General features: G+C 40.8%; 5 protein-coding genes across 8 annotated transcripts; 1 reads left to right on the top strand and 4 right to left on the bottom strand.

Moving 5' to 3' along the window:
* Window positions 1-5193: 5193 nt before the first annotated feature.
* EGR3 (early growth response 3) lies at window positions 5194-8466 on the bottom strand (the record flags this gene model as incomplete). Its single annotated transcript, XM_081333605.1, has 2 exons — window positions 5194-6248; window positions 8307-8466. The coding sequence occupies 2 exons, from the start codon at window positions 8464-8466 to the stop codon at window positions 5194-5196; spliced, it is 1215 nt and encodes a 404-aa protein (XP_081189731.1).
* A 55353-nt stretch (window positions 8467-63819) lies between these two features.
* On the bottom strand, window positions 63820-324099 carry PEBP4 (phosphatidylethanolamine binding protein 4). Of its 2 annotated transcripts, none has more exons than XM_081333583.1 (7): window positions 323966-324099; window positions 318918-319045; window positions 315659-315791; window positions 231044-231142; window positions 102154-102199; window positions 92201-92317; window positions 63820-64659 (listed from the first exon to the last, which is right to left on the bottom strand). In XM_081333583.1, exons 2-7 carry the CDS (start codon window positions 319037-319039, stop codon window positions 64568-64570), a joined length of 609 nt encoding a protein of 202 aa, XP_081189709.1. In that variant the 5' UTR covers window positions 319040-319045; window positions 323966-324099; the 3' UTR covers window positions 63820-64567. The 2 variants fall into 2 exon arrangements, with proteins under 2 accessions (XP_081189709.1, XP_081189708.1); XM_081333582.1 differs by having other exon boundaries at window positions 323970-324079.
* Window positions 324100-328558: 4459 nt separating this feature from the next.
* On the bottom strand, window positions 328559-338068 carry GINS4 (GINS complex subunit 4). Its single transcript, XM_081334200.1, has 7 exons — window positions 337965-338068; window positions 334595-334681; window positions 333361-333474; window positions 332473-332570; window positions 331739-331827; window positions 331316-331406; window positions 328559-329702 (listed from the first exon to the last, which is right to left on the bottom strand). Exons 1-7 carry the CDS (start codon window positions 338040-338042, stop codon window positions 329606-329608), a joined length of 654 nt encoding a protein of 217 aa, XP_081190326.1. The 5' UTR covers window positions 338043-338068; the 3' UTR covers window positions 328559-329605.
* A 2853-nt stretch (window positions 338069-340921) lies between these two features.
* GOLGA7 (golgin A7) lies at window positions 340922-360063 on the bottom strand. 3 transcript variants are annotated; one of them, XM_081333981.1, is made up of 6 exons: window positions 359988-360063; window positions 356588-356720; window positions 349936-350088; window positions 346783-346884; window positions 345451-345514; window positions 340922-342124 (listed from the first exon to the last, which is right to left on the bottom strand). In XM_081333981.1, the coding sequence occupies exons 2-5, from the start codon at window positions 356696-356698 to the stop codon at window positions 345467-345469; spliced, it is 414 nt and encodes a 137-aa protein (XP_081190107.1). In that variant the 5' UTR covers window positions 356699-356720; window positions 359988-360063; the 3' UTR covers window positions 340922-342124; window positions 345451-345466. The 3 variants fall into 3 exon arrangements, with proteins under 3 accessions (XP_081190107.1, XP_081190106.1, XP_081190108.1); XM_081333980.1 differs by lacking the exon at window positions 359988-360063 and adding an exon at window positions 357042-357238; XM_081333982.1 differs by lacking the exons at window positions 349936-350088; window positions 359988-360063 and adding an exon at window positions 357042-357238.
* A 54796-nt stretch (window positions 360064-414859) lies between these two features.
* SFRP1 (secreted frizzled related protein 1) lies at window positions 414860-458915 on the top strand (the record flags this gene model as incomplete). Its single annotated transcript, XM_081334201.1, has 3 exons — window positions 414860-415361; window positions 428781-428858; window positions 457571-458915. 3 exons carry the CDS (start codon window positions 414860-414862, stop codon window positions 457891-457893), a joined length of 903 nt encoding a protein of 300 aa, XP_081190327.1. The 3' UTR covers window positions 457894-458915.
* Window positions 458916-510000: the final 51085 nt, after the last annotated feature.

A 510000-nucleotide genomic window follows, 5' to 3' on the forward strand; every position in this document is an offset into this window, starting at 1 on the left:
ATCAATGGGTTTCTTCCAAATTCCAAATTCTATTTTCCATTACAGAAAATGTGTATATGTAATCTTTCTTCCCAGAATAAAAGCTGATTAGATAGATAGATAGATAGATAGATAGATAGATAGATAGATAGATAGATAGATATTTTAAAATTTCTGTGTTAAAGATTGACTTTTCTTTTAATTCAAATTATGTGGTGAGATTACTGAAATTAAGCACGTCTTACTAAGATTCATATAAAAGGACTCTGGGGAAAACTGTCAGTGGGGTGGGAAGAAGGGAAAACTCGGTATTATATACTAAACACAGATTCCAAAAAGCCTGAAATTTCATCTCTTTAGTCAAAACTCTCCAATGCTGCCTGAGTCTCTAAAGGAGTTTTTCCCAGTTTAATCCCAAGAACAATTTGCCTGCACCTCCCAGAATGCCCAGCCAAAATGGACATCTGGGAATTGTTGTCCCTCGTTTGAAAAATAATAAAAACAGAAAGTCTGTTTTAGAAAACTGCCATAAGATAAACCACTGGGATATATACATAACTCCATCCTCAAAATGTTCTATGTTCATATGACTGAATTAGACAAGAGATTTAATTTTTCTGAAATACAAATTGGTAGATTTCCTTCCTGGGCAGAGAGAAAAAGCGGCAGTGAGTGGACAACTAAATGCTGCATGTCAGGGGGGGAAGAGACAAGATTCCCAGCAACTTTGGGTAGGCAGTGGATGTATTTCAGCCTGAATATCTGATACTGGGAATCAACTAATAAAACCATTCCATAGATTAGTTTAAATCAGTGTTTCTCAAGCCTTTTCCTCTCAGGACCCCTTCCCACTTTTAAAAATCATAGGAAACCCCCTCCCCCACCCCCGAAAGCTTTTGTTTGTGTAGGTTATATTTATCAATATTTAACATATTAAAAATGAAAACCTTTCCTGCCACAACTGCTTTTCTCAATGGATTTATGGAATGATAATTTTGCATTAAGTTTTCAATGTTGACAGGCAAATAACTCTTATTTTGTAGATCCTTGAGGGGGCCTTGGGGGACCTTCAGGTATCCCGAGACCACACTGGAAGAAACACTGGTTTAAATAATCATCAAAGGCAAGTCATTCCCACTGACATTTAAGCAAGAGAGTATGGAAGTGGGAATGTATGTTCGAATGAACTTTCATCAGCAAAACACTTTCCATAGTAAATTAAACAGGCCCAACATTTCACACATTAGGAAGGAAGCTTTTGGCTTAATCTCTTCCAAGGCCCAAAGAGCAAAGAGGTTTTCCCCACAGATGAGAACCCTTCAGACATGCACCACAGGGATCACTTTATGAGCAGCCCTCCAGTATTGCCCCAGGCCAAAATAAGAACATTTCACCTCATGTAACCCTATAAAACAGAGAATAGAGACTAGACCACTCTAAGCTTAACGTGTCCATATGGATAAGCTGCATTTATAGATATCAGGATTTCTCCTCCATTGCTCCTACAATGAAGAAAAGTGTGCAGTTAAGAGATGTCACTTCTAGCCAAACCTTATCAAACACAGGCAAGGTTAAATCAGCAAATAATCTTTGACCTTCTATGGCTCCTTTCCTCTAATTTTCTTTCAGCACATTAAAAATATCCATGAAATGACCATGGCACCACTGTCTTCTGTATACTCTACTGCAGGGGTCCTCAGCCGTGGCAACCTTTAAGACCTGTGGACTTCAATTCCCAGAATTCCTCAGCCAGCACTGAGGAATTTTGGGAGCTGAAGTCCACAAGTCTTAAAGTTGCCAAAGCTGAGGACCCCTGCTGTACTGGATTAGGTCTAAATCAGCTTATTGTTTTCCTACAGCTTTCCAATGGACATCTCTTTCTCCATCCTTTCATAGCTACCGCTGACATTTCTAAAGAAGATGCCTGGAGATTTTTAACCCTCACATGTCTTCCCACGAATAGTCCTGTTCTGTTTCTTCTTTTCGATCTGAAGCAACAGGGCTTGAACAAGGCAGACTATTAATAACTAAGCTTTACAGATTTTGCATGTGTGACGTTTCTCTTCAATTAAGAACAAGAATTGCTTATCACCTACAGTGTCCACTAAGCTCTTCGACTGAAAAGGAGAAGTAGGTGGGAATAAAGTAAACCTTACTCAGAGCACACAAGAATTCCTGTGCCCAAACACTACAAAGTTCAGGTAATTGAAATAGAACAAGAGGATGTCCAGAAAACAATCTGAATTTCAGAAGACAGGATGGCAAGAAACTTGTCAGTTCACAAGGACAGAGCCATTGGAACCATCAAGGACAAAGACTTAACTGAGATCAAGAACTGAGTTTTAGTGAAATTGTTTGAACAATAACTCCCATGTCTTTGCAAAGAAGCCTAAAGGGGATTGTCACCTGTAGCCCACTTGGTCTTTCTTATCCTTCAGATACTTCTATTCTAAACAACAAGCTGCATGTGTTGATCCTGAAGCCAACAGCCCAACGTAACAGACAGATGTCTAAAGCCAGAAGCAAGAGAACAAGATGAGGTTCACCCTGCCTAAGATCCCATTTGTAACCAAAACAAGTTCCTTTCTTCACATATCAAGAGATGTTTTTCAAGAGCAGGGAACATGTGTGTATCTATATCTCCCAATATTTAGAAAGGAAAAAAAACCCCAATAAAGATATTAACTACAAGGATTTGATTGTCAGCAAACACAATATATTTACTGCATTAGCATTTGCTCACAGTGCAAAGGGTACAACAATACATCTGTTCAATAATTCTGATTTTTCCCCTTTAAAATGCTGTCTGCATTAACCATCATATCTGCATTACAATATGACAAATGAGCAAATGAAATGTGTGTGAAAATTATCACTTTTCCCCCCACAATATCAAGCATTTTAACCTTAGTATAAGGTACTATAAATTCAAGAAATAAAAACATCCACAAAATATATTACATCTGGTTTGTCTTTTTCCCCCCAAGTACTCAACTTTATACAAAAGTCTTCCAAAAAAATAGCATTCCCTTAGATTTTTGTAGTTAAACCTGATTTTTGTTTCTTTCAGTTCACATAAATTAGACTGCATTTTTCTCTCTGAGAATGTTTTGATGTAGTTTTTTTTTAAAAACATGCAGACATCAAACCTGAATAAAACACAACCTTTTGGCAACAAGTTTTTTTTAATAATTATTATCATTGTTTTGCTTAAATATCTGAGCATTTTTATTAAAACAAACAAAAGGAAAAGGAAAAAAAAAGAGCAAGACATGCAATGACATGCACGTACCGGAAGAAGAGGGATAAGACAAACTTATCTCCCCTTCAGCTTATGTGATCCCCAAACAGAACAAAATAACATTATAAAAAGTACGCATTAAAACACTGTTTTTTTCTGCATTTCTGAAAACAATGGTGTTTTTTTTCTTTAAAAAAATGCCACCCCCCAATGCTTAGAGTAGCCCTCTTTCTTAAAATGACATTTCCAGGGAGAGGATCTGGAAGTAGCTAATCTATGCCTCTCTCCTCCCCTCCCCATCACTTTTGTAAAGGTGGTTTGAACACTTACATAGTTCAGCTGCATTGAACACATGCACTACACACACGCGCACACGCACGCGCACACACACACAGTGCTTTGAAGAAGGAATCGAAGGGTAGTGGAGTGCATAAAGTGACCCTCGAAATGGACACCCTACCCAGTGGATGCATTTCCCTCCCAGAAGCATCCAAGTTCCAGGAGGGAAACCAAGAGGGGAGGGAATCAAGAATACATTCAAGGTAGAGGGAAGTTGAGAGAAGGCCCCCCCCTCCCAATTCCATTTTTGGGGTGGGGGTGGGGGTGGGAACCTCTCTCCAGCCACTACATTCATGGGTACCATCAGTGAGTGAGTGAGTGACCCAAGGGAGGGAGGAGGGGGGTTTTGGCCCGATAACCCAAAAGAGCCTTAAGCCAGTTCTTGTCCCTGGCTTCCTCTCTTGGAGAAATTACAGTTTGGAACTATTCTCCCTCACTGAAGCCCTCCAGAGGTTTTAGGTTACACAATGCCCAGCCAGGGGTCTGACAACTTCTAACTAAAGGACCCCATTGCGAGGGGAGGAGGAGGAGGCTGGCCATTTCAGTCGTCCCTCCAGGTGACCAGGGCAGTGGAGGGCCAGAAGGAAGACAAGGCAGCCAGGGGAAAGGGTTACTCCTGTTTGGGCCTTTGCTTTGACCTGAGCCAAGGATTTACATGTCAAGCTGGGGGGCGTGGGGGGGGGAAGACGAGGAAGGCTGTTGTGAAAAGCAGAGCAAAGCAGCCTGGGAGAACCAGAAGAAAGAGATACTGCCAGGAAGAGGGCTGCCCCCAAACAGCAGTGGCAAAGGCGAGCGAGGCGCTGCCTAGGAAGGCGAAGCAGGTCGGCAGGCAGCTACCCGAGGGGTCGAGAGTCAGAGGAGAGAAGCCAGCCCAGCCCCCACTCCCAGCCCGACGCATTTTTTGTAAGGATCCAGCGACTTTTTTGGATGCAAAAGCGACTTGTTTCCCCCCCCCCCAGCAACTCTCAGTTATTGGGCGGCGGGGGTGGGCGGGCGGGTGGGCGAGGGTTAAGTGGCGGGAAGGGGGCAGGATTAATTTATAGGGTGCAAACAGTCCAGTTCAGCTCGAGGCCGACGCACGCGCACGCACACTTCCACGCACAGGCACACGCATGCATGCATACACGGTCTCCACGGGCAGCAGGCACTGCGCTTTGGTGCCCCCCTCTACCGAGGGAGAAGAAAGAGGGGACGTTCAGGGGAAGGGCGCCTTCTGGGGAGAGGGAGGGAGGGAGGGCAAGGGCGTCCGCTGGCTGAAAGAATCCAGGGAGACGCCCCGTATCCAAGCGGGTGCTCCTCATTTACACGTGCCAGCCAGATCGAGCCCAGCCCGACACCCCCCCCCCCGCCGCCCCTGGCAGTTCCTCCGGGAGAAGTGGCGCAGCCGCCGCTCCCCCACTCCTTCTGAGCCGCTTAGGATCAAGACGATCCGGCGGAAAGTTCAAGCCTCCCTCCCACCAGCAGCTCGCCGGTGGGCGACGGGAAGCGGGCGCGCCAAGGCGCCCCTTCAAGCGGGCGCCCGAGCAGGACTTGGCCAGCAGCCGCTCCTGCCGCGCGGGTTTCGCGCAAGGTGGCAACCAAAGGCAGCCTGGCTCGGGAGGCACTGGGAGGCGTCGGGGCGTCGGGGGGCAGCGTCACGCGCAGGTGGTGACCACGGGCGCCAGCCCCGAGACCGCGGGCGAGCCGGCGGGCCCGCCGAGGCCGGCGGCCGCGGAGGACGAGGATCCTTTGTCGGCTTTCTTCTCCTTCTGCTTGAGGTGGATTTTGGCGTGCCTCTTGCGCTCGTCGCTGCGCGCGAACTTGCGCCCGCAGAACTCGCAGGCGAAGGGCTTCTCGCCGGTGTGCGTGCGGATGTGGGTGGTGAGGTGGTCGCTGCGGCTGAAGCTGCGCATGCAGATGCGGCACTGGAAGGGCTTGTGGCCCGTGTGGATGCGCAGGTGCCGCGTGAGCTCGTCGGAGCGCGAGAAGCGCCGGTCGCAGCCCTCGGCCGGACAGGCGTGAGGCCGCTCGTGGAGGGGCGTCTTGCTGGGCCGGTTGGGGTATTTGCGCGGCCGGATGGGCTTAAGGGTGAGCGGCGGCTGCTGCTGTAGGCTGCCGAAGCCCGGGTGGATTTGCTTGTCCTTGAAGGCTTTGATGGTCTCCAGAGGGGTGATGGGGGGCGGGTTGACCCGGATCGGGTCCAGGTTCTGGAAAGGTTTGTGCTCTGGGAGGCTGCCCAGGTCGTTGGGATGGCCGTGGTAGAGGTTGTAGTCCGGGATCATGGGGAAGAGGTTCCCGTCCAGGCCGCTGGCCTGCTTGGCTCCTTGGTAGTCCTGCGTGGGGTAGGCCAGGCCGGCGGCGTTGCCCTGCGGGTCGTGGAAGGACACCGGGTCGCCCGGGTAAAGGTCGCTGCAGGCGGAGTAAGGGGGCAGCGCCGGGTACATGCCGTCCACCTCGGCCTGGCTTTGCGCTTGCACCATGCTGCCCGTCGAGGCCTGCGCGCCGGAGGAGGGCGGCGGCACCCCGAGGATGCCGGTGCTCATCAGGCTGATGATGTTGTCTTGGCACCAGTTGGACGGCGAGTCGAAGGCGAACTTGCCCAGGTAGGTCACCGTCTTGTTGCCCCCAGGTGCGGGCTGGAAGGAGCCCGAGTAGGAGGACAAGTCCTGGCCGGGCTTGTCGTTGGCTAAACCAATATCCATAACATTATCTGCGAGGGACGAGAGGGAGAGAAACGGGGGGAGGGCGAGAGAGAGAGAAAAGGTGAGCCATTGGGGGCTGGAGGAAGGGGGGGGGAGAAGCCTTCCCGGCGAGCGAAGGAGGGGAGGCGAAGGAGGGGAGGGTCCACGCGGGCGGTCCCAGGGGCCCTCGCTTTGCCAAGAAGCCTCGCACTCCGCTCCCCGACCCCGACCGGCCACTCGCGAAGCCAAATTGGAAGCGGGACTCAGCGCCTTGAGCGCGGGACTCGCACGCGAGAAAAGGAGGAAAGGCGACGGCGTCAGGAGGCCGCGAAAGGCGGAGCCCTTGATAGCAGGGAGGGGGAGAATGTTTAGGCTTAACTTGCTTACGGACAGACTCAGATACAGATACAGAAATACACCGGGTGGGGGTGGGTGGGGGGTGGGGGAACGGGCCAGGGGCCTGGGACCGCCGAGTAGCCTGGGCGGCCCCTGGAGCGCGCTCGCTCGCTCGCTCGCTCTAAAGATAAAGACACGCCACAGAGACAGACACAAAGCTAGGAAGAAATCTACAAGTAGCGCTCGCACAGTCCTACCCATACACGCGTGTAGAGAACCCAACGAGGCAGGGAGACGCGCGCGAGAGAAGAGCTAAGCACCGGTCTCTCCAAGACCGCCGCGTCCTCTGCCGGGCCGATCTGTGGAGCTTTAAAAGGGGCGCGCCTCGGTCCAGGCCCAGCCCGTGGCCAGAACCGAGGAAGATCTTCTCCCAGTCCTGCTTTGGGTAGGTCTACAGCCGCCAGGCGCCGGGCAAGGGAGGCCGCCTGAGGTTCAAAGGGGACGGTCCAGTGAGGAACCCCAAGAAGCGTGTCGGAGGGCGGGGAGGCAAGAGCGCAGGTTACAGGGACCTGGAGTTACAGAACGGCTCAGGCTGCCGAGAGCGAACTGGTCTGCCTGGCTGTCTGCCTCTCTGCTTGTCTCCGGGCTCTTTCCCACCCCACCGACGCGCTCCGGGACCTCCAAGAGAGCTTTACAAACTTGCCGTGATTTCTCCGTCCAGACCAGTGGTGAAAAATACAAAGGGGGGAGGGGAAGCCCCCTCCCTGAACACTGGTGGCGAAAGGTTTGGGGAGGGGGTGGAGGGGGCTGGCTAATCGAAGGAAGAGAGGATGCGGTGGAGGTGGGGCAAGGCTGAACCGAACCGAACCAGGTCTGCCCCAGCTTGGGGCAGGAAGGAAAGGGGAGTTCTCCGGCCCTGACCTCTCGGTCACCCCACCTCGCAGATCTTTTCCCTTCCCGAGAGGCATCCAAAGGAAGGCTGCCGGTTTCAGCAGCGGCCAAGGGAAGAGGAAAGCCGCCGGGGGAGGCAGGGACGAAGCCCCCACTTCTGCCTCCCCTTGTCCCCCTCGCTGTTCTACCGCCCTGCCCGCGCGGCCACCTTTAGGAACCCTCGCCAGCCCAAGTCTTCCCCCCCCCCGGCTTAAGGAAATGGAAGGTCGCCTTCACGCACTTCTCTACCCTCCCGATTCCGACATGATGGATGTATCAGTAAAGAGAAAGAAGAATGAGAGGGGGGGGGGAAGGCGTGGGGGGGCGATATGCCAGCGCAGCGATGGCAGCTTGTGCCACAGATAAGCCACAGCATATGAAAGGAAGAAACACACATGCACACACACGTACACAAGAATGGAAGCGCACAGGAAAGAACACGCCAGGGGGGAGAAGGGACCCTTGTTCCCACGGCTAGAGGCGCACCAACAACAGAACCGCAGCCTTCCCAGGGAGGCCTCTAAAAGGCAGAGTCCTGGTCAGGGGGTCAGGGCGGAAAAACGGGGCTGTCAAGGGCCCCTCCCTCGCATGCCCCCAGCAGCTCTCTCTCTCTCTGCCCCCCTACCTTCCAATTTCTGCCTCCTGCCATTCTCTTTGCACTGAAACGAGGCAGATGTACAGTCTCAGCCTCGACTTCTCCGCCGGGGGAAGCTCCCTCCCCCCCACCGCAAACACACGTTTCCCCCCTCCCTCCCTCCCTCCCTCCCAGGCCCCCTCTCCTCCCCCTCCTCAAGCCTTGCCTCTCTCTCTGCCTCCTTTACCTGCCGCCATCTGGTTATTATAGTGAGCCACCGCTGCCTCGCCGTTGCCGGAGAAAATGTTCAGAGAGTTCGGGATCTCCTCCGGGTACAGATTGTCAGGCAACTGGTTCATCAAAGCGTTCATGGTCCCTGGCAGCTTCTCCACGAGTTTGCCTGTCATAGCACTGGAGGAGGAGGAGGAAGAGGAAGAGGAGGAGAGACCGAGGCAGCTGCTGCCGCCGCCGCCGCCGCCGCCGCCGCTGCGCCACCGGAGGGTTCAAAGTGACTCCGAGCGCCGTTCCAAACAAGGCGACATCCGAATGGCAAATCCGTGCGAAGGAGATCATGCGAGAGAAAAGTTGCGGGGATGGGGAGGGAGGGAGGGAGGGAGGGAGGGGGAAGGGGAAGGAAAGGCGGCGTGCGAACGGGGGAGGGAGGGAGGGAGGGCCGGTTGGCGGAGGAAGATGGGTGGGTGGGTCGGGGGGGGGGAGCGCGCAATCCTCGGTAGATCCCTGGAGGTGTTTCCTGGATGGCGGCGGCGGCGGTGGAAGGACACGCCGTTCCGCGTTGCAGATGTGAGGGTAGAAGAAGCCGGTGGGAGCTTTTGCTCCCTCCCTGACCTCCCCCTCCTCCCTCCCTCCCTCCCCAGCCTCGCTCCGCTCGCTTGGCGGCTTCGTCTCTTCGCCCGCTCGCTCAGCCGGTTTCTTCGCTGCAGCCCAAATGCTCAGCCAGGGAAATCCGCCAGCTATTTATGTGAGCGAGGGAAAAGCTCCATGACGTAGCTGCCCATATATGGACAGACAAAGCCGAGCCGAAGCCGCGACGTCACAATGGAAGCTCCTTACAATGGAACGTTTAGAAAGCAGGAAGCTGGGCAGCCGGGGCCGCGCGGAGCTGGGCAGCCCAGACCGGCACCGCCGCCAAGAGCGCAGCGCTGGGAACGCGGGATCGCCGGCGGCTTCTCCTCCTCCTCCTCCTCCTCCTCCTCCTCCTCCTCCTCCTCCTCCTCCTCCTCCTGGGCCGCTCTCCGCTCTCGGCTGTGAAAGCATCCCTGGCCGACAAGCCGGCTGCCTATTGCCGGCTAGTCCCAGCGCATCAGCTGGAGAGCGCCGGGGGCCTCCCGAGGACTCTTCGCGGGCCCCCGTTTACCTCTGGCTCGACTTGGGGAGAGAGGAAGAGGCAGTAAGCAAGAGTCGCGCGAGCGCTCGGTTGTGGGCATTTGGCGTGGCCTCCCCTTTGCCAAACCGGCGTCGCCTCTTCTGGCTTTTGAACGGCGGCCAGGCACCCAACGCTGGGCCCGGGCGGCTGCTCCGAGGGTTGCCTGTACTCCCTCAAAGACCTGGAAGGGGGGGCGTTAAAAAGGGGCGCTGTGGCAGGTTTGCTTACACCCCCACCCCGGCTTTACCAAGGACGCAAGTGCCCCAAGTGGGGTCACTTCACAGCCCAGCAAAAGACACACACACACACACACCCGTTGGTGGCCGTGCTGTCCCCAAGACCCTGTAGCTGCTTAGGAAGTTCTGTTAAAAACACTAAGAACGTGCTGAGGTGTTTATTAAAGAAAATATGTTTCTTTCCGGAGGAGGGAGCCGTTACGATAAACGAAAATACTGGTTCAGCCACCGTTCAGCATTTATATCCCTACTTCGTTTTCTTACAAGTATACCGGGTAGTCTGAAGATACCCGACACCCCCCCACACCGCCCCATTGAGGAGCACTTAAACAACAACCCTGCGAGGTCGACCGACGTGGGTATTTTAATTCATCTCTCTTAAGTTCTATTATAAGTTAACCAACACGCCAAAATAAAACAGCGAAGCCTCGAGACGCTTTGCCATCGTTACACACAACTAGAAGTTATAGCCTACCTCTCCTCCAAGAAGCTCGGAATGGGCCTAAAGGGTTTTTCCACATTATCATCCAAACAGGCCTGCGAGGTAGGGAAGGCTAAGGGAGGACGCGGCTGGCTCAAGGGGCCACAGACCTTCACGGCATCGTGAGGATCGGAACGCGAGTCGCTCTCGCGGTCCAAAGCTGCTCCCCATCCCCCCACCCCTTCGCCCCAGTATAACCCGCCAGCAAAACGGAAACGGCTAAGAAACAGACCGGCTAGCAAACATCCGAGATCTTTCCAGGTTTTCCGCCAGTCCCAGGTAGACCTAACGCGCCCGACTACAAACATTTTGGGAAGAGGCGAGGCAAGCCCGGCCTTGCCTGGGATTACCAGAGCAGCGTCAGACACCGGAGCCCGGGTTTTCGTGGGAGTTTGCAGGTAGCAGGAGAAGCTTGAAGCAGACGCGCAGCTCCTGCAGTTACGGGGGGACGGGGGAGACGGGGGGGGCTACAGTCGCCTAATACTGCAATCCTTTCCCCTTCCCAAGATATTTTCTCTTTTTAAATTCAGGCACGGTAAATACAAGACTTGGAGTGGTTTCAGACAGGGAACCGTGTGTGTGTGTGTGTGTGTGTGTGTGTGTGATTTTCATCCTCCTCCCCCCCTCCCTTTTTGAAGTTTGGCACTTGCGAGGCGTCAGTAATTAGGTGGTTTCGTGCTAAGTGTGCCAACTGATGCTATCTTTAAATAAAGCCCTGCGAGGTATGTAGCAAATGTATGGAAAAATTATATGTTGCAACAGCTCCACTTACCCAATTTCTGCACTGTAGGGTCAACACTGCAAGTGGAGGGAAAGGCAGGCTGGAAAGAAGCCTGGATTTGGGAAGGCGGGGGGGGGGCGGCGAGGGTGGCCAAGAGCTTACGGCAGTCGGAGGCGAAGGAGTCTTCCGTAAGGTCTGGATTCTCTGCCCCCCCCCCCCCGCTCCTTCTTCAGGTGAGCGTAAGAGGTCTTCAGGTCTGGGGCGTCTTTGTTTACTGCGGATACATATATGCGAGGTCGTGAGCTTATTGTCTTCTCTCCCTCCAGTAGAGTTCATCCCAGAGACGAGGAAAACATTTCAGGCACTTTTCTTACCAACATCTTCGGGACGGGAGGGGTTTTTTAAAAAAACATTTTTTTTTTAAAAAAATTCAGTTTGGTTCTACAAACTTGGGAATTGCTAACAGTTTCCCCCTGCAGGTCAACAGCCACGGCCAACCTTGTTTACTTTTCCGGCATCTCTCAAGGTCGTCTGAAATCCCTTTACTGGGACGTAAACTTCAGTGAGTTACAGCGCACCTCGCTCCAACTCAGCCACTACGCATTGCGCTGCAATCTCAGACCGCCTTCCGAGGCCCACTGATTTTGGGGAGACACCGGTGTGTGTGTGTGACTCAGGTGGACTCTCGGGTCCTGCCTCCGGAGATGCGCTATTGTATAACTCGGAGAATGGATAGACGCCATCTGCGCACCACCCTAAGTTCTCTTCTCAAGGAAGGTTGCCTCGGAGAAAAGCACTCCTAAGGAAGGAAGGTATGTGTGTGTGTGTGTGTGTGTGTGTATGTATGGGGGCACCTGCGGGCGTATTATAAAGGCGGCTTTAGCTTTTAGGAAGTGCTAGGAACAGGGTACAACCAGCGCAGGTGTTATGTCTCGGTGTTGCAAATAATTCACCCAACAGCAGGGATTTTGAATGCTGAACTTTGCAGTGAAGGCTGCCCCTCCCCCGCCCCACCTGAAAAGGCATCGCGTAAAGGGGGGGGGAGGGGAGAAAGTAAGAACAGTCTCTCCCCCCCCCCAACTTGGGATTCCGTGCTATCGCTCCGGGGCGGGCAGCGGTGGGCAAAACTTCTCCGAGATTGCATTTTGTTTCCTTAAGAGTGGGGGGGGGGGGAGAAAGAGAGATAAAAACTGCTCGGTCCCCTCCGAACAGATGCTGGAGACACTGGCTGCCTTCACAAAGGGATTTGGGGAGAAACGGTATGCACCGGCGGCGGGTGGGGGGGGAGGATGGCCAAGAAGTTCAGCTTTGATCTGACCGCGAGTTCAATCGGCTGAAAACGACACAGGCAGCAGCAGCAGCCTCCCCCCACCCCCCGAGTGGGGGCGGAGGCGGCGGGGGGGGGGCGAGCGGGGCTTCCGGGCTGGCTCTGAGCGCAGCCTTCCTCACGGGAGCGGCGCTTGTCCTGGAAAGAGAAGTTCGCGAGCGGAGCAGGAGCCGGGCGGGGGAGGCAGAGATGTGCAAAAAGGGGAGGGTGCCAAAGGATGCCTCCCCCCTCCCCCGATCGAGGATGCTTCAAAGAGTCGAGACTAAGCGAAGCCTCCTCGGGGGGTGCAGCCAGGTGCCCGGTGGGGGGGTGGCGGGGGTGGCAGAGTGTGTGCGTGGGGGGGAAGGGGAAGAGAGAGAGTGGGCTAGTCGTGGCGCATGGCGGGAGCCCCGAGATGCTTTCGCCCGTTGCAGCCACGGGCTTAGCTGGGCCGGCCGCCGAGGGGAAGCGCCATACAAGGCCAGGATCCGGCCCCGCCTCGGACTCCTTATTTGGCGGCAGGTTCCGGCTCCCGGGTGGCATTTCCACCCACCCCCCTCCCCCCTCCCCAGCCAACCCTCGATCTGCTACAAGTGGAAAGGGAAAGAGAGACGGAGCGGAACCGGCGGCCTTTCAAGGCGCCGCCTGCTCCGGGGAGGGGAGAAGAGCCGGCTCGGAGACAGCGGGGAAAGAGGGAGCGCGGACACCCGGCCGGCCGGGCTCGGCGAAGGCGTGGGCAACACCCCCGCGTGGAAATGCTCCCGAGTTCCGCCCCACAGCCAGATTTGGTTGCAAGCGAAGGATCGGGCCTCGTCCTCCCTTCTCCTCCCCATCCGCGGCGGCTCCGAGCAGCCAGGAAAGCTGCGGAGGGAAAAAGACGCCCCCTCGCCTTCCAACCGCCGGCCCCCGCCTTGCCCTCCGCGGCGCCCGTGGCCTGGCGGCGAGGGCAGCGCGGGCGCGCGCGAAATTTAAAAAGGCTGGCAACCCAGACCCGGGGGGGGGGCACATCGGACGGGGCGCCGCCTGCAAAGCCCCCTCCTCCCTTCCCCACTTGGTTAAGGCAGGCGACTAAATTGTCTCTAACCCCCCCTCCCCCTTCCCAGAAGCCCGCGTTTATTGTCCCAAAGCACCCCAATGCAATCTGCCTGGCGTCCTTTCCTCCTCCTATTGCATATAAAGAAAGAGAGTGAATTTATTTTTTTATTTTTATTTTAATCCCATTTATATCCCGCCCTTCTCCGAAGACTCAGGGCGGCTTACAATCTAAGCACAAATCAAAAATCAAATGTGCTTAGCAATAGCCTTCATTCTATGCATATGGCTGCTTATTAGGGCTTTCCGGGCCGGCATTATTACAAAAGTCAGCTTATTGCCCCCAACAATCTGGGTCCTCATTTTACCTACCTCGGAAGGATGGAAGGCTGAGTCAACCTTGAGCCTGGTGGGATGCGAACCTGCACTAATTGCAGGCAGCTGGTGTTACTTAAGGAGGCATTAGCCCACTGCTCCACCAAGGCAGTCCCCATCACCAGCCTCAAAAAAATATTGATCAGATCTTTGACCATAAAAAGCCTTTTTAGGGGCATTATCCACAACTAACTACCAAACACCACCCAAGCTGTCAAAAGGTTGCAGCATTTGTTATGTAATGAGTAGGCCAAAACACTTGTTTCATAGTTATAAGGTATTATTATATAGCCGTTTATCAAAAGGATCAGGAAGTCATAAACGTACTTATCAAGTAGGTTTGCTTTAAAACATTGTTTTGTAGTCTTTTGTTGTGCAATAGATGGCCAAAGCCGTTATCTAATTATTGACAGGAATCTGTAAACCTAAGAGTTAAAAAAAAAGGATGTCCCAAGGGTGCTTTTTGAAAAGGCAACCGGGCTTTTGTTTTTCCTTGAAGACGTTAAGCTTCTTCAGTTCTGAGGTGGTCAGAACTGAAGAAGCTTCTTGGATGAGAAGCGAAACGTCTTCAAGGAAAAACAAAGTCCGGTTGCCTTTTCAAAACGTATCTTTGGGACAACCATGACCTGGATGACTGAGAAGCTCCTTAGACATTTTAAAAAAGGATATTATATTGAAACCCATTTATTATTACGTGGCCGGTGATAAGTACCTTTCCTTGGAAACTCCTGTTGTCCAAATTGATTTTTGCTTTTTTAAAATCTAGGCATTTTTAAAAATCTGCTCGGAAGAAACGTCTCTGTCACGAATGCTCTGGGCCTGATCAATAATAATTTCTTCACCTCTAGAGACCCCATTCTCTCCATCTTTTTCTTAGCTTCCTTAGCTTATCTTGCCTGCCTCGATGACTCTATGCGAGACTTTCCACTCAATGTATTTAAGGCTGCCTTGCAGTACCCGTGCCCTGGCAGAGAAGCAAAATGACAACTTATAGTGGAAAAGCTATCCACTGACAAGTTTTGACAGCTGAATTTTGACACGTTTCTTGGCTGTGCCAACCCAGTCTGCTCAATGAGGCTTTCTTTTTGTGAAGCTTCTGAGCAGAGCCTGAATAAAAAGGTAAAGGTTCCCCCGCACACGCGTGCTAGTCGTTTCCAACTCTAGGGGTCGGTGCTCATCTCCGTTTCAAAGCCGAAGAGCCAGCGCTTGTCCGAGGAGGTCTCCGTGGTCATGTGGCCGGCATGACTAGACGCCAAAGGCGCATGGAACGCTGTTACCTTCCCACTGTAGTGGTCTCTATTTTTCTACTTGCATTTTTATGTGCTTTCGAACTGCTAGGTTGGCAGAAGCTGGGACGAGTAACAGGCGCTCACTCTGCTACGCGGCACTCAGGATTCAACCCGCCAAACTCCCGACCTTCTGATCGTCAAGCTCAGCGTCCTAACCCACTGAGCCACCACGTCCCTAGAGCCTGAATAGACCTACCTTATTTTTTTAAAAAAAACCCCAAAAACCAAACACAGTGTTTCTCAACCTTGGCCTCTTGAAGATGAATGGACGTCAACTCCCAGAATTCAAGAGGCCAAGGTTGAGAAACACTGCTATAACACACAAACTAGAAGTAGTCCTTGACCTATGACCACAATTGAGCCCAAAATTTCTGTTGTTAAGTGAGACATTTCTTAAGTGAGTTACGACTTTTCTCACCTCCGTGGTTAAGTGGATCGCTGCAGTTGATAAGTTAATAACCTCGGTTGTTAAGTGAATCTGGCTTCCCCCATTGACTTTGCTTGTCAGAAGGTCGCAAAAGGGGATCACATGACCCCGGGACACTGCGACCGTTGTAAATATGAATCAATTGCCAAGCGGCAGAATTTTAATCACATGACCACGGGGGAGGCCGCAACGGTCAGAAGTGTGAAAAATGCTCATAAGTCACTTTTTTTTAATGCTGTTGTAACTTTGAATGGTCACTAAACGAATTGTTGTAAGTTGAGCACCACCTGTACTCTCATCTGTAAAAGACAATTTTAGGTCTCGGCTCAGGAGACTTTCTAGGATCTGGAGGGTGGGTGGGTTGTTAGTGGTGGCCTTGACTGCCACAGTTCAAGTCTTGCAGTGTTTAGGCAAGGCCCTTTTGCTTTCTCTTGCAGGCAACGTTGGCTCTTTTATGACTCGTGGACTTCAACTCCCAGAATTTCTGAGCCAGCCATGCTGAAGGGAAAGGGAGAGGTTTCCAAGCTGAGCCATGCTGGCTCAGGAATTCTGGGAGTTGAAGTCCACGAGTCATAAAAAAGCCAAGGTTGTCTGCCCCTGGACTCTATTGCCATCCCAGCCAGCTCCTCTTGCTCAGAGAAAAAATCAGAAGCAGTGATGTTGCCCAAGGCGGAGGCCCATGGTGTGTCAGCTTACTGAAAGCAGCCAACGGGTGTTTTTGCTTCCTGCTTTGGGGGGTGGGGTGTAGCATCAGTTAGGTATTCAAGAAATCTTGCTTAAATGAATTTCCCAAAGGTGAAATCATACCAAGTCCAGGCCTTCTTCACCCCAAAATGGAGCATGTATCTACTCCCCTGCCACTAAGCCATTGGGACATCCAGCCAGGGCATTTGGTATGCCTAAGTAAGGGGGAACCAGGGAGTATTTGACTCCCCATTTGTGTAGCAGGCAATTATGCATTTTGGTGGCATTTGTGCAGGTCTGTTTCCTAGGCAATAAGTGCGACCTATCGGACAAGTCTGCCTTCTTCTCAACCTTAATAGCTATGGGTATTTATTGTCTAAGGTAGACATTTCAGCTTATGTGAGGATCATGTCTTGACAAGGAAGCCAACTGTCTAACAGAAGGGGCAAAGCTCAGCTAGAATGGCGATAGCTCGAGAACAATTTAGACTGACTTGGAAGGGGGACGTGGCCATTTTTAACAGGACGTATGGCAATGTGTGTAAACCAAGATGTCCCAGCATCCTTTATCATAATAGGAACAGAGCAAGGATCATCTTTCTTCAGATGTTGCCACAAGGCTGATATGAGGACCATATTTCTCCCCCACTAGCTAACATAGAAAAGAAATAAAAGCCATTGACCTGCTTCTCTAGGTACATGCCAAATCTCTCTGCAAAACAACATCACCTCTCTTTAAAGCAGGGGTGGGGTGCTATGACGCTTTTACGATCTATGGACTTCAACTCCCAGAATTCCTGAGCCAGCAAGGGCCGTAGTTCCCCACCTGCTCTAAAGCCATTGCCACAATGGCTTTTTTTTTCTTGACTATTAGGATTATGAAGCACAACCTCTGATAATCCCACCAAACTACAGGGTGTTCTTGGCACTGCCAGATGCATGCAAAGAAAAGTGATGGTGTTGAATTTCCATCTGCAAAGGAAAAACTGGGATATGATAGTATCTCAGTTAAGTTAGAGAACTTGCATCCTAATAATGTCAGATCGTAAAGATAGGAGTTGTGAACTTACTCTCTGGGAACAGAGCCAGAGTTACCGTATTACCAGGGGTGTACAAGAGCAGAGATGGGAAGACAATAAATACTCTGTAGAATGTAAAGATGGTGGGTGGAGAGGAACCTGTAGCAGGGGATTCGCAAAGCAGTCTCCTGAAAGTTTGTACATGCTACGTTTGCATGGGAATGCCAGCCACTGGGTGGAGTAAAAAATAAAAATAAAAATGGAAAGCTTAATGGTGGAATGGGTGTATTCTGGAAAAGGGCATGACCGCAGCTAGTATACACAGCCTTGTGTGTACTAACATTTTATTGCAAGTAATGTTTTATAGGGGACGACAGAGAATGAGGTGGCTGGATGGAGTCACTGAAGCAGTAGGTGTGAGCTTAAATGGACTCCAGAAGATGGTAGAGGACAGGAAGGCCTGGAGGAACGTGGTCCATGGGGTTGCAATGGCTCAGACACGACTTCACAGCTAACAACTGTCAATGTTCTATAGGTTTTCAATAATTAGGATGGGCTCTACACATCTTTAGTTTTTCCATAGCCGAACATCCCACTGAAGCAAGCTTTCAGGGAAATAAAATCCCCTAATTCAGAGGTCCCCAACCTTTTGGGCACCAGGGACCGGTTCCATGGAGAGAGGTTTTTCCGTGGACGGGAAGGTGCGTGGTTTTGTGTACTGCTTGCATCCCGCGGATGGAGCTTTGCTTGTTTGTGTGGACCAGTTTCTGGCATGCCGGCATCCTGGTACTGGTCCAAGGGCTGGGGGTTGGGGACCCCTGCCCTAGGAAGTTGTCCTGAACAAGCCCACCTGTTTTGAATGAGTGTGATACAATAGCTTTACTATAGTTTATCCCTGTAAACCAGGCCAGTGAGTCAGTCTTCCTATTGGCACTCAGAACTGCTTCTACTTTGCTAGGCAAAATATTCCTTAAGAAACCCTTTCCCTGGTTTTAGAGCTTGCTCCGTCTCCCAACAGCTGAGAGAGATGTGTGGGCCACAAGACAGTTGCATTCTTTGATGGCATCTTAGGGGGAAACTCAGTAGGAGGCAGCTTCATGCAAATCAAAGAGCTTTTCTTTGTCCTGAAGCTCCTACTGAAGAAGAGCAGATGTAGGGTGGGGGGAAGCTCAAGACAAACCCAAGAGCTGCAAAAGGTGATCAAAACCTGGCCGTGGTGAAGAAAAGAGGCGAGCAACCCTCTGTATGAAGCAAGAATGGTGCCCTCTGATGTGAGAGGCAGCGTGAAGTGGGAAACTGACTAAGGGAGAAAACTAAATTGAAAGACACTTCCAGAATGCCGAATACCTGAAGGGAGGTGAGATCTCTATTGGAAAAAACCTTGGCTGGCTGATTGCCATTACAACATCTCATCACAGGGGCCATTAGAAGAATGGACTTCATCTGGGAAGATCAGGCTCGCCTCTCCATTTTAGGTACCCACATTTTATTCATTGGCTTGTTGCTAAGAGAAAAAAGGAATGGGGGAGATCTGTGTATGCTGCCTAAGTGGCTGGGAAAAGAATGGGTAATAGATCTAAACTCAATAGGAAATAGTTTCCTGTGCTGGCTCAGGAATTCTGGGAGTTTTTTTATCCCATTTATGTCCTGCCTTTCTCCGAAGACTCAGGGTGGCTTACAAGCTTAGCAGTAGCCTTCATTCTATGTATATGCCTGCTTATTAGGGCTTTCACTCATACCCCAAGCGGCATTATTACAAAGTCAGCTTATTGCCCCCAACAATCTGGGTCCTCATTTTACCTACCTCGGAAGGATGGAAGGCTGAGTCAACCTTGAGCCTGGTGGGATGTGAACCTGCACTAATTGCAGGCAGCTGGTGTTACTTAAGGAGGCATTAGCCCACTGCTCCACCAAGGCTCTTGGTGTTGACGTCCACGAGTCATAAAAGAGCCAAGGTTGCCTTCTCCTGGGCTAGACATAAGCCCTTTGCCTTTAGTGAGGTTAGGTGTGAAGAATCAGAACCACATGTTAAGCTCCAGTTAATCTGATTTATTGCTCATGCCCATGCACATGAATCTAGTCAACTAATGGTCAGCACTAAACTGGCCCTAGATAAGAGTTAATGGAATTCAAAACGCGCGTTGGCCTTAAGACTGTTTGTGAGAATGTAAGGACTCCAGACTGATTCCTCTCTTGACTCTGCCCCCAAGCTCTTCCTGTCCTTCTCCTACAAGGGATGCTAGAATGCACTGCCTATGGCAGTAAAACAACTCCAAACATCTAATCTTTCTTTTGTTGCTTTCTAAAGACTATCTGGTTGATAATATGACTCCTCGCAGAATGTTTAATGGATGGCCATGGAACCAAACTGAAATCTCAACAGACATTTGGAAGTATTGTCTTCAGATGAAACTTGGGCTACCCTTACTCCCTGAGTAGGCCTTCATGAGCTCACATGTTTTACCTTGTTTAGTAAATACTATACACCTGAAATTTATGGATATGCAACTCTTGGGCGTGCAAAGCTGGAAAGGAATCTTAACAACCCAAGTTGTGAAAGGAAGGTTCACTTCCACCAGTTAGTAGGAACCGGCTCTACCATTGTTTCAACATCTTAGGCTTTGCTCCACATCTGGTTGCTTGTCTGGGATGCAGATTATGACCCTCCTTTCCTCCAAGCATTAGCTGGCTCCTTTTTTTCCCCTCTTCTTCTTGAAGCTTTAGAAATACTGTGAAGACTCCTTTTTTTTTTTAAATTCCATTTATATCCCGCCCTTCTCCGAAGACTCAGGGCGGCTTACAAGCTTAGCAGTAGCCTTCATTCTATGTATATGCCTGCTTGTTAGGGCTTTCACACCCACACCCACAAGCGGCATTATTACAAAGTCAGCTTAATTGCCCCCAACAATCTGGGTCCTCATTTTACCTACCTCAGAAGGATGGAAGGCTGAGTCAACCTTGAGCCTGGTGGGACTCGAACCTGCACTAATTGCAGGCAGCTGGTGTTACTTAAGGAGGTATTAGCCCACTGCTCCACCAAGTCTCTCCTTAAACATTTTGCCTGGCTTTTGGCTTGGGCTAAATATTTTTTTGCTCTTGACCGAGCCTATTTTATTTTGCTCTCAGTTGTAATTGCATTTTTAATATCAATTTTAAACTTGGACATTATTTTGATTTTATTATATGCTGCTTTGGGGCAAAATAGGGTAGCTGTGCATTTTTATTGTTTAAACCAAGAAATAAGGAACGTGAATTAGTTCCCTCACTGGTGCATGTTTCTAAAGTAACCATTTGTATTCTAGTCAATTTAAAACAAAAGAAGCACTGAAGGGTTCTTGATGTGGTAGGGAACAAATTGTATAAAATGTGGAGGTTTTATATTTCGGGAGAAGAGACAGAGGATGAAATTAGTAACGCTGATCTTTCCTAGGTTTTGGCTAAACCACAGGTCTGCAACCCGCAGCTCCGGAGCCGCATGCGGCTCTTTCAGCCGTCTCCTGCGGCTCCCAGTCCTCTGCCATGTGCAGTCCCCCCCCAAAAAAAAGTGGGACTAAAAAAGTTCAACCAATCAATTCAAATATGTAGGGTAGGTGCATATCTCGCCTTGGCTCCACTCTTCAGTCAAACCCTGTTCTGCGCATGCGCGCATGTACGCGCATGCGCACACATTTTTTGCGGCTCCCAGTTTTTCCTTTTGTGAGGGAACCGGTTCCGAGTGGCTCTTTCACTGTTTCAGGTTGCTGACCCCTGGGCTAAACGGATTTCAGACTTTGGTTAAACAACACCCCTCCTTCCATGTTCTTTCCAATTGCTATGGGGAACAGAACACGAATAATAAAGACAGGATATAAATAATATATTTTAATAAATAAATAAACCTTGACTTCCTCCATCTTTGGACATCAAGATTGTTAGGCTGGCTTACAAAGAAGCTTTTCATAGGTGTGTTTTGTGGAAGTGTTCGAATCAGGTCCAACTACAATATTACTCTATGTTATTATTTGTCTTATGCATTGATTCCATTACAATGGCTATTGTATGTTTTTTTTTTTTTAAAAAACTTTCTCACTGCATATCCAGAAGCAAAGAGCTAGGCATATCAGCTTCTAGTTCTCAGATGGAGAACTGAAGCGGACAGAAAGCTCCAAAGAGGTCAAAGAAGAGCTGGCAATGCGAGGACCTGTGTTTGCTGTTTGAAAATGAAGACTCTGTGCAAATACGTATCTAAATCTTTGCTTAGTTAGGCTTCAGCCGACATATGGGCCTTTCCAAACCTGATTTCCCCCCCTCCCCCCATGTACTGGGTCTGCAATTCCCCCAATTGACAGCCAATCTCCCTGTATGGAGGCAAATTGGGGACGGGTGCAACATCCCACCTTAGGATAAGTTAGGGGTAGGCAACCTTGGCTCTTTTATGACTCATGGACTTCAACTCCCAGAATTCCTGAGTCAGCATAGCTGACTCAGGAATTCTGGGAGTTGAAGTCCATGAGTCATAAAAGAGCCGAAGTTGCCTACCCCTGGGATAGGTGAAATATGGGAAGGTTGCTTTCAGAAGAAGGTGATCAACCTTTGGGAGCCAAGAAGACAAATCTGAGGCAAGATGTACAGTTCAAGCCTGTTCCCTCAACCAACAGAGGCCACCCCTTCCCCTGGGCCTAATCCCAAATCCAGAGCAGTAATAATAAAAATGTTGCTCCTAACTTTGTAGTGGAAAGACGGAGTGGTTTGCTTTCTTCTGTTTGGCAAAGGCAAGTGAGAATTTCATTTGCAATTCCTATGGAAGAGCAAGCAGGCACTGGCCCAAACTCTCCTCCCCCTACAAGATGGTGAAAGGCAGGTTCCAGCACCGCATCCCTCAGAATGCCAGGGAGCCCAGCCCCAGCCTTGGTAACCTTCCATGCGGGGCTAGCCGGTAGGAGCGTCGGAATCCGCCTGGGGAAAAGACGAGTCTACAGTGGGTGGAGGGGCCAAAGAGCAGGCGGGGTGTGAAGGAGCTGCTAGCGAGGCCTCCTTACCTCAGACATCGCTTCCCATCAAGTTCAGGGGAAAGGAGCCAGGGACATTTGTGTTGTTGTTCATAAACAGATGATTTAAAAAAGCAAGCACACCCATTTTACATAAAGCCTGAAGGCAATGATGGATCCTTTGCTTGCCTTTTAAGAGGGTGGCTAGGCTCAAAGGGCAAAAGAAAATGAGTGAACCATGGGTGCCCTGAGAGGTGTGAAACGGGGGTGGGGGGGTGGGGGGGAGGAGGAGAAGGGGAAGAGGAGGGGAAGTACTCTCGAGTCTCCCAAGTTGCTCCCAAGCTGATTCTGACTGGGTTATTCATCTGTTGTATCCCAGTCAGAGATACACTTCCTATGTCAGGAAATCCTGGGGTTGAGGTAGAGGAAGTAGCATGAACACTCTCTCTCCCTCCTCTCCCTTTCCCTCCTCCTCCTTCCCTCTCCCTCTCCCTCCTCTCCCTCTCCCTCTCTCCTCTCTCCCTCTCCCTCCTCCTCTCCCTCTCCCCTTCTCCTTCCCTCTCCCTCCTCTCCCTCTCTCCTCTCTCCCTTTCCCTCCTTCTCCTTCCCTCTCCCTCCTTCTCTCTCTTTCCCCTTCTCCTTCCCTCTCCCTCCTTCTCTCCCTCTCTCCTCTCTCCCTCTCCCTCCTTCTCCTTCCCTCTCCCTCTCCCTCCTTCTCTCCCTCTCCTTCTCTCCTCTCTCCCTCCCTCCTTCTTCCCTCTCCCTCCTTCTCCTTCCCTGTCCCTCCTCCTCTCTCTCTCCCTCTCCCTCCCTCTCCCTCCTTCTCTCCCTCTCCCTCTTTCCCTCTCTCCTCTCTCCCTCTCCCTCCTTCTCCTTCCCTCTCCCTCATTCTCTATCTCTCTCCTTCTCCCTCCTCCTCTCTCTCCCCCCTTTCCCTCCTCTCTCTCCCCTTCTCCCTCTTTCTCTCTCTTTCCCTCTCCCTCTTCTTCTCTCCCTCTCCTTTCTTCTCTCTCTCTCCCTCTCCCTCTCTCTGCACGCACGTATGGAGGGGGAAAAGTGATGATTACAATGTGGTTTGTTCCCTTTTTCAATTGTACCTTTTGGTTTTTCCTATGACTATTGCAAAACATGTACAGACAGGTTTATGTTGACAGTTATGATGCTTTACATGGAAAATAAACTGCATTTTAGCTGTGTATGACAAACCTTGTAATTAGGCCATGCTAATTAGGACTCCCTTTCGGTGTCTGTGGAAGCCGACCCTTGAAGGTTGTTTGAGGCTAGAAATGAACAGACGAGTTCTTTAAGGAGATGGAGCATTCATCTGTTCTAGCTACATCAGGTTTTTAAGGTGGCCTTCTGTGACCTTCTGTGTTCCTCCAGATATGCTGGTCAGGATGGCTGGATTTGGGGGAACTTGTAGTCCCATTACAGCTAAAGGACACCAGATCAGGAAAGGCTGTTTGGATTTGGAAAAACCCTTAGTGACATCAGTCCAGCGTACCCACCAGATCGATATGTGCCAATGCGATTTTGTTAATTTAAACCATCAGAGGGTAAATGGGCTTTTGCCTACATTTTATGAACCCTACTATGCCTTTGCAAGAAAGATGTCTACAGAGATGTTCTGTGTTGCCATTTTATTGTTACGTAACTCTGGAGGTTTGCCGGAATATGAATGCATCTTCTAGAGATGTTTTTTTAAAAAAAAAATCAAAACAAAACCCCTTTTAGACTCTCTCTGGCATTGGTGCAATATGTTTGTGGTTAATCGGGGGAGTATTTTGTATCTTGGATGACTGCAGTTTATATGTGCGTATCCATGTAACGTAACATCATTTGGCTTGAGCTCTGCAAAGTGCAGGATATTTATTTGAATCCAGCTACAGCACTTTGAAGGCGTGATCCCACTCCCCATACTGGAGAAAATTAAAGTGTTAAGCTGAGTAGTAAGGAATGGATGAATCTGCAAAACTGCTTCACGCTGTTCATTCCACGTTCCTTCCACTAACTACTGCACCTGTGGAAATTTGGGAAATTCTTATTTAATTCTTATTTTAAAAAGTCACAAATGGAATGGGATTTTCACACCTGACTAAAGCCACTCCCAATAATTTTTACAGATATCTGATTTGATTAATTCCTAAAGAAGTATCATTATTTATTTGTCTACAGTTAGTCCTCAACTTATGACCACAGTTGGCAATCAGAATTTCCATTGCTCAGCAAGACGGCTGTTATGTGAATGATGCCTCATTCTATGACCTTTTTTTTGCCATAGTTGTTAAGCAAATCACTGCAGTTGTTAAATGGCGCACACAGTTGTTAAGTGAATCTGGCTTCCCCCACTGACTTTGCTTGTCAGAAGCCAGTCGAGCAGGTTGCAAATGGGAATTGCGTGACCCCGGGATGCTGCAACTGTCATAAATACACGCCAGTTGCCAGGTGACTGAATTTGGATCACGTAACTGTGGGGATGCTGCAACAGTTGTAAGTGCGAGGAATACACGTCCTATTTTTTAGCACCACTGTAACTTTGAATGGTTGCTAAAGGAATGGCTAAAGGAACGTCAAGAACCAGCTTACAGTATTACTGTATTGCATTTGTCCTCTTTCTTCTGATCGCAAAGCCTCATATATCACACGCCCTCCTCCAATTTTGCTGTACAGTAACCCCTCAGTGAGTCCAATTATTAGTCCAAATAGATTAGTCCAAAGTCACTCAGTAAGGAAGAGAAGATCACGCAGAGAAGAGCAACAAAGATGATCAGGGAACTGGAGGCTAAAACATATAAAGAACGGTTGCTGGAACTGGGTATGTCTAGTTTAATGAAGAGAAGGACCAGGGGTAACATGATAGCAGTCAGGGGCTGCCACAAAGAAGAGGGAGTCAAGCTATTCTCCAAAGCGCCTCTAGGCAGGACAAGACGCAACAGATGGAAACTAATCAAGGAGCGAAGCAACCTAGAACTAAGGAGGAATTTCCTGACAGTTGGAACAATTGATCAGTGGACCGACTTGCCTCCAGAAGTTGTGGGTGCTCCAATACTGGAAGTATGTTAAGAAGAGATTGGACAACCATTTGTCTAATATGGTATAGGATTTCCTGCCTGAGTAGGGTGTTGGACTAGAAGACCTCCAAGGCCCCTTCCCACTCTTATTCCGTTATTCTGTTTCTGTTAATTTCCATGATTGTGGATGGATTAGAACCTCTTCCCTCCAGTCCTAATCCAGCACCCTCACCATTATACCACATTAGCTTTCAGTTCTAATTCAGTATCACTAATTATAAGAACTGCGTTCTCCAGCTTATGCCTAGGAGTGCCAGGGCACCCATAGGTTCCTCTTTCTATGCAAAATTACCCACAACTTTCTCAAAATTCCAAACGTGCCCACTAGCCCCAAAAGACTGAAGACCTTGAGAAAGAAACCAAATACCCCATCCCATCCTTGGAGAAATCTCTTCTGGTTTCTTGAGAAAAATATCTTTTCTCCTACATTTTTGAAAACTCCTCTTTGTTCTACCTCTCTGTTTCTCAACCTCAGCAACTTTTAAGATGGATGGACGTCAACTCCCAGAATTCTCCAGCCAGGAAAGGCGGCTGGCTGGGGAATTCTGGGAGTTGAAGTCCACCCATCTTAAAAGTTGGTGAGCTTGAGAAAGATTGTTCTGTCGATCTCATTTATCGAAACCATCTGTGAATTTTTGAGAAGCTTTTCTAAGTACAAAAAACAACCACACCAAGCTGTCATCTAAGCGGAGTTAAAGCACAAAGGTAAATCAGTGAGATTTTGAATCGGATGTCTTAGGACAGGGGTAGGCAACCTCGGCTCTTTTATGACTCATGGACTTCAACTCCCAGAGTTCCTGAGTGAGCATACTGACTCAGGAATTCTGGGAGTTGAAGTCCATGAGTTATACAAGAGCCGAGGTTGCCTACCCCTGTCTTAGGAGGTCTTCGGGTCTGAGCAACGCTTTGAAAATGGGAAGGAAGACGTTCGTTACCAGCATTTCATTCCATTCCCAATTGGCTGAATTATCACTGTTACTAAAAGTTCTAGTCTACTGGTTTCATTTACTTCACAGCAGTCTGCCTTCTGCTCATTCGAATTCAAGGAAGTTATAAGCTCTTGCAGTTTTTTTGTTTTGGTGTTTGATAAAATTAAGTCTATTAAGCATACATTACAGCAGGGGAAGCTGGATCCGCTTAACAATTGTATGATTCGCTTAACAACTGCAGAGACGGTCGTAACAACCACGTCACTTAATAACCGAAATTCTAGTCTCAATTGTGGTTGTCAGTAGCGATAACAGTGATAAGCAAAACAGAAGAGAGGATCCGAAGGGATCTTGCAGGGCCCGCAATCTAATCATTCGCTCATTGTGTAATGTTTCTTCAAGAGTGACCAGTTTATGATGTCAAATATGTTGGTCTTCGGTTCCCATAATCTGCCAACTAATGGAGATAGTCCTCAAGTTACCACCACAACGGAGCCCAAAATGTCCATTGCAAGCGAGATAGTTGTTAAGTGAGTTTTGCCCCATTTTATGACCTTTCTTGCTATAGTTGTTAAATGAATCATTGCAATTGTTATGCTAGGCGGTCCAGGTCTGGATGGGGAGAAACAGGCTTCGTCTCAATCCTGCCAAGACTGAGTGGCTTTGCATACCGGCATCTCGGGCTAACCAAACTATTCCACCTTTAATGATGGGGGGGTGAGGTGTTACCCCCCGTCGATAGGGCTCGCAACTTGGGCGTTCTCCTGGATTCACGGCTCAATTTTGAAGACCATATACGAACCGTGACCAGGGGAGCTTTTGCCCAGGTTCCCCTGGTGCGCCAGTTGCGACCCTACCTGGACCGAGATGCCCTACGCACAGTCACTCATGCGCTCGTGACCTCCCGTTTAGACTACTGCAACGCTCTCTACATGGGGCTGCCCTTGAGGACCACTCGGAGGCTTCAGCTGCTGCAGAATGCAGCCGCGCAGGTTGTGATGGAAGTTTCCCGATACTCCCATGTAACACCTCTACTCCGCGAGCTGCATTGGCTTCCGGTTGCCCTCCGAGTGAGATTCAAGGTGCTGGTGATGACCTATAAAGCCCTAAATGGCTTGGGTCCGGGATATCTGAGGGAACACCTGCTGCCGGCATCAAGCTCCCTTCGTCCAGTGCGCTCGCAGAGGGAGGGTCTTCTCAGGGTGCCACCGGTAAGAGATTGCCAGCGGACGACACCCAGGGGGAGGGCCTTTTCTGTGGGTGTGCCTGCCCTCTGGAACCAGCTGCCCGTGGAGCTCAGGACTACCCCCGACCTCCGTTCATTCCGCCGGGACCTGAAGACCTGGCTCTTCGAGCTCTCTGGCCCAGGCTGAGAATTTTAACTGGGGTTTTATTTTCAGGGATAATTTAATCTTTTAATTCTCTTTTAACTTTGTATTTTATATTGATGTGATTTTAAAATGCCCTGTAAACCGCCCTGAGTCCTTCGGGAAAGGGCGGTATATAAATCTAATAAAATCTAAATCTAAATCTAGTAACACGACTGCTCAGTGAATCTGGCTTCCCCTTTGACTTTGCTTGTGAGAAGGTCGCAAAAAAAGGATCACATAACCCCGGGATGCTGCAACCGTCATAAATACCTGCCAGTTGCCAAGGGTCTGAATTTTGATCACATGACCATGGGTGGTTGCAATGGTCGTGTGAAAAATGGCCATAAGTCACTTTTTTTTCAGTGCCACTGTAACTTCAGTCACCAAATGAACGCTTGCAAATCGAGGACTATCTGTATAATCTAAGGCCATGTTGGCTGTAAGTTATGGAAAGCTGGAATGCAATATACCTGGAAGATGCAAAATAGGGGAAGGTCCTGATTATAGCACTCTCAGTAAATATCAATTTATATAATTCTACCGAAAGACCCCACAAGTTTTACTCTTAGGAAGCTCGTCTTTCTAGCTAGCTGAAAACTGCTACCCTTCTTTTCATTAGAGCTTTCTCACACAAGAAATAAATTTGCTCTGGCTTCTGCCTAGCATTATTTTAGGAAGTTCAATGCTTTTGCTCCCTTTAATCTTATCTTCCTCTAGCTCTACTTCCTCGTGGGACTTTGTTTCCCACATCGTCATAAGCAGAGTTAAAAATTAAGGATTGTGCCTTTTTAAACAGAGACAGTTGAAACCCAAGCGAGCTATTGGAATTCGAGAAATGTGCTCGTAGTAATAATTACAAAACCCGAAAGCTATTATTTTCCTTCTATCAACAGAGATATCTCGATGCAGGAACTAGTGCAACTTGAGGTTCTATATTATGAGGACCAATTTATGGGGGAAGGGAAGAAATCAAAACTGCTGGCTTTCACGGAAACCACAGATTCTGAATAACACCCAAAGCTTCTGGGCTTACATGGTCTTTTCAGTGGCGCAGCCTTTCAATACCAGCACTCATGCAGGTCCCCTTTTTAAGGCACTAGACTAGATCTTATGACCGTGTGGCTGATAGCTTTTATTTTGTAGTCCTTGTGTTCAGGAGGGTGATTCACTCCACTGCTCAACTCACACAGCTCTGATGCAGGAGAATTTATAAGAGAGCAAAGTAAGGACGGAGGCACTTTCAAAGGGGAAGAGGAAGGCTAAAAAACAAACAAACAAGAGTTTGTTTTTAATGTCATAGGAGAACAACACACGTCACTGGTATAGAATTCAAATAATTCATTATCCATTCTGCAACCTTATACCTATTTCTTTGTGAGAGAGGGAGATTAAGAGAGAGAGAAGACTGTGAAAACAATGAATCGATTAACATCTTTATGAATCGGCCATTAACAAGGAGTCTTCAATAATTCTTTTGCCCTGGGTCAATTTGGGGACTGAGTGTCTTCTGCTGCTGTTCAAATTTTTATGCATATGTACACCCGTGTAACACCTATTACTATTGTTCTCTCTTGTGGGAAACAGATTCTCCATTCTCCATTATGCAGGATGGAAAAATGACTAAGAAATAGGAAACCAAGAAATTGGTGTTAGTATCACTTTATACTGCACTAGTAAGACCACACTGAGAATACTACATCCAGTTTTGGTCACCATGGTATAAAAAAGATGTCGAGACTCTAGAAAGAGTACAGAGAAGAGCAACAAAGATGATTGGGGGACTGGAGGGTAAAACATATAGGGAACGGTTGCTGGAATTGGGTATGTGTAGTTTAACGTAGGGACGCGGTGGCTCAGTGGGTTAGGACACTGAGCTTGTCGATCTGAAGGTCGGCAGTTCGGCGGGTCGAATCCCGAGTGCCGCGTAACAGAGTGAGTGCCTGTTACTCGTCCCAGCTTCTGCCAACCTAGCAGTTCGAAAGCACGTAAAAATGCAAGTAGAAAAATAGGGACCACTACGGTGGGAAGGTAACAGCGTTCCGTGTGCCTTTGGCGTCTAGTCATGCCAGCCACATGACCACGGAGACGTCCTCGGACAAGCGCTGGCTCTTTGGCTTTGAAACGGAGATGAGCACCGGCCCCTAGAGTTGGAAACGACTAGCACGTATGTGCGGGGGAACCTTTACCTTTACCTTTAGTTTAACGAAGAGAAGGGTGAGAGGTGACATGATAGCAGTGTTCCAATATGTGAAGGGCTGCCCCAAAGAAGAGGGAGTCAAGCTCTTCTCCAAAGCACCTGAAAGCAGGACAAGAAGCAACGGATGGAAACTAATCAAGGAGAGAAGCAACCTAGAACTAAGGAGAAATTTTCCGTCAATGAGGACAATTAATCAGTGGAATGACTTGCCTTCAGAAGTTGTGGGTGCTCCAACACTGGAGATTTTAAAGAAAAGATGAGACAACCATTTGTCTTAAATAGTATAGTTTCCTGCCTCAGCAGGGGGTTGGACTAGAAGACCTCCAAGGTCACTTCCAATTCTGTTATTCTGTTATATTAAAATAGCTGAAAACGCCCTCAGGGCAAAATCAAACACCCAGTCAAATAAGTACTTACTTATGGAGGAAACTAACTGTTAAAATGCAATAGAGCTTTCTTGGTAAGTCAGAGTCAATACAGTAGAAGTAGTTACTTCCTCTTTTGATTTCCGACATAGTTGCCTTTATATTATTGCCCCAAATGATAAAGCAGGATCTCTTTCCATCTGGAACTAATAAGAAACAAACCAAGCTAATGATGGTATGGTAAATAGAACCACTGGCTCATCTTGACAACAGCTTGTCATGTTTCTTACGGGTTTTTCATTGTATGCAATTATTTTACGAAGCCTGATGCAATCAAATGGTGACTGAAAAACTGAATCAGTCATGGCGCTGCAGTTTGCATTTATTTCTCTAACATTTCTGTTGGCAGTAGAATAAATACTGTAGAATTAAAGCACTTCGCTGCATCTACAGGTGGAAGTAAATATTCATCTGCTAGTCATATAGCTGTGAGAGGCACAAGAACTCTGCCAAAAAGAAGAACAAGAAGAAAAAAGTTCGCAGTCTACCTTACGCTCAAAATGACATACTTTTACAAGAGACTGACAATAAGTCTGCCAGGAGAAGAGAGGATTATTATTTCAAACTACACAATTCTAAGGAATAGAAGTAGAATTTATAGAAACAACCTCTTTGTTATACAAAAGATCCACATAATACCAGAAATCGAATTCTTCCTACAGTATATTTGAAAATGGGAGCAAAGTTGTGTTATTTGAAATATGAATTCAGAGAAGGAAAAGAGTACGATATATACTATAACGATTCATTTAGTGACCATTCAAAGGTACTATGTCACTGAAAAAGTGACTTATGACCATTTTTCACAATTACGACCGTTGCAGCATCCCCACAGTCAGGTGATCAAAATTCAGATGCTTGGCAACTGGCACGTATTTATGCCTGTTGCAGTGTCCTGAGGTCACATGATCACTTTTGCAACCTTCTGACAAGAAAGGCAATGGGGAAGCCAGAGTCACTTAACAACCTTGTTACTAACTTAACAACTGCAGTGCTTCACTTAACCACTGTGGCAAGAGAAGTCGTAAAATGGGGCAAAATTCACTTAACAACTGTCTCACTTAGCAACAGAAACTTTGGGCTCAGTTGTGGGTTGTAAGTCGAGGACGATCTGTATTTGACTTGGCGGGTCTAGATGACTTTTACTTTGCAACTTCTTTTAATTCATTGCAACTTGTATTTTGATGTGACCATTCTAGGTAGAGCAGACCAGGTTTATTTTCAATACGTGAGTTGAGTTTGAGAATGACCCAAAATGAAACTTAGGTGCGCTGGACCTTACAGAGGGCTACCCAGCAATTCTTCAAGTAGAAAGAAAAGAGGCCAAAAATATGATTCAGCTACGTGAGGGAGGAGCTGAGGGTTGTTTATTGCTTGCGGTTGGCAACCACGCTAATTCACACTGCTCCCTTATGTACTGTACTGTATCAATGGTAGAACTACACATCTTGTGGAAATTCCCAACTACCCAGACATAAAAGATCGGGGGGGGGGGGGTGTCACAGAAACCAAGCTTAAAGATGCTCGTACAAAAAGGAAAAAGAGTCAAATGGGTGCTGATCTGGAAAATCCACTGAATGAAAAGTTCCATCTGCAGCTGAAGAAATTCAGCCCTGAAGGGGGCAGCACCAGCAGAGACAACATTAACACACACACACACAGAGAAAGCACAATGGTGGGAAAAAGTCATTCCAAGAAATTTCTAGGTAAGACTTTTGAAAGCTGCCTGGATTCCAAACTCTGGGGAATGTTGTTCTGTTTCATCTCTCTTTCAGTTCTGCTTCTCCGACAGTCAGACCGATCTATATTGGTTCTGTGCCTTTGGTTCTCCACTGTAAGGAGCCCTGACTACCTTGTAGTTCAACTGCTGCTCCAGGAGGAGTGCTGATTCCCATTATTTTATTTTATTTATTAAATTTATATGCTGCCCATCTCACTATCGATTGACTCGGGGAGGCTTATTATTAACATTATTAAATGTTTCACTGCTAACTGCAATGTATCTCTTATGAGAAACACGTTACACTATGATAATAGGAAGCAGGTTTTCATTGTTTCCAAACAAGAATATCAATATTATGACAAGAGTATTTAGCAAGTGATCTGGGAATATTTTCTGGATTTGGAATGTCAGTATTCTAAAAAAGAACATAAGCATGTACGTAGGTGTGCAAAGTGCCTGTGAATGCTCTTAAAATTGTGTAAAGGAAATGAGCAAGGGAAGGAAGAGAGGTTGAGGGAGGCAGATCAAATATGTCAAAGTCAAACTAAATCTTGGGATCTGTCCACTGGGGTGGATAGGATATTTATTTCTATTGCAATAAAGCAAGAGAAATAAATTGCCCAGATGCCATGTCGCAGAAGAAACATGAATGAACTGGAAAAGCAAGAATGCAACAGGAAAGAGGAGACTTGTCTGAATACAGCTGTCAAGTTATCCACAGAATCATGCAGACCCAATAATATAACAGGAAAGCTCTGTGGAAAAGTATGTTGATATAATATACTAATGTGTGAAGCATCCTTTAAAATTTGGTGCTAGCTGGGCTAAAAAAGCAATGTTGTTTTGAATTTCAAAGAATTCTAAAAGACTTCAGTGTAGAAAGTAGGACAAAATGGCCAAATATTCTATGTACAATGAGATAGTCCCACGTCATTGAGGTATAACAGCACCACTTGGTGAAATACTTATGTGTGTGTATTTATTTAGAACATTTAGTTGAAAGAGACCTTGGAGGTCTTGTAGTCCAACCCCCTGCTCAAGCAGGAAATCCTGTTCCATTTCAGACAAATGGTTGTCCAATCTCTTCTTTAAAAACTCCAGGTTTGGAGGTTTTTGTTTTGTTAGATGTATGTTCATTAGATGTACATTGTACCTATCCACTAGGATCTCAGTGCATCATACACATTCCTGAGGCTACAACTTTATTCCTGTAAAGTTGATTAGGTGGACAATCAGTGAGTGAGTGGACCAAAGGCATTCAGGGTGGGGTTTGACTCTACATGTCTCTGGTCGCAAACCAGCGCCTTCATCACTACTATTCAGTCCAGTCTTGATGACATGGAGTGGAGGTTAAAGGCATAACCATAATATGATGCACTGGACCACTTGCCTGTTTAATCCTCTGGGTGAATTATTATATCCTTTATTGGATCCCATGTGAGATGATTGCAATTTTTGTAATTTTACTTGGCTTTGATGTATATCTTCATAGAAAGACAACAACAAAGGGTGAAGCAAACGGAAAGAAACAAACAGATATTATAACTTCAGAATCTGATTGTTGAAGGGGAAAGAGTAGCCTTCTTCTGGACTTCCCCACCTCCGTCCCCATCAGCTTTGATGAATGCGAGAAAAGCCACATTAACAGCCACGAGCAAAGGACCGATGGTCTAATTAAAACTGCTGTGTGAAAAGAGGAAGCCAAGATGTAGCCAGAGGAGATGAGATCTGATTCCACTTAAAATCTGGAGAAGATGTGGGCTGCCCCATGAAAGACATTTTGGTTAGGATGTAGTTTTTGATTGGTGTTGTTGAGAGGTTTATGTATTGGCCATAACAGGCTGATGTTTCTCCATCCCAGGCAAGTTTCCTCTCCCCCTTTTCCCAGACATGATGAGCTGCAATATTTCTCAGATGAAGGGCCGTCTCCATAGTGGTAAAAACATGAATCTAGGGATTTTTCACTCATAGGTTTCCAAAAGAATGACCAGGTAACATACAGGTAATCTTCAAGTTATAACCATTCATTTAATGACTACAGAAAGTTACAGCAGTGCTGAATAAAAGGACTTATGACTGTCACAGCATCCCCGCAGTCAAGTGATCAAAATTGGGCACAATTCACTTAATGACCGCATTGCTTAGTAATGAAAATTCTGGTCCCAATTGTCATCATAAGTCAAGGACTACCTGTATTGTGGGTCTTCTGCAACAATTTTAAAATTTATATTTTATTATCTAATTTCAACTTGGATGGCTTGCCATTAAAAAAAAGAAAAAGAAAAAAATACATGTAAAAAGAAGTCAAGAGTTTACTGGAACAACAGTACAAAGGTAAAGGTAAAGGTTCCCCCGCACATGCGTGCTAGTTGTTTCCGACTCTAGGGGCCGGTGCTCATCTCCGTTTCAAAGCCGAAGAGCCAGCACTTGTCCGAGGACGTCTCTGTGGTCATATGGCCGGCATGACTAGACGCCAAAGGCGCACGGAGCACTGTTACCTTCCCACCGTAGTGGTCCCTGTTTTTCTACTTGCATTTTTACATGCTTTCGAACTGCTAGGTTGGCAGAAGCTGGGACGAGTAACAGGTGCTCACTCTGTTACGTGGCACTCGGGATTCGACCCGCCAAACTGCCGGCCTTCTGATCGACAAGCTCAGCGTCCTTAAATCTCCAAGATCCAGGAACGCAGAAATAGACTGGGAAGCCACGCGGAGTCTCTGGTTTGCAGGTAAAATGACCCAAAAGGGGAGAGCAGGAATGTCTGCGGGAAGTGAGGAAAAAAGCGGCGGTGGTAGCCACAATGTTACTGAAGCTCCATTTGATTTTTATGTGCAATACACATAAAATATGGGAAACACTGATTGCACCACTGTGATGGCAATCTTGATGTTCTTGACTATACCTTCCGAGAAAGAGGCAGAAATGATTACGCAAAGCATGCAGTTTAACCTTAGGAAATCTGCCTGCAAATGTGCCACTTATCAGCTCTGCAAGAAGGTTGACTGGCTGAATTTTGCACTTGGTACGAGGGAGGCCATTTTTTTTAGAGAAGCCTTGAGAAGCCAAAGGTTTTGGCCTGCTCTTCCTTGGATTTGAAAAATGTGATGCTGAACAGTTTGATCCAATACGGCTCCTTGTTTTTCTTCTTTTAATTGACCAAATTGACAAACCCTTGATGCTCGGTACATCAATTGTTTAGCAAATTTGCAGTTTTGAGGGAAAAAAATCGTATTATTTTAGTGCAGATACAAGTAAATATTGCACCATTTCATTTATGTTAGATTTATATTGCGCCTTTACTGTGTACAACTCAAGATGGCATATACGGTATAATGCTCTTGTCTCTTATTTTCCCTAAAACAGCCACTCCTGTGAGATAGGTTGGGTTGAGAGAGAGAGAGGGACTAGAGCAGGGGTGTCAAACTCAATTTCATTGAGGGCCACATCAGCATTGTGGTTGCCCTCAGGGGGCCGGGTGGGTATGGCCAGAGTGGGCGGGGCCTACTGGGTGGGTGCAGGTGGAGTGCATATGGCCTACTGGGTGGGCATGGCCAGCTCTACATCATTGGCATCAAGGGTGCCTATGGGGGCCTGGGCAGGAGTGGGATGGATCTGAGGGTCTCTGGCAGAAGGAGGGTCTCTGGGCCAGGGCCAAGGCAGTGGGGGCCGTTCCCTCACTGTTTCCAGGATGGCTTCACGGGCCGCATGAAACCACTTCACGGGACGGATCTGGCCCCCGGGCCTTGTGTTTGACATGTCTGGACTAGAGCGTGATCTAAGCCCTGACCCTTTTTAATCTGCATCGATGCACATAAAAATGGGGCGGAGCTATGATTGCACAGGTTGTAACCACCATCTTGACTCTTGTGACCCTCCATGGATGCCACTGCACAGAAAGCATTTTTTTAAATTTAAAATGATTATTTTGCATCCCTATAGATGTAGCGTTAATACAATGATCAGTCACAGAAGGCTGTATCACAGAAACAGCTTTCAATTTTATCCTGTTGATAAAAGATTTGCACTTAAAAGTGAAAGAACGTTTCAGAAGGACAAAGAAAGATATAGCTAATAGTCAACGGTGGGATCTGAAGGTCTCTCTAATTCAGGCATTCAAGAAACTGAAGTATCGCTCAGATGATGCTGACTTTCTTCAGCAGGCGGGTGTTTGGTGTCACTGCTAAGGTTGCTGTGTTTTACACAGTGAAGATAAGAGATCTTTATGTGGATAGGTTTGCGTGAACAGCTTCTAGAGGGGTCAGGACCTGCTAAACTGACATGGGTGGTGTTATAAATGCCTGCAGGAAACCAATGGTGTTGGAGGACTGTATTTTCATTTTTAATGCGTTAATGGAAATGACCCAGAGAAAGACCAAAAGTGCCTGTAGACCAAATTCAGGGGACTCCCTAGTCTGTACTTTTTAAACCTTATTCTATCGCTTGCTTACAACAACTGCTCCGATTTCCAATTTGTTTTCAGGCCTAGCAGTTCTTCTCAAAATACGTTTTAATGGTTTAGGACCAGATCTCTGAAACATCATCTGATAGCATTTTTAGATGGGTAGTAAACTTTTTCTCCCCCCCCCCAAGGGTCAACTTGTGTCTGTATTTTGAGTTTTTATTCTCTATTTTGTTTTAATTACTTTTCTCCTCTTGCTACAGTGCCTGAACTTGTCTCGTTTTGAATTTATTGTTAAACCACTTTGGGGGTCCTGACTTGTTAAGATCAAGATGTAATTTAGAAGGGATTTTATAGGAAGAAAAAGGGGAGTAAATATTGAAAATGAAGTGCATCGGAGTGCCTGCCCTAGACAGTGGCTTTGGGAAAACATGGATATACACTTCTGCTCTGAAAGCTAATTATAGTGATTATGAGATTCCCAGAGGCATTGAACCTCCATGTGCAAAAAGGCTGCCTGCTCAGCCAGTTGTTCTTCTTTGCGGCTGCTGCCCCATGGGCCACAGTTGGAGGTAAGTGATGTATCATCCCAGATTTTATCTATTGGCTGGATTATGTTCAGGGAACACGTAAACGTCTCCTTGTTTGTTTGCTGCACTCTTCTAAGCATAACACAATCTGAGCCCCAGTGGGCAAAATTTCTTCACAAAGCTCTGAAAAAGAGGCGTTTAACTCCGTGCTGTATAAAAAGATGAAGTGGATTCCAGGGGCAGAGTTGAAAGAGTTGAAATAGTGCACCTATGGAGGACTAGCAAAGCAGAACACCAAGAGACCCATTTCAGCGTACTTTTCAGTACAGGATCTGTATGGGGTGCAGGGGAAGCTTTCTCTTAATATCTGTAATTGTCTCCCCTTCTCCCCTTTTAGAAAAGCCGGATACAGCAGTTGCTAACAAACATTTGCTATGTATTTCACAGATATAAAGAAAACATTTGTACTGAAGTTCATGATCCAAGCCCTCTCCATTTGCCTGTTCTGAAAAGTACTAGACAAACATCTGCTTTGTTTGCAGAGGGCTGGGTTCAATCCTAGCATTTCCATATTTTTTTTTAAAAAAATCAGTTGGGTAATAGCGATGGACCAGGCTATCTCTAGCAGGAGGCATTTCAAGTACAGAAGTTGATTAGATACAGAGTAAGATGGTGCGGAAGGCAGCAGGTTAGTTTACACGGCTCCGGACAGCCCATATGAAATAGAAAATAACATCTGGTGAACTCAGAAGGAATAGGTAGAGGGAGGGGTCACTAATGCTTTCTTTAGCAGTTGCCCAATTCTACAGCTGTGGAGCGATAAACCCACCAAATCTCTTTATTGAATTAATGCTGCAACCGGCCATAAAGAAGAGCCAGTTGCCAAGTCCCCAAAATGCAATCATGTGACCACCGGGAGTATTCGGCCATTGGAACTCTGGAGCGGGGTTGTAAGTAGCTTTTGATTGATTCATTATAACCTCAAATGGTCACTAAGTGAGGACTACCTGTATGTGAACTGTAAACTAGTCGAATGCCCTGAACCCACAGAGCATTCTAAAAGGTTAACCAAAGATATAACTATCCCTAAACTTAATATGTTATATTAATGCAGCCATTAAGTTTACAACTGAGCTTATTAAGCATAGTGTGTAAATACAGCCAAGTCATTCTACCGGAGATTGCTGGATAGAGACTACTGGGCAATCCTAATCTCCAGTTTGTCAGAACTGACCCATAGGTCCACAGTTTTAAAAGTCAAAGAAATGTTCATGTTTAAATATTTGCTAGAAAAACATTGTTCTATTAACTTGTTTTAAGAAATGAACATCAACAGTACATAAGATAGACTATGTGTGACACGGTTTTCCTTCCTTCCTTCCTTCCTTCCTTCCTTCCTTCCTTCCTTCCTTCCTTCCTTCCTTCCTTCCTTCCTTCCTTCCTTCCTTCCTTCCTTCCTTCTTTCCTTCCTTTTTCTTTCTTTCTTTCTTTCTTTCTTTCTTTCTTTCTTTCTTTCTTTCTTTCTTTCCTTTCTTTCTTCCTTCCTTCCTTCCTTCCTTCCTTCCTTCCTTCCTTCCTTCCTTCCTTCCTTCCTTCCTTCCTTCCTTCTTCTCCCACTCCATCCATCCATCCATCCATCTATCCATCCATCCATCCTCATTTTCCATCCATCCTTATTTTCCATCAAGTAGTTCAAATTAATGTTCTCCATTTCAACCTTCATGTCATCTCAATAATAACACAATAAGTTGGTTAGACTGAGAAATGGAAACTGAAGCAGGGTCACCCAGTAATGTTATTCTTACAGGGTATTTGAATGTAGAACTCCCTCTCGTTTATAACATTCTCTATGGTATCCATTAGGGCCAAGATTAATCCACCCAACATGCCCCTGTCTAAACTCAGAGATTTAACATTTACATTAGCTATCTTGGAATACAAGTTTGCAATTGGAAGACTGGAAATCCAAGAAGCTACATATCTTAAAACAAGGATCCTAACACACAAAAAAGTGGGACGCCCTGTTTAAATAGCGATTCAGTAGGGATGAGAATCTAGGGACTGTTGCTGATAAGTAGAAGGAGGTTGAGTAAGGGCTGGCTACCATCTACAGCCACGAGCTCTGTTAGAATTCTAGAAGCACAGTGCATCGTGAGCACGCACAGAAATATTTAGGATTTGTGTAGTCTCAAAAGCTTTGTGAAGGATGATCAGAAACCATCTTTTGCTAGAAAGCAAAAATAAGGTTCTTCCCTGCTACTCTGTTTAAACTCCTGGGAGGGTCTCTTCTAACCCGCTTGAGCTTCCTTCATCCCGTCCCCGGGGGAGGGAACTGGGGGAAAAATTTCACAAAGAAGCATGAGGCTTCAGCCACATTGAGTATCACGATTGGTTTCTGAAGAGTGCTTCTGGAGTTCAGTAGCATGCTTGAAAATAAAGATGATGCTAGAGGCAAGCACTTTAATTTGCATCATGCTGGCTTACCATTTATTAACGTTTTTAATTAAAATAATTTAAATTTAAGTTAGGTGGAACAGGGAGCTTGATTGGCATTCAGGGTGGCATCTGCAGGGACATTATTTGCCTTGTATCTGGATTCATTCTAGCACACTATGTTAGCCTATGATATGACATGCCATGTCATGTCTTACAAGTGTGTGTGTGTGTGTGTGTGTGTGTGTGTAATAAATTTGGATTGCTGACAAATAATTAAAGGGAGACTGATATAGCTATCAAAACACTCAAGACATGTATATACATACATACATACATACAAACATACATACATACATGTAGATCTTTGGTCATTCAGGTTTTTCCCCACGTAGAATTGGAGGTATCAGGGCACTCCCACCCAATCAGAACACAGCTAAGCCCCCACCCAATCAGAGCACACCTCCACCCCATCAGAACACAGCCAAGCCTCCACCCACAGAACACACCCCCTCTGGCAGTTTAAAAAAGAAGAAAAAACAGCCACTATCACACACTTCTCCCAGAAGAACGAAGCTGAAGTCACCAGCCTGAGGATGACGGATGAGATTTAGTTGAAACATTGCCCTGATACCTCCAATTTTACGTGGGGAAAAGCCCGAATGACCAAAGATCTACATACAAACACCCGCAAAAACCTCAGAAAACACACACACACACACACACACACACACACACAGACACACACACACACACACACAAACACAGACACACACACACACACACACACACACACACGGGTCTAGTGGTTAAATCACCAGGTTAAAAAGCCAGAGACTGTGTGTTCAAGTCCCACTTTAGCCATGAAAGCCAGCTGGGTGACTTTAGGCCAGTCACTATCTCAGCTCAACCCACCTCACAGGGTTGTTGGCGTGAGGAAAACAGGAGGAAAATGTGTTAGATATGTTCTCCGCCTTAAGTTATTTGTAAAAATACAAATTAAATAAATCAAAAATACATGTTGAAGTATCATCAGCATACTGACAGCCACGTCAGCAAACCAGATCTAATGGCTTAGATGAGTTTTCAAAAAGGTTCCAACGCCCCCCCCACCCAAAAAAATAACCCCCACTGATTGGTACTAATCGTAAATAAAGTAGAACCAATGAACCTTTATGCCCCCACTTCCAATTGCTGGAATCAGTGCATGATTGATGGCACTAATACGGTTGAGATCTCAAGAAGAATCAGGATAGTCACACACACCCTAACCCCCCCCCCCATCCTGGCTCCTTTATGTGTGAAATCAAAGCCATCTCCGTGCTCTGCCCTGGTCTGAAAACCACAGTGCAAAATTCCCATTTCTTCGAGGGCCCTCTGGCGCTGCAGCCTGCTTTTTCAGCAGTCGTCTGTAGAAGAGAAAGTTGGAGGCTGGTTGGAAGTCATCCAGCACCACTGGGTCTATCTATTGTTTCTTGGGGAAGAGGCACAACAACCTGTTTTCAGACTAGGCAGAACAACTCCCTCACTCAAAGGATGATTTCCCGGGATAGGGGTTATTCCTCAGTCTTGGTCCTATTAGATCTCTCAGCAGCTTTTGATACCATCGACCATGGTATCCTGTTGCGACGTCTCGAGGGGTTGGGAGTGGGAGGCACCGTTTTACGGTGGTTCTCTTCCTACCTCTCGGGCCGTTTGCAGTCGGTGTTGGCAGGGGGCAGAGGTCGACCCCGAGGCTCCTCACTTGTGGGGTGCCTCAGGGGTTGGTCCTCTCTCCCCTCCTGTTCAACATCTATATGAAGCCGCTGGGTGAGATCATCCGTGGTTTCTGAGTAAGATACCATCAATATGCTGATGATACCCAGCTTTTCATCTCTGCTCCGAACCAACCCAGTGATGCCCTCGAGGTGATGTCCCGTTGTCTGGAAGCAGTACGAGTCTGGATGGGGAAAAACAGGCTCCAACTCAACCCGGCCAAGACCGAGTGGCTATACGTACCAGCATCTCGGGTAATCCAGGATATTCCATCTTTGGTTATGGGGGGAGAGGTGTTAGACCCCCCCCCGTTGAAAGGGTGCACAACTTAGGCGTCCTCCTGGATGCACGACTCAGTTTAGAAGATCATATAGGAGCCGTAGCCAGGGGGGCATTTGCCCAGGTTCACCTGGTGTGCCAGTTGCACCCCTATCTGGACCGAGATGCCCTACGTATGGTCACTCATGCGCTCGTTACCTCCCGTATAGATTACTGCAACGCTCTCTACATGGGACTGCCCTTGAAGACCACCCAAAGGCTTCAACTGGTGCAGAATGTGGCTGCACGGGTTGTGATGGGAGCGTCCCGATAGTCCCATATTACACCTCTGCTCCATGAGCTGCATTGGTTACCGGTTGCCTTCCGGGTGAGATTTAAGGTGCTGGTTCTTACCTATAAAGCCCTACATGGCTTAGGTCCAGGATATTTGCAGGACCGTCTGCTGCCAGGAACGACTGCCCATCGCCCTGTGCGCTCACACAGGGCCTCCTCAGGGTGCCGTCGGCCAGACAATGTCGACTGGCGACCCCCAGGGGGAGGGCCTTCTCTGTGGGGGCACCTGCCCTTTGGAATCAACTCCCCTTGGAGCTCCGGATGGCCCCGGATCTCCGTTCCTTTCGTCACGACCTTAAAACATGGCTTTTTCAACAGGCTGACCTGGACTGATGGAAGGGAGGTTTTCTTAATTTTGTTTTATTGTCTTTTTAATTGGACTATTTATGGGATAATTTGATTTAATACCTTTTAATTTGTATTTTGTGTTTTTATCATTGTTAGCCGCCCTGAGTTCTTTGGGAGATAGGGCGGCATACAAATCCCATAAATAAATAAATAAATAAATAAATAAATAAATAAATAAATAAATAAATAAATAAATAAATAATAAATGACCCCTGGATGGTGCCGCTTTCTGGAAGGTCCTAACCCTTCAGCCGTTGTCTAACATGCAGGTGACTAGGTTCATACTTCCAAGAGTCCTATCTGCTTGCAAAAGTATCCCTGGTTGAAACTCTTTCTAGATAATAGGACAAGACTCGGCCTCGGTCAGATCCACGGTATTTGCCAGGCCAGTGCTCAGCAGTTCCAAACATCCCCAATGAAATTTGGCAAGGTAGGGCTCCTCCAGGTTGCTTCTGCTGTTGCAATTTTTTTTTAAAAAATCCCATTTATATCCTGCCCTTCTCCGAAGACTCAGGGCGGCTTACAATCTAAGCACAAATCAATGTGCTTAGCAATAGCCTTCATTCTATGTATATGCCTGCTTATTAGGGCTTTCGGGGGCCCCCAAGCGGCATTATTACAAAGTCAGCTTATTGCCCCCAACAATCTGGGTCCTCATTTTACCTACCTCAGAAGGATGGAAGGCTGAGTCAACCTTGAGCCTGGTGGGATGCGAACCTGCACCAATTTATGGAGTCTAGGCTGCAGGTCAGGGAGTGTGGTGGTGTGACAGCATCTCGGATCACAATACATAGTAGAAAATAGGTAACAGAGCAATCGGAGGGAGGATTCCAGCATGTGACTGAGAACTGCAGAGCAACCAGGATCTAGGCTTGTAATGAGCTGGCAGAAGATTGCAGGCTCTTTGTGGAGAACCACAGGGACACTTTCGGGAGCAGGTTGGTGTGGGATTGGACCCATAAGAGGGATTTCTCCCTATGCCTTGAAAATTATATCCATTCAGGAAGATGCTGATGTGTATTTTGAAGGGTTCCTTTAGCAAGCTCCTCAACACCTATGGTCATCCAGGTAATGGTGGTCCCCAAAGTGCTTTTCCAAAAGGCAACTGGGCTTTGTTTTTCATTGACTTGCTCTTTAGCTGGAAGGGAGTAAGTTTGCTCTTTTCAGATTGGCAGTGACAAGCTCCTGCACAGTTTGAACCACAGAAGTGGGATCACTTGCATTAAAGCCACCCTTTATGCTTCTCTGAGATTCCCAGTGGTGCTCCCGCCACCAGGTTTCATGAGGACAGACCGATAAACAAGAACCTTCTTAGGTAAGTCATCTTACAAGGAGTCATGCACAGATGGGTTTAAACAGGGGAAGATATTGTACCCAACTTGCCTAAATAACCTCAAGCACTTTCTTCAGATTTTCACGATAGCAATTATTTCAATAATTGTTAAAATAGATAATTATTAGTCTACTGATTTAGACATCCCATTTACACAGGCTCCTCTGAACTAGAACCAGTTTTAGAATGAAATGCCTCCAAGGAAGGGCCTTCAACTACACGACAAACACACTTAATACTTTCTTCACCTTTGGTATATTCTGAAAAGAATGCAACAAATGGTTTCTATAACGTATTTATTCTCTAGTGTTATTTTTATGTAAACAAAATCATCAGAAGAGTGGAAACATGTATGACGAGAAGGAAGTGCTCATTACTGGCCCTGAATCCTTGCTGGACCTCTACGCTACACGCGAGAAATTTATTAAAATTTATTTCCAGCTCAGCCCTAAAACCTGTAAAATTGTAGAAGCCTACTTTTTCATTTGAAAAATGAAGAGATGGTTTTTCCTCAGCTGTAATAGTACATTGAAATGCAACCATTTCATTGCTCGCTATAGTTTTGATCAGAGCAGAGCCTTCTTGTCATAAAAATGATGGCAATTTCCCCCCTTCAAATCACAACAAACACAAATAAAAGATTGGTAGGGCCATTAAAATGGTGACCTATTCTTTGGCTAGAAGGACATTAACTTGTTATTTTCAGATTGGTGGTAATAAAGAGACCATGGACCACTCGGAAACAGCTGGGAGGATTAGGGGAATGGCAATGTGAAAATGATTAAAGTTCTGGTCATTAGCTCGATCAACAAGATCAAGGGATGATCTTGCCAACTCAGTGGTCTTACCATTACCCAATATGTGTGCAGCAGATACTGTAGGCCAGGGCTCCTCAACCTTGGCAACTTTAAGACTTGTGGGCTTCAGCCCCCAGAATTCCTCAGCTGGCTCAGGAATTCTGGGAGTTGAAGTCCATAAGTCTTAAAGTCGCCAAGGTTGAGGAGCCCTGCTGAAGGCAGTTATGAAATAAGGGATCAGAGCTGTCCTATAAGGAGATATTCAAGATTCATGTAAATCTCCCATTTGGCATGTAAAGTTATGCAGTATTCACTACACTACACTATATTATTGCTGAATATAAAAATGAGCCTTACTGAGTCTCGGTACCATTCTTTTAAAAGAAGATCAGCAACATCCGTTTCATTCAGACTAAGGAGAGATATCTGAGAAATTCTTTCTAAATTCTTATAGATTAATTTATCTATCCGATTTCACACTAATGAAAACAGCTAATAGGATGCAGATAGCAAATCACCTTATTTTTATCCATACCAATCAAGAAAGTTCTGCATCAAACACCCACAAACAAAAATCTACAAAATAAAATAAAAATGCTCTTACAACCTGAATTCTGCAACTTAAAGTCGGGTGCGGGTTTCTCTTTTATTTCTGACAACTCCATTGGGTTGCATAATTTATCCAGGTTTTGCTAGGGATGGGGGAAAGCAATCAGCCGCAGAAACCAGGGATCCTCAATCTCCAGGCGCTTTCTGGCACCCGGCTGGCGTGCCCACTTTCAAGCACTCCGCCATATGGGTAAGGCTTGCACTTGAAAACAAACAGCAAGGAAAGTATGAGCTTCTCCAGATAACCGAATGGTCTGCCCAGCATTATGCCCTGTGCCTTTTCTGATGGCTTGGTGACATATGGAGATGCCTGCCCGCTCTGCATGGCTTAGTTGAAGCGTTTGCATGTATTTTACTAAACGCAATATTTTGTCCAACACATGCATTAGGCAGAGTGTGCTGTTCCCACTTTTGCCTTCTTGCTTATGGCAATCTGGACTCTATTGGAATCTGCCCATGGAGAACGTTACTTTGGGACGTGGATTAGTCCAGATGGCAATTCAGCACCCCAGGAGTCTTGCAATCTTTACAGTCATTTTCACAGATCCTGTAAAATCTGCTGTCTGGAATTAGAAACATGGACAGTTCTTCTTGCAAGTGTATAGACTTTCTGCTGGTATAGGAAAATAAAGTAGGACGTCTACCTCTTAACTATATATAGGCTAGCTATGTGATTGTCAGTGGGATGCTGTCCTTAAGTGTCTTGACAGCCACCAGAAAGGTCTTTATGGCGGACTGGGTGCTGACATAGGGCATAAATAAATGTAGTTGTTTGTATGCTGCAGTAAAATTGAACTTGTAGGTGGCCCATTTCCCTCTTTGCAGGATTTCCTGCTTGACTCTGCCTCCTGTCCCTGGGATGTTTTTGCATACAACTGGTCACATGCATACAAAGTGAACCCAGGAATTTTACAGAGGGAGAAGAGATGATGGCAAATAATAATTATTTTTTCTCTTTTGCATGGAGTGAGAATGACAGATTTGCAGTCACAATTATTATTTTTTTTTACTTTCAGCGCTCAGAGTTTCAAGGCTGGCGGATTTGAAAAGGACCATGGATGGTTTTCAAACTGTTCTGGAGAGAATGGGAAGTAGAAGGGTTGAGAGTCAATGTTGGAGAAGAGCAGCATAGCGGACCAGGGACTGTTCTCTGTTCTTCTCCTACAGCAAGCAATGCCCTGAAGAAAGTGCTCACCAGCCACTTCCTGGAGTCACTTCCTTGTTTTAAAGTTGCTTTAATTTTTCTTTCCTTTCCAATGAGGGTGATTTTGTTCTAAATTTCATTGCAAAGGAGCTCAGAGGTGAAACGAGAAAAGGGCAGAACTACAATGGGTGAATCCTTCCGGCTAACAGCATGGCGTGAAGGCCTCCAATGTACAGGTAGTCCTTGATTTACAACCGTTCATTTAGTGACCATTCAAAGTTACAACGGCACTGGAAAAAGTGACTTATGACCATTTCCCACACTTAAGCAATTGTAGCATCCCCCTGGTTATGTGACCAAAGTTGAGATGCTGGGCTACCGACTCATATTTATGACACGGGCTCAGTTTTTGCAACTGCCAGATTCACTTCAAATTTACTAATTTGAACGGTTACTAATTGAACTGCAGTGATTCATTTAACCAATGTGGCAAGAAAAGTCATAAAATAGGGCAAAGCGCCCTTAATGATTGTCTTGCCTAGCGATAGAAATTTTGGGCTCAGTTGTGGCCATAAGTCAAGGACTACCTGTAGGCACTAACCAAATCAAGGGCTCCATGGGAAACCACCTGAAACCCTGCTTGCTACCTTGAGTTCTGTGGGGGGGGGGAGGAAAGGAAGGATAATAAATGCAAAATATAAACATGCAGGAATATTCATCCTTCCGTTAGAGCAGGGCTCTTCAAACTTGGCCGTTTTATGACTTGTGGACTTCAACTCCCAGAATTCCTCAGCCAGGCATGCCGGCTGAGGAATTGTGGGAGTTGAAATCCACAAGTCATCAAAGGGCCAAGTTTTGAAGAGCCCTGCTTTAGAGATTCTCACTATTCTGGAGCCTCGTGTTTTTAAATGTTCAGCTAACCGATGTGGGAAGAAATTATTTTGATGCTATGGGTGGGATTCAGATCACTAGAAATGAATAGCTCCAGGTTACAGCATTAACCATTGAATGAACAATAAGTTATGTAAAGATTGTCGGGGGGAGGATGATGCTGGTGAGTACTGGATTTGTTAGTGAGTAACCTGCCAGCTCTGCATTATGAAACCATGACTCAAAAGGGTTGGCCAGTTCATCCAGATACGCTATCACGATGTGCAAGCTGCCTCTGAAAGAAATTTGATGTCATAATGCATGTTATGCTCATTGATGATAATCAGGCTGGTAAAGGGAAGGGAGCAGTGTGATATTTATTTCTTAAGATTTATATCCTGTCTTTTCCCAAGGATCTCAAAGCAGCATATGGAGCATTTCTTTTTCAACATTCTCCCTCAGAACAGTGGCTATGTGAGAAAGATCGGGCTTAAGAGATAGTAATTAGCCACAGGGCTCATCCTCACACACCCTAATCCTGGCACAAATGCCTCCCGTTTATATGGTAGGACCTCAGCCTGTGTCTCGTCTCCAACCCAACTGAAGCAGCTTAGAATTATATTTAGCTGCTCCTGTTTTAAAGTAGCATTTTCCTTCTTCTTCAAATACCTTTCTGCTGTGGACACAGTCTAGAACAGGGATCCCCAACTGGGCTGGGGCTTGCTGGCCAGCGGGCCGCAAAACAGGCTGGCCAGGGCGTGCATGTGTGTGCATGTGCTCACCCCCACTTGCACTAGTACTGCAGCTGTTACACAAACGGGGTGCCGTGTGGTGAAAACAGGGCAGTGCTAGCGAGTGTCACACGGGCGCTAGCACTGCCCCATTTGCGTTGCACATGCTCATGGCCCCATTTGTGCGTGCGCATGCGTAAAATGCTTCCCCCCCTCCCTTTCCTTCTGGTCCGCCAACCGAGAAAGGTTGGAGACCTCTGGTCTAGAACGTTCATTCGTTGATATGGTTTCTGATGTGGTTAGAGGCTGGGATCTGCCCTCTTGGCTGTTGTGGACACATCCCTTCCCTTCAGCCACTGAGAGATACTCTCTAGGACCAGTTGGGCTTGGGGTACAGGATTAGCCAGACACCTGGTTTCTACCGAAGCATTTGCATTGGACTTAGCGCTTTTTGAAAAAGCAGAGATGTTTCATGGAAACTGCTCTGCACAAAGCATCAATTTAAACCAGGAAAGAGGAGCAGATTCTGCCAGCTGGATCTTGGTTCTGAGGCCAATCTGCACATGAACATATCAGCAAGCAAGGAGTTTTGTGTGACCATAATTGTTATTATTTTAATTACTTCAATGAGAGGAGGCTTACTCCATATACCGTTTTACTTCCTCCATGGGTTACTGGCCACAGCCACTCCATTACTCTCTTGGAACATTAGTTGGTGATGGCACTACCTGATAAATGATTGTGCATTCCCAGCTAAAACTGCACTTCTCTTTCATGCCTATTAACCTGTCTGACAGGTCACAGGTGTAAAGGAAGGGTATGGGATGAAGGCATGGTGTCACAGTGGAGAGCTCCTTTCTGCATTTCCTCACCCCTACAGTCTGTCAGCTGGGCTAATTTTGGTTCTTTCCAAGAACTCTAGAGACCTATGTTCATAAATCTCTTGGCTAATAGGTTGTAGGCATGGAGCACCTCTATACCAGTGACCTGTTAGTTGAGTAACTTGATAGGTAGGTTTTTTATTTTATTATTTTTAATCCCATTTATATCCCGCCCTTCTCCGAAGACTCAGGGCGGCTTACAATCTAAGCACAAATCAATGTGCTTAGCAATAGCCTTCATTCTATGTATATGCCTGCTTATTAGGGCTTTCGGGGCCCCCCAAGCGGCATTATTACAAAGTCAGCCTATTGCCCCCAACAATCTGGGTCCTCATTTTACCTACCTCGGAAGGATGGAAGGCTGAGTCAACCTTGAGCCTGGTGGGACTCGAACCTGCACTAATTGCAGGCAGCTGGTGTTACTTAAGGAGGCATTAGCCCACTGCTCCACCAAGGCTCCACCAAGTTAAATCTGCTATTCAAAGTGTCCATCTATACCCCCCAATTGTGTCCCACCCTAGGTAAAATATTGTTGGCTGGTTTCCTGTTGGCAGGTAAGGTTCAGTGAGAGGAGGAATTAAGCTGAGGGAATCCACTAATCACTTTCCTTGCATTGTCCTACATATTAAAAGGCTACGGACAACTTTATTCACTGACCTCATCTTAGAGTTCATTATTGGAATAACATAATTTACACCAGTCATACTTTTCTGTTGGAACAAGGCTTGGTAAGAAAAGCACTCAAACAACACTGAACTTTGTCACTTGGTTAGATTCTATAGATGAGAGTTAACTTGTACCTGGCCTCAGATGTCTCCCTCCCTCCCTAATCCATCTGTCTACATATGGATTAATTTTGCTATATATTTTACAACCAGTCTCTGAGTAAATGTGATATAAACCAGAGCTATTTTGTGGTCTCAAGAGTTGTAGAAATAATATGAAGCTAGAGGGGCTAATCCGAGGCATTTCGATATTAGAAGAGCAACAAGGACTTTCAAGCTCTTCATGACACATTGTAAACAGTGGTGGGATTCAAATACGGGAACAGCCGGTTCTCTGTGTGGATGCCGCTTCCGGAAGTCCATTCTGGGCCTGGGCAACCAAAAATTAGCTACCGGTGTTCTGCCGAAGTGGTGCGAACCGGCTGAATCCCACCACTGGTTGTAAAGCATTTCATACTGATCAAGCTATTTTGCCGGCTGGATGAAAAAGCTTGATGTAAACAAGGTGAAGGTTGTGAGAAAGGAAGCCATGTATTTAGATGGTGGTGGTAAAAACAGACTGACTTCTGTATTCCTTCATTAAATGTGAGTAGGACAACAAATGAGAACATACAGATAGGACTGCTTCCATCTCACTTAGCGTATCCCACAGTAACCCGTGCTTTTCTGTGAATACAGAAATCTGCAAGCCACTGCATGCATGCAGTTTCCCAATATGTAATTTATTTCCTTAATCATTTAAAGTATTTTTTAGTGCTTTTCAGGGTTATGTCGTCATAAAGCACTGTACAAAGAAGAACCTGACTGTAGTCAACTGTAGCAGCAGCCCAGATAGAATTGCAAAATTGGTTTGAGTACACCAAGTCAAGCTGAAATTCAGTACAGTTGTAAATTGAAAAACTATTCATTTTTTTTTGCCTACTCATTTATAGAAGAAGTGAGCCTATCTATAGGAAAGTTGACACTCTAATGAGCAAACTCTAAGAAGTCCCTATCATTTCCATTCATCAAACGTCTGTGGGAAATTAATAAGAATCTATGACACAATAGGCAGGCTCTTAAAGGTAGAGGCAATTTTAGTTATCCTGTTTTAAGCTACTTAGGATTTAAAGGTTTGGGTGAATTTAAACAGTCAACTCTGAACTGAGATTGGAAGTTGCAGTGGATTAGTCCCTCTGATTTCCTAGCCCCTCTTCAGCCTAAAAACCACTGTATTATACATTAAGTGGACAATGCAAACCCATCTTTAGAGGCAGCTCCAGGCAATACATACTGAAGTAGTTTAAAGAAAAACTGTGCATAAGTTTCTGAGGCTAGTCAACAGACCTAGATGAACACTGTGTTATATATGTAAACAATCCTTTAATAGATATGTATATATGTTAACAGTTCAAATAATACGGCAACAGCAAAGTGTATAAACTAAAAGCCTCCTGACAGGAAAACACGCGGGAACTTTGACAGCTGTCAAAGTTCCCCGCACAGCGCAGGCGCCACCACTGACAGCTCGCGGCTGTCAAACTCCGGACTACGAGGAAGCCTGAGCTGTCAAAGCGTCCACCGCACAGCGCAGGCGCGACCACTGACAGCTCGCGGCTGTCAAAACACCAAGCCACGCGGAAGCCGGAGCTGTCAACAGAAGACGACGCGGATTGGTCCCTGCCTGACACGGCGCCAAATTAAACACCGCTGATTGGTCCTCGCTACCAGCTGCCGGCTATAAAAGCCGGACAAGTTATTCTATGTTTGCCTTGCTCTTAATAAACCTGTTGTTAACTAGCCAGTCGTCCCGAGTGGTCCTTGGCTACTTCACTGGCGACGAGGATGGGATCGCTCCGGAGCTGAAGTCACGGCCGAGGAAGAGAGTTCCCGGCAAGAGCTGTCACGGAGGTTTTAACTTCCATCGGAGCAACCCAGGACCGGACGACATGGCAAACTTCGGCCGTGTGAGGGAGTTTGATACCCGCCATCCCGAGAGATGGCAATCACACCTCGGCCAAGTCGAGGGATTCCTCCTCGTCAGTAAAATCACTGACGACCGAGCAAAGGCCGCCGCTCTGCTGTACATCAGCGGGCCCCCGGTGTACGATGCAGCCGTCGGGTTGTTCAGCCCGGTGCCCATCACTGAAGTCTCCTACGCGGACCTGGTGGACCAGCTGAACAAGTACTACATGCCGGCTCGTTCAGAACTATACTGGCGAGTACAATTCGTACAAAAGAAACAACGGCCGGACGAGCCCGCCAACGAGTTCATCGCCGGGGTCAGACACGCTGCACGGAACTGCTGCTTCCCCGACCTGGAAGACCGCATCAGAGACCAGGTGGTGATCGGTCTGAGGGACGAGAGGCTTCAGAAGAAACTGACGTCCAAACCCGACATGAACCTGGCTGAGCTGACCAGGGAGATCATGGCGTACGAGCACAGCCACAAGAAGAAGCCGACGATCACGACCCCTGAGACCCCCGCGACCGTCTACCAGGAGAGCGCAACCTTCAGTGACAGCGGAGAGTCGGTTGATTTCACCGATGGAGAAGCCCTACAGCGCAGAATGGAGCACCGGCAGCCGAGGAGGGGCAACACATCGGACAGCCGGAGGTCCAGGAACCCCCCACCGCCACCACCTCGTTACGAGCAACGAGCCGCCTGTGCCAGCTGCGGGGGCAACCATGCCCGAGGAAGCTGCCGTTTTAGGAACGCGAAATGCCACAATTGCGGGAAGACTGGCCACATCAAGCCGGTGTGCCGCAGCAAGGGCCGGGACAACATCAATGAGGTGGAGGCAAACCCCCCAGGTAGGCCGGCTGCCCAGGCCAGCAGGGAAACCCCACCAGGGCCCCTGGTAGAGACAATTGACAGGGTAAACAGCATAAGCTCCAAGGTTAAGATTTGGGTCAGAATTCAGGGGGTGCCCTGCCAGATGGAAGTAGATTCAGGGTCAGCAGTCTCCTTAATTTCGCTGACAACCTATCAGGAGATCTGTCAGCAAGGCCGAGGACAAATTCCCCTGAAACAAACTCAGGTACACCTAGCTGACTTCCAGAAAACCCCCATTCCGTTGGAAGGGAAAGCCAAGGTCGTAGTGCAGTACAAGGGGTTCAAGGGTCCCCTGGAGGTTTTAGTTACACCAGGGAACCGTACCAACCTGATAGGACTAAACTGGTTCAGTCCGCTAGGCATCGCCTTAACGGGGGTTAACACCATTCAAACACCCAGCCTAGAAGTCGTTTGCGATAAGTACGCCGACGTTTTCGATGGCACTTTAGGAAAATATACGGGTCCCCCCATCTCCTTGCAGCTAAACCCTGCAATCCAACCAATTAAAATAAGAGCCAGGAGGGTACCTTTTGCCCTTAAAGAAAAAATTGAAAACGAACTGGATCGCCTCGTAGGACTAGGGGTGCTGGAGCCAACAGAAGGGGGAACCTGGGAGACCCCTATTGTCACCCCAATCAAACCTAATGGTGAAGTGAGAGTGTGCGCTGATTATAAGGCGACAGTCAACCTAGCCCTCAGCCCCCATGCCTACCCGGTGCCAGCGGTAAGGGACGTATTTGCTTCCATCCGCTCTGGTGCCCTTTTCGCCAAGCTTGATCTCACACAGGCGTATTTGCAACTGCCTGTCACTGAGGACACTGCGGAGGCCCAGACAATTGTCACCCACCGCGGTGCCTTTAAAGTAAAGAGGCTCCAATTTGGCATATCGGCGGCCCCGGGTATATTTCAGGGTATCATGGAGAAGACCCTGAAAGGAATACCCGGGGTCTGCCCCTATTTCGACGATGTTCTCATCGCCGGAGAAAACGAAGCGAACTTAGCTGACAGGCAGCTTAGCTGTGCTCAGAGAAGCCGGCCTCAAACTTAAGCGGGAAAAGTGCTCTATTGGAGTCACATCCACTGAATTCCTAGGGTACAAAATAGATAGCCCCACCTCAGAAAAACTTCAGGCTATTCAAACCGCACCCAGCCCTAGGAATAAACAAGAGCTCCAATCCTTTTTAGGACTGTTAAACTTTTACCACGCCTTCATCCCCCATAAAGCGACTATTGCGGAGCCTCTGCATAGACTCCTAGACAAGGGTACAACTTGGTCCTGGACCAAAGAACATGAGAATAGCTTCCAATCGTTAAAAAAGATTATCTGTCACAGTTCAACTATCACCCTTTTCAGAGAGGACACCCCAATATGCATCGCTTGCGATGCCTCTCCCTATGGAATCGGGGCTGTCTTAAGTCACATATTCAAGGACGGTACACAAAGACCCATAGCCTTCTATTCACGCACTCTGACCAAAGCTGAAAGAAACTATGCACAAATTGACAGGGAAGCCCTAGCAATAGTAGCAGGGGTCAAAAAATTTCATGATTACCTGTATGGAAGACCATTTACTATAATTACGGATCACAAACCCCTGCTAGGCATATTCACTTGGAACAAAACTACTCCACAGATTCTCTCTCCAAGAATTTTAAGATGGTCAACATTCTTAGCAGCCTATTCCTATCAACTAATACATAAACCAGGTAAAGAATTGGGACATGCTGACTGCCTCAGCAGACTGCCCATACAAACCAGGGACGCAGACCCAGCCCCAGCCAGCCAGATTTTAGCAATCTCCCAACTGCCAGAATGCCCCCTGACTGCAAACGTCATAGCTAATAATTCTGCCAAAGATAAAATACTTGCCAGAATCCTCAAATGGGCCACAACAGGATGGCCAGCTCAAAATCCACAACCTCAATTCCAACCTTATTATAACAGGAAAAATGAGATCTCAACACATAGAGGATGCCTGCTGTGGGGAAATAGGGTTATTATTCCAGAGAAAAACATAGACCAAACATTACAAATTTTACACGAAGGACACCCTGGAATTGTAAAAATGAAGGCGATGGCTAGAAGTTATGTGTGGTGGCCAGGCATAGATAAACAAATAGAAAAGTATGTGGGTGGGTGTTATACCTGTCAAGAGACCAGGAATGAACCACCCCAGGCACCAATCCATAAATGGGAGACTACAAGGAACCCTTGGTCACGTATACATATAGATTTTGCTGGACCCATCCAAGGCCAAAGTTTCTTAATTGTAGTAGACAGCCACTCTAAATGGCTGGAAGTCACACCCCTTAGAAAAACAACGTCCCAAGCCACTATTCAAGCTTTACGAAAAATATTCGCTACACACGGCCTACCTGACACCATGGTTTCTGACAACGGACCTCAATTCACCTCTCGTGAATTTCAGATCTTCGCTATGAAGAATTGTATTAGGCTGGTCACGTCGGCGCCGTTCCACCCATCGTCGAACGGAATGGCTGAAATTATGGTACGATCCACAAAAGACGCGTTAAAAAAATTCGTTAAAGGGAACTGGCAGAGGCGCCTCAGCCAGTTCCTCTTAGCACAACACACAACACCATGCTCTACGACCGGCAAATCACCGGCGGAATTAAGATGGGGGAGAAGGCTAATAACACGTCTGGACAGACTGCACCCCGACACATATCCAGAAGAAAAACAGCACCCCCACCCCGCCCGCACACTCAACCCAGGTCAATTGATTTGGGCACGATCATACACTGATAAAAACAAGTGGGTCCAAGGGACAGTAATAAAACAAACAGGGCCCATCTCATACCTTATAGCTACGCAAGCACAGGGCAACATACGCCGCCATATTGATCAGCTCAGACCCAGACAACCACCACACAATTCTGAGCAACCAACCAATGCCAGCATACAACCCCCACCGGAAATGCTGCCTATCCCAAACCAGGAAGAAGAACACCAAAACGAAGATCCGGAACCAGACCACCCTCCACCCCTTCGCCGCTCAACCAGGAATCGTAGACCACCCACCTACCTAAAAGACTATCAGTGGGCAGGTTCAAACATCCAAGAGGAAGGAAACGCACCAGGGGAGGGGTAAGGGGTGTGTTATATATGTAAACAATCCTTTAATAGATATGTATATATGTTAACAGTTCAAATAATACGGCAACAGCAAAGTGTATAAACTAAAAGCCTCCTGACAGGAAAACACGCGGGAACTTTGACAGCTGTCAAAGTTCCCCGCACAGCGCAGGCGCCACCACTGACAGCTCGCGGCTGTCAAACTCCGGACTACGAGGAAGCCTGAGCTGTCAAAGCGTCCACCGCACAGCGCAGGCGCGACCACTGACAGCTCGCGGCTGTCAAAACACCAAGCCACGCGGAAGCCGGAGCTGTCAACAGAAGACGACGCGGATTGGTCCCTGCCTGACACGGCGCCAAATTAAACACCGCTGATTGGTCCTCGCTACCAGCTGCCGGCTATAAAAGCCGGACAAGTTATTCTATGTTTGCCTTGCTCTTAATAAACCTGTTGTTAACTAGCCAGTCGTCCCGAGTGGTCCTTGGCTACTTCAAACACAGTGGCACTTCAATGCTAAAAGTCAGTGTGGTGCAATGGTAAAGGTGCTGGGAGACCTTGGTTCAGGGAAACTCAGCTTCAAGTCCATATGCAGCTTTGGAAGCTCCAAAAACACCAAAGGAGGATTTCATTTACTGCCTTGTTAATCTCAGGCCTCACAATCAATATTAAATGACACAGAAAAACCCCAATAATCAAAGGATTGTTTTTTTAAGCCCAGTTTTCCCCCCCATTTTTTAAAACAGGAAAAAACATTAAGTGCGTCTACAATTTGTACGATGGCAATACAAGTAATCAAGCAGTTAGAAGTACTATTGAAGGTTTCTCCATTCCAGTTACTAAATATGTGTGGAGAAAATCTTTTAGGAAGCAACCCTCATAAACCAAATAAACCAAAGTCTGAAGCAAAGTCTGGGAGACCAGACTCATCCATTACAATGACAAATGTGCAAGAATGTGATCCATTCTTCCTGCTAGAAACAAATGACTTTTGCCCCACTATGACAAAAAAGGAGAGAGAGTCATTTGATCTGAATTTTGCATCTGCCATATATAGGATTTCTTACAATTTGCAATTGCTGATCTCCTCTGTAGTACAGGTAGCCCTCAGGTTACAACCACAGTTGAGCCCCAAATTTATGTTGCAAAGTGAAACACTTGTTAAGTCAGTTTTGCCCCATTTTACAACTTTTCTTGCCACAGTTGTTAAGTGAATCATTGCATTTGTTCAGTTAGTAACATGGTTGGTAAGTGAATCTGGATCCCCCGGTGACTTTGCTTGTCAGAAGTTCACAAAAGCTGATCACATGACCCTCAGACATGCCAACTATCATAAATATGAACCAGTTGCCAAGCATCTAAATTTTGATCATGTGACCATGTGACCATTAACTCTGGAAATTCTGACCGTTGCAGCGTAGTAAGTATGGAAAAATGGTCGTAGGTCGCTTTTTCAGTGCCGTTGTAACTTTGAACAGCCACTAAATGAACTGTTGTAAGTCGAGATCTAACGGTAATGGCCTTTTTAATTTCTGTTATAAAACCATCTTATCAAGATATGAGTCCTTGAATCTGCCTGGAAGACTTTAAGTTCCAGTATCCTTCCTTTCTTCCATCCATCCATCCATCCATCCATCCATCCATCCATCCATCCATCATCCATCCATCCATCCATCCATTATCCATCCATCCATCCATCCATCCATCCATCCATCATCCATCCATCCATCCAACCATCCAACCATCCATCCATCCATCCATCCATCCAATTTGTAAGCCATTTAATTCCCAATGATTCCGGTTTAGATGAAGCCTAATGGCATGAATCCAGTAATGGCACATAAGGACATCTTCTGTGGTACCCCAGCAAACATAGATGTTTGGCAACATTTAAGTCGCATCTAAAACGTAATGAGCATTGGAGGCAAAGGAGTTCTACTTAGAAAACTTTCTGACACTGGGCACAGGAGCTAGCTAGATCCAAGTCACCCAAGTGACAATATTTTAGGAGTGCTCACAGTTACAAATTCAACAGTGACATTCAAAAAATGGGTAAAGGGAAACTTTCCAAAGTGTACTAAGTTTGGAAATAATATGAGAAAAAAACAGTAATTTTTGTATGTGGATTGTATCATTGACATATTTTTCTGTCTAAAAACACTAAATATTTTATCTCCGGAGACTTTTCAAGCTAGGGAGTAGGGCAAAAACTTTGGAGAGAACATGCAGGTGAAGGATAAAAGCTTCTCCGGCAAACTCCTCTCACTCACAAAACTATCCCTAATGGCAAGAAATTGAATGACAGGTATAAATGCAGTCCAGCGTATAATGAAGTATGTGGTTAGTAAACCTATGGGAAATGATAGGTTATATTTTGCCTTTTAGACCTAAATAGAACAGATGAGAAATAATACTCTGTTTTGCAAATGCTGTCAATTTGCAAGTATCTTCATTTCTCATAACTAACCGTGCTGGTTAAGGATGATACAAATTAGGGGCTTCAGTAGGAATTGGGGAACCAGAGATGTTGTCCATTTTGGTCTGGATAAACTTGTAAGTCTGGACTTCAGACAGAATTTGTTAGGATTTCAGAGTTAAGGTTTCTATGGATCTTGATGATGTTTCATACCTACGGAACATTAGCAATAGAGTAATTTGAGAATTGTTTTGACAATAGATTATTCATCTATGACCAGTTACTGATAGAATTACATTTATATACATTTACTGCATATAGCCTGAGAGATATTAGACAGGCTATATACAGTAAATGTATATAAATGTAAATGTATCAGTAACTGGTCATAGATGAATATTCTATTGTCAAAACAGCCCCGAGTAAATACTTTTTTTGCTTAGTACAAAATCAGAAAATAAACGATATTGGATTTAGTCAGCTTGTACAATTCAAAGTAAACTTGTTCAAAACCAAAGACCATCTGGGAAATTACTCTCTTAAAAATTGGGTTTCTAAGTAATTTGTTCCAATTTCACTGATGCTCCGAATTTGGTTTATGGTATATTATTTCTTTATTCTTTTCTTATTCTACAGAAAAAAGCCACCACAAAAACCTGTAATGGAAACTCAGACTAACTACAAATAGTACCTCCTCTGGATGCTAAAAATGATAACTACATAAAGAGAGAAGTAAATATTCAGGAAGGAATAAATTTAAATCTATTTCAGTGCTGACCTGTTCCATTACAACACTGCTGAAAATTTGTGTCGAAGTCTAGTCTCTTCCTCCAGGATGTGACGTATTTCCTTTCCATCACCGACTGATTTAGAAACAAAACTTTCTACATTTAGCCACAGAGAATTTTAGCTTCTCTTTTCCCCCCTGCTTTGCAGCAAATGAAAGAGTGGAAGAGAGCTGGGCTGGCCAGTGACTACATCCTTCTCTCTCTCTCTCTCTCTGATTTTAGTGTAAATTAAGTAAACCCACAATTAATATTTTCCACATAATGCAATTCTTGCAAACACTGAAGTGAGAGTTTGTGGTTATGATCAAGTCAATGTTTCTACTATGTAACATATATTAATAAAATCCATACGCAGTATGTAAAGCAAAGCATTAATGATAGCTGGAAAATTAATGAAGAGCAGGTTTATTAAGGACTATTATTCCTTAAGAATCAAAGTTATCTTCAAGTCAGCATGTTTCCTAATACAGTCACAAGGGGACAGCAACAAAAAAAAGGATTGGCTTCATCTCCTGATTTTGAACACCTCAGAGATATCAGGTTGTCAATTGTGAGAAACAAAATGACTGTTTTTGGAAACTGAAGTTATTCTACAACATTTTGTTGAGGGTCCAAATTTTTCAGCATAGTAGCACAGGTGGTCCTTGGCTTACAACCATTTTTCATGACCATTCAGAGTTACAGCACTGAAAACTGGTCACAACTGGTCCTCACACTTATAACTGTTTAGAGCAGCCCTACAGTCATGTGATCATAATTTGGGCACTTGGCAACCAGCATGTATTTACAATGGTTGCAGGATCCCAGTGCATTTGTGATCGCTGTTTTTGCGACCAGCCAGCTTCTAACAAGCAAAGTCAGGGGGAAACCAGATTCGCTTCACAATTGCAGTGATTTGCTCAACAGCGTTCAGAAAAAAGGTTGTAACATCTGGTGTGACTCACTTAACAACTGCCTTGCTTAGCAGAGGTAATTCTGGTATCAATTGTGGTTGTAATTTGAGGACTACCTGTATTATCAATCTGGGTTAAATTGCTCATGGTGCCTTATTCGCCTCTATTTGACTTCCACAGCATTTAGTGGAATACAGCCCGTGGCTCTGGAGTTATGAAGAACTGTTGGTATACTCATATACTTTATTGTCATGACTATCTCGGCTGGCTTTTATGTTTTGTGACTAGTATTTGTGGTCTGGAAAATACAGACAAAGGTTGCATAGACTATTTTCTTGAATGGGACAAGGTTGTTCCATAGTGTTCAAGGATATAGATAAAATGGGGGCATTTAGGCCAATCTGGAATTGCTGCAAAAACTGAATGCAAAGTGTCTCAAAGCTTTTATCAAGCCGTTGCTCACCTTTAAGGTCAGTTATTCAGGTAAGGAACATGATTGTGCTGCTTACTTGTTTGATTCTATGTAGCTAACAAAAACAACAATAAAGTTCTTTTTCAAGTGCTATGGGTTTCCACTACTGACATAGTATCTTGTAATGTCATCTAGCCATTATTGAGATGAAGACATTCTGGATCATTCTACAAGTTGCTATCTGTAGGTCATGACTGAGGATTCTTCCAACACGTCCATCCATACAAAACAATGCAGGCATAAAAAGTTGCCAAACCTTATCCTGTCTTGGTTGTATCTGATTTGAGTCACCATCAAATGACATCTTGTCTTGTGAGAACACCACTCCTTGTAAGATCGTTTTGTTTTTTTCTTCTGGTTTTGCTGCCACACCCTCTTAACTTGTAAAACCCAATGGAGAAAACATCCACCATGCAGGAACAAAGAAAGCCTGAATTTGGGACACTACCAGGATTTTTCTGGTTTGTCAGCTTCTCCATTCAACCCATGTGGACATCTCTCCACCCTCAGCAAAAGTGCACTGCCCTCTTAATGCATTGAAAGCCTGGACAGAAGTGGTCAAATTAGATGGTATCAAAGTTAACGGTGCAGGAGATGTCAGGTATGAAAGGAACTCAGGAAACGTAGTAGCAATTGGGAAAACAGGTGCTATAGTAATGGTTATCATAGAGGTGGCTTGTCCAGTCATAGGAAGGGAGCAGATACATTCCAAAATGTATCTCTGATCTCACACAAAATCTCCAAAATAATGACCAACACAACATTACAGATGTACTTCTTAAAGCTTGCAGTGAGATAGTATTGTCTTTGGGGAGAAATATTATTTCCTCATTATTAAAACTGATGCATCTAAAGATACCTTATGATGTTTCACTCATGGGCTGAAATGAGATGAGCACAATGCTGAGTGACCAAAAGGAAGGATTTTCAACAGCTGGTTGCAGTTGTAATTAATGTCAACCAAATTTCTCAATCCTGTCATTGCCTTGCTACATAATGCATAATGTATTCAAAATCAAAATAGGATGTGATTACAGATCTCTCTGTTTTAGCTCAATAAGTCATGTGATATGCTACTACACAAAAACTCCCTCTTCTATGCAGGCTTTACTAGCAAACACACTCAGGCTTGAAAACCTCATGATGAAGGACTAATTGTTTAAATTTTAATTCAGAACACTTTAGTTCTAGTGGGATAAATAAAATAGAACAAATCATGCATAATATAAGGATAAATACGTGGAAAATTTGATGTGCTGTACAACTGAAACATCTACTATTTAAGGGGCAGGCTTTGGACATGAACTTGGAGATACAGATGGTCCAGAATAGGCTAGCTAGACTGCACTGAAAGCCAACACCATTATTAAACACTAGTAGGCTTTCAGATCAAATGCTGTTGCTGGTCATGGAAAGTATGAAGCTCCATTGTAGGAGAAGGAGTGGCAGAACCTGGGGCAGAGTCAAAAGAGGAATCAATCTAGAATCCCTACATAGCTACAAATGGACTAAGTCCAACCTCTTGAATACCATTGACCTGTATCTAGTTCCAAGTTGAGAATATTCCTGTGCTTAAGCATGGGTAGTAATAGATCACTCTAATTGGAACTTCAGGTGTGATCCTGGTCTTTCGCACCTGACATCTATACAATATAGTAGTGTGGGCTACATCAGGCAGCAGGAGTGTATATGTCTATCTAGTAATATCATGAGAAGGCCTTCCAAGAATCCTTCAGATGAAGTTAGGGCTAGCTGGATCAGGTAGCAGGTTTTTCTGGTGAGGCCCCATACTCTTTCTGTTTATTGCCCCCCAGAAGTACATGCAGACTCCCCTCAGCACCTCCTGGTATTTTGTAAAGCTATCAGAACAATCCTGTTCATCTGAGCTTTTAATCCATGTTGATAGTTTAGCAATAACCATGTAGTTATTAATTTGATGTCTGTTTATGTTTGCTCTGCTGCACACCACCACTTAATATCCACAGATTGGGATGGCTTGCAAACATTGTAAAATAAATACATAAAACCGAATTTATTTATGGAGAACATTGAAGGAATTCTTATGCTTGCCCCATGCGCAAATGGCAATTCTAGGGAGCTAACACAGGATTACAAACACAGCCAATAAAGATAAAAATCCCAGGAAAAGAGAAAACGAAGACTTGCTGATGACAAGAGTAAGTCTAATTGAGTTAAATAAGATTTTTCCCAAGCAAGGAACCATAAAGTTGCAACCCCAAAATTACAAATAAGCCACAAACGGAATTTATACATTAACGAAAGAGTCTGATACTGTCTTTTGGGAACATGGTATGTGATGAAAACCTAAGATTTGTTCTTTGAAGATTAATGACACTTGCCAAGTCTGAACTTGGCATGGACATTTAGTTCTTCTCTGCATTTTCTGAAGGAATACTTTAATTGCCTGATGCCTTCTGGTGGACTTCAGATACCACAACACTGCCCTCTCCCGTCTCCACTTCTGGTCTTTCTGGGTGAAGCCACATCAACGTGTGAGTCAATACTCCTAATATAATTTGAGAATTCTAGTATTTCTACATAAAACCCTGCCACCCAACTAGACTTTCAATTTGAACTCAACTGATAGTTCAGACCTAGCTATAAAATAAACACCAGTGTGGTTTCCGTACCATTTTCTCCTCTTATATTTCAATTAAAAGGAAAAAAAGGAGGGGAAAAACTATGGCGACAATTTCCTAGAGAGGTAACCATCTGACTCTCTGCTCCTTTTCTCCTGAAAGTAAACATGTTCACCACAAGGAATTAAAGACAGAGAGGAAAGGATGACTACAATCTGATGTTGGGATGTCAACTAAGTGTGACCTTTCATTTCTACTGGTTCCTTGGCCTTAATCTGAAACACCAATTACACCCTGGGCAAATGATAAATATAAAAAAAGAAGAGAACCCACTTTAGCTGACTCCCATGACATGCTAAATTGTCATTTCCTCTTGCTTCTAATTTTAACTCACACAGTTAAAGTAGAGTTATGTGTTTTGGACCTTCTTCCTCTTTACTTGTGGTAAGTTACACCCCTAACACAAGCTTCCTCTCTATTTCAAACTTTTTTCTTCTGCCTCATGGAGAAGGATATAATTGGCTGTTATGAAGCTTACATCACACTGGAAATGGAACCGTGATAGACACTCATGTGATTTATGAATAGAACGGGTCAAGAATATACGAAACTGGTTGATGGCTTTGTTCCTTTTTCTCATAATGCACCTTAAAAATTTGGTGATAGCCAGATTTCACTGAAACTTAAGAATGATTGGCATCAGTTATTCTCACTGACTGAACCAAGACCATTCCAGAATGGAAATTACTTCTCCCAAGTAGAAACATTCTAGGATGTATTTGAATATAAATGGGTTGTTTGAGAAGGAATCATGCAATTGGGGCCACACATGCAGTAGCTGCTTTCTTAAACTTTCTTATACTTAAATAAAAAGGCAAAAATCATATTTAGCTTCCTTCTTCTCTTAGTAACATTCTGGAAAAAGGAACTGCTGCTTTGCAGATGCACAATTCCTTTTAAAGGAAAGGAAAGGAAAATGCTAATTTCATTGTCCAGTAATAGGTTGGAAGAGTAAAAATGAAAAAAAAAAGAATAGCCATGCGTGTGACAGGGAAGAAAGTAAAAGAGCTGAGGAGGTGGGACAACAGGAGTGATGATGAAGTATCCAGTGGTGTGAATGCAGGCACAAAGCATTTTGTCAAAGGGTGTCCTCAAAGGTGACAATGTCATTGACTAAGAAGCATATCAATCTGATAAATAAAGTCAATTTGGGGGGCTTCTGTAATCAAAACACAGCAATTTGATTATTTCAAGTTGAAAATTATATAGAATCACTTATTTCAACCAAGCACTGTAACATGGTAAATAAGAGTATTAAATGTTTGAGGGAACTAGGCATGTCTACTCTAACAAAGAGGCTTAGGGGAGGCATGGTAGCAGTCTTCCAGTCCTTGAGGGGTGTCACAGAGAAGAGGGGGGTCAACCTATTCTCCAAAGCACCTGAGGCCAAGACAAAAAGTAATGGATGAAAGCTTGTTAAAGAGAAATCCAGCCTAGAATTAAGGAGAAATTTCCTGACAGTGAGAGCAATTAATCAGTGGAAAGGCTTATCTCCAGAAGTTGTGGGTGTTCCACCACTGGAGGTCTTTAAGAAGAGATTGGGCAGCCATTTATCTGGAATGATATAGGGTCTCCTGCTTGAGCAAGAGGCTGGATTAGAAGACCTTCAAGGTCCCTTACAATTCTACTGTTCTATGTTCTATTTTAAAGTTATTTCTAAACTGCACATTTCCAACTTTGCAGTTGTCTGTTGCTGATTTATCCATTTGTGCTGCATGCTATCCTGAAGGGTGTGTAGAATCATGTACAGGGACAGTATTCCCTCAAAGGAAAAACACTGATACCAGAAAAAAAATATTACAATATTTTGTAATATTTTATGAAGCTTATGTCCAATTTCAGTGAGATTCCATATCCCAACTGTGCAATAAAAAAACTTGAGAAAGCAAGAATGAAGTGCTTTTTTTAATTGAATGCTGCAATAAATGGCAGATATTAGTTCAAGGGTGAAACATGGATGCATACTTGCAAAGAATATGTAGCCTGGGAAGGGAAATCATGAATGGAAGTGCCACAAAAGAGTATTTGATGTCAATTAAATATCTAAAACAAAAGGCTGGTTGTAGTTGTTGGTCATGAGTAGGCTATGGATCTTTCAATAGTAAAAAAGTCCTTGGGGAGTATACACACATCATACTTGGATAGAACTTTAACAGAAGACACATTCGGCAAAAATCTGAGCTGGTAAGGGGCAATGTTTCATTGTTTAAGGAATGATTATAGATTTGTGGCTATACTGTCACTTTGCTTCCAAGCTAATATGAGAGGAATTTAGAACACATATTTAATTTTAAGGCCATACAAGTTCTGCAGTGAATGCGCTGCATTTTCTGTGATATGTGAGTAGAATGCTAGGGATGACTAGGCTATTGTATTAATGCCAGTCAAAAAGTATAATGAATCCTGAAATAAAATCATAGCCAGCTCTATAAAGCCTATTGGTCATGCAAAAATCCAGCCCATGCTTGCTGAATGAAGAGAAAGATTCAATCTGATTTGCTCCACAGGGAAGAAAGCAAGCTAAATTATTGAGAGCAATAGCGCTTGTACTGCTGGTGCTTCTATTGCTAGTCACGGTAATCCTTAGTGATAAACTGGGTTGAAGCCACAGGTGTTCCAAGCTGAAACCGATCCACAAAGTTGTTTATGTTCCAGGAACCTGCAAAGGAAAGAGAAAGATCTCAAAACCTTTTACTCTTAGAAGTGATGTGGCCCGTGATGCAGTTACTCAATGGGAAATTAGGTGACTCTTTCCCATGTGCTGTATATTTGCTGGTAAAATTTTCCATGTATGGAGCTTGGCTGAAAAGAAATGTACACTGGAAAGGAGGCAAATCAACTCTGTGAAGATATAGCTGAGACAACATTTTGGCTTCTTCTAACCACAACTTTTATCTCTAAAATCAGAATCTTGTTCTCCTATGCATTTTAAACGTTGAAGTTTCAACTGTTTGAAAAGTAGTATCCGCCCCAAATGTGCTTCTTAGACACCAAGCTCTAATGCTGTAGGATACTGAATCCACAGGAGGAAAAAAAATACCAACATGAAACAACAATTTTCTGATGGCAAAACACTTTTACTTTCCTGCCAAGGATAACCAGAAGAATCACACATGCTTAACAGGGCAAAATATTCTGGAATGCTCTCTGTTACAACCAAGAAGGCTTTATTGATTTGTGGCCATTAATTGCATTTTCACCTAGATAGGTGTGTAGTATGTTTCAACATACATATCCTTGGACTGTGCACGCCAGTCTTTCTGGTCTGACACTATAAAATGTTCACATTTTGGCCTATGTCTTGATTACATCAGGCCCAACAGAATTATGAAGAGGAAAGAAAACAAATTCCCAGTAGATTATTTAAATGCTGGCCTTTTAACTTTAGTTGTCGTTCACTCTGGTTTTAGGATTTGAGTGGATGTATGGTTCTATCAATGAGATATTATGTGCCACCAAGTCACTATTGACTCCAAACGACCAGATATATTTTCCCTGTGACAAATGAATTGAGATATATGAAAAAGAATTCTCAGCATTCTTGTCCAATTATTTTCCTAGGACATCTGTATACTGCATATGTGTCTAGGGATTTTTACAATACACCATATCTATGTAGTGTTCATAGTCATTGGGAATTGGGTGGCATAAAAATTTATTGTTCATTGCACAGACAGATGTTCAGACTGTGTTTGGCATTTTTATCCACCTATCCAGTTCCTTCCAAAGTCCTGGGGCAGGCAGACACTGAATCCCGATGGTGTTAAAGGTATTGTTGCAGAATGCCAATTGTTCTGAGTAAGGCTGCCTTTTGCAACTGACTGATGGTGATGTATTATTATTATTGATCATCGCACAGTCAGCCAGATGTTCAGACTGGATTTGGCATTTTTGTCTACCTATCAAGTCCTTACGAAGGACCTGGGATAGGCAGATGTGGATGTTTGATGGTATTATAGATATCGTTGCAGGATGGAAGCAGTTCCTAGTAAGGCTGCCTTTTGCCATTGACTAATGGTGAATTTGTCAATGCCGATGGTGTTCAAGTGGTGCTCCAGTTGTTTTGGGATTGCACCCAAGGTGCCTATTCCTATTGGTACTACCCTTGCTTGCCTTTGCCACAGTCTTTCTACTTCTATTTGTAGGTCTTTGTATTTTGTTATCTTCTCCAGTTATTTCTCGTCTATTCTGCTGTCTCCAGGTACTGCCACGTCCACTATCCAGACTTTTTTGTCTTTCTTATCAACAATTGTTAAGTCCAGGGTGTTATGTTGCAGGTTCTTGTCTGTTTGAATTCTGAAGTCCCAGAGCAAATATTATTATTATTATTATTATTATTATTATTATTATTATTATTATTATTATTATTATTATTATTATTATTATTATTATTGCATTTCATTCTATTTTAATTATTTATAGACTGACTTAATCATCTTTTGCTTAAAGCATGAATAAAAACAGATTCAACTGGGCTTTGTTTGAAGCAAGGATAATAAACTCCTTGGAGATGCCTGCTTGCTACTACCAACACGGCAAAGGAGAGCTTCCCAGCTCCCTCAAAATGAAGTTGGAATAAATGTCAATTCAAAGCCATCCAAATCCAAGGATCCATTCAATATTACAAGATGCTTAATTTTATCCTATTTTAAATCCTATGACTTAAAATGTGAGTTCTGAAGAAAAGTTTCTCGTAGTTTTCCATTTCAAGCCATCCAGGAAATCCCTGCAGATCCGTAGCACTGTGTTGGTGGAGAGAATAAGAGACTTCTCCTTTCTGCAACCGTCAATTTCATGTGATTAAACTCTCAGTGCTCACTGTTTCTTATTGTTCCAAAGCCTATTTGTTGATGATTAGTTCCTCCCTTTTGATAACTCTTCTCTATGTTAGAATCTAAACTTACATCCTTACGTACGGCATATTTTGTTACTGTTCTAAAACTCAGTTGAGCCCACACATCCATATGTGTCCAGGTGTTTCTACGGCAATATCTTTCTGCTAGATTTCAAACTGCTGCTGTTGTGTTTTTTTTTTGACTGTCCATGAGAAAATAGGACAAACATAAATTTTTAAAAGGAAGACTTTCTGCAAACTTTGAATGTTGTGACCTGAGAACCAAAGGAAAACTGAATTTACAGCCCTAAGAAACGAGAATTGAATGAGTTTCATGTCTCTTAACCTGTACAGGAAATCTTTGCTGCTACATGCTGTGAAGAATTTATACTGTGGTGGCAGCATGAATATATATGCGTGTGTCCACATGTGTTTCTAAGTCAAAAGTAAATGGAACAGAAGCACTAACAATGGCATCTTTCTTCCAGTCCAGGTCTGATACTACAGACACAAGAGCTTCTCTTCTAACTTCGGCAGAGAATAATACTTTCTGAGTTTGACATGCTAGCATAACAAGACACAGATATAGTATAGGTTATTTTTTTTTACTGAGGTTATGTTTTTATTCTGAATATATACTCCTTCTTTGGCTGTTCATGAATATCTAAGCAGAGACAGAAGGATCACACCAAAGTACCCTTAGGATAACAGTTTTCTCAAACTTGCTGTCCTTTCGTGCTTTTTTGGGAGTTCTGGAAGTTGCAATTTGACCTAACAAGAGGACACCAGGAAGGCTGTAATGCAGAATTATATTTCCCATAATTTCTGGATAAAAACAGTGCCCTCTTTTTGCAATTGTTTTCCAGCATGCCCTGCTTACAGCTTAACCTGGAGATAATGTGCCAGTTGTGGAGCAAAATAGATTCCTTGTTGATCAAACGGTGTTTGACCCAAGAAGCTACAGCTGTGAGCAGTTCTGATACATCTCTTTATTACTGGATGGGGAATGTTGTGTCAAGACCATGAAGGACACTTTGGAAACACAACAGATCACTGTTTTGTGTTTGAAGCTATGCTCTTACTGGAGGGAGTTCTTGATTTGCCCCATTTTCTAACTTTTAGTAGTGTGATTTATTTATTTACATTATGACCACCCACTCCAATAGACCCCGAGTGATTTATAGTATAATATTGAAATATACGATTAAAATAGTTAAAAATAAATGCAACAGCCCACATTAAAATCAGCTATAACCATGAAAATTATGACAGGGGCTCCACAGACACACTAATCCCTGGCCTGTTGGCCTGATGAAGGAAATGTTGAATTCCCAGCACATCAGTATTCAGATTCTGAAAAGCAATAGAGATTTCCCATTATTATTTTTTAAATTCCATTTATATCCCGCCCTTCTCCGAAGACTCAGGGCGGCTTACAAGCTTAGCAGTAACCTTCATTCTATGTATATGCCTGCTTATTAGGGCTTTCACACACACACACCCCAAGCGGCATTATTACAAAGTCAGCTTAATTGCCCCCAACAATCTGGGTCCTCATTTTACCTACCTCGGAAGGATGGAAGGCTGAGTCAACCTTGAGCCTGGTGGGACTCGAACCTGCACTAATTGCAGGCAGCTGGTGTTACTTAAGGAGGCATTAGCCCACTGCTCCACCAAGGCTCTATGGTGAAGAGATTAACATTGGAATATTAGTTGTATCTTTCTTTTACTTTGGGGTAGGGGAGGAGGAAGGAAACATGTTTTGATATGGATCCAGGTTGGCTGATAAGTCTCTGTCCTCAATGAATAACCAAAAAGAACAAGCTTTGATTGGCTGTCCGTTCATTGTGAGCTCTAGACTTGAAAACTGAAATGTTTCCATGCTCTATTTAGTGTCCTAAATAGAACTGAAAATAGTCAAAACATCCTTACTCAATCTCAGAAGTATTTTACACCATTTCTTTTGCTACAGAAGTAATAAATAAAGAGTAAATTGATTCACCATTAAGGTCTAAACGTAAGAGGCCCATTAACTGATATCACACACGATTCTTCCTACCAAAAGCCTACATCTATCTCATGAATCTGATGCAAAACAAATTTAATTCTACGTTTTCTACATAAAATGGCTCATACTGGAGGTTTTCACCTCTCACTACCCCAGCACCCATGTCCCTATTGTTTCTGTTTAACATAATCTGTAGGTGGAGAAGAACTTTACAAAGTTTACTGTGCATTCTGTAGCTTCTTGTTTAGTCCCTGTAAAGGTGTTACTTTACCTAAGACACTATGTGCTAGCAATTAGTGGCATGATTCCTCCACCCTCTGGCTGTTTCTCTTTCTCTGCTAAAGAATACACGGAGTCTGCGAGTAGCTTTTTCCCAGGCTTCTTAAGCTAGCCTGCCGTCTCAAACCTAGAGACAATGGGACAGAAACTGCCATCAAAGCAATGTATGTATTCCGGGAATGAAAGAGATTTGATACAGCCGTGACACAGGATTAAGATGGAAATGGAGGATCAGTTTGGTAGGAACTGTTGGATTGCTAGGGCCCCACCTGGACTCGCCCATGTTGCCTTGTAATGCTGCAATTGTCATTCAGCTGGGAAGGCTACCTGTTTTATCTAAATTCAAATCTTAAGTGTTTAATAAACATCAGAAAGTGACCCTGCAGCTCTTGCAAAAGCATTAGCCAACTGCAGTTGCTTCATCAACTGCCTCCAGGGCAATAGATCCATTAGAGAACAAGGGGTGATGCAGCCGACTTAAAGGAAGAACCAGCTGAAGAGCAAGCTCATACCTGCTCAGAGGTTTGGGAGTCAATAGTCTTCAAGAGGAAAGAGGCTGAAGTTTAACGTGCTGCTGCAGTTTCACTACTGTAAAGGAGAAACTCTACAGCAGATTGCGCTTCCTGACCCCTGTACGCATAAAGTGACATCTGTATAAACCCTAGGGAAGTGCAATCATGGAACTTGAGAGGCTGCTCTGATTGGGAGAGTACAAGTTGTGGAATGCCAGGTCATTCATGTTTTTCCAAGGGGCTGGCCATTTCTTTTGGAGGAAACAAATTTGACTTAGAACAATGATTTGTTTTGTAACTGGTCTTTAAAGTTCTAGGAACAGCACATACAGAAAGTCTGGTTTGCACAACATGCTTAATCAGGTTAGTTAGTTAAACAGCTTGCAGATGCATTTGTACAATATGCTGGCATGGTTAGTTTTAACCTTGCTTAGGAGCTTTTCTTGTACTGCACAAACTCAGTCCTGTTGATTACTTTATGGTTAACATAGTTTATAAATCCAAAAAATGGTTTAATTCAATAGCCAAGTTAAATGTCTTGGGCAAAGTCAGACATTAAGAAAGAGGCAATGTGCAGCAAATTCAAATATTATCAACAGCACTCAATGTGATGTCGCCAAGAGACGGTTTGTCTGAATATTTCATTGGAAATCCTAATCACAAATGAACCTCATGCAGTATCACATACTAAAAGAATGATGAAACTGTCTTTAGGCATTTGAAACTTTAGCTGAGGTTCAGTTTAATATGCTCACTATCAGTGTGGCCTTTTAGCTGTCTACACAGAGATGAGGCTTATTTCCTGCAGAATTATATCTCATGTCTTAGCCTTGCTGTGTCCTCCAGCGTGGTCACCAAATTGGTTGAATCCATTTTTTTCAGCTGTTCTTAAAACTCTAGGAAGGTCAATGGGCAAAATGCATCTCTTCTTGCAGGGGTTTGAGATACCTTTGCACAGGTTTAAGGCACCCAATTCTTCTCTGAAAAAGAGAAGAATTGTCCGGATCAAATCCACTTTTGCAATTGCCTGTCTTCAATACTGTATCCTGATCGTAGCCTAGTGTGGTCACAATGCTAGCACGCATGTGCGGGGGAAACCCTTACCTTTACCTTTATACCTACCTTAGACGCTTAGAAGTTGGAAGTAGTATGACCCTGTTTGATTAATGATAAGAAAAAGAGATTCTGGGTTGGCTAAACCTAGTAAATATTCTAGCACCATGGTGATGAACCTATGGCATGCGTGCCACAGGTGGCATGCAGAGCTCTCTCTGTGGGCATGCGTGCCATCATCCCAGTCCTAGGCCTTCAGCTGGGTTTTATAAAACCTTTTCACTTTAGGCCTCAGCCATGTGCAAAAAAATGTTTCAATCAATCAATTTCAACTTCTTGTGGGGGAAAAAAAAGATCTCGCAAAGTTAGAATTGATTGATTGAACTTTTTAGTCCCACCCAGTCTGCCGTTACCACTGCAGCCATGCCCACCCAATGGGCCACACCCACCCAATTGGCCACACCCACTCGGCACCTGACAATACATAAGTGGGTTTGGGGGTTGCAGTTTGGGCACTCAGTCTCTAAAAGGTTCGCCACCACTGTTCTAGCAGCTTAGTATTCTGTCTTCTGTGTAACATGTTGAGTTAGATCGAAATTCTGTCCAGTTCTAAATGACACCCAAGAAATGGTTGGACACAGCTTTAGCTTACTATTGATAATCTCCATTTGCAACTAGGGTTGATATTAGAACAACGGTCTGAATTACTAAATGTGCGTATATGTTATGCTCTGCAGTGGACAGAAACCTTTCTACTCTGGGAACACTCTCGGTCTCTCCCCAATCTTTCCCAGGTGGACTTTGAATAAATGGAAAGGGGAAAAGGAAGTGAGATGTCTAGCATTAGGGAGATGAGTTCTACATTTTAGCTGGGGACCTTGTGAGGGATGGAGATGACAAAACTACACAATACCCCCTGGCTCTTCGATTATCGCCACCATGTTGGGCAAGATAGACAGACAAATCTTTACATGTTAAATATTTGACTGATTCTAACCTTTTTGTGAGCTATATAATTCTGGAAGATTATTCCTTGTAGTATATTTCACTGGAAAACCCTAGCAAGAATTCAGAGACCCATGTTTTAGCTGATTCATATGTTTATAAGAAAGCAAAATCTTTGTCCTCAGGATTAGTAATGTATTATTTGAAAAGGGGACAGCAACAGTTATTCTCAGAAGAGAATAAGAAGTTGAATAAGGGTGAAGAGGAAGACACTTGCAGTTGAAAACGATGACTGTGGAAACAGATGTTTCCAACTGGCAACTTCAGAGGTCATTTCATTGCTTTAATGAACAAAACCAAAACTGGAGTAAACTATGAAACCCACCCTGTTGGATGAAATAAATATCCAATAAACTCTTATCTTTCCCCCCCTATCCTCCCACCATAAGTAGAGATTGAAAATGGTTTATGAATACATTGCAGCCTTTATGGGTTAAATACAAACTGGGCAGCACACTCACTAATCTTGTGTGTTGATGACTCACCAACACTAACTACCAACAAGGGGAAGGGAAAGAGGGTGGAAAAGACAACCACAATGGGTGAGAAATGCTAAAATCCATGCTGCATTGGAACAATGAGGGACTTCACACTTGGCTTAGTCCATGTCTGCAGCTCATTTCCTGCAGAATTATATCATAGTTTCTTGCTCTTATTGAAGCTTTTGCTTATCCCGAGAAGCTGAAAATATACAGCAAACCTCCACTCTTGCCTTGCTGCTCTTTTCCTGACCAGATGGAGACAGTGAAACATACTGGGGGGCCATACTACTTTGCCCAAACTATCTATCTATCTATCTATCTATCTATCTATCTATCTATCTATCTATCTATCTATCTATCTATCTATCTATCTATCTATCTATCTATCTATCTATCTATCTATCTATCTATCTATCTTTGAGGGCAATAGAAGAAGGGGACGACAGAGAATGAGGTGGCTGGATGGAGTCACTGAAGCAGTAGGTGTGAGCTTAAATGGACTCCAGAAGATGGTAGAGGACAGGAAGGCCTGGAGGAATGTTGTCCATAGGGTCACGATGAGTCGGACACGACTTTGCAACTAACAACAACATCTATCTATCTATCATCTATCTATCTATCTATCTATCTATCTATCTATCTATCTATCTATCTATCTATCTATCTATCTATCTATCTATCATCTATCATTTAATTACTATGGGTGATATGTGTCTCTCTCAATTTCAGATCCTCTACCAGAGGCCTGAGGGTTCAAGGATTTTTGCTATATCTTAGCTGTACCCTAACAATGCACTCTTCAGGACAGAGAGCTCTGAAGTCATTCCTGGGGTATGTTGCAGCATTCTTCCAGCTTAGGAGTCCCATCCTCAAATGCTCCTACCACTACTGGGACTACTTTGGCCTTCACTTTCCTCATCCTCTCTAGTTCCTCCTTCAGGCTCTGGCATTTCTCCAGCTTCTCATATTCCTGTCACTTGGCACTTATCACCATCATGTTGCTGTCACTTGGCACTTATCACCATTGTCTTCTGGTCTTGTCTACTACCCTGATGTCTTCTAGTACCTACCTGCCTGTCTGTCTGGATTTGGAAGTCCCACAGAATATTAGCCCTTTTATCCTTCACAATCTTCTGTGGGACCTCCAATCTGGACTTGGGAGGGTCTAATCCATACATTGTGCAGATGTTCATGCACACAACACCAGCTATGTGATTGTGCTGTCCAGTGTATGTTGTTCCTGCCTGCATCTTATACCCTGCCATTACACACACACACACACACACACACACACACACACACACACTTTACATATACACACTCACATTATCTCTTCCCAACAATTCCCAACAATTGCAGTGCTGTTTATAACAATAACACCTTGTTATTTTTGAGACTCTAATCTTATTTTGAGTGCAAATTACTTACAGAATGAGGAATAATGTGGGCCAGTGTAGTCACTACACTCCTCTTTATAACTATTGCCTCTCACCATGAGCTGGAGGCCTCTTTCTATAGCAGAGAAATATATGTACTTACAGAATCTACTAGAATGATTTAGAAAACATCCTGGGAAATCTAAATCTAAATCAGAAAGCCTATCCAAAGAGAGAAAGCTCCAAGTTGCAGATGTTTACCTTCAACTTATCTGTTCCAGCAGTCTGGCCTGGCCTGACAGCTCTAATCATTGGGGTCCCAGCTTGTATTTTACTATTGTTTGTTTTCACTATTGTTCATTCTGTATGCCTACCTTATTCTGTACACCGCCCCGAGTCCCTCGGGAGAAGGGCGGTTTATAAAAACAAATAAATAAATAAATAAATAAATAAACTTGTGAGAGAAGAAAAGGTGACAGTGGAAGGATATGGCTCTTTCATTATCTTCTTCACTTTGCACTATGGGAGAAGTTTGAATGGCTGAATATGTCAGAATCTCCAGAGGACAAGCTACTGGTTTGGCATACCCCTCTGCCCTGCCAGGGAGAAGCAGCAGGGTAAGGATGTGGAATGAATATGTCAGCACATGGGACTTGAATAAGGTTTACAGTCACGCCCCAATCCAGTTGCATTCTGTTAGCTCATGTTGCACCAACTTTCTCCTATGACTTTGATATTCCAGTTCAGTATGGACCTATTTGTAGGAGATGACCAGGCTGAGCCTGAGGGAGGGGTCAAGCACATCATTAATCTTGAGTCCCTTCGCACCCACAAGAGATCTAAGCCCAGTCCACCTTGAATTCCATTGACTCTTATATACAACCATTTTACCTTGACCATTAGTAGTTCAGATTTTTTTGTAGACAGTGTTAGCGTGCATCTGACTGCCTAAATTCAAGGCCACTTTATTAAGCATAAAGGCTCCAATATTGTGGAAATACAGGACCCAACATTATGGAATGAATGGCTTTGCAGGCCATGATATTCTAATTTAATATATGGCAGAAAGACTGAGAAAAATTAGAGCCATCTTTTTGTACTGATATCAGCAGAGTTTGTATCTTATAATTTATCTGCCTTATTAACTGGGGCTCTTCTTGGTGAAAGGGGTCCTAAAGGTTTTCTGCCAAGATTAATGATGTCCTAGTGGCAGTAGGCGGGAATCCTTTTTGCTGTTAACAATAGCCACAGAGTTTTAGGGACTTTTGATTATGCTGCTAAACACACTCATCTTGCAGTTCCATTCATTTAATTCAAAAGACAAGACCAGCCAACTGGTAACCCCTACTGAGAAGCCAGCTGGTAAGTTTAGGCAAAGACTAATTTTGGAGGGATGCTTGGACAATCACTGCATTTCTTCTCAATGCCTAGGAACCTTTAAATTCTCCACACCTCATTGGACTGGCAGGAATATTGAGTTATATAGAGGAAATACCTGCAGGCACCCCAAAATTAGGATGAAATAAGCTTTACAGTTATAGTTTGTGGTGAACTGCATTTTTAATGAACTTTACTAGCCAGTCCTAACAACTGCTTAAAGCACTATGCTTGTACAGCAAGAAAGTCTGCCTTATATTAAATTCATACAGCATTTCACATTTAGTATAATAATAAGATACTAATAATAAGAAAGTGACTATGTCTGACCCTGAGAACTAAACATAAAAGAAAAATATAATTTCTTTTTGATTATAACATTTTAGATTTCCCCCCCCCCCCCGATTCTCTTGGGGAATCTTAAATGCTGGAATCTTAAACATCTGAGAACTTTGTATATTTCTGTATTTATTAGGGAGTGTCTAATATGATGCTAATGAATTTTAGCACCCACCAGGTTTTCTCCCCTTTTAGTGCATGGCTTTATGAGTATATATACTTCTTGAACTGGTAATGTAGCTTGATGCAAAGTAAAATTCCAGCTTCAAACACCAGCCATTAAGCAGCTGCAGTTTACCATGTCATTCGAAGTGTACCCAGCCATCTGCAGAAAATTAAAAAGTAATCTGTGAGTAGTATCTGCCTACAACTTGAGGATTAATGGGGGTGGTGAGGAGCTTGGTCTGTCTGCAATTATCTGTTACTTCTCTTTATTAATTATATATTTATTTTGTGCAGCTGTATATGTACGTGTAAGCTGTTGGCTTTGGTGAGTGGATATTTTGTCAATGCATATTTGTATGAAAATCAAAAATTTTCTTTGGTAAAATGTGTTTATTATTGGGCTTCATAGTGCCAACATGTGATTTGATTATTTCATCTCATTCTTTTAGTCAAATTCTTGGCCTAATTACTTGTCTCTACACCTCATCAATTAATCCGTGTCATGGATGTTGGAAGACAGAACGGCAAATTTTAAAAAGTGGTTTGGAAATCAAGCTTCAACTCTGCAATATAATTAGATTCCTGGATAAGCTATTCTTCTTTGTTTCATCCAATTTCCAGCTGGAAAAGAGGAATCTGGTCATAGCACTTTGGCAGTCATTTGGGGAGAATACCCATGATTTTTCTCAAAATTTTAAATATACCCATTAGGCTCAAGAGTCTGAAGGTTTGTAACAGTCCCATAAAAGTAGCAGGTTCTCATACTGATAAGGGTTTTTATCAAATTTTCTCACTGAGCAAAATTAACAAATAGGTTTATGCATATATCATATTTGAGCATATCCTAATTTTCAAAGTAGTGGTTTCAATTTACAGGTATTTCCTAATATTTCCTGAGTTTGCTTTTGAAGCAATCCTATGATAGAGCTCCACTTTTTCCAGCCTGGAAACTGCTATTGTAATACATTTATTTATTTTATTTTATCTATTTTAATTCCATTTATATCTCGCCCTTCTCCGAAGACTCAGGGCGGCTTACAAGCTTAGCAGTAGCCTTCATTCTATGTATATGCCTGCTTATTAGGGCTTTCATACACACACACCCCAAGCAGCATTATTACAAAGTCAGCTTAATTGCCCCCAACAATCTGGGTCCTCATTTTACCTACCTCAGAAGGATGGAAGGCTGAGTCAACCTTGAGCCTGGTGGGACTCGAACCTGCACTAATTGCAGGCAGCTGGTGTTACTTAAGGAGGCATTAGCCCACTGCTCCACCAAGGCTCTTTAGCACATATATACAGCACCTAGTGCATTAAAAGCTAAGCTATGAAGTCAGGTCAAACAGTATCTGAAGCAATCACTTCAAATGAAGATGACCATCAAACTCTGGATATAAATTATATTCTTTGTCAGTATATACATGCCATCATAGCTTCAGCAATCTATTCATATTCATACAGTTATGTTATTAGCAGGCTTGGGGTTGATATCAAAAGGAGTGTTAATGTGGTTCTGGATCAACCGCTGCACATATGCTAAAGGTGTGTGTTTTCACTCTCGTGTATAAGTAGTTTAAAATGAAAGTGGTGGATTTTTCTGATACATGGATTAAAAGAATTACTAGAAAACTCTGAAAGAAGAAATCTACATCTGATCTGCAGCCTCTGTTGCTGATATGGGATCTTGGCGTTATTTGGATTAAGTTTGTTTTAATCAAATAGGCATGGAAAATGATTTTTAAGTAATATAATCAATGTATTTCGAGTTCTTTTATAAAATAGAGTTCAGTTTATAAAATAATTTCTAAGCACTTTTCCTTTTTTTTAAATTTCTCTATCAGTTTTGGGTTTTTTTTATTGATCCTTTAATGTTGTTGGATATATCTAGTTTTTCCTTTGTTGACCACTTTAGCATATCGACATAAAACAAAGCAACATAATAAATACTGAGGCCTTCCAATCAAATATAAGACCTTCCAATGCAGGCAGCAGTCATTGTTTGCTAGGAAGAAAATAGTAGGTATATAATAGAACATCTTATCCCAGGTTGACAGAAAGCACTCTGGGTATAAGAAAAAACAAAAAAAGTTGAGATACGTATTTACTTCTCTAATACTTGTTTATCACATATTCCTTAATTATTTTTAAGTCAAATAAAATCTCTCCATCTAATTCTACACAGAATTAGGATACTATACTTCACTAAATAAACTTGCTATAATACAGTATATATGACATTTGTCACTGAGGAGTAAATAACTGTTTTTTTTAAAAAAATCCTTTCTCTAATCAGCTGATGTCACTTCAACTGATATTCATTTATTTGATTTACTCTCAGCTGCTGAGTGTGCCAACTCACATTATCAAAAAATAGATACAAATGCATACAGATGCTCCTGCTGCAAAAAAATCAAACTCACAGGATTTCTTATTAAGAGGTTTATGAAAGATAATTGCTGTGATTCTTCAACTATTTTTTTTTGCCTTTAAACTTCCTTAACTGTCACTTTCCTCTTTCCATTTGCCACTGATTTAACCAAGTATTTAAATTAAAAACCAACACAGTCCAGAGTTGAGTGCCCTCTTCTGGTCATTTGAATTTTAGTTTAAGGAAGGCTCTCGGAGACTACCCTTGAGAGATTCGGTTTATTTTGTATAAAATGGGATTCCTAGGCTCTGGTGAATACTAAAAACATGAAAAGAACTTAGCTTTAATTTCATTTTCACTAGAAGGAATGGAATGAAAGTATAGAAATGCATACATTTATGAATTTTAGAGGAAGCCAGATAGCATTATATATTAGTAACTGGATATACTCGGCTCAAAATGAATATTAATTCCTAAAATATTCTTCAGAAGCATCAGACTAAATTCCAACCATGTTCAGCCAGCATAATGGAGCACTAAATCGGGAAAAAAAACCCTATACTAAACATTCATCACAATATAATTTATATTCGCAAGATTGCACAATGATGGCTACCTAGTTGTACAATTAGGCAAGATCGGCATTACTTTTGAGGGGGGATTGTTTCTTGAAAAATATCCAGAGATGCAGCACCCACAACTCTGGGAGAAAAAAGTGTTCCACTGATTAATTGTTCTCACTGTCAGGACATTTCTCCTTAGTTCTAGGTTGCTTCTCTCGTTAATGATTTACCACCTGTTACTTCTTGTTTAATGCTTGAGTGCTTCTCTGTGATAGCCCCTCAAATACCGGAAGACATGATAAAGAAGGGTGTTTTTTTTTTCAAAACCAGGGGGTTCAACTAAAAATCAAGGAGATTCTGATTCAAATTCATCCTCGGCCATGGAAGCTGTTTTGGTAATTCTGGAATCCATTTCTCTCTCAAACCAATCTACTTGGTAGGAAGATGGCTGTAGGGGAAAACTGAGGAGGGAATACTATGCAGATCACCTTGTGTTATGAATGGAAAAAAGGATCTAAATCTGGCCAATAAATAAATGGCACCACTTCTTCAAATGTTGCTTTCGCGATGGAGTTTTTAAAAAATAGGTAATTCAGAATAACAGAGTTGGAAGTGACCTTAGAGGTCTTCTAGTCCAACCCCTGCTCAGGCAGGAAACCTTATACCACTACAAACAAATTGTTGTCTAATCTCTTCACATAAATAAAACTTTGCATATAATATCTGTGCAAATGCTGCACTTTTATATCTGTGCAAATGCTGCACTGCTAAGCTTGTAAGCCGCCCTGAGTCTTCGGAGAAGGGCGGGATATAAATGGAATTAAAATTAAAAAATTAATTAAAAAAACTTTTGCAACTCATGTAAAAAAACAACAGACCAGCAAGCAGAAAGACTTAAAAGAAAAGAAAGTATTAGAAAATCACAGTAGAGATACTACAAAAGAAATATTTAAGATAATCCACTGGAATAACCTAAAATACAATATTTCTTCTAAATGGGATCATTAGATTGTGTTAGTACATCAGATTTGTTATTTTTTTAGTTCGGTCACTTCTGATTCTTTGTGGCTTGATGGACATCATTTTGTCAGCACTGTCACTTAGTTGCTTCTTGATTTCTTGCTGTTTTATGCTTGTGTGAAAGTGTTTAGCCATCTTGTTTTCTGTCAGCCTCTTCTCAAATGCCCACATTTCTTGTTGATATAATTTTAGTTTTTTTTAAAAAAAAAGAATAGCAGAATATTTTTTACAATCTCTTCTTTCATCTCCAACAAGAGATTTCTTAAATCTTCTCCATTTCCTGCCACTGAAGTAGCACTATCAGCAAATTTCAATTTCACATTCTGTTTTTTCCTAGTCCAACATACTTTGTATATAAGCTGAATAAATAAAGAGGACAGTATATAACTATGGGGTATAGGTACTCCTCAAACGTACAACATACCGTAATTGGGAACAGAATTTCTACTGCCAAGCAAGGCAGTTCTTAAGTGAATAGCACTCTGTTGATTGACCTTTTTGCCACTGTTGTTAAGCAAATCACTGCAATTGTTAAGTGAAACACACAGTTGTTAAGCAAATCCAGTTTCTCCCATTAACTTTGTTTGCCCTTACTACATTTCACTTACTAGCCTCTGCTTTTAAGCAAAAGGATTTAATCTGTAGTCTGTAGGTTGCCCTACGAGGGATTAAAGTAAAAAGAATGGCTCAGAAATCTCGATAAACCTTCAAGTTATTGAACCACATGCTTCTCTTTAATACCACTAACAGTTCTTCCATGACTGGAATGAAAGAATTGAGGATCTCAGTTTGCTGCTTCTTCTAGATTGATCTCATAAATTATCTTCATGCAGCATTTGTGTGTGTGTGTGTGTGTGTGTGTAAGATTACATACAATTTGCAGTGCAATGTTGATTACGTGTCCCTCCCATCTAGTAAATTTGACTGTTCCTGAATGTAACAAATGAAGTAGGGACTTTAGGTTCCTTCTTTTAAGCAATTTCTGGGACCCAGGAATCATGTCTTCTCTGTCGCAGCAGAATTTTTCAAGTAGGGGTTTCAATACTTTTTGATTTTTCTATTTATGGTGGAAGAGCCACCCTAGGATTTTTACCTCCTGCCTTTACTGATATACAAATAATAAGAGATATGGAAGAGTAAAATGCTTCTTTACAGATTGAATGGTGTGAATCAACATTCATTTGAAATCCAAGGGATGAGCCATATGGTGGATGATCAGGTCAACTAGGAAACAATAAACTCTCATAAAACTGCTTTGAGAATTTGGCATAAAATTCTCAGAAGAGCTGTATGATTCAGCAGCAAAACAGCTAAAAATAATCTTCCATCAAGTGTTTTAGCAGCAGGGCCTCTTTGTTGAAGGTCAGAATCCTGACCCTGCTTTAGAAATTCACAATACAGGTAGATTCTGTTTTTCCAGAGTTCTAGAAAAGAGCTCCAAAGGTAACAGCTCACACTTTGCAAATGATATACAAGAAGAGCAACATCTTGTGATAATGCCACCTAAAATACAAAACGTGGATACTGCATTACTATTTGGGTTGCCTTTTCCAAGAGTGACCCTGGTCATGCTGCAATGGTCATAAGTGTGAAAAATGGTCTTAAGTCATTTCAGTGCAATTGCAACTTTGAACAGGTTTGTTTTGGCAGCAGGAGGGGGAGGGTGTCATCAAGTTTTTGACACCTTGCTAGATGTGCCCTACGCACAGTTACTCATGCGCTTGTTACCTCCCGTCTGGACTACTGTAACGCTCTCTACATGGGGCTGCCCTTGAAGACCACTCGGAGGCTTCAACTGGTGCAGAATGCGGCCGCGCGAGTTGTAATGGGGGTCTCCCGATACTCCCATGTAACACCTCTACTCCGTGAGCTGCATTGGCTTCCGGTTGCCCTCCGGGTGAAATTCAAGGTGCTGGTTATTACCTATAAAGCCCTACATGGCCTGGGTCCGGGCTATTTGAGGGAACACCTGCTGCCGGCATCAAACGCCCTTCGCCCAGTGCGCTCCCACAGGGAGGGTCTGCTCAGGGTGCCGCCGGTGAGAGATTGCCGGCGGGTGACACCCAGGGATAGGGCCTTCTCAGTGGGAGCGCCTGCCCTCTGGAACCAGCTGCCGGTGGAGCTGAGGACTGCCCCCGACCTCCGATCATTCCGCCGGGGCCTGAAGACCTGGCTCTTTGAGCTCTCGGGCCCAGGCTGAGGAGAAATTTTAATTGGGGTTTTAAGTATACAGGGTCAATTTAATATTTTTTAATTTGGTTTTTTAACTTTTGTATGGTGGATTTTTTAATTTCCTGTAAACCGCCCTGAGTCCTCAGGGAATAGGGCGGTATATAAATGTGAATAAATAAATAAATAAATAAATAAATAAATATTGCCATATCCTAAAAGTGGTACAATTGGTGAAAAGGTTGAAAAGCCCTGCCTTATATGTTTTAGCCTCCAGTCCTCTAATCATCTTTGTTGCTCTTCTCTGTACTCTTTCTAGAGTCTCAACATCTTTTTTACATTGTGGTGACCAAAACTGGATGCAGTATTCCAAGTATGGCCTTACCAAGGCATTGTAAAGTGGTATTAATACTTCATGTGATCTTGATTCTATCCCTCTGTTAATGCAGCCTAGCACTGTGTTGGCTTTTTTGGCAGCTGCAGCACACTGCTGGCTCATATTGAAGTGATTGTCTACTAGGACTCCGAGATCCCTCTCACAGTTACTACTATTGAGCAAGGTACCACCTATACTATACCTGTGCATTTGATTTTTCCTGCCTAAATGTAGAACCTTACTTTTTTCACCATTGAATTTCATTTTGTTAGATAGCGCCCAGTGTTCAAGTCTGTCCAGATCCTCCTGTATTTTAATCCTATCTTCTGGAGTATTGGCTATTCCTGCCAGCTTGGTGTAGTCTGCAAATTTGATGAGTTCCCCATCTATCCCCTCATCCAAATCATTAATGAAGATATTGAAGAGCACTGGGCCCAGAACAGAGCCCTGGGGCACCCCACTACACACTTCCTTCCATGTAGATGCAGTTCCATTGAGGACCACACGCTGAGTACGGCCTGTCAGCCAGGTACGAATCCATCTGGTGGTGATGCTATCTAACCCACATTTTTCTATCTTATCAAGTAGTAGGTTGTGATCTACTTTATCAAATGCCTTACTGAAGTCCAAGTAAATTATATCTACAGCATTCCTCTGGTCCACTAATTTTGTCACTTGGTCAAAGAATGTAATAAGATTTGTCTGGCATGATCTGTTTTTGACAAACCCATGTTGACTTTTAATGATGACTTTGTTTGCATCAAGGTGTTCGCTGATTTGATGTTTGATTATCTTTTCCAGAATCTTCCCAGGTATTGAGGTCAGGCTGATAGGTCTGTAGTTTCCTGGATCTATTTTTTTCCCTTTTTTGAAGATGGGAACTACATCAGCTCTCTTCCAGTCCTCTAGTAGTTCCCCAGTGCTCCAGGATCTTTGAAAAATATAGTTCAGTGGTTCTGAGATCACGTCTGCCAGTTCCTTGAGAACTTTGGGGTGTAATCCATCTGGTCCTGGTGATTTGAACTCGTCTAGGCTGGACAGGTGTTCACTTACCATTTTTTGCCTATCTTAACTTGCGTTTCTATTCTGTTTTTTATGGCACTGGTTTTGGTAGGTTGGACTGTTTTTTCCCTTTGTGTAAAGACAGATGCAAAAAACGAGTTAAATAGTTCTGCTTTCTCCCTGTTGCTTGTCACCTTCTTGCCACTTTCCCCCACTAATGGACCAATCATTTCCTTAACTTTTTTCTTGTTTTTTATATGTTGAAAGAAGCATTTTTTGTTATTTTTGACTTTGGTTGCAAGCCTTAGTTCATTTTGAGCCTTACCTTTCCTCACTTCATCTTTGTCCTTATCCTAGTAGAGCAGAGTAGAGTAGAGTAGAGTAGAGTAGAGTAGGGTAGAGTAGAGTAGAATTCTTTATTGGCCAAGTGTGGTCAAGGAATAGACAAGGAATTTGTCTCCAGTGCATAAGCTCACAGTGTACATATAAACAGCAAGTAATAGGTCATAAGTCATAATCATAGTTACAATATTAATCATAAGTTACAAACAATTGATAAATCATAAAAGATGAGAAAAGAATAGAAATGAGACGGTGCTGTGGGAATTAAGTGTTCAGCAGAGTAATGGCATAAGGTGAAAAAAACTATATGTCTCGTTGTTTTGGCATGCAAGGCTTTATAATGCAGGATGTGAGGGGGACTGTAGATATTTTCTCAGCCCTCTTTCTGGTTTGTGCAGTATACAAATCCTCAATGGAAGGCAGGCTGGTTGTGGGTTTTTTTTTCTTCTGCAGTCCTAACTATCCGTTGAAGTCTGTCTCTCTCCTGTTTGGTTGCTGTGCCAAACCAGACAGATATTGAGGGTACATATGACAGACTCAATAATTCCTCTGTAGAACTGTATCAGCAGATCCTTGGGCAATCTGAGCTTTCTCTCTCTCTCTCTGTGTGTGTGTGTGTGTGTGTGTATTGAATATACTACTGAAGACAAGAAGGATTCTATCAGACAACCTATGCCTTCCAAATGAACTCAGTTTAGTGGTTACAACCAGTAGAATTAGGTGCTCTTTATCAGTATTAGTTGCTGCATTATGTTTGATTTTTTTGCTGCTGAAGATTGTGGATTTTGGTATTTTATGGGATTTTTTTTTAAAAAATTGTGGATACAGTAACTTCATTCTTCCTTCATTTTTCTCCAATTAGCTTGTTTTCTGTCCAAGAGAGGGTTTATCAATTTTCAGGTGAAACTTTGCTTAATTTTATTTTAGTGAGATTTCCAAGGTTTGAACAGTGTTAGGAACTTGTGGAACAATTTGGGAACTTCTGTCCTTAACCATGGGCCATTTGCTTTAAACTAGATATATCTCAGATCAAATGAACAATATGGCTGTGGGTTGCAGCTCCTACTGTGGCATAAGAAAGCTTCCTACAATAGAAAATATTTTTAAAAAGCGCTCTCTTCTCTTGATTCTTGAGACACATGTAATCAGCACCTTTCAGAATAAGGGTGTACATGGAGGTGACGCTATGCTTTAGCCAACTAGCACACTACGAAGTGATTTTTTAAAAAAAATTCTTAGCCACATTGCAACAAAATGTGGTGCACTGCCTTATAGTGTAAGTGGACAATTATGTTAAATTTTTCAGATCTATCTAGGAAAATAAAGAGTATCACAATCAGCTGAAGTTAGCTGGCAAGGAGTTGGTAGAAGCATACTAAGCTACAGATGGAATAATTAAATAACAATTGTGCCCTAATTATGGGACAACTTTTTCAAGCAGCACAGGTCTTCCTCTTCATTAATTAGAGAGATCTAAGATTCATGTAGTTAATCCAACGTATATTTTATGTCTCAAAAATAACAATGAAATATGTAAACCTTGACCTGTATTTCTGTAGCATTTTGGGTAGATGCTGCTCCTAATATAGATCTGAACAACAAAGAGAATGACTTCAAAATTAGTTTGATTATGCTTATTCATGTTTAAAGTCTGGCTGAGTTATGGAGAGCCCTAAGAAAGTTTAGGGACACAGTGGCTCAGTGAGTTAGGACGCTGAGCTTGTCCATCAGATGGTCGGCAGTTTGGCGGGTCGAATCCCGAGTGCCGCGTAACAGAGTGAGCGCCTGTTACTCGTCCCAGCTTCTGCCAACCTAGCAGTTCGAAAGCACGTAAAAATGCAAGTAGAAAAATAGGGATCACTACGGTGGGAAGGTAACAGCGTTCCGTGCGCCTTTGGCGTCTAGTCATGCCGGCCACATGACCACGGAGATGTCCTCGGACAAGTGCTGGCTCTTCGGCTTTGAAACGGAGATGAGCACCGGCCCCTAGAGTTGGAAACGACTAGCATGGATGTGTGGGGGAACCTTTACCTTTACCTTTAAGAAAGGTTTAATTGCTATTTAAATATATTTGGGGGGGGGTGACTGAAATGTTACAATGGATTGGCCAGTAACATTAGCAAAGTATGCAAGTTTGGGATTCAGGTTTGGGCACAAGGATGTGAAGCAAACACTTTTTGGATCGGTTGAACTCTAAATGGCCATTGGGTGGCCATTTTTATTCAAATAGTTTGTTTTGCCACTAGTAATGTTTTTGTGTCAGTATTAAACAATATTTCATGCCAGCCGAAATGTGCTGTTGAACTAACAAATTATACAAAAAAATATAGAATGTGTGAATCTGCTTATTGATTTGTTGAGCATTTTTTCTTTTTCAGATTTTGGATTCCCTGGGTGACTTCGTGCTAACCCAATATTTACGGAAACTTAATGATGGTTTAACAATGGAATGTGTGAACTGATGAATCATGGACCACTTGTATTTAAGACACTGTAGAGGAGATCACTTCAGTAAAATAGTGAGCTGACGTGAAAATGATAGCAGAGAACAATCAGCTATAAAATATAATTGACCCATATGCCTGGAAGCTGAAACGATGTCATAATTTTAAATAAGATTTAAATGAAGCTAAAAGAAAGCTAAATGATAAAATTGTTGAAGTAGCTTTTCTGTAAAAAAATGGTATAGTACTTGTTTGAATTTTTTTTAAATAGGGGAGAGTTCAAGGACAAACACAATATAGGTCTGTATGCAAGGCCTGGAGGGGAAAAAAAAAGAATATTTCTTTTTTTCTCATAATGTTCTTGGAGCCACTTACGTTGACCAGCAGGAGATATTTAACAAAAGGGGAGCTCTGTTTCTTGCACAGAACTGAGTACTCTCAAGATCAGATTGCCACAAAAACAAATTCATAGGTAGGATTGAAAGAAAAGGAAATTACACAGAAGTCACTTGAAACTTGTTGAATTTCAGTGAGGTAGTTAACAATACACTATGCTAAGATTCATGATTTCCTTTAAATTGGATTGCACAATTTTAAACCAAGAGTAAATAGAAGGACTGTTGGAATCAGTAATTCTGCTTTCAGAAACCTCACTAATACTAAGGAAAGGGTTCTAAACTAAAAAGCATTGTTGTGGTACATAATCCTAACGTGCAACACCTCTTCCTAAATACATGGAACTGAACTAGGATGCCAAGTTTAACTCTCCTAACTTGATGCACTTTTGTTTCTTCTCCTAGGACCACATCATCATTGAATACATCAGTCTGAAGCTCGCCACCGAATTAATTTAAAATTGTTTATAACTATAATAGCACTGTGCTCTACGGAAAGCTATTTTTGAAGTTATGTTCGTAAGAAGACTAGACATAGAATGCTTTAGAGACTACGGAAGAAAAAGAATACTATATGGAATTGATGATAATGATGATGATAACTTTATTGTCACTTTGAATGTACACCAATTGGCATACATCAAAATGAAATTTCGTTGCATACAGCTCTCAAAGGGTCACCACCTTCGATATATACTCCTTGTTCGTGGCCCGCTCAAATTTCACATTGTCCATTTTAGTCTCTAGGAAGTGAATGATGGCAAACAGGACAGATGGAAATGGGGCTCCATGTGGATTAGCCCTCAAGTTAGCTTGTATTCTGACAACCTCGCCTTCTTTCCTTTTTCTGATCCCGACTCTTCCACCTTTTCCTTAAAGAGGCCTTGCTTTTATCCTGCCCCTCCCTCTTGGTACCTCAGGCTACATACATTTTAGCTACAATTTTATCTTTACAGTAGATATGATTGTGCTTTTGGCTACTCTGAGATCACTGAGCAAACCTCATGATCAGTTTTGCTAGTGCAACTCAATACTCTACTTATATCAGATTGGATTTCAGCATAAACTGAAGTCAATGCACTGACTGCCTACTCCACATTCTGGGGGCATTGCTCAGAAATCTTTAACTCTTAGATTCCTCTCTGGCCTTGAACTATTACAGTTTAAACTTTAAAGTATCCCATTCCTCATTCCCTTCAAATCAGGCAACTTAAATTTTCCTTTGATTTTACCCCTGAAACGATTTAGATCTTTGGCTTTGTACAGCAAGGTGGTAGTTTGTCAGAGACTTGATCCCAATGTATTATTTAATTCTGCTCTCACGGTATTTTAATCAGACTTGTTAAATTTCCCTTTGAAAGTAAGCTTCTGTTTCAGTTGTTAATGTCATATTTTCAGGAAATGTCTGAATTGGATAACATTTGTTTCACTGAATTTGTTTTTAATTAAAGTTTCTAGAATGGCAGCCAAGTTAGAGTTCTTTTTTTTCTGCCAGAAAAAGCAACAAAGAGTTTTATGGCATTTTGTATATTAATTATGGAACACTTCATCAGATGTTTGAAACTGGTTACTGATCAAGACAGCACAAAACTATTCATCAGATTGTTTAAACCTGGACTTTTCAAACCGTCTTCTGTAGAACCCCAGGGTTCCAGAGAACTTGATCAGCTACTCTCAGAGACTAAGAGCAAAAGTAATACAAAAACAACAGCAATAGTCAAACACACCCAGTTTTTTTTAACCACTATAGCCAGCACATCTGGGCACTATGAAGTGACGAGATCCCCCCCTTTCAAAACTTCCTGTTCCTCCCTATACCTCCACTGCCATATTTTCCTGAAGATTTACCCCACTGAAAGAACCATCAAAGTGGTCATATAGAAGCACATCCCTTACTTTCTATAGGATCATTTGTCCAGAACTTCCCTTTCCTGATTGGGGTGCTATTGGGACTTATTCCATGGCTTCCCTAAGGAAAAGGACACCCTGGGACCAAACTTCAACTAAATCTGGAGACCCCACACTTGTTTTATAAAAATTCCCCCAAATCAGTAGGAAATCCTCCCATGGATCTACATGGAAGCCAGTAGTAATTGGTCTTGAACTCGTGATAATTTAAAGACAAAATTGGTTATGTAAGAATCACTTGTGTTTATGAAAGAACATAGGCTCATTTAAGATTTTTTTAAATGTTAAGCTCTGTACAAAATTTTTTAGCAATATTTTAAATATTTACTTTGGTGATTCTGAACAAGGGATTGAGGCAAACGTAGTCAAATATCCTTTTTTTTTGTTTGATCGAGACCTTTCCTGCATGCAACTAACTGCTACTGTACCTATATGCTTATCTTTTCAGTCCTGGGCTAAGGAATTCCTCCTTTTCTAAGGATTTGTGATTTTAGCACATTAATTTTGGAATTTTAACTATGGAATCTAAACAGAAACGCTTGTAATGCATGGGTTAAATTTTTATCATATAAATTTGGAGCTAATTATATAAATACATAGCTTCACATGTATAAGTAAACAAATTTCCAACAGCTACCTATTTTAATAAAGTTGAAGCAACTGAGAATCATGAGCGGGAAATCACAATCCAAGGTTGTTACCTGTCAAGATGAGAAATAATGAATTCTGTCCAATTGCCAGAATTATTTTCCCCTCTCTTGTTATGTATTTATTACATACTTCTTGCACACATTCTTCTCATTTACCATACACTTTGTGCTTTGACAGTTAATACAGTGTTAACTTTTGTATAGAGAGCATATGCAACAATCCTGCAACAAAGCACACAAGTTCATCCTTGGAAAATACTACAATCCTTTCCTCAGATAGCACACCTACTGGTGTGATAACCAATATGTTGTGTGGAATGTGGTTGTGTGAGTCTCACAGAAACCTATTGGATATTTCCTCTGATGCACCTGATAAAGAGTGACTCCTCCTCCTTTCTCTATCTGTGCACCATTTTTTTCAATTTTTCTATCAATAACTTAATATTTTGCTTTGATGTTTGGCATCATTTTTCTTTGTGTAGCCCAGCATATCTATTTATTTGTCCATTAGTCTCTCTATCTGAATTTCGCTGCTCAACTGCAAAGGACTCTGGGCAGCATGTAAAACTAGCAAAAACATAAAAACAGATAAAATCATCAAATCAGTCAGCCCATACTAAAGTAATTTTATACATTTTTTTAATAAATAAAACAAAATGAAACAGGGGCCCTAACAAATAATAAAACACCACCCCAGGCCTGAGACCAAACACAGGTTCTCAAAGCACAAGAATCCTTCTCCTTCATGTGTATCTGTTTATACATGCACACACTAAGAACAATGAAGCAATTCTCTCCTCCTATTCTACACTACAGCATATACCAGGAGTGTCAAACTGCTGGCCCATGGGCTGGATGCGTCATGCCGAAACCGCACCCACCCTATTGCTGGCAATGGAAAAAAAGTCATGATACATCGTGACACGTCACGTGACGTCACGACTTTGACACCCCTGGTATATACTATCATAGTACTGTAGTCAATTGAATAGGTCACTCCTTGAGGCCCAAACTTAGTGACCTCTTTGTAGATATGTCTTCTGCACACCCCATAACTATGTAGTTGGTGACAGAGCTGCAGACTCCTGACTATATTTTACCTACCCCCAGCAGACCTTAGATAGGTGCTCTCATCACCATCTAATTTGCATTGTGTCATCATCCTCATTCAGCTGTAATATATAGCATTGGTTTACAAACAGGCAAAAGAGGACAAATTCATTTGGGAAATTTCATTCCTCTCTCACTGCTTTCAAAGAGCTTGCTCAGTTTTTTTTACAGCCATAATGTGAATTATACTTCTTAAAGCAGAATGTTATGCACCTGTTGTTTCTTTGACTCCATAAAGTGATTTCAATAGGTGCTTGATACTTCTTGTGTAGTGTCATGTCACCATGGGTGAGGCATTCTTATTCATGAATCTCTCTATTCATCTCTGTTTTGACATTCCACTTGAGCAAATAATTCTTAAAGCAGCATTTACATCTTTGAGACTAGTTGTCCCTCCATGCTAAGAACGTGCCTGGCTCAGCAAAGCTGTTATTTTATTAACATTGTTTGGAGACTGTTTGTGCAACTCAATTGCCAAATCTTATTATTCCTGATTTTTATCTCATTGCTTGACATGCATGATAGCTTTGAGGTGTCACCAATGAAACTCCTAAAGCTCTTGGATACACGAGCAAAGACTATTCTCAGTTTCACAGTATCTGAGATCTTCCTCACCTTTACATCTGCCACCCTAATCTGTCTTTCAGCCTGGCTGTTTCTTCTCAACTGACATGCAATGGAAAGTATATATGTACCCTAAATAGGTTTGCCGTGGAGCTGGATTACTAGTAGTTTTCTCCTACGTAACCCAGTGGATTGAGTCCACTGATGCTCAAAGGCTCGGTGGTTCTCAGGTCATAAATAAGCCATAAGGGGAAGAGGGATGTTTTTATCTGCTTAATATGAAGTTTGAATGCAGTCAATGTGGCTGTTTAAAAAAGTGTGGCTGGAAGAAACCAAGGCTTATTACACTATGGAAACTTAATCAAATAATCACAGGCAGGCTTTGATTCTGAACACAGCAGAATCAGCAGGGCTGGAAAACCTGATTCTGTCTTGCCAAGCATGCGGTATGCTTTCTGCTTAGCATGTCTGCTTGAATTTATCATGTCAATTCTGGTGCCAACTTTAAGAACGTTTTGTTTCCTCATTGCTCTATCATCTGGTGCTGACTGGGGCAGTAGCTAGGGTGGAGGAAAGGAATCCAGCACACATCTGCTCGCCTGAACATCCCATCATTTCAGAAGCTTTCCTCCCTCGTCCTCTTTTCAGCCTCTACCTTCTAGCCCTGCCCAGTTCCCTGTTCTTCCCAGCCTCAACTCTGCTGCTTAACTCAGTCACCCACCAATCTTCCTGATGCTTTTCCTCCTCCCTTTCCCAGGAATTCAAAGGAAGGTGTTCCTATCCCTCAGGTCCATTCATTTTCCCCCCTAACACCTTTCCTCTTTTACTCAGACATTAAAACATAAGCATGTATGCCAGCATGCCTACTTTTTAAGGTAGCATTTCTCAAACTCGGCAAGTAATGTATGTGGACCAACTCGCAGAGTTGGCCAGCTGCCATAACACATGTTGGATGCTTTTTCCTTTGAGGTCCCCAATTCCTCAATACACTTTACCACTGAAGTATAGCAACAAACCTTTGGCAATGTTATTTCCTAACTTTTCCCACCATATTAATAATAAAATAAAATAAAATAAAATAAAATAATAAAATAAAATAATAAAATAAAATAAAATAATAAAATAAAATAAAATAAAATAATAAAATAAAATAAAATAATAAAACAAAACAAAACAAAACAAAATAAAATAAAATAAAATAATAAAATAAAATAAAATAAAATAAAATATCAGATAAGTCTTTAATTAGGCTTAGCACACCCAAGAAGCTTAGCATCTCTGTACCTTCTACACATGCCATCCACAGAAATACAGGCCTTCCTTATTCATTTCATGCAGTCACAGTCTCATGTCCTTTTTGATTGTGTCCCTCAAAGAATAACAGTAACGACAACAGCACAGTCCCCCTGGCCATCAAAGCTTTGCCACCCCAGCTCTAACCACCATTCTCCATTTAAAAGCATCACTATCTCCATAGGTTCACCTTATCTGGGGACCAGTATAACTTATATATTCTAAACAAAGCACCTTGAGCCGTTTGTTTCTGAGACTTATCCAACGATACGATTGCTTGGTCACCTTTACAGAGTTGACATGCGAATTTACTTTGGTAACAGCAGCAGAAACAAATATTTCCCACACTGTCAAGTAAATATACATCCTGCTTCAAGCAAAGCCGTACCCCCTGCTGGGGCATTTTCATCATTTTCACAAACAGATACATACCTATGGGGAATTCTAACCATGCTGAAACAGACTGAAAAATATCAACCAGAAAGAAGGCACCAATTCTCTTCCTGCGACTAACATAATAACAAATGACACATTTGAACTGCCAAAGAGGCAAAGGAGTTTCTCACCGGAAGATGCAATTTCTTCTGAATTCAAGGATACCGCTTCATGAGCTGGTTGTTCAAAGAGGAGGAACTGGTAGCGGTGGTAACCACTTTCGGGTGGTGGTGTGGGTCGGAGGTAGTCTGATTACCAGAAATAAAAGTAAAATAAAATGCTGGTTGTATGTGTGTATATACGCCCCCTTATCACATTTATTTAAGATTGAGACACAGCCACTTTGGAAAAGGAATGAGCTTATTGTTCTTTCTTAATAACCATCTTATTTGTTGAATTTATCTATACTGGGCCTCTTTGGCATAGTTTTGCTGAGACTTTTTTTTCTATTTCTCAGAGGCATTTTTTCACAGCTCTATTAATTTTTAGTTTGTTTGCATTTATACACTACACCAGACGTAGGACTAGAATTCTTTATTTTCTTCAACTGTGATCCCTATTTAGAGAGGCATTATTAAATATTCTTAATAAGGAATATAATGATGGAAGCAAATGAGGATTGATGGTATAGATTTCGATCTTTCTTTAGAGCACCTGGTGTGTATGTACAATCTCTGAACATGTTGCCACCCTTTCTTTTTGTCTGGCTGTTTTCCATCAAGTTGCAAGAATGTGCTTGTCTATTCTTTGTTGGAAAAAAACTCCCTCTAACCTCACCTGGTTTTCCCAACCACTCAAGCTTAGATTAGTTCCTTTTTTTTTCAAATCCACCTCTTGTTACCTCTCCTAACCCATCTTCCAGATGGATGACTCCCAAGCCCCAAAGCACTACCTAATTTTAGACTTGTTCCAGTTTGTCTGCCTCTCATTATCATGTTCGCAAATATTTATTTAAATAAAATAACTCACAATATGTGATTAAAAACAAAACAAGATAAATAACAAATGCAAAACACACAGTGCAATAAAAACAGGCTAAATAATAAATAATAAAACAAGATTTTAAAACATGACATATTCTAAATTATAAGTGAAGGATTCTTAATGCTCTAACCCAGTTCAAAGGGGGAAAACCAAGTTTTAAAAACTTGAGGGCCGATTGGATTGTGTCGCCAGAATCTTGGGAGGCAGGAGAGGGTGGGACGTGCTTTGTCAAAGAGAGTGCACCAGGACCCAAAAAAGGGGGGGGATGTTTTCTGGATCCCATTGATGGCATTCTTACACAGAGAGGACCTGGAGTGTCAACCTATCAGCTCTTGTAGTAGGGGAAGATAATAATTGGAGATAGGTAGTCTCACAACCAATCCAGCTGAGCCGTGCTGGGTTTTATAGGTGATAATCGTTTTGAATTGCAATCTGAAACCTATAAGCCAGTACAACTCACAAGTTATAGTATTACATGGGCATACCATGGTACACTGCCAACTATCTGCACCACTGTTTTACAGACCAATTGTAGCTCCAGGATGGTCTTCAAGGCACAATGCTAGAGTTCAAGTAGGAAATGATCAAAGTAGTAATTACTGTCAGCAGGGCCTTCTGATCTAGAAACAGGTGCAATTGGCACACAATACAGTGCAAAGGCCCTCTTGGATGTATTGGCCACCTGTTCTTCAAGCAGGATTTGAGTCACGGATGACTCCCCAAATGGGCATCAGATTTATCTGTGGCATTGCAACTTCATTTAGAGCTAAAGATGGACAGTCTGCAGATTTGGGGGTCAGTCTGTTTTTAAATCATGGCCAATCTTGTCTGGGTTGAGCTGAAGGGTGAGGGGTGACATGATAGCAGTGTTCCAATATCTCAGGGGCTGCCCCAAAGAAGAGGGAGTTAAGCTAGTCTCCAAAGCACCTGAAAGCAGGACAAGAAGCAATGGATGGAAACTAGTCAAGGAGAGAAGCAACCTAGAACTAAGGAGAAACTTCCTGACAGTTAGAACAATTAACCAGCGGAACAACCTGCCTCCAGAAGTGGTGAATGCTCCAACACCGGAGGTTTTTAAGAAGACACTGGACAGCCATTTGCCTGAAATGGTATAGGGTTTCCTGCCTGAGCAGGGGGTTGGACTAGATGACCTCCAAGGTCCCTTCCAACTTCTTCTTCTTCTTCTTCTTCTTCTTCTTCTTCTTCTTCTTCTTCTTCTTCTTCTTCTTCTTCTTCTTCTTCTTCTTCTTCTTCTTCTTCTTCTTCTTCTTCTTCTTATTATTATTATTATTATTATTATTATTATTATTATTATTATTATTATTATTATATGTTGAAAGTCTATATGTAATTGTGGAGGGGAAGGTATAAATGTGAATCTAAATAAATGAATAAAGAATACTGTAACTTAGTTATGTTGGAATGAGAACTCAACTGAAGAATTCCAGGCAAATCTTGGATGTGTGTACTGGGTTGGCTGCTGACTTGCATAAGTGCAATCCTCTATTTTAATGATAATTCAATAATGTTTTCATTTGTGTTTGCCTTTTATTTTACTCTTGTTAGCCACCTTAAACACTGTCCTTTAATGAAAAAGCAGATACGATAATTAATGCATTGATGTTCTTATCACCATAATTCCCTGACCTGTGGGGAATTATTCTAATACAGTATCTTTCTTCCCATCATTTTTTCATTACTAAACTGAACTCTCCAAGTTTTAACTTTGGGCCAAAATAGCCTTGCAAAAGAATAATTTGGAGATGAGAAATGATTTTTTTTAATCTTGCTTCTCTTCAATTGGATATTATTATTAGAGAGAAAAAATATATTGGGGAAAATAGGCCATTTTTACATTAATTTCTCCCTGGGGAATGTAATCTGGTTTAATTAATTAACCCAGTAATCCAATATGCTCAACATTCAGCTAATCATATAGGCTGAGTTTGTATTTCATCCTAGGTTATAATGTGGTTGCCAATTTGTGCCTCAATATGTTTTGAATACAGCTATAGAAATACTAACATTTAAAGCTATCCATATATCACAGAGTTACATGAGTCTGACCTTTGTGAATGGTGGTGCATTTATATAAAGATGGCTTTTAAAAAGGAAAATGATTACTTATTACTAGGAGGAAATGACTATTGGCAAAAGAGACTGAATGGCAAATTAACTATCTACACATTTTGGTCTAGTGTGTTGTGTGAACTCACTTGTTTTTGGTGAATTTTTTATGCAAACCTAGGAAATCAGGTTAATTACTTTAATCATGGATGAAAATGTCATGCAAACATACTGCAGCAGGAAAGTGGCTTTTTTGTACAGTACATTGATATATGGTTAAAGAAATCATGGTTTATTATGCTGGGTGGATTCAGATAGCAATAGTACTTAGACTTACAGTATATACCACTTCACAGTGCTTGTCATCCCTCTCTAAGCAGTTTACAAAGTCAGCATCTTGCCCCCAACAATCTGGGTCCTAATTTTACCGATCTCAGAAGGATGGAAGGCTGAGTCAACCTTGAGCTGGTCAGGATCAAACTGCTCAACTGCTGGTAGCCAGCAATCAACTGAAGTAGCCTGCAGTACTGCATTCTAACCACTGCACCACCATGGCTCATATAACTCAATGAGCCATACACCCATTCATGATCCATATAATAGCAACTAATTAAATTTTAGCCCACACACAGCCAGTATCTGGATTAATTGTACTTTTTATTATTTTTATTATTAACTCTGATAAGTTCATAACATTTTAAAGATTTATAAGAAGATAAAAGGAAACATTCTAAGTAGGTTGTACAAATTAAGATAAAATTAAAATAGGTTATAAATGCAGATACTAGAATACTACAAGAACTAAAACTAAAAACTGCTAAGCTGATAAGATACCCAAACATAGGATATGGAAATACTGTATGAAGCTGCTAAGCTATTGATATACTTAAATATTAAATTAATTGATGAGTGTTTATTATAGATAACACAAATCTTAAAAGTGCTCCACTAACAATTTAGATGAGAAAACAAAAATCAAGTTAATACTTTTCATTAAGCTAACAAATTCTCTTGAAAGAACAGGATAAGATATTTTAAATATTTTTTCAGGTTTTTCCCAGCATTTATTATTTTTTACATTTTTATCATACTTTTGACCCAGGTCCTTTCTCATAACATCCCTATAGAGTAGAGTAAGCTGGGAGAGAGTGATTGGCCTAAACTTGGTAAGATCCATGGCTGGATGGGTATTGGAAACTGGGTCTTCTAAGCCTGTAACTAATGAAAGATAAAGTCACAACACTACCGTAATGTTTGAGTTTAGGACAGCAACTGGTTGCTGTAAGGTTCACAAAAGCACTATTTTCTGTTTTTGCAGAACTGGCAAACTATATAATAGCTTCCCTCTGAGAGCATGCATTTGACCATGACAGGGGCTTAAAACATACTTTCCTGCCTGACAAGATGTTAGTTAGAAAGCAGGAATCCAGACCTCCCCGTCAAGTTCCAACTTCAATCATCTCAACGTTGCTAGCTAGTTTAGCTTCCATATGCTCTATCAATTGCATAGGTTGCCATAAGAACCAGCAAGAGGAAACTACACTTAATTTCTGAAGAGCTCAGATGTAAATGAAATCAGGGTATTACTTGCTGTCAATCTTTAATGCTTCACTAGTGGGTTGATGGCTTCCCCTCCCTCGGTGTTGTGAAAAAAAGAATCAAATATCAAGCAGAGCTATTATATATGCAGATGCTCCTTAATGGTTTAAAACCCCAATCTTAGCTCAAAGGGCATTTCAGATTGGATTCAAGAAGACAAGATGATGTAAAGAAATTGAAAGAGATAAAATTCTTCACAGCCTAATCAAAAGGGGGGCAGGGGAGGTGGTACTCTTTCTTCTTGAATGTAACTATCAAAAATTTACTTCCTGATGCATTTTTTTTCACTTCAAAACAAAACAAAAGAAAACAAAAAACCCCGTAGCTTTCTTACGATTGTCCAGTTCTGCAAATCCACCAGCTGATGTAAATGCCTTGCAGGCGGGGCCAGTGAAACTGGAATTTTAAGAATATATTTTCAGCACTCCCACAATAAAATGGTTGACATGATGAACATGGCCTATCACACCATATCCATACAGCAGAAAACAAAGCAGAAAGCTATGGCCATTTCAAATCGTATTTTCTAAGAGTTTATCTTGGGACTCATATGAGACCCAAAGATATTGTTGAAGATTAAAGTTATGCTATCTCGCATTGCAGTATGAATAAGCAGGAGGCACTAAACATCAAAGAATGCATCGATAGACTCATTATTACCTGGACGTTTTGAGGACCTCAAGTATACTCTATGTCTACTTTACAGAGTAACAGGATTGGAAGGGACCTTGGAGTTCTTCTAGTCCAACCCCTTGCCATGACAGTTCGGGTCTGGATGGGGAGGAACAGACTTCAACTCAACCCCGACAAGACTGAGTGGCTGTGCATCCCGGCATCCCGGGATATTCAGAATATTCCACCTCTTTCCATGGGGGGTGAGTTTTTACCCCCCCGTAGATAGGGCTCGCAACTTGGGAGTCCTCCTAGATTCGCGGCTTACTTTGGAAGATCATATAGTGGCTGTGACTAGGGGGGCTTTCGCCCAGGTTCGCCTGGTGCGACAGTTGCGGCCCTATCTAGACCGGGATGCCCTGTGCACGGTCACTCACGCGCTTGTGACCTCTCGTCTGGACTACTGCAACGCTCTCTACATGGGGCTTCCCTTGAAGACCACTCGGAGGCTCCAGCTGGTACAGATTGCAGCCGCGAGAGTTGTCTTGGGGGTTTCCCGGTATTCCCATGTTACACCTTTGCTCCGCGAGCTGCATTGGCTACCAGTTGTCTTCCGGGTGAGGTTCAAGGTTTTGGTAATGGTTTTCAAGGCCCTACATGGCATGGGTCCGGAGTACCTCGGGGATCACCTGCTGCCGGCGTCAACTTCCCTCCGCCCTGTGCGTTCCCACAGAGAGGGCCTCCTCAAGGTGCCACTGGTCAGAGAATGTCGGCTGGTGGCCCCCAGGGGGAGGGCCTTCTCTGTGGGTGCCCCGGCTTTATGGAATCAGCTGCCGGTTGAGCTCCGGATGGCACCTGACCTTCGCTCCTTCCGACGCGGCCTGAAGACCTACCTATTTGGGCAAGCCGGCCTGGCCTGATGGGGGATGTGCTGGGGTTTTTATTGGGGATTTTTATTACTCTACTGTTTTTAGCTCGGGCTCTTATTTAATTCTTTTTTAATTTTTGTATTCTGTATTTTTATGTGCCCTGTTCACCGCCCTGAGTCCTTCGGGAGAAGGGCGGTATACAAATATAATAAATGAAATGAAATGAAATGAAATCTTATACCATCCAGGATAAACGGCTGTGCAATCCTTTCTTGAAAACCTCCAATGAAGGAGCATCCACAATTCCAGGAGACAAGCTATTTCACTGATTAACTGTTCTCACTCTCAGGAAATTCCTCCTTCATTCCAGATTGGGTTTCTCTTTAATATAGAAACCACCCTTCTGGTTTTCACATTATGTGTGTGAACTTAGAAAAAGTAGTCTTTGGGAAGCAGAATTAGATGCGGAAGATTATAGCAAGTAAGAGTAGGAAATACTTTGCTTTTTTCTGTGATAGAAAAGCATAACCTGTTGCATAATGATGGCTCTCTTTTTGTATAAGATAAAGAATAAGTCACAATCTGCTGTCCAGCTTGAGTGTGAAATGATTCTTTTGATTTGCTGGTCCGATGCGGAAATTTCTTGAACTTTCTGAGCCTGTAGTCCTAGGAATCTTTCGTGTTATTATCTTCCCTCTCTGGAAATCTTGGAACCTGAACTGGGTCACCCAGAGCCTATCCACACTATTCTGCACAGGATATTTCAAAGCTATACTCTCTGCCATCTTTCAGAGAACCCACAGTGCATATCTTGGTTCTCAGTTTATTGAGGTCTCATTTTTACAAGGTGGTCAGTGGTGTGTATGCAATAGTGTTTTTGAAAGCTAATGCAGCATCTTCTAAAATTGAATTTAAAAAATAGACTAAAATCTTGCAGAATGTTGTTATGCTACCTTCAGAAGGGACATATTTGTTAAAATTCAACACCTTGCTTGTTTAAACAAGCTCAGACTCTATTGCTACTACTTTATAAAATGCCATCAGCAAATCTGTTTTGAATAGGCAAAACAAGTTCATAAAATACAGTGCAAGCTTTCAAAGTTTCTTGATTTTTTTTTTCTTGGACCAGATGGAAAATCCTTTAAAAATGGGGGTGGGAGTAGGGAAGAAAAAAAACCCTGATGTTTAAGCTTCGAATCTACATTTAGTTACAGTCTTGATGAAATACAGGAGAAGGTTGCAGCCCTTCAAATCAGATTTTGAGCTGAACTGCACTTAAGACTCACTTAAGGACTGCTGGCACGAACAAGCAAATAAATAATGGCTGAACCTCCAATCCTTTATGTCAGACATGTCAAACACAAGGCCCGGGGGCCGGATCCGGCCCGCGAAGTGGTTTCATGTGGCCCGCGAAGCCATCCTGGAAACAGTGAGGGAACGGCCCCCGCTGCCTTGGCCCTGGCCCAGAGACCCTCCTTCTGCCAGAGACCCTCAGATCTGCCCCACTCCTGCCCAGGTCCCCATAGGCACCCTTGATGCGAACGATGTAGAGCTGGCCATGCCCACCCAGTAGGCCATACGCACTTTAGCCACGCCCACCCAGTAGGCCACGCCCACCCTGGCCACACCCACCCGTCCCCCTGAGGGCAACCGCAATGCTGATGTGGCCCTCAATGAAATTGAGTTTGACACCCCTGCTTTATGTGAATACAAAATCCACTTGTTTTACTCAGACCAATCTCCATGGTTAGGCAAAGTGGACAAGTTCCTTGCTAGGTGGAAAAGCCAGGCTGTTTGTACATTAAGCAAGATATAAATTTAGATGGTGAACTCTGTTCAAGCAAATTAGAACAAATATACAGACCATGCCTCTTGAGTTCTTTCCAGTCCCTTTATTAGCAGTGCCCATAGGCACAGTATTTGTATTTTACTCTGCAATGTATTGCATCTATGGCTAAATTAAGATTATCTTTTGATGATGGTGGTGGTTTAAATTTTACTTCACAGATTTTCAAATGTATCACTGGACTTCCTTCTTATTGGCTATATTTATGTGGAATGAAAATTTTGTATGCTACCAATACCTGTGGGCAGTGCTTTTTTTGTATAAGAAAAAGGTGCCGGAACTCAACACATGTCATACAACCCACCTTGCCTATCCTACAAGGTTCCATCCAAAAAAGGTGCCGGAACTCCGTTCTGAGCGTTCTATGAGAAAAAAAGCCCTGCCTGTGGGCCTCGTTAGAAAGATTACTTATTTCCACAAACATCTTGGCAATTACATAGATCAATGTAAAATAAAAAGTATTTTTTATTTCTGGGATTGAAAGGAGCTAGAGATATTTGGACCTTTTGTGTTGTAGATTAGATTTTGATATTGAGATTCACTAATGTTTATCTTTATGGAAGAATCAGGCAGGAATTATTAAGAGAATTATTTTGAAAAAATTGGAAAAACTTTTATATGAAGGATTACATACAAGACATGTGTAATTATCCATTTCTGAAAAGGCAATCTACTAATCAACATGTTTACCTTTTGCACAGATTTTGTTATTTATTCAACAATAGTTTTTCTTTTTTAATTTGAAATGCTCGTATATTGTTTAATACTTGATATTGCTCCAACAAGGGACGCGGTGGCTCAGTGGGTTAGGACGCTGAGCCTGTCGATCAGAAGGTCAGCAGTTTGGCAGGTCGAATCCTGAGTGCCGTGTAACAGAGTGAGCACCTGTTACTCGTCCCAGCTTCTGCCAACCTAGCAGTTTGAAAGCACGTAAAAATGCAAGTAGAAAAATAGGGACCACTACGGTGGGAAGGTAACAGCGTTCTGTGTCCCTTTGGCATCTAGTCATGCCGGCCACATGACCACGGAGACGTCCTCGGACAAGCGCTGGCTCTTTGGCTTTGAAACGGAGATGAGCACCGCCCCCTAGAGTCGGAAACGACTAGCACGCATGTGCAGGGGAACCTTTACCTTTACCTTTACTATTGCTCCAATATTGAGTGAGATGTTTACCTTACTGAATGTTACCTACATTTTTAAAAGCAAAACAAATTCCTAAGGAATTTGTAATGTAAGGTAAAGAAAGCAGAAGCAGACAGAAAAGTATAATGAGGGGAAAATATGCAAAATACTGTTATTCATACTTAGGAGTTTTTTAAATGTATTATTGATAATGAGGACAGACATTGGCTATGTAAAATAGATGGATTTTGTTGGAAAATTACTGTGGGTAATTTCCAGATTAGTGTGCATCCAGCACATTCCCAGTCAAACTACATCAAGAACAGAGCAAACACACCCCTCTCCTCAGTACAAATAGCCAGAATATAATTTAATGTTTATTTATGAAACATAGAAATGGGAAATTGCTCTAATAACCATACCTATTGGAGAAATAGCTTTTTGGACATTATAAATACTCTGAAATGAAAAAGTGCCTCTTTCCAATCAGTTACCATGTGGAGATAAATGCTTCCTAGTTTCTATAGGAGGTGCTCTTTCATGAAATCAGTTGAAAGAGGTGGAATTTGGGAATGGCTTTTGTGCCGGTGGTGTCACACCTCAGCATGAACTTCAATTAGGTTGCAGAAGAGACTAAAATAATTTGTAGCAGCATCCCAATTACCTGATGCTTTTTTTAAAAAAAGATTCAGGTGGGGGAAAATGAGGTGTTTTGGGATCATTCCTATATAAGAGAATAGTTTTAGAATTTCCCTGTTTCTTAACAGACAAAAAAAAAATCTAGCTGTTGAAGGACAATGAGCAATGGGATTCATCTTGATGTGCTTGGAATGGATCTGGCCTTCACTGACTTGCAGGCAATCAAGATCACACAATCACACACATGAACAGGGATCCATACTTCCTATACAACTATAGAGGCCTCTATAACAGATACCGAATGATACACAGAAGTTCTTAGGAAGTATTGAGGGCTTCTGCTTACCTGTTAATACATGACCTTGCAGGTTCCCCGTCTTCAAATCAGCACCCTGAAGAGAGATAAATTCTGTTAAACGGAACCAGCTCTTTTCCAAGATTTCATAAATGTACATATTGTGTAGATTTTGTTTAGAAGAATATGAATAGGCGGGCAGAAAAAAAGGAAACAGGATTCGGATTCACAGCTATTGCTACTTGAAACAAACCATCCACGAGCAGCAAATTCACAGCCAAGGTAAAGTTTGGATCCAGGGGTCTTCAAACTTGGCCCTTTTATGACTTGTGGACCTCAACTCCCAGAATTCCTCAGCCAGCGTGTTGGCTGAGGAATTCTGGGAGTTGAGGTCCACAAGTCATAAAAGGGCCAAGTTTGAAGACCCCTGTCCTGATCTCTTGACATGCCATTAAAACTAGTAATCCTGATTGTTGAAATAACACTCTTCATACTATCATTAATTCTAGCACTTTTCGACAGCACCCGGACAACTATGCACTGAGATGCTTTCTTTTTTTTATGAAGTCTATATTTGTATCAAAAATAAAATAAGCTTTAACATGGAAAACACCGATGTATAGAAGAAAGAACTGGAATATCAGTTAATGAAACTCTGCTGTTACACCTGCCCACTGGAACATCTCTCCTGCTTGAAGGATTGGCCCCAACTCTCCTGACTTTTCGTATGAGCCTAAAGACCTGGCTCTGCCAGTTAGCTTGAACCTCCAATGGGGAGCATCACATGGAGGTGGCTGATCGATTAACAACAGATCACACCTCCCCTCCTCTTGCCCTCCCCATCTGTAATTGGAATATAGCGTCTTATATTAATTTATGTTTTTAATACATATGTTTTTTAAAATCTCTTTTATCTTTATCTTTTTTTAATTGTAAGCTGCCCAGAGTTACCCTGTGGGAAAATGGGTGGCCAATAAATTTTATAAATAAATAAATAAAAATTTATTTTTTTATTTTTTTATTTTAATCCCATTTATATCCCACCCTTCTCCGAAGACTCAGGGTGGCTTACAATTTAAGCACAAATCAATGTGCTTAGCAATAGCCTTCATTCTATGTATATGCCTGCTTATTATTAGGGCTTTTGGGGGGCCCCCAAGCGGCATTATTACAAAGTCAGCTTATTGCCCCCAACAATCTGGGTCCTCATTTTACCTACCTCGGAAGGATGGAAGGCTGAGTCAACCTTGAGCCTGGTGGGATGCGAACCTGCACTAATTGCAGGCAGCTGGTGTTACTTAAGGAGGCATTAGCCCACTGCGCCACCAAGGCTCCTAAAATAAATATGGAAGTGCAGAGATGAAGAAATATAATGATTGTGTCAACGCTGCTAACATTGGATCTTCTTGCTTTGACAATGTAAGCAGATGCAGCCATTTTCCTTCTTATGTTTTACTCTTAGAATTAGAGTTAGATGATACTGAGGGGGGGAGGAGGAGGAATGTGCATGGGAGTTAGTTAGACATAACAATATTGTAACAGTGTGAGAACCACGGTTTTTTTGAAATAAGAGATGATAAGAAATGGTGGGTTGGAGAACTGGAGGGAAAGCCTGCATTTCATACTAATTGGAGAATGTGATTTATGACTGTTAATTAGAGGAGGGGATTGTGCTTGATACTATGTGCTCAGGGGAGGGGAATTCAGATTTTGGCTTCAACCATGTACATGCCGATGCTATGCTACTGGAATAAAGATTCTTTAAGGTAAACAATGCCTCAAAGTTCTTTGAAGAGTTTCATCTGTCAGAACCATGACAGATTGCATTGTGGCCTCAACATTACTAATTAAAGGTGTGAGCCAGTTGAAGGGTTTCAGTTGAGTATGGAACTACTGAGGATGTGCCCAACATATTTCAAAGCTGGTGTTGCATGCATGAAATCATACCTAACTCTTTTTTTTGCACCATTTTGAACTTCAAGAACCAAGACAGGATTGATATGAAATAAATGAATTATCTCCCCACTGCGGACAAAGAAGGCTGTTTGACTATAAAACAGGAATCTTACTTTGTCCTTCTCAACTTAAGTACAATTTGTAGCAACTTCCCATACTAGGAGATTAAAATGTCCTTTTCAATGATCTTGTTAGAGAAAAAAATGCAACGATATTTCGCCCGATTAAAGTTGTCCCAAGTTTGCTTAACTTCACTTTACTTGTTTTTTTTCCCCCCTAAGATTTGCCTGACACTTTGTTTTGTGCCTAATCAATACAGCAAAGATGGGGAGGGGAAATCTGCTGGTGGGAGCTATAGTTTGCTTGCTAATTTATATTTTAAAATGTCATAGCTTTATAGATGGCAGCACAGCACCCTGTGGAATTCTCCTGAATCACAGGCTGTGTTGTTACCATGTCACAGAGGGAGTGACAGACTGATAGTCCTGTACCTGTTCTCTGGGCTCCAGGTTGCTAGGAAGGCTGCAAATGTTTTCCTTCCAACCTGTGAGGCCATTGTATGCACAGGAATTCAGGCAGTAGTTAATTATTGTCTCTGCCATGGCAAAAAGGTCGCCGTGCTTTTAAAAAACAAGTAAGCTAGTACATCAGAAAGGAGGTAAAGTATGAGGAGAGAAAAGGGAAATATGCAAGGACAATGCACATATTTCTCAGCTGTATCCCTAAGAGGTATTCATTGAAAACATTTCAGCTCTGTCAAAGACCATTTAGGTATTTAATACATGATGCTGAAAAGTGCATTTAACTTTTTCTCATGGTTTTTTTTTCCTGTTAGATGTGCATGCCTTTAAATGGGAAAATTATTAAAAAGTTATCAAATGGGCTCTGAAGCCAAACTAATTTTGATTTGAATAGAAGTTAATTTAACTGTAAAAAGCACCTTGCAGATCTGTTTTCAGAATTATAGGCTTGAATTTAATCATAATTAAAACAGTGATATGTATTTAAGTGCTTTGAATATATATTAAATTGTAATCAAGATAGTTTATATGTGGCATAAAATCATCATTTGAAACGTTTACAAAGAAAAAGGTAGGAACAATGAACTACCACCAATTTATTACTGTATTATCATTAAACCTACTATGGCCAAACTGGAAAGATTATAGAGAAGATGTAGACTTTTCTTGATCTTCCGGAGGGTTGCAGAAGGCTATCTAGTGATGCTTTGAAAGGGGCAGGGGTTACTTCTTAAAGTCAATTTTTAAGTTTTGGAGAGGGGATTAAAATGGGAATTGGGTGCAGAAGCCTCTAAGGGGTAAGCTGATCCCAGGCTAACGTTACACTTCCTAGTCTTCTCAACACATCCTGAAATCATGCCATCAAAATTCAACCGACTTGCTGCTAAATTTCAGAGGCATATCGAGGAGATGTACATGACTCTATCTTTTCTACAAAGGAAAAGAAGCAATTACGCTGTGACAGAGGTTATGAATTATACATCTATACACTATGTACAGTATATACTCCTCTCAGCTCAGTTATGGAGTCCAAATAAAATGCTTAAACATAGGGTTATTTCATAGATTACCCTGATTCCCTCTTATTATTAGTCATTCAATAAAGTTATTCTCAGTTCAGGAAGAAATAAACTCTTCCTCTTCTTCTTGCTCCTCCTCTTAGCCTTCCATCCTTCTGAGGTAGGTAAAATGAGGACCCAGATTGTTGGGGGCAATTAAGCTGACTTTGTAATAATGCCGCTTGGGGTGTGTGTGAAAGCCCTAATAAGCAGGCATATACATAGAATGAAGGCTACTGCTAAGCTTGTAAGCCGCCCTGAGTCTTCGGAGAAGGGCGGGATATAAATGGAATTAAAAATAAAATAAAAAATTACTCTAGTTGTAATTCCCTCACATATGTTCTTGTAGATGATTTCTCTGCTTCCAAGCAGGTGTTTGTTGTATGAACACTTGTGGCTGTTATATGTATGAGGTGTTTTTTTTTTGCCGTTTCTGTCTCTCAGCCTAATCATACATTAGTTGTAAGGATAACAAATGAGGGCGAGAGGGAACCATGTACATTGGTTGAATGCCCACTAAAAAGGCAGAACATGTACAGTTAATAATAATTTCACAAGTCAACACAGCCATGAAGATTTATATCATCTACGTCTAGCAGCAGAATAAAATAATAACATTGAAAGAGACACCAAATGGGTCTGTTGAGTGATGTAAACACATTAAACCATCCACAATAAATAGTTGTCCAGCTTCTGCTTACGTGCATCTTATAAAGAGAACGAGAGATATTTAAGTAGCTTAGCACAGTATACATCATGATATTCAGTTTCTGACTGAAAGCATGTGGTCACTTTGAATTCAGTATGAGTGCAAAGCACATCCCATTAATATACCATGGCAAATTCCCAGTAGATTTTAGTAGTTATGGATTATTTGTTAAGTGACAGTGCATTGCTGCATAGGGCTAGAAATACCTTAAGCACTTAAGTGTTTGTCGCATTCTCAGAGGATTGTCGATGCTTTTTCAGTTCTATACAGGGATGGTATGTAAAAAGCTCATGCTAGCCCATAGCTTTTAAATACTCTTCACAGCAGATTACAATGAGGTGGATGTATTTTTTTTTAGACCAGATATATTATCTTTGCACTTCATCATACAGTTTTAGCAGTCATCAAAATTCCTTCTGCATGAAAAATATGCCGCAAGTGTAGGTGAATGTTAGTGCTAATGTTTTGTTCAGTCTGCAAGCAAAGTGTTCCATATATTGGTATTAAGGTGCCAAAAAGGTTGGGACATTGCGCTTAAACTAGGTATGATGGTGGCAGAGCCAGTTTCGATCTCTTTTCTCCTTTATAAACATACAGGTTTCTGGTACTGTACTATTTTGAATGGGAAGAAACCTGATAACATTGATTGCAAGTCAGTTTAGCAAAAAAAAAAGATTCTTATGATTTAAAAAAAACTTCAATCTACCAGAAGTAGATAATTTATTTATCTCCTACTGATAGGCTGGAATAATTATGAAACAAAAATACAGCAGAAAACATTACAGCAGGATTAGCAGTATTAAAGAATGAAGAATTTATATGACATGATATAATATAATTTAATAATATATGGTGTTTGTTGCACTAGATGCACCTGTCCTGTGCAACTTCCTGCCACACCTATTGCTACTTTAAATTCTTCCCTCCCATCCAGCTCTGATAAACCATATCAGTTTTGATTTGCAACATCTCTTATTAATCCTGTAGTATGGGCACACCTCTTTTCTACCAAAAAGATTCAAGTCTAACTTGATCCACTAAGTTATCATTAGAAATAGTACAATGATAATCATCTCAGATAACTAGCCCAATTTTCCAAAATATACCAAATAAAAAAAGAAAGTAATATGAATTATGGTTTTTGAACTATTAAAAGTACCCACTTTTCGGCATCATTCCAATGCTTTTAATATTTTTACAATAGCAATTAAACAGGAAAGGTCCATCGCCAAAAACCTAAAATAGTGTCAGTTAATTTCTGCCTGTCACAAGGGTGCTCAAATCATAACAACAAAAAATGGCAATAGTATTTATCAGATGAGATGCTATTTTAATGTTCTGTTCCAGATTGGCATGTAGCTATGCAAAAAGATTTCGTGTAGAATATCATATCTATTAGTTACCAATCTGATGGTGGAATCACCATTTTATGGAGAGAATGGCATAGGAAACCAAACCAAACCAAAATGATTGGCAAAATGATGTTTATTTATTTCTTTCAAATACTGCATTATAGTATAAATTTTGAATAAGTAAATAAAAAAATCAATAGTCTGTATCTTACTGTGCCTTTTTCATACATAGAATAATAATGAATAATATGCTTCTGATGCATACCTGCTTATTGTATTAAACCAGAACTGGGGGCAACAAGGACATATCTTGATAGTATACATAAAGCAAAACAAACAGAACAAAATCCTGGCATTCTTATGATAATAATCTCATGAAGCCTAAAACCAGTGGCAGTCTAGTTGCTTGCCCAAACTTCACATATTAGACAAGATAATAATTTGTCTACTATACACAGAACAGCTGGTTGCATCTTAGTCAATATAATCTAACAAAGGCCCAGCAGAACCAACTGACCTGGAATAGTGTAGCTCTAACTAAATAATATACTTACCTCTACATTGTTCTAATAATCTGGAACCAAATTATTTGGGAAGTATCACACTACCAGCCAATTTGCAAGCTTATCACCATATAATAATAGAAAAGAGAATGATTTGTGGCATAGACACACATGTTAAACACCATCAAAGACTAAGTGAATATGACTGCTTCATGACAACAATACATTTGTCTTGTTTTGCAAATTAGCATTAGATGCTCAATTGTACTGAAGTATTTTGTGGGCTGCATTTTAACTGCTCCCATCAATACCTTTCTAATTTTGAAAAGAGCGACATAGTTGACTAGTCTGTCTTGAAATCTTAAGAGCCAAATTAAAAGGCATGCTGCTTTGAAAACTGTATTTTTTTGCAGTGAGTTATGCATACAATTAGGCATACCATTTGAGCTATATAAATCAAGATAACCATCTCATGGACTCATCTTCAGTCCAGTTCAAAATGCCTAAGCTTCATAAGCAAATACAATTCCTGGGAAAAAATAGTTTTATTCTGAAGGTTAATTCAAATAATCTGCTGCTAAGAAACATTTAACCTATGGCAACTCCACAACGGGGTCATACTATGGGTAACTAAGTAGGTCGTATAGCATAAAGGAAGGCATTTGCTTGAGTTGAGCTCAGCTCTTGGTGACTTCATAGGCACAGCCTTGTAACTTTCTTGGCAATAGTAAGGAAGTGGCTTGGCACTATCTTCTTCTGGAATATTTCTATCAACTTCCTTGCCTAGTTCTGGGAATTCTAAATGGTCTCCCATCCAAGTACTGCATTGATCTGACTCAACCTTTGAAGGTAATATGAGGCCATCTGTAAAGAAAGGATGAGCAAACATAGATTAAATCATGCTAACAATAACTGTGCCACGCCAAATCATTTCAAAACTAGTTAAGTGGCAGCTTCAGTTGACACTGAATCATTCACTATATATTTAGAAGTAATGGATCTAGGTCAATAGAGCAGGTTGATCTGAAGTGGGACCCTTCTTGTGGGGGAGGAGGTGGGATAAAGTATTACTAACTCTTGTTTCTTTTATTTCAATTGAGTTTGTAACTAACATGCTTATAACACTTGTACATTCTTCAAGCAAAATTTGTAATCATTTGATGATAGCTTGAATGAGTCATATCTACTTCTGTACTTTTCTGGTTTTATGGCAGTGTCAGGGATTTTATTTGAGCATCCCTATAATGTACTTATTACAAATCCTTATTGTATTGTCAAACAATTTAGCAAATATACTCCTAGACCCTCAAAGAGGTACATTTCCTTAAGTGATATTTAATGCCTTGCCTTACCCTTGAAGATGATGGAAGAGAGATTTCACAAAATCCCACAAAGCCCTTAGGAAAAGCAGTAGCAGTTAGACTTATGTACTGCTCCATAGTGCTTTACAGAATGCTCTGAGTGGTTTACAGTGTCTGTTAGGCATATGGTGTTAGCCTACAATGTTGGGTTGAAAATATATTAACCATAATGCTATGTCTTTAAGAAGTTAATTGGCCAATGGGTGTGTAAGTGTTCTCATGGCCATAAGAGGAAGCTAGGAATGTAGCTTCTCTCTCTCTCTGAACTCACTGCTCTCTACTACTACTGTTTTTGCTCTGCTGTTGGTTTACTACTGTTGTAAACTTGAACTGTGTATTGACCTCTGGACCGGTAAGAAGACTTTGTAGTTTGGATTACTCCTTGGACTGTTGCTATTGTTTATGACCTGGACTGTTTATTTTTGACTGTGCATTTTTGTTCTTACACCACCTCAAAGTAAAATACTTTTTGCTTTTAGAACTCAGTGTATTTCTGTGTGTGACTTTTACTGCTCTCAGTGCCCTTCCTTGTCTGTGCAACTCTTTGGTAGCACAAGGAGACCTCTGCACAACAAATTCCTTAACACTGGTTATGGGCCCAGGCCTGTACTGAGAGCAAGTACACACAGTATTCCTAGCTGAGTTTGTATTTGGTGTAAAATGGCACAAGAACTGTTGTCAGGCATCTCCTGGATAACCCGGTTGGATGGGACAAACTATGTTTCCTGGTCCACAAAATGCTGCTTGCTTTTGCGCAAGGAAGGACTATGGTCTGTTGTAAATAACCCACCAGATACTACTGCTTGGGATCCAGATGACGAAGAGGATGTAAAGAAGTTAGACAACTTTAAACGTAGCAATGAGAAAGCTCTTTGCATTATTGGACTAACACTGAATGACCAGCAGCTTGTCCATATTCGTGGTGAGGAGTCTGCTGCTAGGTGTTGGGATGTTTTGCGAAGGCTTTATGTTCGTGACAGTGTGGGTGCACATATACACCTTACACGTAAGCTGTTTAGGGCTCGTCTGCAGAAGAATGGAGATATGCTGACCCATTTAAATTACATGAAGGCAACTTTTCAAGAGCTTCATGAAAAGGAGCTGATTTTTTCAGAGTTGCATCAGGTCTACATTATTCTGTCATCTTTGGATGAGAGTTATGATGGGTATGTTTCTTCTTTGGAAGTCCTGACCAGAGAGGAACTGACATTGACTAACATTACTGGGAGACTGCTGGAAGAGTCCAGAAGAAGGCGTGATAGAGACCAGCTGAGAGAGACACAGTCACGAGAGGAGCAGCAATTTACCACTGCTTACAACGTCAAGAAATGTTTTTCTTGTGGGGCTAGAGGGCATATAGCCAAATTCTGTAGAAAGGGTAGAAAACAGAATGTAAATAGCAGTGGGAAGGCTAAGAAGAGCATTGGTTTGGCTGTTTCTGGTGAACCAACATCCAGAAATAATGAATTGTGGGTTGTTGATAGTGGGGCTTCACAATGCATTACTAAAGAGAAAAAGAGGTTTGTTAATATGAAAAACAGCAACCAATATGTTTCACTGGCCAACGGTTGGAGGATGAAGGCCTCTGGTGAAGGTAATTCCTATTGTCCATGCATTGATGAACAGTTACCTATGTTATATATACCTAAGCTAAGATTCAACCTGTTATCTGTAAGGGAATTGGTTAAGGTTGGGTTTGTGGTAACATTCAGAGGGGAGCAATGCACTATTGAGAGGAATGGAACCTGTGTAACTGCTAATTTGAAAAATGGTTTATTCATTCTCACAAGTAACCAGGTTAGTACAGTTAAAGCTAACTCAATATGTGAGAACAAGAAGCCACATAATGAGTGCATACATTTATTGCATAGGCGGTTAGGGCATGTAAACTTTAACTCACTACGTAAAACAGTGGAATTAGTAGAGGGAGTTAAACTGAAGCCATGTAGTAAGTATTTGAATTGCAATGCCTGTAATCAGGAAAAGAGCAAGGCAACTCCTGCAAACAGGATAAATAGCTTCAAAACAACTGTTCCTTTGGAAGTTGTGTTTGCTGATTTAATTGGACCCATGAAACCAAGTTTAGGAGGGTCATGTTATATTTTAAGTATATTGGACCACTACTCTCGTTATGGTTTTTGTTATCTGCTTAAGTCAAAGGCAGATACTTTCCAACAATTTGCAAACTGGCTGAAGTTCGTGGAGAGAAAAACAAAGAGAAAGGTTCAGTGCATAATTACTGATAATGGCACTGAATTTACAAATAAGCATTTTGTTGATATGCTAGAATCTGCTGGCATTGAGCATAAACGTTCAGCGCCTTATAGGCCTCAACATAATGCATTTGTTGAGAGACGTGGGCAAACATTACAAGCCATGATGAGAACCATGTTAAGAGATTCAGGCTTAACAGATAGACTGTGGGGGGAGGCAGCAAAATGTGCAAACCATGTTCTGAATATAGTTGTTAATACTTCTACTGGTAAAATACCATATACAATATGGCATGGTAGAAGACCAAACCTTGATTACCTGCACACGTTTGGCACCCCAGCTTGGGTCCACATTCCTGCACAACTCAGGAGTAAAGGCCAACATAGGGCTAGGCAATTATACTTCGTAGGTTACGAAGCTAACCACAGATCCTATCGTTTCTGGGAACGAGGCACAACTAATGTATATAACAGTGCGAGTGCAAAATTCCTTGAGCACGTTGGTTGGGATAGGTTAGAGCAAGAAACTGTTAATACTGATCCTCTAGTGTTTGAGGACTCCCATGATAACGTAACTAGTAATGATAATACATCTCCTGTAAATATAAAAGATGAAGAAGAGATAGGGGAGATAATAAATGAATCAGAGGAAGGAAAGGAGTCTGAAATTCAAAGCCCTGTAATTCCTTGGCGTTCAACGCGTATCAGACATCCACCTGATCGCTATGAAGCTAGTATAGTATGTCAAGTTAATGTAGAGCCATCTAACTATGATGAGATCAGGATGTATCCTGAAAAGGAATAGGCATCATGGAAAGCTGCAATAAAGATGGCTAATAATGCTGCAGTAAGAACAAGATCTAAACATACTGATCTTCGTTATTTAAATGTTAGACAATGTGTCAAAGATAAATTAATACAGCTAGAGTATTGTTCATCTGATGTAAATATTGCAGACCATTTTACGAAGGTACAAAGTGCTGTGAAACACAATGCTAATTGTGAAAGAATGTGCATAAGATTGTAAGAGTTATATATTATTCTACCCAAAGGGGAGAATGTTAGGCATATGGTGTTAGCCTACAATGTTGGGTTGAAAATATATTAACCATAATGCTATGTCTTTAAGAAGTTAATTGGCCAATGGGTGTGTAAGTGTTCTCATGGCCATAAGAGGAAGCTAGGAATGTAGCTTCTCTCTCTCTCTGAACTCACTGCTCTCTACTACTACTGTTTTTGCTCTGCTGTTGGTTTACTACTGTTGTAAACTTGAACTGTGTATTGACCTCTGGACCGGTAAGAAGACTTTGTAGTTTGGATTACTCCTTGGACTGTTGCTATTGTTTATGACCTGGACTGTTTATTTTTGACTGTGCATTTTTGTTCTTACACCACCTCAAAGTAAAATACTTTTTGCTTTTAGAACTCAGTGTATTTCTGTGTGTGACTTTTACTGCTCTCAGTGCCCTTCCTTGTCTGTGCAACTCTTTGGTAGCACAAGGAGACCTCTGCACAACAAATTCCTTAACAGTGTCAGCATATTATCCCCAACAATCTGGGTCCTCATCTTACCAAACTCGGAAGGATAGAAAGCTGAGTCAACCTCAAGCTCGTCAGGATTGAACTCCAGACTGAGGGCAGTGTTAGCCCTCACTGTGCCACAGCTTCTATCACGCATATGTATGCATATGCTTGGACTCAGAGATCGAATCAATGATATGTGTTCTTCTCAGATGCACTTGACACCTAGTCTTAATTTCCCCACTTATTAAAAGATGCTCTGGCTGTGTGCAGTAAGATATAGTTTTTTTTTTCTATGAAGGGAAAAGGCTAGAGAAATCTCCTAAAAATGCACATATTTTTCCCTAGCAATTGCAATTAGGAGAGGCAAGGTGTGACTAGTTGGATCATCAATTTTGATATTGGCTTATGAAGCTCTAAAGACCCCTTGTTAATGTTTACTATTATTATTACCATTATTATTGCTATTTGTTTTAGGTGATTTCTTATTGTTCTTTTGATCTATAACTGTACATTTAACAACTAAATAAACAAACATCTGTTACTTTGCATGTTCAACCATCAGAAGATAAAACTCCTGATAATTCTTTTGCCGGTTTCTTAGAACAATAGTTATCTCCAGGGCCCATGACAGTTACCGTAAGCGTTCGGATCTTACATTAGTCATGTTGCCTTTATTAAGAATGCTAAGGCAAAAATCCTTTCGTTTTTATTTGTGTGTAAACTACATTAAAATGCAAGTTATTAACAAGCTGATGTAAATAAGATCACTAACTCCTTGTAAGTTTCAAGGAGTTTGGGATTACTCCCCTCCTTGATAAGAAAACAAAAAGTTTCATAGCTTCAATTCGTTCACTACAGAAAGTAGAGGCCGTCCTCCTATTTTGGACACCCAGGGTCCTGGCAGTGGCGTAAAGCATTTCCTCATTTCACTTCAATTACTAACTGCAAACTGCCCGCCCACTACGGAGCACCCAAGTCCCTCACTGCTGTCTCCTCTTGACCCTGCCTCCATCAAGGGTCAGCAGCATATTTCTGTGAGTGCAGCAAGAGATGATTTAATCTTTTCATCCACTTCTTCCCATTTATCAGGAGGAATAAATCATTTTTCTTTAGCTGCCAAGTGCAGGAGGGAACAGTGAAAGATGGAGTTGAGCTCTGTGTCTGGAGTTTGTCTCATTTGAAAACAACCTCTTGGTATTTGTTCCTAGCTTTAGGATGGGATGCAGAGCTATCCATTCTCCTGAATGCGCTCGGAACAACAATAAACAGCACCAGTATATAGAGGACTGTTTCAAAACTAAATAATGAACTTTCTCTGGTGTTAGAGAAGCCTTCTGCTCCAGAACATCCAGTGCTTATGGGTGTTGATTGAACTTTAATGCGTCTAAACTGTGGAGTTTGTCTTTCAGAAACAAAAGCATCACTTGGTTCAAGGACCTTAACTATCCTGATGCCTGATTAAGTCTACTACTGAGGCAACAGTTCAAAGATGATAATAAAAGAAATGTATTGGAAAGTCTTTAATTAGTAGTACAAAGCTAGCACCTATTGAACCTAAAGAGCATCTTTCTCAAAACAATATCTTCAACAATAGTTCAATTTTATATGATTCTTGTCATAAGCTCGTTATAAGCTTTTAATTCTATACTGTCATTTGTATTTTCATATCGCTTTTTGCCATTGCATATGTTTTCATATAAGAAAGGTAGAATATAAATCTCTTACACAATGAATTGTATTCAATAAATAAGTACAATTCTTTGGAAATACCTAACAGCATCAATATCAGAGTAATCTGATTCCTATTAATTATTTCTTGGGACAAATATTTCAGGATACTACACCAACAAGATTTATATTCAAAGGACTTCTTTCAAAGATTGTTGACATATATAATATCTTGAATTTTTTCATTAAGTATCATTAGAGTTGAATCCAATAGAGCCAGTCTTTTAGGGAATATGTTGAGGGCTGTACTGTTTGATTGTGTATTTCATGTGATCCACAGTGTTGAGAGTATCTGCATTTTAAAATTCTCTCATGCAATCAAAGATTCTGAATGAAGTAACCTAAGCCCCTTTCGGTACTTCTGAATGAGACACCACTTTTATGCTTGATGATTATTGTTCTCCAAGTCACCAAGGGAATTTAGAAGCGTCCTTTAAAAAAGCAAAAGGAATGGTGGGAGAGGGAGAGGGTGGATGGATGGATGGATGGATGGATAAATGTGTTCCAGGCTTCAATTACTGGCATTAAAAAAGTGTCTCCAAGAAGCTCCATAGGCTTCTGGTAATTTCACAAATACACATACTTACACTCATAGAATTTGTATTAAATGGGTTTCAGTTGACAATATTTTGCTGTTGATGCAATTAATTAAATAATTACATTTAAATAAATAGGTACATTATCAAAACCTTATGGGATATGATGACTTATTGCTATACCAAAACGTAATAAACCTAGAACAAAAACTGCAAGCCGGTGAAAGAAGGAAAGTCTATCTTAATAATTACAACCATTTGTCTGAAATGGTATATGGGGTTTCCTGCCTAAGCCGGGGGTTTGACGAGAAGACCTCCAAGATCTCTTCTAACTCTGTTATTCTATTCCCAATGTCTCTACTGACTCTTGTCTCTAGAAAAGTGCAGAGAAGAGCCACAAAGATGATTAGGGGGCTGGAGGCTAAAACATATGAAGAACGGTTGCAGGAACTGGATATGTCTAGTTCAAGGGTCCTCAAACTTTTTAAACAAGGGGCCAGTTCATTGTCCCTCAGACTGTTGGGCGGCCAGACTACAGTTTGAAAAAAAAAATTAATTCTAACCAAAGCATCCTTAGAGATAGGATGGGAGACCACCAGGATAGGCCAGGAGGAGGGGGCAAGGAGAAGGCAAAAGGGGAGCAGGGCAGGGCTAAGGCAGGACTTCCCTCAGACCCTCCCTTCCTCTCATTCCAATCTCTTTCCTTCATTCCTCCCTCCCTCCCCTCCTTCCTTCCCTGCCTCCCTCTTTCTCATTTCCATCTCCTTCCTTCCTTCCTTCCTTCCTTCCTTCCTTCCTTCCTTCCTTCCTTCCTTCCTTCCTTCCTTCCTTCCTTCCTTCCTTCCTTCCTCTTTCTCATTCCCATCTCCTTCCTTCCTCCCTCCATGCCCAGGAAGGGACAAGGGGAGGGGGAGAGGCTGGTGGTCATGCTGCTGGTGGCCGTGGCTTGAAAGGCCACTGTAAATTCCTGGACAAGAGCCACACAGCCTTAAGAGCAGAGTGGCGGGAAGATATTTACTGTCCAGCCCCCAGCCTACCCGGTTTCGGCAGGCAGCGCCGCGCTCTCCTCACAGCGCAGAAAGGCTGGGCTGGGCGAGGCGAAGCTAGCGAGAAGCTGAACCTGCCTTGGTGCTCACATGAGGTGGCGAGCAGTGCAGGGCCTGGTGTCCCCTCCCATGGAGCCACAGAGCCGGGGGTGTGAAGTGGGCGAGAGCCAATTGCTGGTCACCTCCAGCCGATGGTGCCTTTCTTCATTCCTTGCAGAGGTTGACCCCTCCCCAGCTGCATTTCTTGCCTGTTTTTCGCTGCAACTTGTGCGCGTGCCTGGCTCAGATGGCTGCTATGAAGTTATAGATTGGCTCCTGGTCAGTCTGCTTTATCTCCTCTGCTCCCTCCTCCCCCTTTTCTCTTTGGTGCAGCTCCAGCTGACTCCTCTTCCCAAGGCTGTGTCTTTTTTCTCTCGCTCCCTCTCCTACCAAAATTGCCTGCTTTCATAGCCTCCCCTGTCTCTGCCCTCCTCCTTCTTTCTCTTCCGGGTGTGCTGGAAGCGCCGATCCTGGGGCCTTTGTCTGGCCCCAGCAGCACTGCAACTCCTAATGACTCTTTCAAGGCAAGTCCTGCGCTGCACCGCTTTAGCTCATTCCCTCCCCCCCTACACTTATCTAGGCTAGGCAGGATCGTGTACCACCTGCCAGGTGCCAGCGTACCACAGGTTGAAAAGCCCCGCACTATACCACCAACGTTCACCCATTGGGCTGGATAAAAAGACAAGGTGGGCCACATCCGGCCCGCGGCCCATAGTTTGAGGACCCCTGGTCTAGTCTAACAAAAAGAAGGACTAGGGTTGACATGATAGCAGTCTTCCCGTATTTGAGGGGCTGCCACAAAGAAGAAGGGGTCAACCTATTCTTCAAAGCACTTGAAGGCCAGACAGGCAGTAAAGTATGGAAAGGAGAGAAGCAAGGTAGAAGTAAGGAAAATTTTCCTAACAGTGAGAACAATTAACCAGTGGAATGGCTTGCCTTCAGAAGTTGTGGGTGCTCCCACTGGAGGCTTTTAAGAAGAGATTGAACAGCCATTTGTCTGAAATGGTATAGGATTTCCTGCTCAAGCAGGGGGTTGGACTAGATGACCTCCAAGGTCCCTTCCAACTCTATTAGTCTACATTCTATGTTCTAACTTCATTTTCTAGTCCTTATACATTCCAGAATTAGAAAAACAAAACTTCAAAAGAACTGTCTTAAAGTCAAATATAGCTTTAAACATATCTTTTTATATTGCAAAGCAAAAAGCGAACAAACTGAAAAACTCAATCCTAAATCAAAATCTTACAATGTGTCAAATGGATAAAGCATCTCAGTTAAGCAGATGTATAGAACAATCATCTGCCTGCCATGAAAAAAGCCCCATTGTGTTCACAACAGCTTCCTCCCAGCTAAAAATAAAGAATTTCAGCCTGAGATTGCAGTTCTAGTAATTGAATACAGGTCCAATCAGCAGAATGGTAAATTCTTTTGTATTATTCATTTTCACTGCTGTAAAGTATGAAGAACAGAGAAGAAAGAATCCCATTGAATTTCCAAAAGTCCCAAAACAACGCTAAAGCATCACCACCAACATATTAATTTAAGGAATCTCTCTGTAATACCACATACTGTCGCATGACTCATAGTTGCTAAACTACCATTGATGATAAATTAAAACTAATAAAAAAGTTATATTGACCATAGTTTTCTACTAGTTTATGTACCTCCCAAAAAAGCTGAGCAGTTCATAACATATCTATCTATCTATCTATCTATCTATCTATCTATCTATCTATCTATCTATCTATCTATCTATCATCTATCTATCTATCTATCTATCTATCTATCTATCTATCTATCTATCTATCTATTATCTATCTATCTATCTATCTATCTATCTATCTATCTATCTATCTATCTATCTATCTATCATAGAATCATAAAACCATAGGGGTCTTCTAGTGACTAGTCCAACTTGCAGCTCAAGGCAGGAAACCTTATACCATTCTGGACAAATGGCTGCCAAATTTCTTCTTAAACATCTCTAGTGATGGAGCACCTACAACTCCCAGATGATTAATTGGTCTCAGTGTCAGAAAGTTTCTTCTTACTTCTAAGGCTGGATCTCTCTTCAACATTATTTCTTGTCCTCCATGGAGAATAGGTCAATCCCCTTGTCTGTCTGTCTAGCTATCCATCGTGTGAAAAAAGCTTGGGGTGGGCTATTCAGAGCAGGGTCCATGAATAAAAGTCACCTTCTCCCCATTTCTCTGCAAGAAATCATTTCCAAAAGAACAAGACTGTTCTTGCTACTGTTGCAAGCAAGTAGGGAACAGAGAACTAGGCAAAGGGATGATGGCTTTCTATAAGGCAATGATTCAGGATGAAGGAAAGTGGGTGTGGGAATTGACACAATCATTGGCAGCAGCCCAGGACAAACAGTGACTGATTGATTGGACTGTGAATGAAAAGACAGTTCATGTGTTATCTCTCCGCCCGAGTAATACACGAAGCAGCCCAAAATATAGTACAGCACCTCATTTCATGGAGTGCTAATTTTTGGTTGGGCTTCATTCCATAATATGGTTGCATTGCACATTAATGTGATTATGTGTCTGGCAATATTAACTGCAAAATAAGATGCTATAGCTCCATTATCTGTCTAGGTTATGGAAGATTACTACCGGAAATATTTTTTACATATTTATCTGTAAATCATTACTTTTCCTTTTTGTTTGGTCACTTCCTCACAACTCCCTCACCATGAATTTGTTTAACTATATTTAGAAGATTCATGACACAACCTTTGTCTCACTGCCAGCCCACTGTGAAAGCAGCTTCAATTTGTTCTCAACTGTTCCAGATTGAAAGTAGATTTTCAACCTCTCCTGACGCAGCTCTTGGTGTATGTACAATCTACGATGCCTCATTCAAAATTTGGTAATTACATGGTCAGGGGATGCCCTTGCCCCTCCCCATGACTAGGTACTTGATCACCACAGAGGCATCTGTCTGTGTAATGCCTCACCCATTCTTAAAGCTCTCTTCAGATAGTATCTGGGATCCTTATATATGTTACTATGCTGGTCTTGCAGAAACTACTCTAGTACAATAACAGTATAATAATTATACAGATTAAAACAATAATTTATAGTTTTAATGTTTCAGTATTTTATACTGGTGTTTCATCAATTGTAAGCCACCTAGAATTACCTCCAGGTGAGATGGGTGGCCATTTAAGTTTAATAAATAAATAATAGTATTATTAAAATGTGTTCAATGGTCTCCCAAAAGACTAGTAGATATCTCTCTCTCTCTCTCTCTCTCTCTCTCTCTCTCTCTCTCTCTCTCTCTCTCATCTGTCTATCTATCTATCTGTCTGTCTATCTATCTATCTATCTATCTATCTATCATCTATCTATCTATCTATCTATCTATCTATCTATCTATCTATCTATCTATCTATCATCTGTCTATCTATCTATCATCTGTCTATCTATTTATCATCTATCTATCTATCTATCTATCTATCTATCTATCTATCTATCTATCTATCTATCTATCTATCTATCTACCCACCCAATGGACTTGGCATATTTGCAAGTTAAGCTGAAATCTTTCCTTCTGGCCCAAGTGTTAGGAACACTGGCAAACTGTTTACCACTCTTTTTAAAATCTAATAAACCTCTCTCCAAATATAGACCTGATTACAGATTGCCGAGGTGGAGAGATCTCTTTCAATGAATCATGTGAGCTCTCTCCTACCTTATCTTGCAGTCCCACTGATAACTGTCAACCTCAGTTACCTGTACTTGGGATATTTCTGGATATAGATCTACCTTTCTTTCAGAAGACAAGTAGACTTGTGTTCAGAAATAACTCAAGCAAAGCTTGCTAGCACAAGTACTGTATTTCTATGACAGTGTAGAGAGCCATAAAGATGAGGTTGGAGAAACTATGCAGAATTACAAATTCAAAAGAATTACTAAAACAAAAGTATGTTTTAAGGAAAAAGAAAATAAGAAAAAGCAATAGAAAGAAAGTCTGGTTCCACTCAAATTCATTGTGGCAGTAAAGGAGGGAAAGGAAATCAAAGCCAAGCTTTCAAGATTCTATTGCTCTAACCTATCAATAAAATATAGTTCCATTCGTATTTGTGCACCTAGTTTCCTGACTTGGTCTACCTTGAAGGACTGACAATCAGAGACTTTTCAGTGGGCAACCTGAAAGACAATTAAAGCCTTCTCCCAGACATCAACCCAAGTCCAATCTACCAGCCTTGTTCAGAGAGACAGTGCAGAAAGTAAATCAATTGTTGCACACTAAAGCTGTAGGACAGGACCACTCAGAAGTGTTATTAATAAGGGAGATTAGAATTTAATCATCAGGCCAGCACAAGTTATGTCAGGATTTTGTTTTTGACAACTCAAGGACTAGAGGAAAATTTATTAATGTAATGATGGGGAAAACCCTCCATGTTCATTGACAGATGTCTTTGAAGTGGCGAGATGAAGGAAGAGAAAGGAGGAATCCCATTTTAGACCATCAGTTAGGGACTGGGAGGGAGTGTAGAGATCATAGACCATTATAAGTCATAGAACATAGAATAATAGGGTTAAAAGAGACCTTGGAGGTCTTCTATTTCAACCTACTACCCATGGTAGGAAATCCTATACCATTCTGGACAAATGACAAATTATTCTGTCGGGAAATTTCTCCTTAGTTCTAAGATGGATTTCTCTTTAATGAACTTTCATCTGTTACTTCTTGCCTTGCCTAGGTGCTTTGGAGAATATGTTGACTCCCTCTTCTCTGTGACAGCACCTGTACTGGAAGACTGCTCTCATACCACCCCTAGTCCTCTTTGTTAGACTAGACATACATAGTTCCAGGATCCAATCTCAGTTGGTCACCGGGACTGGAAGCTTAGTCTTCCAAGCTTATGGACTCATGCTGGAACCTATCCAAGGAACTTTCCTTCCCTGGCTGGGCACCAGCACAAATCTGAAAGCTTGCAAGGCTAAACCTCTAGTCCTGGTGACTGATTCAGATTGGATCCTGCAACATTATCCTGAAACACATATATTTGCCTTCATTCATATACCTAGTTCCCTCAATGGTTTATCACATGGTTTAGCCTCTAGACCCCTCATCATCTCTGTTATTCTTTTTCTGAACTCTTTCTAGGGTCTCAACATCATTTTTATATTGTGGTGATCAGAATTGGATGCAGTATTTCATGTGTGGGCACTCCAATGTACTATCACTTCACATGATCGTCTCCCTAGTCATGCAACTAGTGATAGGATTGCCGACGGGCGATCCCCAGAGGAGGGCATTCTCTGTGGGCGCGCCTGCCCTATGGAATCAACTGCCAATGGAACTCCGGACTGCCCCCGACCTTCGTTCATTTCGCCGGGACCTAAAAACCTGGCTCTTTGAGCTATCTGGTTTGGACTGAGGGGTTTAATGTTTTTAAATTGCGATTTTAATTTTTTGCAGCTAGACTTAATTTTATTTTATTTTAATTTTATATTGTATTGTTTTTAAATTTTGCCTTGTAAACCGCCCTGAGTCCTTTGGGAGTAGGGCGGTATATAAACTGAATGAATGAATGAATGAATGAATGAATGAATGAATGAATGAATGAATAAACAAACAAACAAACAAACAAACAAACAAATAAATAAATAAATAAATATGGTTTCTGATTCCCCTGCTGCTGCCAAATACTTGGTTTGTTTGAAGTAAAGCTTTACTCCTTTATAACATTCATGAGAGACAGAAGTATGGATAAATAAGTATTAGTAAAACTCATATGGGCAAGCTGGGTGGTGTGCATTTGATCAAATCTACCATATGTCTTCTCAGTGCATTGTTCCAAGGTATTGATGGTGGTGGGAGTTGCTATAAACCATAGGAACACATTCTCCTGACCGCCCTCCCCACAAAAAAACCCCTCTCTTTAAACTGGGACAAGTGTATTGGGAAATGCAACAGACTGAGAAAAGTATTGGTAGAACCCCATCCAATGTCTAATATTCTCCCTGACCAAGCTGGCTTGAAGTGGACTGGATTGGTAAAGTTTGACTTCATAGTGTCATTCTTATTCTGTACAGGTAATGGGCCATAAGCTTCTAGATGCTTATGAAATTTGACTGGTTTCTGAATGTGGGATGCTCCTGATGCTAGAGGTGGAGAGCATATCGATGTGCTTATTGACTTACGGAATAAGGGATTATGGTCGGATTATGGTTACTGTAATTGCAGTATACAGTCCAATGGAACCTAGGACTCATTTTGTTTTTGGTCCTCTGAAGCTAGCCAGGAGATAGCCAGAGCATAAATTATGTAAGCTCTGTCTTGAAAATGATTACACACATATATAATTATGCCCAACATATGGCATGGAGACCATAAATTGTTTTGCAGCTTCCACTGCATTGTCAAGTAGCCATCCAACCAAATATTTTAAGATGGTCAAAGGCCTTTTGTCATATTCTCTGGACAGCCTGATGTTGAAGCATTCAGCCCTGCTGTGACAAATCAGTGAGGCAATATGAGGATAAAACTGCTCATCTTCATAACAATTTGACTTCTGCTTTTGACACAAATCATACTGAGTTGTTCAGCGCACCATCTGGTTTAGCTGCATGGGATCACTTTCAGTTTATAAGGCCTGGGATGTGGACAAGATGCTTGTAGCTATCAGGACTTCCACAAGCTCTGTTGACCCTTTCCCATGTTGCCTTATTACTTCTAACTGAAGAAGTGAACATATGTTGGAAGGGTGCTAGTGGACTTCAAAGAAACAGTAGCCCATCTGCTTGAAGAAACTGTCCTTGGCTTCAGAGAAACCCACCAACTATTGCTCAAATATCCTTTTACCATTTCTATCAGTTGTGGAATAGGGGCACTTTGTGTAAAATTCCTAGAGAAATTTGCTGATTATTAATTGGATTATATTCCCTTAAAACAAACAGGTATATAATTTGGGTGTTATTTCAATCACTGTCACTGAAGACTTTATCAGAAACACCCGTTATCAGATTTAGTTGGTACACCAACTATAATGATCCAGGACAGGAACAGCCTGGATATTATTGTCCAGGAAATGGCAACTTCCTACTTTTCTTCTCCTTCTGTTCAATTGTATCTGAATCTTGGAGACTGCCTGGTTAGGTTTTCTTGGCAAGGTTTTCCAGAAGAGGTTTGCCATTGCTTCCTGTCTAGGGCTGAGAGAAAGTGGTTGGTTTTGTGCCCAACGTGGGACTAGAACTCACAGTCTCCTAAGTTTCCATCTTGATGCCTAGACCAAACTGGCTTTCTAACTTCCTATTTGTGATTACTGAATTCTATTCTTATATTTGGACTGGAAATTGCAATTCATGCAATGCATGGAATCAGGTTGCTGAGTGAGATGTCTAGGTTCTGTGATGGCATCTATATTTGGGAAAGTGTTTCTCTTTAAAATTTGTTGTGCAACACTCCATCTATATACCTTTTCTGTAGGAACATCGATGGAATGGTTTTTGTTACTACTTTTGCTTAATTTTTGTCTCCCCACCTGTTTATTGTAATGTATGTAACGTTTTCAGATTATTTTTATTTTGTAGGTTATATTTTGTATTTTGGAGATTCATTCAGGAATAGGACTTTAATAAAGATCCAACCTTGGACTGGAAGGCCTTCAGAGAACTTCAAAGAGAAAAAAGAAAGAACTTTAAACAAAGAACTTCAAATAGAAAATTAAGTTCTGTGATCTAAGACACAGGGTCACCTTCTATGGTGTAAAGCATGGGGACATTTGGGGTGCATTTATCACACATTCTCACCTGTTGCAAGGGAACAATTATTCCTGATGGAACTCTCCGGCTGAATAGTTGCCCAAGCCATATCTTTAATCACCTGTTACACATATGAGTTCTACAGTAGATGTTTAGAATCCTTCACAAAACAATTTTAAGATAAATTATTTCCTGAATTTGGAAAACTGTCATCCTAGAAACTTTCAACATATCCCTGTTTTAAAAGGTATAGAATTCAATTTGAACTATTCTCACGTTAAAATATTAATAGATCCAATCAAAAACCAAGGTTCTAATGTGAGATACAATACTCAACAGCATTTGATGAATTTTGAATTTGAATTCTGTGGGAACTGGAAGCATTTGATTATTCTTAAGATTATGGAACCATGTAGGTGGGCTACATGTACAGTTCACACTTTAATGGTAAGCATGTGTAATGCTCCTCTACCTACTCTCAGAACTCTTTTGTACGTCTATATTTTGTTTTCTATGTACTATGAAGTGCTAATTTTCCCATTGTTTACTGATGAGTACTAAGATTACATATCCTACTCATTTGAGGATCTAATTAAATGAGCCTGTCTGGAAAACATTGAGCAGTGGAATCCCACACAGATAGTTCTGTCCTTTGGATGACTCAGATCTAGCTGGATTCTAATATAGGACAGGAGAATTGCCTGGTGAGGGAGGGGAAAGACAATCCTGTGGAGGTTGAGGCTGCCCTACAGGCCCCAAGAATAGTTTGGTGAATCTAGCAATACTTGCAATTTTCCCTTATTCAGAGGCAGGTCATAGTGGTTATGGTTTCCTGATGTTTACAATTATCTGCAGCTTTCCTGTACTTGGGAACATGCTAATGTTTAATCACACCTCACTCCCAGCCAAACAAATACATTTCAGACATTTACTATTGAAAATGAAATAAAGCAGATCCTTCTGATTGGGTATTGTTTGCTGCGGGCTGTAATTATATTTTATGATGTGATGATCATCATACAAATTATTAGATTCTTCCTTAACTTCTAGCTTTTAATTCTCCCAACTAGAAGAGTTCTCAGTGACCAAGTACTGTATATGAGGAGCAGAATTCACCCTACAGTAACTTAATGAGCGAAGGTTCTTTAGCAATCCTGTTGCAATTAAGGAAGATTAGAATTTATAAACTGCAGAATATGCTTAAGGATATTGCGGAATTCCACTTCCTGGTATCTTTACAGGTAGACTTCAATTTGTGACCATTTGCTTAATGACTTACAAATGATCCTAGCTTGACAACCGTTGCAGTACCCCCATCATTCAGGTGCTTGGCAACTGGCATGTGTTTATGAGAACTGCAGCATCCCAGGTTCATGTGATTGCCATTTGTGACATTCCTATGGGGGCTTCTAACAAGCAAAGTCAATGTGGGAAGCAGGATTCACTTAATGACCATGGCAAAAAAGGTCATAAAATTGGGCACAACTCAGTTAACAGATGCATCATTTAGTGATGGAAGTACCTGTTCCAATTGTGGTCGTAAGCTGAGGATTACTGAATTCAGATCATGAGAAACACACAAGAGATCATTAGAAATAAGGTCAGAGTAGGTCAAGTTACATTCCAGATACTGAGTCTTTACAATAAAGTGGGCAGTTAAATCAGGGCCAGTTGAGGAGTGATCCTTATTTGATATGTTTTCACAAGCGCTACAAGTCTCAGAATCCCTTGTTGTCAGGCTCCAAGAAAGACACGATGAGATTCTTCTAAGCAGGTTCCTTTATTGTTCCTTATCTTGCCAAACCTAAGCAGATTACTTGTCCCATAAATCACATACTCTAGGAACTATTAGGGAGGAACTATCTTCACTCTCTTTCTCCCACAGAAACTATCTAAACAGTTCTGTCTTTTGCTCTTCTGGAATGCATTCTCTCCCTCCTGGCAATCCAGACAACATTCCATCATATTTGTATAAAAACAAGAACAAAGGGCACTTCACAGGAAAGACAAAGCAATAATAATCAGGAGCACTAAACTAATGTGGGAACTAGAATTGCTGCCAATTCAAAATAATCAGCAAAATCTATAGAATTTCCACAAAACTGTGGAGAGAAGCAGGGATTGTTTTAAGCTATGGTAGAAAGTTTTCATCATGAACCATGCTGCAATTTCAACCATGCAAAAAATACAACTCAGAATTAAAACAGAAAATGTTTATTTCATAACTTACCATATATAATGGCACAGGTCTATGATAATTGCATGCTAGGGAGGCCATGTTAAAAGTTTCTACTAGTCCTCCAAAAATTATGATGGAGCTCTTAATGGTTTTGTTTTGGTTTTGGCACTGGGCTTTCTTGTTTTGAAATGCTTAGAAAAACACCATCTCAAGAACTAGATCCTCTTTCTTCTCTAATGTGTACTATTATTTTAATTACTACATTAAGTGAACAGTACTGCTCAAATTATTGAAACCTCACAGAAATGTAATTATCATATAATTATGATAAACAAAGCAAACATGAGAGGTAAGATCCCTCCGTACTATGTCAAGAGGTTATACAATAGAAGACCAGAATGGCTATAATGCCAAATATGTGTTCAAGGAAGAAGTGAAATTACTTCTCCAGAATGCAATATCTTAATGATTTTTTTAAAAATGCCTGTCTTTATTGATTTAATAAGAATGGCAGTGATAAGAGAAAGACCCATAATCTGAATAGGGTGCATGACAACATATGACATTCCCAAATCATTCTGACATGTAAAGAATCTGTAATAAAAACTTTTGTTGATTTGGTTTTTATCATAGTTTTTTTTATGTCAGAATGATTTGGGAGTGTCACATGTTGTCTTTCAGCCTTTTCAGATTATAGGTCTTTCTCTCATCACTGCCTTTATAATCAATGTTGATTATAGTCAGTGTTGAATACTAAGAGCAGTTCTACAGAGATCTTACAAGAATTGTTATGCTGTCCAGTGTCCTCACAATTTTAATTTTTAATTTTTGTATCTTGTTTTTTAATATGTATTGCCCTGTTCACCGCCCTGAGTCCTCCGGGAGAAGGGCGGTATACAAATAAAATTAATAATAATAATAATAATAATAATAATAATAATAATAATAATAATAATAATAATAATAATAATAATAATAATAATAATAATAATAATAATAGTCTCCTCAGAAGCTGCTCAGCACAATGTCACTTTCTTCATATTTGTTCTTGGTTTCTTGTGGCTTAAAAACCTGGGGAAATGATGGATCAAAGGAAATGCCACATATCCTTAATATATTCAAAGACACACAGTCCCATTTTGTGGAGGCGGGAAGGGGGGATTTCCCATTTTTAGATGGTTGTCCCAGGATTCAAAGAACTGTACCTACATCCTTATGTATCAGATAAAGATGCATTTTAGTAAGTTGTAAATTCTATATGCTGTATAATACACTACAACTGAATTCACAGCAATTTTAAGGTAGATGTTTAAAACAAAACAACAGCATCAACCATAGGTATCCTAGATATCACAATTCCATGATATACCAAAGTGGTTCCTTTGACTTGACTTAATAAATTTCTGATAAACTTAATTTTGAAATAATATTTAGTAGTTCTAAATCTGCTCTTACAGCAAATGAACTGGTCAGGTAAGCATTTTTCACGAATAAATCGTGTGAGATTATAAAAACATTTCCAAAATTTGAACATCTTATACAGAAACTGCAACCAGGAATCATTGGAGAAAGCATTACTGGAGGCAATATATCTACAGATAGGCATAATCCACAACAATTGCTGCAGCTGACATGTATTTCAGCAACTATTGAGCACCATATATGATAGGAGATGATGCCACTGAGAGATGAAATGCTAGTGCTGAGATTGTTAATATATTGTCATGACTTGTTGCCTGGAAGCTGTGAAAAATTGGATGGGAAGGGGGGAAAAATTGAAACTAAATTCTGGTAAGATGGCAATACCATCTGTCCAGAAACTGTCTTGATTTTCTTTTGGCTCCAGTTACTATTCTGGACAACAAAGCACGCTCCCGGAAAGAACAGCTTTGCTATTTGGGAAATTGTCCTGAACTCACAGTTATTGTTAAATAGGCAGGTGGGTCCTTTGGCTGGTGGGGGGCTTTTCCTCAACTTTTCTGGTGCACTATTCTGAGCTTAAATGGACTCCAGAAGATGGTAGAGGACAGGAAAGCCTGCAGGAACGTTGTCCATAGGGTCGCGATGGGTCGGACACGACTTCGCAAATAACAACAACATTGTGGCTCTATCTGGAGCAGGAGGCCATGGAATTCTTTTCACCTCTACACTGGACTACTGTAATACTTTCTAGAAAGGGCTGCTTTTCAAGACTAGCCAAAAGCTGTAATTAGAACAGAATGCCGCAATCAATCTTCTGGCTGTATGGGTACGTTGGAGTGACCTAGGAGACTGGGTCTAGAGACGCTGCCTAGGGAATAGTCAGATAAGAGACAGCATAGTCCACAGCTGGATTAGTGGGTGGAGCGATAGGCTCATAAAGGCCATCCTTAATTTCTTGGGATATAAAGGAGATGGGGGAGTTGTACCTTCAGACTTGCAAGCTTCTGTTTGAGTAGCCTTACAATAAAGTAGAATTAGTTCATCAGGTTGCGTTTCCTGTCTAGTCCATTGTGTGACAGAATGTAGTAAGGAACTGGATTCCCAGGAGGGAGAGGGTGTATTCCGGAGGAGAAAGAGGCAACTCAGTCCAAATGTTATATTTGTGAGAAAGAGGGTGAAGACAGTCCCTCCTCCCTAAAGGTTTATAGAATATATTGTAAATGCAAATAACAAAGTCCTTAGTCCAGCAAGATTTTGTCTATGGGTGTGAAAACAATGAAGAACTCAGATATCACCATGTGTCATTCTTAGTTTTGAGCCTGACAGCCTGGTAAGGCTGAACTAGCAGACAAGAGCCATTAAAATTTCTAACAACAGTGCAGTGGCTTCTGAGTACAATTCAGACTAGAAAGTTCTTTATGGTTTGGGCATCAAGGTACTTTTAGGATCACCAGCTCTGAGTTAATCCATCTGGTGTGCACTTCTCTCCGCATGTGCAATAGCAATAGCAATAGCACTTAGATTTATAAACCACTTTATAGCACTTTACAGCACCCTCCAAGCGGTTTACAGAGTCAGCATATTGCCCCAATGGATTCCATTTCAATATAAGCATCTCTCCCCATGTGAAATCCAGGAAGGGAGAGCAAGGAAACAATTTGTCACAGTATGAACTATACAATACAATAGTTTATCCACAGAAGCTCATTACTGTTCCTGTTCACTTTCAGGAACAGGAAGGTATTTGACTCTTAATGGATACCATGGGAACTATTATTTAGTTAGTAGTATATTTTAATGAATGATTAATGATTGATTAGGGTAAATTTATGTAAACCACTGAGCTTCTATCGTGTATCAGTGATTTAGATGTTGTCATTCATTCATTCATTCATTCATTCATACATACATACATACATACATACATACATACATACATACATAGTGTGTGTATAAATTGTCCTGAGGGAGAAATGTTGATTGTGAATTTTATTATCTAGAAGATTCCTAAAACTAAAGTGCCTGAGTAGAAGTTAGACAATTTCTCCAAACTGATGGAGATTCCCAGGTTGGCAAGATAATTTTAAAATTATGTTTACTTTAAAATGAAAGCTAATATTCAGAATAGGTGCAACTGAATGTAGTAGCAATATAATAATAGCTGTTACTTTGTCATTTATATTAGAAATGAAGTCTAAATGTGGATTGTTAGTTATTATTTCTCTGGTTTATTACCATTTGCTAAATGAATAAATCTTCAGAGGTCCTGTGAAAAAAAAGTATAAATAAAAGCTGTAGAACAGGGGTGTGAAACTGCCGGCCCGCAGGCCGGATGCATCACACAGAAGCTGCACCCACCCCATTGCCGGCAGTGGAAAAACCGTCCCGATACGTTGCACGATGTTACGTGATGTCACGAGTTTGACATGCCTGCTGTAGAACTTGAGAGCTTAGCTATCATGAATGATTATAAGAAGCAGGCTAGAAGATATAACCACAGATGATCAGAATAATTTACGTCAATACAAAGAAAAGTAAGAGTCAAGTTATTTCTAATTATGGTTTCTTGAGCATCTCCTGACCAGAGGCTGCAGGTTTGAGTGAAATCAAAACACAGAAGAAACTGTCCTGTAGACTACTTCTGTTGATGCATTGAGAACTGCAGATTTCCCAACCAATATTAACAAAATAAATTCATCCCATCTTTACAAATTAAGCTCTCTACAGTTAATCAAGAGGCCTAGAATTCCACATGCTGTACTATTTATTTTGCAATTTCTAAACCTCAAGCTTTTGTGATTACTTGAAACAATATTTCACCATTAATCATAAATTATGCATTGATCCATATTCAGGCTGATGGAACACAACTAAACATGTTGCCACCAACTGGTCATAATGTGGGATGAACAACTGGAATGGTGTCTTGGCTTATTAATTTGCTCCCTACCAAATCTAATTTCTTCCTCTCGCATAAGGTTCACTATTATCATGAAACATATATGAGTCACAAACAGTTTGAGCCATGCAACTTGAGGAAATAAGAAGCATTTGGATTTCTAAAAAGAAACTTTAGTGCTAGTAGGTATTATAACATAATTTTGAAGCCTGCCAGAGTAATTCTCCAGCTCAACTTAAAAGTAGCATAATTAAGGCAGCTATTGAGTCTCTTTCCTATGCTTTTACCCTCTCCTGGACCAAGAATTTTTTCTATAATGACCCTGCTATCAATTGGGCTCCCGTCTCCATGTTCTGCTTACATATTCCATCACAAAAATTTACAATGCAAAATGACAGGTACTGCTGAGAGTTTCTGCCAGTGCTATTTCTATTTCTGAAAACAAATTATCTTTACATAAGGAGAAATATCCTATCCAAAATCCCCTTGATATACTTTTGATTAAAATACTCTTTCAACAGGGCACAAGCCTGGGCCCAACTTAGTGATTTTAGTTTGAGAATGAGTAGTAGCTCTTATGACATAAACTAAAATTATAACATAACTGCCACCTTCAAACCACAATGCCAACTGCCTTGTCTGTGGACAATGTAAGCCACAATTACTGAAATAATAGAAAATATTCCAGGAACATAATATTTTCCTCTGGAGACTAAATCACATGGTCTTCTGAGAATTTTCATTAAAGCACAGACTTCTGTACATCATACTCCTATAATGGAGAAAATAAAATGTAGACCTTTGAACTCTAAACAATCAGATTCCCAAATTGCATAAAATAACTAACTTATTAGCTTCTTCATATAAATTTTCTTATTTAAGTACATTGTTTTGCAGAAAATGATACTAGTTTGGGCATTTTTATCATCCTTGAGTGTGTTCAGTGTAAGATGTGTTGATAAAAAAGTAAGTTCAATAAGCTCGGCTTCATATGAGTGATTTTAATTGGTCCATCTATTTGTACATTCTTTTCAGCAAGTGATGTCATTATTTGCTAAGAATGACTGCACAGAGGTATCCCTGACATTGTTTTAATTGATTAGCAGAATAGGCTACCTAATAGCCTTTTTTTGAAACAGATCAAAACTCCGTAACAATCCAAAAACAAAAAAAATAAAGGAAACATAAACAGATAAACTCAAGAAAGTGGAAGAACATACATCACATTTAATGCAGTCACCTTGCAGGCTCTCCCTGGGATCCCCAAGGTTCCTGGAAAAACATGTTTTAAAGTCCTTCTGGAAGGCTAACTGAGATGGGACGAAGGCCACAGCAGAAAAGGCATGACTCCTGGATCCCACCAGATGGAGCTCCTTTGGAGATGGAGGATGGGAAAATAGGAACCTATCTTTCTCTCAGTCACACCTTATTGTAGTTGATGGAACTATTGTAGGTAAAGGACTTCTGAGATGCCTAGAAATTGGGGTTTAACTTTTGACCTATAGTTAATTGTCCATGCACTTTGATCCACCCTATCTGAATTGGCTTTAATGAATTTACGTGACAGGAGATTAATCAACATCTTGAGAACTATTGCTTATCTCTGCTGGGTATCCCCATACTTCATTCAGTATTATATTCCATTAGAGCCAGACAGTTCACTTACTAACATCTAACTCATAGACTTAATGTTACAATAGGAGAAGCATGCAGGGTCTGAATTTCATAGCTGCCTTGTTGCTATGAAATGTGAACCTTGGTTGGCTTTTTTGTTGGTTGGCTGGCTTATTTGTTCACTGAAAATTTCACAATTGAATGGAATTAGTCAACTTAAACTTCTCTGAACAGTTTTTTTGCCAATGAGTAGAAAACATTTAAGAACAGTTTGGGTTCTTAAATACTGCATCTTTGTTTCAAACTGCAGCAGCTTACACAAATATCTAACTCTTTGGAATAGCTTGGTGTTTTCCTGTGATTTTACTAGTTTCTCTAATGTTTCAGCAGGAGTAATGGTATTGCGTTGTTTTTCCTAGATGTTTTTCTCACCTGTGATACCTTCAGGCTGTAGCCTTATACCTAATTATGAGTAACCTCCACCAAACATTGTAACATTTAGTTCTAAATGCATGTATATAAGATTGTACAATTATTTTTACTTCTTTGCATGAACTTTTCTGATTTCAATATAATTCATTTATCTTTCAGATTTAATGCAGATAATCTTTCCTTCTTTCTTCCTTTGATATTGTTGTATCTATACTGATGATATTCCAATGCTTGAATTAAAGTAGAGTCAGACTGAATTAACCTCTTTTAGGAGTCTGCCAGCTACTACTTTTAGAAGGCTATAATGGAGTGACAATTTTGCCACAATTAAAGGGTGAAATTTTAGCTATTTTTTCTATAATGAAGTTATGTTTTTAATGTGTCAGTTCTTTTAACATTTTTAGGTTTCATTTTTTTTATTTCTGCACATTCACTTTCTTCGGCATTGAGTTCTGTGGTTCTGTGTTGTTCATTAAAGCTTGCATTTTTGTTCTTCATCTTGATTTTTGCCTTATTAGTGCTTATTTATGGAATTCATTGCTCATGGGTATTTAATTAATTCACTCTCCTCTTTCCCCAACTTTTTAAAGAAACAAAATTGTCTATTTATGCTAGCCTATGACTAAGTTGCTATGGTTTAATTTTGGCATTCTCTTTTTGTTCCTCTAGTTTTTAATTATTTTGGTTTTTTATTGCCTGTATTACACAGCAAGATGATTCAGATAATGCCTGTTTTCATATATGTTTGGTATTATGAATGGGATATGTCAAAGAAGAGTGATTTAAAATACATAGAGAACTACCAAAAGAGTATTACTACCTGCTTGCAGGTTGGGAGGAACACAAGCTAAGGTGTGCAAACAAAAGATATGATTGCCCTCACTTTGTAACTCTTCCACAAACAGCAAAAATTGAATCTGTTCCTAAGAAATCACAAAAACTGGGGACAAGGTTTCTATAAAAATTAAATGAAAAATGTTATACAATATTTGCTTGCTCAAACAATTTGTAAAATTAATATATATTAATTACTGCAAAATGTATGAATTAGGGTCAGAAGTGAGTCAGACTAGTGACACACCCATCATTTTTATTTGTAGGTTTGTATAAGAAAGAAAAGCAGACAACTAAATAAATATGTTTTTTTATATAATTATTCCATAGAAGAGGGAATTTAAATGGCTTCATTTTTAATTTTTCTTACCCTATTCTGCCTGAACAAGTAGAGTCTTGAGAAAGATTATAGAAGGCCAATCCAATTTTTCTGAAAAAGTAACTTAATAGTTAATTTTATCTTTTTGCCTATAAAAATAAGAGAAACGCAAGATATTTATATAGCTGTGATGGACCCTCAGTGTGTTCATCACAAAGTGCTGTAAAGACTAACATAAATAAGAATTTGTTTCTTCCACTTGTTATAATGCATTGTTTACTTAACTATAAGGAGACTTAATATCCTATCAAGACATAGGTATTTAGTCTCTAAATTTACTCTCTCTCTAAAGCAAGAGAAGATTAAGTAATAATAACAGAAATAAAATTGCTTGAGATTAAAAGCAAGCTATTGTTTTAAATGGTTATAACTGTTCACTTTTCTGAAAGTAAAAATAATATATATTCCTTTGTGTGGTACTGTATGAAGGAAGATTATGGCAACAAGCTTTGGAATGGGATTCCTGGACTTATCTCTGAGAATTCATCTATTTAAAACATTTATATAGCTGTCCATCTTATACTGAACTCTGGGTAAAGACCGGAAAGTTTTCTGGCCTAAATATTATAAAAATGTACTAATTTTTGACTGATAATTTTCACAGCATGATAGGTTGGTTCTTCTGAAGATTCATGTAGGTAACAGCCATGGATTGCTCACCTTTGCTATGAATTATTACATCTCCACCACCTATCTTCATCTGAGATCCTTAAGGTTTTCCCAGTGTCCATTATGCCCTGCTTAATATTCATTATTTTCCTATAAATCTCAAGCATCAACTCTATGCCTTCATTCTGCTCTACCTGGGGAAACACCTCTCCATGCCAAGTGGCTTTGTTTTATATTGACAAGGCACTTCCCATGAGAGAGATAGAACAATTCAACCTGAAGTGATTTTTTCTTAATGAAGTGCTTAGCATCTCTCCTAGCCTCTTATTTAGCATTTCCAGTAGACAATAGAAGCTAACATTAACTCCTGGCTGACAGCCTTGGAGAAGTAGAACACATTTACTTTTAAAAGTGAGGAGGAAGTGGATTGCTTTATGAAACAGCCCCAAAGGGGGTCTTACCAAGATCCTTCTCCCAAGGAAAACACTCTTTTGAGTTTCGCACAACCCTAGAAAAAACTGTTGGAGAAGGCAGGCAAATTAGAAGTTGAGTAATTCTATTTTTTTTTGTCTCTCAATAATATTTTGCCTCCTCCTCCTCCTCCTCCCCCCTCCTCCTCTTCCTCTTCCCTCTTCCTCTTCTCCCTCTTCGCTAAACCAACTTTTAAAAAGCCCACAGTGTGTTAGATTCCCTTAAAATGAAGACCTATATAGGGAACGGTTGCTGGAATTGGGTATGTCTATTTTAACGAAGAGAAGAGTGAGGGGTGACATGATAGCAGTGTTCCAATATCTCAGGGGCTGCCCCAAAGAAGAGGGAGTCAAGCTATTCTCCAAAGCCCCTGAAGGTAGGACAAGAAGCAACGGATGGAAACTAGTCAAGGAGAGAAGCAACCTAGAACTAAGGAGAAACTTCCTGACAGTTAGAACAATTAACCAGTGGAACAACCTGCCTCCAGAAGCTGTGAATGCTCCAACACTGGAGGTTTTTAAGAAGAGAATGGACAGCCATTTGCCTGAAATGGTATAAGGTTTCCTGCCTGAGCAGGGGGTTGGACTAGATGACCTCCAAGGTCCCTTCCAACTTATTATTATTATTATACCTCTAACACTACATGTTTATTTCCCCAATTTTCCTGCTATTTCCACTTAATAAATTAAGTAGAAATCAGTTGGCAAACATCATATAAAAATAGATCCTCTTATGCCTTCCTACATTTTTTGACAATTAAAGGTGTCAGGATGACATATCAGCAGTTTCTTGGAAAAGTTTGTCTTTCAATAGATCTCAGTCGCATTCCTCATTACCACTAGTTCTCATCCCTTTGAAATAACCGCAGTTTCTTTCTAAAAGACAACTTTCCTCTTGTGCAGGTGGTAGTAAACACCAACAGCAGGATTATTTTTTATTCAACTCTCCCTTTATTTTATTCCCGATCTCCAAATTTCTTTACTTGAAATTTAATTGTGGATACTTTTAGTACAAAATGCAATTCCTTCTTCATTTTATTGCCTCCTGTTCCTTTTGAACCAATTATATGATTACTATACTACAGTCTTAGTTATCATCTCAATAATTCCCACTGATACCAAGAAGGAATTTTTGTCTCCTCCTTTTAGGAAGTTTGATGTTCTTTATGAATTTTTGGTGGTTTAATGTGTCTCCCTTATAGAATCATTCCCACTACCTTCTATAGAGCCCAGAGTGCCACTGAATGTACTTTTTAAAGGTTATTCCACAAATATTAGAAATCCATCAATTATGCCTGCTCTGTTTTGGCCATACATATTTAAGTCAGTCTTTTTCAGATTCAACCTGTCTCATGCTAGTAGCCTTGATAATTCAGATTATTATTTACTTGCCATATTCTTTTTCTGTTTCGTATCTTGGATGAGAATGCTATCTGTTTCTGCCAATTCTCAAGCTTAATTTTTAGATCTTCGAAATCTTTAGTGATGTGGTTGAATTTGCAGTAGCAGTAGATAATTGTCAGTGGATTTTATAAAACTTGCAATTGTTTTATGTCTATAGAGATTCTCAGTCATCCAAGTAATGGTTGTCCCAAAGGTGCTTTTTCAAAAGGCAACTGGATTTCATTTTTTCTTAAAGACGTCTCCCTTCTCATCCAAGAAGCTTCTTCAGTTCTGACTCAGTCTTCAGTCAGAACTCAAAAAGCTTCTTGGATGAGAAGCGAAACATCTTCAAGGAAAAATGAAATCCAGTTGCCTTTTGAAAAAGCACCTTTGGACTGCAATTGTTTTATTATATTTCTGATCCATTCTCCTGATAGACAGCACAGACAATAGTTGTCTTCTTTGTTAGCACTGAGCTATCCTGAACTATTGTTTTAAGCTCATCTTGCCACTATTGGCCATGGCTACCAGACAAAATATCACCTTCTCTATGTTTTTTCCTGGAGCTTGTGTGTGACTGCTCATCTGAACAATCAACTGAGGGGATATATTTGTCAAGTACCTGATTTTTTTAAAAAAATATAGATGAAGTTGTGCTTCAATGGTTAGATGACCTAGACCAGGGGTAGGCAACCTTAGCTCTTTTATGACTCGTAGACTTCAACTCCCAGAATTCCTGAGATGGCTGGCTCAGGAATTCTGGGAGTTGAAGTCCACAGGTCATAAAAAAACCAAGGTTGCCTACCTCTGACCTAGACATTGGTATTTGAATATACTGTAAATCTTTTTAACATTTATATTTTATTGGGTTATACTAATCTAGATGAAATGTTAATATATATTGCTAGTCCATGTATGATATGTCATATGCTAAATAAATAAATGAGCAATCCACTCACCTTCTTAGTTTTTTGAATTATGATCCCATCATTACAACTGTTACAACCTGTTAATCTGTGATTCAGTCAGGACACAGATTGTACTCAATATGATTTTTACTTTGATTCCTTCTCTCTAAGGTATTATTTGACATTTATGAAAGATCTAGTAACACTTCTTATCATGCTAGAGTTGCTGACTGAAAATTCTAAGGCTTGGCTATAATGTGACTTTTTTTTAACCTGGATGCAAAGTCACAAAAAATAGAGTCCAGGTGTTTTTGTTCTGAGCATAAGGAAACTTAAGCTGTGCTTACTTAAATTGCTGCTGCTGCTGCTGCTTCTTTTAAATACAGAAGATCAGCAAATCTTTCTGTACCTTTAATTACAGTTTATCATTTAAGCTTTTAGGTGTATAATAAAATAATAATCAAAGATTGCAATTTATAATCATCTTTCACTCTGAAGCATACCAGAATGATTTATCACTAGTTATATCACAACACTATACTTGTTGTTTACAAATTGGGATTGGCAACTTGGTTGTTAAGTGAAGTAGTCACTAAGTGAAACCACAACTGTGCTTATGATGTTACTTCAGGTTTCTTTTGCTTTACAGACCTGAGAATGTTGTAAATAAATGGACTGGTTGTGAAGGTACTTTTTCATCATTGTTGTAACTGAATGATCATTAAATGAGGCAGTGCCTGTATTATTTCTACAAAGGTTTGTACATACTTTCCATAATCAATTATTTCACATGTACCTGGTCAATGAGAATTGTTGTGATATGAAACATGCATCCATTCTGGATTAATTCAGAAGATTTTATAACTGAATGAATTAAAATCTCTTCTATGCAAAGGAAAGGAAAGGAAAGGAAAGAATATGAGAAAAGTATTCACTTATTCATTAATCCCTTATGTAATGTTAGAACAATAAAATGAGATAATGAGATAAATGATGAGATAAATGATATCAATTCAGGGAACTTGTAAATAAATCAAATAATCAAATAGTAGCATATGCAGCAACTGTTGAACATTTTAATAGGCAATACTGTATCCTTACTTTGCATATGTACATATCCTAACTGTCTTTTTCAATCTTGCAGGACAAACTGATGTCAATGCTGCTAACATCAGATGTTCTTGGTTTGACAACAGATGGAAATTCATCCATTTTAGTCTTTTGCTTTTAGAATTAGTTGATGCTGGGAGGGGGAATGTGGATGAGAGTCCAGCTAGTCGTAACAATAATAACTCAGCCGTGGGAATCCAAGGTTATTGCGCCCAGAGTTGATTGCTTCAAGCTAATTGGGGAATGTGATTTATGACTGTTAATTGGAGGAGGGAATTGTGCTTTGCTACTTTGTGTCCAGGGGAGGGGAATTCAGTTTTTGGCTTTAACTATGTAGTGCTGATACTTTGTTTCTCAAATAAAAGATTCTTTAAAGTAAACAATGCCTTGAAGTTCTTCTGAAGAGTTTCATCTGTCGGAACCATGACAACTGCATTGCAAGCATTTAGGTGTGAAAGAAAGAAAGAAAGAAAGAAACTCAAGGGCTAATTCAGATGGCCAGTTTTTATAAAATGGTGTCTATATGAATCTGCCTGACCAGTAAGATCAATGTCCAAGTCCTTTCTTTGAGTCCCAACATCACTAGTAATGGGATTAATTGTTGAAGATGTTTCTATTGTTGTATTCTCTTTCTGGAGTTCCTTCTAAAACATAATCACCATCATTATTGTATTGCTCAAAATATCTTTTTATTGTGATACATTAACGACTTATTATTTTAAAAATATAACTTTGCTACTCTGGTAATATTGTTGGTGGACAATCTATAAACAACCTAAAATAATTTCCTTGAAATATTTTATGTATTGTACAGTGTAGTCGCTGAAAATATAGAATCCCAACTTGGTCATGACTTTTATCTCCATACTTACTTTGCAATAAGGAGATAATAAAGTAGCCCATTTTACAGGGTTCACAAGAAGGATTCTGGGGATTGTATATTTTCACCTTTGAGAAAAAGAGATCATATGAACTGCCATACTTGTAAATCAGGAATGAGCAAACTGCAGCCCTCTAAATGCAGTTGGACTTTTATTGTCAGAAGCTCCAAATGGAAAGGGATGCTAGGAAATATAGTTTGGTAAGAACTGGGAGAGACCTTGCTTGCTTTCTCTTGTATATGCTGAAATGTACATGGCTCACTATTAGTTGAGCTCAGTTTCTTGTGAATATCTTTCAGGCTACACAACTCAGAGCCAAAATAGTTTTCAGAGTGTTAGAACATATGTGGTCTGTATTTTTGAAGAAACTAAAATAAGACTTGGCTAACTACATACCACACACATATCATAATCTCAGAAGTTGGCACCAGCTGGCTGAGTTTGGACTCAGAGGTTAAGCAGGTTTGGACACGGCTAATGCATGGATGGCAGATGTGGAAAAATGAACTCATGACTTGGAGTGAGCAGGCAATATTTTTTAGAGCTATTTAATATAGTGATTAAGGCATCAGGCTAGAAACCAAGAGATTGTGAGTTCTAGTCTCACCTTAAGAGCAGTGGTGGCACACTGGTTAGAATGCAGAATTGCAGGCTAATTCTGCTGACTGCTGACTGTCAGCAGTTTGAGTCTCACGGGCTCAAGGTTGACTCAGCCTTCCATCCTTCCGAGGTCAGTAAAATGAGGACCCAGATTGTTGGAGGCAACAGGCTGACTCAGTAAACCCCTTAGAGAGGGCTGTAAAGCACTGTGAAACGGTATACAGTATAAGTCTAAGTGCTATTGCTATTGCTTAAATACAAAAGTGACTTTGGGCTAGTTCCTTTCTCTCAGTCCTAGAAAGGAGGCAATGGCAAACCACTTCTGGAAAACCTTGCCAAGAACTTTGGAGGGACTTGTCTGGACAGTTTCAGAGAACTGGGCACAACTGAACAGACAGAGAAAAGATATCTGATAAGAGCTTTCTGCTTAGTAGATGTCTGTTATTAATTAGTATTTTTAATGTATTTATTTCTATGTTTCTTTTATCATTGTAAACCACTTTGATTGGGATTTACAAAGGACACAGATGGTGTCTCTCACCTAAGCATGGAGGAAGAGAGGTGGAGAGGAACTTCATATGCTTTTCTGAACATATTGCATGGAATATAGGAGAAGCAATTAATAAACTTAATTCAAAAATTAATTACAAAGGAGTCCCAGAATGTTCATAATATATTTAGAATGTTTTAAATGGCCATCATGATTTTAAAACCATTAAAAGAAATCAAGGGCTGCGGCTAAATTTATATAATGAATGTAGCACTTAAGGCAAATATGTAATATACAAAAACTGCCTGAGCATATTTATGCCTGAGTTTCATCTCATTTATTCCAGTATTATCCTCTTGAGGCTATTTCCATATTATACTTTCAAGCCGTGGGAATGTTTGCAGAGCTTTGCAGAGAGAGGTTTTATACAAATGACCGTGCTAAGCTACAGACAGTTTTTAGCAAGCTGCTCTTCTTTTCTTATAGATGTTCACGAAGCCTTTGTTCAAGGTGCTTCTGACAGTTTCAGCTTCTGGAAGCATTATTTAATATTGTAACTTAAAAGCATCTCAAACTTTAAGTTTAGTATACTACATGCACTTCAGATCCAAATGTGAACTGTCACATTCATCTTTAAATGTTAAAACATTTTAAAGCATGCATACAAAAAATGAGAAATGGCTGTAAATGTTAAAACACACTTTCCTAGCTCATACTGACTACCATCACATGCAGAAAAAAAAACCCTGTAGATTTTTCCTCTGTCCTTCCATAATATGAGAATAATTATTTAATAATTAAGGATAAATTGTGTGCAGAAATGCTGACCGTAACACAGTAATGTTACATGATGCAATTTGGGATGAGATTACAAACCCTTGTTTATTATGAATCATTGTGACCTTCTGGTCTCAAGATTCTCCACTAAATGATGAAATCTTAAAAGAAAAGATTTTTTCATGTGGGATTCAACATGCTTTGCCTTTGAACTCTTTTGATAAGGAGGGTGTAAACCAAGAGTAAAGATCCCGTAAAGCTTGTCTGAATCCATATTTGTAAAATATGAAATGGGTGTAGTGCCCTGGGCTGGGATAATTGTTATTATCGTATATACATTTTCTAACGAGAGGATAAATGGCTGGGAATTAAGAGGCCTCTGGGGGAAGAATCAGAATCAGAAAAGTCTAGGTTTGCCAAATCTCAAATTGTTTTCTGCAGATGAATCAGAGACAGAATGGTGGGAAAAACAGAAAATATAGACAGAGGCTGAAATGAAATTGGAGGTGGACAGAACATCATATCATCCTCTCCTGGTTCCTTGTCTCAGCTATCTTGAATGAAGACAGAATACAGCAAAGAGAAGTAAGAAGTCTGCCGCCTATCAAAACTCTCTTGGAAATACAAGAAAAGAAAACACAGTACTGTATATCCTCTTGGAGCCCTTTAAATAGGCTTGTTCCCAAGCATGATGGTTTTGGGCCATGCTAATCAAATAAGAGTTGTAGTCCTACACATCTGGACATCACTAGCTTGAAGAAAGCTGTCATTGCTTCAACTTTGTTTTTAAAATGCTAACTATGATGGGGCCTCATTCACCAAATGCAAACACAAGGAGCTCTTCAATGTTCTTTCTCTAGATTACTAGTAAAGGTAAAGGTAAAGGTTCCCCCGCACATGCGTGCTAGATGTTTCCGACTCTAGGGGCCGGTGCTCATCTCCGTTTCAAAGCCCAAGAGCCAGCGCTTGTCCGAGGACGTCTCTGTGGTCATGTGGCTGGCATGACTAGACGCCAAAGGCGCACGGAACGCTGTTACCTTCCCACCGGAGTGGTCCCTATTTTTCTACTTGCATTTTTTACGTGCTTTCGAACTGCTAGGTTGGCAGAAGCTGGGACAAGTAACAGGCGCTCACTCTGCTACGCGGCACTTGGGAACCTGAAAAAAGTGTTGTTAAATCAATGTCCCACTCCAGCTACTACCAATCCTAGGGGAGCAAAATATCCCAAGCCTCCACTCGGAAAGGAAATGAAGCAAATTGCTAGGGCTTATGTTAACCCTTGAAGCAGTAGGCGTGAGCTTAAATGGACTCCAGAAGATGGTAGAGGACAGGAAGGCCTGGAGGAACGTTGTCCATAGGGTTGCGATGGGTCGGACACGACTTCGCAGCTAACAACAACAACAAATCTTAACCCTCCCCATTTTTACTTTTCAGAACATGTTGGGTCATTTGTTTGGTTACTTGTAAACACAATTTGAACATTGACTAAGCTGTTGTTCCTAGTATATTAAAATCTCATTGTGAGTTATGAAGTTAGCATGATATTGTGTCAATTTTGTAACAGGTTTTTTCAACACCTTTGACCATCACCACAGGCCTAAGCAGTAGCTGAAGAAGAAGAAGAGGAGAAGAGTTCCTATATTTTAAACAGAACTATTGTGTTTAGTTTTAAGAACTGGAACTAACTGTAAGAATATTTTCATAGTGCCATTTCTAATCTTCATTAGAATAATAAAAAATGACTCATCACACTACCATTCCCATTCCACACAAATGATGGAAAGGAAATAATAACACATTCAAGCGGTCTGACTCATTTAATGCTCTGCAGAAATGCAGAGAAAAGTAGAACTCCTATCACATTCACTCAGCTAAGTCAAAGTCAACATTTCTCTTAAAGAGACCTGCTAACTAGAGGAGCTGAAGCTCCAAGCCCAGATGGGATGAGGGAATAATTTCCTTGAATGGAAAATAGACCACTCACAAGAACTGCAGAGCTTTGCAATACTGTAAATAAAAGAGCAGTGACACAGAGAACCCCTAGACTCCACTGAAGATGTTACCTAGCCTGGCAATGAAACGTTCAGAAACCAACCCACAAGCTCGGAGAACGAACCTTCACCCTCAACTGCAGAGCTTTCTCATTGCAAAACAACAACAACAACAACACTTTTTGCCATTGTTGTATGGCAAAACTTTGGCTTGATTATTACCTTAGTGATTTCATAGTCCTATTAAACTGTAATATATCACAAGTGGCTGGGGTACAGCTTATTTTTGGAGCTCATTTGGGTCCCTAGTACTCAATCCTTCCTTTGGAAAGAGTTCAGTCCAGGTTTTGAGAAACTTTTTCAAGCACTTCCTTGTGTTTCGAACTTGGTCCTACACCGTGAAGCTGGCCTACTTAAAATAGAAACTTCTCCGTGGATTTTCACCTTCTCCTATTGGCTTATGTTTTTTTTTCCAGCTGGCTTGGCTCCTTTAATTATGATTGACAGCTTTCAGCATTCCTGGTGCCAGGTAATACATGCCAAATTGCAACTTTATGGCTTTTCTTTGCCATCCATCATTTTGATAGGCAAGGAACGCACGCTGGCTGAATTCAAAGAGTGGGCCATTGATGGAGAGCTGCAAGCAGTATGCTGTAGTATTTCTTCTAATCCTTTTTAGGTATGTTAGAACAATTATATTTTTCCTTTTTTTATCCTAATTAATTGTGGTTTTTATGTTTTATGTGCTGTTTTTTGACCAAATAAAGATTGATTGATTGACTGATTGATTGATTGCAGTTGGGGTTGCATGCCACCTTCTACAAAGACTAAGCCCAGCTTCCTACTAGAGTTGCTTTCACCTAAACTCCAGATGGAGGAGGGAGTCATCTTCCCCAACTGAAAGGGACAGGATAGATACAGAGATCGGTGGCTGGGAAATGCATATTGATCATGTTGCTTCATCCACACAAATTTGAAATTTACTTAGGCAAAGTGCAGGGATGGTATACTCCAAAACTCTTCATATCAAACCCTATGCTTATAGTGCCCAGTTGGGACCATTTTTCCATAATAAACCATATAAAGGTAAAGGTTCCCCCGCACATGCATGCTAGTTGTTTCCGACTCTAGGGGCCGGTGCTCATCTCCGTTTCAAAGCCGAAGAGCCAGTGCTTGTCCGAGGACGTCTCCGTGGTCATGTGGCCAGCATGACTAGATGCCAAAGGCGCACGGAACGCTGTTACCTTCCCACGGTAGTGGTCCCTATTTTTCTACTTGCATTTTTACGTGCTTTCGAACTGCTAGGTTGGCAGAAGCTGGGACGAGTAACAGGCAATCTTTTTCCAAGGACCAAGATGCATATTTAACGGGAATGGGAGCAGTACAATGGAAAGGTGAGGGGACTGCATACCATTGTCTTTCCAATCAGAACTGATTCCAATATTAGTTCTAATGGCAAGAAGCAATTTGGAGAAAATTCACTCATTATGGTGGCCACTGAAGCAACTGCTTCTATTGAAAAGAAGAGTTAGACAAGGAGTCTTAGACAGCAAACTTCAGAATATAACACACTTTAGATAGGAACCAAATTGTTATTCCTTCTTTACTGACATGCTTCATAGGTCAAAATGCAAGTTTTTTCACTGGTGTATTTTATCAGACAGGAGACTGATTATCACCTTTGTGAGGTCTGGCATCACGGCAATTAAATAACAGCTAATTATTAGGTCAGGCCATGGACAAAAATACTTAAATTCTTTGATTTAATAATTAAATATAATAATTAAATAAGTGGCATTAAGAGATAATTTGATAGCATTTTAAATCTGAGAAATAGCATTGATGAAATACTGTTGAGGTCAACCTTTTTAAAATTTATTACATTTTTAAAAGTTTTATTGATGCTGAGATTTGTAAACTTTTAAAAGCTATTAGTGTTTAAGTAGCCTCTTAATTTAATGTTGAACATTTAATAAATTTAATTTAAATTAATAGTCTATCAATATCTTAGTTCATTTTTATACTATTATTTTTAATATCCTAAGGCACAGGTGTCAAACTTGACGCATCATGTGATGTGTTGAGAGGTATCATGACTTTTTTCTCATTGCCGGAGCTGGGGTGGGTACGGCCTCCGCATGATGCAACAGACCCATGGGTTTGACATCCCTGTCCTAAGGACTGTACCAATATCTATTATTCTGTTTGTCCATGAATTTAATATTTTTATTAAGTATTCAATTTGTCTTTTGTTATATAACTTACATTGCACTGGTCAATGACCATAATAAATAAACTAAAAAATTAGAGAGACAGAAACATAGGCATGTTCCTCCTGGAACAGAGCTATGAAAATAAATATTCCACTTATTTTCCAAAGAGTGTTGAGAAACAGTCCTTAGAAATGCTGGGGAAGACATGAAAGAAGAGATGGAAACTGTAAAATAGGGCATTTTCTTCATGTGATATATCTTTCAAACAATGGTTCATAAGAATTTGAACTAACTACCCTATAACAACTGGGTTCAGATTTTAGAATTGGAAACTTGCACATTATATACATTGGTCTACAAATCCGTAGCATGCCCTCCCTAGCTGGTTAGTAGAATCAACTTCCTGTTGGCTGTAATTCAGGGACATATTTTTTTAAGAAAGATTGACCACTCCTGATTCTCTTTTTAAGAAATCAAATAGAATTTTTAAATTTTATATACTGACATTCTAGTGGGCTCCTTGGAGAAATTACTTTCTGATTGGGAAAGGCTATTTTGGCAGTCTACAAAATAAAAAAAAATGAACTGCCATTAGGACTTTATAAGCTAAACAGGAAAAGGCTGTAATTTGAGTAACATAACCTTATTCCCATCCGTTCCATTATTTTACTGATGGGAACTTTTGTGAAAAACTGAACTTTTCAACCTGTGGTAGTTTTGGTTTCTCTGAGGTCAATTCAGGTGATCCACTTCATTTTTCCAAGCTATTCACACCTTCATGTTATACAGCCTAATTTCATCTTCTTCTTGTAGAGAATGCAAGGATCCCTGTGTGTGTGGGGGGGGGATTACTTCAGGAACTGCTTAAACCTTACTTTGAGGATTCAGCTACAAGATTAGGTCTGATCATGTACAGTACATAAATTAATGGAACCAAACCAGAATTCCTATACAATACCTACACAAAAATAAAATTAGTGTGTGCACTTTGTCATTTTCATCTCTCTTAATGTGATCTTCTAGACTAGAGCTGTTTATGTAGCAAAGAGGTTAATGCTAAAAACTATTTTTTTATTGTGGCTTTATACTGTAATGCTGGCAGGGCTGAACAGCTGGTCTTGCCAAGATTACTCAACTTCCTATACTTCCTGGTTCTCCTTAAAAGACAACCGGAACATGCTTCCCATAGGATTCAGGCTTTCTCAGCAGACAGAAAAATTGGCAGAAAGAACTCACTTCCTGTGGTTCTGAGGGAGCTCACAAAAGATACAACTGAAGACTCATACTTGTACGGATTATAGGATCTAATGCTAACTTTTAAAAAAAGCAAAAAAGAAACCCTAAACACATGTGTCTTTTTTGACTGAACCTATCTAGGCTGCAAAGGTTCCTTTGGGAATCCATTTCCTGTTCAAATAATGATACTGTTTTCCTCTCCAGCTTGCAAAGAATACTTATTCCTGAGACTTTGTGGCAATCAATGCTGCCCTCCAGGAAGCTGTATCTTTCTCTCCCAGCAATCTGTGCAACATCAGGGATTGTGAGGGGAGTCCTTAACTTATGTAAAGTCATAATGGAACATGACAAAAATTTCCACTTGTGAGGCATATACTATAATAGTTAACATCACTTGAGAAAAGTTTTTATTTGTTCATCTATTACTTGTGTAGAAATGCGCATCTTGGCTCAATACATGTGTATGAATGTATGTATGCACTTCCAATATTACTGATTTGGCACTGACTAGTAAATCTATAATAATGCTAAGAATAAAAACAAAATCCAGAAAGTCAAAAATATCAATGACTATTAGGAAAAATAACTTTTAAATTACATTGACTAATTATTTCCCTTTGTACAACACTATCAAGAACTTCATCCCATAGTGAATGGAAGCTTGCTGTTAAATAGGGATATATTTTATAATAACAATGTAATTGCAGATTTATGTTAGAAGATAAAAGATTTTGACCCTAATTTACCCAACATCAGACATTTTGCTTTTTTATTTTTGGATTTGGATTTTCCACATCCTTTACTAAAATGATGAATCGTGTCCCACTAGCTTGTTTAGTGCTCAAAAATGAAAAGACAAAATTGCAACTTTTCTTAAAGTGCTGAAATTAATTCGCAGATGAGATTGTTAGAAATTAAGCAAGGTAAATTGGAGCAAAATGTTTTTGAAGATACAGATTTTCCTTTCCCAAAGTTTAAAGGCATGGAATGGCAACTCTACTCAATAGATGTTTTATGTGAGACAATCTGCCACAGGAAAAATTCAGACATAATTGTTTGTGATTTTACGCCTGTAGAAAGTGCTAAATTCAGTTTGACATATAATTGTGTAAAATATCACATTTTACTGTATTGTTTCTGAATTATCATTATTTTAACCAAAAACATACTGCACAAATCTCTCCAAATTTCATGCCTTGATATGGCAAGGATGAACAATCTGGCACAGAGAATATTAGTTAGCTTTACAGAATGTTTGGGATGATAGACTAAGATCCAAAAAATAATGTAAAACCCCCTTTTCTCTGAAATATATTTAAGACAAAAAGGCTTTAATATGGAAACAGATGTATAGATAGTCACTCACTAAAAGGTGGGTGTGAATATAGTCATTGAATACATCAAAATGTTCCATGTTATGTGTTATAAGATCAGCCAAGTCTCTCAGGATTCCCCCATATTTTTGAAGTTCATTGAACATTGTGCTACTCATTTTAAAATACAGGAACCAGTAAAGTAGATTAGACCATTGCGAAATAAGCAACTTAATATATTTTATTTTCATCTTACTAATAATTATATTTTGAAATCAGAATAAATTATTAACTCATCACTGAATGAATTTGGTAAACTTTTGATAGTATGAGCATGAATCACTGCTTAGTCTCTTGAGTTGGCAGCTTATAGATCTAAATAAACAAACATTATCATTAATGTGTCTTCCTTAAGTCATATAAGGCAAAGGAAATAACAATAGGACTTAGACTTATATACCGCTTCATAGTGCTTTACAGCACACTCTAAGCAGTTTACAGAGTCAGTATATTGCCCCCAACAATCTGGATCCTCGTTTTACTGGCAGTAGGTGGTCCTTGGTAGCTTTTCTATAGGTATTTCTAATGTGAATCTTGAAAGCAACCTCTTCTGAACAAAAGGTTGCATAAAAGAGTTAGAAATGCCCTAGTATTGCATAATTATGTTTCCCAGTCTTACAGAGTGGGGAGGAGAAGAGTGAATCTCTGTTTACCTCTCTTAATCTGGTTGGAAGTCTGGAGAGAAGCTCATTTAAAAGCAGAGAAGGAAAAGTGACTAAATTTCATAATGGATATGAAATATGAGCATTTGTATAGGAAATGGACTCAGGAAACATAGCTCTATTTGAAGAGCAAAGGCTGGGACAGAAATGGCTAAGGTGACGCTTGATCAGTGACCAGAGCGGAAGTATGTTCATACCTACTAAGACAGCCAAAGCACAGCTGTAGGGTCACACCTGCAATAGGTCATCTGATCTCATTTCTAAAGTACCGGTAATGGCTGGCAAAGTATTATAGATTTCACAAGCTGCAAAACTGTGGTGGGACAGTGTAAGATTAAGGGGGACAGCCCTCTCTAGGTGGTGTGGCAGCATATAATTATTTAAATTATTATTTAGGAAAGACCTTCATTTGGGATGAAAATAGGAGACTGGCATCGTTAGGGCATGATAGCGTTTTTGTAAATTGCAAGTGAATACAAGGCCTATTAACGAACAAAAAACAAACAAGCAATATATAAATGCAGGCTTATTGTGCCTTCTGGTCCTGGCAGATTCAACCATTGTTTTGCTATGTTTGCACAGAGGAAGAACTATTCCTGTGAATAAACAAACAATTCTCTAAGACAAACTCTTTCAACAGTATATGTTTCAAACTTCTACTTAGACTGCGATTAATCCGAGAAACTCAGTGTATTTTGAAAGCCGCAGTTAAACCTAAACATTCATGTGAAGCTAGCATGTCTACTATTTATTCCCTTTACTCCCTTTTTAAACCACTAGGAAAGCTGAAACACCAAAAGGTTAAGTGACAGCTGGGGCAGGCTCTCTCTTTTGCAGAATACTGTATTGCAGACAATCAGAAGGGCAATACTCTTTTGCGAAAACATTTCATGATTGTATCCTGAGTAATTTTTGGATACTGGGTGGAGTATGCATTAACTACTTGCATTAAAGGATAGCACAGCATTATGCAAATCCACCGTATTCTCAAATGGTTTCTAAAGTAAAGATGTTTATGCTGATGCTATCTCTAACCTGTTTTTTCTCTTTTCAATATCTACTTTTTTCTCTCTCATATGCTTAGAACATATTTTTTTATTATGAACTTTATATTTCCTCTGCATTTTTCCAACATTCCTATTCTCGAGGCTTTTTGTTTTTGACAGTCATAGAGCAACTTCATTCACATCAACTTGCCAACTGCAAGCTGGATTTGTTTTTGTTGGATCTGTTGTCTAAGTCTTATTTAATCTAATCTTCATATTTTTTTTCAACAAATGTTATTTGCACATTTCCTTTTTTGCTATATTGGCCATAAACATTTTTAAGAGGAGCATGTTGTCTTTGCAGTCTAAATAATGCCCATGTTACAGAATTATTGTATAGGTAGAGATATTTTTTGTCTGGTGTCTCTAGAAGAAATATCCATGTTCTTATATACCTACACCCAAAGAATATATAAGCTAAGCCAAAGCCTATTTTTCAAAGAGAGAGCCTTTTATTTGTCAAGGAGGGTTTCAAAAGATGCAAAGCACTGGAATATGTTCCACCGGAGTAAGGATTTTAGTTGCAAGTTAATTCTACATTATCTGGGAATTAAAGATTTACCTGTTAGTGTTATAGGCTTAGAAAACAACAAGCTTGGATATGTTTCATCAGAACCTGATTTTCCTAATAAAATAAGCTCTCATCCTTTATCTGATCCTTGCACTATTAAAAATCACTTCATGCTATTTTTCCTCTGTAAATAATAGGACCAGTATGCAATACATGCATGTATATAATAATAATAATAATAATAATAATAATAATAATAATAATAATAATAATAATAATAATAATAATAATAATAATAATAATAATAATAATAGTAGTATAAGTTGGAAGGGACCTTGGAGGTCATCTAGTCCAACCCCCTGCTCAGGCAAGAAGCCCTATACCATTTCAGACAAATGGCTGTCCAGTCTCTTCTTAAAAACGTCCAGTGTTGGAGAATTCACCACTTCTGGAGGCAGGTTGTTCCACTGGTTAATTGTTCTAACTGTCAGGAAGTCTCTCCTTAGTTCTAGGTTGCTTCTCTCCTTGACTAGTTTCCATCCGTTGCTTCTTGTCCTGCCTTCGGGCGCTTTGGAGAATAGCTTGGCTCCCTCTTCTTTGTGGCAGCCCCTGAGATATTGGAACACTGCTATCATGTCACCCCTCACCCTTCTCTTCGTTAAACTACACATACCCAATTCCAGCAACCATTCCCTATATGTTTTAGCCTCCAGTCTATATGTATATAATCTATATGTACAATCTATATGTATATAGATTATGTATACAGTATGAAAAACAAATGAATTCAAGGAACCCCAATTCAAAATAATAAACAAAAGAATTCAGAGTATGAGAATTTTTGTAATTGAACAGGGTGATTTTACCCAAATCAGATGATAAATTACGTCACAAGATAAATTGGAGTTCTTATCAGACTTATACCAGTAATCAGCAAAAAAGCAGCATATTCTTGGGGCAAAACTGTAGAACCTCAATTGTCTCTGAATGAAACTTTTACCTGAAACATACTGTTTTATAGTGTTTTTTTTAAATGAAATCTCAATCTTTGGTCTGTTTTAGTCCTGCCAAGATTTCTTACAATTAAAATAAAAGTAATCAATTATTCCATTAAAACAGTTCATGAGAGATGTAACCAACTTCAAGAATAAACATTATCATAATGACTCTGCTAAAGATCTGCATAAATGTTTTTGTAACAGCTGTTTAAAAAATCAATATGGCTGTTGTAATGTATGTGACTGACATACAGGTTAACAACTACAGGAGGCGCTGTGCTGGACAGCTCCAGTAAGGAGCCGCATTCGGCGGGAAAACCTCGCAAGCCCATTGGTTGACAGCCTGGCGGGAAAACCAGGTTTGTATCCATTGGCTAGCGCTCACCTGGACAGGTACAAAAGGACCCAAGTAACCTCTTTTCCCCAGTTTGCTTTGTTCCAGTCTGCCATTCCAATAAAGACCAATTGTAGCCTTCACGCGTGTTTGTGTTACTGCTCCAAACTTAACAGCTGTTACTACCGATAGGGCTCTCTCTCTCTCGAGGGAGGCAGACCAGGGTCTTTGCTGTTCCTCCCATACCAGGGGTAGGCAACCTCGGCTCTTTTATGACTCATGGACTTCAACTCCCAGAATTCCTGAGTCAGCTATGCTGACTCAGGAATTCTGGGAGTTGAAGTCCATGAGTCATAAAAGAGCCGAGGTTGCCTACCCCTGTCCCACACCATTAGATTGTTGTTCAGATCGTTCAGGTTCTGATCATTTTGAAGTATTTCCTTCTTCTACCCATCCTCCATTTTTTATCTTTGATTTTGAGTGAAACCTCAAACAAGTCGATAGAAACGTGTACGTTTCAAATTGTAATCAGGCTGGAAGTCCCAAGAGCTTTTTATCTTTCTACTGGACACTGTTTTCGCTATTATGTATGATATTTTACTTTAAAATGTTGTGCCTTTGTATAACTCTACAGAACAGCATGAAATGGAAACAGTTTTAGTCGGCTATCTATTGTAGCATGAGGCCAAAAAAAAAAGCGGGGTGGGGGGGGAGGGAACCGAAAGTATGCTAATGAAAGTACCTAGAATATTAGGGCTGGTATCCATTCCATCCATTTATGGAAAACATCCACTTGAAAACCGCCATTTGCAAAGAGAGTAAACGGAAGGAATTTTGAAATATGCAACCCCTTCTTCCGTCTCACAAGATGGCACCGAAAGAGCTAGTTTCCTATGAACTCTTCACTGTCATAGTATCACCAATCACCAACCATTCCTCTGTTGAGACAGCTCATTGAAAACTAGGGGAAACCCCAGAGCCAAACCAGCCTGCCCTCTACTGACCATATTGAGTAAGTATTTTTCTGTCCACATGAGGGAAATTAACTTCCCTTAACATTTTATTTCCAAATTCAGATGAAGGGAATTGGCAGAGGAGTCTGAATGAAAAACTGGACCAATTGAAATGATGTCACGATTTCTCTTTCTAAAGCTTCATACTTTGAATATACACATTCTACTTAAATTTATCTATTAGACTGACAGTGTAGTATTTTAGTATGCCACAGAAACATAAAGAAGGAACTTGGCCACCAGTTTGTGTGTCTCTGTGTGTGTGTGTGTGTGTGTGTGTGTTATTCTGAGTAATGTATTGAAGTTTGATGTCAACTGCAATATGTAAGCGTGAAAATTTATTACAGAATTGGAAAGCTAAGCAACTTCGGCATCTAATTTTGGCTATTGAAAACAAATGCTCTATAGAAATCTGGAAGTTTTCTATCTAACCAGAGTAGACATGGATTCTGCTGGGCTAATCTTATTGCCTGCAAAATGCCAATAGTGTACTTCTTTCACAGAAAGGGAGAAGCCTGAGTGGGCAGCATTACTTTCATTGAACTGAGTGGTGGTTTGTTTTTTTATGCAGCAGAATCCATATCTAACTTGAAATGTATTGAGCATTCTATACTATATTTGTTTTTGATGGCTAAGGCTAGATAGTAAAGTTGCTTTATTTTCCAGATTCGCATCCATATTTCAGGAGGGAGCTGCACTTGGCATGAACTTACAGGATTTTCACTTTGTATATGGCAAAAACAAACTGCCATGGCAGTATATATCCATACAATTAGATTCCAGTCAAATGAGATTGTGCTGGTTCTGCCAAGGAATTTTCACACTCACACATTGCTGTTGGGATCAAACTGACCTGATGCTCTGATCAAACAGAAACATCAGCCAGACCATGTGGAACATTATCAGAATAGCTATATTAATTCACTTGCATATGCTAAGTTCACATATCATGCTAAGCCAAACAAACAAATCACATTGGTATTTACTAAGCCACATGAATGCAATCATTGAGTAACAGCTTGGGCTTCCAATCAGCTAAAATTGTTTGTAGTTGATCAACCATTTGACCTTCAGTCAATAAAATATAGAATAACAACTTAATAGTGTCTTTAACACTAGTCTTATTTTTTTGCACTTATCAAATGAACTTATTATTTTGATTTGTATTGTATTGCCACCCATCTTGCAATTAATTAGCTCAAAGTTAGACTAAGCTATTGATTAAAGCTTGCATTGGCTTAAAAATATTTTAATATTAACATTTAGTAACTCCAAATTATCTTGTGAAGCAGTTTTATTTGTTCAGATTTTAGCAAAATCTCATGTTAAATCAATGACTGGTTTATTTTCATTCATTAACATACATAATCCCAATATTCTCTATAGATATATGTATATATATATCTTTCAATAGCTATTTCTCCAGTCCCATTTAACTTAACAATGTTAAAACTAATAGCCTTTCTGCATCCCATCCAATGCTTCTTTGAAGTTAAAAATTACAACACTCAAGTCAATTTCCCTGAACAGTAGAAAGACATGTAAACAGGGGATCAAAAAGGATGAATGAATTGAAAACCTGTAGGGAGATGAGAGCGACAAAAGGCTATGGACTAACCAAAAGGTCAGAGCAGGGTGTTGCAGGGCAGGTAAGACCACTCACAGGCTGTGAAACCTAGGCTGACCAAATATCTAAAGGGTCTCTGGGAAACCTTGCAAAAGATGATGTTTGGCTTAATGTTATGCAGCAGTGGCCCCATGGAAGTAATAACCTGCTTTTAGTAACAGCAGCCATGTTCTTGATAGTATTCAGAGAAAACACCAGCATCATCATCTAAAAAAAGGCTAATGGCTCTATCCGGTAGAACATAGCCTTGTGCAAAGGCTATTGGCAAATATACTTCTGTAGAATTCTCTTTGTCATCTCTTGCTTACCATATGAGCAGTCAAGTATATCTCCCTATTGCCTAGATCTATGGTTTATGCTTGATACAGGGAAGATACGACTGATTTTTCTCTGTGGTTCTAGGAACAGAATCAGGACTAGAAAAATAACTTTCTCACAATCTATCCCTCTTGAAAATTAATGAAGAGATACTTCACATGAAATATTAATACCACTTTACAATGCCTTGGTAAGACCACACTTGGAATACTGCATCCAGTTTTGGTCACTACGATGTAAAAAAGATGTTGAGACTCTGGAAAGAGTACAGAGAAGAGCAACAAAGATGATTAGAGGTCTGGAGGCTAAAATATATAAGGAATGGCTGCTGGAATTGGGTATGTGTAGTTTAATGAAGAGAAGGACTAGGAGTGACATGATAGCAGTGTTCCAATATCTCAGGGGTTGCCACAAAGAAGAGGGAGTCAAGCTATTCTCCAAAGCACCTGAAGGCAGGACAAGAAGCAACGGATGGAAACTAGTCAAGGAGAGAAGCAACCTAGAACTAAGGAGAAACTTCCTGACAATTAGAACAATTAACCAGTGGAACAACCTGCCTCCAGAAGTGGTGAATGCTCCAACACTGGAAGTTTTTAAGAAGAGACTGGACAGCCATTTGTCTGAAATGGTATAGGGTTTCCTGCCTGAGCAGGGGGTTGGACTAGATGACCTCCAAGGTCCCTTCCAACTTCTTCTTCTTCTTCTTCTTCTTCTTCTTCTTCTTCTTCTTCTTCTTCTTCTTCTTCTTCTTCTTATTATTATTATTATTATTATTATTATTATTATTATTATTATTATTATTATTATTATTATTATTCTTTTTCTCCTCTCTGCTTGAACAGGAAAAGTAAAGCTACTATGGCAGTTATACAAGCATGTTTTATATGAATAAAAATTATACATGCTAATTTATAGACATGCCAGCTTAGGCTCTAATGCTATTTAATGATCATTTGGACAAAGATGAATGAATAATAACCAAAGTGGAAATGGTGTACAGAAAGGAATGACAAAACAGTTGTAAATGGTCTCCTCTTTCTCAAAGTGGTAGGATCTCTTGCGTTGCACATGGAAATATTACAATAAATTGAAAGCTACAATTAGAACAGCGCCAGGTAACTCGAGGTGATCTCCCATGATTTCTGCCTGATCACTAAATGCCAGCAAAGTTGGCACCCTCTGGTTCTTTGATTAATCAGTACCATTTATTGGGACTCAGAACAGGTGCCCTCTGGAATGAGAGTTCCTGCCTCTGTAAGGCTTTGAGGATCTAGTTGTTGGGTGGATGGAACCCCTTGTTGGATATGATTTTGTCTATTTTTTAATGTAGTAACTGAATCCCATCTGGTTTTGTACTGTACTGTGTTTTTATTGTTTATTACTATAGAGAATCAAGTAGGTGACCTTGAGGGAAGTAGGCAAGGATCATTATATCAGCAAAGAGGGCAGGAAGATTCCTTAAAGGGTCCTGAGAAACATCATAGTATTCAGAAGATTTACTGAGATATAAGAGGGTGGGGAGGTAAAGCCCAGTCAGACTCAGAAGAACCTGTTATTACAGCTTGTTTCAATGAAGTACAGTTCAGTTCTTTTCCTGATCTGCTCTATCTCAAAAGGCTGGCATCAATCTTGCAAGACTCATTATCCTTTACCGCCCTTCCCTCTTGTATCTATCTCAGCCATGGAAATTCATGGGGATTTTGGGGACAAGCATGGTCTCTCAACCCAACCTACCTCACAGAGTTATTGTTATGGGAAAAAACTGGGTCCTTAGTTCCTGAAGGAAAAGTGGAATAAGCAAGCAAGCAAGCAAGCAAGCAAGCAAAGAGAAAGAAAAGGCCATTTATTTTGTCCACACACAAACACACACAAACACACATCCACATCTATATTCAGATTTCCATGCACGATAGCCCGCCTAATTCTTTTAAGAAATAAAGGAACTAACATGTACAGAAATGCATCGGCCTATGTGTCTTTGGCCTGTTGAAGCCCCTTCTGCTCACCGCTCTGTTTATACATGATAGACAACTCATTAACATCCAAGCCTCTTGAAAGGTCTTTTCAGAGGTAATGTACTGACAGATTATGTCAGTAAGGAGCACTGATTTGTCTAAGCAGTGATCACATTGTTTCAGACTGAATGAGGTGAATATTAAACTGCTTTAAATGCACTCTTCATAAAGCACTAATTACATACTCCCAGGAGAGAACAGGCAAGGAATACTAAACAGCGGAAAAGTCAACAGAGTTCTTTTTATAGTATGTTGCTGGGTCCTGTGTTTTTTCTTTCTTTCTCTCACTCTTACAGTAAAATCACAGCATGCTGAAGAATACACATTTATAGCACAATGGTTCACATCTAATTATACGGCAATCATTAGTTTTAAACTGGCTGTATTATATTTTCTTTGATATATTGTGCCCCCCAGCATCACTCTGCATCAAACATTTCCAATGGCAGATTTCTAACAAATGATTTTTTTTTTACTAGAATTTGCTTATTGTCCTTGGTTGTTTTTTTTTAAAAGTCTGATTTAAATTGGCAGGAATAAAAAGGGCAAAAGGGAGGGGGGGGGGAAACGTCTGTTTAAGCAAAATACAAATCTGTATGCTCCCTTTAGGAATAGTACATTTTATTAACTGCTAGATACTGTATTTGTTTTTTAAAATTAAAAAGAGGCTGTAAATCATCTAGCAGTACTTTCCCATGGCTTTTGCTGAATTTCTGGGTTAAACTATACAGCTGTTCCAAAAGTTTGTTTTTTTAAAAAAAGTATGTTTTGCTCCTTTTTTTATTTTTTCAACTGCAGCTGAGGAATTTAAGTATTCATGAGCCAGATGCTAACTGCTGCAACTGTTGTGTAATTCTAATATTTTAAAGGCATCAAAAGAAACAGCAAACAATAGAAAACATCTGTGTTTCCACCATTTTATTGAAATTTGACTTGTGAGTTTATGGAATGCAAAGAGGCATAAAAAAAGAAAAAGAAAATGGACATCTTCAAGTAATGTGTCCATCCAATCAAAGGAGAACTATGTATCACCATGTTTACCAGTTATTAATCTCATCATATTTTTTATATTAAAAGTTCAAACATCACAATACTACGCATTTGCTGAACCATGCACATAGTTAAATATACTAATGGGAGTAACAATCAATGAGATTAATAAATGGAAATAAATGTGGGATTTTAATAGATTTGTAATTTCTTTTACCTTCCCAAATCTTTTTGAATGGAACTGCTGGATTGATGAACATTCCTTTTCTACTTATCAATTTGATATAAAATAATATATCAAAAAATGCTACTTAAATTAAGTTACTTAATGTTTAAATAGTATTCTATACATTCAAAATTCAATCAACATATAAGATAGGTTTAAGGAACAAATCTAAAAGACTCAAATAGAACTGGAGGCAGGCAATATTGTGCAAAACAAAATTTTAAAAAATTCAATATTTCAGGAGAAAATGTCCGTGTAATTTTTGAAAGCCAGGGAAATGGCATATGACAAAGACAGACTTTCAGCATCAAACAGGGAAAAAGTTAAGAAAGTCAGCCTAAAGGAAAATATTAAAGAAAATGGGAGCTATTTTTCAGACCATGAGAGAAATCACAGAAAATATAAAGCTGTATCAAAGAATACTTATGGAAAAGATCTATTCAAAGCAAAGTAGGTTCAAAGACAATATGAAAACTGTACTGAAACTCTTTACCAATAGGATTATAGAATGTAGCTTTTTAAAAGAGGGGCAATATACTACAGAACAGATCCTACTAAAAAAATGAGATATGAGAACAACAAACTAGCTGTCAAATAGGGAAGCAGTGGCCACAGGTCAAAAATCCACCAAATAGTTGAAATCTGTAAGAAAAGAAGCAAAGTATTAACAGCTCTGTGGAAGGAAGGAAGGAAGGAAGGAAGGAAGGAAGGAAGGAAGGAAGGAAGGAAGGAAGGAAGGAAGGAAGGAAGGATCATGTAGAAAGAGAAATGATACCAGTCAACATTCTTTAAATAACAGGGTCTGCAACATACCCTCCCTGCCTGACTGCATAGGGCAGGATAATGTAATTGGAACAAGATGGTTCCTTGGGTAATCTTATCTTATGAGATGAAAGACTTTGAAGGTGATAACCATAACTTTGAATTAAACCCAAAGCAAACTGGTACCCAATGCAGCTCATGTAGCAGAGGTGTTACATGCACAACTCAAGAGGCACCCCCAAACTGTTTGTGCCATTGGGTTCTGCACCCGTTGCACTTCCGGATACACTTCATGGTAGCTCTGTGTAGAATACATTGCGGTAGTCCATGCAGGAGATCGGTTTTCAGAGTTAGCATATTGGCCCCAACAATCTGGGTCCTTATTTTACTGACCTTGAAAGGATGGAAGGCTGAATCAACCTTGAGTCCATCAGGATTGAACTCCTGGCTCTGGTCAGAGTTAGCCTGCAAAACTGCATTCTAACTACTTCGCCACCATGGTAGATGACTCCATTTCATCCATTTTGATATCCATTTAAGATTTTTCATTTCCTAATTACCCAAGAAATTCTCTTCCATGCATATTTCATCAAGAAAACCTCCTTTGTTGTATCCTTTGCTTTTCTCTCAATTTCACCAAAAATAACATATTTAATTCCCCTTCTTATATTTGTTAATCCATAATCTTTGGATTAACAAATGTAAGAAGAGGGTCTTCCAAGTCACAGTTTTCTAAAAGTCAGAGTTGTCAGAAGTGTCAACTGATAGGTCCATGAATATTGACCTTCACTGCCCATCATAACTTTGGTCAATTAAGGCTTTTACATAATAATTCTTTAATTAGAGAGCAAACTGCATACCAGACTTAGTTGCATCTGTCCCATATGCAGCATTCCTAGCTAATGGTAATTACTGGTCAATTTTGGCCACATCTTTGGTTGCAACAAATGCAACTAAAGCCCAGTTTTACTCCAAGATAGGATCTTTAATGTATAGATATCGTGCAACTCAACAAACTGTTGTCAGCATTCCATTAACTTGGAGTAAGTATTCAATGTTACACACTGAAGAGATAGATAGTGTATTTTCTTTATGATATGATTGATTTAGAATTATGTCATGTAGCTTCCAACTAATATAATTCATTTATATTTTACTATCCTTTGTTACAGCCAATGTACTCTAGAGTTTTTTTGTGATATTGCCATATCTGACTTATTTGTAATGCACGTTACTTTCTTTAATTATTTCTCTTTATGTTTTTTCTGTGAATATATCCATGTTTTCCAGTCCATTTTTATGATTTCATTATGCTGGTAGCTCTTATTTCTACCTATTACTGAGCTGTGCAGTTTCCAATCTAATCAGTTTAAATATCTAATCGATATTTAATTGGTAGTATTGTCTTCAAACCTGCAGAACTAATTTTGAATCATAATTTTTCCAACTTCCTCTTTGACAGGGAGAAGGTATTTACTGAGTGGAAATCCATGACTATCTTCCATTTTCTTTTTTTCCCCAATGGGAATTCTTGGCAAGTACCACTTTGGAGAAGTAAATGTTTCTTCATAGTTCTGAATAACTGTGTACCTTTTTATTTTAAAACCTTTTTTTAAAGGAACATGGAAAAGAGAGTGTGAGCTTCCATTTTAGCAGTTGTAGTTGCAGCATCTGCTCTTCTTGTAAAGCCACATTATCTTTCAAACTCTTCCTCCCACAATTACAATGTTTGGCTTTAGTGTGGCACTCGATTGCGTTAGAGCTACCAAATATACTGCACCATATTTTTATTTTATTTATTTTTTATTTTAATTCCATTTATATCCCGCCCTTCTCCGAAGACTCAGGGCGGCTTACAAGCTTAGCAGTAGCCTTCATTCTATGTATATGCCTGCTTATTAGGGCTTTCCCCCCCCAAGCGGCATTATTACAAAGTCAGCTTAATTGCTCCCAACAATCTGGGTCCTCATTTAACCTACCTCGGAAGGATGGAAGGCTGAGTCAACCTTGAGCCTGGTGGGATGCGAACCTGCACTAATTGCAGGCAGCTGGTGTTACTTAAGGAGGCATTAGCCCACTGCTCCACCAAGGCTTAACGTGTGAACACTGAATAATAGCAATGCCTCAGAAATAAAAAAAAAGTTCTAGTGCAAAAACTATCAATATGGAAAACTAAACTCTGAAAGAAAAGCTGATGTGCTTCTAACAAAATGAATTGGCAAATTGAATCCTAAGGGAGCTATCATCCAGAAAAGGAAGCTAGTCAGGAAGGGAATTGACTCTCACAGATAAGAACACAGGCTTTACTAGCAAGATGAGCTTCAGGTCACCTCTTATCCAGACCTTTATGTCCCAAGGCCTTTAGCCATATACACTGACATTTTCAGTTACCATCAGCTCTTAATATTTATGAACCTGGTTCAAAAAATGCTTCGGGTTATAATAAGGTCTAAAAGTACTCTTTGAGGTTGTGATTTTCTAGTATTAAGACAACATGGTATCAAACTATCATAATAATTATGAGACAGAAAACTGCACTTATCTGTGACAACCAAAAAGAGCAAAGGTTGAAGAGGGAGAGATGTGTTGCCTTCCCTTTAAGTCCAATGACACCGAGTCTCATACTTGCCATCCAGACAACTCTTGGTGTGAATATTAATAAAATTGCCTCTATTAGAATACTGAATATTCTTTGCACAGAGTTCTGTAGGTTGACAATCCAATCAAATGAATGAATAAATAAAAGAGGCGATTAGATGCTTATTACCTACTGACAGTCAACAAAAGTTCAGCATCTAAATGATATGTTTGCATTTTGAAAATTGGAAGCCCTTCTGTGCTTCCTAAAGTTCTGTGCTTCAAAATGCCACTTACATGGTTTTTATGAAGTTCGTCTGCTTCCTGCCAAAAGTTCTGAAAGGATTTTTCATAAAAGCAAATAGTCTTTACAAAGGCCTCCTAAATCCCTACCCAGCGTAATGTTTCTGTTTGACATCGAGAGGATCTGCAATTTTATGATCCTTTCATTCATTCTGCACCAAAAGTGTGGTTATCTGTTTCATGTCTCATAAGGCTGTTATAGGAGGCAGAGCAAGATTGATAGGATAGCAATAAGAGTAAGGACAATATATTGCTATATCGGAGGGATGTTATTTCATCATCATAAGTGCTGGTTTGACTACTGTGGAAAGATTGCTAAAAATCTTTGGAATAAATAATGCATAGAATTAATCATCTGGAATAAAGTGTTCCCTAAACTATGCTTCAGCAGAATATTGAAGATTACTACCATGTATGGATGAATAGATTAGTTTTTCCCATCCACCAACAAAAGGGAAAAACACCTCTGAAGACAAAATCAAACATACAGATCAGAAGACAATAATAATGGAAAGAAGCATCCTCAACTAAGCAATGTTATTATTTTATATGATGCACTCCCTTGAAGCTGAAACTCAGGAAGTGAATTCCAGAAGGAATATATATCAAACAACTACTAGGAATTCAAGATTATGGGATAAATCTAACCTTTTGTAGAAATACAGAAAATCTTTAAGGGAGAAAGGTCACATAAGTACTTCAAAAATATCCCATTGACAAATGAATAGGATAAATGCTGAAATATATTTGGGGAAAAATACCGCATTTTTTAAAAAATTCCCCATTTGAGCTCCTTACAGTTTACACTCAGGGCATCGTGTAGAAGGGTACAAATTGCACACACATTTTAGTCAGAACATTCACTTTAGTAAGAAGATCCCTATTTTTCTTTCAGATTTCTCCCATTTTAATTTTTTTTATGCCTCTCAAAGAACTTGTTAAACCAAAAAGTGGTTGACATGCTGATAAATTGTTATGCTGCTATTGTTACTAGGAAGTCTTTAGTCACAAATCCTAGTTTAGATAACAGGATTGTAATTCTGTACGTGTGTGTGAGAGAGTGAGCTGAAAGCCACAATCTGAAAGGTGAGATATAAATAAACATAAATAAATGAATGACACGGTTCAAGCTGAGTTCCTTCTAGGTGCAAAAATTCCCTGGAAAGGACGAGTCATCCAACCCCTCTTTTCCTCTGTCTCTTTCTCTCTCTCTCTCAAGAACATGAAAGAATCTGATAATTACTTTTATCTACCACTCAACTGTACTAATTACCAACCTATTTCTTCACAGTATGACAGACACAGTCTCTCCAAAACACATAGAGATAAATTAGCACTAATTGGTTTTTCTCTGGCTGTTTGAATTAGTATTTAAAGCTCCAATTACAAAGCAGAATAATTACTATTAATGTCCTGTCGCAGTACAAAAGGCAGATAGCGCAAGAACAAACCCAGGTGTGTTATTACACTGATTACAGAATATTTAACCTGGCTCGTTAAGACAAAGGCATAAGGAAAAGGAAAGACAATTAAAAAGCAGAAGACTGGAGAGATTCCTATTGGGCCTGAAGCCTTTCATAACCTGGCGCAGTGGTGATTCACTGTTGTTGATGTCAAAAACAAATAGCAGCCACCAGGACAAAAAACTGCTATTAGGACAGAAAATAAGAAGCAGTGGTATCATTCTGGAAGGTGAGCTGGCTTTGCAGCAGGAAGGTTTTGAAATATCTTTGTACAACTTGGGTAGGAACAATGGGGGAAAAAAACTTGCATGCTCCCCAAGTGTGCTTTCCATCTTCTACTTCCTTGACATTTCAATCACACTAAATTGAGAGGCATTGGGGAATACAAATAGCTGCCATTTCTGTTAAAGCTCTGAAGTATAAAAGACTTGGAACTCAAAAATTGTTTTTCCCCTGGCTTCCTCGTTTGTCTTTTCTCATGCTCTTTCTATTCCCCAAGTCGAGGGTTGTGAGTTACTTTTCTCTTTCCCTCTGCTGTGTGTCTTGAGGGAGGGAGTGGGATTCAGAAGGTCTCCACCATCCCTTCAGGAAATGGTAGAGCAGAAGCGCACTTATGTTGAATAATGTACAGTAGACTAAAATAGTAGATCGGCATTTATATTTCGTTGGTAAGCTTTCAAATCTGCTCTGGTGGATGGCCTGCGTGGTGAATTGGATGAGGTGGATATTTGGATCTGGTGGCCTAGCCGTGAAAAATATACTTATCTAAAAAGTCTAATTATTTATTCTGATTTTTGAATTACATTAAGAGAGGCTGCTCTTAGCCTTCAGTTGTGCTGTAGTTACCATCTCCAAGAAGGATGGCTTTATCTTACTTCCAACTTGACCCAAGGAAAGTTAAATACAACATAGTCTAGGATGCAGTGGACTGTTAATGAAAAATTTCAACTACTCTCCTCAGTCAGGAAATAAAGTCTATAAGAAACCCCAAAGTGGTAAAAAAATTCACTTCTTTTTATAAGAGAGAAAAAATCTGTATGAAGAGGAAGATACAAAGACCTTCCCAAGGCAAAAATGCACATTTATATTTATCACTTCTACCAATAAGATGACATACGTTTTCAGTAATTCTGTGGTTATTCTTAACTAGAAATGTATTTTAGCTGTTAACCTTCACTTCAAACCCCATTTAATTGATTTGGGCTCAGATGATTTCAGAGAATGTCTGATTTGAGTTCAGTTCAAAACCTCACTTCTGGAAATGGGAGACTTTTTCAATGGCAAACAAATATCTAGGTATAGCCTCTTTCCCACTTTTGATAAAAATGAGATATTTGCAAGTATGATTATCTTAAGTGGTTAATGTTTCAACATTTCAAACAAATAAATGGAAGAACTTTATGGAAAAGTAGCCTTTTAGTCTTCACTCTTTCTTTTAAAGGAACTGTGAATAACTTGGTTTTTTTTTAGCAGAACTGGATGAAATTTGCATATATAATTACATTTTCTGAGGGAATGATTTCTGCCAAATTTCAGTCACAGTAATGCAGGTTTGTTAGTCTGCTTTTGGAAGAGCAGCCTTTACAATCTGTTTTTTTTAAAAAAACATTTTTTTATTTATCCCCTTTTGTTTTGGTGGAAGACAATTTGTACGTCTGTACAATTCTTTTCTTTGTGGGAAATATGTATATCTGTGTCTCTGTGGTTCTCTGAAGTCACTCCCCATAGCTGAATTCAGAGCAACTTAGAGCAATTTACTTCACTTCAGATGAAATCTAATCATGAAAACAGTATTGGTAGTTTAATGGCAAGGGACATGGTGGCTCAGTGGGTTAGGACGCTGAGCTTGTCGATCAGAAGATCGGCAGTTTGGCGGGTGAAATCTCGAGTGCCATATAACAGAGTGAGCGCCTGTTACTCGTCCCAGCTTCTGCCAACCTAGCAGTTCGAAAGCACGTAAAAATGCAAGTAGAAAAATAGGGACCACTACAGTGGGAAGGTAACAGCGTTCTGTGCGCCTTTGGCGTCTAGTCATGCCGGCCACATGACCACAGAGACGTCCTCGGACAAGCGCTGGCTCTTCGGCTTTGAAACGGAGATGAGCACCGGCCCCTAGAGTCGGAAGCGACTAGCACGCATGTGCGGGGGAACCTTTACCTTTACCTAGTTTAATGGCAATAATTTGTGTAAACTAGCACTAGTTTCTGGGGCTAAGAACATTGCTGCCCATCCCTTAGGATGACGTGGATTAGATCCAAAGTAAAAAAAACAAATCACAATAACATATCTAAATTGTTCTTGAAAGTCAGATTATAGATTTTGGATATGTTTCAATGTTTTTTGAATGATGCCGCTGTGTACTTCCAGCTGATATCAAATGTAGACTTTTTTACTCAAGGAAACCAAGCTTTGATACCATTTAAACTTCGTGCATTATTTCTGCTCATCTAACCTGACTTTCAGGAAACCGTTAAAGATGCTGTTTACATTTTTAAATTGCAGGGTGAGACTAGATTCAGTTCTACTAATTTAAAACGGATCTCCTGTATTACATTGGAAATGTTTTTATTTTATTAGAAAACTTATTTAGAAAAATCTTTGTGTAACCATCAATGGAAATAAGTAGCGTGTATGCCTAAGCAAATAAATTCAGTATGTTTAGTTTGACAGTCTTCCCAGCTCTAGAGAAGCTAAGGTGGACATAGGGAAGTTGTAGAATAAAAAGTATTTTTAAAATCCTAAAATAACAACAGAAACAAAGGTGCAAGTGAGCTTTCATACAAGCAGTATCTCTTTACAGTTCTTACAATTTTTTTGTAATCTGAACAGCCCTTTCTCAACAAAGGGGCAGAGATACCACAGTCCTTTCAGCAGTTCCAAGAAGGTTCCACACCCATTTGCACTATTCAGGTGATCCTGAGGGCACAGACAAACCTCCAAGTAGCTTCAACAACTCTCAGAAAGAGTGTGTCAAATGAATGGGGGGGGGGAGACAGAATGAATGGACTCAGTTCTAGAACAATATCTTAGAGATGTTTCATCAACTATCAACAAGATAATTGAACTGACCTCTTGCCATTTGCTGAAGTGGCATATAACAATGGTATCCATTCCAGTACTGGATACACTTCTTTCCAAGTAGCTACAGGGCCAGTGTTTAACCCAATGCCAGAACTGCCTGCTATTGAACCCACCATCCCTTCCCTTAAGGAATGGATAAGTCAGTTACAAAATCTTTGGCCAACAGTAAGGGAAGCCCTGGATGAAGCCAGATATCCTTACAAAGCCCAAGCAGATAAGAAACAAATAGAACCAAAACCTTTCCACATCGGGGACAAGGTTTACCTGTCCACTAGATTCCTTCAGTCATTGCAACCCTCAAAGAAGCTGGGCCCCAATTTTGTAGGGCCCTTTCCCATCAAACATATTATAAACCCAGTTACTGTGGAGTTGGACCTCCCAAAACCTTTAAGACAACTCCACCCAGTATTCCATTGTAGCCTACTAAAACCAGAAATAAACTCACCTTTAAGGCCAAAAGCTCTTCCTGCACCACTACCTCTTATGACTGAAAGGGCTACTCAGTATTTAGTGGCCTGGAAAGACCTTCCAGCTTCCTAAAATGAGTGGGTACATAAAAAGCATGTTAGGGCCCCTAGATTACGTAAACGGTTTCATGCCCATTATCTAGATAAACCTAATTAACCTGTTGTTCTTTCTCTCTTTGTTTTGTGTTTGTAGGTGGATTTCTCCTTCTATTAAGTCCTTCAGTCCTTCTTTCAGGGCTCCGCCATTCTAGTGGGAGGGAGGAGGTTTTCCTTTTCTTTGCTGGGAGGGGGCTTTTAGGTGTTCTTCCTTTGCTTTGTTCCTCTGACCTTTGATGTATCTCTTTGGGGATGAAAAGTGGAATGGAATGTGCCAGGGGCCATCTGCCTTATCTCCAGATGTTGCGAGATCCAGTGAAGAGCCTGGGAACCGTCCCTTATCAGCTCCGGTTCCCATAACAACCTTGCACCTGTGGATTGGCTGAGAATGAACTGGACAGTTGGGTTCTAGGGTGGGATTTTGAAATGACTGTAATAATTTGTGTGGGAAATCTTCAGACCTTGCTTTGATCTCTTGCCATCACTGTCTCTCAATAAAAGTTCCTTTTGAAACAATGCCTGTTTCAAGAGCTCTGCTTTCTTGGGAGGAGTAGTTGAGGCAGGACCTTACATTGTGCTAAGGACCAGATGATTGCAAGGAATATAAATCCTTCCATCCTCCACCATTCAGTCAGAACTCAAGAAGCTTCTTGGATGAGAAGCGAAACGTCTTCAAGAAAAATGTTGCCTTTTGAAAAAGTACCTTGGGACTGTCTGTGAAGTCTATCTGATATTGTTTGGCCATTGATTGCATTTCTAGCTAAATGCTGTTCTTGCTGTACCCTTCCTAACTATAAAAGCAACACCATTCCTTCTTTGCTTTTTCATGTCTTGAGTAAAAGTGTGATTTTCTGACTGAAAGTGTCTGATCAGTCCATCTTAATTCACTGATGCCTAAGACATCAATTTGTAGTTGTTTCATTTCATCTTTCACAGTGTTAAGCTTTCCTGTATTCATGCTTTTTGTGTTGCATGTTCCCATTGTAAATCTGCCTTTGCAGCTTCAGATTTTCTTTTCCTGAATGGCAACATTAGCAACTAGGCACCGCAAAGGCTTTTAATCTAGTGATTTAAACACCATTGCTAATCCGAGACATCCTCAGCAATTCCTTAGTAGCATGCTGAGTGCCATTTGACTTGAGGGGCCTATCATTCAGCACTATAATATCAATCATTTAATATTTTCTATCTGTGTGGTTTTGTTGATAAAAGATACAGGAGTAGTTTACCATTGCCCTTTTCTGCATAGTATAATTGATGCCTTTGATTGTCACTAAAATGATTGTTGCCTCTACCATGATCCTGTATTGCTGCTGCCCACTACAGGTGTCGGCTTTGTTAGCTGGATAGCTGGGATGACTTTTATGTCTTGGGTGACCTGATAGGAATATATAATCTTGGCACACATTTTCAGTGTTCCTCACTCATTCCTCCCAGGAATATCCCCCCTCTCTGCTATGATAAGGCAGCCCAGCAGGAACTGGGAGAAGGGACAGGAAAGAAAGAGAAAATAAATTTTGTACATTAGAAAGAAGTGACAGTGGTTCGGAATGTCAAGATGAATTCTTGTGATAAAGCTTGGAAAATCCCATTAATATACCGGTAGTCCTTGACTTACCACTACAATTGAGTCCAAAGTTCTTGTTGTTAAGTGAGACATTTGTTAATTTTGCCCCATTTTACAATTTTACTTGCCACAGTTGTTAAATTAATCACTGCAATTGATAAGTTAGTAACCCAGTTGTTAATTGAATCTGGCTTCCCCATTGACTTTGCTTGTCAAAAGGTTGCAAAAGGTGATCACATGACCCTGGGACACAGCAATGGTCAGAAATATGAACCAGTTGCCAAGCATCTGAATTTTGATCACATGATCATGGGGATGATACAAAGCTTGCAACTCTGAAAAATGGCCATAAGTCACACTTTTCAATGCTGTTGTAACTTTGAACGGTCACTAAATGAACTGTTGTAAGTCAAGAACTACCTTTATAAAGTAGCGTAGCTGTTTCACGGTAATGATTTAGTATATTCATTGTGATGTCTGGACATCATATATACCTAAGACCAGGGGTCTTCAAACTTGGCCCTTTTATGACTTGTGGACTTCAACTCCCAGAATTCCTCAGCCAGGCACGCCGGCTGAGGAACTCTGGGTGTTGAAGTCCACAAGTCATAAAAGGGCCAAGTTTGAAGACCCCTGCCTAAGACTATTCAACAGCAACTTATTAAATTTAAAACTTCTTTTGCCCATACTATTTGCGCACCTCTCAATGCATCACGTGTACAAATGCCTAGAACCTGAATTAAAACTTTTCCTGTGGTACAGACTGTTGCAATGAGAAGTGCCTTCCTAATATGCAAATGCAAGGCCCTTCTTGCCTTTCCCCCCAGTTCTCTTTCAACCACTGTGTCACCGTGGCTTAACCACTAAAGCAAACTGGCTCATTTTCTTTAACAACCAATTCAAACCACCAAGCAATTTGGATAACTAATGAGCTGCCTTGCTTGGCCCTAAGGCTCATGGCCCTTAAAGTCCATTGCTAAATATATATTAGGCATGGAGATATAGTCACCTCTAGACTATGGAAAACTATGAGGGTGAAGGTTTCGTTCTTCGAGCTTGTGGGTTGGTTTCTGAATGTTTCGTTACCAGGCTAGGTAACATCTTCAGCGGAGCTTAGGGGATGTCAGTGTCTGTTCTTCTGTTTATAAGGGCTTCAGGTGGGGTGTGTCAAGTGAGGGTCTTGTGAAGGTTCTACACAGACATCTATACACCATTCAAAAGAGACAATCAAAAGGGAACAAAAAGACCAGAACATCTCCTCACCAGCAATCAATGCCCAGATAAACAGAGATTAACACCAAGATTAACATTAGGCCAACAATCAAGAAACAAACAATACCACAATCAAGGAACTGTCAAACAAGGTAACAGTAAACTACCCAATCAAAGAACCACCAAGACCATTCCCACAGACACAGACACTAGAATACAAACCACTAGAATATAAAATGAGAGCAAACCCCACTACTCCCTACTAGCACTGACGATGTTACTTAGTTTGGGTAATGAAACGTCTGCAAGCAAACAACCAAGATCCAAGAGCACCAAGGACTCTACAGTTCAACCTTGAGCTGCAAATATTCTCCTCTGTTGGTAGCTGTGTTCATCTCTGCCTCATCATCCTTATAGAACATCAATATAACCACAGGCTAGAAGAGACTGTTGCTCATTGTTTTCTTAGAGTTGACATTGGGTTGGTCTGCCTTTGGCATCTAATAGATCTTGAGGTATCTGGCTATTTCTATTGATAATAATCCCTGTCACTGGACTGTCATAATCATGTTTTCTCTTTACAATGTGATAATCACTCTTTTTATTGGGATAAAAGTTATTCCTCCTCTTACAAGAGCTGTTGGTACCAAAACCTGTAGTACTACCAGTTATTTTATAGGTGACAGCAGTACTTGTTGAATTTAATAATAATTTATTTTAATGCTGTGAGTGGGGGGGAGGAGAGGGAGAGGATGAGTGGAGGAGAGAAAAAGATAGAAATGCTTGAAGGATTTCCTGCCTTAGATGTTAGCATAATTTGACTAGCTTTGGTACCATGGCTTTGGGGAGGATAGGCAGGTGAGAATAGTTGCTGTCTCACTGCTATCTACAGAATATACAGTAATGCTAATAGGTCTTATCAGGTTGGAATAGGAAAAGATTTTCATATCCTTTAACTTCTGGAGGCATGATGAATGACAATTAGATGAAGTAGGCACAGAAGTAAAAACAGGAGTCGATTATATGTCAGAGAAAGGATGCAGCTTGCCAGACACAAAGTTCTTGAATGCCCTGAGTTTGGAATACAGTAGCTCAATGAATTGTATGAGTTTTGTTGTTGTTAGCTGCAAAGTCGTGTCCGACCCATCGCGACCCTATGGACAACATTCCTCCAGGCCTTTCTGTCCTCTACCATCTTCTGGAGTCCATTTAAGCTCACGCCTACTGCTTCAGTGACTCCATCCAGCCACCTCATTCTCTGTCGTCCCCTTCTTCTATTGCCCTCGATCTTTCCCAGCATTAGGCTTTTCTCCAGTGAGTCCTTCCTTCTCATTAGGTGGCCAGAGTATTTGAGTTTTAGCTTCAGGATCTGGCCTTCTAAAGAGCAGTCAGGATTGATCTCCTCTAGGACTGACCGGTTTGATCGCCTTGCAGTCCAAGGGACTCGCAGGAGTCTTCTCCAGCACCATAGTTCAAAGGCCTCAATTCTTTGGCGCTCAGCCTTTCTTATGGTCCAACTTTCACTGCCATACATTGCAACTGGGAAGACCATAGCCTTGACTATACGCACTTTTGTTGACAGGGTGATGTCTCTGCTTTTTAGTGTGCTGTCTAGATTTGTCATGGCTTTCCTCCCCAGGAGCAAGCGTCTTTTAATTTCTTGGCTACAGTCCCCATCTGCAGTGATCTTGGAGCCCAGGAAAATAAAATCTGTCACTACCTCCATTTCTTCCCCATCTATTTGCCAGGAATTGAGAGGGCCAGATGCCATGATCTTGGTTTTCTTAATGTTAAGTTTCAACCCAAGTTTTGCACTCTCCTTCTTCACCCGCAACAAGAGGCTCTTTAGTTCTTCTTCACTTTCTGCCATTAGAGTGGTATCATCTGCGTATCTTAGGTTGTTGATATTTCTTCCGGCAATCTTAATTCCAACTTTTGATTCATCTAGCCCTGCCTTTCTCATGATGTGCTCTGCATATAAGTTAAATAGGCAGGGCGACAGTATACAGCCTTGCCGGACTCCTTTCCCAATTTTGAACCAATCAGTGGTTCCATGTCCAGTTCTCACTGTTGCTTCTTGACCCGCATATAGGTTTCTCAAGAGACAAATAAGATGGTCTGGTACTCCCATCTCTTTAAGAACTTGCCACAGTTTGTTATGATCCACACAATCAAAGGCTTTAGCATAGTCAATGAAGCAGAAGTAGATGTTTTTCTGGAACTCCCTAGCTTTCTCCATGATCCAGCGTATGTTGGCAATTTGATCTCTAGTTCCTCTGCCTCTTCGAAATCCTGCCTGTACTTCTGGTAGTTCTCGATCCACATACTGCTGAAGTCTAGCTTGTAGGATTTTAAGCATGACTTTACTAGCATGAGAAATGAGTGCAATGGTGCGATAGTTTGAACATTCTTTGGCACTGCCTTTCTTTGGAATTGGAATGTAAACTGATCTTTTCCAATCCTGTGGTCACTGTTGAGTTTTCCAAATTTGCTGGCAAATTGAGTGTAGCACTTTTACTGCACTGTCTTTTAAGATTTTGAATAGCTCAGCTGGAATACTGTCACCTCCACTAGCTTTGTTGTTGCTCAGCTTTTCTAAGGCCCACTTCACTTCACATTCTAGGATGTCTGGCTCGAGGTCAGTGACCACCTCATTGTGATTATCAGGGACATTAAGCTCATTCTTGTATAGTTCTTCTGTGTAATTTTTCCACCTCTTCTTAATCTCTTCTGCCTCTGTTAGGTCCCTGCCATTTTGGTCCTTTATCATGCCCATTTTTGCATTAAACGTTCCCTTCATCTCTCCAATTTTCTTGAAAAGATCTCTGGTCCTCCCTATTCTATTGTTTTCTTCTATTTCTTTGCACTGTTCATTTAAGAAGGCATTCTTATCTCTTCTAGCTATTCTCTGGAATTCTGCATTCAATTGGGCATATCTATGTTTTTCTCCCTTGCCTTTCGCTTCCCTCCTTTCCTTAGCTATTTGCAAAGCTTCCTCAGACAGCCATTTTGCTTTCTTGCATTTCTTTTTCTTTGGGATGGTTTTGGTTGCTACCTGTTGTACAATGTCGCGAACCTCTGTCCATAGTTCTTCAGGCACTCTGTCTATCAGATCTAATTCCTTAAATCTATTTGTCACCTCTACTGTATATTCAACAGGGATATGATTTAATTCATACCTGAGTGGCCTAGTGCTTTTCCCTACTTTCTTCAGTTTAAGCTTAAACTTTGCAAGGAGAAGCTCATGGTCTGAGCCACAGTCAGCTCCTGGTCTTGTTTTTACTGACTGTATAGAGCTTCTCCATCTTTGGCTGCAGAGCATATAGTCAATCTGATTTCTGTGATGACCGTCTGGTGATGTCCATGTGTAGAGCCGTCTCTTGGGTTGTTGGAAAAGAGTGTTTGCTATGACCATCGTATTCTCTTGACAAAATTCTATCAGCCTGTGCCCTGCTTCATTTTGTACTCCAAGGCCAAACTTGCCTGTTATTCCGGTTATCTTTTGGCTTCCTACTTTAGCATTCCAATCCCCCATGATGATAAGGACATCATTTTTTGGTGTTAGTTCTATAAGGTGCTGTAGGGCTTCATAGAACCGGTCAAATTCATCCTCTTCAGCACTGGTGGTTGGGGCATAGACTTGGACTACTGTGATATTGAATGGTTTGCCTTGGATTCGAACTGAGATCATTCTGTCATTTTGAGGATTGTATCCCAGTATTGCTTTTCCTACTCTTTTATTGACTATGAAGGCTACTCCATTTCTTCTGAGGGATTCTTGCCCGCAGTAGTATACCTGATGGTCATCTGAATTAAATTCACTCATTCCTGTCCATTTTAGTTCGCTGATACCTAAGATGTCGATGTTCAGTCTTGTCATCTCTTGTTTGACCACGTCCAGCTTTCCTTGATTCATGGATCTTACATTCCAGGTTCCTATGGAGAAAAAATCTTTACAGCATCGGACTTTCCTTTCACCACCAGACACATCCACAGCTGAGCGTCCTTTCGGCTTTGGCCCAATCGCTTCATTCTTTCTGGCGCTACTAGTACTAGCCCTCTGCTCTTCCCCAGTAGCATATTGGACGCCTTCCGACCTGAGGGGCTCATCTTCCAGCGTCATATCGTTTTGCCTTTTGGTACTGTCCATAGGGTTTTCATGGCAAAGATACTGGAGTGGGTTGCCATTTCCTTCTCCAGTGGATCACGTTTTGTCAGAACTCTCGGCTATGACCTGTCCGTCTTGGGTGGCCCTGCACGGCATAGCTCATAGCTTCATTGAATTACGCAAGCCCCTTCGCCACGACAAGGCAGTAATCCATGAAGGGTTGTATGAGTTTAGCCATATTTTTTTAAAAAAGAGGAAATTAAAGGATGTCTTGGAGAAAAAATGGAATATAACTCTATCAAATAAAAAAAGTAAAAAACAATAATGGAAAAGCGTTTGCATACACTCACACAGGCTTTCCAGAGAACACAGAACTGGCATAGCAGTTCCCAGACATTTTTTTGTGCTCCATTGTTTTTTGTCATTAAAATAACAATAAAAAACTTTTTCTCTCTCTCTAATGCATTGTTTTCTTACCATTTGGTCTCCTTCAGGCTTTTCTGCCAGTCTTTAGATTTAATTTGGTTTGCAAGCAATTCAGCCATCTAAGTGGACTTTTCATCATTGGCTAATTACAATCCCAAAAGTTTTTCCTTCTTTCTGTAGAAGCAGGATGTGTGAAGGGATTTTCATCAGTTGGTCAGATTGGAAAACAGTGATAATCCATCCACAAAGAAAGCCCTAGCCTCTGGTTTGCCTAGTCTCTTCAACCTCTCCATATAATTTCTGCACTCTTGAAATTTTCTGTTTACTTGAGTTGCTAGCTTACAAATATTTTGTGTTTTGTTCACAGCAGACAAAATATACCAGTCATCCAGAGTTGTGGTCTTCAAGAATATCCACTTAACAGAGTCATTGCTGAGAACTCTGAATGTGGGAGTTCAAGAGTTAGGGAAAAAAATCTCAGCTTCACAAAATTAATCAGAGGGCATTTAGGCCCCTCTGCTCCAACCATACATAATCTAATAGCTTGAGTCAAACAGAAATATAGGTTTATACTTTTACCAGGAATTAAATCTCAAAATATTAAATGATACTGCTTGCATGCCAATCAGGAAAAAAAAAAACAATATGAGAAGGTTCTCACACCTATCCTTTGTTTTAGGCACAGATGCCAAAGTTCATTTGTTTAACAGCAGAGGCATATCTGCTTAGATACCTAGGAAGTTTCAGAACTACTATTTATAGCCATTGAACAATATTCCTAACTTGCTGCTGGAAAAGGTTAAATCAGGAAAGATACTCTTCAGAGATATATATAGTATACACTTATTCGGTATGTAGAATAACGCATGTGCCTCACATATATAGTGTACACCCCTGATCTGATAATGTCCTAATTGTTCTGAGAAAACAGACATACGCACATCCTATCTGTTCTTAGGAAATACCAAGATCAGTTCAGAGAGTAACCTTCCCTGAGTTAGTAAGTACAGCTTTCCTCAAATGCAAAACTGCATGGAAGTGAATCTGTACAGACTCGTGGGTGTGGACTGGGGGGGGGGAGGAGGAGGGAAGGATTTTTTAAAAGAGATAAGGTGGGTGGAGTGCAGGGATTCAAGCTGGCAATGGTCTATATTTCTACTGACAAGGCTTTACCCTGTAGGTGTAAGGAATTCCAATTAAATATGCAGCCTTTTTGTCTGTGTGGGAGAAGGTTTGCTACGAAGGAGGGAAACCTCACATTCAGCTATGGAGCTAGCCACTAAAACCAAACTGAAATTCATTTATCAGGGGAAAAGATGGAGGCTTTCTTCAGTCTCATCTCTTGCTTCCTGTAGACACACAGCCTGTAGTTAACCTTAATTCTGCCTTCAGGTCAGGGTTGGCTCCAGGCCATTCAAAGTTGAAAGCTTCTCTGGCAGTAGAGGAGCTTTTACTTCCACCGCTCAATTCATACTTGGTATAACACGCGCAGATATGTATGCATGTAAAGTAAAACTTTCATGGGCAAAAGTAATGCAACATTAAAGTTCTGTTCCATTATCTTTCCTCTAGGCAAACAGGAACAAGATTTCCCATTAATCACTTAAATGAATCATACACAGTCATATGTATCCAGAGACCCTCTCCCAAACATATACACCCTACAGAAAAAGAGACATAAATATGTTTTTATATATTTAATATGTTATTTAAATAACATAAAACAGTATGGGTCAATATCGACAGTATAATATAATAATCAATTTCAATCATTTCCTAGTCCTAGCAGAACAATAGTTTTAAATCATTATCAAATACTGTCACTGCAAAGAAAGGTTCCCCACCCCCAATAAGCATTTTAAAAACTCAGAGCATTTTTAAACCTCTGGAGTTCAAGGGAGTGTTGATTCCAAAGAATAGGAGTTATGTGGGAAGAAGCTGTCAAATGTGAGGTCAACATTCTGACACGTGGAAAAAATATGTGACCCTGACTGCATGAATTAGCCAAGCACACAGGAATACGAATCACAATTGACTGTTCAAATAAATGGTTGTTCCTGCACTGTACCAACAATTGAAATTGGTAATGTTCCCGAACACCCAGCCAATGTAAGAATTTAATGGAAAGAAGTAAACATGGAACCAAATAGGCCCAGGATCACATAACCTGCATGATTCTGGACTAGGGTGTGGAGAGCTGCAGAGGGCTTAGGATGTACAGCCTTGAAGGACAGCAGGGAGAGCTGTTACTGAAGCAATGATGAGACAAGTGTGGCATGAGCCCATGCCAAGAAACAAGTTTGATTAAGCATCTCACACTAAGATAAAGTGAGGCAGGGGGAAAGCATGTTCAGAATGGCAAGGATAGCTGTTACAATAGAAGTTGCCTTGATCTATACAACATTGGTTTCTTGGTCCTATAAAAACCCTATAGGTCCTATCCTGTAGCGATGACAGTAGCAGAGCCAGGACCTGCCAGCAAACTATCCAGGCAGGATACCATTATGGCAAGTTGAAGTGGGGCCATTAATAAGCATTCTTTGGGTGCAGTCATTCAGCCCTTTGTGAATCCATCTTACAATACAGTATTATTATTTAGCCCATATTTGACTGAAAAAGAAGTTCATGAAAACATTGTGGAAGGTTTTGTTGAGATCCAGATACACCAGGTCTATGGCATTCCTCTGATCTACTGTCAAATAAGATAAATTTGGTATGACACATTTTGTTTGTGACAAAGACATGCTGGCTCTTATTAACTGTAGCATGCCTATCCAAGTAGTCACAAACATACTGTTTGGTAATCTTGAGGACTTTGTCCAGATAGATAGGTCTCCAGTTTCCTGCATCCAGCTTTCTCCTCCTTTTGAAGATAGAGATGACATTTGACCTCCTCTGGTCTTCTATGGCATCATTAGTCCCGACTAGGAATATCTTAACTCTCTTTTGCTTTTGATATAATCATTTTAATTGAAAATAAGACTTATGTATTCAACATTTCTGCAAATTATTAAACAGGTAAGGATTAATGATTAATTTATTATAAACACTGGAATCCAGAATTATATACAGAGTGATTTAGGTGGGGGGGGGAGGAGGGGGTAATGTATTGGTAAAAAAATTTTTTTCAGATATGAAAAATTAACCATCAAGAATTGTTACAATTCACACTCACAGTTATCATAGAAAACTCCCTATTGCAAATCCTTAGGGCCCTGATCAATGAAGAACGATGGTCACACTTTAATAGATTATACAGAATTAATTGCTCTTGTAAACACTGTCAATCTTATTAGCAAGATATTCATAGATGAAGATTATTTTAAATGAGGATTAGTTTCTGTAATCCTATTAATGATGTCCCTCAGCAACAAAAGCTTTATTGACTGAACCCTTTTCCTCAAGAAGACTGGCATTCACAAATGAAACCAATAGCCTGTACTGAGTTTTCAAAAAGTTGTGCACAGGAAAAAATTGCAGAAGAGTAAATGTTGAGATCTCTATTACAAGAATTGAAAAAAACACACCCCATGTCAAGGGTGAAACTTTGGCACTATGTGCCTCTGCTTTTCATCTTGCCTTTAGATTCGGGGGGGGGGGGAGAGATGTTATTTTCAAATGGGTTAAATGGAGAAATGAAACCTCTTTGATTAAGCTGAAGACCATGAGAGCCTGAAGGCTTGCCAAGGACACCAGAACAGGTGTGGATTTGAAGCAGACAGTTTATATGAATTACGTAAGATGTTGGGGATTTGGCTGGGAAAGTTATTGTTTAAGTCCATGAATTCGACAAAACCATACAGTGTATTCAATCGACAGTAAGATTTTCAGAAACTGAATGAACCTGGAGTTTTATGTGGATTCTTGTGCTGGATGTTGACAGTTCTCCAATAGCAATCATTGTTACTCCTAAGTCAAAGTGCACCCACATATCACCAAGCAGTGATATTCTGCTAGATAAACATAAGATACTGTCTATTAGCCAAGCTAGGTAAAGATCTTCACATACCAACAAAGAGGCAACTGTAAGGGAAAATGAAGACCTGGTTGTTGAATTTCTGTACCATAATGAAATGTATGTGTGCAAATTGTTAATCAGCTTATTCCTTTAACATTCTCCAGAAAGCAAAATGTTGGAGTCTACCTTCTATTAGACTTTACCATGCCACCTATAAACTTTACATCCCATCTATCAAATTACTAATACACCAAAGCCAGTGGTAAAAATAATTGATAGAAAAAGAAATTGGAATAAAGAACTTGAAAAACTGATTTATTTGTCCTGACCATTTCCTAGTTTCCTAGCAATATGTTGTTGCTTTCATGCAAATTATATAGATGAATCTAGATTTCATTTTTTCAGAGCACATACAGTGACCTCATATCGATACTGAAGCTGTTCTAGTCCTTTCCCATTTCATTATGTATATACTACCCATGTGTGTATATGCATTTAATTCCAAAGCTAGAAACTCCATAGCAACCTAGAGCTCCAGGTTCCAATTGTGGTGCTTTGATCATCCTGTCATTTCAGTTAAGATTTTACAGCACATCTAAGGGCGTGAGGTATTCCAATTAAGGAAAGAAGTCTTGGCTTTATTGCAGTGACTAATCGTTTAGACACCAACTGTCTGCTACATGGAGTAGAAGCACAGAAGGGGGTTTTCCTCAGAATTCAGCTGCCCCTGCATTTCTTTTTATATAATTTTTTTTAAAAAAAATGTTTCTGACATTGTTAAGAGGTTACATTCACCATCCCAGTAGATTATAAGGATCTACTGAATGAGGAAGAAATATAGCAACTTATACACTCTTCTTTTTATACAAACTGTAGGAGTCTAGGAACACAATGTTGCTCCATAATTAGGCTTTCCTCACAAGCCCATTAGGTTCCTGTCTCCTTAACTTCATTCTGGTTAGCAGGTTAGCACAATAACCATCACTTTGCTACATCGTAGTTACCCATTTTTATTTCATATACTGAAGGTCATTGCATCCAAAAGACAAAATAATTATTCTGAATAAAAGATAACACCACCATCAATAGCATCTTTTCAAGATCCTAAGTAACAGAGTTGTTTTATTGTTGTGATATTTTTATGAATTTGACACATTGTTCAAGCCTGAAGTTAAATAGAAAGAGACACTAGATTTCCTGAAGACAATAATAAAACTAGCAGGTATATCTAGTAGTCAATACTTCAAAATAAGATCTGGAGTCCAATAAATTTTTGTTCATATTCTATTCAGGTCTCATATGCAGTGTTAATGAAGGAGGCCTGGCTATCTAACCAGCACTGTATCAACCGGCATGTCGAGTTACTACCGGCACACCAAGCGCTGAGACAACACAAACGGTTGTGCAAGGGGTTAAAATGGACAAACCATCAACCACCCCTCTCCGGGGCAAACAGAAAAGTGAAAGATTCTAGTCACATACCCACGGAAACATTGGCGCAGCAGAGGGCTATGGGGAATGGAAATACGGAAGTGCAGACTGGACCCATTACAAGATCAAAGAGGAAACAACAGACCAGCGCGGCCAACATGATCAACACAGCAAATAGACTATTAACCGGCATAATCACCTCGCATACTGATGGTGCATCTAGACATGACAGTGGGGGGAGTGATTCTGGCGGCAACGCCTGACAGCCACATTTTGTGGGACAAGCAGGATCAGCTGGTGAGGCAGGTGAGAGGAACAGTAAAATCGAAGCAGATGTCGGCCAGCACAGCCAAATCAGGATTAATACAATCAATTACAGGAGGGCGGGTGGGGTGGATAGACCTACGACATGCTCAATGACCCGATCATTAACATCTAAAGGGCTATAAGAATAAGCGCCTCCAGTTCCATGCTCATACTTTGATAACGTTAGCAGTTGCTGACGAAAGCTCAGTATTGAATAAAGTTTTTTCATCCTGGAGTTCGGCGTTTTAGCTATATATATGCCTGATATACAGAGAATGGCAACAAACAATTGCTAGTTAGCATAAAACATGGCAAGCCCTAGAGCAAGTTTCATATGAAGAGGAAAAGGAGAAAGGAAAAGATGGAGCAACTGCCGTACTGTATATATCAGAGGCACTCTAACAATTAGAATAAAGACTCATTCCTAACCATGTCATGTGGACTCTTTTGGAAGGTCCAGGCATGTTTGAACCAGATACATGGCCCCACAGCTTTTCGTGTAAGATACAATCAGTTGAAGGGAAGGCAAACTATTTCATTTGCATGAAGTATTTACATTTTCGAAGTGTAAAAAAAACCCAAAACTAATAGCAATAAATTAAAAAATGAGCCAGATGTTGTATCTAGAGTTCTTCTAAGGAAATACTTACCACTATTTGGCTCTTGATCTCATGCTTACTACTAAATATGACAAGCCTGGTTGTTTTAGCAAGCAGAAGCAAAGATAATTTCTATAAAACATAAATTATGCTGTTTCTAAGCATCAGAACTAATTGAACACCCATCCCATCCCTGAGTAAATATTTAATACCGCATACGATTTTCTATTAGATGGATCTGTGAAAAACATGTCTGCATTGTTCTACTCATCAAATATGCCAAGAATTCTAGAAACTAGATATGTTCTCTTTTTCTAGTGGTCCAAATAGTACAACAATAACTTGAACTGCTTCCTTTTCGTCCCACCTATCTTAATCCTCATATTACATGGAGGCCATTTGAAACTTGAACAGCCTGGCTGCATCCTTTTAATTCTTTCTGCAATCCTTAAATGGCACCTAAAAGTAAGAGTAAGCATACCAATGCTGAGTGCAGCATGTGTTGCCATGGGGATGAATGTAGTGTCACACAAAATTATTTCTAACACTTCCTTCAAAGCTTCACATTGGTGAGGCAAGAGACCACAAATATGTGTAACAGTTTGGAAATCTGCTCAACAAAAGTTGTTGGGGGCTCTCTGCACTCCACTGTTGGAATTATCCACAGCAGAGAGAACTCTTTCAAAATTGATGGGTGCTAACTTATGTGTCAATCTTGGTCACATTTTTATACTACTAAAATACAACATTTAAGAGGGCCTTGTTTGCTGCTAGAGCCGATTAAAATGTCAAACCACGGAGAGCAAAAGGTTCATTGCAGTGGAGATGATGGATATTTTGTTTACCCCAGACCCTTGCTTCTATGTAAGGAAGCTTTTCCCATACGTTAGGGCAATGTCCATTTGGAATATGAATATCCCACATAGTAAAATTTCAGAAATAGGAATATAAAGATACCAGACAATGGTGTGAGAATATTTCCCTCCATTTTTATCTATTCTTTTATAAAACAAATCAGGATTTAGACTGGCATTACATTTCAGCAAGCAACAACTTGCATTCTTGTACTTTGTTCACCATTCATTGGCATCCTTCAGTCTCGAGAGACTATGGTATCGTGCTCTGGAAAGAGGTCCTAAAGCAGCATCTGGTGTGGCTAAAAAGGCCAGTTTGAGAGTTCACCAACAATATATCTTGTTCACCAACAAGATATATTCTAGGCAATATAGAATCTTGAGCTAATGACTTAATTTCAAATATCAGTTATATTAGTAATCTACAAAATTTTATTGCAAACATTTTTAAATCAGTTATGTTTCACTGACCTCAGTCAAAAAGAAACACAAACCCAATTGTCTTTGACCGGAATGTTGATGGTTGTTCTGAATGTGCATTGCAATTTTTATAGAATGAAGTGGCTCCTTATGTGTAACTGAAATTCATATGCATTTACACATGATTTAGGGTTTCCCTAGAACTTTACTTGGAATCTTCTAGAATCTTTACACTCTCCATGATTCATATCATATGAATCTAGATGTGGCTTCCACTGATCAAATTTGGCAATAATGCAATAAATCACCCAGACTGAAGGGAGCAGTGATTTCACCTGACACCAAAGTAGGGATGGAGATTTATATGAATGTGCAGATAACTGTTCAGAACCTGTTAGAGGTAAGTAACCATTTCTTCTTCTGTATTTCACATATACAGTATGGCTAAATAGTTTGGCTTTTGCCTGGAAGAGGGATATTGTTCGTAAGATGGCAAAAGAAAAACTGCTGTATTAAACTTTACACCTTTCTGAGAACTGTGTTCTAGGCAATATTGGTGAATAAGCATAGAATATTAGGTTCAACGAATATCCCTCTGGCACATTTACCAATCGGAATTGTTGGTGTTCTGGCAAAGGGATATTGGGAAGAAAACCTTCAAAGATCACAATTCTTTTTGAAGGAAGCCTTCAAATCTGCTGCAAAGATTGTTGCTTGGCTGACACATAACTGACACAGTTCATTTGAAGAAATAATGAAATGTTAGATGGACTTGGAGAACAACAGTGAATTAGTCCATTCTGAATACTGCAGTTCTCTATAAATAAAGGGCTAGTGATAAGCAGTTATCAGGAGTATGTAAAGAGCTCTCCATCAGTGTTGAACAATCAGAGATAAAAGCGTTAAAACAATGTCTTGTCTCAGAGGAAACTCAGAAACAGACTTTGGTAGAAGAAAAAATCTGGCCAGAGAACTATATGATTCATAGCCAGAACAAGTGTCTCTATAGTTTGCCAGAATGACATAACAACATGGTTATATGTTAACTACTAAAAATTCACTCTGCCATAAAAATTAAGGGATAGAAGCAGATGCCATTGGTACAAATGACTTTGCTATTGGCATGTTCAGAATTAAAGAATATTCTAAATTTGTGTGAACAGAAACACCAATGAGTAAAGCTGAGTTAAATGTTTATTGAATTGGTTAAGGATGGGGTGGGGATAATCTGACTCAACAACCTGGAAATGGAACACTGAAATACTTATAAGTTATTCATCCCAACTACAATGTTTTAAATTTAACAGAAAAACTAGGACATGGAGAGTCTCACACTGAAAAAGTCTTCTTTCTCAATAAAATAGGATGTTGGAACTTTGGGTTGAAAATCAGTAAGATCGTTGTTGTTGTTGTTGTTAGCTGCGAAGTCGTGTCCGACCCATCGCGACCCTATGGACAACATTCCTCCAGGCCTTCCTGTCCTCTACCATCTTCTGGAGTCCATTTAAGCTCACGCCTACTGCTTCAGTGACTCCATCCAGCCACCTCATTCTCTGTCGTCCCCTTCTTCTATTGCCCTCGATCTTTCCCAGCATTAGGCTCTTCTCCAGTGAGTCCTTCCTTCTCATTAGGTGGCCAAAGTACTTGAGTTTTAGCTTCAGGATCTGGCCTTCTAAAGAGCAGTCAGGATTGATCTCCTCTAGGACTGACCGGTTTGATCGCCTTGCGGTCCAAGGGACTCGCAGGAGTCTTCTCCAGCACCACAGTTCAAAGGCCTCAATTCTTTGGCGCTCAGCCTTTCTTATGGTCCAACTTTCACTGCCATACGTTGCAACTGGGAAGACCATAGCCTTGACTATACGCACTTTTGTTGACAGGGTGATGTCTCTGCTTTTTAGTGTGCTGTCTAGATTTGCCATGGCTTTCCTCCTGAGGAGCAAGCGTCTTTTAATTTCTTGGCTACAGTCCCCATCTGCAGTGATCTTGGAGCCCAGGAAAATAAAATCTGTCACTACCTCCATTTCTTCCCCATCTATTTGCCAGGAATTGAGAGGGCCAGATGCCATGATCTTGGTTTTCTTAATGTTAAGTTTCAACCCAAGTTTTGCACTCTCCTTCTTCACCTGCAACAAGAGGCTCTTTAGTTCTTCTTCACTTTCTGCCATTAGAGTGGTATCATCTGCGTATCTTAGGTTGTTGATATTTCTTCCGGCAATCTTAATTCCAACTTTTGATTCATCTAGCCCTGCCTTTCTCATGATGTGCTCTGCATATAAGTTAAATAGGCAGGGCGACAGTATACAGCCTTGCCGGACTCCTTTCCCAATTTTGAACCAATCAGTGGTTCCGTGTCCAGTTCTCACTGTTGCTTCTTGACCCGCATATAGGTTTCTCAAGAGACAAATAAGATGGTCTGGTACTCCCATCTCTTTAAGAACTTGCCACAGTTTGTTATGATCCACACAATCAAAGGCTTTAGCATAGTCAATGAAGCAGAAGTAGATGTTTTTCTGGAACTCCCTAGCTTTCTCCATGATCCAGCGTATGTTGGCAATTTGATCTCTAGTTCCTCTGCCTCTTCGAAATCCTGCCTGTACTTCTGGTAGTTCTCGATCCACATACTGCTGAAGTCTAGCTTGTAGGATTTTAAGCATGACTTTACTAGCATGAGAAATGAGTGATCAGTAAGATCACATCTAGTTTAATCTACGGGAAGTTGGGACTGTGAGAAAGAAGAAGTCATAGTTAGAAACCTAAACATGTCCTTGATGGAGAGACAGTAAGTATGGGTGAGCTAGGAAACAGATAAAAAAATGGCTGAACCAGCCTAACAGTGGAAAAAACCAGCATTTTTAGCCTATCATAAAAATGCAATCAGCCAAAAATGATTTTTGCAAGCAATTTGTTTATGAGTAGAATTGAAGAGATATACAAGAGGGCTACTTCAGGAGAGTAAAGTGCTGCTGTCAAGAGGCTGTAAGCAAACTCCCTTTCCTGCAGAAGCACTGTTAGATGTAACAAGATACAAAAAGAGCAGCTGTTGAGAGTATTCATTGCTCTCAAATGCAGTACCCATTCACATCTGATTGTTCAAATCCAGATCAGTTTACAGTACGTACTGCCCAAAGACCTGACTTCCACACATCAAGTGTATTCCCACTGAGTAGATGGCTCACAGAAGATACTATAACAAAAGCTGAAGGAGCAGATTTAAAGGTACAACTGCAAAGGATCTCATACTCCCTTGTATGTTTATTTATTAGACAAGTGTGACACTTCATGATACATCCTGGACCACTGACCCTAATGCCTGAAATGCCTTCAGGAACACCAACATTTCTAGTTGGTAAATGTGGCAGAACATCTTGGATATCAATTGTTAAATCTGTCTTTCGATGAATGTTAAAAAGACAGACCCAAGGAATAATATGAAGAGCTTTATTCTTCGTTTAACAACAAAATATTTTTGTTAATAACATAGCTGTCTGCAGGTTTGCCTCTAAAGACATGATCTTGTTACTTACATTGGTCTTCACAAATGGTATATAGAACAATATGTTACACTTGAATAAATCATTATTCAAAAGTAACCACTACATCTCCCATTTTATATTAGCGGTAGTTACAGTTGTATTTTATTTTATTTTATTATTAATGCATTTTCACTTTTCCAATTTCTTTTTCACAAGATGTTAATAAATTTCCTAGTATCAGTAGGAAATTTTGTTGTAGTGCCAATATTTTTAATTTTAGATTTTGTCCAAAAGATATCATTAGTTCTGGAGTTCATGGTAGACTTTTCCTGTTCCTACAAAAACATGAACCCACAGTCTGCATCATAGAACACTTAGATGTTTTGTGCTTTTCTTTCACTTAAACAGATTTCCATCAAACATTTGGCTGAATATTCACCTTATCGCCCATTTCCAAAGGCGATAATAGCATTACTGTATCCTAATATTGGTTTTGTTTTTCTTGCATCAGTTGTCTCATTTACACAACAACCATGAGGATGCAACAAAACACTTGTTGAGTGTTTATTTATTTAATTGAATTTCTATACCACCCTTCTCCCAAAGGACTCAGGGCGGTGTACAGGGCAATAAAAGCATTACATACTGTTTGGTTCTGATAGACGAGGACTCAGAGTGGTTCACAATGAATGAGTTTATTGAATACACATAAGTCAACTGACAACTGTTAAATGTTTCAAGCTTTTATAGTAGAACTGTTTAAACTGTAACCAATCATCAAACGCTATTTTCCCGCTTCTTGTTACTTTAACCAATGGTTGCACCAGAATCTCCCGCTTCTAAACCCAACTTTTTGCAACCTGCTTTTTTCCATGTTTGCAACTATTTACAGACACAACACCCCTTACCCCCCAGTTGTTGTTATTTATGGACATAATCTTTTAAATATTTGGGCGGTCTATGGACTCTTGAAGGGTATCTATTGCTATAGATACTAGAGTCATTCCTCTCTGATTGTCTGCTTGGCTGGCTTACTCTGGGGGACCTGGACTCTTGGCTGACTGGCTCTGACGCTTCTCTGTTAACACTTTGTGGATGTTGTTGTGTTTGAAGATCAGCTGTTGCTGGCCTACTCAGAGGGGGCATTTCCCAGTCAATTTGACTATGTTGTTGTTGGTTACCAGTGGCCGGGTTATTTTGCGTTCCTGCTTCCCCACTATCTGGCGTGTTATTATCAATAAGCCTTGAAGCAAAGTTTCCCCCGTGTAAACTTTGATCCCCTTCAACTGGCATACAGCCAGTAGTTCTCTTTCTTAGCTGATCTATATGTCTTTTGCTGATCCTATTCCCTTCCCCCTCAATAGTGTAAGACAAGGGACCCAATATTTCAGTGACCACCCCTGGGACCCATTTGTCCCCTTGTGCATAATTCCTGGCCCAGATTAAATCCCCAATTTTGAATGATCTGTTTGGAATGTCCAGTTCTGCACTTGGTAGAAGTCTGTCAGGGTGTAACCTGTCCAATTTGGTGGTTAGTCTCTTCCCCCACCTCATTTCAGCTGGGCTTTTACCGGTAGCCGTGCATGGGGTCGTATGTTGGGTCAGCAAGAATTCGGCTAGTCTCTGGTGCCAGTCGCCACGGATGATTCTCTTTAACGCGTCCTTAGTGGTCCTCACATTCCGTTCAGCCAAGCCGTTGGTGGACGGGTGGAAGGGTGCTGATGTCTTGTGTTTAATCGAGTTGGCCCTGAGGAAATCCTGGAATTCAACAGAGGTGAATTGGGGCCCATTATCTGACACAATTACATCAGGTAACCCATGAGTGGCAAAGAGGCCCCTTAATACTTGTATTGTTTTACCTGAAGTTAATGAACTGACGGGTACTACCTCTAGCCATCTAGAGAAACTATCCACTACTACCAGGAAGGTTAACCCTTGGAAAGGTCCAGCAAAATCAATATGAATCCTGGACCAAGGATTCCTGGCTAACTCCCACTTATGCGTACGTGTGTGTTGCTGCTCAGGCCTAGAACGTTGGCACAAATAGCAATTAGAAACGCATTCTTCGATGTCTTTGTCTAGTCCTGGCCACCACAAGTGACTCCTAGCCAATGCCTTCATACGTACTATGCCCGGGTGCCCCTCATGTAGTTCTAATAAAATTGAGGGTCTGTGGATTTCGGGAATGACCACACTATTTCCCCACAGTACACATCCCAAATGAACTGACAGTTCATCTTTCCTTCTAAAATAAGGAATGTACTTGGCGTCCGGGTTGGTATTTGGCCACCCACTAAGGACCCAGGCCATAATTCTCTTTAGAGTATGGTCATTATTTGTTGCCACAGCTATATCTTTAGCGGTTAAAGGCCAGTCAGGAATGTCCAGTAGGGACATTATTTGTCCCACAGGGGCAGGGTCTTCCTCAGTGATATTTAATGGCAGTCTGCTAAGGGCGTCAGCATGTCCCATGTCCTTGCCCGGTCTGTGTTGGAGAGAAAATGAATATGCTGAGAGGAAAATGGACCACCTCAGCATTCTGGGTGACATGATTTGGGGTGTCTGTTTATCCGTGGTAAACAGTCCCAATAGGGGTTTATGGTCAGTGAGTATAGTAAAGTTCCTACCATAAAGGTAATCATGGAACTTTTTTACTCCTGCCACGATTGCTAATGCTTCCCTATCTATCTGTGCATAATTCCGCTCTGCTTTGGTCAGCGTCCTGGAATAATATGCGATTGGTTTTTGTATACCTTGGTTGTCTAAGTGGCTGATAACAGCCCCCACACCATAAGGTGAAGCATCGCATGCTAAATAAATTGGTTTATTTTCAATAAAATGGGTTACTGTTGATTGGCTGGAAAGAATGTCCTTTAAAGTTTGGAAACTAACTCTATGCTTATTAAGCCACTGCCAAGGGGTCTTTTTATCTAAAAGTCTATGGAGGGGTTCTGCAATGGCAGCTTTGTGTGGCACAAATGTATGGTAGAAATTTACTAAGCCAAGGAAGGCTTGTAATTCAGCCTTGTTTTTTGGTTCAGGAGCCAATTTAATTGCTTTGATTTTATCAGGGGTAGGATGAATTCCATTTTTGTCTATCCTGAATCCAAGGAATTCAGTGGACTTAACCCCAATGCAACATTTTCCCTTTTTTAATTTCAGTCCAGCCCTCCTAAATCTTTCCAATACCTGTTCCAGCCGCTCTGCTAATATTTCTTCATTTTTCCCAGCTATCAAGACATCATCAAAGTAAGGGCATACACCAGGTATGCCCTTTAAGGTCCTCTCCATCACTTCTTGAAAAATGCCTGGAGCTGCTGCAATACCAAATTGCAGTCTGTGGACTCGGAACGCCCCCTTGTGGGTAACTATCGTCTGAGCTTCAGCAGCCTCTTCAGAAACAGTTAATTGCAAGTACGCCTGCGCCAAGTCGAGCTTGGCGAAAATGGCGCCGTCCTGTATCGTGGCGAGGACCTGCTTCACCGTCGGGACCGGGTAAGCGTGTTTTTTCATTCCCAGGTTCAGGGTGGCCTTGTAGTCAGCGCAGATCCTCACATCCCCATTAGGTTTAAGGGGTGTGACGATCGGCGTTTCCCACAAACCACCCTCGACTGGTTCTAGGACGCCTTGGCCTACAAGCTTATCGAGCTCGGCCTCGATTTTTTGCTTCAGGGCGAAAGGCACCCTTCGGGCCTTAAGCCTGATGGGTTTAACCGACGGGTCTAGATTAAATTTAATTGGGGGCCCTTTGTATTTACCTAAAGACCCATCGAATACGTCTGCGAATTCATTGCAGACTGATTCGAGGGTCTTATTTTTAATAACTGAATTTATTCCCCCAATCCAAATGCCCAGGGCCGGGAACCAGTTAAGGCCAATTAGACTAGTCCTCTGTCCCTCAGTAACTATTAAATCTAAAAACCCCTTAAACCCTTTAAATTTAACGCTAAGGGTAATCTTCCCTTTTATTTTTATTGGGGTTTTTTGAAAATCGGTTAATTGGATTTTTGTTGAACTAAGTGGAATTTTTCTTCCACTTATTTGTTCAATCCTTTCAAGGGTTTCACTGGATATTATGGACACTGAAGCCCCTGAGTCTATTTCCATTTTGCAAGGAACCCCTTGCAAATGGACTATGATTTTTAATTTCCCTTCTGGAAAATTGCTATTTTTCCCTTTCCTACTGCGATTGACTCGCGCCACCTCCCCGCAGTTTGGAATTTTAGCCGTCAGTCTAGGGGTCTCTTTGCCACTATAGTAAGGGGTTACCTTACCTTCGGGCCACACATCGACTTCATGAAGGCGGTTGTCGCGTGCTCGACTCCTGCAGATGGCCTGGATGTGGCCGGTCTTCCCACACGATCTACATCTGGCGGTACGGAATCGGCAAGTGGCGCGGGGATGGTTGCCCCCGCAGCTGCCGCACCGGTTGTCATTGTCGCGCGGTCTCGTTGTGGAGTCTCTCCAAGGTCGTTGGGCCCCTGTCGATTGTCGTTGCGGTGTTGCGGGTTGGTGACGGCGATTCAGTTCAGACCCCTCACTTCGGGATGGTTTTGGCGCCATTTTTCCGAATCGTTTGGAGACTTCGGCGATGTCGTCTTCCCATTGCTGGTCCACCTCCCCGCAGTCCACATAGCCTTCTTGGTTGATCTCGGCAGACACGGCCATGCTACTACGGGGGGGGGTCGCGATACCCGGTGGATTCGTATGTTAAAAGTTCGTCCAACACTTCTTGCAAATCGCCGGTGGGTTTGGCGATTATTCTATTTTGCAGCTGCTCGTCTCGCAAGCCCAGTACTACTCGGTCCCGAATTCTTATTTCCAAATTGTCATATTTGCAACGTACTGCGGCTTCCCTGACGGCAGCAACGAATTTTTGAATTGATTCTCCCGGTCTCTGGTTCCTTTTTTCAAAAATACGACGCCAAAAGAGTTCGGATCTCCTAGGCGTGAAATGTACTTTTAGTTTGGCTAGCAGGTCAGCATACGGAACACTTGAGACCGGCTGTGGTTGACAAAGTCCTACAGCGATCCAATAAACTGGTGTGCCGCAAATTGTCAGTAACGCTGCCGCCTTTTTCCGGTCGTCCGTTATTCCGTTCACAAGCAGGAACCCTTCGACCTGTCCAATATATTCTTCCCAGTCCTCTGGGAAGTTTGGGTCGAATTCTTTCAATGACCCGATTTGCGCCATTCGGAGAATTTTTCTTTATTCCGCCGCGGCCGCTTGGTTGACTGTGACACTTTTCAAATTTGCCGCCTTTGCGCAGCTGTTTCGCCAATCTTCTCTGGTCTTCCGTCTATCCCACCTTCGTCGCCAATTGTTTGGTTCTGATAGACGAGGACTCAGAGTGGTTCACAATGAATGAGTTTATTGAATACACATAAGTCAACTGACAACTGTTAAATGTTTCAAGCTTTTATAGTAGAACTGTTTAAACTGTAACCAATCATCAAACGCTATTTTCCCGCTTCTTGTTACTTTAACCAATGGTTGCACCAGAATCTCCCGCTTCTAAACCCAACTTTTTGCAACCTGCTTTTTTCCATGTTTGCAACTATTTACAGACACAACACATACAAAAGTTAAAAGTAGATTAAATTAATTAAGCCCTTACAATAAATAATTAAAAATAGCCCAAACCCTTAAAGCAGGCCGGCCTGTTCAAATAAATAGGTTTTCAGATCACGGCGGAAAGAGCGAAGGTCGGGAGCCATCCGGAGCTCAACCAGTAATTGATTCCAAAGGGCTGGCGCGCCCACAGAGAATGCTCTCCCCCTGGGGGCCGCCAGCTGACACTCTCTGACCGACGGCACCCTGAGGAGGCCCTCTCTGTGGGAGCGCACAGGACGAAGGGAAGATGACGCCGGCAGAAGGTGCTCCCGTAAGTAATCCGGACCCATGCCATTTAGGGCTTTATAGGTAATCACCAGCACCTTGAATCTCACCCGGAGGGCAACTGGAAGCCAATGCAGCTCACGGAGAAGAGGTGTTACATGGGAGTATCGGGAGACCCCCATCACAACTCGCGCGGCCACATTCTGCACCAGCTGAAGCCTCCGAGTGGTCCTCAAGGGCATCCCCATGTACAGAGCATTGCAGTAGTCTATACGGGAGGTCACGAGTGCATGAGTGACTGTATGCAGGGCATCCCGGTCCAGATAGGGTCGCAACTGGCGCACCAGGCGAACCTGGGCAAAAGCTCCCCTGGTCACAGCACCTACATGGTCTTCCAAACTGAGCTGTGAGTCCAGGAGGACACCCAAGTTGCAAGCCCTATCTACGGGGGGTAACACCTCACCCCCCATGGTTAAAGATGGAATGGACTGAATTTCCCAGGATGCCGGAACGTACAACCACTCAGTCTTGTCGGGATTGAGCCGAAGCCTGTTCCTCCCCATCCAGACCCGAACCACCTCTAGGCAATGGGACATCACATCGAGGGCATCACTGGGGTGGCTTGGGGTAGAGATGAAAAGCTGGGTATCATCGGCGTGTTGTCTTGGCTATAAACACCTCTACCTATTAAAAGTTTGGCTGATGATTTCTCATCAACTAATGAAGTGTTTCTATAGGGAAAAAAATTAAGATATTGTTAACTTCCATTTTTAAAAGCCCTTTCACCATTTATATTGCTTGAACTGACCATAATAAGGATGCTTAAAACCCCATTCCTTTCTAACTGATACATTGTTTTAAATTAAACTGATAGCAAGTGATACTGCTCCCAAGCTTGTCACACTAATAACAGAAACTGCACCCATTATCAATATCACAGTATCTCTGCAAAAAGTGTCTCATCCGTATCTAATATTAAAACTCAACATTGAGCAATAGCTCTTAGAAGGAATGATACCTGTGAACATATTTTGCCAAATAAATCATTGTTGCTAAAACAAACATTATTTATAAATTTATATTTCTTGCATGCAGTTTCAATCTCTTCCAATCTTATTCTTCTTTATTTCTGCCCTTGATCTATATATCATCATAATGCATAATTCCCTCAATACTCTCACATGTCTGTTGTATTATTCTTTGATAGACTTCAGGAGCAAATGAAATACCAAATGCAAATATTTTCCAAGCTATGTATATTACAGAAATGTATATACTGTAAGCACATTGCTGCCAATTATCATAAAATTTAAAATTTAAAATTTATATATATATATATATATATATATATATATTCCTTGATAAGATTAAAAATACGAATCCCAGGCATGTTAAAATTAACAAACAAATGAACACTGGGATAGAATTAAAAACTAAAACAGTTTTTATTGCTGATTATATATATATATATATATATATATATATATATATATATATATATATATATATATATATATATATATATATATATATATATATATATATATATATATATATATATATATAATTCTAAAAGAAATGGAGTAGCCATTATTATTAACAATTATTCTTTCTTTCTTCCAACCATCTCACACAACAATGCTGGGAAGCTAACAGGGATTAAAAACATCAGTGTAATTATAAACTAAAGTACACAATAAAAATAAAACATAGTGGCCAAGACCATCAGCACTAATAACAGTAATTCACAGACTCACCAGACCACTTGACCCCTGCCCTCAAGAGAACAGTCAGATCTTAACAACCTTCTAAAAGATCAGTAAGGTCAGGGTCAATCTAATCCCATGAGGAAAGTGTGTTCTATAGGACAGGAACAGGAAAGGAAACGTCATAATGAGCCCAAAATATGGTAAATTGAACCAAGTCCTATTCTTTCATTGTGCTCCTTAAGTTTTATTACTAAATGTTGCAAGTCATTTGCACTGTCAGCTATCAGTACAGTATCATCAGCATAGCATAGGTTTTTGAGTTCCTTCCTCCATTTTTAAAACCAAGTTAATCTTCCAATCCAGTTTCCTTCAATATATATTCAGAACATAGGTTGGATAAATAGGTGTATGCATATATGTGTAAAGACACACACACACATACGCACATGCACAATGACTCTCTAGGCCATGCATACGTTTCACATCAGGACAATGAGATGTACTGGGATTCCCAGACATTCCAAAGCTTAACATGTTTGGCACTATCAAATGTCTTGTATAACCAATAATGTACAAATTGCTTTACTTTTTGATATTATTTGGCCCTCTCAATTATCTGGTGTGCATCAGCAATAATTTCCCTTGTTGCTTAGCCATGACTAAAACCAGCTTGAATATCTGAAATTCTTTATTAAATTTCTTCCTAAGATCTTTGTCTTTCTTGGCTATACCTTCTCTTCTTGGCAATTTCAGTCTTTTGTACTGACATCTAGTTTGCTTTCTTCTGTTTATTGATGCTTGGCAGCCTCTTTTTGCTTTCAACCTTAACGGCTTCTTTGATTTCATTCCACAAGTCCTTTAGTTCTCTGTCAATGAGTTTCAAGAGTTCAAAGTTATTCTTAATATTCTTTTATAAATGGTGGTTATGTAATCAAGATAACATGGGAACTGGTTATTTTTCATCTGCTGCTTTTGCTCAGTTTGATACTTGAACACAAATAATTCTATGATCTGATCTACATATCTTTGAGGTTTTCCATTTCCTTGTACCAATAATAATCAATGTGATTTCAGTGTACTCCATCTGGTGATGTTCATGTACACAGGCATTTTGTTTTCGTTGCTTGACAACTGTGTTAGCAATGAAAAAATAATTGGTTAGGCAGGAACTGAGAAGATATTTTCCTCCTTCATCTTTGTTTCCTAGACCATAAAGTCCAACTATGTTTTCATCTGTATCATTTTGAACTTTGGTATTCCGATCTCCAGTCTCTTGTATTAAACATTTACTTCAAGTCTAATTGATATTATTTTGCTATTCATGGTCTTTGGTACAGTCACCCTAACTATGAAAGCAATACTGTTCCTCCATTTTTTATGTCCTGAACAATAAACAATATAATCTTCTGATTGAAAGTTTCCAATTTCATGCCATTTCAATTTTCTGATGCCCTATATGTTACTAGGTAATCAATTGATTTAATTTTATACTGTGTTGTACGTGTTCATATTTCTCACATTCCATGTTCCCACAATATTTCTGCCTTTACATTTTCTTTCATTCATGGCAATGTCAGCAATTAGATATCTTAATAAAGTTGGAAGAGACTTTGGAGGTTATCTAGTCCAACCCCTGCTTAGGCAGAAAAACCTATACCATTTAAAAAAAATAGTTGTGCAGTCTCTCCTTAAAAACTTCCAGTTTTGCAGCATTGACAGCTTCTGGAGGCAGCTTGTGCCACTGATTAATTGTTCTAACTGTCAGAAAATTTCTCTTTAGTTCTAGGTTGCTTCTCTCTTTGATCAGTTTCCATCCGTTGTTTCTTGTCCTGCCTCCGGGCGCTTTGGAGAATAGCTTGACTCCCTCTTCTTTGGGGCAGCCCCTGAGATATTGGAACACTGCTATCATGTCACCCCTTGTCCTTCTCTTCATTAAACTAGACATACCCAATATGTTGTTAAATATAGTGTGGTTATATACACCTTAGTACTCTGAAAGATCCTCAGCAATTTCTCACTAGCATGTTGAATGCCTTCTAACCTGGTATCAGCCCTTTGAGGACATGATATGAGCTTGATGTGATTGGCTATAACAATATAGCATTTCCCCTTCCCTCTGTCTTACACCCTCTGTCTTGTCTTCCCAGGCTACGTTCATATTTTAGTAACTACACCTCATACCTTTTCTGAGGACAGCTCTGCTCTATTATGCCTCATCATCTGGCACTGTACTGCCAATCACTTAATTTTGATTACCACGTGGGACTTGAGGAGAAAACTGAATTAGTTAATCAATTTACCTAAATTTCCCAAGACACTAAGTCATAACCTAATCACACTTCACAGAACACAGAGAATCATAAATCTGCTAATCACATTTTAGTTTAGCATCTTGTATAAACCCACCTTAATATTTATGAGTGCAGATTTGAAATGACTCATTTCTTACCAATGAATCAAAGGTTTAAAAAAAAGGCAGAAAGAGAAAGAGCTTTAAAAATACATTCCTCTCTTTTGAAAGGACCTTAAAATTGACTGGGCTTTAACTGCCGGTCATCCATCATAGATACACATACTTATCACATGCTTGAATCTGGCCAGATCAGATTCTAGAAAAGAGAACCCTTTCTGAGTGTCTTCCTTTATCCAAACATGACTTAAACTTTCTTTCCCTAATTATATGATAGAGGGCTTATTCCCTCTGAGTAAAGAAGCCACAACAGTTGTCTTTTGGCCCGTAGGTGGAAGGCCCCTATGTGCTCTCCCTAAGATGAGATTTAGCAAGCCATCCCCTGCACTTTACATAACTTCTGTTGCTTAGTCACAGGTTTTACTCTTTTTAAAAAATATGGAGTGATTTTCTCAGCAGCATCAGAGATGGAGTCATCCTGGCGAGGGAAGTCCCTTCCTTTCCTATGTTCCCTTGGTAACCAAATGAATTTGCTTTTCAAGTGATTCATGACCAGGGTGTTGTAGGAGTTCCCTCCTCCAACAAAATTCTCCCACACAGATACATATGCCTGATTAATCACCGATTAGAAAGTCTCTTCCACAAGGTAAATCTGGGAATCAAAATGCCACTCTAAGTCATTCACAACCACCTCCTTACCATTCAGGTGGGAGTTAATGTCACACAAAATTGGACCCTGGGACTTTGGAATCTGAATGGAGTATTAATCATGTGAGCAGTGCTGAAGTTATACAACACTGTTTGGATCATTGAAAATAACAAACCTGGCTTTAGAAACTGTGTGGATCCAAACCCAGGAAACCCCATGGAAGATGCCCCAAGCTCCCTGGAAGGTAATGGAATATATAAATAAAATTATTATTATTATTATTATTATTATTATTATTATTATTATTATTATTATTATTATTATTATTAAATATAATAAATAATTCTTATAGGTTTTATTACATCTAATATTCCACTTTTCTCTTGGAAGCCTGGGGTAACTTCTATGCAGACTGTTTTTATCTTTATAAAGCCATTCTCTACAAATGTTGATTTAATAAAATTCTGAAAAAATTAATTCCCAAATTCTGATTTTGAATTACATTATGAAGCTGACTCAACTCCTGCAGGCTATATGAAGGAATCTACCTCACCTTTCAAAATGAATTGATAAAACAAAGGCAGGTGTTTTTGTAAAACAATTATTGTTTAGGCAAGTAGTCCCTTAGGTTTCTTCTTCTGATCCAACACTCTATTTATTTGCCACTTATAGCTCCAACACATCCTTGCATTTTGAACAGCCTCACAGGCGCGCAAACACTTTTTATCCAAAGGAGACCTGAAAGAGATCGGAAAGTCGGTGTGACTGCCAATGCGGGGAGCTTCAGAAACAAGAGTGTTCCTTTCCCATTGTGTCCCCCCCCATTGGCAGTCACAGAGACCTTCCAATCTCCCTTTGGATAAAAAGTCTTTGCGTGGCAACGGCTTGAGTTTCTCCACTCCATCCGAGTGGAAAGAAGTGGAGGCGCAGTGAAGGATTGCTCTCAACAAGGCCGGTGGATGTGAGCGAGCAGCGCACCAGCGTCTTCTTGAAAGCAATCCTGCTCTGTGCCTCTGTTTTCTTCTTTTTGGATGGAATGGAGAAACTCAACCTGCTGCTGCCACTTGACTGGGGAGGACAACAAGCAGAAGAGTAGTCAGGATTTGTGCCACCGGCCGGTCAGGCAAGGAGTATGTCGGGTGGGGTGGCTGGCTGGCTGGGGAGGGCAGATCGTGGCCTTTCAGGTAGTTGTTGCTGCTGCTGCTGCCGCCACCACCAGCTTGGACAGAGGTGCAAGGGGAGTCACCCCATGATGCCTCCCCGCTCAACTGAAGCCTTTGTTTCTGCCCTCAAACTAAGGCCAGTGAACCTGGGCCACGGACAGCAATGGTTTCTGCGCCCAGCTGACTCCAATTGCACGCTTTGACCCATAGGCATGCAAATGAAGCACACACTTTCCCTCCACAGAACAGAAGCTTCCGGGGGCCATGGTCTCTTTTGCAGAGAATTTGTGTTTGAACTCGGGCAATATTACGGCACCCAGGAGCTTCAATTCTTGCACAAAAAGTATTTCCAAGCCGAATCTCCTCTTCCTCAAAGGGAAAAGAACCACGGCAGAGAGGAGACAGATTTTGCAAGATAGGTGAGTCTGGCATGGTACGAAGGGAGGGGGAAGGAGTTATGGGAAGTGTGTGTGTGGGGAATAGGGTGAATGTTGTAGAGCCTCTGTGGTCATTTGTAAGGGTGAACGACTGCCATGATGCTGCAATATTCGTAATTTTGGCACTTGCTCGTAAACACGAGGGGGTACTGTTTGCGTAACTTTGAACGAGCGTTAAGTGAATGCTCGTAACTCAGGGATTACCTATAGCTAGAAGAGGGTTGGGAAGCATAATTTCGCTTACTGTTATATGGGATTTAGTTCTAAACCAATGAAAATGTACGTAGGAAACACATATTGATAAACATGTCCATTAGTCAATTATTTAAATCAGTTACCCCATACCAGATGTAAATGGTTGGTCTAAGATAACCTGCTCACAATATCCAACAGTTTTGTCAAACTGTTGCTCTCTTTGTGTGTATCATAAAGACAAAAACAGGAGTGAGAATGTGTTAGCTTGTTGTCAGAAGCAATATAATGAAATCAGAGTCACTGAGACTCAATAATACAACAACTAGAAAGCTGTGTCAGTTGTGTTACTTATTTTCTGTATATTTCCTGTTTATGAATAACTTACTTTTCTAAAAAATAAAGTTGAAACAAAACCTGGGGTAGACCTGGATGGCAACGTGGACTATAACAGAAAAGTTGTCTTTCCTCATACTTTTCTCTGTGTTTTTTTTATTCCCCTCTCCCATGTTTTCCCATTATTTTCAAGTTTTTCCTCACAATTTGGCAAGACAATAATTTCTTTTACATTAGGAAAAGCAAAGATAACTTAATAATTCTTGGTGTGGAAAATATACATTTTTTCCAAGACTACTGCTGGTTTAAAATATTATTTTCTTCTATGTTAATTATTCTCCACTTTCATCTTATGAGTGGATAATTTTAAAATAAAATGCAATCTTAATTTACATTTTTACAAGAGCATTTATTAAAATGTTATTTCCTCGCATGAATCTTCTCCAACTCTGAACACTCATTTAATAATTTTTAAAATATTATTCCCTGTTTCTGTGTTTCTAAGAGGGTTTTGCTACATTTAGAAAATGCTCTGGGCTTTCCAAAGCCCTTGGTTTCTAAATTACCATAAAATGAGTAAGAAAAATAAAGCCTCCTCTGGGTGGAATTCAGCTCATGACCTCATGGATATAACCACTTTTTTTTCTGGCACAGTAAAAACTGGCTTACCATTACCTTCTACTCAGACAATGGTTCTCAAAGTGTAGTCTGGAGGTCCCTGAGACCCATTTACCAAGTCCACTAAGTCACATAAATATGTTAACATTCTTCAGTTTTAATTTCTCACGCAGTACAAGTTGATAGATCTAATCCACATAAATCAAAGCCCTTTGGGATCTTCAATCATTTTTAAGAATTTATAGAGGTCCTAAGACAAAATTTTAAGAGACCTACTGTTCGAGGATATCTTCTGACTTCCCTATCTAGGCTGCAGTCCTGGGTTTTTCCAGTTTTGAAATAGGGGAGCATTTCAGAAGAGAAACTCAGTTTAAAGACACACAAGAACTAACAAGCATATGAAATCAACATGTGTGACTACAAAGAGAAGTAATGGAGGTTTATGAACATGCTAATAACTTTAACAAGAAGGGAGAGGGGGAAAAGGTCAGACTGATGTGCCTCTGTAACAGCAGAGACTGGCAGCCAGGCATTAAGACTGAGTGAATGGCACCTCTTCAGATAAGGAAAGATAAGGAGAGTGCCCACTTGTGCAACCCAACAGGCAACTCCTCATGAGAAGACCTGCAGGATCCAAGCAGATTTTGCAGTGTCTGGCAAGTCGAGAGTGCCAGGAGATGCTAAAGAGACTGTGAGCTCAAAGCCGCAGCAGAGACTGCATTAGATTCACAAAAACTACACTTTAAAAACACTTTTGGAAGACAATTATTTTAAAGTTAAAGAAATGTTCAGAGCAGCAGAGTAATCCTGCTAGCTGATGAGTGATCCTTTCTAAAAATAGTTAAAGGAAAAATGCTTGCCAGAAGTTTAAACCAAAGTTTAAACTTAGTTTAAAACAAACTAAGAGGACGATTGAATTTAGAATTAGTGACTTTAAAGTATTTTTGAAACAATTGAACAATTAATATAGCTCTCTCTGTAGGAAAGACCATCTGACCACAAAACTGGAGTGTTGAATGGGACTAAAGATTTAAGCTGGGGTGAGGGACAAAAAGCTCTTCTTTTATTTGTCCTCTCTTGACTGAATTGGCTATACTCACATTTACAGAATTGACAATATTACACTTGAAATATTCCAAAGGATCTTTGAGAAATTGGAAAAGAATGTACAGCTACAGTAACAGCATCAATTACTTACATGAATGCATCATTGGAAAAAAAACCTGAAAGACAAGTTGAAAGAAAAAAAATGAAAAATAGCTTTGAAGAATTTGCAGCACAATTGAGCGGAGAGGTGAAACAAATTAAAGTCAAGGTGGAAAGTTTAGAAAACAAAAAAGGAAGCAATCTGATAAAAATGAGGATGTGAAAAACAAGATATGGAAGCAGGTCAGAACACAGCAGCTTAATATCAGCAGCTTAATATCAGGTTAAGGATTAGTAATGCTTAAAGTACTGCTAAGACAAAGAAATACAAAATTGCCTTGTTTAATGAGGAATACAATGATAAGTACTTTTTTTTATAAAATACTGGAAAACTGTTATGGAATTTTGCTGAAAAATTGGACTGAGTTGGATCTGGCAATTTGAAAGAGCTAGATAAGGAAAAAAGGGATCTGTGCAAGGTAATTTCAAAGGGGGAGGAATGATATGAAACCTCTTTGTAACTGCTCTAAAGAAGATCAGAAGTCACTTCTTTAAATATTTTTTTCTTTTCCTTTCTGCACTTTCTATTTTTCTTTTCTCTAGCTGTCTTTTATCTTTTTATCTCATTTTGTATTTTTTCTTAATCATTCAAAATTTTCAAAAAAAAATCACTTTTTAAAAAACAGCAAGAAGGAAGAGATTGATGGTTAACAAAGCACGGTTTCCAGTTTTATATCACACCAAACAAAACAGCCCTTCTTAACAAATATATAGAATCTTCAGCAGTGTAACCTAAAAAATAATTAATAGCAGCATGTTTCAAAGAAAGCTCAATAAAAAATTAGCTCCTTCGGAAATTTATCTTCAGATCAGGCCAACTGCAAATTCACCGGCATGAAGAACCAATCAAAAACTGACTTTCCATAATTCCAATGACATGGCCTAATTAGAGATTAGTTCTGTTACAAAGGGAAGAGCTCAGTCAGTTCCTATTCAGTTGCTTGTGAGTTGACAAGAAGTGTGCTACACAGCAGATCACTTTCAGTTGCACCTCTGGAGATGCCAACCACAACTGCTGGCAAAATGTCAGGATACCAACTTATTAAACCACAACCTATTAGCCCAAAATCTCATCAACAATGTGATGCTTCAGATTATTTCTTATAGGTGGGGAGGGGCAAGAAGTGGTGGGGAGAGAGATTTTAAACAAGGCACAGATAGAAAGGATCAATTTACTATTATTCTCAAAGCAATATTGGGTTCTAGCTGTCACAGCATTGGAAAAACAAATGTTAATAATTTTTTTCAATCTATTTTTTGTTAAATTTCTTCCAGAGCTTCCATAGGAACTAAAGTTACATGCATTTAGATTCTGGAGAATTTGGAAGAGATCCAGAGTCTTTTCTATTTGACTGTGAATTGCATTTTTGCAGGAAATGTCAGAATCTGGCAAATAGCTTTCATTTCAAATATAAATGTCTTCTGCAGTATATTCTGTGTAGGGATGAATGGATAGATACAGAATAAATATATAAATAAATCATCACCAAGTTTATTAACATTCTAAAATATAACAACTGGTTATGATGACCTCTGTATATGATAAAAATTAAAATGAAGCATGCTATACATTTGTAACATTTATAGGTTTCCTTTAGTGAATTGATCTGATAAGACAGTTCTGCAAGTAAATACATAACAATGTGATCCATCAGGTCATCCTTTGAGAGAAAGATAGTGCAGTATGATACGAGGGCAATTCGGAAATAAACCTCTGTTTATTTATCAATGACAGAGACTTGCAGATACAGAACTTTTATTATACACATTAGAAAACTACAACATTACATTACTTTTTGACATAATCGCCATTCAAATTGAGGCACTTGTCATAAGTCTTACAAGGTTTGAAATTCCCTAGTAGTAGTTGCTTGGCGCCAAATCTTGGCTATAGAGGGTTGATCAAAAACATCCCAACAGAACTGCTTCAAAAGTTCTTGGGTGTGTCTAGTGATGTGTGGGAGAGCATTATCATGAAGCAACACCACACTGGAAGTGATGCCATAGAAAATTCCGCCAAGTGTGAAGATGCCAAAAGAGTACTGCTAGTGAAGTTCATGGAGCGTAGTTCGACCATCAATTCAGAAGTCTACTATGAAAAGTTACAAAAACCCAGACGAGCCATCGATAACTGACTTCCGGTGTGGTGTTGGTTCACGACAATGCTTGCCCATACACCACTAGACACACTCAAGAATATTTGAAGCAGTTCTGTTGGGATGTTTTGATCATCCCTGCTATAGACCAGATTTGGCGCCGAGCGACTACCAAGGAATTTCAAAACTTGTAAGATGTTCTAACAAGTGCCTCAATTTGAATGGCGATTATGTCGAAAAGTAATGTAATGTTGTAGTTTTCTACTCATCAAATTTGCAGACGACACCAAGCTAGCAGGAATAGCCAACACTCCAGAAGATAGGCTTAAGATACAGAAGGATCCTGACAGACTTGAACATTGGGTGCTACCTAACAAAATGAAATTCAATGGTGAAAAAAGTAAGGTTCTACATTTTGGCAAGAAAAACCAAATGTACAGGTATAGTATAGGTGGTACCTTGCTCAATAGTAGTAACTGTGAGAGGGATCTTGGAGTCCTAGTGGACAATCACTTAATATAAGCCAGCAGTGTGCTGCAGCTGCTAAAAAAGTCAACACAGTGCTAGGCTGCATTAACAGAGGGATAGAATCAAGATCAAATGAAGTGTTAATACCACTTTACAATGCCTTGGTAAGGCCACACTTGGAATACTGCATCCAGTTTTGGTCACCACAATGTAAAAAAGATGTTGAGGCTCTAGAAAGAGCAACAAAGATGATCAGGGGACTGGAGGCTAAAACATATAAGGAAACAGTTGCTGGAATTGGGTATGTCTAGTTTAATGAAGAGAAGGACGAGGGGTGACATGAAAGCATTGTTCCAATATCTCAGGGGTTGCCACAAAGAAGAGGAAGTCAAGCTATTCTCCAAAGCACCTGAAGGCAGGACAAGAAGCAACGGATGGAAACTAGCCAAAGAGAGAAGCAACCTAGAACTAAGGAGAAACTTCCTGACAGTTAGAACAGTTAACCAGTGGAACAACCTGCCTCCAGAAGCTGGGAACGCTACAACACTGAATTTTTTTAAGAAGAAACTGGACCGCCATTTGTCTAAAATGGTTCAGGGTTTCCTGCCTGAGCAGGGGGTTGGACTAGATGACCTCCAAGGTATCTTCCAACTTTATTATTGTTATTAAGAAGGAACTAAAGTTCAGTGGACGTCAGGCAGGACGTCATTAATAATTATTATTATTATTATTATTATTATTATTATTATTATTATTATTATTATTATTATTATTATTATTATTATTATTATTATTATTATTATTATTATTATTATTATTATTTCTGTATCTGCAAGTGTCTGTCATTGATAACCTTACGGAGGTTTCTTTTATATTACAATTTTTTAAAAGTCCTAAACTGGGCAGCCCTATGTTCATCTGAGAAGAGTATGTAACATAAACAGAAATATAATTGTAGATACAAATAAACTTCAACAAGTCAACATGTAAATAGGCAAGCAAAAAGACCACAGGCGGGCAAAAAAGCAGTGGGAGTGGGAGTGATTTCCAACTTCCTGGCAGCTTCCTCTTTGACTTTGCTTGTGGGAAGCTGGCAAGGAGCGATAGAAATCATGATCATATGCCCTAAGATGCTGCAATGGCCACAAACTGTGCACATAAAACTGATCTGAACTTTGCAGAAATTCCACAGAAGTAATGAGTTTTTCTATACATTTTTTAAATTAGTAGATCTTAGCTACATTGGTTCAAAAATTATTGTGGTATAATGCACTATTTTGCCTTATTTGAGTGTACAGTCAGAGTTTTAGGAGTATATAGTAAAAATGCAATTTATAAAATCAACATTATAAAACCCATAAATACCTTATTGGATTACTTCTTCTCTATATTCTTTTAGGCTTGTACTTCTACTATCTATTTTTCAAATTATTTTAAAAATAAAATAAAAATGAAACCTAATGTCCATAAAAATTCCCTTCCCTTCCCTTCCCTTCCCTTCCCTTCCCTTCCCTTCCCTTAATTCCTTTTACTTCCCCTATGCCCACTTCTTAAGCCTCCACATCTGGTCAGAAGAGATTGCTGGTGCAATATGGAAAGAGCAGATATGATGAGAATAATAAATTTGAGTTGGAGAACAAAAATAAATATAACAGATTAGCTATTTGGATGCAATGGAAGAGAGCTCTAACTAAAGATAGAGACAATAAGATTCTGGATGAAATATCTTCTTCAGAGCAATTCAATCATTTGCCTTCCTCCAATGGGGAAAGACAAAATTAGGTGCTAGATGTAGCCATATTAACCAGGAAATTGAATAACTATAGAAAATAGATAAATAAATGATCGACTGAATATAATTTTCAAAGGAGATATTTGGAGGCATGCTAATAATTAAGGAATTTAATATAACATTAAATACTATGACTTCTATTTTGGTAGAACATTTTATCTATCCCAATACTCTAACAGTGGAACTTTTGTCATTTCCAATAGGTTGCTGACAAAGAAAGTGCAGAAATCAAAAAGAAGCAACTATATTTCCAAATGGCATTTAACGTCTGTATTGCCCACACTGCCCAGGTATTCTATTCTTCAATAATATAACAGGGTGCAGATAGCATAAAAATAGTATGTTGTTTAAGGGTATATATGTGAATACACATATGCCAGCTCTAAAAATGTTACAACAGAAATGTACACTGTAAATTCTTTTTTTTTTTTAGAATTCCTACAACAAATCAAATGCACCTATCCTTTTGAAAACCCTCTTCTCTATGATGGGAAAGCTGGGTCAAATGTCGGTTAGATCTCCTCTAAAGAAAAGGACATGGCACTGAAAAAGTTGTCATCTACTAAAATATATAAACATGCTTTTAACAGTGGGAATCAATAATCAAAACTCTGCAATCCTGACTGCAATGCTTGTGACAGGTTTATCTTTCTGGCCTAAAAATAACTTGGTGTATATTTGCATTAAGTACACTTTGTAGTGATGCTTGAAGAAAAAGTCAGAGGGTTTGGAGGAGCAAACAATCACACTTCAACTCATAAAAAAGAGTGATTTAACAGATTGCAGGAAACAGTTCTGCTTTTCAGTCAAAGCTGATATATAGAATGATAAGGCTAGCAAAAACAGTAGCTCAATAAAGTAATGTTGCTTGCCATGAATTCATCCCGAGCTACCCTTAATGTAAATCAGATCAAGAGGCATCAGTTTTAAAATAATTGTTCCGCTCTTTTTTGAAGTTTCTTTTGGAAATCAAAAGGAGTTTGGAAGCCTTATTAAGGCCATCAAACTTTCTGCAACTCTTTTGATATACAAGAAGGTAAACTGTTGAATTAACACCATCAACTGGCCCAACATTTTTTTTCCTTTTTGTCTCCTTCTGGTCTAAGACTTGATCATCTTTTTGTCTATTTCCCCACTTCTTTTTCTCACCTCCGTCCATAATTGTGGTCACCCAGAGTAAATGCCAAAAGGTACAGCCAACTTTTTTTTACTTATCCTAGAGAGATACCCTCCCCCCTGACAGAATGGCACAACTTGCCGCAGACAAGTTGTCATGGCCAACATGCCATGGCCAAGTCACCACGGCCAACTCACTGCAGGACAACTCACGAGTCGATTCAACAATTCAATTGTTTAAAATAATTTTTAAAATATTTTAATTTTTGTCATTCACATTTCATTTTGTCCTTCCTTTTGCATAATTGCTTAATGATTCTATTCCACAATTTCTTCAATATTAGTATAACGTTTGTCCCTGAGTTGTCTTGCAGCGAGTTGTCCGATGGCAAATTGGCTGCAGTGAATTGTCCATGGCAAGTTGTCCTAGACACAAGTCCTGACTAGAAGAACATAGCAATGTGATCTTTATCAGGCAGTGGTCAGTCAAGATCCTTAATAGATTTGGACTTGTTGGGCCCTATAAAAGCTGAACCAAACCCCTACATTATATTGTCTTATATTGCACAGCCTTCCTGGTTCTGAAGTAACCAAATGGTTTTCTGAACCTTCAAGACCAAAACAAGTTCATTTGATCAGTTGGATCCAGAATTTGAGAAGAGAAATAAACTAATAATGAAGAAATTTGTTCCAGGATCTAAAAAAACGAAGTATACCAATACTTATCCTTTGAACAGCCTGAGTCTCCAGCTCCAGGAAAATTGCAATTACAGGAAGCATGCTGAGCAAATTCAGCCAAAGAACAGCAGCAAAGCAGTTATTTACAGTGACAACCCCACCACCACCACCATCTTCCTTTGTGAACTCTGTGAACAAGCTGCAAAGGAAATAGAATTCTCCCTCAACTTCTTTCTTCAGTCTGGAAATATTCTATTTATTTCTCCATTCCTAAGTGAAGAGGTACCCATGCAATTTTGCATAGCACCTAAATGAATGCTAGATTTTTGTAATTCTTCCTCTTTGCTGTTACAGGAAGCCTTCAAAATTCTGGCTTTGCTGATTGCAGCAATAATCACTATAGAGTCTATAGTCCCTTTGCCTCTAGATGAAAATTATAAAAGTCAATCACTTTTTAAAGGCTTTCTGCATTTCCTTTGCTTCTTTCTAAATTTCTTGCCTTTCTTTTATTGAACTGAACAATGTGTTAAATTCTCATAGATCGCCACTATATATTTGATTGTATTGTATGTTACCTTTCAACACTATTTGTTCTACAGTCTCCATAAATTTCAAGCTGCCTATTTTTATGATATTAGTTTAAAAATTTAGTTAATAAACTGTTTATTAAATCACAGGATTTCTGGAAGTCATAAACCTATTTATTAATCTATAATATAAAGATCTGAACTGAACTGGCACCATATTAAGTCTTGGTTCAAAGTATACAAAACCAATATCTAAACAAGAGGGAAGTCCAGTGGACAAGAATGAAAACCAGAACTAAGAAATGTGGAAAATATTCTGCACAATTGTAATTCTGAAATAAGTTGTGCAAAAGAAAAAAGATACTGAGCCTTCAAGGAAAGAAAAACATTGCTGAATAGGAGAGGACACTGGATCCACAAAGAGCGGAAGGTGTCCTGCAAGAAGACTAAGACAAGAGTTGTAGTAGAGAGCAATTCATTCCAATGAGGAACAAAACAAAAATGTGTTGACAACCCATTGATTTGTGAGGTGTGCTGCCTGCCAAGATCACAGACTAGGGCTATGACAGAACAACGTCCAAGATTTATCAAGATTTGTTGACAAATATCTCTTCCTGCTAATCTTTGTTAGGACAAATATTACTGATTGGAGCAGCTACGTTTTTATTATCATGGATTTTAAAGATGTTTTCATCAATTCTTCCAGTTCATTAAAAGAATTTGAAAAGGAAATGTATTTATTTCCTGGATTTACAAAGGGCATCTAACTCAACAACGTGATTCATAAACAAACCAACAGAACTATATGATACTAAAACATAAATATAAAATAAAGAGTATGAATTTGTAACCAGCATCATAATCAAAGCAACCAAAAGTCTCCACCCAATTGTCCCCAAATGCCTAAGGTAAAAGCCAGGTCTTAGATTCTTCCAGAGAATAGGGGCAGCCACCCAAAAGACATACTTCTTATCCCATCAGTTGGCAAGATCTAAAAGAGGAAACCCTGTGAGAGTGAGTAGGGCAGACCTATGCTATTTAAGGCTTTAAAGGTGATAATCAGCACCTTGAATTGCACCTGGAAGTCTATTAGCACTCAGTTCGCCTTTCAGAGGAGAGGTGCTACAGGGGTATAACAAGCTGCACTCAGAACAATTCAGGCTGCTGCAATTTGGACAACTGAAGCTTCCAGGGTATGCCAATCCCATATACAGCACATTGCCACAGTCCAACTGGTAACTGACCAGGGCATGAATATTCATGAACAGGGTCTCCAGCTTCAAGAATGTTTCAGGTGTATGAGTGTCTATTTAAATTTATTTTTATATTTCATATTTTTAAACTATCTCCCTCAGAGTATTAAAAAGTAAGGTAAGTGATTAATTGGATCACGAGATGAGATGCATCTCACAAGGACTCACACAAAACGTGCATAGTTGGAGCATGTTGAGCATTGGCGGCAGGGATAATTTAATCCCACATAAGTAGGAGAGGATTCCATGAAATAAAGATCTTGGAATAAAAGCAGTGCTGTTTCTAATGTGTGCTATTGCCTGACTAGCCATGGAAAAGTTGTGGAAATTACCTTTTAAAAGCAAACTGCAGATCTTTCAAACAGACATGAAGCAGCAGCAGTAGAGGGCTTCATTTATCATAGCCTCAGTTGAAAGACATACTTTACCCTGATGCCTCTTCTAAGGAAGAGCATGTTCAGTTATATGTTGATCTTCTCCACCTGCCTGAGATGGCTTTAATTGGGCATGCTGAACAATTCTCAGGGGCACTCAAGTTTGAAGTCAGCCTTTGTTCGCTGTTCTACAATTGGTAACATTCTCAACTTCCACTAGTTTGTTCTCCAACTTTTCCCAAATCTACTATATTTGCTTGAACACATAGTCTTCTCTATCTCTACTACTTCTTTGGCCTTGACATCAGCATAGTCTTTCTCAGGGGTTTGACTGCTGCACTTGGTGGGATCAGAAGTTACTATTTTGTTGGTTAGTGGTGAGAAACACTGAACTGGCTTTAACCTTATGGCTGTAATTAATCACTGTCTTTGAGTTTGTTGTTCAGGCTGGTAGAATTGCTTTAGAAAGTCAAGCATAATATGGATGTATGGCTGCTCTGAGGAATATGCACTTCTCATCAGCCTTCAGTACCATCCATTATTCTGGACCAGCTTCAGGAGTTGGAGATGGGTGGTACTGTGTTGCACTAGTTCTCCTCCTTCCTCTGGGGTCAGTTCCAGTCAGTGTTGATAGGAGAGATGCTGTCGGGTTAAGTCCTCTCTTCCCTCTTAGTTAACAACTACATAATGATGGGGGGTGAGGTGTTACCCCCCGTCGATGGGACTTGGGTGTCCTCCTGGATTTGCAGCTCAGTTTTGAAGATCATATAGGAGCCGTGACCAGGGGGGCTTTTGCTCAGGTTCGCCTGGTGCGCCAGTTGCGGCCCTATCTGGACCGGGATGCCTTGCGCACAGTCACTCATGCGCTTGTGACCTCCCGGTTAGACTACTGTAATGCTCTCTACATGGGGCTGCCTTTGAGGACCACTCGGAGGCTTCAACTGGTGCAGAATGCGGCTGCACGAGTTGTGATGGGGGCTCCCCGATACTCCCATGTAACACCTCTGCTCCGCGAGCTGCACTGGCTTCCGCTTGCCCTCTGGGTGAGATTCAAGGTGCTGGTGATGACCTATAAAGCCCTAAATGGCATGGGTCCGGGATATCTGAGGGAACACCTGCTGCCGGCATCAAGCTCCCTTCGTCCTGTGCACTCCCACAGGGAGGGCCTTCTCAGGGTGCCGCCGACAAAAGATTGCCGGAGGGCGACACCCAGGGGGAGGGCCTTCTCTGTGGGCGCGCCTGCCCTTTGGAACCAGTTACCTGTAGAGCTCAGGACTGCCCCAGATTTTCGTTCGTTCCGCCAGGACCTGAAGACCTGGCTCTTTGAGTTTTCCGGCCAGGACTGAGAACTTTTAATTTTTAACCTATTGCAATTGGGTTTTTAATTAGAGTTAAGGGTTTTAGATTTTAATTAAGGATAATTTAATTTATTTTAATTTGTTATTAACTTTTGTATTGTTATATTGTTTTAATTGCCTTGTGAACCGCCCTGGGTCCTACGGGAGAAGGGCGGTATATAAGTTTAAATAATAAATAATAAATAAATAAATAAATAAGGCTGCTGGGTGAGGTAATTTGACCATTTGGAATGTCGTATCATTGATATGTTAATGATATTCAGCTTTTTATCTCCACCCCAGGCTGCCTCAGAGATGCCATGGATGTCCTGACTCAGTGCCTGGAGGAATGTCAGCTGGCACAGATCTAGAGGCTCCTCTTTTTGCTATAATCTGCCCTCTGGAACATTCTCCTTCCAGAGATTAAGATGATCCCAACCCTTTTGGCCTTTTGGAAAGCCTTGAAGTCCTGATTATGTGCCTGGATCTGGGGCCTTGTTTTGCTGTTATGTTAACATCTATTATTATAATATTTTCTCAGCTGCATGTTTGATTTTTCTATTCATATATAGAAAAATTAAACACCTGCAACTGAGAAAATATTATCTATAATTTTTGTTTTGCGATTGTAATTTGGTTTTTATTTGATTTTATGATTGTTCTGTGTCAAGAGTCATTTATTTGAGATGGGCATGCATACAAAGTGAGTAAATAAATAACTGGAACCCAAGACTATCTAGCATGCTTAGATTCTTATTCTAAGGCTTGAATGACTTGAATAGTAATAGACCACAGTTCTATGGGCCAGCAAAGCACTTTTTCTGCTTTCTTTTTCCCTTGCTTTGTAAAGACATTTAGATAAGCTTGAGCTAATCAGCTAGATAAAATAGCTGGCCTGCTCAGTACAGCCTTCATTCATATATGAATAGGGGAAGTGTTAAGATTTTGTTTCAGCCAGGAGTTAGCAAGGATTCAGAGAGAGTGAGAGAGACTTGAAGTTGTTTTTAAATCCCAAGTGACCTATATTATTCTACTGTTTCCTCTTTCTCAGTATACACATAGACATACAGATTAAATGCCCCTTAACAGGCAGCTTAGTTCATACCATTTCATTATATTCTTACAGTCCACAATAAATTCATTGTTTCATAGTAAAACCAGCCTGCTAAAGAGACTAAGTCATGTATGGAACAAATACAAATGCAGATTTACGGTATTTGGTTCAAAGAAGAGGCAGATTGCGGTGAATCCTGAGGAACCATGAAATAGCACGATAAAAAAGTTGTGATTTTTCAGCTGCTCTTAACAGCCTGATGTTATCCAGCAATCTCATCTTTTAATGAATGATTCCTCTGTAATCTAGTCCTGCAGAGAATTCTGGAATTTCTTAGAATTAAGTGCATCCCAGTTTGGCAAAGTGCCAGGGGTTCTTACAATTTAAGTCACTATAAAGGAGTAGTTATACCCATTCACAGGACTAATACAACTGATGCTATGGGTTAGATATAACCTAGGGCTTATAGGGGGTTAGATAGAAAAGATTGGAGTAACATATAGAAGAACAGAAGTCACTTAGGTCACTTAGGTCAAGCACCTTCAAAATAATGTGGCAATTATGAGAAATCAACATGAACAAGTTTTGCCAGATTGTTTCACTGGTTAACTAGATGCAATTTTACACGATTTCATCAAAATCTGACAACGTATCCCATGACATTATGAACAGCAAGCTTATTAAATGCCGATTGAATGGCATGACAATTACTGTAAGTGAATGTTTTCTCTTACTTGGGGAGAGCCGACACAAGATACACCTGCCAAGGAATAACTCCCAACAGTGGGAAAGGATTTGGGGTCTGAGAATCCAATTTTAATGATCTCAGTTTCCTGCATTTCAGAAGAACTACGACATGGCTTTCTACTCTGCTCTTTCTTGTAACTCCTACCAGGTGACAACCACGAATAAGAAGAGAACCATGAATAAGAAGAGTAAGAACCTTTAGAAAATCAACTATGCAAGGTCACACAAAGTGAGATCCATAGTCCTCTTGTCTTTGTGTTTGGAGCTGTCATAAGGAACACAATATCTCTGAATCTTTATGGAGATGTTTTAAAATGAAAGAGAGCTAGGGTAGAAAGAATGTTTCTCTCCATATCCAAGACTTAATGCATCTCTTTAAAGACTAGACTCTAAACACGTTCTGGAAATTCTGTTGTTCCTTCCCTCTCTTTAAATCTAGAGAGGTAAAAAGATATAGAGAAGTGTGACAACATTCAAATGGGGATGAATTTCTGGGCTAAATGGCCACAATCTAATTTTCTGGTATCCTGACAAAGCCTGGATTGTGGCTTTATTTTATACCAAGAATAAACAGCCCTTAATTAACAAAGAGCAAAGAAGAATGTACAACAGCTTTGGCAATGAATTTCCAAAGAATATCAAACAGTAGTCTGTCTTAGGCCAATCAGAAACTAGTTCTCTTGGAGTTCCTCAAATTCAACCAATTGGAAATTTATCTGAGTGAAGAAGCAATCAGAAATCAGCTTTCTCAGATTCCCATAATCAGCTTGAATGGAAAATTTATTCAGAATCCAGATTGTTCAATTATAAATACAAGAGTTTAAATACTCCCTGCTCAGTTACTTGTGACTTGCCAAGAAATGTGCTATGGAGCAGATCACTTTGCATTTGAGAATGCCAACCACAGTTGCCAGTGAAACATCAGGACACTAGAAAATTAGACGATGTGATTTAGCTTGAAAACTGATTACCATTTAATAGATGCAGACCATGAAAACCTACATCAGAATATTGTTCAAAATCTGTTGTTGTCATAATTTATTTTTGTTGAGAATGATTGTAGAAATGTACCTGCAGAAGGTTACCTATCTAGGGGAAAAAAATCACCAGTATTCACCTAAATTCATTACAGAAAGGTGTTTATTTTCATATTTATTTATGGAAATAAATAACAGCAGGAAATACTTTGATAACCCAAATCCCTGCCATTCTTTTATGCATTATATTAGCTGCTGCTGCTGTTTTTTTTTACATAAAAAGGAGGTCTGCTTAGGAAGGACTGTTTTGCAATTGTGTTTTAGATGTAATTACCTGACAGCATTAATTACAATTCAGAAAATAATACATCTTTGTGGGAGTTTAGTAACAGACTTGGCCCAGTCACTGAATCAAACAGAGTGCCTGGGCTTTGCAGTAAATATTAGGTTAACCACTTTACACTCTTGTTTTATATATATATATATACCCATGACAAGAATGAGGTATTGGCATTTATAATGAATTTAAATTTCTTGTTCACAGGTATAAGTGAGCAGACTTCAGATAATGCATGAATTGCCTAGAATTGTAATAAATATGAGCTTATATATTCATGTGTGCTAAAAAAAAACAACACCCCAAAGTCATCAAAGCAAGACATACTGGAAATGTACCAGGCATTCCTGAAATATATGCATTGCATACTCCTATCCAAGTGAATTCTAAGGGCTTGTCAGTAGTATATTTTTACAGAGAAGCACATTTCGAGCAACTAGCCCTCCAGCCAATTTTTTCCCCAGTTATTGTTTGGTCATAATCATTCTGCTATTCAGTTTTTTGTAATCTCTGTTTGAAAAATCTAAAACAATTCACAATGCAACGATGCACAGTGCAACAGACAATATCAAACTACTTCTACATTCTCAATGGTGGCAAAATAAAAATTCATTTCTCTAGAACAAAGTTCCTCCGATGTTCAATTAGTTGTCTGATTATCAAGATACAAATGGAACCTTCAACCACAACACAATTATTGCATTGTAATTATACCATATAATTGTGTTTTAATGTGTGTGCCCAATTTGATCTACAGCAACCATATGTATTACCACAAAGACAAAACTCTTCAGGAGTATTGTTATACCAACTACAATATATGCTTGTGAAACATGGAATTGTACAACCAATATGATTAAACAATTAAATGTTTTCCAACAATGCTGCTTGAGAAGAATCCTCTGCATCTCATATCACGACCACATCACTAATGAAGAGGCACTATAAAGACCAGATTCAGAACACCTATCGAGAACTCTGAATGAACATCGAATGCGGCTTGTTGGCCATATCTTACATACACCTAAAGGCTGACATCCAAAAATTGTACTATGTTGGATACCTTCTGGAGGAAAGAGGAAATGAGCTGCTGCAAATGATCAAAACCACTGGAAAATACTTTTCCTGCCCAATGTGCTCTACATGATGATGATGATGATGATGAATTATACCATATAGAAAACCTTGGCTAGCAGCGCTTGGATTGCTGGCTCTTCCAGAATCCTCCACCGTTTTCCCCTCACCTTGTGTCATGATGCCTTGTGTGGGGCCAGGTCCAGTGCCAGCTTCCAGTCTACACACATGAACGCAGCTAGTTTTTTTCCCCCCTGCTGAAGTGGTACCCATTTATCTACACGCAATATTGCCTGCTTTCAAACTGCTTGGTGGACAGGATCTAGGGATCGAGCAACAGGGCTCACATTGTGAATCATTCAATTCCACTCAGTTGCCTTATTACCATTAGCAATTGTCCTGCACCCAACAGTTATGTCATAGAAGATCAGGTAGTCTATGCAAGAGAAAGGGAGGTATAATTTCTAAAAGAAGGGCTGATGCTCCTTGTTTACGTTAGAGGGATATCATCATATATCACAGGAGAGGAGGTAGTTGAATTACTGATCCTTCTGTCTTTCACTGGTCTGAGAAGATTAAATGAAATTGGTTCTTAAGCCTATAGGAAGTGCAGTATACCTGATTTCTTATTTTCTAAGCATTCTGCAGAAAATTGCAACACTAATATTCCCCACATTTTAGCAGCACAATTTCAGGAAATTCCAGGAGTCAAAGTTAAAAAGGCGGATTTCAACTGAATCTTATAAAAAATTATTAAGAGTAAGAGCACAATTATTCAAATTGGCAAAAAAAAAATCAAAACAAAACTGAAAATAGCAGGACAAACAATGTTCATGTATGCATCCCTATGACCTGCCTCCAAAATATATACTAGCCAAGTCAAGGCGAATTATTTTAACAGACGACCTAAGAATCATAAACCTTTTCTGGTAGCCTAGATTGGAAAAACATATAATACACTTATGTATTACTCTTGGTTCATATACACGATCAATTTCTATGAGCAAAATGGCCAAAATTGGCAGAAGTATTAATGTTTTAGTATGCAATTATGACTTTTATATTCACATTGGTTGATATAAGCATCTATTTTCAGTCCTAGTTATTATCTGTATTATCTTTGCCTTATTATTACGCCCTATCTACCGTACATCTTTTCCTACTTGTTTCCCACACTTGAAATATAAGTTTATTATGATTTGCCCCTGAGAACCATGGTGGGTAGAGGTTTTCTCTCAGATGAAGATGGGCATGTGAAAGCTGCATAATTAAAGCCATTTTTTAAAATGTTGTGACTCATACATCCATGAAAGATTCTGTAACAACAATGTACATTCATTAGTACTTTATTTATTTATATCTTCTCATTCTCATACTCACGCTTAACTTATTGTATTATAAATTAATAAACTACCTTATTCTATTATACTTATTTATTGTCTTTCCTACAGCTCAGCTCTTCCTTTGCTTAGGAGGTGAAAAGAAGCCATAACTCTCCTTGCCCAACCGAGGAGTCTTTTAATTCTCAGTGCCACTGCAGATCTATCGTATCTTGTTCTCCTCAAAAATCTATAAAATCAGAATTTTGCCTCAATGGTTCTCATGAAATCACCAAGATTAACAGATCTATTATTCTACTATGCTACCCAAGCATATTTTTCACCCCACCCCTGACATCAATAACAACTTACTGCAGTCGTATTGTTCCTTCAATTGAGGCCATAGGGTGGCATTGTATCTCTCAGCCATTCACTGATCTTAACACTTTTGACTAAAAACTGTATTTAAATGCAGTAGGTCATATAAACAGTTTGATCTTTCAAATGCATTTAATCAATAAGTTCTATACATCTTTTCTCAACTTGAAAACAATTAGCCTCAAACTCCAGCTTTTTCTTTGTGATATTTCCTGCTAGGCTGACAGATATAGCAATTAAACCCTATCTGTTTTCAGGGCAGAAATAATAACAGTTGACAGTCAACTTCTAACATAATGCATGGGGAAACCTATTAAACATAAAACTTGTGGCAGCAATAATGTGTCCTCAAGCTGAACTCTGCCATGAAGCTTGGGCTTCATCACCAAAGCTATGGCTTGTTTCTTTGCTGTGGGACTCCAAACCAAATTGATCTAGATATTATTAGACAGCACAGTTCTCAGCAATATCTTTGCCCCCAAAACTCATAAAGAAATTTAAATATTGGCAACAAAAACAATTCCTGAATAGCCATTCAAGCATTTTGTTATGTACCATGAAGGTTAAAGTTTACACACTGCCCTAAACAGCAATAATGTTGGCCTAGTGAACTCACGCACGACTTTTGGTTTGGCATTTTTGTGTAAACCTGGCCAATTGTAATTTATTCAATAATGATCGTTTAACATTTGTCTGGATCAGGTCAGGCTGTTCTTTATCCCTCTCTTCTCCCCCAAATAGTTTGCATATATCACATATTATTAAACTGTAAAAAGGTTTTTGCAACAGAACAGATATTAGTATTAACTATGTCAATCTGTCTGAATTTTTAGAGACATCTATGGATGGGTAAATAAAAATTCATAAGAGAACTGGAGAAGGGAAGGAATGGGATCTTTCCTTCAACCTGAAGTAGCTTTCAGTTCTACAAAAAAATCCTTAAAAACATTCCTAGATGTAACATATAGCAAATCCCTTGTAGGTGAGCTTAATTTAACAAAGCCTGTCATCTCGCCATACTTTCTGTATTTTGTATGGCCCATACTGACTTTATGGTCTTAGTATGTCCATAGACAAATGTACTTCTTTTTTTAGTATGTTAAGTGATCATTTTTTGAATAAAGTGGTTCATATAGATTCAAAACAGAATGATTGATGGAGTCCATTAACTTCCATTTTAAAATACAACAGCAGAAAATGTAATATATAAAAATGCCAGGTGGTGTGTAAAAATGCATATATTTTGACATATTGTATATATCATCCCCACCCACCAAATTGTTTCTTTAATGATGTAAATGTCTTTTGCCCTTTTTTGTCATTTATTTATTTATTTATTTTCTATGTTGCCCATTTCACTCTAAAGACTGTTTTTGATCAAGCCAAATTTAACAAGAACACATATTCTTACTCTGATCTTGATTCAGGGATTGATTGAGTGTGTGAGGGATAAAAACTAAATTATCTGCTGTAATTTTTTTCAACAAAATGTATATGGGTCAAGTAGGCAGCTAGAACTAAACTCTGAGCAGTTCAATCACAAAAATGTCCCAATTGAGGAGCATTTGTTTTTTAACACACACAAACACACACAAACACCAACCCAAATTTTAAAATGGCAGTGATATTGGACTAGGTAAATCTCATGCTTGAAGTTGAGAAAGAATGTAGCATCTGGAGTCTGAAAATGAAAGTACTATTTGAAAAAATGGACGTCTTGGAGATGAGCAAGAAAATCCTAGCAAAACATTATGGACAAAAACAGTTGATTGTTGAAATTTGAAGTAATTCTGAGGTTGAAACCAACAAATTAATTCAAAACTGTGCTTCATGAAGAGAGATCTGGGACAGGCTAAGACAGTACATATTCACTCATGAATTGAGCAAATGTACTTTAATGCACATAAAATTGAAATGAGCAGGGAATGGAGATTTAATGGAACATGTGTCAGAGTATTTCTCTATTCAGAGGACTTAAAATAAAATAGGGTGAACCTTTCTGATGATTTAATCATGAAATTATTAAGGTTGTTATCAAAAAAATATAAATATATAGTAGAGTTAATCAAACCTCAAGATGAAATTTCATAATGTAATTGCCAACTAGAAGCCTATAGTAATTTTCTAGCGTGGCAAAGTTGTATATAAAAACAAATGCAGATTTTGTGTAATTTTGTTTAATTGCAAAATGCATATGCATTCTGTAAATTCATGGTTGAATAGGTTAATACTGGAAGAGATTAAATATAGACAGATTCAATATCACCCTGAATTTTAATAATTTTGTGGATTTTGAAGTCCATTGAATGCTGCAAGTCCCTTTGCTCTTTATCAGTGGTCATATAGTCACTATATGACATGCGTAACATTACTACAAAGCAACAGTTTATTTCACTCACACAGCAGGGGGCATACAAATTAAAAACCAACTATGAAAGAAAAAAATTCTGAGATTTGATTACTCTAATATGAGACCATATCATATGATTAAAATGGTGCAATATTACATAAAGAGAAATTATAAATTTCCTGTTTTGTATTCAGGGGCGTATAACAATACTTATGTTCATTCAAATATTTTACATTGTAAACATATGTTTATAGATCATCAGAAAAAAATAGTCAAAAGTCTGAGGGATTAATATTTAGTCATCTCAGGAATTCTGTTCTGCCTAACCAAATTTACAGATTTCATCTTTCTTGGCACAGCAACCAAACAAGACAGACACAGAATTCAACTGATAGGACTGCTGAAAGAAGAATTGCAACCAGCTTGCCTTCCATTGAGGACCAGTATACTGCATGAGCAGTTATTTTTATTTTTATTATAAAACAATTATTGCATAAGTCATGGGGCCCAGGACCGGGCTGCAGGCTCTTGGCAAATGGGCTGCAGAAATGGCTGGCCGGAGCGCACATGCATGGACGCACATTCTCCCCCACTCACACTAGCACCCACGGCCCCATTTGCAGGTGTCCATGGCCCGTCTGTGCATGAGCGAATGGGGTCTCTAGCCTGGTTGGGTTGCGTGGCCCATATGCATATAGGGGGTGCTTGGCTATTTGCACATGCACCAGTATGCGTAGCCCTGTGCACGCGCGCACTAATTTTGAAGCTGCTCTCCTTCCCTCTGGTCCATGAGCCTGGAAAAGTTGGAGACCTCTGGCATAAGTTACTGAAAGGCCATAATCATTATACAGATAGTCTTCAACCTACAACTGTATTTTCCCCCCCCCCACACACAAATGTATTTATGACCTGATCCCAAGTTCTAATGGCAATCCCCCCCTTGGTCATATGATCATATGCTAGTTGCTCAGTCACCAACCTACATTTATGTCCATTTGCAGCATCCTGTGGTGATGTGACCGGGTTTTACAATGTTTTTGCCGATAATTGAGATTTACTTCCGATTTTCAGCAAAAACAGCCACAGCGAAAAATGGGTTCTCTTTACAACTGTGATATTTGCCTAAATGTCATAAAAACAAGTCCAGTCACATGGTGACCCTCTTTATGACCCTTGCAACTAATGACCTTAACGGGCAGGTTCCATTATTCTCATAGGTTGGAGATTATCTCTATAAACCTTCTGCAAGGAATTTCATTGGACTGCTTCTCTTCATTTAGCTTGGAAATTAATATCCTAACTTGGATTTGTAAACAAGTGTCTATTAGCTTTTGTAAGGCTGTTTCTCTCCCAATAGTTTCCTAGGGCATAACCTTTAAAAATAATAATATAACCTGTGTGGCACCACCCCATGAATAAAATTCTCCAACCATGCTTTGACTGGGCTGAATGAAAGAGCTTAGGTTTAGGGGCATGACTATTGCAGACAGATTTGGGTGTCACTCATTTTTAACTGGTTTTAGGCCTTTCTAATCTCTCATTTGCTGATTGTACTAATATTCATAAACAGTTCCCTAGTTTATGCTATCCTCAAAGGTGCTGTTTTGGTCCCTTTTCTATTTATTAATTATAAAAATGGGTTTGGAGATGCTCTGAAGTGCAGCACCACTAATATGATAAAACTAATTTCAAATGGTGGCAGTAGCAAAATATGTGCACATAATTATATTTAGCCTTCCTGAGTTAGTGTGATTTGACAAAGGTTAAATGCTCATTCTCATCATGCTTAAACAACTGCATAATTCAGGGCTATCCCAGAAGGGTGTTCAGAAATTACAATTGTACAGTGTTTAGCTATTAAGTGCCATCAAGTCAGCCTTGACTCTTAGCAGTCATGTAGATATTGTCCAGGACAATATTTATTTATTTATTTATTTATTTATTTATTTATTTATTTATTTATTTATTTATTTGTTTGTTTGTTTTATATACCGCCCTTCTCCCGGAGGACTCAGGGCGGTGTACAGAGCAAAGTAAGTATACAATAAACCAACAATAAAACAAATAAAACCCCAGATCTACAAATAAAACCCCAAATCTATCAGGCCAGGCCGGCTTGCTGGAATAGATAGGTTTTTAAATCTCGCCGAAAGGTGCGAAGGTCGGGGGCCATCCGGATTTCGGCTGGTAAGCGGTTCCAGAGGATTGGCGCACCCACAGAGAATGCCCTCCCCCTGGGGGTCACCAGCCGGCATTCTCTGACCGATGGCACCCTGAGGAGGCCCTCTCTGTGGGAGCGCACAGGACGGAGGGGTGTTGACGCTGGCAGTAGGTGCTCCCGTAGGTATTCCGGACCCATGCCATGTAGGGCTTTGTATGTCATCACTAGCACCTTGAATTTCACCCGGAAGGCAACTGGAAGCCAGTGCAGCTCACGAAGCAGAGGTGTAATATGGGAGTATCGGGGAGCCCCCAAAAGCGTCCGTGCAGCTGCACTCTGTACCAGCTGAAGCTTCCGAGTGATATATGCCCTTCAGCATTTCCAATGATGCATCCATCACCACTGCAGTGAATCCATCCACCTTGCTGTTGGTCATTCTCTCCTTTTTTTTCCTGCTATCCCATCATTAGACTCTTATCTAGAGAAATAGGTCTTTGCACAATGAGCCTAAAGTAGATAATTTGAACCTAATCGTTTGCGGTATCAATTCATACTGCACAGGAAATGGTAATGGCAAACCAGTAGTATATTTTTTTACCAGGAAAACCACATGGGTAGAAACCATCTAAAGTATTAGGCTGCTCTTTACAAGTATCAGAAGATTTTTTAAATAAATCTGTCCAATTATTCAAATCTGTGGAAATGTTCTTTTTAGGATCTTGCTACTGGTAGAGATCTAGGAAAAGTGGCTTTATTATCCTGTTTCAGTTCTGTGAAATGTGAAATGCATTCCTGTCAAAGTTATGATAGGCCTATTTCTTTTTTTAAAAAAGTTTTAAGATACGTCTTCTTAAAGTGGCATTTTAAAATCTCAGTCTCTTTATTACTGTTTTTAAAGTTTTACATTATTTTTATTGGCACTATTGTATTTTTATTAGCTGTATATGTATTGTATTTTTGACCTGCTGTTTACTGCTTTGTAGGCTTCTGCAGTGGAGGAGAAAGAGAAGAAAGGAGGAGGATTGATCTGTAATATAAAGGTAAGATCTGTGCTAGCTAAAACCCTACCGCTTTATCTTTTGGAGGATCTAAGACCTGGTTCTTTATCCAAGCACTGAGCTAAGATGGGAGGCTGTTTGGTCTGGGGAGAAGGGTATTTCCAATTTTAATCTGTGTTTGGATGGATTGTTGTCAGCCACCTAGAATCATTATATGGGATAGGTAGCCATATAAGTCCTATAAAATAAATAAATAACTTTCTATAGCATTCACATGGCACATAAAGCACAAGAAAGGTTGTGTTATAATCCCATCTATTTACACTGATACATTTCACTCCATTACCACCAAGTAAATATATAACAAGTATGCATGAACAAAGATGTCCTTAAAGGGTGATAGGCTGAGAACTACAATAGTTTTGTTTTTATTTCTTAACATGGGTTTTAGACTGAGAAATCCTAAGGCAACAGAAAATAAAGCGGCAATTTCGTTGACAATCAGATTTAGAATTAATCAACAAGCAAACAAAAGGCAGTTTAAGAAAATAAATAGAAATGTCTACTCCTCATTTAGACTAGAAAGATCAATCTGAATGCTCAACATTCTACTTAAATTTATGCCCAGAAATATTTCTCCTTCTCCTTCACACCAACTCTCCACAAAGAACCGTGAGCTTAACCAGACTTTGCCATCATCATGCCACAACTCTGATTCAAACATTCAGCTGTTAAAATTAATAAAGCTTTTGATTTAGTCAGCACCTGTTTCTATGGTGACACTTGCAACCCAGAACTGCTCCATCAGCCCATAAGGAAAAAAATCACCAACAAAGTCAATTGAAGCCAATTGTAGGATCCTCAAGAGATGAGAGGCCTGATCCTTTCCCAGGAGAGTGCTACTCTCTATCCTTTCTTCTGCACTTGTTTAAGATAGAGGATTATACACAGAGATGATTAAGAGTTCATTGCTGATGAAAACAGCCATGCTCTTCATGTCACAGAAGCAGCTTGCTAGTCTAACATGCTAGTGGGATATGCTTTTCACACTGCTACTGTACTGCACAGAAGGAACAGCTGTCTCTATACCATGTTCATCACTGAACAGATTGTTTTCTTCACCGTCCCTGCTGCTTCACCTCAGGCATCAAAGCATCTTTAATGAGAACACCTGGAGCCTGGAGAGATAGGGCTGCTTGCATTTGCCTAGGATGAGCATGTTTGGGACTTTCTTTCACAGTGAATGTGTCAAAGAAAACTGTATCTCTTAAGTGCTCTTTCAAGTAGCTGATGGAAATAAGACAGAAGAAAGGGCAAGTGACCCAGTGTTTACTTCTGGGCTTCACTAAAATATTATATGTTCAAGTGTCCAAGTATGCACTCGTACCCCTCTAGCCTTGAAAAGGATCAAATTTGTAGGTATAAGTCAATCACCAACTCTGAAGGCGTATTCCTAAAGTTGGTGCTCATTGAATGTAATCCAATTTAGGAACTCTCCCTCACCAAGTGAAAAAACAGAAGTATCATGCAAAACTTTTCCTGTAAGAAGATGTTTTCACAATGAACAGAAGAACATACGTATAAATAGCCTCACTGGACTAAATAGAAGGCCTGTCTTAATCCAGCTTTCTTGATTAAGAAGATGAAAAATTAGCCTGCCATCCTCATTCCTCTGCTGTCAGTATTTGAAGAATGCTGCTCTGAACCCACAGTTAGCACGGGATCTTCAAGATTGAGAAGTCTTGGTAGACCTGTTCTCCATGAATATATCCAGTTCCCTTTTAAAAAGTATACAAGTGGATGGTCATTATATACAGTGTGAAGAAGCACTTTTATCTTTTCTTCTGATCGGTTTTCTGACCATTTTCATCAATGAGAACTGGTCACACAGCATTTTGAGAGAGGCAGAACACCTTTTCCCTGGTTGCACTTTCATTACTTTACACCCCTTAGTCCTGTCCCTTTCCAATTCAGAATCTTTTTGAAGTGATAGAATTTCAAAAACACTAGTCTTCTTTCATGACAATGGTGCTTAAGCCCCCTGATAAGTTTGGTTTCCTCTTCTGCACTTTCGCTTTTCTTTATTATGTTCTTTTTCAAGTGTGGCAACCGGAATGGAATTCCAAATGCAGACATGCCATAGATTTGTGTAAGGCTATTAAAATGTTTATAGTGCTATTTTCAAACCCTTTCTAATGATCATTAATGCAGAATTTGTTTCTTTCACAGCTACCACACACTGAGTCACCAGCCATTCAGCTATCCACTATGATCCCAACATCTTTTTCTGATTAGTTAGACAGCTCAGGCTTTTTATTCCAAATAATTGTTCTAGAAGAAATAAATCTTAGAACAGGAAAACTTCAAAGAGCATCCATTTTGCTTCTCTCTTTTGTTGCCCATGATTAAAAAAGCAGCAAACAAAATGTGATAGTATAATTTATTCCTTCCCTATTTTAAACTATTTAAAAGAATGTTTATTGGATTGCTTTGTAAACTAGTTCAGCCTCCACCTAGTTACTTGATACTCCTCAATGTATCCGGGATAATATGATAAATTTATTTTTAATTCACTGCATTATCCTTTAAATATTTTAATGATTCATTGAATGAAAAAAAAAGCTACTTCAAATGAACAATTATGCTGCATTGGAGTAAAGGCTGATTATATTTAAACACTTCTTGTATGGATAACGGGACATATTGACCTTCTAGCTTTAGGAGCTAATTTGGTTCTTATCTCTTAAATAATTTTAAAGTGCAAATTACCATGAAAACTTAAAGGGCCTTAAAAACAGTCATCAACAGATATTATTCCACTTTACAGAAGCATTTTTAGTGTGCCGTATAGTTAAGCCATGTACCTTCTGAAATTTAAAATAACACTATAATCAACAAAGGTAAGTAGTGAATGATGAATTTTCTAACCATTTTTGTTTCAGATTAGGGTACTGAAATTTTTATCATGCAGTAATGCAGACATGTCAAACACAAGGCCCAGGGGCCAGATCCGGCCCGTGAAGTGGTTTCATGCGGCCCATGAAGCCATCCTGGAAACAGTGGGGGAACAGCCCCCACTACCTTGGCCCTGGCCCAGAGACCCTCCTTCTGCCAGAGACCCTCAGATCTGTCCCACTCCTGCCCAGGCCCCCATAGGTACCCTTGATGCGAACGATGTAGAGCTGGCCACGCCCACCCAGTAGGCCATACGCACTCTAGCCACGCCCACCCAGTAGGCCACGCCCACCCTGGCCATACCCACCCGGCCCCCTGAGGGCAACCGCAATGCTGATGCGGCCCTCAATGAAATTGAGTTTGACACTCCTACAGTAATGGATCAAAGTTCTGCCAAAACTTTAGAATAAGACTGAATTCACCCTGAAGGGTGTTGGAAAATAATATCTAATTTGTAACATGGTCCTACAAAATAATATGCAATATGGTCCACAAAATGACACTGCACCTTTGTATCCAAGCAAATACAGTCTCTTTGGGTTCCTCTTCCCATTTGCAAATGGAACAAGAAGTATCTGAAAAGAGTAGAATTCTGATAGGAAGAGAAACAGCCTTTATTTGAGATCAGAAAGGCCAGTTACCTTTTCTGAATGGTTTTATTAAATGATTTCTATTGCAATAAATTATTCATTATGCATTTCTTTGTTATGTGCACACACAAAGCCATCAGGCCAAATGAGCAGATTAGATTAGGTACTAAAATAGATTAAAAGTGATCATCTCTGGCTAACTTGCCCTATTTCTGTAGTAAACTGGGTATGCATTTACACATTTTCTTCACTTCAGAGTTAGATACAAATGCATCTCGTCCGTTGACCTTGCATAGCTCACTCTCCCAGCCTGGCCTCTGATTTGTACAACAGAAGTTAAGAAATTAGTGGTACAGGCTAAAGCATACAAAGCAGTGGGATGCAATTATAATTCCATTGCACTTTAAAACAAAAACAAAAACAACTAATATTGATTTTTGGGCATCAATTTTAGCAGTCCTTTTTCCTGCCACAGATTCTTCTCTAGTAATCTCAAAACACTGGTCTTCGTCAATTACTTCTTCATTGTTCATAGACATTTACACATAAAGGCAAAGGCTATTAATTTGAAATGGTGAATCTAAATTCCTGAGAGTGATTTTTAGTGCTTCTGTTTGCATTCAAAAGGCAACACGATGATCTGAAGTTTGCCTTACTTTCTTAAAAGGTAAAGGTTCCCCCGCACATGTGTGCTAGTCGTTTCCAACTCTAGGGGCCGGTGCTCATCTCCGTTTCAAAGCCAAAGAGCCAGCGCTTGTCCGAGGACGTCTCTGTGGTCATGTGGCCGGCATGACTAGACGCCAAAGGCACACGGAACGCTGTTACCTTCCCACCGTAGTGGTCCCTATTTTTCTACTTGCATTTTTACGTGCTTTCGAACTGCTAGGTTGGCAGAAGCTGGGACGAGTAACAGGCGCTCACTCTGTTACGCGGCAACCGGGATTTGACCCTCCAAACTGCTGACCTTCTGATCGACAAGCTCAGCATCCTAACCCACTGAGCCACCACGTCCCTTTTACTTTCTTCGAAGCCTGTATTTGTCAAAGCAGATTTGTCTATTGCCTTAAGCTGATATATTGTCCAGAAGATGCAGTCTCCTAAACTGTTTATGACTAACATCATTCCTAGCGGATGATTTAATTCTATAAGGCCCTTCTTCATCTCTCACAGCATCAAGCGGAAATGCAGAAGACAAAGAAACTATACAATAGTATCTATGGGTATTGATAAACAGCAGTAGAACAACCTGTTGTTATGCTGTTGGGAACCCTACTAAACTTTTCTCCCCTACTCTTCTTTCCTGAAGGCCTTACTGCAGAGTGCCTTTTCTTTGGCCTATTTAAACACTTTACCCTTTGCAATTAGATTTGCAGATTTGCTGAGGTCCTCTACACCCAAGCCTTTATTGAATTGCAGTGACAGTGCCACATATATTACTGTATTCTTAGTGGTATATCAAGGGCGGGGTGACAATCGGCTCACTATAGGTATAGACCAGGGGTAGGCAACCTCGGCTCTTTTATGACTCATGGACTTCAACTCCCAGAATTCCTGAGTCAGCATAGCTGACTCAGGAATTCTGGGAGTTGAAGTCCATGAGTCATAAAAGAGTCGAGGTTGCCTAGCCCTGGTATAGACAATAATAAAAAAGTCCATTATATCCTGACTAGATTTTTGATGTGCTGTTATTTTATTTTATGCTAGTTTGCTTTATTTATATTACATCACCATTTTTTAGTCTTTATAGTTTTAATATAAATACAAAGTACAGTTCTTATCATTAGATTACTAGTACTATAAAATCCTACAATTCTGTTATAGGACATATAATTATATTATTACTATGTTATTCTACACCTTAAATTCTTATTGTTTGAATGATTGCATTATTACATATTTTTGCTAATCTAAAATAAAGGTTGACTATGTCCATAAGTTTAGAACAATTTCCAAATATTCCCAAGGTAATTTGCAGTGAAAAAGGCAACAACTGAGGCAAAGCAAAGTCAGTGGGGAAACCAGATTCACTTAACAACCGTGTTACTAACTTAACAACTGCAGTGATTCACTTAACAACAGTGGCAAGAAAAAAATCATCAAATGGGGCAAAATTCACTTAACAACAGTCTTGCTTAGCAACAGAAATTTTGGGCTGAATTATGGTTGTAAGTTGAGTACTACTTGTACACTATTCCCTTTATCTTCCTGACTTCCTATTTTTTTAAAAAAAAAATAGATTAAAAATAAAAGATCTATACAATCTTAAGAGAATCTGCTATAGACATAATGCAAAGTTTCATCTTTTCAATAATAAATTTACAGTTATAAAGAAAACAAGAATTACCACTGTGTTATAAGAATATACAATATCATGCCATTAGGACATAAGCGTTTTTTCAGAAGAAAATTACACCACTTGAGATTTTTTTAAAAAAAACTTCCTTAAAGTTATTTTTAATTACAATAATTAGCAACAGTTAATATACCAGAAGGAACTGACTACAGAAGAAGGAATGCTACTTCCAGCTTTTTTCCTTGATTAATAAATATTAAAATTAATGAGAGACTTTCAAGACCCTATTGTTAAGAAATGTGTAAAGATTCCTGTGAAAGAATTTGTATAGGAGTAAAATGGTACACAAGCTGCTACAATTATTCTGAATGCTTTACTCTTTTCAGCCAATTATGAAAATTGTGAAAAGTATTAATATCTAATTTTAATTTGCTCTGCAGTGCCATTAACAATAAAAAAAGTTTAATTAAGGTATGTAAAAAGGTATGAAAAAAGAAAAGGGGGAAAACTTGGCTGCAATTTTAGAGAATAATAGAGAACAACTAGATAGTTCTTCTTTAAATGCAGGTTGCTTTATTAATTGATATCTTAATTAGACTTTATACTAATATCAAATCATAGTTGGAAACACCTAAATTTTTAAACATACAGTATTGTCAAATGGAGGCATAAAGAGAAATAAATTATTCTAAGTAGTTTTATTTAAAACTTGTAATTCATGAAAAGGAAGATGAGAGATGTAATAGATTTAATGGTAGTAGCCATCCTGTACTTGTTTTAATTTCTTAATTTCCAGGTATTTAAGAAAATGTTTTGAACTACAAGTCAAACTACTCCAGTCTACCAAAGAACTATGCTAACTCATTTTTGGATTATTAAGAAACATTGGAAGTCAAAGGTGATCATAGTACATTGAATGGTACGGCTATTATTCATTACTCCTGACTTACATATTCATTTTACTTCCACACTTGTCTCAGGTCAAATGCATTTTACAGGTGTTTGAAGCACTGTAAAACTTGCAAATTCTCTTTTGATAGTACAAAGGGCAAGAGATCATGATGGTCCTATTATGATATTACTGCTTCTTCAGCAGAGGTCTTTTGAAGTGAACACATTTCTTAAATATACATAGATTAAACAATTGACATATTTTAAACCATTGTCATTCTAGGCATTACTGTCTGAACCCCACTCATTATACATTGATGAAATGTGCATATATACTTGCATTGAGGAAAAACTGCACGCAAACATACCCAGAACACAGAATAGGTTATACAGCCTGAACTTGGTTCTAATATTGAAATGCAATAGGCCTTTACCTGAAAATTTAATGGAATGCCTTCAGCTGAGAAGATAGCAATGTGTTGCCCAAAGATATCCCAATGTATATCCCAGATTATATACATATATATAGTACATTTTAATTTGCATACTTAATAAAGGCAATCTTTATTTTGTTGGATTTATATGCCATTCCTTCCACACTTATGTATTATTTGGATCAGTTTCCAATAGTTAAGAAAATCACCAACATTTTGAATTGTGGTTACCTTTTACAATGTGACATATTTACAATGACTACCACTCTTACTGCTATATTGTGGGCCAACTGAATTTCCTAAGTCATTTAAGTACCCACTCAATAAATCAAACTACCTATAATGGCATGTACTTCCCTAATCAGGTCTGACTCATCAGGAACAGATGCAATTGATGGACAATCACTCATGAAAGTTAAAATCAGGTCTTTGTGAGTACTTTGAAACAATGATAAAATGGGATGTAATTTTTAAAATAAGTAGAATACTCCCAAATCTATCTCCCATTTTATGTCAGAATGCGTGAGCCTGCACCCAGTCCATTCCTGCAACAAGTGCATTTCAGAATCTCAGTAGCTTCACTGGTTTTAGATAAAAAGCAGAAGGGACCATTACATTGATGATAACAAAGACCTCACCCAGTGACTTCCTGTATACGTTGGATAGCAGTTAGGGCAGGTCTTGAACATGAATCCTCCAATATTAGATTCTAAATTAATCCAATCTGAAAGGTCTATAAAATATTTTTTTAAAAAACAACCCATATTCAGGATACCATATTGATGACACCAAGAATTAATTTAATAATTAAGTTAAAACACAAAGGCCACTCTTTCAAAGACGGCAAACTCCTCATTTTGGAAGCCGTCTGCTGGTTTGAAAGTGGGGCCAAAGAGGCCATCTATGTCAGAATTGAACAGCCCTCTCTCAATAGAGGGGGAGGGATACAGCATAATCTATCTCCAGTCTACAACACAGTCCTTTCAGCAGTTGCAAGAAGGCTCCACACCCATTTGCACCCTGATGACACAGACAATCCTCCAGGTGGCCTCAATGACTCTCTAAAAGAATGCCAATGACCAGCTGTCTGCAAGGATATAAATCCTTTCATTCCCCACCATACAGTCAGTGCTGAAGAAGCTTCTTGGATGAGAAGTGAAATGGCTTTAAAGAAAAACAAGAAAGTCCAGTTGCCTTGTGAAAAAGCATCTTTGGAACAACTATGACCTGCATGACTGAGAATCTCCATAGACATTGAGACATGAAATTATTTTATTTAAAATGTAGACTGTTTAATAAGGTGACCAGAAATATTTCTGTTCTAAAACTACCCCAAAACAATACTATTCAAAAACACCTGTCAGGCTACCAGTACACACTAAAGCACTTTTTTCAGAAATTTTAAAAAATGGATAAAATTATCCAATATTATCATATCAGGAAGTTTAAAATCATAAACAGCAGCAATGTCATCACCGCTATAATTAGACTATCTGGCCTCGTGCCCTAGTATTGTTCAACCTACCCACCAACCTCTTCCCAATATTTAGGGAGGAGGAGGAACTGTTGAGGAATATTGTGATAGAACTATTATCATATGGTGTTCAAGAGGCTACTTGTTTAAGTAAATTACAAATAATATGCTAAAAAATTCATCCATGCAGAAAAGCAATGCCTAAGCAACTATGAAGCCCTAAGCTGTTCCCTACATAACATTCTCCAAGCACCACCAACTGCAGAAAATTCAGCACTACTTTCACTACCATCCAACTAGTTCAGATGCGAAGGCTGCCCAGCATGCTGGTAATGACCTATAAAGCTCTAAATGGCTTGGGTCCAGATTATCTAAGGGAACACCTGCTGCCGGCATCGACTTCCCATCGTCCTGTGCGCTCCCACAGGGAGGGCCTTCTCAGGGTGCCGGCGGTTAAGGAGTGCCGGCGGGTGATCCCCAGGGGGAGGTCGTTCTCTGTGGGTGGGCCTGCCCTTTGGAATGACTTACCGGTGGAACTTCGGACCGCCCCCGATCTGCGTTCATTTCGCCGGGACCTGAAAACCTGGTTTTTTGATCTATCAGGCCTGGACTGAAGGGGTTTTACCTTTTAATATTGTTTTAATGGTTGGGCTTAATTAATTTAATCTATTTTAATTTTATACTATTTTTATATTGTATTTTATGCTGCCCTGTAAACCGCCCTGAGTCCTTCGGGAATAGGGCGGTATAAAAATTTAAATAAATAAATAAATAAATACATAAGGATAACCAAAGTATCCTGATATATTATTTGCAACAATATACGTGAAAGAATGCTGAATAGAGCAGGTGGTTGAAGACCATAAACTTTAACAGATCACAATCAGACATTAATCCTAACCTTCTGACTATCAAAGAGGTTATCAGGTATAGAATCATAGGGCTAAAAGGGACCTTGGCAGTCTTCTAGTCCAACCCACCACCCAAGGCAGGAATCCTTATTCCATCCCAGACAATGGTTATCCAATCTTTTCTTAAAAACCTCCAGCGATGTAGATGGGACAAATCTACTCACTCCGTTCTTTGAGCTAAATTTCTATGATACATCCTTAATTTTTTTTTGTCCAGGTTAAAGTCCTAGATAGCCAAAGATTTCACACTGGCTGATCTGGCACTTAGCAAACCCATCAGTTTCCAGGGCCTGAGCTAACGAGGGGAAGGAGGGAAAGACAGACTCATCCTTATTTAACATAATCCACTTGTTTCTGCCCTTATTCCTTTTTACCCATAGAAATGACCGATTTCTCCCATATGGCAGGGCTAACAGGATAGTCCTCTAAACTACTCTTTTCCAATGACAGTTGTGAGAAATTGAAAGTGTTTTTTTTCCAGATACACCAAGACAGCAACACCGAAATCCTCAAAGTCTGTTTCTTCAAGTGCTAAAGCAGAGTAGGAATGTGTAGAATATAAACACTCAGCTGCCATTAACAAGCAAGGACTGGAAATGAAAGTCAGAATTCTACTGTACAAAGGTAGAACAGATGGTACTTCCATTTAAACCAGGAGGAATCCTAACTGCTCAGAGGCGTCAAATGTTTTATAAGGACTGTTCTTGAGTTACAGTAATAATTTAATCAAGCTGTGTCTGATAAGAAAAGCCTGACACTTTGAACCAAAAGAATCACTCATGTGAGAAGGATTAAAATAAGAAGTAGAAAACAGCCATTAATCTCACAAAATATGTAATAAAACATATCAAGAAAGAAATATCAAATATTCATGGTACTCACATTGATGTCAGTCACAGCCCAATGTCTCCAGAAGCGATACTTTGGATTAGATCTGCTAGGAGCATCTGGATCAACCATGATGAGAACATACTTCTTATTCTGTAAAATATATTTGAAAATCAGTCTTAAGAATTTTGTTATTTAGCAAATTAAAAAGGGAACATTCTAAACAAAACACCTATTATCCATCTAGTCATCAATGACAACAGATCTTCAGTTCCCCTTTTCTGCAGCAGTAGCAATTTACAAAAAGACAATTCTCACAGAACCAGAGATATAGATATTTCTTGCTGTTGATACATATAGTTTCTAAATTCAAACTATCTCACAGATAAGAAATAAAATTAGTATTTGGAACTACAGGAGATTTTGGTCATTCTGATTTGATGATCTGTGCTTTGAATTGTAATGAGAAGTGAACTTGCTTCAACATTGGTGACATTTTGATCCATAACACTTGTCCCAGTAGAAACCAGAATTAATTCTTGATGTCAATCTTATTCAGTGTGGGTCCCATGAAACGTGCCCTGTTACTGACATAAAAGTATAGGGTGGAATGTAGAGTAGGTGTTCAACTTTAAAGAACATCATGATAATAATGAATCATGAATAATCATGATAATCAGAATGCAACTGGCTGTTTCAACTTGAAAGTTATATGAGACCTTCAAGAGACCTCACTTACCACTTATTGTCAGGATAGCTTTTAAAGAGATTTCTGATAAGGAGGATATAATACCTATGGGAGACTGGAATCATAGTCATTCGTCTGGGAAATGCCAGAGATAAATATGTCTTCAGAAGCAGAAATAGCAGAAGTCAGAGAACAGTTAAGAATCTCCACCTACTAGTCCAAGGGAAAAAACTTGTCATATTGCAAGGTTAGAATAATGAGCAAATAAGGCTCATAGGTGACAGGAGGAGGATTGTCCTGGCTGTTTAATCAAACAACATCTGGGATGAGACACTCAGCCTGGCAGACTGAAGCAAGCTGGCTAATTCATGCTTTTTGTTGTTTGGTGTTTATGTCCTTCTCTGCTTCTTGTACCCTATGACTCCTGAAATATGTGCTTTAACTTTAGATCATTCTACAATTTCATCTACTCATTTGCTTGATTAATTTGCTCAAGGAACCTGGGTATGACTCAGAATGACTGGCCATTCTATTTTGTGATCTACTTTTCTTCTGCAAACTCTCTCCTTATGCTTCCTCAGCTTCACTCTTCAGATAGAAGTATATAGTTATAATGCAAGATGGATTCTGGTCTAGGTATAATTTTTGGATTATTTTAAGGGCTCATTCCTTGAAAGATGTATTAACACAATCCAATCTGTCAGGAAGAAATGCATCTTATCAGCCAACTCTGATGAAAAATTCTTCCTGTAAAATTTCTCTATGTCTATTTAGCATCAGATATAAAGTCCCAAATTCCAAGACCCGGAACAACTCATATAACATTCATTGCTGACATTCCAGGGGTTAATAACCACTCTGCTGTCAAAATTTGCTTTCTTATATTTAGTCCCTTGTAGTCTAGAGACACTCAGGCTGGTAGGAAAAAATGAAGCCAAGTATAATCAGAAGATTGACAATCGGCTCCAGTCTCTTGGAGCTGCTGCACATCTTTGACATCATGGACATGATCCTATGACATCACTTAAGGGTCCATTTTTCTTCATATGATATTCACCATTTACATGAAGTTGCCAAAAAAAATTCATAAAAAAAATTAAACGGTTATCAGTCTCTACATGATTCAAGGTTATAAATTTCACTCCCAGCTGCACCAGTTACCAATTTGCTTTCAGATATAATTCAAAGTCTGGATGAGTTCTTCAAATTCTAAACTGCTTGGGATCAGAGGACTACCTAGACCAAGGGTAGGCAACCTTGGCTCTTTTATGACTCGTGGACTTCAACTCCCAGAATTCCTGAGCCAGCTATCAGAATTCTGGGAGTTGAAGTCCACGAGTCATAAAAGAGCCAAGGTTGCCTACCCATGACCTAGACTCGCATGACTCTTCCCAGGTTGAAGTCAAGTTAATACCAATATAAAAGTGGGTATTTCCAATGGCCAATCCAATTTCACAGACTTCTGTACTGCCTGATAATCACCCAACCTCAGCTGTTTGCATTTTTAGGGCTAAAGTGAGGACTTGGATTTTTTTTTCTGGCTTTTAAAGTTTGTTTCTCACTTTTTGTTGATGTTTCAAATGAATACATTTTAAACGTACATTGTGTTTAAATGTCGATTGTATTTTAATTTTAATTAAATTGCTAGCCAAATGTTTTGAAATAAAGAAGTGGATAAAAGTTTATTTTTTAATCCAAACTAAGTTTCTTTCCTCTTTAATGAATGGTACTTAACTCAATAGGCCTAATCCTAATTAATAAGCTTGTTGATATTAGGCATTTCATTCTTATTCACCAAGTGCTAAAATATATGTGGGATGGAAATGCTAACTCTAATTTAGAAAATCAGTAAGAAGCAAAAACATGACATCCAACTGTCTAAAAATTCTAGGTTTAATAGCAAATGCTGTACCAAATATTTCATCTTAGTTGCCAATGAATAAAACAGTTTTTAGAGAGTCTTAACAAGTTTATACATGGTTTCTACACTATACAGTTAACACAGACATGAATAAATTGTTAGTCGACATTTATATAATATATAAGAAGTGAAGTGATAACTCCCAACAATGAAAAGTTATTTAAAAAGCATTTCCTGCACAATAGGTTATTTACAGAAATCCTTATTTATAACAATTTTTCATTCTTTTAATGCTGTCTAGAACTAATTTACAGTGGATGGCCCAAAGTAGAAGACTGATCTCCATAAAAATTAAATGACTAATGAGAGAGAAGGAAAATTACAAAACCAGGGTTTTTATGTCTTCCCCACTTTGATTCATTCCATTGGCTCAGAACAACTTTCAGGCAAACATTTCATTCACCTAATATTAATGCTGTTAAATAAAATGTGAGGTAAAATACAGTAACATTTAGACATGAATATTTACTTTTCTAAGGAGTTTGCCATTTCTGGCTTGGTTTAATACTGGCTTTTTGCCAGTGCACAAAGTATGTGATTTTCACCGTTCGTCACGGGAGGAGGTTAAAATAAAATACGTGCTTAAAGTGAGAAACACAGATTGCACAGATGACCAGGATACTTAATATTACGGCTTTTAAATGATAAAGGTTGAAACAATTTACATTATTTTTGAACTATTTTTGTTTTAAGCTAGTGTGTATGTCCATTTCTTTTCTATTTCCTTCTTTGCATCCATTTTATTTTATTTTATTTTAATTCCATTTATATCCCGCCCTTCTCCGAAGACTCAGGGCGGCTTACAAGCTTAGCAGTAAGTGTTTTCTTAAATTATATTAAGGCATCCTTCATCCATTAAGATTGTTTTGTTTAAACATATATTTAAACAAAACAAATCATTCAAATCATTCAGTTGTTTTCAATTCCCAATAACTAACTAGGAAAAAAAAGGAAGTCATTGCAGATGATTAAACGAAGCTAAAAAAGACAAATCCCATCCCAGGAAATGCCAAAACTGTTAATAACTTAATGAAAATCTATGGTATATTTGAATCTGGAAGTGTATGTAGTTCCAGTAGCCATAGTCTGCTCATGGACAGATAATTGGTCAGTCTCCAGCTTATTTATTTACTTTCTTTCCAACATAATGTTATTTTAGTAAGAATAAATAAGGTACGGAAAGCATGAAGAGTAAAGATTCTGGAATTCTTCCCTATCCCTTTATAGGCAGTATGTATAGGAGGTATCTGCTTTTGGAGGTGTGTTAACAAAATAACATGTTATCCTTCCCTATACAGGTAATCCTTGTCTTACACAGTTTGTTTAGTGACATTCAAACTTACAAAAGTGACTTTATCATTTTTCACACTTATAACTTGTTGCATAGCCCCATGATCACATGATCAAAATTTGGACACTTGGCAACTGGCTCATATTTATGATGGCTACAATGACCCAGGATCATGTGACCACCTTTTGCAACCTTCTGAGAAGCAAAGTCATTTGGGAAGCCAGATTCACGTAACAGCTGTGTTACTAACTTAACAACTGTAGTGATTCATTTAACAACTGTGGCAAGAAGGGTGGTTATAAGTAAGAACTGTTATCTGTTTCTGTCTTTCCCTCATATTTTGTTTTTGTATATGGTGTGCCTTGGGAAACATGGGGTGGGCTGCATTTGCTCTAGTTTCTTCATATGATCAGGAGTCAGGGTGGTTTAGAACTGGGCAGTCGGCAGCATTCCAAGTCACTGCTCAATTGTCTCTCCCATAGGAAAGCATGAGAGATATTTTCCTGTAATATTTTTCTCCCATCTTTCTTTGCCAGCTTATCTCACCTACTAAATTCAGTCCAATTCCATTTGGTTTTTGAGAGTAACCTTACTGATGAAAGAAAACCCAAACAGAAGTTCCAAGTCACTTTACATAAGTTCTTTCCAACATTGGGAAGCCATTGGATTGGAGAGAATATAAAAGGGGGAATGGAGAAAATGGCATAGAGAATATCCAGGAAACTGAAATTTTTTTCTTTTTTTCTGTTGAAGCATTAGAATTAGAATCAGGGTTCATCAAGTGAAGCTGACTGGAAGATAATCTAGAACCAATGAAATGAAATACTTTTTCACACAGCACAAAATTTAATTGGGAAATGCATTACTCTACGACACGGCCAGAAAGAAATTGGATACATTCACAGAGAACAGATCTATCACCACCAACTATTAGACTAAACCCAGTATTACTTCTGATTTGGGGAATTTTGCCTCCAAATATGAGTTAGAGGATCACTGGAAGAAGATGGATATATCTTCATCTCCTAGAGACATCTGTCTGGTCATTATGAAAAATAAATAGCTGCACTAAGATGGCCTTGGCCAGATCCAGAGAGGATAACGTATTTCTTTAAAAACCAATTAAAATGTTTATTATGTTTATTTTATACTTATTTGTTCCAAGAAGGTTAAATATTTGATTTCATACTTGACACAAGCTTTGGCCAATCACCAGAATTATAATCCTGTTGCAACCAGAAATGAAGTGTTCTACTAAAACTGATCTTGGTTTAATTAGTTATATGTTATCAGTTTGACTCAACTTGAAGCCTCAACCACCACTACAATAGGATCTATTTGCCTTCAAAGCTTTGTTCCAATAATATCATCAGACAGCCCAATTTTTAGTAAGAACATGTATCGATAGAGGAATTGTGCTGCAAGTCCCTAAACATAGAAATCTAGTCCCTGGCTACAGTTAACAGTGGGGCATTTTCCCATCAGCTCAAGCTTCTACTTTCCTCATGCTCATAGGCACTACCTCCAATTCCATGTACATTTTTCCATAAAAAGGAGTGTGATAGTAGAGCTCTATCACTGATATTACAGAAGCATAGTCATTCAGCTCAACACTGTGTTTCCTGTATTCCCCTTACTAGCCCATGCTTCCTCCACTACATTGATGCCTAGTTTGTGTCCTGCCAACCATGATGAAATTTTTAACACCTCACCTTAAATACGAAAATATTTTGAAATGACCATGTGGTTCTTTTATTTGGGAGGTGGGGGAACAAACTGAGACCGGAAAGTGTGGAATTTGATTTCTAACTTAGGTGGGTTCTTGGTTTTGCTATGGTTATGAATCTCTCACTTTTGTCTTGGTGCCCAGCTGGTGAGAACAGAACGTGTAGTCATGGGACTGTCATCGTGTGCTGTCCAGGTTAACATGTAGCATTTCTATTACTATTAACAGACTTTCTGCTCCTCACTCCATCTGTTCTTCTAAATAATTGCAGTTGTACAGACCATGTCTTCACTGCAGGCAGACTCTGGGGAGAGGATAGTGCTTTTATGCACAAAAAAAGTGTTAAAAAATAACAGCAACACGAGAATAAAGCACTAGTGAAGCTAACAGCAGGCTTGAATTTCAGTACAGATTGCAGTCTACAACAGCATCATTACACAGTTTCAGGGTGGTCAAATGAGACCTTAAATTAAAGCAAACAGGGCTTGGCAACCTTGTGACAATTTTGGGCAAGCTCTATCTTTATCTATGTATCAACTATACCATACATATGCTGCAAGATTACACAAACACACACACACACACACACACACACACACCCCATCCAAGAGATTTTAAAAATGCTATAGAAGAAAATACATAAAACAAAAAACTTTCAGAGAATATCTTGAAATGGTTTGTCTCGCATGCCTACATGTAGCAGAATATACCACTGATACAAGAAACTGAACTCTACGTACAGAAATAGGGGCAAACATTCACTGTCACATGAAGTCATTTTCTGTTCCCACAATTGCACAAGGTAAGATTAGGGTTGATGAAATTGATCTTAAGAGCAATATGCTTCCAAGTGTTAATAAATGATGAAAACAACCAGGCTACATTCCCGTGACAATTTGCATAAGGAGCTGAGATTCATTCAGGATTTGAACTCTAGGAATATTTTTAGTAGTTGAGAAAAACTAGCTGAATCACAACCCATCTTGCGGGTTTTAGTTGGATTGGGGTGCCTTACTAGTACATTGTTTAGATTGCAGTTAAAACACTTGTCTGGATTTAAGTCTGGTTAAACATCACCTGACGTAATTTTTAGGTAGATATAGGATTTTTAATATATTGACTGCCAGAGTGGGGTACATATGCTTTTAGATTTGCTTTCACTATTATGCTGGTGTTTTACATTTTAAATCTTTTAAAGTAATTTCTGTTTTAAGTCCTACACTGAAAGTTTGTTTTAACATCTCTAATCTGTTCCCCATCTAATCTGCGACTTCCTGCTCCATTCCTCTTGATCCTTTCCATTCAGCATTTTCATCCTCCTTGACCATTCTCAGTACTCAAAATCTCTATTGAAAAGATTCCTTTCTACTTGCAGGAAAAAAACAACAACCAGGAAACAATTCCTTAATTTCCTCTTTTCTATTTTTCTCAAGGCAGAGATTTTCTGCATGGAAAAAAGTCATGGTTCAGTCCAAAGGTTTGATTAAAAGTGGGGGTCTCTTTCTAGGAAGCCAGATTATCACCGGGGCTCTGGGATGAACAGGTAACCTGGCTCTTCAAATGGAGCTGGTTCGCCCAGGCTGGCTTGTGGCTTGACTGTTAAATAATTATCATATTATTGCATTTGAAATTTATAAATTTGTGTACATTGTTTATTTGCTTTCCTTTTGCACCTAACACTAGTGGTGCAACTTAATTAAACAGTCTAAGATGACTTTTGCTGCTCACAAGACAAATGCTCTCATTAATGACAAGCGTATTTTTAAAAGGGCACATATATGTACCATATTGTGCTGAAAATGCTACAGACAGGCAGTATTGTCTTCATAAATTTCTGGGCCATCTGCTATCCAATGTAAAATTCAGGATCTGTAATTTCAAGCCTGTTCTGTTGAGCATCTGTACCTTACTGGATAGGATTTAAGAAGATCCCCTATATAATTTTATCCAACTGCATTTTAAATTATCATTCAAGTTACAGCATAGTTTGAACATATGAATAAACTAACCCCTGTAGCCTCTTGTGGAAGGTGGTGACAGATCTTGTCAAGAAGCACGGATCATAAATTGCAAGATAGTAATAATAATAATAATTAAAAATGTACTGATGAGCTTCCCAAATTTCCTTTTCGTGTGCATGCTTGTTCATACAAACTGGAGCACCAGCACAAAAAAGCCAGTATTGTTCATTTATCCAACCTAATATTTTCACGAATTGTAAGTCATCCTTGAATCATTAGATAAGGGGACACTGTGGTATTTCTAAATTAATATATACCTGGAGCTAAGATTCAATTATTTAAGGTTCAGAGTTATCTTTTGAAACTAATCTGAAATGGCATTCCCATAGGTTTCCAGAAGATAGAATTTCAAAAGATGCAATTGGTGCCAAATATGTGATTTTGTTTCTGTGTGTACACATGCGTGTGTTGAAGGCAGAGGAGGAAGCTAACTTGGGCCCCATTGGGCTCCCTTTGCTGCCTACTCCTTATCTCACATCCTGAACAAACTTCACCAAATGTCATAGAGCTGCCATGTCTGCTCTACAAAAATCCGTCAAGCTGCTAGATGCCAACAAAGAAATAAAAGTGGTTTTTTTCACCACCTGCTGTCAAATCTATTGGTCACCTGGATTTTTGCAGCCCAATAACAACAACAATAAAGGTGTGATGTTTAAAAATTATGGCATGGAAGACTTGCCATTACTATTGCCTTCTCCGTTGCTACTCCCAAACCAGACATAGCCTCAGAAGATCAGGATGCACTGGAAGATGAGCCTTTGGAAGATCTGGCAACTTTCCTGATGATTGCTGCTAGCCTATTTCTTCCTTTTTTCATCTAGTCTCGTGAAGGAACAAGGCTCAGGGAAAGAGGCATGTTGTTGTTGTTAGTTGCGAAGTCATGTCCCACCCATTGCAACCCCTAGGACAATATTCCTCCAGGCCTTCCTGTCCTCTACCATCTTCTGGAGTTCATTTAAGCTCATGCCTCCTGCTTCAGTGACTCCATCCAGCCACCTCATCCTCTGTCGTCTCCTTCTTCTATTGCCCTCAATCTTTCCCAGCATTAGGCTCTTCTCCAGCGAGTCCTTCCTTCTCATTAGGTGGCCAAAGTATTTGAGTTTTAGTTTCAGGATCTGGCCTTCTAAAGAGCAGTCAGGGTTGATCTCCTCTAGGACTGACTGGTTTGATCGCCTTGCAGTCCAAGGGACTCGCAGGAGTCTTCTCTAGCACCATAGTTCAAAGGCCTCAATTCTTTGGCGCTCAGCCTTTCTTATGGTCCAACTTTCACAGCCATACATTACAACTGGGAAGACCATAGCCTTGACTATATGCACTTTTGTTGACAGGGTGATGTCTCTGCTTTTTAGTGTGCTGTCTAGATTTGCCATGGCTTTCCTCCCCAGGAGCAAGCGTCTTTTAATTTCTTGGCTGCAGTCACCATCTGCGGTGATCTTGGAGCAGAGGAAAATAAAATCTGTCACTACCTCCATTTCTTCCCCATCTATTTGCCAGGAATTGAGAGGGCCTGATGCCATGATCTTGGTTTTCTTAAACAGGCATACAGTACTACATCCAGGCCACAAAACCCCAACTGACCACTAGATGGGAGCAAAGAAATACAAAAAAACTCCAACTCTGCCCCATTTCAAAGGTCTGCTTTGTGCCCCTGCATGTGGCTTCTTTTTTTTATGGAAGTTCAATATTGTACATTGCTGTACTTTTTGATTTTTTTAGACAATTTTCAGCTGTTTGGTACATGAAACATGAGGTAGTAAATACATTGCATGGAATCTTTAATAAAGTAAAATATCAGCATCATAATATAGAAGTCACAAAGAAGCCACAGTAATTTAGGAACTGTAAACAAAAGATGAGAATTGCAGATGCAGATCTATTGGAACTGAAACTTTTTTTTTAGAATTAGAAAGATGACTTCAAATTTCTACCTAATGATCCCACCCACCATACCTTTCATTTGCAGAAGTAGACAGAACCTGCCACTGTCCTACTTGGATTGTCGGTGTGCCTTATCTCCCCATCTGCAAAGCAGACATCACCATCTTACTGTGCTTCATTGTATGATTTGAAGGATTAATTAGTTAATGTCTGCAGAGTGCTTTGATGATGGAAGTGTTAAGCATCACATTTGAGCTACTAATTGCTTCTGGATGGGAGAAGCCACGTATATAATTTGAGTTATTATTGTTAAAGGCACGAGCTGTTAGATTATCCACAGGTTTAGAAACTTCTTTAAGAAGGAAAGGATTTTTATTTTTTATTTTTTTGAGAACTACAGCCAGAGACAAGGCAGGGCAAAGGGAAAAGGGATTAGTGTAGGAAGACAAACAGCTTGAATAGATCCAGAGGAGATGGGGCAGTGCAAAAATTAAAGACCTAAATGAAAGCAAATAGGGTGTTAAGTGACACACATGGAGAGCTTATGGTTTCCTAGGTAACAAGTGCACTAGAGAATTGCCATACATGCACTAGTTAAGAAGCCCATCATATATTTGCAGCAACTGAACAATGCCAAGGAATGTGTCAAAGTCCAGACTGAATTCATATGGATTCTCAGAGAATCAGCTACAGCATTTAAAAACAAAGAAGACTGAGGTAATCTGGAAGAATCTGAACATCCTCTGTATTCTCTTCACATTTGCAGAAAGATAGCTCAGAAATGACTTTTTCTTGACCCAGGAAATAAGAAACGTGACTTCTTAAACATAACACAAAGGAACTTTGATGTGTTCACTTCTGAAACTGAGAAACAGATGGAGGAATAAACTCAGCAATAATTGTATGAAAAGTATATGAGAACACTATGTTAGTATTGGAAGCCTGGAATAGATCCCCAAAATAATAAGAATATGGCTAAAGATTTAAACATGGGAATGCAGTATAACAGAAAGACCACAGAAATGCAAAATTCTGAAAAAGCTTGAATAGCCAAAGGGCTGAGCTGAAATGATAACTGAAGGAAAATGAATTCTGGATTAAAATAGTCAAGTTCATAAGCTATATTAACTTGTGACTGATTTGCAAAAACAAAACTTGGAGTTGCAAGATACATGTATCTTGGATTTGGCCAAATACATGTTTGTAACACATGCCCGTTTATGTGTTTTGTATATGAAGAAAAAATACAAAAAAGTATGTCACAGTTCATATTTGAACCAAGCAGAATTATTTGATTATTTGATCTTCCAAACTATCTTAATTAAGTCATTTCTAACAGCAGTGAAGAGAGAAGGTTACTGTATGACTAACTTTAGCCTCACACTGGACTCAATAGGAAGGTTTGTGTGGCATAATTCCAGATAAGGCTGCAGCTCTACCTTGGCTCTTCTCTGATATTAAAAAAAACCAGAACTGCAAATAAGAAGGTATAACCCTCACCAAAGCATGATTTAAGCATCACAATTTAAACAAGGTTGCATCTCTCTGTTTTAAGTCATCCTCTTCAAAAATTAGTTTATTCTATTAAGATGTGATAAAAATTAAATTAGAAAATTAATAAGTAAGTAGGTTTATTGTTATAACCATAGATCATAACAGCGTAACATAGCATAAAATTGATGAAGTAAAATGATAAAATATAAAAAAGAGTGCTAGATATAAGAAAATCGAGAAAAACAAATCCAGGGCTATAGCTAAGAACTTTCTTTCTTTCTTTCTTTCTTTCTTTCTTTCTTTCTTTCTTTCTTTCTTTCTTTCTTTCTTTCTTTCTTTCTTTCTTTCTTCTTTCTTTCTTTCTTTTCCTTCCTTCCTTCCTTCCTTCCTATTTCTCTTTCTTTCTTTCTTCTTTCTTTCTTTCTTTCTTTCTTTCTTTCTTTCTTTCTTTCTTTCTTTCTTTCTTTCTTTCTTTCTTTCTTTCTTTCTTTCTTTCTTTCTTTCTTTCTTTCTTTCTTTCTTTCTGAATTTAAATGTCAACAAAGCAAAAGAAGCAACCTGGCTATTAACAGCTGGAAACACATCTACATGAAGATAATCAAGTCCAAGCTTTTGAGTCCACCAACCATCAGTAATTCCTGTCTTAATCTCATTGTGAATGGGACAGTGGAGGACACAGTGAATAATGTCCTCCACTTGGCCAGCACCACAGAAGTCTGGTTCATCTACAAAATCTCCTTTCAACCTGATGATACAGTCTTCAGGGAGAGGGATGTAAAAGCCTTTCTCAGTAGGGCACTAGTAGTATTAACCAGTTCTGGGAGACACATCTTAGATGTGGAAAACGCTTAGTGTTTATTATAATGATAATGATAACAATAATATAGAATAATATTGTCAGCTTGAAGGATTCAAATACTTGGGTATCCTTCAAGCTGACAACATCAAGCACACTGAAGTCAAGAAAAAGATTAGAGGTGAATACATCAAGAGAGTGAAGAAGACTTAATGGAGGAAATACCAGTTGATGTTCATGGAGTATCAACTCTCCCAAGTAAATCATGCAGGAAACACAGTAAGATGAACTAATTTTATTTTACTGTAAGGTAACATTAAGAAATTCTTGCAAGTCTGAGGGCACCTGCCTCCACTTATAAGTTCTTGCTTCAATAGGAAGGGTCCTTCTTAATTTCCTTTTCTAACCATTAAGGGACTGTGGGTCCCCCTCTCTTATCTAATTGTTTCCTTGACTCTTCCCCTCTTTCCTCAACATCATTCATACATTCCATTATATGTATGTCCTTTCCTGTTGTAGACCTTACACTGCATCTTGTAAATTGGATTCTAGAAGAAAACCACCAAGTCAGAGAACATCAAGAATACAGCAGGTCAATCCAGAGAACCAAAGCAAATGTTGAGCATGCAAGTCTTCATTCTTTCCTTACAGTTTTTCTTTATATGTTCATGCCCACACACTTATGAGACATCAGTGAAATGTCATTGCTCACTTATAATAAAAATAGGTTAAAGTTTATGAAACACCATAAGTGGCTTAAAATGGAAAACACAATATTAAAAAGTAAGGGAAAAGTTTACAACAAAAAAAATATTTGAAGACATATCAGGTAAAATTCAAGTTTCTATAATAAAGACAGCACAGTGTTAAGGCCTAATGGAAGCAAGATCAGAATTCACATCCTAAATCTTTCTCCTGAAAATTATAAATAATAAAGTGAAAAAATGCAGCGCCATTCTTAAAAGTGAAATAAATAGAGGTGGAAAAATCAGACAGGAAGCAAAAATGCATTCTACAAAGCCGCTTTGAATTGGTTGCAATATACGATGATGAGAGCAAATTTATACTTTTCATTTTCGTGGAGATAGAAACCAATTACAAATATAGGTTATAGATATAAAAATAAATTTGTAACGGACAATACGATTCTTTCCTACCTTCCATTCCCCAAACATACTCAATCATCTCTAACTCACACAAGGTGTAATTGGATGGCATACTTAACATAAAATAAAGCTAAAGCAGAAAGGCTATATCCAGCATCTGGCAGCAAAAAGAGAAGTCAATGAAACAAAAATTACTCAGTAAGAAAAAGCAGTGTGATTTCTTCACCTTGATAAAAGTTATCTGGATAGACTAGGAGAATTTACATTCTCTCCTAGCACATAATCAGAAATCCCTTTACCTCATAATGCTGTCAAATCTTTTACTTGGAAAAACTAATAATTATCAAAATCAAATTTAAAATCCTGCTCCTCTCACCACATATTTCAGAGCCCAGATAGAGATGTGCCTTTTCAGAGGGCAAGGAAGTCAGCTACTTTAAGGAAGGAAGCTTGGTGCATTTTAAAATCCCACCAAGTAAGAGGCGAGAGACAAGCAATGCCGTCAACAGAGCATAGCTTTCCAACCCAATTACTATCATACTGGCGGGACATGCAGATGGGTGACATTTGACAATTTTTAGAAAATGTTATGAAAAATGGCACTCCGTCACAAATTATTTTCATAATTCTGAGATTCTGTAAAACTCTTAGTGGGTTACATCTTTCAAGAATAAAAAAGCTATTTTCTGACCAAAGTTTAAGGGCTATTTCTGCATAATTATGCCTTATCTGTCATATTATTCCTATTTACGGGAAGCACTATAATGCTGATTGGCAGATTTTTTTTATCACATTGTCACTCTGTTTAATTTCCATGAGTTTCATCTGCAAGGAGTTTAAGGAATTTAAGGCAGCAATCAATGGAGCAATAAACCAATGAGATCCCTCCTTTCAGCACAGCTATTTTACTAGAATAGCAAACTTTTGTTGGCATTACTGTAATGCTTTATTAATTTTTTCTTGATATAAATAACTAGGCTGTACAAAGTTTTAAACAGTGCATCACTTCAATAACCATCTGAATGAAGTGCAAACCTCAAGGCTGTTTTGTGAAGCAATTTTTAACAACAAAGCACAACAACTCTATTGCTTGGCCTTGCTCTGATTTGGAGCACTTCCACAGAGCTCATTCTATGGGAGATGGTTGAGAAGAAACTTCTCCCATAGTAGTGGCTGAAGTCCTTCAACCCTGGGCATCTTCAAAAACACTGTAGGATCGTGGATAGGATGTAGCAATCATAGCAAGCCTGGACCTTGGGGAAAAAATCCAGAGATCTGCAAAGCTTGGTATCTCTGACAATCCTGAGGCAATCTTACAGCAGCTCCCGAAGCCCACTATTGTGGAGCCTCCTGTGCTGTACTTGCCAAAGTTTTGCAGAGAATTGCAGAAGATCTACTCCTTGCTTTCTTTTGGGGCAAGCACTATACTAGAGGTGCCACTCTCCTCCTCCATCTCTCTCATGAGAAACTATAACAAGCAGTGTTGGAGGAAGCAGGTAGCATTCACCAAATAAGAGAAGATGGTATTTGCCTCTTCCAGATGATTTCCCAATAGCTTTGCACCCTATTTGACAAAAGCTTTATGCACAAGGTCTTCCAGGCTGGGCAACTTTGTTAAAATTGTTGTGGGCAATCTTGGAGTTGACCAGCCTGGAAGCATTTGGTGAGCATGGAGAAGAAACTTCTCCATGACACTGGTGCAAAGAGGTGCAAGGCCAAAGAAGTTATTTTGTTGAAGTGAATTGAAATTGTTTTGCCTGGGTTTGATAAATACATTTTTTTTATTGGCAACAATATATTAAAAAGACTGACAGATCTTCCAGATAACCAGACTTTTCCTTTTTCACCTCTTCTGAATTCAATTTAATTTAATTTTAATTTAATAATATTTCTATACCGCCCTTCTCCCGAAGGACTCAGGGCGGTGAACAGGGCAAGAATAAAAATACAGGATTACAAAAGTTAAAAAATAATTAAATACATGCCCATATACTAAAAATACATCTTAAAACCCCAGTAAAATGACAATAACAACCCCCCCCCAGTCCCCTCATCAGGCCAGGCCAGCTTGTTCAAAAAAGTATGTTTTTAGCTCGCGGCGAAAGGAGCGAAGACTGGGCGCCGTCCGGAGCTCCACCGGTAGCTGATTCCATAGCTCCGGGGCGCCCACAGAGAAGGATCTCCCCCTGGGGGCCACCAATCAACATTCTCTGACCGGTGGCACCCTGAGGAGACCCTCTCTGTGGGAACGCACAGAGCGGAGGGAAGTTGATCTCCGTGGCTTTACTGGATTATTTTAAGATTAATATATCAGGTCAATAACAAGCACAGACATTTTAGATACTTGCAAATCTAAAATTGTTGAGAATTGCACCATCTCTTTGTACCTATGGACCTTCTGATAATTAGGAAAAAAGTTGAGAGATAGATGAGGATAAGGGTCTTCATATATATATATATATATATATATATGGATCCTTGGTTTTTCGGGTTTTTCCCCGCGTAGAACTAGAGGTGTGGGCGCAACGTTTCGACGGAGTCCCATCCGTCATCATCAGGCTTTAGCTTCCTTCTTCTGGGAGAAGCATATATATATATGTTTCTCATCTGGCCTTCTCTTCAAGTTATAAATAAATTCATTGTTGTAACTATAGTTTATAACAAAGTGTTGTAGCATAAAATATGGTAAAACAAAACAGAAATGGAAGAGATGAGAATGGATTAATAAAATCAGTGCTAGATACAAAGAAGTCAAAACAAGGTAAGAGCTGTGATTAAGAACTTAAAAATTTAATTCTTGGATATAAATGACAACAAAGCAAAAGGAGCAACTTGACTATTAACAGCTGGAAGAATATCTGCAAAAAGATAATGCAACCATTCAAGATAGTGTATAAATAGCTTTAACTTCATGTAACTCTTAATGAATTTAACTTTTATTATAAATACAATGAATATCTCCTAGTATTCACTTGTTGTTAAAGCTAGACTCTGCATTCAAAACATCTGTATTATAAACTTTTTCGTTTGTAATGGTAAGCTCTGACATTTACTCAGTATTATTTTAGTTCTCTGGTTATGTTCAGAAAATATATTCTAATAAGAGCACTTCCTGAATTCAAATAGTCAGCAGGATTGTGGGTCTAGAGAAACTTTCAGGCTATAAACTCAAAATATAAGCAGTTCTCATTTACCAACTTGCCTCATTTAGCGACCGTTCAAAGTTATAATAGTGTAAAAAAAGAAAATGAACCAGGTTTGGGACCAATCCCTGCATTCATGGCTATGACCACGTCTCATTGTTACATGATTGCTATTTGGGCACTTTGCCACTGGCAAACATATAATGACGTTGTAGTGTCCTGCTGTCATGTGATCACCATCTGTATGCTTCCCAACCAGCTCACGACAAGCAGAGTTAAGAGAGAAGACAGAAGTAGAATTGCAAGTTGCAATCACATTATGTTTCACTCTACCACCATGGTGACTTGCTTAATGACCAAATGAGAAATTACATCGTAAATCCATCACAGTCACATGATTTTCCATTTAGTAAGTGTGGTACTTAGTGACAGAATTGGTCCCAACTGTGGTCACTAAGTGAGGACTATGTGTAAATAATTATAAAAGCAAATGCAGAGAATTCAGAGAAAGATAACCAAGTAGGATTTTGGTTTGACGGGTCTTTAAAAATCTTGGCAAGCAAGATGCAAACTCTGTAAGGTAACCTATCTCAGAATCTTTTTATCTTCAAAAGTTAGGATTAGGAACTATGGGTTATGTATGGAGTATTTTTTTAGAAACCCTTGGATCATAGCAAGGTTTGGAAACACAAATATCCTTCAAGTTTTATGTTGATGATTGATTAATTTGTTATGGAGACAAACAAGTTAGACAAACAAAGAAATTGTAAAGAATCTGAACAAGGAGTAGAGGTAAAAAAGACTGGCAAGATCTCTTATGATCTTGGAATCTAGACTGTAAAAAATGATGAATGAAATTACTTCCTTGACTAGAAACAGAAGGTAGTTAGTGCAATACCATAGAAAATGCTGTGTACCTTTTTATTTCTCTCAGAGAAGTAATGGAGATAAAAGCTCCTTCAGATGTTCTTAAAAGGCTAGACAAGCTGGTAGGAAGAAGGCACCATTGTGCCCACAGTAAAAAATGACAATAAAGGTTATCTGTCTGTCTGTCTACCTACCTACCTACCTACCTACAAGTACTTGACTCTATTTAGACTTTTAAAAGTAAACACCAAATGAAGAGACAGTTAAAACAGCCCCTTCAAAACTGATAAATTAGACTTCAGCAAGACAAATAAGCCAGCATTCACTGAAATTGAAATTTTAGTCACAAGTTGTTGTAACCCAGCCTAACCCAACCTTGTTTGCAAGCGGCTCATTGAAATATCCCAGTAAAATTTTACAGCTTTGTTTTTCATGATTAAAATAAAGAAGACACCAATCTCTCTATATCAAGAAGAGAGATCTCATTTATACATGCACAGGATATTTTGAATTGTGCCTATTTGCCAAGATCAGGTGAACCTGTCTCGAATCAAGTGTCAACTAAAACAAGCTTGTACTGTAAATAATATTCAGTTATCCTTAAGGAAAGCCTGTGACCTGAAGCATGCCAAGCCCTAATAAGTCATCTCTGGTGAATTTTAAAATTTGCTACTTTACTTCTCAAAATTAATTATAGCACCTTCATTCCTTGAACCTGGAACAGCCGTATCCTAGTCCAATAGGCCACAGAAGCCATAGGTACAAAACAATGTGAAAAAAGGGAGTTTCTGACAGGGAATGGCATATTCTGAGCAGTTATAGCAATGAAAAGCCATTATTTTGTCTTCGAAAGGATCTTAAAGATGAGTATTAGCACCATGAACTCCTTCACTGTGACGGGAGCTGTACAGCAGCTGTAATTGCTGAACCCTAAGCTAGCAGACACCTCTAAAAAGCTAAAATGACTTTAAATGCCTAAACATTTTAAAACAAACCTTAGAACAATTCAGCTTCTACCTTCTTGTCTTGCACTCTCCGCTTTCTTTTTTACCGTTTCCAAGAGCTGCTTTATGCCTCATTACCTACACACTGTGAGTGATGTCTGTCGGTCCTAGAGCTGTAAATACCTTAAATCATGCTTCATTAAGAATATCTATGGTGCTATTAAAGAGCTATAATAGACAACGAGTTAACAGATGATTAAATATGAACTCCATTTGTGTCAGTCACCAGCTTGCAGGAAAAGGCTTTAAGTTTTTTTATTTTTTATTTTTTTAAAAAACCTCACACTCATTAGCTGCTGAAATGTGGCTCAGTCAGGTGCTGTTGGTAGAACTGGGGAAAGCGGCATTTCTGGTGCTTAGTATAATGGCAATAGATTAGAATCTAGTTTTCCCTATCATGTATGCCAGGGTTTTCCAACCTTGGCAATGTTTAGACGGCTGGACTTCATCTCCCAGAATTCCCCAGCCAGCATGGCTGGCTGGGGAATTCTGGGAGTTGAAGTCCAGTTATCTTAACATTGCCAAGGTTGGGAAACTCTGATGTATGCATACAAAGGGGCAAAGAATGCTCTTCCTTTAATACCAGAGCAGCAAACTCCCTAAAGAATTTGCATCCCTGTTCCAAAGTTAAATAGGAGCTGTTTGCTACTGAGGTTTGTTTTTCTAAACTGACAACACAGACAGCCTGCTTTGCTGTTTCCATGCATACAATAAAATACCATTTTGAGACACATGCAGTAGATCAATCTTTGATTTTGGTTAGTCAAATGAGGAGGAGGAGAGAATTACAAGGATAGTAAGAAGACATACGTTCCTTCTGCTGTGATTTTTGAAGTTATTTTAATGTCACAGGAACACAATTCCATGTCATCCAAGGGCATCTTATGGGAGGGAAATTTTTGTCACTTCCAGGTTTCCAGCCCCCCCCTCCCCCTGTTAGAGGTACCTTTGCATTAGCATTTCTCTGTTGCTTCAAACTGAAAAGAGTGCTGGCATTTTGGTGGCTTATAATCCCCACCTCCAAAGACAAATACCAACGAAACAGTTTGTGGATAGAATATGGGTGAGCCTTGTCTAATGTTTTCTTGTATTTATTTGTTGGTCTGCTGGAGGATGCTCGGAATGTTCTCTGAGAGGCATAGATTCCAGCTGGGGAATTCTGTGAATTGAAGTCCACAAACCTCACTGTTAAGATTGCTCTATGTCAGGGGTGTCAAACTTGCAATGTCACGTGACGTATCGTAACTTTTTTCCCCCCATTGCTGGCAATGGGGTGGGCGCAGTTTCGGCATGACACATCTGGCCTGTGGGCTGGCAGTTTGACATCCCTGCTCTATGTAGTGCTGTTTGTGTTTTGCGGGCAGCAGAGGTAAGGAACCCTTTGGATTGGCTAGAAAGTTTGCGATGGCAATGTGGAAGAACCAAGTCTGCTTTCTGGAATCACCCTTATATTTTTAAGATAAGCCTAAAATGCAATTTCTCCCATGTTCATCATATTAAATATATTGCTAAATATCTTATTTTGAGAACATGAAAAATGGAGAATATTCCATACTCTTGAGTAAATGACATGCTGTCAGAATATTGGGTAGAAAAATAGTTGGAGAAAGGATACTAATTATTACCAGCAATTCCTAATACTATTCACACGAAATCTCCCCCTCAACTCTGGTTCCTCTGCTTCACGTTCCATTATGTTTGGAGGCTTTCTTAACTGCTAGCGTGAAGCCCTGAACATTTTTTGATTTTTATGTCTCCCAATATTCTTTTGATTTTCTTTTGCTCTTGATTTTGCTGTACTTAAATTTGTATACTACTCATGTTTCAGTTTTATTGTACTCTAAAGAAGTATATAAACTTAACAGAAAATAGGACAAAACCTTTCTAATTCCTAAAAGGCTGAGCTACCTTTCACATTTTTGCGAGTTATCAACCATTCTGTTCACCACACACAGAGTTCTCACACTGCCAAGTTTAACCGTGTTTTGTTGAACGTACTCTGATTTGCTAGAATCAGACGTCTGAGCCATAAACTATAATTTAAAAGAATAATTACATTCACAGAACACAAGGTAAAAGTCAAAAAGCTATATTTTGACTCAGTATTTATTTTCCTAGTGACAAAGTCCTGTCTTGTATTTATTATCTTTGACTATTACTGGTTTTTTATTGGTTTTCCCTAGAGGGGAGTTTCTAGGGAATTAGATAATACAGAATTGTTGACCATATCACATGCATATTACTTAGTCCCTGTTTAAAGAAAGAACAGAGTTAGAGTTTTTGTAAACACACAGCCATAAAATATTGTACAGTTCTTGTTCACTCATCTGTTCAGTTTCAGAAGTACATACCTGATTATTAATGGGACTTCAGTACTTTGTGTATGAACTGCATTGGAAGACTGAACACTTATCTTTTCGGGCAGTGTTAACAGGAACAGTAATTGAATCCTGTTGCTTCTCTTCAATCCGACACTGTCCTATGATTAAGTTAACTGAAAATGCTATTCCCGTCTTGTTCAAACTCTAAGTGGCAAAGGCCCTTTATCATTTACTCCCAGTCTTTTCCAGCCATTGTGCCTGATCTGCCTGTCCAGAAAGGCGAGAGGTCAGGCCAGGTCAGTCTTATAGGTCACAGAAAGAAATTAACTTCTATTCCCTTGGGATAGCTGCCTCTCTTTCATCCAGAGAAAATTACTCATGTTAAGAGAAAATCGAGCAATATCCTTCTAGGACTACTTATTAGTCTTCCTTAAAACTATTTCAGAAGCAGTAAGAACAGACCTCTTTGCCAACCCCATCAGCAAAATTTAATGTCAGTTCAGGGTAGTCATTTCATTGGCCCTTCACCTAAGATTGTTTGTATAGTCGTGACAAAGAGTCTTCCTCACAACTGTTGATCCGAACCAAGAAGCCTCTTAAGAACTACCAGAAATCAATATATAACAGCTTATATAAACTCAGAAGTGCATCTTTTTAAAAATCCAAATAAAGGCTGCGCAAAGCAAGAATCTACCATAAGCATTAGAGAGGATTGTGGAAGGGGGAACAATCTTGATTAATTTGGTAAGAGAGATAGATGCTAATATTAATTTTCCAATGAAGCCCTTGCTGAAACCAGCTTCTTTTCTTTCCCTACTTCTTGATTTCACTGAGCCTAATCTAAAATTATGTTATGCCACCTATCTGCATACTTAAGTGATTAAGTGTCCCAAAATGTTCTGAGTCATAAACGATTTTTTTTAGAAGTTCAGATTTTTCAATATTTTCAATATGCAAAGTGAGAAAATGTCCATGTTAATGTGTTAATTTCTACTATGCCTTGTTTCTCTCAAACCTATGAAAAATGTGAAGCTTAAATAAGTCCTGCAAAAAGGAACAGTGCATCATTAACACAGTCAGATCTATATCACAGACTGAAGCAATTATCATTCCCTGAAACACTGCAAGCTGTGAAGAGCTTTCATTACCAAAGGTTTTACAGGTTGTTCACCTCCGTCCAATCGTATGCTAAAACAAGCATTTTCTGCTCTATAGATTTCAGCTTCACTTAAATCAGTAATTGCTTTGATTCTGGTACATATGGAACATGGAGACTTCATGACTAAGAATTCTATTAGTCAATAAGTTGCTGCTTTTTATGAACCATTAGTCATCTTGTCTCCGTTCTTTTCCAGACTGGGTTAATGGATTGGGATCGTCATTTTCCTGTCCATTGAAACCTACTGTAAAGACTACCTATCTGATCCAATTATGTTTACTAGGTCAATCAGCAGGTTAAGCCGCAGAGTTCTTTCTTCTGTCATAGAAGCACATTCTTATGTTATTTAGAAAGTATTGCTGAAAAGAAAAAGTTTGATACTTCATGTCAAATCAGGAGGATTCTCCAAATGTGAATATAACATTCATAACACTGCCTGCATTGCTGACCAATAATTGTGCTTTTTCAACCATCTGTGTAATTACTTACATGGGATCTGCCATAAAGCAGCAATTCAAAAATTAGTAGCCTCATCCCCCCAAACCTTGATTAGAAAAAATGTGGATTACTGTAGGGCTCCAAGGTCTCTGGATTATTTAGAGATCACTACAAGGCTAAGTCAAAATCCTATCCTGAAATCAGAGAAGAAAAATAAATCATGGAACTAAGTTAAACAAATTAGATAATCAAAAAGATATTTAAGAACAGCTGACAAGACAGAGGACACTTCTGCAAACATTTTTTTTAATTTCAAAAGCAATTTGAAGATCATCCACTGTTGTCTTCAGATTAATTGACGCTGAAGAGCTAAGAGCAATATCTTATTCTAAGCTTTTACAGATCCTACAGTAACAAAAAGTTATCTCATCCATCAATAAAAATTCCATTGAAAAGGGAAATATACATGCATGCCATCTACATTCATATTGTGTACATTAGTTTAGTGACGGGGGGGGGGAAATCCCAGTAGACCCTATGTGAGGCAACTGAAGAGGCAGAAACTTCCCATTTGAAGGACCTTAAAAGACATTATAGCTACATAACACCAATTCTCTGGATGCTGAATGGCTTCCATAAACTTCTGAATACAAATCCTAATGCTATTTTTTGAGCTGTAAAGGTCCTTTTATTTGTGTTTAGTTATCTTTATGATGGTAACCTCCTTCAAGCAACCTTTCCAATTCACAAGCAAGAAGGTGATTGATAATGATCCCTTTCCATTTGTGAGACCTGGAGAATAGTGAGAAAACAATTTAGTTATCAAAACAATTGTTGGATAATAGATGCTGGGATGGACACATCGTTTTATATTATTTAATGTTCATTTGGTTTTACATGTTTTATTGGTTATTCTAAAGCTGCAGGGAATACAACAATCAGAAACAAAGTATCCAAAGCAATACAATGCTTATAATGCGAATCCAAGAGGATTAAGGTATTCATTGGAAGAATTTTTTTGCATTACATGTATTTGACGTGTGGAAGTCACACAGCTTTGTAGTCACTATGATCTTGTAACACCTTTTAGAAAAAAAAAATTGTGTAACTGTTTTGAAGGGTTTGCCCAGATGTCTGCACATGAACAGAAAATATTCTGCTGGGACTTGCAGTCAAATTTCAGGAGTAAAGGCCTGTATGATTATCTAAAAAAATAACTGGTTCCAAGGATACTATCATAAGAACAGATGATGGAAATTCACTTTTGGAGATATGAAGCCTCATGCCTTCTAGAGTGAGAAGAATGACAAGTCAAAGACAAACTGCAAGGCCTGAGTTATATGTCAAACACTTGTGTTCTTGGAGGCTACTGTGATAGAACAGGGTGAGACTGACTCAGTGTAAAAATACCAGATTGACAATTTTTGGATACTTGAGACAAAGGATCACTGTAAAATATTGCTTTCAGGACTTGACCTACACTCTGGAAGCTATTGGATTATAAAGGCTACATATAAAGACCAGAAAACTAGAGGAAACTTTGATCTACTCTTACTGAAACTGGTGATTCTAGAGAATCTCCAGGAATGATGCCTCAAGAAAAAACTTGACACAAACACTTTCCAGAAGGAAATGAAAGCTATGCTACAACTAATTCACCAAACAATTGTTGCATACAGAGAGGACATAAAAAGAAATCATAATGAGACTAAAAACAATTTAGACAATATAAATGAGCAAATCTCCAAATTAAATCTATAACTAGAAAGTTCTCAGATAACGACTACAAAATATGAACAAATAAACCAGAAATCAGAAGAAGAAACAGAGGAAATGGATTTAGAGATGGAACATAAAAGAAGTGAAATATAAATGACTATATACTGTATAAACAAAATACTGCAAGACTTAGCCATAACAATGAAAATACAAAGGACCCTTTACCCCTTAGGTCTGCAAAATACATCTGATGGCAAGGAAGAAGATTTTAAAAAATGGAATATAGAGCTGTTAGGGGAAATGTCACAACTTGGGGGACAGGGAATGAAAAGAGAAATGGAAGGAGAAAAAAACTGAGAGTTGTTTAAGGAATACAAATGGGCAGAATTCCCCCCCCCCACACACACACAAATACCTTACCTAAATTGTCTTGGTTAGTGAGTACCAAAAATTGTAACTATGTAATGAGGGGAAAAATGGAAAAAATATGGAGAAGAAAGGAGGATCAGGGAAAAAATACTGAATTGTGTAATATTGAACAGATTTATATTGAAGAAGTTGTTAAATATCTGAACCCAAACATGTTGTTTACTAAGCACTAAAGATTGTAATTCTTAAAAATTAATAAAATGTTTATTAAAAAAAAGATTAGAATTGTATTATCAAGAGAACTTCATATTTCTTGAGGTCCTGACCTAGACTTAGAATTTAATTTTCAAGCATACTATAGATTCAGTTTAGGAATTTGAAGTCTCCAGAATGTTATTCTTTCCCCTCAATATAGAATGCATTGATAAAAACTTTAAAAAAATTAATAGAACTCAGGCCTCATTATTATCTAGAGACGTAAGATGTATGTTAGAGAACTTCTAGGGCCTTTTGTGGAAAGTGTGGCCAGAAAGCCACCTCTTATTCATGGAGAAACATTTATTTATTTTTTATTTTTTTATTTTAATACCATTTATATCCCGCCCTTCTCCGAAGACTCAGGGCGGCTTACAAGCTTAGCAGTAGCCTTCATTCTATGTATATGCCTGCTTATTAGGGCTTTCATACACCCCCCAAGCGGCATTATTACAAAGTCAGCTTAATTGCCCCCAACAATCTGGGTCCTCATTTTACCTACCTCGGAAGGATGGAAGGCTGAGTCAACCTTGAGCCTGGTGAGATGCGAACCTGCACTAATTGCAGGCAGCTGGTGTTACTTAAGGAGGCATTAGCCCACTGCTAATGGGAACCTAGTGGCTAAGTAATTTATAGCCAATCTGTGTTATGTTGGGGCAACCATTTCATAAGTTGAAGCTTTGCTATGATCTTTTAAACATCAGCCTTTAATATATATATTTTGGAAAGATGAACTTTTCATGGAAAATGAGTCTTTTTAAATGAAATGATAATCATCCATGTAAAAACAAAACTCAAGGGTTTTTGTTTTAATGCTCTAATTGGCCAAATATTGAACCCTGAATAGATATAGGTAGCTCAGTGGCAAAGTGGTTTAGATAATTGTTCTGAAATATCTTTAATTATCAATTTCATTAGTGAAGCTGGAACCTATTCTCTAGGGATTGCACTTTAAACAAAAGAATACAGGAAGCACAGGAGAATTGCCTTGTCTATTGCTGTTCTTAGACTTTATAACAAGCAGTTCACCTTCTTTATCAAGTGACATTTAGGAAGCAAATCAATTCATTTCCCTAGAGGAATTAGAAATGAAATTATAGGCAACTTGGGCAATTAGTTAAGGTGAGAGGACAAGAAGGAGAAACCAAGAATCATTTTTTGGAACTGTTATTTGATAACACTTTGATGTTCTAGTTGGTATTCAGAGAATTAGCTTTACATTTAAAATTCGACAACTAAATCCATTTATTTCATTCGAAGGAAGGAAGGAAGGAAGGAAGGAAGGAAGGAAGGAAGGAAGGAAGGAAGGAAGGAAGGAAGGAAGGAAGGAAGGAAGGAAGGAAGGTTAATAAAAGGATTTTACATAGACCTCAAAAGCAGGGAGGCTGGGACATGCCTAATTTGAGAATATATTATCCAGCTGTTCAGTTAGGCTGTTCATTTTGGAAGACCCACCTAAATAATGGATGCAAACTAAAACTATGGCAAAGCCAATGAACTGTACAAATCAATACTTCTTTCAACCTAATGTTTGCCAGGTTTTCAAGAAATCTACCATTACTTTCCATAGATAAATATCTATTTCCCCACAGAGAGAATTTACTCTCTAAAGATAATATAGGACAGATCTTTGTTCTGCAGTAATCAAGATAAAAATAGCATTTCAGCCATGTTGATTCAAATACATAATGTAGATTTCATTTGATAATGGTTTTACCAACAGAAAGTAATGATTCATTAACTTGTTTATTAAGGAGGAGAGAGAAGAAAGAAAAAGCATTTCCTTTTGGAATAAAATGTGTAAGAACAGCTCCCAGCTATAAGGTTCCCTTTCATAATGTGAGCCTCTCAGAAAATTTTTAATGGATGTGGCCTAAGTTGATATTTTATGTAGCGTGTTTATTATTAGCATTACATTACACAACATGATAACATTTTATATAAAAGATTAGTTGATATGAACCTACATAGATATTAAAATATGCATGCCAATTAAATCTGTTTATTGCCAGACACGGAATTGGCTGTATTCTTTTGAGTTGTCGCACATCCGTTTTTGGGGGATGTAGTTGTCTCTGGGTGTCTGTTGTCTAAAGTGGATTGCTGACAGTTCCGTGTGTTATAGCCATAGCTCTAGTCATTGCCCGTGTTCTTATACCAGAGGTTCTAAATAGTTGTTTCTCTTCTTCCCTGTGTTCTACAATGCAGGGTGGTTGTATGTTTGTGCAATCTTGATTTTGATACAATGAGGCGCTCTGTAAGTGCTTGCGCTGTTTGCCTCCATATCGCGCACGTTGTTCCTCTTCCCAATTCCTTAGTGCCTGGTATGCAGGGGGGAGGGCTATGTGCCATTTTGCCATCTCCCCAATGAAATTGCAATTGCAATTTTGGCATGACATCGGTCGTGTACAAGATGTCATGCCAAAATTGCAATTACAATTACATTGGGGAGACAGCAAAACGACTGAGGACTAGAGTGCACGAACACAAGCTCGCTATTAGAAGACAAAAACAACATTCACAGGTGTGGGAACACATGGCTACATATAACCACGTCTTTAACAGGGACTGAGGCACTAAAGAACCTCTAGTATGAGAACACAGGCAATGACTAGAGCTATGGCTATAACACACGGAACTGTCAGCAATCCACTTTTGACAACAGACACCCAGAGACAACTACATTCCCCAAAAACGGATGCGTGACAACTCAAAGGAATACGGCTGGCCTTAACAGACTGGTGATGTGCTCCATGAGTGGAGTGCAGACACCAACAGTATAAACCTGATCTCCCCACCCCAGCGTTTCCATCCTGATGACGTTGGCAGTTAGCCAATGAAAGCTTGATCTTTTAGCAATAAAAACTGTTTTAGTTTTTCTTATTCCATCCCAATGTTCACTTAGTTTGTTAATTTTAATATGCCTGGGATTCACATTTTTAATCTTATCAATACACACACACACACAGAGAGACACACACACACACTTACCTTGAAACATACTACAATTAGAAAGCACTCTTTTGCATTACCTTCTATTTTTTTCTTAATATAGGGGGGAAATATGAAATTGTGCCCCTACATTTCAAAATATGCATATATATTCTCATGGAAGTAAAGTGCAAATAAAGCTTTGAGTTTGAATATAATTTAAATTTTATTTTTATCAATATTTATAGGCTACATTTAAGATACACTCTTCATAACAATGCATAAAACTATGGCACTAAACTCATAAACGCAGATAAAAACCAACCAAAATAAACATCAATTATAATGCAAAGGTGTATTAAAGTTGTTTTCCTAAACAATATAAACCTTAATTGTTCGACTGATTATTTTTAAAACTGCAGAAAAAATTCTGATTTGAAAAAATGATCTGAAAAAATTGGTCTAGATCAGTGATGGCGAACCTTTTAGAGACTGAGTGCCCAAACTGCAACCCAAAACCCACTTATGTATCGTTGGGTGCCGGGTGGGTGTGGCCAATTGGGTGGGCGTGGCTGCAGTGGTAATGGCAGACTGGGTGAGACTAAAAAGTTCAATCAATCAATTCCAACTTTGCGAGATTTTTTTTTCCCAGCAAGAAGTTGAAATTGATTGATTAACCTTTTTTTTTTTGCACATGGTGGCAGAGGCCTAAAGCAAAAGGTTTTATAAAACCCAGCTGAAGGCTTAGGACTGGGGTGACGGCTTGTGTGCCCACAGAGAGGGCTCTGTGTGCCACTCGTGGCATACATAGGTTTGCCACCATGGATGCATGACAACTCAAAGGAATACAGCCGGCCTCAACAAACAGACCGGTGACACACTCCATGAGTGGAGTGCAGACACCAACAGTATAAATCCGATCTCCCCACCCCAGTGTTTCCATTCTGACATTGGCAGTTAGCCAACGAAAGCTTGATGTTTTAGCAATAAAAACTGTTTGTTTTTCTTATTCCATCCCAGTGTCGCTTAGTTTGTTTATATATATACACACACACACACACACACACACACACAAACACACACACATGTGTGTGTGTGTGTGTGTGTACTTTGTAGGGGTACTGTTGTTACATGAAAAAAATACTGCATTATTTCAGTTTCACAATGATGTTCATTTAGATCAGGCATGTCAAACTGCCAGCCCACGGGCCGGATGTGTCACACTGAAACCACGCCCACCCCATTGCTGGCAATGGGGAAAAAGTTGCGATACATTGCACGACGTCATGTGATGTCGCGAGTTTGACATGCATGATTTAGATAGATAACCTTTATTGTCATTTTTTTCCTGTGGGCAAAATGGCACACATTAAAAATGAAATTTAGTTGCTTTCTCTCAAAGTGTGCACATACATAACACATTTAAAACATACTATAGACAACATACATATAGACCTACACCCTTACATATAAGTAACATATAAATATTATTCACTGTCCATCTTGAATACATAACAGAAGGAGGAAGATTTAGAGTTCACAAGGTTAATACTGTATGGAACAAAGCTGTGACTGAATCTGGATGTTCTGCTTCGGATATCACGAAGCCTCCTCCCAGAAGGTAACAAGGAAAACAGATCATGAAGAGAATCTTGCAGACCCTGCTCAAGCAACGCTTCTGTGCTATGTCCTGGATGGAAGGCAGGGACCTGCCAATGATCTTTTCAGCCATCCTCACCACTCTCTTCACTGCCTTCCTGTCTGAAGCAGGGATGCTTCCAAACCAGACTGTGATGCTGTATGACAGGATGCTCTCGATCGTCCCTCTGTAGAAAGTGGCCAGGATAGGGGAAGGAAGATGTGCTTTTCTCATGCGACACAGAAATGCAGGCACTGGTGTGCCCGCTTCACCAGTGTCTCGCTGTTGAGTGACCAAGCCAGCCTACTTGCTAACTGCACTCTGCACATTACCACTCTGACTGTTATATTAACTAATTATGTGCCTTCAAGTTGTTTTCAATTAATGGCCATATAGTTAAATTTTCTCCATGATGATCTATCCCTAACCAGTTCTTTCAAGTCTCCCAGTGGTGCACTCATTGCCACTGTAACTGAATCTATCTACCTTGTTGCTGGCCATTCTGTTCTTTTCTTTGTACCTTCCCAGCATTAACAGCCTTTTCCAGAGAGCTCGGTTTTTTGCATAAAATGTCCAAAGTAGGATAATCTAAGCTTGGTCATTTGTGCCTGGAGTGAGAATTGAGTTAATTAGCTACAACAAAACAACAACAACTAGTTTTTTTACCTGGCCATTGAAACTGCGTGATTATGGATGAAACATGTAACAGTGATACCCATTGTCATCGGGGCACTGGGAACTAAGTCCAAAACCTTTGCAAAATACATCAAGAAATTGCAGCTTCCTGCAATAACTCCAGCAAAGCTACAAAAAACTGTGCTACTTGGAACATCTTACATTTTAAGGAGATACCTGGTTGATACCTAGGATGCTGACAGCAACCCGTGTCAACCATTAGTGCCAGTCAATTTGAATATTCAGTTGACTGAGTTTCATGTTTAATGAATAAAAGTTTTATTATAATAATAATAACAACAACAACAACAACAACAACAATAATAATAATAATAGAGTTGGAAGGGACCTTGGAGGTCTTCTAGTTCAACCGCCAGCTCAGGCAGGAAACCCTATACCATTTCAGACAAATGGTTGTCCAGTCTCTTCTTAAAAACTTTGAGTGTTGGAACATTCACGACTTCTGGAGGCAGGTTGTTCCATTGATTAATTGTTCTAACTGTCAGAAAATTTCTCCTTAGTTCTAGACTGCTTCTCTCTTTGATTAGTTTCCATCCATTGTTTCTTGTCCTGCCTTCAGGTGCTTTGGAGAATAGCTTGACTATGTTTTAGCCTCCAATCCCCTAATCATCTTTGTTGCTCTTCTCTGTACTCTTTCTAGAGTCTCAATATCTTTTTTACATTGTGGTGACCAAAACTGGATGCAGTGTTCCAAGTGTGGCCTTACCAAGGCATTGTAAAGTGGTATTAATACTTCATGTGATCTTGATTCTATCCCTCTGTTAATGCAGCCTAGGACTGTGTTGGCTTTTTTGGCAGCTGCAGCATACTGCTGGCTCATATTTAAATGATTATCCACTAGGACTCCAAGATCCCTCTCACAGTTACTACTATTGAGTAAGGTACCATCTATACTGTACCTATGCATTTGGTTTTTCTGGCCTCAATGTAGAGGTTTTCTTGGCTATCTCAGGAATCTGCTCCAACACCAAAGTTCACTACTGTTCCTGTTTTTCAAAGACCAACTTTCACTTCTATAGATTGTCACAGGGAATATCATGGCTTGCATGATTGTGATATTTGATATCATGGCATTTGAATATCTTTTCCAAGTCTTTCATGACTGCTATACCAAGTGCTAGTCTGTGACATATTTCTTGACTGGCTGCTATAGCAAACTCATTAATTATGTTATTATATTATTTGTGAAATGATGCCTTTCTAAAAATGAGGGAAGCCAAAACATAGTATGCATGAGTTTTTTTCCCCCCAGAAATTTAACTGTCATTCATTCAATCATCAGAATGTCTTCTAGTGGAGAACTGTCTATAGTAATGGTCCCTTATAGCTGACCAGCTAACAGAAGCTGGCAATAATGCTTTCATCAGTGCTGTACAGTTCAACTGGGAAATCACCTGCCATTTCTATTTCCAAGAATGACACCTGCATAATATTGCTCCAAGATACTGTAGGAAACTAAAATGAGATCTTCCAGATCCAGCTGCTGTTTTAAAAGAGAATATACAACTTCTCAGTAGCTGCTTGAGAATATCTAAGAGTAAATCTGAGAATCAGCACAATTTTTTATCAGATGGTGATTCAGCAGCCCTTCACAGACTAAATTAATTTATTTATGATATTCCCTCTTTGTCCTATTAATCTTTACAGCAAGTTGTGATTGTTTTGAATATAGCAGTAATTACTCTGCAAAAAAATCCCTGAATTATTGTAACATATTACAGACATAAGTTTCTAACATGCCCTCTGCCAGCAATATCCTTCTTTCTTTGCTCCAACATCAAGCCTAAGAATTCTGTGAAGTTTGAAATTGCTAACTCATTCCTTTGCAATTTGTTGATTATAATAAAAGTATTAAGATACAATAGTCTAGGTCACTCAGTATTTCATACATCACTCTCCTATTATATCTCCCTGACAGCTTTTGTAGTAGCAGAGAACTGGGTAATGAGGAATATAGGTCAAAACATACCATGCCCTGAGGTCTTTGCCTTTTCTTATAGAGTCCTAACATTGTGCAGTCAGATTTATATGATTGTGAACACCAGATGAAAAAGAGTGTGGGGGAATGTACAACCTGACATGGCACCTTTTCTATGCCTTCCTGGCTGTCAAGAGGAAGCTGTTAATGTGATGGCATCTTCGTTCTCTTGTTAAAAATCTGACTGTTCCCTTGGGCTACAATGAAATACATCACCAAATTAATGAGGATGTGATGAAGTTTACAGGTCACATTATATTCGTTTTTCATTTCCCACAGTCCTGCTAGTATAAACTTGAGGGGAAAAAAGCAAAAGGTGAAGGACCCCTGGATTTTAAAGCAAAATTGGCAGGGTGGGGTGGGAGGAGCATATACACTCACCAAAAGAACAATTTTGTACATGTCATAATTAACCAGTCTTGTGTTAGACAGCCAGAGTATTCTGCTTCTCTCGAAAGGACTCAGATTAAAGCCTTGTCTATTTGCTGTCTCTTAATATAAAGCCCTACTCCCTTCTCTTCTCTCATAGATTCAGTGTGACAATTCTTCTGCCATACTTTCCCAAAATATTACTTATATTTATTTCATGAAATCTGCTACTACCAACAGTAAAGAGATTACAAAACAAACTTAAAAAATTAAAGCTGAATTCCTCATTCGGTTACTTAGAGAGATAAAACTGATGCCATTCAACCAACACAAGACTGGTAGATATTTCCTCAACACAGAAACAGCCTCTCTCTGCCTCAAGTGCGATCTTCTTGTCTAAGACATGAATTTGTGCTCCTAGGCTTGGTAGCTCCCTTCAGCTTCTTCTTTCCCTACAGCCGTGGTGGCCAACCTATGGCATGCGTGCCACAGGTGGCATGCAGAGCCCTCTCTGTGGGCACACGGACCATCACCTCAGTCCTAGGCCTTCAGCTGTGTTTCATTAAACCTTTTCGCTTTAGGCCTCCGCCGGCCGCCATGTGCAAAAAAAAAAGGTTCAATCAATCAATCAAATTTCAACTTCTCGCGGGGAAAAAAAGATCTTGCAAAGTTGGGATTGATTGAATTTTTTAGTCCCACCCAGTCTGCTGTTACCACCGCAGCCACGCCCACCCAATGGGCCACACCCACCCAATGGGCCACGCACACCTGGCACCCGACAATACATAAGTGGGTTTTGGGTTGCAGTTTGGGCACTCGGTCTCTAAAAGGTTCGCCATCACTGCCCTACAGGAAAAAGCAGCCATTTAAAAATCCAAGCAAGAAGGTCTTGTATGAAAAGTTGAAGCTGAATAGAAATAAGGACCTCCCTCAAAGTAAGTGGGGACATTCCAGAAAAACTCCAAACAAATCAAGGATAAAATCAGAAAGAAACGGTTGCTTGGGTAGATGTAGATTCATCTAGGGATGCAGTGGCTCAGTGGGTTAGGACGCTGAGCTTGTCAATCAAATGGTCGGCAGTTTGGCGGGTCGAATCCCGAGTGCCGCGTAACAGAGTGAGCGCCTGTTACTCGTCCCAGCTTCTGCCAACCTAGCAGTTTGAAAGCACGTAAAAATGCAAGTAGAAAAATAGAGACCACTACGGTGGGAAGGTAACAGCGTTCCATGCGCCTTTGGCGTCTAGTCATGCCAGCCACATGACCACGGAGACGTCCTCAGACAAGCGCTGGCTCTTCGGCTTTGAAACAGAGATGAGCACTGGCCCCTAGAGTTGGAAACGACTAGCACGCATGTGCGGGGGAACCTTTACCTTTTACCTTTAGGTTCATCTAGAACCATCCATCAGGTTTTTATTTTAATGTATGTCCCCTACTTTTTCATCTCTATGATTATAGCCTTTAACTTTTTTTTTTGCTTTCTATTAAACTCAGTTATTGTATAATTGTTCTGCTTTGGGCTGTTTGAGTAGGAGATCCTGCCCACTGACGTTTCTTTTAATACGCTATGATTTTGATCAGCATTAACTGCCTTATTTCATTCACTTGAAATTGGCTTCCATGGAATTATCTAAAATTAAATGAAATTGTAGACAAAGTTGGCTTTTAAAGTATAAATTATGCTGATTATATTTTTTTAAAAAGATTTATATTAAGAAATTGATAAATAAAGCAAGCTTTTCTTCTACTTCCTCAGAAGAGTGATATCAGGATTAGGCACAGAGCAGTGGTTCCCAACTTTTTCTATACCCCGCACCCCTAGAATGCTTCTGATATATTCTCGCACCCCTTACAAAAGTTTAAAATAAAAAGCAATGAATTATGCATATACACTATAATTTTGAAAACCCAAGTTTTTGCACCACCTGGAATATCATCTCGCACCCCCAGGGGGTGCGTTGGGAACCCCTGGCATAGAGTAAATCAGGTGATCTTGGCAAAAATATGCAAGAACTGTTACATAAGCAAAGAGGGCTGAAACTTTCTTTAAGTAGCAAGATAGTATTCAAAAGTGATTTGAGGAGGAGAGACAAAGTACAATCAGGCTTGTCAGATTCTATTGTTATAGCCTATCTCAATAAAGCATAATTGTGATCCATCAATCCATTAAATGTCTTAGATTATTGGTTTGCTGTGGGGTGGGGTGGGAGAAGTGTTTCATTTTAAGCACTACTTCATATTTCTCAAACCACTCAACATATTGATTTAAGAGTATTGTCTTAATTATTATGCTTGTATAAACAATAATAAAGGTGGGATACAAGTAAATAAAATAGAATAATAATATAATAGCGCATAGGAAGATCTTCAAGGAATATCATTTGCCTGCAAGCAGGAATTAGTGGGAATATAAAATAAAGTAACAGAAAATGAAGAAGCTAAAGTGCTCTGGGGCTTTAGAATTCAAACCAACAGGCACCTGTCACATAACTCCCCAGACTTAACATTTGTTAATGAGAAATACAAAAAAGTCTGGATAGTGGACATGGCAGTAGAAGAGAAGAGAAAGAACTGGAGAAGGTAACAAACTACGAACAGCAATAGAACAATTGTGGCAAAAGAAAGCAAAGGTAGTACAAATACTAATAGATGCCTTGGATACAATCCCAAAACATCTGGAGCATCACCTGAACACCATCAGCATTGACAAAATCACCCTCAGTCAATTGCAAAAGGCAGTTTTACTTGGAACAGCTTACATCCTGCGACAATACCTTTAACACCACCACACATCCACATCTGCCTATCTCAGGTTCTTGGGAAGAAATCGAGAGGTGGATAAAAATGTTGAATCCAGTCTAAACATCTGGCTGACTGTGCGATCAACCATAATAAATTTTGCATCTAATAGACCAGCTCCTTAGTATGGTCATGTTTTGACCCCGAGAATGGCAAGAGATGCTTGCACACAGCTCTGCTCTCTCACCCTGTGGATCTCACTAACCTCGGAGCTGAATATAATCCATTGTCTTTGCATTCTTAAAATTTATCTTAGTATCTTGAGTAGGTTTAATTATATCTTGCTGTTATGAGACTATTAAGGTTTTAAATCATGTTTGTAATCATAGTATTATGCTAATTATATTTTAATGAATAATAGGTAATAATTCATTTTGGTTGCACATATATCCAGTGTATGTGCAGAAACTATATATAAAATATGTTTTTCTGGCATGCAGAGAAAATCAAGAATTCTGCTTCTCAGATTTTCTTTGCTAATGACAGCTTTTCTGAAGAGAGGAGTGAAGGATACTTTGTATGGCTTAAAATAGTTTTTAATTTATAACATTCAAATCGTATATGGACGTGTGTGTGTGTGTGTGTGTGTGTGTGTTTGCATATATTTTTGAATCTGAAGGCTTGCATTATCAATGTGTGGCCTAAATTTTCAAACTTTTTCAATAATAGTGATTAATGAAATATATAATTATATCTGTCTCTGTATTTCTGTCTCTTTATTTGTAGTCAACTCCAGATAGAAGATATGACTGTTATTTCTTCGTTACATCCTTATGCTTATGTATGTGAGTAAAATAGCTGAATGGATTTCTATATGCCATGTTCAAATGGGGATGAGGTGTCTTCCACATTTATGGAACCTGATACTCAAGTTTCTCAATATGTGACTTGGCAGCAAATCCTGGGCTAACTATCAAAATCAAGTATCAATTGATTTTAAAAAGGATTTTTGTGGCCATTTCTGTTGATGACTGCATATGATCAATTATCTTTGACTACAAATGTTTTAATTCCTGAAGCACTTAGAAGCAACCTGAAGGCAATTGGGAGTCATCTTCATTTTTTTCAAATTTAAAAGCTAAGAACAAAAAATGAACATCATTGCCCTACCACTGTTTCTGCAAAATCCAAAGCAGCAACAATCCTTTAACCCCCCCCCCCTTTCCAAAAGTAGCAAATAGAAAAGAAAAAAAGTTTTGCACTTTTCACAGACTAGTCCAATGCTGGAAACGAAAGTGGGGGGGCACTCACATAATTCTTGCCAACTTGTTTTATTTTAAATACATTTTATCAGAGCTTTTGAAAACAAGCTTCCTAACAGACAAGCTGGGATTTCTTTTAAGGACTGTACAAAGAATTAGATTTGAAAGGTTAAATTTTGGAGCATGCGTGGGCACACATGGCACCTGTTGAAATCTGAGTTTTCCTGAGTTTTCCTGGGCTTGCACAGTGGCTGCACAAGGACCAGAAAAGACACTGCTTTTAAGATATTTCTAAAAGGTGCTCCATGTGCTTCTACTTATACTTCAGATCAGATTTTCTCTGCACAACCGTAATTCCTTTATAGGAAGAAGTTCCTATAAAGAGGAGGAGTAAGGCAAGAGTTCCCTCCAATGGGCAAATGCAGCCACAGCTTCTCAAAAAAGACAAGTACCTTTGGCATAATTTCAACTATGGTGCAACAGAGAAGGGAATAAATCAGCTCAGCTTTCCAACACTGCTGTGGGAACACTGATATATGAAGTTGCTTTCAAAGTGGTGCAAAATCCTTTCGCAAAAATACTCTTTCCACAAGTGCTATCTCATTAAAATAAATATGGGAAAAGATAAATCAAAATTAAGGTAGGAGAAGAAAGGAGAGAGATCATGCCTTGAACTTGCTTAATAATTTACTTACAGTATCAAAACAGTCACCCTTTCGCATGTTCACTAATCCATCATTTGCTTTATATAGGTAATACTCAGTTTAGTGACTTTGGTGTGGATTTTAACAACTTGGTCATTTAAGGCAGGAGTCCCCAAACCCTGTTCCATGGACCGGTACCAGGCCATGGCATGCCAGCAACCGGTCCGCACAAACAAGCAAAACCCCACGGAACCGCTCCCTGGTACCCAGAAGGTTGGGGGCCTCTGATTTAAGGAATTAAGGAATTGGATTTAAGGAACCTAAATCCAATTGTTTAATTTGTGTTATTATCCACACTTATGCCACAAATATTTATTTTAGGGAAAAAATATATTTTAAAACTGTGGAAAATTTAAAAAACAGGAAGACATGTCTACTCAAATATAAGTCCCACCGAATTCAACAGAAACTTTCTATCAAGTATGTACTAGATAGGATTGCAATTTTGTATTATAATCTTGTACATGTGTTTTAAGAAACTTGAACTTGAGAACCCCTTCTCCTCAGTTTTATAAATCTCTGGCCAACAGGTTCTACCCAGACATCATTCCTAAAAACAATTAGGTACTGCTCTGTACTTGTGTTTGGAAGGAAGAATTATATCAGGATCTCCCTTAAATGACCAAGTTATTATCAGTTAGAGGATTCTTGTTAAGTAAGCTCAAGCTAGTTAATTTTGTGTTATATTTTTTAAAAAAATATTATCTTACTTCTGTGTTTCTCTCCTAGGTCCTTTAAACTGGAGATTACCCCTGGTCTCATATTCTATATGGAAAACCTAACAATATTGTGTCTTGGAGACTGAAGCTGAGAATCTTGACTTGGCATTTTTCCATCCTCTGTGCTGGAAAATAAATTTGCTACTTACAAAGTGTATACCCATCATGTTATATTCTTTTGGGGTAGGAATCATTATGCAAAACACAGAAAGAAATTGTAAGGCAAAGAAACTAAAGGCATTAGACAAAATGAAAATGTAGTTAAAGCAAGTTTTTTTATATGAACACCATTGAGACAGCATACAGGGCGGAGGTACAAAAACTATCCATATGGTGTTGTAACAACAACTTGCACCTGAACATTGGCAAGACAAAAGAGATGGTGCTAGACTTCCGGAGGAAAAAGGAGGAACCTGCCCCACTTTACATCGGGGAGGACTGTGTGGAGAGAGTTTCCTCCTTTAAATTTCTGGGAGTCTACCTCTGCGAAGATCTTACCTGGAAAGTTAATACAACCCAGGTGGCCAGAAAGGCCCAACAGAGACTTCACTTTCTCAGGGTCTTGCGGAAGAACAGAGTAAAACAACGGCTAATGACCCTCTTTTACTGGTCTACTATAGAGAGCATCCTCTCGTACTGTATTGTGGTTTGGTATGCTGGTCTGACAGCTGCGGATAGGAAAGTATTACAGAGGGTGGTGAGCACAGCACAAGACATCGTGGGCTGTCCCTTGATACCACTGGATTACATCGCCAGGGCTTGCTGCCTTGGAAGAGTGAGGAAAATTCTCAGGGATGACTCACACCCTGGACGGTATCTCTTTACTCTCCTACCATCGGGTAGGAGATATAGGAGTATAGCCAGCCGTACCAACAGGCTGAAGAACAGCTTTTATCCATGGGCTGTTAGGCTTTTGAACGGGATATAATTTTATAAACTTTATGCATGATTGACTTGCCAGGCCGGTGTGTTGTGCAATTATCTCACATGGTTTTATAAGATGGAGGGTTTGTGTCACTGTGAGTTGAGGGTGGGGGCACAAAGGGAGGCTCAGCCAATCTCAATGTATACATGGTTGTGCTTTGACAATAAAGGTTCATTCATTCACTATAGCACTCCATATATAGGCAAGAGATGGCATTCCAATGATACTCTGTTTACTCAGATTCCCCTAACCAACTTGTTCAGTTTGAAGAAACTGTTTGGAAGAGCAGTGAAAGTCTCAAACCAATAAGAAAATAAGTTCAGTTGCTTATTCCAAACATGTTCTACAATAGTGTAAATGTTATAGGGAGCTATACAGAAAAATTATTTCACTTTTTAACTGATGTCCCAGGCTACTATCTCTAATATAGGTCATATTTGCTCCATGCCATATAGAGAATGGAGGCAGATAATCAGGGGATAGCCTGATCATCCAGCTCTCTCACCATTGTAGCATGTAATCTCTTCTTGCTTTTATGCTGCTGTCTACTTTATTGTGTATTGTATTATTATCTTGACAGTCTATTCTTGCATACTATTTTTATTTTGTTGCCCTTTGGCTGTCATGGAAGACTCATTCAAGGGAAACCTGTAAAACACTCCTATCATTCTCTCTAAATATGTTCCATAAATTGAAATAATCCATGTGTTGAGATTAAGGGACTAAACCAATAAAGTCAGCAGAGATACTACTGTTGGCAGTAATAAATAACACAAAGATGGCTTCACAATGTATAAGATTGCATCCCCAACATTTCTTTATTAGCTGTGAATGCTTTCTGAATAGGAAATTCACAAAAAGAGTCAGATCTGAGCACCCTTATGTTGGGTAAAGGACTGTGTGTGTGTGGGGGGAATAGTTGGTTCTTGCATAACAATTACTCATTCAATGACTGTTTGAAGTGATGGTGGCACTGAACAACTAGTACTTATGATGGTCTTTGAACTTCCAGCTGCCACAGCATCCCCACAATCATATGACCATGATCTGGGTGCTTGGAGACTGGCTTGTAATTATGACATTGCAAACAAAGCAAAGTCAATGGGGAAGCTGGAAGAAGGTCACAAATGGCAACTACGTGATGTCTCACCCAATGATGGCACAGAATTTGCTTAATGATGGCAACTGGAAATTCTGGAACTACCATTGGTGCAGTCACAAGACATCTATTTCCATAAAAATCAAGTGGACTCAGTTGGGATAATATTGTAATTCGAAGACATTTCAACTAAAATTCTAAACCAAAGAGCTAATTATTAAGGGATAGAACAGGAGCTCCATTGATTGCTTCCTTACATTAGTTATGATTTGTTCCCTCTTGTACTTTCTCCTACTTCTGATAAAGCGTAGCATACATCCCATCATTTCACAGAGTAAAAAAAGATATTTTTGCAACAATTGTTCTCATCTCATATCAAAATGAGATTACCTGAGCCTTCTGCTCATCTAACTGCTGTTCTATTCCTTTATTACTTAGCAGCCAATCCCACACTGACTTTTGAACATGGTGTATTATTAAGATCCTGGCAATAACTACTTATTTCATATTTAATATAGCCTTCTGAAATCTTACATTCTCCAGATATGTTGTAATTTAGCTGCCAGTTTTCATATTATTGATTTATTATCAATTACAGCAATCTATGTAGCATCTCATCCTTCCTCCTTCCCTCCTAAAATCCAGGCCAGTACAATTTACCACACATATAATACAACAAAGAAAGCTGTAGCCCAAATGAAGGCCCAAACAGAAAAAAGCACAACCATATTGCTTTGTGATGGCAATCCCTGCATCCAGGCTGCTGACATTATTCAAATTCCATAGTCATTAGGCAAGACCACTTCCTTCCAGCTTGCCACCGCCAAGTCATTGGGGAAGCTGGCAGAATGCTGCAAGTCTCAAATAGCTTGCAAGCAAGCCAGCAGCCAGGTAAGCGGTTGCTGCCACGTGGGGGAGAGTGCAAGAGGGTGAATGAGGATGAGAGGGAGGCATGGCAAGGATTGGGAAGGAGGCAGGGAAGTATGGTAAGGTTTGGGAGAATACATGATGGTGCAAGGCAGGCGTGCTGAGGGCCAGGGAGGGTGTGCGAGGATGTAAGGAAGTGTAGTGAGAATCAGGGAGAATGTGCAAGGAGCATGGCGATACTTGAGGAGGGTGCACAGGGGGGTGAGTGAGGCACAGCCAGGGCTGGGGAGGCGATGTGAGGAAGGTGTAGATATGGTCAGGGAGAATCTGTGAGGTTATGCAAAAGAGACCTTGAAAGGTTTGGAAAGGATACCCAAGGGTGGTACAGCAAGGGTCAGGAACATTGCACAGGAAGCACAATGAGAGTTGCATATGGTATGTGAGCCTTGGTGGAGCAGTGGGCTAATGCCTCCTTAAGTAACACCAGCTGCCTGCAATTATTGCAGGTTCGCATCCCACCAGGCTCAAGGTTGACTCAGCCTTCCATCCTTCCCAGGTAGGTAAAATGAGGACCCAGATTGTTGGGGGCAATAAGCTGACTTTGTAATAATGCTGCTTGGGGGGGGGGCGAAAGCCCTAATAAGCAGGCATATACATAGAATGAAGGCTATTGCTAAGCACATTTAATTTGTGCTTAGATTGTAAGCCGCCCTGAGTCTTCGGAGAAGGGCGGGATATAAATGAGATTAAAATAAAATAAAAATAAATAAAAATGTGAGGGTGCAAGGAAGATACGGCAAGAGTCAGGGAGGCACCTCGTGACTTCAGTGTACTGAGAGGACTCCAGATATTCTGCTGTATGTAGGATTCTCTGAGACTTCTCCACAATCCTCCCTAAAAAGGTTTTTTAGTTCATTGGGAGTGAGACATGGCTCTTCAAGGAAGAAAAACCCACTGCTTCCTTTGAGACAGTCAGTACCACTTAAAGAGGAATTATGAAACAGCTCTTGAATTCAACCATACCAAAGATGCTGGTTGCCCAAAAGAATCAGAGCAACATGGATCCAGTCTACATGTGGTAGAACTCATGCTGCAAATTACAGTTGAAATCTAGCACATCAGAATAGAAATTCATCATGGAGAAGAGACTGGCAAGGTTTTTGGTTTTTTTGTTTTAGTTTTGTTACATTTGTATGTTGTTCGTAACGTAAAGTACTTGGAAGAACTTTTAATAGAAAATTTTAAAATAGATACAAAATCTACAGCAAAAAAGAGTTCTCTTTTAAAAAAACCATTCTTTGTTTATTAAAGGTAATGCAGCAAAATAGGGCAAGAGCAAATACATTTTGAGACTAATGCACTAGTAAGCTTGTCTTACTCTTAATAGCATCAAGATTGCTCCCACCTCCATATCAAATCTAGTGCTTTAATAACCCAAACTCAATATTGGGATCCATGCTCTAAAAAGACAATACAACTGTACAATTGATATTTATTTGTAGCACTCATTCTCTGCTTTGGAGCTGTATGTTGAGAATGTAAAAATGACTTATGAAAACTAGAGATGCTTTAATAAAACTAACACCTTTACAGGACAACCAAAGGAATACAGTCTTATTGGTATGGATAAAACATGACACTTTGACCTAAATTCTACAGAAGCATTTTTGAGCTATAAACTAATATTCTACCAAAGGGGAAAAGGACAGTGGCAATGATAAAATCAGCTATAAACTGATTCATTAATTTCATGTCAACATGGACTTTCTATCTTATGCTCTTTTTATAATGTTTAAGTGGAAGCTGAAATCATTTTAGGTGTTACTGGGTAAAATAGAGGATTGTGTTTATCTAGAATTGTGGAACGGAGATGAAAGCAAAACATTTGCTACTTGCCACTCTATAGGGCAACAAAAATATAAGTTACTAAATTGTTTATTTGCAGCTCAGAAACAGCATGCAACTGTAAGTTGGTACATATCAGCATATAAACATAGTGAAGTACTTTTTTTCTTTTGCTTTTTTTAAATAGGAAGCAAAATATCATCTCTTAAGATGATTTAATCACTCTGTGATGATGTCTGACTAAGATACAATTGAGCTTTTGGGCAATGCCAAGAAAAATAATGACTATAAAAGAAATCTTAGTGTCACTATGGGACATGAATTTACAACAACTGACATGAAGTGGCCAGGTTATGTCATTAGAAATCTAAGAATGGAGCAGGGATGTGATCATTTTCCACAATTTTCCCAGAGCTATCTTATTCTTGCATCATTATTTTAATACATTGGTTTTTTTTAAGCACAGTGTGTCTAGCACTACAACATGAGTATATTCAGTGATTTGGACAATTGGAATAAACAAGGTAAACCATAATACCCCTGTTTTCTATCTAGAACCTATTGTATTATGACAGTATGGCAGAGCTTTATTTCTGTCTTTTCCCTGTGCTAATTGAGTGTAGTAAATTGTAGGGATGACTCAGAAACATTATATTGCCTTCATCCAGGGCTTTTTTTGTCATAGAATGCTCAGAACGGAGTTCCGGCACCTTTTTTGGATGGAACCTTGTAGGGTAGGCAAGGTGGGTTGTATGACACGTGTGAGTTCCGGCACCTTTTTCTTTTACAAAAAAAGCACTGCCTGGCTTGACTGGGGCCTCATAGGCATCCTGCCATCAAAAGAAGAGGGGGAGGGGGTGAAAAAGGGAAAGATGAAAAGGCAATAAAGCTTTGTGTGTATGTGATAGGAAATCGGGAGGGGGGGATGACAGATGAGAAGGACCAGAGCAGTCGGATCCTATTTGTACCAACATCCCACAGCCAGACACCCTGAGAAATAGGCGGGTTATCCCCTAACATCTCAAGAGTTCTCAAAACATCTTGGCAAGCTCCGGTTGGCTGAAACGGACTGGTCATGGCGGGGAGGGATGGGCTGGGGGCAAACCTACACCTTATTTTGCATCCAGCGAGCACAGTGGTTTCAGAGCTGGCTTGAATGTACTGCAACCAACCCTCTTATTAAAAGGACCCTTTGCTTTAATCAAATGGAATCAAAGGCTTTTCTTTCCTAAGGGATCGGATTGGGGCAGGTCTGACATTAAGAGAGCTCTGCAGTTGGCGTCAACCCAGAGAGGAAACTGCCTCTACCTTGGGGAAAGTGCAAACAATGTCAGCTCAAGGGAGCGACTAGGAAGAGATTGAGGCCTGGGGGGGGGGGAAAGCATCCTCAAAACCCCCTCCTGAAGGGCTGGATCTATGGCTGGGAGAGGACAAACCACCAAGATCCCAATAGTCCCTTGGGATCAGGAAAAAGGAAGAATGGGAAGAGAAACCTACGGGAGTGACATTCACCCGTGGAGGTCAAGGCAGCTGCCAGCAAGAGACCCAAGTGAAGCTGGAGGAGCTAGGGGAAGAATCAAGCACAGGAGAGAGAGAGAGAGAGAGAGAGAGAGAGAGAGAGAGAGAGAGAGAGAGAGAGAGAGAGAGAGAGAGAGAGAGAGAGAGAGAGAGAGAGAGAGAGAGAGAGAGAGAGAGAGAGAGAGAGAGAGAGAGAGAGAGAGAGAGAGAGAGAGAGAGAGAGAGAGAGAGAGAGAGAGAGAGAGAGAGAGAGAGAGAGAGAGAGAGAGAGAGAGAGAGAGAGAGAGAGAGAGAGAGAGAGAGAGAGAGAGAGAGAGAGAGAGAGAGAGGGAAAGAGGATTGGATGCTGGAGCAAGCCATAAAGTTCATGAGGGGGGCTTTTGGTATCTCAAAGCTCGAGAAGCCCTACCTGGGTGGCACATCCCACTGACCAGCCACCTCCAGCCATGACAAATATGGGAGCAACTACCTCTGCCGCTGCAATGGCGGCGGCAGCGAGCCCCTCGGCAACCACAGCCACCCCAGCGCCTGGCCCCAGAGCCGGTCTGTACTGGCTGCAGGAGCAGCACCAGCAATGCAGAGAGGGGAGTAAAATTCAATGGAGAGCCCAAGCAGTTGGGGTTCTTCTTGGCACAAGTGTGGACATACATGCAAGAGTATGTAAGGGGCTAAAGAGAGGTGCATTACCACGGCATCAGAGGGGGCTACAGCTGAATTTATTTATTATTATTAGTTTTAGAATGGATGGTCACCCTCCACAACGATGATGTCCCAGCACTGAGAAAGGTCAGCTGCTTCACGGTTGCACTTCAGAAGTGCTTTGAAGACCTCTAGCTGATCGCAAAGCCAGAAATTGCATAAAAACCATCAGCCAAGAGTGCAGGGGGGTGGCCGAGTATACCCAGGAGTTTCGCAACCTGGCCTGCCGACTGACCGACTGGCCAGAAGACATCTTAATCAGATGCTTCCAAAATGGGCTAAGTGACGAGGTCTAGAACACCTGCTTCCAGGGATTTGCAAAATTTTACTGCCAGTTCATTCCCGTTTGCCCGGATAGCCCTCCCCATCACCAACCTGCTAAAGACAAAAGGGGAGGGGAAAGCCAAACCCAGCCAGCCACTTAAATGGACTACGGAATGCCAGGCTGCATTCGAGAAGTTTAAGTGCTTGCTCGCAGCAGAGCCGGTGCTGAAACACTGACCCCAAAACCCCCATCGTCGTTCAGGCTCTTGCTAGTGATGTCGCAGTGGGTACAGTGCTTTTACACGAAAACAAGCAAGGGGTCCTGCAGCCCTGCGGCTACACTTCTAAAAAGCTAAATGAGACAGAGCAGAGACAGGCAGTCTGGGAGAAGGAAGTCTATGCATTGCGCTTGGGACATTTTCTAGGAGGAGGGAAAACCCTATTTAAAGTATGGACTGACCATAAAAATTTAGAAGCATTAACAACCCCCTCCAGGAGACTATTACACAAACAGGCTTGCTGGGCCCAGCCCTTTAAAGGATTCAACTTCAAGTTAGGGTACCTTCCAGGGAGAAGGAACTTTCTAGCAGATGCTTTATCCAGGCTGCCGCAATACAATAGTTCAAAGCCAGAGGTGATTAAACCAGTCATCCCTTCCAGGCAACTGATGGCCTCAGTCACCACCCGGGCACAAGCCAAAATGAAAACCCAATTAACTGATGATTTAATAGCAATAGCATTTAGACTTATATACCGCTTCACAGTGCTTTACAGCCCTCTCTAAGCAGTTTACAGAATCAGCACATTGCCCCCAACAACCTGGGTCCTCATTCTGCCAACCTCGGAAGGATGAAAGGCTGAGTCGATCTTAAAAGATACCCTAAAAGCAGCTTTGGAAGAGGATGAGTGGTTCCAAATGCACAAGGGAGAATGTACAATGCAAGATAATCTAGCTTGGGTGGGAGCTAAACTATATGTCCCACAAAGCCAATGATTAATGGTCCTACAAAAAAAAACATGATTCAAAAGTGGCAGGGCACTTTGGCTTTGTAAAAAACCTGCACCTAATCAAGCGGCAATTTTGGTGGCCATCACTGAAAAAGGACATAGAGAGCTATGTACCTAGCTGCCTCATTTGTGCCTCTGCCAAGAGGCAGCAAGGGTATATACTCATGCTTCTCCAGTCACTAACAGAGCCCAAAGCCCCACGGAAAGAGATATCAATGGACTTTATTGTAGAACTGCCCAAAAGCTCTAGGAATACAGTGATCTGGGTGATAACTGATCTGTTCTCCAAGCAAGTGCACTTTATACGCTGTCAAAAAAAAACAACCCCTCAGCACACGCTTTGGCTAAACTATTTGTGTGGCACATCTATTGGCTGCATGGTGCTCCAGAAAGATTAATCTCAGATTGCAGAGTCTAATTCACTTTACGGTTTGGGCATGAGTTCCGAAAGCTTTTGGGGACCACACAGGAGCTCAGCTCCTTGCATCATCTAGCTACTAACTAGGGCTGCAAGAGGGTTAAAGGTATCCTAGAGCAGTACCTCAGATGCTATATTAATTACCAACAGGACAATTGGAGGGACCTCCTTCCTTTCGCGGAAGTCGCCTACAATAACTCAGTGCACAGTAGCATTGGGGTTCACTTCATTTAAAGTGCCACAGCACAAGACTTTGTATCTATCTCTGAATTACCTCAGGCCATCCCACTGACTGCATCGCTGAAAGATTGGGTTGCCCAGTTACAGAACACCTGGCCAGTGGTGAGAAAAGCTTTGGATGAAGCTAGGGAAGCATTAAAAAAACAGGCTGATAAAAAAATGCATCAAGCCGAAGAACTTTAAGGTGGGAGACAAGGTCAGTCTCTCTACCAAATTCCTACAATCTAGACAACCATCAAAAAGATTGGGGCCAAAATATGTTTCCCCATCAAGAGGATTATTAACCGAGTAACTCTAGAACTTGAGCTGCCCAAAATGCTCAGATGTGTATACCCGGTATTTCATTGTAGCCTATTGAAACCAGAAATCACATCTTCCTTGCTTCCCAAATCGCAACCACCTCCTAACCTCACTATGATTAAGGGAGACCAGCACTTTGAAGTCAAAGACATTTTGGACTCTCGCATACTTTGGGGAAAATTTGGTATTTGGTAGTGTGGAAAGACTTTCCCACCTAGAAACTGAATGGGTTGACTTCCAGCACATTAAAGCCCCCAAACTATTTTAAAAAAAAATTCCATGACCGATATCCAGATAAGCTGCATTGAACTGTTTGCTATTGAGAAATTTTGTGTAACTCTCCCTCCCTTCTCTTTTTTTTTCTTCTTCTTCTGCAGGACTAGTGTCCCTGTCAAGGGGGGCAGAATGTCAGCTCTGCCTGGCTCAGCTGGGGCCTCACAAGCATCCTGCCATCAAAAGAAGGGAGGGGAGAGAAAGGATGAAAAGGGGAAAGATGAAAAGGCAATAAAGCTTTGTATGTATGTAACAGGAAATCGGGAGGGGGGGAAATGACAGATGAGAAGGACCAGAGCAGCCGGATCCTGTTTCTATCAGCATCCCACGGACAGACACCCTGAACATCTCAGAGTTCTCAAAACATCTTGGCAAGCTCTGGTTGGCTGAAATGGACTGGTCATGGTGGGGAGGGATGGGCTGGGGCCAAACCTACACCTTATTTGGCATCCAGCAAATGCAGTGATATCAGAGCTGGCTTGAATTTACTGCAACCAACCCTCTTAGCCAAAGAACCCTTTGCTTTAGGTAAAGGTAAAGGTTCCCCCGCACATGCATGCTAGTCGTTTCCGACTCTAGGGGCCGGTGCTCATCTCCGTTTCAAAGCCGAAGAGCCAGCGCTCGTCCGAGGATGTCTCCGTGGTCATGTGGCCGGCATGACTAGACGCCAAAGGCGCACGGAACGCTGTTACCTTCCCACCAGAGTGGTCCCTATTTTTCTACTTGCATTTTTTACGTGCTTTCAAACTGCTAGGTTGGCAGAAGCTGGGACGAGTAACAGGCGCTCACTCTGCTACGCGGCACTCGGGATTCGACCCGCCAAACTGCCGACCTTCTGATCGACAAGCTCAGTGTCCTAACCCACTGAGCCACCGCGTCCCTTACCCTTTGCTTTAGTCAAGTGGAATTCGAAGGGTTTTGTTTCCTAAGGGATCAGATTGGGGCAGGTGCTGCCGTAGGTAATCCGGACCCATGCCATGTAGGGCTTTATAGGTCATTACCAGGACCTTGAATCTCACCCGGAGGGCAACTGGCAGCCAATGCAGCTCGCGGAGCAGAGGTGTAACATGGGAGTATCGGGAGACCCCCAACACCACTCGCGTGGCTGCATTCTGCACCAGTTGAAGCCTCCGAGTGGTCCTCAAGGGCAGCCCCATGTAGAGAGCATTGCAGTAGTCCAAACGAGAGGTCACGAGCGCATGAGTGACTGTACGCAAGGCATCCCGGTCTAGATAGGGCCGCAACTGGCGCACCAGGCGAACCTGGGCGAAGGTTGATGCTTCACAGGCTCCTCCTTAACCAGGACGGACTGGGTCCTCTTCAACAGATGATGAGAGTTGTATCCTTTCAGGCACTTGAAAAGCTAGTATCATATACTCCTACCTCCTATCTGATTTTTCAAGGTTAAACATTTCCAGCTACTTTAATCTCTGGCAAAGAGTTTAGTTTCTACTTTCCTGTTCTTTCCCACTGTCTTTCTTTGAATGTGTTTCCATTTCTTTGAATAGTTTTTAAAGCATCATGCTTTAAGAAATTCTGAAATGAATACAGAACTCAAGGTGAGGTCTGAACAAAGCAGAATAAAGACTACAGTAAAATGAGACTTGAGTAACTCTGCATTTCCATATTCAGGGTTTTTGGAGCAGCTGGCATTCTGATCAATTTCTTTGTTATATATCTTAAGAAGCCCTTTTTTGTTGTTTTTAAGATGCTTAACCATAGCTCATTCTAATTTATAGGCTGCCTGACATCATCTTTACAACTCCAGATAATTATACATGTCGCTTCCTTCAAGTCATGGCCCTCTTTCCATCTCTTGCATGTATCCTTTTTTTATCTCAACACCGTTGCAGACATTTTGTATAGCTTCATTAGCTTTTTCTATTCCCCTCTTCATTGGGATTGTTTAGTATCTCTTTTAGGAACTCACACCCTGACTAGAGCTCCTTTTCCTTTTGCCTTCTTCTGTCATCATATCTTATTCATCATGATTTTGATGTAATTAAAATCTGTTTTTTCCAAGTCCAAGATGTACACCCGAATACACTCAAAGATAACTCCTCTTAAAATCAAGCATTATGTCGTCACTTTTCTCCAATGTACCTGGTATTTCCACATGCTCAACTAATTGTTATTGTTCTCTTTTGATTGGTATCAAGTCAAATACAGCTAATCTTCTCGTACTTTTCTCTATTTTCTTTTGAAGAAAGTTGTTAATAAATCAAATCAGGAATTTCCTGGAAAGACTATGCTTGTACAGTCTTGTGCTGATAACCCAAAGGTTACCAACATAAACCTTGCCGTTATTACTGCATAATGCTTCTTTGAAAGAAATGCAAATTGCTCTCACAAAGCATCAGGAACATCTTCGCGTTGATTGAGTATGTGATAATAGATACCAACGGTAATAATGCTTTCATTTGTTCCTCAATTTATTTTGATCCAGAGCTTTCCATTTTTATATCTCATATACTGAGTATTGGCATTGAGAGAAGAAGGGCATGGATGTTGTTTTTTCATTGTGTAATTTATAAAGTCTTGCAGAGTAACGTTCCCACTTTCTTCTCGTCTACAAGTCTTTTTCTGAAGTCTTTCTGAGTGTTTGACCCCCACGATTCAGTTTAAAGCTTTTCTAATTACTCATAATACTAAACTCATTCAGTGTCCCGAAATTTGTTTTGAACCTACTTAGATGTAACTTATTCACCACCACAACTCTTCATCTTCTTGTAGGCCTTGTGGAACACTGCTTCCACTATCAGTCGTTTTTTTTCCTTTGAGCTTGTAAATCTTTATTCTATCTCATCAGTTTTCAGTGGTGCAATTCTTTCACTTTTTCTTCAAGCACTACTGTAGTCTTACACTTAATGTAACTATACAGTATATCAGGTTATTCTCGGGCAGGAAGATAAACATGCCACAACAACTGCATGTCACAAATGCAGAGTCCTGTATTTCCACCTTTATTCTTGTTTCTTAAGATACTACTAATTCAAAAGCTTCTCTTTTTTCTAGTTCTGTTCTAAGGCTCAGGTTAAAAGGGATTTTTAAGAGGTTTCACTCTTGCACTTGTATGTGAAATGTTGCTTTCTAGTCACCCTCTCTTTAATACATACATTATTACAGCTGTTTATTTTCCACCTGATGCCAGTGTCAGCACGGCACTTTCCAAGCTCTATGACATCATCACCAGGTAGCAGCAAACTCACCCAGAGGGCGCTCTTGTCGTGGCTGGGGAGTTCAATCAAGCTTGTCTGAAGACAGTTCTCCCCAAGTTTGTACAGTATGTGCAAGTTCCCACCAGAGGGAAGAACACTTTAGACCACGTGTACTCTAATCTGAAACAAGCATACAGAGCTTAACCTCTCCCCCACCTGGGTACATCCGACCATCTTTCACTCCTGTTGTGCCCAAAGTATGTCCCTCTCAAGAAAAGAACTCAGGCAGTCACGAAAAGGGTCAAAAGCTGGCCAGTGGGTGCTCTCAGCCAGTTGCAGGACTGCTTTGAAACCACTGACTGGAGTGTATTCGAAGATCAAGACCTGAATGCATACACAGATGCCGTAGTCTCTTATATTAGAACATGCACTGATAGTGTAACAAGAGAAAAGTGCATTAGAGTCTATGGGAACTGTAAACCCTGGATGACTGCAGAGATACGAACACTCCTGAGAGCCCGGGATTCTGCCTTTAAGGCAGGAGACAGGGACACATACAGAGAGGGCAGGGCAAATCTTAGAAGAGGCATTAGGATGGCAAAACAGCAATATAAACACAAGGTGGAGAAGCACCTAGCAGACAACAATCCGAGGCAAGTGTGGCAGGGACTACAGCACTTAACTAACTATAAGGGCAGTACGAGGAGCATGGTTAACACCGATGCCTCGTTGGCTGAGGAGCTGAATATCTTCTTTGCTCGCTATGAGGTAAAAAGACCAGATCCCGTAGCCTCTGCTGGCCGGCCTTCTGATTTTCAGCAACTCACCCTATCTGAAGACCAAGTGAGAACTGTATTGAAGGCTGTGAATCCCAGAAAAGCTGCAGGCCCAGATGGGGTGCTGGGGATAGTGGTTAAAAATTGTGCCGACCAATTAGCAGGGGTCCTGACAAGGATTTTTAACATCTCCTTGCAAACGGCATGTGTACCATCGTGCTTGAAAGCAGCTACCATTGTCCCAGTCCCCAAGAAAACTGCAGTTGAGTGCCTGAATGACTACAGACCTGTTGCATTAACGTCTGTAGTCATGAAATGCTTTGAAAGACTGGTTCCCCAACATCTCAGGACATGCCTCCCACTGTATTTCAATAAACATCAATTTGCCTACAGGGGGAACAGGTCGACAGACGATGCCATAGCTACTGCTTTACACTCTGTAGCAAGTCATCTTGAGAAACCTGGAAGCTATGTCAGGATGCTTTTTGTTGATTATAGCTCGGCTTTCAACACCATTTTGCCAAGCACACTCATCGAGAATCTGACTGACTTGAAATTTTCCCCATCTGCGATTGGATTCAAGACTTTCTTAGGGACCAGTTACAAACAGTAAGGGTTGGGTCTGTTTTGTCCACCCCACTGAAGCTTTGCACTGGCTCACCACAGGGCTGCGTGCTTAGCCCCTACCTGTACTCTTTGTACACATATGACTGTGTATCATCCGACCCATCTACTGCGATAATTAAGTTCGCAGATGATACTACCGTGGTGGGTCTTATTACAGGTGGGGATGAGACAGCATACAGGGCAGAGGTACAAAAACTATCCATATGGTGTTGTAACAACAACTTGCACCTGAACATCAGCAAGATGAAAGAGATGGTGCTAGACTTCCGGAGGAAAAAGGAGGAACCTGCCCCACTTTACATCGGGGAGGACTGTGTGGAGAGTTTCCTCCTTTAAATTTCTGGGAGTCTACCTCTGCGAAGATCTTACCTGGAAAGTTAATACAACCCAGGTGGCCAGAAAGGCCCAACAGAGACTTCACTTTCTCAGGGTCTTGTGGAAGAACAGGGTAGAACAATGGCTAATGACCATCTTTTACCGGTCTACTATAGAGAGCATCCTCTCGTACTGTATTGTGGTTTGGTATGCTGGTCTGAGAGCCGCAGATAGGAAAGCATTACAGAGGGTGGTGAGCACAGCACAAGACATCGTGGGCTGTCCCCTGATACCACTGGATTACATCGCCAGGGCTTGCTGCCTTGGAAGAGTGAGGAAAATTCTCAGGGATGACTCACACCCTGGTCTGTACCTCTTTACCCTCCTACCATCTGGTAGGAGATACAGAAGTATAGCCAGCCGTACCAACAGGCTGAAGAACAGCTTTTATCCATGGGCTGTTAGGCTTTTGAACGGGAAATAATTTTATAAACTTTATGCATGATTGACTTGCAAGGCCGGTGTGTTGTGCAATTAGTTCATATGGTGTAATAAGATGGAGGGTTTGTGTCACTGTAAGTTGGGAGTGGGGGCACAAAGGGAGGCTCAGCCAATTTCAATGTATACATGGTTGTACTTTGACAATAAAGGTTCATTCATTCATTCACATACCACACCCCTGGGTTGCTTACAGAGCTCAGGGATCAATGGCAATGAATAGTAACTCCAGCTTGTAAAAGCATTTTGAGTTCATTACATAGGTGCAGCTTATCATATATATATATATATATATATATATATATATATATATATATATATATATATATATATATATATATATATATATATATATATATATATATATATATATATATATATATATATATATATATATATATATATATATATATATATATATATATATATATATATATATATATACGGTATATATATATATATATATATATATATATATATATATATATATATATATATATATATATATATATATATATATATATATATATATATATATATACGGTATATATATATATATGGTATATACGGTATATATATATATATATATAAATGAGGATCATGGGTTCAGCAGTATGGAAGATAGAGGAATGAATGAAAACCTGTCTATCAGTGAATTTCTATCACAGACACTTTCATTTAAAATAGTAAAGTTATTTAATGAAAATGGAATTGAGAACATACCCACTCCTCTGCTCTGGCTATACATTGCTGGAGAAAATCATTACAACTTTTCAAACTGCTTTGCAGAGCAAACTGCTTAGTAGTGACCAGCCTCCTCTTAGTGGAGTCTTAATTAAGATTGCAACAACAAAATTCTCCAAACCAAAAATACTAAAGAAATATATATAGTAAGATATATTTACAAATGGCCCAAACCACACAAGAATACTGGTTTGCATTGCTTTCCTGGGAACAGAACTAAGGTATTAGCTTTCTATCAGAAGAAGAGCACCTCTTACTGAATCATGAATGCCAGCATGAAGCAATCTCCAGAAAAGTAATTTATATGAATATGACGCTCTTAGAATAGCTTCAGCCCACATCTAAAATAAAGAAACAACAAAATGTGGATCTCCAGCAGGAATAATTTGCACTGTATATATATCTGAAAATTCTTGCTCCCAATTATAAGATCTTCACTGTGCAAAAATCAACTATCTTACAGTCTGTCAATATGCAGTAATTACAGTGGACAGACAATCTTCATTAAACGACATCTGCTGAGTGCATGTTTTAAAATGTGAGATTCATATGTCATAGTGGTTTCTCGTCATGATAATGAAGAGCTTAGAATGACACCTGCTTTCAAAGACTTGTAACGAAAGAGCAAATGTTCAGAAGACTATGGATTTTTCTTAAATTACAAAAGTCTTTAAGATGCAAACAGTGATGGATTTAATAGTTTAGTATCACAAATCCCACTCTAGGTCACATACACAGTACTATGATGATACATGAATATTCCTGTATTGTTTAGTAAAGTGTAATGTTTATTTATTTGTTAGATAAACCTTTATTGTCAAAGTACAACATGTGTACATTGAGATTAGCTGAGCCTCCCCCCACCCCGTGCTCTCTCCCAACACACAGTGACAACAAACCCTCCGTCCTACCACACCATGTGAACCAATGATACCACTAAAAAAACTAAACAAATCTACGTGGTATACAGCAATAATATATTCATAATATATTCATAATAGGGGCAGCCTTTCAGGCATCAATGACTTAGCATTTGAATTGACAATCCCTAAATGCCTTCTTGAAAACCCAAATTTTAGTAGCATTCTGAAGGCTTTGAAAGTGAAAGCCAACCTCGCCTTTGGGGATAAATTGTTGCAGAGGAGGGAAGTGACAGAAAGCCTCCATATACTACCTAGTGTTGAGTATCCTCTTATTTTATTTTAGATGTATTTATTTAAACCTGGCAATCAATTCAATTTCCAAGATTGGGCAAAGTTGGTAGCCTCTTCCTTGATCAAAGACTGCAGTTCTTGATTGTATCATTTATACAAATGTATTTTAATGTAAGTTAGATCTGCCTCGGGCCATCTTCCATAATGATTTTTATTTGAAAAGAACCAAGGTTCTATATTTGTCACACTTTTTCAACTTTCATATCAACTATGTAAGTCTAGCCCTAGAAAATGGTGAATTTCACCCATCCATCTAAACAAAAAACATCCCTGACCTAGGAAGGGGAGCATTCGGCTCACAGTACCAAGCTGTGAAAAGGCCCTCTTAGCTACAACCACAACCTGCTTTCCTAGCAGGGGTCATAAGTCCTAGAGGAAATCCCCTCCCCATTGCACACAGAGTATGTTTGTGGCAGTCTAACCCCTTCTAGTATCAAAGATTATAGTCCCAGAACCAGAAAGGCTCAGAGCCCAAAGCCGCTCAGTTTTGCAAGGGTTCAGTTGACCCCTCTTGTTCCCATCCAGACCCTTACAACTCTAGATACAAGGACAGGATATCTACAGCATTGCTTAATTTGCCAAGGGTGGAGATGTACAACTGAATCTCATCAGCATCCTGATAATATCTCACCCTATGATGATGGATGAGTTTACCCAGGGGTGTTGTATAGATGTTAAATAGGAAAGGGAAGAGCATCATCAAGACTGACAAGCTGTACTGATTTTTCTCTTGCAATGTATAGACACAGCAGAAGCACCCAACAAAGCAGAGGGCAGAAGTTGGAATCTATCCTCCCCAATCACCACTGACTGGAACCAGTGCCCTAGAAAGGGTATGAACCAGCATAAAACCATGCTGCCCACTCCCAATCCTCTGAGTTGATCCAAAAGATACTAGCCAAGGATGGACACCCATCTATCATCCTGCCCTCACTAAAGATCATCCCAAAGTGTGAGCAATGCCATTTCTTTCCCATACTTGGGTATGAATCCCAGTTGAAAAGGATCCAGATAATCCACTTTCTTCAAGGCCCTCTGAAGCTGCTGCCCAACCAGTTTCTCCATTACCTTTCCCAAAAAGGTGTTACTAGACGAAAGCCAGTATCATAGGCTTCAGCAATGGCTTCTTGAGGAGAGGATGAACTAAAGCCTCACGAGGTGAAGGAACAACCCTCTCATTCAAAAAGGAATTCACCTCCCACCCTTCACCATTTGACTTTGTCAAATATCTAAGACCTATCAAAGCAATCTAGTCAAGTTTTTAAAAATTTGTTCCTTGAATAACACAATTTATTTCCATTTTTTTAATGGCAGGAACCAAGACTTGCTTCCAAAGCAGCTTGTATGAGGCTATGTCAATTCAAGTTCTAGATTAAATTGATCTTCATATAAGAAACTTTGACCATGGATGACTTTTATTTTTTAAAAAAAGCATTGATCTACATTTCAGACATCATAGCATCCTAGCCCCTTAGGATACAAGAGGGCTTATACAGAACTGAAACTGTGCGCTTATTGTCAAATAATTATGGTTGAATTGATGAGGAGAAAACATATCTAGGAAAGTAACCAAAATTTGCACAATTGCTATTGCTGTTAGGAGAATACTTCTATTACAGATTTTACACTGTTATTACTTTAGTTTCATATTTTACCTGTGTTGTGGCATTACAGTATTACATTGCCAGAATTTTAGCTATTAATTTTTATGTTATGTTCTGGCCGCCTTAGATACTTCAGATTATTTATAATTTTGATGCCTTATATTACTTAATGACTCTGTGTTGATCTCATCTCCTGATGAGTAGCTAACATGGGCATAGAGATGTAAGTTTCTAAGGCAACGATATAGAAGTGATTTCCATTCCTCTTCCAAGATGTTTTACAACAGTGTTTTTCAACCACTGTTCCGCGGCACACTAGTGTGCCGCGAGATGTTGCCTGGTGTGCCGTGGGAAAAATTGAAAAAACACTGACCTAGGAGACAGCGGTGAGAGGAGGAGGAGGAGGAGGAGGGGGAGGAACAGCCGCGGGCGGAGCGGTGCTGCAAGACTCTCTGGCGGGGAGCGCTGGGCACCGGAGCCTTGGCTAAGCTGACGGCCCTACTTCACTGGAAGCAAAAGCCCGGGAAAAGAAGTGGGCTCGACCTCTCTAGGCACCAGGGCTCCACGGCAGCGTAGCTCCGCCCCCTTCTCTGGCTTCGGAGGGTCTCTTGCTGAAGAGAGAGAAGCTGGGGAGAGGCGACCGGCTCGCTTATCGGAAGAGGACGGACGGGCGGCCAGCCTGGCTCGCCTGAGCTGTCGCGTGGTTGGTTGCCTGCAACGTTCGAAAAAGCTCTTCTTCCCCAGCACGCGCCGCTTACTCCTTACTCCCCGCGCGGCTGAGGATGCGAGACTCCCGCCTGGTCGGCTGCCTGGCTCCGCTTTCTTTGCTCGCCGCGACCTCTCGCCCCAGCCCAAAATAGAGGGATCTGACCGCTTCACTCTTGGAGGCTTTGCTTGCATCTGAAAAATTACATGGCTGATTTTTTTTTAACCTGTCCTTTTGATACGTTGCATAATAAAATGTCCTTTGGACCAAAGCAATTAAAAACCTTTGGGGTTTCCCCCCCCCCTCTGGAGTGAAGTGCTTTTGATGGTAAAGGTGAGAAAGAAAGAAAAAAGGAAGGGAAAAAAGGAGAAAGGGGGAAGGGGAAAAGGGAGGGAGAAAGAAAAAAAGGAGAATAGAAAAGAAAGAGAGAGAGAGAGGAAGGGAGGAAGGAAGGAAGGAAAAAAGCAGGAAGAAAAATTAAAAAGAAATGCAAGTAGCTTCCAGTTTCCACAACAAGTAGAAAGCAAGAAATTGAGAGAGGGAGGGAAAGAAAGTGGGAGAGAGAAAGGAAGGAAGGAAGATAAAGAAAGAAAAGAGAGGGAAGGAAGGAAGGAAGAAAGAAAAGAAGAGAAAAAAGAAAATACAGAAAGATAAATTAAAAAGAAATGCAAGCTTTCCTTTTCCTTCACAGCAAAAACAAACAAACAAAAGCCCCAAAATAAAATAAAATAAAATAAAGAGGCTAATAATAATAATAATAATAATAATAATAATAATAATAATAATAAGAAGAAGAAGAAGAAGAAGAAGAAGAAGAAGAAGAAGAAGAAGAAGAAGAGGAAGAGGAAGAAGAAGAAGAAGAAGAAGAAGAAGAAGAAGAAGAAGAAGAAGAAGAAGAAGAAGAAGAAGAAGAAGAAGTTGGAAGGGACCTTGGAGGTCATCTAGTCCAACCCCTTGAGAACACAGGTCATCCTCGACTTACGACCGTTCGTGTAGCGACCGTGGGGAGGTCCAACGGTGCAGAAAACGGTGGAGTGCCTCGTGATTTTTTTCATGAAACAAGTGTGCCTTTGCCCAAAAAAGGTTGAAAAACACTGTTTTACAACTTTCTACTTTATACTTCTAAGAATACTATGGACAGCCAAGAAAACAATCAAATGGATCATAGAACAAATCAATCCAGAAGTCTCACTTAAGGTATAAATGACTAGGCTCAAGTCATCGTACTTCGAACACAGGACCCAGCTCTCTGGAAAAGGCTCTACTGCTAGAAAAGGTGGAATGTGAGAAAAAAGGAGGATGGCTTGCAGTAAGGTGGACAGACTCAGTTACAATGGAGTTGAATGCACTATTGGGAAACCTGAAATGACAAGTTAGGGATAGATCGACATGGAGATCTATTTATAAGGTCTCTAGGAGTTGATGGCACATAATCAAACGTATAGGTTGAGATTTCATGATCTTCTAAGTTCGAAATTTGTTAGCTTTTTCAAGATCAACTGAGGTTAGCTAGATGTTGCCATCTAGCACCACATTGTTATGTTGCTACTTATTTAATTCAAAACAAATATAATTAGCACTGATAGTCTATGGTATTAGTTAATAGTCACAGGCAACTGTTATTATTATAGATCCTTTTCTTTGAAAGAAACTTAATATTCAACTCTAGATGAATATCAGAATTATGGTAATAAAATAAAATTCATGTAAGATATGCATAAATTGCTGTCTTAATTATATATCATTATTAAATGTTCAAAGTCTCTCCAAAACAATAGTAGGGGAAAAGTACTAGATGCAATTTTCTTGAGAGTAAGCGTTACAGAAAATCCTTAATCACAGAGAAGGACACATGAAAGATTATGGTGGATCTGCATTTAATTCCACTTCCATTTTAGTGGGGGGGAAAAGCAACCCTCTAATCTGGAACCAAAATAAATCTCACATTTCTAAGCAGCATTAGAATGCAGATTTTACAGAGTAGATGTACATTTCTATGAAACAAAACAAAACAAAACCTTATCCAAGTCATTGCTTCCAACATCTGTGGAACATCAACAGTAGAAAAGTTAGCAGACCAAGTTTATATTTGTTAAAAGTGTCATGACTTCCTCAGCAGAATCCTAGAAAGAACATGGTAATTCAAAATCTCCATTGAACAGAACTCAGCTCCTGGTGATATTATGAACATGCCCATGCAGTTTTCCTGGCAAAAATACAGAAGTAGTTTCCTACAACCAGCTTTATGATCAGTTTTTTTTAAATTCTAAGTTCATTTTGCCAGCCTGATATGCTCTGACAATTTCCAGTAATTGACCCTGAATTTGCTTAGCTTCATTACCCAGACAAGCTTAGCTAAATGTTTACCCTACCCATCTATGTTCCATTAGGTGATACCACTTCATGAGTATTATTTTCTAAACTATATCCCAATTTCTCTCTTTCTTCCCCAACCTCTTTGCAAAAGCCAATTTCTAAGATTGTCCAACACAGTTTTTTTAAAAAACTGATTATTGATATTTAACTGGGTGGGGGGAAGAGAAGGACTGAATGCTGAGAAGGCATTTCTGCTATATTTTGTCCCTGTTTGAGTTTCGCATTTTGAGGAACCAAAATAGCTGAGTGAGAACCAGCTTGATATGATTGAAAACAGTGGGCTAGAAATTGGGAGTTCCAGTCCTGTATTAAGTATGAAGCCAGCTGGGTGACTTTAGTCCAGATGCTCTCCCTCAGCTTAAAAAGAAATCAAGGGCAAACCAGTTCTGAAAACATTAGTAAGTAAACTGCAGGGACTTGTTCAGGCAGTCGGCAGGAGTCAAGAGTGACTACAAGACACACAAAAAAAAACAAGTAACTTTCTAAAAATTGCTTCTGTGTAGGCATACTGATTTCTATATCCTAGAACAGGATGGTTTTCTATGCAAAGCAGCTTAAGAACTGCCTTCTGCATTTAGAGACACAAGAACATCTTCCAAGCGTCCTGCCGTTGTCCCCTCATTTTTGTGAGGTAAGGGTGGAGGGACGTTGAAGCTGTTTCTCTTTGAATACTGTTGCATTTGCTCCCCTCTTTATAACCTTCTGACAATTATTAAAAGCAGAATGATTTCAGAAGCTTATAGAGGCTGAATTGTCACCGTCTGGTTTTGAGCTGTATGATGTACTGTATTGCATTTTTTGCTTTGGATTATTTGTTTTAAATGGTTATTTTAATTATTACTGTGGCTATGCCTATTGTCTGAACCGCCAAGAATCTGTTTGATCATGGTGGGTCTAAATCTAATCAGTAAATACACAGGCCTAAAGAAAGTAAATCTCTTCTGTCCTCTTTAAATCCCTGCTGCGTGGCTGCTGCTTGCCTGAATAGGAAACTGTGGGAGAGGGCGTTTGGGTCTTCTGCTTGTGGCTGCCAGAACATCTTATGACTTTACCCTATTTGATCTTCTGCTTCTGTTTACCAAATATTTATAAATATCTCTTCACCTGCAGAAATCTAAATCAGAAAAGATTAACTATTCCAGTTTGGCGAAGCATCAAGAGAGAGACTGCCATGAAACAGCTGCTTTAACTTTTGCAGGTTAAATTAATTGTACCACTTGAGTTCGAAGCCTCCTCTAGCATACTGCTTATACCAGGCAGGGGAGCTTCTACTCTTTAGAAAACAACACTTGGGACAACCAGGAGCTTGCTCTCAGATGATGATGATGATGATGATGATGATGATGATGATGATGATGATGATGATGATAATAATAATAATAATAATAATAATAATAATAATAATAATAATAATAAGAAGAAGAAGAAGAAGAAGAAGAAGAAGTAGTAGTAGTAGTTGGAAGGGACCTTGGAGGTCATCTAGTCCAACCCCCTGCTCAGGCAGGAAACCTTATACCATTTCAGGCAAATGGCTGTCCAGTCTCTTCTTAAAAACCTCCAGTGTTGGAGCATTCACCACCTCTGGAGGCAGGTTGTTCCACTGGTTAATTATGCTAACTGTCAGGAAATTTCTCCTTAGTTCTAGGTTGCTTCTCTCCTTGACTAGTTTCCATCCGTTGCTTCTTGTCCTGCTTTCAGGTGCTTTGGAGAATAGCTTGACTCCGTCTTCTTTGACTCCCTCTTTTTTGCATGATAGCAAGCCCCATGCTAAGGATTATTGTTCCCTGTAAACAATTTGGGAGGATCTCATTCTCATTTTTAGGCATTTTTGTTTTAGAAGTTCATTGACAAATTCAGAAGCAAAAGGCATCAAAATTTAAAAAGGAATGTTCCATACTGATCAAAAAATATCTTAACACACACTCCTTTAAAACAAACAGTAGGAATAAAAATAATCTATTTCATACAATAGAATTCTGAGGATGGGAATGAAAAATATGTTCTTATGTATAACAGTGTTTCCATCAGTGCACCATGGCAGGGCGAGAAAGTCAGCCTTTCTGTTCTGCATGAATAAAACATATATATCCTCCCCCCCCCCCTCTCTCTCTCTCTCTCTCTGAATCTATGAGAAAACAAGCCTCTAGTTTTTCTGATTCTTCTGTATTTTTGTAAAGAACCATTGAAAGGATAATGTGAAATTCTTCTTTTTCCATGTGCGTGAATTCTGTTTTTGTGGTAGCTTAGAAATACTCAGATGCTAAAGCCATCTGCACAAACCTGTTAACAGTAAGCAGTCCAGGCACTCTCTGTCTTTCATATAATACTGTTAATTACTTTTAACATAATGCTAATTTACACAGAAGGAAGAGGACTTTGCCTTTCTTTTTTATAGTTGTGAATGCTTTGGAGTCTTAACATGGACATGTCATATCTATCAGGTTTGTCCTATGTCATATACTCTATGGCAGTGATGGCGAACCTTTTAGAGACCAAGTGCCCAAACCGCAACCCAAAACCCACTTATTTATTGCAAAGTGCCAGGGCCACATCAGTATTGTGGTGCCCTCGGGGGGGGGGGGGTAGAGAGGCGCTTCTGAGTGACACCTGTGGCACGCAAAAACCGGGGGCGCAAAAATGGGCCACTGTGCTGCAAGGCACAAAAATGGCTGCTACCGTGCTGTGGGGTGCAGATACAAGGCTGGGTGGGGCTCCTGCTCCAGGTGGCGGTGGTGGCCTGATGGACCTGCTGCTGGCGGCGGTGGTGTACGTGCCAACAGAGAGGGCTCTGAGTGCCACCTCTGGCACACATGCCATAGGTTCGCCACCACTGCTCTATGGCTTACATATGGACAACATCTGGGAGTTAACACAGATATATTTGTGCTACTCAGCTGCAAATTTAATCATGATATACATACATACGTACCCGCCCACATAAACACACATAAAGGTTGCATTTTTTCAAATTGCTAGGTGAGCAGCAGCTGGGCAAGAATGGGAGCTCACCCGTCACACAGTGCTTGGGACTCAAACGGCCAACCTTCTGCTCAACAAACTCAAAATCTTAACTGCTTGGCTACCGCGGCCCTATAGTCATGCTACAGATGCTCTTAATTTTGTTTCGTTCACTATAAAAAGCTATTGGGACAGAAACCCAATACGTTCAAACTCAGAACCTTAATCTTCCTCTACTCAATTTAACTAAACTGTGTAGAAGGAAGGAGTCTACTTTTTTTTTAGTATTATTTCCTTACATTTTAGCCTACTTCCCTACTTTTTTTAAAGGAAATTAAAATAAATTATAATCACATTCATGAGCAGTTTAAAGTTAATGTTATTCTACAGTGATATCTACATTTTAATTATTTGATTAATTTCCCCTTCTGCACTTAAACACACACACGTACACAGGCACAATTCTGGCAATCTATAGGGCTACATTTAGATTGCATATCTATAATTTAAATACATTTCTGAGCAAAATACATTCCAATTACCTAACTTTCAGAGGCCAATTTCTAGCTCTTGTAGTTGCAATGGAAGTATTTAAGAATTCAAATGTTAGAAGTTATTTGGGATAGTAACACGGTTGGTTAAGTGAATCTGGCTTCCCCATTGACTTTGCTTGTCAAAAGGTTGCAAAAAGTGATCCTATGACCCCAGGACACTGCAAGTGTCATAAATACAAGTCAGTTACCTAGCATCCAAATTTTGATCACATGACCACGGGGATGCAGCAACAGTCATAACTGTCGTAAGTCTCTTTTTTTTAGTGCTGTGGTAACCTCTAATGATCACTAAACAAATGCTTGTAAGTCAAGGACTATTTTGCAACTGTGCTCTTAGGAATTGAGAAATAAAATAATCCTTAATCAACGATGGCTGCCTTTATTTCTCTCCTCCTCCTCCTCTTTTCAGTGAGAAATCAGAGAGATTCATACTGCTCAGAGGAAAAGTGGTGTCTGAGACTCTCTCATTAACTGTATCTCTAAGAGAGTGAACCAATAGTTCAGGGATGTCAAACTTGCAACGTCACATGATGTGTTGCAACGTATTGTGACTTTTTTCCATTGCTGGCAATTGGGTGGGTGCAGTTTCGCCATGGTGCATCTGGCCCGCGGGCCGGCAGTTTGACACCCCTGCAATAGTTAAATCACTAGCCAGATGGGAAAATATTGCCCAGGATTTGCTAGCACCACTGCCTGTACCTACTCCCAGATATGCAAGTGGTTAGATGCTGTAAAACCAGGTTACATACCCTGAATGTACAAACTAAAATCCAAGAGGTGTAAAAAAGTTGATGCAAAATACATTTTCTCCACTTATGCATTGGTTTTTACAAGACCTGCCCACCTTTACACTCTGCCTCCTTCCAGCAAAAACAGCAGTGGAGGCTAAATGGGGAGGCTTCATCAGTTTGCGACTCTCCCCATTAGCAATCTGGCTGTGAGTTGATGAAGGGGATAGTTCAAATGGAAGAAGCAGTGCTTCAGCAAGGAAAGCTAATGCAGTCGATGGAATATGTCATCAATCATTCCTCTGCAGCAGTATCACAATGGCATTATGCCGTTCACATCAGAAAGCTGAAAGGCAATTGCAATTAATAAATTACTGTAACTTAGCTTTAAAAAGATGACAGTCCAGAAAAAAACTGTACTGCAGCAGTTTGACAGCGACATCATCTGGAATCTCCATAGAAACTGATTGTTGAGTGGCACTGATTTTGAATAATTAGCATGGAAACAGCCTGTTTCAGGCTTTTATTCTGTCATAATTTCACAAAGGTGTCTTTAGGCAAGGAAGCATTCTATTTTCTCCTTCTGTAAAATTGGAAAAAGCCATTCTCTGAGCAACTATAATCACCATCAGAAACAGCAAGTGGGAAAAAATTATTGCAGCTTAGAGTGGTGATATAATACCCACATCCTATCTCGTCTCCCTTAACATCCAGTATATTTCAGGTATTTGTTGGTAACATATTAAGGAGCGTGGAAAGGATTTTTCCCATGCCTTCTAAGATGACCATGGAGGGGAATTGTTCTTCCATAAAGTAATCTGTCCATCAGCAATGAGCAAAAAAGTGATAGATGCAGACTGTTGAGGTAGGCAAGTTGTTGTTTTCTGCTAACAGAAACATAGGACAACATCTGACATCAGCCATTTGATTGCAGCTAATGCTGGAGACATAAATAGCCATTAATATAGGCTATTAGTCTCCAGCATAAAGGACATAATACTTCTGGGCAAACAGCTCAATTCTTTAGGTACAGAGGGTAAAGCACAACCCTACTCCTATTTTTTCCACTGATCCCAGATGTTTAAAATCAAGATACTACATGCAACAAATGTTGCGACAGTATTCATGCAATATCAAGATTCTTTGTCAACCCTGCAAGATCCAATCCCCTTTGGGGTATTGTGAAGGTGAATGAGCCAGTCTCATGTTGTAACATGTCACGTGTATCAAAATACAAAATATCTACATGTGCTACTTCCTTCCTCTTGAGCAGAGCACACTGCCCCATTTTAAATAAACATTTGCAGAGAAGGTAATGTACATCCAAAGTGACTCAAGAGCACTAACCAAAGCTAAAGTCTGCCTGTTCCAGAGGAATACTGCTTTTTAAGCACCTCCTCATCTTTGTTACACAACCCAGCCTGGGAGTTCCTGTGTGGGCAGACGTGGGCTTTCCTCAGAACTGACAACATCTCCTTAGCTGGCTGTGGCTCAGCAAAATCCGAACAGCTTACATAAACAGAGTTTCAGAGATATCCTCTGTGTAGGCTGTAGAAAGTCACAGAGGGGGAGGGAGGGGAGCAGTCTCACCTCTTACAGTGGGGGTGAGAGAAAGAAAGATGACTCAAGTGTTTTGTAACTTGTCACATTCTAAACTGCAATTTGTAGGCAGGGAATACATCTCCAAAATAATCTCCTTTTCTCCCCCACCTCCCACCACGCATTGTCTAATTGAGATCCTCCTCTTCATTCCACCTCCAGTTAAACAGAAAATCCATCACAGTGGCATCAGGAGAAAAGCAAGAAAACCCCAGGACTTGCACAGGCAGCTTGGCAACAAAGAAGGATCCCCCTAATTTAGAAGAATTACTCATTTTTTATCAAAGGCTTTTAAATAGGTAAATGGGAAGGTGGAAAATAGGGGAAGCAAGGAGCTTTCAGGAAGAGCATTGAGATAGTGCATAGAATGTAGCAGCTCCACAGAGAATTCCTTTGCCTTCTGCATTTTGGCAAAACTTCCATGCTGAGAATACATCTGTAACATGATATTCAGTGCCATCTCAGAGATAATATTCACACACTCACAGCTGCTTCATTAATGGAGTTCCCTACTGCCTTTCTCCTATTCCTGTAAGATTTGCATTTTCCTAGCAAAAACTTATCTTTGATCATAATTGCTTAGTGTTAAGTGCCCCTCCTATTGTTTAGAATTATATTTAGCAATTATCCCAATGATGATAATGTTGTTTTCTTATCCCAGATTCTAATTTAACTTAGAACTGTGCTTTAAGCTCTCTTGCTACCTACTGTAAGGAGGAAGAGCTAGTAATAAATTATGAACAGGCAAAAATAATGGTCTCTGTTAAATGCACTAGATCTCATATAGTATTTAAATGGCCGCAAAATCAACCAAGTCAAGATAGTCAAATAATTCAAAATCATTTTCCAGGTTTCACATGGACTCATACATGCAGCTGAGAAATCACCTTCTATAACTGATTTTTTTTTTAAAAAAAACCAATCTGGAGGTGCTCTAATTTTTTCCTGCAGCTTTAGAACTATTTATTGTTTTAAAATGTGTTCCCAGGTTCTGCATGGCACCCATCTTAGCATTATCACCAGTATCCCAAGGTAGAAACTGTGTAATACCCTCTGAATCTAACAACTAACATACTCTACGCTGTTCTCCATAGAGATCATGGAGTTCAAAAGTTATATATAAAGGTAAAGGTTCCCCCGCACATGCGTGCTAGTCCTTTCCAACTCTAGGGGCCGGTGCTCATCTCCGTTTCAAAGCCGAAGAGCCAGCACTTGTCCAAGGACGTCTCCGTGGTCATGTGGCTGGCATGACTAGATGCCAAAGGCGCACGGAACGCTGTTACCTTCCCACCGTAGTGGTCCCTAGTTTTCTACTTGCATTTTTACGTGCTTTCGAACTGCTAGGTTGGCAGAAGCTGGGACGAGTAACAGGCGCTCACTCTGTTACGCGGCACTTGGGATTCGACCCGCCAAACTGCCGACCATCTGGTCGACAAGCTCAGTGTCCTAACCCACTGAGCTACCGCATCACACAGACACACATACATACATACACACAGAGGGAGAATAAACAAACAGGCACCTTAACTCTATTGCAAATGTTCTTCTTTCTAGATTTCCTTTTTCTAGACCCCAAAACTTGTGAAGTGGTAGCTTGCATGCACCCAACATGAGAAATTCCTCTCCATCTCCAGTTCACAGTCAACCTGTTAATGAGTCTTCTCGACTTTTGTGGCAGGTTATCTCCTATTTCATAGCCTCTTAGAATTTGAGTTCTATGGACAGCCTCATATTTGGTTTAAAATTCTAGGCTGAGTAGTTCTTCTCTTCTATTATTGTGCTGTCAATCTTGTATTAACACATTATAATATGGTACACTGAGTGCATCTGTTCTGTATATCACAAGTTCTAATTGTCATTTGTTGAATCATTTTGTTTTTATGCATTTGTTATGCAATTATTTCACACAAGGTGGCTTAAGTGTTGATTACTATAGACTGTTTAAAGAGATCAAAGTAAAACCCATCAACATTCTGCAGCTTTAAAATACACAAATTTCTCTCCGAAATGCACACTTAAAGGTTGAATAAATAGGCTGTAGTAGAGTTATCCTTCCTCTTCTTGGAGCGGTGGAATATGTTGTCTGAGATGGTTACATTTCTGGTCAGAGCATAAATAATACTATGGATAAGAAATGACATTTCTACCATGCCTACTCATGCAAAGAGGTTCTTTAAAAATACATCAGCAGTGCAGCTTAGCCTACTCCAATAATACCTCTGTATATGCCAGATTTCTTAATATTAGATAGCAAAAGTTTCTATTAACTAACAAGTTGAACATTTTGATAAATTTATGTAGCACAGACATAAGGACATGAGGACCCAGATTGTTGGGGGCAATAAGCTGACTTTGTAATAATGCTGCGGGGGCCCCCCGAAAGCCCTAAATAGCAGGCATATACATAAAATGAAGGCTATTGCTAAGCACATTGATTTGTGCTTTAGATTGTAAGCTGCCCTGAGTCTTCGGAGAAGGGCGGGATATAAATGGGATAAAAAAAAATGATTTCAACTTCACCTAGATGCAGCACTGTAGTTGATAAAAATCTCTCCGAAAAAAGGAGAGATCATGAAATCTGTATTCTGTACAATTGCTCTTTCTGAATAGATTGCAGGAACCAAGATTTTTGCAGTTAAGTTTATGAGTCAAACAGCTGGGAATTGAGAGATTCCATTTAAGCCCATAGTTGTAACTGTGGTGGCACAGTGGTTAGAATAGAATATTGCAAGTTAACTCTGACTACAGCCAGGAGCTCGATTCTGACCAATCATAACTGACTCAGCCTTCCATCCTTCCGAGGTCAGCGAAATGAGGACCCAGATTGTTGGGGACAATATAAAAATAATGCTGACATTGTACACTGCTCAGAGCTTGCTGTGGAGCAGTATGTTAGTTGAAGTGCTATTGCTATAGCCTTTATGGACACAAAACTCAATCGAGCCTCATTTCTTAATAACATGGGAATTATTTTGTTATTGCTTCTCAAATATTGAGAACCTTCAGAATGTAAGTTTTCTTTTTAGCAAAGGAAGTTTTAGTATGAGCTTAAGGACTACAAAGGATAAACAAAATGACAGTTCAAGGAGCAGACTTCAGAAAAAATAGAGGAACATGTCACCATATTAATTAATATTATGTGGATAATGGAAATAGGAGGACAATATAAGAAAAATTCTACTCTGTTTTATTAACTGTTCCATAGTGTTGATCATTCAAAACTTTAGAAATTTCTTAAAGCAATGGGTATAATTCAGTATGAGATATGTCTATAATAACCAGGAAGCCCTGGTGAGAACAGAATTTGGTTCACTGTCAGTAAAAGAGTTGAACAGGGCTATGTTATATTAACCATACCTACTCAATCTATAACCTGAATGTATTCTATGGGTTGGAGTACTAAAGGTTGGAGTCGATGGAAGGAATGCAATATGCTGAGATATATGGGAAATGCTTGATGGCGGAACTGAAAAAAAACTTAACAATGATCATTCTGAAAGCAAAACAGGAAAGGGAAAAAGCAGGGTTTCCTCTGAACATCATAAAATGATAATTATGTAAATTAGAAAAATAGAAGTGTGTGTGTGTGTGTGTGTAGTCAGAGACAGAGAAAAATGAATTGATAGAAATAATAAATATTTATCATAAAGACTGTGACATTTCAATCAAGACAAAAGTTTAATGTTTGATCCATTAGCATTCCTTGTTATGATGTACTGTACAGATGTGAGAGACTGTGCACAAGGGCCACAGAAAGAATATAGTAAAGGTAAAGGTTCCCCCGCACGTGCGTGCTAGTCGTTTCCGACACTAGGGGCCGGTGCTCATCTCCGTTTCAAAGCCGAAGAGCCAGCGCTTGTCCGAGGACATCTCCGTGGTCATGTGGCCGGCATGACTAGACGCCAAAGGTGCACGGAACGCTGTTACCTTCCCACCGTAGTGGTCCCTATTTTTCTACTTGCATTTTTACGTGCTTTAGAACTGCTAGGTTGGCAGAAGGTGGGACGAGTAACAGGCGCTCACTCTGCTACGCGGCACTCGGGATTCAACCCGCCAAACTGCTGACCTTCTGATCGACAAGCTCAGCGTCCTAACCCACTGAGCCACCGTGTCCCTTTAAAAATATAGATTCTCCTAAACCATGGTGCTGGAGAAGATTGATTCACATTCCTTGGACAGCCAAGAGAAGCAATCATTCAGTACTAGAAGAAACCAGGTCAGAATGCTCTCTGAAAGCAAGGATCATGAAGCAAAACAAAAAAAAATATTTTTGGTCACATTATGAGACCTGATGTATCTATAAAAAAGATGATGATGCAAGGCAAAGTGAACTGAAGGATAAGAAGAGATCAACTGTGCAACAGCTGGCTAGATGAAGTACTGGGAGCCACAGAAATGCACCTGCCAAAATTGTATACTGTAGTGAGAGGCAGAGCACCTTGGAGATCTTTTACCCACTAATCAGCTACAAGAATTACCTCGTGGTGAGATGGGCAGGAAATAAATTTAATAAATGAATAAATAATAAATAAAATTAACTTGATGGAACATAACAACAACAAAGCCAGGCCATCCAGTACAAGCCATGATTTGCATCATGTAGGCTTTGATGTGATTGTACAAATTACTTAAATTATACGTTATATAGTTATATAAGGTATGTAATATTACTTTTCTCTCTGTAGAGACCCATGCATGTAGGTCAGAATCACAATGTAGCCAAATTTTTGTAACACGTCTATAAAGAGTAGAATTTAAATCATTGGTGGATTGGTGGAGAAGAACACAAAGCCTTTGCCCATCTTTCCTCTTCTTGCATCTGTTCCCTCTCCTGACGCAGTGGGACTCCAACTCTTTTTCATGTAACATGAAAAAGAAAACCAGTCGAAGCTTCTAAACGACAATTTAATATTTAATACTTTTTGACTTCATTGAAAATCAGGTTTCTGGTTTCTCAAAAAGTATGCATAGACTAAATGTATTCTTGCTACTTGAATTGGTTCACTCTGTTGTACAATGTGGTGTTCCTTCCCTTTTGCTTGTGGCATGTCAATCAAGGAGGAGTAAAGGCGGATGGTGATGGATATCATCATCTCTCCAAGTATATCAGTGGAGTAAAAGTAAAACCAAACGTATTCCAGAAAGGAGACACTCTCAACCTAAGGGAACATGGCTAGAATCTATAGAATCCTCTGAGAAAGTTGTCAAATGTAATGATAAAAAGAGAAATGTGGAAGAGTAGGTAAAAAAGTAATGCCATAAATTGCAGCTTAAAAACATTGCTGTGGGTAAATTGCTTTTTAACAAGCAGACAAGCTCTATCAATAGCATCTACCGTATGTTTTTATAAAGTGCAGAAATATGTTTTTAAAAGGCCAGTAAATAAAGTTCCTATCGATTTGATCTCAAGTGTAATCTGTTTTTCTGTCTGCCACCAACACTGGTAATAAAGCAGAATCATGTAATACGGCATTTCAGCTAATGCGACTATACATCACCACACGGACTGCATGTTTGCTGGCGATCTATCATCTTCTATTGGGATTGCTTAGCTGCAGAATTTATAAACTTGCTCCAAATTGATGCAATGTTCAATTTTCTTTTCCAATTTATTTTTGGTTGAGCAAAGCAATATTGAGGTGTTTGCAAGACAAGGAGTACTACCAACCTATCCAGATGTTTTCAGTCTAAAGTGAACTTCTTATTGAGCAACTTTGTATCCATCATTGAAGGAAACGTGGTTGGCAACAGGAAAACTTTCTGATAAATTAATATTCTCTGCTCATGAACATTACAATATATCTCGGAGATTTGTTTTAAAAAACTTGGCCATTTTTGGTTATTCAATCACAGACTGAAAACTGGAATATTACATCTTACATCTACATAAACCATGAGAGCATAATTAATATTAATCCATTTGGTACACAAGTTGGGTTTAAACAAACAAACAAAAAAGCATAGCTGAAACTTTTGGAATAACTGTATTTACAATAAAATGCAATTTTGTTAATGTTGCTTTTCCAAAAATCACCAATGTATAATATGGAACAGTTGTCCAAGATATTCTAATTAAACTAATATGCCCATCCTTAAAATATGTGACATGAAGTAGATTCCACTTACAGAATTAATATAACATAGACTTCCATTCTAATCAACATCCCCAAAAGTGGAGACAGGGTTACTTTACATTTCTTATTTATATAAAAATGTATTCCCTCATTCTTATGCTAAAGAGGCCATTGGAAGCCACCTCGCAAACAGGCATTGCAATGGGAAGGTTCAGAGCCAGCGGGAATCTGACTGCCTGCATGGAGTACCAATCTGTCTTCCCACTAAAGTGGTACCTATTTGTCTATTCACAGTGAACATGCTTTCAAACTGCTAGGTGGACAGAAACTGAGGTGAGAGATAGGAGTTCACCCTGCAACACAGTGCAATTCAGTTCAAATCATCTCACTCATCAAAAAAGTAAGATGAAAATTTGGACCCAAAAGAGACTGTACTATTAATATATAAATTAAAAAGGAGTTAAATTTCAGGCATGTCTCCTCCTACAAGGCTGACCATTTACCAAAATGTGATCAAGAGAAAGAACACTGGACTCTATGAAGAATTCCACTTGTCTCCATCAGAAAACTAAGCATGATCAATATTGAACAAGCACCTGAGACAGCTTGATTACTCCTTATTTATTTAAAAGATTTGTACAGCCAGCTACCTTATGTAACCTTACGTATCACATTGAGCAGCTCACAGACAGTAATAAAACAATACAAACATTAAAAAGTAAAAAAAAAACCAATCAAACCCTTCCCAGCAGCCCAAACATGGTACACACCCATGTGCAAACAAACTGTATAGCTTTCCTGGACTTTAGCCTCATAGTTCCCCAAAGGCCAGGTCTTTATAGCTTTTTGGAAGGCCATAAGGGCAAAAGACAGCTGGATCTCAGGGTGTTTCAAAGGGCGTTTCCAATCTATGGCACTTGCTCAAAGGTTCCAAAAGCCCTTTCTGGAACATAGAAAACCACAAGATGGTTCAAATACCTGGGGCTAGTTCTGCATTCTAACAGCAATAGGAAATCTCATGGAGACTATGTTGCTGAAAATACACAAAAGTGCTCAACTGCCATGCTCAGATTCCGTATGACAAGAGAGGGCAGAAAAAGGAAGACTGCTAGAGTAAGCTGGATATTGCTTCTGAAGCAGGATGGAATTTATATCAGAGATCAGCGGTTGGATGCTGGGTCCTGCCTGACAAAATCTCCCTGGAGAAAGGACAGATCATGAGACAGCATTTCAGGGAGCCACTTTACATGAGCAGACATTTTGCAGTAATCGAGAATGGTTGCAGGAATTGGGTATGTCTAGTCTAGTGAAAAGAAGGACCAGGGTGACATGATAACAGTGTTTTAATATTTGAGGGGCTGCCACAAAGAAGAGGGGGTCAAGCTATTTTCCAAAGCTCCAGAAGGCAAGACAAGAAACAATAGATGGAAACTAATCAAGGAGAGGAGCAACCTGGAACTAATGTGAAATTTCCTAACGGTGAGAACAATTAACCAGTGAAATGGCTTTACTTCAAAAGTTGTGGGTGCTCCATCACTGGAGGCTTTAAGAAGAGGTTGAACAGCTACTTGTCTAGAATGGTATAGGGTCTCCTGCTTGAACAGGGGGTTGGACTAGAAGATCTCCAAGGTCCCTTTCAACGTTGTTATTCTGTTCTGTTCTGAGACTTTGCAGACAGCTTAGGAATTGAGCAGCTGGGAGTTCTAAGCTCCTAGTCATAACACACCCTTTTATGGACAAAAAAGCTCATCTGAGTCTCAATTTTTAATTATCTTTGGAATTATTTTTGTTGTTTTGGAAATATTAAGACCCTTCAGAATGGCGAGCTTGTAAACCCCCCCTTGGTGGGTCTCCTTTTTCAAGAAAGAATTTGTAAATATAATTTTCAGAACTTGGAAAAATATTATTTTTGAAATAAAAAACAAGAGGGTGTTTAGACTGTTGACTCTGTAAAGTTAAAATGGGCTAAGGATCCAGATGGAATTCAAATAAAATGTTGAAATTAATTATAAAAATCCTTCCTATGGAAAACTCATTTTCTTTTTAGAAGACACAATAGGATGGGATTTTGAAAGCTAAAGGGGATCTAGAAGAAACTAAAGATTAATTAAAGGAAAAGAACACTTAAATTCAACATTAACAAAATTCTAAAGTAAAAAAACAAGACAAGAGATAGCTATTATATCTTGCGGCACTTACATTATTTGAAGATAAGGCAATAGTAAAACTTCTTTATACTGCTTAGCTTGGCAGCTTTTCCAATTTTGCACTACAATGGTACCTCAGTACTCATCATTAATTGATTCCAGGTTGGTAAATGGAATTAAAAATGATTTGTACCAAACAAATTTTTCCCATAATAAATAATGTAGTGAGTCACAGGGCAGCTGACACTGACAAGTTCTAGTTTCTATGTTGACTACCAAACAATGAATACCAGGGCAAAATTTGCATGTCAAAATGCGTTGAGTACCAAATTACCGTAGCTGAGTTTCAAAGCAGTTAAGTACCATTGTGTTAGACTTTGTATAATCCACATTTCTGAGATCAGTCCATCAAGTCCCAAACGGTGTCTCTAATGTTATCCTGCTACTTGAGAAAATGGAGGCTAGGATATGGGTGACCATGCTCAGCTTTGGCTCAAACTATCCTTTTTTTTCTCTTGCCCATTAATAATGAGTGATTTTCAATTTTTTTTCAAAATTTTATTGCCAGTAAATCCAACAGGTACCCTGCTTCCTCTATTTCATACTTAACTAAACTTGAAATAGCTAAACACCAGAGGGATTTAGTCTGGCACGATGTCATAAAGTCTCCTCAGCTGGCCTTGAAGGCTGATATAGAAAGATGTCTTATCTGGAGAGACAATCTGCTTATCTGCTACAACATACTATGTTGCCTGATTTGGTGCAGCAGGAATCAAAATTCATTGGATGATGATCTGTGCCATAAACTAGGTTTGATGAGCAGTTAGTTTACCATATCAGAGTGCTCCGTAATTTGATATAGTCTTCCACATACTGTTTACATTCCCCTACATCCATTTAATGTTCCTATCCCTTATTTTACATTACAGATAGTCCCTGACTTATAACCAATCATTTAACGCAGGGGTCCCCAAGCCCCTGTGTACCAGTACCAGGCCACGGCATGCCAGCAACTGGACCACACAACTCAAAAACTGCTTCCACCCATCATAAGATCTCATGCCAGCCTACCCACCCCTAAACACATTTTGAGCACTTGATAAACTGTTTGCCAAATGCCCTGTGATCATAGTTGTAGACTTTTTAAATTAATTGCCTCTTGATATAAAGTGGGTTAGATATATTTAAATAAATCAATTACTTAAAATCACCATGAACATGAAATTTCAAACCCATATTTTTCATTTTTTTATTTTATTATACTTCTTCCTTTGCCTGATATATGTTTTAAAATATACTATCACATTCTCCAAATCTTAGCACTTTATGTATTTTTTATTGTAATTCAAGAGACACTTGTCTGGAAATCTACGAAGTTATTTGGGAGAAATTAAAAAACGAGCCACATATAGCTTATAGACAGGAGGTTTATAGATATATTATCCATGCTATGCTCTCTGCTGGCTGAATGAATGTAACAGGCAATGAAAAACCTAGAAGTATTTAATATGTAGAGTCACTTGGGGACTCTTGAACAATTACATAGTACATAGTAAAGCAGAAAGATCTTTCATACCTTGTTAACCTCCACCTTTCAGGAAGATTTAGAATCTACCTTGGTGTAACATTTTAATGACCAGATAACACCAATATAAATATTTAAGGCCACAGAAGATGCTAAAGATGCTATTTCAAGAATTGGGTTTTCTTACCATCCATCAATATTCAAATTGCATACGATTCTTTTCAAAACTTAGCATTTTAGTCATTATAAAATAATCATGACAAATAAAGTAATCTGGCTTTTTGCCATTCTGTTCAGGAACAAAATGAAATCTTTCCCTGAGGAAATTGGAAGTATTAAGCCACCAGGGGCTCCTGCTTCTCTTGTCTGATTGTTTCCTAGGCAGCATCTTTTCCCCTCCTTCCCCAAAGTTATCGGCATGTTCCATCACAAAGAATCATTTAGTGTAGTAATCGAGGTGCTAGTCTAGAAACCAGAAGACAGTGAGTTCTAGGCCCACATTAGGCAGGAAAGCTAGCTGGGTGACTTTGGGCTAATCGCCAGGAGACTGTGTTCTAGTCTTGCCTTTGGCTGACTGGTTCTAGCCCTGCCTTAGGTATGAAAGCCAGCTGGAGGACTTTAGGCCATTCACTGTCTCTGTCAGCCCACCCACCTCACAGGGTTTTGTTGTGGGGAAAACAGGAGGAAGGAGGAGTACTATGTATGCTCACTGCCTTGAGTTATATATAAAAGAGGAAGGATAAAATAACAACAGCAACAACAGCAGCAGCAGCAGCAACAGTATTCTGGAACAGCTGAAGCTTCCAAGTATTTTTCAAGGGCAGCCTCATGTAGAGAGAATTTTAGTAGTCCACATGTCAGTTAACTAAGGTGGGAGTGATTGTGGGAAGGGTCTTCTGATCTAGAAATGAGCACAATTGCCACACATGTCCAAGGGCTTCTTGCCTTCAGCTTTCACTGCTCTTCAACTAAGAGCTGAAAGTCTAGCAAGACCCCTAAATTGCACATTAGTTCCATCTGGGAAAGTGAAACTCATTCAAATCCAGTCTCTGAATCAGAAAGGTCTATGCACCTCCCAGGGTTCTTTGAAGTTGAAGGTCTGATCACTTTAACAAATTTCCTGAGAAAAGGAGATCGAGATGGAAGGAAAGTTGCCCCAGACTTGTGGGCCCAGGATTAGTCTCACTTTACAAAGGGCTGCTGCAGTAAGATACAGTAACCGCAGAAAATAGGTATTTTTAATCACCTCAGTATAATCACAAATGTAAACTCTGAATGAGTCTGTTCAATCAGACTCCATCTTTTTCCAATCACCTCTAGGAATCTCTTCTGTCAATTTATCTCTCAGAGCTTCTGGAGAGACCCAGAAGACCCCCTCAAGGCTGACAAACAGGACAAAATGCATGCAGGCAAGCTGATTTAATTCTGCATTACAAAAACACATTGAACGATGTACAGGCACTATCTTTCCATCAGCCCTAGAGTCATAGCCAGTAATAACTTAGCTTTTACTGTAGCATAAAACACAGTAGAGAAAAAGGCACCTATACAATATTGTGCCCAAATACTTTCCTAGGATATATAGAGCAGTCCTGAGAAAGGATTCAAGACCTACACATGTGGAGAGATATTTTTAGGACCTTTAACAACAATAACAAAAAATACAGTAGGATTTAGTAATGTATTCTATAGGGCTGCAAGAGATATAACCTTCCAATTTAACAAAATGACTTTGAGAGTGTGCAAACATCTACTCAAATACAAAAACAATACTTTTCTCCCTTTCTTTAAATAGCTTGGAATACTGAAATGCAGTCTTTGTGAAAAAGCAGAAGTCTGAGATATGCCTTGTTGTTGTAAGTGGAAAACATTCCATAACAGAGTTAACTTTAGCATCCCAAGAGAAATTTCATCTGTTATGCAATGTAATGACAAGGACAATAGTGTCATCTAGTGGCTTTTCTCCACTATAATACTGTAAACATTTTACAAGACACCATTTCTGCTCATTCTTAGTCAGAGTATTTCCAGGCTATTAAGGACTTGATGTGGGACTATAAACACACAAGCAATCCAACAGTAGAAGAGTCCAAATATCCTAGTGGAATTCTTCCTCTATTACAACTGTCCTGACAGCAGATATTCTACTGGAAAGGTTGAAACAAAGCAGTCTCTGATATAAATTTGGGAGAGGACAAGTATAACAAGGTACATCCTTCCAGTCTACAGCTACAGTCACATCAATGGGGCAGCATTTTGTCATCCTATACCTCAGGGGTGTCAAACTGGCAGCCCACCCTGGCTCCAGAAAGGCAAAAAACATGGTGATACGTTATGATACGTGATCGAGTTTGACAGTTGTGCAATACCTAGATCAATAAATAGCTTCTCCCCATCAATATCCTTATTTTGACTCACTTATTTTGGCCATGTCATATAGGGGAATTCACTGGAGAAAGCAATTCTGTTTGGAAGAGTTAGGCTTCCAAAGAACACGGTGGCTGGGCACCACCAAAGCTAACACCAGTCAGAGCACAGAAAAATTCAAACAAGCAATGTAAGATTGGGAGATGTGGAGAGACCTGGTCCACAGAATCTCTAGGAGCCAGACACAAATGAATGGATAACATCATTATCACATTCCAGGAGCAAGTCACATTCCAGTAATTCCGCACAGGGAAATTATAATACAGTCGGTACACCTGCCTTTGTGTTTATGATATGTATGCCATCAGAGCTCACTGAGCTTGCTACTCTACGTATTATTAATGTGTAGCATTCATTAGTAAACCAATGACTCTTGATACATTTAATATATGAAGTAGATATATTAAATGTATATACACTGTAATACATATACAAGCAGATATATACATTTATATTAAATTAAATAATATAAATATATATTATCTATCTAAATATAAATAATACATATTTAATCTGGTTTTTTAAATCTTTTTCTTTGTTTTCTGTTAGGTTTTTTTTAAAAAAATAAGTTTATACATGGTCTTGTTTAATGGGGGGATATTAGTGTATTTAGGTATTTGTGTGGTATTTCATTACTCCTTGCTTGTTCAGTTGCAGCAACATTATTTACAACTTCCTGAACTGTTTCCTGAAAGGGTGGGTTTCAAGGCCTTCAAAGTTTTCCAAGCTAAAGCAGGTCTTAGATTAACGTTGTTTGCTCTCACCACAGGAGACCATTACCTTCCTATAGTCACATTGTGACCGTACACCTGCTCACTCCCTCATTGTACACACATTTTTGTGGTTAGGAAAGAAGGCTTTCTTCAAATTGACTGGGCTTGGTAATGACCACAAGCAGAGAAAACTTTGTTCAAGACTGCTTGGAAAATTCTATGGAGAAAAGTGCAATATAAACCAGTGTTGGATGGGTCACATTCAGAGGTAATCATGCTATACTTGCTGCCTGACCCTGAAGAGATAAAATGTGATGTAATGGAACAGTAATAATCCATAATGGTAAGATTACAATCCTTTCTGCTTCTGTCTGCTTTTAGGATGTGTCAAAATTTCTGACAGTTGAACATGAGGTCCTGGAACTCCAGAGTCTGTATAGGAAGGAACTAAGATTTACTATGACTGACAACACATATCCTGAGAAATATAGTATCTGAATACAGATAGTCCTCAATTTACAGCTGCAATTGAGCCCAGAATTTATGTTGCTAAGTGAAAAATTTGTTCAGTGTGTTATGCCCCATTTTATGACTTTTCGTGCCACATTTGTAAAGTGAATCACTGCAGTTGTTAAATTAGTAACACAGTTGTTAAGGGAATCCAGCTTCCCCATTGACTTTGCTTGTCAGAAAGTCTCTAAAGATGATCACATGACCCTGGGACACTGCGACCGTCATAAATATAAACCAGTTGTCAAGCATCTGAATGTAAATCGTGACCCTGAGGATGGTTATAAGTGTGAAAAATGGTCATAAGTCATTTTTTTCAGTGCCGTTGTAACTTCAAACCACCACTAAATGAACTGTTGTAATTCGAGGACTACCTGTACTAGAAAGCAGTTTATCTCTTGAGGATAGCAACAATAACCAGGATAAGCAGATAACTATAATCACCATGCATTTGTAAACATTTAGGGAACACTGGAAAGGCCAAAGTGTAGAAGAGATGTATTACAGAGTGTGATCCCTATCCACCTCATCCTAAATTTTATAAGAGAGAAGCCTTATCAGTCAAATTTAATACAATGCCAAGTCACTTGTCTTAAACCAGAGAAATGAATGAATACAAAGAAGCATAAAATAATCCAGCCATAGGGTGGAGGACAAATGAGGCTGAAGATAATCTGCTGACATTCTCTACATTTCCTTGGAGAAAACTATGTGCCTAAACATAGTTTTCCACACTATTTTCCACACACACGTGTGTGTGTGTGTGTGTGTAATTTTTTTTGGCTTGCTAACAAAGAATAGCAAGCCAAAAAAATTTACACAAATATGAGCTGCCACTGCTGTGGCTACTGCCTGTAGATGGCCTTGGGCTAGGCTGAAACAGGAAATAAGATTTGTCCTGTGTCTGGGACCAAGCAAGTGTATTCTGAATGCTTAACAAACATTTAACACACACACACACACACACACACACACACACACACTTCTCCCAGAGAAATAACTGATAATGGATGGGCCATAAAAGTCTTACAAGAATAAAGAGCTTGTATAATGTTGATTATTTCTCATTCCACCTAATTTCCTGCCTGCCAAGTCATCCAGAGTCAAGCACACACTTCTAAAACTCTCTACTGTATGCTGCTTTCATAACTATGGAAGTAGGTTTTGGACATCAAAGCAAGACCATCTCTGTGAACTCTATATATGCTATCCAAATATTGTACAATCAGGAGATCTGAGACAGAAACAAACCCTGAAGACCTGCAACATAAGAAGGCATATATCTCTGCAAAAGAAAAAGGTAAAACTGGAAAAGGACAAGGAAAGGGGGCTAGTGCCTCACTCATAAATGCAATCCACAGATAAGATGAATTATAGGATAGGGAAGCAGTACTCAAGCTTTCAACACTCATGGCAGACATTTTGTAAATTCTGCTTCTGACGTAGAAATAAAAGTCTTTTACTTTTAAAAAATCTCCCCAAAATATCCTTTTACCAACCTTGTTCTTAAGAGCCATCTATTTTTTTAAAGAAACATCAATATTACTACCAAAAGTTACTATGTTTTGTTTGGTACATCTGTTTTATTTTATTTTAATTGGCATGTGCTAATGGGGATCAGCCTTATTCTCAATCTCAGTCCATTCTTTTTTATATACAACTCTACTGCATTATGATTGATAATATCATCACTGCTATTTGTCTCACTGGTTTAGTTATTAGCTATATTGAATGCTAAGCATCCTTGGATCACAGGGGATCACATTGGTGATTAAGATAACTAATCTAGGACTTCCAGTTTTGCACAGTAGTGCAGCAGCCGAGGGATTGTGGGGCTCCGCTCCCTACGGCTGATTTCTGCCTGCCAGGGGACACTAAATGGGCCTGAGTTACCCCGTAGAGGCAACACAGAAGGGGAGAAGTCCCACCGATTGCGGAGAGATGGCGGTCGATCTGATAGGTTTGGGAAAACCCCTCCAGAAATCAGCAGGACAAGAGGCTAGCTCAACTTCTGAGTCTAGCCCAAGCAACCGAAGTCCAAAAGTACTACTTCAAGCTGACTGAATTGGGTAAGAACAGCAATTTTCTCTCTTCTATTTGGAAATTGATTTCCTGGGGGGAAAAAAGAAAAACCCCAAGAAGCAAAAAGCCTCCAAAAGTGAGAAGGAGGTAGACTTTTGCCCCACCCTCCTGCAGATGGAAGCAGTGAATTAAATCTTTCAGGGGGAATAGAAATACATTGAAATAAAAAATAATATAAGGCTTAATTTGGATAAGTTTAAAATTGGTGGGATCTGTTAAGATTTTTCTTTTATATCATCAAAATAGAAGTAAATAAGCATTTATTATTGAAAGAACTGGTACTGACATCTAGTGGTGGATGAAAATATTACAACAGCTGCTTTACTACAGAGACTGGCAAGGCCCAGGAAAAGATAAGTTTGATCTTGGTGACCTTCAGTGTCTTAATAACAAAGAAGAGCTGTGACAAAAAAAAGGAAACATCTTCAGCTTTCTATAAAGTGAGAATTATAAACTCTAAAAAAAAAGAACTGACCTTTCTGGATTACAAATACTAACTCCTGGCTAGCTTATGCGGCTCGGGAGGGAACACGAGGCTGGTTCCATGCAGTAATAACTGCTTCTCTGAAGGAGGGTGTCTTCCCTGCCGCCTTGAAGGAGGCGGTGGTGAGACCCCTTCTCAAGAAGCCTGCTTTGGACCCGGCTGCTTTAGACAACTACCGTCCAGTCTCCAACCTTCGCTTTCTGGCGAAGGTTGTTGAGAGTGTGGTGGCGCATCAGCTCCCTCTGTTCCTGGAGGAAACTGATTATCTGGACCCGTACCAATCGGGTTTCAGGCCCGGACACAGCACGGAGACAGCATTGGTCGCGCTGGTGAATGATCTCTGGAGGGCAAGGGACAGGGGTTGCTCCTCTGTCCTGGTCCTATTAGATCTCTCAGCGGCTTTCGATACCATCGACCATGGTATCCTGCTGCGGCGTCTCAGGGGGTTGGGAGTGGGAGGCACCGTTTTATGGTGGTTCTCCTCCTACCTCCAGGGCCGCTCGCAGTCGGTGTTGACGGGAGGGCAGAGATCCGCCCCGAGGCCTCTCGTTTGTGGAGTCCCTCAGGGGTCGGTTCTCTCGCCTCTCCTGTTCAACATCTATATGAAGCCGCTGGGCGAGATCATTCGTGGCTTCGGGGTGGGGTATCACCAGTACGCTGATGATACCCAACTTTTTCTTTCCACCCCGAACCAACCCAGCGATGCCCTCTCTGTGATGTCCCGGTGCCTGGAGGCGGTTCAGGTCTGGATGGGGAGAAACAGGCTTCGTCTCAATCCCGCCAAGACTGAGTGGCTGTGCATATCGGCATCTCGGGTTAACCAAGTTATTCCACCTCTAACGATGGGGGGTGAGGTGTTACCCCCCGTTGATAGGGCTCGCAACTTGGGCGTCCTCCTGGACTCATGGCTCAATTTTGAAGATCACATAGGAGCCGTGACCAGGGGGGCTTTTGCACAGGTTCGCCTGGTGCGCCAGTTGCGTCCCTATCTGGACCGAGACGCCCTACGCACAGTTACTCATGCGCTTGTGACCTCCCGTTTGGACTACTGTAACGCTCTCTACATGGGGCTGCCCTTGAAGACCACTCGGAGGCTTCAACTGGTGCAGAATGCGGCCGCGCGAGTTGTAATGGGGGTCTCCCGATACTCCCATGTAACACCTCTACTCCGCGAGCTGCATTGGCTTCCGGTTGCCCTCCGGGTGAAATTCAAGGTGCTGGTTATCACCTATAAAGCCCTACATGGCCTGGGTCCGGGGTATTTGAGGGAACACCTGCTGCCGTCATCAAACGCCCTTCGCCCAGTGCGCTCCCACAGGGAGGGTCTGCTCAGGGTCCCGCCGGTAAGAGATTGCCGGCGGGTGACACCCAGGGATAGGGCCTTCTCAGTGGGGGCGCCTGCCCTCTGGAACCAGCTGCCGGTGGAGCTGAGGACTGCTCCCGACCTCCGATCATTCCGCCGGGGCCTGAAGACCTGGCTCTTCGAGCTCTCGGGCCCAGACTGAGGAGAAATTTTAATTTGGGGTTCTTTTTAATCGACTACAGGGTCAATTTAATATTTTTTAATTTGGTTCTTAATTTTTGTATTTTGGATTTTTAATTCCCTGTAAACCGCCCTGAGTCCTCAGGGAATAGGGCGGTATATAAATATAACTAAATAAAAAATAAAAATAAATAAAATAAACTCAACTGTGACTCTAAAGCCCTCTGCAGAGAAAGGAAAACCCTGATTTTTGGCTATCATGGAAAACCAGAGATCTACAGAAAGAATTTACCAAGAAAAAACAAATAGTTTCCAGAAGTAGTTAGCTGCTATGCTGCAACTAATCCAAATAACAATAATTTCAAATCACAGGGAAATTAAACATAACCTTGAAAACATAAATGAACACATCTCCAATTTAACTTTCCAACATAAAAATTCTCAGAAAATAAAAATAGACAGTGAGCAGAAAAAAGCAAACAACTAATTACAAAACAGAGGAAAGAGATTTCAAGATGGAATTTAACAATACAAGGAAATATGACTTAACCCAGATGGAAAAAAAATTACAGGGAACTCTGGACATGGAAAAGACAAACTACACTTTAAGATTACAAAATAAGTTTGAGGACAAGAAAAAAGTTTTGATAAAAATGGATTTTTCCAGGAGAATTACGAGAACTTGAGAGACAAAAAATAATAAATAAAATCAAGAAAGACAAAAAGAAAAAGATTTTTAATTAATACGAAGGGGTGACACCTTCCTATAAAAACATCTTACCTGTTTGCCTTTTGTACCTGCAACAACATTTATAAGATTATAGAAAGATTCTTTGACTCATTGAAGCACATTGAACAGGAAATATGTTGGGGGGGAAAATGGCTAAGGTGAGAATTAAGAAATTAGATGATGGGAATTACCAGAGGGAGTATTTAAAAATCAAACAAGAAATAGAAAGATTTTGAATATAAATGAAGATTAGTTTAAGAGGGATGAGCCCTTAAAGTAATATAGTATGCCTTTTTTCTTTTTTCTTTTGTGTTTGGTGGGTTTTTTTTGACATGAGAAATATAAAAATGTTGGGATGGTTTATATAAAACAAATGTTTCCTCTGTATTGTCTTCTTTTCTCTCTCTTTTCTCTTTTTTTTAAAGATATGAGAAATGTAAAAATGTGATGGCTTGTATGAGAAAAAAGATTTAAATACTTACCCGGTAAGTGTAATTAATTTTGAGAAAATCTTAACCAGTAAGAATGTTTTGAATATGGTGGGGAAAACAAATTTAAATAAGAATGTAAACAGGACTTATGATGAGGTAATCAAGATGATCGATGAAAAGAAGCTTTATACTGATGTGGTTATTATTTGCAGAAACATGAGAAAAATGTTTATATTTAATGGTCACTTATTTAAATAAGAACTGTATTAATTTAAGGTTGGCTAAACAGAATATTATTGGAAGAAGAGGAAATCAAGTAAAGTTATTATATAGACTATAGAATTATAGAAATTGTTATTGTTTTTTAAACACTAACCCAGACATGATGTTTACTAAATATTAAGGTGTGTGTTAAAATCAATAAAACATATTTTTAAAAGATAACTAATCTTAACCTGTATTATTTCACCAGACTGAAGTAGCTTATAAAAGAGGTCTTATCAACTGCCTTAGCCTCAAAGCCATGTCTTCTGCAATTGTTCAGCATGAGACATGATTCTTCCAAGAATTGTTTTCCATTCTTTTTGCTGACCTTTGGTTGTACCACATTTGACATCCACCAAAGATGAATCTGACTATATTTGATCTTCTCTAAATTAAGCCATTGTAAATCCTGAGGGGGAGGTGTGCGTTTCAGTTCTACGAAAGATGGAAGAATTGGGCTTAGAGGTCAATAATCCAATTCCACTGGATGATGACCTGGTATTCATGCTTTATCATCCAATGTATTAACATTGGTGTTTGTTTGAAAGCTGGCAGTGTTACAGGAAGCAACTAATTCCACATTCCACTGATTCCACATTGTTCTGGGTTCATGCTGTTATCATACAATGCAGTTATACTATATAATACTTTTTATAATGCAATGCAGTATATAAATGAAAAGAAGTTGATCAATACAACTTCTATAGTACATAATTGCTTATATAAAAGCTTTGTAGCACTTTTTACAAATCAAATTCCACAGCAAAGAACAGTCCTTTACAATCATTAGTCTTCATCATTATTCTGCTATTTATCATTTTATACCCCCATATATAACACATATAAAATTTCTGCTTGGGCATAAAATTCAAACAGTTTATTTGATGTTTTAGGTAGGAAAATGATATGCTGGCTACACTATCAGACACAAGGGGAGTGGTAAAGTCATATTAGTTGTTGACACATTGATTTCATGGCTAGGGCGAACTTCACTCTCCACAGACCTGTTCTGAATTTTTTTCCACTACATCCTACTAACCATAATGCAATGACACATGAAGGGATTCATTTGTGTGTGTATGCATATACATTCAAACACAGATACACGCTATAGAGGAATATCCCAAAGCATACATTTTTTGCAGGTGGTTTTAGGCAGTGTTAAGAAAAAAAGAGCAATGTATGAAAATGAATCAAAATATCTAATTGCCCTCAGAAAAGTCTCCATAAAATGACATACAGTAGTTAGGTTCTTACCATATCTGCCTGCTGATATCTAACTTCAGGGCTGATCCATTCCTTGCTGATCCGTTTACGATAGGCATTGCACTTTGGAATATATGTACAGCCAACATCTCCCAGTTCTGGATAGAAAATTTCTAGACTCCCTCTGTCAGAAACCAAACATAAAAGCCAATTTCTAGGACCATGTTAATATCTTACAGCAAAAATATATTACAATTTTTGGCATTTTTAAAGGATATTTATTCCTATGGTTTTTCTATTTGCAATTTTTATTTTTATATTTTCTGGTTTTTTTTATTACTGTATGCACTGCCCAGACTTGCCTTCAGTGAGATGGGCAACTATATACATTTGATTAATAATTAAAAACTGATTTTTTTTCTTAGAAAACAGGAAAATTTCTAGAAAACAATGGATAATAGAAGCAGAGCGCCAGGCTAGAAACTGGGAAACCATGAGCTCTAGTCCTGCCTTAGGCATAAAACTAGCTCAGTGACTTTCACTCTCTCTCAGCCCTAGGAAGGAAGCAGTGGCAAACCAATTCTGAAAAATGCAGAGATTTGTCAAGATTTGTCTATGTCTCTTCAGGAGTCAAAAGGTGCACACATATGCACATATGCACAAAATGGAAGCAGGGAATGAGAAGACTGTGGGCCTTCCAGGTATTGTCTGAAGCAGCTTAAATAATTGGTGAGCCAGGAAGCAGATGTTTGTTCATGACTCTTATCATTAATACCAGGGCTTTTTTTCTCATAGAACGCTCAGAACGGAGTCCCGGCACCTTTTTTGGATGGAACCTTGTAGGGTAGGCAAGGCGGGTTGTATGACATGTGTGAGTTCCGGCACCTTTTTCTTTTACAAAAAAAGCACTGATTAATACAATTACAATTTTACAATTTGTAGGAGTAAATTCAGCAAACTTTGTCTTTTGAACAACCACAAATCTGGCAATTCTAGTTTCCCCAAATTAATTTGCATTAGACAGTAAAATTACAATTTGTAATTAATGTCTGTAATGGATGTATCCCTTTCTAGGTACAAAATGAATTTTTCCTTGATGTTAGCGTAATGATGCAACACATCAACTGTAAAAGCAATTCAAATTTACTGGGACTATTCATTTGTAATTCTGTGATATTACCTCTTTAGATTTTGAAGATACAGTCTGAAATCACAGCAGACAGACAGATAGACAGAAGAGGGTGGGCTGGGAACTCAGCAATAATTGTTAAAGTACTTATATAAAATAATGTATATAAGGAGAAACATTTAGATCATACTTATTGGATTTATAAGGAGCTAAATAATAATGTAGTTTGGTGTGGTTTAGCTACATGAACCAAGTTAATTTAACAAAAACATGAATAAATATTTGAAAAGCCTGTATTTCATATAAACTGTTTGGTATAATTCATTAATTCAGACACATATATGCAAAACTGTGCAAATATTACCCAGATGAGTTTTATATTTATGTCTAAAAACAAAAATCCCCATCCTCTACATGCAAGAACATAACAAAAATAATGTTCTTGGGGGTAGAGTGGGAGATTGGGAAGGTGTATTTTTATGAAGAATACAAAAAAAGAAAGTGTTTATATTTATCTTTATTTTTGTTTAAACAGTGTAGGGTTTCCATAAAATATTAAAATGTAAGTTATTTCAGATAACCATTTGAGGCATGAATTGATGCCATCTATTACTGATTGGTATAATTGGGATTAGTTGATTATTTTACTAGTTGTATCATGGGTGTTTTATTGCTTTTTATGGATGTTTTATTGCTTTTTAATGCATTATTGTAAACTGTTGAAAACCTCTTTTTATAGCAGCAGTTGTTACAAAAGTCTTCTGAAAGACTCAATGAGTTACAGTAGATAATAATCATTGGTATGGAAGAAGTTTTCAAGGCCTTTTGAATATGTGGCTTCTTTGGATCAATGACATGCTTTATATGAGAAATAGTTCTGATCAGATATTGCATATTGGCTAATATACAGCCAAGATCAGATGCAGTCACACCCCTGAAGCTTGTGTTGGGATGATGAAAGCAACCTAAGACTATCCTCTAAATCTAATCACAGGGTTGCCTACCATTTACAGTACTATAGTGGAGGAGAATGAAAAGCTATAGTACTTATTTAAAAAGCGGAAGATGAGGAGGAATAAAATAAATGGGAACTGTAACACATTTTTGAAAGCTGTTGCCATTTTTTTTGAGATGAGCAAGTACTTTTTAGAACATTGAGACCAATTTGAAAGTAGAATTCAGAAACATATTGTTCTCCTCTGAAATAAATAAAACAATCTGAAAGTTTCCAGATAGCCCTACTATCTACTATCTTTTATCCCACTATGTCTATCCAGTTCCAATTCCTCAAAGGACTTTACAATTATTATTTTTTAAATAATTGCAGTGTTTCTGATATGAGGAAAGATGGAGACAGAAACTCAAAAGTACACCCACTTTGCTAGCATTTTGTAAGCAGACCAATGAAGTCTTATTTCAGTGTGTGTTTGGTCCTTAGTTTAAGTTTGTTTAGTTTTATGAGTATCTAAGCTTATTGTTGATGTTTTAAATGATACTAATGGAGTTGTTACCATTTTAAACTTTTTATTTGCTTTTTAAATACTAATTGAATTGCTACTTTTTAAACATTTTCTTTGACCTTGACATGCCTGCCGAGAACCTTCTAAAAATAGGCTGATCCTTAACGTTATGATGTAATAGATATACCGCTTTTGCAAAAAAAAACTTTCTAAATGCAATTGACATATATGGAAAGGAGGCAAAATGTTAGATGATCCAGAATCCAATTTGTTGAAATAGACTGATAAAGAAAGCACATATCATAACCAAAGATACTATTGTAATGCTCATAAAACTACTTCATCTATATACTTCTTAATCAAGTATAGAACTAGTATTCTTTAAAAATTAGAGGTATACACCAGCTAAATTTAAGAAGCACGCCCTACAGTTTTAACATAGAGTGTAAATTTATGCAGCTTCTTCTATCCAGTAGTATCACTGGATAAATACTTGTCTGCCAGAAATACACTATTTATATCAGATAATGGAATACATATTTTAATAGAATATTGCCAAAGAGATGTAGTTATTCCTAGGTCTAGGAAGTTAATTTTCCAATGACTCTTATTCTGAAAATGTTACTGATGTTGTATACAATATTTGCTTTATGGATGTCATGGTCATGATGAATGGAAATTGGTATAAAATGCCTACACTTATAAAGGAATATGAGCTTACCTACAAAACGTTTTGTCCTCCCTGTCCAGTTTTCTAAAAATGCATTCTTCCATTTGGACACTCTCTTGTAAGATAATTAAAAGAAAATAAATTGCCAGAAAATAGGAAATCAGAGGCTTCATCTTGTCCTGCGAAAAACAATAGTGAAAAGTTAAGAGATTTTCCCCCAAAACAGCTGCATTGCAGATCTTCCTATACTTTTGCAAATTATTTTAGGCAATTATTTCCACATTCTATTGCCAACAGCACTTTAAATGTTTGCATCAAATCCATGAAAGTTAATATTAAAGTAAACCTTCTAATCATTAACATATTTCAAATTTTTTTCTCTGTGTTTGTCTCTAATAAGTTAACCTAATGACCATTCTGCAATTTATGTGAGTAAATTTTTGATCTACCAACGTGCATAGATAAAAATAAGATATTAAATGTTTTAAATATTGTAAATGCGACTAAGTCTTGTGATCGTTCAAAATATATACAGATATACAGAAAATCTGTAGAATAGTAAAATTTAAATCTAAGGAATTTATATCACAGAAAAAATTGTCTCATTAGGTTTAACTGAACCACTGATGATAAATGCACCTTACAAATTGCCAAGTATACAGAAATGCCGAAACATCTTAGGGATATTTTTCTTAAGATTTAGGCAACTGGACACAATGTTTTAATATGGAAGGTTTAATCAAATCCCTCATGAGAAACCTATTTATTTTTGCAGAGCCCCTGAGATACAGAACATAATACATAATTTGAATGTCAGTGATTTAAGAAAAGCAGAGATCATTATTTTGGACTGCACATGAGACAAATGGCCTATTGGGATACTTACATTAAAACAATGTATTTCATGTGCAGTCAAAATTCATATGATTTTGGATTAGATCCAAAATTACATCTAACATGGCCCTTTATTTGAACAAAATACAGTTGAGAACTGCCTCTGAGGATCTGGGTAAACTGTAGGGATGACACAGAAATACAATTTGCATTTTCTTTTGTCTTTTATTTTTTAACATGATCTTAGTACTGTTGCATATTTTATGTTTTGTATTCTGAGCTGGCCTAATGGCTACTCGGTAACATGTTATTAATAGGAAAAAAAATGCTTTTATACCCTAGGTTTCCTCCAACTTGAGCTCATCAGAGAGAAAGAAACAGCTTAATTTGAACTGAACTCAGGCTGTTCTTCCCAATTCAGTAAGTATAGAACAATTGCATAAAGTGCCTTTGGCATAGCAGAGTTGTCCATGTAGGACTAGATTTAAAATAAAAGGACAGGGTTGTGACCACCATCTTTTGACCTCTTCCCTTTCTTCCTGTAGACATCTCTATAACTGCCTTTGAATTCGGGACTGGGTGCAAGGTACAAAATGAGAACAAATAGTTCAGAGGCCCAGCATTCCTATATATTTTATTATTAGGGTTTTTTTTAACCTTGCCTTTATTACTTTATAATAAGTAACTCAACACGGCAAATATACCTAATACTTACTTCCTTCTCCTATTTTTTCCACAACAATTGTGTGAGGCGAGTTGAGAGAGAGTGGCCCAAACTCACCCACACGGCTTTCATGGCTAGGGCAGGACTAGAACTCACAGCCACCTGGTTTAATCTTAACTGCTACACTATATATATAGTGTATAACTAGTGATTAAAGCTCCAGGCTAGAAAGTGGGAGACCATGAGTTCAAGTTCCGCCATAGGCACGAAAGCTGGCTGGGTAACTTTAGGCCAGTACTTCTCTCTCAGCCCAACTCACCTCACAGGGTTGTTGTGGAGAAAATAGAAGGAGGAGTGTGTGTCAGATATGTTCGCCCCCTTGAATTATTGGTAAAATGAAAATAAATAAATAAATAAATAAATGAAAACAACAAAATGATGAGGGAAATGAGCCAAGTCCAAATTCCTATTCAGTCAGGAAATTTCCTCTTAGCCTCACAGCTATTAAGAGCTCCGGATGGCGCCTGATCTCCGCTCCTTCCGGCGCGATCTTAAAACCCACCTTTTTGAACAAGCTGGCCTGGCCTGAGGGGATGGGGTTGGGTTTTATAAATTGGTCTTAACTTTTAATCTGTACTAATTTATTACGGGCATTGCTGTTTAATTACTTTTTAATAATTTTTAATTTTTGTATCTTGTTTTATTATGTATTGCCCTGTTCACCGCCCTGAGTCCTTCGGGAGAAGGGCGGTATACAAATTAAATTAATAAATAAATAAATAATAAATAAATAAAACATTTTGAACAGGTTGCCCAGGAAATGTAGTTTATTTAATTATCAAACTTGTTTGCCGCCCATCTCACCACAAGACGAAATAATTAATTGGAGAAAAGATTTATCCTGTTAAAGGAGCCCCTCATTTTTACAGATGGGAGCTAATGGCTGTCATGTGATCTGCCCTCCAACATCTCTACTGGACTGTTTTGACAGACAGTGGTGGAATAATGGCAAGGGAAATCTGGGTTCAAGTCCCTCATCAATTACAGGTTAATCCCCCTCACCCTGAGCTACCTCACAGGGTTGTTTTTTGGGGATAAAAAACTAGAGAGGTGCTGGAGCACCTGAATGAAAGGCTGGATACAAATGTAATACATACATACATACATATATACATACATACATACATACATAAATAAATAAATAAATAAATAAAGTAAACAAGGCCTCCTAAGATCATGTCTGCCTCTTCTGTCTCTCCTCCCCTCCCACCTCGGTTTGCAATTTGACACCCACCATAAAAAAGCTTTCAAAAACTCACTTGGGCACTTCATGTACCCAAAGTTAAAAAGCAAATGGTGTGCATTGGAGGGTTAAATATGTGGGCATTTCAAAAGGTGGAATGTTTTGTTCTCCCCTCACAAGAGAAACATTTTGCTCAGAATATTATCTGTGAGATAATTTCATTTCAGTGGAGGTCAGCTGAAAGAAAAGAGGATTGTTTTCCACCCTCCGTGAAGAGAATTCATTCTGCTCTGAGCAAGATGGTGGCAAACACATATTTTCCCTTCTTTTCCCCTCAGAATTCTTCCCGCTTCTTCTTTCGCCTCATCATGGCAGGTTTTCCTCTTGCTTGCTCAGCTCAGCAGCATCCACAGGTGTGATCAGGGGAAAAAAATCAACATAACAGCTGTGATGTGCAATGCAGCTTCATTTCGATTTTTTATTAACCAGACTTCCAAACAAATTTAATAAATATTCTGCACTTTCCAAAATAACAGCCAGAGGTGCTATGTCCTTTAAATGCTGTTGTTTCATTTGGTTTATATCACTCAGTTTCTCTTAATCTGTGGTTAGATGTAGAAACCTGTATCAATATGTCTTCCTTGTTACAGGATGTGATGTTTCCAATTTCAGATTGTTTTTGGAGTAATGGACTAAAAGAGCTGCAAAGGTTTTACTGTGTACATGCCAAAAAAGTTTTGAACTTTGCAGTTGGTATTGGGCTGAAAGCTGTAGGCTGAGAGTTCAAGTCCCATCTTAACTATGAAAGCCAGCTAGATGACTTTGAGTCAGTCACTCTCTCTCTCTACCCAATTTGCCTCACAGGATTTATTTTATTTTATTTTATTTTTTTATTATTTAGCCGCCCATCTCGCTACAAGTCAATTCTGACAATATCTTATTTCAAAAATTGCAGCCAAATATATCAGTCATGACAATTTGAAGGAGGGGAGCGGTATTCTTTGAATACAGCAAATGAAAAGAATAAAGTTAATGAAATAATAAAATATTTTATATAAAATATTTTTATATCAATTATATAAATATAAAATAATAAAAATAAAGCTAATGAAAAGTAGGACTAGGAGTGACATGATAGCACATTTCCAATATTTGAGGGACTCCTACAAAGATGAGGAGCCAAACTATTTTCCAAAGCACCAAAAGACAAGACAAGAAACAATGGTTGAAACATGGAGAATGGTTGCCTTCAGAAGTTGTAAATGCTCCATCACTGGAGGCTTTCAAAAAGAGATTGGGCAACCATTTGTCAAAAATGGTATAGGGCAGGGGTGGGGAACCTTGGCTCTTTTATGACTTGTGGACTTCAACTCCCAGAATTCCTGACAGTTGAAGTCCACAAGTCATAAAAGTGCCAAGGTTCCCCACCCCTGGTATACGGTCTCCTGCTCTAGCAGGCAGTTGGATTAGAAGACCTATGAGGTCCCTTCCAACTCTATTATTCTATGTTCTATCTTTTTACTGCCACTAACTGACATGTTGGCAACAATTCTTAATTCTTAGGGAACCAGATCAGTCGAGCCTAGCGGTTAAGACACCAGCCTAAAAAGCAGGAGGCTTGTCCGAGCCACAAAAGCCAACTGGGTAATTTTGTGCCAGTCACTCTCTCTCAGCCCAACCCACCTGACAAGGTTGTTTTGTTTTGTGGGGAAATTAGAGGAGAATGTGTTGGATATGTCTGACACCTTGAATTATTTGTAAAAATAATCAACGTGGGATCCAAATAAATACATTAGCCCATCAATAATTCTAACACTAGTTTTGACTCATGCCCAGAGGAAATGGGTGTTACTTCTGGACGGAAGTGCACAGGACCGGATTATCAGACTAGCTTCTGGGCGAGATGGGCAGCAGCATATACATTTAATCAGTACTTTTTTTTGTACAAGAAAAAGGTGCCGGAACTCACACATGTCATACAACCCGTCTTGCCTACCCTACAAGGTTCCATCCCAAAAAGGTGCTGGAACTCCATTCTGAGCGTTCTATGACAAAAAAAGCCCTGCATTTAATAAATCAATAAGATTACTAATCCTGCCTCATCTTCCCCTCACTGAATGCCACTTGGAGCCTTCTTCCACTTGGCCCCATTATAGCATATTAGGCCAAAACAGGCTCCAATAAATTGGTAGAACTTTTTTTTCCCCCGCCAACGGCAGGATTTATACTTTCTGCTTCCTAACGGGCGTGGAAGAACTGCACGCTTAAAGCCCCGTTCTCTGTGTCCTACTAAAGCAAACGGACTCGACTCCGGATAAACTTAAAAGGCAGCGCTAGCGTGGGAAAATCCCCCTTTACCTACGAGTCCAAGTCCAAATCCAAACTTCAAGGCAAGTTTTCCGCTACGAGCCAGCGAAGAATGCCCGCAACTGCGCAGCTGCATAGCTTAATTACCCCCATCGGTCCGTAAAATCACCTGACGGACAGGTGGCAGGTGCAAAGGAGAGGCGGGGAAATCACCATGCAAGGCGGCGGCTGATTGGGCCTTGCCCCTCCTCCGTCCTTCGGGATTTGGCCGTTGGCGAGTTCTATCTTTCCTCCGGCCCCCGCTGGACCAGCAAGCGGACGTGGGAGGTGGGGGCCGTTGGATGTTGAGCGGAGTCTTTAGGCTGCGATTGCAGCTGCAGCTGGAAAACGGTGGGAAAAGGTGGAATTTTAAGAAAAGTGTTAGGTCATCCCCCATTAGATGCCGGTCAAGAGACGGTTAAGCCTTTTCTCAGCCGGGTTGGGTGTAGGCAGCCGTCGTGGCTAGACGTCGTAGCTAATTGCATTTTTATTTTTATTAAATTTTCTGCACCGCCCATCCCACTTAGGTACAGTAACTCGGGGCCGTTTACAACAGCATGCCTACACTTGCTGTTTTCAATCTAAATTTAACTCCGATTCAAAGAGCCATTTATTTAATGAATCACCGATTGTGGTGAAGAAATGAGCAAGCTGTACTGAAAGCTGCTTGGGCAGATAACTGAAACAGCTTTCTGTATTGCTGTTTCCACTATATACCATATCGAAATACTATACTATATACTTATTGAAAACGACAAGGACCTTTATTTCAAAGAGCCGGAAATAGGTAGTTAACAGATCCAATAGTTGTTTCTAGAACAATCTAAAAAAATTAAAATGTAAACAGGGAACTGTTATTATACTTATATCGAAATTTTTTTACCATCAGGGCTGAAATACATCAGGGAAGCATCAAAGGGCAATATTTGGATATTCAGTACTTTGCCCTATTTTCCTAACTGAGGACATGACACTTCAATTGGTAATATATATTAAATAGGTAAAGGTAAAGGTTCCCCCGCACATGCATGCTAGTTGTTTCCGACTCTAGGGGCCGGTGCTCATCTCCGTTTCAAAGCCGAAGAGCCAGTGCTTGTCCGAGGACGTCTCCGTGGTCATGTGGCCAGCATGACTAGATGCCAAAGGCTCACGGAGCGCTGTTACCTTCCCACCGTAGTGGTCCCTATTTTTCTACTTGCATTTTTACGTGCTTTCGAACTGCTAGGTTGGCAGAAGGTGGGACGAGTAACAGGCGCTCACTCTGCTACGCGGCACTTGGGATTCAACCTGCCAAACTGCCGACCTTCTGATCGACAAGCTCAGCGTCCTAACCCACTGAGCCACTGCGTCCCTACATTAAATACATTGGCCTAAAGAAATAGTATAACGTATCAGTAGTAGTACATGGTCCTGTTTTTCCTAAAGAAAGATTTGATGTAGTGGTTAAAACACCAGGCTGGAAATGGGAGACTGTGAACTCAGTCTTGGAAGGAAACAAGGCACTAGTCCAGAAGGCAACAACTCAACAGTACAAAAAAGAAAAACCCACAAAGGTCACAGAACATCCCAGCCACAAAATGGCATTATGTCCTATTACATTGCCTATGATTTGATCCAAAGTATACAATACCTCAGTCAGCCACGGGGGCACTATTAATTTTTCATTACATTACACTACAGTACTTATTCTATAGACCTAATTAATGGAATCTATATGAAATTCTGGCCCATGAAATATTTCAGATTCAGTGGCTGAAATAGGGTGATGTAATGGAATTGATACCTAAGATATGCAGATGATACCACTCTAATGGCAGAAAGTGAAGAACTAAAGAGCCTCTTGTTGCGGGTGAAGGAGAGTGCAAAAATTGGGTTGAAACTTAACATTAAGAAAACCAAGATCATGGCATCCGGCCCTCTCAATTCCTGGCAAATAGATGGGGAAGAAATGGAGGTAGTGACAGATTTTATTTTCCTGGGCTCCAAGATCACTGCAGATGGGGACTGTAACCAAGAAATTAAAAGACGCTTGCTCCTGGGGAGGAAAGCCATGGCAAATCTAGACAGCACACTAAAAAGCAGAGACATCACCCTGTCAACAAAAGTGCATATAGTCAAGGCTATGGTCTTCCCAGTTGCAATGTATGGCAGTGAAAGTTGGACCATAAGAAAGGCTGAGCGCCAAAGAATTGAGGCCTTTGAACTGTGGTGGTGAAGATCCTGCGAGTCCCTTGGACTGCAAGGCGATCAAACCGGTCAGTCCTAGAGGAGATCAACCCTGACTGCTCTTTAGAAGGCCAGATCCTGAAGCTAAAACTCAGATACCTTGGCCACCTAATGAGAAGGAAGGACTCACTGGAGAAAAGCCTAATGCTGGGAAAGATTGAGGGCAAGAGAAGGGGACGACAGAGAATGAGGTGGCTGGATGGAGTCACTGAAGCAGTAGGTGTGAGCTTAAATGGACTCCAGAAGATGGTAGAAGACAGGAAGGCCTGGAGGAACGTTGTCCATGGGGTCGCGATGGGTCGGACACGACTTCGCAGCTAACAATGGAATTGATAGGAAAGACACAATAAAATGTGGCAGTCTCCATGAGTTAAATAGGACTGGAATAGAATGGAATATAAATCATATACTACCCCCTGGTGGCTCAATGAGATATTCAAGGCTCAATATGAAATGTATAACCCAGAGGTAGGCAACCTCGGCTCTTTTATGACTCATGGACTTCAACTCCCAGAATTCCTGAGTCAGCATGAGGTTGCCTACCCCTGGTATAACCCAATGTTAAGGAAACACTGCCTCTGGTGACTCAGAGGTTTTGTAGGCTCAAGGGCAAAAATAAGGCGGTAGAATAAAATCTATAGCATGAGAAGTTGTAGGCTCCATATGGAAATAAGGCAATACAATGGAATTTATAAGAAACCTGTTGTTACCAGCCAGGGTGACCTTACCATCACAGAAGACCTATAAAAGCAGAAGAGAACTAAAACAAAACACTTCGAAGTTCCACTGATGTTTTTTTTAATTATTTTTATTACATTTATATCCCGCCCTTCTCCGAAGACTCAGGGCGGCTTACAAGCTTAGCAGTAGCCTTCATTCTATGTATATGCCTGCTTGTTAGGGCTTTCACACACACACACCCCAAGCGGCATTATTACAAAGTCAGCTTATTGCCCCCAACAATCTGGGTCCTCATTACCTGGTCTGATGACGAAATGTTCAGAAACTAAACAAGTTTGGAAAACAAACCACCAGCAAAAACTGTTGTTTGATGAGCAATAGAGTACATATTCTGATTAATACTTGATTCTGATTAGAGGTGTTTGCATGACCTCTGCAGATGCCATATGCTAAATAAATTAGTTACAGCTATTTGTCTGCAACCTATTAAAAACTTTCACTTGTTCTCTTTGCTGGAAACATTGTCTGCACTTGTGTAGACTTCCGTCTACTCTTAGATATTAGACCCTTTGACTGTCTTGACAACCTTGACCTGGCTCTTAAATCTTGGCCTGACTTTAGATGACTGTTCTGCGTGCTCTTTGAAAACAAGCTTTTGCTTTCTTTGATATCTCTTGCTCCAATGCAAACTGTCAGCTGAATGTAAAACTGATCAACTCCCAAGAAACATCTGTGTATGTGGTTAAAAATTAAAAGCAGGACACCTACAAAGTTCAAGATCCTGCAAGCCCTTGTTGTTTCCTGTTCCAAAGGATGTGAAAAGCAGGATAGGAACTGTCTGGACACTTTTGAACTACGGTGTGTTGGAGAAGACTCCTGAGCATACCATGAACAGTGAAGAAAATAAACAAATCAACCCGGAGTTCTTGAGATGCAAACGACTGGGCTCCAATTATCCTATTTTGGACTCATAATGGGAAGACCCAGATCTCTGGAAAAGATGCTGGGAAAGAGGACAACCAGCAGTAAGATGGATGGAGTTAGTTATAAAGGTGATGGGTGCACCACTGGAAGACCTGAAGGACCAGGTTGTCACGGAGACTATCTATGGCAATGCAGCTGCTGCTGACACATGATCAATAATACAAAGAACTGTCCCTCTTGAATATTCCACTCAGTATGGAATATTGGGCAATGGTACTGAGCCTACAAGAGCTATTTTAGTATTTTTTGCCTCAGTCTATATCAGCAGCTCCCAACCTTTTCTATACCCTGCACCCCTAGAATGCTTGTTATATTCTCGCATCCCTTACAAAAGTTCAAAATAAAGGCAATGAATTATGCATATACACTATAATTTTGAAAATTAAGTTTTCGCACCGCCTGGAATATAGTCTGGCACCCCTAGGTGGTGCAAGCACCCGCCCCTTGGGAACCCCTGATGTATATCATGGTGCAATATATCATATATGCTGCCACCTAGGGGTCAAGAAGAGTATTGCTGGCTCAATGGGGAGAATGCAGTATTGTAGTTGAGTAGGGTATTACAATTTCAATATATGCCCTATACATTAATGGAGAATACAGCAATGAAATCATCACAGCACAACACTGTCTTCTGTGAATTTTGGAATCTCAAGGTCAACTATGTAGAACAATATGATCACTTGAATTTAACAGAAGCAAAGCCAAGGCATCTTCAAACTGTAATTTATGCCATTTAAGTCTTGCACTGACTCCCACTAGCAGTTTTGAACTGGGAGATGATAATGTTTGTAGATTCACTAATGTTTCTGAGTCACATCCAAAAGTTATACACAGCCACATTGCCCAAATAGGAAAGTACTGCATGTTAAAACCTCTTGAATAGATGTTTCCGCTCAGTTCGTTCATGCATTTCTTACAGCTGCTTTCCTGAGCCTGGTGCTTAAAATTGTGTTATTTTTTTCCCCTGTTCTCCATGAACATTTCAGCAACCCCATCACCCCCTGACCTGGCTCCCTCTCGTACATTCTCTGGGTACAACACAATGGACTTGTGGAAGATGGGGGAAACTGCCAAGGGACTGAAGGAGTGTAGCGTGTGATACAATTGTGCATAACCTAGCATTCATCTGCAATTTTGTCACCAAGGTCCCTGATGCTTACTGCCGATTTTGTTTAATGCTGCAACAAAAGAACTAAAAATACATTTTTTAAGGAGCTACAGGGTGAGACACGTCTCTTTCCCTCAAGCCCTCCTTCCCCCAAATTAAAAAAAAGACTCAACAGCTTCAGACTGGCCTCTCCAGTGACCTTCCTGCCATGCCTTGCAGCTCTGGATGATGGGCAAAAAATGTTCTCCCAGACAATAAAATGACCCACTCTTTGCTGAACAATGACATATTTTCATTCCATGGCTTGAACCTGGCCCTTCCAGAACAGGCCTACTGCCACCTGCTGGACAGGTAAATGATATGCCCTTTGAGCGGCCCAGTTGTTGAACTACAGCATTCCACTTTCCAAATCTTTTCTCCAATGCCAGCAGCCTCCCCTTCTTTGGTGTGGGTAGCACCCCATTTTCCAGGGATGGGATTGCACACCATTGTTTCAGCAGCACTAGCAGGCATCTGATGCTGGAATCAAACCAGTCGAATTAAATTTCCAAGGTGAGACACGAGGAATCGCCAAGCACGGACTCCCCAGGCACAGAGATTCTTCTTATGATCGGTATCTTGGCAAAAAGGCCTCTGTAAATCCATCTGATCTAAATGAGCTGAACTGCCCCAGAGGCCACCAAGGGAGCAATTGTCTTGTAGCGGATCAAATGTTGGGAGTTTTCATCCAAGTCAATCACGTAATCTCTGAAAAGAGACAAAAGGACAATAAAAATAGACTGTTCTTGTAATTTTATACACACTTATTCGTAGACTTATTTCTCAGCTTTCTTCCAGGACCTCTCTTTCTACAAATAATACAGAACGTTCTTTCTTTCCATTCTTTCTTCCTGCTACAATAGCCCTATAGAGTTGATTGGGGGGGGGGAGAAACAGCAATTATCTCCCTGGGATCTTTTGGGGGTTAAATAAGCCCATCTAAGCTCATGGAGAAAAAGTAACTTTAACACAAAAAAAAAAATAATGTAGGGTTTCTGTTTTTCCTCCTTTTTTATGCTGGGCAGCCTTTGGGAAGCGAGAACTGTTCAAGGGCAGAGCTAGAAGAAAAGCTCAATGTTATAAAAGTAGCTTTCATGTGTTTCAAATGAAATTAAATCCAGTACTATTGTAACATAGGGACGCGGTGGCTCAGTGGGCTAGGACGCTGAGCTTTTTGATCAGAAGATCGGCAGTTTGGCGGGTCGAATCCCGAGTGCCGCGTAACAGAGTGAGTGCCTATTACTCGTCCCAGCTTCTGCCAACCTAGCAGTTCGAAAGCACGTAAAAATGAAAGTAGAAAAATAGGGACCACTCCGGTGGGAAGGTAACAGCGTTCCGTGCGCCTTTGGCGTCTAGTCATGCCGACCACATAGACGTCCTCGGACAAGCGCTGGCTCTTCGGCTTTGAAACGGAGATGAGCACCGGCCCCTAGAGTCGGAAATGACTAGCACGCATGTGCAGGGGAACCTTTACATTTTACTAGTCTAACAGGAGGCGAACCTTTTCTGCCATGGTACCTGCCCTTTGGAAGATCATTCTCCCCATCCCAGGTAAGATTGGCCTCAACTCTATTGATCTGCCAGAAAACCCTGTCAGCAAACATGGGGATCCCATGAAAATCAGGAGCCCCTGATCCCATGAAAATCAGGAGCCCCTGATGCCTATATTGTAAGTAGGATTTTGAATTAGTCTATTTGTTTACAGTTGTAACTTATTTTAATGTTTTTAATAGGTGTTTTAATCTTAGTTGAATTGTGCGTGCTATCCAGAGTCACATACATTAAATTTAATAAAACAAAAAGAATAATTTAATGATTTTATCCCACTCCTTTTCACATCCTTAATATTCCCCCTCTCTTATTAAAAGTGAAAGGGAAGATCTTACAGCAATTCCAGGTGCCCCGTCTAAACTTTTGGGAGAAGGTCTTTCATGGATCAAGGTGGAGTCAGAGGCTGCCCAGATCTTTCCTCTGGCTGACTGACCTTTTGCAAACAGTAAGATTGAATCCATCTGCACCAAACATTATAATGAAAGACTGAGATCCCTTTTTTTTACAATTGCCTTCATTCGTGAGATCCCTTGGCTTGAATATGCATTGGAACATCTAACTTGCACCAAAATGGGGAAATTTTGACAATCAGCCAAGCATCTTTCAGGAGGGCCAAATATGTGAGGGCTAAGAGGAAAGGGGGGGGGGAGAGAAAAAAAAACGTTCTGGTGTCTTGAAAATCTCATTGACCAATCGAAAACCCAGCATGCCCAGCCAGTGCTGTTTTGTAGCTATTATCTTTTCTCTTTGTCGCCAACAGAATTCCCAACCTCTGCTCATCGTGATCTGGATCCACCATTATATTTTCCTGTCTCTCCTTCACCCTCAAGAAGACGAAGGCGTCCAGGTTGGGCTTGGGAACTGCCAAGAAAGATCGGAGAGGATTAAAAAAAAAGGTTTTCCTCAGCAGCGTTTAGAAAGATCTCATACCACAATATATGACAACACTAAAGTCTGCTAAGCAACATTTCTTCAGCCACCATGTCTGTGCACGCGTATTGCCATTATCAGCAGCAGAGAGGATGTTTTCCAAGGCCTGCTTCTCCCCTTGTTTGGCCCAAAGGTCCAGCCCCTCTTCCCCCCCCCACCCACAAATCTCTTTCAGGGAAGTCACCTACAGCTCTCCAGCTGCTCCTGGGCCTAGGGGGTGGGCCCTGACTGAAGGTAAACTGCCCTTCCTGCATTCTTCTTACCGGCCTTGAGGAACTCAACTTTCTGAAGGTTTGGAGGCATGTGTCTCAGTGCAATGTTTTTGAGATGATTCTCTGTGTTGGCCATGTACCTGAAAAGAAGAGATTGTTTCATTGTAAAACAAAAAGGAAGCTTCCTATTTCACTACGCAGTCGCTATGCAGACTGACAAAATGCAATTACAGTTAAAGAAATAGAATACTGGAGGCAAGTGTTCGCTCATCTGTGCCCTAACCACCATTCCCAACCCCCTACCCCCACCCCCGGCCCTGAGGGCCACGTAGAATGATTTTTCCTAAAACTATCAACTTCTACTTTGAAGTTTCTTTGTTATACAAACTATAAAATTAAATGTAAGCCTTTGTTCCAGGGTTTTCCCTCTGGAAAAACCACAGCAGAGGTCCCCAACCTTTTGGGCACCAGGGACCGGTTACGTAGAGAAAGTTTTTTTCCGCGGACCAGAGGAGGCCTGTTTTTGTGTGCTGCCTGCATCCCACAGATGGGGCTTTGCTTGTTCGTGTGGACCGGTTGCTGGCATGCCGCGGCCCGGTACTGGTTCACGGACCGGGGGTTGGGGACCCCTGCTCTAAAGGGAATCCTTTTTAATTGAAACATTTCAAATAAATAATAAATTAAATGGCCTTCCTTGTCTTGGTTGCCTAATTGGGGTCCAGCATACCGAGGCACGTACCTAGAACACATATTTGGTCTCCCCCTACCCCAAACTTTTTACTCACTCTTTGGCAAAGGCAAACTCTTCTGGTGACAGGATGGATGGTTCTCCTTCTGCCCTAGTCTTTTCCTTCTCTAGGACATGGGGGAAATATTTCTCAATCTTTCAGAGGAAATAAACAACAAAGGTAAGAATATACAGTCACTTCTGCATTGCTGCAAGCCAGCGATGGGACAAAAAAAATCTCTTGTTCCTCTGTCATTATTGATTTCCTTGGCTAATGTCCCTAATGTCTTTAGGTTCAAGGAATCTACCACTTCCAAGGCTATCCCTTGCATAGGTCGCTAGTACAAGGAAGAGTCATAGAAAAGAGCCCCAAGCAAGAATTGAATTGAGTCAATTTCGCACAGTAGTTTATGGGGCTGGTCTTATGCTGGCTAGGGAATTCTGGGAGTTGAAGTTCACAACTTGCCAAGATTAGACAGCCCCATTGTAGTCCATTTGGACTTCCTACATTAATCCATCTCTTCTAGTCTCCCAGACTAGAGTTGGGTTCACTTGCCTAAACCAACCGATTTAGGCAATACAATAGCCTGCATTCACCTAGTTTACTGTGACCAAATTAAACATATCCTGGCTTTGTATACTGGCACAACAAACGTTAGGACTCAGATTACTTCAACTGAGTTTGTTGCGTGAATCTAGTCCAAGTCAGATTCCTTTGGGGGAAAAAATCATCAATTATTACTAGACAATTTAGCAACCTGCAAAATGAAATCCACCAGTTGCATTGATGCAACTATCCTGAAATGTTTAATAGGAACTGATATGCTAGGAAAGAAACAACGAGCATTTGGCTGCTACCTTAAAAACAGGCCAAGAGCAATTCTAAATGCTTCTGCTATTCACCAACTCCCTGGGGTGTTTAATTAAGCCCTGGTGGGGTCATTACCTTCCGAAGTCGGCAGCGCAAGTAACTGCTAAGAACATAACGGATTCTTTCCACTTCCATGCGATGAATACTAATTTTTAAGTCCCCTTGTTTGCCTCGTTTCAAATTCTCTTCCTATGGAACAAATAACAATAATAAAAAAAAACATTGTGATTTTTCAATAGACCAGGGATTCTCAAATTTTATTACTAATGATGGATTGGATTTGCTCCCTTTGAAACAAATTTACTACAAGTAGTCCCCAACTTATGACAATTGAGCCCCAAATTGTTGTTGTTAAGTGAGTTTTCCCCATTTTATGACCTTTTTCTGCAGTAAATCATTGCAGTTGTTAAGTTAGTAACACGTTTGTCAAGTGAATCTGTCTTCTTCACTGACTTTGCAAGGGGTGATCACATCCTCCCAGGACATTGCAATCACTATAAATATGAACCAGTTGCCAAGCATCTGGATTTTGATCACACGTCCATGTGACTGCCACAACAGTTGTGTGAAAAGCAGTCACAAGCCACTTTTTCAGTACTGTTGTAGCCTTGAAAGGCCATTAAATGAATGCTTGTAAGTCAAGGACTACCTGTACTCACTAGAAGATATGCAACTTTCATCCTACTCTTAACCCACCCCACCCCCTTGATTTTTATTTTTATTTATTTTAATTCCATTTATATCCCGCCCTTCTCCGAAGACTCAGGGTGGCTTACAAGCTTAGCAGTAGCCTTCATTCTATGTATATGCCTGCTTATTAGGGCTTTCACACACACCCCAAGCGGCATTATTACAAAGTCAGCTTAATTGCCCCCAACAATCTGGGTCCTTGATCACTTGCAACTCCTTAGCTCTACAGTAGGTGGGAAAACAGGAGTAGCAGCTAATCACAAGAGTAGCAAAGTCAAGAGTTCAGACCCAACTGGAAAAAGGAGATCTTTGAAGCTCGTGATTTTCAGCGCTGTGATGCAAGGCGGCCTGTTAAGGCATACCAGCAGACGCTCTGCAACAGAAGTGAATGTCAAAAGCAGCATCACACCAATGTGATACAAGGTCCATCTCCATTGTATATGTTTTGTGACGTTTCAAGAACAAAAAGAGCAGAGGTTGCATTGCAGTGGTGTGACATTACCCTTACGGAGAATTTTTTTTTCCAAAAGAGGGTTACTGGGCTGGAACAAGAGTGGCCCATGAATGCCCTCCTGATCCAAGATCAGTCATGTTCTGTTGACCTCTTCTGATGTCTTACCATGTGTTCAAGCTGCTCCATGACACATTCAACGATTTCCGTTTTGCTTTCAAGCAATTCAGGGGCAAATTTCTCATTCATCCAAGCCTGAGAATAACAGCAGAAAATGGGCGTCATGGTTACCACCTGAAACATTTTCCTGGTCCTCACAGTCTTCTGAGCTTTATGTTCCCAGCTCTTCAATGCTTTTGTTACGGTCCTAGGTTGGTCCCTTCTTCTAAATGGCTGATCAATAGCTCCCACCCTCTCTAACTATCTTACTCCGAATGTAAGAAGGCTTGTAAACTAACCCTCTAGAAGCCTCCCCATGGTTGTTGTTATTGTTGTTCAGTCACCAAGTCAGGCCCGAATCTCCACAACCCCACGGACTACAGCACACCACGGCCTCCTGTCCATCACTGTCTCCCGGAGTCTACCCAAACTCATGCCAACTGTGTCGTTGACACTATCTAACTATCTTAACCTCTGCCATCCCTTCTCCTTTTGCCTTCCATCTTTCCCAACATCATCAGGGACTTTTCCAAAGAGTCCTCTCTTCCAGTGGTGGGATTCAAATATGTGAACGACCGGTTCTCTGTGTGGATGCCACTTCCGGAAGTCCATTGTTGGGCCTGGGCAACAAAATAAATAGCTACCGGTTCTGCCGAACTGGTGTGAACTGGCTGAATCCCACCACTGCTCTCTTCTCATTTGGTGGCCAAAGTATTTGAGCTTCAGCTTCAGTATCTGTCCTTCCAATGAAAGTACCCTCATAGTATTTGCTCAGAAATAAAGGTTGATCCTTAAAAAAAGAAATCAAACTAAACCAAAGTAAGAATCATAGCAACTCTGTTAGGAATACCCTAATCTCATCCAAGAAAATATTGAAATGTTCCCTTTCCATACTTATTCCTGTCAAGAGAAAAAAAAATCTGCACCTCTACCCCTTCTCAGCCACTTGGTCAGTAGCAATATTCATTTTGTCTACTCCAGACATGTCAAACACAAGGCCCGGGGGCCGGATCCGGCCCGTGAAGTGGTTTCATGTGGCCCGCGAAGCCATCCTGGAAACAGTGAGGGAACGGCCCCCACTGCCTTGGCCCTGGCCCAGAGACCCTCCTTCTGCCAGAGACCCTCAGATCTGTCCCACTCCTGCCCAGGCCCCCATAGGCACCCTTGATGCAAACGATGTAGAGCTGGCCACGCCCACCCAGTAGGCCATACACACTCTGGCCACGCCCACCCAGTAGGCCACGCCCACCCAGGCCACACCCACCCGGCCCCCTGAGGGCAACCGCAATGCTGATGCGGCCCTCAATGAAATTGAGTTTGACACCCCTGGTCTACTCTGTCAAGACACTAGTAGTACAATCTCGAACTGCCGAGTGTCTGCAGAGACAGATCAAACACCGTAGGGAACATGAGGTAACGGTCCCAGGGCAGGGCCTCAAATACATCTACACCAGAGGTCCTTACCCTTGGCAACTTTAAGACTTGTGGACTTCAACTTCCAGAATTCCTCAGCCAGCTTTGCTTAAAGTTGCCAAGGTTGAGGACCCCTGGTCTACACAGAAGGAAACTTCTCCAGTTCTAGAAATGCCGGCATCAAGCTCCCTTCGTCCAGTGCGCTCCCACAGGGAGGGACTTCTCAGGGTGCCGCCGGTAAAAGATTGCCGGCGGGTAACACCCAGGGGGAGGGCCTTCTCAGTGGGTGCGCCTGCCCTCTGGAACCAGCTGCCCGTGGAGCTTAGGACTGCCCCCGACCTCCGTTCATTCCGCCGGGACCTGAAGACCTGGCTCTTCAAGCTCTCTGGCCCAGGCTGAGAATTTTAATTTTAATTTTAATTGGGGTTTTTTTACTTTTTCAGTGACTGTTGTAATTATTTTTAATTGTTTTTAACTTTTGTATTTCCTGTTTTAAATACCCTGTAAACCGCCCTGAGTCCTTCGGGAAAGGGCGGTATATAAATCCAAATAAATAAATAAATAAATAAATAAATAACCAACATTTGATTTGCACCTCTAAGCGTATTCTGTAGTTCATCTTACACATGTCTATCAATATACCAATAAACCCTTAGCAATCTACAGTGGGCAATACTGAAGATCTCCAGCCATCTATTGTTGTTGTTGTTAGTTGCGAAGTCGTGTCCGACCCATCGCGACCCTATGGACAATGTTCCTCCAGGCTTTCCTGGAGGAACATTCTCCAGCCATCTATAGGAATATGCTAAGAGGGAGCTTTCCCTAACAGCAAAGTTCCTTCTTGAGTGATAGCTACACTCAAGAAGGTTGCACCAGATGATCTCTTTCATGCTTCAGAGGCAGTAATAAGTTTCCTATCTCAATTATTTCTTTGCTGTATGTGCAAAGAAAGTTTGAATCTGAATAACCTTTATTGTCATTTCCCTGTATAGACGATGACACACATTAAAATGAAATTCCGATGCACCCCCTCTCCAAAAAAGAGAGAAAATGCCAGGCACCAAAGTGTCACCATCCCAAGGACAATAACAACACAAGGGGAAAGAGTGAGGAAGGAGGGGGCTTTTAAAGACTTGATCCTATAACTAATTTAAAAGAGGGAAGAATTAGCCCTATTCCTTCCAAGCTTCATCCCTTACCGCAGCCTTCCTCAGCCGAGGAATCTGCATAGGGCTTTGAGTTCTGGTTGCTACAAGCCCAGCGTAATAAGCAGCAGGGCGAGGAAGGCTAATCTAGAAATTGAACCAAGCAAAAACCAATTCAAAGTGTTGCTCAGACAGGAATGGTTTTCTTTTCCTAAACTGCCCACTTTACTACTTGCAAAGGTGAACATGGCATGAAGCTGTTTTGTTCAGGCCCAGGGATGCCGGGGGGGGGGGGTAGAGGAGAAGCACGTCTGGCATGGTGAAAGACACGAGTTATTTCCGTTTCGCGCTGTATCCTTCAGTTTATCCCACCCAAAGCGGAAGTTTCCTACGCACTTTCCCCCCCCCCCACAACCAGAAAGAACAAAGGTGTGTGTGTGTGGGGGGGGGGAAATGGGAGCTCCATCCAAAACCTGGCGTCTTGAACCACCGCTTATGAAGGCAAACACCTAACAGCTCGGGCTGCCACCAACCAGCTCAGCCCACTCCAGGCCAATTAAGTGCCAGCTGCGTTCACACGGCTTACGGATGCAATGCGATTTTTCCTGCTTCAAACAACTTGCAAGCTTTCCCTTCTTCCCGCCCCGCCCCCGCGTCCTGTACTCAGCCGGGCGCGCTGCAAAAACCAGCTGGCAGCCTTCGCGTGAAACGAGTCGGGTTTAAACCCCCAAACCGCGCCGAACGGACCCCGTGCTCGTCTGAAAAGGCCCCGTTCGTTCCCAACGGAGGGGGTCCCCAAGACCCTCGCGGGGGGGGTTCACCTCCTCCAAGCTGCAGATCAGCTGAGCCGGCGTGAGCACCACCTCGTCGCTACCCGCATCCGAATCCAGCTCCGCCATTCCCACGAGCGCGCCGGGCTCCCGCGTTTCCCGCCACTGCTCGGTGACGTCAAATCCTCCAGCGCGCTCCAAGAGGCGGGATCCCCTCGCCCCCACCAGGCGGGGAAATCCTCTTTGCCCCGCCCCTTTTTCTTAAAGGAACCGTGGCGGGACACGCGCTCGACTTTGGAGCCAAGGAAGCAGCGTCCTGGCGCCGCCACGGCCGACGGCGCCTTCGTAACGTGGGAGCGGAGAGAAGGCTCCGGTTGACCGACTTTGCCCTTTTGCGTTTGCCGATGTGTCTCGCCTCCAAGGCAGCTGCGGGAGCTCAGCTTGGACGTCCCCGAGACGTGGAGGGGACTTTGGAGGTCTTCTAGTCCAGCTCCCTGGTCAAGAAGAAGCAATCGCAACCCAGCCTTATTGTAACTCCCTGTAAGGTCCCTCGCTCCAGGGATCTTCAAACTTGGCCCTTTTATGACTTGTGGACTTCAACTCCCAGAATTCCTCAGCCAGGCATGCCTGGCTGAGGAATTCTGGGAGTTGAAGTCCACAAGTCATAAAAGGGCCAAGTTTGAAGATCCCTGATCTAATCAGATAACCCAGGGCTCTTTGTGCTGCCATCACGTGGCAGCACAGTCTTCAAACTTGGCCCTTTGATGACTTGTGGACTTCAACTCCCAGAATTCCTCAGGCAGTGTGCCTGGCTGAGGAATTCTGGGAGTTGAAGTTCACAAGTCATCAAAGGGCCAAGTTTGAAGACACCCACCCACCCCAGATAACCCAAGCTCAGCCTTCTTAGACAGCTCTTTATTTGATCAAATAAGATGGCTAGGTGGCAGAAAATCTGGAATGCTGGCAGAGTTATGTCCAGTAGTGCCACAACTTAGAAAGTTGGTAAAAGGTAAAGGTAAAGTTTCCCCCGCATATGCATGCTAGTCGTTTCCAACTCTAGGGGCCGGTGCTCATCTCCATTTCAAAGCCGAAGAGCCAGCGCTTGTCTCCGTGGTCATGTGGCCAGCATGACTAGATGCCAGAGACGCGTGGAACGCTGTTACCTTCCCACCGTAGTGGTCCCTATTTTTCTACTTGCATTTTTACATGCTTTCGAACTGCTAGGTTGGCAGAAGCTGGGACGTGTAACAGGCGCTCACTCTGCTACGCGGCACTTGGGATTCGACCCACCAAACTGCCGACCTTCTGATCGACAAGCTCAGTGTCCTAACCCACTGAGCCACCGCGTCCCTAGAAAGTTGATAGCATTGTTTTATAAACTTTGTTAGTCAGTGAAAGCCGGACAACAGAGCCATTACATCATAAGGAAGATATCAATCAATCCTGTACACTCCCTTATTCCTTCCTTCAGTACACCCCATCCATGTCCCATGTTTCCCACGCTTGCGTGAGATTTCCCTGGTGCAAAAGCCGATTACAGAAAGCAAGAAAGCAACAGTTAAACAATTTCCCTTTCTTCGAGTTACAGAAGCCATAACCCGTGATGAAAGATGAGGCTTGCAATCGGGTATGTCGGGACAGCCAAGAGGCTGCTGCCTGGCTTGGTTCACGGAAGTCACTTAACTATCATGTTCTTAATCATGATTAATCGAAGCATCCAGACAGTCGCACTGCAGCACACATTAAGCAGGGGGGTGTTGGAGACAGGACGCCTAATCCAAAGGCAGGTGGACGGGAGACCACCAGGAATCTGAGCTGCTATGTTAAAAAGAAAACACGTGAGATGTGAAGGCGTCTGCAACTCTTTTTCATTTTGTTAAGATTGACCAGACGGTCCATGAGCTCATAACCAATTCTTTGCTTTAGCCCAGGGGTCTGCAAAAGCAAGAAAGTATAAACCTATAAATCATTGGAGGTATTTGCAGCCAAAAAAAAATACTATTTTTTGAGAGGGAGGGAGGGAGGGAGTGCGATGCAGCCCAAAAGGTACAGTTTTCCCCCCCTAAAAAGTGCCTTGACCATACTGGACAGGAGGAAATGAGAAAATAATGGGCATGGGGGCGGGGAGGTTAAATCTTCCATTCTGTACCCTGTGGTTTATCAGGCCATAGGTTTTATTTCTTAAACTACAGGGGGAAAAATACCCAGAAATGAAAGCCAAGAAGTCCTACAATGCTGATCTGAAGTTCTTAAGGCAGGGGTCTTCAAACGTGGCCCTTTTAGGACTTGTAGACTTCAATTCCCAGAATTCCTCAGCCAGGCACACCTGTACTCACACTGTGAAGCCGTGCTTTCCTTACCTATAGAATACCACTAGCCATAGTTTTTGAGTCCTGATGGTTGGCTTCAAACATGTGCCCCAAACAAATCACATGGCTTACTTTACTGCTGTAGCCTGCACATTGCAACACTAGGGAGCCTCAGTTGTGTTAGGAGCATCCTATGAGAAATCTGTCTCCCACGATCATAGTGAATTTGCCACAAACACGGCTGAGAATGTAAGATGTCAGGAAGCAATGAGTGGTAAATACAGGTCTAAGCTCAAATTCTGACACATGAATTCCATAAGGAATTTAGGGGCATTGTGCAGCTGATTAGCCAATTTTGTCATTTCTAGGCAAACATAAGTAGATCTTTAAAAAGCCATTCTCTTCCTCCTGCCCATGTGGAACAACTTTCCACAAGATAGGGTGTGCGTGTGTGCCAATTATTTGTACAAGATAATATGACATGAAATGTGTCATCCTATTTGTATGTAACTAAGGCCGTCATTGAAATACTAATGCTCAAGATGTAATTTAAGTTATTGCACAATGACGACCATGTGCACTGCCATCTTCAGATGACTAGTGTAAACCCTGCTTTGCTTTACTATCAGAATTGAAGACCTTTAATCTTACCACCCATTTCACTGTTATGAAACAAAGACAGCCTGTATTTTACACCAGTGCTAGCAAATGACAATTTATTTAAGAAAAAAGGTTACTAAGCCATTATTTCCCAAAGTCAATTGTAACGGGTGCAAAAGGCAAAATACTGTTACAGATTAGAAAAACAACTCACAAGTATCTATATATTTCAAATATTAAACGTTTAAACAGGATAAAGAAAACAATGAAGAAAGGGAATTTAAGAATTATACACCTGAAAACCTTGATCCACTATTGGTGCCTCATTCTATTGCTCGAAGAAGAAATAAACAAACTATGCCACCAATTTTAAAACTGGTCTTGTTTGGCAAATTCCTTAATACCTTGTCACGAGAGACAGCAACTTCCACAGAGAATTACTTTGCCGTTTTAGAGTCAAAGAGATACACAAGAGTAACCCACATTTGACAGAAAAGAGGGAATGGAACAAAGAATATTTGATTTTTTTGAGACAGGGGTAAAATGTTCCAGATATTCTTGCAAGCATCACGCTGGAATGTCAAGCACAAGTAGAAGTACTGCAGAGACGACATCTGTGAAAGGAAAAAGCTGACGTACTGAACACTATTTCTAGCTTGCCCTAAACCTGCCTGCCCTAAACTAAAACATCTATAAAAACCTCAAAACCATATTCATTACCTACATTTACAGATTCAACATTTAAGGGTGGAGGGGAGCCGAGAAGTGACACTTTTGCTAACGCGCCGTATTTGGGGCTGCTGCGTTTTCCTCATGTTTTAACACACACGGCTTACGGCTTCCTTCTCATGAAATGTACATTCAGAGCAGGACGCCCCAAAATACGTCAGCAGTAAAAAAAAAAAAACGCTTTGCGATTTCTTAGTGGAGTCAGTCAGGAAGATGGGGGCTTGGGTCCCTTTTTGACAAACCAGCAGGTTGTACTTCATAAAGATAGGCATTTTCCAAAACACAACACACAGTTGCTTTCTTTTTCCGGAAGCTGATAGAAGCCCAAAGTCCACGGAGAGAGTCCCACCGCCTTGAGGTCCTTCCCAGTTGGCCTTCTGCCTGAGGGACGCTGCAGCTTCAGGCCGAACAAAGCAAGACGGATGCTGCCCACCTGGGCTGAGTTTCCCCACGAAAGAACAGGAGTCTGAACAAGTTAGTCCTTGTGTAAATGGCACTGTGGAGTTCAGGGAAGCAGAGGAAAGGGTGCTAGGACAGAAGGAAGAAAACGAGCGGAAACCAGTTCGCCGGTCCCTGGAGAGAAAACAAAGCTTAATTAACAAAATTTCAAGCACAACATGGCTGCTTTCAGGACTTTACGTCATCCTCTTGGGACTGTTGGAAGGTTAGTAGTAATACAAGGCTGTAATGCAGCTTTGCCCCTTGTTAAATGGAATGAAACCAACAAATGGCTTGGGTCCGGGATATCTGAGGGAACACCTGCTGCCGGCATCAAGTTCCCTTCGTCCTGTGCGCTCCCACAGGGAGGGCCTTCTCAGGGTGCCGCCGGTAAAAGACTGCCGGCGGATAACACCCAGGGGGAGGGCCTTCTCAGTGGGGGCGCCTGCCCTCTGGAACCAGCTGCCCGTGGAGCTGAGGACTGCCCCCGACCTCCGTTCATTCCGCCGGGACCTGAAGACCTGGCTCTTTGAGCTCTCTGGCCCAGGCTGAGAATTTTAATTTTAATTTTAATTTTAATTGGGGGCTTTTACTTTTTCAGGGACTGTTGTAATTTTTTTTAATCGTTTTTAACTTTTGTATTTCTTGTTTTAATTACCCTGTAAACCGCCCTGAGTCCTTCGGGAAAGGGCGGTATACAAATCTAATTAAATAAATAAATAAATAAAGAGTGATTTGAAGTTTTGAATGCCATCACATGGGATTCTCTTAGAAAAGAGGGAGTAAGCAATTATCATGTTGCTACCAATATGATCACTTTTTCCTGCTTATCTTTTTGGGAACAAATGGATGACTTAGGGCAGGGATGTCCAACCTTGGCAATTTTAAGACCTGTGGACTTCAACTCCCAGAATTCTCTAGCCAACATGAGTTAAAGTCCATATGTCTTAAAGTTGCCAAGGTTGGACGCCCCTGATTTAGGGAATCAATAGCTTGGCTCTTGAGCATACACCGTTGCAATTGTACTTCTTTCTAATCTGCTTCTTTCTGTAGCAATTTGACAAAGACAGCAAACTGAAGAAAGAGAGCATGCTTCCAGCCCACGTTTCTTCTCATGTATTTGTTTGTTTGCCAGCGATTGCACCAAGTTCCCCTATTGTAAGGCCGTCTAGCATATTTAATTGTGCATCCTAAATACAGCTTTAATTATGTCTGCTACTGATGCTGGGGTCCCACAAGATACTCAATATTATAAATTGTTTCTAAAAAGGCTATCTTGAATGAGGAGACCGAATCCTTTTTTCTTCAAAGAACCAATTCACACACTAAATTATAATTTACGTCAGGGGTCCTCAAACTTGGCAACTTTTAAGACTTGTGGACTTCCACTCTCAGAATTCCCCAGCCACCATGGCGCTCGTTTGGAGAGAAAGCAACCAGAAAAAGCTAATGGCAGAATAGCATCTTCTCTCCTCTTTTACTGCCCCACACTTGTCAGTGGTTCAGAGAATTGTAGCGTAGCAAAATTTAGGGATAACTACTACCTAGAGTGAGGGACGCGGTGCCTCAGTAGGTTAGGACGCTGAGCTTGTCAATCAAATGGTCGGCAGTTTGGCAGGTCGAATCCCGAGTGCCGCGTAACAGTGAGCGCGTTACTCGTCCCTAGCAGTTCGAAAGCATGTAAAAATGCAAGTAGAAAAATAGGGACCCCTATGGTAGGAAGGTAATAGTGTTCCGTGCGCCTTTGGTGTCTAGTCATGCCGGCCACATGACCACGGAGACGTCCTCAGACAAGCACTGGCTCTTCGGCTTTGAAACGGAGATGAGCACCAGCCCCTAGAGTTGGAAACGACTAGCATGCATGTGCGGGGGAACCTTTACCTTTTTTACTACTAGAGTGGAAGCAATAGCCCATTATCATTATGGAATTTCCAGGTTATTAGATGGGAAATAGGATGGTTTCCAATGGGAGGGGCAGAGGCTTGTGCTAGTTCAGCCACCAAGAGTTGGACTGTAAAAAACATCAGCAGGACATCTTTAAATGGGCCCTCTTCAACCATAGGAGTGTGCCAATCTTCATACATACAAAATACAACATAGTGTCGAGTTAATTAATACATCAGTAGCTGATAGCCTACCATATAAGATCAATATATACCATTCCTAATGCTGTTTATCCTGTTTTTTTTATAAACTTCCATGCAATGATGCAATTAGCCTCTTTAAAAAGACTTTCTAAATCAGAGATCCCCAACCTTGGCAACTAAGATTTGTGGACTTCAACTCCCAGAATTCCTCAGCCAGCCAAGCTGGCTGAGGAATTCTGGGAGGTGAAGTCCACAAGTCTTAAAGTTGCCAAAGGAGGAGAATTAAGAAAATTATTAGTTACTAATTAATTACTGAGACTTTTATACCACTTCATTCCAGAGTAAACTGGTTTCTTGTCTACCTAAAACCACCCTTCTGGCGATATTTTGTTCTATTCAGGTCATTTTAGCCATAATAAATAAATTACTTAAAACCAAAACACGGTGGTCTTGGAAATCAATTGCTTTTTCAAGTTTTGGCACACCATTTGCCAGGACATTATGAAACCTTACCAGCTACAAGATAGGCTTCCAGCAGTTCTTTGCAATTTCTTAGGAAAGACCAAAAATTTGCTTTAATCCATATTTTCAAAAGCCGAGCATCCTTGCAATGCCTGAGACAGTTCAAATAGGGATGTGTACCCACACCCTGCCATTTCAAGACAGCATTCCTGTTATTTTAATTTGCAAGTTTTCAGTCCAAACCCCATAATCCCCACTTCCTCAGCCAGTCTGCATTTGAAAGAATTCAACATGGCCAGGTCTATGATGTACAAGTTGGCAAATTTAAGAACTATCTAGACATAATTTATTAATCTAATATATAAGCCCACATCTTCAAGATGGGGGGGAGGAGGTTTGGCCCAAATAACAAGTAAAAACAACAATAATTCATTCAGCACCCACTAAGGATCAGCACTGCTCAAGCATATTAGTATTAATGCCTCTTCAAAGCCCAAGAAGCAGACGTTTTTCCTATAATTGAGTTGCCAACTGAGACAAGCCTCATGCAACTGTATAATAAACACCAACATAAAAATATATGTACATGGTTAGAAGCAAATAAAAGCTCTTTCACCGTGTGCTTTGAAATAAAGATGCCCATTGCCTGCTAAACTACCACTTTTTAATTTCAATCGTGAATCAATCTGACACCGTTGTACATTATTGTATCAGAACTTTGGGGTTTTGAGTTGAAATTTCTAGATTCTATCAGTTATTAGGGATATATCTAAGTTATATTCTAAAGTACTTAGGACACCATGAAGGAGCGTTATTCCTTCAAGTGTTAACAGAGCGGTCAGATCAGTAGCATTTTGGATAGGAAGGCTGTGATGAAGCAAGCTTCAGGATTTAAATATTCATAATGTTTACCTTTGACATCGAAGGTTTATCTTCCACTGGTCACACTTCTGTCTTCATAAATGGTAATTTCAATCTGTACAGCAGATCTGTTAAGAAAATATTCTGCAGGGTAAGTCAGAGAGATAAAAACGGGGGAGATAATAGAGTTTGCTCTAGGTCAGGAGTAGGCAACCTTGGCTCTTTTATGACTCATGGACTTCAACTCCCAGAATTCCTGGTTTAGGGCAGGGGTAGGCAACCTTGGCTCTTTTATGACTCGTGGACTTCAACTCCCAGAATTCCTGGTTTAGGGCAGGGGTAGGCAACCTTGGCTCTTTTATGACTCGTGGACTTCAACTCCCAGAATTCCTGGTTTAGGGCAGGGGTAGGCAACCTCGGCTCTTTTATGACTCGTGGACTTCAACTCCCAGAATTCCTGAGCCAGCATGGCTGGCTCAGGAATTCTGGGAATTGAAGTCCACGAGTCATAGAAGAGCCAAGGTTGCCTACCCCTGTGTCTAGGTTTTCAACTTTACGTTCTTCCAAGAAGGGGACGACAGAGAATGAGGTGGCTGGATGGAGTTACTGAAGCAGTAGGCGTGAGCTTAAATGGACTCCAGAAGATGGTAGAGGACAGGAAAGCCTGGAGGAACGTTGTCCATAGGGTCGCGATGGGTCGGACACGACTTCGCAACTAACAACAACAACAAAAGTGTTGGACTTCTAACTTCCAGAGTCGACACAGGGACCAGGGATTCTGGAAGCTACAGTTCAATTCTAGAGATATTACCAGTGGTGAGAGATTTCTTACAACAGACATTCCCTTAGCAACTGATTGTAAGGCAACCATCTGTAAGGCAATTATCTGGAACCCTGAAAATAATGAAGCCAGGACACATCTAGCTTTTATTCTTCACAAGCAGAAAAGCCTAGAAAACTCTAGGCTGCATTTCATCACGTGCAAGTTCACTTTCTGATGACAAAATTGCCCCATGAAGCAAAAAGACACTCTCCCCCTGCAGCAAGTCTCGAATATTCAGAGACATGGAAGGGCATTTCTTCTAAAAGCCCACAGGCTAACCAGAATCCCATCACGGCACCTTAATTGACAGACCCATTATCTGGGGTTTCAGACATAAAGGTCCGTCTGCTATAGAATTAAGGAGCAGAACTCAGAGAAATAAAAGTAAACCTTCAGCGCATCAGTCCTGGAATACGAAAGCCTTCAACGATTTCACCAGGCCCCATCATTTATTTTTAAAGAGCCACAGTGTGGTTTTTTTGGGTGCACAAAGGGATGGACAAAGAGAGACAATCCACGAGCTGGCAAAAGTTTAGGAACCCACAGGAAAAAAAAGATACAACTCTTAGTCCCCTCTCAATGGGGTCAGTCAAGAGGAGGCCTTGTGGAGCATAGATCTTCTCGTTTTGCTCCTGAACGTACTTGGCAATTTTCTTTAGAACCTGGAATAAAAAGACACGAGGCTTGTTTCAATTCCTGTTGTTACAAACTCTTGGTAATACTTTTAAATGATAAAGGTCTGACGACAAGGGAGATTCATGTTCAAGCCAATCATTCTCTCTTAGCCCAACTGAACCTCACAGAATTGTTATTGTTATGGGAGCTCCATTTTGTGATTAAATATAAACACATACCAAATAAAAATTCTAATACTCAACTCGCTAGATGGTCATTCATGAGCAAAAGCATATCATTTAACATCATTCTCATGGAATAAAAAGAAACCAATCGTTTTCTTGTCACAGGACAACCTTGTGTTTTATCCACCCACCCACCCACTCATGATTTAATGAACTGACACAACTGTCTGGGTTTGCATAAGACCGAGCCATAAACTCAACGCACTGGCTGTGTTCACAACTGAACCACAAACTGGAGTACATCCCATATTAGCTCAAAACATTGTGCACATATTGTGCGCATTCAACCCAAGTATAAAGTAGCTCAGAACACCAGTACTACGTTCAACAACTGTTTATAGCTACTAAAAAAACATTAGTCTTCTACCATCGAGGTCAACTCATGGTGACTTCATCTTTGAAGTAGTAAACCATTTGCCATTCTGTCATATTTGTTTTCCTAGTCTAGCCTACAGCCCAGTAGTCTCCCACCCAAGTATTAACTGGGCCTGACTTTGTTTAGCTTCCTAACGCACAGAATACCTTGCAAGCTATTCCCAAAACTGATCTGATCTCTCCCTGCAATGGGGGTATTGTGTGTACACAATTGGGCACGGCACATAAAAATAGTCTTCTCTTGAGACAGCTCCCAGCAACTACTATAGCAAATATAACCTTGAGGCCAATCTCAGTGGAAAAAGTAAACGTTGTTTTACACAGGAATGTAGGTTGCCTGGATCGCAACTGACTATCCACAACATGCATCACTTAAAGTATTTGTAAAAGATTCTATTCATCTAGAGATTAGCATTAGACAGAAGTGTGGTGCCTGGAAAGTTATTTCGCCCCAAGTTCAGAACAGGCAGATTTTGAAAGCCAACTTGGCTGGAACTAAATGTGTTCAGTGTCCATTTTCAAAAAGAAAATACCACAGAAGCACTCTCGGTACAGAGTCCTCAAGAGTAGCCACAGACTGGCACAAAATCCCAATGATACAAAATCAGGAACAGAAGCAATTAGCAGGAAACTGAGTCTCCCTGGCAGAGCCAGAGAACCACGTCATGCTGACTTCTGAGAAAATATGACTTTTTAAATAATTTCTGAAGAGCATTATCTGGCCAAAAACAGGGCTTTTAATGCCAGGAAAGTGGTGGGTGGGAAAAATTCCATTTTATTTTATTTTTTTTCAGGAAGGCCACCCTGAAATGTGATCAATGGTAGGAAAGCCAACTAGCTGATAGAGGCAATAGGAGTGTGAAATGGAAGGACTGAGAGGAGAGTTATTTTCCGTGGCTGAATTTATGGCAATAAACCCTAAGGGAAATAGGAGGAGGATTACCTTGCTTGAGGCAGCTAAAGGCAGCTTTCGTGGCTCCATACTGTTCTCAAAAGGATCCTGCCTAGGATGCAGGCATGAAATATAAGGCAATGCTATTACAGGACGAGGGAGATGATGAAAACTAAACTTCTGGGGAAAGGTCAAGATACCTAGACAGAAACTGCGGGGAGACAGGTTCAAGTCCCACTCAACCACAGAATTCACTGGGTAATTTTAAACCAGAGTCACTTCTCTCCATTCTACCTATTTCATAAGACTGTTAGAAGCATAAAAGGAAGGTTCCCTGGCTAGGACAGTATTTGGCTAGGACAGGGGTAGGCAAACTTGGCTCTTCTATGACTCGTGGACTTCAACTCCCAGAATTCCTGAGCCAGCCATGCTGGCTCAGGAATTCTGGGAGTTGAAGTCCACGAGTCATAAAAGAGCCAAGGTTGCCTACCCCTGGGCTAGGAGTTCTTTAAAGGAAGACAAGACACACTTTTAAGAAGCAAAGGCGATGTGAAAAAGGAGTCGGAAGAGCCAACTGTCAATGCTTTAAAACAACCTTTCCCCAATATATTGAAGCACAACTCAAAGAGACAACCAACCTAGAACCAAGAAGACATTTCCTGACAGCGAGAACAATTAATCAAGCGGCATGCTGTTGCCTTCAGAAGTTGTGGGTGCTCCGTTCTGCTATATTCACATTCTTTTGAATCGCTCACAATTGGCTGAAAACAGTGTAGGAAGCCGTAAATCATGATTTATAAACTAGCATGATTAGGTTCACACAATACGCTAAGTCTGGATCAAATAAATGACAACACTGCTTAGCAAACTGCAGGAATCAGATTCCACTGCGATAGCGCCTGGCCACGCCCCTGTTTACATATTCCATTTGCCTACCACTTTTATACAGCAGCTGTTTCTGTTTCTATTAGCTTTTATAATTTCATTACTGTCTAAGGTTTTTCCACTCTTGTAGTATAAACTATAGGAACTCTCTCTCTCCCTCTTTTTAATGTTGTGGCATATAAGCCCAAGAATTAAACAAATACCCACCCCCCTCAAAGTCTGGAAGGCAAAAGCACACATAATGGAACATTTCCCTATCAAAAGAGAACAAAACAGGCAGAAAGCACCTGTGCTAATCTAGCCTTTCCTCTCGATGCAGTTAATTTTTACCTATGCAGACACTTTGTTTTATACCAAAATAGTCTTATCAGGTGATACAGCTCTATCACAGGGGAGCAGATGCAGGAGCGTGACTCCTAATACTTAGCAACCTTAGGCTAAATACATCTCCTGTAACTACAGTCAGAAAGTCAGAATGGAAAATTACATTCTTGAACATAAGACTGGAAGCGGTAAATCACATCCTGTTTGGGTTTTACTAAGTGAGGTTGAACGTGTCTCAAAGATGCCTTTCCAATATTTTATTGCGAGAGATTAAATGCTATTCCTTCTGTGGAGGGTTGTTTTTTTCTGCCATCAAACCTCCAGTGTGTATATATAGCCTTTTTTTTCTTTCTTTTAGGGAAAGGAAGTCAGCTGACCTTCTCATAATGGGTCTCCATGCACAGAAATATAGTGTAGGCAGTCAAGCAAGCCAAGCACCCTTCGAGGTAGGAGTGGCTCCCAAGTTTCTCCGCTTCAGCATAAAGATTATTCAGGGTCCGTACAGTTTCTTCAAATTGCTGCCTGTCAATCTGAACAAAGGATCTCGTTTAGAAACAGACCTTCAGGCAGGTACGAAATCTAGTTTCTTGAACAGAAACAACCTTCAAAGTATTAAGATGAAAACCATATGGAATTCAACGGCTCAGATCCCCAGGAAATAGAACTTGACTTCTTGGATGAAGAGTTACATGTCAGGAGCCTCGTCTGCAGAACTGAGACTAAGGAAACAATTACATGTTTTAAAATAGTCACAGAAAGAATGCAACTTCTTTCAGAAGAGCATTTCAAGACATTTTTCAAAGCTGTTCCTGGCATAACTCAATTCACAAAAGAAAGCAGTCAGCTGCTACCATGAAAACAGTATGTTTTTCCTTGGTGGAACTGCTGACCAAAAGATCACAAGGAGAAATATTATTTGCTTTTGCTTTCAACACTGATATCCACCCAGCATAAGTAGCCAGTAAATTAAGAGCATTCGAGAGCAAAAATACTAGAAAATTCTCAGTAGCAGGGAGAAGCTTGACCGACATAGTAAGAATAATAATTCCGGAACATAGCAATGACTTCTTCATTATTCTCAAACCATTAAAGATGGCATTATCATGACTGGATTTTATATGTTTCTTTTTTCCCCTCTCCATTTCTTTCACTTGGAAACCGAGAGGTGCTACAATCCTAGAATATTTTTTTTATTTCTTTATTAATTCAATTTTTTGTTCTGCCTCTATTACTGATTAGGAGGCTCATTCAATGCAGTAAAGTTTACTTCTTAGCAAATATACAGACAATCTGGCTGTCAAGATTCCTAATTACTTATAACATCACAAATTTTGACATTCTTCCAGAGATCTTAGACGTTGTAAATGCTGTCCCCAAAGTACAAGCACTCAAACCCAGAGGTCCTTCATTAGATTAGTTCATTAGTTACACATAATATATTTGATTATGGCTTCTTTTGTGGTTTTCTAAACCGCACCAATCCAGCCTATTTTGTTTATTATTCAATGCATTGACCTGAATACAGAAAATGGTGACAGCAGATTCATTTATTAACATTCATAAGCTACTTCACTCAAAGGCCTTAGGCAGCATACAAAGATGTCAAAGTATGATAGAAAATAACAATAGTATAAAAACAACAGAATTATAAACAAAAACCCTGGATTTCAAAGTCAGGGCTATTTTTTGAATTATTATAAACGGTTTTACCAAAGATGTTTTTGACAGTTAGCTGGAAAAAGGGCAGTTAGTTTAACATTTACTGGAGAACTGAGGAAATTTTCTATACGTTGCTGCTACAGATGTCTTATTTTGACTGAAAAGTGCCCTTGCTATGTGTGGATTCGGTGGCATATAAGCCCAATCGAATATGTTTGTTACTTCAACATGGCTAACATGTGCCTAGGACCAATTGATCTTTTTAGCAATAGATCTCTTCCAATGAATTCTTCAAGAGGAGGCTAATAATCACAGGAACCATTGAAACAGGACGGCAGAATGGATTCTAGGGCACACAATCATTTTGCGCTTTCCTCTGGTTTCTGGGTATTCACAAACTACAAGGGAGACAGCTGAGATGGCAAGACATCACTAGAAATATACAATTCTTCCCCCTTCCAACTTGGAAGCTCTCGCTGTCTTTCTTTAAGGAAAAATAGCTACACAAAGCCTACTGTGATCTTACCGCACCATCCTATTTTTGGTTTGGAACAAACCACTGAAACTCCACAGTTAGTGGAGTCTCCTCCTTACTCTATGATCCGCTGCTGAATTCAGCAACTCAATATCGGGGGGGCTTCAGAGATGCCACATGGGGCTTCCAGCCTACTCCTCCCTCCAAAGGGATCCTGTCGAATCCTTTATGACGTCATGCAAATGACGACATCGCTGCAGGAATTACATGAATTAACAGTCGTGCCCAACCCTGGCAACTTTAACGATCCGTGGACTTCAACTACCAGAATTCCCCAGTCAGCCACGCCAGCCAGTCTCACCCTGACATGCCCTCCTTCGTATTCACCATCCTGCTCCCTGAGACTTCACAAGAGTCCCAAGGGGAAGGGGCTCTCAGAACTTCATTTTGCTCTGCTTTACTCCTGATGCTCTTAAGCGGGAACCATGTACAGTAATGCCCTTCCTATAGCCAAATGCTTCCCTGCCAGAGACCTTTTCATACAGAGCTCATATAACTTGGTCCTTGTAGGCTTTGACCGTTTTGATTAGTGGCAAATCCAAACCTGAATTAACTTAACCCAGGGGGTCTTCAAACTTGGCAACTTTAAGACTTGTGGACTTCAACTTAGTCCTTGTAGGCTTTGACCATTTTGATTAGTGGCAGATCCAAACCTGAATTAACTTAACCCAGGGGGTCTTCAAACTTGGCAACTTTAAGACTTGTGGACTTCAACTTAGTCCTTGTAGGCTTTGACCATTTTGATTAGTGGCAGATCCAAACCTGAATTAACTTAACCCAGGGGGTCTTCAAAGTTGGCAACTTTAAGACTTGTGGACTTCAACTTAGTCCTTGTAGGCTTTGACCATTTTGATTAGTGGCAGATCCAAACCTGAATTAACTTAACCCAGGGGGTCTTCAAACTTGGCAACTTTAAGACTTGTGGACTTCAACTCCCAGAATTCCTCAGCCAGATGGCTGAGGAATTCTGGGAGTTGAAGTCCACAAGTCTTAAAGTTGCCAAGTTTGAAGACATCCCTGACTTAACCCCCAAGAATGAAGCCCAATGGAGAGAGGCTGAGACAGGAAGCCAGGCTATAGCTTTAGTCACCACTGTAATAAAGGGATTCCCACAGACAGATCTGACTCTTGTCTGGTTCTTTAATTGCTTGCGCTTAGCAGTCAGGACAAACTTGTTTGGCGTACTTCCTAACAGGAAGTAGCCGACATCAAAGAGAGCAGGAATACAGCTCTTGAGATTCCATATCCAAAGCTTCTGGCGGCCCTATAAACCTAAATCCAATCAATGAAAAGAGAAACCAAAGAATTCAATCAATAGCATTGAAATACTCGCCTGTTGTAGAAGAGAAATAACAGAGTTTTTAGAACAACTCTTTCAAAATCTGTACAGTAAGAGGTTTTCAGTTAAAACAACAACACTGGACTCTAATTTGTTGCTCTGTCTAGGAGTAGATCTCCCATTCTCCATCTCTCCACTGAAAAAGATGGCTTTTCCTGCATCTCTGTCACTATTGATTTTAGCTTAATTGTAAATATAATTTGCAATCGTAAAATTTTTAAAAAACAGACAGAATGGTAAAACAGCTGAAGACAACCGATGCAGTGTAAAATCCAGAAGAAATACAATTTTGTAGTCAAGATTGTATAGGAGGAAAGTCACATTACTCTACAACAGCCCCAAATCAGGAGATCGGTAGGATCTTTTCCAACCAGGTAGTTCTATTAAAAGACATACCATATTTTCCGGCGTATAAGACGACTTTTTAACCCATGAAAATCTTCTCAAAAGTCAGGGGTCGTCTTATAAGGCGGGTGCTGAAACTTTAGGGACAGGGCTGGCTGGAAAACCTGGAGCGGATCTCCCATTTAGTCTGCGCAGGGAAAGCGGGACCAATTGGAGAAGAAGCTGCAGTCTGATTTTTTACAGGCTGGGGTCTGGGCGTCTTTCCTTCTAAAGTTGAAGAGCAGCTGCAGTCTATCCCAACTTGAAAGGCAGGTGGGAAATACAGCAGTCAGAGCAGCTGCTTAGCTCTAAGGAAACATTTGACTCAGGAACTGGGTGGGCTGGCTGGAAAACCTGGAGCAGATCTCCCATTTGGTCTTTTTTTAAAAAAAATCCCATTTATATCCCGCCCTTCTCTGAAGACTCAGGGCGGCTTACAATTTAAAGCACAAATCAATGTGCTTAGCAATAGCCTTCATTCTATGTATATGCCTGCTTATTAGGGCTTTCGGGGGGGCCCCAAGCGGCATTATTACAAAGTCAGCTTATTGCCCCCAACAATCTGGGTCCTCATTTTACCTACCTCGGAAGGATGGAAGGCTGAGTCACCCTTGAGCCTGGTCGGATGCAAACCTGCACTAATTGCAAGCAGCTGGTGTTACTTAAGGCTCTGTGCAGGGAAAGCTTTAGAGTGAATTAGGAAAAGTGAAAAAGTGAATTAGGAAAATAGGGAACGGTTGCTGGAATTGGGTATGTGTAGTTTAACGAAGAGAAGGGTGAGGGGTGACATGATAGCAGTGATCCGATATCTCAGGGGCTGCCCCAAAGAAGAGGGAGCCAAGCTATTCTCCAAAGCACCTGAAAGCGGGACAAGAAGCAACGGATGGAAACTAGTCAAGGAGAGAAGCAACCTAGAACTAAGGAGAAACTTCCTGACAGTTAGAACAATTAACCAGTGGAACCACCTGTCTCCAGAAGTGGCGAATGTTCCAACACTGGAAGTTTTAAAGAAGAGACTGGACAGCCATTTGCCTGAAATGGTGTAGGGTTTCCTGCCTGAGCAGGGGGTTGGACTAGATGACCTCCAAGGTCCCTTCCAACTACTACTACTACTTCATTATTATTATTATTATTATTATTATTATTATTATTATTATTATTATTATTAGTTTAATACACTTGCACTGTTTTATGTTTACATGTTTGATGACAAACAGCCTTATGTTTATAAGTGACAGTTTTCCTACTCAGTACCTGCATGTCATAAGCATTTGAATTAAAATTACCATATTAAAATCAAAGCTGATGTTTTTAAATTTTTATTTGATGTGCGTTGGAAGAGGGGTAGTCTTATACCGCGAGTATAGCCCAAACCCTATAATTTAACAGGAAATGTAGGGGGTCGTCTTATATGCCCAGTCGTCTTATACGCCGGAAAATACGGTAAATTGCAGCCTTTTAGTAAACTTGCTAGTCAGAAAAGTTTCTACCAGATTCCTTTTGATTCTGTGCAGTGTAATGTTAACTACATGAAATGGCCATTTTAACTTAAGGGAAAACCTATCCTCTGAGATTTTCAAAAAGTACTTTCATTGCTTTCTAGGAGCTGGAAAATGTTTTCACACTGAGTGGTTTTAGTTATATAGAACAGGTAATAATTACTGCTCTCTCTCATTAGCAGCTGCTACCCCTTATGAAAGGGGTAGCAGCACAGAAATCACTACTAACTCTACCTCTTAATTCTCTGTTCTGGCCAGCTCAAGACAACAATAACGGCGGGGGAGGAAGTCCTTGGGAGTTCTGAGCCTGGTTGTTTTTTTGCAGATGATTCATTACCCAAACTAGGTAACATCATAAGTGCTAGTAGGGAGTAGTGGGGTTTGCTCTCATTTAAACTGTAGTGGCTTTCCCTGTCAGTGTTGTGGGGGTGGTCTTATAGGTTTAGGAGTAGGTTTTCCACATCCCAAATCCATCTATACTTAGTATCAGGAAGCAAACAATAGCACAGCTATTGTTCTATGTAACTTGACTCTTCATTTTTCATTGTGTTGAAGCAAATAAAATATATGTAATGCAATTCACTGACGTCTTCGTAGCTCTTTAAATAAAACAGCCTTAGATTAGGCATGAGCAACCCAAGACTCTCCCATCGATGATCATGCTAAGATAGCTAGAAACTGGGGTTCATCATCATTTGAAAGACCAGACATTTTCCCTATCAGGAAAAAGGTTTTAACAAAGTATGACTTGCTTTAGCATGTGACAAATCCAATCAACTGAAGTCAAAGCATGAAGCATAAAGTCAGAGTGGCGCTACTGGATCCATAAAGAAGAGGGAGTCAAGCTATTCTCCAAAGCGCCTAAAGGCAGGACAAGAAGCAACGGATGGAAACTGACCAAAGAGAGAAGCAACCTAGAGCTAAGGAGAATCTTCCTGATAGTTAGAACAATTAACCAGTGGAACAACCTGCCTCCAGAAGTGGTGAATGCTCTGACACCTGAAGTTTTTAAGAAGAGACCGGAGAGCCATTTGTCTGAAATGGTACAGGGTTTCCTGCCTGAGCAGGGGGTTGGACTAAATGACCTCCAAGGTCCCTTCCAACTTTATTATTGTAGGTTTGAGCACCTGCTGTGTGAACTCTTACCAAATGGCTGATACAAAAGACATGACTGACAGAATGTCTCTCCAATCTTCACTCATCATCCATCCCTTGCAGCAGAATACTCCCTGGTGCGAAGTAATACTTTGCTTTGTAACAAGCTAGCTCCTCACTTTTTAGTTAAAATACCTATTTACAGATTCAGCTGAGTCTCAAAGGTGCTTTTTAAAGAGGCAACTGGCCTTTCTTGTTTTTCATCCAAGAAGCTTCTTCAGAAACGTCTTCAAACAAAAAGAAGTTGCCTCTTGAAAAAGCACCTTTGGGACAAGCATGAACTGGATGACTGAGAATCTCCACAGAAATTCAGCTGAGGTACAGAACCAAGCAAGCCACTCTGAAAAGTGGGCAACTGCCCTACACCCCCACCCCCACCCCCAAGTACAGTGCATGATATGGATCCAGCCAGCTTTGGTTATTAAGCACATTATAATTTAAAGCTAGTGATTACTCACCCGATTTTCCAACTCTGGGGGGAATTTGGTCTGGAACTGGCACTTAGTGCCACTGCTGTAGTCCCTTTGGATGAAGACTTTGCTGGCAACAGGCGGCTGCTGTGGCCTCATCTCGCAGCTCAAACTGGCCAGTCTGGATGTGAAAGGAGAGATAAGCTATCAAACTGTGTCCCACTCTATCAGGTCACTACAGTTTTATATCATGTGTGCTACATTGGAACATGTGCCTGGCTGATCAGCTCTCTGGTTTTATTTATTATATTTATTATATTTTTATACCGCCCTTCTCCCGAAGGACTCAGGGCGGTTTTACACGCTGGGCACCTATTATAATCAATTAAATAACCCTATATATCCGGCATGCATACTGAAGGTGTTATTCCCTCTACTTAAAAAGGATGAGTATTTAATATGTATAATAATACTGTTCAAGTTATGAGATACAAGCACTCACAACAAGTGATCTTCAGCATCCTGCATTTGTAATCTTGAATGTACTCCACGGTAGCCTTTTGAAATATGAAACACACTCATGATTCAGCTCCTCCTGCAACTCAAGAACCCCACTGTTGTTTTTTTTAAAGGCCAATGAAGAGAGACTGAAAAGAGTGGGGATATTTAGCCTTGAGAAGACAAGGAGACAAGGCTAATATAAGACAGCTGTTTCCAAATGTAGGAAAAGAAGGAGTCTTGTTTCCATCATCCCAGAAGACACGGCATGGACCAATAATGGACAAAGTTAGAGAGGGGAAGGCAGACTCCAACTGAGTGTTAGGACAACCTTTGTAATGGCAAAATGGCTACTGCTAAGCTTGTAAGCCGCCCTGAGTCTTCGGAGAAGGGCGGGATATAAATGTAATAATAAAAAAAAAATATTCAGCAGTGAAAGCAATGGCCTGTGGCGCTGTGCATATTTTGAACAGATTCAGTGGCTTCCAAGGCATATGCCATCTCTAAAATTCTATGCCAGTAAGAGGTACATGCTGGCATTCTATTGTCAATTTTCTCTGTCCCAAAGGTCCAGAGCTTGTTCCATTTTTTGCTCACCTTAGCACTAGGAAGAGTTGTTTAAAATACTGCAATCGAATATTTTAGCTTAAGAATTCCCATGAACGTACCAATGGAAAAAGGACTCATTTAATCAGAGCGAAACTGCTCCCTCTTGACACAGGTCAAACGCCCCAATTTAACTTGCCTCCCAGCCCCCCAATTTACTATTTACCTGTATCCCGCTGCTATTTTTAGAAATAACGCAAGGCAGTGAACGTATCCAACATACCTTCCTTCTCCTATGTTCCCCACAACAACCCTGTGAGATGGGTTAGGTTGAGAGATGGCCCAGTGTCACCCAGCTGAGTTTCACAGTTAAGGCAGGACTTGAACTCAATCAAGTCTCTGGTTTTCTAGCCTGGTGCCTTAACCACTAGAGCAGGGGGTCTTCAAACTTGGCCCTTTTATGACTTGTGGACTTCAACTCCCAGAATTCCTCAGAAGACCCCTGCACTAGAGCAAACTGGCTCTCCTCAAATCATAGAAAGTGTGTCCAAATTCACGCAAACAGCTGAGAGGGGGACCAAGAAAGCCCTTTCAAGTCTTTCCTCCACAGTGCAGACAGACAGGTCACCTTATACCAGTCAATCACAAGTTATCCCCTTTGCACCTTTGGATTCCAAATCAAATCAACTGCATTCATGAAGTGCTTTAAAATGTGCCCATTCTTTAGCTGTCATCCAGTTTCCTTTGAGACCAACTTCCTCTCCTCTCGCTCCAGTGAAAAGTAGCAGGCAGCAAAAGAGGGAATCCCAGGCATAAAATCCAGGAAATCTACAGTCCAGAAATTACACATTTCCCCTCTTTCCTTTCTCAGGGTCCCCGATTTTTATTTTTTTATTTTTTAATTCCATTTATATCCCGCCCTTCTCCGAAGACTCAGGGCAGCTTACAAACTTAGCAGTAGCCTTCATTCTATGTATATGCCTGCTTATTAGGGCTTTCACACATACCCCAAGCGGCATTATTACAAAGTCAGCTTAATTGCCCCCAACAATCACTTTGCAAATAAGACTTCCTTTCCTACCGCGCTGCAAAGCCCGGGGAAAATGCTCCTATGTGCCACACAGCCTTGCAGGGTATCGGGGGTTTTTTGGCTTGCGCCCGGAGGGGTCCTCAAATGCTTTGGCTCGCTCCCCACCCCTTTCATATTTCAGATTGAACTCGCCCCCCCCCAAATATTTTTTTATGATATGAAAACAATTCCATAAACGCGGCTTTGAGGAACAGTACCTTGAATAATAATAAAAGTAAGGATAGCATCGATCCATCCCAGAGAGACTCCTGGGAGTCAATCTCGGTCACTTTGGAGAAGCCTGGCCTATGCTCTACGTGCAGGGGTCTTCCAACTTGGCCCTTTTATGACTTGTGGACTTCAACTCCCAGAATTCCTCAGCCAGGCACGCTGGCTGAGGAATTCTGGGAGTTGAAGTCCACAAGTCATCAAAGGGCCAAGTTGGAAGACCCCTGCCCTACGGCCACTCTCCCCACCCCCACCCCCACCACGACCCCCACCCCCAAACAAAGCCTCGGGGCTCCTCCTAAGCAGCAGCCCATTTATGGCAGCTCAGATGCTGAAGTCCAGGGGTCTTCCAACTTGGCCCTTTTATGACTTGTGGACTTCAACTCCCAGAATTCCTCAGCCAGGAATGCTGGCTGAGGAATTCTGGGAGTTGAAGTCCACAAGTCATAATAGGGCCAAGTTTGAAGACCCCTGCCCTACGGCCACTCTCCCCACCCCCACCCCCAAACAAAGCCTCGGGGCTCCTCCTAAGCAGCAGCCCATTTATGGCAGCTCAGATGCTGAAGTCCAGGGGTCTTCAAACTTGGCCCTTTTATGACTTGTGGACTTCAACTCCCAGAATTCCCCAGCCAGCAAAGCTGGCTGAGGAATTCTGGGAGTTGAAGTCCACAAGTCATAAAAGGGCCAAGTTGGAAGACCCCTGCTGAAGTCCATTTGGCCAAGCAGCAGCAGCAGCCCAGCAAAGGCGGCCGACCAGACCCAGGCCAGGGAGAGGAAAAACCCCCCCGCCAGCGCTACGGAGCCCCTCCCCCAATAGCCACCGACCTCCCCCGCCCTCCTCCAGCCGGGGGCCGGCCCGACTCTGCCCCCGAGCCCCTCCAGGCGAAGGAGGAGCCCACCGGAGGCCAGGCGGGACCACCGCCCGGTGGGGAAGGGATGCCCGGGTGGCCCCTTTCGCCCACGGCCTGAGACGGGTTCACAACAACAACAACAACCCCACCAGGTAGGCCGGCCCAAGCTGCCAGAGTTGACCGCCGCCCCTCCCCACTCAAGGCCGGCCCCGCCCCTCGTCCCAACGGCCGCCCCCGTTCGCCCCCACCCTCTTACGGGCAGAGCCCCTCCGCCGCGGCCGCTTCTTCCTCCGCTTCCAGCGTCGGTCCGCCGGCGACGCGAGCTCCTTCACTTACGGCTGTCGCAAAGAGCGAAGTTTGAGGGCGGACGGGAGCTCTACGGCCGTGGGCGTGGCCGCGCCGTAGATTTAGAAAATAGGGAGGGTAGAGTGCTCCTCGCCATCGGGACGGGTCGCTTCCGGGTTCCCTTTGGAGCCAAAGGCTTGCTAAGTCAGGCCCTGGCTGCTTTTTACGACTTGCTTGAGAGCTCCACTCTTCTGACCAACTCTTCCTAATGGCATTTGGGGGAATTGAGGCTGGGAGGAGAGAAGCTGCTGAGCGAGACTTTCGTTGGGTGGGTGAAAGCAAAGCCCCATAAGGTTGGAAACTGACCAAAGAGAGAAGCAACCTGGAATTAAGGAGAAACTTCCTAACAGGGAGGACAATTATGGAATCTTTATGGAATCAGCTGCCGGTTGAGCTCCGGATGGCACCTGACCTTCGCTCCTTCCGACGTGGTCTGAAGACCCATCTATTTGTACAAGCCGGCTGGCCTGATGGGGATATGTTGGGGTTTTAATGGGGATTTTTAATGGGGATTTTTATATTGTATATTGTTACCGACTGTTTTAACTGGGCTATTATTTAATTCTTTTTTAATTTTTGTATCTCGTATTTTTTATGTATGCCCTGTTCACCGCCCTGAGTCCCTCGGCAGAAGGGCGGTATACAAATACAATAAAACTAAACTAAACTAAACTAAATTAACCAGTGGAACAGCTCGCCACCAGAAGTCGTGGGCGCTTCATCACTGGAGGTTTTTAAGAAGAGACTAGACAATCACCTGTCTGAGATGGTATAGGTCAGGGGTAGGCAACCTCGGCTCTTTTATGACTCATGGACTTCAACTCCCAGAATTCCTGAGTCAGCTGACTCAGGAATTCTGGGAGTTGAAGTCCATGAGTCATAAAAGAGCCGAGGTTGCCTTCCCCTGGTATAGGTCCTCCTGCTTGAGCAGGGGGCTGGACTAGAAGACCTCGAAGGTCCCTTCCAGTCCCAGCTCTATTCTATTCTAACACTTGGGTGCACCTTCTGACCCCGCACTCCATTTGTAACAGCTGCAGCTTTGCATGGGTTGCGACCAGATTTTTTGAAGGAGTGGGGGCTTTTTCTCTGAAGGAGCAAATGTATTTCTTGCTATTAGAGGTTTTTAAAAGGCCGCTCCACCTGGGATCCAGCAGATTTTCTACTGTAGGCAACTGTTTTGCCAGGCGGAATGGGCATGTGCTTTCGCAATCAAATCCTCTTCATGTGCGTTGCTGTGAAAATTACATATATATTATAAATAGCTGAGCTATGAATCAGGTTGAGTGGTTTGCAGGCTCAGCTGTTCCGTGTCTAGCAAGAAGGATTAGCCTCTGGAATAAGACTCAGCTGAGGACAAAGTGACAGGAATGGAGGAGACATTTGTGGGGATGTGGATTCTGGTACCAACAGGGAGACCTATCACGGGTGTCATCAGCAAAGCAGGACAAAGTACAAGACACCCCGTCTTCCTATGACATCACTGCCAAGACCCTCTTTTATGCACCCTTATGGGAGAGAGTTTGCACAGCAGTTCCATTGCACATCCCCAGATGTCACAAAAAACATCTTTTGCTCCTCGCTGGCCAGCAAGAACAGGCCGGTTGCCCATCCAGCCAATTTGCAGCTGCTATGTTTTGGACTACCCACAAACCCTTAATTAAATGGCCAGTAATTTTCTCTCTTTTTAGGCTACCATCTACTTGGATATTGGTTAGAATATTTTGGGAATAAGGGACTGTCACTGACACTCCTCACAGGGCTTAAGCTGCTGGCTGAACATCAGAGCGCTATACAAAAGTGGATGGAAGCATGGAGTAGCTATACCTCCCAAGATATTTCTGAGCATATTAATCCTAATAGTATACCTCCAGGATTTAATCTACCCCGACACATATGGGTGACATACAATAGAATTAGAACGACTCATGGGGTGTGTGCCGATTCTCTGTATAAATGGGGAAAGACACCTTCAGCACCTTCAGCACAATGTGATTGCGGGGCTCCCCGACAGACTATCCAACATATAGTGAGGGAATGCACTAATAGAAGATACCCAGGAGATTGTTTTGATTAAAGAAAAAAAATACAATTAATTTTGTTTCTATTTTGTGCCTGAATTGAAATGAAACTTTGATTCTGGGTTTTGCTGATTAGAAAAGTGTGTTGTTATAGAAATGGCTAGTATATATTATTACGTAAAACATTAAGATTCTATGTATTGCCTTATTTTTCTGTGCCAAAAGGAGTTGGAAGCCAATGTTTTTCTTTTTCCTCTTCCCCTTCCCTATTTTCCCATGAATCTCATTTTTCCTTGTATTTTTATATTTTATATTTTGATAAATAAAAATGTGAAAATTGTCAAAAAGGTATGGTTAAAAAGAAACGTCACACTCTCATTGGTGCAGTCAAAACTTTCCCAGGCCTGGAGAGTACCAAAGCTTGATCTGATCTATTAAAATTGAATCCCTAGTTCAGGGGTCTTCAAACCTGGCCCTTTTATGACTTGTGGACTTCAACTCCCAGAATTCCTCAGTGCCTGGCTGAGGAATTCTGGGAATTGAAGTCCACAAGTCATAAAAGGGCCAGGTTTGAAGACCCCTGGTCTAGTTGTTTTCCAGTATGTTAGGTTTCTGCCTTAGATGAATGATTCCAGAGAAGGAAGAAATTACTTTGAAAGCAACAATTTAGATTCAAGAGTGTTGGGTGAATCAAGTCATCTTCGCCCTCGTGTCCTGCTCCCCAATGCTTCCTGACAAAAATATCTAAGAAAATTCATTAATCCTCTCCAACAGGCTGAAAAAAGAATTATGACTCCAAATTACCTCTGGGTGTCGCTCTTTTCCAATCATGGGTGCCTTCTGCCTAGTTCTTTGCAATGAAACCTTTTCAGAAATTGTGTTTTTAAAGTCTGCCTAAAATACTTGGATTTTTTACATGACTTCCCTGGCTTTGCAACACTGAATGCAATTCTCATCTTGCATTTTTTACACAATTGTCCTCTGGATGTCAGAATCCTGCTCCCAGAAAAGTATATGTATAACTGTTATTGTTGCAAGTTGTGGCCATTGTCAGTTATAAAATTACAGTATAGCCTGTTTTTTTTTCTTTTACCAAGACAGGAAAGTGTAAATGAAAATTGTTCTCTTATCATTTCAGATAAATTCTAGGTCTACACTGTGCTAACTATGGTCTGTTTTAACTAAACATGCCATAACCCAGGGCTTTTCAACCTTTTCACCCATTGTACCACTTTTAGGTTATGGCAACATCTGAGTACCACCAGTCGCCTAGCAAGATGTCAAAAACTTGATGACCAAAAAAAAAAGGAAAAAAGTGATGAAGTACAGGTAGTCCTCGACTTACAACAGTTCACTTAGTGACTGTTCGAAGTTACAATGGCACTGAAAAAGTGCCCCCCAAGCCACAGCCGAGCAAGACACCTGCCTGCCTGCCTGCCTGCCGGCGCTCTTCCTCCTGTCTGAGGTTTTCATTGTTGTGAGCATTTCTGTTGAGGATTGGCAGCAGGGCTGGGGTGGGGTGGGGGGTGTTTGGTTTTTATTCCCCCCATCTGCTAGGTGGTTGCAGCAGGTTTTGGTCACTTCACATAATCCTGAGACACTGTGACTGTCATAAATATAAATCAGTTGCCAAGCATCTGAATGTAAATCACAAGGAGATGCTGCAACATTCCAGCTGATCGGCGCTTCTTCTGGGCTCAGCAGAAGCACCAGGATCAGCGCTGAGCTCCAGCTGGAGCCTGGCACTGATCCTGGTGCTTCTGAGCCCTGACAGCCCTGCAGCTCCAGCCGTCTCTCACTCAATCTTGTGGGGTGCTCATTCCCCTCCCCCACTACCACTTTTCTAGGATGGTCATGTACCACCTGCCAAGTGCCAATGTACCACAGGTGGTACCCGTACCACTAGTTGAAAAGCCTTGCCATAACCGACTGCCATAATTTATATGGCCACTAGGGGGAGCAATGAGAGTTTTCTATCTTGTTTTGATGATCAATTTCCCCCCCAGCTAAATTACCTTGGTTTTAAGCACATTTTGACTAACAATTTACAGTGGTCCCCTCACATGACACACTATGCCATAGCTTAATAACCCACATTGCTAACTTGGTAGGAGATGTGATGTTTAATGTTTCAAATATTTAATATTTGAAGAGTGTTAATTCAGTTTTAAAGGAAATAACATTTTTACATTTCTGAGTATTGCAGTGTTGTCCTTATTTTGTTTTCCTTGTTATGCCTCTCAATGACTTAGTGTCCTTTATCCTAAAAGACAGGATGTACTTTTTCCATAGATAGTAGTTTGATTTGCACCTTTTTCCTTAAAAAAAATCTTATTTTTTTACACTTTCCACTTGGGAGGCAACCAACTGCTTCTCCTAGTGCAGGGGTCAACCTGGCCCTTTTATGCCTGGCTGAGGAATTCTGGGAGTTGAAGTCCACAAGTCATAAAAGAGCCAAGTTTGAAGACCCCTGTCCGAGTGTGGTCAAAACAGTCTGGCCAGCTCCAGTGGAGAAAAGAAGTCCTGGCACCAAGCCATAAAGAGCTTTATAGGTCCAAACCAAATCCCAAGACACCATCTTGGTGAAGGAGGCATATTGTAGTTTTCTGGCGGGAGATTCTTCTCCCTGCCTGTTGGTTCAGTAATTTTCACCGAATTCCCTCTTGGCTGTAACTCCTTTCCCCATAGGTCAAAAATCAATATCCAGTTGACATTACGAAGCTAATCCAGATCCAAAGGTAGTGTGGGAAGAGGGATGTGCTTTCTCAGCAGAGATGGCCCTCTCAAATTGTTTGACCTGTGGCTAACAGGAAATGGAGCCACTGTCCAAGAGCAGCTATAAACTAAAGTCTGTTTAAAAAAGCCTCCAAACACACAGGGCTTGGGCTAATCTGAAATCTGGGTTTAATGACATTTACATAGAAACCTTTCAATGAAACAAAAAGAAGCGGGGAAAAGAGGAGAATGCTAAGGAAGATGGAGAAGGATCCTGTTTCTGTTCAATATAGCCAGCATCAAAGGACGCATCATCTGTACCAGCAGAGGTCCTATTGGTTGGAAACTATGTATGTAAAGCAGAAGGAAATTTGGGTGGTTTTGTTTTTTTTTAATAAGAGAGAAGGCAAAGAGTAGACAAAGAATGAATCTGTCCCCAGACCTTCTGTCCAAGTATTTTCTTTAGACGCTTGTCTAAAGTTTGCACGAACAAAGTCAAGCAATGCAGCAATTCAGCATCCTTCACCCAGCATCCCCATATAACCAGAAGGGCAGACATGTTAATGGGTTGCCCAACTTCAAGTCCCTGTTTTGTGGTCTCTGGATTTGTCCAAGGTTCCATTTCTGCATTTGGCAGTAGACAACTAACCCACAAAGTAAAGTGGATAATTTAACACACATCTTGAACACTTAAGCAAAAAACGAATGGAAAAGGGGAAAAAATGTCTCCTTTATCCTGGCCCTGTGCTTTGTGAAGACATGTCTATCCCACCCTCACAGCCTGATTTATTTTATTTTTTTATTTTAATTCCATTTATATCCCGCCCTTCTCCGAAGACTCAGGGCGGCTTACAAGCTTAGCAGTAGCCTTCATTCTATGTATATGCCTGCTTATTAGGGCTTTCACACACACACCCCAAGCAGCATTATTACAAAGTCAGCTTAATTGCCCCCAACAATCTGGGTCCTCATTTTACCTACCTCGGAAGGATGGAAGGCTGAGTCAACCTTGAGCCTGGTGGGAGTTGAACCTGCAGTAATTGCAGGCAGCTGGTGTTACTTAAGGAGGCATTAGCCCACTGCTCCACCAAGGCAGTCCTGCCTTATATTAGACCAGTGTTTCTCATTGCTAGCTGGGCAATTCTGGGCAACTCCACACATCTTCAAGTTGCCAAGGTTGAAAAACATTGTATTAGACACATTCGTATCATGGAGATTGAATAAAAGGACAAGCAATCTTTTGAGTTATTTTGCTTCTCCTTTACATTGTATATCTGCCATTGTGGCTAATATTGGCCACTATACCTTTAGATATTTTTTTATTGCAGTGGGTCGGTGTTCCAGTTAGGATAGACAGGGAAGAGTTGCCGAAGAGCTCCAGGTTGGTAGATGAGGAATACAAACTGAAAACGTGAATTCTTGTTAAGATTTCAATTTGGGAGCCCGGGAGATTGGTCATTCAGGAGACTTTGTGCAGCTACTTTTGTCTTTCTTTCCCAACCGATCTTTCCCTCCCTGGCAATTAAAAAGGCAAAATTAGCAGTTAAAGAAAGTTCAGGGTGCTTAACAAAAAGACCTCTCTTTATAAGATGCCATGAATGACATTGAGGAATGAGGGGGGGGGGGCTATGGGATTGCTCCATGAAAGCACTGGAAGCACCCCTATTTCACTGGAAGCATAATTGGATAATTCTTTATAATGTCCTGAGCATCCTGGGCAAGATGGTTAATTCTTTGTTTAATGTGAGGCCCTGTCAGTTTGAAAAAAATATTTACAAAGAAATACTGTTAGTACTTCAGCCGATGGAATGATTTAATTCATTCCTGGTGACCATGAAAATGAATTTTTATTTTTAACAGGGCTTTCTTCCCTGCTGAGCAGAATTGGGGTAACATCTTGTGAGAAAAAGTAAATTGTCTTTTAAAAACAAAAACAAAAAAAACACACAAAAGAGAAGCAAATGAAAGAATGTTTTCTGGGTAGATAGGTAGATAAAATCGATAATGTTGGAAAAAGGCAGGTTGGGTTGACTGGTTAAAATCCTGAGTGGGAACACTGCATACAACAACTCAGTTCACACTGGGTCCACTGGGAAATTACATACTTACATATATGTTCTTTCTGGCAATTCAGGGAAATAAGAGCAACTTTCATCTGATTTTATGTTCAGAAAATTTTAAGCTATTGTGACAATCTTTGGTGTCCAGAGAATTAAACCAGGGGTCTTCAAACTTGGCCCTTTTATGATTTGTGGACTTCAACTCCCAGAATTCCTCAGCCAGGCATGCCTGGGGTGGGCCTGGCTGAGGAATTCTGGGAGTTGAAGTCCACAAGTCATAAAAGGGCCAAGTTTGAAGGCCCCTTGAATTAAACTAAGGTGGCAATATAGAGAATGCTAAACATTAGCCTTTTTCCCTACTGTGTCTCCAAGATATTGCCTTCATCTTGACCCCAGTCCATAAGTGAGACAGTCTTAAGTTGCTCCTTTGAATCAATCTTGACTCTAAGTGACTGCCTGGATAAGTTCCTAAAGTTTCAGAAGTGTTCTTCCATTGCCTGCTTACTAGGGGTGAGAAGAGTGACTGGCCCAAGATCACCCAGATGGCTTTGTGGCCTAGGTGGGACTAGAACTCATAGTGTGCCGGTTTCTAGTCTGGTGCCTTCATCTTTACCTCAAACTGGCTCACAGGTTGCCTTGGCTGGACCAATATAAAAGCAGGATCCTCCCCCATAAGCTTACAACATCCCGGACTGACTGCAAAGTGTGTAAAATGTGTTAGGTTTTGCTAAAACCCAGGAGACACGACCAGGAGTGGGAAGTCTCAGACAGCCATTTATTGGCCATTTCAGGCTGATGCCCCTGGACAGTCTCATCTGCTGACACATTTTATCACTGTCTCTAGGCAGACAAAGCAGCAAGTGAAACACACAGAAAACAACTTCTTCAGATAGCACCATTCTGAAAGGGTGCCAGGGTGAAGTAGTACAATGACTTTGAGTAGTGAAAAGGTGTAAACATGAAATGGTGTCATTGTAAGGGGGATCTCCAAGGCTGGAAATGAAACAGGAATATCTCAAAGCATGAATTGAAATGAGGAGGTGGGAGTTTCACTTCCAGGAGGGGATTTTTTTTGGGGGGGGGAAGGGGAGGGAAAGACATAGTAGCCTTTCAATTTCAGGTTAAAAGATATGAACTGTTCCACTGCTATAATTTTATCGGTTTACTGCAAATTTTGGGAAGGAAGGAAGGAAGGAGAAAAAGAAAGAGAGAGAAAGAAAGGAAGGAAGGAAGGAGGAAAAAATTAAGGAAAAGAAAGAAGGAAGGAAAAAGAAAAAGAAGGAAGGAAAGAAAGAAAGGAAAAGGAAAAAGAAAGAAAGAAAGAAAAGAAAAAGAAGGAAAGAAAGAAAGAAAGAAAGAAAGAAAAGGAAGGAAAGAAAGAAAGAAAGAAAGAAAGAAAGAAAGAAAGAAAGAAAGAAAGAAAGAAAGAGAAAGAAAGAAGGGATTTTGGGATTATGAACTACCCCTATAGTAGAACACTAAGCAGCAGAGCAGGACTTATAATACACTTTGTCCCCTTAAAATCAGATTTTCTAGAGCTGGAAGCCTTGGTCTTCTTGAATAGATGTGTAAACCTCCTTGCCTTAATCCATCTGGAACGTTATATTGTCTTTAGCCTTGTCATTATCCTTTATTGTACCAGAAGAGCTGAAATCTCACTGTAATCTCTCGGGACATCAGAATATGAATTAGAATAGAAGATTGGAATCCAATCTAAAGCAATAAAGTAAATCTGTACCAGGAACATAGAAGCATAGACTTGCAAATACTGGTAGTCAACCCTTCTCAGCATCTCAACCAACATGGTTAGTGGTGAGGAATTTAGGAGTGGTCCATCATTAATATCTGGTGGATCTCATGCTCTTCAAGCACACCGAAACAAGAACAGAGTAGGCTTAACTGCTAGGATTTTCTACACCCTACCAGGCTAGTGAGACAGATTTTATTTGCAACCTTCTTCGAGCAATGATTATATGTGTCACCAGGTCTTCCTGCACCATAGGGCAAGAATGAAGCTAAAACAACCCAACCTGCAAATATATACTTTTCTGTCCATAGAGGAGGTAGCCCCATTTTTTAAAAAAATTAATAGACAAAAAGAAAGCAATGTCATGTAGTGTTTTTTGGATAACTTCATGTCCTGCTCAAGGGCTTTAATAAAATAGCAATTTATTACTGGTAGATAAAAATAGAAAGTCATGCTAGGAATTTGAGATGTTTATTTCTGGTGCATGCAGCATGTTGGTTTTTCAGTCAGTGGAGCAGAACAGCTCATCGCTGGAATAAGTCCTCCCATGTATAGAGGTATCTGCTTCCCTAAAATTTGGAAACCCCAATCAATTAAATTGGTTGGTTAATCAACAAATCCCCTAGTGCAGGAATTTTCAGACTTCCTATTGGAAAGACGTACTGCTCTGGTTCATTTGGAGGAAACCCTTGGACACTGTTTCTCAATCTGGGCAGGTTGAAAATGGGTAGATTTCAACTTCCAGAATTCCCCAGCCAGCATAGTTGCCAAGATTATGAAACACTGCCTTGAAGCATGGTAAAATTCCTACACAGTATTCTGGGAGATATTTAATTTCGTGTGGTCCTTGCAGACTCCTCCATGAACTACCTGGATAGCCTCCAGAATGGAGAGCGGCTCCCAGAATCCTCTGCAATATCCATGCAAGATGTTTGGGAATTCTGGGAGGTTGAAAGCCCCTCTATCAAAGGGACCAGACTTTTGGGATCCCCTTGTAGGGGGCAAGGTCTGCACTTCGGACAGCAGTAAAACATTCTCTATTCTATTCTATTCTATTCTATTCTATTCTATTCTATTCTATTCTATTCTATTCTATTCTATTCTATTCTATTCTATCCTATCCTATCCTATCCTATCCTATCCTATCCTATCCTATCCTATCCTATCCTATCCTATTTACAACCCCTCCAAAAAACCCTAACCACCAAAGACTGGACCACACTTAAACTCAATACATTCAATTCCGTTACTACCAGACTGAATCTCAAGATGAGCACTTTTGTTCAAATTCCTCTGAAAACTGAGAAGAGGCTTAAGGGACTGCATAAGATCTTTGAAGGAAACCATTATCCCCGTATTGGTTCACCTGTTCCACCCTTCTTGAGAATGAGGCCTTCTTTTATGTTTTATCATTTCCTGAAGAATAGCTAGATGAGAACGAAGGAAAATAATTCTTCTGTGGGACTCTCTGGCATTGAATTAAAAGTCATTTCCTCCCCCCCCCCCCTTTCTGGGTTAATCTGCTGTTCTTGTTTTATTTACTGTGATTTTACTCTGGCTGGAAGCTTTTTCACAAATGTCAGGGATTTATAATCCCAGTGAGCAAGCAGCCCCTTAAAACAGTGCTTCCCAGACATAAATTATCCAAAATTTGATAAAAGTGGAATGAAACCATTACCCTACAGGGTACATTTAAATAAGGACTTTCTGATTAGCACTTCGGGGTAACGAAGGAAAAAGTTTGGGAAGCAGTGCCTTAAAAGGTGCAAGCCAACCTCAAGAATGTTCTTTTTACTAGACTTTGAAAAAGCTGTCTTGGTTGGAGAGCTAATACAGCTGTGGAGTTATGGCGCTCCTATATAATTTTTATAAGCTTCAGATGCTTCCACTTATCAGAGACAATCCCTGTACTAAAATGTTATCACTTTCCCCCTAATGTATACAATTTTCAACTCCAAAGAAGATAACTATTACCAGGGGTATCTGCAGGGATTCCAAAAAAAGTTACAAGGAGGTCCACCACCAAATCACCAAAGCCCTTTCTTTCCCTTTTATGTCTGCATCGCAGGAACTGTAGTCCCTGTGTTGAATTTCTTTGACAAAACAAAGGGGAAAAAAGCACGGCAGAAGATTTCTGGATTTGTGTTTTGCTGGTCCTTGGAATTAAAACTAAGATACAGGTGGTCCTCAACATACAACCACAACTGAGCCCAACATTTCTACTACTAAGTGAGACAGTTGTTAAGTAGTTTTGCCCCATTTTGCCCCTTCTTGCCATAGTTGTTAAATGAATCACTTAGAAACACAGTTGTTAAGTGAATCTGCCTTCCCCATTGACTTTGCTTGTCAGAAGGCTGCAAAAGGGGAACACATGACCTCGGGACACTGAGACCGTCATAAATATGAGTCAGTTGCCAAGGGTCTGAATTTTGATCACATGACCACAGGGATGTTGCAATAGTTCTAAGTGTGAAAATGGTTCGTAAGTCAGTTTTTTCAGGACCGTTGTAACTTCAAACAGTCACTAAATGGGTACAGGTTGAGGAATACCTGTATTACAAGGGTGACCCTATTAGGATATCCATGGAGATGGTGGGTTAAAAAAACGCAAGATGGTAGCTGTAACTGTGCAGTTGTAGTCACCTCCTCTTATGACCAGTCTAAAAAAAATAATCACCAAATAAATAATCTGACACACACACATTCATCAAAACCCGGTATTCAGCCAACGGATCCATCAACAAACATGTCAATTTGGAGCCAGTTTACAAACCCATAAGGAGCCGTATCAGTCAAGAGACCAACCAACAACACCAACGACCAACTCTTCTCTTGGTGACCTTCACACACAAGGACCAGCCGGACACATGACAGGTCACATGGCATGACCAGCCGGTCACATGACCCACCGACCGCCTGATCACATGGTGAGATCAATAAAAGCAGTGAAGAACTGAAAGAAGATGCTGCAACTGAAGTTCTGGTGAGGTGATGAAACGTTTGGAAGCTAAACAGCAAATGTGGAGGACAAACTACTGCCAACATCTACCACCCGAGCTACAAATATTTTCTATCTTCTCTAATAATCCGGCTGCTTTTAGAATTTCAGCATTTAGGATTCTAGTTTACATTTAAGGTCAAACTGCTTCCTGCAGGAGGTGAAAGTCATTCAAACATGAGTTGGGGACAATATCTGCTCCTTGTAGGAGACACTGGGCGGGACTCCTGTCCAGGTCATGTAGCAGCCAGGCTGGGCCAGATCTCACCCTTTATCTCCTTTATCCCAAAACTGTCTAGACTTCAGAATCTGAGCACATGTTCAGCTAGATTAAATTCCTTTTGCACTGATTTCTGAAATTGCAGCATTTGCAAGAAGGGAGCAGCGGATTATTTTGTTCAAAGGTTTCCCAGCTCCAGGAAGATTTGACAGGGTGAATGATTTGCTGTCATTTTTTTTTATTTTATGGTAAAAATAAAGGAGGAAGAAAGAATGTGAAATTGCTTTGCTTTCTGAAGTTTCCCCCTGAAAAAGTTGTTATGGGTAGATTTAAAATGTCTTAAGTGAAGCAATCAGAGCAAAACAGTAATGAAATTATTTCTATTTTGTAGGAAAGCAGGGGAAGAGAACTTTTGCAATCTTTCCCTAACCAACTCCAGTTCTGCATGGATGAACTTTCCTATTTTTAAAGAAATATCAGTGAAATGATATATTAACCCTGTAGTACAATATATTATATGGATTTTAATAGCAAGAGTCATTAGGAACATCAGACAGATTTCATCTTTACTCCTAAATATAAGAACCAATTTTCCACATGAGTAAATGGCTAGCCATAATTCCTATATGAGGCATTCTCTCTGTCTACATCCATCCTCACGCCTGTATTTTTGTCTTTCTTCCAATTAACTTTCAATAAAGAAAATGGATTTAAATTGTGAGTTGTGTTATCTCTTTTATTTGCTGTGAGGTTATTATTATACCTGGTTATCTCTGACAATTCTTCCAATTATAAGGAAACTTACTAAAAGCATTTTGAGATAACGACAGCCACAAAGCCAGCAAAAGCCGAAGGAACCTGTGTGCAGACTCTCCAAATAAAGAGAGGATGGGAGAGATTGTCCATATATATTCCGGACATCTGTTCCTCATGAGAAGACCCCACAATAACAGTTTTCAGTAGGTCTGAGTGCCAGGAAATGATGGGATTAGTCATCTTGTTTGCAACAGTGGTGGAGACTTTCAAAGGACGCTAAGTTTGCAAACTTCAATTCATAATCACTTTACGAAATTGCCTATTGACCATCTTAAAGCTTTTGGAGACCATTTAATGGCAGGTTTGAAAAATCTTCATCAGGTGAGTTTATCTTCAATTCTGAACAAAATTTAAAAAAAAATTACAAGCTTAAGCACTTGAAGAACTTGAAGTAACTGTCAAATGTTCTGGTAACCTGTAATGCTATGTAGAAATGACCTTGGGAAACAGGAAAATGAGATGCAACCAAAACAACAACAACAACAGTCAGATAAAACACCAGCTTAGCCCACAGCAGTGATGGGGGTGGGCAAAAGGCTCAGAAAAGACCCTCCCTAGTTTTGAGGTTGTAAAAAGTGTGGGGCGATTGAGAGAAGTACTCCCAAGATTCTGTTAATATTCCTTGACAGTAAAGTAGAATTAGCTCAACTGCTCATGTTTCCTGTCTAGTTTATCTCGTAAGGCAGACACAACCCTTTAAGGACTTTTTTTTTATTGAAAAGGCTTGAAAAGTTGATATTTTATGGATTTGCTTATAGATAAGGGATGGGTTATGGGATGAAGAGATAGCTATTTAACCTTATAGGGATGAAGAGTCATTAAAATTGTTTATACTCATTGTGATAAAGGTTGGAAGTCATTCTCATTCGCTTTTCTCCTTGGAGAAAAACTTCCAACAAAATTCCCAAGACCCACAAGAAGGTAGAAAAAGAAACACCTCTTTTGTATGGAGAGAACATTGCTGGGAGTACACGCAGCTGCAAATTCAAAATGTAATCTTATGTGCAATATTAAGTTTTATAGCTTTTTTGTTGTTTAGTGGATCTTCTCTGAAGTAAACGTTTGCTTTTACGATTTGGTTATTCGGATCTAGAATGTTAAATACGCTGGCTTCTTCTTCTCGCATATTAAAATCAAGTGCCTATTGATTTTGTTCCTTTAAATAACTTCTTAATCCTTTCAGTTAATTTCAAAGATGTTTAGAAGGCAGTTGTCCAAACAGTATTTAAAAAGCAGCTACCAAAAGGACCCCCTTGAAAAACAAACTTTATTACGCAACAATAACAACAGTACTGTAAAGGAGCCAAACAGTAAAGCCGCAGCAGCAACAAATCGAACGCACATTGTTTACATTAGGGTTATAATGTAAACCATGCATATTTTAATAAACTTATGATACCATGATGCATTCAGATATACAAACATTTGAACTTCTAAGGCTTGCTTTTTTCTTTCCTCTGGGCAATCCAGAACTACTGTTAACAGACATGGTAGCCTTCCTTCCTTCCTTCCTTCCTTCCTTCCTTCCTTCCTTCCTTCCTTCCTTCCTTCCTTCCTTCCTTCCTTCCTCTCCCTCCCTCCCTCCCTCCCTCCCTCCCTCCCTCCCCTGTTCATTGGCTTGTCAAACCAGTACATCAAATATTTCTGGCAGGATAAGTGGACCTCAGCTTCTAAAAGACTGCCTTTTGCTAAGAGATCTTGGTCTTCCTTCCTCCTTCAGTCCCTTAGGAAACAGGCTGAACTGATTAGTCCTCCGACTCTTTGGGGTGAATGCTAATAAACACCTCGTGGGACTCCTAAAGGAAAACACACCCTGTACAGTCAGTGTGAATGTTAAAAAAAGAAAGAAAAAGAAACAATTAAAAAAAACCAGCAGAAGACATCATTATAGCAAGTCCTTGATTGGGAGAGTCCACTATGCATGGCTCCAGCACCAACATTAAGGTAAAGGTAAAGGTTCCCCCGCACATGTGTGCTAGTCGTTTCCGACTCTAGGGGCCGGTGCTCATCTCTGTTTCAAAGCCGAAGAGCCAGCACTTGTCCGAGGACGTCTCCATGGTCATGTGGCCGGCATGACTAGACGCCAAAGGCGCATGGAACGCTGTTACCTTCCCACTGTAGTGGTCCCTATTTTTCTACTTGCATTTTTACGTGCTTTCAAACTGCTAGGTTGGCAGAAGCTGGGACGAGTAACAGGCGCTCACTCTGCTACGCAGCACTCGGGATTCGACCCGCCAAACTGCCAACCTTCTGATCAACAAGCTCAGCGTCCTAACCCACTGAGCCACCGCGTCCCTAGCACCAACGTTAGCTGTTCCCAATTGCAGGTTGGGGCATTCTGGGAGCAGAAGTTCATATATTTTGAAAGCACTAAAATTGGGAACAGCACCAACATTAGCTGTTCCCAATTTTAGTGCTTTCAAAATATATGAACTTCTGCTCCCAAAAAGCCCCAACCTGCAAGAGTCTTGCAGGGAATTCTGGAAATTAGACCGCGTATCTGCAGGACACTCAGGCTGAGAAGAATGAATCAGGCAGGGATGTCTGAAGTATCAAGATGGGAACTACAATCATGTGATAGAAGTCTCACTGCCTTCGGATTAAGATTTCAACCCTGTAGTCATCACATCCAGGACTTTTCACTTTTTTGCCCTACTTCCCCCAACTGCCCTGGAAATCGAGTAATCCCACCAGAGAGAAAATTAATCTCATTCATTTCTTACAGTAGGTATATAATTTTTACAAGACACACATAAATTTATTCATACCGACATTTTATTGTCGGTATATATTGTGTTATTCTTGGATTGTGAGCTGCCCAGAGTTTGGTTTAAGATGGAACAGCCATATAAATAAAAAATTAAGTAACAAATAATAAAATATTTTTATTCAAACCTAGCTGATGAATTTGCACAATAAGCTAAGTTTGCTTAATATAAATTTGTTTTTATTCTTTTGTTATTTTTGTGGATTGTTTATTATGGCTCAGGGAATTGTGTGAAACTAGAAAATATGTTAATTTAGGGATCAGGTTAATGTGTGGTGAGAATGTAACGATGGTCTGATCCACATAATTTCTAATTTGTCAAGTAACAGTAATCTTCTAATTAGCCTGCCTCCAAATATTGCTACCCTATTGTAATATTTATAAGGATTGTGGAGGGAAAGATCAAATATAAAGGGAATATGAATCACCTTGAATCTACTTAGCTGGATTCTTTCATTTTAATTAAACTGAGTTTATATACAGTATATATATTTTCCTTTTGGCCTCTGAAGAGTGTAACCCAAACCCATTTATTCCCCAAAGGAGACAGGGTTTACTCTGTTCCTGTTGTGGTCTTGAAGCTGTTGGGCCAGACCTTGATCAGGACAACTCATCTTAGATTCAGTTCAAACTGAAAAAACCTGAATGGAGGTAGTAGTTATATAGCAGGGGTAGGTAAACCATGCCCCTTTTAGGACTTGTGGACTTCAAATCCCAGAATTCCTGAGCCAGCATTCAATTCTGGGAGTTGAAGTCCACAAGTCATAAAAGGGCCATGGTTCCCCATCCCTGTTGTATAGGATCCAGTGGAATCCTATTGGGGAATCTCGTAGTTGGCCTTCTGGGTCAGCTGACCCTTTCTGTTCTGCAACTGGGGCTTCAGCCAGACACACAGACCTACTTCAAACAACAGTTTCTCAATGGATGTTGTATTAGGGATAGGAAGGGTTGGAAATATTGTGAATACAATATGGTCTGTACACATACCGTTAAGCTATATGATGTCTAGGCATCTGGCACAGCATGCCAGCAATTGTTCTCAAAGCTATCATAATGTCCTTCAGGCAGAATCCAGCTGTCAACCTTCCTTGATAACAAAAGATACCAACCATGTCACAGTTGTAAGTGTCCAAATGACCTCAGGATTCCTGACATGGCACAGATGGGCCCGAACAATCTGAAGACTCCCTGTTCAATGTCAACCATCACCATATTTTTGTCATTCATCTTATTATATGCATTAAGTGCCAGAGAGCAGACAAAGCACTCTACACAGATAAAGAGTGATAGGCCATACCCTGAGGTTTATCATCTGAGATGGCTCAAAATAAAGTAAATAAACGGCCCAAAATAAAGTAAATAAACAAGGAGATGGAGAAAGGAAAGTTTCCCCCTAGATCAGATCCAGAAGGAGTTGAACACAGAGTAGCCTGAGAATGAGACAGGAGAATATCCTTAGCTCAGAAAGATGGTTCCAGGGAATGGGAAAAACAACTGAAGCCTAGCAACTTTGGTACAACAGAAAAACATCCACTATTAGGTAGGTAAAGATTAAATTACTCTTGACATTATTCATATAGTTAGCAACCAAATACATATAGCAAATCCAGAATGAGAGAAAGACAGAAATAGAGAACTCTCCCACATTCTTTTATGTACCAGTCCTTATTTTATTTGATGCAAAAGCGTGTATTTTGGGTGACACTGTCCGGATGTTCTCCCATGGACTGTTTACAGGAAAACAGAATCACAATGGTTAAAACGTGGGTGCTTGGCAACCGACATTGTATTTACGATGGTTTTTAGGATCGTGTGATCGCCACTTGCAGCCTTCCCAGCCAGCTTCCAACAAGCCAAGACAATGGAGAAAGCCAGATTCGCACAACACTTTCAGTGATTCACTTAATAAACATGGGGAAAAGGTCATAAAATCAGGCTCACTTCACCACCAGCTTGCTTGGCAATGGAAATTCTGCCTCCAATTTTGGTTGTAAGTCAAGGACTACCTGTACAAACAGAGACACTACGTCTGAATGGGATCCAAATGTAAACATTATAGCAGGGGTCCCCAATCTTGGCACCTTTAAGACTTGTGGACTTCAACCCCCAGAATTCCCCAGCATTATACAGACTATTAACCAAGTTCTTTCTGATGGAAAGAGAATCCATAGCTGCTCATGTGTCTAGTTTTGCAATCCCACAACAAGGAAGAAACACAGAGAAACAAACCCACAAGTTATTGTACATCCACACTTCCCTAGCCCTTTATTCTGTCCAGTGTACAAATAGTTAAGGATGCAAGTTAGAACATCCTCTCTGAGAAGGTTCATTTAAAACATTCTGTAGGAATGTGCTTTGGAATATAAAATTTGATCCAATTACACTTTTATTAGCATTTTTTTTAAAAAAAACTACAACCGAGCTGTGTTTAAAAAGTTGGATTCCGACAGAGAGAGAGGAAGGAAGGAAGGAAGGAAGGAAGGAAGGAAGGAAGGAAGGAAGGAAGGAAGGAAGGAAGGAAGGAAGGAAGGAAGGACTTCTATTCAGGAATACATCTCTTCAGTTTGCATGCAAATGTGTCAATATTTCAGCCCGAATTTCTGTTAGTTCTCAAAATGTGCTAATGGATACTAGAAAAACAAACATACGTGACTCCTCCAGCTGCAAGTGTTTTTTTTGCAGAGGTCATCGTTATAAGTCTGACAACAAGAACAATTTCTCCTGACATAATTAGAAGTGAAATGCTTTGCTAAAGAAGTCAGGGCCTTACATCTCTCCTGAAAACATCAGAACTATGCTTTGATAGTCCTCTCGGTTATATACAGATCCTTCCTTTCCAATATGGCTTTTTTCAGAGCCCAGTTGCAGAAACACAGCTGCAGAATGCAGGACTCTGCTGTTCCCCTCTGGGAACATCAATTGCTTGAGGATTCTTTTGAAGGAAAAAAAAGTTTCTAGTCCTTGTGGTTGCAAATGAAGGCTTCAAAGGGTGGGAACATTGCCTGATGGAAGAAAGCATTATGAAATTCCAAAAAAATGGGGCAGGGGTGAGGTAGGGTGGAGAAGCAGGAGGACGTAGAAGCATTCCAGAAAAATATGTGTAATTCATTCCTGATTTTAGAGTAGTGTTCTTCCCACTGTGACCTGGCACTTGCAGAAAGAGATGCGGTGAACCAATAAAAAGAAAGAAAGCATTTGTTTTATGTATAAATCATCCTTGCTTCCCCAGATGGAAAAGTCTTGTGCCTGATTGATATTTCTTCCCTGCATTCCAGATTATAGGCATCATGTTCAACCTGGAAGACTTCCTTCCTTCCTTCCTTCCTTCCTTCCTTCCTTCCTTCCTTCCTTCCTTCCTTCCTTCCTTCCTTCCTTCCTTTGTTGATTCTTAGAGACCACATTCGATTTACTCTAGGACCCTCTTTTATAGGACACAATTGCTGCTTGAGTCAAAGAAAATCAAGATGGCAGATACATCAAAGCTACACGCAGCCCCACGTGCATCTCCAGCAAGTTGGCATTTTCAAACTACCGGTAATACCTAAATAAAATCTCTTTTAAAAATTATGTTGGGGGGGGGAGATGTATGCATTTGCAGCCTACGTGGGACAATTGTTTGTGAAATCTGTTTATGATGGGCTAAACTGGAGAACGAAATTGTATTGGTTTTGAAAAAATGTGTCCTAAATTACATTTAAAAATTCAGCATGATCTTAAATTGCTCTTTAATAGATTCACAAAATGAGAACTCGAGAGAATGCAAAACAGACACATTTGTCCATTTCTAATACAGATGCCTCTGGTCTCAGCAGAACAAACAAGAGTGCACAAGCTCTGCAGTCTCATAGGAACAAGCCAAGGAAAGATGATTTTTTTTCCACATATCAAGCCAAAGACTCAGCAAGCAAGAAGGCAACAAGTGGATTTTGATGGATGATTCCACCCCCCACCCCCCACCCCCCATGTGCTGTTGTGTAATCACAAGCAAAAATAAAACAATGAGAAAGCAAGGAAGTAGTTTGTTTCTTGGAATCTCCCCCCACCCCTGCCTTTTTTTTAAAAAAAAAATCACCAGTGGTCTGACTTTCTTTTTGAAATGTTTAAAAGTACAAAAGAATTTCTAGTTGGAGCTATTATATTGCAGCTCTCCCTCCCTCCCTTCTGCCCATCTTCTTTTCTCTTTTCCTCCTTCCCTCCTTCCTTTACAAAATAGGTAAAGGTAAAGGTAAAGGTTCCCCCGCACACGCGTGCTAGTCGTTTCCGACTCATCTCCGTTTCAAAGCCGAAGAGCCAGCACTTGTCCGAGGACGCCTCCGTGGTCATGTGGCCGGCATGACTAGATGCCAAAGGCGCACGGAACGCTGTTACCTTCCCACCGTAGTGGTCCCTATTTTTCTACTTGCATTTTTACGTGCTTTCGAACTGCTAGGTTGGCAGAAGCTGGGACGAGTAACAGGCGCTCACTCTGTTACGCGGCACACAGGATTCAACCGCCGACCTTCTGATCGACAAGCTCAGCGTCCTAACCCACTGAGCCACCGCGTCCATCTTTACAAAATAAGTCTGTTTAAATGACAGAGGAAGGTTGAAACTTTCACATATGAGAGATTGCTAACACGGATGAGGACTGAATATTCTGGTTGAATATTCAAAGTGGAATGATTCCATTTCCTTTCAGCTATTCTGCTAATGACACAATGCTAGGGCAAATAAATAGGCATATTGATTTGGGGGGGAGGGGCCCTTGGTGCTCTTTGAATTTGGCTGCTTTCTTGCAGATGTTTCATTACCAAACTAGCTAACCTCGAGTGTTAATAAAGAGTGGGGTTTCCTCTTGTTTTGTATTCTAGTGGCTGGCCCTGTCAGTGTTGGTGGGGGTGGTCTTAGAGATCCGTTGATTGGGCTGTTGCTTCCTGTCAGCTTGTTTGTCTGAGTTGGTAGTTTCTTGATTGGGATATTCTTGCTTCTGCCTAATATTAATCTTTCTGTTAATCTATGCTCATCTGAGTGTTAATTGCTGGTGAGGAGGGCTTTTGGTTCCTTGTTGGCTTTTTGACTGCTTCCTTTGCTGGGTATGTAGACATTGTTTCTCTCTATGTGCCTGTTGATGGCCAATTTGTCTACATGCCGGGCTTCACCAAGTGTTTGTCCCTTGGGAGATTAACACCAAGAATAATAATAGACCAACAATCAAGAAGCAAACAATACTCCAATCAAGGAACTACCAACTCAGGCAAACAGTACACAACAGTCAAATCAAGGATCCACAAAGACTGCTCCCACCAACACTAGATATAAATAGAGACCAAAATCTACTCCCTTCTAACACTGATGGTGTTATCTAGCTGAGTAATGAAACATCTGCAAGAAAACAGCCAAACTCAGAGAGCCCTAAGGACCTCACAGTTTAACCCTGAGCTACAAATATTCTCTTCCATCAGTATATTGGTTTGAAAAGTTGCATAAGCAATCAACCCTTTTCCTTGATTTTTCATTAGCCTGTCTCACTGGATTGCTATATACAGTAGTTTATAAGATCGGTTGTATTGCTCTCAACTACTCCATTACACTCAAAAGAGCATTTACTGCTTTGGCAAACTCGTACTCGGAGAACTGGAGTGTTCAGCTAGTTCCATTTGGTGAATGAACTAATTCATTTTCAAGGCTTTCACAATAAACACCAAATGAACCACCTGGACTTCTTTTTCTACACCAAATGCTAAGCCACAAAAGAACTAACTGCAATTGATGTAAACCCAGCTTTTTCATTTTGTAGAAAAGCAGCAATTTGGTGAGTGATTAAAGGTATTGGGAGAAGACTGTCCCAAGCCAGGATCACATTTTATATTAAGCCAAACTGGGTTTCAGTTAAATTAGGCTTAGTGTAATATAGGGATCTTCAAACTTGGCCCTTTTATGACTTGTGGACTTCAACTCCTAGAATTCCTCAGCCAGGAATTCTGGGAGTTGAAGTCCACAAGTCATAAAAGGGCCAAGTTTGAAGACCCCTGGTATAATATCTAAGCTCAGCCATAGTAGTTTGTCAAGATCAGTTTATGATAGGGTTGGGCATTCTTCATTTATAGATCACCACATGGTCTGCAAACTCCTCCTTTGTAGTCTCCTGCGAGTGCTATTTTTAAACATTAGGTAGGGGCCTAAATTCATGGGGGAGGATAAAAAATATTAAGATAGCAGCCAGGACCACATAATAAAAGCTCTGCCCCAATCTTAGAAACTCTCAAGTGTAGAGGCTGATGGAGTAACAGCAGAAGGAAGCAGTCTGTAATTTAGTGATTTAGTGATCCAACTTAGAAATAAGGATAAATTTCCTGTCAATGAGAACAATCAATTAATGGAACAGCTTGCCTCCAGGAATTGTGGGTGCTCCATCACTGGAGATTTTTAAGCAGAGATTGGATAGCCATTTGTCCAGAATAGCACAGGGTCTTCTGCTTGAGCAGGGAATTGGAGTAGAAGACCTGCAAGGTCTTCTCCAACTCTGTTATTCTGTACTTCTGTAAGTTCACCCTTCTGCCTTTTGGTAATAGTATGAAATGCTTGAATTTATTAGTTATCAGCAGTTGCTTGTTTAGCTGAACTTTAGATGTTCAAGCAGGAGTCATTCATGGCTTACGCCAGTCCTCTAGCAGGTATAACACCTTTTCACTGGAAGTACTGTATAATTAAGGGACCTGGTGGCTCAGTGGGTTAGGATGCTGAGCTTGTCGATCAGAAGGTCGGCAGTTTGGCGGGTCGAAACCCGAGTGCCGCGTAACAGAGTGAGCACCTGTTACTCGTCCCAGCTTCTGCCAACCTAGCAGTTCGAAAGCACGTAAAAATGCAAGTAGAAAAATAGGGACCACTACGGTGGGAAGGTAACAGCGTTCCGTGCGCCTTTGGCGTCTAGTCATGCTGGCCACATGACCACGGAGACGTCCTCGGACAAGCGCTGGCTCTTCGGCTTTGAAACAGAGATGAGCACCGGCCCCTAGAGTTGGAAACGACTAGCACGCATGTGCAGGGGAACCTTTACCTTTACCTTTTTACTGTATAATTGCTGTAATAGTATAATCCCTGTTGTCCCTGGACTCAACTACTTAGAGAACAATGGGCTGGGGAGGGCTGGCTGACACCTTCTCTTCCTTCTCCATCTCTCCCAAATCTTAATCCTCAACCTGGGTTTTCTTCTGAGATTCTCCCAGTTGGATCAGCTCAGCCAAAGCAAATTAACACCTGCAGCCCAAGGGCTGAAGCAACAAAACCCAGTGATAAGTGCTGGCAAAACAGAGCAGCAACATTTGGAGTTTCTCAGGGCCTGCCTGATCTGCAACCTTTAGATCCCAGCTGGTTCAGCTTACCAATAACAAATGAAAACTTGTTCTGTTGGCTTCCCACCGATATCGGTTCAAGTTACTGGGCTGGGGAGTGGAAGGCCTTGATCAGCTCATGGCTGAGTTGGGGATAAATACACCATGAAGGTAGGAAAAACAGGACGTGGGAAAAGAAAAGCAGAGTGGAGAACTTTTCCTGGCAGATTTGCTGCATTTTACTTTACTCAGTGGGCTGGATTCACACATCACACTAATCCAGAGCATGGTTTATTTGGGAATTGATTGAAGAAAGATACTGTTCAAGCTCAGTCATTGCGAGCCATGATATGTGGATTAAGTGTGTATTGAGAAGCCAGCCAAGTGCATTTTATTCACAAAGTGGTTTGTGCACCAGGATTTGTTGCCTAGTATGCTGAATGAACTCAGTTTATGACAGTACGGTAAAAAATATTTGAAGGCAGAGGCTCAGTAGATTGATCTTTGAGATAACAACAGACTCAGCCTGCAGGGATGTTGGTGTGGGGTGATCAAAAAGTTAAGATGCTAGTAGATCGAGGGTAGCTAACTATGGCAACTTTAACAACCTGTGGAATCCAACTCTCAAAATTCCTGAGCCAGCCATCTATAATTATTCTAAATAATTATTTCCCACTGCAGTTCACCTTGAATTACAGCCATTATCTTATTCTCTTATTTTAGTGGCAAAGTCAATAAGTCTATCTTAGATCCGCAAATTTGTCATTTGGCAAATGTGGAAGATTCTGAGGTAAAATTGGACTGAAAGTTATGTCCTTCTGGATAATAACATGACAGAGGATGGAACATTATTTGATCCAACCTTTAATGAGGGAAAGATCGATGACTGCTTGACCCAACTCAAACAAAAATATAAATTTGTACTGAACATGGAAGAGCATTTGTCTTCTTGATGAGGTCACATTGATTTCTACTGCTCCACAAGACTCAGATCTTTGGATGCAGGGGTCAGTTCTTGTACCCAAATAACATGAAGGCACTTCAGTCTCTAAAATTGAATTCCTGCAAGAAAACTCTCACTCTGGCTTTTCTTTCAGTCTTTAGGACTGGAAGGACAAGCCTGATCCTCTTTCGGGGCAACTGTTGAAACAGAAGCTGCATTCTGTTGTTGTAGCCTGTCACTTCCCTCTAAAGCTGATGTCAGGGTTTTGCTGGGGGCTTGTTTTTGCAGCCTCCTGATGAGAGGCAGGACTGGAGGCTGGGACTGAGATGCTGGTTTCCAAATTAGGCCATTTCTTCTAGAATCTAGATGCAAGAGATCCATCTGACTGCTACTTCACTTTCCTTGCAAAATGTTGGCGTCCGTTGAAGAGTTGCTGCATTTGAGCCCTAAAAACTAGACCCAGTTGCTTTAGAAAAGGAGGGATGAGGCAAATTAAGATGACCACCAGCCAACTGCAACTATGAGTAGTAAACTCATGTTCTATTCTTTGGAAAGTAGCAACAGTTCACCATGGGACCCAGAAAATCTGAAAAAGAAACTATTATTTTATGTACAACTCTTCTGAAACCAGGAAGTTGGGAAATCTACTGGAGGATCTACGTGTGTGTGTGTGTGTGTGTGTGTGTGTGTGTGTGTAAAATGTGTAAAATCTTCATGATGGTGGACACAACTTCATGATGGAAGCCCCAACCTTTTATACCTGCACACAATCCATAATCTTCTTTTTGGTAGGTTAAACTGGTGATCATTAATGATCAACTCAGCAGTGTTCTACATTTTATAGAGAAAGTATGCCCTGTTACTGATACTATTGAATGGGGAACAATGTTACTTGCCTAACTGATATTAGAAGGTTACTAAGAATTCTTCAATATATTTTGCCTTTGTGGTTATTACTCTATCGTTATTAATAAGAGAATAAATTTATCCTTTTTTGTTTAGTAAGTTAAAATGAAGAAAAGGAGAGTAGAAAAAGGTAAAAAAGGTAAAAAGTAAAACAACTGAGTTATGTATATATAAAATCTCCTCATATATGTCTGTCTGTCTGTCTGTCTGTCTGTCTGTCTGTCTATCTATCTATCTATCTATCTATCTATCTATCTATCTATCTATCTATCTTCTACACAACAGTTTTATTAAAGGGTGACTATAACTCATGATTGGGCAACTTGATGATGCTTTTAAAAAGGCTTCAGTCTCTGACTTGACAGCAAGCTAATAAAATGTAAAAGAGTCATCTGAATCCAATCCTTACTCCTAGGAAACTTAAAAAAATTATAGCCATAACACAGTCGGATGCTTTAAGCTGGTGACCTACAATATGGCTTTGATGCAGCTAAGACAGATTTGAAATGAGATTGCCCTTCATGATGCCAGATGCTTTTTTTCTGTATACAAGATTTTCGTCAAAACTCTGTAATTCCTATTTGACCAATTTTAACAAAAGAAGTGAGAGAAGCATGCATTTTGGGAACATCCGTCTTCTGCCACCAGCTGCTTTCTCTATACCAGGGGTCTTCAAACTTGGCCCTTCGATGGCTTGTGGACTTCAACTCCCAGAATTCCTCAGCCAGGCAAGCTGGCTGAGGAATTCTGGGAGTTGAAGTCCACAAGCCATCGAAGGGCCAAGTTTGAAGACCCCTGCTCTATACAATAAATACAATCTACAACATTGATAAACCTTCAAATACAGCCAGGATGTCAGGTTTGAAAAAATGGCCTGCACTCTTCCCACTCAAACTAAGGTTTTGTGGAATTTTAATAAGGAGCCAGGAGAGAAATCAAATTGCTTCCTTTCATAAACTAAAACTTCAGCTTTTACACTTCCTGGATTTGACAGCGCAGGCCTCAGGACAAAAAAGTGTGCACAAAGTTGGGAAGGAAAGAAATATACATGTGTTACTGAAGAAAACGTATAAAACAGACGGGCATTAGTAAAAGTTCTCCGCAACAAAGCCTACCTTAGAGTAACTTACTTACAACATGCATTTTTAAGGAAAAACATGCCTGAAAGTGGGTAAAAGTAAGAATTTTGGGATGGACTACTAAAACATAATGAAAAAAGTGGAATGGAGCTATCTTAAGGGGCAGAGGCAATCAAATTCATCCCTGCCTATTTTCCATCCATTGTAGTCAGTCATCACTGCTCTTTCTGGGTGAAATATTTTAAATACTGTAATGCTGTGTTAGCAGGCAGTTGACATAAAGCAGGGGTCTTCAAACTTGGCCCTTTTATGACTTGTGGACTTCAACTCCCAGAATTCCTCAGCCAGGCATGCCTGGGACGTGCCTAGCTGAGGAATTCTGAGAATTGAAGTCCACAAGTCATAAAAGGGCCAAGTTTGAAGACCCCTGACATAAAGCCTACTGGCCTGTCAGACCTGCAGAGATCCATCAGCTCACCCCTCTATTTTCTCAATTAACGGTGGCCCTTTGAGAGGGTGGCAAAGTCCATTTGTTTCCAATGTGCAAGAATACACCTGGAAAGAGGCCTGTTTTCAGAAGCTGTAACAGGCTGAGAGAAGGTGAAGTATTAGTACCGCTCAGTGGTGGGATACAAATATGTGAACAACCGGTTCTCTGTGTGGATGCCGCTTCCGGAAGTCCATTCTGGGCCTGGGCAACAAAAAATTAGCTACCGGTTCTGCCAAAGTGGTATGAACTGGCTGAATCCCACCACTGGTACCACTTTATAAAACCCTACTAAGATCACACCTGGAATACTGCAACCAATTTTGGTCACCATACTACAAAAAAGATGTTGAGACTTTGGGAAAAGTTCAGAGAAGAGCAATTAAGATGATCAAAGGCCTGGAGACTGAAACATATGAAGAGCAGCTGCAGGAAGTGGGTTTGGCTAGTCTAAAGAAAAGAAGAAATAGGAGAGACACGATAGCAGCCTTCCAGTATTTGAGGGGCTGCCACAAAGAAGAGGGGGTCACATTATTCCCCAAAGCATCAGAGGATAGAACAAGAAACAATGGTTGGAAACTAATCAAAGAGAGAAGCAACCTGGAATTAAGGAGAAACGTCCTGACATTGAGGACAATCAACCAGTGGAACAGCTTGCCTCCTGAAATCGTGGGCGCTCCATCACTGGAGATTTTTAAGAAGAGGCTTATCTGCAATGGTATAGGACAGGTTCTCCTGCTTGAGCAGGGGGCTGGATTAGAAGACCTCCAAGGTCCCTTCCAGTTCTATTCTATTCTAAGGCAAAAGTTTCTAAGCAAAGCCAGCCCAGAGCTTTTTGTTGCTGATATTTTTTTCCCCTTCCTAAATTCTCCTTTGAGAAGAGGAATGAAACCACTTGTCTGGTGTGGTTGGATTTCAAATGGGTTTTCCAATGGAAGCCATGGATGGAAACTAATCAAAGAACCTAGAAATAAGGCGAAGTTTCCTAACAGTGAGAGCAATTAACCAGTGGAATGGCTTGCCTTCAGAAGTTGTGGGTGCTCCATCACTGAAAGAGATTGGACACCAAATTAAAGGACTACGAGGTTGTAAAAAGGGAGGGTTTTTTTTAATTGCACAGCCATTTGTCTGAAATGGTATAGGGCAGGGGTGTCAAACTCAATTTCATTGAGGGCCGCATCAGCATTGCAGTTGCCCTCAGGGGGCCGGGTGGGTGTGGCCTGGGTGGGTGTGGCCTACTGGGTGGGCGTGGCTAGAGTGCGTATGGCCTAATGGGTGGGCATGGCCAGTTCTACATCATTCGCATCAAGGGTGCCTATGGGGGCCTGGGCAGGAGTGGGACAGATCTGAGGGTCTCTGGCAGGAGGAGGGTCTCTGGGCCAAGGCAGTGGGGGCCGTTCCCACACTGTTTCCAGGATGGCTTCGCGGGCCACATGAAACCACTTCGCGGGCCGGATCTGGCCCCCGGGCCTTGTGTTTGACATGTCTGGTATAGGGTCTCCTGCTTGAGCAGGGGGTTGGACTAGAAGACCTCCAAGGTCCCTTCCAATTTTGTTATTCTGTTATTCTTGCACCATGGATCTGGAGGAGGCAGAAATGGGGGAACCAAATAATTAGGATTAGAATAGTCCCCCTACAAAGAAATATGACAACACTGGGCTGTTTGATTAGAGCAAAGGTTGGTTGGAAGAGACAGAACAGGAATCCATCTTGCTTGGTGCAGTATGGCTAGGAAAAATGTTCTCTTTTCCTTCTCCTTCAATGGTAGAGGTCTGTGTATCCCTTGTGGCCAAATGCAGGGACATTCAGGAAAGAGAGAAGAAAAAATAAAGGAAGGACTTTGTTAATCCAACACCTAGTTAAAGTGTGAAATCTGCAGTCATCCAAAGTGGGGATTTGCTTTTAATTTAGATGGTTTGGAAAGGGGATTATGCAAATCCAATGAAAATCAACAGCTGTTACTTTTGTTGTTGTTTTTCCCTTCTTCCTCTTGAACCCCAGGCACCACTCCTTAAATACGATCTATTAGGTAGCAAGAGAGAAAAAGAGGCCACATTCTCTTGCTCACGATTTCTCTAGTGCTTTTGGCTAGCACATCTTGGGAGGTAGATGGATCTCTGGACTGATTCTGTAGGATCCAGATATTGACATGGAAATCGGAGCCCATATTTCATTTTTCCTCCCTGGATTTTTAATCACTGATGCTTTGCAGATGTACTTGTCTTATCCAGCCTACTTTGGATGCATCCATCATTATCCCAGCCTGCAGAGAAAGTTGACGTTCAGGCACTCAGCTCTCAGTGGAGTTTTCCTACCTTCCCTAAGTCTTGTTGTACCAAACAATTGCAGATCTCTTTTTCCCAGCCAAAATTCACTGTGTAACATGATCCAAACCTTCTGTAGAACTGTGCCCTCTTCTCTTATTCCCTGGAGCTTCTTTGGCTGGAGTCTGAATGTCTGTCTGCAGGAAACATTGGCTATTAAAAGGTTGCTGAGATGACCCTAGGATGACAAAGGGGCTGCAACTTTGGTCTGAATCAACCTGGAGCTGAAACAGGCAGAACTGACAGCCGAGGCCTCCAGATCGCTGTTTCCAACCAAGTGCCTTTCAAAGGCATCAGACTAGACACTATACCAGGCTGGCTGCTGACCGGGGTTGATGGGAGCTGAAATTCAGGACACATTCATGGCTCAAGGTTGCATTTAGGGTTTGGCAGGATATGGAAGCAAGTAGATGAGGCTGGGACTGTTTTTGCCAAAAAAAAAAAGCTAATACAATCCTTGGTTGCATAAAAAGAGGCATAAAATCAAAATCATGTGAAGTATTAGTCCTGCTTTATAAAATAGTGCGTCCAGTTTTGGTCAACACATTACCAAAAAGATGTTAAGGACTTTGGAAAAAGTGCAGAGAAGAGCAACTAAGATGATGAAAGTCCTGGAGACTAAAACAAATGAAGAATGGTTGCAGGAATTGGGTATGGCTAAGTCAAGAGAAGAGGGATGCGGTGGCTCAGTGGGTTAGGACGCTGAGCTTGTTGATCAGAAGGTCGGCAGTTTGGCGGGTCGAATCCCGAGTGCCGCATAACAGAGTGAGCGCCTGTTACTCGTCCCAGCTTCTGCCAACCTAGCAGTTCGAAAGCACGTAAAAATGCAAGTAGAAAAATAGGGACCACTACAGTGGGAATGTAACAGCGTTCCGTGCGCCTTTGGCGTCTAGTCATGCTGGCCACATGACCACGGAGACGTCCTCGGACAAGCGCTGGCTCTTCGGCTTTGAAACGGAGATGAGCACCGGCCCCTAGAGTCGGAAACGACTAGCACGCATGTGCAGGGGAACCTTTACCTTTACCTTTAAGTCAAGAGAAAAGAAAGACTGGGTAGGACATGACAATGGTATTCCAGTATTTGAGGGGCTGCCACAAAGATGAGGGGGGTAACTTATTTCCCAAAGAACCAGAAGGCAGGACAAGAAATAATGGATGGAAACCAATCAAGGAGAGAAGCAACCTATGATTAAGGAAAAACTTTCCAACAGTGAGAACAATTAACCAATGGAACAGCTTGCCTTGAGAAATCACCTGTGCTTCATCACTGGAGGTCTTTAAGAAGAGACTGGGCCACCACTTGTCTCACATTGTATAGGATTTGCTGCTTGGACTAGAAGACATTCAAGGTCCCTTCCAGCTCTATTCTGATTGAGATTGAGCTATTTATCAAACATCCACCACAATTTTAATGGGATTCCTCACTTGAAAACAGCACAGCTGCTTTCAGCAATCATGGTGGAGGCCCTCACAGACTCGAACTGATTGATAGAAAAGTTCTGCCTTAGGACCTTGCTACGGTACTAGGACAGTGATGGCGAACCTTTTAGAGACCGAGTGCCCAAACTACAACCCAAAACCCACTTATATATCATCGGGTGCTGGGTGGGCGTGGCCCATTGGGTGGGTGTGGCCCATTGGGTGGGCATGGCCCATTGGGTGGGTGTGGCTGTGGTGGTAACGGCAGACTGGGTGGGACTAAAAAGTTCAATCAATTCCAACATTGCGAGATCTTTACTTTCCCCACAAGAAGTTGAAATTGATTGATTGAACCTTTTTTTTTTTGCACACGGTGGCGGAGGCCTAAAGCGAAAAGGGTTTATAAAACCCAGGTGAAGGCCTAGGAATGGAGCGACGGCACGCGTGCCCACAGAGAGGGCTCCACGTGCCACCTGTGGCACCCGTGCCATAGGTTCGCCACCACTGTACTAGGAGATCCAGGTTTTCTAGCCTTTTTAATCTTCTGTAGCTCACCTACCGAAGAGATTCTCTTACATTTGTCATGAAAAGGCACATCCAAGAGCAAAAGACTCGGGACTTTCTGTCTACCAACAGTGCTTACTTGCCCTCTGCCTTATTGATCCCACCAAGAGCAGGTAAGTGGATTAAATCACTTCAGCCTCCCAATTACTCTGACTGGGTCCTTTGACAAACCACCTCTCTGAAGTCGGTTTGGAACACACATTCGCCCACAGAAATCTTTTCGAAAAATGTACTTACTACTGTATTTCCTCCTTTCCCTTTCCTCCCTCCCTCCTCCCCTCCTCTTCCTTGCTTGATCTGAGACAAAATGAATACCTGCTATTATGAACCCCATTCCCCACCCCGTAAAGAAATATCCCTGGTTTTTCTCTTCTGCTGCAATTGGTGACAGATTTTTTTCATATCTCTGGAACTTCGGTGTAATCTCACATGTCTCTTGCCATCCGCCCCATATATAAAATCTCATTGAGCTATGAGATAAAAATGTCTAAAGATACATTTTTTAACTTGTCTGAAATTACACGAGTGCCCTCTTATCTGACCTTTTTTTTTTATCTCCCGTTTCTCTCTTTTTTGTTTAACAACATCCAGCCTGAAGAAAAGTCTCATAAAACTTTGCAGCACAAGGCAGGTCTGATAATTGTGATAGATGGCACATTTTGGGGAAGCGGGAAAAATATGTCCTCCAATCTACAGAATTCTCATTTGGCTGCACAAACAAATTCTCTGTCTCGTACAGGATCTGGATCAAAGCATCTCCAGATGTAAACAACCAAGAGATAAAAGAGGAGTCTGTTGGCAGCCTATCTCAGCCCAGGTGGGGAGAAATCTGAAAAGAAACATTTCAGATCACTCAGTGGAAGTCCACCTTAATAAACTCAATATAAATGAGGAAGGAAAATTCATCTTGCAGTTTCCAAGGTTCAGTACAGGTAGTTGTTGAGTTACGAACGCAACTGAGCCCAAAATTTCTGTTGCTAAGTGAAACAGTCGTTAAGTGAGGTTTGCCCCATTTTAAGTGAATCACTGCAGTTGTTAAGTTAGTAACATGGTGATTAAATGAATCTGGCTTCCCCCATTGACTTTGCTTGTCAGAAGATCGCAAGAGGGGATCACATGACCTTGGGACGCTGCAGCTGTCATAAATATGAGTCAGTTGCCAAGCATCTGAATTGTGATCATGTGACCGGGGGGGATGCTGCAATGGTCATAAGTGTGAAAAATGTTAATCAGTCCCTTTTTCCAGTGCTGTTGTAACTTCGAACCATCACTAAATGAACTAAATGTCTAATTAAAGAAACCACTAAATAAGTCAAGGACTACCTGCAGTTTTCCCAAACAAACATAATCATATAATCATAATAGTAAAGTTGGAAGGGACCTTGGAGGTCATCTAGTCCAACTCCGTGCTCAGACAGGAAACCCTATACCATTTCAGACAAATGGCTGTCCAGTCTCTTCTTAAAAACTTCCAGTGTTGGAGCATTCACAGCTTCTGGAGGCAGGTTGTTCCACTGGTTAATTGTTCCAACTGTTAGGAAGTTTCTCCTTAGTTCTAGGTAGCTTCTCTCCTTGAATAGTTTCCATCCGTTGCTTCTTCTCCTGCCTTCGGGCGCTTTGGAGAATAGCTTGACTCCCTCTTCTTTGTGGCAACCCCTGAGATATTGGAACACTGCTATCATGTCACCCCTAGTCCTTCTCTTAATTACACTAGATATTACCCAATTCCAGCAGCCATTCCTTATATGTTTTAGCCTCCAGACCTCTAATCATCTTTGTTGCTCTTCTGTGTAATCTTTCCAGAGTCTCAACATCTTTTTTACATCGTAGTGACCAAAACTGGATGCAGTATTCCAAGTGTGGTCTTACCAAGGCATTGTAAAGTGGTATTAATACTTCACATGATCTTGATTCTATCCCTCTGTTAATGCAGCCTAGCGCTGTGTTGGCTTTTTTGGCAGCTGCAGCACACTGCTGGCTCATATTTAAGTGATTGTGCACTAGGACTCCGAGATCCCTTTCACAGTTACTACTATTGAGGAAGATACCCCCTATACTATACCTGTACATTTAGTTTTTCTTGCCTAAATGTAGAACCTTACTTTTTTCACAATTGAATTTCATTTTGTTAGATAGCGCCCAGTGTTCAAGTCTGTCCAGATCCTCCTGTATCTTAAGCCTGTCCTCTGAAGTGTTGGCTATTCCTGCCAGCTTGGTGTTGTCTGCAAATTTGATGAGTTCCCCATCTATCCCCTCATCCAAATCGTTGATGAAGATGTTGAAGAGCACTGGGCCCAGAACAGAGCCCTGGGGCACCCCACTACACACTTCCCTCCATGTAGATGCGGTTCTATTGAGGACCACACGCTGAGTACGGCCGGTCAGCCAGCTACGAATCCATCTGGTGGTGATGCTGTCTAACCCACATTTTTCTATCTTATCAAGTAGTAGTTTGTGATCTACTTTATCAAATGCCTTACTGAAGTCCAAGTAAATTATATCCACAGCATTCCTCTGATCCATTAATTTTGTCACTTGGTCAAAGAATGCAATAAGATTTGTCTGGCATGATCTGTTCTTCACAAACCCATGTTGGCTTTTAGTAATGATTTTGTTTGCCTCTAGGTGCTCGCTGATTCGTTGTTTGATTATCTTTTCCAGAACCTTCCCAGGTATTGAGGTCAGGCTGATAGGTCTGTAATTTCCTGGATCCATTTTTTTCCTTTTTTGAAGATGGGAACTACATCAGCTCTCTTCCAGTCCTCTGGTAGTTCCCCAGTGCTCCAGGATCTTTGAAAGATATAGTTCAGTGGTTCTGAGATCACATCTGCCAGTTCCTTGAGAACCTTGGGGTGTAATCCATCTGGTCCTGGTGATTTGAACTCGTCTAGGCTGGACAGGTGCTCACTTACCATTTTCTTGCCTATCTTAACTTGTGTTTCTATTCTGTTTTTTATGGCACTATTTTTGATAGATTGGTCTGTTTTTCCCTTTGTGTAAAGACAGATGCAAAAAATGAGTTAAATAGTTCTGCTTTCTCCCTGTTGCTTGTCACCTTCTTGCCACTTTGACCCACTAGTGGACCAATCATTTCCTTCACTTTTTTTTGTTTCTTACATGTTGAAAGAAGCTTTTTTTTGTTATTTTTGATTTTGGTCGCAAGCCTTAGTTCATTTTGAGCCTTAGCTTTCCTCACTTCGTCTTTGCAGGCATGGGCTATTGATAGATATTTTTCTATAAACAGTGTGATTCTTGCTTCCTTCCTTGATCTTGTCTGGTTATGTGAGACTTGACTGTTCATCCAGGAAATGACACAAAAAATGCCACTCGCACTAGGATATCATTGCACGAAGACATAAACACAAAGGAAATCATTTTGATCATTGGTGAAATGCAGTCATGGCAGAAACTTGCAGCGGAATGTGGCCTTTTGCACACATGCAGTCTCCACATCAAGGTTCAGAAAACTGGTATTTTATTGTAGTTGGGTGAGGAAATAACCAAAGATGGTGCACGTATATCCCCTTTTCCCTTCAATGGGAAATTTCTCATTGAAAGCTTGGAAGTCTGAGGGAAAAGTTGTAGCACTCCTGCCATGGGAAAAACAGAAAAAGAAAGAAAATTCCAAACGAAATACTCCAAAATACTCAAAGAGAAATTCAAAAGAGCTGGTCAAGCACCTTGAGAACAATGCAGAGGAGCAAAGCTCCCAAGAGAAGGACAGATAGATTTAGGCCCATCTGAAGTAATCATTTCCCTTAATATCTTCAAACATGATCTGTTCTTCAGAACTGGTTTGCAGCTTTGTGGCATTTACTTATTATATTTGTATCCTGCTGCAAGGCAAAGGATTCCTGCAGAGAAATGTGATCTAGGAAAACAGTTGAAAGACATCCATGGGAAGCATATCTTCTCGTATTCTTGACTCTTGCGATAAGAACCTATTGGCACAAAATTATTGGCAAAAATTCACCAGAAAGATAAACTCTACTTTCTTTCTCATTCCGCGCCCCACCTCCCCTGAACATTTGGCAAGAAAATTCCTGTAGAATAAAGTCTAATTTTTGTTTAATAGCTAGTGTCAAAAGAGAAAGGAATGATTCTAAGAAAAGCTTTAGAATGATTAGGTTGGGACCTTATCTAGAAGCTAAATAAATGCAAAGCAGTTCCACAGAGATCCTTTGCGCTCTTCCATAATGTAATCTCATTTGGGCACACACAATTATGGGACAAGAAAAGAGAGGGGGGGGGGAAAGCAAGCCAAAGAAAAGAATAATTAATTTCTGCTTCCTCATGCAAATCCTTGGACCAATCATTTAAGGATCAGGAACGATTCAAGACTAAACTGAAGGCCATGGAGAAGAAAAGAATGGGAGAATGGGAAAGAGGTGGTGGTCGAGAGAGGAAAGTGAATGAATTTACTTTTCTAAGAACGAGAATTAACAAAGCATCCATTTTCCATGGTTATAGTGTCTGGCTAGACAGGTCTTGCTGACAAGTCCTCAAAAAACATGTGTTGGGCCTGTTGAAAAGGGGCTCAACTGTTGACTGATGGACAATTGAAGTGACAAATTGTTTCTTTGTCCTGGGGAACAGTGAAGAGCGCTGCAGAAGATAATTATGGAGACCAGGGAAGCAAAAGGTTGGAGGTCAAAAGACATGTCTGACCCCGTTTTCTGAAAGGCCTGAATGGAACCAGGTCTTGGAGCCCAGAATGTGACACTACCGCATTTTCCCATTCTAGTGATTAAGAGCTAAAGAATATGGAGCCCCCACCCAGCTCAGCCCACCACAGCCCTGCTTTTTCTTGGCTTCAACTCTCCTAGAAAGGGCTTGCGACCATTTATACTGCAAACTTGCTTTCTTGGAAATGTCATTTCCTCGTGCAAGATTAAAGTTTAATTTTCAGCATAAGGCAGGTTGAGGGATCAGCTGATGAACGTTTGGTCATGTTGCAAGGGAGAAAGTTCATAACATTTTAATTGAATTCACAAATATCCATTCTGGGAGGGATGCTGGCTTTGCAATTTGTCTTCAGAAGAAAGAAAGAAAAAAAACACCAAAAAATATCCTCACTAACAGCCCACACTCAGATAAGCAAGGATTAACGCCAGATAAACAATCAAGTAGAAGACAATACCCTAATCAAGGACCTACCAAGGAGAAAATCAAATCCCTACTAACAATGGCAGGGCAAGCTACTGCATGTAAACAGGGAGCAAACCCCACGCTCAATTACACTGACAGTGTTACCAAGTCAGGTAATAAAATGTCTGCAAGCAAACAGCTAAGCTCGGAGAGCACCAAACACACACTCTCTCTCTCTCTCTCTCTCTCTCTCTCTCTCTCTCTCTCTCTCTCTCTCTCTCTCTCTCTCTCTCTCTCTCTCTTTTTCTGACAATGAGATGGGCAGCATATATATTTAATAAATAATAATATGTACAAACATAGAAATATACATATAGTCCTTTCTCACCCCTAAGGGTGGTATGTAAAAGATTGCTGGCAGATAACACCCAGGGAGAGGGCCTTCTCTGTGGGTGCGCCTGCCCTCTGGAACCAGCTGTCCGTGGAGCTCAGGACTGCCCCCGACCTACGCTCATTCCGCCGGGACCTGAAGACTTGGCTCTTTGAGCTCTCTGACCCAGGCTGAGAATTTTAACTGGGGTTTTATTTTCAGGGATAATTTAATCTTTTAATTCTCTTTTAACTTTGTATTTTATATTGATGTGATTTTAAAATGCCCTGTAAACCGCCCTGAGTCCTTCAGGAAAGGGCGGTATATAAATCTAATAAAAATCTAAATCTAAATCTAAAAAAATGTATCTTCCTTAATTATTTTACTTATTTATTTTATTAGTTGAATTTATATACCGCCCTATTCCCGAAGGACTCAGGGCGGTTCACAGAGCAAGTTAAAAACAATACAAAAGAGAGAATAAAATAAAATTAAACTAATACAGCCCACAATTAAGATAATATTAAAAATTAAAATTAATTTAATTTAATTTAATTAATATAACTTAAAATCCCTCAGTCCAGGCCAGACAATTCAAACAACCAAGTTTTTAAATCTCGGCAAAACGAGCAAAGGTCGGGGGCAGTCCGAAGCTCCATCGGCAGTTCGTTCCAAAGGGCGGGCGCACTCGCAGAGAACGCCCCCCCCCCGGGAATCACCCGCCGGCAATCTCTAACTGGCAGAACCCTAAGGAGGCCCTCCCTATGGGCGTGCACAGGACGATGGGAAGCTGATGCTGGCAGCAGGTGCTCCCTAAGGTAATCCGGACCCATGCCATTTAGGGCTTTATAGGTCAAATCTCAAATCCTTGGGAGTTTGAGGGTTTTAAGCAACATCTTAACTTTTCCTAACATTGCAACTGGGATTTCGGATCTGTTGGAACCATTCTCCCAGCTTAGGAGCCACAGTCCCAAGTGGTCTTAACAAAACTGGGCCACTTTGGTCCATACACACACATACGCACAGAGAGACAAATATAAATGTAACATCTATTATTTTTAGATATAACTCAAGACAGCAAACATACTCCTTCCTCCTCCTATTTTCCCCACCACAGCAGCCCTCTGAGCTGGGTTGGGCCAAGAGAATGACTGGCTCAAAAATCATCCAGCTGACTTTCATGCTTTAAAGTAGAACTAGAACTCACAATCTCTTGGTGACTTCTAGTTTGGGGCCTTAATCACTAGACCAGGGGTAGGCAACCTTGGCTCTTTTATGACTTGTGGACTTCAACTCCCAGAATTCCTGAGCCAGCCATGCTGAGGAGAAAGGGAGAGGTTTCCATGCTGGCTCAGGAATTCTGGGAGTTGAAGTCCACGAGTCATAAAAGAGCCAAGGTTGCCTACCCCTGCACTAGACCAAACTAATTTATATTTTAAACAGAAAATCATATCAGGACAATGGTTGGAGCGCGCATCATTTCACTGAGCAAGACAGTCTACCCATGAATGGTTTGCAACACTCTTGATTTATCCTAAATATGAACACTGGATGACCAACTAGTGCAGGGGTCCCCAACCTTGGCAACTCTAAGACTTGTGGACTTCAACTCCCAGAGTTCTGGGAGTTGAAGTCTACAAATCTTCAAGCTGCCAAGGTTGGGGACCCCTGCACTAGTGAGATGGACACTTCATTGTCCCTTATTCATGGCAATTTATAAAAATGAATGCAAAAGATCAGTTCACACAATCTGTGGTTTTGTTTGTTTTATATGACAGGGATTTTAAATAATACTACTAGGTCACTGAAAAATTCAAACATACAAGGATTAATTAAGGATCTAGCTTTTCACTTAACTGTGTAAAAACAGGGGCAATGATGACTGAGGAATTCTGGGAGTCCAAGTCCACAAGTCTTAAAGTTGCCAAGGTTGGACAACCCTGAGGTGAAAGCTTCCGGAACATTGTCTCTAGACTGCTTGCAATGTCTGTGTTTTCCACATCTTGTCCTCAGCTAGACAGATGTCTCTTCACCAAAATATCTAGCAAGTGGAAAGTTCTTACCATTGTCACCTATTGCCTGATAGAGGCATGAGAAACATTTCATTTATCCTGCTGCATTGTAGGGCAATGATTCTCCCTGTCCTCTAATATGTACAAATTGTTAGTGTGTACACTTTCTCCAAAACACTGAATTCCTACACAAATGTTTGCTATTTCAGCTGTTGGGACAGAAGCTATTTTGAATGTCTCTCCTTGAGTTATTTTTATTTCTTAGCTCCTTAGCCCTATTTTCTATAGTTTGCTGCTGGAGTTGAGTGACAAAGTTTCCTGCAGTACTTTGACCCAACATCTATTGAAAAATAGAAAAGTTCTAGTGGCTGCATTAAATCTTCCAGATTCCATGCCAGTCCCTGCCATAACGGCCAGTACATTTAATAACAATAATAATAAAGTTGGAAGGGACCATGGAGGCCATCTAGTCCAACCCCGTGCTCAAGCAGGAAACTATAGACTGAGCAACCTCTAATGTTTCAACTCATGCTCCCAGGATCCTCTAGCCACCATGGCCTCTGCTGAGAATTATGGATGTTGGAATCCACATCTCTGGAAGGTACCCAAGATGTTGAAGGGTGGACTGAGTTTTCACAGATTCCTAATCGTCTGCAATAAATTATGAGTGTTACAGAACAGATAGCCAATAAATTGTTCTGCTGCTGCACAAAATCAATACTATATTATTTCTTCATTGAGGGCAGCTGACCCTATGAAGCAATGTATGTTCGGTGTGAAGCAAAATAAGGTCCATTCCAAGACCTATGATGGCAGAGCCTCAAGAAGGCACTGGAAATGTTCATGGAGATTACCTTTATCAACAATGATCAGATGCTGTATCTAAATACATCTTCCATGCAGTCTCTCTAGAACACCAGAGGTTGGGGACAAAACACTTATTTTTTTAATGGCCTTGCTTGTCAACTTCCTAGACCAGAGGTGTCAAACTCGCAACATCACGTGACATGCCGTGACATATCACGACTTTTTTGCCATTGCTGGCAATGGGGTGGACGTGGTTTCGCTATGATGCATCCGGCCCATGGGCCAGCAGTTTGACACCTCTGTCCTAGACCATCTGTCCAATTACTGTTATTGCTATAGAAGTTCTTATCCATGAAATCTGTACGACGCCTAGAAGAGTTAGCATTAACACTTACAATAACAGAGTCTGGAAGAAGACTACCAGTTTTATGGACCCTTGAGTCAAGAAGGCTGTTTCATTTATGCCAGGATGAAGAGGTTGAACCAACTTCTCTTGCCACTTTTTGTCCTGTATTTGCCCCAAGAACATTAAAATCCCTGATCTCTCAATTTTTATCCCCTGTGTGAAACATCTATTTTTTTCCTCTGGGGAGAGCTTCCCTATAGATTTTATACTGACCCGTTCTCCAACTTTAGAGTTACTCTGAGCACAATAAACAAACAGCTCAGAAAGGCTCCCTTTGTGTCCAGCTTAGGTTGCTATTTTCTTAACCCCATCTCATTAAGATGGATGAGGCTTTTTGCCGATTAGTAATTTGGCAAGTCCTTCTTTGTATAACTCCCCTGCACTTCTCCCTAATGACACTGTGCTCCAGTGATTTCCAAAAGAACTTTGCAGCACGGCCCCATGAAAACACAGCCATTCACTTCAGGGGCACTCAAATGGAAATCTCATGTCCCGGAGACAAATTTTTACCCAAGATAAGGAACAGCAGGGAATCAAGGATGGATGAGGAAGGGAGAGAGGAGAAAAACAATGGCCATCTTAAAATCTACTTTGGGAATTCAAATCTCTTCCACCCACACAGCTGAAATCGGGCTGACTTCATGTGGGTAACGTCTATTATGAACCTACAAAAAAGGAAGTTCTCTGGCGTTACATTTGGAAGTCTGCTGCTGTTTGTTATAAGGAGAGTTGCTTAGATTTATGTCTGGCCATTAGATGTTTACAGGACAAACCTTCAGTGTTGTGTCAGTATTTGGGAGTTGGTGGAAAAGATTACCTTTCCCACATTCTCCCCAAGGTATTTTTTTTAGCTCCCATTATTATCCGTTCTGAATGGACTTGCCCAAGAAGAAACCAAGTTGGAGCCCTCTGGTACAAAACACCTGGAAAGTTGGGCATCTGTCTCCGGTGTCATTGCTGGGATGGAGAAAATGGGTCATTTTTAAAGTCACGGATTGTGTTTACATTTCCAGATTGGGCTCTGAGGATCACTCTAACCCGTGACTAGTTGTGGCAGTCACTTTCTTTGCATGCTTAGCTTAGGTCTAAAGTTCACAATGAAATATAATAATAAACAGGAGGAGGAGGAAGAGGAGGAGGAGGAGGAGAAGTAGTTAGAAGACCATCTAGTGCAGGGGTGTCCAATCTTGGCAACCTGTGGACTTCAACTTCAGCTCCCAGAATTCCCCAGCCCACATGGTCAGTAAGCTGTTGGAACACAAGCAGGGAAATCCAATTTTTACTCTACGCTCACCATAGAAGCACATTGGGTGATTTTTGGACCAGTCTCTGTGTATCTCTCTTTTAATAACATCACAAAATAATTGTGGAAGGAAACAAGCAGAAACACAGGATACATGCACTACCTGGATCTCTTGAATGGAAGGCAAAATAAAAATCAATCAAATTATTACTTAAATTACTTTCAATCCATCTAATCAGTTCTTTGGACAGATGACAAAGTTGCTAAAATAATTAAAAACAGAAAAATAAGAATCCCCCTCAGGCTTCTTTTCTCTAAGCTAAACACGGCCATCTCTGCCAACTCCATCAGTCCTCTGATCATCTTGGTTAATCTCTTTTAAGAAGAGATTGGACAGCCATTTGTTAAAATGGTTCAGGATCTCCTGTTTGAACAGAGGGTTGAACAGAAGACCTCTAAGGTGCCTTCCAACTCTGTTATTCTGTTCATTTTCAGGCTACTGAAGCCAACCCATTTAGTTCAGGGATGCAAATTAAAATATCTTGACAATTGCTGTCCAGCTTTTGCTTAGCACATCTAGTAAATGAGACCTCCCCATCCCAATGGTTTCACTCACGAGTTTCCCTGTCAAATGTTATGGGAGAGTTTTACAAATTGTCTTGATGGAGAAAAGAAGGCAAAGCTGGGGGAGTGAAGTTAAACAAGTCATCAACACAGAATCATTACATTCCTACAAAGGGTCCAAGTCCAACCCCTCTTGAATTCCATTGACTGTTATCTGATGCCAATTTAGTGTTGAACTTTAGTTGTCTAGATTCTTGTGTACAGGCTTCAGCAATAAAACTTTTGTACAGTAACTTAACATGTGGTCCTGATCCTTTGCACCTGACAAGTCCTCAACTTATAACCACAATTAGGACCAGAACTTCCATTGCAAGGCAGTTGTTGAAGAGTTGTGCCCGAACTTTACAACCTTTTCGTTTGTTTGTTTGGCACAGTTTGCATGCAGCTGTTAAGTTTTTAATTGATTTGGTTAGGTTATGTTGTCTGAATAAAGCCAGTGGTTTTATTTATTTATTTGTGACCAAGTTACCTGATGAGATTCTATGATTGAAGGTAGTCTTGAACTTAGATTTCTCTTTTCATAATGGAACACCTAAATCACTAAGTTATCCTGGCTTGCAGAATAGCTGTTCCTACTGCTAGGTAGATCACCACTGATCAAGTAAACTTACTTTCTGCAAACAGATGTCCTCCAAAGATCATGTTGGTTGGCAAGGATGGCATATGAAGGCAGCAAAACTGCAGGACATCAGACTGAGAGCCTGAGTAATAATGTTTTTTGAGAAAGAGATCATATATTTGCTGGGCAATTTGTAGCTATGCTAGGGACAATGGAAAACACTGTCTCTAGGCTGCTTGGACTTTTTCTCTGTGTGCTGTTACTTCATGTTTCAGAGCTGAAAAAGATTGGCACTGAAGAAAGATTAATTTAATTAATTAATTTCATACTAGGACTATTCTGTAATAATCAGAAAAGGTGCCAAACTTTGAATTCTTTGAAAATTAAAAACAATCCTCCATCTGCAGATTCATTCTTGCTTCCTTTTCCTATCTCTTATTAATTGATCCCCCAAGTCTACTTTTGGATTTAAGTTGGAGAGTGTCCAAAATTTTATATTCCCAGAAATGCACAAGAATGATTCCGTGGAGTATCACCACTGTAATATAGGATCACCCTTAATATGGTGCATAAAATGTTCACATGGAATTATCTTGTAAAGAATTATAACATTCAGGTCCGTTGCAAAACATTTTTGTGCTGTTACTTCATGTTTCAGAGCTGAAAGAGATTGGCACTGAAGAAAGGTTAATTTAATTAAGTAATTTCATACTAGGACTAATCTGTAATAATCAGAAAAAAATGCCAAACTTTGAATTCTTTGAAAATTAAAAAAATAAAAATCCTCCATCTGCAAATGTATTCTTGCTTCCTTTTCCTATGTCTTATTGACTGATCCCCAAAGTCTATTTTTGGATTTAAGTTGGAGAGTGACCAAAATTTTATATTTTATTTATTTATTTATTTTTATTACATTTGTATACCGCCCTTTCCCTGAGGACTCAGGGCGGTTTACAGGGAATTAAAAATCAAACATACAAAAGTTAAAAACCAAGTTAAAAAAATATTAAATTCACCCTGTACTCTTAAAAACCCCAGTTAAAAATTTTCTCCTCAGCCTGGGCCTGGGAGCTCAAAGAGCCAGGTCTTCAGGCCCCGGCGGAATGATCGGAGGTCGGGGGCGGTCCTCAGCTCCACCGGCAGCTGGTTCCAGAGGGCAGGCGCTCCCACTGAGAAGGCCCTATCCCTGGGTGTCACCCGCCGGCAATCTCTTACCGGCGGAACCCTGAGCAGACCCTCCCTGTGGGAGCGCACTGGGCGAAGGGCGTTTGATGACGGCAGCAGGTGTTCCCTCAAATACCCCGGACCCAGGCCATGTAGGGCTTTATAGGTGATAACCAGCACCTTGAATTTCACCCGGAGGGCAACCGGAAGCCAATGCAGCTCGCGGAGTAGAGGTGTTACATGGGAGTATCGGGAGACCCCCATTACAACTCGGGCGGCCGCATTCTGCACCAGTTGAAGCCTCCGAGTGGTCTTCAAGGGCAGCCCCATGTAGAGAGCGTTACAGTAGTCCAAACGGGAGGTCACAAGCGCATGAGTGACTGTGCGTAGGGCGTCTCGGTCCAGAAATGCACAAGAATGATTCCGTGGAGTCTTACCACTGCATTACGGTATCACCCTTAATAGAGCCTTGGTGGAGCAGTGGGCTAATGCCTCCTTCAGTAACACCAGGTGCCTGCAATTAGTGCAGGTTCGAGTCCCACCAGGCTCAAGGTTGACTCAGCCTTCCATCCTTCCGAGGTAGGTAAAATGAGGACCCAGATTGTTGGGGGCAATTAAGCTGACTTTGTAATAATGCCGCTTGGGGGGGGAAAGCCCTAATAAGCAGGCATATACACAGAATGAAGGCTATTGCTAAGCACATTGGTTTGTGCTTCTTAGATTGTAAGCCGCCCTGAGTCTTCGGAGAAGGACAGGATATAAATGGGATTAAAAAAAAATATGGTGCATAAAATGTTCACATGGAATTATTTTGTAAGGGATTATAACATCCAGGTCCATTGCAAAGTTAAATGGAAAGGAACAGTTCATAAAGTCTTGGGTTGAACTGAGAGCAGGTGGAAGAGGAGAAGTAGAAGACAACCAACCAAACTATATGTTCTTTGATGACTCTCCTTTATATTCAGGTGAAACAATGGAATCAATATGTAAACTAATAGATAGGGAAGTTTGAATTATTAGATTGGAATTACTTTTGAACAGCTGCATTTCGTTCTCTATAAAAATCAGAATGAATGGTTACCTCTGGCAGAAGGAGAAGCCTTATAAAATAAATATTATCAGTTACTTGGCACAAGTTAAAGGCAATGTAAAGGAAGGATGTTTATGTTAATCATCCAGGTGGGTGGGTGACATGGAAAGTTAGTGAAGGCTTCAAAATTTTATCCTTGGATGCTTTATTTTCCAGGCAAAGAGAATGCAATACAGGGAGGATGATTCTTTTTTTTTAAAAAAAAAGCTTTCTTCATTTTTCTTACTATTTTTCATCACATTTGAAAAGACCTGGCTTTTGAAATATCTCCTCAAGGAGAATTTAATATTATATTCATTATGTATTTATTTTAAAAATGTATAGAGCTACTTGTCGCACAACAGCCACTGGGTGGTAAACAGAGTATTAAAAGCCAATAGATAACAAGCATAACTTTTTAATCCAGAACCCAAACTATTGTTGCAACATATTCTCGAGGTTTAAAAATAGGCCATATTCACAATCTAGAAATTGTGGAGAAATTTCCTGACAGTGAGAACAATTAATCAGTGGAACGCTTTGCCTCCAGAAGTTGCGGGTGCTTCAACCCTGGAAGTTTTAGAAGACATTGCACAACCATTTGTCTGAAATGGTACAGGGTTTCTTGCTTGAGCAGGGGATTGGACTAGATGACCTCCAAGGTCCCTTCCAACTCTCTGTTATTCTGTTATGCTGGCTGGAGAATTTTGGGAGTTGAAGTCCACCAGTCTCAAAGTTGCCAAGTTTGGAGACTCTTGATTTAAAGCGTGAATCCAACCCTAACTCTAAACTTCCCCAGACCCAAGTGGAAGAATTGTCTCCATGCCCACTTGGGTCAAGCGATGGAAAAACCTCTCACACTGAAACAGGTCCGCTGCAATACCTTTGCCCACTATTGCTGTCCATTGCAATTTACCTTCCTAGAGATAGTCAGAAGAAAGGCAAAGAAACATCTGTCTAAGCAAAAGTCACTTATTTTCAAAAAAAAAGGAAAAAGGAAAAAAAAGAAGCAGCACAGAGGGTTGCCTTACAGCATAATGCATTCCAGTACTGAAAACATTCCTGAGTGATTTGTACTCTGTTCTCAGAGCCACATATCCTTGTAACTCAGATTCTCCATCTGATAAACAGACTAGTTCCTATTAAGCCCTGATTCATTTTCACCACCACCACCACCAGCCCTCATTTGGAAAAATCGATTCAATTTGACGAGACAGATTAATAGGTTCAGAAAGTCATTCCAATTCGATTCACACCCTCAGATCAAATCAACTGGGATTCTAGAACTGATTTGGAAAAAAAAGGCATTTCTGCCCCTACCCAGAAACTCTGAATCATCCAGAGAGAGTTTAAGGCATTTATTTTGATTTTCCAGTGAATTCAGAGAATTGACTGAATTGCCACTGAATTGAATTTCCAAATCAAAACCTCATTTGGTTCCTATGGATATTCCAGCAAAGAACAGACTAGTCAATCCGAGGTGCTGCACTTAGATTCTGCCTTTAGCCATTTCAGAGTCTGCTTATCTCGATCTGTTTGGGTCCACCTCAAAACTGGGTCTCTCAAAAGATGTAGGGTTTAGGCTAGGGTTACCAGACCTCCTGCCAAAGGACATGTCCTCAGCTCCTCCATCTACTAGACCAGGGGTAGGCAACCTCGGCTCTTTTATGACTCATGGACTTCAACTCCCAGAATTCCTGAGTCAGCTGACTCAGGAATTCTAGGAGTTGAAGTACATGAGTCATAAAAGAGCCGAGGTTGCCTACCCCTGTACTAGTTTTGTTGTTGTTAGCTGCGAAGTCATGTCCGACCCATCGCGACCCCATGGACAATGTTCCTCCAGGCCTTCCTGTCCTCTACCATCTTCTGGAGTCCATTTAGGCTCACGCCTACTGCTTCAGTGACTCCATCCAGCCACCTCCTTCTCTGTCGTCCCCTTCTTCTCTTGCCCTCAACCTTTCCCAGCATTAGGCTCTTCTCCAGCGAGTCCTTCCTTCTCATTAGGTGGCCAAAGTATTTGAGTTTTAGCTTCAGGATCTGGCCTTCTAAAGAGCAGTCAGGGTTGATCTCCTCTAGGACTGACCGGTTCCTTAAAATAAAATAAAATAAAATAAAATAAAATAAAATAAAATAAAATAAAATAAAATAAAATAAAATAAAATAAAATAAAATAAAATAAAATAAATAAAATAAAATAAAATAAAATAAAAAATGTCCAGCTTTTTGCATTTCCTACCTGTTATGTATGCAGGCACCTGCATAGCAACAGCCACCAGGGGGCGTTGGCCTGAACGGTTTCGGCGGGAAACCTAGTTTCGGCGGGAAACCTAGGGCCAACCCCATTGGCTGTCCGCTTACCTGGCCGGGTATTTAAGGAGGCCAGGTAACCCTCATTCCCCAGTTCGCTACCCCCCTTCAATAAAGAGCTGAACTCACACACCGGCTGGCGTCTCTTCCTTGCGTCGGACCCACTACACAATACTACCAACAATCTCTTTCTGAGCAGTTCTTTCTACCACATGTCGTGCTTTCTTAAGAAGTGCTAAGGGCAAGTTAACAAGATCCACTCTGTGACTTTGATTAGTACCCTCCCTCAGTTTACCTTCTAACTGGAATTGACAAGACTGTTGAGGGTTTTAATCAGTTACATGCTGAAGGGTTTTTCTTCCTAGCCAGCTTTAGCATGTTCCTGCAATTGGAAAACTAGTCTTTCTGATGTTGGGAAAAGTAATATCATTGTTTAACTTTTGTTTAGCATGGGTAACAAAAATTACAGTGAAAAAAAAACTGTAAACAAAAAAGTACAAATATTAGTTAGGCAAAAGCACTTTGGCACTGGAGGCCAAAATTACATACAGATACATATAGCAAAAGCATTTAGACTTATCTACCACCCCACAGCAATTAAGGGGACTCTTTGGGCGGTTTACAATGTAAGCATTATTTGCATATCACCCCCACCACCCCACCCCCCAAAAAATCTGGGTTCTCATTTTACCTACTTGGAAGGATGAAAAACGGAGTCAACCTTGAACCCCATCATGATTGAACTCCAGTCTGTGGACAGAGTTTGCCTACAGGACTGCCTTTTAACCACTCTGCCACCCTGGCTCCTGTATACAACATATGCATTTTTTTTTCACCAATGCCAAAAATGTTAAACAATTACCGTAATGTGGTCTCCTTTCTCTTATTTCTCCTCATTTCCAATTTTCCTGTGTCCTCCTTTGCTTGTTCAGACACCTGGTAACCAGAGTAATAAGTTTAGCAAGTTCTTTTCTTGTCTTCTGGGGAAAATGAAGAAATGATTTTTCTAAACCTCAACCTGCAGATGCTTAAGGGAAATTGGGAAGTGACTGCCAAACAAGCATTCAAAACAATCATTGATTGGTCAGCGTTATCAGCAAACAATCAGACATTGCCACCCACTGAACAGAAAGCAGGATTGGGAATAGCACAATAGCAACAGCAAGGACACTAAACTTTGAATTTCCAATGTTCTGACAATATCGTAACCTGCAAGTGTCCACAGAGGAAAAAAATAAAAGCTGTAGCCGTGTAACAATTCCACCTTTTAAATATGTATATATAAAGATGGATTCGAATTTCAATTCCATGCTCACGACCGCTGAGCGTGACTTTTTTTGAGACCTCTCCCGGATACCCCAGTAATGGCCCACTCTGAACTGGTCAGAGGGCAGATCAAGGCTTTTGCTTAAAAGTGCCCTTAGTCCAGATTAATTTTCTGGATGTGCAGCAGACATAAGCAAATTAAACTATTTAATCCAGATTACTTCAGGAGCATAATTAGCTGCAGCTTTCAGTGGCTCCTCTTCAGAAATCATTCATTTTCCCAACAAGACAAGTAAGTCACCTTATTTATAAGAGAAGAGGATGTTCAATTCAGAAATTGAAACTTGCACTTTCTTTTACAGAAAAGCCTGAAAGTTTAAGTGAAGGCAGGAGAACCTGGTTTTTTTAAAAAAAAACAACTCCATATAAATGCTAAGTAGAAATTCACAAAAAAAAGCCTAGAGAGGAAAAGTAATATTGGCCTCCCCATACAGAAAATGAAAACCTTCTGTAGATGGGCCCTACTGCATGTATACAATCAGCTAAATGGAAGATAGTAACAGCAAGAACTTCTAACATTATCCTCCCCTTCCTCAGATACATCTGCCCGACATTCAAACACAATTCACCCCTTGCCCAAAAATCTAATTCGTAGGCTAGATTGGCAGAGAAAACCACAGCCAATATTATTTATGGACCTGCCATAAATACATCTTAAATCTTTACAGAAGTTGCAATGCTTCTGGTAAATTTCAGGGTGACTTTCAGCAAGTCCCAAAGGTCAAGTCATCTGGCACTAGGGGCGTGTAAGGCTCAGGGCTCATCTGGTTTGAATTAATGGCAATATTTAGCATAACTGTTCTCAAAGGCAAATCACGGACTGGATCTCATTTTGAAGGCAGAAGGCAATTTCTGCCAGTTCTTATTTGGAGCTTGATACAGGCTGGGTAAAAAAAAAAACAAGCGGCTGAGTAAACAAAACTCTTCTTGCGGGATCCAATCTGGGTTGGTCATCAGGACCAGAGAAGGTTTTGTCTTCCAAGCTTTTGGACTTGTGTTGGAGCCCATTTTCAGGGAACTAGCTAGAGACAAGTTTCCTGGGGCCGTGTTCGGAAGACTAAAAGTTCAGAAGACTAAAACTCTGGTCCTGGTGACCAACCCAGATTGGATCCTGCAACATTACCATGGGACACGTACATTCACCTTCTTTCATGAAAACCCTTCCTTTTGCATTTGTTTTTTCTTTGCAGAACTGTAAGTCTAAGTGCTATTGCTATAAGCTCATAAGTCTACCATCATTGAAGCTACAAAAGTGTAGATGCCCCACTAGATGGCATAGAGTCTGCAGTGTAAGTTGCTGCTCAGTTGTTTCCAGTTCAAATGGGGCATGCCTACTATGACTCATTCCTGCTTCTGTTGGGAGGATTATAGTTAGCCATTGGCAACTAGTCCCTTGCAAATTCCTTCCTTCCTTCCTTCCTTCCTTCCTTCCTTCCTTCCTTCCTTCCCCAAAGCACCAGAGGGCAGGACAAGAAACAATGGTTGGAAACTGATCAAAGAGAGAAGCAACCTGGAACTAAGGAGAAACTTCCTGACAGTGAGGACAATTAACCAGTGGAACAGCTTGCCACCAGAAATCGTGGGCGCTCCATCACTGGAGGTTTTTAAGAAGAGACTGGACATTCACCTATCTGAGATGGTATAGATCGGGAATAGGCAACCTTGGCTTCTTTATTCTGGGAGTTGAAGTCCATGAGTGATAAAAGAGCCAAGGTTGCCTACCCCTGGTATAGATTCTCCTGCTTGAACAGGGGGTTGGACTAGAAGACCTCCAAGGTCCGTTCCAGCTCTATTCTATTCTATTCTATTCTATTCTATTCTATTCTATTCTATTCTATTCTATTCTATTCTATTCTATTCTATTCTATTCTATTCTATTCTATTCTATTCTATTCTAATTGTAGCAATTTGGGCATCTTGCAATACAATAATATAATAAAATAAAATAGCGTAGAATATTCTTTATTGGCCAAGTGTGATTGGATACACAAGAAATTTGTCTCTGGTGTTCTCAATGTTCACATAAGCAACCAAGGGATAAATCATACATCGTACGATATTACCAACAAAAATACCACTAGGAATAGGTAAAAGGAAAGATGAGAAGGATAAGGATAATACAAAACATAAACGAGAACCAAGGAGCCAAATCAATGTAGATAAGCAATAACCACATCACGGGGCCTCCAAACCTCATACTTGAGAACCCCTCCACTCTTAAGAGCCTTCCAAAAAGATGGCAAGGGTTGGGGCCAATGAAAGCTTGAGGTTACAAAGGGCAGGTAGAGTAACAGGAAAGGTCCACTTCCTGGGTCCCACAAGATCTTCTTTGTCTGATAGGCTCCTCTGTACTCCTCTCTAATGGGATGGGTGGATGTTATGGGACAATTAGATATTTTGGACTCCCTTTCCAATGCCTTGCCAAGAGGCATGCCGGTAAAAACTGACGGAAGACGATGCCCAAAACCTCTGAAACTCAGCTGTATAGCCTGGTTGAGGCTCAGGGGTGGAATGCATGCTGGCATGCAAGAAGTCACATGTTCCAATCTTTGTATTTTCCGAGGACTGGAAAATTCCTGCATAAATTCTGGAGAATCACCACCAGCAGCCAGATGGACCCAAACTTATGCATCGTGCTAACCTGAATGGGATTTGCCTTAGTAACTGGGTACGTACGTTGTGCCAAGCTATGAATTCTTTAACCGCATTCTATTGAATAAGCCACAGTTGGCTGGGGACACGTAACTTGCTAAGCTCCCTTGCCTTTTCCCTCTGTTGGAAAAAGATTAATTCAAATGCTAGCCAATGGGATGCGATTGATGATCTACTGCTGCTGGTGCAGATTTACCCTCACAAAATAGCATAGTAGCACACACAAATATTCATTCCCTGCAGCTTGCTCCTTGTGTTTCTGCATTTCTGCCTTATGCACAACAGATTTATTTTTTTTTGCCACAAATGCTGTTGCAGGAGCAGCAGCCTGTCTGCTTCTTGGCTGTTGCCAATTCTTGGATGCACAATGACTCAAGCCAACTTTCCCAGATGTGTTCTGAATGAGCCTTCCAAGCAGAAGCAGAACTGGAAAGTTGGTGCTGTGGGGTGCGAGTGGAAGGGAGACCTCCCAACAGGCTTCCAAATTAGGGCGGGAATAACACTCTGCCTGACACTTCCTGGATTGGCTGAGTGTCAGGACCTCACAGAGGTTTTGGAGAAGATGGGATGGGCAGCTGCTGAACGGATTGACCTTTCCCCAGAGCTAGCCAGCAAACACAAGGCAAACCATCCCCTAAAGCAGGGGTGGCCAACCTTGACAACTTTAAGACCTGTGGATTTCAAATTCCCACGCTGGCTGGGGAATTCTGCAAGCTGAAGTCCACAGGTCTTAAAAGTTGCCAAGGTTGGACACCGCTGCCCTAAAAAAATCTGCTCCTTGCAGGGAGTCAGACAACCTCAAACTAACTTAGACTCTGGTCAATTTCTTTAGGATTAATCCAGTTCCAAGCGAAAAACAAAGTGATTTTTATTTCTCTTTCCTGTTCACAACTACAGTTAGAATAAGATGATCCTTAACTCCTGGCAATGCAGTAATTGGAATGGCGCACACTGAGTCTCCTGTGGGCTGAAAGACCCAACCTTCCCATTCACCCATTACCTCTGGCTGTAATGGTTCCATCATTAGAAAGTAAAAAAAGAATTATAGACTGGCAAGTTGCCAAACAAAGTGTCAACCTTTAGCAGCTTCTTAGACTAACTGTCCCACTCTCCAAAGGAATTTCTGGATTTCTAGGAAGGAGTAGATTCTCAGAAATTTGTTTCCTTTTGAGGGTGGGGGGAGGATAGAAGGAAAGAAGTGGGAGCAACCCAGTGATTTATTTGAAGTAGTGCCAAGCAAAACAGGGAAATATACAGTAACTTGGCATTGCAGACTATATCCAGGAGCACGGAATGAAAACAGCATGGAGGTTCTTTTGGGTCCTTCTGACCAACTGTATTCCTGATATCAAACATTTTGTGATTCCACCTCTGATTTTCTTCCCTTTTACTTATCTACTTACACTAAGTTCTGTTTTGCATTACATTTTTTTCATGACTGCATAAACATTCTACCAGGTTCATTAGTACTATAAATTGTAGCTATGATGTAATTCTTACCTGTAATTTTGAATAGAATAGAATAGAATAGAATAGAATAGAAGAGAATAGAATAGAATAGAAGAGAAGAGAAGAGAAGAGAAGAGAAGAGAATCTGGAAGGGACCTTGGAAGTCTTCTAGTCCAGTCCCCTGATTAAGCAGGAGAACTTATACCATTTCAGATAAGTGACTGTCCAGTCTCTTCTTAAAAACCTCCAGTGATGGAGCACCCATGATTTCTGAAGACAAGTTGTTCCACTGGTTAATGGTCCTCACTGTTAAAAAGTTTCTCCTTAATTCCAGGTTGCTTCTCTCTTTGATTAGTTTCCATCCATTGTCTCTTGTCCTGCCCTCTGGTGCTTTGGAGAATAATTTGACCCCCTCTTCTTTGTGGCAGCCCCTCAAATACTGGAATACTGCTATCATGTCACCCCTATTTCTTCTTTTCTTTAGACTAGCCAAATCCAAGTCCTGCTGCCATTCTTCATATGTCTCCAGGCCTTTGATCATCTTAGTTGCTCTTCTCTGAACTTTTTCCAAACTCTCAACATCTTTTTTGTAGTATGGTGACCAAAACTGTTTGCAGTATTTCAGGTCTGATCCTACCAGGATTTTATAAAGCAGTAGTAATACTTTGTGTGATCTTGATTCTATGCCTCTGTTTATACAACCCAGGATTGTATTAGCTTTTTTGGCTGCTGCTGCACACTGCTGGCTCATAGTCAAGTGATCGTCCACTAGGATTTCAAGGTCCCTCTCACAGTTACTGTTTTTGAGCCAGGTCTCACCTGATCTGTGCTTATACCTGATCTGTATTTATACCTTTGATTTTTCCTGCCTAAATGTAAAACTTGCTTTTCTCCCCATTAAAATTCATTTTGTTGGATAGGGTAGATTGTTCAAGTTTGTCAAGATCTTTCTGGATCCTGAGTTCATCCTCTTGTGTGTTTAGTGTCATCTGCAAACTTGATAGTTCCCCTTCTAGTCTCTCATCTAAGTCATTTTGAATGTAGAGGGATTCATTCTGCTTTGTGTCCTGAGCTTTTTATTCAGATTATGTGCCATTGAGTTATTGCTGACACTTAGCAATCACAGAGTTTTTCTCCAGAACAATCTGCCCGTAACTTCTCCCTTCAGATCTTTTTTTTTAAAATTCCATTTATTTTTTTAAAAAATTCCATTTATATCCCGCCCTTCTCCGAAGACTCAGGGCGGCTTACAAGCTTAGCAGTAGCCTTCATTCTATGTATATGCCTGCTTATTAGGGCTTTCACACACACACCCCCAAGCGGCATTATTACAAAGTCAGCTTAATTGCCCCCAACAATCTGGGTCCTCATTTAACCTACCTCGGAAGGATGGAAGGCTGAGTCAACCTTGAGCCTGGTGGGATGCGAACCTGCACTAATTGCAGGCAGCTGGTGTTACTTAAGGAGGCATTAGCCCACTGCTCCACCAAGGCTCTAATGTCTGGTCATTTGTGCCTCGAGTGAAGACTGGGATAGTGCGAGTTATTGATGCTTCTTCCTCCAGTCTTGAAACCACACTATAATCAGCATATAGGTTGAATAAATAAGGGGAGTGTATGAGGCCTTATCTCACTCCTTTGCCAACCTGGAAACAGTCTGTTTTGCCCTGCTTTGTCCATACCGTGGCTTCCTGATTTGTATGTCAGTTTCTTATGAGGACAATGAGATGTTCTGAGATTCCCATGTTTCTGAACACTTTCCACAGCTTGACACAAACGACACAACTGAAGGCCTTTCTATTAACAAATGAACTGCAGAGGAATTTTTTGGGTACGTCTTGCCTTTCTGTGTTATCCAGCATCCATCAGCAACGATGTCCCATGTTCCTCAGCCTTTTCTAAAGCCACTTTGAACATCTGGCATCTTTTTTCCCCAGCCGGGCTGCAACCTGCATCGGATGATGCCAAACGCTCTTTTGCTAGTCTACGAAATTAACACCCCATCGCCACAACAAGAGTTTGCACACCAGTTAAGGCTCCTTCTCCCCGACTCTTAGCTTGAACCTCTTCCAATCCGTCCCTTCAGAAGGCCAAGGTTAACCTGAGCTCAAACCTGCCCCAAAGGTGGGTTTAGAGACCCCTTCCCCAGAAGGAAGCCAACTTTTTTTTTTAATTCCATTTATATCCCGCCCTTGTCCGAAGACTCAGGGCGGCTTACAAGCTTAGCAGTAGCCTTCATTCTATGTATATGCCTGCTGGGTCCTCAATTTTACCTACCTGGGAAGGATGGAAGGCTGAGTCAACCTTGAGCCTGGTGGGATGCGAACCTGCACTAATTGCAGGCAGCTGGTGTTACTTAAGGAGGCATTAGCCCACTGCTCCACCAAGGCTCTTCTATTAGCAGGGGACTCTCTACTTAGTAAAATAACACCTCTTACTAAGCCCTCCTCTGCTTTGTTCGGGGGGTGCCGGTGGCGGTGCAGGGCCGGCCGGCCCGTGATTTGCAACCAGGATTTAGGGCTCGGCGCGCGGGCCGTTTAGCAGCCGCAGCGAAGCCGAGGCTCCCCGCAGAGCAAAGCGAGGCGCGACCTGCAGGGCGCTCCCTGGGCTGACCTCTGCGGAAGCCAGGTGTGGAAGGGACGGGGGGGGGGGTCCGCCGGCGGCACGACCATCTCCCCCCCCCCACGCGCGCCAATCTCCGCGTGGACGGTTTCTTCTCTATCAGCGGACGCTCCCCAAGCCCCGCGCTCGCCCCCGCCGCCCACCTGGGGGGGGGGAAGGAAGCGGAGCGGAGCCTGGCGGGCTGAAAAGCGCGCTGCCGCCCCCCCCCCGCCCCGAGGGGAGGGGGCCCTCGGCGGAGAGGTGATTGGCTAATTGAGTGACACTTGTAACCCGCGCGGGGAGGAGGGGGGGAAGGAGGGAGGGCTGGAAAGGGTGGGGAGTAGCTGGCCGCGGATTGGCTGGCGGAGGGCTCCGCAACTCCGGGGGAGAAAGTGCTCTTTGGTGGCCGTTCTCGGCGCCGGCTCTTGCTTCGGGTTCCGCCGGGCAGGGAGGCTGGGCTGGGCTAGCCCGACCGGCGAGGCAACTCAGAGGTAGCTAGCTGTAGGAGCCGGCCGGACGCCTTGACTCGAGCGGGTTTGCTCCCCCCCGGGTTCTCCTCAGTTACAGAAGTTGGGGTGAATCGCTTTTTGCAACACCCCCCCTCCGCCTCCCCCCATCCCGAGCGCCTCGAAGAAGCCAGGCGGGCGGAGTCCGGGCCACCACCGGTATTTCAACCTTGCCCTCCGTCATCTTCCAGCATGGGCATCGTCTTCCACCCTCAAGATGCCCTGTGGATGCTCTGGGCAGCCTTCGGCCTCCTCCTCCTGCCCGGCCTGTCCAAAGCCAACGAGTACGACTACGTGAGCTTCCAGTCGGACATCAGCTCCTACCAAAGTGGACGCTTCTACACCAAGCCCCCGCAGTGTGTGGCCATCCCGGCTGACCTGCGCCTCTGCCACAGTGTGGGCTACGACAAGATGGTGTTGCCCAACCTGCTGGACCACGAGACCATGGCCGAGGTCAAGCAGCAAGCCAGCAGCTGGGTGCCTTTGCTCAACAAGAACTGTCATTTTGGCACCCAGCTCTTCCTTTGTTCTCTCTTTGCCCCCATTTGCTTGGACCGGCCCATCTACCCCTGCCGTTGGCTCTGCGAGGCCGTGCGCGACTCCTGCGAGCCGGTCATGCAGTTCTTTGGATTCTACTGGCCCGAGATGCTGAAGTGTGACCAGTTTCCACAGGATGATGTCTGCATTGCCATGACGGCCCCCAACGCTACGGAGGCTTCCAAGCCTCAAGGTAAGCTTTAGTCCTTAGCAGCATCTGCATTTTCTACATTGGCCTCACTTGGAGCTACTCAGAGATGGTCCTGCTGGGAAGCTGAGGTGAGATGATAGCTCCTGGTGGCCATCTTGGAGCAAGACCCAAGAAGGCCTTCTGAATGTTTAGGGGAAACCCGTAATATTATGATCCAGCTGGGTCCCATCTTCCCATCAACACCATTTCCACTTAAAGGTCTTCAGTAATGAATAGAAGTGTTTCTCAACTTTGGAACTTTAAAACATGTGGATTTCAACTCCCAGAATTCCCCTGCCAGCCTGTCCATATGTCTTAAAAGTTGCCAAGATTGAGAAACACTGGAATAGAATATTATTCCATAACTTCGTCACTTTCTGATTATTTGGTCGTTAGTTCCCAGAAGTGTTAGCAGTGGTGACACCAAGTTGGTCTACATCTCTGAAGCACATCAAAGTTGGAAGGAGGATGGAGAAGACTCTTCTGGATTGAGTAACCCACCCATTCTAAATTGAGTTCATGTGTGAGGTTAAGAAGGGAATGGCTGTAACTGACTGATTAAGGACAGATTCTGCTTGCTGAGGATTTCAATGTCAATGTTAGACCGTCTGTAAGGCAAAGGAAATTTCTGCTCAAGACTCCAGAAAGTTGATGGTGCCAATACTAATTGCAATTATGGCAGACATTGCTAATAGTAACAGGATTAATTATTTGACTTGGCAGCTTCCTGAGAACTTTGCTGAATGAGGTTCATGCAGTTCTGCTCCCCAAAAGTAGACAGGAGGGAGAGGAGACCTTGAAAGAAACAATTTCCCATTTCTGCAGCAGTGGTTGAGTAATTTTGGAATCTTAGTAGCTTTTGGGGACCTCTACAAACATTCCTCTGTTACAGCTTGTCCTGTGTTCTCAGAATGTGAGAGCAAAACACACACAAAAAAACCAAGCAACTGATTGTTGCCCTTACCTATTAATTAAGACGAGAGTCTCTTCATAGCAGCAGTTTTGTTCTTTATACCCAACAACTCCAGACATAGACAAGGCTGGTCTGCTAATCAACACATTGGCTTAATGCTCAACCTGGGCTAACAAAGCATAAGTGCTTTGTTTATAATGCCTGCTGTGCCCAGACAAATCCATCCTATTTAGCATCATGTGATGACCTGGTTTATACTACATGCTAAAATCCATGGCTGGCTTCCCACAGGATGCTGAACCATAAATGACCTGATCCTTTTGGAGCCTGGATGCTGGCGAACCCAGCAGATTTGTGTGATTATATTGCATCTAGTACTTCCTCATCCTACCCAAGTGGTAGACGAGACTGAGAAATCCTGATTGGCTTAAAGTTGCCCCTCTGTGGCGAAGATTTAAGCTTGATTCTCCCAGTTCTGATAAGCACTTTTTTGTTGTTATTTTAAAGATAAAGATAATAAAGTAAGCCTCTGTTGTTGGCTTCCTTCCAACTCTACTATATTATTAATGGGTAAAGAAAAAAGATTCCCTATTGGGTATTTCAAACTCGAGTTCCCAGCTCTATGCTCTTCTTGCCAGTCCAGGTGAGGATACTTTTCTGGATGCCTATTTGGCTTCCTCCTAAATTATGGGTCCTGGGTCTTATCCCTGAAGGCAAACCCTAACACCAACTGCTTTTGCAGCTGGAGGTTTTAGGGTGAACAGCTGCTGTGGACAAAGTCCTTCAGTGATTTTGTTGGGTGGTGCTTGTAACCATGTCGTACAAAAAGTGAAAGCGACTAAAGGACCCTTTCCTAAACTGGTGTCGTTCTTCCCTTATGCCCTCCAATGTTGACTTGTATAATGTCAACCGGCAAATGCCCCTTGCTCACTAGGAATTATGGGAGTTGCAGTTGCAAGACATCGGAGAGAATTGATGTAAAGAAACCAGCGCTGGAACTGGGCACCAAGCAGTTTGAACTTTGGACTTTAAATAAGTCCAAAGAAGTCCTTTATGTGTGTGCTGCTTGCCATGTTTATTTGGTTAAGCATGCATAGAAGAAGACATACTTAACAAGCCACTTTCTTTAATCTCCCTTTTCTCTGCACTATCAGGATCATAGCAATACTAAGGTAATGTATTTCCAAAATGTTAGAAAGATTTCCCATATAACATGCATTTAGACGTAGTAAAACATGCCAGATATAGAAACTCTATATCTGGCATGTTTTACTATGTCTAAATGCATAACATTATATGGGAAATCTTTCTAACGTTTTGGAAATACATTACCTTAGTATTGCTATGATCCTGATAGTTTCTCCTTGGCTGTTTGGAATTTACACTCTGGGCTGCCTTGGGATGCTTTTTCAGCCTTAGTCTTTGAAGTACAGTTGGGGGCTTGATCTTCCTCAAACTGGTGCCCCCCCAGTACATTGTGGTTAGACTCTTAGGATATGAACGCATCAAGTTGGAGAGGGTTCTGGGTACTGAGTGACTTAAATCTTGCACTGGCAACTTTGCTGGCCTTAAACAACATGACTTCCTGGACACTCGACCTCAGAGCTATTGTGAAGATAGAATACCTTTCTCATACCCTTGTAGAGAAATGGCCCAAAATCAGAAACTTTAACAAAACACCAGAGACTCCAGAGCTCAGCAAGGCTCTTGAACATGATCCAGGTGGTTTTTCTTCCCCTGTATTTGGATATATATGTGTATGTTTGCGTTAATAGTCAAAATATAATATTAAGCAGAAAAAACTGAAGGAGATGGATCCTGGGCAAGTAATATGGTCACATGTACCCTAGCCCTAACCCTCCACTTGCGGATAAAGTTAAGCAGTTAGTAGGATAGCTGATGAAAGAGATTACAACTCAAGAATGTCCTATACTATACTTTTCCACTTAGAAGCCGGGAAATGTAGAATTGGAATGGGCTACCAAAGCCTTCAACTCCATCTCTTTGCTCCTTGCAGGCATCTATAAAAAAGCAGAACCCCTCCAGTTTCCGCTGGAGCACCTCCAGAAAAAGGGAACTAGCACCTCTCTAAGTCATGGGTTGAACTGTCCAATTTAAGAAATTGTTGGAATCTGCTTTCCTGTAGCCTTTATCTGCCGTTCCCTATCCTGCCTTCTGGGATCCTCAAAAAGTAAAATGTACTCTGTGGGCTCTCTGTAGGGAAGGGTCCCTCCCTCCCTTACTTCTTCCCTCCTCCCTTCCTTCCTTCACTTTGGGTGGCTTACATTTCAAAATGGAGACCAATAAAATGAAAATTAAAGGGGAAAAAAACCCTTGTATGTCTGGAATAAGACAAACTGAACACCCCATCAGAAAAGCAGTGGAAACTCAACAGTCATTCCAGCCCACTCTAGGAGCAAAGCCCAGCTTCCAAAGATTTTTGAAAACTCTGTAGGATTGAAGCTATGAGGCTCTCCTGGGGATGCTGTTCCAGTATGGAAGAACAGGGACAGGAGAAAGTGTGCTTCCTAGGTCTTCTTAGGAGACCTTATTTGAAGGAACTGTAAAGTCATGGATTGGAAGGGACGGCAAAGATTATCTAGTTCCCCCACCTGCTGGATACTTTCTCTTTCCACTTGTGCAGTTAGGCTGTATGGTACAACCACAATGTTGTCGGTTTCTGCACAGCAGTACTCAAAACTGGCTCGGTGATGAACCTGTGCCATATACTAGACTTAATAAGCCTCTGGTTTGCCCTATTAGAATGCTCTGTAATTCAATACAGTCTTCCAAATTTTTTGCTTATATTTGTACTTGATTTGTGATTATGTGGGAAGAGCCTGGCTAGTAAAGCATCATTGAAAGCCCTACGTATTTGTGAAAACCTAACCAAGAGTGGCTTATTGAAGAAATCCTGATTAAGCAAGGCTATGTGTGTGTGTGTGTGTGTGGGGTGTCTCCTACATCCATCCAATGCTGATACCTCTTCTTCCGATTTTTTTTAGACTCTTGGTTTTTGTGCGTACTTTCTACATGTATATCTTCTGGCTTTTCATATTTTTTTAAGACTCTGTTCTACCTTCTGTGCTTTTTAATTGACTCTACCCTACACTCCTTATTCTGGCCTACGACTTCTATAAAGATTTGATTTGAGGACATATGCCTATTCATTGCCTGGTCTCCGCTGTCCTTTGCATAGACCACATGCCTTGCATTAGAGGGAGCTGGTTCACACGATCCGTGATGCAAAGTCCCAAGCAAAGCTCTTGCATTGAGTTGCAGCACCCCATGCCTGAAAAGGAGTTGGGCCTTCAGGAAACGGCCACAGCCGTTGTCTTGACTCTTTTAGGATTTCTTCAATAAACCACCCTTGGTTAGGTTCTCATACCAAGTGGGACTTTCATTGATGCTTTACCAGCGACACTCATTCCACAAATCATTTAAAAACATAAGTGAAATAGAAGGAAAAATGAAGTGAACAATAAGCCAAATTCAGAATAGACAATGATTACAGGTAATCCTTGACTTCACAATCACAACTGAGACCAGCATTTTGGTGACTAAGCAGGATTGGTTAAATGAATTGCACCCAATTTTAGACCTTTGAGCTACAGTTGTCAAGGGAATCACTGCAGTTGTTAAGTGAGTCATACTGTCATTAAACGAAACTGGCTTTTCCCATTGATTTTGCTTGTTGGAAGGGGACTGGGAAAGTTGTAAATGATGATCACGTGACCCTCAGATACTGCAACTGTTGTAAATGGATGCCTGTTGCCAAGTGGCCGAATATTGAATATGTGATTGTGGGGATGCTGCGACGGTTGTAAGTTCAAGGACCGTAAGTCACTTTTTTCAAGGCTATTGTAATTTGAACTGTTGCTAAACAAGTGATTGTAAGAGGAGGACTCTCTGTGTGTTCTTGTAGCAGAATAGGTGACCGTTATATTTGTGTGTAGGGAACCGGCATTCCCACCCTGACACTCTCCAAACAGGAAGGATTTCAATTCCCATAATTCTCTATTAGCATAGACCAGGAGTAGGCAACCTTGGCTCTTTTATGACTCGTGGACTTCAACTCCCAGAATTCCTAAGCCAGCGAGTCATAAAAGAGTCAAGGTTGCCTACCCCTGGCATAGACCAAGACCAGGCAACCCTTATGCAAATTTCCTTGACCTGGATTTTGACTCCTCAATTTCACATGCAGTTTTTATCAGTGAGTTGGAAAAAGTAGTTTAAGAGACTATCTTAACAATTGGCCTCTCCATTTTTCCCATTAGGTATGAAATCTGTGCATCTTTAAAAAGTTAACATTCCTATACTATCCAAGGTTTCTGAATAAACTGACATCAGGGTCCAAATGTAAAACAATACTTTGGCACTCAAGTAGTGCCCTCTCCTTTAAAGCTTTTTTCTCCCTCCCTTCCTTACATTCCATAGCAGAAGGCAGTATTTAGAGCTACTACTTTTTCCCCCCCTCCAAACTAATCTCTTGGGAGGAAAAAGTTATTTTCATAACTGCTCCATAGCTGGAAACTAGGAGTTGATTGACGGGAGTTTTGCTTTGGCCGTTTGTCTCAGCCGTAAAGGCACCAAAATCTCCTTTAAAACAAAACACACAAAACGGACACACTGCTGCCCCCACCCCCCACTCGTATTGGTTTCAGGTATAAGCTGCCAATTTTACAAATCCATTCCTTTGAGAGACGTAGATATTTTTCCTGATTAAAATTTGGTGCCAAATTAAAACAGGATACGACGGGTAAGGTGATAGTTTGCAAAAGATGGAAAGGAAAGAACTGTCATAGGCCTCGTCCAGTGCGTTTCGTGGGGAAGGAACACAAATGGTAGTGTTTTTGACGGTGAGGCATAAAAAAATTAGGGTTTTCTCTTTTTTCTATAGCTTGGATAATATATATTATATATATATTTAAAGGGATGAGTTATTTATGTATAAATTTATTTTGTTTTGGCATCTAGCAGACCAGAAACTAAGATTATGATTCCCTCCCTTTTGGATGGGAGAATCATGGATGTAGGTTTGAGTGGGAAGTCCTGGACAGCCAGTGATTTATTAATACTAAGAAAACTGTCCTATTTTATTTTCATTTTTTTAAAAAAATCTACTGTGTTGAGGGGATGATCTATTCTCCAAAGCACCTGAAGGCATGGCAAGAAGTACTGGGTAGAAATTTATCAAGAATGCTCCAAGCTAGAATTAAGAGAATTTTCCTGACAGTGAAATCAGTCAGTGGAATGGCCTGGCTTTCAGAAGTTGTGGGTGCCCCATCATGAGGATTTTAAAAAGGGACTGGACAGCCATTTGTCTAGAATAGTATAAGGCAGGGGTAGGCAACCTTGGCTCTTTTATGACTTGTGGACTTCAACTCCCAGAATTCCTGAGCCAGCCATGCTGAGGGGAAAGAGAGAGGTTTCCATGCTGAGCCATGCTGGCTCAGGAATTCTGGGAGTTGAAGTCCACGAGTCATAAAAGAGCCAAGGTTGCCTACTCCTGGTATAAGGTCTCCCGCTGGAGTAGGGGGTTGGACTAGAAGATCTCCAAAGTCCTTCCAAGTCTGTTATACTGTTACTGAATCCCATATTTCATGTTACATGTCACTATTTTAAAAGAAATAAAAGAATAAATGTCTGTGCTACCTGCTCTAATATGTGCCAGTGAAACATAGACACCAAGCTCACAATCGATACAAAAGCTAGGAGTGGAAAGATATGCTCGGCATCACAAAACAAGATAGAAAAACCCGCACATGGATTGGAGAATAAAGAAAAGTACACGATGCCATCAAGAGGGTAAAAGAATGGAAATGGAAACGGGCCGATCACATAGGAAGAAGAACTGAGGGCAGGTGGACCAAGGCAGTCATAGAATGGATTCCGCTCGATCAGAAGCATCCACGAAAGAGACCTAAAACAAGATGGATCGCCGACATCAGCAAGTACAGCAGGAATTCTGGGAGTTGAAGTCCATGAGTCATAAAAGAGCCGAGGTTGCCTACCCCTGGTATAGGTTGAAAACAGGAGGAGGAGGCCTTCATCCTGCAGTGGAGAGACAATGGCTAAAATGTTATAAATAATAAATTAAAAAAAGAAAGAATGCTCCATGGAAAGGAGGAGATTTATTTTAAAAAAGTTTCATTTTGGAAAGATTCCATTACAAAACGCTAGGAAATCACGTTGCTGATTTTCTGCAGTAAAGGTTGAAGCGAGTTCTGAGGGCTTTTGATTCCCCTCAGAATTCAAGATAAGAGCACAAGCGTGATAGATAAGAATTACGGTGGAGATGTTCTTGAGTATTAAGCTTATGCCAGAAGCCTTTATTGGATAGCAAATAATTAAATGTACATTGCAGTTGCTTATTAATGCCATATTTAGGTTTAGATGTAAAATTTAAGCAACTTATTGTATCAACATTAACATTTTAGAGATCACAGCTAACGTTGATATAAACTACTTCTTTATTTCCAAAGGTTGAAGTTATTCAAACATTAGAATGTTAATGCTCTCTAGTCAACACTGTGTAAATAGCACCGTACTCTTTCAGATATTTGTAATATTTAATAGAGAGAAGGCAATAAAGGTGCAATCCATCAAATGAACAATGCAAGACTAACCCCCAACAATCAGAACTATTAGCAACCATTTGTGGGCGAAGCTTATACTAACTAAGGTAACAAAATGTTGTTACTTTTAGAGAAATATATTTATCTTAATTATTTAACAGGTTGTGCAAATAAAAGCAATCAGAGTGCCCAGAAATTTAAATTAAAGAAGGATAATCAACTGGTGGTGAATGTCCTTGTAGATCTGGCAACCCAGAAAAACATCTCCACCATAATTGTTATCTATCACACTTGTGCTCTTATCTTGAATTCTGAGGGGAATCAAAAGCCCTCAGAACTCACTTCAATCTTTACTGCAGAAAATCAGCAACGTGATTTCCTACCATTTTGTCATGGGATCTTTCTAAAGAAGAACATGACTTGTGATTTCTATGGTACAGAGAGACCTCGACTTACAACCATTCATTTAGTGACTGAAGTTACACACTTATGACCGTTGCAGCATCTCTGTGGTCATGAGATCAACATTGTGGCGCTTGATAAATGGCATATAATTTATGAGAGTAGCCATTGTCCTGGGGTCATGTGACCACTATTTCTGACCTTCCCAGCCAGTTTCTGACGAGCACAGTCAATGGAGGAAGCCAGATTCGCTTTAACAACATGATTCACTTAACAGGGATTCACTTAACCACGGTGGCAAAAAAGGAGTAAAGGGCACAACTCACCTAACAACTGTCTTGCTTAGCAACGGAAGTTTTGGGCTCCATTAAGGTTGTAAGTCAAGGACTTACCTGTATCAATATCACAAAGATAGTGGCTTTCATATAAGGGTTTTTGTTCCCAAACAATGTAATGTACTAATGTAGTACAATTAAACAGTATTAATTGGCCCCCTCCCCCAGACTTCAAGATGGCGACTGTGACAGTGCAATTGACATTTTGGCCCCTTTTAACGTGTGACACTCATGAGTTTTTGACCAACAATTTGCACAGATCCCTGCTTGCAGCTTGACAGTTTTCTTTCCCCCATGAAAGAGACTTTTCTACTCCATTTTCAAATTGCTTGAGAATTCCTTTCAAACGTATTTAAGGGTGTTTTTATCTTGAACAGTCAAGGTACCTGGTGCTGCTTTGGTGGTCTTTTCTGTACATATATTTTTGTCACTTTAAACTTGAATTTCCCAATAAGAAAATGGGAGTTCTCCTTTGGTATTTTACAGTGAAAAGGTATCATGTAATAAAAATGAGAAATTCTTATTTCCAGGTACTTCTTGCCAGCTCATAGCCTTTGTCCCCAGAGTTTCATTAACATTCTCTCTTCATTAAAATAAAAAAAAAATTAAATACTTTTCTATCAAATTAGATGGTTGAGAAACACATGGAAAGCTTTTACTATACAATGCTGCTTACTAGCTTGCAAAAATGAAAAGAAACTGCTAAGAATGTAGGGTTTCTTGTTCCTTTTTTGGAAGTCAGGCAGATAAATACCAGCTGCTTTTCCTTATAGCAAACAATTTTTTTGAAAGAACAATTTTCTGTCAATTGGATGGACAGAGATTGATTTTCTTTTTTTTTTTACTAGTGAGAAGGCCAGAAGCAGGACAAAGGTCTATTTTCCATCAGTTTCCTCTCTGCCAGTGGAATTCTTAAGGTGTGTTTTATATAACCAACTCTTCACCTTTTTTAAAATTAGAAAGTAAATGACAAAACCAATTGAGAAGTGAGCCTGAGGCCTGGTTTTCTAAAACCCTTGCAGCGGGTCTCAAGGGAGGCATGGTGGGACTTTTAATTTATTTTATCCTAGATGAGGAGCTGTGACCTGAGGTAAAATCAGTCTGGACACTTTAATTGGGTACAATCGGTGGGATTCAGCCGGTTCACATCACTTCGGCAGGACCAGTAGCTAATTTTTGGTTGCCTAGGCCCAGAACAGACTTCCGGAAGTGGCATCCACACAGAGAACTGTTTGTTCATGTATTTGATTCCCACCACTGGGTACAATAACGACAGCTTGTTTAGTGACCGTTCAAAGAGACAACGGCGCTGAAAAAGTGACTTATGACCGTTTTTCACACTTACGACCATTGCAGCATTTCCCCAGGGTCACATGATCAAAATTCAGACGCTTGGCATCTGACTCATATGTATGACGGTTGCTGTGACCCGGGGTCATGTGATCCCCTTTTGTGACCTTCTGACGAGCAAAGTCAACGGGGAAGCCAGATTTACTTAACAACCGTGTTACTCACTGAAAAACTGCAGCGATTCACTTAACAACTGTGGCAAGACGAGCCGTAAAATGATGCAAAATTCACTAGCAAATGTCTCACTTAGCCACTGAAATTTTATGCTTAATTGTGGTTGTAAGTTGAAGACTACCTGTGTTTCGCTTCTTTCCTCTTGAACTGATTTCATTCATGCTGATCAGCCATGTGTCTTTCCTTCCTTTCCTTTTTCCTTCTTTTAGCTTTAGGAATTGAAACTTTCCTGGTTTCCCCACATTGCTTCCTCCCTCCCCCCCTCCAGTGTCTTGTTTTTCAAGTGGGAAGCTGGCCAAGGAAGAGTCTTCTGTTTTGATTCGTGTGGAGTGCAAGTGTTTGTATATGACATACAGTACAATATAGCCAACTAATTGAAAGTGATGCTACTACTAATAAACAACTACTGCAAGTGTTTCAAAAATTGGACTAAAGATGAGTTTAGCAGTTTGCTTCTTGGAACTTAAGAAAAATGGAACCGGCTATAACTGGCTGTTATCAGAAGAAATTGCTGGAATGAGAGTACAACCACCTGCCCATTACGTATTTTTTAGTTGGCAGACAACTGATTTACCATTAACAGTTATGAAAAATCCATAATGAGTGAGTGGTTATCAAGCTAGGTTTGCAAAAGAGAGACACGGAAGAACAGAAAAAAGAACATTTTTTTTAAGCTTTAACATTTCAGACAGAAAAATTATGTCATTGAACTGTGAAGTTTGCTTTGCAAAACGCTGAACTGTATTCCAATTTTAAAAGAGCCACCAGTGTTGCGCTGTCAAAGGACAGTATTTCTTGCCTTCAAAACTCCTTTCCCTTTTTTCCCCAATACAAACAGGCCCTGACTTACAATCGTTTGTTCAGAGTTACAAAGGTACTGAAGAAAGTGACTTACAATCGGTCCTCGTGCTTATGACCATTGCAGCATTCCCACAATCACGTGATCAAAACCAGGTGCTTGGCAGCCAGCATGTGTTTATAAGGGTTGCTGTGTACCAAGGTGATATGGTTGCCATTTATGACCTTCCCATTTGACCTCCGACAAGCAAAGTCAATGGGGGAAAGCAAATTCAGTTAATGACCACATGATTCATGTAGCTGCAGTGACAACCATTGCAAGGAAAAAGGTTGTAAAATTGGGTGTGTCTCATTTAACAACGGCCTTGCTTAACAATAGGAGTTCTGTTTCCAGTGGTGGTCATATGTCAAGAGCTTTCTCTACAGTGATTTATGATTTATGCCAGGGCTCTTCAAACTTGGCCCTTTTATGTCTTATGGACTTCAACTCCCAGAATTCCTCAGAATTCCACAAGTCATAAAAGGGCCAAGTTTGAAGACCCCCCCTCCCCGATTTATGCTTTTCTCATGGGGAAGAAGCTCAATGACCTGAAAACCTATTAACTATCTCTAAGCACCTTCTTTGGCATTTGCTCTGTGTGTGCGTTGGTTGTATGTGTGTGTGTGTGGTTGTGTGAGAGAGAGCATGAATGAGTGCTTCCTTTCTCACCCCTGGCCTGTAGGAAGTATAATGCTATCTATAGGATTAGTGGTTACATCTGCCACAAAAACATAATAAATGAAAAAGAGATAAATCTGTCTTTCGCCCTCCTCAACATTATATTTACTTGCAGACTTAAATGTGTGTGTGTGTGTGTTTCAATTCCCATCTGCCCAAATCAGCACAATTTGTGGTCAGGGCTGATGGGAATTGTAATCCGCAGCACCTGGTAGAGGCCAGACTGGAATGAATGAATAAGTGAATTTGAAAGAAAGTCTCCTTTTTGACAGCTGAGACCTTTCACTGAGGGTTTTTTTTATGGTACAATGATTTCACAATAAAATACCACAGCAAATTCTTCTAATACTAAAATATTTTTTTTAATATATGAAATCTGTGGATGAATAGTTTAAGTAAGCTGTAGGAACAATGGGCAGAGAATGGTTAAGCACTACATAACTGGGTTTATACATTGTTCTGAATCATGGACTGTTGTAGCTATTCTTAAATAAACCATAATGGTTAGGTTAACAACTGTGGCAAAAAAGGTCATAAAATGGGGCACAGCTCACTAAGCAACTGCCTTGCTTAGCGATGGAAATTTTGGGCCCAGTGGTGGTGGTAAGTCAAGGACTATTTGTATAATTTTATGTACAGGTACGATTAAGATTGTCCTAAACATTGTTGTCCTAGAGCAGGGGTCTTCAAACTTGGGAAGTTTAAGACTTGTGGACTTCAACTCCCAGAATTCCTCAGCCAGGCTTAAAGTTGCCAAGTTTGAAGACCCCTGTCCCAGAGCAAGAGTGAGTAGGTGATGGGCCAGGGTCTCCTCAGTGTTGTAAGACCAACCTGCCGAATTTCTGCAGCTAAACATCTGGATTTCAACACAGCAGACTTTGGGGAAGGATGGGGGTGATTTTAAGGGTGGGAATGGAAATTCTTTGCCAGTGGGTATCTTAGGGTCGCTCCTTCAGTTACTAGTGTCCTTAGCATTAAGTAGGAACCATGTTACATGAATACAGTGACTGTATTGAGTTAGTGTAGATTTGGGATGTAATATATTGTATGAATCCAGTCTGAAGATGGATCTTCATCTCGCTCCTCTAATTCCTTGTGTGTCTATCACACTTGGCCAATAAAGTTTCTTTCTTTCTTTCTTTCTTTCCTTCCTTCCTTCTTTCTTTCTTTCTTTCTTTCTTTCTTTCTTTCTTTCCTTCCTTCCTTCCTTCCTTCCTTCCTTCCTTCCTGCCATCCAGCCATCCATCCTAGCCACCTGCAAACACTCACAAAGAAGGATTCAGATAAGACTCCATTCTCCACTCAACTTGCTGGAGGTTGAATGTTAAGTTTCAACTAGGAAAGGATGTTTTCTTTGGAAGTCCAGCCTAGCAAACCTCATAGCTTCCCATTACATTTCTTATGGCTGACTTCAGGTGCTATGTAAACAGCTTAGGAGGAATGTACGAAGATGAAAGCTGAACAGCAATGGGAGTGAGTTGGGAAGAGGGAAAACTATTCCAGTGTCAAGAGGCAGATGAAAAAAAATGATTTAGCTTTTCGAATCCTGTTGCTGATCTTGGCAAACTGTGCAGAAGAGAAGGGAGGTGGCAAGCATCTGCGTTTTGTAGCTGAAGTCAACAGAACAAAGATCTCAGTGGTGGATGTGGCTCTTCCAGGTTTCCCATGAGCCTGAAAGAATTCGGTGTTGGGTAATCTTTTGCAGTCAGTGATTGATCTCAACTGTTAAGAGACCATGTTGTGGGCGCTGTCACGCAATGGCTGTGGGGAAGCCCCCCTGTTCACCACATGGCTGCTCTGTTGGCTGGAACTAGCTACGAAACTCTCAATTTACCTCCTGTATAATAAAGGAGGGATTGGATTACAACGTACTTATTTTTCCCCAAGAGATTCCTATTCATATCGGTGTCTTCCTTCTGGATAGGTGCAATGACAGCATTGTATTTAAGCTGGACTTCATTACTTAAGTACAAAATAACGAACTCCAACTTGAATGCAATGCTCTGGCACCGTTAGGAGCAGGAACCACTTGGGAAGCTAACGGGCACAGCTTATTAGCAGTTAAATTTTGTCTATTTGCCTATATGGGTACTTGTTCTTTTTTCGTGCTGTTGTTACTTTCCCTTGCTTGATGTGTCCTCCTTCTCTTGCCAGGCACTGCTGTGTGTCCCCCTTGTGACAATGAAATGAAGTCGGAGGCCATCCTGGAGCACCTGTGCGCCAGTGAGTTTGGTAAGGAAGCCTTTCCCCCCCTTATTTTAAGTACACTTAGACTCAGACATTCTCTATGACTCAAAGTAGTTGATTCTCCTCTTGCCTGATGTTCTCCAGATGTGCTGATCCACCAGTCCCAGAAACTCTTCCAGAGTATAGTTGATGAACAGTTCCCCAGATTGGTCTCCTATCCATAAAAAAAACCTCTCTCTTTTTAGGATCCTGTAATCTCTTAATTTGGGGTAGGCTGAATGGAATTGAACTCTACTTCCAGAAGCCCTTCCTGATACCATGCAGAGTGTGCAGCAAATATTTTCTCTTTGCATCCTAGGAGAGAAACCTCTGCCACTACCTAGGATTGGACTCTTCACCACTAGGCCACCACGCCACTCAGTGGTCTCCTATCCATGCAATAAGAAATATAGATCTCCTTAGCATCACGAGAGTGGAAGCAGTGTCCCACCGTGGTCAAGGACCATATATTATAGACTTAGGAGGGTTTTTCAGAAATCATCAGACAATTTGCACAATTAAAATTAACTAGAAATGGGTAAAGAACAATATGGCTAATTCTCTTCTGATTTTCAGAAAACAAAAAAACCATGAGGCGTAGTGAGCCTACTTCACCTAGAAATGTGACAAATTCTGCCCAAAATTTTGAAAATCCCAGCCCCTACCTCTCTGCTGATGTTATACTGCTTCATGTTTTGCCCTCTGCAAACTTCATTTATCTCTTTCTTGACTCTTCCATCCAGCCACAGTTCCAGAGACGTTATTAACAACATTTTCCTTTTGTGCACCAAGGATATATATAATCGGTCACATATGAATTTCTACATTTTTCAAAATATTATTGGTTCTGGCCAGTTTGAAAACCAGAAAGGGAAATGAAAATGAGTTGATTTCAAAAAGGCAGGCATGTTCTCCATGTAGACTAGAGCGAATATTTTCAAGTGAACCTTGTAAAATGTGGATTGCCAGATCTTTGAATGCTGAATTTGCTGTTTGAAATTCATCTTATACTTCAAATTAGATATATAAAATTTAAGGGAATTGGGCCTTTTCATACTTACCCTGAGAATGTTGCTATCTATTGTGACAACTTGGGATGTGTATCTGGGAGTGGATAAACACTTACCTTCATATTAGCTTTAAATCCTACAATGTTTCAAGACAGCAAACACTTGGTAAATATTTGAAGCTGCTAAACAGTACTCCAGATTAATGGTGTTAATCTTCAAAACCAAGTAAGAGCTTTGGTGCACTTCAAAGTCTTAACAACTTTACTGGGGCATAAATTTCATTGACTACTATTCTGTTTGACCATATATGGAGATAAATGTACATAACCGTTTGGCCCTCTTCATTTTATGTTAGAATAGGGACGAACTTTTCCTGCCCACAAAGATATAGAGAGATTTCTGGTCCCTTTTTGGAGTATAATTGGACAAATACTAATTTTTGCCTGTGCTGCACGATGATAGTGGGAATTGAAGTCTTGGAGGCTATTAATTTGCAGTAGGTGGTTGAAAGATCAAATCACACCTTATTTTATTTTCCCTCGATTGCTCATCCATACATCTAACTTCTTCCTGCATGAAGCCCATTATTATTTTTTATTTTTGTTATTTTTGAGGAACAAGTTATGATGTCCTCCCTGTTTCATCCCCCACCTCTGCTGTGTCAGGTTTTAGTTTTTCTGATGCGAAAGTGTATTCTTCTTCCGACACATATCGTACCATATGGACCCTCTACAGTGCCTTGGTAATGTTGTCGATGATGATGCAGACAGTGGCTATAGGGGATTGTGGGGAGGCAGAGAAAGGAATGGAAGAGAATACTGATGTCAACAGTCAAGAGATGGCAGATCAGTCACTTAACAATTCATCTCATAAATAAAAAACTCAGTCCAAATGAAAAAAAAAGATCTGGAAAAAGATCTCAAAGTACACAAAGAGACTTGCCTAAATTGATTCACTGCAAATGAGGTTGGAAAATTTCTAAAATAGTTTCCAAGATTTCATATTTTCCCCAGACAAGTATTGAAGATGTCATAGAGAAATCTGTCGAATTCTTGTCTTACTCAGCAGTGTTGGGCCTGACATAGTTGGGAATTATCCAGTGCCTGTTGCTCTCTTAGATCTTCTACATGCTTGTTTCCATCTGGTTTGGTCATTGAGCAATTCACTGTTTTCCATTTTGCCTTTGGTTGAAGAGTAGACAGAACACCTGGCTTGTGCAGCCTTTATGTATATATTAGGAAGGGTTGGACATGGGACCAGGTCTTGTAGGACAGAAGCCCCCAACCTTTGGGGCACCAAGGGACCAGTTCCATAGAGAGAGGTTTTTCTGTGGACCGGAGGGGGTGTGGTTTAATGTGCTACCTGCATCCCGCGGATGAGGCTTCGCTTATTTCCACGACCCAGTTTCTGGCATGTGGCGGACCGGTAAAAGTATTAGAGCAATCCCTTGGATTTACTAGGCTGGTCCTGTTTGCTATCTGAAGTTCAAAAGATGGAGAAGCTCGCAAGATAAACCCAACAATAGAAAGGGGGGCAGTGCCGATGCGGCAGGGGCTGGTCCCTCGCTGTTTTCAGATGGCCTTGTTAAGGTAAGACTGAATGCATTTCAGCATAGATGGCCACCACGAAATTGTACATTGGCTCCCGGCCGCCCTGGGCCAGGCCCAAGGTAGCGGGGGCCGTTCCCTCACTGTTTCCAGGATGGGTTCGCGGGCCACATGAAACCACTTCGCGGGCCGGATCTGGCCCCCGGGCCTTGTGTTTGACATGTCTGCTCTACACCAACTCAGATAGCATCCTGGCCAACTATAGACAAAGCTGGAAGACTGCCTTAATCCATGGCAAACCAATCCTAAGATTACAGGGACTATTTGCTCATTGTTGGGTTTCCTTGAAGCACCCCTATTTCACACTGCCATCCATCCCCACCTATCCATGCAATAGAGGTGAGCTGTTGATGTCAGGTTGGAGACTAGAAGACAGCAAGATTTCCACCAAATTGCTGCTTGAAACTACATCATGACAAAAATGGCAAGGGTAGAACAATTGCCCCGGCTGGATTTCTGAGTTGCAGAAAACCTCAGTCATGGGAACAGCCCAACCTGTGTCACTCAGAGTCACTCTGAGCATCTCTGGAATGCAAACTCTGTCAGTGTCTCAGTTGATCTAAGGTGACCCAGGCTAATTGAAAAATCAGGAGGAGGTAGCACTCCTTCTGACTAACCAGTTTTATTAAAAGGTGTAAGATTTTATGATCTGAAGCTTAGGCCTTCTTTTTTTAAAAGTAATTTCATCAAGGGTTGTAATTACAAACGGAAAAAAGGGGAAAAAATAAAAAGAAAAAAAAAAGAAAAAATATAGCAAAGAAAAAGAAAAGATTTTACTTCCAAAGTTCACCACCTCTTAAAAGACAGCATACGTCTAGCTTGTGGCTGCCAGAAGCCTGTACTATTCTTTATTTTTAGTCAACAGACATTTCGAGATATGAATAAAAACATCACGTAGGCCAACTTTATATTCCTTCTAAATGTCTTAATTTTTAGTCCATCCAAATAATGTCGCAGAACTTATTTTTTTTTTCATTTCTTCTTTATTCTTTCTCACAAGATTCTTCAAAACTTGTAAAAAGTCTCAATTGTAAGTCGAATAAGCTAAAATTATCCAGATGCCTTTTTTGATTTATTGCTTGTATTTCCCTCTTAATTATTAAAACATCAGCCACTTTCTTCTTTTTTCCATGTCATTTTTGTAGCCTGTCATTTATAAGTCCACCCTCAATTCAGTCTCTGTCTTGCAAAGTAAAATGTGTTCCTCATACATAACATCTTTTAGACCAGGGGTAGGCAACCTTGGCTCTTTTATGACTCGTGGACCTCAACTCCCAGAATTCCTGAGCCAGCATAGGGGGATCTATGGCCCCCTCATGACTTGTGGACTTCAACTCCCAGAATTCCTGGGCCAGCATAGGGGATCTATGGCCCCCTCATGACTCGTGGACTTCAACTCCCAGAATTCCTGAGCCAGCATGGCTGGCTCAGGAATTCTGGGAGTTGAAGTCCACGAGTCATAAAAGAGCCAAGTTTGCCTACCCCTGTTTTAGACACTCTAGGCCTAGAGACAGATATTGCTGCTGACATTGTTAATATTAACTTTTAACTTCATTTTTCCAAAGGGTCTTTCAATATTTATTTTGAACCATTCTATAACTGCTATCCAATTTTATCTGTTGTCCTTCAATTGAAATTTAGTGTCCAGTTTTAAAAATCTTACTATGTTTTAGTATTACTATTCAAAACAATTATCTGGAGCCCTTGTGGGTTATCTTCCATCCCATTTTTGTCTGGAGACTTTTGAAAAGGCAGTCTACTCACCAGCTGTTCATTCTTTGGTTTTCGGCTCCGCTTTTCATGGAACCACCTTCAGCCCGCCATTTCTTTCTGCAGAAGTGTCTTATGCCTTCTGCTGTACCAGACTCTTAATTTTTTGCTATTAACACGACTCTCCTCCTCCAAGGCTAATTGAGGAAGCCTTGCATTATCTCTTCCTTTCTGAGTGCTCTATGAACAGTGAACATGTGGGCACTGTTGAGGGCAGACTCATCTCTTTAATGCTTAGCATATGCCCAGTGTTAACAGCATCTGGAGCAGGTTCTCTATCTTTCATCTCTGCAGTAAATGGAGAATAACTCCGAAGGATGTATATATGAATATATGTAGATGTATATTCAATGTTGTAGACACTGCCAATGAACAGGGAAGATCGATGGCTCAGGATTGTTTGTAGGGGCACAAGAGCCGTAATGGTGAAGTGGTTAGAATGCAGTATTGCAGGCTAACTCTGCCCACTGTCAGGATTTTGATCCTGACTGGCTCAAGATTGACTCAGCCTTACATCTTTCCAAGGGGGGTAAAAGGAGGACCCAAATGGTTGGGGGAAAGATGCTGACTCTGCAAACTGTTTAGAGAGGGCCGTAAAGCACGGTGAAGCGGTGCAGAAGTCTAAGCGCTATTGCTAGGGTTAGTGCTATTGCTAAATTGCTAGTCAACTTGAGAAGAGACACAAACAAAAAGTTGCAAACTAGCCATATAACGGAGAATGGAACTAATCCTTGAGGATGGTGAAGAGCTCTAAGGCATATTAGAGCCTTGGTGGAGCAGTGGGCTAATGCCTCCTTAAGTAACACCAGCTGCCTGCAATTAGTGCAGGTTCGCATCCCACCAGGCTCAAGGTTGACTCAGCCTTCCATCCCTCCAAGGTAGGTAAAATGAGGACCCAGATTGTTGGGGGCAATTAAGCTGACTTTGTAATAATGCCGCTTGGGGGGGAGGGGTGAAAGCCCTAATAAGCAGGCATATACATAGAATGAAGGCTACTGCTAAGCTTGTAAGCCGCCCTGAGTCTTCGGAGAAGGGCGGGATATAAATGGAATAAAAATAAAAAATAAAAATATGTGTGTGTCTCAGAGCCCTGCAAACTAGATGCCATTCAGATATGTGAACTTCAACTTCCAGAGTTCCCCAGCCAGTGTAGCTGTTGCAGGAGATGTTAGGCGCTGACATTTGGAGAGAAGCTCAGACTGGGAAGGATACTTTGGGAAGTTCAGCCATTTACTTGAGTTGTCCCAGCTCTCCTTTTCCATGTAGCTTTGGCACAGCACTTCTCAACTTTAGCAACTTTAAGCCATGCGGACTTCAACTCCCAGAATTCCTCCAGCCAGCAACGTTTTGGAGCAACTGCACATCAGCAGCCAAGCCATCTGCTGATGGTTTATGCAGGGCTTTGGTGAAAGGATCCAAGAAGCCAATTTGTGGACATGGCAGACTAAATACTGGGAGACCTCGTAGGACCTAAGAATCTGGATTACAAGAGTTTTCTCTTACAATAAGAGGCAGATGCTGTGATTTGATACATCTCAATCCCAGCCCTGCTGGAAATTTCTGTGTTGGCTCATCAAACTACAGGGAAGATGAATTAAATACGTTTTGCAGCCACTTATTCATATATTCAGTCATAGGATAGTTCTGTGCCTTTTCTTCAATTGTCTTCAGCTTTGTTTAAAATTTACCCAAATCTTCCTTCAAATCCACACAAATCTGAATCTCAAAATGTACATTGTTAAAACAAATTTTCTCTCCCACGTTTTGATTCTTTCTCAGGACCTGAAAACAGCAACATCCAAAGGGCAGCCACTACTGACCTCTGGGGTGAAGTGGGGAAGTCAAAACTGTCAAATGGTAGATCATGATCCAAGCCCAGATTTAATCTGGTGTATCTGTATTTATTTATTTTTTTTGCATTGGAATTTGCAAAGATAAAGATAAAATATCCCCAATCTTAAGTACTTTTACATTAAAGGTTTATTTTAGGTCCCCCGATACTTGATAGTGGTCTTCCAATACTGGGCACAGAAAAGAGAGATTGACTTATTCTCCAAAGCATCAGAGGGCAGGACAAGAAGTACAGATAGTCCTTGACTTACAACAGATCATTTAGTGACTGAAGTTACAATGGACTTATGACAGTTGTAGCATTCCTGTGGTCACGTGATCAAAACTTAAATGCTTGGCTACTGAGTCATACTTATGACCGTCACCTCTTTTGTGACCATCTGACAAGCCAAGTCAATGGGGAAGCCAGATTCACTTAACAGCCGTGTTACTAACTTAAGATCTGCAGTGATTCACTTAACGACTGTGGCAAGAAAGGTCATAAAAGAGGGGCAAAACTCACTTAACAAATGTCTCACCTAGCAACATAAATGTTGGGCTCAATTGTGGCCATTTGTGGTGGTGGAAGCTTGTTAAAGAGAGACCCAACTTAGAGTAAGGGGGAATTTTTGAATTTGCAGCCTGGAGGCTGAGTTGGCATAATGGCAGTGAATGGTTGTTGTTAAAAAAAAAGCTTTTTCATTCACACAGCTTGTCACCTGTGCACCTGAAATTTACCTGTCATCCCTGTTGTTATTTCCTGGGCATTGTCTAAGTTAGCCTTCCTCAGACTTGTGCTTTTTACCTGTTCGGGTGTCAAGCTTTCAGCCCGTCTGGATCCAGGTCCTGCAAATCACGAGTGTCAAGTCACTCTGTCATTCTACCAGCATGGGATCTCTCCAAAGGGACCCCCTTTGGCTTGTGGGGAGAGGTGATAGGAGTGGGGACAGAGAGAAGCCAGCAAAAGAAAACAAGTTCAAAAAATGGACTGGATTAGGAAGGGAGATGTATAGACATCATCATCATCATCATCATCATCATCATCATCATCATAGTAATAATAGTAATAGTAATAGTAATAGTAATAATAATATAATCCCTCATGGATGAAGCACCAGGCTATGTCTTAGAATGTTAACAATTGCTCCTTTCTAATCTCTCCTTCCTCCTTTCTCCCTGTCACATGACCCGGAGAAGATGCTATAAACTACCTCTGTCCTTCTCAGGGTGCCTGTAGGCACAAAGATATTGGCCACCGTGGTAGAGGAATTGAAATTTTCTCAAACCCCCCCCCCATATTCTTCATGTTCTCGCTACTTTGTTTGACATCCAAGTCTAGTCTGCAGCCCTGGGATTTCCTACAGGAGCTGTGGTGTTGCAGTAGTTAAAATGTAGTGTTGCAGGCTCATTCAGCTCACTGCCAGGAGTTCGATCCTGACCAAGGCAAGGTTGACTCATCCTTCCATCCTTCCAAGGTTGGTATAATGAGGACCCAGATTGCTGGGGGCAATATGCTGATATTGTAAACTGCCAAGAGATGCTGTGTAAAGCACTATGAACCGGTATATAAGTCTAAATGCTGTTGCTATTGCTACTTGTCTCCCATTCAAATAAAAACCAGGGTTTCTTTCTCTCTGATGTGGATGGATATGAAACACCAGTTTTTTTAGTAGCTTCAGAACAGGCTGTTACTTAAAATCCTTTTCACAAAAAGAGAGAGAAGAACAGAGTCTCTCTTGTGGTGGCTCCCCAGTTTGATGTCAGTGGGTTTTTTTCACAAGATCCACAAAGATCTTATTCTGAGAGACATATATTGTGATTCAGAATTGCAGTTGTATACTGATATATTCTCAGGTATCCTGGATTGGCTTTGTGTTGTGTGGATCTATGTTGCTGCTGCTACTACTACTTTTATCCATGCATGCATTCCTTCTTTCTAATCCATTTTTGTTTTGGCTGCCATGGGAACCTGTTACTGGCTGACTTTGGGAAACTATATAAGTGAAACCATATGTTTTTTGTTGCAGAATAAGTAGCAGGCTTGACCATCTTATCCTAAGATCTTGGGAGGCAGGAGAAGAGGGAAGCAGGGTCATGACCATTCAAGCCAGTTATAAAAATAAATAAGTCCATTTGCCAATAGGATGCCCAACAATTATACAGCTCAGAGTTAATGCTACTCACATTTATACATTTACAATATTTATATACTTCATTTGTGTTAATTTATTTACAACTCTAGTTTCAAACAATATCAATCACTATACAAACAAATTAAAGAAGGAACAAGCTGAATTGGTGCAACAGATACGCCAAACGAAGAACATCTTGTTAAAAAAAAGATCATTGCAAAGTTTGTTCCAGGTTTTAAAATTAGCCAACAGTGAAATATCAGAGGCCGAAGCAAAATCTGACTAGAGAGGAATCAGATTACGGTATACCTGATGTATCTTTACAAATTTGGTCTGTCAACTTGGTGTCCTCTTGATTTCATTAAGTTTCACGCTTCATTACAGTATCCATCTAGGTAACATCATCAAAACACTGATGCCGTTACCTAGCTGGCTAATAAAAGGTTGAGGGGTGCGATGGCTCAGTGGTTAAAGATGCTGAGCTTGTCAGCTGGAAAGTTGACAGTCCACGTTCGAGACCCAAACACCACTTGATGGGGTGAGCTCCCATTACTTGCTCCAGCTCCTCCCCACCTAGCTGTTTGAAAGCATGCAAATGCAAGTAGATAAATAGGTACCATTTTGGTGGAAAGATTATAGTGTTCCGTGTGCCTTGGTGTATAGTCGTGCTGGTCACATGACCATAGAAATTGTCATCAGACAGTGCTAGCTTCCTTGGCCAAGAAATATAGATGAGCACCATCCCCTAAAATCGACATAACTGGACAGGGGAAAACTTTACCTTTAACAAAATGTCTGCAAGCAAACAGACAAGCTCAGAAAGCATCAAAGACTCTTTGCGCTCTCTCTCTCTCTCTCTCTCTCTCTCTCTCTGTGTGTGTGTGTGTGTGTGCGTGCTACAGCTGAAGGAATAGCAACTCCAGAGTAATGTTGCCATTGGGGGAAGTGAAGAGGGGGCAACTCCATCATGAATGAGTTGGGGATTGAAGCCAAATTATTTCTGCTTGTCAAGATCTGGTGGTGCTTCGCCTGTCTTTGCTTCTAATTGCTCTTGGCCCAAGCCTTTTCCAGACAGGGCTGTTAGGAATTATTTGGCAATTCTGCTCATTGTTTTTCTTTTGATAGCTTCTATTGATTTTTGGTGAGGGGAAGCAGCAGACCCCTGCTAAGCCATGCATCAGACAATGGGCTTTCTTCCCCACTGTGTTTTTCTCTCCAGCTTTGGCCAGGAGTCATAGTTTTAACAGCGTGAGCTTGCCAAAAACCCAGCATGTGCCTGCAAATCCGGAAATGCTTCTTTAATTAGTTTAAGGTATCTGAACATTGGTAGTTTGTCATTCGGGGAGTACAGGTTGCCAGATCCAAGATTAGAAAGTAGAGGCAGTTAATTTGCAGGTCATGGAGCTTTATGTAAGTGGATCTCCAACTTTTCATTGCTAAAAGAGACATGATTTCTCCGCCTGAATTAAAATTGAGAGGCACACTTTGCTTTTGGGGTAGATGCACACAATGAAATCCAATCAAAATGGGGTGGATGGGAGGCCCTCTAATTTAGACATAGACTATTATTTTTAATTAGACATAGACTATTATTTTTTTCCTTTAAAACCAGGAGTATTCAAACTTGGCAAATGTAGGACTTGTGGACCTCAAAATGCTGGCTGGGGATTTCTGGGAGTTGAGATCCGCCAAGGTTGGACATTCCTGGTTTAAACCCTGCTGAAATTACATTTTATTTGAGATGTGTATATGTAGGTGTGTTTGTGACAGTGCATGTGCACTTTATCTAGTTTTCAAATGTCATTTTTTCTTCTTTATTATGGTTAAGTACCTCAGTAGTTGGAAGGGGTCCAGGCCTTTCTGCTAAGCAAACATAGGTTTGGAGTTTATCATCCATTGTGTTAGAAGAACCCAACTATTGATTTTACCATGTTGGGTGAATCAGACCATCATATGATATCACCAAGGGGCTGTTCTGCTGGGATATCATGTTGTAGTTAGTTAGCCCAATGTTTAGATGTAATAGCACTAACTGAGTATTGAGATTATCTGGTCAATTTAGGACCCCCATGTCAATCTATTTCCATATAGTAAACCTTGTCTTACCAGACTCATAGGAGAGAAAGGGATGTCCAGATTTTGTCTTCTTGCATCTAAAATCTGTGAAGCTCCCACAAATTGAGGGTTTGAGCAATTTGGTTGGGAAACCTGTTAGAGATGGGTGTACAGTATCTGAGTTGGGGGATTAAATTGTGCTTATTGTAGTCACTGAACACTCAATCAGGCTGAGTTGCGACTGATGGCCTCCTTCGTTCAATGGAGCCTTTATTTTCTTGGGCCACCCCAGCTGTTCGCTCCTTTCCTGGATCACTGCCTTATCTTACCCATGTGCTATATGTCCATGTGACTCTTTCCACCCCTTTTAAAATTTCAGTAATATGCTGTCATGTAAGAAAGTACGTCCAGAGATATTTTGCAAAGGAAATTTCTATTGTATGTCCAGTGATGGTGCCCCAGGAGTTTACTTTGTGGCTTTTCCAAACACAAAGTCTGCTTGAATTCAAGTCTACAAAAACCAAACATAATCTCATGTTAATCTTTTTTTCAGCGAGTGTGGGGGAATTGACCAAATTTCTTTTGCATTACAAATGCATGAACTATGTGTTTCTCCTCAGAGGAATAAATATGTGTGAGTTAGTAGACTTTCCTGTGAATTGCAGCATATTGCGGTAAATACTAACACATGAGCAATCCCAATCCTTCTACCATCTGCACTGACCATCTTCTCTACTCTTTCACAGATGGCTAAAAAGAAGAAGACATAATATATACCCACAGCCATCCCCAGTTCATGCTTAGGGCAAACTTAACCGTTCATGTGTTGATTTCCATGTTGATGGTACTCCTGGCATGGACCCCAATTTTTCCTTCAGTTGCTATTTTTTCTCTCTAAAATTTGTACTCCAAATAGGGTTCATTGGGCAATCACAGCTTACTTTCAGGTGCTGCAATGTGTTTCGAAGCTGGGCTGGGGCCTGTTTCCCTTGCTAGACGTGGCTAAAGCAGAGATAGATGATCTGTGGAGGTCCCTCTTTCTCCTAAAATAAGGTTAGAAATGGGAATGGGAGACCACTGGGAAACAAACCATATTATTATAGTTCATTACACAGCCAACCAGAGGTTTAGATTGAATTTGGCATTTTTGTCCACTTACAAGTCCTTGTCAAGGATCTGGGATAGGCAGATATTTTTGTTTGTTTAAAAAATATTGTTGCCTTTTTCAATTGACTGGTGATGATTTTGTGAATGCCAATGGTATTCCACTGGCGCTCCAGATGTTTTGGAACTGCGCTCAAGGTGCCTATTACTCTTAGTACTATCTTTCCTTTTTTTTGCCACAGTTGTTTTACTTCTGTTTGCCCAGGTCTTTGTGTTTGCCCCAGTTCTTTCTCTGTCTCCAGGTATTGCAACATCCACTATCCAGAAATTTTTGTCTTTCAATCATCAAGCCTTGCGGGTTATGTGGCAGGTGCCTGCAGTTTGAATTCTATAGTCCCAGAGCGCTTTAGCTTCTTCATTTTCTGTTATTGTCTATTTTGTGGTCCCACCAGTTCTGGCTTGCAGGCAAGTGGTTTTACTTGCAGACCTTCCAATGCACCATTGCTGCTACTTTGTCATGCCGCTGCTTGTAGTCAGTCTGTGTGATCTTCTTGCAGCAGGTGGTCCAAACTTTGCAGAGGTGGCATTTGCTGTCTGTTGCTCCCTTCTCAATTCTGGCTTGATATTTATTTGTTCTGAAGGTCTGGTCTTGTGTAGTCAGAATTAGCCCCTCTGTCTCCTTCTTTAACTTTCCTGTCTTAGCCAATGCCAGGTCTTCTTGTTATCTGCTTTGCCAGCTAAGGATGTGTGTGTGTGTGTGTGTGTTTGTACTGGCCATGTAATACTTGCCAAGTGTCCTTTCTATTTTCCATTTGGTCTTTCTTATAGGCCAATTTGGTCTCTCCAGTATTCAATAAGCCTTCATGGTTTACTAGCTTCAATACATCTTCTTCACTGTCCCTCAACTATTCTTCCAATGCCTTTTGGTCTTCTCAACTATCTGGTTTATACAACATTCCATGCCCCCCCCCCCCCGTGCTCCTTTGTAAGTAGTCTGCCAATGTTGCTGCATGGATGAAGTTTGATTGTCACTATTTTTCTTATCTTTCTATCTAAACTTTTTAGTCCTACGCTGTTCTAGTCCACTATTCTAAGGACTGAAATTGCCCAGGTCTTAATTGTCTTGATGGTTTTTCATTCACTGAGTTTGTCTTTAAGATCTCTTTACCTCCGATGACTTCACTTCTGGACTTCAGTATGCTTGATAATTCAGCTTAAAGGTATTTGTATTGATCTTCTTCATCTGGTGTCCTGATTTTATTTCCACAGGGAATCTTGATTTCTTTAGTTTTCACTATTTTCCCCCTGTTTACTATTTACAAATAGTAAAAGTAGCACATTTGTCCAGTCCAAACTCCATCGAAATATCCTGCTTCTGTGTTGAGCAGCGATTCTGTATCATATGGTATTTTTCCATACAGCTTCATTATAATTTTTTACAGAAGTTCCAGTGAATCATTTTGGCACATCTGTTATGTCATTGTTTATAATCAGTTTGTGTGATCTTCTTGCATGAGACGAGTGTATGATCTAGTGTTTCTTCTGCTTCTTTGCACAATCTGCACTTTGTCATTTGATGATTTTTTTAAATTCTGGCCTTGATCATATTAGTTTAAATAGATTGCTGTTGTGCAGCCAAAATCAAGCCTTCAGTTTCTTTTTTTTAAGTTCAAGTTGTTAGCAATTGCCAGGTTTTATCTTTATTTTCCCCCTCTCTAGATCTTTTATAGAAACAGACTACGTCATGCTTTTCCTTGCCAGCATTCTATTCATGTTTCTATTACATTATTATTATACTCATGTTCTGCTTCTTGTACATTCAATAAGTTCCAATTTTTAACTTGCATCAAAGTTTGTTCTTAGCTGTCTTTAACAACAATCAGCCAATGCATGCTTTGGCTGATGGTGTAAAAGTGCAAAAGAAAGTTGAGAAGATATCTACAGACCTCTCGCATCCTGGACACAAACTGTTTCAATTCTCCCCTAGGGATGGCGCTATAGAGCATTGCATGTCAAAACATAGGGGCAGTTTTTTCCCCTTGTCTGCTGAACACCTAATTCTCACAGTGCTGTCTAATGTCTATGTATATTTACCATGTAGTATGGCTGTAGCATTATTATTTAGTCTTCTTACTATGTTCTTTACTACCCCCTCTTACTGGCTATTATGATTATGAGTATTCTGTTGTGTTGCATGTACATGAAAAGCTTTTGCACCAGAGATGAATTCCTTGTGTCTCTAATCACACTTGGGCAAATAAAATATTTTATTCTTCTTTGACAGTTTGTTTGATAAAGTAAATTTCCACCTCCATTTCTGCAGAACAGATATAATCTATCAATATCTCTTCAGGGATGTAATCGATGGTGAATAGTCATAGGTTTTCTTGTTTTCGGTCCAAACGGTCCATTTCAGTTTGTGTCCAGTTAATTCCAATAATGTATTGTATCACAGGTATGGCCCAGGTAATGATGGTTTAGATGGAGTGTCCGCCATTTAACTTTATTTTTTAACAATTTTCTCACTCTTTGGATTTATTCCTTGGTCATCAGATTTTTAAGTTGTCCATGCTTGATGATATCCAACTGTAACATGCCCAGATACTTGTAGGTTTCATCCTGAGGGCTTCTGATGGTTTGTCCATTTGGCATTTCAATTCGATGACTGTCTGTGATTTTCCCCAATTTATGACTAGTGTAGCAGATTTCTCTAGGCCAAATTCTATTACTATCCAAGTAGTCCTTGACTTACAACAGTTCATTTAGTGACTGTTCAAAATTACAACGGCATTGGAAAAAATAACGTATGAACATTTTTCACATTTATGACCATTGCAACATTCCCCATGGTCACATGATCAAAATTCAGATGCTTGTATTTATGATGGCTGCAGTGTCCTGGGGTCATGTGATCAGCTTTTGTGATCTTTTGATAAGCAAAGTCAATGGGGAAGCCCGATTCACTTAACCATGTTACTGGCTGAACAACTACAACGATTCACTTAACAACTGTAGCAAGAAATGTCGTAAAATGGGGCAAAACACACTTAGCAAATGTTTCACTTAGCAACATAAATTTTGAGCTCAGTTGTGGTCGTAAGTTGAGGACTACCGGTATATGGGCTAAAACTTCTTACAGTATTTGGCAGTGTCTGGATTGTGATGTGAAGTTTTGTTAGCATTTTTTGCTGTTTGATAGCCAAGATTTGTTTTCTTCAAAATCACTGAATGTGCGGCTGTGGCAATGATAAATAATAAGGGTGATAGTGAGTCACCCTGGAAGATGCCTCTCCTATTGTTGACACGCTCATATTTTTCATTTCCAACTACCAACTCTGTCTTCCATTACTTTATTAGCTTTTCTCTAAACATTCTAATGTTTTTAGTGACCCCTGTTATTTCCAAACATTCGATGACCCCAATATATGGTAATGAATCAAATGCCTTTTTGTAATCAGTTCAGACCACAATTATTATTGTACTTGTACATTGTAGGATTTGCTTCGGAAATGCTTTTTCATCACATTCTCACTCTTAAAACCCAATCTTTTACAAATTCTCCCTCCCACATCAACTGCACCTTCCTGTGGCATCATACGGCAGCTCTTCAGTTGGTCAGGATATCAATTTGGGGCTTCCTAGACTTCAGTGGGTTAGGACGCTGAGCTTGTCGATCAGATGGTTGGCAGTTTGGCAGGTCGAATCCCGAGTGCCACGTAACAGAGTGAGCACCTGTTACTCGTCCCAGCTTCTGCCAACCTAGCAGTTCGAAAGCACGTAAAAATGCAAGTAGAAAAATAGGGACCACTATGGTGGGAAGGTAACAGCATTCCGTGTGCCTTTGGCGTCTAGTCATGCCGGCCACATGACCACGGAGACGTCCTCAGACAACCGCTGGCTCTTCGGCTTTGAAATGGAGATGAGCACCGGCCCCTAGAGTTGGAAACAACTAGCATGCATGTGCGGGGGAACCTTTACCTTTACCTTTAGACTTTAGAAAGTAAGTTACCTCTTTTGTGCTGGGGAAGGTACTGTGCTTCAAGTCAGAAGAGTCAAGCTGGGTCATTTTCTAAGGTTGCAGTAAGCCAATCGGTAGAACTAGAATCAGAAGAGGAACTAGATTAGATGATTCGATCAAAACCGCTTGTGAAATTTAGCTGAGAATGGCTAAAAAAATCAAGATAGCGATGGGAGCAATGTTAGCCCTGTTTTAGGTTTCTCTGATGGGTTTATTAGGTAGGAATGGAATGTCTCTTTTGCAGGCTCCATCAAATGTTCAAGAAAAAAAAGGAGGGACATTTGCAAGAGAGAATTGGACTAAGAGAAGGCGAGACAGCCTACAACAACACTATTGGAAAAGACAGAACCTTTGTAGCAGAGATGCTTGGGCTCATGTACAGAATATATTGAGCATGAACAACCTGGGCATGGAGAAATCACTGCCACAATCATACCCCACAGATATGTATTTATAGCCTCTGTATAAATGGGGCATAGTATCCTCCCTTCAGTGTGACTGCAGGAGTCCCACATCATACTGTGGATCATCACACCGTGACCTGCTGTAACCTGAGGACATATATCAGTCCAGTATCTGATTTTGTTTTTTAATATAAACGATGCTGTGCTTCAATGGTTAGATGGTCTAGACCACAGGTCTGCAACCCGCGGCTCCGGAGCCGCATGCGGCTCTTTCAGCCATCTCTTGCGGCTCCCAGTCCTCTGCCATGTGCAGTCCAAAAATAAAATAAAATAAATGGGACTAAAAAAAGTTCAGCCAATCAATTCAGATATGCAGGGTAGGTGCATATCTCGCCTTGGCTCCACTCTTCAGTCAAACCCTGTTCTGCACATGCACACATGTACGCGCATGTGCACACATTTTTTGCGGCTCCCAGTTTTTCCTTTCGTGAGGCAACTGGTTCCGAGTGGCTCTTTCACTGTTTCAGGTTGCTGACCCCTGGTCTAGACCATCTGAAATTGGCCCTTTTATGACTTGTGACTTCAACTCCCAGAATTCGTCAGCCAGGCACATGTGCCTGGCTGAGGAATTCTGGGAGTTGAAGTCCACAATTCATAAAAGAGCCAAGTTTGAAGACCCCTGGTCTAGACATTGATATTTGAACACAGACCTTTTTAACATTTATATTTTATTAACATTGAAATGTTAATATACATTGCTAGTCCATGTGTGGTACGCCATATATTAAATAGTAGTAACAACCCCATAGAAAGGGACTCCAGTATAGAACATTGCTGTTGTGTCTGCCATGTCTTCCTCGTCCCACAAAATAGAGTCGTCCTTAACTTTAAGGGGAGGCTATACAGAAAGACTGTCTAATTCTTTTGTCACATCTTTAATCAAATGATATCTCCTGGCAGGAAGGTAATTAGGCAAAAATTATGTTTGGCGCTGGACCTAACTTTTAATCTATTCAGACTCCCAATTCGCATGAATTTCCACCAAGGTAAACAATGTTAACTAGCAGGTAAAAAAATTCTGGGGAAAAAGCCAAATCGGTGCAAGGAGAGATTACATTGTTAGGAACGGGAGGGAGTTGGCGGGTGATTTTGTCTGCCTCCCCTGTTTCCTGTCCTCCTTTGTAGAGTATCCCCAATCATGAATAAAATGAACTTTGCCTGTTTTTTGTGCCACTCAAATCTGATTGTACGAAGGGTGTGCAGCTCGAGAAACTGTGCTTGGTGCCTCTTGGTTTGGCTTATGATGGAAGCCTGGAGACCTCTTTCAGACAAAACATTGGCTGCTGTTGGAAAGCAGCCATAGCTCTGATGGAAAAGAGAAGCCAGGATATTTTTGATAGGATAAAAAAAAACATGCAACGTGACTCGTCAATAAGCAATGCGTTCCTTGTAGGATTGTCTTCCCCATCTGAGGCTCTCCAGATGTGCTGGACTACAATTCACTAGCCAGTTCAGATCAAGTCAACTTTGCAGAAGGTGGCTGATAGAAGGTCAGGATTTGGGGGAAAGATCGGGGCTTCATGACTTGAGTACCCCCACAATTTCAAGTCTGCTGTTTATTTGGTCTTTTAGTTCACTTCCTTTCTGGAGGGCTTGTTGGCTAATGGACCGGACATTTATTTGGTCCTCTGATACAGAAGTTGGATGGACAGTTTTAGAATCAGTAATGAAAGCAACAGCACGAATTCCTAGGATGGACCTTAGGTGAATCAGTAATGAAAGCAACAGCACGAATTCCTAGGATGGACCTTAGGTGAATCAGACTTGGAGCCGGGGAAATAATCCTGCGTCAGGCAAGACAGTAGAGCCACTTTTATTGAATTATCCAGCCAAAGAAATAAGCCCAAGTCTTAATACCACTTCCAACTGGAAAAGAGCTTGGCTGTGTTCATACAACACACTCAATTGAGTGTCAAAGAGCAGCCGCCGCCTTTGCATAACATGCTAAATTTGATCAGGTTTGTTTGTGGGTGTGTGTGGGTGTGTTTTTTTTTACTTAGCGATTGGTGCACATCCAGTTTGATTTGTTAGTTTAGGGCCAAAATAGTGTACAAATCCAGAAAAATACTATGATTCAGTGCATTAGTTGAATGCAACTATGATGCATTTTTTTTGATATATGATGCCACTCATACATCATAAGTGGGAATGCAGCCCACTTAGAGAAGCCTTGAAACTAGTATTAGATCAGATGGCCATTCTTCCTAGTTTTGTACTCAGTTGAAACCTCTAGCAGAAGTGGCCTCCTCTTTCTCTGCCATTTGGTTTGTGTGTCTCCCTGTGTGTGTGATAAAGAAGAGGGTCTCCAAGACAGAAAAGAGGACTGTCAGAAAGAGACCAAATATCCCTTCCTACTTTTGGTTCCATATGCCTCAACCCCACCCCAATGTATCTTGCCCCTAGACCAGGGGTGTCAAACTCAATTTCACTGAGGGCCGCATCAGCATTGCAGTTGCCCTCAGGGGGCTGGGTGGGTGTGGCCTGGGTGGGCGTGGTCTACTGGGTAGGTGTGGCTAGAGTGCGTATGGCCTACTGGGTGGGCGTGGCCAGCTCTACATCGTTCGCATCAAGGGTGCCTATGCGGGCCTGGGCAGGAGTGGGACAGATCTGAGGGTCTCTGGCAGAAGGAGGGTCTCTGGGCCAGGGCCAAGGCAGTGGGGGCCGTTCCCTCACTGTTTCCAGGATGGCTTCGTGGGCCACATGAAACCACTTTGCGGGCCGGATCCGGCCCCCGGGCCTTGTGTTTGACATGTCTGCCCTAGACTATCTGTAAAGATATACATCCCTTATTTATATGGCAAACTTACCCAGCCAGATTCTGACCTTTAAAAAAGGGAGAGAGAGATTCCGCATTTCCATGGCGCCTTCATTGGAAAGGAAATGTGAAGTTTTCCCCAAAGACGAGCAGAGTTAAGGCGCAGAGATATATATTCAACGTGGGAATTAAATTAGAAAGAGGAAACCAGCTTTCACCTCCTTAGAGCAATGTTACTCAACCTGAGTAACTTTAAGATGTGTGGGCTTAAACTCCCAGAATTCTCCGGCCAATTCCTCTATGTTATGCTGGGGAATCCTGGGAGTTGAAGTGTCAAGTGCAAGAAATCAGGAAACGTGGCTGTTCAAACGAGTACAAGTTTTATTCCAGGCTAACTCTCTACAAGAATCTGAACATCTAATGGTCAAAGCAATGTGGCAGTAAATAAGAGTCAAGGGAATTCAAGGTGGGTAGGGCTTGGATCTCTTGTGGGCATGAAGGGACTTGAGACTGATGATGTGCTTGACCCCACCATCAGGCTCAGCCTGATCATCTCCTACATCAGTTCATACTGTACATCCTAAAGTTGGTAAGATTGAGAAACACCGCCTTAGAGAGATAGCTAAATTCCCATTAGCTTGTTCTGGAACTGGGCAGAACCAAAAACCTCTTTGGATTTGGTGGAATCTCTAGATTAGAAGCCAGATGATAATCTCCCCTCCTTTGCTCCCCTTGGCCTCCTTTTCATTTCTAGCTAGTCTTCTTGTCAGCCAGCATTTTGTGCTGTTTGGAAACCTTCAGGACACTAGGAAGTATACTTTTCTCGGGAGAAATGAATTCTTAGCATGATTACGTGTATGCTAGAAAATTTCTATCCCAGGGTGCCAAGTGACAATATGATTGCTAATGTGCAGTTCAAAGTGTGAAGGTGTTATGTGCATCAAGAGAACTTATTGACCTTCTGCAAAAAAGACTTTCACAGAGGAACTGCTGTTTTTCTCAGCCTGACGAAGCAGCGATGTGTTAAGTCAATAATTATGGACTTGGATACTACGTCCAAGTTTTTTGGACATGATGTACAGAGGCAAGGGTCTCTGTGTTTTTGGTAAAGTGGTGAGGATCAAGGGAAGGAATGCAAGGAGATTGGTCTTGGATAATGCTTTGGTTAGGGTAGACCTGAGACATTTTGAAGCCTCCTCCTGATCCAGAAGTGCAACTTGTTGGGCAGTTCTCCTCTCCAACCATCACTGAAAAACATGCAAGTTGATCAAGTAAATGTCCGGTCCTTGTAGATGATGCTGGTTTGTTTTAGTTTATTCTTTGGGAGTCACATAAATCTATTTTTTAAAAATAACATTTTGGCCTTTACTGAATTAATAAAACAAAACAAAGAAAAAAATAAAGGGGAAAAAGAACACAATAAAATGACACATGTATATATCCTCCTTATTCATATGCACATTCACACATGTGCATTCATGTGTGCACACTCATATCTATGAGAAATGCCCAACAATTTCAATACATATGATATTTCATTGCAATTATCCAACCATCCATAATCTCTTGCTGCAAAACACAATAGGTTTTCAATCCATTGAGTAATTGGGGCTAAAAATGTATCTTTCCAATGTTGGGAAGTCTTTTGCAACAAGAAGGTAATGGAGAATCCATTGATGTGGTCCAACTGACAATTGCTATGTAACACATAGTAAGGACATGTTTTTATCGATGCAATGAGACTAATGCTTAGTACAACCTGTTTTGCAGATGTCCTAAATGCATACATCCTGCTCCCGACTCTTAATCTCCCCAACAATAACCCTGTGAGGTGGGTTGGGCTGAGAGAGAAGGACTAGCCCAAAGTCACCCAACTGTCTTTCATGGCCAAAGTCTCCTGTTGATTGACTCAAAGTCACCCAGGCAGATTTCTTGCACAAGGCAGGACTACAACTCACCGTTTCCTAGTGATTGCCCCCAGGTCACCCAGCCTGATTTCATGCCTAAGGCTGGACTAGAACTCACAGTCTCCCGGTGATTGGACCAAAGTCACCCAGCCAGCTTTCATGCCGAAGGGAGGACTATAACTTACTGTCTCCTGGTTTCTAATCCAGCACCTTCACCATAACACCGAACTAGCTCTTAGATCAGGGGTCTTCAAACTCGGCCCTTTTATGACTTGTGGACTTCAACTCCCAGAATTCCTCAGCCAGTGGCTGAGGAATTCTGGGAGTTGAAGTCCATAAGTCTTACAAGGGCCAGGTTTGAAGACCCCCTGAACTACAGCAACCAGAGTTTTGAGATCTAATTTCTGCCACTGCCTCGCCTCAGAAGAAGGAGCTTTTCATTTTGTCTCTGCCACTCAGCTGCGGTTAGTGGACTTTCTCCTTCTCAGATTACCAAGGAAGCTGAAAGGGAAATCAATGCAAGGTTTTGTTTTGTCCCTTCTCTGACTGGTTGTAAGTTGCTTGGAGCCTCCTTATCTTACAGATCTAATGGATCTCCTGGCAGCTTTCTTTTTGGGAGGAGGAGGAGGAGGACGAGTGAAATTTGCTCCAAAAAGCATTTCTGCTTTGCCTTTTCCCTGGATCCTATCAGGGCAGTTTGGGGACACTTCACGTGGCAGATGGCCGTGGCTCTCGCTTCTAATCTCTGCAGCTTCTGACTGAAGTCCGGATTTGATCTCCCCCCCCCAAGTCCCCCCTCCCATGGGTAAAAGATCAGGCTGTGAACCTGAGTAATCCAAGATGCCTGAGCCAAACTTACCTTGCAAGTCAGTTATGAAAGTAACAGAAACATCTTTTTTCCTCCAGGTGCTGAGGAAAAAAACCCCAAAGACTAATTTTAAAAAGAAAGCATAATCAATTCTCAGTTAAGTGATTTCTTTCGGAGGTGGGGGTGTCCTTAAAAGTGCTTTAAAATTGAGTGCCAGGGTTTGAGTTCTCTAAACTTGACAAGATGTTGGGGGGGGGGGAAGAACCCCTTGGAATGGTGAAGGATTAAAAAAAAAAGAATTGGACCAGATCATTTTATCTGTTTGCTTGTTTGCATCCCACCTTTATTATTTTTACAAGTAACTCAAGGTGGCGAAAATATTGAACACATCTTCCTCCTACTAGTTTTCCCACAACCACAATCCTGGGTGGTGGGTTGGGCTAAGAAACAGTGAGTGACTGCCCAAAGTAACCCAGCTGGCTTTCATGGCTAAGACGGGACTAGAACTCTCTGCGTCCTAGTGATTGGTCCAAACTTACCCAGCTGATTTCCATGGCTAAGGTGGGTCTCCCGCTTTCTAGCCCAGTGTTTTAAACGCTAGACCAGTGATGGCAAACCTTTTAGAGACTGAGTGCCCAAACTGCAACCCAAAACCCACTTATGTATCATTGGGTGCTGGGTGGGCGTGGCCCTTTGGGTGGGTGTTGCCAATTGGGTGGGCGTGGCTGCAGTGGTAATGGCAGACTGGGTGGGACTAAAAAGTTCAATCAATCAATTCCAACTTTGCGAGAACTTTTTTTTCCCCACGAGAAGTTGAAATTGATTGATTGAACCTTTTATTTTTTTTGCACACAGCTGCGGAGGCCTAAAGTGGAAAGGTTTTATAAAGCCCAGCTGAAGGCCTAGGACTGGGGCAACAGCACGCGTGCCCACAGAGAGGGCTCAGCGTGCCACCTGTGGCACCCATGCCATAGGTTCGCCACCACGGTGCTAGACTAAACATACCCATGTCGTATTTTTTATCTTCTTCACCTTGCTGTATTATTTGGGAACCTCTCGCCTGATGGCTTTGGAGAACTTGAAAATGGGCACCCGCGGTGATGTCATTTGGATCCATCAACATGAAGAGAGAAAAAGAGGGGGGGGGATTGGATTTGGGGGTAGACCAACCTCAAGGAGTAAAGAGGAATAAGAGGGCTGAAAGCAGACTTCAGATGCCTGAAAACGCTGCCTTTATTGGGAGTGGGAAATGGGCAGTTTGTAGGAGAACAGGAATAGAGTCCAACCAGCATGTTTGGCTGGTGGGAATCCTGAACAAGGGCTATTCATCCTGCCACTTTCTGTTGCAGTGCTAGCTTTGGGAGGACAGCTCTGGCCAGGGAGAATCTCTGCTGAGTGGATTATGCCACTCCCTAATGCCAAGACTTAGGCTTAGTCTTCTCGGCCCTTCCAGATGTTCACTATTAAGCTTGAATCTAGAGCAGCCCCTGCTGGCAGGGCCAAGGCTAATGTTCTAGGGCTGGGCTTGATTAACATCCTTACCTCCGCTTTGGATGGCTTGCCAAGGCACTCGGATCCAACACAAGCAAATGGGTCATCAGTCACAAAAAAGAAATTACTTAAACCCCTTTTCCTCTGAAAATGCCTACTTGCTGAAACTCTCTGGTTGGATTTCCACAGAAACCTGAACCACAATCTTTCCAGCTTCGTTTTAACTTAGGCTAACATGTTGTGTGTGACTCTGCTCATGACGTCGTCTTCTGCTTCTTCCCTGTTGTGGGCCGATGTCTGACTTAGCTTAGGTTTGTGGCTAATCAGGACACCCACTCATTCATGCCAAAGAGGTGTCTCAGAATTACTCTTCTTTGGAAGAGTTTGACCGTGACATCTCTGAATGAGTTAATAGCTCTCCAGGTTATCTCTTCGGATCTTTAGCAGAGAAGTAACCCTGTAAAGTTTCTCTAAAAGCAGAGGTATCTCTTTGACTCCCCAGAACAGAGGCAACTGTGAGGTGTGCGCATGTTACTATCTGTGCAAACATATGCTGCACACGTAGTTGTGGCTGACCTTCTCTCTCTCTCTCTCTCTCTCTGTCTCACACACACACAAACACACACACACAAACACACACACACACACACAAACACACACATACACACAGACTATGGATGACTTTACTCTAGACCAGGGGTGTCAAACTGCCAGCCCGTGGGCCGGATGCGTCACGACGAAACCGTGCCCACCCCATTGCCGGCAATGGGGAAAAAGCTCCAATATGTCACACGACATCACGTGACTTCGCGAGTTTGACATGCCTGCTCTAGACATATAACTGTCAATTGCCTACAATTTTTAAGATTTGGATTTCATTAGTCTGTAGTTTTGGAAAGTCCATGATAGTAGTACAGATCCAGTAGCCAGTAGTCCTGCATGCAGTAGTACTGCTAAGCTTGTAAGCCGCCCTGAGTCTTCGGAGAAGGGCGGGATATAAATGGAATTAAAATAAATAAATAAATGTCAGCCAGCCTGCCATCTCTGCTTGGGCATGCAGGCAAGTCAAAGAGAGTTGCCTTAAGAGGCCTGTGGAGAGCCTCTGTCGAAATGCCGAATATGTCCTAGGAATGGCCAAAGTGCATTCAGCAGGAAAAAAGAGATGGCTTTGAAAAATGTTTGTGTTTGGAGCAGGTTGTAGAAAAATGGCAGCAATTACAGACTGTTTTCTCTGTGATGGATCATTCCAGAGAGTTAATGATTTTTCGTTCATTCGGTCTTGGTGGACAAGAAATTTCCTTTAGGAGAAGCGGGTGTTTATACTGTACATCTGGAGACAGAAAACAGTCTTTTTCTAAGCAAGAAGTTGAAGTTAGTGTGAAAAGGGTAAGAGGTTCCTTGTGAGCAACTGGCTCATCTTTCATTTGCCTTTGGACCATAAGTTTAAAAGGAATGTTGGACTGTTCCTCAAACTTGCAAATGTTGATCGCAGAAGTAAAGAAAAGATGACAAGAAGGGACAAAGTTGTGATATCTGTCAGTTTATATGCAGATCCCTCCTTGGTAGATTTGAATATGTGGGAGGCTTGTGCTGTTGAAAAGATATTTTTCATCTAAATTGGAGGTGTCCAACCTTGGCAACTTTTGTGGATTTCAACTCCCAAAAATCCCAAGCCAGATGAGAAGAAAATGGCTAGAATTTGCAGATTTGTTCCCTATCTGGCAATATAATACTACTTTTTTCATTGGTAACATTAATGGAAGATTCAACTCCCAGTACAGAGAATGGAGAAATAGGACTGGTCTTTCCTTGGAAGCTGCAAAATGGTTTAAGTTAATCCCAATGCCTTTCAGCATTGTCTCTGCTGCCTGGAGTTTATGGCTCATGGTCATTCAGCAGTGTTTCAGTATTTGAGGGGCTGTCACAAAGATGAGGAGGGCAAACTATTTACTAAAGCAACAGAAGGCAAGATAAGAAACAACAGATGGAAACTAATCAAGGAGAGAAGCAACCTAGAACTAAGGAGAAATTTCCTAACAATGAGAATAATCAACTAGTGGAATGCCTTCAGAAGATGTGAGTGCCCTATCACTGGAGGCTTTTAAGAAGTGACTGGACAGCCATTTGCCTGAAATGGTATAGACTGTCCTGCTCATAGATGGTAGAGGACAGGAAGGCCTGGAGGAATGTTGTCCATGGTGTCACGATGGGTCGGACACGACTTTGCAGCTAACAACAACTCCTGCTCATGTGGGGAGTTGGACTAGATGACTTCCTAGGTCCCTTCCAACTCTGTTATTCTATGTTCATGTCAACGTGCACAGCCTTCTCTTTCTGTAATTCCACCCAGCTGGAAATTTCATTATTTTGGGATGCTGTAAATCAGCAGTCTGCTGAAGTGGTTGAATAATGGCCTAGATAAGGGGGAAGATTGAAGACTGGACTCCAGAGATGTGGATAAATGGCAACAGGTCTGAATGGGACCTGATCTATTCCATCACTTGTATACTGGGTCCCACCTGGGAGAAGTTGCTTGAGAACGTGTGTTGAACTGATGGAAAAGTTGGGTTCCAGCAGAAGGGAGATATTTGTTTTGGCAGCTGCAACTCCAGGCTAAATGCCAATTTCCAATCTGCGTTGATTGGACTGAAACCCTGTTTTGTCCCTCACAAGATATGAATTGGGGAATGGGCTGTTGTAAGTTTCCAGGAGAAAGTTCCAAATTGTTTTCCATGGACAGTTACTTAATGGTCCTTGGTGCCCCCAGTGATTAATTCTTCTTTGCTCAACCTAGTAGCCTGCAGATGTGTTTGGGCTATATTTCCCAGAATTCCCAGCTACAATGTCTGAATTCTTACCAGATACACTAGATTAAGAAAAGAAGGATCAAAGTCAATGCAGCCAATCAGAAAACTAGATCAGAGTCTCTGTGAGCTTCTCTTGGGAGCCAAAGGAATGGATGGACAAACGAAACTAGAAAATGTAAAAGAGTCAAATAGGTCAGTGCCAAAGTTGAACATCTGTAAATTGGTCATCCTAAGTCAATTCAAACTATAATTTTCAGTCAGTTCAGTTCAAGAGGAAATGTAACTTTCTTCATATTCTCTGCTAAATCATAATGCACAAATGAAGGTGAATATACGTGTCCCATGATAATGTTGCAGGGTCCATTTTTGATTGGTCACTGGGACCACAGGTTTAGTCTTCCAAGCTTTTGGACTCGTGCTGGATCCCATCCTCAGGGAACCATATAAATACCAGACACAGAATAGCCCAGGGGTCCTCAAACCTGGCCACTTTAAGACTTGTGGACTTCAACTTCTGGCTGGAGAATTCTGGGAGTTGAAGTCCACAAGTCTTAAAGTGGCCAAGTTTGAGGAGCCCTGGAATAGCCCAAAGCACACATGCTGCTAGAGAGAAGTTCCCTGAGGATGGGTTCCAGCATGAGTCTGTAAGCTTGGAAGACTAAACCTCTGATCCCGGTGAACAACCCAGATTGGATCCTGAATCATAATGCACCTGGCTTGATTTGGCTTAGCATGTTACACAAACCGCACCAGTTCTGGCTTATTCAACATGAATGGCCAAGCAAATCGTGGCTTAACAGGGTGTGAGAATCCTGATAATAGCAGGCAGTGAAGTTAAGGGACCATTGCTTTGGAGAGTGATGACAAAACGTGAAGCTTTCGTAACTACATGTATTGGAGGAACACTTGAGAGTCCTCCATGTATTCTCAACAGGACTGCTCACATGGTCTAGCTCAGGGGTCAGCTTTCCTTGTGTTGACAACATCACCTACCAAGAGTTGGACTAAGTGCAAAGACCTGAGATCCCACCAGTGTTAGATTATTGAAAAGCACAGACAATACAGACCTAAAGCCTATGAAGAGGCATCTGGAAAGAGTTGGGAAGCAGACAAAGCCATGGGGAACGTTGAGGAATTTGGAAGACGGTTTTAGACCCATTTCAACCATTTGTCTATTAAGTGCAAGGATTTCCACTGAACAATGACAGAATTACCTGCTCCATTTTAGCTTGAGATCCCACAAATTCAACTTTTTTTTCTTTCTCAACCAATTTTATTACATTAAACTAATGAAAACATATGTACATAAAATTGCGTCAAATATATCATACAGTTTTAAAATTAAAGGACAAGAAGCACAGAACTGGGATCTTTGGCACCTGCTGCTCTGCTCAAACCCCCAAGTTGAAGGAGAATAGCAAATGCTGGAGCAACCAAACTAACAACGGCGTTGGTTTAGATCTTCTCTTTTGTATCCTGGATGGGATTCTCAGTTGAAATGTCACCTCTTGCCCTTAATGATCATGATCTTGGTGGTTTGAGACACAATAGTTACATTCTTAATCCATGGAAGTGATGCTCTAGAGACGTATGTCACCCAGAATCATGATTCTTGAGTTTGGTGGCCTTATAAATTGTGAACAATTGAGAAAGAGAAGGGAGGAGGGACATCAGTGACGGGAAGGTCTTGCTTGATCTAATTGTGGATAAAGTCAAGATTTTGAATCACTGAGTTCCTACAGAGTTATCTGCTCCCATTTCCAGGATCATTTGATGATGACACAGTGATATCAAGATGCCTTACTAATCTGACCCTCCCTGGCCTTTCCTTCCTTTTGTTTGTGATTGTCAAATAATCCAAGTGTTCTTCACCTCCAGTGCAGGTAACTTAAATAACTGAATTATTAGGACAACAAAAAAATTAAAGCCTCAGGTATTGATATTCCTCCTACAGAGTTATTTCTAAATAAATAAGAGGCTACTTGGCAGAATACTTCCTTAGGTTGCTGCCTGCTCTTGATGTTAGTTAGGGGAGTAAGTATTTTGAACAGTTGACAAATACATCTTTTTCACAAGGATATATACTTGCAGTGGTTCATAGAACTGCTGGTCAGGCAAAGATTTGGGAACTGCTGGTCAGGATTATAATTTTCCACGAGATGGAAAATGTATCTGGTCATTATGACTTGGAATCACTCTATATTTCAGCTAAATCCTCCATACATTTGGACTGCAGTTCTCTAACTTTCTAGTAATGATTATACTGAATATTCTGGGAACTAATCAGCACATATGAAGAACCTCCAGGTTATGGAAGACTGCTTTAGGTGACATAACTTCTGTTTCACAGTAGTAAGAGCAGAGATGTGAAGGGGGCCAGCCTATTCTCCAAAGCACCTGAAGGCAGGACAAGAAGCAATGGATGGAAACTAATGAAGGAGAGAAGCAACCTAGAACTAAGGAGAAACTTCCTGACAGGTAGAACAATTAATCAGTGGAACGACGTGCTTCCAGAGGTTGTGGGTGCTCCAACACTGGAGGCTTTTAAAAAGAGATTGGACAGCCATTCATCTGAAAGGGTATAGAGTTTCCTGCATAAGCAGGGGGCTGGACTAGAAGACATTCAAGGTCCCTTCCAACTCTGTTATTCTGTTATTAACATCAGATTCTCTTCCAGCACAGACAGTTTTAAGCCCAACTTCATAAATACTGTTTTGTTTTAAATCTGGCTTCTTGGGTTGATATGTTGGATTTCCATTGCCATAATCGTCCTGGAGATTATGAGAGTTGAAATGTCAGCCATTTGGAGGATACCTGATTATGGAAGCCCATTTTAAACAAACATCCCTTCTTCCACTTGAGCTTGGCTGCAATGTAGTTTATAGCTCCCAGTGTGATTTCTTTTTTCTCTGTAACCGACTAACTTGCCTCTCCCGTTTGAATTTCTTTTGCCTTTCCAGCCCTGAAGATGAAAATTAAGGAGGTGAAGAAAGAAAATGGGGACAAGAAAATCATCCCCAGGAAGAAAAAGCCTTTGAAGTTGGGCACTATCAAGAAGAAAGAACTGAAGAAGCTCGTGTTGTATCTCAAGAATGGGGCAGACTGTCCTTGCCCTCTGCTGGACAACCTCAGCCACCAGTTTCTCATTATGGGTCGGAAGGTGAAAACCCAGTATTTGCTGACGGCCATCCATAAGTGGGATAAAAAGAATAAAGAATTCAAAAAGTTCATGAAGAAGATGAAGACTCCAGAATGTTCCACATTCCAGTCTGTCTTCAAATGATCGGCTGGGGCTGGAAGAAAGGGGACATATTTTCATTTTTTTTCCCATTAATAAAATTTTAATTTTTTTTTATATTTTATATATAACAAATACATATAACAGGCCCTGAACTTGCACAGACTGATTGGGTGGTTCACGTACATTTTGGCTTTTTCAACCTTTGTGGATACTGATTCTTCCGCCTTCTTTTCCATTTGTGCCTTTACAGCTTTCTCATCTTCTTGCCTGTTCCTCTCTTCCACTCATCCCCAGTTCAGGGGCACCCACTGGGGGAGGAAGAGGGTGGGCAAAAAAGTAAACATGGCGCCTGTGATCATGTGATCAAAGCCCCACCCTCTTTTTTGACACGTGTGACACACAAAAAAGGATAGGGCTTCGATCATATGGTTGTAGCTGCTATTTTATTGTTTTTCTGCACCCCTTCCAGTGTCTCTGACCCAGTTATATCCTCATTAGGGAATGTTCAAAATATGCAAATATATTTATATACTTTTGGGGGGGGGTTGTACCCAGATCTCTCTACAGCCAACCAGAAAAATCAGCCATCTGCAGCACATCTATTGTAGCTTTTTGGTTTTTATATATAGTATATATCACTTTTCACCTGTTTTTTTCCCTTAAGGGACCATTCCCCAAGTCCTGCTTCATCCTTTGTCCTGGATTAGTTCCATGTAGATGATCCATTTTAGTCAGGGATCATGTGATGCTGTCACAGTGCTACATAGCCAGTTGGATTTGGCTATGTAAATGATGCCACTGTGTGATAGTGACAATGTTACAAATGACAATGTACAGTAAATCTTCACTTATTTTATCAGCATTGTTGCAAGGCATAGCCAAGGTGTCTGACTACATTGTAGAAACAAAAAGAAATGGAAGCAACCCTAGATTGTTTCAACTCGGCTCTGAAGGATGTGTGTGTATGTAGCAAGAAAATTACTAGGACAGTACCGGAGCATTCGTTCAGGTGATGCAAATGGGTTTTATCGCAAGGAAGATGTTTTCTTTAGATGAATGGAGTTTTTGCCTACTGAGCAGAAGTTGCTAACATGAACGTGTAGCCAGAACCTCTTGAAAATGTGTACAGATCTGGATACAGATGATTTAATCCTTATTTTCTTCTTTCTGCAGCCCCAAATAATTAAATAAGGGAAGGGGAGAAAGAAAAAATTGAAAGGAGTGTTCAGTTTCTTCAATAACCCAGTAAACAAAAGTGGAAAAGTCATATAAGGATAGTTCACAGGATTGTATTTCAACAGATAAATTTTATTGCAGGGAATTAAAATTTGGAGGCGCCTTTGCACAGGGATCTCCTCCAGTGTCAGCTGCTTGGCCTATGAACTGTCAAGAATGTTGATATATGATAGCCATGTGGGATTTTTGCCTATGTGAGAGAGGGATCTAGGTGTAAAGTGACAGCTTGAGGTTTTCAGACTTCCTCGTCCTCTTCAATCCATCCTAAATTGGGCCATTTGTTTATATTTGTAGAAATGACCTCTCAAGAACTTTTTTTTTTGTTCTAAGAAACTTTTCTCCAAGTTGATCACAGGTGAATGAATTCCAAAGTTCATCTGATGCAAGAACTAGCAGAACTAGAAACTACCCAAAATTGTGCAGAGTCCTGGCATCTGTGGCTCTTTTTTGTCAGCTATTTATACCATAAAAGAGGGAGTTCAGAAAGAGGATTTTGGATGGAAGATATTGTGTTCTTTAAAAAAAAGAATCCAAGATCATATCAAAGGTTTATTTACCCATAAATAATCCATATTGATTTCCATAATGGCTGGTCAGAACCTTTTGAAGCTCTAAATAAGGGACATCTGTAATAGAATCCTACTGAGAATGGCATTAAAAAGCCTGTTCTTTCAATAGAAGAAGGTAAACACAAAATAACAGGGTTGGAAGGATCATTGAAGGTCTTCTAGTCTAGTCCAACCCACTGGTCAAATAGGAGACCCTATATCATTCCAGACTCTTCTTGAAAACCTCCATTGATGGAGTACCCACAACTTCTGGAGGCAAGCCATTCCACTGATGGTTCTCACTGTCAGGAAATTTCCTCTCCATTCTAGATTGGATCTCTCCTTGCTCAGTTTCCAACTGGTACTTATTGTCCTGCCCTCAGGTCCTTTGGAGAATAAATTAAGTCCCTTTTCTTTGTGACAGCCCCTCAAGTACTAGAACACTGCTATCATGTCACCCTAGTCCTTCTTTTCATTAGACTAGACACAACTAGTTCCCTCAACTATTCATAGTATGATTTAGTCTCCAGACCCCTAATCATCTCTGTTGCTCTTCTCTGTACTCTAATATTACCTAGAAACATTCTGAATAGCACTCTTATGAATAACATTAACCATGGGAGACTTGCAAAGGCTCACCACATTATCAGTCAGCACTAATGCTGGCAATTCCCTTCTCTAGAAATGGGGCAGGAGCAACCCACGGACAGGGGTCTCTGGCAACACTGAGACTAATTTTATGCAGACTCCAGACTTATCTTTCACACAACCTTTTGGCTAGTTTCTGTAATTAATTTGGGTTTGGGGGCTGTGTGAGTTGGAAAAAAAATGGGAGAGGTAGGAAAGAGTAGAGGTGGTCAGAAAAAGAAAAGATGGATGATCCCATCATCTTTCTTCCTGTCTACTGCTTGCCTAACCCTACCTATAGAGTTACATAATATTTGTGGCCCTTGACATAAGCTTACCCAACTTCATTCTGGACTGGATGGGTTGGCATATATAATTGCTTGCATAAATTTTCACTCCTTGCAAGGTGATCCATCTGGCATAAACATCTTCCCAGAAATGGGACACTTGGGACGTATTGTGGAAAACCAAAGAAAACCTCAAAATAGGGATATTTCTCATACCTGGCAATATTTTTTGCTACAAATGCTGATATTTGGCCATAATTCGATAGAACTACAATGAAATTTCATATGGGTCTGTTCCAGCCATTTGCTTAAGATGCAAAATATTGCGCATTGCTATCCTTCGGCTTTGCATGGACTTAGATTATAGACAGGAGCAAGATCCTTAGTCCTTTCCATGAATGACTTTATGTGAATTTTGTATTTGGTAGCTTTCTTTTTGCTTGTTTCCTTGGGATTTCCATCCCTTTGTTTCCATATGCCTCTTCATTAGTGGATAATTTTGTGGGTAAATGTGAGATTATAAATCTCTATAGAGGTGTGAGTGAACTGGGGTTTGTGCCTTCAAGAAGTTCCGCTTTCTTCTGTTTTCACTTTTCTGCTGTTAACTGTTTCTCTCAAGATAGCCACACTGAAGAAGGAGAGAAATATATCTTGAAGGAATCTTGCATTCTTTTTAGACCATTCTGGTATCTTTGCATGAAGTTCTAAAATAACCAACGGTGAGGCTTTCAAACTCCAAATGGCCATTGCAGCAAGTTAATCCTCTGCAGAAGGCCACTGATGGCAAACAACAACACAAGCTTTGTTTTCCAGTCTTATTTTGAAATACTGTCAGGTGCTATCCATCATGGATATTGGGGAAAAGCAGGAAGTTGGCTCATAATTGTAAGCTGAGAAAGAGATGAGTCTGTTCCTCGGCCAACATAACAATTGTTTGAATTATGTTTTGCTGCCAGACCCTTATTTTGCCATTTTTTTTTACTCCTGGCCAATGTCATGTTTCCCAGACAATGATTTTTACTCTTTCCCCAAATGGGCACAATATTCCATGTTATTTCAAAGAAGCCATGGTATATAAAAGTTAGTGCAGATGTTTCTGGCTTCATCAATGCATTTCCAACTTGTAACTTTGCATCTGTGTTGTGCTTTCCCTCTTTATCAAGATTCTAAAACTTGGCTAAAACAATGGCTTTCAGACAGTTGGGGGGGTTGGGAATGTCATGAGATGACCACAAAAAGGTACAGAAAAGATGCATATCTGAAAGAACAAGAAAGTTCCTTGACAATTGAAAAGCAAAAGTCTATTCCCATCCTAAACAATCCTTGTCTTTTGGTGGTGTTGCAATGAAGCTTATTTCCCAACTGATGTTCTATTTTATAAAATTAAGAATGTTTCCTAATTCTTGCTTTATTTTAACAAAGTTTATTACTACTCTTGTCCATAGTAGATTCACACAACTGCTAGACTAGGCTAAAATGGAGTTAGGTAATAGTTGAGCTTGCTTATGGGAATGCACCATTGTTAGTGCCTCATGAAGGTCCCTCAAACCATCTCAAGGTGCCAAATAATGCTTTATTTGGGTATTACATATTAAGGATACACAACCAATGTGATTTGTTTACCAGATAAAGGTTTAGTGGGTTGTGTGGATGATATGGGTTAGAGTTCAATTTGTTTCAAGTCCAGTGGGAATGGCCTGTTTTATTGGACAAATTAACCATCTGGGTGTTGTGACATATGGGTTGGGTTCATATAACATGTGATTTGTGACTTCCAAGTAAAAATGAATGGGATTATGGCTTCTGGGATGCCATACCTGGCCTCCTTCCATTCCCTGTAGTACAAATATTAGGAATTCCAAATCTCCAGCTTACCTAGAAGATGTAATCTCTTGATTCCCAGCACTGACTATCAAATGACGTTGGGGCTTCAGAAGAAGAAAGACATGCACACGTGCAATCTTGTTTCTCCTAGAAAGCCACACAACAACACCAGCATGGCCAGTTCTAATGGATTTATTCCAAATGACTCCTTCTGATTAGTCTCTACTAGGGGTTATGGATCTGATTCAAATCATTGATCCAACTAAGAATGCTGATTAGATCTAACTCCATCATTTCAGTAAATGTTTCATGCAAAAAGTTTATTTTCCCTTCCCCTATTATTTGACCAAGCTGTTCTTCCTAAAACACTGCTTCCTGATGAGAAATGTGGTCTTGTCTAAAATAGTGCTTCCTCACTTGATGGTGTCTAGTTCTCCTGATCCCAGGCCACCCATGGAGGGTCCCAGCAATGATACTCATTTGAAGGAACCACCTTAACTCCAAGATGAATCTGTTTATTTCTCCTGACTTCTGCATGCCCAGATGAAGTTTTGATCCTTTTTGCTGCTAAGTCATCATCACCTCAATATTTTTGACCCATTCTGTGGTGTGATTGTTTGCTTCTGGGGTACACAAAGATGTATGAGATTGAAGGAGGGTTGGCATATTGAAGGCAAATCAGCCAAATTGTCCAAGGTAGTTGCTACGAAAGGGAGTAAGATTTAAAGGGGCACAAAAAGAAGACTAGAATAGAAAGCTATGCTTGACTCTAACTTGGCTTTCAAAGAATAACACTTGTGTCTGCAGAAATTCCAGCGAAAGGAGACATGAACCAACTTAAAAAGAGGGTAGAGTGTTCTTGCAGAGGGTGCTTGACACGGCTTGTGATTTGATTCATTGGTTCACTTCTCTGCAGTGCTAATGAAAACAACTACACTAATTAGATTTCAACAGCATGTTTAGCTGCCAGCAAAGCAATATGGAGTCTGTATCAACTTCCTCTTATACTGACCCTGGAACATAAATCCCCTGCTTTTCATTTTCAAACAAGAATGCATATTTGTATCAAATTAAAATGGCTTATCTGCCATTTCTGCATACAACTTTAGACAGAGCAAGTTATGAGTGTTTGTTTTTGTAGAATGTTTCCTCCATTATGTATTCATTTAACTAAAATTGCTGAATAAACCAGTCCCTGTATGAATTCTTTTTGGCGGGGGCGGGAAGTTGGATGGCTTGTTTGTTTTACTTCAAAGATGACATTTTCTATCTCAGGTTTGTTGTGTTTTGAACAACCAGCATGGCCTTTTAAGAGGGAGTGATTTAATCAGTTGTTTAAAAATAAATCTGAATAGTAACAGAGCCAAATTGTGGCTTGTCAACTCCCTCCCACCTTTTTTTAAAAAAAAATTAGCTTGAAAAAAGAAAAAAAAGTCTGTGGATAGAGGCTGAAGAAACATTGAAATAGGGATTAAGGCTTGTGTAGACTCTTTTTTGTGCTGTTACAAAACCAATTTGATCACATAGTACGATTGTGTGTGTGTGTGTGTTTATACCAGCATTTCTCAACCTTGACAACTTTAAGAAGTGTGGACTTCAGCTCTGAGAATTCCCCAGTCAGCATGAAACCATTCATTTAGCAACTCTTCCAAGTTACAGTGGTGCTGGAAAAAAAAGGATGATTTGCTGGTGATTTGCTCTAAAGCCCCCTATAACATGGCAGTAGGGACTATCCAGAACCTCCTTGCTAACAGTGATTGTGTCCATCTAGTCACCAGCAAATCACCAGCACTTTGAGTTAAGCTTCAGACTTCCAAAAGTTGTTTACAAATACATCTGTGCTACCTGCTTTTCTGGGCTAGTTGGTTTATTGCCTTGGCTCACTGACAAGTTTAAGTCCCTTGAAAGTATTTTATGTTCTGCTTGTACAGCGGTTAAATATATATATATATAATATGTTTGCATTATGTAGAACAGTTGAATAGTAAGCACAAATTGTTAAAAGGCTCGCTTACTACAAATAGGTGTGAGAGACTGTGGCAAAGAAGCATTTTAAAGAAACTAACTAACTCATAAGTCTGGCTGCAAATGTAATCTTATATTTTTCAAGGTTATCTGCTATCCCAGACTAGCATTAAATATGCCTGTCTAAAAATCCATGTGGTTCTTCTTTGGATGGTCAGCTAGATGGAACTTGACAGTATAGGGGGGGGAAGGTATTTTTAAACTGGGGGAAGAATGAAAAGGATTGAAATGTGTTTGAAAGAGCTCATGGGCTGTAGACAGATTGGCTGCAGAAACTATCATGGACTTCAGCTACAGAGCAGACAAACAGCTTGAGAGATAAGGAATGATAAATATAAAAGGGTATGGATTTAATAGAGCATCACACAAAAACAGAGCAAACCAGGTGAGCAAAGTTGTAGCAAAATAAATCTTTCTCCCCCTCTCTCCCTTTCCAACTGATCCTGCCTAAATACATTCTAGGTGAAGGATGAGATACAAAGCAGAAGCATTTTTTAGATGCTTAAACTGATTTTAAATGGGAGAGTGTCTTAAATTCAAAGCAATCTTCCTTTTGGGCAAGTGTGATCATCATGACCTTTGTAGCCACGTTTGGATATTTGAAGTACTTGTATATTTCCTTAAGATCACATAAATAGTCATACATATGTATAACTACACACATTCCGATGAAGCTTTTCTGTCTACCTTTTGTTTATTTTTTTTTAGTTCCCATATTTTAACCTTGTACTTTAATACTGATCTTGTGTTTTGTGCATTAAATAAAAAGATGATGACAACGACAACAATGATGATGTAAAGATAAAAGTTTCCCTGTGGGTTTTACTCTGCTAGTTGTAGCTGACTTTAGGGGGCAATGCTAATTTCTGTTTCTAGGCCATTGAACCAGCACTGTCTGAAGACATTTCCATGGTCATGTGGCTGACAGATACGGAGCGCTGTTATCTTTCCATCAAAGTGGTACCTATTTATCTACTCGCATTTACATGCTTTCAAACTGCTAGGCTGGAAGGATCTGAGGCAAGTGGTAGGAACTCACTCTTTTCATGCGGTAGTAGGACTTGAACTGCTAAAGCACAGACCTTCTCCAGTGTCTTTTAAGCCGCTTTTAAGCCACCACACCTCTACATGCACTGGAACTGTACTGAATAATAATCAATGGAATGAACTCCATGCCAGTAGGAGTGAAGAGACGATTATAGTTGGATAAAGAGCACCCAATGCCCATTGCCCAGTCTGTAACATCTTTGACCTTGAAACATTCATTGTAGACTAAACATCTGCGCTGATCTTGCTCCCTTTCCACATTAACGCTCTCGGAGGAATGCATGTTTTCAAAGTGTGGTGGTACTTCTCGAAATACTCCAGAGCCATTGTAGCTTGGCAGAGCACTCCTTGCCCATAATTACTCTAGCCCTGAGTGTTGGAAAGTTTACACTAGTTCTCCCCTCTCCATTTCCTCCACCAGCCTTCTCGTTTTCTTGAAATGTTTATTTAATAATGCCAAAAAGAGCTATTAAAGCTTCCTGGGGTTAAATGTTTGCTAAACACCCTGTCAGTACTACTCCATTTGACAATGCCTGGGTGACAACAGGAGAGACTAAACTTAGTGTCTCTGAGGACACTTCAGCTTTCCTCAGAGCCTCTGGAGGTGGCCCCAGTTGCTCCCTAGTTGTATGGCAGGTTTGGGGCCAGAGTGATGGATGTCAAAGGGGTTCATCCAGTCAGACCCAGTGTTGGTTAAAAGAGCAAGGTCACTAAGATGCTCTTTGTGGGCACAACTGGCTGTAATTAAATCATTTGATGGGGCCCCAGGGAAGACTGAATGGATTACACCTTGAGGGATAACTTCATACTTTGATCTATTGTCAACATCTCTTAGCATCCATTCTGGGAGATGTTGCTCTAATATAATGTCATAGCCCTGAGATATCTCAACACATCAACACAATCTTAATATTGAGAAGGAAGCAAGTTAGGGGAAATGGCTTTATCTAGTTTCATATCAGATTGTCCAGAGGATGCATTTGAACAAAGATGGATAGGCCTAAGAGGCCACTGCTACCTTTCTACTTCCTGAGCTGAAAAATCCAGAAACAGCCTACTAAAGACACTGGATACCGTATACTGTCAATTTCAAGAAAGGTTCAGTTGGGGAAAATATTTCAGAGGCAGTTGTGCTATAGATTATAGCAAGTATCTACTTTCCTCCCTGGATCAACAGGCCATAATAATAAACAATTGGTCCATTAAAAAGGGTCATTGAGAAACTTGAAATCTAGTCCTGTCAAGATCATTGTCATTCTCACCATTGCTTTGCAGGCCCTCATTTCTGTTTCTTGTGTACACTTTCAGATTATGAAAGGGCTTTCGAGACAAAGTTCATTGCTTCGATTATGACTTCAGAAATAATTCAATTCAAAATAAAACCCACAAGAAAGGTGTGCCTTCAAGAGTGCAAGATTATCAACTCAGCTCAATAATAGGATCCCCCCCTTTTTTAAACTGGATGAAAAATGGTTTAAGATAAAAGCTTTTAAAGAACACGGTGCTAAAAGAAAATGTATTAATAGCAAAAAGAAAAGAAAAAAGGGAGGGAGGGAAGGAGAGAGAGAACGAAGGAAGGAAGGATAAAATTGAAATCTCAGTGACCTCTTTTTGAAGAAGGCTGTCCCTTTGTCAGAATTTGAAGCAATGAGATACTGAATAGTTGTGTTTTTGTGTGCAGAATTTTTATAAATCAAAAATCAAGTAAAAAATGTAAAAATTATAGAAATTACAAATTACAAAACTAAACGGGAAAAATAAGTCTCATGCAAAAAAGAAAAGAAACAGTAGAAACAGTCATGTTTTAAACATCTAATATTCCAGTTAAATATCTGTGAAGCAACCTCAAGAGTGTTTCTGGAAATAATACCCCCAACCCCCCTCAGCTCTACTAAGCAATAGCCAGAATCACAATGGATGACTCTTCAATGATCTTCACAACTTCTTCAACCGTTTTGTCCAAAATGACTAATTGAAAAGACCACATTTACCAATTTGCAGACAGAACAATGGGCCAAAGCATAGAAAGGTTACAATTTGTATTGTGTAATTTTAGCAGAGTACAAAGCCTCCCTTGAATTATTTCCATAGTCAATCCTTGATGATTTGCTGAAATGTTTTGAACAGAAATTCTGTCCCAGAGCATTCTAGTGAGATACATCCGTGACTCCCTTTGCTGCCAATTTTCTTATTGGCTGAATTTCAATCCCTTTCAGTTGATAGCAAAAGTCATTCTCATTCTAATTAGATATGTAGATGCTTTAAGAGTTTATTGACATGTGGTCCAAAATATTGGGGGAAGTGAATGCCTGACAGGAGAGGAGTGCCCTCTTTTTTTAAAAAACCAGAAACAAAAGTCTGCTCTACTTCATTCTGGAGATTCAAGCTTCTTTATCTTCCCACAAGGGTTGACACATTGCATTAATTAAGGTTTTCTTAAGTCTTATTCAATTCAATTAATGATTGAATGAACCACATTTGATTAAGCTTGCACAAGGCATCAAGCCATAACCCATATAGTTTCCAAACCACAGAGGCTGGCTTCCTAAAACATACTAAAATGTAACAAATTACACTTAAGATGAATTAGGCTACCATCTCTGGGCTGCAAAAATTTGAAATTCATTTTAATTCAGCCAAACTTTTAACTGATTAATGAAGTGAAATAAATCAAATGAGCAAAATTTGTTCTTGAATGCTCTTTGGAATGTGGCCTCCAGTGTCCCACACCAGCATTAAGTGACCCTAACTTATAAAGATTCTGCTCTCTTTTCCTATTCAACATGAATGCAACCATATTATTTAGCAGAATCCTTTTTTTTACATGGACTAGTAGGCAAATTATTCTTAATTCCAAAAGAAAATTGGTGTCCTAATGGAATGGTCCAGGAAAATCGAGCCAAAATCAACCAGGAGGACTAGGATGCCCATGGATGATTTTCCTAGAATATCAGAATATTGAATTTAGTAGCTGGAATAATAGTGGACAGCTGCTGCGCAATTCCTTGACATAGGAAATGTCATTTGGATCACCGTGGGAATTACAGGTAGTTTTATTCTAGATTATGACCACAAGTGAGATAGGAACTTCCATCATTAAATGATGGGATTGTTAGGATTGACTGCACCCAATTTTATGACCATTTTTTTGCCATGGTTGTTAAGGGAACACCATGATTATTAAGTGAATGCAATTTCTCTTGTTGATTTTGCTTATTGGAGGTCTTGTTGAAGTTGTATTGATTTTGCTTATTGGAAGCACCAGAGGGCAGGACAAGAAACAATGGATGGAAACTAATGAAGGAGAGAAACAATATGGAATTAAGGAGAAACATCCTAACAGTGAGAACAATTAAGCAGTGGAATAGCTTGCCTTTCAGAGGTTGTAAGTGCTCCATCATTGGTGGTTTTTGAGAAAAGACTGGACAGCCATTTGTCTGAAATGGTTTAGGATCTACGGACTAGAAGACTTCCAACGTCCCTTCCAGATTCGATTCTATTCTATTCTATTCTATTCTATTCTATTCTATTCTATTCTATTCTATTCTATTCTATTCTATTCTATTCTATTCTATTCTATTCTATTCTATTCCCATTCCCATATTCTATTCTATTCTATTCTATTCTATTCTATTCTATTCTATTCTATTCTATTCTATTCTATTCTATTCTATTCTATTCTATTCTATTCTATTCTATTCTATTCTATTCCCATATTCTATTCTATTCTATTCTATTCTATTCTATTCTATTCTATTCTATTCTATTCTATTCTATTCTATTCTATTCTATTCTATTCTATTCTATTCTATTCTATTCTATTCTGTTCTATTCTGTTCCCATTCCCATATTCTATTCTATTCTATTCTATTCTATTCTATTCTATTCTATTCTATTCTATTCTATTCTATTCTATTCTATTCTATTCTATTCCCATTCCCATATTCTATTCTATTCTATTCTATTCTATTCTATTCTATTCTATTCTATTCTATTCTATTCTATTCTATTCTATTCTATTCTATTCTATTCTATTCTATTCCCATTCCCATATTCTATTCTATTCTATTCTTATTCTTATTCTTATTCTTATTCTATTCTTTCCATTTCTTATTCTATTCTATTCTATTCTATTCTATTCTATTCTATTCTATTCTATTCTATTCTATTCTATTCTATTCTATTCTATTCTATTCTATTCTTATTCTTATTCTTATTCTTATTCTTATTCTATTCTTTCCATTTCTTATTCTATTCTATTCTATTCTATTCTATTCTATTCTATTCTATTCTATTCTATTCTATTCCATTCCATTCCATTCCATTCCATTCCATTCTATTCGTCATCTGGAAAGGTCACAAAGGGTGATCAGGCAACCCAGGATGCTGCAACCATTTACAAAAATACATGCTGGTTGCCATATACCCTGTTCGTAATCATGTGACTGCAGGGATGCTATGATGGTCGCAAATCTGATGGTCATAAATCACTTTTCCAGTGCCATCGTAATTTTGAACAGTTCTAAACAAATGGTTGTAAGTTGAGGACTACCTGCAGAGTAAGGTTGTACAGAAAGAAACTTTTTATTCCATTTTTTTTCTCCATCTCAGCTTTTGACTTGTGAAGAGATTAAACTCCTGGAGAAGAAGGATCCCCTAAAGGCTGAAGGGAAATGAAACAACACAGAGGAACAAAATAGTCTAGAGTCATTAAACAAAAAAACAAAAACCCTCTGGCTTCCTTTTCAAACAAACCAGCCTGAATCCCAAACTTAACAATCTTTAGTTTTTTGGGGGCAAAAGAAACAACAGAAGGCAAAAGAGACAAGACTGGCCTTAGAAGGAGGGTGAAATATGGCTTAGCAAAGGTCAAGGTATCAAACTGACATCTTTTTTCCATTAGTGTCCTACCTCTCCACAGTGACAAAGCAATGTTAGCTTTCAGAGGTCTATATTAACATGTGCAAAAGAAACAAAACTTGAGTGCTACCACCCAGCAAGTTGTGTGCAAGAGCCAGACAACAACGGCCCCAGGCAAGTGAGCCATGCAAGAGAGGCCTCTTGTCCTAAATTACTTGGCTTCAGACCTCCACCGCCCCCCCCCCCCAAATACTTCCCAAAGTTGTAGATTTCTTTTGGGACAAGAGCAGAGATCTCCAAGGGCCAGCAACATGTTGTTCTACCACATACCTCCAACATCTAGTAATAAAATAAAATAAATTTAAAAATAAAAATAATTAAAATTCTTGGAGGAGGAATCACAGCAGCCTTGGGATTTCTGTTTTGTTCAATGTACAAGGAAAAAATATCCTAAATTCCCAAGTCCTGGAATTTGAAAAATGGTTACTTCCATTTTTAACTTGGAGTAAAGCGGGCTCCAAAACATAACAAATCAATTAAAGATTAGATTGCAACACTAAGATGTACTTAATGTAAAACAAAAGCAAAAGGAATAGCTGCACTCAAGATTTTTCCTGGCCAGAACTTTATTTTTCTTTTCAACCCAATTCAACATTCTTGCCCAAGACTGTAGTCCTTTGGAATGCACTTGTACTAAGAAAAAGATAGAGAGATTTACTACTAAGACATTATCTCCCTTAAATAATTATCAAAAGAGCTTATTCTTGGAAGAGCAAAAATTAGATTTTCCCAGCAATTAATTAAACTCTAAAACCATTAGGCTGGTTTCCACTAACTTAGATAATTTACTGGTTCTGATAACATATTTTACATATAGTACTAGGACATGAATGGGCAAATCTATCTACTTGGAGCAAGACCATTGACTTATTTTTCCCAAGCTTAACTTTGTTCCATGTTCATATCTATGTCATTTGCCGACTTTTAATACTGCTTGCAGATAAAATATCATGAAAATTCATACACATTTCCCACATGCATTTCTCCAAACAGGGATTTTTCTATGTATTTGCCTTAACATTTGTTTATTTATTTATTAAATTTATATGTTGTCCAACTCACTATCAAGCAAATGGGCGGGTTACAATGCCATAAATACTTATTTTTTGCGAGTGTTTTTTCCCCAAGCACAGCATATTTAATGCAACTCGCAGAATCCCTCAGCCAGAATGCTAGGGAATTCGGGGAGTTGAAGTTCATATATGTTCAGAATTCCAAGTTTGAAGAAATACTGGATTATATGAATTACCAAACTGGGACCAATTTCATAAACTCACAGAAGTATGTTTTAAGTCAGAACAGCAATTTTTTTTCAACAAAGAGTTTCTGCCCTAGGCATAAAGTTCAATAAAGTGATTTTTGGGAGCCAAGATAATTGGATTTTCAATCACAGATTTTCTTGAAGCCACTTTACCTATTTTGTAATATTATTAAGTGGAAATGGAAATAAGGTCTACACTCTGTGCTCTTGATGTTGCAAAAATAAATCTGGAGAGATAAGTTATTTTGGTTTTTGAACAGGCGAAGCTACTATTCCTATATTAGTTCCTTCTAACCCAAGCTATTTCCTCCTGTCCCAGAATCCTCAGTTCCTTCCATCAATCAAACCAGAGTCATCATCAATCACCAGCATACTGTCAGCACATGATGAAATTGCAAATGAATTGCATTTGGTCAAAGCTGTAAAACAGGAAATTGAAAGAAAGAAAATTACAAAAGGGGGAAAAAAACACTTTATTTCATTATGGAGTAAACATGCCTGTCACTGCAGCTTGTTTTAACTTTTTGAAGTTTTTTGATTGGAAAAATATTTTTTATACATTGACATTCCCCCCCCCCCAGCCTTTTCTCTCTTTCACGCTCTCTCTCTCTCTCTCTTCCCCTCTCTCCTTCCCCCTGTTCTGGAAGGATTCTTGCAGGCTGAAGCAATATCCGTTCCTGGAGAAAGGCCTAGACTAGAACTGGGAGTGAATTTAAATGTTGTCTGAAAATGCTTAGTCATAACCTGTAAATGTAGGAAATTCTTGTTTGGGCTACAGCGAGGATGGAGAACAAGGATTGTATTTGGACGTTTGAAGAGTTGAGACCATACTGGACATTGTGTTGCATGAAGGCTGCCATGGGATACTTTCCTGTTCACAGATTATGCTGTGATGGCCACAGTTAACACAAGCCATCCATTTATCAGAGGATGAACTAGCCCCCAGAATGGTTTCTACTAGTCATGTGGGATCTCTGTGGCATCCAAAGACCGTTCTGTAGTCCACACACTAAAGTTACTTTGCTTTGCAATACACCTTTCTACTTATTCATTCTTTTTCTACGTTCCTACAAGAACATTTTCAAAAAAAAGTCAGGTGGGGCAAGGGAACCCGTGGACACCAAGGAAACTATTTAGGGAATGTTATTGCCCATAGAACTATGTTATCTATCCCTGCAGAAGGTTGGAGTACTAATGGTAGTCTTGTTGGTTTGTCCATCTTCCCAGGCTTCCTAGTTACTGTGAATCAAATACAAGAATGATAAACAAGAAGTTTGAACCGGTGATGGCAATAATGCAGGTTAGTTTGTGTAATAGTATAACAGAGTTGGCAGGGACTTTGGAGGTCTTCTAGTCCAACTCCTCCTGGAGCAGGAATCCCTATACCATTCCAGACAAATGGCTGTCCAATCTCTCCTTGAGCACCAATAACCTCTGGAGGCAAGCTGTTCCACTGTGTAATTGTTCTCATGTCAGATTCCATGCATGCTATGTGCCATTTCTGACAATGCTTGCACAGCTGCTCTTCCTTACACTGAGACCTAAGCAGGGGATTCTCTTAGTAGAGATGGGTCAGTTCTTTTTCTGTTCTTTGGCTGTCCATAGTAGTGTGTTAAACCTGCCAACTAAGACCAGCTTCATTATTTTTTTATTTTTTTTTATTTTAATTCCATTTATATCCCGCCCTTCTCCGAAGACTCAGGGCGGCTTACAAGCTTAGCAGTAGCCTTCATTCTATGTATATGCCTGCTTATTAGGGCTTTCACACACACCCCAAGCGGCATTATTACAAAGTCAGCTTAATTGCCCCCAACAATCTGGGTCCTCATTTTACCTACCTCAGAAGGATGGAAGGCTGAGTCAACCTTGAGCCTGGTGGGACTCGAACCTGCACTAATTGCAGGCAGCTGGTGTTACTTAAGGAGGCATTAGCCCACTGCTCCACCAAGCCTCATTACTTGATAGGAGAGTCAGTTTTCCATTCATGCTAACCATTAGTCCTGCAGATCAGGGTAATAATGAAAAAATCATTGCAAAAAATGATTATTATTTCCCTGACTGCTTCTTTCACAGATATAAATAAATTGTACTGAACATTTGAAGCAGAACGACCTTAAAAAATACTCTACCTGTAATGACTGAAGTGTGGGAGCTCAATGGTTAAGATGATGGGCTTGTCAGCTAGAAAGCCAGCAACCTAGGTTCGAGACCCAAGTGCCACGCAACAGGGCAAGTTCCCATCCTCACCCCAGTTCCTGCCAACCAGCAGTTCGAAAGCAGGCAAATGCAAGTAGATAAATAGGTATCACTTCAGTGGGAAGGTAGCAGCGCTCCATGACATCATGCTGGCCAAATATCTTCAGACAGTGCTGACTCAGTGGCCTTGAAACGGAGATGAACACCACCCTCTATAGTCAGCAATGACTAGTGGAGTAAAATCCACAGGGACTCCTCCTATAACGATTAGCTCCCAGACTGACAAAAAAGACCGAACTGCAAGTTTCTAGGTCATCAGTGAAGATACCTGCTACTTCTTCAGTAATGTGATTATGAAGAAGAGAGGGAAAAAAATCTTCACTCTAATGTCCCATGGAATAAATGCATTGCTTTAAATGGAAAATTTAAGAGGAGATCCATGTTAGTCCATGGTAGTCAAAAATCAGATGTCTGGTAGCACCTTTGCAGAATAACCAAGATTACTAAAAAGCATAAGCATTTTTTTATTATTATTTAAAAGGCATTTGATGAAGTGAGTTGTCGCTCCTGAAAGCCTTTGAGTACAATTGGTTGGTCTGCAAACAGCGTCTGAATATTCTTAACCAGTCTTTAACAAGTCTCTTTAATGGCTCTGAGAATCCAGCTTGGAAAAGAATGACGTGACCTTGCCCATCTTTTTTTTCCCCTTCCCTCTTTTTGAATATTATAAAGACCCAACATGTGTTGTTTCTTGCTTCTTTCCCTCCAAGAAGAAAAATAACCTGACCGTACAAAGTTGTCTGGGCCTGTGAGCAATTCTTCTGGGTCATCTGACCTTGTGGCACCGAGTGCTCCAATTTTTCTTTTCCTTGGAGGAGAAACAAAGAAAAGTAAAGACCTCCCTGCCAACACCACCATGAGTAACCACATCTGTGCTGGGATGTGTTAAAATCCCCAAAGAAAAGAAGAAATACCTCCCTGGTCCTGGCATCCTCTTGTTACACCACCATGGTCAACTCTGAGTAGAATTCAACCACACTCTAATTTCCATTCATTCCTCCTTAATTTACCCACAACATCTTCTTAAACAGAGAGAATGAAAAAGGAACAACACAAATTCAGATCCCTAATGACACACAGTCTGCTAGGAGCTTTTTAACAGTCGGAAGATAAGCCTAGACAGATCTGAGTAACCAGGACAGGCGTGCTTACACTTTCTCACCTGCTGTTTCCTCTCACAATGCTTTTGAGGAGGATTGACCTTACCCTCCAGGAAGGCCTGGTCAGTCTGCTGTAGGAGTGTCTCTCTGTTGGGAAATTTAAGCTCTCATTTCCTGTTTTGCAGTTGCTGTTCAACTCTTTGGGTTAGCAATGAAACTGATTTTGAATGTATGAGTGTGTTCTCCCTGATCATTTCCAAATGTCTTCTTTTAAGGGCATCAGTGTCATTGCAACACAAGCTGCTGTCTCACAAGTAAGCCTTCACTTTCTGTTGAACTGTTCCTTTTCACTTAAGAATAATTAAAAGATACTATTAATGGGGTTGAATTCAGAATAAAACCACACATTCCACCATTCTCATGGGTCTTTCTTATTTTTAATACATGTCATTAGGGTCACTGGGTTTGGGAGTAGCATGAGGGAGGATGCAAAGTTTTAGAAGACTTCTTGGAAGCTCATGTTCTGCCTGTGTAATATTCAGAGAGAAGGAAAATTAACAATAGAGTTGGTAGTGGTTATAGAGTTGGAACATGGTGGTATCAGTCACATGCAATTTCACACATACACACACACACACACACACACACACACACACACACACACACCAATAATAAAGTATCAAAATGAAATGTCAAAATCCCCATCAGGCTTGTGAATTTCTCCTACATCTGCTCAGTTGCTGGAACATCCAGAAAAAAGAATACAGTAGTGTGGATGGTTCAATCCATGAATGAATTCAAGTATTCTGTTCTGTATTTCCCCACTTCTTTCAGAGATGGCTGGTTTATCTTGCCTTCTTCTTGAACAGTGTTTCTCAGTTTTGGCAATTTTAAGATGTGTGGTCTTCAGCTTCCAGAATTCCCCAGAAGTCCACACATCTAAAATTGCCAAAATTGGGAAATGGTGCTCTGGGGATATTTTGCACTGGAATAAGACTAAAGATGAGCTAAATTGGAGGTGTTGGAGGGAAGAATCTCATCTACAGATGGCTATTTAATTATTGGTGATTTACCAGAAATGACGGGGTCAAAATTCTTGGCTCCTCTTTTAAGGAGAGGGGTTAAAGTGCATGGTGCTGGAGTTCTTGAATGTTGACCTTTAAAAACTCAGTGGGGTACAAAACATGCTTAGATAATTTCACTTCCTTTCTGTATGGTGTCTTGGTGTGATGCAAAAGGCCTGTAGCAAATTAAACAGGGCCTTTTCAAGCAACTTAGAACATAGAACACAGAACATAGAATACAGAACATCAGAGTTGGAAGGAACTTGGAGGTCTTCTAGTCCAACCCACTGCTCAAGCAGAAGACTCTATACCATTACAAACAAATGACTGTCCAGTCTCTTCTTAAATGCCTCCAGTAATGGAGCACCCACAACCTTTGAAGGCAAATTGTTCCACTGATTGATTGTTCTCACTTTCAGAAAGTTTCTCATTATCTAAGTTGCTTTTCTCCTTGGTTAGTTTACATCCACTGTTTTTTGTCTTGCCTTCTGGTGCTTTGGAAAATAGGACAACCCCATTCTTCTTTGTGGCAACCCCTCAAATATTGGAACACTGCTATCATGTCACCCCAGTCCTTCTTTTTACTAAACTAGACATACCCAATTCCTGCAACCATTCTTCATATGCTTAATTTATGAAATCTGCTGGAATTATGCACAATAGAAGGATAAAAAAGAAAGATGGGAAAAGAAAGTATGAAAGAGGAAAGGAGAGGAAACAATTGCAATTGCATTCTTAAAATAATATTGTGACAATACCTCCAATGCTATCAAAGAAAAACATCTGTCTATCCCAGACCTTTGAGAAGGACTCTATAGGTGAATAAAAATGCCATGTCCGGTCTAAACACCTGGTTGACTCTGACCAACCATAAATTTTCAATAAAAATAATATATAATTAACAAATTTACGCTTGCATGCTGCCTGACTCTCAATGACACTGGGTGACTCATAAAACTCAAAAGAAAGAAATTACAGTAAAATCCAATATAAAAGATAGTGATAGAAGATGGCAAGTATAATAATATATATTAACAACATATACATAATATGTTAATAGGAGGGACGTGGTGGCTCAGTGGGTTAGGACGCTGAGCTTGTCGGTCAGAAGGTCGGCAGTTTGGTGGGTCGAATCCCGAGTGCTGCGTAACAGAGTGAGCGCCTGTTACTCATCCCAGCTTCTGCCAACCTAGCAGTTTGAAAGCACGTAAAAATGCAAGTAGAAAAATAGGGACCACTACGGTGGGAAGGTAACAGCGTTCCGTGCGCCTTTGGCATCTAGTCATGCCGGCCACATGACCACGGAGACGTCCTCGGACAAGCGCTGGCTCTTCGGCTTTGAAACGGAGATGAGCGCCGGCCCCTAGAGTCGGAAACGACTAGCACGCATGTGCGGGAGAACCTTTACCTTTACCTTTAATATGTTAATATATATTATGTTATATACAGTATATAAAACAATCTATTATATAACACATATACATTATATCATATATTATATACTATATATGTACCAATATAATATATATAGAAGAATAACAACAGCAAAAGGTTTTAATGTATGTCAAGCATGGGAAAATCAGGGAAGTCCAGGCAATTCACATGAACGTAAAGGTTTATTGCATGCTAATACCCCATACATGAAACTGAACTACTAATGGTCAAAGCAAATTGGCAGTAGATAAGAGTCAATGGAATTCAAGGTGGACTGCATGTAGATAGCTTGGGCTATGAATGATTGACTGTAGCATGGCCTGCCTTTTACTTCTTGAGACAATTATACAATAAGTCCCTGTTTATTACTTTTTTTTACAAGCAGAAGACTTTTCATCAACTCTTGTACACATTTTTGTTATTACAGCATTGACTCATCCAGTGTTTTGGCTACTCTTTTGGAAAAAGTTCCATTTCCAGACAGGTCAGTCTTTGTTTCTCTCTATACTTCTGATGCATGGATGAAGGAGCTTGTCTGTCAGGTGGTCATTCCATCAGAGCTCTGGGCTCCATCGAGTTTTTGTTTTTCTTACCTGAACATGTCATCTGGGAAAACTAGGTGGAATGAGTTACTCTAATGGCACCTGCAGGAGAAATTAAAGAGTTATACAGATGTTTTTTCAGAGTTTCCATTGTACATCATGATAGTCATAAATCAAGGCACCTATAAGACCAACCCAATTTTATGATATTTTTGCACCATTCGCTAAGGGAATATATTGTTTGTAAAACAAATGCTTAATTGTTAAGCAAACACCACAGTCATTAAACCATTGTTTGCAATGGTGGGGTTTTTTGCCAGAAATAAATGCCATTTTCTGGCAAAAAAATGCAATCATGTGGCTGCAAGATGCTGCAACAGCTGTAAATGTGAGCCAATTATCAAGCACCCAAAATACTATCACATCCCATGCAATCATCAGTGCTTCATATCTGAGTCACAAGTACCTTTTGGAAGGGTCCACTGTAACTTTGAGTGGTCACTAAGCACAAGGTCATAAGTTGAGGATTGCCCATAATATAGTCCAGACTGAACTATTCTTCATTCATGGCTACCTTGTATGAAGGGCTGCTTGGTAGGCGGGTTCCAACTTATATCTAGTATTTAAGATCTTAGAAGACAGTTGTTCGTCTTGCTCCTGAAAATATACCTGTCATTCTTTAAAAAAATCAGAGGCTCCTGATGTAACAAAGGGAATAGGAATGAAGAATGAGGGTTGCAGGAATTGGAGGTGGCTAGTCTAGTGAAAAGAAGGACCAGGGCTGGCATGATAGCAGTGTTCCAATATCTGAAGGGTTGCCACAGAGAAGAGGGGCTCAACCTATTCTCCAAAGCACCTGAAGGAAGGAAAAGAAGCAATAGATCAGGGGTCAGCAACCTGAAACAGTGAAAGAACCACTCGGAACCGGTTCCCTCACAAAAGGAAAAACTGGGAGCCGCAAAAAATGTGTGTGCATGTGCGTACATGCACGCGTGCGCAGAACAGGGTTTGACTGAAGAGTGGAGCCAAGGCGAGATATGCACCTACCCTGCATATTTGAATTGATTGGTTGAACTTTTTTAGTCCCACTTTTTTTTTTTTGGACTGCACATGGCAGAGGACTGGGAGCATGCGGCTCTGGAGCCGCGGGTTGCAGACCTGTGCAATAGATGGAAACTAATCAAGGAGAGAAGCAACCTGGAACTAAGGAGAAATTTCCTGATAGTGAGAACTATCAACCCATGGAACAGCTTGCCTCCAGAAGTTGTGGGTGCTCCATCACTGGAGGCTTTTAAGAAAAGACTAGACAGCCACTTGTCTGGAATGGTATAGGGCAGGGGTCTGCAACCTTGACAACTAAGATTTGTGGACTTCAGCTCCCAGAATTCCTCAGCCAGCTATGTCAAGGTTGCAGTCCCTTGGTATAGGATCTCCTGCTCGAGCAGGGGTTTGGACTAGAAGACCTCCAAGGTCCCTTCCAACTCTGTTTTTCTGACATCCAATGTAGCACCTCAGTCACATTCTGTTTACCATTTTTATCTGAAGCCTAATAAGTCTGTGTAAATCAGATTTATTAGAAAGATGGAAGATTCTTTAAAGGGCATGCCCTTCTGATTTTAACTTGATATTTTTCATCACCATGATATTTTGAAATATTCCCGTCCCCTTTTTAAGGCAGAAGAAGCAGGAAAGAGGGAAGGGTGACATGCTGGCTTCTGACTTGCCCAGCAGAGTTTTTTATATAGCACTTCGCAAGCAATCCAGAAAGTTTCCTATTCCAAACTACAAATAAAAAATATTTTTTAGTAGAAAGTAGAAAAACTAACTTTTCTGCCTTTTTCCTGGGATGCCAGTTTTGGCATGAGAGTGAAGCATGCTTCTTCACTTCTCCTTGGCTTTTAAAAATTACTAATTTTACAGAACTCAGATACACAAACATGCATATACTGCTAAGTTTGTAAGCCGCCCTGAGTCTTCGGAGAAGGGCGGGATATAAATGGAATTAAAATAAAATAAATAAATAAATAAATATGCACACAGAGACATATGCATGTGTCTCTGTTTCTCTGTGTGTGCATGTGCATATATATAGTCCAACATTAATATTGCTTTAATATTCCTTCCTGATATGAATTTGACCAGTGCACAGCAGCCACAATTAGAGTTGTGTCTAACCCCAACTCTAATCCTCATTTACAAACTATAAAATTGGGCCATGTATTAATTTTTTAAAAATGGCTTTAACTCGACCTGAATCAAACTGAAATGTATGAATTAAAAACTTCTCTGCTATGGCAATTTGCCAGTTCTGAATGCCATTGTCTGGAATTGGGGTTTGTTTTTCCAGTGCTTAACTTTGGACAGATTAGCAGCTGTCAAAAAAATTATGACCAAATCTTTAGAGAGAATATCAGCATCGATCCCAAGGAATTATATTCCTCAGTGCAAGCAAGCAATGCTTTGATTTATGATTTTACTAACTTCTGGAGGGAAAAAAGGCATAATGGCATGACCAGCATGGACTCCATAACTATTCCAGCAGAAAGTACTAATTTGGAAAAGGTTCGTTTATCATCTAGGAAACAATTGAAGAAAGTTATCCTTAATTTAGGCTGAGGACCCTGCCACTGTTTTCCATCTCCATATTTCATTCAAGGTCATGATTTTCCTGTTGGAAACTATTATCTCAGGACCTTTTAAGATCAATATGCCCTAATTGGTTGTTAGGAATTTTCTGTCTCTAATTCTTAGATTAGGTGAGGTGTCAAAAGGGAACAGCATAACTAGTTGGAGAGCTTGATCCTTTTTAGACAGGGCCTTATCAGGGGGTTGGACTAGAAAACCTCTAAGATAGGGGTCCCCAAACCCTAGTCTGTGCACCGGTACCGGGCCGCGGCATGCCAGCAACCGGTCTGCACAAACAAGCAAAGCCCCATCCAAGGGATGCAGGCAGCACACAAAACCACGTTCCCCTCCGGTCCACAGAAAAACCTCTCTCCACGGAACCGGTCCCTGGTGCCCAAAAGGTTGGGGAATCTCTGCTCAAAGGTCCCTTCCAGCTGTCATTATGTAATGTTATCATGACTGCTCCCTCAAGGTGACAAGCTGGTCAAGGAATCTTGACAAACTTTGTCTTCTGGGTGGGGCTCCAAAGAATAATTATAGACTCATCCTCATGGGATGGAAGCCTTTGCTGCCTCTGTTTAGTGGGTTTGTGGGTTGCCAGGAGACTGACATAGATGGATGTCAAGCAGGAACAGACCCCATCATTACCAGCTTCAAAGAGATACCTGGCTGGCTGGACACATGGGCAGATTTGTGATCTTCTGGGAATAATTTGGTTGTGTCAGTGGTGTCTTCCTGGCTATATTCTTAATACAGACAAGCAGAAACAACGGCACTTTGAAATACATTACCACTGACATGACCAGATTAAAAGGAAAAATAGAATCACAGCATTGGATGGGACCTTGGGGGTTTTCTGTACAGATGGGAAAAAACATCAAGAAGCTTGCCGCCGCCATGAAAGCTGTGACAATTTGGGCTAATGTCTGTAAGTGTAAGCCTAGCCTCCGATCATTTTTTGTTGTGAGACATAAAACTGTCCTAGTTGTGCAGAATTTAAAAGCAAGATTTGACCCCGAAATGAATAGCAATAGCACTTAGATTTATACAGTGCTTTTTTTGTAAAAGAAAAAGGTGCCGGAACTCACACATGTTATACAACCTGCCTTGCCTACCCTACAAGGTTCCATCCAAAAAAGGTGCCGGAACTCTGTTCTGAGCGTTCTATGACAAAAAAAGCCCTGGATTTATATATCACTTCACAGTGCTTTACAGCCCTCTCTAAGCGGTTTACCGAGTCAGCATGTTGCCCCTAGCAGCATGGGTCCTCATTTTACCGACCTTGGAAGAATGGAAGGCTGAGTCCACCTCGAGCTGGTCAGGGTTGAAGGAATTGAACTCCTGACAGTTCAATCAACTTTCAGCCCATACGTAGAATTGGGAAAGCTAAGCTTGAGTTTTTGACTAGCCCAGAGGAGGTAATATTAGCATAAGAGAGAACAAGTAGTGTAAAGGCTGGGGGGCTGACAATATTTAATGAATTATTTAAAAAGATGGAAGCTGAGAAAGTGAACAAAGCCAAAAACAACGTTTGGCAGAAGATCTCTGATAAACAAGGCATTTAAAGAGGGGATAAATCTCCTTGGCTGGCTTCTTGTCTCAATGTCCCTCCTCAGGCAACTGGCCCATTTCTGGCAGGTTCTTCAAATCTGCTGCATTTGATGCATGTTATCTGTAGCAATCTATGAAGTGACAGAAAAGCCACTGAATCAGCAAGGCCTTGGAAGGGCTTGGCAACCACCTAATTCTACTTACCGCATCCAGTTTGCTTTTGGGGGGAGGTAAGAATCCACCTTAAGGACCTTTGAAGCTCTGCACAGCCCATGAATCTAATGTTGTGCTAAATCTGCCTCTTTCTAACAATTCTCTTGTTACACGTTCTCTTTCTAACAGTTCATGAGTGGAATGGCTTGCCTCTGGAAACCGTAGGGGCTCCATCGCTGGAGGTTTTTTAACAAAACAACTGGACAGCCATTTGACTGGAATGATATAAGTTCTCCTGCTTGAGCAGGGGATTGGACTAGACTCCACGGTCTCTTCCAACTCTGTAATTCTTAATTCTCTGTTAGTTTCAGGGAGCATGTGAGCTTCTTTCAAATTTCTCTTGGTGGAATTTATTTTGAACTTCATCCGGATTACTTACGGGAGCACCTGCTGCCGGCGTCAACCTCCCTTCGTCCAGTGCGCTCCCACAGAGAGGGCCTCCTCAGGGTGCCGTCAGTCAGAGAGTGTCAGCTGGCGACCCACAGGGGAAGGGCGTTCTCTGTGGGCGCGCCAGCCCTTTGGAATTGTTTACCGGTTGAGCTCCGGATGGATCCTGACCTTCGCTCCTTCCGCTGTGACCTGAAAACTTATTTATTTGAACAAGCCGGCCTGGTCTGATGGGTTTGGGGTATTTTAATATTAATTTTAATTAATTTTTATTGTAATTGGGCTTTAATATTTAATTTTATCTTAACTTTTGTATACTGTATTTTTATTGTATTTGCCCTGTACACCGCCCTGAGTCCTTCGGGAGAAGGGCGGTATAGAAATTAAATAATAATAATAATAATAATAATAATAATAATAATAATAATAATAATAATAATGGTTCATGGCGATGACAAAAGTTGCAAAAGCTCCTGTTGTTTCACATCCTTCCGTGATTCTGAAACCCTCCCTTTTCTGCTTCTGCTTCCTAAACAGAAAGAGGCTGTTTGAAACATTGCATTGTTTTGAATGTCTTCCTGTGAGATTTATAGATAATGATGGGCAGCCAGAGAGGTTATAGATAGTGGGATAAAAATGAGCATTCACACTATGGTTTGGCTACTCCATCAAGGGCATCAGCAGGTCATATAATGGTGTCACAGGCCTGGACAAAGTGTTGGGGCTTCAACTACATGCCCTTGGCTGCCATATTGACTTCTTTGATCACGCTGCTTCCCATCACTACCAAGGTGCAAGTAAATTATCTCCATGAGAATTTTACCAAAAAGCATTTGAGCTTTCCAGGATAAACTCTCCTTCATCAAACCAAATGAGAATGAGCAGTGGAAAATATACATTTGTTTTCTTTCCTGCACAATACAACTAGAGATTGACTTTGAACTGTAATGTTTATGAGTGAAACACTTGACTCACAAAAAGAGACAGAATAATTGGATATATTGAAAACTGACCTGAAGACGTATTTGGGCATTCTTAGCTTCTTAGTCAAAAGAAGACAGACTGAATTGGTACAGTGGTTCACAATAATATATAGAATTGCCTACAAAAAGGCATTTTCTGGATGCTTAGTTGGTGAGCTGTGTGTGTGGAGAGAGAGAGAGAGAGAGAGAGAGAGAGAGAGAGAGAGAGAGAGAGAGAGAGAGAGAGAGAGAGAGAGAGAGAGAGAGAGAGAGAGAGAGAGAGAGAGAGAGAGAGAGAGAGAGAGAGATGGAATAACACCAAGGACTTTGATTGGGTTTCATAAAGGATTATATTTATTTTTTATTTTATTTTATTTTAATGCAGTAAAGAGAATATAACCATGCAAATAATTTCATTTAATTAAATTATCTTAGAACATGAAACTGGCTACTAAACATTAAATGAATCATTTAAAAACAATTTTCTAAATTTAAGCAGACTAGGACAATTATAAGTGTGTCTGCAAAACAAATCATGGGTTTTATTTCCAGCAAAATAGGATGTTCCAGTTAAATGTGATTTGACAAAAATGGGCACAATATTCATGGACTCCGAAATATTTCTCAGCACAAAGGTTCTTTGCAAAAAATAGCAACTTGGGACTACAGGGAGGATACCATCCCAACAATACATACAAAAACATTAGGGAAAGGTACAACATGAAAAGATACTTTGTGCAATTCAAAATTAGATTTTGGACATCCATAAAATACTGCAAAATATCAAATAGAGGTCCTACTAGCAAGATTAGAAGACCAAATTACTCATAATGAAGTACAGAAAGATACACAGGAAGAGACGCTAGAAAGAGTGCAGAGAAACAAAGATGATTAGGGATCTGGACGCTAAACCATACAATGAACGATTGTTGAAACTGGGTATTGTCTAACGAAGAGAAGAATTAGGGGTGACATGAAAGCTGTCTTCAGTATTTGAGGGGATATCACAGAGAAGGGACCAACCTATTCTTCAAAGCATCTGAGGGCAAGAAAAAAGTAATGGGTAGAAGATCATTAAGGAAAGATCCAACCTAGAATTAAGAAGAAATTTCCTGTTAGTGAAAACAATCAGCTTACCTCCAGAAGTTGTGGGTGCTCCATCGCTGGAGGTTTTTAAGAAGAGATGGGACAACATTTGTCCAGAATGGTACAGGGCTTCCTGCTTCAACTAGAAGACCTCCAAGTTCCCTTCCAACTCACTTATTCTGTTATAATTAACATATATCGGGGGACATCTCCATAGAATCCTTGCCAGCTTCCAGAAACATCTAGCAACTGTTGGAAGAGGTACAACCTTGGCCTGACCCAAGCCAGACTCTTTAGTTTGGAATGTCAGATTGAATGAAAAAGAAAGTGGGCCATTCTAATGTGGAAACATTATTTTAATGTCAAGTAAAAGATCTGTGGCTTACCATCCATCTTAATCATTCATCGCTCATTTTTCTTTCCAGAAATGGATTGGAACAGGGCAAATGGGGGTGGGTGGGTAGGCAGTCTGACTGCTGAAAGCATTGGCCCTGCTACACCATAGAAGTCCTTGTTTCATGTATATTTATACCAAGTTAATAAGAGGCCTGAAATGGAACAAAATCATCTCCAGAAAGAGAACCGAGGCTTTAGCTGATACATTTCACAAAACTTATTCAGTGGACCTCATCTTTGCCAAAACAACCTTCCAAAAACTAAACACACTTGGGCTGTAGTGTTGATTAAATCCAGATCCCGTTTGTACGGGGAGGAGAAAACCAACTGACAAGTTAAAACAACTATGGCAGGAAGAGGAACTGTTTTCTTGAAAGCACCAGTAATGCAGCCTGAGGGAAATTTCATCTTGCAACCAGAAAGAAGATCTGCCCAGCTGGTGTGTGTTTTTGTGTACATGTGCATGTGAAAGGGCTCTCCTGGCTGTGGCTTTTTTTAGTGATTGCAAACAGAGGCCTGCCAAATGTCAAGCATGTTTCCCAGGTGGCTTTTTCTATCAGTACTTAAAATCTTCACACATGAAAAAGTAAAGAGACCGGACAAAAATGAGGGTCATTCAATGAAGCTTTCTCTCCAGGTTCAATGAGGCTGTAAATGTCACAGTTCCAGGAGAGTGAATTCTGGATGTATCTGGAAGATGTTCAATGTTTGAGAAAGCAAGTCTACAATTTGCAGATTTATTTATTTATTTGACCTATACTCTACCACAGGGGTCTTCAAACCTGGCCCTTTTTATGACTTGTGGACTTCAACTCCCAGAATTCCTCAGCCAGGCTTTCCTGGCTGAAGAATTCTGGGAGTTGAAGTCCACAAGTCACAAAAGGGCCAAATTTGAAGACCTCTGCTCTACCACAATCTTATTTATGCTTTCTCAGCATCTTCCATAGTATATAATATATATACCGTATATACTTGAGTATAAGCCGACTCGAGTATAAGCCGAGACCCCCAATTTTACCCCCAAAAACTGGTAAAAGTTATTGACTCGAGTATAAGCCGAGGCTGGGAAATGCAGCAGCTGGAGGCTGGATCCCCCGAAAGACGTCTCTGCTGAGATGAGAGAACGGGGTGGCAAGCCGCCGAGAGAATGGGGCGGTGGAGTGCTCTGCCGAGAGAATGGGGCGGCTTGCTGTTCTCTCGGTGCAGCACGGCAGAGGCTGGATCTCGCGAAAGAAGTCTCCGCTGAGCGAGAGAATGAGGCGTCTCAGCGCCCATTTTCTCGGCGAAGACTTCTTTCGGGGGATGCAGCTTCTGCCGCCCCTTTCTCTCAGCTGCCCAGTGGAACAGCTTGCCACCAGAAATCAAGAGTGCTCCATCACTGGAGGTTTTTAAGAAGAGACTGGACATTCACCTGTCTGAGATGGTATCGGTCAGTGGTGGCGAAACTTTTAGAGACCGAGTGCCCAAACCGCAAGCCAAAACCCACTTGTTTATCACAAAGTGCCAAGGCAGCATCGGCATTCTGGTGCCCTCGGGGGAGGGGACAGGGAGGCGCCTCTGAGTGCCGCCTCTGGCACGAAAAAAAAGGGGGAGCAAAAAATGGGCCACCGTACCGCAAGGCACAAAAACGCCAACCGCCGCGCCGCAGGGTGCAGATACAAGGCACCACACCACGTGAGAACGGGGCTGGGCTAGTGAGTATCACGCAGGCACTAGCCCTGCCCCCTTTGCAGCATGTGCCTGCTCGTGGCCCCGTGCGCGCATGCACGCATGTAAAATGCTTCCCCCTCCCTTTTCTTCCAGTCCACCAACCGACAAGGACCTGCTGCTGGCAGCGGTGGTGGCGCACGTGCCAACAGAGAGGGCTCTGAGTGCCACCTCTGGCAGGCGTGCCATAGGTTCACCACCACTGGTATAGGTCCTCCTGCTTGAGCAAGGGGCTGGACTAGAAGACCTCCAAGGTCCCTTCCAGCTCTATTCTATTCTATTCTATTCTATTCTATTCTATTCTATTCTATTCTATTCTATTCTATTCTATTCTATTCTATTCTATTCTATTCTATTCACTTTCTATATTTCTATTCTATTCTATTCTATTCCATTCACTTTCTATAATTCTATTCTATTCTATTCTATTCTATTCTATTCTATTCTATTCTATTCTATTCTATTCTATTCTATTCACTTTCTATATTTCTATTCTATTCTATTCTATTCTATTCACTTTCTATATTTCTATTCTATTCTATTCTATTCCATTCACTTTCTATATTTCTATTCTATTCTATTCTATTCTATTCTATTCACTTTCTATATTTCTATTCTATTCTATTCTATTCTATTCACTTTCTATATTTCTATTCTATTCTATTCCATTCACTTTCTATATTTCTATTCTATTCTATTCTATTCCATTCACTTTCTATATTTCTATTCTATTCTATTCTTCTATTCTATTCTATTCTATTCTATTCTATTCTATTCTGTTCTGTTCTGTTCTGTTCTGTTCTGTTCTGTTCTGTTCTACGTTCTGTTCCATTCCATTCCATATTTTCTATTCCATTCTGTTCCACTGTCAGAGCCCATCGGAGGCAACCCAGTCAGCCCACACAGGAGTTACACTAAGGCTACGCAGCCTCTTCTCTCAACCTGAACCCCTCCTTACCTTTCCTTTTATCTGCATCCTATTTTTAACTGCCGGCTCTGCCCTGCCCTATTTTGTCCTTGAGCACTCGTGAGCTCATCAAGAACAGAAGGTAACCGTGGGGGGAAAGGCAGGGCAAGATCTGCAAGATCCCCATTTGCATTTGACTTTGCCATCCCATCTGGTTCGAGATAACACACACACACACACACACACACACACACACAGAGAGAGAGAGAGAGAGAGAGAGAGAGAGAGAGACACGCACACCTCAGCAAAAAAGAAAGAAAGAAAAAGAAGTAGTAGAAGAGGCAGAGAGCCCCTGTGGGTAGGAGTGAGGATGGGGAGAAACAGCAAGAAGACCGGGTGGGGTGGGGTGGGTTAATCACTAAACCTTCCATTGTTTAACCAAAGCAGCTTTTGCATTTGCCTCCGTTTCCCTGCTGAGTAAAGCCAGACAGGAGGAGAGCAGTTACACACAAAGAACTGGGTTACAAATAAAGGTAACGGCAAAGAAAGTCTGTGTTAGAACCCTTGAAACGACAGGCGATCCCACATGGTGAAAAGAAGCGCGTAAGCCAAACTTACTCCCCTTCGGAAAGGCGCATTTACCGCACAATCCCAGGAACCCTAAAAAAGGAAGCCCGGCCAGCAAAAGAGCCTGGGGATCTGAACGAAAGGCGGCGGTCCCTGCAGTTGAACTAAGAATGAAAAAGATGGGAAGTGGCTGCTTCTTTAAAAGCTCTCTTCTCTCAGGGATGCCCGAGATAGTGAATTGCAAGCAGAAATGAATTTCTCCTTCCGTTTCTGATCCGCGCAAACACCCAAGCGTGAACGCCATCACCTGATAGCTTGGGTGCCTGTTCAATTCGTGAGAGAGAGAGAGAGAGAGAGAGAGAGAGAGAGAGAGAGAGAGAGGATGAGGATGAGGATGAGGATGAACGAATTTTGCAGCGCGTTTGCTTTCAGCTTTCAATGAAGAAGGGAATGTTCTCCACTTCTCGCCTCAACTTTTTCTTTCCTCAGGAACCAGAGGCAAGGGCTTTCTGTTTGTTTGTTTGTTTTACCACGAGTTGACAGTTGGGCAGAAACCAGAGGGGAAAAAAAAAGAGTTTCGGGCTTCGTGGGAACCGAGGAAGCAAAACAAGATGCAAAGTCTAAAATCTATAGGCTCATAAACCACCCCGGTTTCTTGAAACAAACCGGGATTTCTCTACCCCAACCTTGAAACCATGGATCGAGTGAATCTCTTTACCGAAGAATGTGATGAACGGGAGAAGGTGAGTCTTCGCCGAGAAAATCTCAGCGCCCATTTTCTCGGCGAAGACTTCTTTCGGGGGATGCAGCTTCTGCCGCCCCTTTCTGTCAGCTGCCCAGCTGAGAGAAGGGGGTGACAGAGGCTGGATCCCCCGAAACAAGTCTCCGCTGAGACGAGAGAACAAGGCGTTTCTTTCTCCCCCCCCGCTTTTGCCACTTTTGTGTGTGTGTGTGTGTGTGTGTGTGTGTGGCCCATCTGCAAAGCTGCCGAGGAAGGAGAAGCAGGATACTGGTTGGGTGGGGGAGCGGCAAAAGCAGGGGGGGGAGAGAGAAACGGCTCCGCCTTTGGTTCCCCCTCCTAAAGCACAGGGGCGCTAGAGAAAGTTTGGAGTTGGGTAAGGAAGCGCAAAATTCAGGAAGAAAAGCGGGGCGGCGGGCGAACGGGAGACCTGTACAAGGGGGAAGGGGAACTCTCTGCTTTTGTGCGTGCGTGCGTGCGTGTGTGTGTGTGTGTGTCCCATCTGCAAAGCTGCCGAGGAAGGAGAAGCGGGATACTGGTTGGGTGGAGGAGGCAGTGGTGGCGGCGGAGGCGGCCGCAGCACCGGCAGCCTTCCGCTTTTGCCGCTTTTGTGTGTCTTTGTGTGTCTCCTTCCTCGGCAGCTTTGCAGATGGGACACACACACACACACACACACACACGCACACACAAAAGCGGCAAAAGCGGAAGGCTGCCGGTGCTGCGGCCGCCTCCGCCGCCGCCACTGCCTCCTCCACTTCTCCTTCCTCGGCAGCTTTGCAGATGGGCCACACACACACACACACACACACACACACAAAAGCGGCAAAAGTGGAAGGCTGCCGGTGCTGTGGCCGCCTCCGCCGCCGTCACTGCCTCCTCCACCCAACCAGTATCCCGCTTCTCCTTCCTCGGCAGCTTTGCAGATGGGACACACACACACACACACGCACGCACGCACGCACAAAAGCAGAGAGTTCCCCTTCCCCCTTGTACAGGTCTCCCGTTCGCCCGCCGCCCCGCTTTTCTTCCTGAATTTTGCGCTTCCTTACCCAACTCCAAACTTTCTCTAGCGCCCCTGTGCTTTAGGAGGGGGAACCAAAGGCGGAGCCGTTTCTCTCTCCCCCCCCCCCGCTTTTGCCGCTCCCCCACCCAACCAGTATCCTGCTTCTCCTTCCTCGGCAGCTTTGCAGATGGGCCACACACACACACACACACGCACACACAAAAGCAGAGAGTTCCCCTTCCCCCTTGTACAGGAATGAAAGGCCCCCCGAAGGAAGCCCAGCCTCTTCACCGCACCGATCCGCTGAGGAGGAAAAAAGCTTATTTCTATTGCCACGTGCAAACTAAATTAAAACAACTTGGGAAGCTCGCCCGTGGGCTGCATTTAGAAGGATTTGGGGGCTTTTGTGATTTGCTTCGCCTACAAGTGCCTTAACCACGACTAGCCCATGGCTCCAATTCAACAAAAAACGCTCTCTCGGTGCCTTCCAGATGCGCGAAGGTCACCCTGACTACAACCAGCCTGGGATTTGGAAAGGCTTCCCAGGTTATTGGGACAGACTGGCTTGAATACTTGGGGTAACATTTTTCAGGAGGAGGATCCTTATGTCCACCCCAATAGGGCATCTTCCCCTCACAAATCTTCCCTTCCCTTCCCTTCCAAGCGGGAGCCCCGCAGCAAATGACCAGCGTTTGGACAGCGTGTGAATGGGCGAGCGTCGCCGTCCCCAAACAATGCAATTCCTTGCAGCGATGCGGACAAGAGGGAAAGGAAGCCCAGCGGCCAGACTGCGCTCCCGCCCTGCCTCCCCAAGGGCTCCTAATGGCTTGCTGCCCCGCGTGAGCCCGCTGGCTGACGCTGGCTCGTCTCTCTCTCTCTCTTCTTTCCTCCCTCCCTCGGTCTCCCCCTCCCCCTTTTCCGGCTCAGCCCCACGTCACCAGGAGACCAAAACGGGGACATCATGGCAGAGCGGAGGAGACACAGGAAGCGGATCCAGGTACCGGGCTGGCTTATCTCCTCCCTCTTTTCGCAACCGCTCTGCGGGATGACTTTCCCTTTTCCTTCTGGCTCACCCCCCCCTCCCCCACCCGGTCACCCTTCCCTCCCTCCTCCCCCTCCGCCTCCTCCGAGGCCGCTGCCAGTCAGCATCTCTCCTACCGTTTTTGCGGCTTTTCCGTCGCCCCCGCCGCCGCTCCCCCTTCCCCGCAGAGCCGGCCGCATCCAGCGCCTTCTTCCTCTGGAGGGAAGCACCGAAGCCTCGGCCGCGCGCAAGTCCTCGGTAAAATTTTTTTGTTGACTGGAGTATAAGCCGAAGTGGAGTTTTTCAGCCCAAAAAGTGGGCTGAAAAATTCGGCTTATACTCAAGTATATACGGTATATATATATATATATATATAAACATTCCTGGTATGACAAAAAGATAATGGAAAACACCAGAAAGAAGAACAACAAACCAGAAACCAAAAAGAAAAAAAAGGTAAAGAAAGAAAAGGTGATGGGGTTCTTAAACTGGGAGAATGCCCTCTGAAATAAAAATGTCTTCAACAATATCTTGAAGGGCAACAGAAAAGTAGCCAGAGTGATCTTCATTAAGAGAATCACCTCCACCATGGAAAAATTAGCACCTTCTATTCTTGGCCTCTTGCATATGGGGAACTAAAGAAGTATTTTTCCTAAAGGCTCTACTGCAGGGGTCTTCAAACTTGGCCCTTTTATGACTTGTGGACTTCAGCTCCCAGAATTCCTCAGCAAGGCATGCCTGGCTGAGGAATTCTGAGAGTTGAGGTCCACAAGTCATAAAAGGGCCAAGTTTGAAGACTCCTGCTCTACTGGGTTGGGTCAATTCTGGTTGGAACAGGCAGTCCTTCAAGCCATGAAGGGCCTTGTAGGTCAACAACTGCTTCTTAAATTACACTTGGAAATCAATTTCCAACCATGCATGTCTGCAGAATCAGTGCTGTACATTTCTAGGGCTGAGAATCAGTGAATTACGGATATTCCAATGATCCTTAATGTGGTGCTGAGAAAGCATTTTACTAATTCCTTCCAATTCTGAAGCACATGCTCATTTTGAAAATCTTGGGGACTCACTCCGTAAAAGAATTTCCTGCCAATTCTAAAGTGACAAATAAGGGAGCAAGTCTCACCACGTAGAGGAGTACAGAGATGGCCTTGAAGAAAATATCTAACAGCTCTCTGCAGAAACATCAAGATAGGAGCGAGTGAGAAGGAAATTCAAGATTGCTGTGCCTTGATGCTCTTTGGTATGGGTGGGAAAAGTATCTCAAGCAGGCTTCCAAGATTCTGTTATATTTTGCAGTAATGAAGCAAGTTAGCTGGAAGCCAGCATGCTGACTGGGGAATTCTGGGAGTTGAAATCCACCCATCTTAAAGTGGTCAAGGTTGAGACACCACTTTATTTATTTATTTGTTTGTTTGTTTGTTTGTTTGTTTGTTTGTTTGTTTGTTTGTTTATTTATTTATTTATTTATTTAGGACTCAGGGTGGTGTACAGGGCAATAAATACAAAAACAGGATACAAAAGTTAAAAGCGATTAAATAAATGCCCAAGGTTAAAAGAATAATTAAGACATATTAAAACCCCAACCCTAACCCATCAGACCAGGTCAGATTGCTCAAATAGATACATTTTTAGATCGTGCCGGAAGGAGCGAAGGTCGGGGGCCATCCGGAGCTCAACCGGCAAGCGGTTCCATAGGTCTGGCCCGCCCACAGAGAACGCTCTCCCCCTGGGGGCCACCAATTGACATTCTTTGATCGGAGGCACCCTGAGGAGGCCCTCTCTGTGGGAGCGCACTGGACGGAGGGAAGTTGACGCCGGCCGCAGGTGTTGCCGTAGGTAATCCGGACCCATGCCATGTAGGGCTTTGTAAGCCATTACTAACACCTTGAATCTCACCCGGAGGGCAACCAGCAGCCAATGCAGCTCGCGGAGCAAAGGTGTAACATGGGAGTATCGGGAAACCCCTAGCACAACTCGCGCGGCTGCATTCTGCACCAGTTGGAGCCTCCGAGTGGACTTCAAGGGCAGCCCCATGTAGAGAGCATTACAGTAGTCTAGACAAGAAGTTACGAGCGCATGAGTGACTGTACGCAAGGCATCCCGGTCTAGATAGGGTCGCAACTGGCGCACAAGGCGAACCTGGGCAAAGGCCCCCCTAGTCACAGCTCCAATATGCTCTTCTAAAGAGAGCTGTGAATCTAGAAGGACCCCCAAGTTGCGCGCCCTATCTATCTACTTTAGACACAAAGGAGTCAGGTTTAGATAGTGTATCTCTTATTCTTGGCACACCAAAGTTGGGATGGACTGATAGCTGCCAAGCAAGTGCAGTGAACAGTATTGATTTCCTAAGAAGTGTCTTTCTCCAATTTCCTACAGCTTCTGTTCTTTTTCCCCCCAATCATTTTGCTAAAGTGCTTCTTTGGAAAATTCATTTTCCCTCTAGTTTCTAAAACAGCCAGAATATTTATATAATCCGACATAAATTACAACACAGCCCCTCTTCTTTGCAGTGATTATGCAGCCTGTAATTACATTTAAAAATATTTCTTGCATGCTAAGGGAAAGGAAAGTGAGCTCTGTGCTTTGTCTGCCCTTTGCTCTTATTCAGAAAGATGTGGAAGAAATCTCAGTTCCTGCAGGAGCCCCAGCTATATAGGAATATTATTCAAATAGAGCACAACAATGATGAAAACTGTCTTGAATGCATTTTGGTCAATATAAAAGGGGGGGGGATGACATTGCCATAGGTGTATACTATAGGCCACCCAACCAAACAGAGGAAATAGATGAACTTTTTGCTAGTCAGCTAACTAAGGTATGTAGGAAGCACATCACAATAGTAATGGGGGACTTTACTTACCCTGGCATCAACTGGGAAACAAACTCTGCACCAAGTGGAAGATCAAACAGATTCCTGGCAAACCTAGCAGACAATTTTGTCTGCCAAAAAGTAGAGAAGGGAACTAGGAGATAAGCCATATTGGACCTAATTCTCACTAACAGAGATGAAATGATAGAAGGCATTGAAGCCACAGGAATCTTGGGTGGGGAGTGATCATGCAATATTGGAATTCAAACTTATGCAAGCACAAGCTGTAGAACACAGTGAAACTCGAGTCTTGGACTTTAAGAGAGCTAATTTCAATAAACTTAGAAAGAGCTTTGGAAGGATGCCATGGATGAGAATCCTCAAGGGGAAAACAACTCAAGAAGCTTGGGAAATTTTGAAAAGTGATATTATAAAAGCCCAGGCTAGTACGATACCAATGAAGAAGAAAAATAACAGCTCTCAAAAGAAACCAGCATGGCTGCATAAAGAACTCTCTGATAAATTGAAAGACAAAAAGGACAAGCATTCTTTGATCAAGTGGCAAAATTAGTGGACCAGAGGAATGCTGTGGATATAATTTACTTGGACTTCAGTAAGGCATTTGATAAAGTAGATCACAACCTACTATTTGATGAGATAGAAAAATGTGGGTTAGACAGCATCACCACCAGATGGATTTGTAGCTGGCTGACCAGCCATACTCATCGTGTGGTCCAAAATGGAACTGCATCTATATGGAGGGAAGTGTGTAGTGGGGTACCCCAGGGCTCTGTTTGGGCCCAGTGCTCTTCAACATCTTCATCAATGATTTGGATGAGGGGATAGGTGGGGAACTCATCAAATTTGCAGACAATACCAAGCTGGCAGAAATATCCAACACTCCAGAAGATAGGCTTAAGATACAGGAGGATCTTGACAGACTAGAATATTGGGTGGTATCTAACAAAATGGAATTCAGTGGTGAAAAAGTAAGGTTCTACATTTAGGCAAGAAAAAGCAAATGTACAGGTGTAGTATAGGGGGTACCTTGCTCAATAGTAGTAACTGTGAGAGGGATCTCGGAGTCCTAGTGGACAATCACTTAAATATGAGCCAGCAATGTGCTGCAGCTGCCAAAAAAGCCAACACAGGCTAGGCTGCATTAACAGAGGGATAGAATCAAGATCACGTGAAGCATTAATACCACTTTACAATGCCTTGGTAAGGCCCCACCTGGAATACTGCATCCAGTTTTGGTCACCACAGTGTAAAAAAGATGTTGAGACTCTAGAAAGAGTACAGAGAAGAGCAACAAATATCATTAGGGGACTGGAGGCTAAAACATATAGGGAATGGTTGCTGGAATTGGGAATGTGTAGTCTAATGAAGAGAAGGACTAGGGGTGACATGATAGCAGTCTTCCAATATCTCAAGGGCTGCCACACAGAAGAGGGAGTCAAGCTATTCTCCAAAGCACCTGAAGGCAAAACAAGAAGCAATGGATGGAAACTAACCAAAGAGAAAAGCAACCTGGAAATAAGGAGAAATTTCCTGACAGTGAGAATAACCTGCCTCCAGAAGCTGTGGATGCTCCAACACTAGAAGTTTTTAATAAGAAACTGGACAGCCATTTGTCTGAAATGGTATAGGGTTTTCTGCCTGAGCAGGGGGTTGGACTAGATGACCTCCAGGGTCCCTTCGAGATTATTATTATTATTGTTGTTGTTATAAAACTTTTATTCATAAAACATGAAACTCAGTCAACTGAACACTCAAACTGACTGGCGCTGATGGTTGACACAGGTTGCTGCCAGCATCCTAGGTATCAACCAGGTATTTCCTTAAAATGTAAGATGTTCTGAGTAGTTTTTTGTAGCTTTGCTAGAGTTATTGCAGGAAACTGCAATTTCTTGATGTGTTTTGTAAAGTTTTTGGACATAGTTCCCAGTGCCCCGATGACAATGGGTATCACTGTTATGCGTTTCATCCATAATCGCGCAGTTTTGATGGCCAGGTCACGATATTTTGTAATTTTTCCCAGTTCTTTTTGTTTGACTCTGGCATCTCCTGGTACAGTGATATCAATCAGCTATATGCTTCGGTTCTCTACAACTGTGATATCTGGTGTGTTGTGTTCCAAATGACGATCTGTCTGTATTCGGAAGTCCCACAAGATCTTCACCTTCTCATTCTTGACAACTTTTTCCACCCTATGTTCCCACGGCTTTTCAGACATAGGCAAGTCGTATTTTTTACACAATGCCCAGTGGATTAGTTTAGCAACTCGGTCATGTCTACCTTTGTAATCAGTTTGCGAGATTTTGCTGCACTCACATATTAAATGTGAAACAGTTTCAACTTTGTTGTTGCAAAGTCGGCAATTTGGATTGTCAGTAGATTTTTGTATCTTTGCTTTCATGGCATTAGTTTGTAGTGCTTGTTCTTGAGCAGCCAGTATTAAGCCTTCCATTTTTTTCTTGATGGTTCCCATCTTAAGCCATGCCCATGTCAAGTTGTTATCACATTTTCCTTCAATGTTTTTCAAATGTCCATGCAAAGTTTTTGTTTTCCATCTATTTAATCTATCATCCAGCCGTTTTTCCTTATATTCTGCCTTTGTTTCTGCTCTCTGTTTTCACAGCCTGCAGCAATTTTTCTGTACTTTGATTCACATAGTCATTCAAACTTCGTTTTTCTTCTTCTACAGTTTGGTGGATTTGCAGTAGCCCTCTGCCCCCTATTCTTCTTGGCAGGTACAATTTGTCGATGTTACTTCATGGATGTAGAGCATGGTGCATGTTCAAAGGTTTATGCGTTTTCCGGTCTAGGTGTTCCAATTCGGCCAATGTCCAGTTGATAATTCCAGCTGGGTAGCATATCACTGGGGCTGCCCATGTATTAATGGCTTTAATTATATTTCTACCATTCAGCTTTGATATTATTATTATTATTATTATTATTATTATTATTATTATTATTATTATTATTATTATTATTATTATTATTATTATTATTATTATTATTATTAGGAAAAAGAGTCCCACCAACCAAATATTTGCCCCACCCATTTAGGGGCAATTGGGGTTGCAAAAGGGGTCCTCTGATCCACTTGAAACCTTTCAAAGGCACCTTTTCCACTCCCGTTCAATATTATATAAGACTTTAAAGATTACAACCAACAACTTGCATCATACTGGGGAAGAAGCTGATAACCAGATCATCCAACACACCATGGTGTGATTCCTGTAACAGCTGGGCATGTGGCTACCTTTTCAAGACTGACCCATGTGGAGACCCCTGTAGTTGATGGTCTTTATCTGTGTTTTCATGGTTGAGTTTAAGGATGGAATGCATCCATACAATAAAATGTATTAAAACCATTAATAAAGTAACAAAAAGCCAGATTGGTTCCCAAGAAAAAGAACATTCAAAATCCATTATCGCGTAGGAGAACATTTCCTGATTCTTGATGTTCAGGAAGAGGGTAGCGTTTGTACTGTGTCCAAAGTTTTTTCATTAAAAGGGGAGGATTTGGATTATTTCTCAAAGAGCAACAATAAATACTCCTGACACATATATGGCCAAGAATCTGTCCTGTCAACACCATTTTATCCCCTTCCTAATCTTTGATATGATATTTATCTCTCCCACCTATTACATTGTTCTTCAGCCAGATGTGAAGCTCAACCAGCTGTAGCTCCACTCAAAAACCAAAGCCAAGCCCAGACCGAATGGTGGGGTAGATGGTACACTTCCTGTTATTTAGTGCAATGTTTCTCAACCTTAACAACTTCAAGATATGTAGACCTCAACTCCCCAAATTCTCCTGGGCTGCTGCTGTAGCTTTAGCTGAGAGAAGAAGAAAAATTACTCTGTATGGGACTGGTCACACAGCCCAAGCTTTGGGCTCTGCAATTGAAGATATGTCTCCTTCAGAATTTATTTTTTATTAATATTATTAAAGTTTTTAATAAACATAGTAATAACTAATACAAACTAAACTAGAAGAAAAAAAAGGAAGGAAAATAAAAAAGTGGAAGGAAAAAGGAAAAGGCTTTCATCAAAACATAAGATAGTATACTAAGAGCCTTGGTGGAGCAGTGGGCTAATGCCTCCTTAAGTAACACCAGCTGCCTGCAATTAGTGCAGGTTCGAGTCCCACCAGGCTCAAGGTTGACTCAGCCTTCCATCCTTCCCAGGTAGGTAAAATGAGGACCCAGATTGTTGGGGGCAATAAGCTGACTTTGTAAAAATGCCACTGGGGGGGGCAAAAGCCCTAATAAGCAGGCATATACATAGAATGAAGGCTATTGCTAAGCACATTGAGTTGTGCTTTAGATTGTAAGCCGCCCTGAGTCTTCGGAGAAGGGCGGGATATATATGGGATTAAAAAAACAACAACGTTTCACCCTCTTTTAAAGTTAAAGAACTGTTCTCCCCATAGCCTATTTTTTTAATCTACAACCAATTCAGAAATCATTATGTTTTCAATCCTGGTTGGGCAAAAAGTCCAATAGGGCTTACCAGAAATATCAAACAAATAGTCTTATTCCTGATCAAATAGTCCAACTTTATATTCCTTGTTTTTGCTCTACACAATCTTGAACTTTAAATCATTGCTATGGCATTGTAGGATTTGAACTTTCGCCACTCTTTGGCATTCAAAGCTTTCACTGGTCTAATTTGTAAATGTCAAAAAGAGGCATCATCCAAGATTTGTTGTCACAGTGTTTCCATTTTCACATCTTTTTCTTTATTTGTCTTTTGAATTCCCATTTTGGTAATCACAGTTTTTTCTGCCTTCATACTCTATAATGGCTATGTTAGGTAAAAGTTTCTTTAAAAAAAACCTGCTTGACATCTTATAAAAAATGGTATCCTTTCTGAGATATTAGTCATTCATGTTTCAGGCCATGTTTTAAAACACTCTTTAGGGTAAGCAAAACTTATAGCCAGCTTAGCCATTTTAACTCATTTTTGCCTGATCCTTCAGTTTGATGTCTATTTGCAACTTTCATCGAGCCTTAGTTCCTGAGGGTTTTTTTCAATCATTTCCCACAAGTATATTATTCATTCATTCATTTCCCCCTTTATTATTTTCACAAAAAACTCAAGGCAGCAAACATATTCAACACACTTCCCTCCTCCTATTTTCTCATCCTGTGAGGTGAGTTAGGCTGAGAGAGAGGGACTGGCCCAAAGTCACCCAGCTGCTTTTCATGGCTAAGGTGGTACTAGAATTCACTGTCTCCCGGTGATTGGCCAAAAGTCACCCACCAATCTCTTGTACTCAAGGCAGGTATAAAACTCAGTTTCCTGCTTTTTAGCCTGGTGCTTAACATCAAAAACTGTTATTTATTAAATTTGTTTGCCTCTCATCTCACTGTGAGTAACTGAGTGGCTTACACATTATTATTATTATTATTATTATTATTATTATTATTATTATTATTATTATTATTATTATTATTATTATTATTATTATTATTATTATTATTATTATTATTATTATTATTATTATTATTATTATTTTCCAGCACTGCCAAAATGCAGAAATGCCCATTTCTTTGCAAGATATTGGTTAGAAAAGCTTCTCAATTGGTTTTTCTGCATAGGGTTCAGGTGGACCTGAACAGAACAGAACAGAACAGAACAGAACAGAACAGAATAGAGCTGGAAGGGACCTTGGAGGTCTTCTAGTCCAGCCCCCTGCTCAAGCAAGAGAACCTATACTGTACTGTCATAGACAAGTGACTGTCTAGCCTCTTCTTAAAAATCTCCAGTGATGGAGCACCCACAATTTCTGGAGACAAGCTGTTCCACTGGTTGATTGTCCTCACTGTCAGGAAGTTTCTCCTTAATTCCAGGTTGATTCTCTCTTTGATCAGTTTCCAACCACTGTTTCTCGTCCTGCCCTCTGGTGCTTTGGTGCTTGCTGTCTTTTTAACTGGCACAAATACCGCTTGGCTGAAAAGTCCAGACAAGTTTCAGACCCCTGCTTCTGGAATGGAGGAGAAGCAGGAGCAGCAAACCTGTCTTGGCAAAAATCAGCTCTTCTCCCTTGTGCCAATGTCAGCAGGTAAGCTCCAGTCAGGCTAAGGATGTATCTGCTCCAGCTGTATTTTTGTTTCTTGAAATACAGCCTCTTGGAGGGGGGAAAAAAGCACAGACTACACTTGAAGGTTTGCATACATTCCCTACTCCTTGCAGCCAAAGAACGTTAGGGAACTGGTCCTACACAACCAACACCCATTTTTCCTGAAAGAGGAAACAGCCCAACTCCCAAAAGTTCACTCTGTTTTGCCTCTTCTTCTCGTCTTCTAATCTGAGTCTTGGGAACTGACCAAAGAAGAATATGGAAGAACAGAATTGGAAGGGTCCTTGGAGGTCTTCCAATCAAACCCTCTGCTCAGGAAGGAGACCCTATACCATTCTGGATAAGTGGCTTAATATTTTATTTTCTAAGCAGGTTTTTCCAATGTGATGTCCACATTGGGTGTGCCATGCCAAATAGAAATTCTGTCATCTATGTTTTGGTATAGCGTTTCAGTGGTTAGAATACAGTAACAGATGGAAGGGACCTTGGAGGCCATGAGGTCCAGCTCCCTGATCAAGCAGGAGAACATGTAACATTCCAGAGAAGTGAGTGTCCAGTCTCTTTTTAAAAGCTTCCAGTGATGGAGAACCCACAACTTCTGAAGGCAAGCTGATACACTTGTTAATTGTTCTCACTGTTAGGAATTTTCTCCTTAGTTCCAGGTTGCTTCTCTCCTTGATTAGTTTCCATCCATTGTTTCTTTTTCTTTCTTTTTTTTAAATCCCATTTATATCCCGCCCTTCTCCGAAGACTCAGGGCGGCTTACAAGCTTAGCAGTAGCCTTCATTCTATGTATATGCCTGCTTATTAGGGCTTTCACACACACCCCCAAGCGGCATTATTACAAAGTCAGCTTAATTGCCCCCAACAATCTGGGTCCTCATTTTACCTACCTCGGAAGGATGGAAGGCTGAGTCAACCTTGAGCCTGGTGGGATGCGAACCTGCACTAATTGCAGGCAGCTGGTGTTACTTAAGGAGGCATTAGCCCACTGCTCCACCAAGGCCTGTAGTACTACAGGCTAACTCTGCCCACAGTCTGGAGTTCGATCCTGACTGGCTCAAGGTTGACTCAGCCTTCCATCCTTCTGAGGTGAGTAAAACGATGACCCAGATTGTTGGGGGAAGTAGGCTGACATTGTAAACAGCCCAGAGAGTGCTTTAAAGCACTATAGGGCAGGTATATACACCTAAGTGTTATTGCTATAGCATTTCCCCCAGATTTTGACATTCTTGAGTTTACTTTTATAAGATGCTAAAGACCTAGATTTTGCTTTGTGTATGAAATTTTGTGTTTGTGTTATTTTATGCAATGTTAGCTGCCCCAACCTGTATGTCTAAATTCATAGCTAGCTATACTACTGCAACTCTTAAATCTGTAACTTTTAACTGGGTGAAATGGGCAAAACCTTTTCAACCAATGTTTCTCAAGTACATTAATTTACAAAATGCATTCAAAATTTCACGGCTCCCATGAAATTGAAATTTGGCAAATTTTGTAAAGCATTTTATGGCATAAAAATTATCATGAAGAATGCTTGTGACATAATGCAAAATGTCATAAAACTGTGGTTAACCCCTGATGTCTGACTGTGCTATACAGTTCAACTTCGGCTACTTTCAAGGCAGATACATCTCTGAAAAATCTCCTTTAATTTTTAAAAAACAAAGCAGCTATCTGTAAGGTCATCATCATCATCATCATCATCATCATCATCATCATCCATGAAGAAATAGAATTAAAGCACATGAGAAAAATCATACCCATAAAGTAATAAAGAACTTCCTTTCTGTTTCTCTCTCCCAAATTTCTTGTGCCTTCCCTTCCTCCTTTCTCTCTGTCTGTCAGACCTGCCCCGGCTTGGTCTCTTAGGGAAGAAAGACCCTCGACTCCATTTGTAGAAAAAAAGAGAGTTCTTTTACTAAAAGCCAAGTAATTACAGGGTAGCAAAGCCAGAATTAAGCTTTGTGCAAAAATTCCCCAGATAATTTCCCTTTTCACGTTCCCCCCCCTCCCCATTATTTCCCTATTGTCCAGTCACATTTGAAGAAGTTGTTTTGGTAACTATCCCTGCGGCACAGGCTGGATGGTGAGCCATTGCATTCCATACTTGGGTCCATGGTCTTGGGATGGTGAACCAATGTCTCAGGAGGGCACGATGAGTAGTTTCCGTTTTCTCCTTCCCTCATCTCCCTCTCCCCATAGTTTATGGCAGGCTGGCATCTAGTGAAGCATGTCGGACACAGCGTGACAGTTCTGATACCATCCTTACATGCCTTTTTTTAGGGAAAAAAACATGGAATGGGGCAGCATCTAGGAGGAAGACAGACCAGGATCTCTGCTGATATCTTTTAATATTGCAAGTGTAACACTAACTGGGGCCTTTGGTCTGCAAGGCTGATGATCAGAAGAGCAATGCATCTCTAAAAGGGATAATTTGTGAACTGCATGGTGGATACTACAGTCCAGGATCCACCAGATTGGAATGGGACAACTAAATCCAATATTTAGTTGAGCCCACAATCATGTTGTATGAGGATGTGTTCAAGGAGTAAAGTAGGAATGAGATCCTGGTGGGATGTTTCTGGACATTTCTATAGCTCACATAACAAAGCAGGCTTCCCAAAATTGGCTGAGAATTATGGGAATTGACTTCCCAATTCAATTGGAGGACATAGGTGTGGGGAAGACTGTGCACTGTTTATGAGTTATGTGAATAAAACATACTCCTATTAACTCATAATTTCACCAATGTCTTGTATAAGAAATTGGACTTAGAAACTTTGCAAAAAAGCCCTTTCAAAAATTAAGAGCCTCTGAGGATGCAGTGGTTAGAATGCAGTACTGCAGGCTACTTCTGCTGACTCCTGGCTGCCAGCAGTTTGGCAGTTCGAATCTCACTGGCTCAGGGTTCACTCACCTTCCGAGGTCAGTAAAAATGAGGACCCAGATTGTGGGGCAATATGTTGACTCTGTAAACCGCTTAGAGAGGCTGTAAAGCACTATGAAGCAGTATATAAGTGCTATTGCTATTTGTTGGAAATTTAATGTGCTGGAAAGACTGGGAGGCCAAGTAATACCTTCCCATCTATGTATTAGAAACAAGGACAGCAAACAGAACAGTTAAGGGAAAAAAAACCTTAAAGCAGACATGTTAGGCATATGGTGTTAGCCTACAATGTTGGGTTGAAAATATATTAACCGTAATGCTATGGCTTTAAGAAGTTAATTGGCCAATGGGTGTGTAAGTGTTCTCATGGCCATAAGAGGAAGCTAGGAACGTAGCTTCTTTCTCTCTCTGAATTCACTGATCTCTACTATTACTGTTTTTGCTCTGCTGTTGGTTTACTACTGTTGTAAACCTGAACTGTGTATTGACCTCTGGACCGGTAAGAAGACTTTGTAGTTTGGATTACTCCTTGGACTGTTGCTATTGTGTATGACTTGGACTGTTTATTTTTGACTGTGCATTTTTGTTTTTACACCACCTCAAAGTAAAATACTTTTTGCTTTTAGAACTCAGTGTATTTCTGTGTGTGACTTTTACTGCTCTCAGTGCCCTTCCTTGTCTGTGCAACTCTTTGGTAGCACAAGGAGACCTCTGCACAACAAATTCCTTAACACTGGTTATGGGCCCAGGCCTGTACTGAGAGTAAGTACACACAGTATTCCTAGCTGAGTTTGTATTTGGTGTAAAATGGCACAAGAACAGTTGTCAGGCATCTCCTGGATAACCCGGTTGGATGGGACAAACTATGTTTCCTGGTCCACGAAATGCTGCTTGCTTTTGCGCAAGGAAGGACTATGGGCTGTTGTAAATAACCCACCAGATACTACTGCTTGGGATCCAGATGACGAAGAGGATGCAAAGAAGTTAGACAACTTTAAACGTAGCAATGAGAAAGCTCTTTGCATTATTGGACTAACACTGAATGACCAGCAGCTTGTCCATATTCGTGGTGAGGAGTCTGCTGCTAGGTGTTGGGATGTTTTGCGAAGGCTTTATGTTCGTGACAGTGTGGGTGCACATATACACCTTACACGTAAGCTGTTTAGGGCTCGTCTGCAGAAGAATGGAGATATGCTGACCCATTCAAATTACATGAAGGCAACTTTTCAAGAGCTTCATGAAAAGGAGCTGATTTTTTCAGAGTTGCATCAGGTCTACATTATTCTGTCATCTTTGGATGAGAGTTATGATGAGTATGTTTCTTCTTTGGAAGTCCTGACCAGAGAGGAACTGACATTGACTAACATTACTGGGAGACTGCTGGAAGAGTCCAGAAGGAGGCGTGACAGAGACCAGCTGAGAGAGACACAGCCACAAGAGGAGCAGCAATTCACCACTGCTTACAACGTCAAGAAATGTTATTCTTGTGGGGCTAGAGGGCATATAGCCAAATTCTGTAGAAAGGGTAGAAAACAGAATGTAAATAGCAGTGGGAAGGCTAAGAAGGGCATTGGTTTGGCTATTTCTGGTAAACCAACATCCAGAAATAATGAATTGTGGGTTGTTGATAGTGGGGCTTCACAATGCATTACTAAAGTGAAAAAGAGGTTTGTTAATATGAAAAACAGCAACCAATATGTTTCACTAGCAAACGGTTGGAGGATGAAGGCCTCTGGTGAAGGTAATTCCTATTGTCCATGCATTGATGAACAGTTACCTATGTTATATATACCTAAACTAAGATTCAACCTGTTATCTGTAAGGGAATTGGTTAAAGTTGGGTTTGTGGTAACATTCAGAGGGGAGCAATGCACTATTGAGAGGAATGGAACCTGTGTAACTGCTAATTTGAAAAATGGTTTATTCGTTCTCACAAGTAACCAGGTTAGTACAGTTAAAGCTAACTCGATATGTGAGAACAAGAAGCCACATGATGAGTGTATACATTTATTGCATAGGCGGTTAGGGCATGTAAACTTTAACTCACTACGTAAAACAGTGGAATTAGTAGAGGGAGTTAAACTGAAGCCATGTAGTAAGTATTTGAATTGCAATGCCTGTAATCAGGAAAAGAGCAAGGCAACTCCTGCAAACAGGATAAACGGCTTCAAAACAACTGTACCTTTGGAAGTTGTGTTTGCTGATTTAATTGGACCCATGAAACCAAGTTTAGGAGGGTCATGTTATATTTTAAGTATATTGGACCACTACTCTAGATATGGTTTTTGTTATCTGCTTAAGTCAAAGGCAGATACTTTCCAACAATTTGCAAACTGGCTGAAGTTCGTGGAGAGAAAAACAAAGAGAAAGGTTCAGTGCATAATTACTGATAATGGTACTGAATTTACAAATAAGCGTTTTGTTGATATGCTACAATCAGCTGGCATTGAGCATAAACATTCAGCCCCTTATAGACCTCAACATAATGCTTTTGTTGAGAGACGTGGGCAAACGTTACAAGCCATGATGAGAACCATGTTACAAGATTCAGGCTTAACAGATAGACTGTGGGGGGAGGCAGCAAAATGTGCAAACCATGTTCTGAATATAGTTGTTAATACTTCTACTGGTAAAATACCATATACTATATGGCATGGTAAAAAACCAAACCTTGATTACCTGCACACATTTGGCACCCCAGCTTGGGTCCACATTCCTGCACAACTCAGGAGTAAAGGCCAACATAGGGCTAGGCAATTATACTTCGTAGGTTACGAAGCTAACCACAGATCCTATCGTTTCTGGGAACGAGGCACAACTAATGTATATAACAGTGCGAGTGCAAGATTCCTTGAGCACGTTGGTTGGGATAGACTAGAGCAAGTAACTGTTAATACTGATCCTCTAGTGTTTGAGGACTCCTCTGATAACGTAACTAGTAATGATAATACATCTCCTGTAAATATAAAGGATGAAGAGGAGATAGGGGAGATAATAGATGAATCAGAGGAAGGAAAGGAGACAGAAATTCAAAGCCCTGTAATTCCTTGGCGTTCAACGCGCATCAGACATCCACCTGATCGCTATGAAGCTAGTATATGTCAAGTTAGTGTAGAGCCTTTTAACTATGATGAGATCAGGATGTATCCTGAAAAGGAACAGGCATCATGGAAAGCTGCAATGAACAGGGAGTTGAAGTCTTTGCAGGATCTTAATGTTTATGAGAAAGCAAAACTGCCACCTGGTGAGCAAGCTATAGGTTGTAAATGGATATATAAAATAAAGAAGGGTGTAGATGGAACTATAACCCATAAGGCACGTTTGGTTGCACAAGGTTTTGCCCAAACTACTGAGGATTATGACGAAGTGTTTGCACCCAGTCTAAGGGCAACTACTTTAAGAGCAGCTTTAGTATGGGCGGCTAAAAACCAATATATGGTTAATCATGTAGATGTTGAAACTGCATATTTACATGCTCCATTGCAACATACTATTTATTTAAGAATACCACCAGGATTGACCAGTGATAGAGACCATGATTGTTGGGAATTAAAGAAAAGCCTCTATGGATTGAAACAATCGGGCTATGAGTGGAATAAATGTTTAGTTAATGAGTTAAGTGCAATAGGTTTTGTAGCCAGTAATGCTGATCCTTGTTTGTTTAGAAGAGAACACAACGGAGCATTATCTTTTATTTTATTATTCACAGATGATATTGCAATAATAACAAAAACTGAGTTAGAAGCACAAACTATCATTTCAAGATTGCAAAATAAATTCACAATTAGAAATCTTGGGAAAATAAGCCACTATTTGGGGTTAGATATTGTGAAAACAAATAGGGGTTTTAAGGTGTCGCAAGCCAGTAAGATATCTCAGTTATTAAAGAGATACAACATGGAAATGTGTAAACCAGCAAAAACTCCGATGGCTATGGATTTTAAGGACACTAATGTTGAGAGTCCTGTATTTGATAAGACTATGTACCAATCTTTGATAGGAAGTCTTATGTATCTGAGTAATTGGTCTAGACCTGATATTTCTTACTGTGTAAATCAATTAGCTAGGTACAACAATAATCCAACTGTTAGACACTGGCAATCAGCTAAACGAGTATTAAGATATCTGAAGCAGACTATTCACTACTCGTTATATCTAGAGCCAAATCGTGAGTTAATCCTTACTGCATATGCAGATGCGAGTTTTGCCTCTGATTCAAACAGTCGTAAATCTACCTCAGGGTTGGCTGTAATGTTGGGTGATTCTTTGATTGGATGGAAGTCCATTAGGCAAAAACACATAAGCTTGTCTACAATGGAGGCTGAATTTTCATGTCTATCAGTGTTATGTACAGAACTGCTAGTGTACAAACAACTATTGTTAGATATGGGTTTAAATGTAAATGATCCATTTATTGTGTATGAGGACAATCAAGCTGCGATAAAGATGGCTAATAATGCTGCAGTAAGAACAAGATCTAAACATACTGATCTTCGTTATTTAAATGTCAGACAATGTGTCAAAGATAAATTAATACAGTTAGAGTATTGTCCATCTGATGTAAATATTGCAGACCATTTTACGAAGGTACAAAGTGCTGTGAAACACAATGCTAATTGTGAAAGAATGTGCATAAGATTGTAAGAGTTATATATTATTCTACCCAAAGGGGAGAATGTTAGGCATATGGTGTTAGCCTACAATGATGGGTTGAAAATATATTAACCATAATGCTATGGCTTTAAGAAGTTAATTGGCCAATGGGTGTGTAAGTGTTCTCATGGCCATAAGAGGAAGCTAGGAACGTAGCTTCTTTCTCTCTCTGAATTCACTGATCTCTACTATTACTGTTTTTGCTCTGCTGTTGGTTTACTACTGTTGTAAACCTGAACTGTGTATTGACCTCTGGACCGGTAAGAAGACTTTGTAGTTTGGATTACTCCTTGGACTGTTGCTATTGTGTATGACTTGGACTGTTTATTTTTGACTGTGCATTTTTGTTTTTACACCACCTCAAAGTAAAATACTTTTTGCTTTTAGAACTCAGTGTATTTCTGTGTGTGACTTTTACTGCTCTCAGTGCCCTTCCTTGTCTGTGCAACTCTTTGGTAGCACAAGGAGACCTCTGCACAACAAATTCCTTAACAAGACATGTCAAACTCACGACATCACGAGTATCGGAACTTTTCCCCCCATTGCCAGCAATGGGGTGGGCGCGGTTTCCTCGTGATGCATCCGGCCCACAGGCCGGCAGTTTGACATCCCTGCCTTAAAGCAAAGACAAAATATGGTATATTTATATTCCTCCTAAATCCCTCAAAGCTGAGCAGAGTTAGACCTGATTTGTTTTTCAATGGGAGATCAACAGGAAATTCCAGGCTTGTAGGCTAGACAAGAAAGTGGAGAGGGGAAAAAACTCTTGGAAGGAAGCCATGGCAGACCACTTCCACAGCGAGGCCAGAAAAACTGCATGGATGTGATTCATGAAGTTGCCAGGAGCTGAACTCAACTTAAGAGAGACTTTGCTTTGTTTTTAGCCAGGGCTGATCTCTTCTTTATTGTTCCCACCACTTTCAAGCCCATATTTTTATTTGTTCTCTCTACACCTCTACCAATTTGTTTTCCTTTGGCCTCTGTGTTGAGGCTGTTTTCAATAAGATTTTTTGTTGTTGCTCTCTTAGCCTTATTTGAGGTATCAGTGTTTATATGTACAGAGATCAGCTGAAGAAGGGAAGGCTCTGATCAAGTTAAACTCTCACTGACAGAGGCATCTAATGGTATCTATGACTTTTTTCATACCATAAACTTTTACTGAAATGAGTCTTGACCACAACTTCTTTAAGAGTGCTTAAAAGATGAGGTGAGCATAAGGTTGAACTTTTGAGGGGAAATTTAGTATCAAGGAATTGTGCAGCAGCTGTCCAGATGAAATTGGAGACATTGACACAAATTTGTTGTCTTTTATATAAATATAAATATATTTAATATTCAAATTTACAGCAGCCTTTGTCATCATCTAGAAAAGGAATAACATAAGATAGTCAGGAACACAGGGACATCATGAGGTAAATTAAACAGTATACAGAACACACAGGAAAAAAGGAGGGGAAAAAGGAAATTCCCCCGTTATACTTACAGCAACCAATCATAGTGTAGATTGCATCATGCATGAGTCAGTGCTCTCTAATCAACTACAACTGTATGTTCTGGCCTATTGTAAACTTTACTTTTCCAGCTACTAAATTCAATATCCTAACATTTAAGGGAGAAAATTAGAAGGATTTTTCTGACTGGAAGAGATGTTCATCAGGCAAGTGATGCAACAGTTGGTCCAACTAACATGGCCATGACTCATTTACATTGGAGGTTCTCAAACAAGAGCTAAATAGCCAACAATTGGGGATGGTTCAATAAATCCCTGCATTGAGCAGGGTCTTGGTCTAGATCAGGTTTCCAAGCCTTAGCCATTTTAAGTTGTGTGGACTTCAACTTTCATAATACCTCAGCCAGCAATGCTGAAGTCCACACATCTTAAAATAGCTAAAGTTAGGAAACACTACTGGTAGTTTAGATTATATGCAAAATCCTTTTCAAAGTTGTGTTCCATGATTAGATGAAGGACCAGGATTATTTCAATTTCCAAATTCCTAGGATTGCATTTGTAGAATTAAGGATGTACCAACAGGAAAGAGGAGGAGGAACAAAAATATATAAAATTGTTGGGGCTGCCACAAAAGAGAGGGGGTCAACCTATTCTCCAAAGCACCTGAAGGCTGGACAAAAAACCATGGATGGAAACTAATCCAGGAGAGAACCAACCTAGAACTAAGGAGAAATTTCCTGACAATGAGAACAATTAATCAGTGGGATGACTTGTCTTCAGAAGTTGTGGATGCACCATCACTGGAAGCTTTTAAGAAGAGATTGGAGAGCTTTGTCCAATTTGTCCAGAATGGTATAAGGTCTCCTCCTTGAGCAAGGGGTTGGACGAAAAGACTTCCAAGATTCCTTACAA

The sequence above is a fragment of the Vipera berus genome, assembly GCF_964194415.1.
Source record: "Vipera berus genome assembly, chromosome: 8".
Lineage (NCBI taxonomy): Eukaryota > Metazoa > Chordata > Lepidosauria > Squamata > Viperidae > Vipera > Vipera berus.

Bases quoted from the DNA above. Each gene is read 5' to 3' on its own strand.
- PEBP4 (XM_081333582.1), bottom strand. From the start codon at position 324,050: ATGCAGCTGCGCAGTTGCGGGCATTCTTCGCTGGCTCGTAGCGGAAAA. The intron at 315,792-318,917 runs GTAAGCTCATAT...GGTTTCTGACAG, and splicing joins GAGGACAAAACGTTTTGTAG to AGGGAGTCTAGAAATTTTCT. The intron at 102,200-231,043 runs GTGAGTACCATG...ATCTCTCTTCAG, and splicing joins GGGCTGTGACTGACATCAAT to GGTGCTGATTTGAAGACGGG.
- GINS4 (XM_081334200.1), bottom strand. From the start codon at position 338,042: ATGGCGGAGCTGGATTCGGATGCGGGTAGCGACGAGGTGGTGCTCACG. The intron at 333,475-334,594 runs GTAAGACATCAG...TTTGTTCCATAG, and splicing joins TGGAGCAGCTTGAACACATG to GAAGAGAATTTGAAACGAGG. The intron at 332,571-333,360 runs GTAATGACCCCA...TTCCTCTGAAAG, and splicing joins TGCGCTGCCGACTTCGGAAG to ATTGAGAAATATTTCCCCCA.
- GOLGA7 (XM_081333980.1), bottom strand. From the start codon at position 357,121: ATGAGTGTGTTTCATATTTCAAAAGGCTACCGTGGAGTACATTCAAGA. The intron at 356,721-357,041 runs GTGAGTGCTTGT...TTTCACATCCAG, and splicing joins GATGCTGAAGATCACTTGTT to ACTGGCCAGTTTGAGCTGCG. The intron at 350,089-356,587 runs GTGAGTAATCAC...TCCTTTGTTCAG, and splicing joins CCCCAGAGTTGGAAAATCGG to ATTGACAGGCAGCAATTTGA.